This window comes from Megascapheus bottae, chromosome 5 (genome assembly GCF_031878675.1).
Source record: "Megascapheus bottae isolate mThoBot1 chromosome 5, mThoBot2.hap1, whole genome shotgun sequence".
Lineage (NCBI taxonomy): Eukaryota > Metazoa > Chordata > Mammalia > Rodentia > Geomyidae > Megascapheus > Megascapheus bottae.
The window spans coordinates 63,304,188-63,880,903 of NC_143513.1; the positions used below are offsets into that span (position 1 = coordinate 63,304,188).

General features: G+C 36.9%; 5 protein-coding genes and 1 non-coding gene across 14 annotated transcripts; 1 reads left to right on the top strand and 5 right to left on the bottom strand.

The window, feature by feature from the left end:
* Positions 1-15,397: 15,397 nt before the first annotated feature.
* Positions 15,398-17,731, bottom strand: Fezf1 (FEZ family zinc finger 1). Of its 2 annotated transcripts, XM_090332373.1 has the most exons (5): positions 17,285-17,716; positions 16,913-17,134; positions 16,545-16,679; positions 16,156-16,288; positions 15,398-15,747 (listed from the first exon to the last, which is right to left on the bottom strand). In XM_090332373.1, exons 1-5 carry the CDS (start codon positions 17,714-17,716, stop codon positions 15,398-15,400), a joined length of 1,272 nt encoding a protein of 423 aa, XP_090188499.1. The 2 variants fall into 2 exon arrangements, with proteins under 2 accessions (XP_090188499.1, XP_090188500.1); XM_090332374.1 differs by having other exon boundaries at positions 16,913-17,731.
* Positions 17,732-33,185: 15,454 nt separating this feature from the next.
* Cadps2 (calcium dependent secretion activator 2) lies at positions 33,186-459,477 on the bottom strand. 8 transcript variants are annotated; one of them, XM_090333219.1, is made up of 30 exons: positions 459,042-459,477; positions 346,146-346,259; positions 299,734-300,066; positions 290,561-290,641; positions 285,901-286,137; positions 280,697-280,818; positions 252,429-252,540; positions 232,019-232,158; positions 189,671-189,737; positions 175,920-176,028; positions 175,058-175,258; positions 162,285-162,421; positions 159,507-159,694; positions 146,516-146,617; positions 140,353-140,416; positions 136,679-136,802; positions 134,793-134,813; positions 115,056-115,159; positions 104,626-104,782; positions 88,684-88,825; positions 88,440-88,559; positions 82,904-83,059; positions 80,888-81,035; positions 80,266-80,280; positions 74,107-74,181; positions 65,378-65,461; positions 65,240-65,272; positions 58,620-58,727; positions 40,312-40,416; positions 33,186-34,116 (listed from the first exon to the last, which is right to left on the bottom strand). In XM_090333219.1, exons 1-30 carry the CDS (start codon positions 459,408-459,410, stop codon positions 33,946-33,948), a joined length of 3,939 nt encoding a protein of 1,312 aa, XP_090189345.1. In that variant the 5' UTR covers positions 459,411-459,477; the 3' UTR covers positions 33,186-33,945. The 8 variants fall into 8 exon arrangements, with proteins under 8 accessions (XP_090189345.1, XP_090189347.1, XP_090189348.1 ...); XM_090333221.1 differs by lacking the exon at positions 134,793-134,813; XM_090333222.1 differs by lacking the exon at positions 88,440-88,559.
* LOC150063505 (U6 spliceosomal RNA) lies at positions 102,148-102,251 on the top strand. The gene has a single exon (XR_016535775.1). It is a non-coding gene; the product is annotated as a U6 spliceosomal RNA (small nuclear RNA).
* Positions 320,857-323,527, bottom strand: Rnf133 (ring finger protein 133). Its single transcript, XM_090333218.1, has 2 exons — positions 323,342-323,527; positions 320,857-322,203 (listed from the first exon to the last, which is right to left on the bottom strand). The coding sequence occupies exon 2, from the start codon at positions 322,098-322,100 to the stop codon at positions 320,916-320,918; it is 1,185 nt and encodes a 394-aa protein (XP_090189344.1). The 5' UTR covers positions 322,101-322,203; positions 323,342-323,527; the 3' UTR covers positions 320,857-320,915.
* On the bottom strand, positions 324,374-325,918 carry Rnf148 (ring finger protein 148). Its single transcript, XM_090333227.1, has one exon. It carries the CDS (start codon positions 325,645-325,647, stop codon positions 324,736-324,738), a length of 912 nt encoding a protein of 303 aa, XP_090189353.1. The 5' UTR covers positions 325,648-325,918; the 3' UTR covers positions 324,374-324,735.
* An 85,934-nt stretch (positions 459,478-545,411) lies between the features above and the next one.
* Positions 545,412-546,311, bottom strand: Tas2r16 (taste 2 receptor member 16). Its single transcript, XM_090332375.1, has one exon. The coding sequence runs from the start codon at positions 546,309-546,311 to the stop codon at positions 545,412-545,414; it is 900 nt and encodes a 299-aa protein (XP_090188501.1).
* Between the last annotated feature and the right edge of the window lie 30,405 nt (positions 546,312-576,716).

The window sequence follows — 576,716 nt, forward strand, 5'->3', positions numbered from 1 at the left end:
CACAAAACCATATCACTGAATAGGATGGGGGAAATGTGCAGTAATAAGTGACACTGGAAACAAATGGACTCAGTAAATAAAAGGCAAAAGCATGATAGTATTCACAGGTTATCAACTGAGAAATCAGTAAACAGGAACACATGGATATATCGGGGTTGATCAATATCCAATCAGGAGACTACAGAATGAAAAAGAAGGAAGTGCTGAGAGACCCACATGTTACTTGACTGAAGTTGGAGACATCAATGTGATTCATATTTTGCCTAATAGAGGTGCATGTGGTAAGATAAGAAACTAATTACAATTTTCTGTGCAGTTCCAGTTATTATGTGCACATATTTATCTTTTCTCTATCAGTTTTTAAAAGATTATGAACAGTAAAAAAGAAATCCCTGCAACAGAAAACTAACAGGATGCCCAAATCTCAACTTCTAATAGCACTCTCTACTTTAAAAAAGAAATAAAGTGGCATCTGAAAATGAAAAGAACAAATCCCAAACAATTCAATCGAGAAATAGAGAGAAAATATATGGCTTTTACTACCTGTGTCTATAAAAGTACCCTAACGTTGGCATATATGCACAAAAAAATACATGTCTAAGTGACATAGGACACTAACAGAAACAGCATCTTCTGGCTAAATCTAGACTGATATGAGCAAAATAAATAACGTAATACTGAACAATAACCCAAAGTATAAAATAAATGTCTAACAATTCATACTGTCAAACATAAATGTGACTAAATCAATAAATAAACAGAAAAAAACAATGTGTGTGAGACTGTCACTAGTCATTATAAAGACTAGTGAAAGATTAGAGTCCAAAATAATTCCATGTTAACTAAAACACCACCACCACAACAACAAAGAATAGAGGAATTTCAGATAATCAATCTAAACCCACTCAAAATACCCTTATCAGGGGAAGAAGTGTACTTGAAAGAAGGCATTGCCATTGCAAGCAATATGAAAATCTCCTTCAAATTTATTTTTAATTTCTGTCTCCTAGCCCACGGGAGACCATTTTAATATTAGTTGGAAGCTTGGAGTGCCCCAGACTTCATAAGACAATACCTTAGTGAAGGAAGAGAGGCAGAAACTTGAATATGTCAATAGAAATCAAGAGACTAGTCAACTCCCAAGTTATGCAAATATCCAGGAAGCAGGAAACTCACAGGAGTTAAAATCTGCAGAAACCCAAGTAGTGGCTGGCAGATGGAGAGAGGCAGCTGCAAAAATCAAACAACAACAACAAACAACAACAAAAACCTTCACAGGAAGCATGCCTGCCTCTCCTAGTTTGAGTCTTTGCTAACCCAGGATGTCAGAACTACTCAAGACTGTGTGTGAACGAGACACATTCCAGATGGAGATCAAGAAGAGTTCCACTCCTTGACGTCAACAGTTCCTTAGAACCTTGAGGAAGAATGGCAAGAGGGTAGTGGCAACATAAATGGATAGAGAACATCAAAAGACAATGTACTAGCTGCAACAATATGTCAATGACCAATAAGCCTATAAATATTATTCAAACTCATTGCCAGGAAAAGTGAAGTCAAAATACTTCCCAGTATTTGTTCCAGTGATTGTGAAGATCATACCTGATATGAAGAGGACACTGGAAGATTTACCCAGAAAACGGATTTCTGAAAAGCAATAAATGTGCGTGTGTGTGTGTGCATGCACACATACATGGCACACAAAACACTTATTCATCCCATAGGTTTTCCTTGTTTTCCCAGGGTCGAGTGTTAAAATAGACATTTTCAACCAGGTACTAGTGGCGCACATCGGTAATCCTAGCTACTCAGGAGGCTGAGATCTAAGGATCATGGTCAAAAGCCATCTCAGCCAGGAAAGTCTCAGACTTATCTCCAACTAACCATCAAAAAGCTGCAAATGGAGCTTTGGTTCAAGTGTTAGAAAGCTGTCCTTTGGTAAAAATGTTCAGGGACAGTGCTTAAGCCCTGAGTTCAAGCCCCATGACCAACAAAAACAAGCAAACATCTCTGTCAGAAGAAACTTATGGTGTTATGGGACAGAGCAAGAATAATCAAAAAACTTAGGGACTATTTATTTTATGATAAGTGAATGCTATGAAGGTAACCTATCAAAAGCTAAGAAAACATAAAGGATAAAGGTGGATCTGGTGTTGTCTTAGTAATTCAAGAAAAGCTTCATTCCTCAAGGAATTGATATTCAATCTGAGATTCAAAAGGTAGAACATAAGGTGAAGACTGTAAGTCCTTGCCAGGAGGAGCAGTTGTTGCCATTAGAACAAAGAGCACAGCCAAAGCCCTGAGGAGAGAAAGGGCTTAGTGTGTATAGTGTTTGTCTTCATGGTTTAGGAAGTGAAAATGCCAGAATGAGGGCAGTGAAGAAAAAAAAAAAAGGCAGTAGTAATGAGAGTCAGATATGACTTTCCCACTATCCAAAAGGCAGAGTCAGGGAGACTCTTAAGAATGCAGAAAAAATGTAGTAGTGAATTCACAGTGCAATAGGGGTAGGGGTCTGAAAGCCCCCTTCCTCAGAAAAACAATGCTGTTGGTAAATCCAATATGTAACATTTAATATGAATACAAATTATATGTAAAAGTATGTGTATACATACATAATTATAACTCTAATGATTAGAAATCTCTAGAAATTGTCCTTAAGAATGTGCAGAGGAATAGTGAGTCAAAAAAAAAAACCTAAAATCTACTTATAAAGATAAGACTTGGGGACATTTGAGTAGTGGCTCAGTCCTAGTTATAGGAGTTCGGCCCAAGATGTTCCATTTGACTTAGGTACAGCCAAGAACAGAAGGGCTCCCTCTCCTTATAGTTCCACATCTAAGTCTCCAATTTTCCCCCAGAAGTCACAACTTGCAATTCTCATCCCTCTCCCTCTGCATTCTACAGAACCTCTACTCCTAGAACTGGGACAAAGAAGTTTTAGCCTGTTCCTCCTCCTCCCTTCCCCTTAACTCATAGTACTAAATCTCTTACGTCAGTAGAGGCAGGGATGGATACACATGGGAGAAGAAAGAAAGTGTGTGTGTGTGTGTGTGTGTGTGTGTGTGTGTGTGTGTGTGTGTGGTGTCTTTTACCGGGAAACTTTTTCCAAACTTTAATTTTAATTTATGGTTGTATAACTCTGTAAATAAAATATGTGTGTATATATGCACTGTACATATTACACATGTGTGTAATGTACATGCAGATTACCTGTATGTACCTTAATGAGTGAATTGCATGATTTGTGAATAAATCTGTTTTTAAAACTCTTAAGCTTAACCAGGAGCTATAATCCTGTAACACCTGTAATCCTAATTACTCAGGAGGCTGAGATTTGAATTTCAAACCAATGTCAGACGAGGCAGAGTGTCTGTGAAACTTTCTCCAATTAACTAAGCTCCAAGTGGAGCTGTGGTTCAAATGGAAGAGTGCTGTGCTTTGAGCAAAAATGCTCAAGGACAGTGCTTAGGCCCTTAGTTCAAGCCCCAGTATTGTCACAAAAATAAATAAATAAATAAATAAATAAATAAATAAATAAATAAACAAACAAACCAAACCCTCTTTACAGATCTTCCCTCCATTTATAAATGTACAGAAAGGCAATAGATTTAAAACGAGCTATATAGAGTCTCAGAATCACCTAAATCATATCCAAAACCCAAGATCAACCAAGGTGATATTAGATAAAAACTTGCAAATTTGTAGGTGCTACACAATATAAGAATATTTTTTTCATTCCCTCATACTGTAATGTATGTTACAGTATGGAGATTTAAAAAAATAATCCTACCTACTCGAGAGACTGAGATCTGAGGATCATGGTTCAAAGCCAGCCTTGGCAGCAAAGTCTCCCATACACACACACACCCACAGGACTGGCATAAAAAAAAAGAAAAAAAGATAGGAGGAGGAGGAGGAGGAGGAGGAGGAGGAGGAAGTATGCTAGACTTCGATGTAGCTCAGTAGCAAAACACTAGCTTAGCAAGTAAAAATATCCTGGATTTAATCCCCAGTACCAAAAAAGAAAAAAAATATATATATAGAGAGAGAGAGAGTAATCTCTCTGTCCTATATATTGTACTATATATATATCTTAATAAGAAATTATTGGTTCATCATTGTTCACACATTGACAAAATTATCATGTTACATCTTTATGTCTATCCTGAGGTGTATCAAACTTCATTTATTTGACCATTTTAATTTCACATTGGCAATTTGTTTATGTTTGTTCATATACATGCCAAAATAGCCATTTTTTCCTGCAAATTAACAATTGAGTTTTTAACTTATTTCTAAAGTTAAGTCATAGCCAGGCACTGATGGTCCACTCCTGTAATCCTCAGAAAGCTGAGATCAGCTTTCCTGTCTGGACAGGAAAGTCCATGAGACTCTTATCCCCAGTAAACTACTCAGAAAAAGCTAGAAGTGGTGCTGTGGCTTAAGTGGAGGCAAAGCAGCTCAGGGACAGTACCCAGGCTCAGAGTTCAAGCCCCAGGACCAACAAAAATAAATAAATAAAATTAAGTCATAATATATTCTACTTACATACAGGTTGTGCTTTTAATAAATGCCCAAGACTTAGATTAAACCAAAGAATGGAAACAAAACCAAAATCCCTCTTTTTAAATGTAATGAATGGAGTCATTGAGTCAGAGCCTTCCCATTGTCTAAGACTGAACAAAAGTTCTAACAGTCTGCTAGAATCACCTGTAACACTTCATGTAAAACAGGAAATAGTTGCCTCAAGCAATTATGGAAAGCTTGATGCTGAAAGCCTCTTCCACTAATGAAATTAGAAATCGGGAGATATTTATGTTTGAAGACAGTTTGCATCAGAAAACTCATTAGAGAAGGAAAGTTCAAACATTAAGCCTAGAATAAGGGCCTTACCTAATAACCCACCCCTCAAAGTTTGACCTGGTCCTTATCTTCTTACTTAGGAAAATACAGTTTCTTACAGTCAATGTTTTGCTCATGTAAATTGGAAAATCCAAACGTTATTTTGAATCCCAAAACAAGGAAATGCTATTTAGGGTTTGGACATTACCATAACCACAATCACAATATAATTCACATATAATTTTTGTACTTGGTTAAATGATTTAGATCATTGCCCCACCAAGTCTGTCCCTCATTTTAATGATGCCCCATCTTAAGTAATTAGCTTAATCTATTCTCTAGGTCTTTGATCTGAAGATTCATCTTAACTATTCTAAATTCATCTTTATTCTTATACTTTTTCAAAGTAGCAATAAAAGCCAATGTCAAGACTACTCTGACTCAACAGGCAAGTGATTTGCCTAATAACTGTTGAAGAGATGTTCTTCTGAATGTTTTATGATTGCATAAGAAAATGCTTCCATTTGTGCACAACCTACGGTGCCAGTTTTCTTAACACACTGTTTCTTAAAATGCCATACATTTAACAGTTTTATCACAGCAACACCCAGCTCCTATGTTAACTCCAATTTCTACATTATTTAAAGTTGATAAGCCAATAAATATGAATAAAAATGTCCCTAATGGCTTCAACAAAATGCATTTCTGTATCAGTTCAAATGAGGCTTCCTGACAGCTTAGTGGCTGATATTCATCTAGGGATTTAGGATCCCTTTACTACATCTCCACATTCCCCTATTTCTATCATCATCTATCCCTCAAACTCAGTGACTTGATGAAACGATTCTTTATAAAAATGGTAAGCCAGAAACCAAGCATTACACTTGACTTTAAAGATTTTGTTCCTTTATTGCATTTCAAACATTTTAGATATAAATATTTTATGTTCATCAGTCTCCAAAGTCATATTTATTTCTAACCTATCTACTTTCATAGTAATTGAATTATTTTAACTTAAAAAGTCACAGTGCAAGGTGGCTAGGCATTTGGTCTAGTGGTAGAGTGCTTGCCTAGCATGCACCAAGACCCAGGTTCGATTCCTTGGTACCACATACATAGAAAAAAGCTGGAAATGGTTCTGAGGCTCAAGTGGGGGAGCTCTAGCCTTGAGAAAATCCAACGACAGTGCTCAGGCCCTGAGCTCAAGCCCAGGACTGGCACAAAAAAAAGTCACAATGCAGCATGTGATTCTGTTAAACTTTTCTTTTTGACACTACTCTCTATGTACTGAGAATTCCTGGCAATTTTGCAAGCAAAAAGCAATAATATGGTAGAAAGCTATATTCTATGACTCCCATATTTTTGCTGTGATTTTCTCCTTATGATACTACTATTATGTACCATTTACATTGTGGAAAACCTATGTTTTAAGAATTAAAACTGAAATGTGAAAATGTGGTAAGTGAGTCCTGATGATTTTACCAGTGGATGCCCATTGAGGGAAATATTTATTTTTGCTTAATATTTAATAGTTAATTTAATTTATTGCAATTACAGAGGTGATGTACAGAATAATTACATAAGACAGGTAATGAGGACATTTCCTTTCCCACAGTGCCTGTTCCCTCACTCTATTCCAGTCACTCCCTGTATCTCCACTCATGAGATGTATTTTTCACTTTCACCCATGTCCTGTGAGCTCCACTGCTACAGTTTTTCATCCTTTAGGCCTTGAGTTCTGTGTGCTCCTGAAGATATACAGATGAATACTGCATGCATAAAGAAGACAGAGCATTAAATCTTTTAAAAAATTAAAGATTGAAAAAAAGATTTTGATCCTTATTTCTTGGTTTTATTAATAATTTCACATATATTTTATTTCTTTATTAATGGATTCACATAATGTGAGTTACTCAACAGCATGCGTTTTCATTCAAATTACATTCTGGAACTTTACTCATGTTTTGCATGTGGTAATAATATATTTGTTTGCACTGTTGATCACTATTTCATTCTATTATTACAATGTCATTCATATTTTTCTAGTGTTCCTATATTTCTTTATAATTATAACTATGCTGATATGAAGCTTTATGCATATCTCTAGGAATTTGCATTCTTAAAACCCTAAGGGAAGAATTTCTAGATGACAGTATATAGGGAAAATAACTACTGGATCATGCCAAAATGTTTTAAAAATCATTTAAGTAAGTTAGTGCCTCCTTAGGTGATTATGATCTACATACCTAGGAATGTTATGATCTACATACTCATACTATTAACATTACAAATTGCAATTTTTCTAGTAGGTTAGGTATGAAAACACCTCACTGTAATCATTTCCATATTGTGATTTCTAAGATCATTTTAAATTTTCTCCCCTGTGTAATTTTTGTTTCAGATCTTACCCATCAAGGGGCACAACAACACATGGCTATAATTCCAGCTCCTTGGTTGGCTAAAGCAGGAAGAAGGTAAGATTGAAGCCAACCTAGCTAACTTAGTAAGACCCCATCTGAATTGAAGTAAAAATGGGCTAGAGGTGTTAGCTGATGATGGAGCATTTGCCTAACATCAGATCCCCGAGTGAGTGCTCAATGTCACCAAGAGAAAAGATATATTTTACCCACTTTCTGTAAGTTTCATTTTGTCATTTATTTTTATCTATTTTAATATGTTGGCCATTATTATTGTAGCTGTTTCATATATTACAAATATATACAACATATATATGCACATATAAATATGCTTAAAAATAGAATAAATGTCCTGTGTTATCATCAGAAATTTTCAAACTAATTTTTTCACAAATCTACCTGATTTATTTTTTTAATTTTGATTTCTTCTGTTATTACTTTGTTGTTAGGGTGATTTATAGAGGGGTTACAGTTATATTCATCAGAAGCCACCTGATTTCATCCCTTTCTATCAACAGCTGCAGTCAAGTTGAGCATCTGGTGGGCTAGACAATATGTAAGGACCTGAAAAGTACTATTTCAGATACTGAGTACTAGTCACACAACATTGCCAAAATAAAGGTGAAAATCTGAGCATTCTGCATCTTGTGGCAGATACATTTTGTTCTTGGTGACTGTCTCATGCATTTGAGGAGTCCTACCAAAACCTGAGGTCTTCGTTCAGTAAATAGTAATTTCATCCCACTTCCAAGTTTAACACCAAAACATCTTCACTCTTTGCCAAATAATCACAATCACCACAAAATTGCAAACACTTTTCTAAGTGAATAAAGAGAGGAAAAAAACACTTGATTTCATGTAGCCTACCATATTCTCAGTATATAAACATTTACTTCTCTAATTCATACTTAGAAACATTTGTAATCAGTACTTGACTTTGTTTTCCCTTCTGGCAGATAAATTATAAGAATAGTAAAAAAGCAATGTTGGTTTGGCATTTTTATTTGCTTTTAGTGCTGGGGTTCAATCACATAGTTTTACATATATATTGTCAAAGTGATGTCCAGAGAGGTTACAGTTGCATATGTAAGGTAGTGAATACATTTCTTCTCAAACATTGTTACCCCTTCCCACATTTTTCTCACACTTTTCATCCCCCTGATCAAGTTGTAAAGTTCATTCCAACATACTGTGTTGTGATTATCTCAATCACAGAGTTTTTATATGTGTCAGGCACTGGATCTGAAAGCCATGTCTGGCATTGTAGAAAGAGGATGGAAACTTTAAGAGATCACACTTAACCGAAAGAAGTAGGTTACTGCAGGCATTCTCCAGGATACATTCTCCAGAATCCTGGGCTCTCTCTTTTTGCATCCTCTCCATCCCAAGGTGGGTAGCTTTGATCCACCAACTTCTCTTTCTGACCTGCCTCACCACAACCCTGCTTTTGCTGGTTATTTTGGAGGTAGAGGCTCTTAAACTTCTGTTTGGGCTGGTTTAAATCATGATGCTCTGGTCTTAGCCACCTGAATAACTTGAATTACAGGTATGAGTCACCATCACCTCAGAGCTCTCTTTCTTTACTTCACTGTCTGATATAAAAATGTCAAAAGCCTATCTCCTGTCCCATTTCAAGTCCTTCCACACACCTTGCTTTAAAATGTGTGTGTGTGTGTGTGTGTGTGTGTGCGCGCGCGTTGATATTATTGGCTTGAATTCAGTGCCTCACTCTCTCACTTAGCTTTTTACTCAAGGGCTGTCACTCTACCACTTGAGCCATACCTCCCTTTCGAACCTTTTATTGGCTAAATGGGGATAGTCTCACAGACTTTTCTGCCCAAGCTGCCTTCAAATCTCCATCCTCAGATCTCAGCCTCCTCAGTAACTAGGATGTAACCTAACAGCGCCTGGCTATTACCTTAGTTTTGTTTTTGTTTTTGTTTTTGTTTTTTAAATTTCTACAAACTGTAAAACTTCCCATTGTATTGATACTTACACTTGAATGAAATCAAACATAATCATGTAAAGACTTCAATTAATGCCAGTAGGAAATAGGATTATGAGAGCTTTGAGAAAATTATTTTATGACATGGTACATAACTTTGTGTTCATAACTTTATGACATGGAAGATAACTTGCTATAAGGTAACTTCCTTTTAATCATGTAAAATTTCCAAGTTACTTTATAACATAATTTTACTTGCCATCACATTTCAACAATTACAAATTCATGGTCAATCTTTAAAAAAAAAAAACAGAGAAAGAGGGAGAGAGACTACAAAATCCAACTGGCCTTGACTTTCTGATCTTCCTGAGATTGCAGATATGAGCCAACATGCTCAATCTTATTTGACCTGTAATTACATCTTCTTTTCTTCTTTCATATTATCTTTAAGCAAATCTCATCTAATCTTATTTTACCCTTTATTTGAATACATATGTCTAAAGGATTTATTTTTTAACACAACCCTAATACTTTTTCATATATACAAAGCAAACATAATTTCTTGGTTGTATTAGAAATCCAGTCAGAATTAAAATCCCCAGTAATCTCAGATATCATAAATTACTTCTTATTTTATTAGTATTTTGATGGAATTAGAACTGAAATGAAATTTGCACATTCAAACATTCTGTTTTTTCAAAAATTTGTTCTAATTGTTCTCTCTCTCTCTCTCTCTCTCTCTCTCTCTCTCTCTCTCTCTCTCACACACACACACACACACACACACACACACACACACACACACACACATTCCCCTCCCTCTCCTCTCCTCTTCTACTCTCCCTCCTGTCCCTCCTTTTCCTTTCTCCCTTTTCCTCCCCCTTTCCTCCCTTTTTCTCTCCTTTGACTTTTAAAAGATTTTGTCACTGCTATTAATGTTTTGCCCCCTGAAAATTCTTACATTTAAGCCCTGATCCTGCATACTTTGAAACAGGATCATTAGGAGATAAGTTAGATTTAAAAAGTCATAGGGATGGAGTTCTACTGATAGGATTTGTGCCCTTGTGAAAAGAGAAAACACTGCTTCATTTCTCTTCCTCTTAGTCTTGCTCCTACCACTGTCAGGTACAAAGAGTTTATATGAGTACATAGCAAAAAGGCAGACATCTAGAGCCCTCACCAGAATAATGGCAGGCTAGCATGGTAATCAAGGAATTGTAGATATTAAAATTATGAAAACATAAATTTCAACTCTGATCCACCAACTATGTTTTCTTATCGTAGCTACTGCTGAGTAAGACACACACTCTAAATTTTATTCATATTTAATTGATAAAATACACTTGTTTGCATAATCAAAAGATATCACCTTGTTACTATAACTAGAGGAACATGGACTAGTCTGAATTTCCAGTTTTCTCTTCACAAAATATCTAGGTCTTCTCTACCAAAGACTGAAAATTTACTCTTGACTTTATGATCGATGTCTAGGTCTGATTAGGAAATGATATTTGATGCAATCTCTCTCCATTCCTGTGCCTTTGTACCCCAGAATGACATTTGTTTGAATGGCAGCAAAATATTAAGTATTAATCCTGGAGATTTGTATTGGCAGAATTTTATTCCAAATTTACTTATTAATCTCTCTAAGATCAATCACAATATGATTTCATTTGATACCATTGACCCTTCAATCCTGATCAGAAACTATATATATATATATGTATATACTTATATACATATAAATACATATATAAAACTATATAGTTTCATATGTATGATTAGTTATTGTTTTCTTCCTGTTCTACTGAATGATGAATTTTGACTTCTTCTCAAAGCTCATTATGGATAACATGTCATAATACATGCAAAAGAATTTACCAAGAGAAGGATATTTTTCTATCAAGGTCATTTAGACAGGCTTCCTCTTTCTTCTGTGTTGTATAGAGTAAGATAACATTGACTGGCTCAAACTGGCTTTAATACCAGGATTCAAAACAGACCAACTTGTTAATTGATATAATGCTATTAATGTTTCTTTTTTCCTTAAGTGGTAGTAGATCCATGCATTAATTCCTACAAGCAATACAGTTTATAGCAAGGAATCCTCTACTTACAAATATAGCTTATTTTTTTGTTTTTAATAATCTAATGGAGACAGGTAACTGTTCATTTAAGATTAATCTGATTTCAGTAAAACACAGAAAAGGGCTGCTGCTTCACTGGATTAAAAATTGCTTTTCCTGTCTACAGTCAATAACTTTATATTCTTACCTACAAAATTATTTGGCTTTGTTTTCTATATCCTTTAAAATGCATTCTGAACAAGGCATGATCTCTTAAAAAATAAGAAACCTCATGAATAACAAAATGTATTCAATATAAATGTTTATAAAGTGATGATGAAAATGACATTTTTATTTCTGTCTCTGTTTTGAAATTGAGATCATTTATTGTTTTATCATTTTCCATTTTGAGGTAAATATTTCTACAAAGACAAAAATACACATTTATAATTGCATCCTAATTAACTCTTTAAATCAGTAGTAGTTCTAACAAAATGATATCTGGTGTTAGTAGCGTCCTTTAGTATAAGTGGAAATACACGCACAAATCATCAAACTTCACTAGCACAGATGCTTTGATGAGTTCCCATCAAAATGCTGTCATTTAGTACTGAAATGTCACAATTTAGTCCTGTTCTTGATCAGCAGTTTATTACTGATCTAAAGTCTTGGACATCTGAGCAAATTGTTACCTTTGAGAAGATATTATTAGAAATCAGCATTAAGAGTCCATGTTCAAAACACACAATATATAAGTAGTTACATTTTCAGTTCTTTTCTATAATATTGCGATGTAAAAAAAAAAAAACCTGAATAAAGACAAGGTTTTAGTGGGTTACTAAGTTTCTGCGATTGGCCTCAGCAGCCCCATGAGCCATCTTGCTCTGTTCTAAAACAAATTCCAATGGAAGAAGATGAAAATATGTAATCCAGATTCTGAGCTCCGTTATCCCAAAACATGGAACTGACTGGCTAATTCTAATAAGTATAAAGTGGTGTTGGACATAGGCAAGTTATTGTTCATATTTTGGGGTGTCTGTTCTATGAATAAACATTAAAATTATGCATGCATATATGAAGCATTAGATAGTCAGGGGGGAAAATGACCCTTTACTTTATGCTGGAGCAGGAAGAGTTGTGAAGATCTTCCACTGACTATCAGTAAATGTCCAATCAGTATTTTACCCTACTTTATCAATATTTCCCCCATAAATGCATGAGCAAATTTAACCCCCAAACTCATCTCCACTTTAAAGAGGTACATTTTGATATGTATTAAGCCATTAGCGCTTTTTCTTAAGTCAAAAATTTTCATAATTCATTTATTAATTCTCTTGAGTGTTTGCTTTTCAAGAATTTACTTTTGGCCTCCTTGGCTTAATCACCATCACTCCAGGCTGCTCAGATCTGTGAGCTGGCAGAAAACTATCCCCTCTCTCTTTCCCACTCTCTCTTTTATTCCTCTATTGCCCTAAACGAATTCTTTCCATCCATGAAAAAAGTCTTTATTCCATATATCAATGTACCCAGGCAAACGTGAAGAGGTGCAAATGCCACATGCAGATTCTTCCTAACTGAAAGTACTTTATGCTTCGGTCACCCCCTCCACAATGCTCTTTTTGTTTTCCCCAGTGCAATTCTGTCACCTTGAATGTGTAGAGAAACAGGGAGTAAACGCAAATACTTATTGAGAATAGGTTCAAGAAGCAAAGGCCATGTTCTATCTTTTAATTTCAATGTATATTTTTAAAGTTACGATGACTCCATCCTCGTTCTGTTTTCTCAGAAGAAAGACAAATATTTTCAAACTGCAACTAAGCTACTTTAAAAAGATGCGTGTTTTCCCCCCACCCCCGCCCTAAAACTCCCTGCGCAGCAGCAGTGAGGGAATGTGGACAGAGCCTGGGATATAATCATCAACTCTGCTGCCACAATCAGAGAGAAAGGGGCTTCTGGTAGGACACACAGGGCAAGACATCTTGGAGTTAATCTACAGTAGATTTACTCTGAATAAAAAACAAACGTGGGGTCATGAATGAAGAAGAAACGTCTGGAGTTTATCAAATGATTTCTTGGCTGGAGGTCCATAATGGGCAAAGAGTGGTAACCACTGAACCCCCAAGTATCGCTGAGTGAGGCCAGTGCGACCTGGCCAGCTCACCCTCACTTCAGGACTCTCAGGCCCTCCAGCCCTGAAGGCACCCTCTCTATGGGAGTCGCTCACTCCCAGCCCAGTCACCTCTGTCACCTGCCGCCTTACAGGCTACTCGTGGCTCCCAGAGCTGTCCACCCTGGAGCCGATCTGGAGAGCTGATTTCGGGGACGTCCCCCCCGAAAGTGCCAGTGCTCCCCCGACCTGGCCCCTGCTCACCTCCAGTCTCCACCAGGCCTTTGGCCCCTCGGCACCACCTTTCCTTAGAAGCTCCTGGACACACACAGGCACGAGGGCGTGTCGGCAAGTACTACTCACTCCTGTTCCACTCCTATAAAGGTCGCGGGGTCTGGAGCTGGCGAGGCCACCGGCTCCAACCATGATAAAAAAGCACTTGGTCTCTCTTGATGCTAAGCCTGGCCATGGATTCTGGCTGCCCACAGCCAGGGCAGGGGAGCAAGGGTGCCCGGAGGGACCTAGAAAGTCCTGAGGGACTGGTAACCTCAACCCTTGACCTGGAGGGGCGGCCCAGAAGGCTGCAGTGGAGCGAGGACCCCTGTAGACCATTTTCCCAACCTCACTCTCAAGATGTGGCCTCGCCCCAGTAACTGCAGGGCTGGGCTGTGAGTTTGTCTGGCAGCTTCTACTGAGCAGCTAATGGTATAACAACCCGGCTTTGATAAATCTGAACTAATTACCCCTCTTAATTAAAGTCTTTAGCAGTTGTTTCACTGTTTTGGCAAGAAAACAGGAGAGTCTTGCCGTTAGAAAACACCAGAGCCTGAGCTCACAGCCGAGTTGCTGATTAACACTTGAAGCATTTCAAGGACCTGGCACCCGCCACAGCTTGGTTTCCATCCATGTTTCCTCCTTGAATGGAAGTATATTCGTCTATAAACATACTTGCACATACAAAAACACGGATAGTCTCCTTGCCAACTGGGTGCAAGTCAGTGTGTGCTTTCCGAATGGAAATAATGGACACCTTTACCTTAAAGGGTTCTTAGAAATGTGGCTCATATCCTGTATAGAATAAGCTGCTTCCACGTCGCTTGGGAACTAAAAATCTATCAGAAGACCCAAATCAAAGGCATGTTGCTGATACAAAAATATGAAGCTTTTGTCTCTGAATGTTACCAAATTTTCTAAGCTATAGCCATTGCTTTTGATGAATGTTTTGACCAAAACATTAGGTATTGTCATTAACTTAAATTGAACATTTTTTTAAAAAAAGAAAGGACACAGATAAGGAAGGGTAAAACCAGTCTTTGCTTAAGTTTGATTAAATAAGCATGTTCCAGGTATTTATTTCCAACAGTCAATGAATCAACTTCCACGTGCAAGAATCAAAATAATTCATTCATAATGAACCACCCTTATCTATTGTGTGTAGATGGGTGCTTATGAAGATGCAATGTGCTTTTAGAGAAACACATCTATGGATGTGCTTGTGTGTATAGATATAAAGAACATACACACAGTGCTTTGTTACTTTGAGGAAAGAGGAAATGATACACAATCAGCAGGCAGCAGAATCGACACAGTGGAGATATATACAATAATAAATTTAAAATGGTGCAACATTCCTGGGTAAAATAATACAAGTCAATAAATACAAGCAGAAATTCCTTTAAAAAATAAAACAAACACCATCTCTCCACCAGAGATGAAGGAGTCTTTCTAATTTGGGGAGAAAAATAAAACACGAAAGGAAACCCTCCAAATTTCTTATAATTGTTACTTAGTGCCTATATAGAATATAATACACAAAATCATGTAGCAGATTTGCATGCAAGAGGTAAGTAAGTGACCAAGGAATACAGAGGCTTCCGGTCCATCCTCCAGTGTGAAGCCCAACTTGTTCTGGGGTCTGCAGATGAGCTAGGACCAGAAAGTGCATCTCCAGTCTCCCTGCTGCCTCGATGACAGAGCCTCCTCCGGCTACAGTTGAAAAGACCCTTGGCTTGGTTCATGATCACTGGTGGCCCTGGTGGACCCCGTGTGGCAGAGGCCCGGGAGGAGGCTGCAGGGGCGGCAGAGTCGCAGTCGGAGGCTGTTGGAGGGAAGGCGTGGGGTCGCTGCCTGGCTCCCCCGTGGGCGGGCGGGCCAGCCCCAGGCTGTTGTCGTGCAGCTTTCTGACATGCTTCTTGAGGTCAAAGTTCCTGCAGAAGCCCTTGCCACACGTGGGGCAGGTGAAAGGCTTCTTGTCGTTGTGCGTGTGCATGTGGAAGGTGAGGTTGTAAACCTGGTGGAAAGCCTTGTTGCAGATATTGCACTTGAACTGCTTCTCCCCGCTGTGGGTCAACTTGTGGTTTTTGTAATTCCCTGAAACAGGCAAATGACTGAGATGAAAGACCTTGAAAAGGAAGGACCCAAAGGCATAGAAAGTAGGAGACCAGCTGAAGAATTGCTCTGCTAAGACCAGAGGTGCAGCACTATGGTTTCCCTAGTTTATTTTCAAACATCAACAGAGAGGCCATTCCTCTACATTTTAATGCACCCTAATTAATCCAATTATGCAAAACAGGGGGCTGCGATTTGAGGGAAGTATCCCTTTGGTATACAAACCAGCCCTTTCTCTAACACTAATCAGACCTAGGGAAGAATGTTAGAATAGCAACCTATGCCCCAGGAAACTTAGTTGTAATGTTTTAACCTCGTGGAAAGGTTAAGCATAGCTTTCACTAACATTTACCATGAGAGGGCGGGAAATGTATCTCCTGAGTCCCATACCTTTCTGATGAAATCCTTTGCCACAGAATTCACACACAAATGGTTTGTACCCTGCGTGTATCCGGGTATGAGTGTTTAAAGTGGAACTTCTATTAAATGCTTTACCACACTGGTTGCATTTGTGAGGTTTTTCCTAAGAAGGGAAGAGAGACAAAGACAAAAATTCAGGTAATTCCTTACTATTACGTGAAATTCTCCAAGCAAAAACATAGCAATTGATTCTCTAAGACTTTTAAGCAGACCAAAGACACAAAATATATCCCTGGCATCTTCCCCATCCAGTTAGCACTTTTGAACAAATCTTTTGCTAAAGAATAAAAAGCTCTATAGACCATTTGCCACAAACGGTTTTGCAGTGTACCCAGAGAAACGTCCACAGATGCACACACCTGCGTGTGAATGATCTTGTGCCTGCACAGGGTGCTGGCTTGCCGAAAACCCTTTCCACACACTTTGCACACGAAGGGTCTGGCTCCTGTGTGCACCGGCATGTGACGGGTTAAGTTATAGTGCGCATTGAAGACCTTTAAGAAAAATTAAACACATATAACGGGTTAGTCAAAGGAGGAATGGAACTTCAAACCGGGCAGAGAGGGAGTAATTCACAAATGTCTGCAGATAATATCAAACACACACACCCCGCATAAAGCAAAAACAAGGAGAGAGAGAGAGAGAGAGAGAGAGAGAGAGAGAGAGAGAGAGAGAGAGAGAGAGAGAGAGAGAGAGAGAGAGAATCTCCCTTCCACGTAGGACTTACCTTCCCACATACTTCGCAAGTAAATACTTTGGGTTTGGCATTAGGAGATCCTCGACTAAAATCCGAGGTTTTGAAGGCGATTTTTTCCGACAAAAGCTGGGCGCTCTCTTTCATGTACTGCTGGAGCTGAGCCTGCGAGAGGTCTTTGAAAGCAACTCCGGAGGGGTACTTCTCCACGGACGGGACTACCAGTTTATTCCTTTCGGCTAAATACGTCTTGGGCTGTGGGTGTAAGGGGGAACTGAGGAAGTAGGAGGCCACCGGGTGGATGTTGACGCCGGCAGCCGGGTGGCAGGGGCCTTCGCCCCGGTTCAGGTAACACAGGGCGCCCATGGCGTGGAAGGAGGAGTGGTTGACCACGCGCGGCCTCACCAGTTTGTACTGCTGCAGGGGCAGCGCGTCTCGGGCCAGGTCGCCCTTGAGGCTCAGCGCGCAGTTGAGCAAGTCGCTGCAGCTGAACGCGGGCGCCGAGGGCGCCACCGCCGGCGCCGCCGGGGCCTCCAGGCTAGCTTTGCGCAGCTCGGAGCCCGTCACCCCGGCCTTGGAGCAGGTGTCGTAAGCCGCCACGGGAACGAAGGGAATCATGCACGGGATCGACGAGTTGAGGTGCAGAGAGTGCTTGGGATCCCCCTTGGGCACGGTTCCCTGCAGGAAGTGTGGGACCGGCAGGGCCTTGGGCTCGGGGGTGCGCGCCATGATTCGTTCGATGGAGAAAGCCAAGGGTTTGGATGAGCTCATCACGTTGCCCCGGGTCGGAGCGGTCGCTAGCATTTTGGTGGTCGCGTTGTGGCAGCTACTGTCCATGTCTGAGTCGCCAGCGTCTGTGGGCTGGGGCAGGGCTGCGCGGTCGTCGTCTGGTTCCTCGCTCGTCACAGACCTGCGGAGAGGAGGACGGGAACCACCATCACCACCAGCAGCCTCCTCCTCCTCTTCCCCAGCATCACCAGCCGAACCTGCCTGCCCAGCCCAATGGACTCCTGCCAGCCCATCGCAGAGTTCTTGGCGCACCAATGACTTGGGGACAATCACTACTTATTTCTATCAATAGAAAGTGTTGTGTCAATAACGCAGCCAAGATCTCGCCAATCGTTAACTTCCAAGAGGAGAAGGTAAACTAGATAATTGCTCAATTCGCTTCCAACAGTCAACAGGAAAACTTTTTCCCCCCCTCCTCGGCGGTCGCTGACTACTTTTCATTGGTGAATGCGCTTCCCCCGCCCAGAAGAGGCGGGGGCGATGCCGGCGGCGCGCCGCGCCCTCCCCCCGGCGCACGCTCTCCCCGCCCGCGCACCCCGCGCTCCCCTCCGGCCGCCCCCTCCCCACCCCCCAGCCCCCGAGCTTCCTCTGTCTTTTTAATTCTCAATCTGCTTAACCAGGCTTGAGAGGCCAAGCAAATCTGAGATCAATTTTCTCGTTTAGCTCTAAGTGACATCATCTAAAATCATTGTGCAAGGGCTAAATAAGGAAACAGAGTCTAACTCAGGGGCAAATGCCAGGCTATATTTATCAAACGCCAGACTCCAGAAAAGCCTCCTCGGCCAGGGAGCCTCTGGCAGCAAAATCCGAGGTTTTCTCGCCAGGTTGGAATCCTGGCCCGGGCCACCTCCTCCCGCAGTCCTCTTTTCTTCTTCCGGGGGGGGCCCCAGGCTGCACCAACTCCGGGGCCTCCCGGCCTCCCACGGGCTGAACCAAGTCTGGACCATTTGGAAGACGCCAGCAGGTAACTGGCCTTCAAAAATGCTCCTGGGAATTAAAGGCCTTGGGAGGCTTGGGGTGTGTGTGTGTGTGTGTGTGTGTGTGTGTGTGTGTGTGTGTGTGTGTGTGTGTGTGTGTGTGTAAAGGCGATGCTCCTGGCAATAGGCTTGGAGAAAGACCTCTCTCGCCATCACAAAGTTCCACCACAAGTCACCTTGACTCAGATTGGACCCCCACCCGGACACACACACACACACACACACACACACACACACACACTGGAGTACGCCCTTCCAGGGGTTCCCATTGGGGGCCAGGAAATAACTTCAGCTGCTTTTTCTTTTCTTTCTTTCTCTCTCTCTCTCTCTCTCCTTCCTTCCTCCCTTCCTTCCTTCCTTAGAACCTGCGCTCAGTTACAGGTCCGAACAGGACTCCTTAAGTACTATGTCGCGAGGAAACGAAAAATAAAACTGTTTCTCACCCTGGCTGCCCAAGTCTGCACGCCTCCCCAGAAGCAGGGCGGGCGGGATCCCGGACGCGCACTACTGAGCCTCCTGCCAGGCCGACGGCAGGCACAGGTCCCGGGTCACCGCTACGCTCCCGCTTCCCAAAGAGCTCGTCCCTCCGCCCCCCAGCTGGAGTCCCACGGGTTGGTGCGGGGACCCAGATTCCTGCAGCGCCGCGGCCGATCCCTGTGAGTGCCGTGAGGCTCCAGGAAGACGCCGGCGCCAGAGGCTCGGATCGCGCTGGCTCCCGAGGCTGTGGCCGACCCACGCGGGGAACCGCTGCGCGCATCGGCCTTGGCGCAGCGGGTGAGGAGCCCGCCACCGCGTGGAGCTGAGCCCCGGGGCTGAATGCGCCCTCGGGGCGGCAGGTATTTGGGAAACCCTGAGGCGAGGAGTCCGCGCCGGGCGGTGGAGAGAGCGCACAGGGCTGCAGTCCCCCGGGCGGGCGGCACGACCCGGACGCTGGGGTGAGCATCTTCCCGCACACTCCGGTGAGTCAACCCCCGAGCGTGGGAGTGTGGGCCGACGGGGGCCGAGTGTCTAGACAAGGTCCTTCTGGGAGAGAGCCCTGGAAAGGGTCAACAGTGGGAGGTCGAACGAGGACTGGGAACTCTGGGGTTGTTGGGTGGTGGATCAATTTGACCCAGAGCAGGCGAAGCTGGACCTCAGAAGGAAGGAATTGACCTCAGAGTAACACATGCTCTCATCCCCAGCGCAGACTAGGTCAGGGACCCAGGCCCTCAGCCTCACCTTGCTCTGGACTAGAGTAAACCCAGCCAAGAAGGAAGCCAGAAAGGGTGCGATCCAAAGCCCCGAGGATGCCGGACGGCCCAGCGGGGCAGCCGAGTGGGTGGTGGGGAAACTTGAAGGAAATGGGAGGGATGGGACCCGTCTGAGGTTGGGTGGCGGCCCAGAAACCAGATGGAGGACAGCTTGGCCTGGAGACCCACCTCAGTAGCTAGGCCTGGGGGCCACCTCCCTGCTTGTCTCCCGACGGCTCCTGAAGCTGGGGAGAATCACAGGCAGAGTGCGTGGAGAATACTGAGGAAATAACCGGGAAAAGCTCTACACAACCTGGAAAGCGCTTCGGAACCCCATCCACCGGGGTTTCCAGAAACTGGAAAATCCCCCCCTCACTTTTACTCTTGGGGTGGGCAAAACCGGACTCCTTTCCCCTGCTCAGACAAAAGGCACCGGGAAAGCTTTGATGGAGGAAGGGGGTGGGGTCCGTGTCCCACGACAGATGGGTCGCGGTTAAGAATTTAATTGCTGCCTTTGGGGGCAGATCGGGTTCCCTTTCCTACCTGAAGCTTCCCACCGGCGGAAAATTCCCCCTCCTGCGCACTTCTTCACCCCAGGGCCAGGTTAAAAAGGGAAAGAAAGAAAAAGAAAACGAAAAATAGCAAAGAAATACTAAACAGCGCAGCTCTGGAAAGCCAGGGGCGCCCAGCTGACTTGCATAACTTACCGGCCTCCAGAACGAAACCGGCCGTGTGGACTGAACGCCTCCAGTTTGTTTTACGTTTGTCGTGTGTCCCTCCCTCTTCTGTCCTCCCCCCTCCTCCTACTCCTCTCTTTAATGGCGAAAGAGCCTTCATTTGACCTCGAGAAATTTCTCTTTCAAAGGACATTAAATCTAAGGAAAAAAAATGACTGACTAAAGAGTGTACATGTTTTGAATAGTTAACACTTCAACAGTGTGCTCTCCCCTAGTTTTCCGGGGTTGCCTTTTCTGGCAAAGAGTATGAAGATGTCATTTGAGTAAAACCAATAGAGCTAGGCATGCATTATTATTTCCTTCTTTGAGAAAGCCCTGAGTTTGCCAATCTCCAAGACGGGAGGGGCTTTACAACTCCGGGCCTTGATATGCTAATATCTGCTAGTATTTTCCATTTAAAATATAAGAAAAATGGTGTCGTCTTTTTGTAAGATATCATTGAAAACTGTCTTTAAACACAAACTGTAGATAGGAAGGGTTTCACCCTTTTTTTTGTCAAACCTAGTCATACTTTTTATTTCTGACGATTTAGAAAATAACCGAAAAGTAATCCACTCGTATTTAAAAGCTGCTAAGTGATTTCATGTTTACAATGTTTAGAACATGAAAGAGCCTTGATTTTTTAATGACAAAATAGACATTTTTATAGATTCTTTCCTCTGGATTTTCTGGAAGAATCTTATAATCTCTCTCTCTCTCTCTCTCTCTCTCTCTCTCTCTCTCTCTCTCTCTCTCTCTCTCCCTCTCTCTCTCTGTTGTCATTGTTCAGAGATAATAATTAAGTGTCCTCCCCACTTTCCAACCATAAAAAGGCAATATTCGTTTGCCTATTGTGGTAGAAATTGAATTTTAAGTGGTTTATCCTGCTTGAAATATCTTAAGGTAGATAGAGCCTCTTTGATACAAAGAGGCTAGATAACAAAGTTGCATTAAGACTTTGTTTAAAAACAATAACATCAAATATAATCCCCACTCATGCAAATGATTAAGCTCTTTTTATCCCTAGGGAACATAACTTGATTTCAATACTTCTAAATCCTGCCCTTGCTATTACTGAAGAACTTACATAATTTCTCCACATATATTTTTTACTTACATCCTTGCCACAGGCAAATGTAGTTTCTGGCCAGCTTGACTGTAGTGTGGAATAAATAAAATAATAGAGCCAAAATTGTCAAATAAACTATAATCCTCCTGTAATATGTATTTCTTAGTAAGTCACATTGTTGTTGTTTTTTTAAATTAAAGCTGGAAAACCCAGTTACACCTTCAGTCTTCTTTCAAGTACATTGACTTATCATATTTTTAGGATTCTCAGGCCTGATATATATTTCTGATCTGGTTTTTCATCAAGAGCAGCTGACTTTCTGTTCATTTTTTTATTAGCTGCATTGCACTGATAGAGGCATTATCAATATCTGACATGCACAGATACTCAGGTGCTTCTATACTTTTTCTTGTTTAATAAATTGCAATATATCTGACTTTTAGAAGAGGAAAATCATTCCTCAGCTTCTTGGTAGTCTTTTTCTGCCCCCAAATCTCTGACTGGTCTTTTACTTTTATTACTTATGGTGTGTGATGGACCCCTGGCAAAGTTATAGGACACAAGTAGGAAGAATCTGCCTGCTTTGAAGAAAAGAGATTGAGTACTGGATTAGCTAATTTGCAGTGGCAACTAACGTTCCATGTCAATAACAAGCACCTGGGCAAGAAATTCACATTTAAGGCGATTACTGTGGTTTTCTTTAGTTTGATAACAAATAGAGAATCCCACCATACAGCTTTCGAAGGACCCAATCACCCAGTTAAGACCATAGGAATTTGCTGAGCCCTGCTTTCTTTTGGGGGTGAAGGGTAAGGGAAGGGGGATAAGTGGCATCTGCTGTTTGTTTCCAGACCTTTGTTGTTAGTATTTCTTTTATATTATGATTTTATTTAATCCCAGCAAAATTATTCCTTTCCAAACGGTATTTACATATTAAATTAATTGGTGAAAGAAAACAAAGTGCCTCAACCAGGAGCAAGCTGAGCAGGTCGGTTGGCTTCTGTTCCTACCTGACACTAACGCTGAGATTTCTCTCATCCGTTTCCGCAGGGCTGAAATATATGGAAAAAGAAGCTTCTTAAAAAGAAGAAACATAGTTCTTCCAACCTTTACTTGGATTCGCTTTAAAAAGTCAAGCAACAGGACTCAGCCAAGTTTTGCTAGTAATTTGCAAGTTAGAAAGTGAACAATTCTGAAGACCCAAAAGTGCTAACTGGAAAAAAAAAACAAAAACTAACAAACAAACAAACAAAAAACCTGCTACTGTGGAAGGAAAATTTAGACTGATTATCCTCCCACCCCTCCCCCAGCAATCCCCAGATAATTTTTAAAAGTCATTTCGTAGTTTACATTTCTTTAACCCATATTCAGCGCAGCATGACTTGTTTCCTTGATCCTGGCCAAGAAGTTTAAAACAGTTTTGATATATTTTTCAAACTTCCTTAAACAATTCTAAGCAATCAAAGTCGATCATGGAAATGGAAATGGCACAGAGCAAAGCAATAACATACGGAAATAGAGAAGTAATAGAAGTCGTAATAATAATTACAAAAAAAAATCTCTGAGCCAGAAATCCGTTAAGAGCCATTTATACATTCAATTACCTCTTGAAATCTTCTGGACAGCCTCTGGGACCCGGGGGCGCCAGGAGCGGGGCCACGGCTCTGGGCCGCCTCCGCCTCCATGTCCGCGTGGCCTCCACGCACCCTGTCTCAGGCTGTCCGGGGAACCGCGTCGCAGTGGTTCCAGGCCGGGGAACAGAGCCACCCCCGACCCCGACCCCAGCCTCCTTGTCAATCCGATGACGCCAGTAGAAGACCGAAGTGAAATGAAAAAGCTGAAAACTCTTCCCCAACTGGACTTGAGACCTCGGGACTCCTGGCTCCGCACCGTCCCGACCGGTTAGAGCCTCGCCGGGGGCTGCGGGCGAGCGCGCGCCGGCCAGACGGCCGGCGGGGACGCAGGCGGCGACTCCCGAGGTGCGGCCGGGACCCGGGCGAACGCCGGCAGCGGCGCTACGCCCGCCGGACTCTGCAAGTCCACCCCGGCCTCCAAGTTTCCGCCGGCCCCCAAGTTTCCGCCGGCCCCCAAGTTTCCGCCGGCCCCCGAGGGCGATCAGCGCGCCACGCCGCGGAGCTGAGTGGAACCTCCGGCCCGCCACTGCCCCGGGGCCCCGACGCCCCCCTCCCTGCCCGCTCCGTCTACCCCGCAAGTCCGGGAGCGGTCCCACCCCTTGGGGTTTAGAGAAGGAGAGGGAGGCTCCAAAGTTTTGGGAGGGGACTCCTGGAAGGGGCTAAAGTAACAGAGAGAGAAAGAGAGAGAGAGAGAGAGAGAGAGAGAGAGAGAGAGAGAGAGAGAGAGAGAGAGAGAGAGAGAGAGAGAGAGAGAGAGAGAGAGAGAGAGAGAGAGAGAGAGAGAGAGAGAGAGAGAGAGAGACACAGAGACAGAGAGACACAGAGACAGAGAGACACAGAGACAGAGAGACACAGAGACAGAGAGAGAGACAGACAGACAGGGACAGAGACAGCTTCTATTTGAAAAACTTGAGGACAAAACATTGTCCAGTAGCTCTGCTTTGACGGCTTGGGGCTAACTGAAGGGTCACTGATTCTAGATGTCAGGTGAAAGGAACCATCCTGGCGGTATCTTCTGTCTAAAAATACAGTGAAATGAGAGTTTGCCCTCTCCCCACGCCGTCCGATCCTCTCTGCCGAGTGCGCGCTTGTGTGTGCGTGTGTATGTGTGTGTGTGTGTGTCCTCGCTCCACTCCAGGCAAATCTGTTCAAAGTAGAGGTAGGCGGAGAACCCTATGTTCTCCTTTGACCCCAGGGAAAGGAATTAGAGAATTTCTTAACTAGATCCTCCGGTCCCCACAACTTTCTCTCCATTGCAGCGCCAGGGGCTTCGCCCTTCCATTTGTCCTTCGGATTTCTGCCTTTGCCACGGGCGAGCGGCCATCAGCCACCGGCCACACTGGCTGTGCCCTTTGCTGCGTGAGGGTGGGCGCTTTTCTGGTAGACTTCCCCCCTCTTCTCCACCCACCCCCTCACACCTCTTCCAGACCCTACTCTCTCTCCGGGGCTGTCCTCCCAGAGTTGTTTTTTTTTTTTTTTTTTTTTTTAATGCTAATGTGCAGGCTGGTGGGGGGGGGGGGGTTTCCCTAGAAGAAAAGAGGCTGAGGAGGGCCGCGAGGGCTCGGGTTAAAGGGTCGCTCCTGGCGTTAGAATTGATGTGGAAGGCCTTCTCCGCGTCCCGGCTCCACGTTCTCCTCTTTTATTCGAGCTCGGTGAATCTCCGCAGCTCTGGGGCCGTGCACTCCATGAGGCTCACCTGGAAAGAGGGTCGTGGAGGCATCCCCCTTCCCCAGAAGCCTGAAGGTCCCGCGTCGGTGTGTGGACGCAGACACGCGGGAGCGGCCTGCCCACGCCCAAGGTGACCTTCAGGGGTGGGTCGAGTGACGTCACGGGCGCGGCGGGACCCCGACGTCCCCGGCCCGGGCTGCAGCCCCGAGCCTCAGAGAGGCTGGCAAGGGAAGTTGTGTCTAGAGTTAAAAACGGAGACGGAGAGGGGTCGGCTCCGTAAGCTTGGAAAGGCAGTGAGGAGGGGGAAGCCTTGTCTACCTAACCCTGTGATTCACAGCTTCTCGGAAATTTACATAATACAAGGGCGGAGATGTAAACCTAAAGGACAAAAATAATAATTCAACAGCACATATTCCATTTTCGCACCATGAACCTGGATATGTTCCCGGTGTTGGCACATTAGCTGCTTTTTCAGGGTTTTCTTTTTTTCTTTCTTTCTTTTTTTTAAAAACTCACAACGGAGAATATCTGAACTTTCACACACCATTGTTGAAAGGAAAGGATCAGTGGGGGAAAGAGGAAAGGAGAAATTGGCTTTAATGGGTCTGATTTGGATTTCTAAATAACTGCAAAAGAATTGTGTGTGTATGTGTACTCTAAATGAAAAGCATAAGCTGTGTACCAACCGTAGCAAGGATAGGTAATAGGATCCCCTATTTTTCATAAGACCTATCTTCCTTTCATCTGTCTGATAAGGTTTTGTTTTATGCAAGGTAGTTACGCTTTATTATTAATTTAAAAAATCCAGTTTACTATTTTCCTAAGTGAGGCTCTCAGTCGCCCCAAAGAGCGATTCCTGTCAACAGGGCTCCAATGTGCTGATTCAAATATAGGAAAGAAAGTAGAACTAGAAGGTACAAAATGCAGCTGGCTGCTTCCCATGCTTTCTAAACAAGTGTTTGAGTTTTTATTTTTCCTCCTGCCTTAGACTCAAATATCATCAGTAATTCAAATTCCAGAGGTCTAATTCGCAGCGTTTTTTCTTAGAGTTCCTATAAAACACGGGGCCAGGAGAAAGATGGACGGGGCAGGGATTGTGGAATTCAAGTGTCCTCCATATTTTAACTCAAAGGGTCCTGCCAGAAGTCTCTTCCACACCTTCATCCCTCTCCACCATCTCCTTAAACACTCAAGAGCTCGGTCTAGGGTTCGCTACTGACAGCTCCCCTCTTTTTAAAAAAAAATTGTGGGAGTACTGGTCATTGGAAAAGGGAAAACAAGGACGGGTCCCCTCCCACTTTCTCTGCCTCCTGTGTTTTACTGCTTTCTCCCTCCCACCCCCCTCCTACACACAAGTGCCTCTACATAGTTGGCAATATTCTCTGTGATGAATCCAATCTATTGGTACTACACAGGTATTATTTGAAACTAGTTTTCAGGGGAATCTAAGTTGAGAAGACCTTGGCCTTTTCCCCCTCAAACATCCTCAGTCTGTTCTGCCCTCCTTACCTCAATTGCGACCACTCACAATTAAACATGAGACCCTTGTCTTTCTCTCCCTTGTTCCCCATTCCCCTATCCTATCGATATTGGATTCTTCTATTTTGAATTCTTTCAAAGAAAGTTCTTTCTGGTGTTCTGGGCACTAGGGAAAAAAGAAGATTCCAGTTGTCTGACCTCTTAGACCAGGTCATCCACCTTTGGGGAAGGCCATGCAACTAGCTTATTGGTGGTTCACCCTTTGCCTCAATATTTTTTTCCTGTAAAATGGGACTTAATCAAAACTCACCTCATTCTTAGGAGCCTTGAGAAAGATTTTTTTTTTTTTTGCCAGTCCTGGGCCTTGAACTCAGGGCGTGAGCACTGTCCTTGGGCTTTCTCAAGGCTAGAGCTTTACCACTTGAGCTTCAGCACCACTTCCAGCTTTTTATTTTCTATGTATGTGGTACTGAGGAATCAAACCTAGGTCTTTGTGCATGCTAGGCAAGCACTCTACCAGTAGGCCAAACTCTGGGCTCTGAGAAATATTTTCTTAAATAAGAAAATGACTTTACATATGAAAGCTATGCACGTGTCTTTAAAAAAGTTAGCTATAAACTTTCCCCAAAATAGAAAACTGAGTTTGTAAAAAAAAAAAATCAACTCAATAAGAGGTTGTAGGTCAAATGTATGGAAGTGTTAAAAGACATGGAGGAATCACATTGGCTAGATGATTCTTTTTGCCACCTGAATGGCTCCATTTGTTCTTCCAAGAATATAGTGTAGGAGGACGTTGGGAATGTGTGTGCTCAAATTCAGTCCTGCATTCCCCAGGAACATTGTCTTTTGTAGATTCAGGAATAACTTTTACAAGAGTGTCTCAAAAAATTAGTTTGACTAAAGCAGATTTTTAATCTCCTAAGAAGCAACTGTGCATTTCTAAAATTAGTCGTATAAATACAAAATGAAACAAAAAAAATCTGTTGCTTGAATAAATGGCAATGTGTGAGTTTCTTCAACACAGTAACTCTGAACCAGGCTATCTAGGTAGGAAGACCTAGCAAACAAATCTTGCAGACCTGCAACTTACCCCTTACTTGCTACACTTTCTTTTTCTTTTCTTTCTTTTTTTTTTGAGCTCCAGTCCTACTGTGTTCTGACCTTTCACTACGCGACCCTTTTAAACAAAACCTTTTCTACTTCTCTACCAAAGTTTTTCCTAAAGACACAATTAATATTGTTAACGGCATGTTTAGGAAATGCCCTGAAGAATAAATTTTGACATTTAATCAAAGTTTCTTTCTTTCCATCACACTCAAGGGAGATTATTACATGTGGGTTAAGAGGAAGAAAGTAGTTCTAAAAGGCAAATCAGAATTCATTTACAGATACAAAGAAAATAATTTGATGTTCCTTTTTAAATTTTTAAACCAGGATGAACTGATGTTTACCTAAGCATAAAGTCTCTGTAAGCAAACATAGGTGTGAAGAATACTCCTTGTATCAATGGACTTTTAAAATCATCTGTTCATTTAAATATCAACTCTTCACTTCCTGTTCAAAGTGGCCATTGTGCAACTTAGGATCAACATTGTAGAGGGAGACAGGCGTCTAGAGTCACTCAAAAATAAGCACACAGATACCACAGTCTTATTATTAAACAACAAGATACAGAAAGATCAAAAACTTAGGAGTATTTAGCCCTTTCATCTGGAATTCAGAAGCACTTGGTTGGCCACTTAAATGGTAAAGAGGAGGGTAGAAACTAATATTCCATTTAAACCCATAGCTCCAGTCCCAGCCAGATACAAGGTACCATAGTTTCCTTTCCCACCTGTGTTCAGTTTCTGTCTGTTCAAACCCATTGCGGCGCAGTATCCAGCATCACCGGGTCTCCTAACTTCCAGGACACTGATGTTTAGAGAAGGATCCTGGGACGCACCCTTTGAACTATGGGGCTCTGTGGTGTTGGAGTTTTTCCTGAACCCAAGAAACGCTTGCAGTTTAACAGCATCCCCCCCCCCCCCCCACCAAGTACAATCTGGCCAAATCTCTCAGTGCTTTTCTGTTGGGTTGAGACCATCACAGGGCATACTGGGGTGCCGACGGTCATTTTCTTTACCCACAGCTTCCCTGTTCAGTACTTTCTCCAGCTGCCCCCCTGTTTGGGACTGTAGGATGCCATTCTAGGCCCCCTTACACCTTAGCACATGTTTATGAGCATCCCCCGTTGCCTTGAACTTCATGCACTGACCACAGGATCCTCTTATCTCAGTTTCACCACCATTCCCAAGTGGGATGCATCCATCTCCAGCTGCCTTCCTCCCCTCCTTCAGCTTCAGGGACTGCTAGGACAACGGCCTTTCTTTCCAGAGACTGGAGTTCACTGGCTCAGCCCCCTCTCCTCCTTACCCCTCACCCAGCTTCTTGATAGTCCAGGAAATGCATGGTTCTTGTCAGTTTATAGAGGCACCAGGGGCTGGGCTGGAAATTCTTGGTGCTATGAACCAAAAGGACTCAGTTCCAACCCCAGAACGACTGGCTGCGTGACTGGAGGTACCTGTTGGATAAGGAAGAACCGCCAATATTTCTTTGGATTCCATTATTAACACTAGGGGAAAAAAAGACTCAGAGGTCATAACTCATTTAATGTCTTTAATCATTACAGTGATTTTTCGTATTAAATTTTTACAGATAGTGTAAGAGACCAGGACCAACTCCACAGTGCTCAATTACACAGCAGAGGAGTGCCTGTTGTAGTCAGACCCAGATGTCTGACTCTGTGAACTCTTTGCCATGGCCCAAGATGATGTCAGACGAGGCACCCGCTTCTGATTCGCGTTGTAACTCACGAGTATTCATTATTTTGGAACAGATCTTCTTCCCCTCTCCTCTTCTCCTCTGCCCTCCTCTCTTTGATAGTGAGTGTTTACACTCCAGAGTCTACTTCTCCCTGAAAACATTCATTCACATACTGTGTACAGAGTCCGTGCGTGGCTGGCGTTCGTGACTTCTGGAATCTAGGCTCCTCTTGAGCTTTGCACTCAGCCTAGATTGTGATTTCCACCGCTTTAATTACCTTCGTCAGTGTCTTGGTGGAGCGCATTTTAAGGGAGTTAGACGGCCCCGTATGAGGACAGTGGGGGTGGCCCCGGGAACGCTGTCTTCAGGGCTGGGTACGAATTTCGTGTCTGCCTCTGTTTCCAGACACTCGAGACCACCCTGGGTTTGCTAGATGGGTGGACGCGACCCCATTTGCAGAAAAAAAAAAAAAAGAAATCTCCACGGCCACCTAGACGAAGGCATTTCCCAAAGATTCCAGCGAGTAGCCCTGGAAGGGAAAAAAGAGGTTCGCGGGTCACCTCGTCCCCTCGCCGGCCCCTGCACAGTCACGGGCGCGGGCCGGGCTCTGCGGGCGCGGGCGAGGCGCAGAGGGCGGCTGGGCGGCGCCGGTCCCTCTCACCTCCAGCCGAGAACCAACCTCTCCGCCAACGTCTGTCCGTCTGTAGTTTCCCTCCGGGGACTCGGAGCGGGAAGTCGCCACTTTGCGTTTGGGGAATCGTAAACGACGGCGACTCCGAGCTTGATCTCACCTCCCGCTTTGGGGGTCCTTCTACCAAATTCGGGACAGACAATGGGCCCCAAAAGGCCAACGGGCTGCGCTTCGGGATGCCAGGGTCCTGGGGAACTGATGGCGACATTGGGACCCAGAGGACAGTTTCTGGCATCCCGAGGTCCCAGCAGGGTTTCCTCCTGGCGAGTCTCTCCGGGGGCTGCAAACTTCTGTGCGTCGGAAGGGTTTCGGGGCGGCGGCGGGGAGCTTGGGCTGGGCTGGGTGACCTCTGTCCGACTCAGTCGTCTGAGTGGGAAGCTGAGGCTGAGCTCAGCCCGCCCCGAGGCCCAAGGAGGGCGGCGCGGGGCCAGGCTGCGACCCTTGGAGGCGGGATGAGAGTTGGCGGTGGACCGCGGACCCTAAGACACTTTGCAGGGGGCGTTTCTGACAAAAGTAACAGGAAATCTCTTCCCCGGAGTGAAGACAAAAGGGAATTCAAGTGGAAAAACACAAGTGCAAGAACCAACCCACTGAGCTCCGTGTGGCGCTTTTGCTTTTCTGTAAAAAGCATTATTACTGTTTTTTTTTTCCTTCAACAGGTCTTTGGAGAATTTTTTTTTGATTACGTAATAAACATACTCTGGCTGGACGATAGGGGCTTTTTTTCCTGCCATTACCACCCCCCCTCAACTGTCCAAAGAATGTAATTCCTGCCATTTCCCCAAATCATTTAGGAGTGTATAGCTACTTGAAATGATTTTTAAAAAAAAAATGATTTTGAAGTGGAGATGTGGCTCAAGTGGTACAGCACTAGCCCTGAGTAAGAGGGATCAGAGATAGCACTCAGGCTCTGAGTTCAACCTCCAGGATTGCACACACACTAATAATCACACCAAATAAATCAATAAAAAATCAACTAGTTGCTAGGCACCGGTGACTCACACCTGTAATCCTAGATGTTCAGGAGCCTGAGATCTGAGGATCGTGGTTCAAGGCCAGCCTGACACAAAAGTCCATGATAGTCTTATCTCCAATTAACCACCAGAAAACCGGAAGTGGCACTGTGGCTCAAGTGGTAGAGCGCTAGCCTTGAGCTAAAGAACCCAGAGACAGTGCCTAGGCCTAAGACCCAGGACTGATCTCTCCCCTAGTTGGCCCAGCATTGGTGGGCTGTAATCAATCCTAGCTGCTCAGAGGCTGAGATCTGAAGATGATGGTTCAAAGGGAAGTCCTTGAGTCTCTGACCTCCAATTACCCACTAAAATGCTGGAAGTGGAGCTGTGGCTCAAGTACAGAACACAACATTTCAGGAACAGCACTCAGGTTTTGAGTTCAAGCCCTAGGATGGGATATATAGTAATGAATTTTAAAATGTCCTAAAACATGTGAGATTTTCACTTTTTTTCTTAAGTATTTAAAGAATACTGCTATGAAAAAATTGGCTTCCTTGAATAGATAGATGCAAGGGAGTCCATCCTAATCACTCCACACCAAATTAACAATTATTGTTATTTCAAAGAAATTTGTAGCTGGAGTGTCTGAAACTGCTTTTATAAGTTTTTTTCACATACCTTTTCATGACTCATAAAAACAAAACAAAAAAAACAAAAAACACAATATAACCACAATAAAACCCAGTGACCAGCTCTCTGACCTACCTTCCACTTCTCTTGTCCTTGTTGTGGAATCCTGGGGTGGGAGGCAGGGAATGGGGCTCTGAGAAATAGCCTCAGAATAAAAGGAGGCAGTGAACAGAGAACAGCAGAATCTGTGCTTCAGCAGGGGGACCAACCAGGGTTGGGGGACAAGGATAAGACAAACAGGAAGGACTACCTCTACATATTTTGGTTCTCATGGCTTCAAATACTTTACCTGTTTCCCTGTATTTCCTTTGATTTCTCAACTGTACTGTTTTTGTGAGAAAATACTCCTTTAAAAAAGAAAAAATTCTTGCCAGGCATTGGTGGCTCATGCCTGAGGGTTTGAAGAAAAGGGTACTGGGTGAGATGGTTGATAATAAAGGGAGGAAAGGCATATAAGACAAATTGCCCTAAAAAACTCAGTAGTTTTTTTTTCCCCAAGTGCAAGGGAGAAAGCTGCTTTCCTTTTTTTTTTTTTTTTTTTTTTTTTTTTTTGCCAGTCCTGGGCTTGAGCTCAGGGCCTGAGGACTCTCCTTGGATTTTTCTCAAGGCTAGAACTCTATCACTTGAGCCTCAGCACCACTTCTGGCTTTTTTGAAGTATGTGGTACCAAGGAATCAAACCCAGGTCTTTGTGCATGCCAGGCAAGCACTCTACCAGTAGGCCAAACTCCAGGCTCTCCTTTTTCCTTTTTAAAAAATTATTATTGGGCCGGGAGTTTGGCCTAGTGGTAGAGTGCTTGCCTAGCATGCATGAAGACCCGGGTTCGATTCCTCGGTACCACATACATAGAAAAAAGCTGGAAGTGGTGCTAAAGCTCAAGTGGTAGAGTGCTAGCCTTGAGAAAGTCCAAGGACAGTGCTCAAGCCCTGAGCCCAAGCCCAGGACTGGCAAAAAAGAAAGAAAGAAAGAAAGAAAGAAAGAAAGAAAGAAAGAAAGAAAGCCATTAAAAAAAATAAAAAAAATAAAAAATTATTATTATCTCACCTTTCAGGAACTAAGAGTTGGACCTAGACATGACTATAGAATAATGTTGAATTAAAAAGGTTTCTTCCTTTTTTCATCCATCATGGGGCTTGAACTCTGGGCCTGAATACTGTCTCTGAGCTTTTCAGCTCAGGTTCTGCCAGTGGAGCCACCATACCATTCATTTTCTGGTGGTTTATTGGAGATAAAGAGTCTCACAGGACTTTTGTGCCCAGACTGGCTTTGAACTGCAATCCTCAGATTTCAGCCTACTGAGTACCTAGGATTACAGGTGTGAGCCACTGGCATCCAGCTTTTTTTTTTTTTTTGATTAGTTTAGGTAATTAAACTGTGGTTTATGCTTTCATAGTTTCATAGGAGAACAAATTTGAAGGTGTAAGATGTTTTCATGCTTGAAGCTTTCATAAATGTAGAGACACCTCCATTATTTTGTATAGATAACTTTCATTTGCAAACTGTCTCTGAGTAGAGGTAGTTTAGTTGGTTGTATGTATGCCTGTAGTCCTATATGTTTAGTAAAAAATGAGATATCACAGAATAAAGAAAAACACATCCAGACAATTGGTGTGCTTGAAATTACACAAGTATCTTTTACTGCATTTAATCTGTGTAAATCTAATACATACAGAACTTGTTATGGCCAGCAAGCTGTTACACTTCTAGGAAGAACATGGGTATATTGATGGGAGCTCACCTTGGGATTTTTTTCCATTTGAAAGTTGGTCAGAAGAGAACAAGACACACATTCATTGGATAATCTAGTTTATATTTGGAATTAGAAGTCCTTTATGCCCAGAATTATACCAGTACCATCTGGGGTAATAAAACCCAAGGTTAAATTTGTTACACACACCACAACACTGGCAAATTAACTACAAAATGGGTCTGGGGAATACATTACAACAGTAAGGTGCACAGCATTTTAACACAGGTACAATAGAGTTGGTGCAGTGACCAGAAGTAATATTATGGAAAATACATACAGGACATTACTTTGATGTGGTTGAGGAAAAAGAAGCAGATCAATTTTGCTAAAAAATAAATAAAAAGAAAGATTATGAAGGAAAATTCATCTTCTAATTATAAACAGAGCCAAAGTTCATTTTAGGCAAGCTACACAAAAGAGGATGATCTTCTTTCAAAAAATATTTGGCATTCTTGCCCTTTTACTATATCTTCAAGTTTACTTCCCAAAGAAATACAAGTATTTTGTTGGGGTGGTGATGGTGGTTGTTTCAGCTAAGACAGTTAAGTATAATCACAATGACAAGGTACACAAAACCATTTTTGGAAGGTCCTTCTTCCTTTTCCAGTGCTGTGCATGATCAACCTTCTTCTTCATCACTGTCCTTCATAGTAATGCCCTGAAGTCCTCCTCCTTCTGAGACTGAGGCGGTGGCCTCCTCCACTGTCAGACGTCTGTGCAGAGTATCATAGGTCTTACTGTTCAGTGTTCCTTCTAGCACACCCTGCAATCGAAAATCTCTGTAGGTTTTCTGGAGGAAGAAGAAAGAATTGCACAGGTAAGTTAGATTACATGCATGCACATATGGCTGCGACTCTATATAGAGACATATGTATTCAGTTGGCTTTACAACTTTTTAAATTAACATTTTCATTGTTATTGTAAAGGTGATGTACAAAAGGGTTACCATTACCTATGTCAGGTAAAGTGTAAATTTCTTTATGGTCACTGTCACTGACTGCTTCCTTTGCTCTCTCCCAGATTTTCTCTCCCATTTTCACCCACAAGTTGTAGAGTTCATTTTCAACATAGTGTCCAGTGGGCACTGTTACTGCATTTGTTCCTCCTTTGTCCCAACATTTCTGTGGGCTGTTTATTTTTTATTCTAAAGCTATACTAGGGATTGAACTTGGGTCTCGTGCATGTTAGGTAAGTGCTTTACCACTTGTGGCACAACTCAGTCCTCACAGTTGGCATTTTGAAAGTCATCTTGGAACATGCACTAATGGATTCAGACTGTGGCTGCTTATGTCAGTCATGCTGCTGCGGTATTTCTGGAGAGAAAATTGACTAAGTGAGTTTGGACAGTACTGGTCAAACTACAATCACAACGAAAGCTCAGTGTGTTGTTACTATTGAATGACAAATTAAAATATTATTCATTACATAGGACTTACTATTGGAATAAACTGTGGTGATGATAAACATTCATTTGCTTAAATATATTTTTAATAAGATATCTGTAGTTTTCAACAGAGGAGACTTTAATACTGAAAAAAGATATTTCATCTAATAAAATACATTAGCTTTAAGCAAGTGTACTAAACAGTGGACTAATCATATTACTAGTACAAGAAGCATTTTAAGCAGTTTTGAATTATAAAATGTGTTTACTTGTACCACTGGATAGATGCCTATGAGAAATTTGCTCTTTCCCTTTGAAATTCCCTTCAAATGGAAAATGCCAAGTTCTGGCAATAAGATTCTATAAATAGAGCATTAAATTAATCATATGTATAGATAAATAGCAAACATGTATGTGCATGTAATATTAGCTACTCAATAGGTTGAGAACTGAGGATTACAGTTCAAAGCCAGCCTGGGCAGGAAAATCATTCAGATACTTAACATCAATTAATCAGAGAAAAAACTGGAAGCAGAACTGTGGCTCAAGTGGTAGACCAATAGCCTTGTGCACAAAAGCTCAGGGATAGTGCCTAGCCACAAATTCATTGAAGTAGAACATGGTATATTGTGATGACGAACCACATACACTGACACACACAGAAATAAAACCACAAATACTGTAGTGTTGTTTCTTTTAGAGAGTCTTAAAACTCAACAAAACTTTGGTGTACTTCATATGCATAATCTGTGAAAGCTTCCTTTATGTTTACTTTTTAAATCTTCACTTTCTTATGTTAGTTAGATTTAGAATACTAAATGGTGAGACCCCAATGTACTGCCCAGCGTACTGGCAATGTCAATATACCCTTATTCTAAGTGATGTCTGGTAGTTACAGTCTTGTTGTTTGCACTTAGTAGATGAAAAAGGTCAAATAAAAAGCTAATATCCTAAGTCTACTAGCTGAGGATTAACAGTAAAGGATGCTTGATTTTGTTAAAAACAGCAGGCAGGTTCAAAACACTTCTACTATCACATTCACAATTAGAGCATTCAGACATTTGAACTAAAACTAATGATTATGTGAATCAGGAAGTGCATCTTAACCCCTCCATTTAACCTCCCTTATCTCTACTAACTGCCTTATGGGGAAATTAGAATCATTCTGAGGTAGTCGAAATAGAGACTTATCTTTCTGTCTGTTGCCATCTGACATCCACTCCCACTCTCAGAAGTCATAGGAAATTAGTAAAATATGACTTTTCTTTTTTTTAAATTTGGGTAATATAAAGACAAGTCTTAACATTGTCTGAGTAAACAGAGTTCTCAGAAATACTTCATAGTATATGAGGCTGATGTCTCTAAAGCAAGTTAGATTTACAAAATACTTGTTTTCTTAAAGGACTCAATACCTTTTAACTTAAAATTTAACAATCTATTTCCAAGCATATAAACTCATGTACCTTTTTTAAAGCTGAACAAGAACCCTGTGATAAATTCATAGCATATTCTGATTCATAACTTACTATGACTAACAGAGTTGTAGTTTAGTCTTACACTAAATTCATGGTCATTCTTATTAGAACCAGGGAAATAATCTAATGAGTAAAATCTGTCTAGATAATCTGGTAAACAATATACATGGCATTGTTATCATAAGAGTGACTGCTCAAGTTTGTTACTGCCTTATAATTAGGTTTTAAATATACTGCGCACAGAAAATACTTACAGATAGTACATACAATATAACCCTAGCCTTTTATCACAGACAATCATACAACTGAGTTTTTGGGTTCACATTTTTTAGTAACTGGATTGATTTGCCTTAGAATTAATTATCCCTAAATTTGCTATGACTGATTTGAATCATGGATTTGCAATCCCAAGTGTTTTCTGATTTGTATATCATTGAGACTACTTCCTTATTTTGCAAACAACAGCTAGCTCAGTGAGGGACAAGGCAAATGTATCCTTGCAACCCCCCCCCCCCATATAAGGTTATAGTCACTTGGATATCCTCAGTGTTGCTCACTTGACTTCTCTTAGCAAATGAGGGAGTTGATGGATGTTAACTTTTTTTAAACATCTTATGATCCCTGGGAAAAATATAAATCTAATAGCCACTTTGATTATTCTGGAGAATTCTACTTTATCTCATTTCAAATAAAATCCATTCATGCTAAAATTTCACCAAACCTTTATAGATCTGAACTCTGTATACAATTCTTACTAGGACCTCCTTAAACTTTTTTTTTTTTGCCAGTCCTGGGGCTTGAATTCAGGGCCTGAGCACTGTCCTTGGGCTTTCTCAAAGTTAGAGCTCTACCATTTGAGCCACAGCACCAATTGCAGCCTTTTCTATGTATGTGATTCCGAGGAATCAAACCTGGGTCTTCATGCATGCTAGGCAAGCATTCTACCACTAGGCCAAACACCCAGCCCTCTTTAATTTTTTTAAAAATGAAATATATGAATGATGTGTGTGTGTCTTTCTAGGGTAAAGTTAACTGTTATGTGGATTTTGATGTTTGACTTCAATGGACTCAGAAGAACATTAATGCCTGTGAGAAGTAATAACTAGAGCTGGCAGTGGATACAGTAGCTTAGATGCTGGTGTGAATGCAAATCTCTGCAATAACATGCAGGCAATGTCAAATGATCTGCTGCTTGGAAAGAAGGACTATTCACAATTCTTACCATGCTATTTCGTGGCTTCTTAATTAATCACTGGGAAATGATCATTTCATAACCTATTTGGTTCTGAAGACTTGATAAATCTGTGTATGAAATTCACAGATTCTGGGCCAGGAGTTTGGCCTAGTGGTTAAAGTGCTTGCCTAGCATGCATGAAGACCCAGGTTCGATTCCTCGGTACCACATACACAGAAAAAAGCCGGAAGTGGTGCTGAGGCTCAAGTGGTAGAGCTCTAGCCTTGAGAAAGTCCAAGGACAGTGCTCAGGCCCTGAGCTCAAGCCCAGGACTGGCAAAAAAAAAAAAAAAAAAAGAAATTCACAGATTCTGTATGAAATTCATAAATGCTGTTTATAGTCAAAGTAGACAAAATTGAAATGTTAAGTGGCTAATTTCCACTGATTTTCATTGTAAAGATAATCATTAAGTATAATCCTATGATCTGAGTAAACATATCAGCAAAGTTTATGTATGTATACTATTGTTCAGTACATTCAGGTTGTATACTTTGATCATATAGAACTTGTTAATTAAACTCAGTAAAGGTGAAAACAATTTTCCTTCGTGCTTGATCATTAACTACAGACATGTGAATATAAGAAATGAATAACTTTAGAGATAAATGATGAGCAAATTTAAAAATGGGGATTTTAATCTTAAAAAAAAAGCCAAAAGCTTGAAGTCCATTAAGTAATACATAACTTTTTTTTCTACCCGTCCTGGGCTTGAACTCAGGACCTGACCACTGTCCTTGGGTTTGCTCAAGGCTAGAGCTCCACCACTTGAGCCACAACACCACTTCTGTCTTTTTTTTCTTCTATGTATTTAGTACCGAGGACTTGAACCCAGATCTTCATGCATGCTAGGCAAGCACTCTACCATAGGCCAAATGCTGGCCCTGTAATTTTTTTTTTTTTTTTTGCCAGTCCTGGGCTTGAGCTCAGGGCCTGAGCCCTGTCCTTGGACTTTCTCAAAACTAGAGCTCTACCACTTGAGCCTCAGCACCACTTCCAGCTTTTTTCTATGCATGTGGTACTGAGGAATAGAACCTGGGTCTTTGGGCATGATAGGCAAGCACTCTACCACTAGGCCAAACTCCCGGCCCCCTGTAACTTTTGATATGTATAATGAAGTAGACATCACCATGAAAAGAAGGCTGATGGTACAGATGATAATTCCCAATGGGAATCAGAGTATAGATTCATGCATATAGAAAGCAAACACATTATCCTATCCTCCTTTCATGAAAATAGTCTTAGCTTGAAAGTTATCAAAGTTACATTCATGATTTCTATATAAAATAAATAATATTTCATAGGAAACTGTTTCAGATTAGAAATATTTTGTTTATCATAGCTAAGTATCAAAATTCTGTAGGTGGCAATAATTTTACAAACATTGATGACTGATCAAGATGAACATTATTGTGACTTATACATCTGGTTTATAAGGCAGATTTGCTAACTCCTGACTTTCTAATAGAACTTTTCTATTTGTGGTTTGTTTGTAACTTGTGCTAACCTAGATATCTAGCAAAAAGAATTAGACTGCAGGAACCAGAGAGAGATAGAAACATCTTTTAAGTGATAATATAGTAACAGAAGCTCTTTACAAACTTTAGTGTGTTTTAGAATCCTCTTGTTATTACACATATTAGCTCCTGAATCCTTAAGTATGGAGTGTTACCCACGAGCTCAGCTCTTTTAATGGTGCTCAAAATACAGGTCAGGAATGGCAAGTTGAGAACCACTGGCTGTATGTATGTATGTATGTATGTATGTGTGTATGTATATATGTATGCGTGTATACATGTGTTTGAGAACATATATAACACATGAGCACATACTGTGCATATGTGTACATGTTGTGTACCATTAATTAACAGCTAATATGGAAGTTAAGGGTTTCTATTTAAAGGAACGATTGGCTTTCAGTAGCTTACAGATAGGTATCTCAGCTACAATATAGAATTTCTGTCCATTTATTTTAGAAAAGTTGTACTTGTGATATACTTTTGCTTCCACTAAAATTTTCCAAGTTTGGAATATTATATTAAACACACAAATGAATATCTTAAGTAATCAACTCAAATTAACCATTAAATACATATTTCAACATTTTCTTTTGAAGAGCATTAATCAAAATGGCTTATTGAACTTCTGTGACTCCTGTGTTAAGTTTTGGACTGTCTCCAACACTTAAACTAGTAATTTTTTTTTTTTTGCCAGTCCTGGGCTTGAGCTCAGGGCCTGAGCACTGTCCTTGGACTTTCTCAAGGCTAGAGCTCTACCACTTGAGCCTCAGCACCACTTCTGACTTTTTTCTATGTATGTGGTACCGAGGAATCGAACCCGGGTCTTCATGCATGCTAGGCAAGCACTTTAACCACTAGGCCAAACTCCCGGCCCCTTAAATTAGTAATCTTTTATGTAGAAGGTACATACTTTCAAAGGAACTTGGACAGTAGCATTGTATTAATTTTGTATTCAGATATAATAAAATAACAGATTCTTCTATTCTATTGGTAAACACAATTCAAAGTCACTTAAAATGATTCATGATCCTAATAAATATGGAGTAAATGTAGAATGAGAAAACACTTTATTCTTAAGAAAGCCAATGTAAAATCTTTGAGGATCCACTACATTCAATTATGTTAGGGAATTTACTTACCACGTACATTAGTTTACGATGTGATTGTCCATTAATAAATACTTATTAGGACAAAAAGGATTAAGAAATCATGTTTGTTTGCTATCTAAAGTAAAGATGGAAAGTAAAGAGTTATAATTTTTAAGTTCTAACATTCCCTCAGTTAGGTCGCCATGCTTTATATCTTATGCGACACTATGTCACTATTGTTCTTCATAGCTTGGTAAGTGATTCATATCAAAACACATTTTGTTTACCTTGACAATCTTGATGAGCGTCTTCAGTTGGTAAATATGAAGCTGGAGGTCTAGTCTATCAGCCAACCACACGCAAATGACTTTCATGGAATTGCTGTACCATTGCTGGAGAGCAGGATGGGGACAGAGGGGAAGAGAACAAAAAAGAAGGAAAGAAAAAAGAAAAGAAAGAAAGAAAGAAAACAGCTTCTGTAGTGTTCATTTAACAGATTCAGTAATGAGGGGGTAATGAAACACTCTGAAATGACCACAGATAAGCACTTGAAGTCAATAACGCTATAATTTCCTGTTAACAGAATTGTATGTTTTGCTAGAAAATCTGCTAAATTGACCTAGGCTGTACTTTACAGGAATTAGCATTACAGTTTTTTTCAGCTGTAACATATTCATGAGAAAGTGTTTTTGCACTCTGTAGCCTGGTGGCTTGTTTTGCAATTTATGAGTAACAATAGGTACTAAATATATATTATGGGAATGAATGGATGGCCAAGCAGCCGGGGGAAAAGAACAGGTAAATTATTTTTCAAAGGAACATTTCTTATTAGCCCACATGTCAAGTTAAAAAAATCAAAGAGTAGGTGTGTTAAGAGCTAAGTCATGTAATCAATACACAAAATAACATTTTGTAGGAATAGTAAACAATATTCACAGCTTACAAAACAGTAATCCTCACTCATACTTTCATCTCCTTTCAGGTAAGAATTTGCCAGGATGCTTTAAGACCACCTGAACTGAAGAGTTATTGAGGTCACAGGAAGAAACTTTAAGAAAACAAGGCTCACAAAACAGCTAACGCTCATCAGATTCTGAGAAGAATCCCTTTCGCTTTCTAGACATTTTTGAAGGGTTCATTTTGTTTTGGTCTGTTCATCACAGCTTTGAAACTATCCTGTAAGGGAATTTCCTGCTCTTACATAATTTGCAACACTGATGATTAGGTGACAGGGCTAGGTTTTGGTAATATTCTGAGGACAATGTTGCTTACTCAGATAAGAGAGCTATCATACCACCAACCATTCAGCACTTAGGAAATGATGATTTTCAGAAAAAGAGGGGATTTTGTGCCCTGTTTCTATACACATATGATGACAGATCACATGTGTGCATGCATGTACCTGGCTTTAGTCATTCAAAACAGAAAATATCTGAAATATTTTTCCTCTATAAAATAAAATAATGAATTCAACTTGTAAGAGAAGTTTTAAGTAATGTAAGTTTAAAATTCATCTGGAGATAATTAACATTGTAATACAATTTCATATAACAGATGGTATTTTTGGTAGAAATTTAAAATGAGTTAGCTTCCTGGTTTGTCATTTACTTCTACTTTCCACTATACTGAATACACATAATAAATGAAATAAGCACTTTACAATGGGTAAGTAAATTACTAAAGAATATCAATAAGCAGTTTATTGAAAATGTCATGTTTTTAAACTGCATTTTGGACCATGATTTAAAAAATACTATTTGCATAATTGGTTTTCCTCTTCCCTGATAAATACTTTCTATTTCTAAAATAGCTCAAATGATCAAATCTATTTATAAAAAGAAGTATCTACACATTTAAATTCTTTTTTTCCAAAATGAAAATTTCTTTAATGAAATGTCATACAACACTATGTCTGACATAATTGTATATCTCAATGGAATTAGATTACATTTTAGCACCACATACACATGTGATAATATATGGAATATTTATTTACACAGGTATATATACACATACACACAAACCCTTGCTGAATTTGAAGAGGTCTAGCAGTCTTGAGTCTCCTTAGCTTTTGTGTATTGAGAGACTTTCAAGGTTTGAATGGGGAGATGCTGCAGGAATGCTTAAATTTTTGTCTAAATATTATGCAAGGCTTATCTTAGTAATATATACTTAACTCTATATACTTACTCTTGGAAATATTACAGAAAGAAGACTAAGCTACACATCTAAGTTCATAAAAAAATAAAACGCCAGTGACATACTGAATCTCAAAATGTTTTATAAACACATACAATAGTTTCCAACATTAATGCCATATTTAATTTCCAAAATTATTTATGGTCTGAGATTCTTGAGTTCTCTTTTAAATAGGTAAACACTCAGGTGGTGGTTGGAAATACTGAATGAGTATTACAAAATAAAATTTTCACATCTCTACCATGTTCCAGATGATCTAAAAAGCTAAAATGTCAAAAATGGATCAATATCTTAAAAACTGTAGTTCATCTGTATGACACAATAAATTTTCCTGTTTTGTTGGAGAGCAAATATAGGTTATATAAAGTCTAGCAGAACATAATATTTAATCCATTAGAATCTGTGGTGGGTGACTGTATTCATGGTAAATTATATAAATTTGACAGAAATGAAAATAGCTTCATAAAATTACTACATCTTTACATCTTTATGTTCTTAAAATATCTTTATATAATTTAAAATTAATTTAACTTCATTTCCCATTATGTATAAGTGGTACTTATGATTATATGATAATTGAAAGAACATTTAATGTAACACAAAAATCATTAGTCTAACTTCTTTCACACAGTGCCCAAATTACAAAGTAAGAGAAGAGGAATTTGGGAAGAAACTAATCTTAATTATAAAAAGAGAGACAAAGAGAATCGTGGTTGAGTGAAATGTTCAGCTACTTTACTATCACCTTACTTTGAAGGCAAGCAAATTATTCAACACAAAAAGCTCTCAGAAAAAAAATTATCCCATTAGATAACAATGTATAATTCTGTTTCCCAAATCAAGTCATTTTGATGAATGGTGGACAAATTGAGCAAATGATTAGGGGTAAAGTTGTGGCATATTTTGGAGCTCAGCCTATATAGTCACTAAAAAGGGGTGAACAAGAAAACCCAGCCAAGGACACTGCTGCTTCACATACAGAAGGAAACCATGAAACCCTTTATTCTTTACACACAAAGACACCAAACAAAAATCTTTATCAGTTTCCTATTTCTCCCGCTGGAGTTAATATGTCCTTCTTGAGAGCACTGAAAATATAGTAGGTTCCATTTCTTTTCTGCCTTTTCAAAAAAGAGTCAAAATTAGGTTTGCTTCATTTCCTGTACCAAACTAAACCAACCCTTCCCTTTCCTAATCAATCAATATCAACCAAAACAAACAAGCAAACAACAACAACAAACTTGTGAAGGGTGAACATGCAGTAAAGTCTGAGTGTTAGGAAATACATTGTCATTTTGGAGAGGTTAATTTTATAAAGCAACTTAGTTAACCGCTCGCTTTTCCCCTTCAGGAGATGACCGGGAAAGGTGCTGGTGCTTGCATTTAAGCCCTGGCTATGACTTAGCTTTGGTTTACACTAGAATAAAGCAGTAACTGTATATTTTACAGCTTTTTTTGTATTACATCAATCCAGAACAACAGCCTACCACTTTAACAAAAATATGCTTTTTAAAAAAAAAATCTTTTTTTGTGTGTGGTTCATTCAGCTCCTGTAAGGGCATGCATTATTTCATTTTCTTGAGATTTCTCCTTTAAAGCAAAAATAAAAGAGAAGGAAAGGCTAGGGTTGACTCTGTGAGACCCTTGTATTTATTCACACTTATTGTGCATGACTGTAGACTGGTAAATCATATTAGCAGCCCGTCTCTCCATCAAGCTGCTACTTGCTTTCCAGCCCTGGGAAGGTTCAACAAATCAACAGGAGCACGGAAAACAGAACATCAGTCTAATCTAGTGTTTAAGGTGAAGTTTTCAAACCCAATCTAAGAAGATCTTTAGAGCAAGCAACAAGCTGAAGGGCTCAGAAGGTGGTATTGACAATGAAAGAGTGTTGAAATATTGAGAAGCGCAGCCCTTGTGCATTTTTAATAACAAGAGGGTCAACAAGGGCACAGCTCCCTCAGTGCCAGGAGTTGCCACTGACTATGGAAATTGCCACACCAGGGCTATAAACGCTTGCAGTTCATCAGCTTTCTTAAACAGTTCATCAGCTTTCTTAAACACCCTGAACCCCCTCAGTGGACCTTTAGTCTTGAATTAACAAACCAAAGCAATGAAAGAGGGTGCAGCCTGAATGGCTGGCATTGATCCCCAACTGTGTCAGCACTGCTACAGGCCCTGAAAAACTCTCTCCATTGTCAATAGAAATTGACAAACCTCCTCTCCTAAATAGTGCAGCTGAGCCGGACGGGATCCACGCAGCTGTAAAGGGCTCTGCTCTTGGGGCTCAGGAGCACTAACAATAGAACAAGCATGAGCTCTTTGTCAGTCCCAGACTCGGCAATTTTCTAACAAGGATTAAAGTTGTTTCTCCGCAGAGCTGCTGAAAAGAGATTTAGCAACATACCGTGCTTTCTTCATGCAAGTTAAAGAGAAGTAGTTAAGGAATTTCATTATTCAAGACACTAGCAGAGATACAAAACAAATGTATTAAATATGCACAACTTCCTCTTTTGGTCTAATTTAGAACATTCTGAAGATGATTCTATTAAACATAACACTTACCGCCTGGGCACAAGCACTTCATGTTTTATTTTGGATGTTTTATTTATTTATTTTTTAAAGTCCAGCTGCTTGCCACCTGGAATGAGGTCTCAATACATACTAATGCACAATGCCTTTAGAACCTCCATGGCTGATATTCCTAAATCTGAATCACAAGACCCCATAGGGTTTATATATCATGGCTGCTTCAAGCAAATTTCTGTCAGAATATGGTTTCTGATGATGATGGCAGGGTAAAAATAGTTGCTGCCATAGGCACAAATCTGTGATGTATTTTCTGCTTAAGTGTTTAGCTTTTTTTTTTTTATTGATTATGAAGTGGCGTAACTAGTTGGTCTATTTTCATTCTTCCTCAGCTAGGTTGGTGGCAATAGATAAACAACAGAAAGCATTAAAGGTAAAGAAAGGAAAGAAGGAGGGAAGAGAAAAGAAAGAGCCAACACTTTTTTCAATGCACTAATCTGGGGAATGGCTAAATGTCTATAGCATAGATGTGATTTTTTCACTTCAAGTAGAGCTGTTTTTTTTTTTTTTGAGTTTTGAGTTCCTGTGTTGAGATGGAATGATACTTAAAAAATACTGCAACTTAGAAAACATAGAACTTTTTAAATATGAAGTTGTACCAAGTGAAAGAATAAACAATATTTTCCTTCAAGTGTTAAAGGCATCTAATATGAATGAGAAATAGAAATCACCCGTTAGGTCATTTAGTAGTTCTGAGAATAACAAAATTTAGAAACACTTATTAGCCTATAGTTTTACCCTAGATTCTAAAGTAAGCAGACACTTAAAAAATTTCTAATTAAAGTGTTCTTTTATGCCCACATTATGCCCATTTAAAATAACTAAATGTATGTGTCTATTTTGCTTCCAATTTAAACACTCAAATGCAAGTCTTAACTCTGATACAATAGTCATCATTTTCCCCTTTTCTTCAAGGCATCCAACTGACACTATCATACCTAGCTTCACAGAATAGATTTCCAACTCAAATGGTTTTAACACCATTTTGTGTGACTTTCTGATGCCTTGGAATAAGATGAAAGTCCTATATTTAAGGAAAATAAATGGAAACTGGACTATTTTAGTTAAAAACATAGAAAGTGTTCAACCTGCTTGACATTTCCCAACATTTCCAGATAGGCCCACAGATATTCATGTGGAGAGTTGGGAGAAGAGATTGTTTCTGGACATGGCAGCTGAGGAGTGTGTACCAACAGCACACAACAGAACAGGAGTGAAGAACCTGGAAGGGAAAGTCTCAGTAACATTACTACCTGCTGCAAAGTCTCAGTACATTACTCTTTGCAAGATTGAGCTCTTCTCTAGCCTTGTTTATACTTTAGTTTTCTCACATGTAATATGATGAACAAATTATATGAGCTGGCTTTAATATATTAAGGTAGAACATATGCCTACCATACAGAGGCTTGAGTTCTATCTTCAGCACCACAAATGAAACAAAAAAAATCAAACAAGTAAAGCAAAACACAACAAAAATCCCCATTGAGTACAAATGGCATAGGAACGTGCAAGAGAAATTTGTCATTCTTGTAAAAATGGACTGAAGGGAAAAGCAATTTGTCATTCTTTGGATTTCAATATGCTGCTTGAATATAGTTTTATGCTTCCAGAAAGAGAAACATGCAAATCTTCTGTTCCAGAGCTTTCTATTTTCTTTTATTTTGTTTTTCCTCTTAATCTGTTTTGGCCTCTCACTGAAGTACAGAAATAAAAATGAAAAAAAAGGATGTATAGTTATTAATAAAAAGTGATGTCTTGGAGAAGTAAATTATTTTTTATTACAATTGTTATTTTATATGACTGTTACTATAATTGAGGTTTCAAAGGCATCTGGTGTTTTCTTTTTCACAAGGAAGTAAGAAAGTGAGGAAGAGAATTAATTAAAATTTCATTTAATTCATACATGACCTTGATGAAGTAGATGTTATTATCCCCATTTTGCATATTGGAAAACTAAGTTTTCATAGGTAGGAAACAGAGATTAGATTATGCGGTTTACTTATTCAAGATTATATAAATACAGTGTCAGGGTTAAGATTTGTATCATATTTACACACCGGAGTCCATCTTTCAAACTACTTTTATTGCCTTTCCCCGTTGGAAACAATCTGGATTTCTATTCCATCAATAAAATATCTGATTCTTAAGAGCAGTTCAATACTTCTAGCAGAAAACTAAGACAACAAACCCTACCATCCTTAGTAGGTACTGACAGCTATCATGACACAGGGCTGTTATTTGTATAACACTATGCCTCTTATTTGTTTCTAGGATGCTCATCAAATTTTCTTGCAAGTAAAAGTAATCTGCATTTCCAAAGATCAAACTATCTTCAAACCCAATAATGTACTATCTTTTGTAAACAAATTTCTTTGAAAAACCACACTTCATTAGTATAACTAATGAGGTTAGAGGACCTATTATGTTACGTGCCTTTTTATATTCTCTTAAGGCTTGTTCATATATCATATACCCTAATGAGTTAAAAACACTAGAAATATTCTTTTCACTAAAACAATATGGAAAATAATGTGGAAAAATCTTTAGGTCATGAGATGACAATTATGTATGTGGCTTTCTTCATTTATTAAAATTTTACAAAACAGATTAATTTTTGACTCATGTCTTTTTATTTTTCTATATGGATAAAGTCATCTTCAGGATGATTTTGATTTTTTTAACAGTATCAGGAAGTTTTGTCAATAGAGAATATCATGACACTTATTAAGAGAATGTAGAAGGTGAAAATATAGGAGTACTAGAACATAGTATATGCCCAATAAATGCTAGCTGAATACTAAACAAACTGCCTTATATTTATAGGGTTCTGTGCTTGCTTTGTAAAAAGTCTATGACCAGAACAGCCAATGAGTTAGATGCTCTCACCTTATATAACAGAGTAATTAATAAAAAAGAAACTGGAGTGGGGTTACTTGAGCTTGATTCAGTTCATTACTTCTTTAATTGATAATCCCCTTCATCTCAAAATGTCCTGAAAGTAATGTTACACTAGCCTATCTTTCTCTGCTCTATGTGAAGGGTATTAAAATCAATATTATTCTGTATTATTGATTATCATCAAGTAGACAGGTGCCTCCACAGGTTTATTCTGTAGCTTTTCTCTTGGTGCTAAATTACTAGTGATTAGAAACTGAAAATTTCAAGTAGTGAGTTGTAGCATCCGACCCAATTCAATAGCGTGCTTATTAGTTTGACTAATCTTTTGAGTAAAATAACTAATTAATGGCTTGAAAACTCAGTAGTCAATACCATTGTAATAGCATTTATATCTATATCTATATATCTATTTATATCTCAGGGGCACAGATATCATCTAAGAATAATTCAGTCCTCTTATCTACTTAGTAACTCCATTTGGGCACTGTATGTAAAGTTTTTGTCAGTAATGCAATTTAAATCCAAAACATCAGATGTAGACAAATATATAGTGAATTTTTGGAGTGGCACAATTTAATTCTGAGGTAAAATACAGGCTAAACTTAGCTGTTAGTAGGTCTCTGTAATTCAGCTTTCCTATAGAAAATGTGGAACACTGCAACATTGCATTTTGAGAGTGTCATGGGGACTAAACAGCTGCCTTTCTATATGAGCCATGACACTTCTATAGAAACCATTTGCAATGATCCAAATGACTTATAGCTCTGCCTCATGGTGGGATTCTCTGTCCATTTGGCTTCCTTACCTGTTAGCATCTCAGTCTCCATTTTTATTACCAATGCCATTCCTCTTGCCAGACTCATGTTAGCTTTTAAAATTCATGTATCATTATGTATGTTAAAAAATCCCCAAAGTGGTTTTTATTAACCAGGAAGAATTAGGTGCTTCTATTTTCTTCCCTTAAGAGTCAATCCAAGTGTCTATGAAAATGCTTCATAAATGTAGTAAATGTCTATCTTACTCTGGTGTATCCAAGGCATTAGTTGAATCTTATTTGTACTGATAAATTCAGAATTTAGCAAAGTGTGTGGCACATAGCAGGCACTACTTATTTGTTGAAGAATTGAATTTTTAAACGTGATTTTAAATATGTAGATGCAAAACAGCTTTTCAATAGGAAAGGAAGAGATTTCTACCAGAGCCATATTCTCTATTGGCTTGAATTACATGTTCATTATACAACACACACACACACACACACACACACACAATTTAGTAGATGTTAAAATGGTAGAAATTATATAAAAGAAAGCAATTAGTATCATTTTAGGTGGTGAGTTAAATAAAAGAGAGAGTAAATTAATAAATCTCCATGCACAGATGAATGTCCATATATGCATACTCACGAAGACAGGCGAGTGAGATAGCTCAGATGTTTTTGTGCTCACATCTAGATTAGCCTCCAGAGACTGTCACCTGAACAGCAAGCTGCCTCTCTACATATGCTAAGATGTGCTGATAGCCCTTCCAAAGGTTAGCTCAGGATGGGGGTATATTTGGAATCAGGACTGGTTGTGCTGCCTATGCATTTTCATGACTAAGTAACATGTTTGGAGAAACCTCTACATTTGTTGACTTTGTGACCTACTAAAAAAAAAGCAAATCATATCTGTTATATCTTATATAGTTATATGTATTATATATAGTTGCATATTATATACAATAAACATATATATATATATATATATAGTTGCTGTGGAAGAGTTGACTTCTGTCTGAGAGAGTTGTAGAACTTTTATGGCTTCTGAGTGCAGATGTCAAGGACAGAGAAGGGAGCGTGTGGGTGGGTCTTTCATCCTGACATGTGTAATTACAAGTACAGTAGCTAAGCACAAACTGTGTCTAAAATATCAGACAGATGTCCAGTTTCCACTGGGAACAGAGAAAATAAGTAAATAGATGAGACAAAGAAAGGAAGAAAAAAGGAAAGAAAAAGAGACAAATAAATATGGGTAATAAGTGCATTGCATTTTAGTTTCCTTTACTATCTCCATTTCAAAAATGGAGATATCTACAAATATCTATTCACTTTATTATCTTTAAGTGGCTGTACAGAGAAGCTGCTATTCAGTGAAGTATTCAATGAATACCATGTCTTGATCAATATAACTCCTCCTTTCAACATTCTCAGTCATCCCTCCCAACACACCTCTTCCCTCATTTTTCTTCATTTTGTAGGATATGCCTTGAATTCTTGTTTTGTTTGCTTCTATTTCTTGGAGATAAAATTGAATTCTTAACTGCATGATCCCCCCCCCACTTCTTTCTTCTCTTCATTCATTATGGAAATGACCCATTTTTTTCCAGATGACCTGCTCGATCATCAAAATGTAAGTTTCCTTTGAGTAGAAACTTGCTCCATATTATTTAACACTGTTTCCTGATGATGTGTGATCTGCAGAAATGTTCAATGAACACAAGTTGGAAGGGGAAAATAAAAGGACAGTATGAGAAGGACTGGAACTTCTTATTTTAATTTGAATCCTATAGAATCATTATGACACACATCCAATTATGTGGAACTAAAAAATGCCTACTAGGGGATAGAAGTTTGGCCTACTGGTAGAGTGCTTGCCTAGCATGCATGAAAACCGGGGTTCAATTCCTTGGTACCACATACATAGAAAAAGTTGGAAGTGGTGCTGTGGCTCAAGTGATAGAGCTCTAGCTTTGAGAAAGCCCAAGGACAGTGCTCAAGTCCTTAGTTCAAGCCCCAGCACTGGCAAAAATGCCTATTAAATCCCATATTCCCTTTCATAATGTCAGAATATTCAGTCTTCATATGTGAAAAAATGAAGCGGGAAATGTGCTGTGTCTTTAGGGTAGGGCTGGGAGAACAGGCAAGGAGGGGAGGGAATGACGGCAGAGGTGACTAATCAACATTCATTGGACTCATAAATGGGCATGTCAAATTGTAACCTTCTTGTACAATTACTTGAAGATTAAAAGCTAAATAATATGGCAAAAAATTAACCAACAAAAACCCAATACCAACCACTTGAATCCTAACTATCACCACCATTCTTATACCTCGGAATCAAACAGTGAAATCCACATACGTGTAAGATCAGCGGAATTGATATTCTCTATCAGTAAATGTGTATAGACAGAAGTAATTGAGAGGAGCATGACAAAGGAAATACAAGAAGTAGCTTGAAGTAAATTTGTGGTGATCCATAGTGAAAGGCTATGGGGAAATTATGTGTTAGGATACATCAATAGGCATCAGTCTGGACGAATCCTGTTTAGCCACATTCAAACACTGCATGGTATCCCTCCCTGCCTCTAAACCTCAAGCATGACAGAGAACTTTCAAAGGACATCACAATGATGATTAAAGGGCTAGAAAAGGGGCCTATAAAGAGAAGCTAAACAAACAGGGATTCTTTATCAGGCAGTAGACAAGTATGACAAGTACCTTAATAACAGTCTTCATATATAGGAAGGATTATTCCCTAGAGGATGCTGGCTACCTGCTTTTTGTTCTCCAGAAAGACAAGAGAGGAAAGGGGGAAATGGGTTTAAAATACAGCATGAAGAATTTAGGAGATGCAGAGTTTAGAACTTTCTCTCTCTCTCTCTCTCTCCCTCTCTCTCTCTCTCTCTCTCTCTCTCTCTCTCTCTCTCTCTCTCTCTCTCTCTCTCTCTCTCTCAGCAAAGTATTTCCCCCACATTAACATAGCAAAATTTAGATTGCATCCCTTCACAAGCTAAAATGAAGAAATATAGGGCTGGCTTGAGAGTTTACAAATTTATTTATAAAGTTTTTTTTTTAAAGATTCTTTTTTTTAAAAAAATTTGGTCAAAAAAAGCTGCTTCCCTATCACACATTTGGTTTTTTAGAGGGCTAGTCAGTAGAGGCAACCTGGATTCCGCTGCTATGTCCACCTGTGCAATGCTGAGCATGCTGCAAGGAGGCTGTGCAAAGATGGTGACTGGGAGGGGGGATATTAAAAATCCACCATAGCCCATGGCCTTAAAGTCCTAGGCGTAATTTGCTGATGAAGTTGAGTGAAGGAAAGAAGAGCTTGTCGACATCAGTTCTATGAAAACACTGCACTAATCAACCAAGAGAGAAGTTGGTCCCCAGGGAGGTGTGGATATTCCCATGAGTCAGAAGCGGCCAGTTGGAAGTGCAGGTATGCAGAGGTCTAGTGACTCTACATATACCAGTTAACATTTCCAGATCATCGTAAGGTGAAAGAAGCATGAAGTCAATACTAAACATCTGTGGAAACACTCAACATGTTGCTAATAATCCATTCAACACCCTTTTATAAAATCAACAAAATGACAATTATGGTTTGGGTGGATGAATGTGAAGGCCATTTTCTGCAATGGATTTGCTGTTCAGAAAAAGCGACTTCTCAAATATGCAAGTTGTGTACCATCAAGTCTTAAAGGAGCTTAGGTGAGCAACTGTTTTTTTTTCCTTATTCAAGCAAAAATTCTCCAATCAGTATGTATGTACGAAGGATTTAAAAAAAAATTCTGAGCACAATTAAAGGTGAGTTAAGGCTCTGGTGGAAATCTAAAGAGCATCGGCAAATCTGAACACTGCTCAGCTTTTGAATTGCTTTTCTACTTCTCGGTTCTTTTAAATGGTTTTCTATGGCAGGAACATTTTTTCTTAATTAGTCACAGCTAATTAGTGTTCTGGCATAGACAAGTAATCAGAAATGTCAGAGCTGCAAGGCTACATCTCCCTAATCCTTTGATAATAATTTAGCCTCCTGGGAGGGCCCCAAGCTGCGGTAAGTAGTGACTGACAATAAGACAAAATGAGGTGGGCAGCAGACCATTAGGATAGAAAAATAAAAAGCACTACCAAATCCTGCTGAGCACCATCAGGCAACTAACTGCACTGCCAGATGAGGTGCCTGTTTAAGCCTGTGTTGTTAATTAGCTGATTCTACCAGACCTGCCACATATGTCCAGGTGCCTCAAATAAAGATGTGGATTTCTGGGAATGTGCCAAATGACAATTGTGTGCCACGATCACATTTCAAGAAGCTAAGTTAATAAGTCCACATGACTTTTTTTTTCCTTGAAGATTCTTTTGAATTATCAAAGAAATAAGATCAACAAGCTACAATACATTTTTTTTTCGTTGAGTTTTCATTTTAGGCAATTAGGCACGCTTATCTCAAGTTTCTCAGGTTATAATTCACCAACAGCTTAGATTTAAATCAAGGCCTTTGGCCTTTCTGGACAATGTCTGGACTTGTCAGAGCTAATTTGGCATACACCATACATCAAAAGTAGATCCTTCCTTCTATAAATTCTTACACTTACAAATAATAACCGAACACTGAAATGAGGATTATTAACTCCCATGAACCAGACATCTGTAATTCTGTAATGTGAGAGTGCTTTTTTAAGAGAAATAAACTTTGAGTGGAGGATTAAAGGAAAATCTAAGATAAGCTTTTTTGCACAGCACTGACAAAGGCAGATACAATGATATTGAATAGGTTTAATGATGAGTAATTTAAGGTAAAACAACTCCAGTATGGATCCAGATACTGTAGATGAACCGAGTAGGCATAATATGCAACTTAAAACAGAACACAACGTCTGGGAAATGAAGTGTTAAAACACCTGACAAGGGCCGGGAGTTTGGCCTAGTGGTTAAAGTGCTTGCCTAGCATGCATGAAGACCCGGGTTTGATTCCTCGGTACCACATACATAGAAAAAAGCCGGAAGTGGTGCTGAGGCTCAAGTGGTAGAGCTCTAGCCTTGAGAAAGTCCAAGACAGTGCTCAGGCCCTGAGCTCAAGCCCAGGACTGGCAAAAAAAAAAAAAAAAACAAAAAAAAACACCTGACAAAATGAGGTGTGATGAATCAGATGCTGTTCCTATACAATACAGTCAACTTTAAGTCCAACTTAAAAAAAAATACTTCTAAATCAGGCGCTGGTGACTCAGACCTGTAATCCTAAAATGTTCAGGTGGCTGAGATCTGAGGATTGTAGCTTGAAGTTAGCCTGTACAGGAAAGTCCATGAGATGCTTATAATTTGAATTAACCACCATAAAGCCAGGAGTGGAGCTATGCGTCAGGTGATCAAGTGGTAGAGCACTAGCCTAGAGCACAGAGTGCAGCAACAGTGCCTAGGTGCTGAGTTCAAACTCCAGAACACACACACACACACACACACACACACACACACACACACACACGCGTGTGTGTGTGTGTGTATGTATATATAATAACCAATATATATATGTATATATTGCATATATATTTATAGGTTATTGTCATCTTTTTCATCTTCCCTTCTTTCTTACCTGTATCCACCCCCTCAATTTTCCTAGTTCCATTTGAACACATATAAACTGAATATTATGACTGTGTTTGCTTACCCTTCCTCTCTATTTGTCTAAGTACACATGAGCAAAGTTATCACATAAATAAAGTTTTGTTTAGTAGTCACTTTGTTGGCTTTGAAACAGGGTCTTACATATGTAGTTATGATGGTCTTGAACTTGAAATTCTTCAGTCTCAGCCTCCAAAGAGTGAGAATTACAGGTGTATCTTGCCATGCCTGGCTTACTTGCCAATCAAATGTATATTTTGTTGATTTAAGCTGTTTTGGGGAAAATAAATTTAGCAACAAACTGAATCCTTAAATAAGTTAAGGACAGAAATGTCACTGTTGCCAACAGTGACTAAACCTTTGTACCCCAAATCTGGGGTACTAACGTGGAAAACTAAATTTTAAAAAATCTGAGCATTTTTCCCTTTTCTCACTTAGAATTCCAGTGCAAAATCAGTTTTCAGAATCATATTCACTTGTAGTATTTTCATTTTTTCCCTTCTTGTCATAGCATGAATAGGCGACTGGTCCTCTCTGCACAGTTTAGGTCAATTTTGCTCAAAATGTTTAATTTAGAGTTGCTTTATTAAAAAGATAGAATTCTTTTCCTGAAGAGTCCTTACAAATTAATCCTTTATGAAACACTGTTTAGACGAATATAACTGATTAACTATCATTTAAATAATTACTTTTAATTTTATAAGACATTTTACAATATGTAAAAAAATCTCATGGAGATGAAACCCCTCTACAATTAAATATTTAATCAGTTTATAACACAAGAGAATGTTTAATCTGCATGATTTACCAATTAGATGCTGCACCCTGGTGTGACTTCACCAACAGGAAGCGAGCAGGAGATCATTTTAAAGGGACTCAAGATGGGCAATCTCCAGTTTGAGGCAGGGTGAGTTGTGCCAGGTATGCTTTAGGAAGCCTACCTACTTCGCTTTGTCATATTTTTGGGACTTAGGGAAGAAAGTGCTGTTTTGGCTATTTTTTATGGATAACTAGTTTTAATTTCTTTTACATTATACAGCCTCCCACTCCACAGAATCAATGTACTCTAGTAATGACTCTCATATCTTTTTTTCCTAGACCTAGAACACCTGGGGCTTGTGCTCTCTTTCTAGAAACCTGCAAGAGTTGGGTAATCACTTTGGCAAGGAGAAAAACTATACATGACACCAAACACTGGATAAGAATTACAAAATGGTTGTCATTAGTTTTAAGTTGTGGAGAAACAAGTTTACAAATCTGATACAAACTGTAAAGACCATTGACAAAGATTTTTTTAAGCTAGAAAATGGGTGTTATGTATGGTAATGAAGATTGCTTCCCGTATAGAATTCCTGCCTAGTTTGTTCCTAGTATGAGAGTTTCAATTTAGGGTCCCATACATTATCAATTTTCTGTTCTCAGGTAGCACTCTATCATTTGAGCTATATTTTATAGCCTAGCTTTTTGCTGGTTTTCTTGGAAACTGAGTCTCGTAAAAAAAAAATAGGCTTTCTTGGGGGAATCTGGATTGTTCTGAAACCTGGATCCTTATTATCTAGGATTACAGGTGTGAGTCACAGGCACCTGCCTTATTTTATTTTTTCCACCACAAAACTAGTTTTTCCTATTTCAGGTAGACTTCATTTAGACTTCTCTAACCCAGAAAGAACATTATAATTAAAGAAGTCAATGCAAACTTCAAACTTAGCATGTCTCTCAGTGAACTCTGGGAAGGCAGAGGTTAGTATTGTTCAACATATCCTGCTGGCTTGGACAGAAAAACTTGGCCTGAATATGGAGGATTGATTTGAGGTCCAAGCACTTTTCTAAATTTGGATTTCAGAACTATGATGCTAGGCACACAAAATTTCATATGACACACAGGTGTAATGTTGTACAGACCTTCATTTTTTCTACTTAGCTTGTGCATTTACTATGGCTTCCTACGTAAGACACCTTGCTTTTACCAGCAAACACAATGCCAATATCCCAGTAATTTCTACCGTGATTGAGGAAGTTAAAACGAAAGGACTCATAGTGTGAAGTTTGAAAGGAGTTCAAGTCATTGAAAGCTCTACACCAGCAGTTTCAGTTTACATAAGTAGCTATACTCAAATCTTAAAAAAATGATAGAACCTGCCAAAGTCATTCAGAAATTTCATGGCAGAACTATGGTTTCCCACTCCCAATCCACTGCTCTTTCCATAATTTGATTTTACCATTTCAATTCTTATGAGGTAAATTCTTGCAATGACTCTTAGCCCCTTAGTTGTCTAAAAAAATTACTCCATGTTCACCCATTCTAATAGGTATTTGCATGTCTGTGTTTTCTCTTACATCTGAACTTGTAAGGATCCATTTACTTATGTACATAGGAAGCACTGTAATTGGAATATCAAAAGTTTGTCATGTTGCCTGAGTACAATTGTTCTCTTCTATCTTTTTATCTTTAATAGGCTAAGGTTGCTAACAGTATATTTAAGATCATTATTTTCAACTGTTTCTTGACACCTAACAATATTATTTTAAGCTCCAGCTAAGGGGATTTTCAATAATTATATAATGTCTCTCAGTAATGATCTGTTGCTTAAGATACACATTCAACTTTACCTTTCAACACATACTTGATAACCTCTCATTTACTAACTGTAATTGAGACAAATTCAGTCTTGGCTAATTAGGGGCTCTCCGTCCCCCTTTATGCATGTTACTCTTGATGACATATCAACAGAATTAAGGACTATTTTTATTTTTAATTAAATAAAAATGTGCAACCTAAAAACATTCAAATGTTTAAGGACATTACAATGATTTTGCAAATAACAAGTCTAATGTTCTACTGGGGACGTAAAAAAATGACAAAACCTTCACACCTGAAACAGAGTGGTTAAAAGCAAACCCACAGCTATATCTGAAGCTTAGGTATCAAAAGTCAAGTCTAAAGGACCATTAAGGTGGTGAACATTATTTCAATTTTTACCTCCCTGGGTCCACTTTGGTTAGTCATATTGATACTGTTACCCAACAGTCTTCTAAGAAAGTTCAGGAATATAAAGCTATTCAACTGGGGAGTTTTTTTGAGGTGAAAAAAATCTCCTCATTATGAACTAACAGTAAGAATGGCTAAGATTTGTAGTAAGTTATCAGGACAAAAATTTAGGTTAAGGGAACATTCTCCCAGCTCCTAAAAAAATTGATCTAGAGTGGACAATTTCCAAAATGATTCTACTTTATTTCTACTAAACAGCATGTCCTTTGGCTCTCCTCAAAAGAAGCATATCAGAAATGACATCCAACCCAACTCTTTCTGTTCAACAGTTTTGAAAATCACCACCTAAGGAAAAAAGTAAAAGAGAACTCAGAAATGCAACATATGCTTGGAAGTTGAGAGCAAGAGCAAATGGAAGCAGAAGTTGCTAATATGGTTGCAGTATTTTGTAAAAGAGCCAGCTGGATGGATGATAATTTTTCTACCCCTGCAGGGCATCAAAGCTTTTAGGAAATCATTCTTTTCACACATATTAACACTTAGCTTATTAAAACAGATGATACTTTTATTGTGAAATGGCCTGGGTAGAGGTTGGAAACTTAAAGTCAGAAAAATAAGATTCATATTGACCACCCAATCTGACAGTGAATATTGACATGACAGACCGTGGCAAGAGATTATGATGATGTTCTGGGACCTTCTGGAGCTGCCACAGCTGAAATGTCACCAGCAAGCCCGTGAATTGCTGTTATGAAAACATTTGCCGTAACTTGCATAATTAAAATGAAACTGCCAGAAAAGCATTTCTAAAATTGCAGAGAAGATGTACATAAATGAATAAACTTCAAAACAAATACCACATTTCAGGATCAGTGTTGTAGTGAGTTATAATACAAGGTTACCTTGCAAGCACAATGCCATTTTCTTTGAAATGACTGTTGATAATTGCAAATGAATGACAACACTGTTATTTAAATGGACTGCTCTCTTGGTTATTTTTCTAGATGCTCAATAAATACAACTCTACTATCACTGTATCTAAAATGAAAATACCCCATATTTATTTGTCATGACTAAATGAAGACTTTTGTACTCACAGAAATATCATATCTTTCAGCATGTTATTAGTACATGAAATCAAAATTAAAATGTTCAATAACAGTGGTAAGGCAGATACTCTAGCTTGGAAAAAGCAGGTTATTTCTTTACTATTTAGGCTTACAATAATGTTGGAACCAGACCCATTGCCCAATGAATTTTGTTTATGGAAGCTGAAAAGGAAATGGTACTGTATGCTCTAGGAGACTCTGCTTGCTAAAATAAACCCTAGAAAGGTTTTGAGACTAATTGGGGGGAACTGTTTTCATACAGAAAAGAGAGAGAATCGAAGCCTCCATCAGCCATCAAGGAAATACAGAAATAGTTGACACAAAAAAACATGACCGAAAAGGACAGCTGGCTTTGCAAATGGTCAATCAAAATACAACATTCCTCACTGCTGGGTACATCTCGTGACATACCTTGCCAAGGCAGCTACTTACATCGAATAGCTTTTCTATATACATTTCTTCATTGATCTTCTCTCGAAGAATATCCTGGTTTTGCCGAACGAACATGATATAGGTGTCTGCCAGGTCCATTCCTGGTTTCTGATGTGAGGTTAAAACACAAGGAACAAAACATCATCAGATCTCATTTGTGAAATTAGTGTTTGACATGGCTGGGGAAATAATTTAAAAGTACCCTACTTATATATGCTCAATACTAAATAAACAATGATTATCTTTGGTATCAAAGATTCCATAAGCAAGGTAAGTTTATAAAGAAGTTAATTATTAAACTTAATTTTTATTTTATTGAGTACTTGATGTCATAGTCACTATTATTTCAATGATTATGAATGCATAGATGAAAACCTGTAGATACTGTTTCTTTTCTTAGGTGACTATCTTTGAAATTACAAGATAGCCAAGCAGTATAAGTGAAATTTTCAAAAACTTCTCAATTCAACTCTTATTTCCCAATTGTAAGCATAATTTACTTTTTTATCACAGCCTTTACTAGTTTATCAATATTATTAAGGTATTAGCTTTCTTGTGTGCTGTGTCATTTGACTATCATGAGCGTTTGTTCGAGGAATTGAAAACCAAATTTCTTATTAAGCTGAGTAAGATACTACTAGAAGGATATTGGGTTAAGATATTTTTATATCTTTAATTAAAAACTAATTTTTTTGTCAATTGTCCATTGCTTCCATTAATTATCAATGTTATTTTAAGGATTTGTCTTATTAGAAAAGCAGAGGAATATAAAATACAAGTTTCCTGTATAGAATGAGATAAGTGAACTGATTAACTTTTCAATTTGTAACATTTGGTTTCATGTGTGTGCATGAATGCATGAGTGCACGTATGCTGGTCCAGGTATTTGAATTCAGGGCCTGGATACTGTTCCTGAACATTCGTGCTCAAGGCTAGGATGCTATCATTTCAGGCATAGCTCCATTTCTGGCTTTTTGCTGGTAAACTGTAAATAATACTTTCAGTGAGTTTCTTGCCTGGGCTGGCTTTGAACTACAATCCTCAGATTTCAGCCTCCTGAAATCTTGAGCTTACATATTGGTGTCTTTAATGTTAGAGGAGAGAGTATTTAACATTCCTTCTTGCCATATACTAATAAGTACTAGGAAGGACCATATGCATGAAAATTAGTCTCATATAGGTAGTCAATGAAAAAAATATCATATATATTTGGGGTTGATTCTCTGTATTATTTATCTGATTAACAGTAGAAATGATCAAAACAAAGCAGTGAAATGGATGATCAAATAAGGTAGTTAGGTTTATGGTCATCAAATGCATAGTACAGACATAAAGCTATCTTATCCCATTTCTTAAAATTTGAGTTTTTTTTACAGTTAATCTGGAATTTCCATGTAATAATCATCACTAAAATTTCTAACTCCTTTATTTAGCTTAAATTCAAGGATTTTTACAATGTAATCCTTGTGTAACTAAGGTAAGTTAAAGATATATATGAAATATATACTAGGCAATATATTCCAAACCTAAGTAAGCTACTGAAAAAATTCATTCCTTCATTATTTTTCTGCATAGTTTTCATAATCAGTGTTTGAAAGATTAAGTAACTACAATGAATAAATGCTTGGATTGCAGTGAATAAAAATAGGTTGTTTGCTTTGTGAGGGGAAGTTTATTTGTTTTTTTTTTTTTTTTTTTTTTTTTTTTGCCAGTCCTGGGCTTGAGCTCAGGTCCTGAGCACTGTCCTTGGACTTTCTCAAGGCTAGAGCTCTACCACTTGAGCCTCAGCACCACTTTCGGCTTTTTTCTATATGTGGTACCGAGGAATCGAACCCAGGTCTTCATGCATGCTAGGCAAGCACTTTAACCACTAGGCCAAACTCCCGGCCCCTATGAGGGGAAGTTTATATATCAGATTTTTGAGTGAAGAGGCAGGGTAATTGGTAAAAAAGTATAACTACTTTTCCTCAAGGGGAAACTAACTTATAAGGTAAGTATTTCTCTCCGTGCCTTTCAAATTTTGTCAAAACACTGAAAATGAGAACATTCAGAAAGCTGAAAATGACATGAGGACAATTTTTTATACTTAATTGTGAGTTAGCTCAACATTGAGTTTCTGTCAGGTGCCTAGAAACTACAGTCTCTAATGCACATGATACATAGGCACTGGGTTCGGGTAGCTAAACTGGGAGTTGAACAAACAAATGAGTGGCTTGGCTTCCTGTAGTGTTTTTTTGTTGTTGTTTAAATTCTACCTTTCAAAGCAAAACCATGCTTAGAAGTATAGTCCAGTTAATCACTTGACCCAACAGAATCTGTGGAGATTATTGCTAGGAGAAAGGGAAATAATGACATTATAGACTTGCAAAGAACTTTATTTTCAATTTCCTTGCCAACTCCAAGATGATGTCATGCAATATTTTCCAGAAAGAGTTTACTTTCACCATCTAAAATCAACAAACACTTTGACAGTTAAGCCCAAAAGAAAACAAAATGATCTCAATAGGCAGACTCAAGAGACAGAGCACTGAAGGCTGCACGTGCCAACAGTTCCACCACTTTCTAAGGAAACAAAACTCTGGTGGAGGATATGAGATAAAGTTCATTTAAAAGTTTGTTTCAACAATTTACTTCTTTCCTTTTCCTTTTGAAATTGCATTCCTTCCCATTTTAGCAAATTAAGATCTACTGGCTTGGAAAACAAAACCTAGAATTCTTATCATTCCTCATTAGCATTATTTCTTCTTTTATCTTTGTGCTGTTTACTTATTCTTGAAACTGTGACATATGGGAATTTCACACCTAGTGAATATATTTTCATGTAGCTTGTGGCATGAGACTATAATCATTAAAAGAATATACACAAGTAACAGTAACCGCAACAGCTGGTGACATTTACCAATTAGAGTTATAGTTCTTTAAAACACTTTATCCTTCATTTGGTGTATGAAGGGTAATTATCTCTGATAAATTGCTGAAAAAGATGTAATTTTCCTTTTAAACAGTTTTTACATACAGTACAAATGTGTTTGGATAGAAGACATTATCACTGGTTCAGTGCTCCTCTGTGTTAAGATGCTTGTTTTCTGGAAGTAGAATTCTGCACTTGGAAAGTCACTGCATCGAATGTTATTATGCAATGATTTCTATAGAAAATTAAATGTAGTTTTAAAATCCCAGAACTGCAGGGTCGGGGCTCACACCTGTAACCCTAGGTACTCAGGAGACTGAAGTCTGAGGATCATGGTTCAAAGTTAGGCTGGATAAAAAAGTTCTTGAGATTCTTCGATCAATCCACAAAAAGTGGAGATTTTTTTCAAATGGTTGAGCATCACCTTTGAAAAAAAAAAACTCTAGGGAACTCGTCCTAAATTCAAGCTCCAATGTGTGCATAAAAGAAAAAAAATTCCAAACAGCAGAAATAAAAATCCAAACTGAGCATACTGTTAGGGGTGCGTGCATGCGTGTGTGTGTGTGTGTGTGTGTGTGTGTGTGTGTGTGTGTGTGTGTGTGTGTGTGTGTGTTTGATTTGTAAAATGCATGCCTATTGCATGGCAAGATGGAAGATGTATACAAATTTTGGTACAAGTGGATATTATCCAATTTTATCAAAGGAGAAGCCTGTTAAACTTCAACCATGGTTTATGGCCAGTTTAAATCAATAATACAGTATCCTAGAGAACTGTATTTAGAAATCTTTTCTAAATTGATAATTAAATTAATAATACCTTCTTAATGATTAGGAGAAAATAGCAATTAAAAAATCACAAAGCAAGTTTTCTTCTGTATTAAATACCATTTAGGGAAAATGACTTAATTTTTACCTTCCCATTTAAATCTGAGACTGATTCACTTCATTACTCACTTATGCTTTTATCTTGCTGGTTAAGGCAGTCATGTCCACATCTGACTAGACAAGAACAGATTTGGTCTCACAAAATTATAGCAAAAGGACATGAAGATCTAACAAATTCCTCTGTGAGCAGAAAGAAGTCAGCAACTATGGGAGGAGGTGCCTTATTTTAAGGTTAAGTGGATCATGCCTATAACGCTAGATACAAAAGTACTTAAATACATCACTGAGTGAATGAGTTGAAGCCAGGGTGCAAACTCCAGTACATTTTTTTCATGTGTTAATTACTAGTTAACCTAGCAAGATGAACAGGCTGCTTAAAAAAGGAGAGGGGAAAAAATTCCTGGTTAATTATATGCTGCAAATGCTCTGACTTCCTGCTGCTATGTCTAATCCCACAGGTGCAAGCCTTTGCCTTCTCCATTCATGGGCAGGTGGAAGCTACCACACTGCAGACATTTTTCACAGCAACACAGTAAGATTCGCTTAACCTGCAACTGAAAGTTCACAACACACTACACAAACACTGTCAGGGTACCTGTTTAACGAGGAGACACATTTTTTAAATCAACAACACCAGTCTCAAAGATTAACTAGAAGCTATGGTGTAATTGCCTTAATTTAAAAGTGCTCTTCATACACCCTAGAAAAACTTGCCTTAAACAATCAAAAGCAAAATTGTTATGTCCTTATTTCTGATGATCTGCATGCTTCACTAATGAAATAGCTGCATCTGCTTTTTCATTATCATTTAACAAGATGTAAGATGAGTGTCTTCTAAGTTTGAAATTGTAGCACAATGTCTTACAGCTCTAGCATGTAGGATTCTGCAATCATTAATAACTGATCATCAGGGAATTCAGGTCATCATTTTACAAACACATAATTTATCTCAGGGCTTGTTAAAAACACTATATGTTTTCTCTGTTTAATAAGTTACTCATTACTGTGGTCCTTATGTGTTAGTTTATGTTTTCACAGCTGAATAAAAATGTAAATTTTTCAAATGCTGGAGAAGTTTAAATAAGATATATTCTCAAAAACTTAAAAATACACATAGACTGATACACTTTACAGATGACTAAATTGAGGTCACTTAAGTGAATTAATGCCCATGTCCAAGTCAGGGCTATCTGAAGATTAAAATCTCAGCAATTGTTAAGTCCTGCCCCTCAATATAATATATAGATACATATACATGTATGTGCACGTATGTATACAGTTATGTATATGCATGCATGAATTTACGTGTGTATGTACATATGTATTTATGTATGTTGATACATTAAGGCTTGAGATCACTTTTTCTCTGAAGGTGGACACTTTACCACGTGAGTCATACCTTTATTTCTAGCTCTATGCTGGTTAATTGGTGGTTAAGAATCTCATGAACCTTTAAGCCCAAGCTGGTTTAGAACTGGGAACCTTACAACTCAGCTGCCTGGGTAGCTAGGATTAAAAGTGTGAAGTACTGGTTTATTATATTTGACTTTTATTTTTGAGAGTCTCACTATGTAGCCCTGGATGGTTTCAAACTTGTGATGTTCCTTTTACTGGGGACTTCTAAAGAGCCAGGATAAGAGATATACACCAATGCACCACACAAATGCTTCTTTGTGTGTGTGTGTGTGTGTGTGTGTGTGTGTGTGTGTGTGTGTGTGTATACCAGCTGTGTGGCTTTGACTCAGGGCTTGGGCTCCATCACTGTTCCTTAGCCTTTTTGCTCAAAGCTGGTGCTCTACCACTTGAATTTCAGCTTCACTCAAGTTTCAGCTTCACTTTCAGCTCTGTGGTGATTAGTGCAGATAAGAATCATATGGACTTTTCTGCCTGTGCTGCCTTTGAACCACTATCCTCAAATCTTAACTAAGATCCAAGCCTTTCTAGCATTTAACCTGCTAACATCCACAATGATGACAACACTTGGGATGTTTCTTAAGTATAAAGTTATTCTGCATTCGGTCAAGTCTTAAATTTTAAGTAGTTTCCACAGTAACTATTTTTCAATTCTTGGAAAATCTGTATATATGCCAAAAATTCAAGCATACAGAGCATCCTATCTTGATCATATGCAATGCTAAAATTAATTTGATGCAATGATCAACTTAAGTTGCTATCCCAAATGCTCAGTTATATTTCCCATATAAGTTGTTCACTAAAGCTAGCTAAGTAAGTTTCATGATTTCTGTGAGTGGCTTCTTAAGTTTTCAACACATGTATAGGTTATATATTATTTTCCAAAAATTCTGAGGAAAACAAAACATGACATTAAAACATGTGATATGAAATATTAAACATGTGACAACTGATCTTTAAACTGTTCTATATTTAGAAAACAAATTCATTCAGCTCATTAATCTTTATTGCTATAAGAAGAATTTCTCATAAAAGCAAAGAACAGTAAGAAATTTTTAGGTATCTTTTGTTCCATCCCAAAATGCTATGGCTTTTTATGCAAATCTGGTCTTATGTTTTCATGCCAATCCAGCCTTGTAAGAGCTCATAAGTACTACAGATAAAATACATTGGAGTAACGTGCCACACCTTGTTATGAGGACTAGTGCTTGCTTGAGGAAAATAAACTATCCCCTAGGGGAATGGCACTGGTATAAAGATTTGAAATAAACCTGTGGCGAACCATAATTACAGAGAGAGAGAGAGAGAGAAAGAGAGAGAGAGAGAGAGAGAGAGAGAGAGAGAGAGAGAGAGAGAGAGAGAGAGAGAGAGAATTGTGTATTGTTTGAAAAGCAGACAAAAAGATACTTACAGGAACATCAACATACTTTGCAGCTGCCTTCACCTTAAAAGGGAAAGAGATAATTGTGAGAATTATGTTCTTAACTGCTATATAAGAGCTAAGGTAACAATGAAAAGACCACAGAAGAGAACTCATTACAATACTTACAGTGAATGACAGAATGGACGAGAAGAAAGTACCTTCATCATACCGTGACAGCTTAGACAACACCCCTTCCAGCACTGAAACAAACTGCAATACAGTTTACAGTGAGTGCTTAGCAGGTTTCAGGGCAGAAAACCTAACAACAGTATGAAAAATAAAAATTCATGACCCAACATTTCCCAAACACAAAAATCTACAGAGAATACACTGACAGGTTAAATCATAATGTTTATTCTTTTCATCCTCAACACAAACTCCAAGATTCTTTGCCACTGCTGGAAATCTATCTATCTATCTATCTATCTATCTATCTATCTATCTATCTATCTATCTCTATATACACATGTATTTTACATATTATATAGATTTTTATCTCATATATATGTGTATATATATATATATATGAGAAACATAAAACAGGATTCTAGTTAATGTACATGGCAGGCAGTTTAAGCCATTAATGAATGATCTTAGGTTCAGGAGTCTATTTCTTAAAGTATGCTTCATCTTTAATACAGATGCTGGTAAACAAAGATGGTCCAACTCTCTTCTATCATATATTACTTTATCATCTCCTAATTTTTCTACCTCCCACAGGAAGCTGACTAAAGATGTGATAATGAAAGGGAGATGTGGTATCCAGAATCCTTAACCCATTAATGAGCATTTATGATGCTCTATTTGAGATATTTGAGAATCATCTCTCTTTCCAGAAGCTTACCCAGCAGACTGGGAGCTATAACAAATCTATACAACTGAAGGGTACAGTCAGAAGTCCACTGGACAGAGAATATACATCCTAATTCTGACCTGTATACATTTCAATACTCAATTCTTCCATTTGTTAAGTGTGTGCTGCTGGGGAATAGAAGATGTAGGTATGGAATTCAAATGATTCCCTAAAGTAGTTTGCATTTCTAGTATTTCTATAAGATGGAAAAGGCATATTTAAGTGGAAGATTTTACTTTACTGAGTGGAAATGTACTAGCTGACTTCTGACATGAAGATCAGTGAAATATGAAAACAGAGTAAGGACTTACTTCCTTCATCTCTCCCCTTCAGACCAAAAATACTATGCACTATTGACAAATTACACATTCCCAAGGGGAAAGTCCTGACAAGGTTTTTTAAATACGAAAAGGGAAATTAACGAAGGCTGGTTTTTGTTCACATAGCAGCTTCTTCATCAAAGTGGTAATAGTTCCAGGGACACAGCTTATTGGTCTCCAGTGACCACAGAACACACTGAGAGTGCACAGGAGATCACCTTTTCTCTATGGCGGATCAATTACTGCAAAATAGTTTATGCAAAAGAAACAAAAAAACTTCCCTGTAGATTTCTCCATCACATCATTTGTGATATGATGTAAGAACACAGAAACAAAGTCAGGTAAACTGCTAATGAAAGTTTTGCTTTTAAAGAATTTATATCCAGCCGTAGAGCTATCCTGAGGGATAAAAGCAGCAAAACCCTCCTACAAAATTACAAATTGCTCATAACTGAAAGTCAATTTAGTCCTTTTTACTTCCTCATTAGGATTTCTTACCATTCACAACTGCCTAACTCAACTTGGTATGGTTAGCAAAGACACAGAAGGCCAATACTCCAGGGCTATATCAGATCAGGGGAAGGGAATTCCACACTTAATGGCCCTCTATGGAAAATGCATCATCTCTTGTAACTCAAATCTTGAGAGCAAATGTGTGCTGGGTGATCTCATTTGCCATGAGGAGAGCACCAATTGCTATGGTAACCAGACAACCCAAAGTATGGAAGCCTTCTAGAAAGCACTTGGTTCTTGATGCCTTTCACTGGGTCTACCTGTCCATCAGTGGGAGAATGTTGCTGAAGAAAAGGCATGGTGAGGCAAGAGCCTTGTGTGTATATGACAGGGGTTGGGGAGCGGTCAAGTTGTAGCTCTGTCACTATCTGACTGGAAGATGATTCAGGCCATTTCACTTCTCTTCATTTTGCTCATCAGTGAAATGGGGGAAAGAAATCCATCCCACTCACATTACAAGGATGGTGTGAGATCTGTTCAGGTGATGTATATGGCAAGACTGGAAAAAATGGCAAAATATGAAAGAAATATAAAGCATAGGGACTGCTGTAAGTTAAATCTCTATCCATTATTGATCTAAACATTGAAATATGTTCCATGTCTATGACTGTTAAAAAATTTGGTTCTTAATTAAATGAGTCTAATTCAATGACATGAATGGAGGTTAGCAATGGAGGCAGAATGCAGTTAAGGCTGTCCACTACTGCTGGAGTCCTGCCTGTTTCAAGGTCATTTGATGGACAGCACGGGAAAATGTCTTTGGACACAAGTGGTCTTGCCCCAGAATCTACAAAATTGGAGTAACATAATTTGATGATATATATCATAGAAGTATTCAATAGATGACATTTTTATCATCATCATCATCATCATCATCATCATCCTTCTCCTCTAACACCTCAGATAGGAAATGCAAAAATGCAAAGCACTTCAGCTTTTCTTCTTATAAACATAAACTACATGGAGAAGAGACAGACACAAATAGAAGTATGAACACAAGGTAGAGGTGCTATGGGCTTAAGCCAATGGGTACAGGCTATCCTGATACTGGAAGACAGAAAGAATGACTTGGACTAGAATCCAAGGGGCTACAGGAATAAGTCTATATGACAGCAGACAGGAGCAGAAGAAATGATGCTTGGGAAGCCTACTGATAGATGAATTTATACCATAAGTTTCTTCACTGAGCCATCTGGCTTTTGTCTTCTGTGTAGAGTATGTAGCACTATTGGGTTATTTCCAAGTAAGATTCTATTGGACCTGTTGCTGAGGAAAAGGAAAGGTAGAGACAAGAGCTCTATGGAATACAAGATTCAGGGTGGGGGTGGGTGGGAGAAATGGAATACTGGAAAAATTATAATAAGTGAAAGAAAACCAAATCCAGAGAAACAAAGTTCCCCTCCTTTGTGGTGGCCATAACATGCCGATGCATCTATAAGTAAACATACTGGGTGATATCCAAGCAGCTACAAATGAATTAACTCAAGTATGATAGACTCTGCAGAGAGCTCAAATACTATAATTCTTTAGAAAAATAAAACCAGAGCCCAACAAAACAGCTACCAGGAAAGGGGTACTTGCAAGAGGGGAGGTTGGACCAAAGGAAGAGGGGTCAAGGAACGGAAGGGGAAGGGGGAAGAATGCAGTCAAGAATTCACAATAGATTCTCCAAAATTAAGTAAAACAAGTTTCTGACTTTGTTACCTGGTATACTATATATACGGTTATTTATTTGAAATAGGGGAGGGAAGGGGCAAAAAGCAAGATGATTGGGAGTGGGGAAGGAGGGAAAGGGGGACAAAAACATGAGAAGGGGTATCAATGTGTGAGAAGTAATGTAACCACTATCTGATGAATGTAACTGCAACTCCTCTACACATTACCCCGACAATAAAATACAATAATAATAATAAAAAATAAAAACAAGGGAAGGTGTGGGCTGAAGGGGTGTGTGTAAAAATGTTGAAAGGGTTACACAAACCAAGATGCATTGCACGTTTACATTGCTTTGATAAATGGCAAAAGTATTCAAAAACTATCCTACAAAGAAAGAAAAGTGAATGAAAGAGTGGGTTGGACTACTTGGCATTTACCCAACCATCCAGAAACTAGGGCATACTAAATCCACTAGCACAACAATGTTCATTGCAGCATTATTCACCATAGCAAAGATATGGAACCAACCTAGATGTCCCTCAGTTGATGAGTGGATCAACAAGATGTGGTATTTGCACACAATGGAATTCTATGCTGCTGTCAGAAAAAACAACATCGACCCATTTGTTAGGAAATGGAAAGACTTAGAAAAAATCATATTAAGTGAAGTAAGCCAGACTCAAAGGAACTTAGGCTCAATGGTTTCCCTCATTTGTCATAATCAGTAGAAACCTTGGGCTGTACTAGCAGAGATTTGCAATAGAGCAAAACCTTGATACATAAGGCCATATAGTATGAAGCTAATTGAAAGGAACTCCAGGATATTGAAACAAAACCCATCTAATGAATTATTGTTGTCCTTAATGTACTGTTATCTCTCATCTTCTTTGCTGTCCCTTGGGTATCTCATATTGTTACAGTATCTCACTTTGTTATCTGATATATTGGATATATTTGTATTTGGTTATTTGAAATTGGATAGGGAAGGGGGGAAAACCAAGATGGGGGGTAGGGGGGAGGGTAATGGGTACCAAGACATGAGAAAGGGTATCAATGTATGTGAATTAATGCACCTTCTATCTGGCAAATATCATGTAACCCTTTTATTAATTACAATAAAAAAAGAGTGGGTTGGGAGGGGTGGATGAGAGTGTGGAAAGGGATAACATTGATCAAGACACACTGTAGTCATAAGCTGTTTTGTTGTGTGGCAAGTTCTTTGTACAATTATTTGAAGACAATAAAAATATATTTTAAAACTGTAGTGGTTTATATCAAGCATGGCCTGTTCATCAGGGAGCCTCTTTCTGGGTCCTTATCCCAAATGGCCCCAGGAAGGAATGGTACAGGAGGGACTCAAAGGGATTATAGCAATTGCACCTCAGGGATCAAGCAGATGAGCCACACAGTTCCTGCAGAAAGGTTTTCTTTGTAGGATTCTAGCGAGGCCCAGGGGTTAGAAGTGTTACCTTCAAACTTAAACTCTATTCACATCAAGATGAGTCATGCCATTTTCCATTTGGCTTTTAATTTCATGAAGCAGCTAGATTCTAAAGGCATCTAGTGAGTTGCTGTTTTGTTGCTGCATTTTTAACTTCTGCCCATGAACTTTCTGTAGACAGATTAAGGAAGTTATAGAAATCCTTCTGAATTTGTCTTGTGCTTGCTGTCCTCTTGAGGGTGTTGGGCTAGAATCAAATACTGTAACCTCTTTGTTTCCTTATTAAAAATTATACATGCCATGAACTAGATTTCTTAAATAATATTTGAGGTCCAGAGTCGTTGTAAATATTGCCTTGTCTCTTGATACATATTTTTTAAAAATTAAAAATGAAAGAAAGCCTTCTGAAAGGACTGGTAGAGTGAACATGGGAAGTGCCACAAGGCATATTAGTTTAAATTGTCTGTTGATATGGAATGTAGAACTATAGATCCTAAGCAATGATGGGAAACGACTCTAGCTACATACTGCTGGGTGCAATCTACAGTATGATCATTTCCTACTAATCATGTTATTTCATGAAGTAATTAAGGGATGGTCCTTTTATTTACACTGCAAATCATCAAACTATCCACAGAGAAGACATAAAATACTGAGTATATTTTTGGGTATAGTGGTTATGAGATTGGGGATAGCTATCAGCAGATGTTCTTTTTTGCTGTTAAGATTAAAATTAGATACTATTATCTAAATTTGGCATGGGAGCAGAATATTATGAACTGGAAGAAAACAAGTTTTTCTGTCAGAATGAGAATGCCAATGATATAATGCAATGGTCTTTATCCATGCTCTTTTCCCAAGTATGGGTTTAGTGTTTTGAAATCTTTCCAGATTCTGAAAGATGGATAGTGTTTACACTATGCATTTATTCAAAATATACTTTGTTCTACACAGTCTATATAGACAATTTCCAAGACAGTCCACCTAGCCTTGATATTAGTGAATTTTTTTTCTTTTGATCAGTCAAGGGGCTTCAACTTTGGGCCTGGGTGCTGACTCTGAGCTCTTCGGCTCAAGCCTGGTGCTCTACCACTTGAGCCACAGCACCACTTCTGGTTTTCTGAACATGAGTCTCTTGGATTTTCGTGCCTGGGCTGGCTTTGAACCATGATTCTCAGATCTCAGCTTCCTGAGTAGCTAGGATTACAGGTGTGAGCAACCATTAAGGGCCTTCTCCAAATCTCTTAAGCAACAGCCTTAAGAGTAATTCTTAATGACTTTTCTTTCTACATTTCTAAACTATGTCTATGTTACCTCTAACTGGTTTTCCAGAGACCAAGGTAACAATTTCCTGACATGTTCCTTCTCCAGTCTGTTTGGATGAGAAAGTCATATTGCAAATGTTACCTTGTTCTCTACTACCACAACCCTCTGTATCTTCCCATGGCTCTTAGGATAGACTTTAATGTCCTTAGCTGAAGCTTCATTTTCAGCTAGATCTGGGTGCCTTCACTGTCTCCTACAGAATTACTACACCTGAAATTCTTTTTTTTGCCAGTTCTGGGCTTGGGCTCATGGCCTGAGCACTGTTCTTGGACTTTCTCAAGGCTAGAGCTCTACCACTTGAGCCTCAGCACCACTTCCAGCTTTTTTCTATGCATGTGGTACTGAGGAATCGAACTTGGGTCGTCATGCATGCTGGGCAAGCACTCTACCAAATAGGTCAAACTCCTGGCCCTCTGAACTTCTTTGTGTTGGTTAACTCTTTCATCTTTTGGAAGTCATTTTATCACAGGCTTTTCTGATAACCTGACATGTTTATCTGCATGCAACTGTATGTTTGTTGGTGTGTTTTTCCCAAGGGTCAGGAAATTCTCCAAAGAAAGTGATCTTATCTGTTCTGCTCAGTACTTTACCCCTGGCACACATCTAGCTACTCTGTAAGCCTCTGTGATGCCTCATGGCCATGAATTCCAATCCTTTCCTTTTTCCTTGCTTGCATTATCAATTTAATCACATAATATATAGCAATAACATAGAATTTTTATGAAAAGTGCTTTGTTATATGGTCTGTTATAAATAGAACAGAGCCAGAATATTGGTAGCAGAGGTTTCCTCATCATTTTCCAGATATATCTTCATCTTCTCTTAATGACACCCCATTGGAAAGTAGTCACCATTTGTGACATGAAAAGCAATGCACATAGCACCACAGAGAAACAGAATAAGATTCCTGCTCTTATTCTCACAGGGAGATGTATGTAACCACATGGTATGTAACTACTGGAAGGCACTGAGTGAGAAGCAAACTTCGCCCAGCAGGGTGAGATGGTTTCAGTAAAACAGAAGAGTCTTCTAGTCAAATTGTAAGAGGAAAAGAAGAAAACAGCACTGAGTTCTGAATAACAATGAGGGAAGCACAAGGGCTTAGGATGCCCATAAGAGTTTCAGAAGTTTGAGCAATGAGACAGAAGGAACTTGGAGGTGATGTTAGAATGTTTCCTTGTGGCTCAGCCTCTTACAAACTGTATTCCAGAGCCAGAGCTGGACATGGTGGCTCACACCTATTATCCTAGCTACTCAGGAGGCTGAGATCTGAGGATCAAGGTTCAAAGTCAGCCCTGGCACAAAAGGACTTGAGACTCTTATCTCCAATTAACCTCAAGAAAACAGGAAGTGGGGCTTGGCTCAAGGGAAGGGTGGTATCCTTGAGCTCAAGAGCTCAGGGAAAATGCCCAGGCCCAGGGGTAGGGTGGTAGCCTTGAGCTGAAGTACTCAGAGACAGCGCCCACCCAGACCAAGTTCTAGCCCCATTACCCACCAAAACCAAAACAAAAACAAAACAACTGAATTCTAGGCAACTTTCACTTCTGATAAGGCAGTATTCGACATTACTAGGTATGGTGCAGTAAGGGGTTATGGGATAGGTTAAATGGAGAAGTACTTCAGTTTTCTTCATTCCTTATTGTGAACTTTAAAAACCCAGTGTATCTCAAATGAATTAGCAACCTCGTCTACTGAGATACTGATGAGACTCATAGACAATTTAGGAAATTGTTAAGGAACACCTAAAGTGTGCATGATACTGTGGTACGATCAGATCATGTCTACATTTAGAATGGTACTCTGGCTACCAAGGTAAAGAGCTAATGGAGGGATGGAGAACATGCTGACTGAGTAAGGCAAGAGCTATTTATTTATTTATTTATTTATTTATTTGCCAGTCCTGGTCACTATCCTTGGACACTTTTTGCTCAAGGCTAGTGCTGTACCACTTGAGCCACAGAGCTACTTTCAGCTTTTTCCGTGTATGTGGTACCAAGGAATTGAACCTAGGGCTTCCTGAATGCTAGGCTAGAACTCTACCAGTAGGCCACACTCCTGGCACCAAGGAGAGAACTTAGGATGAGAAGAGATGAGGGTCTGCAGAAGAGGGGCAGTGCCAATGAGAATGGACTGGAATAGTTAGGGTCCACATAAGGGTGAGTCATTAGGCCCCAGGGTCCTCTTTTATAATAAAGGATCCCAGGATGAGGATGTTTAACAGTGGGATGATTATTGACACCAGTGGAGACAGGAAATAGAAGACAAGAAAACTCACGGTGGAGCTGGTAATGGTGGAGATGTGTAGAAAGCTATTGGAAGTATGGGTTTACAAACACTGAGAGTGTAGGAAAGCATAAATCTCCCTAGGAGAGCAGAGAAGCAATCACCACTAGGAAAGAATCAAACATAACTAATTCATTGAACCATCCCCTCTAAAGATGAATAAAGGGGGAAAACACCTACAGGTTATTCAAAATAATCAAAAGAAAATAATAACTTCATAAGAATAATAAATATATATCTTAATTAAAGGAGTAGATTGGACAAACATCTTTATTTCCTTAGGTGAAGAAAATGTTTTCTGAATATTTACAAGCATAACAATCACCTCAGAGCTGTCAGCTGCAGATTGCTATGTCTTATGCACCAATCATTCTGAGTCAGAATTTTTGGAACAAGGGAAGCAATATTTAAGTTTAAATAATCATCATGGTAAGTTGAATTAGGTGAATAAATAACATATTACCTTCGAAACTAGCATTGCAATGATTTCTTTAACGGTGTTGTCAATCAAGTCATCTATTTTCGAATGGTACTGTTGCTAGACATTCAAAGACAAAGATGTATTAGTGGATATCGACACAAATCTTTTGTCATATGTCACAAATGCTCCAAAGCTACTAGTTATGACATATCAGATTTACTTAAAATGATCATTTGGAACATGAAAAGAACAAAACCTTGAAAACGATCTACCCAATCAACACTTTCTACATTGTGGTCTGAAATTTTTCCCATGTGCACTGTTGCGTTAAGCAGCTAATGGGGTTATTATTTAGATGAATTGAGTTCTTAGTCTTATTCAGGCAGAGGAATGTGAAGGATACTTTTTGTCTTCTCCCCTGTAATTAAGGTGGCCCTGTATTTTTCTAAAGGGTTGGTTTAGCTGCAGAAGAAAAAGACCAGAAAAAGATTTAATTAATACAGCATTTCATGTCTGACAACTCTCATTCATAAGTTACTTTAAAATGTGGCTCTAGAAATAAAATGAGTTCACTATTGTCCTCCTTAAAAGGAACTTTTTGTCAGCACAGGGAGCAGCGGCTTATACAATTCTGACAATATACTCAAGCAAAAGCAAAATTAAAATTTCATCAACAAAGATGAATAAATGGTAAATTAATAGGCCATAAAAGGGGATAAAGAAACAGCACTCACACCCCATAGTTTAAATACTGCTTCTTCATGAGAAAGATGCCTTTAAATAAATACAAAAAGATGAATTTAAAATAAGCCTGAAAAACTCCCTTTTATATTTATTTATTTATTTATTTATTTTTGATTTCTTTAGAAAATAGATGAGAGAAGGGACAATTTTCAAAAAGTGGCAGGAGCACGAGCCGGGATCTACATGGAATATGGAAACCTATCCATTTAAACTGTAATTCTTGCCACAGAAGCATTTATCTGTCAGCAGATTGTCCCCAATGGCCACTTCACAGAAAATGTGACTTGTAAAGACTAACCCTGTCCTGATGATTCAAGCCTTCTTAGAACAGCAGACATAATGCATGGAGTAAAAAGTATTCAGGTCAGCATAAACATTAGCCCAACTTAACAGCTGTTGGTTGAATGGTTTCCTAAGATGTAAGTTTTTGAAGGCTATTTTTTTCTGCCTTCTGAAAACATGTCTCAAAGTTTCCCCACAGAACAAAACACCAACTTAGGCCCGCCTTGGAACACTGAGAACGATCCCTGCTCCTTCAAGGGCTTTGACAGTTTTAAGTGGTTATCATCCACTTGAGTAAATAACAAAGCAAGAATCATCTTAGAGCTTTTGGACTATTTTCTTTTTCACTGCATATGTGTAATGACAGTGGTCTAAAATTAACCACAATGTATGACAGTCAAGCTTCATAGACAGATCTGAGACCCAGTGAAGCTTGTCTGGCTCATTTAAAGCCCCACTGAGTTCCAAAGCTGTGATCCTTAGAAGATAAATAGATTAAAAACATAGAGGGTGGGTGGGTTTCTACTACAGCAGACCTTTAGGAATACCTTGAAGAGAAACCAAAAAAGGAAAAATGAAAACAAAAACAAGTAAACAAAACAAAACAAAAAACCTCAACAACCCCCCCCCCCACCTCTAAAGCCTGAGCAAACTGGCTGGTAGTTAAGGTTCTACCCAATCTAAATTATCAGTCTGAGTCTGGCAGGCCGTCACATGAACATGCTTGAAGCCAGCTGAACAACTGTAATGTCTAGGGTGAGATCCTAAGGGACACACCGCGAATAGTACCTGGCTGACAGCTCTGCAGCTAACTGTGTAGCTGATGGGCTTATTCAAATGAACTCCACTAAATTCCTTTCAGACCCCTTGATTCCAAACGTGTGGCCAAGCAGAAACAGGAAATGAAATATCCTGTCCTTGCTCCACTGTGCAGTGGAGGCAGAAAAGGTGCAGGAGATTGAGTCCAAACTCCTATTTCCATGGAGCATAAAAAGCATTCCAAAATGCAGAGTTGGTATTTGAGGCACCCATATCTGCAAAAAGGTTATTTATTTTATTTATTATTATTATTTTTTTGCCAGTCCTGGGCTTTAGCTCAGGGCCTGAGCATTGACCTTGGACTTTCTCAAGGCTAGAGCTCTACCACGTGAGCCTCAGCACCACTTCTGGCTTTTTTTTTCTATGTATGTGGTACCAAGGAATCGAACCTGGGTCTTCGTGCATGCTAGGCAAGCACTCTACCACTAGGCCAAACTCCCAGCCCCAGTTATTTTGTTTTTAAAATAGGTTTTAGCCTTAATGCTTAGCTCCATTTCTCAACAATTTCATTTTTTTAACTCAAAAGGAGAACGGTATCATCAGAAAGCTATTTAACAAAAACTAGAACTTGTACTTGGTGAACTTTTGGGATGGGTTAATTCCATGATGAGTCACTAAACAGATCATTTTTACTCATTTTATTGAAAAATCAGCTAAAGCCAATTGACACATGGAGCCAAGAAATTATGCCACAATGCATATCCTTACATTGTTGCTCTCTGTGATTCCCATTCTGTCCCAAAACAGTGGAGATCAAATAGAATAAGGGCAAGGAGGAGAGAAGAGGGTAATATTGGGAATGTATACACAAAGTATTCACCTTTAGCTAAGAGGCAAGCCTACAGAATAGGAGGTTAGTTAGATTTCCATAATTTAAGAATTAGATCTGATTTCTATAATAGTAAAACTGCCAGAAACTTTTACAATTTGCTCTGGCTGTACTGTTGGTGGAGGTTATCTGGAAGTGCATCAGGATGTGGACTGAAAAAATCCTATTTTACATAGTTATTCTGTAAAGGCAATAATTTGCACACATATACATATATGTGTGTATATATCCCAAAGATAAACACAGACAACCGAAAATAGATAAAAAATAACACCATAATTTGTTACACTATTGCATTGCCAACATTGAAATTATTATTTTACTTTTAATTCAGATGGCATTATCAATAAAAATTTAGGTCTTTCTCTAAAAAAATACCTACACAATTTTTATTAGAAGATTTTGGATTGCCAGTCCCATATCTCATAACGTTGGTTGATTCCAGCCTCCTTTTTTTGTGTTTCTCCTGGAGCTTGAACTCAGAGCCTGGGCACTGTCCTTGACCTCCTTTGATCAATGCTAACATTCTATCACTTTGAGCCATGGTGCCAATTCTGGTTTTCTGGTAGTTAAGTGGAAACTTTCCTGCCTGGGCTGGCTTTGAACCATGACCCTCAAATGTGAGCTTCCTGAGTTACTAGGATTAAAGGCATAAGCCACCAGTGCTTGGCTCCAGCCTTCTTTTCAAACTAATTCTGTCCACGTCTACTCAAAAGCAAACTGTCCTATCCTGATTTTTCAGCAAATGATCCTGAACTTACATTAAGATAACCATTGAGGAATCCTTGCTTCAGAGAGTCAATACATACCTACAAATCTGCCCCCCACACCTGTAGGTGGATAATCATGTCCCCTGATTGTTCTTACACAAACACATTAAAAAAAAGAACACTAAGCAAATGTGAGGGTATCTTAGACTTCTTTAAAGATGATCTTCTTCCCCTTGGGATGCATTTTAAGAGGCTTGGATTGTTAATTCTGGAAATGGAAACCTTTTACGTTAATGGAGAACAAATCCTATAGATATAGGTCCCCTGCTCCCTTGAGTTGCTCCATTAATGTGTTCTCATCCTCATTTAAAGCAACCATGAGATAAAGTGGTTCTGTGGGCAGGCAATGCCTTCAGCTCCTACAGTCTGCTTTTCTGTAGCAAAGAATAACAAGGTTTCTAAACACTGTGGTGGTTTTGTGATCTCAACATCTGTCCCTGAGGAACTGGCCTGAGATTGCTGACTCATTACACACAGCTGTCACATGAACAGATCATTCACTCACTAATAACTCCATTAAACTATTCTGGGGCCTTGGAGAGCATATTTACATCATCATGTGGCATGTGAAAAAACAGAATAGTAATTTCAGAGCACTGTAGACGCTGTGGTGGTGGTAGGCTTAAGGAATGGTATTTTTATCCCAGTAATGACAATATAACAAAATTACTCTAGATTTCAGAAAGGTGATTTCCTTGTAGAAATCATTTTTGCTAAGTTTAACTATGTATTATTTATTTTACTTGGTTCCAAACTGTCCAGTAATCTAATTTAGTCCAGAGTTCTGTTGCTTTCTATAAAATGATATTCACTGGTACATGTAATATATTTATTAATTTGCAACAATTGCAAAACTTAGCTAGTAAGAGAGGCAAGGCTTATGAAATTATATGGTCATATTTACTGAAGAAAAGCAAAGTATATAATTCTCTCTTTTTTTTTTTTGCACTTTTCAAGATTGCTAATGGGTTTTACACCTGCACGTTTTGAACTATATGAACTGTGTGAAAGTTGTGGGGAACTAATTGTCTCTGGTGGGAAGGTACAGGTGCAGGCATAATGAACAGTAGCAGATTTCTCTTTAGAAGCATTCACCTAGTAATGTAAAGAACCATTTGGCCAAAGAACACTGTCATTTGTGTGTGTCAGCCTGTTCCTCTTTCTTTACGGTACTAGAGAGAGTTGTTTTCTAATAGGGCAGAATTTTGAAAGCATTGACGACAAATCAGTCTGTCTATTCACTTAATATTTACTCAGTGTCTGTTATGTGTTAGGTACTGTGTTGTATATTAAAATAAGAACAAATGAATAAAGCTTATATTAGTAGGAAAAGGCATGATGATTCTACAATCTAGATGAGAATAGAATGGGTGTATAAAAAAAATCTTACACTCTCAGACAGGCATTTTCAGGCTGACATCTGGGTATTGAAAATCAGGAAGAGATGATTAGAAGCCATTGGTGTGCAAGCCAGCTGCTTGCTCATTCAGATAATTAGAAATAATATATCATGTCATATGTGACCAAAGAATGATAATTACTGAACATTCGATAACACATGTCAGTTACTTATGCATGTATTTGTAAGATTATATGCTCTGGTGCTAAAAGAAAAATTTTCCTGAATTGCTCAAATAATGAAATACATGATTAAAAATTATGACCAGATAGTAAATGTCGATGCCTGGGCTACACATGTATATAATTCACAAAGACTTGGCCTTCTTATCTGTTTTGCAGTTAGCTAAGTCCTTGTATTTGAATTGTCAGTTTGGGCATTGTATCCCACTGACTTCTAGGTGATAGCTATAAGACTTCCAAGAATTACCCTGGTCATACAAGAAGAAAAAGCCTTGGGCAATAACAACCACAATAGCAGAGTATAATCTAGTCAGTCTTGTAAACATAAAGGATTGGAAATCATGTATCTCAGAGGTATTGTGTGATACCTAGGATAATCTTTTGTGAGCAAGGATGAAAGCTTCATGACACAGGTGGCTTCTTTCCTATCTGTCCCAGATCTCTGGTATGAAGGACCTTATGTGTGGCCTCCTAATATCAAGTATTTGGGGGTTAAACTCATATTGTTCATTTGTAATCTAAAGTTCCAAACTAAATTCTTCTTGTACCTAAGAAAGCGTACACTTATGACTATATATGCTTGAAAATGTTAAAGTCACACTGCTGCTAGATTATCTAGATTTTCATTTTCATCCTGGCTTTAAATTATTTTATCTTTAAAATCCTAAGGGGAGGTTGTAAATTCTGCTGCTGAACAGGAAAAAGTTTTTCTTTGACAGTAGTTGAGGTGTATTTTGTATTTACATGCATTTTAATATGTCATTGGGATATTTGCTTTTTTTAAATCATTCATGGTGTTGGAACTGAACACTATCACAGAGCTTTTGTGCTCAAGGCTAGCACTCTACCAATTTGAGCCACAGCTGTACTTTTGGTGTTTGGTTGATTAATTGGTGATAAGTGTCTCATGGACTTTCATTCCTGGACTGGCCAAGAACCATGATCTTAGGGTCTCAGCCACCTGGGTAGTTAGGACTACAGGTGTGAGCTACCAGTGCCCAGCTTGGGTTATTGCCTTTACAACAGCTGTTCACCTTACACAAGCCAAATCTCTGGAAAATAAAATTACAGCATTTTAACTTGAAAAGATGAAATTTAAGACATAGATTTCTAAAAATAATAATTGAATGTGCCTCCCCCCCCAAAAAAAAAGAAAAAAAAAAGAGAGAGACTTACCCATTGACTACCAAACTGGATTACACCATGGGGGAAAATGACAATGGAGGATAACATGAGGAAAGAATAAAGAAATGATGAAAAGTAACTACAATGGAGAAAAGACAACAGAATATCAACTAAACAGATAACCTATGAAAAATAATCTTTACCCAATCACAACTCTCAACAAAAATAAATCACAGGTAACAGAAAATGGTGCTTTTGAATTTAAAACCAAACCACATACGTGTCAGTGACATAATGGAATGTTATTTGACAATGAACAGGCCTCAGTTTTAAGTCCATTTGGACTTGATCTCTACAAAGTGGAAACTTTTGTGTAAAGTAAGTATTTCACATGCTATTCTTTTGTTGGCTTGCTTTTATGGATGCAAACTCTGAATACTCAAAATTTGTATACACAAAGTAGGTTGCTTTTTACCTTTCTCATTTGCTTGTACAAAGTAAGGTTTATGTAAACACCTAAACACAACACCTAAAAGGTATATCTGAAATTCAAAGGCAATTTGTAAAAATTTTAGACAGCATTCATTAGACAAAACAAAACAGGAAGAATTGTCATGAGCTGAATTTTCTCCATGCCAGAGCTCTCTGCACTGGAGATGGCCTTCCCCCTTACCTCCTGCCCACCATCCAGGGCACAGAGCTTGTTGCTTTGCTTTTTGGCATCCACTAACACATTAAACATGGTGCACACAGAAGCAGGAATTCGCAAGTCAGTTGTTTTGTTTGCCTTTTGCAGCTTGAGTTCAAATGCAGTTCTTGTTCTAGGTATTAAAACACAAATTTAGAGTAAGAAATTCTGACATACTTTCCCACTTGTTTTGTAAAAGTGAAATCAATACTACAGGATGCTAATTTAAAACATGCAAATAAGGGTTAAACAGTGTGGCAGAGCCCAGGAGCCAGCGGGTAAGCTGGTCTCTTTTTCATGTTCCTCACAAAAAAAGGTCAGAAAAATATAAGAGCAAGCATTTTAAATATTCTTTACCAAGTGACACCAGGTTTAGAACAGACACTTAAGACAATAAAACTATCTAAATGAAGTTTTTTTTATATCTAATATCTTATTTAATGAAAAATCATTAGCTTCACTTAACAGCTTCAATTAATTTCCAAGTAGAAAAATCGCATACTTCTCTACTTTAAAGCAGAACAAATCCTCTATGTGAGAACTTTCCACATTAAAAAATGCACAAGTTTGAAAAGAATGTATAATGAGAACATACAATTTGTTTCTCACTTGTTACTTTGAGAACACTTGAAGCTGCCTGTAGTTTTTTGAAAGAAAGTGCCTAGTAGGAGGTTTGAAATTGTCTGTGCTAACATCCTCAAAGACTAAATATTCACAGATTTGAGATAACAGAATTAGTTTATTTAAATTTAACAAACTAATCTACAAGCCTTGCCTCAGAGGACCACTAAACATTATTCTAAGGACAGGTTTACTTTTGTTTTTTGTTTGTTTGTTTGTTTGTATCTTTGTTTTGTTTAAGAATTCAGAAACAAGACATGTTTTATTACACAGATTAATTTGTATCTATGACATACAAACCCTCAGCTTAATTTTAATTATGTTCTAAAACCTAAGTGCCCGTGATTGTATATAGAGATTCCCTTCTTGAATACTTGTTTGTTAAATAAGACATTTGAGATATAATGTAAAAATCAATGTTAATGAATTCTTTAATTAAAAAAAGAATTCAGAAACAGACCTGGGTGCTAGTGGGGTCACAGTTGTAATTCTAGCTACTCCGGAGGCTGAGAACTGAGGATTTAGGTTCAGTTCTAGCCTGGGGTGGTACAGTCCATGAGACTTCTATCTCCAATTAATTACCAAAAAAGCTGAAAGTAGAACTGTGGATCAAGAGAAAGATGGCTAGCCTTGAGCACCGAAAAGCTCAGTAACAGAGATTGCTCTCTGAGTTCAAGCCCTAGGACCAATACCTCCCCCCCACCCGAAAAAAAAAAAAGGATTCAGAAACATTTAGTTACCCTACCCACTCTTCTTCCAATGGGATAACCCACTTTGTTTTGAGCAATTATTAACACAGAAAATGTGGGAAAATGATGTTTGAACAACATAATATAAGGTCAATTTGTAAGCACTGTTAACAAAAGAAAGCCCACTGGGATGATTCCGAACTCTCATAATTTATTTCCTGTTACGTGCTAAAGAAAGCAAATAGACATATGAAATTCCTAACAGTGAATTGAGAGTGCAGAATAAAGCGAGTAATCCCAGAACTGATTTTCTCTTTAGTTTGCTGTGTCATTTCACAACACATAGACACGGTACAGAATGAATATATAAGATTCAGCAGAATTTTTATGTCTCAGTAAAAGGCACCTTGGGAATTTAAAGCACAATATTCCCACAGAAATAATGACTAAGATAGTTTGGGCACTACTGATCTAGAATAGATGGGAGAACTGAATTAAAAAGTATCAGCAGATCACTTGAATCAATTACATAGATTCCTAGAGTTTATGACTGTAAACCTAATGCCTATTCCATTTTAGACCTGTAGTACAAACAGAATCCTCTTGAGACAATTTATATGACAGATATTTGATGAAATATGGTATGTTGGCTGCTGGAGTATTAGGCAATAATTTGAGAATGCATTTCTACCTTTTGACACAGGCCTCTATCATATCACTGGCCATTAGTTTAAGTCTCTGCTCTAAGTGGTGGGCAAATTCTTGTTCTGGCCAGTGTAGATCAAAGATAAACATTTGCAGGGCATCCAGTTTCCAAAACAGGTCTTCAGATGTTGTTGAGCCATTACTAGAAGAAAAAGGAAAAATGAAGAATATTATAAACTTCACTACTGTTTCATTCTTTGGCCCAACACTTTTCGTTTTTTCCTTTCTGTTTCTATCACCTTCAGTGAAAAAAAACCCGCATAAAATATCTTAATGATCCAGTATTTTCTTTGTTCAGCCTTCTAATTCTTCCTTCCTACTTCTTAAAATGGCAAGGCAAGGAGAACAAAATAGAAATAAATGCAACCAGAAGCGTTCATACAAAGCAATAGATAATATGGGAAAAGTGTACTTTACTAAGGAAAAGAAATAAATAAGTTTGTATACAAAACAGACATTTAAAAATGTTCTTCAAATAATCTCCAAAATAAAGATGAGGCAGTCTCAAAGCTATGCTTTATGCAAGAAAATTGATATGTCAGTGTTTTAGTGTTCGATATATCTATATGCCCTGATTTCCCAATGGCTTTTACCTGCAGGTGTGCAGCACATAGGGCCCTCACATCACTCCATTACACGTAAAGTGAACAAGGACTAGAAGTAATAGACTAGGGGCAGAAGCAGTCATTTGCATTTTAAAATTATTTGTGCCTTTTGTAGCTCATCAGTAAAATCTAACTCAGCATAAAATATGGACTGACAGAGAAATAATACTTTGGGTGTTCTGAAGTAGGGGGAAATCATGCATATCAAGTCTTTATATCTAACTGTGGAATCAGGATTTGCCACGATGTACATAAAGGTAATTTGTAAAAGAGGATAAGAATAATGCTATTACTTTCCATTATTCAAGTATACAGGTTAGTAGAATGACAGATATTTAAAAGCAAAATATTTCTACAAAAATGGAGACTCAACATACTGAGAACAAAGCAAAAGCAAAAAAAAAAAAGCTGCTGACTGCGCCATTTGTTAACAGCTTTTTAACAATTGCCTTACAAATAGTAAACTAACAGTTATAGTTCCTTTCACAAAGAAACTGAAAGAAATCAAACACTCAATTATTATAAGGGCACAGTGGAAAAATATGAAAGACAGTATATTTTCAATAATCACACTCTTTAGCTAAATAGCTAAATATATCTTTAATTAGTTTTAGAAAAACCATCCTTTCCTCTGACTAATTAAAAGCTTTGTTTCTGCTCTTCACCTTGACCTCTATATCTCAGTTCCATCACCCAACCAAGTAGCTTTCTCTCTCTCATTCTGTCAGTCACTCCTTTGTGATCTCCTGGTCCGGCCATGGTGTTAAGTTCTTAGGGGACCCAGAGAACGCAACTCAATGTTTCCTCTTCTAAATATGCATCAAATAGACTATTCCATGAAAGTACCCAGCAGATATTATTGTAAAAATGTTTGGAAAGAAAACTACCTTTATTTATTTATCTTCTGACAATCTAAAACAAAAATATGAGAATAAAATCCAGATAAAAATCCTTCCCGCATATCCATAAGGCAAAGGTTAGTAAATTAGAAGACATATGTTCTAGTTGGATGTAATTGGCAAAGAAGCTAATCTGTTTCATGTAATATTTTCTACTTTGGATACATACCAGTTTTTAAATTTATTTAAAAACAACAAATGAAAACAACAGACCAACATCAAAACAAAGTTGTAAATATTAAAGGCAATATTCTATCAAAAACTGACTTCTGCAAAATATGTCACAAGTCTTTGTAGAGAACATGAGTCTCTATAATTTTTTCTTCTGTTTGAAGCTATGCTAAGACTAGACAATAAATATTTTTAATTGGGAATGTAATTAAGATAACAAGTGTTTGTTATAATTAATAGATAGATGAAAAATATGTAAGTAGGTTTTCTCTGGAGTTGGTGTATGTAACCTGCAATTTATTCAGAAACCTTTCATTTTAAATTATTTCTAATCAGTGACCAATTCCTAAAGGTATTATTAACAGATTTAATAAGTCAAATGTGAATAATGGACCCCAAGATCATTTTCTCAATATGCCAGGCAGAAATTTTAATCATTGACATTCATTGTAGACTAACAATTTTATGAACAGGGAGCGATGAAGACATGCTACCTCTTGATTTTATTTAGGAACACATTAACACGAGTACATGAAGATGATCACCACAGTATCTGTGTGATGTTAGGTACTGAACACATGACTTTGCTCTACCATTGAGCTTTACTCTTTTTTTTATAAATACATAGACCTTTTAAAATATATATACATACATACACATATATGTGTGTGTGTGTTGTGTGTGTGTGTTGTGTGTGTGGTGTGTGTGTGTGTGTGTGTGTGTCCGTATCTTAAGCAATAATCACACCTAGTTCTTTTTAGGAGATAGAAATATTTTTGTTATTTGATATTTATAACAAAAATGGAATTGCAGCAACAATCTAACTTTGTGAGGGATTTAGGGCACAAAAAAACCAACATGGATAACCAGAAAGGGAAAGATAATGTGGCAAGCTCATGAAAATAATTTATTTTATTTTTCCTAATAGCACAGTTGCTTTATTGAGAAAGCTCCATTTGTCAGCAGCCTTGGTGTAAGGTTCACATCTTTTAAAAAAGGAGTCTTCAGAAAATTAATTTTAGGGGATAAAGCCCATAGTAATTTTATTGGCTAGAATCCAAGGTGGTAAATAGATAAAGAATAAAAAGATTTATATTATGAGTGATATAAAAAGGCAACAAAAATGAATTTAGGTTTATTATCCTTCTTTTCATAATTTCTTAGCACATACATATATCACTCTACATATTCTAATTGCACAAAACTTTTGCCAGTAAGAAACAATCCACATATAAAATAAAATCCTGCTCCAACAATGTTATTTTGTTTTGTTTTTTTGTTTTAAGATTTTATTAACATTGATTTTTTTACATCGTATTTCAAATGTCATGTTTAACAAACAAGTATTCAAGAAGGAAATCTCTATATACAATCACTGGCACATAGATTTTAGAACATAATTAAAGTTAAGCTGAGGGTTTGTATGTCATAGATACATATTATGTCTATAGAGTATATAGCCCATCATAGATTTTTATGTCTATGTAGTTATGTTTATTTCTCCAAGACCATGCCTTATAACCCTGATCAACATTTTGGGGAAAATTCTACTACCATTAGCTGAGAATGTGGAGAAAAGGAATAGTCATATTTGAAGAACAAAATTTAGGTGCTCATGAACCATGATAAAATATATGAGAAGAAAAATGAGAATAATATTCAGTGAGGTCCAACAATGTTTTTTTGACATGGAGATATATACTAAAACTGTCCTACAAATTACTCTTTGTTTTCTTCTTTTTTGTCCTTGTCTTCTTGATTATGTATGTGCTAGCCTAATATTTGGCTGTTGGCAAGAAAGCAATGAAGTTAGTTCAGTTCTATTCTCAGAGTAAACTGAAGAAAACTGAGAGATATGTAAAGGTTGAGCAAAGCTGGATTCAAATTTTATCTCACTACTCATGTGCTATAGATTTTGAACATTTTTTAGTTTTTTTTTTTTTTTAAATTCATTAACACTGATTTTTTTCCCCGCAGTCATGGGGCTTGAACTTCTGAAGTCAGGGCCTGGGCACTGTCCTTGGACACTTTTTACTCAAGGCCAGCACTCTCCTACTTGAGCCATGGCACCACTTCCAGCTTTTTCTATGTATGTGGTACCGAGGAATCCCAGGGCTTTGTGCATGTGAGGCAAGCACTCTATTACTAGGCTATGCTCCAGGCCCTGAACATGTTTTAGTTTTTAACTCATCTGTGAATGCAGTTTCCTAACTATAAAATGCAGACAGTGACACTGAAGCTCACAGCAGTGTGGTAAAAAATTTAAATGAGATAAAGAGTTTATCACTCTAAATAGAGCACGGCATCTTCTCAATAAATGGATAAATTCTCAATAGAGAATTTTCTACTATAGCTTTTTTTGTATTGGTAAGGGGATTTGAACTCAGGTTCTTGTATTCTTGTTGATCTCTTTTGCTGAAGGCTAGCATTCTACCATTTGAGTCATATTTCCACTTCTGGATTTTTTTTTTTGATTAAGTGGAGCTAAGAGTCTCTTGAAATTGTCTTCCTGGGCTGGCTTTAAACAGTGATCCTCACATCTCAGCCTTGAGTATCTGGGTTCACAATCATAAATTACTTGTGCCTGGCTTGTTCATTCTTTTAAACTGAATTCATGTGAAATCTTGGGAAAACAAAGTTTTTGCCCCAGAGTTTATATATTTGCAATCTAGATCTGTTACATTTTATTGATGAGACGCTCATAGTTTTAATATGGAAAAATATTGGAAGTTATAGTAATAATGTATAGCAGTAATTTCTATTTATTGAATGCTTAGGGAGTATTAATAATAGCAATTATTGAAAATCTAGGATGTGCCCAGCATTTTTATTTTAATCTCTTCAATAATATCCTTAAGATGGGTGTCATAACCATTTCATAGTTGAGAAAATGAGATTGAGATTTATGAGTCACAAGAGAAGGCCTGATCCATTCCAAAGCTCATAACTTTTCACAGTAATAACTCTTGTTACTGAATCGACAATAATCAGGCTCACCACCATGTGGAGTTAATCAGCATAGTTTTTAAGGACATAATGATTATCTTAAAATACCAAAGTCTCATAAGTGATACAGGAAGGAACAAAAGAAGAATTTTCATGATGTTGGGAAATAAAGGACAATCCTTTCCCTGAAAGGTACAGCAATGTTTCTTTTTTCTTTCTTTCTTTTTTTGCCAGTCCTAGGGCTTGAACCCAGGGCCTGAGCACTGTCCTTGGGCTTTTGCCAAGACTAGAGCTCTATCACTTGAGCCACAGTACCACTTCTGACTTTTTTCTATGTATGTGGTACCAAGGAATTGAACATGGGTCTTTATGCATACTAGGTAAGCAGTCTACCATTAGACCAAACTCCCTACTCAGCAATGCTTCTTAAATATCCAGACTAGAATAAAAATTGACAAATATTATGCTCTTGCAATCCTTCCAATAATGTTTATGCTAGCAAAAGCTAACACATGTGAGTGGTAAGAAATCTATATCTAAGCATTCATAAAATATATGCTATTTACCACACTGATTGTGTATGAAATGAGAATTTGGGTCCTATTACTCAGGGAAGAGTCTGCAACCTGGGTCACAAAATGACCTCTGAGTTACAGATGCCATATGAATTATATCAAATCAATGTCTGATTTTTGTTTTCATTTTCAGTCTGCATCATTTAGCATCGATTTGCTACGCTTAGTGTAATAGCTTAAAACACTCAAACAAATAAAAACTGAAAACACAGTACTCCTCCACCAATGATGATAAATGCCATGCAATCTACACACGTCTGCACAGAACACAGCCCAGGCCATGCACTAGCTAACACACCACCAGGAAATAAGTGAGGGATACACACGTGGACTCATATAAAGAAGCCATCCACGAAGGAGTAGAAAAGCTAGGAATCTGTGGAAGATTAAGAGGCAGACTTGGAACTTTTGGAAGAGCTACATTGGGAAGACTGTTGGCGATATTCCTGTAAAGAAACAAACAACGTGGGAAGGGACCACCATAAGCAATAACTACAGATGGCCATGTGTAAAGTCATAAGGTCAGGACTGGGAGACGAGTGCTCTGTGGATTCTGGGTAAGGTACCTACTTGACAGGCTGCCATGTCTCTTGCTCAAAACCTCTGTGAATTGACTGGGCGATGGAGGACTCCATGAGGTCGACGTAGCGAACAACCAAGGGTACAAACATCTCTTGTAAGTGTTTGTGAAATTTTCCATTACACAAAAGCACTGAAACAGCCAAGAAGAAATAGTGTTTATCAGAGAGATTGTGTCCTCCTAGGGGGGGAAAAGATATGAGTGAGAAACTTTTCCTGAAATTGCCTGATACAAGAGAACAGATACAATGCAGAAGATGATGGATTTAGCTCTCTACCTTGAGTATTGTGGAAACAGACCAAAAATATCATTAGCCTTCTATAGATGGCTACCTATACAGAAATAGTTGACACCGATAATGTTCACAGTAAATAAAGTGTGTTTGTACTTCCTAAGAGGTTCATGCACAGGCACATGACGACTTGCAGGAACTTCAATGTAACTACTGCTTCCCTGAATGCCTTTACTCATACAATTGTAACAATGGAACAGATTCCTTATGCTGGGATTTCCATCATAGATATGGTAAATCTGTACACTTATAGGAAGTACACTTGATTATATCCACGAACTATACTTATTAACGTCAATCAATTAGGTGGTGATTCTGGCCTTGGGAAAATCTATTCTGACTATACACTTTTTTTTAGACATTAGTTTCATACATCTTGACTTCCTTACTCCTTCCCCTTTTCCTTATTTTTTTGCTTCCTTTCTCCATCTCTCTTTCCTTTTCTTCCTCTTTTCTTTGGCTCTTCTTCCCTCATCCCTCTCTTCCTTTTTCACTCCCTCCCTGCATTCATGGCAGTTCTAAGGATCAAACAGGCACAGCCTCTGACCTTGGACATGCTAGACTAGTTCTCTACTACTGAGCTACCCCTTCTCAAGCACATCTGTTTTTGAAAATCATCTGCATTTTGAAGTTTTGTTTTAGTGTTTAATGGGTGATAGTTTAATGGATGGTATAAGCCCCCACCTATGGTGTTAGAATTTGTGCTGCAGGAAAAAGAGTGTGGTCAAGGGAATCTGCCTCCTTTGAAAGATGGATGTTTTCCACGCACAAAATACAATATGATCAATTCATCAGTGTGTACCTTCATGGCACATAGAAAGCAACAGCGTTATCTGCAGGGAGATACTAAGCAGTGATAAATCAGCAATATTCAACAAAGCATTTTTAATTGTTTGGGAGATAGTACTCAACTTAGTGGTTGAGATTTCTCAAATGAACATATTCTAAAGTCAGTTGTGACTGTTTAAAATGACCTTCAAAGTGAAAACTCGCTCATTTAAAGAACCCTCCATTATCAGGAAAGGTACACTGAGCCTGTAGGCCATTTAATACTTGCGAAAAAATATGATACATGAACAGGATAGTTTTGTAATCTTGTCCTCCTGTACTGATAATTATGTATGGTTCATATGATATTATAAATATCTAAATGATCCTTGGCAAAAAATATTTTATCTCACTCCTAGAAGCCATGGTATTTCAGTCAAATGTAAATAACAGAAAGTTGAGGGTTTCTTTTTTGGTATTTGGCAAAGTAATTTATATGTACGATGAATTTTGATCACCGCTTCAACATCTTCACCTCCCCTCTACCCACCCTTTTCCTTGTATTTCTCAATTCTGAATTCTTGCCAACATTCTCTGCCTCCCCCTTCATTCTTCTACCCTTCTGCCCTTGGTCCTAACCTCCACTCTTGCAAGTACCTATTTCCTGTTTCTTATTTTGTTGGGCATTGACTTAGACTTTTTAAAAGAATTACATCATTAGTTCTGTCCATACAGTCTATTAAATTTTAGTTAATCCATTTGTAACCTCTTGTTTACCACCTGGTTGGTTTAATTGTAGAATTTTGGTACCTTTTACCTACCACAAATGAGAGAAACCATGTAACCTGTGTTTCTCTAGGTCTGGCTTACATCTCATAATATAATTTGTGGGTTAGGAGGGTGAGAATTTTGAGAGACGTGACATTGATCAAGATGCATTGTACTGGGCCGGGTGTTTGGCCTAGTGGTTAAAGTGCTTGCCTAGCATGCATGAAGACCCGGGTTTGATTCCTTGGTACCACATACATAGAAAAAAGCCAGAAGTGGTGCTGAGGCTCAAGTGGTAGAGCTCTAGCCTTGATAAAGTCCAAGGACAGTGCTCAGGCCCTGAGCTCAAGCCCAGAACTGGCAAAAAAAAAAAAAAAAAGATGCATTGTACTGTAAAACTGCTTTGGTAAATGCCACACAATTGTACAACTACTTATAGATAATAAAAATATTCAAAATACAGAGAAAGAGAGGGAGAGACAAGAAGATCCTATTTGTCAGGATTATTGAACTAAAAATATAGTATGTAAAAATGGGAGGTTAATGCTAGAAGATAAACTTTGGGGGACAAAATGAGAGACAATGAGACAAAGAGAAAGAGGGGGAGAGAGGGGGAAGGAAGGGAGAGAGAAAGGGAGGGAGAGAGAGAGAGAAGGAGAAAGACAGAGAGAGAGAGAGAGAGAGAGAGAGAGAGAGAGAGAGAGAGAGAGAGAGAGAGAGAGAGAGAATGCACAGATTGTAGAATGATTGGAAGGCACACTCTGACCTAACTAATTCTAACCACAGCTGACAATGTCTGGACTTTGGGAACAAATTTAAGACAAAAAAAAAAAGATCAGGGGGCCGGGAGTTTGGCTTAGTGGTAGAGTGCTTGCCTAGCATTCATGAATACCGGGTTCGATTCCTCGGTACCACATACATAGAAAAAAAAAGCCGGAAATGGTGCTGAGGCTCAAGTGGTAGAGCTCTAGCCTTGAGAAAGTCCAAGGACAGTGCTCAGGCCCTGAGCCCAAGCTTAAGACTGGCAAAAAAAAAAAAAAAAAAAAAAAAAGGATCAGGAAAGAGATTAATGGTACATGACTGAATAAACCAATGAAAAGAAACCTGAACTTTTTTTTTTTTTTGCCAGTTCTGGGCTTGGGCTCAGGGATTGAGCACTGTCCTTGAACTTTCTCAAGGCAAGCACTCTACCACTTGAGCACCAGCACCACTTGCGGCTTTTTGCGATGTATGTGGGGTACCGAGCAATTGAACCCGGTCTTCTGCATGCTAGGCAAGCACTCTACCACTAGGCCAAACTTGATCCTCAGATCTCAGCCTCCTGCATAGCTAGGATTATAGGCATGAGCCACCACGCCTGGCTCTGAAATTTCTTTCTGTTTTTTGAAAATTCTTTTTTTTATAAGAAATTTTCTTCCTGCAAACAATTTTTAAAAAATGTTATGGTGTGAATAAAAAAATAAATAACAGAAGAAGTTCCCATGGAAGAATTGCAGGGAAGATTTCCAGGGCAAGGGAGCAGCTAGTATACACTTTATATAGAAGAATAAGCTGGGATAAGCTAGTGTCCTAGAAAGAGGAGCATCTGCGGGGGATGGGAAGAATTGGGGGATGATAGTTCACAGAAGTGTGTAGAGCTTAGTATACTCTTAGTGTGGGTTTTACTGGAAGTGAGAGAGGTGTTTAGGATCTCAGAATCTTCTAGAGAAGAGGTTTTACTAAATGTGATGAGAAGATTTGTCATTTTATTGTGACATAGATGAGTGGCATAGTGTGACAACTCTGGCTGCTCTGTGGAAAGTAGAAGTGGCCAAGTGCTGAGGACATTAGTGACCTACTAGATACTGTAAATAAAGAGTGGTTTAGATTAGAGTGGTACATGTAAAGGATGGGAGAACATCTCAGACATCTCATTCATTTCTATGGATTTTAATAATTAACAACTCCTATCTTTTATAAAATACTCAAACTATGCCCGTTTCGTACCTTATCTTCTTTTGTGCAAAAATATACTTGGAGGGGCCGGGAGTTTGACCTAGTGGTAGAGTGCTTGTCTAGCATGCACGAAGACCCAGGTTTGATTCCTCGGTACCACATACATAGATAAAAAGCCGAAAGTGGTGCTGTGGCTCAAGTGGTAGAGCTCTAGCCTTGAAAAAAATCCAAGGACAGTGCTCAGGCCCTGAGCTCAAGCCCAGGACTGGCAAAAAAAAAGAAAAGAAAAAAATATACTTGGAGAAAATGTATCACTTTTATTATCATGGTGTATATATGAAAATGCACTTGATACTTATGTGATTATTAAATCTGTCAGAGGGTGGACAACAGTAGACCTATAACAATGGTATAGAAAACAATCTAAATTCAAAAGGATAAGCAACACTGATTTTCTCTCTTATATAGGGAATAACAAAATGGTGAGACAAAGGGTTAACCAATGCACAAGTTATATGTTGGAAATGAACTATGTTGGAGAGGAACTGGGGGGAGGAAAACTGGGGGAAAGAGGGAGGGGTAACAATGTTCGACAAGAAATATACTCATTACCTTACCTTACTCATATAACCAACTATAACCTCTCTGACAGTACCCTTACAATAAAATTAAAGTAAAAGAAGAATTAACATGGTGACAATACTCCATGTACTGATAATATTATCACTATTGAAAGCTGCAAAGTTTTATGCTGCCATACTCCAATACTCTCTGCCCAAAGCTTAATTTATATGTTGGATTATTTAACAATAAAAATACAAAGCACTTAGGGTCTCCATCTTGATGGGTACTGTAACCAGTTATTCTTTTTATCTATACTGAGACCCCCAAAACATTCATGTATCAAATTATTGTATCTATAAATGATCACTGTGCTTCACTGTTTAAAACTCCACTTCATTATACTCTTAGAGATTATGTGCATTGTTAGTGAAGTCATCTTAAAAGAAAAATTATATTCACTATTACTAAGTACTATAATGGTTTAAAGATTAAGTGTCAGATGATCTAAATGCATTTGTTTAACAAAAAAGAGAGATTTCTCAGGATAAGCATTGCATTCATCGCTTATCAGAATATTTTGACCAAAATAAAGCAATGAATTACCTTACATTCCCATACTTAGGGCAATACTGGTGGTTTCTTACTTGATCACTACACAAGCAACAGGGAGATGGTAGCACATCCTCCCTTCCCTCCCACCACCAAATTAGTGATCAAATGTGTATTTTTCTATTCTTTAGACCTTTCTCCAATCTTCGTCACTACAGCTGCTGCACTAAGTCTGCTCTTCTAGTCTCATGCAGTAGTCTCTTGACTGACCTTCAAGATCCGCATTGCCCCTATGATATATAGCCTGTCTTCTCAAAATCTCAAACAAAGGGACCTGCTAAAATGTAAAGCTAAGCTGCTAAAGTGTAAAATGTAACATTCCTTAAGATTACAATCTCTTAGATTACTCATGACAACTTCTAAAAGCTTTAGCATGGTAGGAAAGCCCACTGAGATCTTTCTCAAAATGGCCTCTCCAGGTAATGTGTTTCTATTTCTTTTTTTCTTCTGTGGGTCATAGGGCTTGAACTCTGCCTGGGCACTGTCACTGAGCTCTTCAGTTCAAGGCTACCACCCTACACTTAAGCCAAGCCCCATTGCCCATTTTCTAGAGGTTAACTGAAGATAAGAATATCAGGTTCTTTTGTGCCTGGGCTGGCTTTAAACCTCGATCCTCAGATCTCAGCCTCCTGAGTAGCTAGGATTACAGGTGTGTGCCACCACGTGCAGCATACCTCTATTTCTTATAGTACAGTCATAATGATTTTTATGATTCTGTTCAAATCCTTTCCCAGTTAAACATTTCCCTTGTTTGTGTCTTAGCCTGAACAGTTTTCTACTGGGGTCCTTTATATACACATTGTTTCTGCATTGTTGACATCTTTCTCTCTTCCTTTGGGGTTGAAGCTCTTTGTGGCAGGGACTGTATCTCAAAATCACACTAAGTACCTACCTCAGAGCAAATGTCTGTTTGCTGGGTAAAGGAACACTTGTATTCAGTAATAAGATTTCTATGTTATAACTCAAGAGATGGCATTATATATAAGCCACAGAATCCATACAAGTTTGCATATCCTCTCCTCCTTATGTAAAATAAATATGCTAAAAAATAATGTGATAAAAATTCTATTTGCTGGGCACAGTGGCTCACACCTATAATCCTGGCTACTCAGGAGGCTAAGATATGAGGATCACAGTTCAAAGTCAGCCTGAGCACTAAAGAATGTGAGATTCTTTTTTTTTTTTTTTTTGCCAGTCCTGGGCTTGGGCTCAGGGCCTGAGCACTGTCCTTGGACTTTCTCAAAGCTTAGCACTCTACCACTTGAGCCTCAGCATCACTTCCAGCTTTTTTCTATGTATATGGTACCGAGGAATTGAACCCAGGTCTTTGTGCATGCTAGGCAAGCACGCTACCACTAGGTCAAACTCCCGGCCCCGAATGTGAGATTCTTATCTCCAATTAACCACTAGAAAACCAGAAATGGTGCTGAGGCTCAAGAGTCAGGCACAGGAGCCTTGAGCTAAAGAGCTCAGGGACAACGCCCAGGCACAAAGTTCAAGCCCCTCAACTGACAAAAACAAAACAAAACTAAACACTATTTATCCATAAGTATGATCACATTACTAAAAACTCTGTTGGATATGAAGATTGGTTATTTTGTATATATTATTTTAATTGTACACGCATTTTTCTTTAATCATCCCTCTTTATAATAAGTAATTATTCTCACAGAATTTGGAGGAAATGGAGACTACCTAGATTCTGTCCAAAATTTTGTTCTTATTTCAGATTATGCTTACATTTATTTAATCAAATTCATTATATTATTTTATTTTATTGCACTTCATTACATTTCATTACTTTGTTATTTATTTTATGTTAGTAGAGGTTAAACCCATATATATATACATATATATATATAAGATACTAGACTGCTATGCTAATCATGTGTTACATGCCTAGCACACTTTTTAAAAAATTGTTTCTAAAAGTAACCATGAACCCACATTTGAAAATCCTGAGAAACTGACTTTCATTTGGTAATTAGTAGAGAAAGGAGAAGGGAAAGACAACAAAGGAAGGGAGAAAAAGAATGAGAGAAATATTCCAAGGAATGGGAGAGATAGGAGAATCAAGAGAAATACACGGGGAGGGGGAGAGAAAGGAGAAAACCCTCGGCTTCAATGGGCAGGGCTGCAGAAATGACACTGCATCTTACTTGTCTATGCAAATGTATGCTTTGTCTTGGTTGCCCATATGCCAGTTGCATCCTCCTCCTATCAGACAATGACAAAAGCTCCTCTTAACACATAGCCGGAGGCATTAGAGGGAATGCTTCCACCTTCCCCATCTGGTTATGATTTGGGATTGTCACCTGTCTTTTAAATCAAGCCTTTGTGAAGCACCCAGAGTAACAATTCTTGAGAGATATAAGCTCTCAATGTGAACTCATCCAAGAAAGGTTTCTGGTGCTATTTGCAGTGAAAGTTAAAAAGAATTGCTATGGAATCTCAAAAAGCAGTTGCAATAACCTGCTTTGCTGATCAAAATAGCCATCTCTTCCTCTGAAAGAATCCACGTTCCCAAATATCACCTCGGCAGAAAATAATGAAAATCAATGACATCAAACAGCTACAAATGACAAAAAGAAAGCAAAAGGCTTATATGAGAGCTATACTCAGGACACAGATGGGTCCAATTATTTTGAACATCTCTAATAATTAATAAATTAGTGTTGATTATTTACATACCCCAAAGTGTTACATTTACAAAAGGACTTGTCATAGGATTTTAATAGGAAGATTTCAACAGAGAATTTAAATTATGATCCAATTAATACCAATTATTGAGATAACAATCTGTGGGTAAAATTAATACACAAAAGAATTCATGTGTTATTGTTGAGGCAAAAATATGCTGCTGCACCTTAAACCTACATAATCCAGTTTTATGCTGCTATACCTTCTTCCAATTAGTCTGTCTAGATTACAAGGAAATGATTTTTCCCCTCCTAAAATTCTAATTAGGTATTTTAGAAGGAACTGATTACATCATGAGCAATGGACGAACACAACACCAACTACAACAAAGTTAACAGTCTTTGCTATATGAACAGTTACGAATTCTGTCAGTTCCAAACAAGAAAAATGTAACAGATTAAGATACAATACAACAGGTTGTTTTCCATGCTGATCAGTACAACTAATGAAGATACACTTAACAAGAAATATGAACATGGGCTTCAGAAGAGAAGGTTGAAAAACACTGTAGCCTAGAGTAGCATGATATCAAAGGAAACTGAATGAACCCCGAGACTGACGAAGAGCAGCCAGCCAAGAATCTGGCCTCTTAAGTAGTCACCCAATAAACATCTTTCAGTTGTATAATTATCAATAAAAGAAAACTGCCTTCTAACGGAAATCTTAAGAATGTCTCAAGAAGTTTAAGTAGAATAGAAAACATATTAGACTTTTTCCTTTTTAATTAAAAACACGGTGAGCATTTTTACATATTTTAGTATTTACTTTAACTACCGCAGCAACTTCCTAACGATATAACTAACTTTCTCTTTCCCCAGAGGTGTTTCTTTAAAAAAATACATAGCACACATATTTGTATGTAGTATGTATCTAGAGAGAGGTAAAAAGAGAGTGCATTGTTGTTCCTTATATTTTGCACAAAAATACAAAAACAACAAATTCAAATTTGAAAATGTAATAAAAATTTCACAGGACAGTATCCAAAATGAGACCTATAAATTATTTATGCAGTCTAATGCAATATCTACATTTATACACATACATGTGTTTATAAATAATGTGTATAATAATATATGTATATAATGTAGACATATATGCATACATTATAGATTTATCTATACATATACACCTTATGTATGCAGTCTATTGTAATATATGTATATATACATGTATACACATATAAAATTTCTACCCCTTCCACTGAGCTGATATTTCTCTAAGGCAGGAATTATTTCTTATTAATTGACATAGCAACAAGGCTCATTGGGATTTATAGATTATATGTATTTAACACCTGTTTCTTGAAGAATCAAATGAAGAAGTCAATATAAACTTTAACCAAGGTGTATGACAATATTACAGCCAAAGGCAAAAGTCTGTAAGCCACTCCATCTACACTGAGCTTCCTGATCTCAGGGCTTGCATTCCACAATCTCTGCTCCCAGTAAGGGCAGATACCAACTACACCTCTAACCTCATCCACAGCTGTGCAGAGTGGAGCTCTGAAAAGCCTGGGTCTTCACAAGTTAGAGATGTTTCTGAAAATCTATGAAAGATGCACAGAAAATTTAGAACTGTTTATTATCTTTGAACCATTAAACTCTAAGAGAATGCTGAAAGCAGATTTCAATTCTATCTGTACTGTAGAATTGAATCAAAGGGAAAAGAACTGTTGTTTCTGCTCTTCAATTTTTTTCTCCTTTTATTTTGATTAGTAAAACAAATTCTGACATACAATTTAAAATTCAGTCGACTCTGGGGATTAGAGTTAAATACATTTTCCCCATTTTGGTGGTCATGGCATTATTTGTAAAGCACCTGTGCATGTAGTTACTATATCTGACTTTGGTTCCTGATATACTGTACATGTGTTTATTGGAAATAGGGAAGGGAAGGGGGAAAACAAGATGATTGGGAGGGAATGGGAGGAGGGAAAGTGGGAGAAAAACATGGGAAGGTATACCAATGTCCAAGAAACGACGTCTGACAATAAAATACAATTAAAATTTTTTTAAAAAAAGCCATGCTGACACACACACACACACACACACACACACACACACACACACACACACACTTGGTATAATTTTGAAGCTTCAAGCTTTTTGCATTGTTCCTCGTCTGTGTGTATACAGATATATCTATAAGCACCAATTCATGAGTTTCAGATCGACAGCTCATTTAAGCACTGGAGGAGAATAACACACAGATGTCAGCCCTGTATATTTCAAATCTTGAAGATTAACCTAATATATAATGTGGTGACCTAGCGATTCTTCATTTGAAAGAAATCTAAAAAATAATCTCTGATACAGCCTAAGTGCGAGAATAACCCAGCGGGATTTCCACCTCTTCATTTCTTAATGAGTTTTTTGATAATGAGAGGTGACTTTGCCAGTCACTCTGGGCTCTATTATGGCTAATTTGACTCCACTTCACTCTCCTTGTTAATTATTAACACTAGCCTTTTTATCCTCATGAGACCACATTCCAATTTTTTCCCTTTCCTCCCTCCCCCAGATTTTTCAGGAGCCCATCTTTATGAAGGTGAAAGTCTTGGAGAACAGGTTTTCACTTAGTGTGGAGCCCGATCATTTATTCGTTTAGGCAAAGGCGGTGATTACAAGCAGTGTGATCCACGATGGCTTTAATGTGCTAGCAATGTGAAAAGGCTGTTAATTAAAGCAGCAGCATCATGGGATTTTTCACTGGGGAATTTGTTCCCCATAGAATGGTCATTTGCCACTTGCTAGCATATCCACAGATTAAAAGGTGACTGGCTCTGAGGGCTTGCCTTTCAGTAAGTGCTGAAAGAAAGCGATTTGTGCCATTTGCAGATGATGGCTTGCATTTGTCGTAAGCGGTCACTTGCCATGTCTATTCTCCTTGGGACAATGGTACAACATAGCAAGCCGGGGTAGAATCTATTTGTGGTAGTTTTATAGCCACTTAGTATCGTTTCACTATCATGCTAATTACTTCATTATGAAAACATTTTATTTTCCCCTCAACTTTAATACATCTCTCTTTCAAAAGTGTTTCCTTAGATACCGTTTAATGTGTGATTGCCCATCTAATTATCTCTAGTGGAGGAAAGGAGGCTGGTTAGGGAGGCTGAGTGGAAGGTTGGAAGGTGAGCAAGCTTTGGGTCTTTTTTTTTAAAAAAAAATTTTTTTGGCCAGAAGTGGAGGTTGGTTTGTTTTCATCAGTTGCATTGCTGTGGGAACCAGTGAGTGAGGCTGTGAGGGGTGGGAAGTTGAGGACAGTCACTAACACCGTGGTGACAGTGGTACAGCTGATACGCTTCCCTGGAGGACACCCACATTTCACCTCCAAGGATTTTTAAAGCTACCACTTGTCCTAATCACATGTAACATGTATTTCATTCTTTAAAATGGAAAGCAAATTTGAAGATTTCACTGGCTTTCTTCACTAATTGTTCTCTCCCTGGAAGTCACAAAGGCCTTGTCATAGACGTGGTGACAAGATGTATGTATGCAAAAACCATGCATCCACCTTTGTGCTCTGTTGGGGACCGAGTATGGGATCAGTGACCTTGGACCTGCACAATTGAGTACACAAGGAAGTAAGCTGTTATCATGATGACTTTGGGCGATGTCAATCACTTCTCATTTGTAACCTCTGGCAGTTTCCTGGTTTTAAGAAAAGTATTTAAGGTTGGAACTTGAAATAAATGGTGCTACAGACTGTACCTTCGTACAACTTACTTCCTTGTGTACTCAATTGTGCAGGTCCAAGGTCACTGACCCCATACAGTGCTCTTCAACTCTTCTCAGCCCTCTACAATGAACTCTAAGCCTTTACTGGTTTTATTTTTTTTTTAAGTTAAGAGTCTCTTTAAATTCCTCCAAGAACCTCCTTTGCTAATTTTTTGTTAATTTCTATGAGATGACAGTGATTAGATCCCATCCATTTTGGTCTCCACCAGCTCTCCTCATGGACAAAGCCCCTACTGGCTCATTGCCTCTTAGCGGTAAGCCTTCCTCATCTGGAAAGGTGATGAGGCTTATTTAAAATGTTTCTCACTCACCCAGTGATAAACAGCCATTTAAATATATCATAGCATAAAGATTTTATTTTATTTTATTTTATTTTTTATTTTTTTTTGCCAGTCCTGGGCTTGAGCTCAGGGCCTGAGCACTGTCCTTGGACTTTCTCAAGGCTAGATGTCTACCACTTGAGCCTCAGCACCACTTCTGGCTTTTTTCTATGTATGTGGTACCGAGGAATCGAACCCGGGTCTTCATGCATGCTAGGCAAACACTTTAACCACTAGGCCAAACTCCCGGCCCAAGCATAAAGATTTTAATAAAAGACAGTAAATCATTCACGGAAACAGCTTAAAAACAAAAACAAAACCAAAAGCAAACCCTTCTGTCAAGTATCAGTGGCTCATGTCTGTACTCCTCAGCTACTCAGGAAGCAAAGTCCTGAGGACTGCAGTTTGAAGCCAGCCCAGGCAGGAAAGTTTGTGAGGCTCTTGTCTCCAATAAACTACTCAGAAAAAGCCAAAAGTGGCACTGTGACTGAAGTTCAAACACTGAGACAAAGAAGCTCAGAAACATTCAAGGCCCAGGACTGACCAAAAATAAAACAAAAATCCCTTCTGTAATCTGTTACAGCCACAAATAAGGTACAAATTCTAATATTACTATGTGTTTGAGGGGTCTTGTTAATTTCAAATTTTAGAAAACCAAACATAAAATATAAGACTATTTCTTGATATGGTGATTAGCAATTTTTTTCATATTTTTTATTGTAGTTAATAAAAGGGTTACGTTATATTCACCACATAAATTGATACCCATTCTCATGTCTTGGTCTCCATTTCCCTCCCTCCACCCCACCCCCTCATCTTGTTAATGATTAAAAATTATTTTGAATTGGTATTTATAAGGAATCACAATCGTTTAAAATCTCTAATTAGTGGTGTGCTTTCTGTTATGTATACAGGCACACACAGATAAACAGCCATACAAACATAAACACAGACTTAGACAGACAGACAGACACACACACACAGACACACAGACACACACACACACATACACACACACACATCCATGTAAGTCTTGTGATTCAATAAATTTTCAAGATAGAACTTCTAATCCATCTCTCTGTTTCCAGTGCCCGTGGCTAATTTAAGTTGTAATGAAGTGTGATTTTGATGTTAATGTCTGATTGGGTCAATATGGCAAACCCTGTAATACCATAGCTATCATGCAAAGATCTCTTCTTAAATGGAACTAAAAGTATACACAGTGTTTAGGAAATGAGTTTGTGAAAAATAATTTGGGGACAGCTTATATTGACATCAAACAATGAAATCTCCTAACTCTTCACTTGAGTACCAAAAGCATGTAATAAAACAAATATATAACATTAACAATATCCTGCATTATCATCAAGGGGCATCATAATGCCTAGAAAAATTGTTTCACCAACTTCATGGTGATGATAAGACCTCGTGAATATAGGTGGAGGCTACTGAGCTCTATTTCAATTCCCTAGCTCATTCCATACTCCCAGTCCAAAGAGGAAATTATGGCACGGGGGAACTTTTCTACTTATCTCACTACACAAAGGAGCTGTTTTTCTCAGAAATAATTGATGTTTTCTAAAATCTGCTAATCACTGCAAAAATCAAAGACAGGATCTCTTTTTATCGTCGAAATTGAGAGTGCTTGAATGCAATGCTTCAATCTTATAAGTATTACACAACAATCATATTACATAATATTTTATATGTAGTACTGGTCAATATTATATAAATAACCCCAAACAGGGAGGAGGATTAGTGCTCTCATCAGCAGCCTATTTACACAATTGGAACAATATAGTAGGTTAGCATGGCTCCTGAGCAAGAATGCCATGCAAATTCGCGAAATGTTCCAAATTTAAAAAAAAATTGCAAATCTCATTAAAGGTGATCATTTCATGGTTTCTCATTTTGATATTCCCTAAATATTCACTTGTAAGAATTCTTCTTAAAAGCAAATATAATGTTAATATGATGTTAATATGCTTGATTGTAGTAGTGGTTGCCAGGAATATGTCTAAGGCATCTACACAATGTTTTGTTTTCTTCTATAAAGCAAATTCTAACAGTTTAAGTAAGATCAGTGATTCATTAAGTTTACTAATTACTTGCAATGACTATCTACTTTTGACTAAAACCTAACATAAACGAATATGGTTGATTCTTAAGTTTTCATTCAAATTGAGAAAGCAGTATTAAAACAAAAATCTAACACCATTTACCCTATTTAGAGGCATTATAGCTAATATCTGTTTTAAATTTTGGTAGACAGTCTATTGTTATGCATGTCTTAAATTGCAGTCTTGCAATTCATTAGCAGAACATAATAGATGTGAGGAGACTGGGAAAGGAAGAGAGCCACTGGAAGTGTGTGAGGGCCTCAAATTGAATCCTCAAAACTGGGAGAGGCTAATATTCAGAGTAAATGATTCATAAGGGGATAATTAAATGTGAGTAACTTCTGAGAGCAGGTACTGTGGCTGAATCTGAAGGAGGAACTATTGCTTTGTTCTTTAGCTTGAATGTGACAAGTATCTTTTAGAAAGAAAGAACTAACAAAATAAATAGCATCTATTCAGTATGAATTATCAGCTTATGAATTTATGCTTACAACTCTGTATGTGCTATTATTATATTTTCATAAATGAATCTAAAACTGAGAGGTGAAATTATTGCCAAAGGTTAAGTGAGGGAGAGGTGTGAATGTCTGGCACAAATGTCCACACCATGTTATTAGGTGCTATAACATGGTACCTCTCATACTAGCACAAAGATTTTTTTTATTGTATTTAATAAAAGGGTTACATGATATTTGCCAGATAGAAGGTGCATTAATTCACATACACTGATACCCTTCCACATGTTAGCACAAAGATTCTTAACCTGCTTGATATCTAAAGTCTGGCATATCTCTGGAGACAATGGTATCTTCTATAACTTCATATCTCAATAAGGTTTTTCCCTAATCAGAGCTGAGACTCATGGGGATGAATAACCAAGAAAGGTAAGAAAGAGTGAATGAGAGTGATAAGAGCCAGTGTGTTAGTTATGAAGAAAGAAGTATGAAAACATGGATTTTGATTAAAAGCTGGAGAAGGATATAAAACAAGTAGCATGGATCATGTAAAACAAACTAGAACCAGAGGTCGGAAGGAGGCATTGTTTAACCTGCTCTACAATTGGAAAAGTTTTTTTTTTCTTTTTAACAAAGAGATTTGGATTCCATGATAAGAGCAAGTATTGCAACGGAGAATGCCAGTACCATCTAGACCCGAGTCTAGGAAACTAAAAGAAGTATCATGCTTGTAATCCTACATACTTAAGAGTCTGGGATCTGAGGATTGTGGTTCAAAGCTATCCCGTACAATAAAGATCTTTGAGACTCTTATCTCTAATTAGCTACCAAGAAGCCTGAAGTGGAGACATAGCTCAAGTGGTAGAGATCCAGTCATAAGGGGGGAAATGTGAATGCGAGTGTAATGCCCCAGTAGGTCTCCCTCTCCTTCTTTCACTCTCCTCTCTCTCTCCCTTTCTCCTCCCTCCTCTCTCTCTGTCTGTCTCTGTCTGTCTCTCTGTCTCTGTCTCTGTCTCTGTCTCTCTCTCTCTGTGTCACACACATAATACCACAGGAAATCACACTATAACAGGAATCACACATTACAGGAATCAGTATGGTAAAATCTTCATAATAACTGGTTTTACACTGGCTGCTCGACTCTCTAGTAGAACTATAGGAGTTATTATTTACATTCTTTTAAATATTGAAATACCGAAGGGAGAAGTCATACCACACAGCAATATTTTCCTGTGATGTGAGGGGATAAATCCATGCTCCTGCTAACAGTGTAACCTCAGACCCTGTTAGTGGGAGCTTAGAATGATACTTTTTAGAATGAGGACAGAATTCTAAGGTGTCTCTCAAAGATGAGAGCACTCTCAAGGGCTTTGGAGACTTTTTAACCCAACTCACAAGGGCAAAGAGAAGGATGTGTATGTTATCAGTCCTCAACTAAGGTTGGAGAATAGGAATTAAGGAGGGCTAAATCTCAGTGAAGCACTGTTTCACTTGTTTCTTTCAGACCCTGGTGTGACACACCCAGAGAGGCTAAGCATACACACATACTGCTTACCCTCCTCAGCTCCTGTTGAAGTGCTAGGGCTCTAAAGTACACGTTTACATATGCAACATCCTCACCTCTCCCCCACATCCCCACCCAAAGAAATGGAAGCTCTCACTGTCATTTCTGAGGAAATTATTAAGTAGCTGGAAAAGAGGAAAACTATCCCAGGAGTCTTGTGGTTGAGCCTCCAGTGCGGTATCCATATCTACTGTGAATAAAGCCCAGAACTTTTCTGCATGCTCAGCCAGTAAGTCAGGCCACCAGGCAAATGCCTGCAGAAAGACAAAGAAACAAGATAAAGAAACACATTGTTAGGTGGAAACATATAGAAATACACAAATATGGTGACACGTGAGAATATTGGCAATATGTCTTTTGTCATAAAAAATGGCAAAACACACACACACACATATATTTCAATGGGGTGGAAAGTTTTAATAAACACACTTGCATAAGTAACTTTGGAATTGATGGGTAAGATATAAAATCTACAATAGACATTTGTTGTTTTATAGAAAAGACTCACAAGGGGCCGGAAGTTTGGCCTAGTGGTAGCGTGCTTGCCTAGCATGCACGAAGACCAAGGTTCGATTCCTCAGTACCACATACATAGCAAAAAGCTGGAAATGGTGCTGAGACTCAAGTGGTAGAGCTCTAGCCTTGAGAAAGTCCAAAGACAGTGCTCAGGCCCTGAGCTCAAGCCCAGGACTGGCAAAAAAAAAAAAAAAAAAAGATTCATAAGATTAATTTATAGCATTTGGCAAATTCATAATATAAAACTAAAAGAAAATTGTAAATGTTATCATTTACACATAACTATTACGAATGTCTGGGTATATTTATTTCCAATATTTATTTCTGTGGATAAGAATGGTAGCATAGCTGACAACATGATCTAAAATAAATACATTGGATTTTATTTTAATGACAGCCTCATAGTCCTCCAGGTACTTTCAAACTGATATGTTGAATTAAAACTTCTTTGTACAAAGATAGTAAGAATAAACAAAAAGTATATATTATTTATTGAAACATTCCTCTACTAAAATGGCTTTTACAATTTTTTTCAATTCCCTTTTTACAGTGTGATAAAAATCATTTAGATTTTATATAAACATTTAATATACTGCTTATTTCCTTAGATAAACTTTTAAATATTATTGGATTAAAAGATATGCTGGAGCCTTTACACATCAGTTGCTCTCCAGGAAGAAAATCCTTGTTCTTTTTAAATCTCATTTTATGAAACACTATTTCTCAGCTTAAACTTTCTTTTCAGTTTTCCAATATACTTAGGGTGAAACCCAAAAACAAATTCAAAAGCAAAATGACACGAAATGTTTCTCCAAAAACATGTAAACATTTTACAAAGCCTTGAGTGAAATCTCTGTTCCAGGTCTAAAATGTACTTTCACAAAGAGGATTTCCTGACTTTCTGATGTAAGTTAAGTCTAGGTGATATTTTCCATGATGACAATATTTTTTTTTATTTCATAGGCTTACATGTGAATACATGTGAATACTTTGTTGCATATATATAAAAATAGAAGCTGTTTATATGTAAATACTTTGTTATCTGCCTTTTAGACTGCAAACAGTAGAAGGATAGTCTATTATTTCAATTCCATTAAGCAGTTTATTTGGCCTCTTGGGAAATAGAAACAATCATTTAAAAAAAAAGTAGGCTATTTTGGTGTTATTGTTTATTTGCTTGTATTCTGGGTACCCATGTTTGAACTCAGGGTGCTGCACTCATTCAGCTTGCTTGCTTATGGTTGGTGTTCTACCCCTTGAGCCACACCTCCAGTAAGATTTTTTACTGTTAATTGGAGATGGGGTCCTATGGACTTTTCTGACAAGATTAGCTTTAATTCAAACTCTTCTAGATCTCAACTTCCTAGGAGTTGATATTTCAGGTGTGAGCTACAGGTACCCAGCCCTTAAGCTGTTCTGAGAGGAAACAATAATAGTTTTCAGATTGTTTTTGACAACAATGGGGACTTCTCTGTTTTCAGTTTTCACTTTTAATGGCTTTAATAATTTATGGATTATTTTTGGTATGGTACTAGAGAGTAAACTCCAGCTCTCTACCATTTAAGTCCTGGCCCCCAAACCTATAGTCCTTTTGCTTTTAGTTTGTTTTTCAGATAGGGTCTCATGCATTTGCCTGTGCCAGCTTCAGAGTGTGATTCTACTACCTCTGCTTATCAAGTATCTGGGATTCTAGACACATGCCACAACTTTCATCCCTTTAAGAATCATTTCAAGGGGGCCCGGGAGTTTGGCCTAGCGGTTAAAGTGCTTGCCTAGCATGCACAAAGACCCGGGTTCGATTCCTCGGTATCCCACATACACAACCAAACCGGAAAAGTGGCAGAGACAAGACTGCGACGGTGACAGAGAGCGAAAGAAGCGAGCTGAGCTGAAGTGAACAGAGCCCAACCGAGTGGTGGCCGGACCAAGTGGTGGCCGGAGCGAGAGGGGCCGGAGCGAGCAGGACCGGAGCGTGGGGGAGCGAGCGGGGCCAGAGCGAGAAGGGGCCGGAGTGAGAAGGGGCCGGAGCAAGCGGGGCCTGAGCTAGAAAGAGGGCCTAGCCGGGCCTGAGCGAGCAGGGCCGGAGCGAGCGGGCCGGAGCGGGGCCGGAGCCAGCGAGCAGGGCCAGAAAAAAAAAAAAAAAAAAGAATCATTTCAAGTAGCATTTTTGGTCTTCCCTATCTTTTCTATGGAGATTTTGGTAGCATCATAATTTTTTGTCAAATAGCCATAAACACATAAACAAATAAACACTACAGCCAAAGAAGTCCATATTTACTTTCAAACTTGACTTCAATTATTCAACTATAAATTGGATTAAAGAGGAGGGGACAAATCACAAACCTTAAATCATATTATAAAATGTTTACACAAAATTTTCTTAAAAACGTCTGTTGAAAACAGCCCATAATAACATGTTAATAAAAATTGTCGTATAATTATCTGGGCAGCAGTGGGTCATGACAGTCATCCTATTTTGGAGGTTGAGTTGGAGGATCATGGTTCCATGTCAGCCTAGACAGAACACATTGCTAACTTCATTTCCAAAATGACTAGCAAAATGCAAAACTTTTTTTCTTATATTTTTTATTGCAATTAATAGAAGGGTTACATTATATTCACAAGATAGAAGGTGCATTACTTCACATACTTTGATACCCTTTCTCATGTCATGGTCCCCATTTCCCTCCCCCCACCACCACTCATATTGTTTTCCCCTCTTCCCTATCCAATTTCAAATAACCAATCAAGCACATATACAATATATCAGATAACAAGGTGAAATACTGTAACAATATGAGATAACCAAGGGACAGCAAAAGTGATGAGAGATAACACTGTACATTAAGGACAACAATCACTCATTATATGGCTTTTGTTTCTATATCCTGGAGGTCCTTTCATTTAGCATCATACTATCTGGCCTTATGTATCTAGGTTTTGTTCTATTGTAAATCTCAAAATGCAGAACTTTTAAAAGTGTGACTCAGGTAGCAGTATGTGAGCCTAGAATACAAACTGAGCAAGCACAAGACTAGGACTTCAAACTCTGGTATTGCTGAAAGAGAGGAAAAAAAGAAGGAATGAAGAAAGGAAGGAAAGAAAGAAGGAAGGAAAAAGAGAAAGAAAGAAAGACAGAAAGAGGAAAAACAGGCATATAATTAATTAGTAAATATTAAATTGATTACAAATTAACTTTATGAAGAAGAACATAATGTCCATTGTGGATTTAAAAGTTAGAGACATCTGAATGTCTACCTCAGTAATGTGACAAAATGAACATGAACACTTTCTGGAAATACTACGTTCTATATAAACTGAACATATTCTCATTTGTAAATATTATTAGTATCTGAATAACTTTTGTTTAAATATGTGTTGTTGGGGTGAAGTGTGTGGCCATGCCTAGTGGTAGAGTGCTTACCTAGCATGCACGAAGACTTGGGTTCCATCCCTTGGTACTATATACATAGAAAAAGCCAGAAGTAGTGCTGTGGCACAAGTGGTAAAGCTCTAGCCTTCAGAAAGCCCAAGGATAGAGTTCAAGTCCCAGGACTGACAAAAAAATGTGTTGTGATAGTATATGACAATCTAATCCTAAAGGGTTAGTCTGGCATATGTAATTTCATTACAAACACTTTGGTTTTGTCTTGTGGAATAATTATAGACCAGGAAATGTAGGGACCTGAGATTCCTCCCTGAGACTCAGAACAGTAAAAAATGTTAGAAACAAACACACAAACAAAAAAAACCCCACTCAAATCTAAACAAAAACAAAATAGCACGGAAACACAGAAGTTCAAAATTAAGATGATAATAGTAGTTTGAGGTCAGGATTGTTTCAGGACAAAAGTTCTGAAAGCTCATTTTAAAGTGGACTTGAAATACTGAGCCAAGTGGTGAATAATATATAACAAAATATTCCAATTTTTAAATTTTAGCTTTCTGACTTTACTGTCAGCTACCTAATTTCATTATGCTTGCAGTCATATTTGTGTTTCAACTTGTACTTCTGATAAATGGAAGCAAATTCATTAATGACACTGGAAAAGCATCAAACAACTACTGTCTGATGATCAAGGGCAGAACTGTACTCACTCTGAGAACCAGACCTGGAGTCTAGGGCCCATCCCTTCCTCTCTCTCTGACCTTGTAGCTATCCTACCCTGACTTGCTTACAACAAAAAAAGTTGCATCATGTCCTACCTAAGCTACTGCTTCATGAAGTGGGAAGAAGCTCAGCAGCTTTTGAGGCTCTGCCAGAGAGAAGAAAACCCTCTGAGATGTATGTCTTGGTAGGCCACCAATAGAAGGTCATTCTTAGCTGAGTTAAACCTATCTTTGTTCTAATGCTAAGCCATTGATGAGTGTAAATGACGTAGTAGATCAAGAATTTGATGACAAATTTTCTTCAGGGGGAGTTACAAAACCAATATGTTTTTATACAACGAACAAAAAATAAATAGCAAGCTGAGGGTACTTTGTCTGACTGATCTGCTTAAGGAATAGAGTTGAAAACAGTGGAGACAAGAATGAATCCTGAGGGCCAGAAGTTTGGCCTAGTGGTAGAATGCTTGTCTAGCATGCATGAAGACCAGGTTTGATTCCTTGGTATCACATACATAGAAAAGCCAGAAGTGGTGCTGTGGTTCAAGTGGTAGAGCTCTAGCCTTGAGAAAGCCCAGGGACAGTGCTCAGACCCTGAGTTCAAGCCCCAGGACTGGAAAAAAAATAATGAATCCTGAGGTGGAAGCAAAGGATTGACACTTTGAACATGGTGGTTAAGATTAGAAAGTTAGAGATCTGTTCCATTTAAGTTTCCATTTCTGCTAATTGACTATCACCACACTTGCCTACCCTCCCCCATAGCTCCTGTGAAAACCTCACTAATAGGAAAAGTTCTTGTCCAAATGTAAATGCAGATTGTTATTAACAATTACTAAAATGTGTTGAAATTCACACATAGATCTTCTATGAATGTATGTGCTCCTAAAATAACAGCATATATTCATCTCTAGATGCCAAGAACTACTGTGTAAATTTTATAAGTCGTAGATAATTCCTGAAACAAACCTCTCAACAAGGTAGAACAGTTACCTTTATTTTATATGTTAGCAAATATAGAGAAAACAATTTTCCTAGGATCACAGAATTATTATGCAAAAGAGTATTTAGTTTGAATCCAAATCAAGTAGATTCTAAAGACCCAGAATGTTTTTTACAAGTTTAACCAAAGATAAGCAATATATAATTGAGTAGAATGTTAATGTTATTGTAATTTCATCATTAGTAGTAGAGTTAAAATACCATTCATAGCTAATTCTCTTATATAACCTGATTTTAAGGGATCTGTATATTTTAGACATGCATGACAGTGGAGAGAAACAAGCAAAAGCAAATGTAAAAAAAAATCAAACAACTGCTTTGAAATGCTTGGATCTACTCAGGAGTTAAATTTGATTCAAATACTGATGTATATGGGAATGAGTATATATGTCTAAATATGTGTGCCTTTGTAGAATTCCTGTCTGTGTCCTGGATCTGTGGCTGGAGCTACCTGGAAAAGAGTCAGCTGAAACTAAGATGAACCATCAGGTACACAAACCCAACAGCTGTTTACAGTGCAAACTCTACTTACTGTCAAGTCCCCTTTCTGCCTCAAGTGTTTCTGATGTGGTGGATATAGTATATTCAAAACCCATTAGAGACTTTTTTTGTCAAGATTTTGCTGTAATGATCAGTAGCAAAGTAACAGTTGAACCATGATTTCTACTGATTATGCTACTTCCTTCAGTCTCTGAGAACTCTAATAGTCCTGGGAGAAGTCAGGTACAAGTAAAGGAGAGGACAGTGGCCTACCACTGCAATCTTGCCTCCACATTACAACCCTGTAATGATAGTGACAGTGAATCACACAGGACCCAGTGACCACTTTAGCCATTTTGCTTCAACAGGAAAATAACATGTGGTTTAGTAGTAAATGTCACTAAATAGAAATGCACAACTGGGCCGGGAGTTTGGCCTAGTGGTTAAAGTGCTTGCCTAGCATGCATGAAAACCCAGGTTTGATTCCTCAGTACCACATACATAGAAAAAAGCCAGAAATGGTGCTGAGGCTCAAGCGGAAGAGCTCTAGCCTTGAGAAAGTCCAAGGACAGTGCTCAGGCCCTGAGCTCAAGCCCAGGAATGGCAAAAAAAAAAAAAAAGAAATGCACAACTGACAATATGGTCATTGTGGGTGTTGTGTGTGTGCATGCACACATGATGCCAATGGCTATCTGTGTTAGAGATACAGTTTTCAATAAAGTTAACTGTATGTTTTGTGTGTCTGAAGATAAATAACATTTGTATTTGAATTGCGTTCGATACATTATAGTTTCACCAGCCATGGAGACATTACAGTTTTGTTGACATTAGAGGATTTAGAAGGAGAACTCACATTGCTAACTGAAATTCTGGTCTGACATGGTTTGGTCACTAAAATGTGAAGACAGCCTTAGATATTTTTCTAGAACAGCTGCTTACGCCATTTTCTAAGGAGACAACGGGAATTCTGAAGAAAAGCCTGAGAGGAGAGGTTGAGAGGCCTTCAGAGAAAAGGAAAGATTGCCTTATAAGCAAGGTACTGTCAAACATCTTAAGGACACAAACCTGCTTCATTGGGAAACTGTTGAAGGACAGAAACAACCTCTGAGCCCTATAAAGCAAACGGCCACTGTGGAGGAAAGCAGAACAAGGATAGAAGGAGCTGACACGCGAGCCACTTGAAGGTCTGTCAGAGTCAGACACATTAACCTCACTCAAGGGAGCTGGGCTAGGTATACTTTCATGGTGGAAAAATTTCTGGCTTGAACAGTCTACAAAATAAATCTCAGTGTAGAGTGCTGGCTACCAGTGCACTCTGGAAATGACTTTGGAATCACACCAATTCACTCTCAGTGTTGCTCAGGGAAAAAGTTAGATTTAGTTGAAAGAAAAGAAAAAGACACAACAAATACACATACAGACAATATTAGCATCTCTTCAATGGTATCACTTAGAGAGTTGGCAGTAATTATTCACAGTCATTAGTAGATACACCAAAGATTAGTACATTCAAAGGAAAACGGTCTATAATTTCAAGGAAATGATCAAGTTGGTTTTAAGATGACTACAATCAAGGTGGATTCCCCCTTGAAAGTGCATGAAAGAGTTATCTTTTGCTAAAAATTCCTGGAAGCATTGTACTCACCTCTCTTCCCTGAGATATTCCAAGAATTTGGGAGCATAGTGAGAAAAAGGCCACAGTGTTACACAATATCTTTAACAAGAATTCATCATCCAAAGCTTAGTTTAAGAATACACTTCTGTGTTAGCATTACCTCTTCCAATAAAGCCTAATGTATTTTTGTGGGTTCAAAAATAAATAATACTTATTTTCATTGTGTTTGCTATATTGTGGTTTAACGTGATCACAAGAAGTATAGTTTTTAACTCCTACAAAATATATGAAAATATAAGATATACCTATTTAGCTACAATTGGATATCTAGCCTTTTTTCTACTTAGAAAGGCTTAATACTGTTATGGTAATGTCTTTTAGGAAAGGATAAAGACAAAAAGTGTGTTTTAAAAAATCGTATAATCATAGGCATTGTAACACAGCAATGGGTACTAGCCTAGAAAAAATTCTCCTGGGAATTCATTTCAAATTATTGAAGCAGCTGTTTCTTCAGTTTAAAATAAAATATCCATAACAAGTTCACACATGACAGATGTAAGCTAAAAACTAGATTCCACAGTGTGAGCTAAAAGCAGATGCTTTGAATGATCACATTTATAACTAGATATAATACGTCTTAGTTACCTACAGTACAGCTTCATGAATATTCCTTTTGAACAATTTGTGAAAAATATAGATCCTATAGTTTCTTGTATTTTTTCAAAACTAGGCATCATTAAGTACAAATATTTTATAATTTCATTTGTTTTCTTTTTAGGATTTATTTTTCCATATATTTTATTGTAATTAATAGAAGGATTACATTATATTCATCAGATAGAAGGTGCATTACTTCACAAACATTGATAGCCTTTCTCATATCTTGGTCCCCATTTCCCTCACCCCACCGCCACCTCTCATCTTGTTTTCCCCCCTTCCCTATCCTATTTCAAATAACCAAGTAAGCATACATACAATATATCAGATAACAAGGTGAAATATTGTAGCAATATGAGAAAACCAAGGGACAGCAAAAGAGATGAGAGATAACATAGTACATTAAGGACAATAATCACTCATTATATGCCTTTTGTTTCTCTATCTTGGAGGTCCTTTCATTTAGCATCATTCTATATGGCCTTCTGTATCTAGGTTTTGTTCTATTATAAATCTCTGCTAGGAGAGCCCAAGGTTTCTACTGATTTGTGACAAATGAGGGAAACCATTGAGCCTAAGTTCCTTTGAGTTTGGCTTACTTCACTTAATATGATTTTTTCTGAGTCTTTCCATTTCTTTACAAATGGGGCAATGTCAGCATAGAATTCCATTGTGTTATAACTTCATTTATATCTGTATTTTGTTTACCCCTTGTACTTTACATATGCTTCTTTATGAATAAATGCACTGTTAGATCCAAACAGTGCAAGAGCGAGGACTCATTATTCAGGTACCCAATGCTATGGACACGGTATTAGACATATAAATATGCTACATAGACATAAAAATTTGTGACTCTATAGACGTAATGTTTTAATACATAAATTAATATGTATCTATGACATACAAATCATCAGCCTAATTTCAATTATGTTCTAAAATTTAAGTGCCAGTGATTGTATATAGAGATTCCCTTCTTGAATACTTCTTTGTTAAATATGTCATTTGAAACATGATGTAAAAATCAATGTTAATAAATTCTTTAATAAAAAAGAATAAATGTACTGTTGGAGTATGGAGTCTACTACATTTTTTTAATTCCACAATCGAACTCAAATTTAAGGAATTTCTATTTTTAAGTCTTTCCTTTCCTTTCCTTTTTACAAATAAGCTCATGATTGGACAGGTTGTTGGTGGTTCACACTTACAATGTTAGCAACTCAGGAGGCTGAGATTTGAGGATATTGGTACAAAGACATCCTAGGTAGAGAAATCTGAGAGACTCTTATTCCCAATTAACCATTGAAGAGCTGGTATGGCTTAAATGGTAAAGCAGCATCCTTTAGTGAAAAAAAAAAACTAAGCAAGAGTATGAGGTTCCCAGTATATGCTCTAATACTGGCATAGAAAAAAAAAAAGTTAATGACTTTTTTTTTTTAACAGAGGGAGAATTTAAAGTGCTGGTCTTGAAGTAAGTATTTGCCTGGTGAAAACTACTGTAGTGAATGTTACTATGTGAATTATAGTAGTAAATTATAACTTGAAAAATTGGGTAAGTACATCCTTCCTTATCATGCAGGGAGCTCTAAGTTTTAATGCCGTGTGTGTGTGTGTGTGTGTGTGTGTGTGTGTGTGTGCCCATAATGCTGGATAAAATCTTACAGTTTTGTGGTAGTTAGAAGACAAGTACAGAGTTTTTACACTATATAACTATGAATACTTTCTTTTTTAATTTTATCTTAAATGTCAACACAAACTTCCCTGTTTCATCTTAGAGGCATTTCCAGACTAAATGGATCATCACATAAGAATAAAAGCAAGCAGACTGATATCAGAGGGTGAGGGTGTTCCAGTCAGCCTACAACTCACTATGTTCTGGGAGAGTCCCCAGAAGCTCTACACAAACCATGATTATTGTTGGGAATGTATATATATATATATATACACATGTATATGAAATTACAGACACATATACAATTGCTTTGTAATATTTAGGAGACACACTTCCAGGAAATGCACACAGGCTCTCAGCTTTTCCCAGGTGAATGGCCAGATGTGTAGCAAGACTCTGGGCAGGCTACTGTTTCAATGTTGCTCCTATTACAACAAAACTTTAAGAAGAGCTTTGCACTACAGTGAAAACAAGTCATCACCTCCGCATGATGCTCCTCATTCTGCTGTAAGACTTCTATGCAGAGCTCTGCTAGATGAAGAACCTCTTCCAGCTTCCTGGCAGGCATAGCCTGGTTCATGGTCTCTGCATAGAAAGAGAAAAGCATAATGTTACCTTGAAAACACAAAAGCCAAATCTATCCTAAGAAGCAACTACAGTGTCAAAATAGCACAGGAAACCCTACTTTGGATAAATAAGGAATGCAAGCAACACAACTGAATACATTATTTTCTTTTTAAAGCCAGTTCACCAGACTGCAGAAAATGCTGTACCCACAAAGCAATTACAGGGATCTGCAAGTGCTTTGCCATTTAGTACATAAGAACTAACAGGTGCAACCACACAGTAGATGCTCAACTTCTGCAACAAACAAGTTGTAATTCTCCTCAAGGTCAGGAACACAAAGAGAGCAGATACTACAGTCTTTTTCTTCTCTCTGTATTGTATTGTGGATATAATAGCTTTCTCACCAGATGAGTCATTCCTGGCTTTAGCAAAACTCAGGCTTTGTGTTGTTGTTGTTGCTATTTAAATTCCCAGCCTGAATGTCTATAGTTCATGTTCATCTTAAATTCAAGAAATACACCTCTGACAGCCTGCGGTAAACTGATTTCCTCCTCTGCATTCCCGCTACCATTCCAGCCTACCTTTCCACTGTGGGTGTGGGGGTTATACGTGGGCAGAGCATTTTTTGAAGCTGAAGTTTCTTGCAGTTTTAAGCCAAATTGATGCAGAAAAAGAGAATAGGCTATAATAAGATGAATCCGGCAAAAGTAAAAAGGATGTAGTTGATTTCAAAGATGCAAAACCAGCAGACAGATACAGAATGTTTTCCGTGAGATGAAAGTTGTTTCCCATTTCATCTGAAAAAAAAGTTTTCTGTAGAAGCATTGAAGGTGAATTCCTTGTCTCTGCCCCTTTTGTGTTGCTGTATCAGAATACTCAACACTGGATTAGTTGTAAAGAAAAGATATTTTTGCATCTGAACATCAGAAAATCAGGTAGTCTTCCTTGGTTCAGCTTCAGCATTCATTGGAGCATGGTGAAGTAGAAATGAAAATAGTTAGGTAGAAAAAGGGAATGGATATTTAGGGTTGCCTTGCTTTATGATAAATCACTCTTTGGAGTTCGAGCTCCAAGAACTAGTGTTGCCAGATCAGTGTTAATCCTTTCTGAGTGTCATGGCCTTAAGATCCAACCATTTCCCCCTAGGCTTCTTTACCAAAATGTTCTACACAAGTAGAGGAGAGGCCATGCTTCCTGCCTGTGAAGCTTCAGGGTCCACATATGGCCTTATCTAAACCAAACCAAAGTCATATCATCTGACATTCACAAGTGCTCTCTGTGCCCTGTTCAATAGGTTGTAAGGAAGAGAAATGAATGCTCAGAAGAAAAGAGGTTCCACCCCCCCCAACACATGGATCTTGGATCTCAGGAGCCAACACTTAACCTTGCTCTGGCAAGAATGTACTAGGAAGGATAGGATATCATAGCAGGCTTTCAGTATGGCAATGCATAGTTTGGATGACTATATTGACAGCTTAGTTCAAATGTTTCTTAGCAGGGCCTCAGAATAATTTAAACTTTAGGAAAATGTAGTGGTAAGTGGTGATTGTAGTGATTGTATGTGTTTGTGTGTGTGTGTGTGTGTATGTGCGCGCGCACACACATGCATCCTAGAGATTGGAAAATTAAGAATGGAAGTCAATGAAAGACAGTGCATATGAACACACATACACACACACACACACACACACACACACGTAAAAAAAAGTATCCTTAGCCACAAGTGCTAAAATTGGGGGGAAATGAAAGAAACAATCTCATGATTCATTTCTAAGTGTGTGTTAAAAACTAGCTGTTGTATTGATATTAACTTCAAGAAAAAGTTTTAGAGTACCTTCTTTCCAAGGTGAATTTTAAAGTCTAAAACATTTTATTCCACTAAGTTCAATGAGAGGATTGAAACTTTGTATTTGAACATAATGGCTACTCTTAATACTTTTTAAAACATGGCATTTTATCAAGCACAATATGTATGGCGTTGTTGGCTTTCACCCATTTGACTACAGCAAGAAGTTTAATGCACTCCTTAGTCAGAATGCTACTATATAACAAGGTTATCAATAGCTGCATTTAAAAAATAAGATCATGGTGAATGAGCATTTTTTAAGATGTTTTTTCCCCACTCCGTTTGAAACATTTCCACAGCATTGCAGATGGTCTCTGTATTCTTCAAGCTTCACACCAAACTGCTGGTTGTTGTAGTACATTTCAAATAGTGCCATTTAAAACAAATATGCCAGAAGCATCAAGGTTTCTTGATGAATTTTAAATGCTTTGCTCTTGGCTAGGATCCTTTTTCATTTTGGAACACTTTAAGTTTTCTATGATAAAACTCTGGCTTCCAAAAGCAATTCTTTTTCATTATATTTAAGAAGTGCTCTTGCTGGGGAAATGGAGGGAAAACTGTAAGACATATTGACAGTTTTGTCTTGGAAGATTCTGCTTCTGTCCTGTAGCTCCAAAGAGAGGCCATACTCCCAAGACATTCTCTTTGTCTGCTTCCCTTGCTGTCATTTCCTGTCCAAGTCCCTAATGATGGAAGATCAGTGATGTTCATGTTGAATGTTTCCTGGGACATACTTTTGAAAATGCTTTTGACTACTAGCTTTTTGTTTCAAAGTATTTCATTAATAAGTAAAACATATATTCCAAATAATTATTTTGATTTCATATGCATATATAATGATTATCATAGTCGATTGTTTTGTGTATGTGTGTGTATATGTTTTGCTGATAAAAGAGTTTGAACTCAGTGCTTTATTGCTGGCACTCTACCACCTGAGCCATCCTTCCACTTCCAGCTTTTTACTAGTTAACTGGAGGTAAGAGTCTTGATGATTGTCTGCCGAGATGGCTTCAAACAGCTATTCTCACATCTCAACATTATGAATTACTAGGATTATAGTCCCCACCAGGGGCTAAACACAGTCCAACTTTTAAATGTCCTTGACACTTACAAATACCCAGATACACACACACACACACACACACACACACACACACACACACTCACATCTTCTGAAAGACTGGTTGTATCTACATTTTCAGTGAAACAAAAAAAAATGTTCAAGATGATGCTATGACAACAATCTCATCCCAATATTGCCTTTCCTTTCATTTCTTGCATTTAGGCCATAATGACCTGCTAGGCAATAAAAAAATACTTCTTCCATATGCATACAGATTTCCTGTCCTTCTCAGTGCCCTTGTTTTTGTGTTCTTGAATTTGATCAAGTACATGGTGGCTACTATGTAGTAACCTAGCAACTGAAGAGGTGCAACAATGAACAAGATAGTATTCTTGATTTCAAAGAATTTGTGTGCATCCTCTAACCAGACTATAAAGTACTATATGGCAACATGGTATCCATTTTAGGTTAATATGAAGAATATCTGTAACCAATTCTGAATAGACTGAATAGAGGATCAATTAAATTCAACAACTGGGATACTAACTTGTAAAAAACATAAGATCAGGGCCTGGAGCGTAGCTTAGTGGTAGAGTGCTCGCCTAGCCCTGGGTTCGATTCCTTGGTACCACATATGCAGGAAAAGCCGAAAGTGGTGCCGTGGTTCAAGTGGCAGATCACTAGCCTTGAGCAAAAACATGTCCAAGGACAGTGCCCAGGCCCAGAGGTCAAGCCCCGAAACTGGCAAAAAAAAGATCATAGATGCACCAACAGCAAGGATTCATGTCATTCTTGAATGGCTTATGTAGTTCCACAGAAGGGATAGTTTCAGTAGGTGTGTGTTTTGATTTTAGAGGGCTAATAGCAGCCCAACACCAAATCCTCCACCTTCTCCCTCATGCAATGCAAAGAAAAACCTCACTCTTCTGTTGTCTAATCCTCCCAAAAGAAATGAGTGAGATAAAATGTCCTGGTATTGAAGTGACAGATGAATGGAGAAGCGCAGAACAAGTATGGGGGATATGAGAAAGTATGGGAAGGAGAGGAAGAGGAGGCCTATCTAGAGAAGAGAGTAATAGGGAGGATTACAGTACTATATACACCATCCATCCACTCTTCTGGACAATAATTTGCTAGAACTATCAGCAAAGACAGTGCTAGCAAACTCCTCTATGAAAATCCTTCTGCCCATTTATATACCTAAACCCCTTTATGCCACATTTGCTGACTCATGAAAATTTTCCTGCCCCCCTCCCACCCCAAACCTGTTGTAATTTGAATGTTAACTCTTCTTTGGAGTCACTTGTTCCCTCTGTTTGCATGGCCCAGATTAATGACTCAGAAAATTCATTTTTTTTTTCCTTTTGAAATATCCTGATAGAGGAGAGGCTCTAGTTCCAGACAAAGAACTTGCAGAAAGGGACATGGTGCCAGAAAGCCAGGGCAGCTAGGCTCCAGGGAGTTAAAAATCCTGGCCAGATCTCAATCCTCAAGGGCCTTTTCAGCCCAAGAGGGATGGAGGGTGAGAAATCAGATACTTTCTTCCCCATTAAGCAAAACAGACCTTCCCCCACCTGCCTGCCACTTCCTTGGAAGTGACTGGGTTACAATGGGTAGCAAACCATGATAACTGCTTCTAGAGTGGGGAGGGGGAGGGTGAAGAAGAGGTGGTTCCTTAACTCCACCTGGATCTATTTAGTTAGGACAATACCGGGTGCTGATAGCTTAAGATTCAGATGCATCATGGATGTCTGTGCCCCCTGAATGACTCCATGAAAGCTAAATGCTTGTTTCTATGAATGCTAATATATGTTGCTTTCCACAGCCTGCGGTGTATGCCGAGTGCAGCTCTGTTGTATTGAATGTCAGCAGGCATCACCTGGAGGGTTTGCTAAAAAAACTAAATTCCTTGGTGTCATCTCCAGAGTTTCTGATTCAGTGTGGGTTAGGCCGGAGAATTTGCATTTCTACTAAATTGTCAGGTGATATGCTCATGAGAGAATGCATTTTGAGAACAATAGTGCTTATGAGCGACACAGCTAAAAACAAAGGAGACTCTCATAAATTTGATTTTCTCCTTTACTGAAATAACCTAAGCAGGTTATGCTTGATGTTATGCGTTTACATTATGCACAACATTATGCAAAGGCAAAGGTGACTTTGTAGATTCTGGAGAGAGTTTATATTATTGCAAGATTATTAGTAGATACGATGTTGCTCTTATTTGAACAATTCTTTGTATGAATGAGAACAATTAATCTACAGCTGTTTAGAATCCACTAAGATACTAATGCCACACTTGTTTGGAAACAATAGGCTTGTAGCCTTGTATTTCCATGGGTCCCACTGGGACTGACTCATTTAATGACCTTGTCATTTAAAGGTAAGTTTCAGTTAATATCTCTTTGGAATTAGCCATGTTAATGATATAGTGCTTTGGAATAATTGTTCTGTGGTCACAGTCATATCAAACACTTCACCTGGGTGATTTCACACATCAATAAGTACATGTTTATGTCAATGACCAACTGCAGAACAAAGGAGAGTTAGCCAGTGGCTTTTGGCAGCTGGGCTAGATTTAAATTGAGCAATCTCCATAAAAGATGTGACCATGAGCGGGCACATAAAATGTCAGAAATACATGTGAGGTTAAAGTTAGTGACTGACCAGGCATGGCTGTCGGTGCCTGTAATCCCAGCACTCAGGAAGTCAAAGCAGGAAGATCACAAACTCAAAACCAGTCTGGGCAACATAAGCAACAGCTCACTCTATGTGAGTCTTTCTTTGGGGGGAATTCAAAGCAGGATCTTCTCCTTAAGACCTTAAAATAGGTGTTGGGGTGATGGGATGAAGCAGGGCAGGTTACTAGCACGCATTCACAGAAATTAACATTGCTTTTTATCATGTGTTATAAGAAGAGGCACCCTGATTTCAGTTTTTTGTTTTTGTTTTTGTTTTTTTTTGCCAGTCCTGGGCTTGAGCTCAGGGCCTGAGCACTGTCCTTGGACTTTCGCAAGGCTAGAGCTCTACCACTTGAGCCTCAGCACCACTTCCAGCTTTTTTCTATATATGTGGTACCAAGGAATTGAACCCGGGTCTTCGTGTATGCTAGGCAAGCACTTTAACCACTAGGCCAAACTCCCGGCCCTTGATTTCAGTTTTGTAAAGTTGCAAAGCAGGATATCTGTGGTTCTTTTTTCTTTTTTCTTTTTTGCCAATCCTCAACTTGGGCTCAGGTCCTGAGCACTGTCCTTGGCTTTTCTCAAGGGTAGAGCTCTACCACTTCAGCCACAGCACCACTTCTGGCTTTTTTCTATGTATGTGGTACCGAGGAATTGAACCCAGGTCTTCGTGCATGCTAGGCAAGCACTCTACCACCAGGACAAACTCCCATCCCCAGACATCTGTGTTCTTATAAGGAAAACACTTCATGATGCTGTGGGCTGCAAAGTCTCTGAAGGTGTAAAGAACAGACACAGCTTCCTGTATTGAAACCTTAAACTGCTCTGGTTAGCTCTGGATAGAACGAGGCTGTTGGAGTCTGATGACAGTACAAAAGATTTTCAGTGTAATTTTTCCAGCTAATGACAGATCTTTAGACAACTACTCTTGGGTCCTGTCATACAGTTACACATGTGTACATATTTATGTATATATTCAATACCTGAAGCTGATAAATAGTTCTTCCTGGTTGTACTGATTGATGCATACATACATGCATGCATACATCTACTTTAAGATATAATTTAAATTCAGAAACTGAAAATTGCCACATTAGTCTTGATGACTGCCCTGCCAATATTCAAATAAGGTCCCATCCCACCTCTGATTTAAAGCTGATTTCCTTTTGTCTTCCAATGGTTATTTATCACAAACATCCATTCAATGCCAGTCACACATGAAAGGGCCCCAGCATCTTCCCACATCTGTGTCTTGTTCCCTGTAACTCACTTTTGTGTCATAGAAGAGAACTTCTGCCTGTGAGCATGAAACATAAGCATGTAAGATATAAGGGAGGCAAGGTCAGTGAGGCTGAGGAGGTAGAGATGTGATGACCAGGAAAGTGAAAATGACTTCAGAGGCTGGCCAGCTCAGCAGCCAGATGGAAGAAACCTTTTTTTTTTTTTTTTTTTAACGTTTACTGGTGTAAGAAACTAGAGTGTAAAACGTATCACTGGAAAAATTAAGTAACCTTGGTCCATAAGAAGTTACTCAAAGGATTTTTCTTTCTTTGTTTTGGGAGAGGTGTGACATTCAGGGCCTTATATTTTGACCTCCACTTGAACCATATTGCCCTTATTTAACTGTGGTCATCTATTTTTGCCTGGGCTTGGTCTTGGATCGTGATCCTCTTATCTATGCCTCCCAAGTACCTGAGATTACAAGCTGTGAGCACTGTCGTTGGTCTGGATGAAATGATCCTGGTAGCTGAATGTATTTGTTTGCTTTGATACATGATCAAGATTTTCTATGACAGCCAAGTCATGCCTTAACAATAATCATTTGCTGATAAGATTGGGGAGAAAGTTTAGTAGTTGATATATGTAAAAACCAGGTATGTGGAATAGAATTGCTTTCGGTGTCACCTTGAATTTTCCTACAGCTTTAATACCCTGGGTCCATCAACCACTTTGTGTGTGTGTGTGTGTGTGTGTGTGTGTGTGTGTGTAGATGTGTATACATGTGCAAACTGTGTGTGTGCACTGAGGCCTTACATATATTTTAGACATATCCTCTTTGGAATAATATATGTATATATTCAGGTACCTATATATATATATAAGAATTAGATATTGCTTTAAAATTAGGACTTTTTTAATTCAGCATTTGAGACTATATGATCACTTAGGCATGGTCTACAAATAATGAATCACCACTAATTTCTAAAACTATGCTACTGCTAGAGGCTTAGAGCACGTGCAAACTCTGTTGCGGGAGCAGTAGAAACCTGTCACTTTGCATTACTCTGATTTTGTACAATTGGAAATGACCTCTCAATACATCTAAACTGCTCAGATTAGCAAGGTGCTGCCGAGTCATGCTGATATATGTCACTTGGTTTACCTGTTGACACATGTTAGTAAATAAACAAGAGGTCACCAATCCGTTGTTTTCCAGTTTTAGCTCCAGAAAATGACAAATTTTACAAAATTCCTTGTGAAAGTAAGGAAGCTTGTTATTTCAAGACTGCATTTATCTGTGAAGTGCATTCCACAGAAAAGTAAAATTATGAAGAAAACTAAAAGCCACCCAACAGTAACAAATCCATAACACACTGTCAAGTGAGCGGAGCGCAATGACATCCTTTTTGAGACCTTTTAGGAAGCAGGTGTTGGACACTTATAATGAGATTTCCATGCATCTTCAGAGGAGGAAGGGAAGGATTGTAGCAAAGTGTCTCTTAGAGTCATAGATCACAGCTGAGGGGATAAACCCTGGTAAGGAGGACTATGAAAGGGATGTTACACAAATGCTTTGTTTTCTCATACAGAATTTTTCCAAGAACAAGAATTTACCAGAAGGAAATATTCTGAAGAGTATTACTTATTCCAGATCTTGGGAAAACTGCAGTACATTGAATTAAAAATTCTTGATGTAGTAGCTATACATTTCACTCTTTTGTTTCTATTTTTGTTGTAGTGGGGGGTGTTAGATCTTTCTTAATAAGAAGGTGTTCTACCACGTGAGTCGTGCCTCATCCATTTCTATGTAGAAAATGAAAGTACTGAAGTAGAAGATGCAATGTCCAAATGGAAAGTTAAAAACAGTGTGATTTCAATGCAGCTATATGACAACACTGGAAAATTTTAAAGAAAGAAGGTAAAAATGAAAGTTGAGGATAATTAAAGGAAGAATGGTATATTTACAGACTTAGATTACAGCAGAGTGGAGTCTACCTGATTGGTATCCATTTTTACCTTCCATCATCACCTCCCAGCATCCCATCTGTGCTTCCACAGGACTCAGTGCCATTTTCATCCCAGAAGAAACACACCAGACTCCTATGTACAGAGGTCTAATTGTACATTTATTGCCTGTGTGATCATGGACATTGCCTATAGTTGAGCAACTTATCATAGTATCTGGTAAGATAAGGCTTAATTGCATGTTTTTAGATTGAGTGTTTTTCTTCCTTTCCTTTCTAGTTTTCAAGACAGCATCTTGATATACCACTCAGGCTGGCCTCAAATCATGATCCTCCTCACTCTGCCTCTCAGGTACTGGGATTACAAGCACATGGCCAGCAAGCCTCACTCCAAGATTGAAAATTTCTAAGATACATTTATTGAGTTTTTTTTTAAAAAGAATCTCAAAATTCTGGTTAAAAATCCAGTAGATTCATTTGGGGGATATTTACATCTTACAGCATGAGGTTATCATCAAAGGTCACAGACTGTTTAAGTTACTTTCTATGACCATTGAGTTTCAATTTTGTGTTCATAGATATCTGTGAAATTTTCTACGCTTTGGGCAGCTAATTTCTAAATACCCTCTCCTGGTGATGACTGTGAAAGGATTTATTTTCTATATAATCGATGGATGGAGAACTACAGTGGTTCTCAGAGGGTGGTTTATGAACCTCTAGGGGTCTCTCAAACCATTCAGGGATATGAAAGATCAAAGCCACCATCAAAATACTATTAAAGTGTTCTTTTCCTTTTGAACTCTGTTGACATTTACATGAATGTTGTAAAAGCAATGTGCGATCAGACTGCTGTTGTCTGAGCATGAATAAAATCTGTGGTGCTGAACTATAACTGTCACTGAATTCTTTATGATGATGCATTGAAGAAAAAGAAAATGTTAACACTAGGTTGTCATTGGAGGAGTGCAGTTATTGAATTTATGATATATCTGACCTTTTAGAAACACATTTTAAAACAATATATGTGACAAAGGAGGAATATTCTATGATATACTTTTGAATATTAAAGTATAGCAATTGTTTCAAGCAAACAGAGTTGTTGTTTTATTAGAATCAAGAGGGGAGCTGATCACTCTAATACAGAACAAGTTTATGTTCAAAACAGTGAAAGATAAAATATGGTTATTTAAATCGGGATTTTTTTTCTTATGCCAGTCCTGGGGCTTAACTCATGAGTTTGTTCTCCTGCTTGTCACTTTGCTCTATCATTTGAACCTCAGCTTCACTTCTAGCTTTTTGGAGGTAAATTGGAGATAAAAGTCACAATGACTTTCTTGCCCTGGCTGGTTTTGAATCATCCTTTGATCCCAGGCTCCTGAGTAACTAGGATTACAGGAGAGAGTCACCAATGCCCAACTCATATTTAAACATTTGGTAGGTATTTTCTGCTAAATGAATGATATAAATACATCTCTTTAAGAAAAACAACAGACAGTGTAATTGCCAGGGATATTATACCTTCCAAATAAAAGTAGAGAAAACTTGTATTGTCATAAGTTTGAGAATCTTCCAATAGCTTAAGACTTTTCTGATGACACTTTATAAAGGTGTTTTACCACCAGGAGATGGTGGCTCATGCCTGTAATACAAGCTACTCAGGAGACTAAGATCAGGGTTCAAAGCCAGCCCGGGCAGGAAAGTCTGTGAGACTTATCTCCAAACAAACCCCAGAAAACGAGAAGTGGTGCTGGGGCTCAAAGTAATGGAACGCTAGCCTTGAGCGAAAATGCTCAGGGACAGCTCCCAGACCGTGAGTTCAAGCCCTATGACTGACCAAAGAAAAGACTGCTATACCTCTCAGGCACTGGTGGCCCCAGTAAATAATTCTGCCAGCTGGGAAAATCAGATCCTTGTAAATGCTTGTGAAACATTCTTCCACTGGGTTTGAGTCCCCTGCACAGTTTTTAAAAAGTTTATTTTACTATGTGTATTTCATCACAATTTTAAGTGTATAGACTGACCTATACATATTCCATATACTTTCTTTTTTTTTTTTTTGCCAGTCCTGGGGCTTTCTCCAGGCTAGAGCTCTACCATTTGAGCCACAGCACCATTTCTAGATTTTTCTATGTATGTGGTACCAAGGAATCAAACCCGGGTCTTCATGCATGCTACTACTAGGCCAAACTCCCAGCCTTTATTCCATATACTTCCTGTGCATCTATTGACCTCATGAATTTTCTTTGAGTTTGGTTAGAGTTTTATGTTAAACCACTCTCACATATCTGGGACAAGATTCCTTGGTTGTGGTATATTATTTTCCCAGTGCATGGTTGGTTACTGTGAGCTAGTATGATATTTAGGAAACTTATATTTCTATCATAAACAGGGCATAGGATAATTCTCTTTTTCTATTATTTAGCAGGCTTGGGGATGAAGATGATATTCATCTGGAATGAAATGAATGAGGCAGCAGCTTTGATTTCTCTCCCATTTTATGAATAGAAATTACATCTTTTTAAGAGTTTGGTAGAGCTCACCCTCCAAACTAACTTAGCTTGAGGATTTGGGTGGAGCTCTTTGATAATTATTTCAGTTTCTTTAAGGTTTACTGACCCATTTGAATTTTGTTCCTTGTGCTATTTTTAACTCACATATAATAGTTTAGCAAATGTGTCAGTTCCGATTGAACTTTAATTTTTACATTCACTTACAACATCTCTCCATTATTTTCAGTCTCTTGTAGCTCCAGTTAATCTGAAGATACATATATACATATACATATATACATATACATAATATACATATATTTTCATCTCCTCAGTTTCTGGAAATTTTAGCTATTTTTTTGCGTAAGTTTAGCTTTTTTAAATATACTCTCCCTTAAATTCTCATTTACTGCTACTTGCATTCTGATTTCCTACATCCTTAATAATTTTCAGCTTTATTCATCCTGATTCTCATCTTTCATATAGCCATATTATTTTCATATTCAATTACTTCATGATTTTTTGCTCTTACTCTTATATCAAATTTCTAGAATCTTCCTTATTCTCTTGAAATATTGAGCTTAATTTGAATACTTGCTTCATCTATCCTCCTGGTAGAGGGTATTTTGTTTAATGTCTTTATTCTTCAATAGTCGGTATCGTGGCATAAGAACTCAGGCTATTTGATGCTATTGAGAATGAGATGATGGGATAGTCCTGCTCATGATCTTTGCTGGAGTCTACAGAGCAGAGAGCATAAACATTAGGATTGGCAGCCTCAGGAAATACAAAGCCATATGTTGATTATTGTTGTGACTGTTAATCAACCACTACACAACTGTGGACAACTAAGAAAGAAAAAAATCACCTTCAGTCTACATATTCACAGCAGCACTAGCTGGACACAATGGCTTTGGGTTGAAATACACAGAGCTTGGGGATTTGAATGATAGAGAGGTGATTCCCTCAGCCCATTCTTATTTTCACCAACATCTAACTAAAGCAGAGATTGCACTCGACTTAATATTATTTCCCAACACTGGAAATCTGGCTTAGTGCCACCAATTTTAATGGCAGTGATGGTTTAAGCCAATGAAGTGATAGGAAAGAACAGATGTACCGGAAGATCTTTTACTTGTTTATAATTTCTCTCTTTGTCTTTATCCCTCCCTTCCTTCATCCCTTCCTCCCTTCCTTCCTTTGTGGTCCTAGAATGGTACATTCTAGACAGGCGTGCTGCCACTGAGCTCCTTCAGGAAAATAATTTTAAAACCTCTCCCTCCCATTCTATTTTCCCCCATTTAAGGTAATCTAGTTCATCCACCAGGCAGACTGGCAAGATTACATAACTTTATGACATGAGAAATGAAGGCAGAGGAAGTTAAAGGGGAGTATACTCTCTTTAGAGGGCAGCTGGAAGAAGACATAGAGCTGGAGATATGCATAATTTTAGGAAAATATGGTATTTACAGATGGAAGGGAAAAATCTAGAAAGAAAATAGAGGTAGAAGCACAGGAGAAAGAGAAGTTTCATAATGGAGTCAAATCCACCCAGAAAGAAGTAGGAGGAACTGGGATCAATATTATAGGACTATGACTTGGCTTTGAAAAGGAAACCTCCTCTTTTTCCTAGGCAGCTGGAGATAGGGAAAAGTAGCAAAAGAGCTAGAAAACTGAAGATGATTACACATCTAAGATTGTCAGGAGAAACTGCCCTCAATTATCACAGTACATGTATCACTTAAGTACATGTCAGACCAAGTTCCTAACTTAGAAAAGGGCCATTGTTTGAGATCAAGTCCAAGTTTTAACTTTTACATTGAGGATTAGCTATGACCAACACGGATTGAGGCTGTCCTTATCTGTCACAACTAATACTTTGGAATAAATAAATACAATTGTGTTAGTAAAGAAAGGGCAAGATGGATGATTCATGAAGACCTATGGTAGAACAGGAAAAGTATTACTTGCTGAAGTCACAGAACACCTCCACAGAGGCATGACAAATGAGTCAGTTCCAGGGAGATTTGTTCCATTATGATGAGTGGAATGCCAAAAGCAGAGCTAGCATGAAGTGCTTTCAACAGGGTGAAGTGGAAAATTCCACATCATTTCTTTCCTCAGGAGGGATGTTGAAGAAATGCATATACCGGCGCAATTTTGGAGTATATCCACAGTCTGTCTAAGGTTGACAGTACCCTCGTTCTTTCCTCTGATCACCAAAGCTAAGGGTAACCCATGGGACAGAACTCCTGATGAGGGTTGCAAGTGTTCTAATCACTGTGTTTTGGGTATAGAAGGACAGAATAGAAAGATGCTCCTCCTGGGGCCGGGAGTTTGGCCTAGTGGTAGAGTGCTTGTCTAGCATGCACGAAGACCCGGGTTCAATTCCTTGGTACCACATACATAGCAAAAAGCCGGAAGTGGTGCTGAGGCTCAAGTGGTAGAGCTCTAGCCTTGAGAAAGTCCAAGGACAGTGCTCAAGCCCTGAGCCCAAGCCCAGGACTGGCAAAAAAAAAATAATAATAGCAAAAATTAATAAAAACTTTTAAGAAAGATGCTCCTCCTGTCCTCATCTGCCTTCTAGTTAACTTGGCTAGTTATTCGAGTATAAAACAGTGACTGGGCCTCTGTACAGTTCAGATAGTCCCCTGAAATAAAAAATGAAGGCACAGAGAAAGGCTCTGTGAAAAATGATGTCTTCCTCTGCAATTTCTAGTTACTCATGTCTGCAGCCCTAGCTTATTATGCCTCCACAAATGTTTATTGATATGTAAGATGTAATCCGTAGTGAACATAAAGTACATAGTGGAGTGTTATTTTCTTACAAATTTAGGGAGTGGATAGGAGAAAAGCTGAGGTGAGGGCCGGGAGTTTGGCCTAGTGGAGAGTGCTTGCCTAGCATGCACACAGACCCAGGTTCTATTCCTTGGTACCACATACATAGAAAAAGCTGGAAGTGGTGCTGTGGTTCAAGTGGTAGAACTCTAGTCCTGAGAAAATCCCAGGACAGTGCTCAGGCACTGAGTTCAAGGCCCAGGACTGGAAAAAAGAAAAGAAAAGAAAAGTTGAGGTAAAATAAATATAGTAAGAAATTCTCATTCACTCCACGTCCAATGTGGAAACAGCCAAAGTGAGTCAGTGTTACTTGTAGAGTACTGAAAATGGAATATATTCTTTATTGCATGTACACTGAATACAGAAAAGCCAATTATGGGGCCTAGAAATAGTATTAAAGATGCCTAATCCACTATCTTGGCAAATAATAGCTCATATTTAGAACTTTAATTACAGCTTATTAGATAATGGAACAAAAGAAATTTATGATTTTTTGTGTAAAAAAGAATTACCTTCTTAGTTAATTTCAATAATCCAATCACCATAAAATATTCAGTTTTTAAATTTCATTCTGGTGCCGGTGGCTCATGCCTGTAATCCTAGCTACTCAGGAGACTGAGATCTGAGGAATGCAGTTCAAAGACAGCCCATACATGAAAGTCTGAGACTCTTATCTCCAATTAGCCATCAGAAAACTGGAAGTGCTTCTGTGGCTCAGATAGAATACTAGCCTTGAAATGAAGAGCACAGGGACTGTGCCCAGGCCCAGAGTTCAAGCCCCAGGACCAACAAAAAAAGTAAATCGAAGTATTATCATTTATCCAGCCAACCGTAAATATTATAGCTTGTCCATAAATGTGTACTTTAACACCAATAGCTCTCAAAGGCTTACTTACATGACTTCCTCAAAAGAGAGTAATCTTGCATATTTTAGAATTAGAATCTATATCTACTGATCTTTCCTCTAACCAGCAGCCAGTCTAGACACTGACATTTTATTCTTTGTCCAATGTAGGTCCCTGAGGCACCTACCAAAAAAGCCAGATAGATATTCTTTAATTACCTATTGGTTTCTTTTGGGTGAATGTTCAATTTCCTTTAACATATAGATCATTTTCTGCAAAGTACTGTCAAATGCTGAAGGGATTCAGGATTTGGGGCTTGTCATTAAATTTTAGAAATCTTAGTTCCTGGTGACATGCAATAGTCAAAAATCTTTGATGAGAGAATACTTATATTATCTGAGATGCATTACTAAGAAACAATTAACTGCAGAAGCAAGCCTTCATCAAGTACAGCATTACATATGCACACTCAGCTTTCAGACACAGTAGTTCATAAGCAGGACAGGTTTCATTTGTTTATTTTTTATTTATCACCATCCTTTCACAATGTAGTGCTAAAATTAAAATGCCACCCAGGCATGCACATCCTAATGACGTAAGAACTGCCACAGTGGAACTTCTCAAAGAAAGTAAGTAAGCACCCTGGCCCCCTGGGAAAACTTCTCTGTTCTGTTCAACTAAGACTCTGAAAATGAGTGCATTGGGACTTACTGCTGGGAACCTGGCAACCAGGTGGCTGAGAAAGATCCTAACTGCATAAAGACTCTCCTGCCCCATCCACACTACCTTTTGTTCAGCACATCCTACATTTTCAGATTTGCAAGGGTAGGTGGTAGCCTTGAGCTTAAGAGCTCAAGGACAGTGCCCAGGCCAAATTCAAGCCCCATGAGCCACTAAATAAATAAATACGAAGTTGAAAATTTTAATAATTTTCAGCTCTTAACATTATAAGACCTATGGAAAAAACCAAAATAAGTTCAAGAGCTAATGAAAAAGATTTAAACGAAATGAATTCAAATGAAATGACTCCAAGAGCAAACTTTCAAGAGGGTGAAAGACAGAGAATGGAAGTAGATAGTACATAGTAACAGATGGTTGAGTTCTAATCTCCTACTTACTAGATATATGACTACACTCAAGCTCTGTATCTATTTTTATTCAGCTTCTTTTAAAGGAATAATGGCAATAATAACTTAAAATGATATAAGGAAAAACAAGTTGATTCATAAACTACTTAAAATGATGCTGGCCATAATATTTATTAAATAATTACCATTTTTTTTAAATGTCTGTACAACTATCAACCCTCGCCTTTGGCTGTCATTACAGTCTTGGAAGTACAGCAACAGGTAGAGCATATGGAGAACTCTGGAGTCTGACAGTCACTGTGTGAATCTTAGGTCTGCTGAATTTTCATGCCCAGCCATGCACAAGTTTGTAACTCTTCCTGAGGATCTTTCTTAGTTACTACTTGGTGAAACATCTACTTAGTGAGGTTACTTAAAAAATGAATACAGCCAGGCATGGTGGTTCATGCCTGTAATCCTAGCTACACAGGAGGCTGAGATTTGAGGATCACAGTTCAAAGCCAGCACGGGCACTAAAAAGTCTGTGAGACTCTTATCTCCAATTAACAACCAGAAACTGGAAGCAGAAAACCTCTGTGATACGGACAGTTGATAGAGGATAAAATCACAACAAAAGTTTGGCTAAATATTGTTCTTTTAAAGAAAGGATAACATTTGACAAAAAAATCATCAAACATTTTAGCTTCTCCAACACACACTGGGTATTATCATTTTGACCCATGTTCAAAAGCAGCCCTTAACAAGGATAGCCAGTGGGCAGTCTTGTTGAATTAACTATTGAATGCAACCAAAAGGATGAAATCATATTTAAAAAAAACTTATTTCTTAAAAATTTTGGAGCAATCTTCCCTTGAGATAAGCATTTCCTTAAATTTCTCTTTTCTTTATACGCATTTAATTTTAATAGGAGTCTTTCGTAGAGTTGCTAACTTGTGAGTGGTTACTATAGACGCTAAGTAGGGAGTGTGGAGAAGACTTTTAGCTAGGTAAATGAGGAAAGCTTTCCTCTTCCTGCCTCTCTCTGGCTGAATAGGGCAACTCTACAGCCAACTCTGCCTATACGAGGCTCATGGTGCCTGTTTCACAGGGGAAGAGCAGAACTTCAAAGGTAAGAGCCAGGTGAGTTTATACTCCCAGCTGGCTTACTAATTGACTATTTTAATAGTCCCCAAAGCAGCACCATCTCCTGGATTTCTTGTTTGTAAACAAGGATAATAAAGGTGTAGTCTCATATTAGCAATATTGTGTGGTATAAAATGCCCCAAATAGATTTTGAAAAAGTTTCACATCTATAGGACTGATGCTATTGCAATGGGATGTCAAAGATGAGATGATAGTCTCTTTCTGGTTAGTTTTAAAGGGAGTTAGCAAATATTGTTAAATTATTTTCTTTCCCTTTTTCATGCTCTGTTTGGTCCTGATTGTAAATGGTACGGCTTGCCAAACACAAAAACAACTCAAGCAAATTTTTCTGTAATACTGTATGCAAAGAGGACTCAAATGAGGAAACTAGGACTGCAAAGGTTCATCACTTGTCTCCTGCTCTGTCCTTGTCAGAAGGTACTAAGTAACCTTTGGCCTCCTTCCAAAGTTAGGAGCCCTGTCTCTGTCAGCAGACCCAGTGGCTGTGTATGAGTACACAGCCATTAGGGACCATGACCACAAGAGGCTGAGGAGGTAGGCAGAATGCACCAGAAAAAGAAAATAGCACACAAAGTTAAAGTAACTACACCTGTGATAAGAGATAAACAATGAAGATCTATTAAATTCCAGAGGCTCATTCAAACCATTATTTTCTGGCTATTTCCTGAGAACATAATTTCATAACCTTTACTTAGTTGTATCATTAACAACTTTTAGAGTGATGAACTGCCTCCTTTTATTTGATAACAAGTATGCTTCTTTTACTCTCATGTTATCTTACAAGAGTGATAAATGAGTATGGTCCTGTCTTTTGTGAGAGCCCTTCACATATTGGCAAGCACTTCCAAATAAGATTAGTGTCCATGCTTAAAATATAATACATAGCATTAATATATCCCCAGGTTTCTTGCTTTTCAACTCACATAAAAATATGGATGAACTTTCACAGAGAGAAACAGCTTGCATTTTCCTTACAGAACAGTAGTAATAGTTCTGAAAATGTCCAAACATTTTCAGTATTCTAGTAGAAATGCGCTAACAGGTACCCTGAAAAGGAAAGGCTTTCTACTACTGTCAAATTAGCACATAGCCAATAAAAACTAATTCAACAAGAAGAAAAGGCAATTTAGAGAATGGAAAAAGTGATATGCAAATCACCAACATGCCACAAAGGATTATTAGCTGGACAATCTAATGAATTCATACAATTCAATGGAAAAACAACTCCATGTAAGTGGATAAATGAACTGAATTAGACATTTCTTAAACAATGATATACAGATGGCCAAAAGTTTTCTAGCATATATCAAGAATGCTTGGCGTCACTAATCTCTAGGGAAACACAAATCAAACCAAAATGAAGTATCACCTCACATTGGTTAAGATGCCTGATCCTAAAAACAACTCTCTTGATATATACTAAATGTTTGGTAAAGAGGTGAAGAACAGAGACCCTTTATTACGTTTGCTAGGAATGTAAATTGGAAGAACACTGGAAAACAGTATGGGGATTTTTTTTTTTTTTGCCAGTCCTGGGCCTGAGCTCAGAGCCTGAGCACTGTCCTTGGACTTTCTCAAGGCTAGAGCTCTACACTTGAGCTTCAGCACCACTTCTGGCTTTTTTTTTTCTATGTATGTGGTGCTGAGGAATCAAACTCGGGTCTTCGTGCATGCTAGGCAAGCACTCTACCACTAGGCCAAACTCCTGGCCCCCAGTATGGGGATTTTTGAACAAACCCATCAACAACAAGATTTAGCAATCTCAATTCCATCACATAACCAAAGAAAATCAGAATCTCTTAAGAGATACACGCGCTTCTATATTCATTGTAGCATTATTAACAAGAACCACAAAATAAAAACAACTCACATGCCCATGAATATTGAACAGATAAGAAACTGACATGGAAACAATGGATTATTATTTTGCCTCAGAAAATAAGAAAATTCTTCCATTTGCGATATGATAAACCCAGAAGACATTACTCTATGTAAAATAAATCATATACAGTTGTTTAGGTACCTCATGACCCCATTTACATGAACAATCTAATACAGATAAGTAGACTAATTGCTATAGGGCAAGGGAAAACAGGCAGATATTAATCATAGGTTACAAAGTCTCAGAGGTCCTATATACCTAAAATGTAGCAGTACACCTATTGTATGCTTAAAACTTACTAGAAAGTATTTTATATTAAGTGTTTTATTTTCAGCACATAATAATTAATAATTATCATTAGCAATATAAGGAAAGGAAGCAGAGGAAGCTTTGGAACAGATAGGATCATTCCATAGATTCTAGTGATGATTTCCTGGCTATACATTTAATTCTAAGCATATCAAGTTATGTATAGTAAATCCATGCAGATTTTTATATGCATTTATCAATTATATCTCAATAAAATGGCCTTTAAAAAGTCACAGCACCACATTAGGAACCATGGCACATGCATGCAGAAATGTTAATTACCTGTTTCCTTTTCCGCTAGGCCTAAAACACAAGAAAGGAGAGTTTAAGAGAAAAACAGTGTCTGCCAAGTTTCTCATGCACTAAAGAAGGCTAGACTGGCCAAGAAAATTAAGCCATCCTTCTATTTCTAACTTAAATTTAACTGTTTCTTGGTCTGGTTCTGACTATAAAACAACAGAACCCTGAAAACTAAAGGGAGGAATAATACACAGTGAATATGTATAGAAAGTTTTTCCTCAACTATGAGCAATTTTTTGTCATTTTGAAATGAGACTGCTGGAAAGTCCTTCCTGAATTAATTGCTAGGATCCATTTTTGGAACTACTGACAGTAGACTAGAGATAAAAGAGTAGATCCCCTGAATACCCTCCACTTGGTTCTACTATAGATGTTTTCCTAGAGCAGGTTTAATTTTATATTGCCAAATAAAAGACATATCCTTACTCATTTAAAAATAGACTCTGAAAAAAATGGACTCTGTATTCATAAAATAAAGAGATATACAGATAAATTTACTGCCTTTCTTTTTAGTAAACCCGTATACATCATAGTAAAAAAATAGCTAAACCATTTAAGAATAAATAATTCTTGTGTTTTTGAACAGAGTATATAACATTTGTACAAAAGCATATGAAACTTGTTTTCTCTAAGGCTTTAACGTGACCGTTCTTTCCATCTGTGTCCAGAACAATCAGTACTCTCCAAAACATGAAAATAATTTGAATGAGTATTCAAAACTGGAAACCAAAGTGTTTATCTTCTACTTTCCTTAAATGATCTAATATTCATTGCTTTTGCTTTAACACAACATGATATCATAATTAATGATGTTAAACTGGTAACTAAGGAGGCTTCATGTTGTTACTCTCATGATATAATATTGGTTGCTATAGTGATGAGATGGCTTTTTTGTTAATCACTCAGGAGGATGGTTATCACATGCTTGTTAGAGTGCTTGACCGGATCTGGAGAGGAGTAAAGAAGGAATGATAACCCAACCAATTATAATCTTTGGTTCCAATCGGGATTTTTTTTTTTTACAAAAACTACCCTATTATCAGTTACTTCATAAATATATAATTCATTAAACACAGTTTCACATTGGCTACTGACAGTTTTCTAAAAGATGACCTCATTTTTATTTTTAGATGTAAGCATCTAATATTAATTGCAAACTTTTCCCCCTCCCTTCAGTTTTGTGGTAATCAAGTCAAGAATTTGAAGGCTTTCCTTTTATGTACTTAAAAAAATCAATCCAAAGACTGATGCAGAAAAGCTGATTTTGCCTTAAATTCCAGTCTACTTATCTCAACACATTTTAAATATCAGTATCCTTAATGAGTAAAATGTGAAGAAAAAAGTGCACAGTCCTCTCAAGAGATCTAATCTTTCAAATGCATCAATATACTACAAGCAATTAAAAGCTGCAGGAAGTTTTGTGGGTTTATGTGAGCTCTTACAATAATCAACAAGTTACTTCCTTCTCTGAGTGGCAATACAGAGCAGAAAATAAAATTACATAATGCTATCCTGATACTGATCAGGAAAGAGTGCATAGCCCATAGTTTAAATGTTAGAAATACTTACAGTAATTTCAAAAATACAACCCATGAAAACACCTTTTGGTTTCTTGAAAACGCAAAATAAGAACAAAGGACAACTTAAGCACGAATCCTGGGTCTTTCATTCAAGCAGACTCCCAGGAGGCATATTAAAGCAATGAATAGGAAAAAGCTCTTCAGTTCACCAGCTGAGATTTTAATGAGACATTTCCCTTTGCCATGGCACAGGATTGTTCAGGAAAGGAGAGGCCTTCTCATAGAAAATTCAGTTAATAGGCATTGTTGGTGCTCACGGCCACGTTGGCAATTGCTCACTGCACTGACCTTCTATTTTGGCATATTCTGTGAGTCTAGTGTAATTGATCAAGGCAGCTTTCTCCAGACATTTTCTGACCACTTTTTTCACCTCTTCCGCTGGTATGGGAGTGGCAATATCTTTCATTAAAACCTACCGAGAGAGGGGAGTGGGGTAAGGAGAGACAGACACACAGAGTGAAGATAGATATGTTGCATAAAATAAAACACTAAAACCAAATTATATGAATTGGCCTAGACCTGACTATTCCTAAGAATAGGGGAGGGGTCTGCAGTAACTTATGGGGAAAGTAATAAGTTGGTGCTTCACAACTGGAAATCGAATCCTGCCATCTTGGCTCCTCCTGTCTAGTCTCATTTGTGCATGTCAAATCTCCTACAGGCCAGGCTACCATTCAGGGTGACTGTTACTTTTTTCCAGGGACTCAGGGCACCACGAGAGCAGCTGTTTCAGATCATGCTTATAATTCTTGGGACAAGGATTAAAGTTTATCTTGCATATCCTCCATTCAAAAGCCTTAAATATTTTGAGCAACATATTAGAAAAAATTCTAAAAATTAATTAAGAATTGCCAAAATTCAGGCCAGGAGTTTGGCCTAGTGGTAAGAGTTCTTGCCTAGCATGTACAAAGACCTGAGTTCCATTCCATGGTGCAGCATCCATAAGGGGAAAAAAAAAAGCTAGAGTGGTGCTGCTATGGCTAAGTAGTGGAGCTCTAGCCTTAAGAAAGCCCAAAGACAGTGCTCAGTCCCTGAGGTTAAAAAAAAAAAAAGAAATTGGTAAAATTCTTCTGCTGTTTAAAAAATCAAGAACACTAATCTCACTGTTTCAAGTTCAATGATCATGATTTTCTGAAAATAGGAGGAGAAAACTTTGTCTTAGTAATATAGATTATCAGGTGTTAAAGACATTCTGTAGTTCTGAAGAAAATAATGGAATATTCTTTGTCTGTTTCCTAAAATCTGTTCTTCAGACTTTTTTCCTTAACAAGCTTTTTGTTGTTGTTGTTGACAAGGAGAAAACAGAGTAGTATTTGACAGCTAAAATTTAATATAGTACTTTATAGTGATCCATCAATAATTATCACTCAAACTTTCTTAGTGATAAAACTGTTCATGATACTCGATAGTCAAACTCTTATTGTTCTAAATATTATTGCCAATTTTCATGTACTGCTTAAATTCAAAGGGTAAAATTCAAGGCAGAGTGTTATTGTGAGAAAAACAATACTTCATTAAGTATTTTACTTGTCTTATGCAATGAAAGAACTGAAAGAATACTATCTGCTTTAGTCTTTATCTTAGAGACTTTTGCAACCACTAGCTCTTTTCAGTCATCCTGGGATTACAGTAATCCTTGACAACCTTTCAAAATTTGTTTAGGTAGGATTTCATTTTTGAGAACTGCAAAGTTTGATTATTTATTTATTTATTTATTTATTTATTTATTTATTTATTTGCCAGTCCTGGGCTTGAGCTTAGGGCCTGAACACTGTCCTTGGACTTTCTCAAGGCTAGAGCTCTACCACTTGAGCCTCAGCACCATTTCCAGCTTTTTTCTATGTATATGGTACCAAGGAATTGAACCCGGGTCTTCGTACATGCTAGGCAAGCACTCTACCACTAGGCCAAACTCCCAGCCAATTTGATCATTTAAAATGTTCATCCCTTAGCAAATTTAATTATTTCGTACATTATTCTCACATAAATTTGGTACTTTGACTACAACTGCATATCAGAGCCCCTGATAGTCAAGGGATCCTTTTGTGCATAGTGAAATATATACAGGTAAACATGCTGTTATATTAAATGTGACTTTGACTAAATTTTATCATGAAAATTCATAAATTATGAATTTCACAATGAGTCTTCCTGTGTGACAAACTTTAAGTAGAAGAAAAAGTGCCTAGAAGTTAGACTGCATGTGTCTACCCAAGGGAGAGTCTAAGTTTTAAATTAGATAGTATCTTACATTATCTCAGGGCCTAGAATCTTAATTTGGAATGAAAGAGACTGAATTCACTTTTCTGGCAAAGTGAAAATAAAAGGACTGGCACATGCAAAAAGAGAGTCACCAAGTTCTTTCTGTCTCCTACTTCTGTGTTCTTCCAAATATTATAGAATTATAATATTATAGTATTAAGAATTATATACAGATTTCATTTTATTTTTCTGAGTTGGCATTAAAGGACACTTTTTTTTAAAAAAGAAAGAAGTGGCCTTTAACAATTCTCTTTCAATTCAGAAGGAGATGTGATTAGTGGTTATAACAGGAATACAGGTCACTGTCATCTTGTCACCTGTCACTGCAGGGCACAGGGCATCTCCACTGTGACTAACCCTTCCCTGCTGGGATGAGGAGGAGAGAGGCTCTGCCATGGAAACCAGGATACAACCAGGCTACCCTCAGCACCCATGATAGGATGCAATTCTAAAAAGTAACACAATCCTTAAGGATTGTATTTTATTCAATATATCATAAAGAAAAAGATAAATACTTTGAGAAGACTGTATAACTCTCTTTCTCTTATATCCCCATCTGAAATTAAAATGAAGCTGTAATATTTGTACATCTTTTCTACTTTTAATAGTGACTCTAGCAAATAGTGTTAAACTCAAAAGTTAATGTGGCAGAAAAATACATAAAAATAAGTGAATAAATCAGGACCAGAGTAATAAAGCCATGAGCTATAGATGATATCTGTTAATTCTTTCTAATTCTGATATTAAAAGCAGTCCCAATCACCTTATTTTATGAACTATTAGCATCTAACCAGCATATGAATAGATGATAGAAGAAAAAGCTACTTCCCTTTCAAGTCTCAATGGCCTCAAACACAAGCAGTAAATATTTTCATTTTATGACAGTTCATAGCATGGAATTAAAATCTTATTTTCCATCTGTTTTTATAGGAGAAATGTATACCCACAATTCACTGTAGAACTCATTTAAAGTAACACAAATTGGAGTAAGAAATTTTGAAATGAACTCTAAATAAAAGAACTGTTTGTGCATATTAAATAAACTCACTCAGATATAAGGATTGTGATAGACAAATAGGTATATACCATAAATAATAAACACAAATAAAGTTGAGAGCATAATAGAAGGCAATTGTGAAGTCTAAAAAAATGAGATCACTAACTAAAATCAAAACATTATTTCACAAGAAAAAAAGATGGAAAAATGGATAACTCCCCAAAGATGCCATAATAGGGGATTTGGAGAAGGAGAAAAAGCCAGGAGAATCTGCAGAAGTAGAAAGATTGATGAGAGGCTCATGACATGTGATGGACTCAGAAAGAGACAGAGAGACAGAGACAGACAGAGAGAGACAGAGAGAGAGAGACAGAAACAGAGAAAGGAAAGACAGAAAGAGAAAGAAAGAGAGACAGAAAAAGACAGAGACAGAGAGTGACAACAGTGAGACAGAGACAGAGAGACAACAGAGAGACAGAGACAGGGAAAAAGAAAGAGAAAGAAAGAGAGACAGAGAGAGAAAGACAGAGACAGAGAGTGACAACAGTGAGACAGAGACAGAGAGACAGAGACAGAAAGAGTCAGAGAAAGACAGGGAGGGAAAGAGGAAGAGAGAGAGAGGAATGATTCTTTTTGCTAAGTTCCACAAGTAAAATACACAGCAATTGGGAATGCAAACATTACTTGCAGTGTTTGAACATACCCTTTCAAGTAAGGAAAGTGTAGCTTTTAGAGCACCTTCAGGTCGTCCAAAGGGAAAACAGTATCTTTGAAAATGAAAGAAAGCAAAAAAATATCATTTAGTACTTAAGAGCTCAACAATTCCAGCTTACTATACTTAGCACTAGTAGAGAAACACAAACAGATATTTAAACAACATCAAATCATCCAGGAAAAATTTCCACTGTCAATATTGCCCTAGTCCTTGATTTCAAAACCTCAAAAGTTTCATGGAAGTAATTATGATTTAAAAAATGGTTCTAAAGTTTTAAAGATATCTGCACAAAAATATAATCAATAAAAAACTTCAGGCTCAAATAGAAAGAGATAATTAATATTCAATAGCCAATGATTTCTAAAGATTTAGAATTCCTTTTATACTCCTGTATAGTTGAAGTTGGATGTATCCACAACCTAAGAGGCCAACAAAGTTCCAGCTCTGCCTTTCACTGACACTGGCTTAGTTACTATGATGTTTAGATTTGTCTGTCTCCCCATATGACACATGGGAATCCTGTGAATTGCTTCCAACAGCAAAGGCATTTCTCCCATGCATGTCTAGGCCCATGGAGTCCCATTACATAGCAAAAATTGCAGGGGGATGCTCTGAAATGAGGGTCAGCCAGGGTGTAAGTGTGCTGCTCTTAAAGATGGCTGCCACATAGTGGTAACAGGTTATTGCTCTTGACAAGGGAGTCCTTCTTCAGGTCACTTTCCACTTAAAGAACACTGAACATCAGAGCCCTTTCATTCTACTGGAGACCCTTGCTTTGCTGAATTAGATTCAGCAAAACACATCGTCCGGTCCTACAGCAATCTCCTCATGTCTGTCTATGGGCTGCTGGCTGTCTTTAGGCTATCCCAGGGCTCTGACTTGAGGATCGCAATAGTTCAAAAACTACATACATATGGTACTCTAGGATATGGAAAAAAAAGATGCTTATCTTTGCGATTGTTGTTCTTAATGTACTATGTGAAATTATTTCTTTTCTCTTTTTTTTACCTATGTTTAATGTCCTGCAGTTACTGTATCGGACTTTGTTATCTGGTATATTTCTTATACACTTATTTGTTTATTTGAAATATGGAAGGGAAGGGGGAAGACAAGATGATTGGAGGATGGGGAAAGGGAATGGGGGACAAAAACATGAGAAAGGGTATCAAGGTTTGAGAATGTAACTGTACACCCTCTATACATTATCCCGACAATGTAACTAATGAATGGAACTGTAATCCCTGTATATATTATCCCAACAATAACATACAATTAAAAAAAAAGAAATCTGCAAATCAGTGACTGGAAAAGAAGTTTACTTACTTCTAAGTCCTTTTCAACTATGCAGGGGCTTACTGATCCTATTTCTCGGATTATATAATAAATTTTTTTTCATGCAGTAATTTGAACATGTTTCCCCAAGAAACCCATGTATTCAAAGTTAAATTTGTCTCACAGAACCATGTTCTAAAGAAATGATTTTTACATCCTCTTCTATTTCATTTTCAAAGCAAGTATTTGATGAGTTGGATTTATCTGAGAATTAGGTTTTAGTTCTATAAAATTATCTCTAGTCACAGAAAAAGTCTCCAATGAAGTCTACAAACATGTTCTCCCCTCTCTTTTATTTTTTTCCCTCAGAATATTGTATTTGCTACTTTATTTGATATTGAAAATATCCCTGCTGAATATGGCCTCTCTGTAGCCTATTCCCCACAACCAATTTATTTTAATGGAGTTTTCTCTTTGCTTTTAGAGCATTAGCAAATTAGCAAAGTAGCTTTAATCATTTTGTATACTATAAGGCTTAATCCACTTTTAAATAAAACACAAATTGGGTTCTTGTCGTTCCCTCCCCCTGCTTAATCTTTTCAGTGTATTTGCATAATCCATCCATTGTCTTTCCTATTGTTTATTTCCATGAACCTGTGGGTGACACATTTTCTGAATGGAATGTTACTGATCCCCAGATTACATTTAGCATTTCAGGGCTCTGAGGTCCCACTGGGTATGTTCTGAATTAGCATTAGCTGCCCATGATGTGTAAATAATTTAGCACATTTACAGAGTACAAGTAATCCTGAATCAATAAAGTACAGAAAATAACTACACAGAAGCTTAATTAATCTTTACAAAACAAGTTCTCAAAGAAAGAGATCATTTTGTTCCACTTTCAGGATAAATATTTTGGATAGATCTTTAACCAGCAAAACAAATTGGAAAACATTCAATTATTAAATAAAATTTAACCACATTTAATAGTTAAGCCAAGTAAAATGAAGTTAACGCATTCTCACTTTGGTAAATTAACTTTCAAGATTAAATAAGTCTGCATAGCCCTGTCCTATGGTCAAATACTCTCTTCCATATCCATTTTAAAATCCAGTATTTATCATCAAAATTATATATGCACATAGCCTAAAGAGGAAATTCTAATATGCTTCTTTTTTTTTTTTTTTTTTTTTTTGCCAGTCCTGGGCTTGGGCTGAGGGCCTGAGCACTGTCCTTGGGTTTTCTCAAGGCTAACACTCTACCACTTGAGCCTCAGCACCACTTCTGGCTTTTTTCTATGTACATGGTACTGAGGAATTGAACCTAGGTCTTTGCGCATGGTAGGCAAGCACTCTACCACTAGGCCAAACTCCCAGCCTCTAATATGCTTTTTATAATGAAAAGTATAATTCCTTTATAATGCTTCACCCTAGGCCAGGTACATACTATTCTTAAGATTAAAAAGTCAACGTTCAGACCTGGAAAAAAAATCACATTAACTGAAATAAGCCAGACCCAAAAGAACATAGGCACAATGGTTTCCCTCATTTGTAATAATTAGTACATATCTAGGACTCTCCTTACAGAGAATTACAATAATTCAAAACCTAGGTATGTGAGGTCATATAGGATGAGACTAAATGAAAGGATCTCCAGGATATGGAAATAAGAGCTTTATCTTGTGTGATTTTTGTTCTTAATGTATGATGTTATTTCTCTTCTCCTTTGTTGCCCTTTGGTTAATCTCATATTGTTACAGTATCTGAGTTTGTTACCTGGTATATTGTATATCTGTCTATTGAAATAGGAAAGGGAAGGGGGGGAAACAAGATGATTGGGAGAGGGTGAGATGAAGGAAATGGGGACAAAAACATGAGAAGGGGTATCAATGTGTGAGAAGTAATTCACCTATTATCTGGTGAATGTAACTGTAACCCCTCTATACATTACCGCAACAATAAAAAAGTCAACTTTCAGTTCATTCCTTTGACATTTAAATCTCATATTCCTTATTTGGACCCTAATATTTTTACTTCTCCATTCTTCAGTTTTATGCTACTTACATCCCACTGCGAATGAGAAACCCTTAGCATTACTTTTTCTTATTATTTTACTTTTCTTATTTTTCTTTTTTCATTTTTTTTGTTTTGTAGGGGTGATATACAAGGAAGTGCCTATAAATTATATATTTTAGTGAAATTCTGATGTATGTTTACACTTGTGAAACAACTACTATAAGCAAACTAATGTATAGACTCAAAGAATTTCTTTTCATTCCAGGTGACCTGAGAAATAAATTGAAACCTACATATTTATCCTACAATTTCAGCATTTCAAAACTGACTTTTGTGAGGAACATGCCTTAAGATTCTATAGAATTTTCTTCATAGCTGATCATGTTACTTGCAAAGAAAGTTTTGCTTCTTCTTTTCCAGTGTAGATGTGGTTGTTTCATTTTTTTTCTGAATGAATGTGCTAGCTAAAATTATGATAGCGCTAGTCACTACTATTTTGAACAGAAATTGTGACAGGAGACATTCTTGTCTTATTTTTGATTTTGGATAGAAAACACTCACTCTTTCACCTCCAAGTGTAGGTTACTCATACATGTCCCTAGCTGGTAGAACACATGACACACAGTAAAAATCATCTTTCTAATACCTTTTCCCTTTAAAAAATAAACTATTTTGGAGATATGCACCACTGCACACCTTCACTGGCCACATTTTAATACTCTTCTATATGCCTGAATATTTTGACTCAATGCTAGAGATTCAATTCTACTTTGTTGATGTTTATATTTTTATAATATAAAAATTTACATTTTTATATTCCTTTAAATATACCTGATTTCTGTTCAAGAATGTAGTCAATTATGAGGAAACAGATGTCTTTGAGTGTTGGTTTTAATCTTCATTAGGGGACATTGGAGCAGCCTTAATTTTATTTTTTTTTGCTCAAGGCTGTATGAACAATCTGTCTCATGCCAGTGAGTTGGAACATTTTCTACTATGGGTAACAGAAATTAGAACACCTGACTTTCTCAGTTCTGTGACATTCCCCATTCTACTCCCCACAATCTTCAAAACCACCTTTGCATGGTTTTACTACTGTGCTTAATACTTAGCTAGAGATTTGTGGGGGGGGGGTGGGGGCTTGCACTCTCTCTTTCTCCCTATCCTTTGCCCATCCCCATTTTCTTCTTCAAAACACTTGAGATGAAAACTCTGCCTGCCTTGACCTCCTTGTACCCACAGGTCTGTCTGTCTCTTCAAGTTCTTCTCCATGCTTCTTGGCCTGAAACCTCTGTGGCTGTAAGAAAGGCAACTTCATTTGTTTCCCATGATAAATCATTGTTTTTAACTTAATCTCTAGAAAATATTTGATATCCCTTTCTTTTCTTCTCTTTCATTTTACTGGTCCTGGGGATTGAACTCAGAGCCTGGGCACTGTCTTTGAGCTTTTGCTCTTGAGGCTAGCACTCTACCACTTATGCCATTGTTCCACTTCCATGTTTTTTGGTGGTTAATTGGAGATAGGAGCTCCATGGACTCTAGGCTGGTTTCAAACCACAGTCTTCAGTCTCAACTTCCTAAGCAGCTAAGATTATAGGTATGAACCACCGGCACCCAGAGACATCTCTTTTAATCCTAATTTTTTCTTCATCTTAGACATCAAGACATTTATTTTTGGTTTTTGTCTTTAAATGACAGCTTTCTCCAATCCCTATCACTTTAATTTCATACTATTTGTATCATTTGGGGGGTATTATGACAGTATTAGTACTTACATTAATTATATAAATGACCTATGCAAATGAGATACAATATTTACTATGGGTACTTTCTATGTTCTGTTCAAGACTTTGTTTTTAATATTGAATTTTAATTAAAATTTTACACAGTTAACCAAATACACAGAAGCAATTAATACTATTCCCAATTATGCCAAGTGTGTAGATCACTTCTCAAGACTGAGTGTGACACGGTTGCTCTCCCATGTAGCTGGCACTCTGGAGTGCATGTCATCTATTCATTATTACGGTCTTCCTTCTCACTCTGTCTTCATCAGAAATCCTATTCTGTCATTTTAGTTAGATTCTGCTAAGATACTCAAGTAGGGAAGTGTTCAATGAAGTATAATTTGACACATTGTTTTGACACTGCTCAAGTATGAACTAAGGACTTTGGGCTTAGTAAATGAAAGAATGTATATGTAAATGATGAACTTTTGGTTAAAGATGGCAGCTCGAAAAGAAACATGGAAAAAAAAATGAGCTGATATTGCAACTCTGTTGAGAATACCTTCTTTCCAGACAGATCTAAGCCCATATGAATATAAGAATGGAGAGGAATCAATGGCAGAGAAAAACATTAGCTAGGTAGAGTGACTCATGTCCTCACAGAATGTCAATAAACGATAACCTGACAAAATTGCTCCATGAAAAGTATAGACAAGAACTACGAAAAAAATAAAACAAAACCTCAGAACATTTTTTTTTGATAGAATAAAGGAAAAAGTCTCTACCATGGAAGGTTGTGATATGTGAATCTCCTTGCTTGATAACAGAGAAAGGATGGAATACAAATTAGAGCTGGAGAGACAAGGCTACCCAAGGATTAAAAATGCAAAAGGCAAGCAAGGGGTACAGGACAATGAGTATTACAATGTAAATAGCTAATATAAAGGAGAAGTGGAAATGGACAGGCTGGGAAGCAGCCCACAGATGAAGCATGTGGATCACACAAAGCAGATGATGTGGGACTGCTGTTAATTGTGGAGTAGTAGCAGGGAGACAGCATAAGTAATTTACAGGACAATGGCAAATTGGGCAGGATAGGAAAAGACAAATATAGGTATTAATGAGCAGAATACACACCTGAAGTGGCTTATCTGATTTTCTAGGAGGGAGGAAAGTCTCTCTTTTATCTCTTCAAATCTTTCCTTTTCTTCCATGGAAACAGTTCCAATTCCATCGGGCCTGGAAAATAACATTTGAATCAGCAGTATACATTGATGGAATATTTATATTGATAGATTTTATACACATTCACAATGCTAAAAACCAAATAATCAAAGAAAATCCCTATGAGTCCACAGTATTCACATTGTGTTCATAGTGAAAATTTAGTGGAGGTATTTGCAGCCAGCCACTTACTTCATATTTTGATCTAGATTGAATGGAATAGAATTAATTCTCTTTTAGACAATCTTCAAGGTAAAGGATGACAAAACAATGTTTTCCAGATCCACAGAAAACAACGTCCAGTCCTTGAAAACAGCAGTGAAAAGTGTTTTATAGTGGTACCAAACATTTCACCAATGAAATGAATTCCTCAATGGGAATATTATAAAAATGCATGGACTGAAAACTAAAGTATCTTAATTGGTTGTCTTCAAAATGAAACTTAACCTAACATGATATCAGAAATATAATTTTCATTGCTGTAAGAAAACATTGCATATATTGGCAGTGAATACTGCTCCATTGTTTAAATATGTGGGCCAATAAAGATTAAAAAGAAATTCACACAGAATATAAGGACTAGTTATGATTCTGTAAAATTTTTAGCTATTAAATATGCCTCTTGAGCAATATGATTTTCTACTGGTTCTGACAAGCAGGTATAAAATTATTATACTATGATTAGTATATAAAATATAAATATGTCTAATAGCAGGATCTTTGAACTTATTCTGTATTAATTTATGGATCTAGTATATAGCAATCACTTAAAATTTTGAAGACTCAGACTTAAGCTGTTTGCTTTTATTAACACAAGAAAAACACAATAATCTTATATTTATTTTAATACCATTTTTATGTTCTTCAGCAATCAAACAAATATTTTTCACTTGATAACTGACAAGAGGTATTTTTCTCCCCATTGGTTAATTTGTTTAAAGACTATACTATAATTACCAAAGTTGTGTACTTATCCCAAAGTGTTAATATTACACATAAAATAGAAAGAAATTAAAAGCAAACAAAGATGAAATGCTTAAAATAACTTTGGGGAAAGAGATTAAACAACTGTGTATGAGAGAGAAAGACAGTGAAAGAAAACTTATGTACAAGTGTACATTGCAAATCTGAGGCTTATTAAGTAGCTAATTAGGACAAAAGCAATTAATTTTAAAGCTTTAGCAGAATCATACTGACATGATGACCTCTTATTTGTATCTAATAATCATTTAAGTATGAAAATTTAACCCACATAGAATAAGCTACTTCAGAAACTAATATGCTGTTGGAATTTACACTTTGAAACCATTTCTTACACTCACAATTCATTTCTAAACAAGGAAGTACTACTTATTTAACTTAACACTCAGAATAATATATCTATTTCATCAGAATACACTCCACATGCTTTAATTATGAAAACAACTACTAACAAAATACTAGTCTGTTGAATACTTTTAGAAGGGAAGGAAAGCCCCAATGTAGGTATCATAAATAGTAGTAAACTATGATCTAATTCCAATACTGTATACTTAGTAATGGATTTTCATAGATTGTTTCACAATCAGTTTTCATCAAACACATGCAAATCTGTGGCTTATTATCTAGTTAATTAGTACAACAGCAATTACTTTTAAAGCCTTACTTGAATCATATTAACTTGTCACACATGATCTAGACTAAATTATAAACAAATACTAACGATGATCACAAAAGTTTATATGAAAACATGAATGTGGTAACTTGGGTGTTTAGACAGAAACAATTCCAAAATTGTGATTATGACTATTAGTTTTATAGACATCAATAAAAGGCTAATTACAATAGTTTATATCTCTGAACATGCCTATGTAAATGTGATCTTAAGAATGAAAACAGCAAGAGTTTTATCCTACTATTCTGATGACTGATGTGATGCTTTTGCTTAGCTCTCCATATGTGCCATCTGGGTAGATTTGAGGAGTTTTCTGTTGAGATCATGCTTCACAGTGGGACAACAAGAAGCCCTGGTGCAGTCAACCTCAGAGGGGCATGCTGCCTGCCTCACCACACGGAGCCAAGGGCAGGAATGGTAAGTCAGGGGAGGTAGTGCTAGTGTCAAGCTTCACTAAGATAAGAGCAACAGACATGGGAGGTCTATCAGCTACTGGGATTATTACTACCTGTGGCATAATTGTGACAGGTTAAATACAGTATTGAGCCATTTGTTATTAGCATACTGTTTGTAGCAAACGGTATCCTGAATATGAGGTCTATAAAGTGACCTTGTAATTATAATTACTGGGAATGACTGGCAACTTTGCTTCAATCAATTCTAAAAGCACTGGTTTCTACTGTGCTAATTCTTGCCAAATGTGCAAATACTTCCTGTGTGAATAACATTTTTTTCCTTGTCATACCAACAAAAAAAACCTAACAAAAACAACATAGCAATGATTAGGATGCATGTAGCACAGTTCTAGGAAAATGATCAAAACAGTCATGTCTCTAGTATCCAAAAGAGGAGGATGCTGAGAATCAGGAAGGTTGGGTTATTTTCCAGGGTCACACAGCTCAGAAGGGAAGAGCTGAAGATAGGACTTGGACTTGAACCTGGATCTTTGACATTCTCAAGTCAATGCCCTCGATGACCAAGTCTCAATCCTTAACACAACATAGCGGCATACTGATGGCTCACTCCTGTGATCCTAGGTACTCAGAAGGGTGAGATCTAAGGATCATGCTTAGAAGCCAGCCAGAGCAGGAAAGTCTGATCTCCAATAAACTACTCAGAAAAAACTGGTAGTGGCACTGTGGCTCAAGTGGTAGAGCACTAGCCTTGGGCACAAAGAGGCTTAAAGGCAGAGCCCAGGACCTGAGTTCAAGCACCAGGACAGGCAAAAAAAATACCCATAAATTAAAAAGCCCTATTAAGCCATGGAAGCAACAGTGTTCAGAGGATTGTAAGTATTATTATGTATAGATTTTAATTACCTTACTTAAAGTAGAAGCTTAAAAATTAGTAAAAATTTTAAGTGTGAAAATTCTCAAAGACTATGTGACTCAGTTGAAGAAGAAGCTTTCTGTAGAAGTCTCCATATACTACAAGATATGCAATTTTAGAAGCCTTGAAAGAAACGTAGGTACAAGCAAGAGTTTCAGAAAATTTTGAGTAGCAAAGACTTTAAAACTGTAATTTCTGTTGGCTCTGCCTTGTTCTTTTTATTACCCAAAAATGGAATGCTAAGAACTGCTAACTCTTATGCCCCATATCTAAACCATCTTCCCAACTAGTCCTTCCACTACGACTCCACTGGACTCAACCATCATCAATTTTATCCTGAGTACCACCACAGCTTTCTCCAACTTTCTTCTCCGGCCCTTTCTTTGTCAAGTACTGGGAGCAAACCACTTAGGGCATCTTTAGGCATATGCATCCTAACGCAAAACTCCTGGACTCAAGGCTCTGCAATGATGACACAGTATGAAAGCCAAAGTCTTTACAAGCCTCTACATAACCTTAAGTGGTAACCGCTGCTTCCTCCCTGATTGTCTGACCTCCCCTACCCCTTCATTCTTTCCAAACTTCTTTCCACTCCCCAGATAGAATGTTTAACCTCAGGACCTTTCCATGTGTTGTCTGATGTACCTGGGAGCTTTTCCCCTAGATGTGAATGAACATACACACACACACACACAACACCCCACTGGCATTGATTAGGAAGTATGCTAAAAAGTGGTCATTTAAATTTTAACACACACACAGAAACAATTTCTGGTTTATGTGTTACTTGGACTGATTATTAAATATGAAGGTAGAACTAACGAGCAGAAAAGGTATCTTCATGGCCCAAAATTTGATATTTCCATTTTATCCTGGGGTCTGCAGCTATTGAAGTTACAGCATTTCAATTAAAACAGGAATCTTCTGAGACAGAAGTCTAAGATATGAACACATGATAAAACATGATTAAAACTAGGCATATTATGGAAACAAGAGATTTATCTTTGTGATTGTTGCTCTTAACGTACTATGTGAAGTTATGTCTTTTCTCTTTGTTTTCCACTTATAGTTTCTCTCATGTGGTTACTGTATCTCGCTTTGTTACCTGGTATATTTGTATATACTCTTATTTGTTTATTTGAAATAGGGAAGGGAAGCGGGAAAATGGGATAACTGAGAGGGGTGGGGAGAGGGAAAGAGGGACAAAAACATGAGAAGGTATCAAGGTTTGAAATGTACCTATTACCTGAAAAACATAATTGTAACCTCCCTATACATTATCCCAACAACAAAATACAATTAATAAAAACTAGACACACTTCTGGTCACTACAGACAAAATCAGAACAGATACACAGACTTTCTTCTAGAATTACCTAGCGGAAAACACAGTATTTTCATTTCTATGTTTGCTATACTTCAAAAGTTCTTTCTTTGTTATTGTTTTATTTTTCTAGTACTGGGATGTGCTCTCCTAGCCAGTATCTTGTGATTTAGGTAGTTTCTCAGAGAGGGTCTTACAGGTGTTTTTTTTTTGTTTGTTTTTGTTTTTATGTACAAGGCAATCTTAGACTACAATCTTACTTTTGCCTTCTATGTAACTGGAAAATACAGAACCTTCAAAATCACAATTCTTACAATAGAATTCACTTTTTCCAATACCACATAACCTAGCCCCATATTTGCCTATCGGTTCTGTTCTAAGAGAAGCCATGAGGTACACATACATCCATACACACACACACACACACACACACACACACACACACACACACACACACACACACACACACACAGCTTTTTCTGAGAGGTAGACTCATTCATAGACAGAATTCATGAAGTTTTATATATATATATTAATTAGAAAAAAATATCTCCTAATGGATTTGTGCTATTCACACCAAATTTTTCAGTGAGAAGTACAACATAAGCTCTAAACCAAGAAAGATGTTGTTAATGTCCATTCAAACTACGATTTAAGAAAGGGCTAAGAGAAAAATGCGATTAAACTGGATCACAGAATGGGCATTTCAGCAAAAAAGAACACAATAAAGAAAAGTCCATTTAAACATTCAGATAAAAATTCTAGTGGTAGCTTTACTTTCTGTGTTTTTTTTTTTTTTTTACTATTTTTTAGTTTACACATGATTCCTTTCTACAGTATATTCTCCCCAAATAAAACACCCTCAGAGATCATGACAGGAATAAAAAAAACCAGTTTCAGTAGTTGTAATACCATTTATTTTTCATACATTTATATTAAGATTACTTACTGCCTGTTAAACATTTTTCCAAAAGACATAAGGAGCCATGAATCTGAGAAATGCTTCAGGAACATAGATTAAAGCACCCAATATGTTTCAAATTCTATAAAGTACAGGAGCCTGTCAGAGGTTGTTGTAACTACTAAGAAATCTGATATGCTCACTAATGATGAAATCTTCTGAACTATGTTTAAACAGCAACTCCTAAAATTACTCATAGGAAAGCCTCACAATTCCTACTTAAAAACCACAGTTTGGTGCTAATGAACATTTGCTAAGGAATTTATTGCAAACTGTAGTATCTTCTGGGGTGATTTTCTCACTCTTTTTTACGTGGACAGCTTCTAGATACTTGAGGGCTAAATGAGCCCTAAATTTGTAGGGCTGCTTAGGACTGAGTGCTTGGGAAGTTTGTGGGGTACATAAATACACCCGAGGTTATCATTGTATAGAACAATCCAGTTATATTGACGATATGGATTTCTTTCCAACTCTCCCCTTCTAATTAAGTAAGCTTGCCTAAGAAGTCTGGTAAATTGATGTAAAAACCTAATTTGTAGGCAATGAGTAGGCAAATGCCAAAGTTCATGAAGCTTTTGAGTTTCTTATAGGCTTTTTTCACCTGCCTTCTTCTCTGAGGATTGCATGACATCTTAGATTCCTCTAGAGAGAGTGAGAAGGGAGAGACACCTAAAGGATGGTATTTCTGAATTGCCAATTCTGCCTGCAGCACAGCAGGTAAAAGTCACTTTGCACTTCGTGTATTTCCCACCAATATCCATTTGTGAAGAGAATGGAAAGGAGAGGAAGTCACAGCATGAGAATAAGAAATGACAGAACATGATGAGGGAGAAAACAATAATCCCTTCTCTTTTTTTGTTTCCTAACCTCCAACACCTCCTATTGTTTCAGCCAAAATGATCTATCAGTTATGTGGTCATGTATGACATAATCAGTGTCCAGTTTCTTCTTCTGAAGTTGTACATACGCAGAAGATAATAATTTTATTGACATTTGTTCAATGGGAGAAAAGGAAGGTTTTCTATAAATAATATTTGAGAAGATGTAGTTGGAAATCCTTCTCTCTCTTACGACATATTTCTCCCTTACCACACTTTCCTAATTTGGATATTGTACCCCATTCAAAGTTACTTAAAGATTTTTTTAAAGATATGCTTCTGTGGAGAAGGCAAAGTTTGACTCTGAAGATATGAGAATATACAACTTAGATTTTGTGTTGAAGGCACAGGTCTTATTACTTTGTTTTGTGGCATGCCTAGGATGGAAAGGGGTTTCACAGGCAGCTTCTCCTCAGACCAAAGAAACAAATTTTCTCTGACAAAGTCAAGGTAAGATATATAAAATTCTAGAATAAAAGACTGAGCAAAACTCAAAAGAATTAAAAGAATACTGGCATAGAGAGTTCCCTGACACAAACATTACTGTTTTTCATGTATCTACTATTGTATTTGAAATAAGTATTTCAGATACAACTAAATTTGAGAGAAGGAATTCAGGAAAGTAAAATAAAAAATAAAAGTGTACTTAAATATTGCAGTTAGATATAAATGGTAATAAAATTCTTTCCTGCTTTCTCTGAATATGCAGATGTATTGTACATTCTGCTTCCTAATTTGATTCTTAAAGAACTATAAACATGTTACTATGTCATTTAAATACTCCAAAGAAAAGGACAGATAACATCACTATACATATATGCCATAACTACTTCATCTATACCACTTCAATATCTAACCTTATATTCTCTTGATAAATTTTATTCATATTGAACATATATTAGGATAAATTCCTGGCAGTATGATGCTAAATTAAATGCACAACATTTTCAAGTATTGAAATATAATGCAAACTTGTTTTTGAAAGCGTCTCATTTAGTAGTGTGTGGAATTATTAATATCTCTACACCATAGTCAACTGTGAGCCAATCATGTAGTGCATTTTTCTTACTTTTTTCTTCCCTTGTCTTTTCCCTTTCCACTTCCCTAGAAGTCACTGGCTTACTGTCATGACAGGATTTCTACTTGGTTTTGAAACAAATGAAACAATTTTCTTCCACAAATGTGAGGACTCATGTCTTGTTGGACTGCTTCATTTCAATTAACATGATGATCTTTTCCATCCACATGATTATCACGACGCCACCAGAATTAGACATACTCAACTAATAAAGTCTGTGCAATACTATCAATAACAACCCCCAAATAATACCACCACCACCTCTGACATCTGAAACACTCCTGCACCCACACACGGTGTTTAAACATCCTCACTTCATTTTTTTTTTTTTTTTTTTTTGCCAGTCCTGGACCTTGAGCTCAGGGCCTGAGCACTGTCCTTGGGCTTTCTCAAGGCTAGAGTTCTACCACTTGAGCCTCAGCACACTTCTGGCTTTTTTTCTATGTATGTGGTACCGAGGAATCGAACCTGGGCCTTTGTGCATGCTAGGCAAACACTCTAGGCCAAACTCCTGCGCCACCCCCACTCCATTTTTAAGCAATACTTTATCATGAACAAAGTAAAGAATTTTAACTGATCCACTGAAAACCACAGCATAGAAGGGAGCACTGGTGTTATTACAGTAACAGATGGAAAATTGACACACATACCAATGAATACCAATTGTTCAAACTCAGAGTGCTTATAAGAAGAACCAGGACAAGAATAGAGATTTAATTCTTAGCTCAGTGCAATTTGCAACATACTAAGTCTGCTGTATCTTATATCCTATATTCTATTTTTCTGCTGTTTTAAAAGGCACAACTAATTCGTTTCAATATTGAACTCAAGGTCAAATAGACATCAATGCTGGTAAAGACTGCTTAAGGCAAATTCTGAATTGTTCTACATTATATCAAACATATGCGCAAAGAATCCCTGGTACAGATTTAAAAGGTACTCACTGATACTATACCTCTGCTTTATGCTCTTAGCATATAAAATGAAATCTAAGAGAATTGAATCTGTCAGATCACCCACAGTACATGAGTATTCTCTTGATAATGATATTTAATCTGGTTATCTATCTGATCCATACAATTTGTGTGGTATTTATATTTAATTTATAAGTCACCTAAGACTGGAATGAAAGAATAGTAACAAATATTTCTGATAATACCATTTGATGCCATATATTCAAAATCAAGCATCACTATCTATAAAATTAGAATCAAGAAAATTGAGGGATGATTTCTGGAGCTATAGTCAAGAAAAATGTTAGCATCTTCGAGAGTCACAGCTCAAGGAGAATGCCTGATAAAATAAGACATTATCTGAAAAATACTTCTTAAGAGAGAGGGGTCCAAGGATGTTGACAGAGAGGGTGAGACTGGTGATAATACAGTGTAAGTGTATGAAGATGTAACAATGAAATCTCTCCCCTGTGGAATGAACAGAAGTCAATAAAATAATAAATGAAAGCAAAAGACGGGTGGAGTTGGTACCAGTGGTGGAGCATTGGCCAAGAAAGTATATGAGGTCAATTCCAAGACATGACAAAACAAAACAAAACAAAAATCAAATTAGAAGGCTGTTTTGTACTTGTTATAAACATTTTGTACTCTTTTTACCTTATACTTGAAAGCCAGTACATCTGAACTGGCCTATGTCTGGCATGTTCATGTCTAAGATGGCCTATTAAATGGTAGAAGAATTAATGAATAAACGGCTTACATTGAACCAGGACATAAAAGCCAGTCTGCTGTGTTGCTGCCTAAGTTTCACTACCCACGGCTTGACTTATAAACCCAAGTTGCATATACACACCTATCAACCTAGAACTTTGCCCTTTAAGGCATTGTTCCCAAACCCTTTTCCCCATCCTGTCAGTTCTTAGTGGCACTCTTGCTGAGTGAACGGCTGTGTGTTATTCATGGGTGTGTTGTGGCTATCATCCTACAGAAGAGAGTCTGGTTTTGTCCTTGACTCACTTTTTCTTTCTTCCTTTCTTTTTTCTCTCCTCCTCAGTCTTGGTACCAGCCAGACCTTCTGTTTAACTCTGTTCTTTTATTTCTGAGACACTCAGCTATTCAGAGAAGATGTACAGACAGCCCACACCTAGAGAGCTCAATGCTGTGTAATAGGAAAAATTCCACATCCAGACAGTAATGCTGGCCTTCACTTCAATCGGTAACAAAAGGCAATCCTTCTTCCTTTCAATGCTTGTCTGAGGTGGTTCAGGGAACGAGCAAAATGACTCCCCGAATGTGTGTCTTGACAGATGTGAAAATGATCATAAAAGACCATGATGTACACTGAAGAAAAGTCGGGCTTGACATTGAAGGTATTTTTAACAAGAATCTGAATCAACATCAGATGCTGCTCTCATAAAGGGAAGGCTGCTAAGACATGAATAGTCTATTAGCAAAAAAAATTAGCAATACAATCGCATACACAGTGAAACATTTCTGCATAGCATGGGGCAGAGGCGGCTCACAATTTGCTTTGCACACTTCTCCTCATGATCTGTATCTGCATGGGCTATGAGTAGCCTATTATGATCATAATAATAATCAGTACTGATACAGTCCTTAGAATTCCCTGGCACTTTCACATTTTTATTTCCTTTCCTTTTCTTTCCTTCTTTGAAAGGTGAACACTTTAAAATTTCAGGATGGTTAAGTGACCTGAGTAGTTTGCAAATTTCAGGGCCCAGGTTCGAGTAGTCATCTTTCTCTCTCTTCATCCTGTAACTACAGCCTGGCATTTTGAATACTACTGGCTTCATCATAATGTTCAGCTTTTCTTAGCTAATTTCTACCTTAAAAAGGTTCAAATTTCCCTAAAACTTGCACATCTTTTTTCAGGTTGCAGGTAATGTAATGTTAAATCAGAGACTAACTCAATATGCTTATTTTCACTTTAGATTTAATGTGACTATTCCAGATAAAACAGGTATGAACACATAAACATACTTTAAATAACAAGTTATTATAAAGAATAGTTTGGTAAAATAAAGGTAACTATAGCAACCTATGATTCAAATCAAGCCATCTTTCAGGCACAAGCAACAGATTCTAGGTACGTTAGGAACTTTCCATGTGTCTCAAGCACACACATTCTAAGAGCCCGTTAGCTGAATTTCTTACTTGGTGTTCACAATTTGATTCTCCCTTTCTGTATCAATAACTAAACTAATCTGATTATATAGTTTTTGGGCTTGTCTGTTTCACTTCAATCTTCCCATCTATTTTTATTTCTGAATGTTGCCAACATTAATGCCTCTCTTTTGATATATACTGGTTGGGTTATTCCCCAAAAGACAAAAGACAAGAGGTAGCTTTAGCTGAATGACCTTTTTTTTGATTGGTTGTAGGGCTTGAACTCTGGGCCTGTGCACTGTCCCTAAGCTCTTCAGTTCAAGGGTAGTGCTCTACCCTTTGAGCCACAGCATCACTTCTGATTTTCTAATGGCTAATTGGATATAAGAATCCCATGAACATTTGTGCCCAGGCTGGCTTTGAACAAGATCTCAGCCTCCTGAGTAGCTAGGGTTATTGGCTTGAGCCACCTGTGCCCAACTATATGAATGAGTTTTGACACTGGTGATCAGATTAACCAATATGACTGGCTCACTTAGCATACCTGCATACACTGACTACATAGGGTGGTTGGGATAATGGCAACAACAGCAAAATCAAAAGGACAAACTGGTGACATTTCCTGAATTTTCATAATGAATCAAAAGCCTAAGCAGAGTCTAAGGCTAGGCTCAAGCTTATTTTATGTGGACTGAAAAATGACAGCAACAAAGATTTCAACAAATCTCCAATATGTAACCATAATAGGCAAAGCACCATGTTAAGATATTGACAGTTAATAGGTGATTGAAAACTAGTGTATGCTTTCAAAATATGACCTATAGGAACAGAAGCATGCGCACGCGCGTGTGTGTGTGTGTGTGCGTGTGCGCACATGTCTAACCTAGAAGCATGCATGAGAAAGATACTGCAATTGTTCAGGTAAAAGTATTTTTTGAGTTAAAAATAGACTTGGAGGACTTTCACGGTACTTGACTGTTTAAGATTATGCAAAGAAGAAATAGCCCACGGGAAATGAATAGATTGACTATTTGAGGTAAGAATACATGTAAATAAGACTTATAAGACAAGATAGGATGACAGTAGGAAAATGGTGGTACAATGGAGCAAAATCTCTACAAGTTGAATAATCAAATGGGAATTATGGGATTGTTTTGGAGAAAGTCAGGGTGTAGTTGTGAGGGTTATTGGCAGAGTTCTCCAAGGAGAAAGTAATCAATAGAGAGATGGATAAACATGTATAAACAAGGAAAAAGGAAAGCCAGAATTAGGGTAGGTAAGTTGAAATTAAATAAAAAAGAGAGAGGGAAATTAGAAGTGTAGTATGGAGATAGAATATTGACACTGGCAAGACATGTGGACAGTATCAATGTTTGTGAATTAATGCACCTTCTATCTGGTAGATATCATGTGACCCTTCTATTAATTACAATAAAAAATATATGAAAAAAATAAAAAATAAATGACCAGAGGGGAAAAAAAAGAATATTGACACTGGTTACAAATTGGATCTAGGGAATAAAATAAAAAGATAACTTGAAAGCCAATAGGCCATTAATGTATGTGATACACTCATATGGTGAAGCCATTAATTCATCAAATGATTATTAAACACATACTCTGTGTCCATAGTGTTATACTGTTTGCCACGCAGCATGCTAAGAGCTCCAAGAGGTACAGGACCTGATTTACTGAAATGTTACTAATTTTGCCGAATTTTCGTAGAGGGCAGTTTAGAAGGATTATGTTGGAGTTATCTTAATATGGGGAGGTCATGACTGAAGCTGTGAAAAAGTGAGATCTCTGAAATAGGAGAGAAACTACTTGAAGGAACCTTATCATAAGACCCATAATATATGTGTGTGTGTGTGTGTGTGTGTGTGTGTGTGTGTGTGTGTACTGGGATATGAACTTTGGTCTGGGCACTGTCCCTAAACTTTTTCACTCAGGTCTGGCTCTCTACCACTTGAATCACACCTCCAATTCCAGCCTTTTTTTCTGTTTTTTTGTTTTTGTTTTTTTTTTTTCTGGTTAACTGAAGATAAAAGTTTCATTGGCTTTTGTACCTAGGCTGGTTTGGAAATGTGATCCTTATATCTCAGCCTCTCTAAAGTAGCTAGGATTATAGGCTTCAGCCTTCAGTGCCCAGTTAAACCCTATCATTTATTTTGCTTAATCGGTGAACATTTATTCCACTTGGAACAGCAAGGATCATTAAGTATGCACAGAGCTATGCACAAATCCACTTAGGAACACATATGCATGACAATGAAACTATTAAACACTTAAACTCTAAAGATCCCCATACCAGGCAGTGCAGAAGAACTCCTAGACAATTTGTACTCTCATATATTTTTTTTCCCTCCTCTATCTCTCAAGTGTTTTTTTCCAGCAAAAAGAAATGTAAAGTGCAGCTCACCTAATTCAACAGCATATTGATGTACATTTTTCCTTCATTGGTTTCTTTTTCCTTTATAAGAAGTATTTGCTATTTAAAATCCGTTACTAGGTGATAATGGCAAAGTGTATTTCTCTCCCTCCCTCTCGTCTCCCTCCCAGTCTACCCTATACCTTTCACTGTGCATTTGCAAGTCAAAATACCTGTTGCCGTGCACATGAGAGGCACAGAATGCAAAGCTGTAATGAAGCAGGGTTGGGTCAATGACAGCACCGTTTTCTGAATGTTCCATCAGCTCGGTAAGGTAGCAGAGATGTCTGTGACAACCTCTCACACCATAGCGGGCACAATATTCATCTAGGACAAACACCTGGCCAGGGCTAAACCAACCCTAAAAAAGAAAAGCAAATATTTTTCACCAATAACTACCGAGTTTCTTTTCTACAGGTACTTTCAGTCATTATAAGAAGCAGCTGAATGAGAGAATCTTTAGATAGTTATTAGTAATGTGCTTACTGGAATTTTTCAGCTTCAGTGTCCTCAGTGTAGGAACTGATTTGGGACAATGACAACTTAATATTCTCTCTTGATCTTTGGGGTCAATGAGTAGACACTTTGCTCTCCACTGGCGTTCAAAAGCTAGTCTAATTTAGCCAATAATTCTACTTGCCAGTCACAAAGAAGGGTAGTCCTCAAACTTCAACCTATTTATAAATCAACTGTAAAGAAGAAAGCCAAGCAGACACTATTTTAGCCATTACCTATTTTCTGAAAGCATTTCATAAAGGAGACTCACTGGATATTCAGTAATTCTAGCAATAAATGTACATGTATCATTTTGATACTTAAATACCATTTAAGATGTTTCCCTTGTTCTGCATTTCTGTGATGACCATCACAGAGAGAGATATTTCCCAGTAGTAGTTTCTGATCCTCCTAAAGTGAGAGTTTGGGATGGGTTAGTGTTTTTGTTGCCAACTGAAGCACCAGGCTGCCTGATTGGCTTAGAGGGCAGGGTCAGGTAGACCTGGTTACAAAGTATCTTTAATGCTTAGATGCATCTGCACAGGTTAGTTAAGAATCATGACAGGAAAGAAGTGACAGTTTTTTTTTCCTGCCAGTTTTGGGCTTGGGCTCAGGGCCTGAGCACTGTCCTTGGACTTTCTCAAGGCTAGAGCTCTACCACTTGAGCCTCAGCACTACTTCCGGCTTTTTTCTATGTATGTGGGACCGAGGAATCTAACCCAGGTATTCATGCATGCTAGGCAAGCACTCTATCACTAGGCCAAACTCCTGGCCCCAGAAGTGACAGTTTTAAACTGAGGCAGGAGATCCATGAAAAAGAGCAAGAATCAGAAAAGAAGAATGTAGAGAAGGCTTTAAAGAAATGGAGGAACAGGGTGGGGATATGGGAAGACCAACAGAACACTTCACTACTGTGGAGATAGTAAAGGCCTCCATAGCAATGAAATATTGGTAAGGATATGTGTGGTAATTAATACGGTTTGCATGGGACAGATAAAAGTAAAGGGATGTTAAGTGAATTGGCTAAGATGACAATGCAAACCAGCTGCTGAGCCACAATTTACACGCAGTGTGAAGCTGTCTCTCACATCATGCACACTCCTAGCTAGTAGAGTAAAAGGCTCCCTTCCCAATCTTTATCACTCTTTATCAAACACTGGGTCATTGGCATGATGGAAACAATTTTTGGTTATAGCATCACTAATAGTAACTGACCACTCTGAGTGGAACCCAAATGACACTTGTCTCTCTCCAAAGAAAGATTTCAAGGGACTCTGTGATCATTTATCTGATTTACCATTCAACTTTGAAATTTCAGTTTGATAGGCTTGTTTCTTACAAGACACTAATATTTTATAAATAAATTAGTGAAAGTTTAACATGATCATTCAGTATAGCAATTTCTTCTTGTCTACTCAAGGTATCTCTTGTGAGTTGATAGCATATTCTGTCCAAACTCTTACTTTACTGCATTTAGTTACTAATATTCTTTTCTTAAAAGACTTTTCTTTTATTGTCAGGGTGATGTACAGAGGCAGGTGCTGCAGTTATATATGTAAGGTTGTGAGTACATTTCTTTTCAAACATTGTTACCCCTTCCACATTTTTCTCCCCTTCCCCCACCCCAGCACCCCAAGCTGTAAAGTTCATTTCCAACATATTGTCTTGTAACTATTACTGTTACATTGATTCATTGCTTAAGAAACTCAAGTGGTGATATAAAGAGGCATATTCTGGTGGGAAAAATTCCATAGAAATTTCCATTTTCAATGTTTAACATTTGGAAGGGCACCTAGGATTCTGAGACTATAAAGTTTAATTCCTACATTCTATGATGTCAAGCACTCTTCTAAATAGAAATGGTGTTTTTTTTTTAATCTCCAATTTGGTTACACTTTGAACATCATGTCAGGTTTCATACTAGCGACTTAGTAATACCCCTTTCAATTGGAGGGGAGATGAAACTAAGCTTTCCTCTGCTTTGAATAAATCTTTTATGTTGTTCCTTCCAGTGTGTGTGTGTGTGTGTGTGTGTGTGTTGTCACTTAGGTTGTTCTTTTAAAAATCAAAGATAAAAAAAGGTGTCCACATCTGGGGAAGAGAATATAAACTTTAAAATTGTTTGGGCAGGTAGTAATAAAGTCTGTAAGAGAAGTTTCTTTGTTTCTTTTTTCCCCTAATTTTTATTTAAAGAGTTTTGTTATCACTCAACCTTCTGTGAACACATTTCAGCATTTATTTGAGTCTAATTCCCTCCTTCATTGAGTGGCACAGCCCTGGTCTTTAAGCATATATAGTTTCCAAATTGGGAAGCAATCAACTGGAATCCTTTATCCCTTGCTCTGACTGAGTGATCAAATGAGTCAAGAATAAAATGTTACTAGATAACAAAGTATTTCTCAGCTTCTTAAATCTTTTATTCTGATATGTAGGTGAGTAGGGAGATTTGGACTCACCAAGCAAGAGTAGGAATCATTCAGTCTGTGATCCAAAGTCTGCCTCTGGAGTATTCTAAAAAGGAAGCTGTGGTCAAGCTTGCAGGGACTAGCTGAAATAAACTCATCCATACCATGTTTCTGAAAACGGTCTGCATCTGTAAAGTCAGAAAAGCATTCATAATATATTTTTTCTGGTTTAATGGTGGCAAATACAGTTCTTGAATAACACAGAATTCAGCCCTCAGGGGAAAGGAACAGTAATCTACTATCAAAGAAAACATGATATAAAGAATTCGGCAGATTAATATAATTTGCAAATTCTTGAAATCTAAATAAATGCATCAAGTAAATAAATTCCACAAATGATTGAGAATGGAGAAACACTACTTCCCTTCCAATTATTTCTAATAGGTATCAGAGGAATCATCTTATTCTTTAACTAGAAGCAAAGTTGCACTACGTAAAATATATTTACTGAAGGCAACAACTGGAGGAAAAAAAGACTCAGGCCTGTTGATGAAAAGCAGCAATCATGGCCAGAAGCCTGCTTTCCAAATGGCAAACTGGGGCAGAAATGAACACACAAGCTTCAGCTGGATCACTTCCAGTCTTCCTTTTTTGTATGGAGCTCTTAATGGGACCAACCTTAATGCAGAAATGGCAATGAATGCTCTCAAGCTTCAAGTTTAAGAGACACACAAAAGGGAGCATCATGTTTGTGCAAATATGCAGACAAAGCAAAACTTCCCAAATGGCACTTCAATCAAAGGTCCATGTTCATTGTTCTTTACAGATTGCATCTTTCAACGCCTATAGACCCTGCGGGTTTATCAAAAGGCAAGCTTTTATGATTGCTTTCATTAATGGTATGTTTTGTCAAAGTCTTCAATGTGATTTACTAAATATATAGAGAAAAAGCCACACACTACCAAAAGGAGTGCTGGGGTGTTACTACATTAGCTCTGCTAGAAACAGAGTGCATATTGGGCAAGCAATCAGTTATCTGAATAAAAGTGGACTCTTCTCACAATGGCAAAGCTGAAGTGCCATTGTTCCTTAAAACTCATAGATAGATGTCTTTCTATCATCAAAAGAAAAGCAGACCTAAATGCAAGCTAAGTGTAGCTTCTAAAATCTACATGGTACAACCCTAAAAACTGTAAAGGGAAGGAGACAAAAGTTTATTGATTAAACCCAATTATAGAGTCAGGCTCATAATAAACTCAATATTGATCTGTGGACATGATGCTAACATAATCAGTCACATTTAGATATTTAGCCCAGATCCTATTGATCCATGTCAAGTTCAACTCTCAGCCATATCTATGGATGGGAGAACTATATAATTCAAGCTGAAGGGTCTTCAGAAATCACATTTTCAAAAAAGATAAGAAACTAATGTATGTTCCACATCGATAACAGTTATCGAAAGGTGAACTTGGAAAGAAAGCAATGAATGAGTTTATTGAAGACATGAGAAATGATGCTGTGACACATGGATAATGTAGCAGATACTTTCCCTTATAGTTAATGATTACTTCTTGAATGACTGTATATATTACAATGGCTAACTCAGTGTTTATTGGATGAATACATATTAGACCCATTTTCCTAAGCCAAGAAATGAGAGAATTCAAATTTCCTTGCACTTTATTTTTCTCTCAGAGAGTATTTTAATATAAAGTTATAGGTATAAAAATCTGAAAAAATCACATGAGTCAGAGAAGATTGAAATAGGAGAAGTACATTAAAATTGGAAGATTATTTTATGTTAAGGAACTTATAGTTTTCATTTTTTTAATCTAAAATTTTCTTTTGTATGACTTTTATAAAATGATTCTTAGTAATAGAAAACATTGGCTGAATTTTATTCATTAGTTCTTTCCCTAGAGAAGGTCAGAGCAAGCAGCTAAAAATAACACTCTTTAATAGCTTAGCTTATCTGTTGAGAACAGACTATGTAACAAAATTCTGAGAAAATTTTGTAGTTCTTTTACTATAAAGGTTTATAGGAGTGCATTTTCTTCTAAAAATAGGGAGTCTTTAAATAAAAATGAGTTTTTGGAAATATTAGTCTAAAGTTCACTTCTGTTATTAAATTAGTTTTTGAATTTAAAATGTAATTTCTTCATGAAATACAACTTGAAAGCATATTATTTACTAATATGACAAATGAACACAAGAATGGAAAATTACTTTTACAACAATTAGATTAGTGACAGGAATTATATTCATTTTAAGTCACAGTATAGACTCTACTTTGACAGTGGGAGAAACAGAACACTGTAATATTTTCACTTAGAAAACAAAGTGAGGTCAGTTGTCTCATACCTATAATTTTAGCTAGTTCTCTGAGTAGTGTGGTTCAAAGAAAGCCTAGAAAGAGAAATTCTTGAGAATCTTAACAACCAAAAGCCAGAAATGAAGCTGTGGCTCAAGGGGTAGAGTATTAGCCTTGAGCAAAAAAGCTAAGGGTCAAGGACAATACCCAGGCCTTTGAATTCAAGACCTTATACTGGCATGCATGCACACACACACACACACACACACACACACACACACACTGCAATCCTTTTATATCCTATCAATATATCTTTTCTAATATTTTTTGTCAGAATAATGTACAGAGGGGTTACAGTTACATTCATCAGGTAATAGGATTACTTCTCACACATTTGATACAATTCTCATGTTTTATTACCTCAATTCCCTCCCCCACCCTCTCCCAATCATCTTGTTTTCCCCCTTCCCTTTCCTATTTCAAATAAACAAATAAATGTATATAAAATACACCAGGTAACAAAGGCAGATACTGTAACAACATGAGATTAATTGTAAGGGCAAAAAAAGAGAAGACAAATAACAGTACATAAAAACAATCACACAAGATAAAAGCTCTTGCTTCCATATCTTAGAGTTCATTTCATTTAGTCTCATCCTATATGACCTTATGTACACAGGTTTTTTTTGTTTTTTGTTTTTTTTTGCCGGTCTTGGGCCTGGGCTCAGGGCTTGAGCACTGTCCTTGGACTTTCTTAAGGCTAGAGCTCTACCAGTTGAGCCTCAGCACCACTTCCGGCTTTTTTCTATGTATGTGGTACCAAGGAATCGAACCCGGGTCTTCGTGCATGCTAGGCAAGCACTTTAACCACTAGGCCAAACTCCCAGCCCCTGTACACAGGTTTTGAGCTATTGTAATTCTGTGCAAGGAGAATCCTAGATGTGTACTAATTATTACAAATGAGGGAAACCACTGAGCCAATGTTCCTTTCGATCACTTAATATGATTTTCCCATGTCTTTCCATTTCTTTCTTTTTTTTTTAATGGAACTTATACACAATGGAATTCTATGATGTCATGTGAAAGAATGACATTGCCCCATTCATAATGAAGTGGAAAGACCTATAAGGGCAACAAAAGAGAAGAGAAATAACATATATATATATATGTCTCTCTCTCTATCTATCTATACCAAATTTTTGTATCTATTTATCTGCAGTAGAGCATCTGGGTTGTTTTCATTGCTTGGTTATTGTGAATAGTGCAAAGATGAACATTTCTGAGCAGGTGTCCTTATCATACCCTGGGTTATGATGTTCAGGATAGATGCCCAGGAGTGGTATGGTGGGATTGCAGGGAAGGTCTATTTTCAGTTCTTTAAGAAAACTCCAAACTGGGAAAGCAGTTGATTTTTGAGGGTTAATTTTATACCATGCTATCTTGCAAAAGTTTTGAATCAGCTCAAACAACTTGGGAGTGGAGTCTATAGAGGGAAAGGTTCACTACCTCTTTCCCTATTTGGATTCCTTTTGGCTTGCTTCTTTTTTTTTTTTTTGCCAGTCCTGGGCTTGAGCTCAGGGCCTGAGCACTGTCCTTGGACTTTCTCAAGGCTAGAGCTCTACCACTTGAGCCTCAGCACCACTTCCGGCTTTTTTCTATGCATGTGGTACCGAGGAATCGAACCCGGGTCTTCATGCATGCGAGGCAAGCACTTTAACCACTAGGCCAAACTCCCGGCCCATTGGCTTGCTTCTTTGCCTTATTGCTCTGGCTAGGAATTCTAATACTATATTAAAGAGGAGTGGGGAGAGTGGGCATCCTTGTCTCATTCCTGATTTTAGAGGAAACAGCTTTAGCTTTTTGCCATTATGTATAATGTTAGCTGTAGGTTTGTCATCGACAGCCTTTGTTATACTGAGGAATGTTCCATGGATTCCTAGTTTCTCCCCTGCTTTCTGTCTAAGTTGTTTTTGGTTTGTTTTCATAAAAGCACATTTTGTATAGTTTCATGTTGCCATAACATATTCATATTTTACTTACCCCCCAACCCTCAAAACTGAGGTTTCAGTAGGGGGCCTCAAACTTGATTAGCTGGCATTCTACTTACTTCTTTCCCACTTTACATCTTGAGTCATACATTGGATTCAGATTTTTACTGTTTAATTGGAGATCAGTCCTTTGGATTTTTCTGCTCAGGTTTGCTTAACACAACAATTTCTCAAATACCTTTGAGTAACTAGGATTATAGGCATGAGTGCTAGTGCCTGACTTACATTTTATGTGTAATGACACAGAATGCCTGATGTGGTTCAAATGATAGAGCACTTGCCTAAGAAGTATAGACTTGAGTTAATTCACTAATCCTGCCAAAACAAAACAACAACAAAAGGCATCACCTGAAAAAAAATCTACTTTCAATCAATTAGCATTACCAAATTTGATACTTTAAAAATGGTTATTATAGCCAGGTGTGGTGGCTCAAGCCTGTAATCCTAGCTACTCAGGAGGCTGAGATATGAGGACCAAGGCTCAAATCCAGCCCAAGAACAAAAGGACCTGAGACTCTTATCTGAAATTAACCTCTAGAAAACGGGAAGAGGGGCTTGGCTCAAAGGTATAGCCTTGAGCTGAAGAGCTCAAGGAATGCCCAGGGTGGTAGTCTTGAGCTGAAGAGCTCAGGGACAATGACCAGTCTGAGTTTAAATCTCATGAACCATAAAAATTTCATTATATCATTTTATCTTCAATGAATAAGTATTCAAATACAGATTTTTTAATAACAAACTTCATGATACCACTTAAATATTCTTTTATAATGACAAATTTCAGCTCAGTTTTTCTTCTGAGACAGTGTAAGAAAACAATAGAATCAAGCCAAGGTGAAATGAGCTTAAACAATGTGCCACAATATTGCCACAAATTGTGATGATTAATGTACGGACTAACTACAGACGTGGGACATGGCAAGTGAGGAGGCTGATGGAGTTTCTATGGCAACAGTTGGATATATGCTTCAGTGTCTTTAGGTGGTTCTGTCACCAGGTGGGTGAACAGTGGACAGCACAAAGCTTAAATAGAGGAAGATTAGTATTTGCCAAAGATTTAAGAAGTTATAGAGGTTTTATTTAAGTGAAACCTGAACATATAAACGTCTCGTTAGAACAACAGCTGTAGGGAGTCTAGGAGAAAGGATATGGAGGTTGAAGGTGTCCATTTAAACTGTTAACATTGATTTAAAACTAGCTAGCCTAGAAAACAATGGTTGCAAAGTACTTATCAGCTACAGAATGGGCACCATCTACCCTGGTGATGTGGGGAGAGAGCAAGAAAGAAGGAAGGGGTGCTCTGCAGCATTGAATCACCATTGGTGAGATCCATGAGGTGTGCTGAAGTAGGACAAGGACCAAGAAGAAGCATCTACCAGCCAGGAGCAGGTCTCCTTTGTGAAACTGGACATAACTAAGGCAGTAAATGAACTGTCTGAAATGCAATAGATCATTCTCTGTCTAGGAGCTTCTCTGAAGGTGCACATGCACTATTCATTCTGGTTGTATATTTCTTTACAACAAACTTTCATAGAGCTTAAAAATGTACAAGAATTTAGAAATGACAGTAAAGGAGTGGGTACTACTTTTGTTTCTACATCAGCCATGTAGCATTGAATTGGAAGAGTTTAAGATTTTAAAATGCTACATAGAGTTAGCTAGGTTCTGGTAGTCCACACCATAAATCCTAGCTACTTAAGAAAGCTAAGATCTGAAGATCATGGTTCAAAAACAACCTGGGGAAGAAAGTTGGTGAGACTTGTAGCTCCCAATTAACCACCAGATAACCAGAAATGGTACTGTGGATCAAAATGGCTCAAAGTGGTAGAGCACTAGCCTTCTGCAAAACAGCTCAGGGACAGCACCCAGATATTGTTCAGGACCCCTGATTAATGCCCACCAAAAAGAAATAATATACATATATATAATCAATGCATTCTTATTTTTATGCATGTTTTTAATGAAGATTGAAAAGTAATGGTTGATATGTAATTTGTTCACAATTCAGTTATTGAAGCAAATAAATTTCTAGCTTCCTCCCCACCTTTTCTTTGGCTGACTCTGAGGAGTAAATTCAGAGCCTAGGCAAAGTCTCTGAGCCGTTTTGCTCAAGGCAAGCACTCTACCACTTGAACCAGAGCTCCATTTCCAGCTTTTTCTGGTAGTTAATTGGAGATAAGTCCCACAGCCTTTCCTGTCCAAGATGGCTTTGAACTGTGATCCTCAGATCTCAGCCTTCTTAGTAGCTAGGGTTATAGGCATGAATCACTGGTGCCTGGCTTCTTAGATTTCTACTTTGGTCAAAATAGGGTGACAGTGAAGATGACCTGCACTTACAAACTGACATGTTGAACTGAAACCCTTTTACACAACAACTTTGGATTATTAAAAATAAAAACCCCTGACATTAGGATGTAACTGTTTTTTGTAGTTAACAACACAGAAGTGATATTTTCATATAGAAAATGAAATTGATGCATAGGAAAAATGGAATTACAAATAAGCAAAAGCAACCCAATAGGAGAAAAAAAATAATATACTCAGCTGGGTGCAGTGGCTCATGACTGTAATCCTTCCTAGCTACTCAGGCAGTTGAGATCTGAGGATTTCGGTTCAAAGCCAGCCTGGGCACTAAAGATCATGAGACTCTTATCTCCAAATAACCACCAGAAAATCAGAAGTGGTGCTGTGACTCAAGGTGTAGGGTGGTAGCCCTGAGCTGAAGAGCTCAGGGACAACACCCAGGACCAGAGTTCAAGCCCCACAACTGACAAAAGAATAAATAATTAAAAATAATATACTCAAGTAAAAGAAGACAAATGCTTTCTCTATAGAGTATGGACTGCTGTTACATGCTAGATGCATGAGGAAGTAAATTCATAAAGTTAAGTGGAAGTTTATACTGGTATTTAAGTATTAAGAAATGTAGCATGTGAAAGGGTATCAATGTACGTGAATTAATGCACCTTCTATCTGGCAAATATCATGTAACCCTTTTACTAATTACAATAAAAAATGCAAAAAAAGAAATGTAGTCTAAAAATAAAAAAGATGGCAGCTTTAATGGTTTGCTTTAGACATTATTATTGAAAATCAAATACTATATGATCATATACCATGTATATACTAATTGTATCATGTTCCAAAATCAGTAAAAGAAAATGAAATATGGGATATTTGGGGGCAGAGAAAGCAAACAAAGGTAAGAAAAACATGCATGTCAGTCCAGTAAGGTGGTAGCATATTCTGTTAGAAAGGGAAAAAGTAATAGCCAGGACATTAGTTAATCCTTCAGCTTACTGCATATCCCAAGAATTTATACACCTCCACAGACATGGAAAAAGGGGAGTAGCATAAATTCCATTAGCACATATATCCATAAAAATGTATTTGTGGGGCCAGGAGTTTGGCCAAGTGATAGAGTGCTTGCCTAGCATGCATGAAGACCTGGGTTTGATTCTTTGGTACCACATACATAGAAAAAAGTTGGAAGTGGTGCTGAGGCTCAAGTGGTAGAGCTCTAGCCTTGAGAAAGTGCAAGGACAGTGCTCAGGCCCTGAGCTCAAGCCCAGGACTGGCAAAAAAAATGTATTTGCATTTAGAGCTTCAAAAAGACAAGGCTTTCTTCTAATAAATTTGAAGTTATAGATTTGATACTTTTGTTTTGACTGTTCTTTAGTATTCAGTGTGTTTCATTTCAAAACTCAGGTTTTTCACAAAAGCTGTAAAATAACATATTTCAAATAAAACTCAGAAATAAAGTAGCAGTAAGACCTTCCAATGAAATGCATCAACCATGGGTATGTCAGCTATGAATCTACCTATTCTTTTCTTTTACAAATAGGTTTGTTAACAGTAAAAATAGTACCATATGTATAATGTAACTTTTACTTCACTTAAAATATACTATTTCTTGGCAAGTTATTAAGTCTTTGTAATCATTTTCTTTGTACTTGTATAAATGCTTTATGCAAGGTTGTATCTTCCAGTGTGGAAAAGGTTGTTTAAATGGTTATGCTGCTCTAAATGTTCTGAAGTTGACCACAGGGGAGGTGGCTGACCCTATAAACTGAATCATTAGAATATTCAAGCAATAGAATCAAGGTAGTCACCATAATATCTTTAAGCAAAAGAGAATAAAAAGAACAAAAATACTTACCTTTACCAGCTACAGGTCAGCAAAGAGAAGGGAATATTTAAATAAGTAAGGTATACACCCATGCACACATATTATATGAGTAGCTGTTTTAATTTTATGTTACTTTTTCAATTTCTACGGATCAGTCCAAAGGTGGTTTTGAGAGATGATGTGGAAAGGAGAAGAATTCTACTGCAATTGAGCAGGGAAGGAAGGGTCTGAGCTGGAGCTAATTCAGGACAACTCTCTGATAGTGGTCAGGAGCAGCATTTTCCTGATCAGGAAGAAACACATTTCCCTCTTTCCTTGTCTTTGTTTGGTTTACTTTTATCAATTTATTTGGTTTTAAACTCAGTGCCTTATGCTTCTTCTACCACTTATGCTATACCCTCAGTCCATTTTTGTTTTATTTTTTTTTTCAGGTAGGTTTTATGTTTTTGTCTGAGGTCAGCCTTGGATCATCATCTTGCTACCTGTGTCTCTGGCAGAGCTGGGATCAGCTCATGCATATGTGAGAAGTAGTAGAGAGTAGGAAAACCTCAGTATTCAAGACTAATGAGAAGGGTGTTCAACTCTCACACTGCCTGGAATCCTGCTTGTTTCCAGCAGTCACCATATAAAACCTCATACCTCATAGCTTATTATTTTGAATATTAAGAAGGTTTCGCATCCAGAAGTGGAGAATGATAATCTGAGATTAAAGACAGCTTCTTCCACTCAACAAAACTGATATGCAAAACACAAAAGGTTAGAGCTATTTATCTCTGCGTCTGAACAAAGCTTCACAATATTTTCACGATGAAAGCTACCATAAGAAATTATGATTTTTCAAAAACTATCATCAAAAAGAAAATCTTTATAGAAATTTGAGAAAGGAAGAAAGAAAACATGAAGAGAGGAACAAACCAAAGTGACCACAGATCCCATACACTATAAGCAAAATATATGCTAGAAGAAAGGTAAGAATTTATCTTTAATGTAAAAAAATCTATTCCAAACACAGGTAAATAAAGACTTTACATGTGTATAAGAAGTTGATGGAAATACTAGGACTGTAATATATGAAAGGCCACAGAAATAGTTCAAATGCAAAACACCAAAAAAAAAAAAAGGATGGAAATGTAAAGTGATTGACTAGCCAGGACATTTTCAAAAAATCAACTTGGAGTTCTTACATCCCCTGATTCAAGATTTACTAAGCTTCAGTATTTGAGACAAAAGCAAGATAAACAACCTGATCAAAAGTAAACTTGTATTGTCAGTTGATTCTGACAAATGTACAAAGACAACTAAGTGGGTAACAGCTTCAATTTATGGGTATCCATGTGAGATCCAGAGGTGATGATGTACACCTCATCATGTAGACAGGTTAACTCCAAATAGGTAGATGACGTGAAAGTCAAAAACTTGCAGAAGATAGTACAGAAGCAAATCTTTTAATTCTACATGGGGCAAAAAAGTCTTAAGAATAACATCGAAAACACATCTGCTTAAGGAAATAGGATGTCATAATCTTAACAATTAGGAGGATAAGTCAGCAGAATTGTGAGTTTGAAGCCATCATAGATCATAAGATATAAGCAAAAGCAAACAACGACAAATAAACAATTAGACGAACCTCAATACAATTCAGAATTACTTATTTTGAAAGATGATATTAAGATATATGAAAAGACAAGCACAGATGAATTAAAATATTTGCCAATTATATATCTGATAAATATTAAGAGTCTTTTAGGGACTTTCAAAACCAGATTGTAATGAGAAAAAAATCATTATGGTCTAGGCATAGTACCACATACCTATAATCCCAGGTACTTGGGAAGTGAAGATAGCAAGATTACAGTTTGGTACAAGACTGGAAAAAGCACAAGCTATTATCAAGAAGAAAGAAAGAAAGGAAGAAAGAAAGAAGGGAGGGTGGGAGGTAAAGAACAAAAGAATGTAGGTATAAAAGAGAAAATAAAATATTTGAAGAGAACTAACAAAGCAGATAAATGATAATCAGATAACAAATAAGCACTTAAGATGAACATATAAGGATAGCCTTTACCCGCTGACTCATACTTCTAATGCTGGCTACTCAGGAGGCTGAGACTGGAGGATCAGGGTTCAAAGCCAGTCTCAGCGGGAAATACGGTAAGAAGTAGAAGCTGTGGTTCAACTGATAGAGCTCAGGGTTGGTCTGGGAGTTTCGCCTAGTGGTAGAGTGCTTGCCTAGCATGCACGAAGACCCGGGTTCTATTCCTCAGTACCACATACTTAGAAAAAGCCGGAAGTGGTGTTGAGGCTCAAGTGGTAGAGCTCTAGCCTTGAGAAAAGCCCAAGGACAGTGCTCAGGCTCTGAGCTTAAGCCCAGGACTGGCGGGGGGTGGAGGGGAAGAAACAAGCAACAAACAAACAGAAGACAGAAAGAAAGTGAAGTTGAAAACATGCAGTTTTTGCATATCAATAAAATCAGAAGAAAAAAAGGCATCAATCATCTAGAGGAGGAAAATGAGGTAGAGTAAGAGCTCTGACTATTTTATGCTGTGGTGGAGGTTGAAAAATAAAAAAAAAATAAAAAATAGGGAGAGACAAAAGTTCTCTCTGATAGAGAGAATGCTGACAGAGTCTTGTACCTTGATACGCCATGAACTCATGGCCAATAGATACACATCCAGTCAACACTTGCAGAAGTAGAAAAACAATGCATCAGGCGAGGCTGGGACATAAAGACCTAGGTGAGCCTTCCAGTGTTTCCCTCACTGTGGGTATTATACTTGGAGCATGAACCATGTTCTTCTATCCCCAGGTGCAAAAGTTTGGTAAACATGGTGTAAGGGAAGTAAAAGAGTTTAGACTTGAGTGAGTGAATACAGACTATATGGGACCTAGACAGTCCATGGTTATGAGCAATATGAACCATATGCCCTAGGCAATTATGGACTGATAGCAATCTAGATGTACATGTTATTTTCTATAATTATATATACATTTTATATAATCTTTATATATACATATGTATATACTTATAGACATCCATCCATCCATATATTTATTTTATATAACCCTTCCAGAGTTTTTCAGTTTATTCAGGTTGTAAGGAAAGGAGGGAAGGGAAGGGAAGATGTATTGACTGACTTGACATCTGAGACTGAGCTTCTCTGAATGGATGAGCTCAAGTTTTGGAACACTGATCAAAGAGACAACAGTCTACTCTCCTGAGTTTTGATGGAAATTCTTATTTGCTGTTCTGTGGTCTAGTTGTAGGACCAGGCAGAAATGAAAATAGGTACTAAAATGAACTCATTTTGTTTCCTTTTTCAAGATGACAATAGCACTAATTCAAACATAGGAATAAGGATGTTTGATATCCAATTAAAATTAATATTAACTATTGTCAAGTAGTCTACTATAATTTAAAAATGTGCTCCAGATGAATTAAAATAATTTATGACACGATATGAAGTTTTTACGGGAAAATAATGAAAAAGAATCCATACTCACCTTTGTTTATTTGGCCTAAAGAGCCTTTAAGATACTCAGCTATGATACTGAAGGGTGTTTCAATAAAAAGAGAGTGCTTATGAAAAGTAAAAAAAGAAAATAATGCATGTCAAGATGTTGCTACCCCAGAGTGGAATCTTGACAATTAAAAAATATAACTTGGAGGCTAAAGATAAAGACACATTGATTTACTAGAGGGAGAATCAGAGAAGTTTTACAAAGGAGGATAAGATATTTGGCTTAGTGACTATTAAAGCTCCATTTGAAGTTGTATCTTCCACTATGACACAACTTTCAATTAATCAATAAGAAATTAAAATGAAAATGTACAGATCTTGATTTAGATTACACAGAAAATGACATTTGTATTTTGGAAAAAGAAGCATGGCATTCATGATACTCTATCCTTCTACACGAGAATAAAGCTTTATGATCCATGGGTGCAGTTGAAAACACTTGTACAAAATGATTACACTGTTGGTAATATGTAATCTTATCAATAAAATCTGATTTTGAAGTACATACCTCTTTTCTACAGGACATGTAAACTGAAATTTCAATAAACTGAATAACACTTAAGAAGCCTTATGTTATTTTCTCATGTGCTATTAAGATTCCCAGAAACATACGAATGCTTGGCATACCAATGATTAGAAACATGTGTGTCATTTTGCCAACAAAATATAAAAATTAGATAACTGATTCTATGACAAAGAATAGAAACTATTTTTAGTTAATAAGGACTCTTGTTAATGACATAAACTAGAAGACTAAATAAATCTCTGTTTTATTTCTTATTAAGGTTATTAATTGCTAAATTATTTTCAGCATAACTTACAAAGCTGAGCATCTGCATGGAGATTTCCTCCTTTAGGATTCAGCTTCTGGGTTTGGACTGCAGGAACTGGTTTATAAGATTGACCAGTGGCTCGATACATGGCCTGAACCCATAATATTCTGTCCTGTTCATCATCACTGGCAAATATTACAGTATCCCCTTCTTTAACAGCATTAAAAAACATCTGTCCTCCTTGAAGGCCTGTGGGGGGAAAAAGATATTAAAAGGCACATGATTGGAAGGTTTTACTTTCACTTACTAATTGGCTCCTTGGGTATGAATGAATTTGTAAAAAGCTGCTTAGTTAATTTGCAGTTGAGGATTAAATCTATCATCCAATACTTGAAGGGAAACAGCTGCTCAGATTCTAACCCCCCATACTTTGAAAAGAAAGAACACTACAGATTAAGTAGCTATATCAACTTGGAAATCATCATTAGCTCAGGGAAACAGTCTATGACACAGTGGTATTCTGTAAGATGAAGTAAACATACTTTACAGAAAGGACAATGTACTCTGACATGTCATGTCAGAGGAAGAACTCCTTCATGCCAGCATATTTACTGTCAATACACAGGGAAGTGCAGAAGTTATTCATATATTGCTGATGTCCTCATACAATTTCTCCATTCCTGTCACTTTTACATATTTCCCTCGCTGTACTAAAATATTAGAGAAGGCAAATCATAACTAAATGTAACCTCTAAAGGATATAATTTGAAGGCTAGTGCTCTGCCTAGTTATTCAACTGAAATCCACACCTGCACTTATCAAGCAGAGTTTGAAAGTAGAGAAAACATAGGTTTCCTGTGGTCCTTCTGCCCCCAGGCTTGCCAGCAGAAGTGGCTTTGCCTAGACTTACCTGAGTGGGGTGCTGTGTAATCTACAGTATAGCCTTCCAGCTGCATTAATTCTTGAGGCTCAGACTTCTTTTCTCTATAGCTGCACATTGCAAACGTGTATTGGCTGACCTGATTGTGAAAAAAAGGCAAAATGTTTATAGATTGCTCATGTCAAACTGATCAAATTTAGCTTTAGCTTTGTCAAAAGACTTCAGCACCAGTGGCTTAGGCCTGTAATAATAACCACTCAGGAGGCTGAGATCAAGAGGATGGTGGACTGAAGTCACACACATGAGACCTTTTCTCAATCCAAAAGTTGGACATTGTGGCAGTTATCTGTCATGTTCACTACATGGTAACTTAGATCAGGAGTTTGATAGCTTCAGGTGAGACAAGGAAAAAAATATATCTGTGAGTCTTCATTTCAGTGGAAGAGGCTGGATGTGCTAGCGCAAGTCTGTTATATTCTGGGTATGGCAGGAAACAAAATGCAGGAAGATCACGGTCTGGGAACGAACCTCAGCAGGAAGCAAGATACCATCTCAAAAATAGCCAGTGTATAAAAGGGTTAGAAGCATGGCCTAGTGGTAGAGCTCCTGCCTGGCCTAGTGGTAGAGCTCCTGCCTAGCCTAGCAGGAGGCTGTGAGTTCAAACCCTATTCTGCCAAAAAGAGACTGTTTTCCCAAATAAATAATACGATCCATAGCTTACATAGAAATGATTCTATTCCAGGATATTTTTCAAACACATTTCAGAGATCAAAGCACCTTTCATTTTTCACCTTGCAGTTAAGCCTTCCATGGGTCTAGCATTTCCCAATTCAATGACTCCCTGGTGAAACTTCTGCGAGTATTAATAGAAACACTATAAAGAATTATTCTGGTTGGAAATGTTTGGAACCAGTAGGTTAAAGAAAATTTTTTTCCTATTACTTGAGCAGTTCTTAGAATCTTTGAGGAGAACACATATTGTAAATTGAGTATAATAATAGTATTCCCAAACTCAGTAGCCACAATTAAAAGCATGCTTATTGCAAGTGATTTAAGTCAGGTTAAAAAATGGACATGAATAAAAACAAAATGGGTTGCTATTTCCCATATAACTCTACAAAAGAAGGAAAGGTGGGGAAAGCCAGTGGTAGCCCCAACAGGATTTACCCTGTCTACTGTTAATTGGCCTTATTTCCTTGTGCTGAAGTCTCGCTTGGCTAGAATCCTAGCTGCCCACAGCTTGCCACAGCTGCCACAGCTCAGAGATCACCTCTCAGATAATCTGGCTTGAACTTTAAAATATATTTGAATGAAATACGGTGTCCAGGGAGAGAAAACGCCATCAGTTTGGTTTAAGAGCTCACATAGGCAGCAAAAGATGCTCAATGCTACATTAGGTAAACCCTTGGAAGTTCACCCCAGACAGAAGAAAAAAGGTGTTGTTCCCAGCAGGAGAAAGAGATATTTGGTGGATTAATAAACAAAATATCTGGCAACACATGATTCTGAAGAAACAGATTAGTGTGAAGTATTTCACCTTTCCATTTTAAAACATGAAGTAAAATGAAGGAAACAGAAGAATACCTTTCAAGAGACAATGATTAATCCAAGAATGTCATTATGAAAAAAATCAACATGAATTATATTTAATGAATACAAGTACACATGGAGATTTTCTGGGGAGGAAGAAATATTGCCTGTATACTGAACTCTTTGAAGAACATGAATTTATCTGATAATAAATACAACAATGTTTGGTATGCATTTCTTTAATCCAGAAAATCTCCTCAAATCACAGGCTAGGGAAACCACTGGACAAGTGCTCAAAGATATATTTGCAATGAGCTCACTACCATATTGCATAGAAGAAAAAAAACCTGGAGACCTATGTGGGTAATTATGGCATGCCCCAAGACTATAATACTCCGAGTCCTTGAAAGAAATAAGACAGGAGGCGCCAAGAGTTTGGCCTCGTGGTAGAGTGCATGCCTAGCATACACGAAGACCTGGGTTCAATTCCTTGGTACTACATACATAGGAAAAAGACAGAAGTGGTGCTGTGGTTCAAGTGGTAGAGCTCTAGCTTTGAGAAAACCCAAGAACAATGCTCAAGCCCTGAGCCCAAGCCAAGGACTGGCAAAAAAAAAAAAAAAAAAAAAAAAAAAAAAAAAAAAGAAATAAAACAGGATTTCCCAAATATTTCTAAGATAGGTATAAACATTTCTAAGATAGAGTAAAACATACAAAAAAATCACCATAACAGAAAAAAACATTGTATATAATAGATGGTTAGTAGATGGTAAGAGTATCGGTCATGTACAATTTTTTTCAATATTCTGCTTTTTCTCTAAAAACAATAGGGGCACAATTTAATAAAAAAAAAGAGAATAAAGCTATTTCCAGTTTGAAAAAATGAAGTCATTGTTTTATTCGAAGAAAGTAAGAAGACCGATGTCTCTTTCTTCTCTTTCCTCATTTTGCAGGTTGACAAATGAATGCTACTGGCTCCCACAAGATTCCAGTTTCCTTCTGTCCAAAGATCTGACTAGGAGAGCTAGGAATAAGACTCACAAGCAGGATAATTACCTAGCCTGCATAAGGTATTAGATTTGTTCCTTAGCTTTACAAGGAAAGGAACCTTTTTCGTACATGTGGGGATTTCTTTTCTTTTCTTTTGTTTGTTTTTTGGATAGGAATGAATGGTGGAGGATAAATAATAGCACACAGTTCTAACCAGGGACTAATTTGACAGAACATTTACCTAGACAGTAAATGTACCCTAATTCAATCCCCATAAAAAAAAGCTCAATAATATATTAACATGAATATCTGTGCCATACAGTTTTGTGGTATATGAGAGAATATGAGAGCTTTTGGTGTCAGCTGTCTTTGCCAAGCATTGTGTTTTCAATATATATATTTGTATATATATACATATATATATATTTGCCCATTTCAATGTGTAAGCAATAGCATCTTACTGTTACTTAAATTTATAAACCTAAATAACAGTTTTGGCCTGTGCCAGTGGGGCTGAGAATTTTCCCTTATGTTCCTTTCCTTTCTTTCTCACTTAGTTTACATTTTATACTTCTGAACCTGCAAAGGATGAGCACAGATACTTCTGAAGCCTTTGGAGCCACAAGTTCAGTTTTAAAATCAATTTACTGTGACTAAATGCTTAAGCAAAAAAGCATTTAAGGGAAAAAAAGGCTTACTTTAGGGTTGGGGTTTTTAACTTTCAGTCCATCACAGTGAGAGAGCAAGGCAGAGTAGAAAAGTTAACCTTGCGCATAAAGAAACACACACACACACACACACACACACACACACACACACACACAGAGGATTAGAGAGAGAGCACATATGCTAGCAAGCTCACTTTTACCCTTCTATTTTGTTGAGTTGGTATGTAAGGCCTGGTGAGTGGGTCTTTGTTCTCTTTAGTTGAGTATTCCTGGAAATGCTCTAACAGACACACCTAGAAGTGTGTGTTGCTTCTGTATTAACATAATAAAATGCAATGACAACTAAGACCATCCATACAATCCATCAAAAAATTACTTAGAATATTAGTATTTTTTTTGCCAGCCCTGGGGATTGAACTCAGGGCTTGAGCACTGTCCTCGGGCTTTCTCAAGGCTAGAGCTCTACCACTTGAGCCACAGCACCGCTTCCAGCTTTTTTTCTGTGTAAGTGCTATCATGGAAATGAACCTGGGCCTTCATGCAAGCTAGGTAAGGAGTCTACCACTAGTCCAAACTCCCGGCCAAATATTACTATTTTTGAGACCCATTCTATTGCCTAGTAATTGGCTCCTTAAAAAAATTAGCATTGCATATTCACTTTAAAAGTTCTAGATAGGGCCTGGCTGGTGGCATGGTCCAAATGATATGGTGATAGCTATATACCAAAACAACAACAACAAAACAAAACTCAAGACCACATTCAAGCCCCAGAACCAGAAAAAAAGAGGGAAAATCTGGAATAAGACAAGGATGTCTGTGTTCACTACTTATATCCAAGGAAGAACAATTAGGAAAGAAAAAGAACTATAAGGCATCCTTTATATGAGAAATGCAGAAGTTAAATTGTCGGTGTCTCTTGACATAGTAGATATAGAAAATCCTACATGCCCTATTAGAATACTGTTACAACCAATAAATCAATTTGACAAGTTATAGGACACAAAGAACACAAAAATCAATATAATGTCTCTCTATATATTAACAATGACTAAACTGCATAAAATACTTTTAAATATAATTTACAGTAACTACAATAAAAATATAAATCACACTGGAATAAAATGCAATTTATTTCTGCAACAAAACCTAATCAGCACTGACAGAAGTGATCAAGGAGACACAAAGGGGACAATATCTCTTTCGTTTTAGAAGAATTAGTAGTGTTAAAATGTGCATTATTCTAAGAAAATGTCCGTCTTAAATCTGTAGTGATTCAATAAAAATCCATGAAAATATCAATGTCATTCTTTATTATGATGAGAACTATTTTTAATATCTTGTTTATTTTAACACCTCAGAGTTCATTCAACAGACCTAGAATCCAGAGTCCAGATGGGAGAGTAACAAAACACCAACGACAAGAAACAGAGCTGTCACTGACTATCAGCTGTCACCTGAACTCTGAAGCAACTAAAAAGAAAAAAAGCATAATTTGGCCCTTGTGTTGTAATACATGTGTTCCAGAGGCAACTTTCTATAAATACCATTGTTCCAGCTTACTGTTGCTGTTGTTGCTTGAAGCTGTTTTCTTAAAATGATACATTTCATTCTTCTTCTGATTTTTCTAGCATCTCCAACAGCACCTAATTTTACCTGCTTCTCTTTCAAGGTCATGCTAACTCTCATTCCTAAGACCATTCTACAAACCATCCATAGCGTAAGACCAGGTGAAAGCTTCATCTGGGACCACTGTACTCTGCTAGAATGAAGAGTGTCAGTTGGCAGTAATTGTTAAAGCATGCTGCCAAAAGATTAGCTATGGGAACCAGGGGTTTACCTTGCTCCCTGGGCTCCCAGTTAGGAGAAATTCTACAGCCTTCACTTGATCACCAACATCACTATGAGCCAGGGAATTACACAAACAGGTGGCCTGGCCAACTCTGATTCAGGATTGACTTTCACATACAGGCTTCCTTTTTGTATTACTAAACAAAGCTAACATACATTTCTAGAAAGGCATTGAAAAAATGTCTTTGATAGAAAGTGCAGCAAAATCATAAACATTGAATATCCTTAACCATTCTACCCTTAGGAGCTCCATAAAGAATAGATTTTCTAAGACTTGGGGAGTAAACATACTTTTAAGCCAAGGACAGCATCAAATCTCTTTTCAGCATCACTCCTTCCAACCAGGCATCTTAACTTCCGTTATTGTAGTCCTACAAGGTACCTACATCTGGTATGGAAATCCTCCCATTTTTTTCTCAATTGCCAACCTGTTCAACACCTGTCCATTTCCATGCATGTAAGTGCTAACTATGGGATCTTAGAGACCACAGCATTCAAATTTGTATGTCATATTACGACTGCAGGGATCATGTTAACAGCTGGCAGCTTAGCAACTGCTGACATCTAATTTCAGTAAAGATTAAGGCTTTTAAAATCCTTAGCTGGAAATGTTCTTGGCAGAGGCCAAAGGTGCTGCTGGAGGATTTTTTTTAATCCAAGAGCTTAATTTAATCAAGAAAAATGAACATATTTTCTAGACTGAAAGATTTGAAGGGAATACATATTCATTATTAACTGTCTTGACTGGCATAATAAAGATCCAGCAATCATTTTACAAATTAAAGAATGTAAAAGCGGTGTTTATAAAAAATGCTTAGAGGGATCTACATATATTCAGTGATTAGCAAGAGTGTAGGTAGATCATAACCGAGGTGCCAGGTAGTGTTAAATATATTAAAAGAATGATAACAACTTTATTTTAATGGAGCAGCATACACTCTAGGTAGAATAAGGATAAACATCTAAATGCATAAAGAAAATATAATTGGAATTGGAATTCTGGACATTTGAAACCAAATATGACCAGGTGCTGATTGATGGCTCACACTTGTAATCCTAGCTATATATGAATCTGAGATCTGAGGACTGAGGTGCAAAGCCAACCAGGACAGAAAAGTCTGGTAAGAGTCTTATTTCTGTTACTGGAGGCACAGAAACAGAGGGACAAAAGGTAAACAAATATAGCAATGGTACTCACTGGACACTTTAATGCAAATGAACTACACAACTATTGGGTGGGAGGGGAAGAAAAAACTGGGAGTGTGTGAAGGGGGAACATTATCCGAAAGGAAATGTAATCTTTGCCTGACTTCTGTAACTGTAACTTTTCTGTCTTTAGTATTTTCAAATAAAAACATTTAATTAAAGAAAAAAAACTCATCTCCAATAAATTAGCAAAACTCTAGATGTGGAGGATTAGCTCTGTGAGTATCTAAACCATGCAAAAGCACTGCACGTAGTTTGGATCAGAATTATTGAGGTAAAGGTGACCCTTACTGATAGGAAGGCTTGTAGCCAGAATATACAAGGTCTTCTCTAGGTCAAGTCTATTGGTTATTCTAAGCAAGTTGCTAGAAGGATTTTTGTGCAAATTGTTACCATTTGAGTAAAGGTGATGTACAGAAGGATTACAGATAGGTAAGTAAGGTAATGAGTACATTGCATTTTGAGCAGTGTTACCCCTCTCTCATTTCCTCCTGCTTCCTCTCCATTGAGTCCCCTCCTCCCCCAGGCTGTAGACAATACTGTCTAGTGAGTATCATTGTTGCTTTGTATCACCTTTTGTCCTGCTGATTCTGTCATTCCTCTTCCCTCCCCAAATCAGATAAACTTATATACAAGACAAAGATGTACCCATATATGTATGTGAATATATTATACATCATATTATATTCACATTACATATGATATGCTATAATTATAATATATTCTATATAGTACCTAATGTATTTATGCCAAAATCTAGATAATATTTAAGTTTTTTATTTGCAAAAGCAAATAAAACCCAAGGTGTGGTTGAAAAAAAAACTTATATACAAGACAAAAGGTACCAAAATCAGAAATAGTGACCACAGGGAATAAACCAGAGGAGAAAAACACAAAAGAATTAACTGCAAACATTACACTAAAAAAGAAAGAAAGAAAGAGAAAGGAAAAGAAAAGAAGAGAAAAAGAAAATAACAGAAATAATCCTCTTGTTTCCACATTATCATTTTAATGAGAGTCATTTTATATGGTCATGTACATAGCTACTGTACTATTGAGAAACTCGGCTAGGACTTTGTAGGCATATATTAATTATTATAGACAAGGCAAACCATGGAGCCTATGTTTTTTTTTTTGGTCTGGCTTACTTCACTTAGTATGAGTTTTTCCAAGCCTTTTCATTTCCTCACAATTGATATGACATCATTCTTTCTGATGGAAGCATAGAATTCCATTGTGTATATATATCACATCTTCTTAACCCATTTATATACTGAGAGGCATCTGGATTGATTCCATATATGACGCTAAATGAAAGGACCTCTAGGATATAGAAACAAAAGCCATATAATGAGTGATTGTTGTCCTTAATGTACTATGCTATCTCTCATCTCTTTTGTTTTCCCTTGGTTATCTCATATTGTTACAGTATTTCACTTTGTTATCTGATATATTGGATATATGCATATTTGGTTATTTGAAATTGGATAGGAAAGAGGGGAAAACAAGATGAGGGTAGGGGTAGGGGGGAGGGAAATGGGGATCAAGACATGAGAAAGGGTATCAATGTATGTGAAGTAATGCACCTTCCATCTGGTGAATGTAATGTAACCCTTCTACTAATTACAATAAAAATTATATGGAAAAAATAATGCTGCAATGAACATAGTTGTGCTGGTAGCTTTAGTGTGGCTTTTTGATCATTTGGGTAAGTGCTCAAGAGTGGGGAGCTGTATGTTTAGTTTTTTGAGGAACCTTCATACTGCTTTCCAGAGTGGTTGAACCAGTTTACATTCTCATTAACAGTGTAGTATCATTCCCTTTTGGCCACATCTCAGGCCAGCATCTGTTATTATTTGTTTTCCTGACAATGGCCATTTTAACTGAGGTGAGGTAGAATCTTGAGGCCATAGTTAAAAAATCAGCTTGATACTGGTACATAAACTGGCCCGAGGAACCACGGAATTGAACTGAATCCCCAGAAATGATCCCACAGATCTATGCCCGTCTAATCTTTGAGAAAGGAGCCAAAAATATGAGATGGAAAAAAGACAGTCTCTTCAACAGATGATGCTGGCAGAACTGGCTATAAGCATGTAGAAAACTGAGGTTAGACTCGTATATATCAAACTTCATCAGACTCAATTCCAAATGAATTAAAGACCTTGAGGTAAGAACAGATACCCTGAAAATATTACAGGGGCACAAATACTATAGGAGAAACACTAGGGCTCCATGGCAAAGGTTGAAATTTCCTAAATAAAAACAGAATCACAACAAACCAAAGTCTAGATAAAATGAGATTGCATTAAACTATAGCGCTTCTGCATGGCAATAGACATAGGTAGCAAGATAAACAGAAAGCTCACAAACTGAAAGAATATCATCACTAGCTATCCAACAGGCCTCATAGCAAAAGTATACTTAGAACTAAAAAAATTAAATCCCTCAAAAACAAATCCTCAAAGAAACAACCACCCCATTTATAAGTGGGTTAAAGTGTAAAACAGACTTCTCTGGAGAGGAAATAAGAATGGCCAATAGACACAACATTTTGAGTCATAAAAGAAATGCAAATCATATGCTTTTCCTGTGACAGAAGTGTGTCCTTATTTACTTCCTATTATCCTACTGCTCAAAATAAGTATCGGAGGATGTCCTGAACTAATCTTGATCCCTGTAACTAACTTCACATTCTACATGTAGAAAATGGCATACCAGCACAGGAGTCTTCACTGCCTCAGTGAGCCTGCATGGATGTTGGAACTTACAGAAACCAGTAAAGCAGGGACAGTCATTTCTTTATGTTCAAGGCAAATCCTGACGGCATCTTAGTAACAGCACTCATATGTCTGCAGTCTGCACAGATCACTCAGTGGCAGTGGCATGGCTGGCTGTTTACATCCTGTGCCAACTCAGCTGATATGTAATTAACATTTTGTCTTGAGAGCCTGCTGTTGTTTGCACCAACTTCAAGTCATGATTCTGACACACTGACAACAAGCAGGGAATGCTTGATACAGGGCCAAAACAACATAGATGTCTACTTCAGTTTCTAGTGATGTCATACAGGAAGTGACTATCTTGAGCATAGGGCTCTCCATGCCATCACTCCCTGGTTATTTCTCTAATGTAGCAGCATTGCTTTGCATGTCATGAGCTGAATGATCTACAGTGGGTATTCATCCATGTGCTATTCTTCAGACCCACTGTACTTGTGTGCTTTAATTTAATCAGAGTCTGAGGAAATAAAAGCTTTATCTTTATAGTCTACAGAGCTAGATTTGCTTGACTCTAACCTAGGCTAAATAAATATACTAAGCACTATAGAATGCTTAGTTTCTTAAGGAGGTAACAATAACAGAGTCAAATAGCTAACACTTAGTGTTAAATAAGTCTACTTTAAAAGTGATTTAGCTATGCCACAAAACAATTGCTTAAAAAGTACCAGGTTACAGATAGAGAATGATTATGTAACATCCAAATTTTTGCAGTCCTAGTATCTAATACATAGCATTTAATTTTCCTATGAAACTAGGAAAATAGAAGGGGTGGGTTGGATTGGGTTGAAAAAGGTGGGGAAAATGATGAAAGAGGTAACACTGATCAAGTTGCATTGTATTTATAAACTTATTGGTTGAACGGCAACTCCTTTGTACAATTGCTTCAGATAATAAAAATAGAATAAAATAATTTTGGATATATTACAGAATATGCAATATAGATAGTAATTTGAATAGATGTTAGCAAAATATCAAAGAAATAATTCTATTCAGTTAAACCATAAATAAAAATTTAAAGCTACTAAATGCTTTTATTACAAAGACTAGTTTCATAAGTCTTTTGTACCAAGGATACTGAATCCCAATTACCCAAACCCAATATGAAAAAACTGGATAAGTATAATTTTTTGCCAGTTGTGGGACTTGAACTCAGGGCCTGGGCACTGTCCTTGGACTTTTTTTCCTCAAGGCTAGAGCTTTACCACTTGAGCCACAGCACCACTTTCAGCTTTTTTCTATGTATGTGGTACTGAGGAATCGAACCTGGGTCTTTATGCATACTAGGCAAACACTCTACCACTAGGCTACACTCCCAGCCCCAAGGAAAAGTATAATTTTGATAAGACTTCAGTATATTTTTCAAAATTACAGTTCTAATTTGACTTAACCTAAAATTTATCTTCATTAAAAATGTGATCTCTTAGAAAATACTAATTTAGTATTGTAACTAAAAAGACCCTAAATGTGAATACAAACTCATCTTATTAGGAAACTCCACAAGAACCTAACATTAACAAACAACTTACTTTTCCCTACTTTGCCTCTAATTCAAATAGACATGTTTTCCTCCAATTCCCATGTTCATATGTGTCTTGGAAAAGTCTTTTCACCTCAGAGGCTCCTCGAGTGTTCACTTTGAACAATGACTTTGCAGCTGGCCAAACTGGATTCTCCCTCAATTTTTGTGAGTACAAATTCCTGGCTGATAGCTGGGTCTCCAACTACATGGCTCCTATAATCCACACTCACAAGTGGTGATGAGTTTCACATTATCACTAGAGCACCATTCTGCCGATGGCAGCAGCAGACACAGCGGGGCATTCTGTCCTCCCTAGGAATAACGACTCCTTCACCTTTCAATAATGCAGCCTGCAGGTATGGACCTACAAGCTGTGTGTGGATAGAACAAGAGCTGTCTTTAAAAATACTAATACAAACTACCCAATTCCTCCCAATAGGTCATTCTCATCAAATCTCCATATATATACCCATCTTGATTTCAAAGTAAAAGCATTCAATTTGTCTTTCTATTACAGTTGGAATTGAAAAAGAAGGTTCAATTGTGTTGGAAACTTCAACAAGTTGTCAGGGTTGGCATGTATATTTCAAACCTTGAATATAGGGTTTTGAATATGGAGTTCTCTGTGTGAGTAGGAGTCTACATATGCACATATATTTTGTGTTATAGCTATTGATATGAACTTTACATTTTAAGATGATATTATGTATAAAATAAATCCAAATTTGTTATATTTGTGGTGATACTTTTTCCCCTAAATTTCAATTGTAGAGCACACAGGCTTACCACCTACTTTGATTTAAATTGGATTTTTCCTTTTAAAATGTCAAATACATATTTTAGTTATCTGCAGATTTTTCAGTTTCACAGTTAATCTTCCCTAAAGACAGATCAATTTGTGATCTCAATGTACACTAATTCCTTCTGTCATTTCTAAACTCGAGTGAGTGATAATCAGAGTATTCCTGTTTGTGCTTTAGTTTTTTATTCTTGAGATCATGTGCTTAAAAGGAAGATAAGGAGTAAAAATGACCTTGAATCTTCCTTGGCTATAAACAGAGGTTTCCATATGACCTCTCAATGCTGGTCTATGAAAGCCTATTTTCCAGTCATCAGATTGTTATCAATACTGAAAACAATCCATATATTAGAAATTCTTTTAGCCCACAGTCATTTAGCAAGCGTTGCAGACTAACTTAGCCTTCTAGTCAGACATTGAATTCAAACGAGCTGTTAAACATTTATGGTTACTGGTTTAAACACACACACACACACACACACACACACACACACACACACTGTTTACTACTACAAATTAACTAAGTTTGCTCCAAGTTTCATCCAATAACATTAAGTTTTTGCTTCTATTAAAAAGAAATCAGAGCAAGGGGAGGTGGTTCACTCCTGTAATCCTAGCTTCTCAGTAGGCTGAGATCTGAGAATTGCAGTTCAAAGCCAGCCCAAGCACTAATTAATCACTAGAAAATGGGAAGTGGGGCTGTGGCTAAAGGGGTAGGGCAATAGCCTTAAACTGAAGAGCTCAGGGAAAATGCCCAGGCCCCGGGGTAGGGCTATAGCTTTGAGCTGAAGAGCTCATGGACTGTCACCAGGCCCAGAATTCAAACGCCTTGATCCACCAAAAAAAAAAAAAAAAAAAAATCAGGCAAGCCGAGTGCTGGTGGCTCATGCCTGTAATACTTGCTACTCAGGAGGCTGAGATCTGAGGATGGAGGCTCAAAACCAGCCCAGGCATGAAAATCTGTGACTCTTATCTCCAATTAACCACCAGAAAACCAGAAGTGGTTCAGTGGCTCAAAGTGGTAGAGTACTAGCCCTGAGCTAAAGATCTTAGGAACAGAGCCAAGGCCTCAAGCCACACAACTGACTCAAAAAAAAAAAAAAAGGCAAATGCTTTAGAAGGATCTGACAAAAACAAATCACTAGGACAAATTTGTCAATCCAAGACAGGATTGGAATTAAAATTTTTAGGAAAATTACAATCAAATTGCTCTGTAAATACATTTAAATCCTGTGCCAAATTACTGTTTTAGGGGGGCACAGAATTTGGAAGACAGATTATTGAGAACTCTAAAAAGGTAACTTGACTTACAGCTTGAGCTGTATATACAAAGGTGGTCTCTGTGTGCAAGTGTGAACATATACTTTTGATTACTGAAGAAAAATGTAGACTGTCTCTCTGCCATGTGGATAAAATTATTTTTGACTGAAATTTTACACTTTTCATGAAGATGTCATGTTATTATAAGACATCAATAAAGTAATTTTATCCAGCAATTGATGGAAGGCTACATATCTGGAAGATAGCAAATGGTAGCATCCCTTTCTTGATATTTCATCATGTCATTTCTGACTAGCACATTTAAGCTTGCTTAATGTATAGTCGGAATCAATGAGATTTTACAGACTGTTAAGAATTCCAAGAGTGAGACTCTGTTCCTACATTTCTACTGCGAATGAAATAACTTGATTTTATCTTGGGACAGAATGACTGATGCTTAGAACATTATACTTCAAACATATATCTTTAACTGAATAAGCATAATTTAAGAACAAAGGTTTCTGTGGTTTTTAACAAGTTAGCCCAAACTTATATTCCAATAAGCTTCTTTGGTGCTGAATTCAGTCCCTAACAAACAGCTCAGTCAAGTTAATTGAAAAACATATTTCTGTGAGTAAATTTGTATGAAACCAGTAATTAAACAGATAATATCTACCTCTAGAATATCAGGATGCTACTCCTATGTGCAAAGAACTGTCTCAGGATCTGCAGATCCTTGCAGTAGGTCTTCCAGGTCAAAACTATTTTACCACAATATTCAGAAGGGTTTTTGCTTTTTCACACTTATTCTCTCATGAGTGTTGAGTGGAGCTTTCCCCAGACCATATTTTATCTGATTTTGAAAAAGGGTGAACATAAAAGTCTACAGAAGAACACACACAGCTACCTTCTATTACACCACACAATTGGAGAAAGAGTGATACACAATGATTACCTCACTAATTGGCTTGCAATAGTGAACAGGTATTTGAAGTAAAATGTTTGTGTTCACACACAAAGAATTTGTGAGTTTTATGGTTAAAATAATTTAAAAATTATCCCCAGTCTACATTTTGAATGTGGGAACTCTTAATCAATGTAAGCAAGACAGATAAATATTTAACAATCATTGTCTTAAAGTGAAGAAAAAGAGGAAACAGGAAAAAAAAGTGACTGACCTGAACAAGAACAAAATAGCGTTTTTTCCATCTTTTCCATACCTTCTGTCCAAGGGCATAGAGATACCTGGTAAGAAAGACAAACAAGCAAAATAACATTTTACATAAAATGAATACTTTAGTGGTTCTGTAGAGTAACATTTCTTCCACAGGTATTTATTTTGGAGACTAACCTGCTAAAGGCAAAATCGAATTCATTTGAGGTAACCTGGTGGTTCTGTGTGACAAAGCAACTGAGCAGGTTCTACGTTCTCGAAAAGGAACTGATTGATATGGCTTATTCATTTGTCAGTCCTACCACAAATTGAGCCAAGTAGGAGTTAGAAAAGATAATAAAAAAGCTAGTTGGAATTTTATTCATATCCTCTCTTCTTAGGGGAGATTGTCAGGGTAATGTATAGAGGGGTTACAGTTACACTCATCAAGTAGTGGGTGTATTATTTTTCAAACATTGATACCCCTCCTCATGCTTTGGCCCCTTTTCATCCCCCAACCCCCTCCCAATCATCTTTTTTTCCCCCTTAGATGACAATGCTAAGGAGGGTTTCTGGAGGAGGAATCAGCTGTAGTCAGTCAGAGTGACCAGCCAGATGACCACAACACATGCCTGCACCACTCCCAACTCCATTCCTGGCCTTGTCATCCATCAGCACTGGATCTGCTCATTTCCAAGACTCTGCAGAATTACCTTAGAATCTCCTTGACTTAAGAAAGTCTCTCACTTCACAATTTTTTTCATATATTTTTTATTGTAATTAATAGAAGGGTTACATGATATTTGCCAGATAGATGGTACATTAATTCCCATACATTGATACCCTTTCACATGTCTTGGTCCCCATTTCCCTCCCCCCCACTCCCACCTCTTAGCTTGTTTTCCCCCATTCCCTATCCAATTTCAAATAACCAAATACAAATATATCCGATATATCAAGTAACAAAGTGAGATACTGTAACAATATGAGATAACCAAGGGACAGCAAAAGAGATGAGAGATAACATAGTATTTTAAGAACAACAATCATTCATTATATGGCTTATGTTTCTATATCCTAGAGATCCATTTATTTAGCGTCCTACTATATGGCCTTTTGTATCAAGGTTTTGCTCTATTGCAAATCTCTGCTAGGAGAGCCCAAGGTTTCTACTGATTATGACAAATGAGAGAAACCATTGAGCCTAAGTTCCTTTGAGTCTGGCTTAGTTCACTTAATATGATCTTTTCTAAGTCTTTCCATTTCCTAACAAATGGGGCAATGTCATTCTTCCTGACAGCAGCATAGAATCCCATTGTGTACAAATACCACATCTTGTTGATCCACTCATCAACTGAGGGACATCTAGGTTGGTTCCATATCTTTGCTATGGTAAATAGTGCTGCAATGAACATTGTTGTGGTAGTGGATTTAGTATGTCCTTGTTTCTGGATGATTGGGTAAATGCCAAGTAGTGGAATTGCTGGGTCATAGGGGAGCTCTATGTTTAGTCTTTTGAGGAACTGCCATACTGCTTTCCATAGTGGTTGAACGAGTTTGCACTCCCATCAACAGTGTAGTAGTGATCCCTCCTGGCCACATCCCCTCCAGCATCTGTTGTTATTAGATTTCTTGATCCTGGCCATTCTAACTGGAGTGAGGCATTAAACTGTAGAGCTTTTGTATGGCAAAGGACATAGCTAGTAAATTAATTAGGAAGCCTACAGAGTGGGAGAAGATCTTCACCAACCATACAACAGACAAAAGCCTCATATCTAAAATATATCAACAGCTCAAAAAATTGAATCAATCCAAAACTAATCTCCAAAGTAACAACCATCCCATTAAAAGATGGGCCAAAGACTTAGAGAGAGTCTTCTCTGAAGAAGAAACAAAAATGGCGTATAGACACATGAAGAAATGCTTAACATCTCTGGTCATAAAAGAAATGCAAATCAAAACAACACTAAGATTTCACTTCACAATTTTTAAATGATGAAATTCAGCTAATATTGAAGATGATAGAATGCAGTTTAGTATAATTGCAGCCATTACTTTGAATTCCTTGTTCTTTGGGGGTGCTGGGATTTAAAATGCAAGTTATGAGCTTGCTGCACAGGCACTCTAACCACTGGAACCACAACCTCAGTCCTTTTTGCTTTTATTTTTTTTTTTAAATAAAAATATTTTAACCAGGACCAGCATGAACCACAATCCTTTTATGTGCCTCTGGAATGACTAGCACACAGCACCAATCCTGTCTTTTTATTAGTTGATACTGAGTCCTGAAAGTATCCTGAACAAAACTGTCTTGCTCACAGCCTTCTAAATGGGATTACAGACATGAGCCACCACAACAGCCATGGTTCTTAATTCGGCATCAAATAATTTTAATTTGAATTGAAGTGCCTAATGTGGTCAACTGGTTGAGAACAGAATGTCTTTTTCTTGTTTTTTCTTTTTTGTTGGTTGTGATGGATACTGTTCCTGAGCTATTTTGCTTAAGGCTAGTGCTCTAACCACTTGGAGCCACAGCTTTATTTCTGGCTTTTGCGTGGTTAATTGGAGATACAAGTCTTAAGGGGGCTTTTCTGCACACACTGGCAATCCTTAGATCTCAGCCATATCAGTAGCTAGGATCACAAGTGTGAGCCATGAGTACCAAGCTCAGAATGTCTGTTTTTAATATCATATAGAAGACACACTGAATTATCCAAGCTAGGTAAAATGAAAAATTAATCAAGGTAAGCTCATTGAGGAGAGAGCAATTAAAATTATGTGATGAAACCATATATATACATATATATATATACACATATATTTGTGGTTTCTGCAAAAGTGAAAATATACACCTAATTTTTAAAGTTAAATATTTTTCTTAGAGGCTCTGGCTGGTAATCTTTGCTATTCAGGAGGCTGAGATCTGAAAATCTGAGGATCAAGGCTCAAAGTCAGACAGGGCACAAAAGGACCTGAGACTCTAATCTCCAATTAACCTTTAGAAAAAATGGGAAGCAGGGCTTGACTCAAGGGTTGGGTGGAAGCCTTGAGCTGAAGAGCTCAGAGACAACGCCCAGGCTGAAGGGTAAGTTGGTAGCATTGAGCTGAAGTACTCTGGGACAGTGCCCAGGCAGAATTCAAGTCCCATGACCCATTAAATAAATAAATAAATAGATAGATAGATAGATAGATAGATAAATAAATACATAAATAATCCAAAATTTATTAAAAGGGCACATGAAAAATATTTCATAATATTAATAGCTGTCTATTTGAGTAACAGAGTTGTGGTATATTTAAAATTTGCCTTTCTTATCCTTTATGATACATAAATCCAGAATTAGGTAAAATTAGTGTAAGCCAGGCCCAGAGAAACAAAAGTTGCATGGTTTCTCTCATTTGTGTTAGATAGACTGTATGTATAAATACTGAAGAAGGTAACACTGGTCAACATTCATTTTATTCAATAGGCATGCCCTTCATACAACTACGTAAAGACAAACTTAAGCACTATGTAAAAAAGAATCACGTCATAGGTGTGTAGGGGAGAGATGGGTGAGACTAGATGCATTGTATTTATAAACTGTTAGTTAAATGGTAACTGCTTTGTACAAGTCCTTAACTAAAACAAGAAAAACATTTTTAAACCCATGGAGTGAGCTATAAAAAGAAACAGAAACAACTGAGCTCTTGCATTGTGCCTCTCCTAAAGGGCACAAATCAATTCCATATTTTCTTTCAGACACATCAGCTGGCTAAGCACTTCTGAACTTCTATCTGGCTCTCTGGACACCTTTCCTATCGTCCTGCATGCCTGTGGAAGCCATTTGCCTTGCAGAGATGCTACCCACCGCTCTTGCTCTCCCTGTCCATTCCTTCTTCCTTAGGTCTTCTTAAAATTCTTTATGCACCTTTGCTCTAGCCTCTAATTTCTCATCTGTGCTTCTAGTGATAGATGTTGAGCTGCTCTCTTTCTGTCTTTCCTATATAATTTCCCTCTCCTGAAATGCACACACTCAAGCTCCTTTTACAGGGTTAACAGCACTGACCTCAGGAGCTGGCTACTGTGGACATGACACATGCCCTCTATCAAAAGTGCACTAGCAAGATGTGCATCCAATAGCGGCCCAGGAGCCACAGAAGGCATTAGAAATCACCTCTGTCTGTGACACCACAGCCTGCTTCTCAGCTCCTTCAATGTGCTCCCTTTTCAGATGCTAGGCAGCGGGGTCATATGCAAGAGCAGATGAAAAGTGATACCCAGAGCAACACCACCACAAGCAAGTCTGTGTGCATCTTGCTGACAGTGGGACTCCTATACGAGGAGGACCAGCCTGTAGCAACAGTACTGCCCATCATGGCTTAGCAGAGATGGTTTTTCTGAAGACAGAAAGCAGAGGGGCCGGCACTGTATACAGGCTGCATTTAGGAGTGAGTTTAGCTGGTATAAGATATACAATGAATGAGCATTGGAAGCTGGAACCAAGGTTAGGCTTTGAATATTGGGCCTTGAAGAATTTGGGGCTGCTCCACTGTAAGAAATAATTCAACCAACAAGAATTCAAATCCAGAAATGACGATTGGGACAAACATATCCAGAAACTAACTAGTCACAAGAATTTTTTCTTTCTTTCTTTCTTTTCTTTATTTTTTTCAAACTGATTCTTCACTTAGAAAAGAAGTCATTCAATAACCCCTTCTATACATCACCTCAAGAATGAAATTTAATAAAAAAGATTATTCATAAAGAAATGTTATAAAAAGCTATGCAGAACAACATAATATGCTGTCCTTGTATTTTTTTTATTTGCTAGATAAAAATTCTGTTGTAAATCATGGGCATGAGTGGAAATACATCAGAATGGAGAACCATGCTGAATAAGAATAATACATTTAATTCAACTTCAAAATTTTGGGTTTTTCTTTCACCATAACAAAGAGTTCTGTGATTACATACCAAGTATTATTGTCTAGCTGCATCTTCACTGGAATAAAAGCAGATTCTTGGAATAAGGGAAGTATTTAAAAATAAAAAAGGAGGTTGACAAGAGCTGATGAATGACTGTACCCCCAGTTAACTAAGAGATGCTGGTAAGAGGAGGTGACCCAAGGAGGGAGCTTATCAATAAAAAGTGCATGATCCTATCTGAAGAAAAACTAAAGAGAGGAAGTTGAGATGTGGCTCAGAGATATGGCATGTGTCTAACATGTATGAAGCCATGAGTTCAAACTCGAGTACTGCCAAAAAATACTCAACAAAGTTTAAAGCAAATATTCTTAAACAATTTAAGACTACCATGATTTGGTGATCATAAAAAGTTATACTGAGAAATAATTGTTAATACAGAAAAATTCTTAACTAAAGAATGTAATCACATGAATTCATTTTTTTTTGTCAACTGTGGGACTTGAACTCTGGGCCTAGACACTGTCCCTGAGCTCTTCAGCTTAAGACTAACACTGTACCCCTTGACCTGGATGTTGTCCCAGAGCTCTTCAAGACCCCCCCAACCCCCCTTGAGCCACAGCACCACTTCCAGTTTTCTGGTGATTAATTGGAGATGAGTGTCAGGGACTTTTTTAGTGCCAGGACTGATTTTGAACCACGATCCTGAGATCTCAGTTTCCTGAGTAGCTAGAATTACAGCCACCTCGGCCGGCTCACATAACTCTTATTATATACATGCAAAAAAAAATCTAGAAAAAGTTAAAATGTTATACTTAAAATGTTAAACCTGCAGTTGATATCTAAGTGGTGAGATTACAGACACATTTCCTATCTGCCTTTATACCTTTCTATATTACACAATTTCTATACTGATGATCATGTCTTTTTGCTTGTTTTCAGTAAGATTTTAATGGAATAGTTTAAATAAAATAAATCTCACCTGTATTAGGTATTCAATTTGATGGCTTGAAGTAGTCATATAATCAACAATCTATTTGTTGTTGTTATTGTTGCTGTTTTGTGAATTCTGGGGCTTGAACTCTGAGCCTGGGTACTGTCCCTGAGTTCTTCAGCTCAAGGCTATCACCCTACCCCTTGAGCCACAGTGCCACTTCCAGTTTTCTGGTGGTTAATTGGTGATAAGAGTCTCACAGACTTTAGTGACCCAGCTGGCTTTGAACTGCAATCCTCAGATATCAGCCTCTTGATAGCTAGGATTACAGGTGTGAACCACCAGCGCCCAACACACAATCAATTTATGGGACATTGCTATCGCTCTAAAATTCTCCCATGCGTTTTGTTACTAATCCTTCCCCCTCACCCTTCAAATATCCTCAGCTCTGGCAACCCCTAATTTGATGTCTCACCTCATAATTCTTCATATTCTGGGACAAATGTAACTAGAATTCTTTTTTTACATAGCCTTTTGTGTATGAATTCTTGCAGAAGTGGGAAGCAGCCAGTCCAGGGAAATCATTTGGTACATGACAGGACAAATACATATACTTCTTGTATGCTCTCACTAGTTACTTATAACCATCTGCCTGCATTGACAATCTTGTATGGCTTGCTAATGATGCTAGAAATATCCAAATGGCCCAGATCAGAGTAATAGTTCCCCAGTCTGGTAAGCTCTTTGGAGCCCATTCCTTTCTATCAATAAGCAGTATATCCTATTGATTTCGTTCTCCATTTTTGTTTGTCAAAAAAAAAGCTGCTGAAAACATTTGTATGTGTTTGTGAGCCACATGTTCTCATTTCTTAGTGCAAGTTAACAGAAGGAGGTTACTGTGTCATATTGAAAATAGAGGTCTAAATGGATAAGCATCAGCCAAATTATTTTCCAAAGCAGGTCTGGTGCTTTCATCACAACTAAAAGTATGTGAGAGTACATTTTGTACATACTGTACATATTGTAACTGGAAAAGTAAACTTACAATGATCAACTAGTGAGGAGATGTTATTATTACTCCTTTCTAAGTATTTGTGGCAAATTGAATACTTAGACTAAAGAAAAAATCCTTTGTCTTTAAGACCGAGGAAGAATTACAGGTTTAATTACATTTCCAACTTTCAAAGCTAATCACAAATTTTAAAATTGGACACAGACTAAATTCTTTGTAGACATCCAGTCCCGTTATTTAGATAGGTTTTAGTACAGGGTTGGAGACTGGGAAAATGAAGCTCAATTCTCTGAACACTGGTAATCACTAAATAATGCACTTATTAGAATGATACTCTAAAAACCAAGATACATTCTCTCTAAAATAATCCGTATCTATTTCTGTTACTGAAGCACCTTTCTGTTATTCACTTCTTAATTTCTTAAAATGTTTAATGCTAGGTAACAAATTACTTATTCTAAGGTTTTAAAGGCCCTCAAAATTTTTATGATTTCTAAGAAATATGAAATAATTGTGTATAATTCTGATGTTATATTTTATTAGATTTCTGGCACTTACATAACAATTACTGATTATTCCTTAATTACTGAGAAATGAGTCACTGTACCTACTTCCACACAAATTCTTAGAAAATTTACACACAATAAATTGACTTTATATCATCATTAAACATAATTTGATCTTTCTCCAGATCTTTCTCCAGGCCTTCCAGCATCTTGGAGTTATTATTAAATGCATCAATTATAAATGTATAATTCCGTAAGAAAAAAGTTCAGCTGATAGGACTAAGTAGGCTGTGGCAATCACATTAATTAAACAATCCTTGACAGCTGTTTATTCTGTCATACTTCTGTTTCATAAAAAATATTCCAGTTTATTTTTAAGTCTAAGTGTCTTATAAAATATGAGGATATCATTCAAGGAAAGTGTCCACATGGAGAGACAGAACCTTAACTCTTCTCCTATGGATTTGCTAATGATTCTAATGTATTGCTTTTCCCTTCTAGAATGTCTTACAACTTGTTGATCAATTGTTAGCTTCCCCTAGCTTGTATGATCATCTGGAGAAAACTTTATTAAGAATATTTTAATCATACCTGCCAAAAGCCAGTCAAGCTTGGAGATACACCATTTTTATTTTGAAGGATAGCCTATGGTATCCAATAACATGAAACTTTTCACATTATTTTAAAAATCATAACAGGATTTGTGTGTGTGTGTGTGTGTGTGTGTGTGTGTGTGTGTGCAGAGAGTGGGAGAGTGATACAGAAACTAGTACTTACCTTCATCAACCTATAGATTTTGGTTTTACAGAAAACATTTTTTTCCACTTATCTTTTAAAAATTCTTCCAGTCAAAGTCAGGAATATATGGAAAATAAAATACAAACAAAAGCAATTTTCATAATCATGCTCTATTATTTGGTACTCCGAATATGCCTTAGGGGAAAAAGTTTCATAATTAAATCATATCCAATATTTGTTGCTGTGGTTATTTACCATCCTGGGAATTGAACCCAGAAAGCACTCTATTACTTGAGCCATACCCCTACCTCCCAATAATTATATAAGAACAACTTCCAGTGTTAGTTTGCACTAAATATAACACATTTTACATTGAAATATTTCCAATGCATCATTATACCCATGTAACTAGAGTATTTAGAGCTCTTTTAAAGAACTCGGATGCTATTTAAAAGTGTTTGCTTTCATCCATACATGCAACTTAAGTATTAAGAAGTTACTCCTTTTGAATGAAAAAAAAATTGCCCGCTTAACTTTAAAATCTTCTCTTATTACACAGGATTAGGCAACAAAGAAATTAGCAGCACAGACACAATGATTGGATTAACACATAAGAGCACAGTCTTGGAGTATTTGGTTTCATAAGTCAGAATAAACACAGCAACAATCTAAAAGCATTATTGCCTTGGCTAGGTTTATGTCTAAGGAAGACATTATTTGATTCAAAGAAATATATGAATAATGACTACAAAACAAGGCACAAAACCAATCAACGTATTAACGTTTTACTTATCTGTGACTTTCTTTTAGATGTTTCTAAGCCATCCTAAGGTGATGTTATATCCTTAAATAGCATAGCCAGAAGAAACTTTACTTCCAAGAGTTTGATCATACATTGAAAATATGTTGTTATGGGACAGTCTAAGTGAAGAGAAGATAAGAGAATTTGGATATTTACCCATTTGATTATTTTCTTTTATGGAAATGGCCAATCTTCAAGTCTAAACAGTACCAGTGAAATAGGAGTATTTTGTGAACAATTGTATAACTGTTTCTGTATGATTTCTTAGAACTTCTTAAGCATCACCTGCTAACAAGGCAACTAACAACTGGAAAATATTTAATAGTTAATTCTCAAGGTTTTTATTTGTGGAATGAGGGGTGGGGGTGGGGGGGAGGGAAATGGGGACCAAGACTTGTGAAAGGGTATCCATGTATGGGAATTAATGCACCATCTATCTGCTAAATATCATGTAATCCTTCTATTAATTACAATAAAAATATATGAAAAAAATTAAAAAACCAAAAAACCAAAAAAACCCAGTCTTTATGAAATCCCTTAGCACAGCCTGTGAGAAATAAACACAAACTTTTCTTTAGACATATTCTAGTTATTAATAATATATTATAGTACCTGTAAAATGGCGTTTTTCAACAGATGTACTCCATAAAATGAAGTTGGCTAAGAATAAACCTCAAGGAAGATTAAAGGGAAAATATACTAAGATAACTATTAAACAACTTTTATTGGATTTTGAAGAAACAATTTATCTTTTCATTTTTATTGGAAGTTAACACTTCCTTTTTTTTTTTTTTTTGCCAGTCCTGAGCTTGGGCTCAGGGCCTGAGCACTGTCCTTGGACTTTCTCAAGGCTAGAGCTCTACCACTTGAGCTTCAGCACCACTTCCGGCTTTTTTCTATGTATGTGGTACCGAGGAATCGAACCCGGGTCTTCATGCATGCCAGGCAAGCACTTTAACCACTAGGCCAAACTCCTGGCCCCAACACTTCTATTCTTATAAAGTACTTTAAATGCTTGTTTTTTTGATAGTACCCCCTTTGAAAACGCATTTTAACAGCTACATTAAAACATACTACATATTCTGTGATTTCCTTCTTTTGAGCCAAACCTTCACAAATGAGTTTTACTAATACATAATGCATTTTTATAAATGAAATATATTCTTGTCTGACGTACATATAATCATCACAGTTAATGAAATTTGAGGAACTCATTTTCCGATTAGTTTTAAAACTTGACAGGTTCCACTCTTCCTCCCACAATATGCTGTAACCATCATAAAGAGTATTCTAGGAGTAGTGAGGATCTAGTTTATTGAGAATCTATTTCACCATGTGAAATAATGAACTCATATAACCAAACACTTTAAAGGTGCTTTATAAGACCTTTTTCTAACTCGAAAATTGTTCAACGGATACTTCAACCTACACAAATTCTCCAAACGTATTACCAAATATTGTAGTTTCCTTTCAATTAGAGTGGTGGCCCACAGTTCTAATAGAAAGGAGAATATGACAATTTATTTGTTCTGAGTCCATGCTGTGAGAGTTCATGGTTTTACTTTATGATGAAAAATCATCACTAATGAATATTTGAAAAACATAATTGTATACCGAAGATGGGAATTATTCATTGCTTGGGGGAAAAAGGACTATTTGGGCAGATCACTTAAGATTCTAGCTTTTTATTCAAAGAAATGGAACAATCAATCTACATGTTGAATGATAAAGCCTTTTATTTTACAAGGCTTCATTTTTCAAGGGAAAATACAGAAAGAAAGGGAAAAAAATCAATATATAGAGTAGTTTAGTCCTGGAAAGGGCTTTCTTAAAGAGAAACCCCAGTCAAGGTTGAAAGAGCAATTAATGCAGGCTCAAAAAGCTGCTCCATTCTGATAGAGTTCGGTTAACATGTGGCAGAAGTAATCATCCACTTGTGAAAATGATTTTCGGTTCATTCTCAAACACCTTTCAGACACTCATGATCCCATTTAACTGACAACAATACAGGCTATCTGTGGGCACCACTGCATTTGATGTGAAAACCAATAGGGACCGAATGCCCTCAGGCACTTTCAGTCATGCCTACCCGTTTGTCTGATGCATAAAAGGAATCTTCCTTTCATGACATTCTTTCTTTTCTTTAACTCCACAAGATTAAGCTCCCTCCCCCTTTTTCTGGTTTTGTTTTCAGCTAAAGACAGAAAAGAAACTGATTCAAGACAACATTGTGACCTAGACATCATAGTCGACAGGTAAATACTTCCTTACTTGGTCCCTATAACTTGTCTGTGAACGTTTATGGGAGAGAGTACTTGGGGTTGCAAAGGCAAGGTTCTTCCCCAAACAAAATTCCAGGACAGATGGAATGAGTTGTTAAAAGAACCCAAAACTCTGATGACTCAGCAAAAGGTTAAATTTGTACCATACACACAAAAGATAGATAATAGCAGATGTAAATGAGCCCTTTTCATTTACTTTAAATACCATGTTTTGCAGAATCAGTAATGCAAAAATTGCCACCCTTGTTTTCCTTGAGAAGTTTCCCCTTATAGTTAAATGCCTGTTAAATCTCAGCAGAATTCAGCATCCTCAGGTAGGTGTGACACATAAGGTCCTGTACCAGTGGCTCACATCTGTAATTCTAGCTAGTCAGGAGGCTGAGATCTGAGGATCACAGTTCAAAGCCATTCTGGGCAAGAAAGTCAAGCACAGTGCCCAGGCCTGAGTCAAGCCCGGGACACACACACACACACACACACACACACACACACACACACACACACACACAGTATGTTAATTGCTGTGCAGAGAAACCACTTAAGAAAAGATCAGAAGTAAGTTGCTTACTTAGGAAGACCAGAAAAGCCCATTCTGTTTTGAGACAGGGCATCAAGACTGCTGCTGACTGCTCTCTCTTGCTAAGGATATTCTAATAAAAAGACAGAAGGCAGTCCCCTGAAAACTAATCCAAACTGAGGCAATGAGACAAGTAGAGATTTATAAAAATTACATTTAAACATTAAGTAAAATCGAATCCTAACAATTTAACCAAGTGAAATTCTACAGATAGGGTATCTGTAAAAAGACAGTTGTCCTACTTAGACATATGTGATATCTACTTGTAATCTAGAATTCAAGGCAGAGGCAGAAACATCTGGGGTTCCAGGACAGCCTGGGCTATACAGAAAAATCTCACATTACAGATAAATGAAACCACAACAGACAAATTAAAAAAAATATTTTCCTAATCTTTACCTTTGACAATTGGCCAATGATGCTGTGTTGGTCAATTGGTTAGGCAAAATCATAACACACACACACACACAAATCCTAATATATATATATATATATTTAATGGCTCATAACCTCTCCAACACTAATATTTACAAAATTATATAGATTTTTCATTTAGAAAATATATTAGTTGATAAATCTGTTTATATTTATGGCATATAATATGCTTTGAATGTGCACACACTGTGCAAGAAAGCTTAATATATTTTACTACAAAATGGAGTCTTTTATCAAAACATGATTTCTCAACTTAGGTGGTCTTAAACTATTTTCACCTGCAGACGTTTCAAATTTATTTATTTATTTATTTATTTATTTATAAAAAACAAAGAAAGTGAATTGATTTTCATGCCAATGTTAAAATACATCTGAAGTAGAAGAAAGGTGCGATGTAAAACATACACTGAGCTGCTTTCTCTATTCTATGTAAATCTGCATAGAAGAAGGCCTTGGAGTCCTGTTCCCAAGAAGATGGAGTCTCAAAATCTTGATGCACTCCCCAGCCGCCCCAGGACCCAGCTTGATTTTAAAGAGAAAAATATTCTGTGTTAGCCAAAGGATCTGAAAAAGCCTGACAACTGAAAGGAAATGCTTCTCTCTCAAGCTCAGCTATCTCTGTAAATGGAGTGGCGTATCATATTCATGAAGTAAAGGGAAATGATCAACTATTGTTGAACATTGTACATTGTATAGGAAACCCCAGATCCATAAAACATTAGCCTTCAGTATCCTTCTCTTTAAATAGCTCTATCTAGTCAACCTTCCTTGGAGTGACAATTTCAAGTGAATTGTTCATTTGATGAACTAGCTACACTCTAAAAACAAAATCCTTAGAAGACAGTTGGGGATTCAGTGTTTTCCACAATGTGATTTGTGTGTGTGTATGTGTGTGTGTGTGTGTGTGTGTGTGTGTGTGTGTTTATGTGCCAGTCCTGGGCTTGAGCTTGGGGCCTAGGCACTGTCCTTGGACTTTCTCAAGGCTAGAGCCCTATCACTTGAGCCTCAACACCACTTCTGGCTTTTTTTTCCTATGTATGTGGTACCGAGGAATTGAACCCGGGTCTTCGTGCATGCTAGGCAAGCACCCTACCACTAGGACAAACTTCCCGGCCCCACAATGTGTTTTGGATGATCTAGATATGAGGTATCACGGAGGAAAGGGATGTGTTTGGTCACTAAATGTGACCCCAAAACACAGTGCCCGTGTGTGTGTATGTGTATGTATGTATGTGTGTATGTCTAAAATATCTTTTGGGAGTCATGCTTTCTCACATAAAGTTTGAGAAATTAATTAGATTATTGCTAGTGAGTGTGCAATAAAAATATTAAGAGTTTTTAACATTCTATTTGAAATTAACTCATATCTTAGTTATCTTTTTTAAACTTCTGCCAAACATTTTCTAAGAATCTATCAAGACTGGAATTTTCTTCTCTTTGAATATTTTTATTGCATTTAAGTAGTCGTATGAAGGAGATGCCATTCAATGACATAGTTTATGAATACAGTGCCTCTTGATCATGTCACCCCTTTCAACATCCCTTCTACCTCATCCCTCCCTCACTCTTTTTTATTTTTAGGTTATATGTTTTTTTTTGCCATTTAACAAAGCAACCATGTTTACTACATTATTTAGCATTGTCAGATATGGAATCAGCTCACATGTCCCTCCATGGGCGAATGCATATTTACATTTTCAAAACAAAACAAAGACAACAAACAAAACCCAAAAACAGCTTCGTATGATTTGGATGGTAAGTTCCAGGGGTTACATATGACTTCTTATCTAAAAGTTTTTTTGTCCTATAACATTGCCCTTAACTCTTTGTTAATAAGGATGTGTTTGAAAGACCGAAATTTAGGAAACTAGCTGTGTCCATCTTTCCTATTACATCTTCATGTGGCTTATTCACAGAGTTATTTGAGTACCTGGTACTAAGGAAGTTTCATTCCAACAGGTCCATCTTACCTAAAGTGTTACAGGATCATCAGTTTTATGTGACTATTTGTACCTGTAGTCAGATTAGAAACAAGAGCTTTATCTTGTATGATTGCTATTCTTAATGGGCTATGTTATTTCTCTTCCCTTTTGTTGCCCTTTGGTTTATTTCATATTGTGACAGCATCTGACTTTGTTACCTGGCATATTGCATATACATTTATGTGTTTATTTGAAATAGGAAAGGGAAGTGGGGAAAACAAGATGATTGCGGGGTGGTGGGGGGAGGGAAATGGGGACAAAAACATGAGAAGGGGAATCAATGTGTGAGAAGTAATGGACCTACTACCTGGTGAATAACTGTAACCCCTCTATAACATTACAATAAAAAAATAAGATTGGAGAGCTCTGGTTCAATGGTACCTGTTATCCCAGCTAACTTTGTACCTTGGCTTCCATGCTCATACCCTTCTCTATTCCCTGTGCTCAAGTTATTTTGCTGAGGTGCTCCACAGCCCACCCACGCACGGACTTAGCTTTGCTCTTGCTTTTTTAAACTCTTTTTCTGACACTCTTTTGCCTTCTGGCTGATTCTGTTAGTTGTGGATACTTCTGCAGTTGTTCCAATCTACAAACATTGCCTGAAATGAGATCTGTGGATACTTTCAGGGCTCACTTTCACATCAGGTATACATATTCCCTGGCTTCCCCCACTCGTTGGATTGTTTGCATGGGGTCTGCTCTTCCACACTGATCTGGTATATCTTACAGCTTCACCTATTTTCAACCCTAACTTTAAGTTAGTGTGGCTTTGGATTGTCACATCTCCATTCATCCCCTAAGCTTGAGTGTTATTTTCATAGGGCTGCTTGCCTAACATGTCTAAGGAACAAGAGGACATTGCTTCCACAGCTAGGTCTGTTTCCAACACAGATGGAAAACTCTGTGAGGACAGGAGCATGTCAGTGGCTGCTTCTTCCACTCACACTGTCCATTCCCATACCTTGCTTCTCATGGCAGGTACTCCATAGCATTTGTGAAGTGACTAATGTTAGTTTAGTTCCTAGAAACAATGATAAAAATACAGTGAATAAAGTGTTTGGCAAAAATGAAGATGACATAGGAAAACAGAGGCAAAGTCTTGAACAGCCTTCGGATTTTCCATAAGATTTGTATTTGTGTACTCATTTGGAAACACATATATTCATGTAATTTTAGCCCCAGAATGTTATCCTGAGATTTAACATAAGGCAGAAGATCAAAGCAGACAGGATGCACAGAGCAGCTGCTGTGACAGCAGGCAGGGTTTGAGGTATCTGTGAACCTCTCATTCGTGTGTCAACAAGGGACTCCTAAGGCTTCCAAGCCAGGGCTGCAAATGGCCCCAATTTCACAGCATCACAAGGGTGCTTCTGCCAAAAAAACGAAAGAGGGAATATTCTATGTCTAAACATCTCAACATGGTATTAAAATTTCTAACACCAAAGGGCTTTTGAAAAGAACTTTGACTTAATGCAGATTGTTGGAATCTATTATTTCAAGTGTTGAAAAGCACAAGGAATTCATCACTTCTTTGCTTGAGTTCTAAACAAACTCACTTGGGGTAAAAGAGTTGACAAATCAATCAGAGGACAAGACATCATTTGTAATACTGATAAAAAAAAATAATTAGATCTGATCTCCATAGGCCAGTGTCGGACAGTGTTAGAACAGTCCATTGATGATGGCACTCTGCCTGGGGCATATGTATGTATGCATGTAAGTATGTATGTATATATGTATGTATGTATGTATGTATGTATGTATGTATGTACAGACGTACATACGCACACATGCATCTATCTATCTATCTATCTATCTATCTATCTATCTATCTATCTATCTATCATCTCTACAAAAATCTATCCATCTACAGAAAAACAGGTAACATCTCTGGGCAATTACTCTCTAAGGCACAACTAACATACCAACAACAAAAAAAGAAGTTGGGATGGAGAGAACAGAGAGCATTTAAGTAATAGAAATTCTTCATCATGAAAGCAATAGGATACATACATTTTTCTTCCAAAATAGAGCTGAAAATAATCTGGACAGAAGGCTATGATGAAGAAAAGAAGACACGTAGAGAAATACAGAGAGAAGAGACAATGCATATGAATGATTCAATGATTATTCTGGGTCTAATGTCCTTGGGAACTGTTCATTCTTTTATCATTTGTAAGATAGGGATAATAATATTTGCTCTGATTATGCTAGTAGCATTAGGAACATTAGAATACTGTCTATGTGAGAACCTCTCAAACTGCAGAGTGCAACATAAATTCAGCTATTATTAGCAATCATTAATAGTAATGATAGAACACACAGAGAGGTATTTAAGGACAGGAAACTGGCACTAGGGACGATAATAACCTTTTCAACTTTGTCTTTCATTTAAGAAGGAATTTTAGGAACAATAAGAGAAAACTTATGTACACTTTTCTCAAACATAAAGGATATCCATGTTACATACAACAATATAGTACTTTCTATTCATCAGACAAAAACAAAATTTCTATATAGAAATTGAATTAGGTCCTTGTGACAATACTGGCTTGAAATCTGGATCCGGGGGTGCTATCTCTTAGCATTTTTCCCCCATTCCACTACTTGAGGTACAGCTCCACTGCCAGGTTTTCTGTGGCTAATTGGAGATAAGACTATCACAGACTCCTTAGACTGGTTCTGAACAACAGTCCCCAGAGTTACTGGTACCTGGCTATTTTTTAGGCTCTGTACTTTTATTTTAAACATTTCCAAACCTGAACTCAGAGTCTGGATACTGTCCTTGAGCTTTTGTGTGCAAAGCTAGTGCTCTATCACTTGAGCCTCAATTTCAATTTTTTTGTAGTTAAATTGGAGATAAGTCTTAAAACTTTCCTGCCCAAGATGGCTTGGAACTGAAATTCTGAGATCTCAGCCTCCAGAGTAGCAAAGATTGCAGACAGTGTGAGCCACCAATGCCTAGCCTTATTTCTTAAGTTCTTAAGAAATGGTATTAACCAACCATAAACTAGATCTCTACAGAAAATTATACTTTTGATGTGCAGTTCCTCTCATATCCATTCAAAGATAGGTGAATGGATAAGGAACCCATGCTGAATAAGGTATGAAATCACTTGATTAGATTTTTATAATGTTCACTTTTTTTAAGTGAATTTCAAAAACTTCATTTAAAATTTTTATTTTGCTTACAAATCTGTATTCATAGCAATTCTATCTCTGTGTACAGACTAAAATGAAAAAATTCAGAGTCATTAGAAGAAAAAAATCTCTGACATTTATCCAACATATTCAAAGTTTCAGGCACAGATACTTTCTATTCAAATTGACCTTGTGGTATTGGTGGGTATCCATACGCTAATACATATTACAGTTTTCTACATTAATTTGATATAGACATATTCAATATGTCCAAAATAAACTGCCACTTCACCTTCTTCCAACCTTTTCTTTTTACATTTTTCTTTAAAGAAAATGCCTTGAAGATTATTTTATTCTACTTAAATATTGCCACTTCTGTTACCAAGTTGTCTGGACAGTATTTTCTCTTTTAGGAGAATGCTGGCGCCACCTACTGGACACATATTACAACTTTTGTCAAATGAATCACTGCTTCTAAAGTTGTTCCTCCAAAATGTAACCTTGGAATAGAATCTGCACTTTATTTTTCTTTCATTTTAAGGAATGCAGAACCATAAGAAGTAGATGATTAAATTCCTCTAGAGGAAACCTATCAGACATTAGTTGAAATACCTCCATGGTTTTATCTTAACGGAATCATTTCAGGCTAATACAGATATAATATGAAAACACGTAGTGAGGGGGTGAGAGTAGGGCTCAGTTGTACAGAATGTACTTAGAATGTGCAGAAGCCTGGATTAAATACTCAGCAGCAAAACAAAAATAATAAGTGCCGTTGAGAGAAAAAAGTTATGTAAAACACTTAATTTGATGTTGGATTGAAAGTATTCCAGGTCCCGATTTTAAAACAAGCACACAGGCAAAACAACAACAACAAAAAACAACATAAGCACAAACAGAATTCCTGCGCCTTCTAGATATAAAGGTATAAACAAAGGCCATTACTCACACAAATTCGTAGATCAAGAGTAGTTCATTGAAACAAATGAGAGACAACTGGTAGTAAATCTAGATTTTTCTTGATGAGTAACAGCAATAAAACACAGTAAAAATATGAGTCCTCAAGAAACAATGATTTTTCATGTCTTTTTTCCCCTTTGTTTATGGGGTACAACCTAAACAGTTGAAGAACTTGAGATATGGTCAAGGTTTCCAGTAAGTATGTAAGACCCATAGGAGGGTCTTGTCTAAGATCCATGTCAAACTTATATTTCTGTGAATGGAGTCAGATCCAGAAGTAGCTACATTTATATCTGCTTTTCCTTGATACTCAGGAATTACGGAGTCCACAAAATTACACTCAAGTGTCATTTCTAACTCATCCATGGTTTCTCAATTTCTCCTCCTCCATTGGAGAAAAGGAGCCAGATGATACTTACTTCAGAGACCATCATATTTTCAATTTGGTGCTCTTTTGCAATAACTGGGTCAATTAATATTTACATTGTTCATTTTAGAACACAAGATGCACTCATTCTAACCTCAACATAAAGCTGAAGATGTTATGTAAAGATAAATTAGCATGGGATTTCCTATAAAAAGAATTTTGTTTCTCCCATGCTCTCCAAAGGCATGACATGAACAGGTGGTTCACACCTATAATTCAAGATACTAAGCAGACTGGTTCCCATCCAGCCTGAGTAGAGGAGGCTCTTATCGTCAATTAAGCACAAAAAGCTAGAAATGGAACTGTGGCTTAAGTGTTCGACTGTTAGCCTTGAGAAACAAAGCTAAGGGACAGTGCCCAGGCACTGAGTTCAAGCTTCAATATCAACATCAAAAAGAAAAAAAATATTTTTCAGGACTACCCTTTGCCAAATTTCTTGTGCATGCTAGGCAAATGTTCTATCACTTGGTCTGTGTCTCATGACATAAATCATAATGCTTCTGCCTTCTGTATGGCTACATGTGCTCAACCATGCCTGGCAAAAATAAACTACTCATAGCAGTCAAATGAAAATATACTATCTATATAAATTCTAATTGGAAAAGAAAGAGGAATTCTAGTAAATTTTAAGAAAATTTCAATGATAGGGCTGGAAAGTTTAAAAAGTTCTGAATTATATTGGGAGTTAATCTTTTGTTACCACCATTCAAGTAAATGATTCATGAATCTACTTGAAAGTAAAAACAAATTTAAAAACGTGATCAAAATGATAGATGGTTGTATTATAACGTATTGTCATGTGACACCATTCTGTTTTCATGCTAATAGCTTTCCCCCATGCATTTTACCTTCACTGTTATAAGCTATGCTTCCTTATAGTAAGTTTTCTCAAATGCATATTTCTAAATTCAAAGCACAGCACTTTAATCCTTTCCATGTTTCAGTTACTACAACAATATTATAAGGTACCTACAAAATGTTGCTAGAAAAATAAGTGAACACATTGTAAGTCAGTCCTGAAACTTTTAATGATATGAAGTCTCTGCTAAAGACTGGCTTTGAGTCTTTAGCACTGCATTTAAACATGAGTGGACATCTCACTGCTATGACACATGAACAACATGTGTCCACATGTGTTCTCATGTGAGACAGTTTTAATCTCACAACAGAATCAAGATCATTCCTTGTAGGCCAGGTAAAGTCTACCCTGTGCAAGATGGACTGATTGGAATAAAAAAGTGCCTGTATATATAGAAGGTCATTCTATATACAACTGCCTAATAATGAGGTCTTAAGCTAGGGAACTTCATTTGGAGAAAGGCTAATGATAAAAGAGTAGATAAAAGAGTAGAGAAGTTCATGAAGTGTCTTTCTTCCATCAACAGCCACCTTGAGGAAATGTAGTCTTGCATGACAGTGCCCGGACAAAACCCCAAGAACAGCAGCAAACTTAATTAGTGGTTAATGCTATCTTTTGTGGTCATCTCTCATGAAGCCACCTTATCTCAATGCAAAGGTATTCAGAAGTTGTAGACCGCTACTTTAACTCCCCAGACAAGAGCCAGAGTCCCTTACGGAAGAGAAAGAAGATGGCGAGGAGTGGAGGAACACCTGAGCTCTTTTAGAGGGCCGGAGATGCCTTGGTAGAATTTCTGTAGTGGAAGTGGGAGCTCAGAATTCAACTTGCGGCTCCACAGTTGGCTCATGAAATCTTCTGTAAGGTTCTCCTTCCTGATGAAAATCAGATGCTTGGGAGCTTCTTCTCTAACAACAATGATGTTCTCTTTTATAGTTTGAAGGAACTCTTATAGACAATGAAACAGCTTAAATTCCTCCCACTCCATTATTAACATTTCACAATAGTTCAAACATAGTTTATAATATAATTGCTAACCTAATTGTTTTCAACTGTTGGAAGTGAATATTGTTCAAAATGTCTCTCATTCTAACTTGGTGGTCCTCCACAGTTAGTATGTGACAAAATCTTACATGAAGGACATGGGAAAGGCAGGTCACTGACTCACTCACAGAGCCTCTGGTGGATCTGGCCAAGACTTCATGCCTAACCAATTTTCAGGTAATGCTGGTCTGGTGATAATACTTTGGAAATCCCTGTTTTAATCTATACCTATTATGAAAGTTAAAAATACAGCTATCTTGGCGGGGAGTTTGGCCTAGTGGTAGAGTGCTTGCCTAGCATGCATGAAGACCTGGGTTCGATTCCTCGGTACCACATATATATACAAAAGCTGGAAGTGGTGCTGATGCTCAAGGGGTAGAGCTCTAGCCTTGAGAAAGTCCAAGGAGGACAGTGCTTAGGCCCTGAGCTCAAGCCTAGGACTGGCAAAAAAAAAAAAAAAAAATACAGCTATCTTTATTCATAGCAAATGCTTTTCTTTTATAAATCAAAAGAGAATCCTAGCTACTTAAGAGATGAGATCTGAAGACTGCCATGTGAAGTCAGCTTAGATAGAAAGTCCATAAACTTTTATCTCCAATAAACTACTCTGAAAAAGTCACCAGTGGGCTGTGGCTCAAGTAGTAGAGTGCTAGCTTTCAGCAAAGAAACTCAGGAACAGCGTACAGGCCCAGAGTTCATACTCAAGGATGAACCAAAACCAAACAAACACAAATAATCCAAAGTATATAATTAGTTATATTTCATGGTAGTATGATGAATAAGTTTTCTTCTTTTTTTTCTTCTTAAATTTGAGCACAGTGCCCCCAAGTGGAGGAAAGCATTGCTAAGAAGAAAGAAAAACAATTTGGAGAGATGGGGTTAGACTCTGTTGTGTTTAGAATGTTCAACCTAAAGCTTTGTCCAGGATATAGTCAGTACTAAACAAAATAACCCTCAATAATCACTAAAAGGCTTATCACTCTTATTCTTGGCATGTAATCTTTAAATTATAAATTCTGGGCCAAATAATTCACAAATCTTTTTTTAGTCTTAAATTTTATACTTGAGATTAAAGAACTCTAGGTTCTGAATATAAAAAAAATAACAGAAATAATAAAACAGAATAAATAGAATAGAAAATAAGTAGAATACATGTAGAACATAAAGAAATAACACGTAAACAACTGTGTGTCTATAACTTCCTCTCTTCCTCCATCATATTTTACTTTTAAATTCTTTTGCCAGTCCTCTGGCTTGAACTCAAGGCCCTGGCACTGTCCTTGTATACTTTTTGCTCATGTCTAGCACTCTGCCTGAGCCACTTCCAAATTTTTCTGTATATGTGGTATTGGAGATCTGAACTTGGGTCTTTGTGCATGCTAGGCAAACACTCTTGGTCCTCTTCCTACATCATATAAGTATTATATTGTAAGTAATAACTAATTTAGTTTTCACTCAGAAAATGATTTAAATGTAAATAATTGAATACAAGATTGACTCTTCTGGGGCTAAGTGTTCACATTCTATATATAAAATTCCAGGAATTATCTGTGTCAGACCCTAGAGGAATTCTTTGGAAGCAAATCAAATTTTTTTCCAAGCATAATCAATATTCTGCTATTTTATATATATAAGTAATCTTTAATTTAAAACTCTTGAAGAAGAGGGTTAGAGTTAGCTGGATGTCATAGTATAGAACTTTAATCACAGTTCTCAGGAAATTAAGATAGGATTTTGAGGCCAATCCAAACTACATACTGAAAACCTGTCGGCCATAACCAAAACAAACAAAAAGCAAAGGCGAGTAAGCATGGCCTAGTGGTAGAGTGCAGGCCTAGCATGCATGAAGACCTGGGTTCGATTCCTCAGTACCAAGCGCTAGGATTGAAAAAAAACAGCAACAATAATGAAAGAAGCCTGGATTTTAAAATATTAATTAATTGTGTGTGTGTGTGTGTGTGTGTGAACGTGTGTGTGTGTGTGCACGTGTGTGTGTGTGTTTCTCAAACATGAACACAGAGCCTCCCAGCTTTCTTCAAGGCTAGGGCCCTGCCACTTGAGCCTCAGCTCCTCTCCCAGCTTTTGGTGAGTCTCATGAATTTTCTAGTCTGAGCTGCCTTCAAACAGCCATCCTCAGATCTCAGCCTCTTGAGAAACTGATTAATTTCTGTGCTTAACAATAAGATTCTTACATGCACAAATCTGTTGTTTTTCCCATCAACTAGCATCTGTACTCATGTCTCCATTTTTCATCAGTCTTAATTTCAGAGAAGATACTTTTATTTCAAATGCAAAATCATGATCTCAAACTTTTATAGCCACACATATCAACCAACTCATTGAAGGACAGAGGGCAATAATACCCATTTTACTGCTACCACGCTGTGGCACTGGCTCATGCTGGCAGGGACTAATGATAAGCTTCACCAGCCTTGTCTGTATTTTCTTTTTCCTGCTCATGTACATGGCTTTCTCATGTGCAACATCCAGAAAAGTCTCATGTTATTTTATGTCAATTAACAAACTGCTAACATGTCATGCTAATAAAAAAAGCAATTGACCTAAGTAGAAGGGCTAATTAAACGAAGTAAGATAATTAAACGATTCTCAATATGTAATCAAAAATTATGGCTGGAAGTGTTTCACAATGTTGTCTTTTTGTTTTCAAGTAGCTGCCTATCTGCAAAATTCTAATCAGTGTATCCATATGCATAAAAGACAGATCTAGTGCAGATGTTAATTTGTTGCATGATAGAAATCAGGTGTTCAATTACAAATAATGGGGTGTATGAGAGAACATCCAAGATTTCCATTTAGCAGAACACATGCCTCTCAGCAGACAAATGATGTCAAAGCATTCAGATTGGAATTAACTCCTAACATGCACAGCACATCCAACTGCTTTATTATCCTCATTATATAATATTCACATCTCTAGCCCTGGGTGTTACCTAACTTGCCACTGATTTAGAAGGTTGAACATTTGCTGACCTAAATTCTATTTACTGTATATGAATTCTTTCAAAAGGATGATTCTGATTTTTTAAATCAAAACTTAGAGCACTTGAACAGGAGGGATTTTGTTTCCCAATCTTTAGATTTAAACAATCAAAAACATTTGTTTTGTAGTAAGGTAAACTCCTTGAATTGGTTACACAAAAGTATCCTAAGCTTTTACTGTGTCATACCTAATTTCTTGAAACTTGCAACAGCGGGTAAGTGAACTGAAAGCAATGACACTGCACAGGATCAAATATATTCATTTGACTAAATGATATGCAGATTTCCTTTTTCCATAACTCACACAAAGTGTCAAATAGAAAAGATGAAATCCTCTATTGAGATATTCAGCAATTTAAACTACAGGGTGATGTAATGTAATTCTGAGACCCATGGAAAATTCGAAACTAGTAATTAGAGTTGGCCAATCCATTATTCAATGAAGGGCCAGGTATTGCAAAACTCGGTGTCTGGTGACCACAGAAGATACAGCAGAAAGACATCTGATTAGATGGAAAGGTAAGAGTTATGTATATTGCAATGAGAAGGCCATTATTTTAATACCACCAGGAAACGTTTTCAAAGTGTGTAGTGTGTAACTTGCAATTCCTTCCATTCACTTAACTCAGTACAATCAGTTTAGCCATATCCAATGATCTAAGGTCTCTTGTTCACTAATAAACATTGTTTTCCAGTAGATAGAGCATGGTAGAGCATCAAAAAAACTTGAAGGTAATAATGGGAAGGATAATTTCTGTAAAGCAAAAGATGAACAGTGATGACCTTCTGAGATGAAGGTCACATGTGTGAACTTCGGTTTATGTTTTGTCATTTTTTTTGTTTTTGTTTTGTTTTGTTTTTATGTGGTACTGGGGCTTGAGTGTAGGACCACGCCTTGGACAGACAAGGCGTTTGCCCCATCCCTACAGATGTGTTTCTGAAAGCAGAGCATTTAAAATATGTCATTTTAAATTCTTTTTGCAAAATACTGTATTTTTCTTTTGATCCTCAGGATGTTAACTATTCCAGTTCCTCTGCATTTCCTATCTAATCACATCACATGTGTGGTTGGCTTCCTGAGTCACATCTGTCCTTGAATAGTGTGAATTCCAGTGTGACTGACTGCTTGGGAACAAAAGTAGTGTCATTGTCAAGCAGTGTTGCCAGTGGCTAAGAGAACAAACTCTGGAACTGGACAAAGTTCAAAAGATAGTCACTAGCTATATGACTCTGAAAAATGTCCTTAGTATTCTCATTTGCAAATTTGTGTCCCAGTACCCATCCTATAGACTTGTGGAGTCCAAACAAGAATATACATTTTAGGTACTTCAAGTATATTTCAAGTATTTATTCTGATTTTTTAAATTATAGCTGGTATCAGTTTGATAATATGGTATAATAAATGAGTATGAAAAAAGGCTAATTGTCTACCAGCTAATGAAGGGAAAATCATTCATTCATTCATTCACTTTTTTATTTTCAGTTCTGGGGTTTTAACCCAGCATTTTACATCTTTAGCCACACTTCCACATTTTTCTTAAATAATGCTGGTTAAATGACTTTTCTAGCTATCCAACGACTTTTCCAGAAAAGACCTAATTGTTCAAATTAATCTATTGATGCCTACCAACATTGCTTCAAGTAGACCAAATAGCAGCATATTGCTGATGGAAATATATATGCACTTGAAACTGCAAGACTTAAACTTAAATTTAGAACTGTAGATCAATGTGACAGAGCCTGCCATATTGAAGTCATAATTTACCAGAAGAATAGATAATGTCATAATTTATCAGAAGAGTTGGTCTTCCCAAACTGTAATAAATGCCCTAACAAAATAGCAGAAATTAAAACACATTGTCCTAGAGATCTGAAAGAAATTTAGAAACTTAACACAGTGTGACAGCAATTTACAAATCATACTGTTTTAAAATACCATGAACTCCATTCTTTCAAGTTCAATAATCCAATAAAGATTTAAATTGTACCAAACTAAAGAAACATTTAAACTTTCATGATTGTTAACCTTTCTTAACCATAAATCACTTTAGCAGAGTCGGTTGTGGGTATGTCCCTGAATTTGGAACTAAATTTATATCTCAGCTCGTACAAATATTCAAGCTAATTACTTTAGAATGACACTTTAATTATTAATGCATCTTGTTGCAATGAAATTTCTCTTGCTTCTTCCAGCAATTAAAATGGCAAGGTATATTACTTAGGTCCCACAATTCCTCATATCTCCTCCTGACAATTACCAAGAGAAACATTAAAGGCAAGACCGTAACTGCAATCCATTCAGTAAATATTCAGTAGCAGAAGAAACACTTCCTCCTGTTGTCTACTAATTTTTCATCTGACAAATATTACTCATCAATCATTAACGCAATTGGTGCCCAGCATCAAAAAGTTCAATTTTTTCAAATTATATGACTTGTTACATGCATCCAATTAATTTGTACAAATGCAAGGTATAGGGATAATTTTAATTGGGAAATAATTGTAACTCATTTATTCATAGTTTTGATGAGCAAAATAACACACAAAGAGCACTTAATTTTGGTAGAAAATTTTGGTAGTGTTGGAAATATAATCTAAAATGACTATAAATATATTATTATAAAAATATATGCAGAGAGGGGCCAGGTTTGGTCTAGTGGTAGAGTGCTTGCCTAGCATGCACAAAGACCCGGGTTCAATTCTTCAGTACCACATACATAGAAAAAAGCCAGAAGTGGTGCTGAAGCTCAAGTGGTAGAGCTCTGGCCTTGAGAAAGTCCAAGGACAGTGCTCAGGCCCTGAGCTCAAGCCCAGGACTGGCAAAAAAAAAAAAAAAACCATGCAGAGAAACAAAAACGCATGGAGAGAGCTGCTAATATTGCACATAGAGATGAAGGAAAATTACACATATGTATATTTGTATATGCATACATATATAAGTACCTGTGTTTATATATATGTACCAGTACATATATGTAACACATATGTATATGTGCTAATAGCTCATGCCTATAATCCTTGCTACTCAGGAGGATGAGATTTGAAGATCACATTTTGAAGCCAGCCCAGGTAGACAAAGTCCATGAGGCTGGTGAGTACTGGCATTTCACATACAGGAATGAACTGGTTCAATCTTTACCATGCATGCCCCTTACTTACTTAGTTTAAAAAGCCCGAATGAATGCATATGATTCTCAAAATTACTACAGAGGGTTTTTTTCTTTTTCTTTTTGTTTTGTTTATAAACCAGTCTTGGGGGTTGATCTTAGGGTCTGGCTTCTATTCCTGAACTTTCTTGCTCAAGGCTAGTGCTCTTCCACTTGAGCTATAGTGCCATTTCTGTTTTTTTGGTGGATAATTGGAGATACGTGTCTCACAGGCTTTTTTGAACAGGCTAGCTTTGAACTATGATCCTCAGATTTCAGTCTTCTGAATAACTAGTATTAAAGATGTGAGCCTACCTTATAGAGGCAGTATTTTTAAGTTACTGTTTTCATACCATAACTACATATTTTCTTTATATTTTCTCTTTTTATTAGAATATATTAATTGCACAATGAGTTTTCATTGTATTATTTCCATATATGCTGCTAATGAATTTTATTCTTTGTCTAACTAGTATGACAAATGGAATTATAACCAGTTCATTTGCCCACCATCCAACATCCTTGAATGTGGGTATATTAGCTCTTTCAAGGACAAGTAAACTAAGTGAAAACTTTATTCTTTGGTTGGTTATGAGTCTTGAACTCAGGGCCTAGGCACTGTCCCTGAGCTCTTTTGCTCAATGCTAGTGCTCTAACACTTAACTTTGAGCCACAGTGCCATTTCTGGTTTTATGCTGGTTAATTGGAGATAAGAGTCTTTCCTGTCCATGCTGGCTTTGAATCATGACCCTTAGATCTTAGTCTCTTTACTAGCTAGCATGACGAGTTTGAGACACCAGTGCCTGATTTATTATATTTATTTTTTTCTTTTCCAGTTCTGGGGCTTGAACTCAGGGACTGAGCATTGTCCTTGGGCTTTCTCGAGGACTAGAGCTCTACTACTAAAGCCACAGCACCACTTCCAGCTTTTTCTATGATGTGGTACTGAGGAATCATGAATGCTAGGCAACCACTCTACCACTAGGCCAAACTCCCGGTCATTATTTTTTTTTTCCGGTGGATATTTTTTTAAAAATTCTGATTAATAATTGTGTGTGTGTGTGTGTGTGTGTGTGTGTGTGTGTGTGTGTCTGTGTGTGTCTCTGTGTGTGTGTGTATGTGTGTATATGTTGGAACTCAGGGCCTAGGTGTTCTCCCTGAACTTTTGTGCACAAGGCTAGCATTCTACCACTTGAACCAGCTCCATTTCCAGCTTTTTAGTGGTAAATGAACTTTCCAGCCCAGGCTGTTTTGGAACCATAATCCTCGGGTAGATTTTTGATCTTTTGAGTAGCTAGGATTACAGGCATGAACCACTGGCAGGTTGCCAGTAATTTTTTTTTAATTTGGAAACAATTTCAAACTATAAGTTCAAATAGATACTAAACTGTATCTATGTTATTTTCCCCACTACTATCGAATTCATGGAAAGGAAAATTGCCACCTAAACATTTATTATACTTTGCAATATCATGTTTGCTATCCTTTGTCACTGAAAGTTATTTCATTTGACAGGTTTTATTTTCATTTTTCCTAGCCTATATGATTAGATGAACAACTATTAAGTAGCTTAACTGGCATGACACTGTATATGGCTATACTGTAATATAGTTGACAACATTCCACTGTGGGTAGCACAGATTTGGGATGCATGAAGCAGTATAACATGGAAAACAAAGATTGGGAATGGATTTTCACATTATCTACATTTAAAAGTACGTAACAATTCCCTGGGAGTGATGGTACATTCCTATGACTCAAGAAACAGAGTCAAGAAGATTGGGAAGCTAATCTGGGCTTGATGGAGAATTCAAAGCTAGCCCGAGTTACTTAGGTTGTCATTATCTATAATGAACAAAATGTACAAGGGAATCAATCAATTATGAGTTAATGATTTGTATCCACTATATATTGAAGCCTGTAGACAAAGTAATGTACTAGTCAGGATCACCTTGTACTGTCACCTTCAGATGACAGTAATAAATTGCTGGAATAGCATTCAAAATACACTATCCCATGTGAAGTCTTTGACTGTAGGAATAGAAACCATTCTCCTTGTTCCCTCCTGCTTCTCCTTTTGGACAAGCCACAGAAGAATTACCTGAACTTTCTCCAAAGTACATCAGAAAACCTTTAACTCAGGGCTGTCATCCCTGAGCCTGAAGAAAAGGAATGCTCTTGTCTGTGAAGCACAGAGACCAAGAAAACAGTCTGAACAAATCAATTCTGCTAATTTCCTCCAGTTTATTATGAGGTCAAACTTTTGTTATCCACCCATAGTTTTGTATGACTTTCTGTAAAACTACACTTTTCTCAGCTGTGTAAAATTTACATTAATTATATAAACTTCAATATTTTAATTTTGTTAATCTGCATTTTTCCTTCAAGAGATTAGCTATGAACTTCACCATGATAGGAAAAAATGCCTCCTATTGGTATAAAATATAAGCATGAAAATGTAAGTATCAAAAGAACGTAAACTATGACAAAAGCCAAAATAACAGAACAAAGGGTCTTACTGGGTACCTATGGACAATCATGATTTCATAAACATAAAACTTTTCCACCAAAAAGCAGTACAGTAGTTCCTCAAAAGACTATATATAGAACTCCCCTATGACCCAGCAATTCTACTACTTGGCATTTACCCAATCGTCCAGAAACAAGGATAAACTAAATTCACTAGCACAATGATGTTCATTGCAGTACTATTTACCATAGAAAAGATATGGAACCATCCCAGATGTCCTTCAGTTGATGAGTGGATCAACAAGATGTGGTATTTATACACAATGGAATTCTATGCTGCTGTCAGAAAGAACGACATCTCCCCATTTGTACGGAAATGGAAAGACTTAGAAAAAATCATATTAAGTGAAGTAAGCCAGACTCAAAGGAACATAGGCCCAATAGTCTCCCTCATTTGTCATAATCAGTAGGAACCTTGGCCTCTTCTAGCACAGATTTAAAATAGAACAAAACCTAGATACAAAAGGCCATATAGTATAACGCTAAATGTAAGGACATCCAGGATATAAAAACAAAGCCATATAATGAGTAATTGTTGTCCTTGATGCACTACGTTATCCTGCATCTCTTTTATTGTCCCTTGGTTATCTCACAGTGTTATAACACTTCACCTTGTTATCTGATATATTTTATATATGCTTAATTGGTTGTTTGAAATAGGAGAGGGAAGGGGGGAAATGAAGTTGTAAGGGGGGAGGGGGCAGAGAAGTGGGAAACAGTACGAGAAAGGGTATCAATATTTGTGAAGTAATGTGCCTTCTATCTGGTGAATATAATGTAACCCTTCTATTAATTACAATAAAAATATGTGAAAAAAAACCTTTTCCACCCAGTCACTGACTCTCCTACTTAACTCAAGAACCTATGCACATATGCACTAAGGAATGTATGTAATATTTATAGAACTGTTGGAAATAGAAATCTGAGGATGATTCAAATGTCTACTTTGATGAAAGGGATAAATTATACTTATGTACAGAAAGGCATACAGGAAAGGTTTATATACTAATGTATAAATCCATGGGATAGATACATGGTTCTAGAGTGATTAATTCTATGCATCTGAGACATAAAAGAAAAGAAAAAGTGGACAAGAGTTTTTTTTTGTTGTTCTTCAATCCTGGGGCTTGAGCTCAAGGTCTGGGCACTGGGCTTTTTTTTGCTTAAAGCTGGTGCTGCTCTGTTTGAGCCACACTTCTACTTCTGGCTTTTTGGTTAATCAGATTAAAGATTCTATGATGTCTCCAATTATAGCCAACCACATAGCTTAGATTTATAGGCATAAGCATCAGTGCCCAATCATCATTTACTATTTCTTATAAGCTAGACATTAATTACACAGTTCTAACAAAGCTGGACTTAATGGACTTATGGTTTTGCAGTTATCAACAGCTGGCTACCTGGCTCTGTTATTATGTCTGGGACCTTGGCCAGGACAACTGAGTTGCTTCCCTACTGTTGTAATCCATGTGCAATATCATGGAAATACACATCAAGAGAGGAAGGGAAAATAGACAAATTTGTTGTGTTTCCAAGCATCATTGAAGACACCTGGCTAAGGTAGAGAAGACAACACAGACACGAGGCAAGAGGAATTCCTTTAGAGAATTAACATACTGGGCATCTTTTTGGTGTGATAACTATTATATATACAGGTAAAGAACTTCCTAAATTCATTCATATCCTTCCATAGAACAAGGTTAATGTGATCAAAAGGAAGGCCCTTTCTTAATAAGGCCCTTTCTTAATAAAGACCAAGAAATACAACATATCAGAGAAAGTCTGGATAAGTGGGACTGCATTAAACTGCAGAACTTCTATATGGCAAAGGACATAGCTAGCAAATTAACTAGAAAGCTTACAGAGTGGGAAAAGATTTTCACTAACCATAAAATGGACAAAGACCTCATATCTAAAATATATCAACAGCTCAAAAACTTGAATCACTCCAAACTAATCTCCAAAGAAACAACCATCCCTTTAAAAGATGGGCCAAAGACTTAAAGAGAGTCTTCTCTGAAAAAGAACCAAACATGTTCCATGGACACATGAAGAAATGCTCAATATTTCTGGCCATAAAAGAAATTAAAATCAAAACAACTCTAAGATTCCACCTCACTCCAGTTAGAATGGCCAGGATCAAGAAATCTAATAACAACAAATACTGGAGGGGATGTGGCTAGGAGGGATCACTACTACACTGTTGGTGGGAGTGCAAACTCATTCAACCACTATAGAAAGCAGTATGGTAGTTCCTCAAAAGACTAAACATAGAACTCTCCTATGACCCAGCAATTCCACTACTTGGCATTTACTCAAGCATCCAGAAACATGGACATACTAAATCCACTAGCACAACAGTGTTTACTGCTGCACTATTTATCATAGCAAAGATATGGAACCACCCCAGATGCCCTTCTGTTGATGAGTGGATCAACAAGATGTGGTATTTATACACAATGGAGTTCTATGCTGCTGTCAGAAAGAATGACATCGACCCATTTGTTAGGAAATGGAGAGACTTAGAAAAAATCATATTAAGTGAAGTAAGCCAGACTCAAAGAAACATAGGTTCAATGGTTTCCCTCATTTGTCATACTCAGTAGAAACCTTGGGCTCTCCTAGCAGAGATTCAGAATAGAACAAAACCTAGATACATAAGGCCATATGGGATGAAGCTAAATGATAGGACCTCCAGGATACAGAAACAAAAGCCATATAATGAGTGATTGTTGTCCTTAACGTATTACTGATCTCTCATCTCTTTTGTTGTCCCTTGGTTATCTTATATTGTTACAGTATTTCACCTTGTTATCCAATAGGGAAGGGGGTAAAACAGGATGAGGGGTGGGAGTGGGAGAGTGAAACTGGGACCAAGACATGAGAAAGGGTATCAATGTATGTGAAGTAACGTACCTTCTATCTGGTGAATATAATGTAACCCTTCTATTAATTACAATAAAAATATATGGAAAAAAGGAAGGCCCTAATAGCCAGAAAAAACCTGGGTGAAGCCCATTTTCTTGGAATCCATCCATTATTGACCAAAGACAGAGAAGGCACTTGCTGTTGAAGTAAGCAAAGTAGCTAGGATAGAAAGCATTTGCCCACTTCACAATTCCAGTTCTTCCTTTTGGCTGAAGGGTCGTCCTGAGGAGAACAGAGGAGGACCAGAGACAGAATTTCATGGTGCAAAATCAAACCCAGAATTTTCCTAGGAACAAGACAGTGAGGACTAAGAAGCTTACAGTTAGGAGAGTCCATGCACCAGGATAGATTTGGTTAAGTGTAAAGAAAATATATTACTTTTCTTGCCTAAATTGAGAAAGCATGCAACGTGGTGTCAGATTGGTACATTTAGGCTAAATGAAAGAATGGAAGAAACCCATTGAGTTAGTAAACACATTTATAAAATAGATAAACTGAGCAGTATGGTTGACATTTAAAGTTTATGTTGGTTACAAAAAGAAAGTTTAGAATGGTAGAGAGGAATTTGAATGACAGATTAAAACATTAGAATATAATCCCATAACCAATGAGGAAACATTAGACATTTTGTGCAAGGATATGGGTAGAGAGAAAGTTTTTCCTCCATTCTTGAATGTCTTTGTACTGATTTAATGATTGGAACCCAGAAAGGTAAGACTGTCACTATTTTAAAGGTTCAAATAGTTGGTAATAAATTTTTCTTGAACTGATACTTGGGGCATTGCTAGATCCTTCTAATCTGTCAAAAGAAATAAAAACTTCAGAAGTATTATATGACAAAGTCATTTAAAGCACTAAAAAGGCATTTATTTTCCAAAACTAACAAACTGTTTGTTTTAAGACCAGAAGAATAGGACTTGCTCTCCCCACATTAATAAGGTACTGATTAATTAATAATATAATGGTTGATTAATAATATCATGTCCGTAAGGATATAAGTAATCCCAGGATGAATCTGTTAACCTTTTATTGCTTAAAAATTCTTTACTATGGGGCTGGGAGTTTGACTTCGTGGTAGCATGCTTGCCTAGCATGCACAAAGACCCAAGTTTGCTTTCTCGGTACCACATACATAGAATAAAAGCCAGAAGTGGTGCTGAGGCTCAAGTGGTAGATTTCTAGCCTTGAGAAAGTTGAAGGACAGTGCTCAGGCCTTGAGCTGAAGCCCATGACTGCAAAAAAAATATCTTTGCTCTCTCCTTTTTATATCATAAATATTGACATTAATTAATGCTAAAGCAATGGTGGTGTGTCTTGTTATAATCACAGCAGACTTGTACCCAGCTCACACATGGCTCACTTCCCTATTTTCTCCATTACCATTCACTCACAAGGGTCTGCATCCATTTTAGTTAGAGTCTACACAGGGAGCAGGCCTATGATGGTACATCCTTTTATCAACTCCTCCTCATAACCTCTCCTTATGATCCTCTAGAGAGAGTAGATAATATTCTTTATGAATGGTACAATATGTTAGTAATATTCTTTATGAACGGTACAATATGTTAGTAGCTATGGAAATAATATACACCTTGTGACTACTTCTAAAAAGAGATTAATACCTTCTGTGACTTCACACAGTCCTGTGGCTTAATGCCATAAAGGAGAAGGAAATTATGACATTTTAGGGAAAATAAAAGGAACTCGTGATCATCATGTTAAGTGAGATAAGCCAAGTCAGAAGACAAATTCATTGCATAGTTTTGCTCATATGTAGAATCTAGACTTAAACAAATTAATAATATGCCATGATTATGAAAAGGGGGACTGCTAGTTGGGCACAGGTTGGTCATATCTATAATCCTAGCTAATCAGGAAGCTGAGATCTGAGGTAGGTGGTTCAAAGCTAGCCTGGGCACAAAGGTCTATGAGACTCTTATTTCCAATTAAATGCCAGAAAACTATCTATGGAGCTGTGGCTCAAAGCGGTAGAGCACTAGCTTTGAGCCAAAAGGCCCTGAGTTCAAGCCCTATGACTTACAAATGGGCGGGGGATTACTTTAGGAAATGGACCAGTGGTTGGGAAGCAATGAGAAGAATAGAAGGATGGGGAAATTGTAAGTATTGTGATCTATGCATATTTATATACATAAATATATATTATAAATATTCAGTAAGAGTGAGGGAAGGGATGAATAAAGGAGGAGGGATGAGAATGCGGAAAGGAGTAACACTGTTATATTGCATTCATACTGCTTTGTTTATATCTACATGTATACATATAAGAAAAAACAGGTATAAAGCAAAAACTTTTGAAGTAAAAGATGTGATTTAACTTTAATATCTGGCCTAGGGAGCTTTATAAGATGTTGAGATATGATGCCAAAAGGTTTTGAATAAAAGTAGTCCTTTAGGGCATGAAAAGAAAGCAAATGATACATGTCAAGATGATCCTCCCCTGGAAAAGAATCTTAATAGGACATTGAATGATAGATGAAGCTTGACTTTCTAGCTAAAGTGAATACTTATTTGCAGTAGATATAAGAAGGATTTAATATGTTGAGGCATCTGGTTTAATGACAATAAGCAATATTTTACTCTTCTGCTATTATTACATAATGCACAATTAAACTATCACAAATAGACATGAAGTTCATAATAATTTAATATGCAGGAAGTTCCATAAATAGTGAGGAATGAATAGAAAGAAAATGGCTTTTGACTTTTGTGTGTGGGTGCCAGTCCTGGGTCTTGAATTTATGGGCTGGATATTGTCCTTGAGCATTTTTGCTCAAAGCTGACACTCCACTACTTGAGTCATAGCTCCACTTCTAGGGTTAACTAAGTGTCATAAAATATTGACTCTTTATAGAGACCACAGACAAACTTCTCTTCTGAAGATGTGTTTGGAAAAAGACTCGGTTATTTCTTGTGGTCCCGATAAACACCTGCCAAGGTTGTAACAGTACATTTTCTGTGAAGTCAATAGAAACTTATTGGAGCAATCAAACAGATCTATATGGAGGTGAAGGTCCAACGTCCAAATATGATTAATGTCAGATCTGAACATATAGGAAATTCATTCTAAAAGGTAGTTTCAAATGAGAAAGCAACTTCCTTTAGCAAAGAACAGAAAATAGACTTGTTTTCGGGGTTCTTTCTGTGGATCCTCCATGCCAGCTTCATCTGGAAATAATTACACTTTAGAGTGCCCACTAAACAGCTATAGATAATAAATCTAAAATCAAAACTACAATAATATGCCAGCTCACTCAGAAATCCCAGCTTGTAAAGAGGCAGAGATTTGTGAAAAATAGTCATTTATTTCATCAATTCCATTTAGATTTTTCTTTCTCTTGGTGGAGAAAATTACTTTGGAATTGGGAAATATTTCTTTTAGTAAAATTGGATATTGTGTTTCTGAGTTTTAAGTTAATACTACTACTTAGCCACTAGGCTACGCTAAAGTACAGTCTATTTATTCAGAAACAGTTCCCTCCTCCAGCTGTCTGGAAGCAAGGAAATAAATTCAAAGGACAGATGTGAATTATTTAATCATCCAATATCTATCAATTCATTTAACACATTATCTTAGAATTAACTTCTCGAATTAGGTCCTATAGAATACTCAGAAAGAGTAAGTGCAGCTAGTGTCTACCTAAATGCAAGACTTCTGGTAATGCCTAGTTTGGTATTTTAAAGGGAATGACTATTAGGCTCATTTCATTCACATTATGATCTATTTTCATTTGCAGGTAGTTAATTCTTCTTTTACAACAAACTGGAGTGTAATGTCATGGACTAATTAGTTGTGAGAAAAATGAGCCTTTGATCAGGTATGTTTTACTTCGGCTTCAAAACTAAAAAAAGATCATTTTAAATCGCAACAATTTAAATCAAACACCATTTAATTTATTTAAACTATTTTTACATTAAAATTAAACTCAATTTTGTGTAACGTGCAATTAGAATCTTTTAAGTGAAGGAAGGTTATTTTCATATTTATAACTTTTTCCTTAAAACTCTAAGGAGCATACTAATATCATTTTATCATCAAATTCATGTGACTGTTCATCCTGATTAGACATGGTGGGAGGTATTAGACATTCAAACAGGCCTAAGAAACTTAATGGTGTCCTCAAGAACATAACAAAATACAGATAACATTGATAAGAAAATATTTAATTAAAGGCAATTCAGGAGCAATTACATACAAGTGGTAGGTAAGGCAGAGACTAATGTTAAGAGACCATGTTAGAAATGGCGTTGCCAACATTATTCAAAAAGATAAGGGTTACAGGAGCAATATCCCAGAGGTTTAGAAAAATCAAATATGCTCTGAAGGAAAAATACCAAACTGTTCAATTTATTGTTTAATCTGCTTAACTCAACTGATAAGTGAATTGCCTGTTTTAAAGATGAATTCATCTGTCTTTAAACTTGGCTTGTCTCTTTTTCAATTATTAATTATTTATATGTTAATTATTCATTACAAGATAAATTATTGACATAGAAAAGATTCTATCCCTGAAGCAAAATGTTATGCATCTACCATTCCTGGTACATGATTGCTTTCTCCTAGGGAAGAGCATTGCAAAGTAAAGAATAGTTGAGGTTCTTTCTCAAATGTAATTATGTTTCGGAAAATCCATTTAGGAAAATCTATCTCAGAAGAAGACAAATATGTTGGGAAATATGTTGGGGATAAAGGCAAGTTTTATAATATATAGCTACATACAGAAGTTCATAATCAAAGTAGTGACCATTTATAATGTAGGCGCTAAAGAACCTAAGCAGACACTCTGATGAAGCACTATTTAAAACTTTCCTTGCTACCAACAACAAACATCATGCTGAAAAGGTTGAATTCTTGTAAATCATTACTTCTACTATTAATACTAAAGTAGTTCTACCACTGTTGAGGAATTTTATTCTTAATTTGTTTTGTCCTATACTGTACTAACAAAATGCAACAGCATCACAGATGTTTTCTTTTTAGAATTTTTTCCTTTCCATGCCATCAGCTACAGAGATGTAGAAACATCTGGAGATGCCTGCTAGGACCTCTTAGGTCAGCAAGCAACAACTGACATGTCTAGGATATAAAGTACTCTTGGTGTGAATCCTCTGAGTTCTTGAGCTTTAGTGATTCAATCAAGAAACTGTAATATGTTATATTTTGTCTCTTTTATGTTGTCTCCTCTTATCTTCTTGAGCAGAAAACAATTACAGAGCCATAGTTATCAAAGAAATGTAACAGAAATAACTTCTCCTTTGGTGTAAAGGCATGATATACTATCTTCTAGTCTTGCTTCCCCAAAATCACGCATTGGAAGGAAGGAAGCTATAATAACCTGTATGCTGTGGATCATCCTAAACCCAGAACCAGCCAGATTAGAGTAGGAATTTCTTCCCAGAAAAACCAAACACCCAACTTTCCTTGTCCTCCCCCTTGCTTGGTCTTTGTTCTTGGGACAGTCTAAAGGCATACTAACCCTGGTGGTAGCCTAATGCATATAAAGGGCCAACTTCATAAGGGCATTATGGTAGGCTCTCATTTCTTACTGTGCCAATCATAAAAGGAAAAAAGACAGAAAAAATCAATGGTGAAATACCTGAAGTTCCTGAAATAAGCTGTATTCTTTTATGCCTGACTTGAAACTACTCATCTCTACACACTTCAGACAACCAGTGATCTCTCTAGAATCAAAGCACTTTATAGCAACTGCAATGAATTTCCTGTCATTAGCTTTTGCCCTCCCAGGACTTCTGCCTTGTAAATTCCAGTTCTTTGCCCCATCTCTGTCCAACAGCTGAATTCAATCCTTCCAGTTCTCCCTCAAAAGTCAGATGTCTTACAAGACTTCAATGGATTAGCCCCAGAGAAAATCATGCCTTATTTGCATCAGAACTCAGTTCTGTTTCATAGCATTTATAACACATGATTTTAATTAAAGGGTTTTATATTAATTTCCTTTATTGTAATTATGAAGGTGATATACAGAAGGATTACAACTATATGAGTCAGGTAATGAGTACATTTCCTTTCCCAAACTACTGCTTCATCACTCTCTCCTAACCCCTTCCTACTGTATTCATCCATGAGTTATATAGGTCAGTTTCACCAGTGAGCTCCACTGCTGCAGTTTTTCACCATTTTTCCCTTATGATGTGTGTATTCACCCCATCTTCCCGAAGATATACATGTGACTACACCATATCCCTGCCAACATTTGTTGTTGTTGCCCAAATTCACGATGTTGGTCAGCCTAACTGGAGTAAGATGATCTCAAAGTTGTTTTGAATTTTTTTTGTCGGTCGTGAGGACTGAACTCTGGGCCTGGGTTTTCCCTGAGTTCTTCAGCTCAAGGCTATTACCCTACCACTGGAGCCACAGTGCCATTTGCAGTTTTTTAGTGGTTAACTGGAGATAAGACCCTCAAGGACTTTAGTGTCCCAGCTGGCTTTGAACCACGATCCTCAGATCTCAGCCTCTTGTGTAGCTAGAACTACAGATATGAGCCACTGCGGCTGGCTAGTTGTTTTGATTTGCATTTCCTTTATGGCCAACAACAAATAGCCAAATAGCCAAAGCAATTCTAGGTAAATAAAAAAGTAATGTGGATGATATCATAATACCAGATTTCAAACTCTACTACAGAGACATAATAAGAAAAACAGCTTGTTATTGGCACAAAAATAGACCCAAAAGATCAATGGGACAGATTAAAAGACTCATAAATAAAACCATATAATTATAGTTATCTGATATTTGATAAAGGAGTTAAAACATACTGTGGAAAAAAATAGCTTCCTCAATATTTGGTGATGGGAAAACTGGGCATCGGAAAACTAAAGTGGATACCTGTTTGTCATTGATAATAGGCTTGAATATCTGAAATTACTGCAAGAGAGAGCGGAAGAAACATTAGAACTTATAGGTATAGAAAGAAACTTCTTGAAAACAGTCCTAGGGGCACAACAGGTAAGAGAGAAAATCTACAAGTGGGACTACAATAAAATAAAAAGTTTCTGCACAGAATGGGAGAAGATTTTCATTAACCATACAATGGACACAGGCCTCATATCTAAAATATATCAACAGCTCAAAAAATTGAATCACTCCAAAACTAATCTCCAAAGAAACAACCATCCCATTAAAAGATGGGCAAAGACTTAGAGAGTCTTCTCTGAAGAAGAAATTAAAATGGCCTATAGACACATGAACAAATGCTCGACATCTCTGGTCATAAAAGAAATGCAAATCAAAACAACTCTAAGATTCACCTCACTCTAGTTAGAATGGCCAGGATCAAGAAATCTAATAACAACAGATGCTGGAGGGGATGTGGCCAGGAGGGATCACTACTACACTGTTGGTGGGAATGCAACTCGTCCAGCCAGTATGGAAAACAATAGGGCAGTTCCTCAAAAGACTAAACATAGAGCTCCCATATGATCCAGTAATTCCACTACTTGGCATTTACCAAATCGTCCAGAAACAACGACATACTAAATCCACTAGGCCAACAATGTTCATTGCAGCACTATTTGCCATAGCAAAGATATGGAACCACCCCATCTGGGGTTGAAGAGTAGATCAGCAAGATGTGGTATTTATACACAATGGAATTCTATGCTGCTGTCAGAAAGAGTGACATCGCCCCATTTGTAAGGAAATAGAAAGACTTAGAAGTAAGCCAGACTCAAAGGAACATAGGCCCAATAGTCTCCCTCATTTGTCATAATCAGTAGAAACCTTGGGCTCTCCTAGCAGAGATCTACAATAGAACAAAATCTAGAGACATTAGGCCAAATAGTACGACACTAAATGTAAGGAACTCCAGGATAAGGAAACAAAAGCCATATAAATAGTGCCTGTTGTCCTTAATGTACTATGTTATTTCTCATCTCTTTTGCTGCCCCTTGGTTATCTCATATTGTTATAGTATTTCACTTTGTTATCTGATATATTGGATATATGCGTATTTGGTTATTTGAAATTGGATAGGGAAGGGGGAAAAACAAGATGAGAGTTGGGGGTGGGGGAGAGGAAATGGGGACCAAGGCATAAGAAAGGGCATCATTGTATGTGAAGTAATGCACCTTCTATCTGGTGAATATAATGTAACCCCTCTATTAATTACAATAAAAATATATGAAAAAAATTCCCCTCCCCGCCAAAAAAGTTTCTGTGCAGCTAAGCACATAGTAAACCAGAAAAACAGATAAGAGATTGGGAGAATTTTTTTTTTACTAGCAATACCTAATATCCAATATATACAAGAGACTCAAGAAACTAATCTCCCCCAGCCTAATAAACCAATCACTTTATGGGCAAGGGAGCTAAGGAGAAACTTCTTGGAAGAAGAGGTAAGAACGGCAAAGTAACATGTAATTATAGTCAAGTGTGAACATAAAACTAATGAGCTCTTTTTTTATATATTTTTATTTCAATTAATAGCAGGGTTACATTATATTTGCCAGATAGGAAGTACATTAATTCACATACATTGATACCCTTTCTCATGTCTTGGTCCCCATTTCCATCCCCCCACCCCACCCCTCATCTTGTTTTCCCTCCTTCCCTATCATATTTCAAATACCCAAATACAATTATATCCAATATATCAAATAAAGTGAGATACTGTAACAATATAAGATAACCAAGGGACAGCAAAAGAAATGAGAGATAAACCTCTTGCTTGGAACTGAAGGAATGCCCACCACATTCTTGCTTTATCAAGTGATGGATGAATGAATAAAAGCTTTAGATATTAAAATTAGAATCTGCCTCTGCCTCTATGAGTTGGCTCAAACAATTTAATTTGAAGGCCAATAAAGATGCCATAGTACAGGCTACCCAAACTATACTTCCCTCCCTTTCTAAGAATATATCTTTCCCTTTGGTGAGGTCTGTTCTGAAACTATACACCTGCTCTCCAAAACCAAGGAAGTCATCATGTCATAATGTTAATATCCTAACAGCAGAACCACATAGAATTGCTTCACTTGTTTGATACTCTCTCTGTCTCTGTCTTTCTATCTCTCTCTGTCTGTCTGTCTATCTCTCTCTCTCTCAGCTTTAGTGCTGTTCTTGAGCTTCTCTGTTCAATGTAGCAGTCTACTACTTGAGCCACAGCTCTACTTCAGACATTTCTGTGGTTAACTGGTGATAAGAGTCTCACTGACTTTCTTGCTCAGGCTCGATTTGAGCTGTGATCGTAAAATCTCAGCCTCCTGAGTAGCTGATATTTCAGGCACAATCAACCAGGGCTCTGTTCTTTGCTGTCCTTAAGGTTACCCAACAAATCCTCAAATCCTCCCTTATCCTTTGAACCAGCTCTGCTCTTACTTAGTGTTAAAGCTAGCTGACCCTTCTGGTAGGAATGACACTTTCTCAGACTGCTAAATTTGATGCTAAATTCAGATGAACCACTTCAGCAACTCTTTCTCTCTGTAGCAAGAAAAATGATCCCATTGTTTCCTAATAATTCCACTTCAAGGGTGGGTTTTTTTCCAGAGTAAGACCTGGATTTTTGAAAAATCATCTTAAGATTTCAGACCATTTTCCTCACTAGCTACAGATTAAAAAGAAAAGAAAAGAAAGTTGGCAGAGATGAAGATTTTTTTGGACCATATCAATCCCCAGGGAGGAGGTCCTGAACTTTTGCTTATCTATCAGTCACAGCCTTCTCGCATTGATTTGTTTTCACTCACAAGTTGGACAAATACTTGCATTGTCTGTCAGAACTTATCCAATCTTCTGGAATCTGTTTGAACTTCCTTTCCATAATCCTATGTAAAGCTAAACTATTTCTGGGGACCTGAATGCCAGGCTTGTTTCAACTAAACTTATCTGCATTGTGAAGAATATTTCTCAAAAATTATCTACCCACATCTTAATCAGTGTGGCTGATATGTGACACCAGCATAGTCAAGTACCAATATTATGTCAGCATGCAGACAAATAGCAATTTTAAGTAAATATTCATGCCTTTGGTTATAGATGAATTTGTGAACTTAAAAAAAAGTATCACACACATGTCAGTTAAAAAAATTCCTTGGGAAAAGCTAATATACTGTTTTTTTTCTAAACTGACAATAGTGATATACTACAATAGAATCCAATGATGCAAGGGCAAAAGATTTTCAAATACACACTTACCCACTATGTTTCATATGTGGTGGCTTATCCATTCGGACTGCCAGTTTGATTTTTAAGTCATTGTCTTGACTATTTTTGGGAACAATCATTTGGTGTAATTCAGCTGACTTGGAGCTATTAGAAGTTGGGTATAATACTACCTGTAAGGGACAAAAAAGAAACATTTGAATACATGATACACAGTGTCTGTGAATTACAAACAGAATTATTCCTATATGTTTTCCTATTTGAAAAGAAGGTGTCACAGCACAAATGTGTCTAATAAACCAGTGGACTCCCTCCCACCATATCAGATGGATTTTCAATACAGATTTATTTATTTTTGACAAGTGTGTGCTTTCAAATTAGCACATAATGAGTTTTCTTCCTGTGTCACTTCAAAATAAATTATTAGCACAACAAGCAACAGTTCCAATGACAGTTAAAAAATACTTCACGGTTGCCTATAATTTCAAGACTATGCTAAACTCCTCAGGCTAAAGAAGTTCAGAAAGAAACACTATTTGAAATTACAGATAACATGCTCAAAAAGCAAAACCAATTATTAAAGCTCTACAAATTTCATATTCTAATCTTTTCACTGCACAACAGTATTAAAAGATATCAATTCAATTACAAATGGAAAAGAATGATTATAGCACATTTCCTGATCTAGATCAATAACAAGTAAAGACTGCATTACTGAGTAATATATTTCCAGAATGATCAAAATGTTATAATGACTGAAACAAAGTAATTATTTTTCATAAAACTGCCAACCAGCTAAGTGATCAATTCATAACACTTGATTGTACAAAGCCAATCGACGAAAGAAAAAGCCTGTTCTTTTGATGGTAGGTGCCATATAGGTAAAGTAAAACAATATATTTTTCTTTTATATTGAGTCTTAACATCTTTTAACCACAGCCCTACCCAAAGCCTTTTAATGGGCACTTGAAAAATGAAGCACTAGGGGCCGGGAGTGTGGCCTAGTGGTAGAGTGCTTGCCTAGCATGCACGAAGAACCGGGTTCGATTCCTCGGTACCACATAAATAGAAAAAAGGCCAAAAGTGGTGCTGAGGCTCAAGTGGTGGAGCTCTAACCTTGAGAAAGTCCAAGGACAGTGCTCAGGCCCTGAGTTCAAGCCCAAGACTGGCAAAAAAAAAATGAAGCACTATAAGCCTGGAAGTCAAAACAAAGACATGGAGAACAGCAGATGGTGATTTATGCCATTCTTGTCTTACACCAGCAAAAAGTATGTCAACTTGAAATAAAGATATGAATGAGAGGATTATAAATGTTCTCAGGTATAGTGGAATGTTCTACAATTCACAAGGCAGCTAAATTCACTATGCCCGTCCCCTTTCATTGTTTCCCTATATTCAGAACAGCAACAACAAAATCACAGGTCCTCCTTCTCTCTAGGAAAGAGAACCTTGTTATAAAATCTTCTCAAACTATTCTCAATGTGAGAGATGTTAAACTTATCTACGATGTCAAGATTTTCTTTAAGCCTCTTTAAAAGCTATCACTAAGATGAGTCCAGAGTATCTCCACACCTAAGAATATAAAGGGCATCCAAGAAGAGGCTCGATGGCATCTACAATTATTGAAAAATTATAGACACACTCTAGAAATAATTCATTTTGACTACTAAACTGTCCACTGGAATATTGAAGAGATTCTTTCTTAAGTGATAGTTAAAAAACCAACAGTTTTTGGCTTAAGTCATTACCCACACCACAAAAGAATGTGATCATCAACCTTTAAGAAGACTCAATCATTCAGTCAATATTCAAAGACTAACTGATCTACACATTCTCTACAACTGTAATACTCCTAGTAAATGTAGAAAACCTTTTCCTTCTCTCTACCCATCTTCTTCTAAAATCATTATTTCAGCATGAGCCATCTATAGACTATAATCACTTAAAATCTTTCTATGCTTATATAAAATTTGTATGCTTCCAACAACTCTAAAAGTCTTATACTGGAAGAGTACATTTAAAATTTTTTTGACCATTTCTTATTCTCCAAGTGTTGACCATTGATGCCCAAATGGGGCTGCAAAAAAATTATTTACAGCACCTACCCAAATACAAGCTCATACTACAACTGAGTGTTATCATTTTCACCGTGTTTCACTTTTCTGATGGGTATTTTGCAAAAAAAGTCAGCAGAAGGATTTATGATTCAGTCCTATTCTACTACATAAACAACTGAGTAAATCTCAGGTAGGGCACAGCACAATGAAAGCATATGAATGGCTGTGATCCCCTCATAGCCTTTGATCACTGTAACTCTCTGCTCTGGCAATATAACTTCTTTCCACTGTCCTTCTATGATTGAGACATGAAGATGCTTCTTGATTTTGATATTGTGAGGGTTTAATAACCATTTTCCATTTGGCTTCTTTGTTCTGTCATCAGTATGTCTACTGGCTTGTGTTAAACTTACTCAATTTTGAATACTTCTGTTTTCTGGGTAGACTGACTGGGAAACATATGCTGAACACAGTTTTAAAACTGGTCTGAAAAACATTCTCAAGATTCCCAAATTACATAAGCAGAAAATGGGAGCACATTTTTATGTGGCCTAGTCATGGATATTATTAGACAAGAAAGAAATTCTCCACATGAAGGTCTCAATTATTTGACTGTATGATTCCTATAGGATAAGGTACAAGCACTACATATGTATATGTGTGCATAAATATAATTAACAGTGTATCTGTAATCTTCCCTTTAGATCCCACCCAAGCATAAACTTTCTATGTCCCCATCAAGGCTATGTCTCTGTCCTCCCTGCCTTTCTTCTAGAGACTACAGAACAAGAGTGTTATTTTTCAAAAACATAACAGAGACCTAATCAAGGGATCTTGAACACTTTCAGGGAGAGATCTTTTCACAATGCCCAGGTGATAAGATTTCAGTATTTTAATTGGTAAATTACTATGCGTGTTTCCCATTTCCCTGTTTTTCAAGTGGGAAAGCTTTCTCTGCTGCAATTAGTGCCACTTTACTGGATTTGTGCTAGGTCTGGGTAGAGGGGGGGGCTGCAATAATCCACAGGGAGTAGAAACTTTAGTTCCTAGGTTATTAGGTTGTGATGAGCCATAGATAAGCCTGATGGTAATGTTGTACTGGATGTAAGGATGACATGGGACTTGGGGCTGCTTCCCTTGAGCAGAGGTAAAAGTGTTCCATGTAAAGGAGGAAGGGCAACAGCTGAAGGCTAATCTAGGACAGATCAAGTATTTGTCCATTGGGATTCATGTTTTCAGTAGCGTAGAACTGTCCTTAGTAAGTGACTGATTATGTCCTGGCTTCTATTAGCTCTAAGGAGGAGCATGTAAACATTCTGCCAAAGGCATGTGGTATGAATCACTCTGGGAGAAGGTGATTGAGGTATTTATCTCTCATCCTTCTCCACTCTTATTCTAGGCAAATACAGAGAAAATGAGTGCCACAGAAAGTGAAAGAGGCATAAAACGGAAGGAAGAAGAACTCTGAGATACCACATGGAGGCAGGAGGCCATTTTGCCTCTGGAACACTCACAGTCAACTGCTATACAAGAAATATTGTTTTTTTTCATATATTTTTATTGTAATTAATAGAAGGGTTACATTATATTCATCAGATAGAAGGTACATTACTTCACAAATATTGATACCCTTTCTCATGTCCTGTTTCCCATTTCACTCCCCCTTCCCCCCTCACAACTTGATTTCCCCTCTTCCCTCTCCTATTTCAAACAACCAATTAAGCATATATAAAGTATATTAGATAACAAGGTGAAATATTGAAACAATATGAGATAACCAAGGGACAGTAAAAGAGATGAGAGATAACATAGTACATCAAGGACAACAATCACTCATTATATGGCTTTTGTTTCAATATCCTGAATGTCCTACATGGCCTTATGTATCGAGATTTTGTTCTATTGTGAATCTCTACCAGGAGAGGCCAAGGTTCCCACTGATTATGACAAATGAGGGAGACTATTGGGCCTATGTTCCTTTGAGTCTGGCTTACTTCACTTAATATGATCTTTTCTAAGTCTTTCCATTTCCTTACAAATGGGGCAATATTGTTCTTTCTGATAGCAGCATAGAATTCCATTGTGTATAAATACCACATCTTATTGATCCACTCATCAACTGAGGGACAACTGGGGAGGTTCTGTATCTTTGCTATGGTAAATAGTGCTGCAATGAACATCTTTGTGCTAGTGGATTTAGTATGTCCTCGTTTCTGGATGGAGGGGTAAATGCCAAGTAGTGGGATTTCTGGGTGATAGGGGAGCTCTATATTTAGTCTTTTGAGGCACTGCCATACTGCTTTCCATAGTGGCTGGACGAGTTTGTACTCCCACCAACAGTGTAGTACTGATCCCTCCTGGCCACATCCCCTCCAGCATCCGTTGTTATTAGATTTCTTGATCCTGGCCATTCTAATTAGAGTGAGGTGGAATCTTAGAATTGTTGTGATTTGCATTTCTTTTATGACAAGAGATGTTGAGCATTTCTTCATGTGACTATAGGACATTTTAATTTCTTCTTCAGAGAAGACTCTCTTTAAGTCTTTGGTCCATCTTTTAATGGGATGGTTGTTTCTTTGGAGATTAGTTTTAGAGTGATTCAATTTTTTGAGCTGTTGATACATTTTAGATATGAGGTCTTTGAGGAAATATTGTTTTGAACTACTTAAATGTGGCTTCTCATTATGAAATTCAGTGGAGTTCCAACTTGAATATTAAGACAGTATCTTGCTCCTTCAGTCTTTCACTAGTTAAATAAGGGCCTAAAGGACTGTTCTTCATGATAAATTTCTACTTCACTAAGACTTAATTCACATACAAAGAGGTTTTTTCCTAGTGTTGATAATCAGCATAACCAAAGTATTTAACAGGCAAACATTTGCCCGCATATCCTCCCATATACATAGTTTATATTTACCCTAAATTGTAGCTCTGTACAAAACAGTTAACTTCTTATATTATATATCAAACTACTTGGTTCTTTGCTACTTATTCCTCTTAACCTTTCTTTATATATTTCTGCTTCTAGCTTATTTTTGTCACCAACACTTTAAATGTCTTGTCAGTTAGTATGACACAAAATTCTTATGACTCCTTTTAAATATGAAGTCAATGTATCTTTTTCATAAGAAAATGGCAACATTTCTTGAAATCTTTACTAAGATGTGGTTAAAAACATAATCATTTTTAGATTTTGTTTTAAAGAATTAAAACTTAGAAGATTAAAATGATATAATCTGTATTTGTATATGAATGCATGTGTATGTACACATACAAATAGATACATACAGATTTGCTAAGGATAATAGGTTATTCAGAAGGAGCTTCTCTTCATGTACTTCTATAAATTGGCACCCATACCTTTGCTCTTCTTCTAATGAGATACCTTGATTTAAGCGAACCCAAGTATATTTGTTTATAAACTATATCTAGCCCTTTTTCATATATTTTTTATTGTTAATTAATAAAAGGGTTACATGATATTTGCCAGATTGACGGTGCATTAATTCCCATACATTGATATATGTCTTGGTCCCCATTTCCCTCCCCCCTACCCTCACCTCTTATCTTGTTTTCCCCCCTTCCCAATCCAATTTCAAATAACCAAATACAAATATATCCGATATATCAGGTAACAAAGTGAGATACTGTAACAATATGAGATAACCAAGGGACAGCAAAAGAGATGAGAGATAACATAGTACCTTAAGAACAACAATCATTCATTATATGGCTTATGTTTCTATATCCTAGAGATCCTTTCATTTAGCATCCTACTATATGGCCTTTTGCATCAAGGTTTTGCTCTGTTGCAAATCTCTGCTAGGAGAGCCCAAGGTTTCTACTGATTATGACAAATGAGGGAAACCATTCAGCCTAAGTTCCTTTTAGTCTGGCTTACTTCATTTAATATGATCTTTTCTAAGTCTTTCCATTTCCTAACAAATGGGGCAATGTCATTCTTCCTGACAGCAGCATAGAATTCCATTGTGTACAAATACCACATCTTGTTGATCCACTCAGCAACTGAGGGACATCTAGGTTGGTTCCATATCTTTGCTATGGTAAATAGTGCTGCAATGAACATTGTTGTGCTGGTGGATTTAGTATGTCTTTGTTTCTGGATGTATATAGCCTTTTTGACCAATAAATTTATAGCTAGATGCTCCTCAATGCTTTTTCAATTAATAACTAAAAATCAAAAGCAAAATAGAAAAGTACAATGAGGAGAAAATTAGAAAAGCAGAGCATTTAGGTAAACAATTTACCAATTCCCCCCACAATTTCTTCATCAAGGAGTTGCTTTCATTTGGAAATCTAAAGGAGTAAGAGTTACACCAGAGGTCCTGAAACACAGAAAGACTGTTAGAAGTGAAGATCTTATAGTGGGTCTGATGTTAATGCAGACTCTATCCACCACTTCAGGTTCACAGGTTGATTGTTCTAGTCTACCTTGGTTGTTACCTGTTTCCACAGCTGGCCACTGAGTTAACTTCAATCAATACAGTCATTACATTAAATAGGTTTTTTGGTTGTTGTTGTTTTTGCTATGTAACTTCTCTTTTAGTTCTAAAAGCTAAGGTGACAACCCTCATGACATCAAATTTTGGTCCACAATTTGGATTAGAAGCCAAAGAGGTGAAAGAAAGAAAACCAGAAGGGTTTGATGCACCATGTTCTAGGGGAAGAGAATTTCCAGGAATCTGAAGTGTACCCCAGGATAAAAAAGACAATCTGGAGCTCACGCACTGTCAGAACCGAGTGGCTGCAGCTGGGTTGAGGAGCAGCATTGCCAGTACCAAGATGACAAAGGGAGGTGAGGTTACTTCAAGAGAGAATTTGAGCAGGGAAGAATTTGCTAAAGTGTTAAGCAGGCAAGCTCAGGCAAGTTGAGTGACATTACTGCAGCCAGAAAATTCACTGTGGGCAAAGGCAGGGTAGAGGAGGAGGACACAGCCAGCTAGGTAAGTTGAAAAGGAAATGAAAAGCCTGTATATATGGGATAGGATCAGAGGGAAGACCAGAGAGAGACTGTAGGTAAATAAAAGAATGAAATAAAATAAAAGCATTTGCTAAGAATTTTGTATATTCTTTCTTATGTAGGCAAGTGATGTTTTTAAGCAGGGAGATGATATAAGTAGATTTCCATACTTTTTTGTAACTGTATGTACACTGGAGAGGTGTCATATGTGTTCAGTCAAGTGCTTTCATATATAACATGTCATGTGCTGGTCTTAAAAACATCTTTAAGGCAGAGTGAGAAGAGATGAACAGCGATTAGCTGAACTCATGTTTAGTTTTTATCATTAAAGATTCTTTTTTTTGGCTGACTAGCATGTCCTTGAAGCAGGGTGAAAGCCACTGCCTGCAAGGATGTCTCCAGAGAACAGTGTTATCTCTGTGAGAGCCTGTCACTTAATGTTGGTGAGAAACCTTGACTTTTGGGTCCAGCTAATAGTACTCTTTGTGTTGTTTTTTTTTTTTTTTAGCATGAATTCTTTATTTAATGTAAATTAGTTTTGCATAGAGGCTACCCTGCAACATTTCTGTATGTGCATATGATACATTTTGATCGAATTCATTACCTTTGTTACTCTTTCTAAAAATATATTTTTATTGTAATTAATAGAAGGGTTACGTTATATTCCCCAGATAGAAGGTGCATTACTTCACAAACATTGCTACCCTTTCTCATGTTTTTGTCTCCATTTCCCTCTCCAATTCCCACCCCTCATCTTGTTTTCCCCTTCTCTGTCCTATTTCAAATAAATATATATATATATATATATATACACACACAATATATCAGATAACAAGGTAAGATACTGTAACAATATGTGATAACCAAGGGACAACAAAAGAGATGAGAAATAACATAGTACATTAAGAACAACAATACACATTATATGGCTCTTGTTTCTATATCTTGGAGGTCCTTTCATTTACCTTTATCCTATATGGCCTTATATATCTAACTACCTTTATTATTCTTAAACAACTGACAGACTTTCCAGTTTAACAACTTGTGATTGCTCTGTGAATCGTCTTAAGACAGTGTACATTGTGAAAGAACTCCCCAAATTTCCTTTATTTCACCAATATTTTTACTTAGTAGATATTAATAACTCTAACCTCAGAGCCACTGAATGTGGAAGAGACTAATTGGGTAGATTTTTTTTTCTGAGAGAAATCAACATCTTTCCTTTGTAACATTTTCCAGTATTTCGATACACTGGAGGTGGCTTAGTCTAAAATTGTTTCTCCTTTGATTTAATATCACTGCTTCCTGTCCTACTTAGTTGAAACAAAGAACACCTGCTCACCTTGGCTAGCATAATGCTCTTTTGTATACCAAAAGATTAGCATCCTGTCTTCTGTCAACCTCATTGTCTGTGTGCTAAATCCAATTCCCTTTATTCTAGAGGCTGGAGAAAACCCTGAAATTTATAATACCAATTTGATCAAATTTCTAACCCCTTACCAAATGTATACTTGACCTAAAAGGAAACTCCATGTATCCTTCCTTCTACTTTTTACATTAAAATGCTGTTTTGTTTGAAAAAAATAAAACAATAAAAAGTATTAATTAGATTTGTTAATGAAGAGAAATTAAGAACCTTACAATTTGTACAGAATCAGGCAAAAAGATGCGTGTGAAAAGATTCACCCATCTTTTTATTTTCTGACATCTCTAACTTGAACAAAGTACGAAGGGGTATTTTTGTATGCACGTTGTTTGTAGTCAATAGGGTAATTTTGCTGTGACTCAAGGGGTGATTAAGCCAACATCCTTAAACTCCAAAAATGGAAATACCTATGAAATGTAAAAAGTTGGATTCACACTGTTTTAAAAAATTATCTTTATGCCACCGTCAGCCAGAGTTCTCCTCATATCCTACTGTAGATACTCACCATGTGCCATTTATTTGGGTTCTTGGCTGAATGGCTGAAAAGAGAGATACTAAGGAAAATTACAAATGAAAATGCAAGCCTAAAATGAAAATTCTGTTGAACTGAAAAGAGTCAAAACTCAAATGAAGTACTGCCAAAATCTGATATTAGAAAGTGATGGTGGTAAATTTTAGAATTTTTGTTATTTACGTGTCAGTCTTTAAAAATCAAGACAATGCTCATTTTTGCATTTTTGGAAGGTGACAGGCACAATTCTAGCTTTGTCTGGGTGCTTCGTTCCTAATCCCTAGAGTTTGTATATGCTAGGAGTTACATTGGCAGATGGAATTAAAGTTGCTACTCAGGGCATTATCTTGTCTTACACTAAGTGGGTCCAATGCTCTCAAAATGTGTCTTAATTTTTTTTTATGGAAGAAAAGGTAGATAAGTGTAAGCACGATGTGAAATAAAAAACAAAAAAAAACTTGGCTACTCACTGCTAGCCATAGAAATGAAAGGAGGCCATTAATCAAATATAGGCAGATTCCAGAGGCTAGAGAAGAAGAAAAAAATGTTTTCTGTAGACTATCTAGAAAGGGACACATACTTGTATAAATCCTGATTTTACACAACAAATCAGAGAAAGGCTGGATAAGTGGGACTGCATTAAACTGCAGAGCTTTTGTATAGCAAAGGACATAGCTAGTAAATTAATTAGGAAGCCTACAGAGTGGGAGAAGATCTTCACCAACCATACAGCGGACAAAGGCCTCATATCTAAAATATATCAACAGCTCAAAAAATTGAATCACTCCAAAACTAATCTCCAAATTAACAACCATCCCATTAAAAAAATGGGCCAAAGACTTAAAGAGAGTCTTCTCTGAAGAAGAAATTAAAATGGCCTATAGACACATGAAGAAATGCTCAACATCTCTGGTCATAAAAGAAATGCAAATCAAAACAACTCTAAGATTCCACCTCACTCCAGTTAGAATGGCCAGGATTAGAAAAACTAATAACAACAGATGCTAGAGGGGATGTGACCAGGAGGGATCACTACTACACTGTTGGTGGGAGTGCAAACTCGTTCAACCACTATGGAAAGCAGTATGGCAGTTCCTCAAAAGACTAAATATAGAGCTCCCCTATGACCCAGCAATTCCACTACTTGGCATTTACCCAATCATCCAGAAACTAGGGCATACTAAATCCACTAGCACAACAATGTTCATTGCAACATTATTCACCATAGCAAAGATATGGAACCAACCTAGATGTCCCTCAGTTGATGAGTGGATCAACAAGATGTGGTATTTGTACACAATGGAATTCTATGCTGCTGTCAGAAAAAACAACATCACCCCATTGGTTAGGAAATGGAAAGACTTAGAAAAGATCATATTAAGTGAAGTAAGCCAGACTCAAAGGAATTTAGGCTCAATGGTTTCCCTCATTTGTCATAATCAGTAGAAACCTTGGGCTCTCCTAGCAGAGATTTGCAATAAAGTAAAACCTTGATACATAAGGCCATATAGTATGAAGCTAATTGAAAGGACCTACAGGATATTGAAACAAAAGCCATATAATGATTGATTGTTGTCCTTAATGTACTATGTTATCTCTCATCTCTTTTGCTGTCCCTTGGTTATATTATATTGTCACAGTATCTCACTTTGTTATCTGATATATAGGATATATTTGTATTTGGTTATTTGAAATTGGATAGGGAAGGGGGGAAAACAAGATAAGAGGTGGGGGTAGGGGGGAGGGAAATGGGGACCAAGACATGTGAAAGGGTATCAATGTATGTGTATTAATGCACCTTCTATCTGGCAAATATGTAACCCTTTTATTAATTACAATAAAAATATTCAAAAAACCCTGATTTTAGCCCACAGATGCTTATTTTTGGAATTCTCACCTTCAAAATTATAAAGTAATAATATGTATTATTTCAAGCCACTAATTTTTGGAAATTTGTTACAGCAGCAACAAGAAATTTATACACAGACAGGAGAAGGTATGGTCTAATTTAAATGCAAACTTAAAATTTAAATGTCTTCTGCTAAACCTGCCCTTTCATTTAAATTACTATCATTAGCTTTTCCTATTTTCTTTTGGGTTATATGCATGCTTCTGTTACATTCTTAAAGGATTATGTGAATACAGAATCTTGTGAAAAATATATGGTTTTTCTCTCGCTGAGGTTCAATAAATTTAAACTTTTGACTTTTCTTATTCTAGACAAAACCATTTAACAAATAACTAAGAATTCTCGTTTCTATTTCAAAACCTTTTACAGAACTTAACCCCTCTATACATTACCAGAACAATAAAAAATAACATAAAAAAGATATAACCAGGTATGCCAGTTATATCTTTCATGGTTCAATTAACAATATGCATCTTTATATATTATATCACTTTTATTGCTTGAAAGTATTGATTTCATACTTCTCTATGGGTGGAATAATATAGTCTATCATAGCTAAATCTGCATTGTAAGACTTATTAAGGTAGGATAGCATGATTATTATTCCTGATGTATTCCCATCAGCCATAAATTATGAATTGTAGTAACCTTTACATTTACTTTCTAATACAGCTTCTATTAGAGGACACTGCATGAGCCACTTCATTATGCTTCTTTGTACTACCTTAGTTATAATAATGCCTGCCATTTATGGAGACCCTTTCAACTGAGTGTCTTGGAGTGCTTTGTGAAATTTAAATTAATTCTCACATTACTCTTAAAAGGATAGGCATTATCTTGTTATGTAAGTAACTTGACACTGAAGTTAAATGAAGCGCTAAGAAAAATTACCACAAGATAACAATATACACTCAATTGCATATCTCCTCCCCAATCTAACACATTATTCCCTTATTTATTATGCACACACTACCTGAATGAATTTACCTTTGTTCATTAGGTACACTAATAATTCTTAGAGCCAAGTCAATTTCCGTCAATCTATAACATGATGAAGAGAGAGGGGCACAAAGTCTAATCTTCGGTATCTTTAGCTACATTTTTAAATAGACGCATATGGTACATACAATTAGAATAAAATATTTCAGGTTTGACTAGATAATTTGCAAACTGCAGATGAATGTTGGTATTTAAATTAAAAATCAACTCACACTCTGAAGAACATAGAATTTTTATTCTTTGTCTGGCTGTGAAATTCACAGAGGCTAAAATCATTGCTTGAACAATCTGCAAAAATGATAAGACTATTGAAAATCTTCCTAAATGTAATTTTATATGTACACAAATGAGTCAGTAGGCACTTAAACAATAGGGAAGAAAGAATAGCTAAGCTGGATAGTACATCATAGGGTTTACTCTCACAAAGGATGATGATGCACTAGATTCAATGATCAAGAATTTGTTTTGTCTCTCTGTACTATAATTTCTTTATCTTCAATATGAAGATACTAGAATAAATGAGCTACAGTATCATTTTGAACTTCAAATTTCACTAATAAACAAAACAGAGAAATCCCAAGGCAAGAACTGGTTGTTTTTGGTTCTTAATTACAGATAATAGATCACCTCAATATGAATATTAAAAATTAAAATAAACAGTGTAATGGAGTTTTCCTAAATATCCAGTTCAGCATACATCTTAAATTTCACTAGTTTAGAAAGTACATTTTACAGCTAACTCATTAACATCAATATGTAATGGAGAAATATGTTCAAGTCACCTGTTATCCAATCCTTAGCTGTTTTGCTCTAAAATTTATCTATGAAACAAAAGGAACTGACCAGCTTGGCTAATTATTTGGTTTTGTGGTTCTAAGAGTCACAAAAGCATTATCTTTGGTCTAGTGTACATATGTAAGACATTTCTATCTGCTTCTGCAGTATCTCCTTTCTCTAATAATTAAGATTTTGTTCAAAGCAACAGTCAGGTTAAAAAAAGATAAATTATCCTTAAACTTTCTTCCATCCCATTGATGGAAGACATGGAAAAGTCAGTAATAAATCTGCTAAAAGACAGGTAAGTCTTATATATTACAAACTGTAAGAAACTGCTATTATTAATATGGCTATTCCTCAAAAGACAAAAAATAGAGTTTCCTCTATTATCCAGAAATACCTGGCCCAAATGTTCATAAACAAGGACATACTAAAGCTACTAGCACAACCATGCTCATTTCAGCATTATTTACCTTAGCTAAGATACGGAACTGACTCAGAAATACCTCAGTAAATGAATGGATCAAGAAGATGTGGTATGTATACACAATAGAAGTCAATGCTGCCATCAGAAAGAATAACAGTGCTTGCCTAGCATGCACAAAGCCTTGGGTTCAATTCCCCGCTACCACATACACAGAAAAAGCCAGAAGTGGTACTGTGGCTCAAGTGGTAGAGTATTAGCCTTGAGAAAGCCCAAGGACAGTGCCCAGGCCCTGAATTCAATTCCCAGGACTGTCAGAGGAAACAAAAAGAATGACATTGTCCCATTTTTAAGGAAACGGAAAGACTTGGAAAAAAATCATAATAAGTGAAATAAGCCTGGCCTAAAGAAACATAGGCTTCATGGTTCCCCTCATTTGTAATAATTAGTATATGGCTAGGATTTTCCTAGCTATGTACATATGACCATATAGGATAAGGCTAAGAGATATGATCTCTAAGATATGGAAAGAAGTGGATTATCTTTGTGATTGCTGTTCTTAATGCACTATGTGAAGTTACTTTTTTTCTCTTGTTTTTTTTTTTCTTATGGTTTATCTCATGTTGTTACTGTATCTGACTTGGTACCTGGTATATTGTATATACATTTATTTGTTTATTTGAAATAGGGAAGGGAAGGGGAAAAACAAGATGATTGGGAGGAGGTGTGAAAAGAGAAAGTAGGAGAAAAACATGGCAAGGAATATCAATATTCAGTAAGTAATATACCCATTACCTGACAAATGTAATTATAACTCCTCTATATATCACCCTGACAATAAACAAAAAAAGAAGCTGCTCTTATTTTAAATAAGACCTAAACAAATGGAGGAATAAACTCTGTCTATGAGAATCAGAAAACTCAATTTGTTCTGCCTGAATTGATCTACAAATTCAGTGTAATCACAGTGAAAACCTTCTTTCCTTCCTTCCTGTTCAACCTAAATGTACTATCTTGTTCTAAAATCCATAATGCAAAACAAAGCATCTACAGATTACAACTTTCAAAAGAAAGAAAGGAAGGGAATAAACTCCAAGATGGAAGACTTGTCAATAACTGATTTCAACACTAACTATCAAGCTAATTTAATCATGGCAGAATGAATACTGGCATCAAGGCAGGAAACAGCTCAATGAGACATAATAGTGTAGAAATAGACCCAAAAGACATTTGATTTTCCAGGAAAGGTGCTAAGTAAATTCAGCTGAAAAATCCTTTTCTACTAACTGTGATGGAACAATTGGTTATTCATACACAAAAATATCAACTTTAATCAATACATGACTATAGTCAAAAATTAATTAAGTATGAAACCAAACTTTAAGTGTAAAGACCTAAACTAACAAAACGTTCAGAAGAAAATAAAGCATTCTCTGTTTTGCAATGTTTTCTTTGACACAGCAACAAGTGTATGAGCAATGACAGAAAAAAATATCTTAAATTGGACTTCATCAAAATTACAGATTTCTGGTCTTTGAAATACACTGTGTTTGAAGAGGAAGTCAAAACTTAGGGGAAAACTTTTAGCCCATATAATCTGATAAAGGAGTTGTAAATTACATATTATGATCTTTCCAAACTCAACAGTGAGAAAACAAGCTAATCAAAACCTGAGGGGGTGGTAATATTTGAATGGATTCTTCATCATAAAAAGGCACATAGGTGTCCTAAAAGATGGTGCATGCAAGTTTTAGGAAGTACAACTGAAAGCTATAATGAACTGCCAAGATGTTCATGTTAGGAGGAAGGGATTAATCTAGCTGTATATATAACATCTGTTCTACCCCATAGGACAGCTTCTCTTAACTCTGTTGATGCATGAAGATGTCATCTTTTCTTACCATAGTCACCTATAAGGGACCCCCATGCACAAATGCCTATTATGGTTTGCTCAGCCTCTTTTAGAGGATCCTGGTCACCTAGTCCTCAGAGCATGACAGGTAAGTTTACAAAGGAACAATGAGTTGATGTGGGTACTGTTCTTCAAAATCAGAATGAGTCATCTCCTGTCATATCCCAAAGCACATGCTTTTATAAGCCAGACACAACCACTATTAGAAAAACAAAGCAAAATAAAAACTACTCAGAATTTGTACCAGAGATGATTTTCTCTGCTCTTTCAGCTACTATATCCTGCTTCTTTTCATTACTGTGGCAACTGACATTTCACTATTATTTTCTTCAGTAATTAACTCATACGTGAGAGAATTGAAGAAGGCAAGAGATCTTTTCAGTGATTTTCAGTTTAAGAAAAGCTATACCTCCAAGTTCTCCTGTGTATGGTGAGTTGGTTTAGATATATATGAAATAGAACCAAATTCCCAGTCCATTTCAAAGCAACTGTTAAGAATTTTCTAGCTCAAGCAGGAATCTCCTGGTGCTATATTAATAAAATTGGATATTAAATTTTGATTTCAACTGGGAAAAATACTTGTGATTATGAATTCACTGCCAGCTTCTCTAATGCTGGCACTTCTTTTGAAATACTCAAACATAAATTTCACCAGAGTTAATGTGTGACCTAAAGTGATTTTCATCAACTTAGCTGTATCCTTATTTGTGAAACATTACTCAATAAAATGTTTAATGTTTGTTTCTGATCTATTTCTCAATATGTTGAAAGTCTACAATGGTTAGTTCGTAATAAACTAGAAGATTAGGGAAATAGTTTAAATTTATTATAGTCCACTTACATGTACTACCCATTTAGGTAAACACACTAACTTTGGCTTGAAGAATTAGTAAAGTTCCTGAGAAACTTACAGTCATAAAATTCTATGTAGTTCTATATAAGTTCACAACTCTACTAACAAATACAAGATATCCTGGAAAAGAAAAGAAATAAGAAAAACTAGATTCACTGGGGTTCCTAAGTTGTATTCTTCCAAGAACTGACTGAGATCCTGGCTCCAATCACAATGAAGTTTGTCTCTTATTAAGTTTCAGAAACAAATTATGAACATTCTGATAATTATTCCAAGGAATTCTTTGAGGTTCAAGAAAGAAAACTAAAGACAGGACTTGAATTTAAAAAAAAAACAAACATACAAGCTAACTTTTACTTTCCATAGTAAGATGTAGACAACTTCCTAAAACATAATAGTTCTTTGTCAAAGGATAATCACTTCAGTGAGGCTAATCAATGCTAATCAATATTTGTGTGTGTGTGTGTGTGTGTGTGTGTGTGTGTGTGTCTCATGGGGCTTGAACTCAGCCTGGGCACTGTCCTTGAGCTCTTCAGCTCAAGACTACCAACCTACTCCAGGGCCTGGGTGTCCCTGAACTCTTCAGCTCAAGGTTACCAGCCTACCCTTGAGTCAAGCCCCACTTCCTATTTTCTAGAGGGTAACTGGAGATAAGAGTCTCAGGTCCTTTTGTTCTCAGGCAGGCAGCTTTGAACCTTGATCCTCAGATTTCAGCCTCCTGAGTAGCTAGGATTACAGGCGTGAGCCACCTTTCCCAGCCCTAATTAATCTTAATACTTAAACTATATGAGAAATAAACCACCACCTGCTGTTTCCATATAGTATTTATACTTACAAAAGAAATGCAGAAGCTGTCATTCTGACAAAGTAGGTACGGACAGTTCCATTTTATTGTTTTGCTAGTCCTGGGGCTTGAACTGAGGACCTGAGCAATGTCCTTGGGCTTTCTCAAGGCTACAGCTCTACCACTTGAGCCACAGCACCATTTCTGGCTTTTTTCTATGTATATGTGGTACTGAGGAATTGAACCCCATCTTTGTGCATGCTAGGCAAGCACTCTACTAATAGGCCAACCTTTGGCCCCAAGAGTTCCATTTTAATAAATACTATGTAGAAGTAGATTCTTAGAAAAATGTTGAGGAAAAAGTGAAAAATCTTAATTTTAATAGTATTACTACTTTCAAAATATGTAAGGGATGAGTAAACTTTTTTTTTTTTTTTGCCAGTCATGGGCTTGAGCTCAGGACCTGAGCACTGTCCTTGGACTTTCTCAAGGTTAGAGCTCTACCATTTGAGCCTCAGCACCATTTCTGGCTTTTTTTTCTATGTATGTGGTACCAAGGAATCGAACCCTGGTCTTCGTGCATGCTAGGCAAGCACTCTACCACTAGGCCAAACTCCCAGCCCCAGGATGAGCAAACTTTTACCATTTGTTATAGTCAATATTATTAAATCAAATTGAAAAGAAGATATTCTGACTGTGCAGAATTAAAAAGGAAAATAGCTTTTCTGATCTGTATGCTTCTTCATCTCCACTGAGGTGGAGAAACAGCATCTTCTTGAGGTGACAACAAAGCTAGGAACAAACAATAGGCTCTTTCTCCATCTGCTCTCTGAAAGGTCTTCAGTGCTGAGCATGATAGCATACATCTATAATCCCAACATTAAGGGGGCAGAAAGACTGCAAGTTTGAGGCCATCTTTAGTCACTTAGAAAGACCTTGTCCCAAATTAGTCAACAAAAGCATATATAGAACAATATTTCTTTTTTTTTTTTGCCAGTCCTGGGCTTGGGCTCAGGGCCTGAGCACTGTCCTTGGACTTTCTTAAGGCTAGCACTCTACCACTTGAACCTCAGCATCACTTCTGGCTTTTGGCTATGTATGTGGGGTACCGAGGAATCGAACCCAGGTCTTCGTGCATGCTAGGCAAGCATTCTACCACTAGGCCAAACTCCTGGCCCCTAGAACAATATTTCTAAAGACAGTTAAATATTTTGTTAAACCTCCCACAAACTTCTTTTGTATGCAAGAACACCATTCAGGAAGTTAAAATAGTTGATCAAGCAATGGCATTTGATAATTCATTCTGAAACACAAAATGGAAACTACACTGCTAAAATGGGATTAATAGATTTTTAATGGTTATGTGAGGTAAACCTTGTTTTTCAGGGCAAAATTATTTTGTGGTTTTGCTAGGACATACTGGTAATTGTTTCCTTGGAAAAATCCCTGTTTTCCCTCCAGGTCTTCCCTTACACCTGGTGGAGAGTTGGCTATCAATTCAGATGAAAAATTTCCATATGTCACCTTCACATCCATAAATAGGTACTTGCATCTGCCATCTAGAAATGAAATCTGCTTGTCCACCATTTGCTGAAGAACATACCTACTACCCGATTAAGGGCTCCTTGGACCTGAAACATCATTTCCGCTGTCTCTATGCCAGCATCCATTTTTTGTTGTTGTTGTTTACACTTCATACTAGTCTCTTCATCTTAGTATCCACGATGGTTGTTAATTGCAGTGGTCTTCAACCAGTGGTTTTCACCCAGTTTGTATTTTAGTATTTCCTGCAGAGAGCCTAAAGTACTCCTTCATGGTCATTCCCTAAACTAAAGTTTGGCACCCTGAAGTTAAGTCTGAAAATTCTTTTGCTGTGATAAACAGTATTTTTACTGCATTATTTCCTAAAGTAAAAAGAAATTACAGTGATACATTATATAATAATACATTAACAAATAGAAATATATTGACAGCTGGTAGGAGTACCAATATGACTCAAATCATTTTATGAAATGATAAAATAATATAAATGTGGTTTTTTTTTGTATAACATAACCTATAAAGCACCTTCCTATGTCCTCTAACTACCACGTGTGTCCATGTCAAGATTTGTGTGAAGAATTGACTTAGGATCCCAAACCAATTTTAAATGCTCACTCTTGCTGACTGGTCTTAGCCAACCTGAATCTTTCCACACCTAAAAATGGAACATTATTGTCATTCTCAAAGAGAATAGCATGGGCTTATACTTGAAGAGCAAGCAAGAATAGCAGCCAACGAACCAATAAAGGACAAAGCACTAGAACCAGAGAAGATAAAAGAATTTATATTTCACTGTGTTCAGTTTAGAGACCAGGGTCTGAGATCCAGAGATAAATAGCCGAAGATCTTCCACTAGAGATGTCAGTGAAGTGACCCTCCCTAATCTGTGTTGAATGAATCAAATATAAACCTTCAGTTAATTGCTAAGGATTACCTTACAGATTTTATTCATAAAAATCCTTATGATAAAAGTAAAAAGACTGCTTTCATCATATATATGAGAAATTAAGTTGCCTTGAATTTAGGTATGTAGATACTCAGATGTGGATGGACTCGGAAAACTTTAGGAAAAATAGAGCTTGTAACTAGACTGGCTGCTAGGGTAAGCAAAGAGATGAGAGGGCTGACTAGATCACTGGCTAGAAATACACCTCCCTAGAAGTAAGAGTGTAAAGGATAAGTTCTACTTTGAAAATATTTAGTTGGAGACATCTATTAATAGACAACCGACAAGATCAAGTATGCAAATTGTATACCACACATGTGAAGCCTCAAAGAACAAACATGACTTTCAAAGTCCCATTGACATGAAAAATGATCATCTTGGAACTTGCTGAGATTTTTGGTGGTTCTCAAATGGGATTGATTTTATATGTATATATATATAGCCCCAGGGGATATCTGGCAATATCTGGGGACATTTTTGTTTGTCTATGTTGGGAGGTAAAGTATTTTTAACTAGACAGCCTGCCTAAACAAGAGTATCTAGGTCTGATGCTGAAGAATTAGAAAAAAAACGCTGAGGAAAGGGTGCTGTGCTTCAAGGTGATACAGCACTAGCCTTGAGAGGACTCAGAGCAGTGAGTAGGCTCTGAGTTCAAGTCCCACAATCAACTCCCCACTAAAAAATTTAGGAAAAAGCCGACACAACCCCAATATGAGGCTCTGAGTTCAAACTCAGTACAGAAAAAAAAAGATGGCCTTGCCCCCAAAACCAATGATACAAATATTAGACAAACTTAACATAGGTATAAGTGAATGTTATTTTGAAAGAAGGGAGCTACTTTTCTTCAATATGACATTGTATAGAAAACATATCCTCATATTATCCATTTAAAATAGCTCAATGATATTTGGTCAGCTAAGAAACAGGTTAAATGAGTACAACTTTTAATCAGGAAGCATAAGGTTCATGTCACTTAACATACTTTTTAAAGTTTTAACATTATCTTCAAATAGTTATATACCAGGGGTTTCAATTCATGTCTCAGTTTATGTCCATTCACATTCCTGGCCAGAGAAACACATGTATGAAATGAATGATGGAGTTCATGATGAGAAGCTCATGGATATCTCTCACTGCAAAGCTAATACAGTCTTATTATGCTTAGTAATTGACAGCCTCATATAGATTCATGGGAAATGACAAGGAACTGATTCTGTGTAACTTATAAACAGAAAGCTCTTATGTTGCTTTTTTGTCCACCTTACCTCTGTATCAAGTTAGCACTGTGCTGTCCTGGAAACTGGGGGCTCAGCACTACTTACCCTGCCCAGCTCTTTATCCTCCAGGGCCAGAACACCCGTGCTCTCTGTGAAGAGCTTCACTTTCACCACAGGCCGAGGGTGAGTGGTGGTAAAATCTCCTTGGGTTCCCCATCTGCAATGAAATAATGAAAATTCTAACCTGTAGCATTCATTTTTCCCCAGAAGAGGTGTGTTTCCACCAAAGGCACATTAAGCAATACAGAATCTTTTGTGGCTCAATGAGATTTTCATCTTTGCTTTTGTTCCTGGCAGATGGCACCATCAACAAGGGTAATAACAATAAGCTTTACAGCTGTAATAGTCATTCAGCTGCTCAAAAATACTGGCAGGTTGGAGTCTAAAATGTGCAGTAAGAACTTAGGTTACGGTAAAGCAGCATCAATGCAGATAATTGTTTTAATGATTAGAATGCAAATCATAGTACCATTGTTTTAGGGGTGTTATTCGTACATGCTGAGGACTTTATTTTGCCTCCTTTGGGGAAGATTTCACTAAATATTGTCATTACTTTTTTTTTGTCAGTCCTGGGCTTGAGCTAAGGGCCTGAGCACTGTTCTTGGACTTTCTCAAGGCTAGAGCTCTACCACTTGGGCCTCAGCACTACTTCTAGCTTTTTTTTCTGTGTATTTAGTGCCGAGGAATCAAACCCGGGTCTTCGTGCATGCTAGGCAAGCACTCTACCACTAAGCCAAATTCCTGGCCGCTCGTCATTACTTTTTAAAAAGTAGAGACAGTGGGTGCTGGTGCCGCTCACCTGTAATCCTAGCTACTTAGGAAGCTGAGACCTGAGGATCAGGGTTCCAAGCCAGCTCAGGCAGAAAATTCTCTGTGAGACTCTTTTCTCCAATTAACCATTCAAATACCAGCAGCACTGTGGCTCAGAGTGGTAGAGCACATGCCTTGAGCAAAAGAGCTCAGAGACATATACTAGGCCCTGAGTTCAAGCCCCACAAACAACAAAAAGTGGAAATAATTTTCTTAGATCTAATGTATTATGTGACTTTTCATAGTTCCTGTCAAAAGGAAAAATATGGATCATAAATTTAGGAGTGAACTGAAGTTAATTCCTAATACATTCTCTTAAGAACAAATTAAGTCTTTCGACATCTGGCTTTTCAAATCATTGGAACAAAATAACATATTTTCTTGGCTTATCTTTTAATTAATAGCATCTTGTCTTTACCACACACCAATTCATCCTAGCTTATTGACAAACTTAACTGGCACATTCTTGGTATTAAAAAAATCTTATCAATATTTCTTATAACTGAGAGATTATAGCACAGCATGAAGAAAATGATATCCAGCCAAATATCACAAGAGAAAAATAGAGGTTTAACAAAATACAGATTCTTGTTGAAAATAAAACAAAGAATGCCAGTATTTTTCTGTTGTGAAGAAAAAAAGTTTCCCATACTACCTTAATTTATTTTTTAATTTTTTTTTTGTCGGTAGTGGGGCTTAAACTCTGGGCTCAGGCACTGTCCCTCAACTCTTCAGCTCAAAGCTACCGCCCTACCCACTAAGTCACAGGGACACTGCCTTCATTTTTATTTTATATACCTTATTCAGGAATTTTGGAAACTCTATAAAACTAAAGAAATCAAGCATATTAAAAGCTAAATAATTCCTTAATGTACTATGTTGTCTCTCATCTCCTTTGCTATCCCTTGGTTATCTCATATTGGTATAGTATCTCACTTTGTTATCTGATATATTGAATTTATTTGTATTTGGATATTTGAAATTTGATAGGGAAGGGGGGAAAACCAAGACGGGTGGGAGGTGTGTGGGGGGGAGGGAAATGGGTACCAAGACATGTGAAAGGGTATCAATGTATGTGAATTAATGCACCTTCTATCTGGCAAATATCATGTAACCCTTTTACTAATTACAATAAAAAAAGAAAAAAAAAGCTAAATAATTGTTATCATGTCTTTGTCTTCTATCAGTAAAACAGAGACCATTTCCGTGACTGGCAAAATTAGCATCTCTGTGGATGTGTCCTTTTAAAACAAAGTCATATGCCAGAGGGAGGAGAGATTCAATTAGGATGGAAACACAACTGATTTTCTATTTTAGACTTCTAGAAAGAGGCTAGCAAATAATCTTTATTTCTGACTTCATTGAATTAGCATGGTCTAAGATAGAGCAGAGGCAAAAGAAGAATAAAAACAAAAGTAGAGACAGAATCAAAATGTAGGGGGAGGAATTCAATTTACTGGGTATAACATTAAGCTTTGAATTTTGTCAGGCAGCTTGGTTGGCAATTCTGTAAGACAGTTTGATGACAACTTTTCTTTAATCTTTACTAGGTAAATTTGTCAAGATGCATTTTGTTAGCAGGAGGAATATTGCTACCATGAAAATCCAAAGTTTCTAATAATCTGGGGAGATACTTGGTAGACCTAGTCAAATCTTAATTTTTTCTTTAGATATTTTTATTTGTTTTCAACTCTTTTTTTTTGCCAGTCATGGGTCTTGAACTCACCTTGGACTTTCTCAAGGCTAGATCTCTACCACTTGAACTGCAGCACCACCTCTGTTTTTTTTTCTATGTATGTGGTACCGAGGAATAGAACCTGGGTCTTTGTGGATGCTAGGCAAGCACGCTACCACTGGGCCAAATTCCCGGCCCTCTTCAGATCTTTAAAACAAAATTCTCTTTAAAATTTCTTTTGTAAATAAAATTGATTGTTCTTCCTCTTCTAACTAGAAAAAAATCCTTTGAAGACATTTATACTACTTTGTACGTTTGCTTGAAATTCTCAACACACTCCCATATTCTCTAGAGAGTAATTAGTGGCTGACTCTATTCATTATCATTGAAAGACCTTCTTGGTTTTGTCCTTGAATCTAGCTCCTGCCATCACTTCAGAAGGGAATGTGTAGATCGTTCCTTTTTATTAAATACAGTAAGACATACAAAAGTGAACAATTAAAACTCTCTCACATTTCTACAATTTAACCCTTCACAGGTAAATTTCTTCAAAAATGATTCTGCAGTCTACTATGACAACCTCTTTTCTATGGAATTGTCAAAGTACCTTCTTGTGGTTATCATACACAAACATGGCATGAAGTTATACGCAAACAACGTCTACCCTACTACACAGAAAGGAGAGTTGAGTGCATCATAACTCCCGGTCAGTCCAGGCAAAATGTTAGTGAGATTCTACTTAAAAATGTAAGTTTAAATGGGTGCCAGGGGGCCATGCCCACAGTTCTAGGTTCTTGTGGGGGTAGAGGTATGGTGGTTGAGAGTTTAAGGAGGTAAGCTTAGACTGATAGATGAAAGCTCATCTCAACCAATATCTGGTTATGGTATTATGAGTTTGTCATCTCAGCATGGGAGATGAAGATGGGGGGGAGAATTGTGATTCTAGTAGGGGCATAAAATTTTTCATTAGACTCCATTTCATCACAAAGAAGCTGAGCATGGTGGTACATATCTGACATCTCAGTTTTAATAGGAAGTGTATAAAAGGTCCAGGAACTACATACAGCACAAAGCAAGACTCTATCTCAAAATAATCCATGCAAAAACAGCTGCAAGAGAGGCTCAAAGGTTGAATGTCTTTTTAGCAATGGGGAAGTCCTGAGTTTATATCTCAGAGCATCCAAGAAAAGAGAATAAAGTAAATTATAGTTAAAGTCAATAAAACAGAATAAAGTACAGTTAAAAATATAAAACTATAACAACAGATGCTGGCAGGGATGTGGCCAGGAGGGATCACTACTACACTGTTGATGGTAGTGTAAACTCATTCAACCACTTTGGAAAGCAGTGTGGCAAGTCCTCAAAAGAGTAAACATAGAGCTCCAATATCACCCAGAAATCCCACTCCTTGGCATTTACCCAACCATCCAGAAACTAGGGCATACTTCTGTTCTCACATAGCTGGAAATTAAAGGCATGGGCTAGCCCTGAATTCCTTCTTAAAGGCAGTATTTTTAACATTTTATCTCTAAGCATGATCACTCAGCTACATTTTTAACACTTCTTTATTAGACACATCAGATTTAAAATTGGAATCAATTCAATTGTAATGTATTATTATGGTATATATAGATAAATATATTTAATTTCATATAAATATGACTATCTGTATCTATTGTATATCATAGACATCATATGGGTGGTGCTTAGAAGATATGTATACACCATATATATGTATATATCACATATCACGTAACACATACTTAATGGACCAAGGAAATTCATACTATGTATGGGTAGGGATGGTGTTCATACAATCATGGTCAACACAATAATCAGGCCACCTACCAATGCTGCATATACAACAATGGTTACATAAAGTTTAGGTATACACAGTCTATACTATCCAGGTTTGCACAAGTATACCCTATGACAATCCCACAATAACAAAGTCACCTAACAAAGGAGCTCTCAGAATCTAACCCCATTGCTCAGTGATACTTATATACAAATATGTGATTTTTAAGGGGATGGATGCTTAAATATAAATATGATGGCACTTAACACTCTACAAATTTCAACATCTCAGGATACAGGCATTAATTGACACCGCTTTGATAATGTCACCCATGATAAAATAAGTTTAAAAATACGTACAGTTAAAAACACTTGTGCATTTTAGAATGAATGGATTAAATACAGAGTATTTTCATCCCCTTACAAATAAGCAGAGAAGCAGAAAAGAGGATACTATGCCTATCTCAGTGTTCACCACAATACTTGGCTATTTCCTACTTAATTGGCATGTTTACGAACTACTAGTAATTAATACCAGTTATTATCGTCCCACTATTATCTCAGCAATGAATAATAAAAGAATATAATACCATAGCTGTCAATATGCTTGACTCAAAATCCACTGCCTTTCTCTACATGTGTAAATATATTATTTATGAGGATTCAGACTTCCAGTATAAATCTTCAAATGAATAAAATATCTATGAAGCACCTGGAATTCTTGTGTTTGAAAACACAGGGTAGTTCATACACAATGAAAATAACTGACATTAATTACGTATTCGCTGTTAAATAAAATACACTGGAAAACTGTATTAAAAACTAAAACCCATATTCCTGGCCTTTCTTTTATCCAATGAAGGTTTTTCTAGGAAATTTTCCTAAATAAAACCTCACAAGAGTATGTATGGAAACATAAGATGTGTAGCCAAAATTTCTTCTTTTTTTTCTAATGATTTTTCCCAACTTTGCTGGCACTTTTAAAATTTATCTTTTTGACAGGCACTCTGAGGTTATTCATGTAATCCTAGATACTCAGGAGACTGAGATCTGAGGATCACAGTTAGACACTAGCTCAGGCAGGAAAGTCTGTGAGATTCTTATCTCCAGTAAACTACCAAAAATCTGAAAGTAGACCTGTAGCTCTACTAGAACTAGTGATAAGCAAAAGAAGCTCAGGAATGGCACCCAGGTCAAAGTTTCAATGCTGGCCCCAGGACCAGCAAACACAACCCCCCCTCACATACACACAAATTATCTTTTCTAACAAATCATCATTAATCTATTTGAGGGATTGAATTTGTTATGAGTCAAATGCCAATGACATACACTTCCAAAGTATCATTTAACCTTTCCATATTTTTATTAGCATCAATTAGGTGTACAAAAGGATTTCATTTTGACATGTCCCTCTATACATACAATACCTATTGATTAGGCTAATCCTCTCCTTCAAACATGGTAAGGAGAGAAAAAAGTCATGGAAAGACATCTCATATTTGAAGGCAGAAAAATATTGGGTTTGGGTCAGTATGGAAAATGATACATTTCAAAATAAAAGTTTATCATGTGTCACCTTCATTCTCTTTCTAATTGTCTCTCAGCTGTTTCCTTTCCCCTTCACATTTTGCTGCTCTAAAGATTGCTAAAGACTCAAGAATAATAGGATCAAACGGTCATCTAATGTCTGTATTTCCTTTGTGAAGTAGTTATATCATTCAACCTCCATATCCACAGTAGAGAAATCATATTATACATGTATCATTTTCTTCTGGGAAAGTCTAGCAAGCATGTTAGCATAAAGCTGGATTTCAGAAAAAACAGAAGAGATAATCTCCCACAAGAATTTTCCTTTCTTTTTTTCAGAGCAGAGCAGTCCAAATAGAACAATTTGCAATATTTTGCATTACAATTTTACTTGGTCAAGACAGTATCAAAGTGGGAATAACTTCGTAAGATGAAAAACAAAATTTTTATTGTATTTTTATTGTTGGATAATATATAGAGGGGTTACAGTTATATTACTTCTACCCCTTCTCATGTTTTTTCCCTCTTTCTCTCCTCCTAGACCCTCCCAATCAAAAAACAATTTTTTAAAGACTTTATGTATAGTTAAACAAATAACTTATAGATAAGATACATTTATTTAGCTTTAAAGCATAAGGATGTGATACACATAAATCCCCAGAATGAGATTAATACAATAAACTACATGACCCCAAAGTGAGTAGAACTGTATTGCAAATGCAGGTAATTATCCATTTATAGAACTTAATAAATGCATTTATGCTCATATGGTTCCTATTTCCTCAACTTTAAAAGAATGTACTTTTAAAAGTTTACTTTTTTATCTAACATGTCTTTATTGACTTTACCAGATTTTTAGAGCTTCATATAGATTTTAGTGACAAATATCTACATATTAGATCTATTATCACCGATAATTCACACACATATTTTAAGTGTGTTTACCTGAAATGGTTTATTTTGACACAATCTCTCCCAGTTACCTAGGAGGAAATAGAACTTTGTTGTTTTTCTTGGTCATTTATAGGCTTGAAGTCAGGGCCTAAGCTTTGTCCCTAAGCTTTTGTGTTCAAGGCTAGTGCTCTAACACTTGGAGCCACAGCTTCTTATCTGGTTTTCTGGAGATAAGAGTTTCACAGACTTGCTGGGTGCTCATGGTTCATGCCTATTATCCTAGATACTCAGGAGGCAGAGCTTTGAGGATCAAGGTTCAAAGCCAGCTCAGGCATGAAAGTCTGTGAGACTCTTATCTCCAATTAAACACCAGAAAACTGGAAGTGGTGCTGTGGCTCAACTTGATAGAGCCCGTAGCCTTGAGCTGAAGAGCTCAAGGACAGTACCCAGGTCCTGCGTTCAAGTCCCACGACAAAAAAAAAAAAGTTTCACAGACTTTTCTGCCCAGGCTGGCTTTGAACCGCAATCCTTATATCTCAGCCTCCTGAATAGTTAGGATTATAAGTTTGAGCCACGAATGTCTGGCAAGAAGTGGAACTTTATTTAGAAAGTTATGACAAATGTCGGTGAATAATGATTCAATGAAGGATTTTACTGTTTTGAGTGCTTACATTTGAGACATTCAGTGCTTAAAAGTTGGCTTTGATACATTTTCTTTTCCATTTGTCTTTTTTTCTTTTTTCTTTTTTTTTTTGCCAGTCCTGGGGCTTGAACTCAGGGTCTGAGCACTGTCCTTGGGCTTTCTCAAGGCTAGAGCTCTACCACTTGAGCCACAGCACCACTTCCAGCTTTTTTCTATGTATGTGGTACTGAGGAATCGAACCTGGTCTTTGTGCATGCTAGGCAAGCACCCTACCACTAGGCCAAATTCCCAGCCATCCATTTGTCTTTTGGGATTCATTTTTCTTGTTATCATAGCTTCTTTAGCTTGCTTCAGTAGAATTATTACAGAATATTTCACAAGAACTAAATTTTACATGTCTTCTTAAGAAAAAGCCATAATTTTCTCTATGTGATAAATTTCTGGCAGTATTTTATTTTCATATAATTTTATGATTATTATTAAGGTATTGTATAGAGAGGCCATAATAGGTCTTCTGGCAGTTTCTTTAAATTCACTAAAACATTTCTTCCCTGAAATAATGACATATGGAGGCCAAGTACATTGGTGCATAGTGTAAAACCACATGCTATTTAAAGGTCACAAAACAGTTTACTCCAATTTGCATCTTAATATTTCACAATCATTAAGTTAATCAATCAAATATTATGTATGATATGCTTACAACTTTGGCTGAGTCAGATAATATAACTACAGATTTGCATTCTAATTTGGTCAGATAAATTATATTTTCCATATTTATCAAAGCTATGGAACTTGTAGCAGAGGCAGACATGGCATGTTTGTTACATGTTGTTGGTAAAAAGAAATAACATCTAGGTGAATCATTATCTAATCTGAGTCTTTTGGCCTATAGAAAGATGAAATTTAGTGACCTAATTAGATATCAAACTGTTTTAGAACTAGAAAATGTTTCCTTATATTACAAATATGGGTTTATTCTTACTTGTTTTGTTAGTCTGTTCATACAGAAACAACCGTTAGAAGTAAGCAATGTGGGTGTGGGTGGAGGAATTTGAAGTGAAAATAAGCACATTTGTGTGTTTGGTTCAATTACATGCTGTCTTTACTACAAAGATGCTATATATATGTATGAATGTACATATGTATGTATCTATGTATGTATGTACCACATGCTATACTTTGAAATTACGATGTAATAATGGGTTAGGAACATTAAAATTCCAACTTCTATTTAATGAGTATTATGAGTATTTTGTCATAAGACTCTCTGAGATTTATAGAACAGAATTTCATAATATGTACTTTTTTGCTGCAGAAATGTACTGAATAGATAAGGAGAGATCTCAATGTCATATTATTTGTAATTTATGAAGGAAACTTTGGGCCACAGACAGTGATTTGTATGATGTTATTTAGCAGATTGCATTTAATTATGTAGTGCGTGGGAATCAGGGTGATCTCTAACTGCTGTTAAATACATTCAAACTCGTGTTTAGCTTTCTTATGCATGAATAATAACCATTGGTAGTCAGTGCATATCTAGCTTTGTATGCATTCTAATTTTTGTTCAGTATTTTCTCTTCCTGTGGATTACCCTCACTTGTGCTTCATTAATAAATTCACATAAGTAGGGGTTAAAGGATTGATCAAATGGAGATCATTCACAATGGCAGAGATCTTGGGGACATAATGCTACCTCTGTGTTCAGGGATCTCCGAGGTTTTCAGATGACTAGAGAAAGATGATGAAAATATATACTGAGAGTTCCAGAGACTAAATATGGACAACAAGGTGTCACAGAAACTGGGGATAAAGGGAGCAGTAACACAAAGAAAGCTTCAAAGGGACGAATCCCCCTCCCTAAGCCTTCAAAGAAAGATGAAGAGTAAATCGTTAGGAGCAGAATGAAAGGAAAGCAGGTCACACTTGTTGGTTCTCCCCAGGGATGGCACCTATTCCTGATGAGGACTTTTCTTTTTTTTTTTTTTTTTCTTAAATGTGGATGTGACAAAGAAGGAACTAAATCAGTTTCCACATGGAGAGCAGTATTCTGGATGAAACTATCACCATGAAAATGCTTAGAAACACAGGGCAAGAAGCTCAGCTGGAAAGTTGCAAGAGGAGTGGATGTAAGTGGAATTCAGGTCAGACAGAACCTCTCAGGCCAGAAAAAAAGGGAGGAAAGGGAAGTCACAAGAAAGAAAAAGTCATCCTCAGGTCTGTGTTTTAGAAGCAGACTAAAGAAGAGAATTAAAACTAGAGGAAATAGAATATTACAAATAGGGGCACCTGAGTTAATCCTTGTAAGGTGCAAACAAGTTGCTCAAAATGACAATGATGTAGAGGAGACAGGTCTGGCACTAAGAAAGGAGAAGTAACTGATTTTAAATATGAGGATCTGCCCAAGTTTCTAGCTATAGTGCTAGCATAGGCAGAAATACCTTATACTAAGTTGTAAACAGAAAAGGTATGAATTTAAAGGTTTAAAGATATATTTTTAATTAATTACTTCAAACATCCTAAACTGAAAGAGTATATTAGAATCTAAGGGAGAATACTCAGACATAAGATATGCTATCTAGTGTTAATGTGACTAACTAAAAAAGTATATTATGTTGATTGTAGAATTTCTTTTAGTAATACTTTTCTTTCTGGTCCTAAGAGCTATTTCTTCACATTCTTTCGTAGACATTGGTTCTTTGTAAAAAATTTCTTTCACAATGGACTATTGTAAGAATTAGATATTAAAGTAACAAAATAATTTATTCTGTCTCCTAGCAAATAAGATAGAGTGATTCTACTTCACTGTGAATTCTTGCTCATCTGTGCCATATGGATAAATATTCTGAAATAAAATTAATTATCCTTCTTGTAATATGTCCTAATTTATACAAGTGATACTGCAGAATGGCACATCTTTTGGTCAATTTATAATAATATGATTTTGACTTTCACATATTAACTTGACTTTAAGGATTAATGTAAAATGGATAGACACCTTTTGTTCTGGCCATCAAAGGCTACATATTGAGGAGGGAAAAAGAGGAAAAAGAAAAAAAACACATGCCATAGCTGAGTAAAGGAATAAACCTCTTTGTGTGTAGAAAGAGCAGCCACATGGTGTCAAAGCAATAGAACCAAGCTCAGCTTGGTGTAAGCAAGCTTTCTCTTTCTAAAGATCCCACCAACTGAGAAAACAGCAAAGGTCACTGTCTAGGTTGGAGACCTCTGAAAAACTAAACCATGAGACATTGGATACATAGGCCCAAGATGATATTAACAATGAAATTTTAATGTAATCACTAGTCTGTCTGGTTACAGAGGGAAATGCATCTTGAAAAAGCAACATTCTCTAAATAGCTAATTGTATGGAGTCCAAAACTTGTTCCAGGCTTTCCGAAAATAGTTCTTCAGTTTTAATCAGTTTGCAGCAACAGAAACCCGGTCCCTTAATGTAACCCTGATTATAAATCAGTCTTTGTCTTCCTAGTAATATACTCTGTTCCAATGAAACCTTATGCCACGAGTTTGCTCAAAGCTGAACATGGAGTAACTTTGGTAAGTCATGGGACTTGAACTCTGGGCTAGGGCACTATCCATGAGCTCTTCATTTCAAGGCTACTGCCCTACCACTTAAGCTACAGTGCCACTTGTGGTCTTCTGGTATATAATTGGAGATAAGAGTCCCATAGACTTTTTTAGTGCCTGGGTGGACTCTGAACCATGATCCTCAGATCTCAGCCTCCTGAGTAGCTAGGATTATAAGCGTGAGCCACCATGCCTCCATGGGATAACTTTTGTCTGCTGGTTCTTATTTAACAGAGGTTTCACTTCCTATAAATATAATGAGTCTTTGTCCAGAAGCTGATTCACTGGACTTCATTTAGAACCCAGTATTTGCAGGAGAATGAGATGATTCGAAGCAATATTCATGTGTAAATCAATGGTTCCAATCATTTTGAGTTCTCACAGGGAACCCAAAGATAAATGGTTAAAGGCTGACATAAACCATTAACTATCAAAATTTTATTTTACAAAAACATAGGATTGCTACTTCTTGGGTACATTTTTCAAATGTCTAAGGTGACAGGTTAAGTTTTTACATCTTTAAAATATGTGCATAGCAGATAAATATTGTTTCCCTTTCTTTTCCTAGACAACTACCACATTACAAATTAAACCGAAGTGGCATTAAAATAAGAAAAATGTAGATTACATCTTTGGCAGAACCTACATCAAATTTGTAATTTTTTTCACATGCACATATTAAAAATTTTGAAGATTCTTATGAGAATTTGCCAATTCAAAATGATCCAAGTACTGCCATCTGCCAGCAATGCTATATTGTGGCAAAAAGAGGAAAATGAAACATTTGAACACAGTTAAGAATTTCACAGACTTGCTCCAGGTAAAATTGTTCTATGTCATATGCCAAAAGATTTCAAATCTTTGCCAAACAGATCCATCCTGCATTTAACATAATAAGGAAAACTGAGCCAGGAATGCAGAAGTGTTCCTTGTTTAAGAATTGACTAACTCTCCATTTTTAATTCTTTTATCACACTTAACATCTTTGGCAGTTGCATGTCAATGAAAATAAATGAAGATAGGCATGTCTTCCCAAATCTTTAAGTCATACCATGGCAGTATCTTTACAGCCATGCTTCTAAAGGATCCTGTCTTAATATAGAAGATGTGTAAATATAAGAAGAAAAGAAAACAAAAGAAGGAAGGGAGGGAGGGAGAGAGAGAGGGAGGGAAGGAAGGAAAAAAATGCATGTGCCTTTGTCACATGTTCTTTGGTGTTTACTTTTCTTGTTTTTAACAGTAGATACCAAAATGGGCCTCTACCAAAATAGGCCATTAGCTGGATTGGATTCACAGGCTATCACTGGCAGACCATTGACAATTAGCATCATTTTTATGTATGACTAAACCTTCTGTTCAGCCATTGTTTTTTTGTTTTGTTTTTTACTTGAGCTCTGGGCTTGAGTGCTGTCCCTGAGCTCTTCAGCTCAAGTCTAGCACTCTACCACTTATGCCACAGTGCTACTTCTGGTTTTTGGGTGGTTAATTGGAGATAAGAGTCCCACGGCCTTTTGTGCCTGGGCTGGTTTTGAACCTCAATCCTCAGATCTCAGTTTGCTGAATAAGGTAGGATGACAGGCATGAGCTACAGGTGTCCTGCTTCAGCATGTTTTGTTATGTCATTATGTAGTGGATTCCATGAACCCATTTTGAATTCAGATCATTATCTCAACAGTATTCTTCAAAATGGCACAGGTATTTTGTAAAAAGAATTTTAAATATACATACTATGTGCTGCATAGGTTTCATGTTCCAGTAACGGAAGTCTCACAAAAAGTTAACATTTGTCTGGTGCTTTGATTTGTTTTAAGTCTTTCAGGATTGGATTTACTTTTGTGCAGATTCAATATCACTTGTCTGCCAATATTTCAGAATCTGTATTAAAACTACTAAAATTAAAAGTAAAAAAAAAAAGAAAAATGCTAGTTTATATAAACGTATTGTTTACTAAAGACTAATCAGAACTTCAGGAAAAATGGCATAGTATCATCCAGATAGCAAAGGTTTTTATATTTTTTAAAAAAATGTTCACAAGGATAAATAAACAACGAACAACAGCTTGCACTGCAAAAGTTACTTGTCAAGGTGATAATATATAGATATATTTAGAAGGTATACCTTAAGAACCTCCAGGAACATTTGCTGGCTTGTTTTTGTTTGTTTGTTTGTTTGTTTTGGTGGTACCAGAATTTGAACGCAGTGCTTTGGAGTTTGCTAGTCAAACACTCGAGCCAACTCTGAGAGGGCTGCCAACAGAAGGAATTTTGATGTGATTAACCAGACCTTGGTTAATTAGCATGAGGGATTTGCTGTAGGAGAACAAGTTTTGCCTTAGTTCCTCTCCAGTTGTCCACATCACTATGTGACCTTTCACAAAGGCTCTGGTAAGATGTCACTCTCCACAGTATGATGCTGAAGGTGACAAGTCAATCACCAAACCAGCTGCATGCTGGTTTACATATTCAACATCCAAAACAGAGCTAATCAAATCCCCCCTCTCCTACTTTCTCTCCCGCCTCTCCTTCTCCCTCCCTCTCCCCTTCCCTTCTCCCTCCTCTACCCCCTCCGTCTTTCACTCTCTCTCTTGCTATCCAAACTCAGGAATTTCCTTATGGCAATACAGAAAGGCCTAATATAAGACCCCAGGGTATTTTTTTTTTTTTTTACAAACTTAGACTTTCTTGTAACCTCAAAGAATCCCATAAGGTTATATTCAATTTGCAATCATTCTTTTGCCCATTTTTATGCTCCCAGGAGGAATTCCCAGCTGTATTTCAACACCACTGCTCACAGAACAGGTAACAGTTGAGTGCCCTGCACATAATGCATTAACACAGTGCAACATGGAAGATGTGGCTACAAGGTTGTTGCCGGCAATTGTGCTGTGCTCCAATGCACAGCACTTGAGAGCTTTTGACAGCTCTGTTTAGCCAGAGCAGATATAAATCTTCTATGACATCAGTGGAGGACCAACCAAAACCATTCTTCTAGTGAGTTTATGACAACCAACCTGTGATTTCCCTCTGTACTAGCACATTATTCATGCTAAAAATGACCTCTGATTGATTGAAGCCAGCCCTCAAATCTTTGACAAATGCTTACCAAGGAAATATTGTAAGACAATACAAATACTTAAGTCAAAAATTTCAGACAGTATATCAAAGCACTTTTCCATTTCTTAAAATCATTTCATAAATCACTTAATCCTTCATTAAGATGAGGACAGCTCCTAGAATGTCCCCACAATTAAAACTAGAATGCAGAGGAAAGATTTTTTTGTTTTTTTTTTAAGTAGAAAGTAAATAGATGAGTGCAGAAAATAAATAACTGCATAAAGGAAAAGTTAAAAGAAATATATATATATGATGAGCTGGTAGCTCACATCTGTAATCTTAGCTACTCAGGAAGCTGAGATGAGAGGATCATGGTTCAAAGTCAGCCCAGGAAGGGAAAGTCTCGGAGACTCTTATTTACATTTAAACACCAAAAAGCCAGAAGTGGAGCTGTGGCTCAAGTATTCTTAACACACATTGTCTCAATTCATCTAACAATTCTAGAAATAGAAACCACTATCTCCATGAGACCAACCAGGAAATTCACTCAAAGAGTATACATTTCTTTCCCACAACAACACAACTAGTCTATGCCATTCCTAGGATTTATAATCTGGTATGTTTCTTATTCCCTTAAAATCCATATCATCCTGATAAATCACCATCGTAATTATGAGAAATCAATGTTTCCAAAGCCTGCCATTTTGAATTCTTCAACTATTTATTTATTTGTTGCCAGACTTGGGGCCTGAAATCAGGGCCAGAGCACTTTCCCGGAATTCTTTTGCTCAACCACTTGAGCCACAGTTTTATCTGTGTATGTGGTACCAAGGAATCAAACTCAGGGCTTCATGCATGCTAGGCAAGCTCTCTACCACTAAGCCACATTCCTAGCCAACAATTCTACTATTGCATGATTTTACTTTCAGAAAGAAATAGTTGGTTGTTAGGGACTGGGGGATGGGGAAACGGCAGCATAGTAATCAAGGGCACAAAACTCTCAAGTTTAAATTCTAGCTAGGCACCAGTGGCCTGTCCTGTAATCCCAATCACCCAGAAGGCTGAGATCTGAGAAGAGCTGTTTAGGAACATCTGTGAGACTCTTATTTTCAATTAACCGCCAACCCCTATCTATCCTCCCCCCCCCACTTAAAAGCTGGTAGTGAAGCTGTGGCTCAGGTGATTGAACTCTGGCCTGGAGCAAGAAAAGCTCAGGGACAGCATTCAGGCCATGAGTTCAAGCCCTAGGACTGTCACAGGCATGCATTCATGTGCTCACGTGTGCGCACATACACACAAACACACACACAATAAATACATTCTGGAACTTTAACATACAACATGGGTGAGTATGGATCTCCTATGTGATTGTGATCTTTATGCAATGTAGAGGTACATGCACAACAATGTAACATCTTGTGTACCTGGAATACACACTAGCTTTAACAAATAACGTTTTCAAACAGAGAAAATTCTATTTCCTTAACTTTTATCTGATATATTTCTATTTTTAAAAATTATAGATTCTGGCCAGTTTTTAAATTATGAGCTGTTAACTAACTCCTATCAAATACTACTCAGACCTGCTTTGTTAAACTATGGTTCTAAGTATACTATCATTTTTATTCATTTATTTATTATTCTCAGGATTCTGAATGTGTGTGTATGTGTGTGTTCTCCCCCATTCTCTCTTCCCAGTTGTACTCTTCTTCCCCATTCTCTCTTCCCAATTGCACTCTTATGTCTACTTGTGTCCAGAGACAAGATCTGTCTCCTTGTCCCACAGGGATAGTTCTGGTCTGTGTAAAGGATTTGCATGAGCTCAAGTCAACAGCTTTACTCATGAGACACTATGAACTTTACAACTAGGGGGTGGGGGGGTTGGGTGGGAAGGAAAGTGGAAGAAAGACAAGCGGGGTTAACAATGTTCAACAAGAAACATCCTCATTGCCTTACTTACGTAATTGTTTGCCCTCTGTACATCACTTTAACAATAAAATTAAAAGTAAAGAAAGTAAATGAATCAACTTGTGGGAGAGGGAAATTAAGAGGGAAAAACTGGAAAAAAATGAGGCAAGAGGTGACACTGTTCATAAAGAAATGTATTCATTGCCCGAGTTATATAACTGTAACCTCTCTGCACATCAACATTGTAATAATAAAAAAGAAATTGGAAAAGTAAAAAAAAAAGATTTGCTTATCTATCATCTCCTTTGCTGTCCCTTGGTTATCTCATATTGTTACAGTATCTCACTTTGTTACCTGATTTATCGGATATATTTGTATTTGGTTATTTCAAATTGGATAGGGAAAGGGGGAAAACAAGATGGGTGTGGGGGGGAGGGTAATGGGGACCAAGACATGTGAAAGAGTATCAATGTATGTGAATTAATGTGCCCTCTATCTGGCAAATATCATGTAACCCTTTTATTAATTACAATAAAAATATCAAAAAAAGCTTAAAATAAAAAAAAGATTTGCATGAGCAAAATTAGAGGAGCCCCCAGGAATCTCTCCTGGACTAGACTGCACTAGGGATGGGAGGGTAAAACTGCGAATGAAAGCATTCCTTCTGAACAAATGGGCTGAACAATTTGTGCAAAATGTGACACTAGGAAGTCCTTAAACTGGATATAAAATGTGACACTAGGAAGTCCTTAAACTGGGTATAAAATGTGACACTAGAAAGTCTTCTAGCCTAACTGCTTCTGTATGTCTGAGAAGCTGCAAACCTTCTTCCCTCAACCCTTTGTAAGTTGGCATACATAAAATTGTAACATAAATCTAGTGAGCTGAAAAGTGTATAATGTATCTTGCATTACAAACCCCAACATTTTCCATAAACCTATGATGTCATCATGAAGTAAATTCAATAGACTCAAACGGTTATATCTAATTTTATTCATCTATAATATATATTAATGACTGTTTTCTTAATGACTCTCATAGTTATCTATAACAAACATATATGGAAATTTTAATTTCCTGTGATCACAGTTATTGTACTTAAATTCTTATCTTTAGCTTTCATTAGAATTACTAGTAGTACTCTAGCGATACAAAATATAATCTCTTGAATGTTTATTAATATTAAATATAAAGGTAAATTCATGATTTAGATATTTATCCTGATAAAATAAATAGTGATCTCTCCTTATTAGTTCATAAATCCATAGTTGCCGAGTTCTTCTCTCTAGATAGAAAGACTTCAGCATCAATTTCAATATAGGCTCTCATTTTTGATGTGTTTTTTTTCTTCTGTTGTAAATGCTTAATAAGTACATGAGGACATTTTGATGGACCCATCTATTTATTTACATCCCATCTACATATTCCTAAACCAGAGTGATTCATTCATAACTTTGCCTGGCTGGCCTCAAACTAATGATTCTCATACTGTCACCTCAAGAATAGCTGGATTACTGGCAGGTGACAATATAAACAGCCCAACTGGAGCATTTTAATACTGGGACATACTATTTAAATTTTATAAGCAATCAGAAATTTGATATTAAGATGCATTCAAGGAGATGGAAGGAGAATTCTAGAGTTTTAGAGGTCTATACAAGGATAAAGAATTAAATTAACTTTGTGTGCACTGTCATATTTAATAACTAGTTCAATGATTGGTTATATGTGTCTAATGAAGCACTAATCATTCCAATCACTCTAAAAAGTCACAGAATCTGGAGGAGTGATTTACTAGCTATAAACCTACCACAGAAATGTGAGCAATTATAATGACACATATTTTCCCCAAACTCTCTTACATTATCACTAGAGCTCACAAATGCTCATTAGTTAGCATCTGGAGTCCTAATCCATCATGATTTTATACTATTTACTCTAATTATGAATATCCCTGGATGAGCTTCCTTTACTTGCAAGTAAGTTCTTAATAAATCTAATTTTTGCATTTGGCCAGTGTTTGTCTCTTCAGGCTTCATTTTGTTCTCCACTATAAATGGGAGACTTAAAGAAATGTGACTTCTACGAAGTTAATAACAAGCTACAATCTGTCATGATTTCAAAGATGGAAATGAGAAGACAAAAAACTTGTAAGCAGTTTGAACACTTCCTTTCCAGTCTGTTAAAAAGTCACTTTTTTGATATGTAAAAAGTTAGCATATTTTAGCTGCAGTGTTTGCAGTGTTTAATAATAGCTGGCTAATGAATTACAAGGGAAAAATAATTCTGACATTAATAAAACAAAAACAAGTATGCTATTAAAAATCTCCTTTTAATTTACTTGCCCCTGTATCTCATCATTCTGATAAACTTTTCATTTATGCTTGCAATATTCTCTCCAGAGTCTATTGACAGATTATTTGACAAAGTGGTACAATTTGACAGATGATTACAAGTCTGGTTAAGAATTTAAAGTTTCCAGAAACAGGTACTGAGACAAAGCTTCCCATCATTTTCATTAAGTAGGAGAATATTCTGTTTAAACTGTCATAAATATATATCTGTAATGATACAGCTCATCAATTTTTCCTGTTGCATCTTGTCTGTTTACCTTATAATTTTCAGGGGAGATAAGAAGCAGAGAAAGACCTAATAATCTAATAAAACAGCTCTAAGTGACAAAGAAGTCACAGACATGTGGTATAAGTGTTGTATTGCTTAGCAGATTTTTTAGAAATTATTTTTGTTTTTGAGACGGAGTCTTCCTATGTAGAATGATTGCCTGGAACTGTATAGGGTAACCTGGGCTGGCCTTGAATTCACAACATTCCTGCCTCAGCTTCTTGGTAACTGAGTCCTCATTTTAGAGATATAGCAACTAACCTGCTTTTAAAAATGCAGTCAAGAATTCATTACTTTTTCTGATTAACAGGTAAAATTTTCTGATTAACAAGCCATTATTTTTTATTCTTGTGAAACTGCGTTGAATTATTTTATATTGCCTGAGCTAGCCCAGATTGGATCACAATCCCGTTTATGCTTCCTGTGATGACAGATACACAAAACCATATACAACTTTTTCTATGGAGAGGAAGCCTTGCAAATTTGGCGTGGCCTCACCTAGGAATCATCGCTTTTCTAACCTCTACTTCTCAAGTGGCTAAGATCATGGGTGTAAGCCACAGATTCCCATATATAGTAAACGTTTCAAACATTTGAAGAGGTCAGATCTGGTTCTATATGTTCTTCCTATCTGTATTAACATTCAATTCCCTTGCCTTTATTTCCCTTAGACCAAGGTCTAACTAGAACCCCCAGAGAATATTACGAGCTAGTTTGTATGTCAGGCACTCAAAGGATGCTTGCCTCTTTGGGATGGGCCAAAAAGTCAAGAACACATCCAAAATTCTGACTACTATACTATACAGTCATACACCAACCCCTTCAGTCTGTTACTCCATTTCCCACTAGGTGGTATCACAAAGGGCCTGAGCTAACACTGAAGCAAATGAAATGTCTATAAACAGAAAAATGCTATAAAAGTCTAGCAACCATACATCTATACCTCATTCAGAGACTAAAGCATTTTTGGCTCACTAACATAATAATAATACAATAACTCAAAATAACAATCCAACCAGGCACTTGTAGCCTATGTATGTATTCCTAGTTATTTAAGAGATTGAGATCTAATCAAGGTTTGAAGTCATCCTGGGTAGGAAAGTCTTTGAAAGTCTCATCTCCAATAAATCACCCCACAAAAACTGGAAGTAGAACTGTGGTATAATGGTTGAGTGCAACCTTCGAGTCAAGAAGCTAAGGGACAGTGCCCAGGGGCTAAGTTTCAAACTCCAGGACTGACATCAAGAGAAAAAAAAAGGTTAATCATATAATGAAAAAATATAGTTTATCTGCATTCCTTTCTATATTAGCAACAATTAGTAAAAAAATACAATTTAAAATAAAACTACCAAATTATAAATCAAGTTATGTATCCACATGGGATTTTATTGAATTCTAGCTCCTGTATTCTGAGATTTATACCAATGTTACACGCCATTTCTATTTAATTGTAGGAATTCTGAACTACCAGAATGAAGTAGGCAGTGACAAGAAGCCTTGACTAAGTTTATTGGAAATATAGACTAAATAAGACACACCAATTAGTATCAGACAGAAGGTGGAACTGATCTCCTACAAAGCACAAATTGTTGAAGCCATAAAATTTAGAATACGTGACTGAGGCATAATTCATGGTGATGATGCTGGAGTGGAGATGAATCTCTTTCTGTTGTGCCAGATGAGTTGTGGACAGCAGTGACCATACTACTGAGAAACTGCAGTTGGTTAGCTTTGAGGAGATGCATATTAAAGGTAATCTGCCTCTGGGAAACAACTCTGAATTCAAAGGTTTTAATTCATTTGAAAAGTTAATCCAGTGTTCAGGGTAATATACAAAGTGTATTTTGGTCAAAGTTCTTTGTAGGAAGAGTAATCAGAAAGAGCACTGGGGCTTACTACAACATTTCTTCTCTCAGTCACAAACTTTAGTTCATTTAAATTGCTCACTTATATGTTTCCTCTATCAGAATCTCATTATGAGTCCATTATGAGTGTTCTAGAGTTTTAATAAGGAACAATCTATTAAAAACTTATTACTTGAAAAAAGTGTTAGGGTAATGGGTAACGCTTCAGACAAAAGTTAACTCATTTTTATTCAAGTCATTCATTTTGTTGACTGAGTATTCAAATGTCAATTAAATACAAGGTTTTGTATAAATTACGCAAAGCACACAAAAAGTCAGATCAAATAGGACATGATTCCATTCTTATAAAATATCCTAGAAAAGTTACATGATTGAGCTGAAAACCTGATGTAGCATTTTCTAGAAGTATGAATGGGTACAGGAAGAGACTACAACATATTTTCTTAAAATTATGATGATACTTGCAAAAAGTGAAAATTTTACTAATCATTTAACTTGTCAAAGATGACTTTTATGATATGTATATTTTAACTAAATGGAGCTGTTTAAAAGGATTCCATAGAAAGAAATGTGGCAGAGACTCTTAGGAGAGTCGCCCTTCCTCAACATCTCATACACTATATGGTCAAAGAAATGAACTAGTGTTAAGTATCACAAAAGAGCTACCCCAAACTGAATGGTGTGCATCAGTGTGCATCTAATGTTTCCAGAATTGTGAGACCTTAATTCCCTCAGCCATTACAGCAGCATGGTTGAAACTGAGGGTTCAATTTTCTACAGTTAGGAAATTTCTCCACTGACTTCATTTACCACACAAATAACACATCTGATAGATCAAAGGGATCTTGAATAAAAATGAAGGCAGACTAAATTGATACATGCAGGTATTGCTAGAGCAGAGCATAGAGGACTTTACAGCTATAACTGCATTTTTAAAGAAGAAAGAATGCAATTCAAAATTTAAAACAAGCTGGGCGCAGTGGCTCATGCCTGTAATCCTAGCTGCTCAGGAGGCTGAGATCTAAGGACCAAGGTTCAAAGCCAACCCAGGCACAAAAGAACCTGAGACCCTTACCCCAATTAACCTCTAGAAAACAGGAAGTGGTGCTGTGGCTCCAGGGGTAAGGCGGTAGCCTTGAGCTGAAGAGCTCAGGGACAGCGCCCAGGCTAAGATCAGGCCCCAGGACACACACACACACACACACAAAAAAAAGTTCAAAATAAACTTTTCACCTGGAGATACTGGATATTGTAAAATACACATTATGCATATACATGCATATACACATAGACATGCAGGAAATAAATAAGGTTAGGGAAAATTAATAACAAAGAGAATAGAAAAACAAAAGTCAATGAAACCACTATAAAAATTCAAAACAAACAAAAAAATCTTTAGCTAGGCAAAGAAAATAAAATATTCAAACTAGATTTAAGTGAGAAGACATTACGTCAAATTGAAAGTATGACTAATACTATGAACAATTGTAGGACAATGAATTAGAAAACTCAGGTAAACTGATAAATTCCTGGAGAGACACAAAATACTGAAATTGACTCAAAAACACAAGAGAACAATATGTTAAAAGAGAACAAATAAATGATCTGAACATGGCTCATAAATGACCTGAGAAACTCAGGTTCAGACAGAATCATTAGTGATAATCTCCAAGAATTTAAAGTAGAATTCATATAGAGTCTTCATATTCTTTCAGAAATAGAAGAGGAGGGAACATGTCCAAGCTCATTTTACGAATAACCAAATCCTGATATTGATAATCACCTAGATATCACAATAACATATCCCAGAACAAAGTATCTTAAGGATATAGAAGCAAAATCCTTAACAAAGTTTTTGGAAACAAAATGCAGTAAGGAATCAAAATAATTAAATATTATGATGAAGTAGAAATGTTTCATGGGATGAAATTAGCATGCAAAAGCAATATAAAATAATGAAAACATATAATCATCTCTGCAAACTTAAGACAAGCATTTCACAAAAATCCAACATTTTTCATGATTAAAATACACAAACCTGGAATGTAGAAGAATTTCCTCAAACCGATATAGGATAGCTAGAATCATACTTCACTTTTTAAAGGTGATATGCTTTTCCCTCATGTGGCCAGCAACCACACAGAACATGTTCATTTCTTTTTAAGGCACTTCGATTGAACATTGCACAGGAATATTGGTAATCAAGAAAATGAAATAGCAATCAGCTTAGATGTGAAGCATTAAACTATATAATTAGATGATATTCTTTTGTAAATAGTAAAGTCTGAGAAATCCACTAAAATTGTGAAGTCATAAAGGAGCCCAGTGAGGCTGAAGCACATTAAGACCAATATATAAAATCAATTTCTTTCTTTTTTTTTTTTTGTCCAGTCCTGGGACTTAAACTCTGGGCTTGAGCACTGTCCTTTTTCAAGGCTAGAGCTCTATCACCGAGCCACGGCAACACTTCTGGCTTTTTCTGTGTATGTGGTACTGAGGAATTGAACCCAGGTCTTTGTGCATGCTAGGCAAGCACTCTATCATTAGGCCATGCTCCTGGCCCCCAAATCAAGTGAATTTCTACATATTTCTAGGGAATAGTTTAAAAATGATATTGAGAAGCACATCTATCTGCCACAGTATCAAAAGAATGAAATACTCGGAATATTGCTAACAAAAGGAGTTATAAAGTTCATATTTTAAAAACTATGCAACACTGCTGAAAGCCTTTGTTCATAGATTAACATATTAGCAAATTGGCCTGCAGTTTCAAAGCTGTGTTTTCAGATATTTTGCAGGAATTATTAAGCTGATCTTAAAAGTCACAACAAAATACAGTAAAAAAAAAATCTGGCAAAGAAACATGATAGGAGGATTTGCAGTGATCTTAACATTTACAATTAAGCCGAAGTCATCAAGTGTGCTAAGTGTGGTATTAGCATGAGGATGTACATATAAATCATATAATAAAATTGAAAGCACATAAGGACGCTAAATGAAAGGATCTCTAGGATATAGAAACATAAGCCATATAATGAATGATTGTTGTTCTTAAGGTACTATGTCATCTCTCATCTCTTTTGCTGTCCCTTGGTTATATCATATTGTTACAGTATCTCACTTTGTTACCTGATATATCGGATATATTTGTATTTGGTTATTTGAAATTGGATAGGGAACAGGGGAAAACAAGATGAGGGGTGGGGGTGGGGGGAGGGAAATGGGGACCAAGACATGTGAAAGGGTATCAATGTATGGGAATTAATGCACCGTCTATCTGGCAAATATCATATAACCCTTCTATTAATTACAATAAAAATATATGAAAAAAATTGAAAGCACACAAATAAATTCAGATATCAATGGTCAATTGCTTTGCATAAAGAAAGAAAGTAACAAGTACTAGGAAATAAAAATTTCTTTCAACAAATGGTATTGGGGTAACTGGATATTCAAATACTTCAAATACAACTGGAGAAAGTTAGAACTGCATATAGCAGCAACTGCAAAAATCAAAATAAATGGATTAGGTGCCTAAACTTATCTGTTAAAATTATTTTCAAATAAGAAAACAAATAGATATGCCTCTATGCTTTATATTATCTTGGTGATTCATAAGATTTATATCAAAAGCAAAGCCATAAAGAAAAATTAAGTTGGCCATCACCAAATTTATTTATTTTTTGCCAGTCCTGGGCCTTGAACTCAGGGCCTGAGCACTGTCCTTGGGCTTTCTCAAGGCTAGAGAACTACTACTTGAGCCACAGCTCCACTTCTGGCTTTTCTACTTGTCTATGTATGTAGTACCAAGGAATCGAACCCAGGTCTTTGCGCATGCTAGGTAAGCACACTACCGCTAGGCCAAACCCCCCCCCGCGCCCAAATTTAATTAACTTAAGACACATTAAGGAAGCAGACTCCAGAGAACACGAGAAAACATTTGTTATATTATATATATTGTAAAAGAAAATTGTGGGGCTGGGAATTTGGCCTAGTGGTTAAAGTGCTTGCCTAGCATGCACGAAGACCCGGGTTTGATTCCTTGGTACCACATATATAGAAAAAGCTGGAAGTGGTGCTGAGGCTCAAGTGGTAGAGCTCTAGCCTTGAGAAAGTCCAAGGACAGTTCTCAGGCCCTGAGCTCAAGCCCAGGACTGGCAAAAAAAAAAAAAAAAAAAAAGAAAATTGTGTGTGTGTGTGTGTGTGTGCAGATGTGTGTAGATGTGTGTAGATGTGTAGTATGTGTGTGTGTTTGTGTGGTATGGAGTGTGCATATGTGGTAATGCCATATAATAGATACACTAGAGTAGATATTTTTCAATTATGAAAGCTGCATCCCAAAACCTGTCATAAGATGTGAACATTGCAAGTAAAAGAAGATACACACTGGAGTATATATTTCATAATAAAATGGTTTCAAAATATAAATAGTTATATGAAAAATCTACAAAACAAAAATCTATACAGGCAGAAGATAAATTAATATAGGCAGAAAGTAAACTGATGGTCTCTTAGGATGAAGAGGCAAGAGTTAAAGATAAAGAGTATAGAGTTTCTCCTCTGAGATGATAAATATGTTCCAAACCTGATTTTGGTGATGACTACTCACTTTACTGAATACCCCAAGACTTTCCCCCCAAATGCTTACTGTGACTGAGCCATAAGATGATTTCAATTAACTGAGTTAAGAAATTATGAGTAGGAGCCTAATAAGATAGATTAAATAGGATAATATTTCTGTCTTGCTTTTTTATTAGAGGAAACACAATGTAAAAGAAACAGATGGGAAAAATGCATTCAGTCCAAAAATTAAAAAGTGATGAGCCAGAAAGCATCAAATTGCTACTGGGTTATCTCAAAGGAAGATGTTTTTAGGAGGTAATGTTTAAAAAGACTGCAGAGAGTAAAGCAAGTGCCAGATCCAGAACAGGTTGATGCTTTTGAGGGGCTATCTGAAGAGCAGAGTAGAGGACAGGTGCAGACTTTAGGAAGAGAAGGAGGCGGTGAGTTTCCAGTGGCATTGACAGAAAGCTCATAGCAGATCTGTGGGACTGTGCAAGGCCAGAGAAGTAGATTCAATGTGTTTCTTCAGAAGGCCCTAACACTCTGGGCCTCTCACTCTTGTTAGACTTAACCCTCTGCATTCTCCTAGTCTTCCGGCTCTACAGCCACAAAAGTTTCTTGCTCATTTTTTTAGATCTGGTGCTTAGCCAGTTCTACCCAAGTTCTTAACAGAGGTTTCTGAAATGAACAGACAACTTACGGGTAAGGCAAAATTCTCTTACAATGTTAATATTATTTAACTATATATATATTTACATTTCTTTCTTCGTACTTGTTGGGGCCTGGTCTCCATCTCTAGGGCCTGTTCATCATTCCGGCTCAGTGTCCATTAAAGGGCTTTGGCCAGGCATTCCTCGTACACCTCTCAAGGTATTTCTATGTAGTGACTCAACTGAACCCCCCAGCCCGCGTGCGCTTTCCTGCACGGGTACGGCCCAGTACCTGAAAGTTTGACCCTTAGTGACCCTTCTTTCTATTGGCTGCTCTCCCCTTCCCCATCTCCTTTTTCCCCCACAGTATATAACTAAGTGTCCGACACAATAAAGGGAGATCTGCTGCGCTTTTATGGCTGATACAGCTCCTGGCTCAGTGTTGTTTTCTCCCCAGTAATTGGGGGAGGGCTGGGTTATCCATACTTGTCATCTCGCTCCATTCTGGGGGACTTCAGGCTGGCCCTGGGTGTCCCTCTCATACCTCTGTTGCTGGAGAGCTACAGGTACTGGGGATCGAACCCAGGATGTTGCACTTGCTAGGCAAGGACTTTGCCACTGAGCTACATCCCAGCCCTGTTAATACGTTTTGATCAAAGGCTGAGTAAAAGAAAACAAAAACTGGGTGAGGTGGCTCACGCTTGTAATTCTAGCTACTGATGAAGCTAAGATCTGAGGATCACAGTTCAAAGCCAGCCCAGGCACTAAACACCATGAGACTCTTATTTCCAATTAATCACTAGCAAACTGGAAGTGGCGCTGTTGCCCAAGGGGTAGGGTAGTAGCCTTGAACTGAAGAGCTCAGCAACAGCTCCCAGGCCCAGAATTCAAATCCCACGGCCAACCAAAAATAAAAAATGTTCTCAAAGAACACTGCTCAAATGAAGAAGTGGCAAGGTCCATCAGATCTTTCAGACCTGACTGGCTTCTTAGTTGCCATTTAACAAGGCAGTTTGTAAATATATCTTGATCATCCCTTCCAACATTTATGCCCAACTCTCCCCAAGCCAGGCTTTCCTCACGCTTCTTAATTTTTTTTTTTTTTTTGCCAGTCCTTGGCTTGAGCTCCGGACCTGAGCACTGTCCTTGGACTTTTTCAAGGCTAGAGCTCTACCACTTGAGAATCAGCACCACTTCCAGCTTTTTTTCTATGTATGTTGTACCGGGGAAGCAATCCTGGGTCTTCGTGCATGCTAGGCAAACATCTAACACTAGGTCAAACTCCTGGCCCATGCTTCTTAATTTTGTAGGATATACATTAGATTTTTGTTTATAGTTCCTCCTTCTCTTCATTGTGTACCCCTTTCTTCCTGACTTAACCCCACACTCCTTGCAAGTACCTGCTTCCTGGTGCTTTATTTTATTGAATTTTTTGACACTCTAAGAAACAGCACTATTTGAGCCTGACGGTGATGGCTCACACCTGTAATCCTAGCTACTCAGGAGGCTGAGATCTGAGCATTGTGGTTCAAAGCCAGCTTGGGCATAAAGTTCATGAGACTCTTATCTCCAATTAGCCACCATAAAACCAGAAGTGGTGCTGTGGCTCAGTGGTAGAGAGGTAGCCTTGAGCTGAAGAGCTGGACAACTCCCAGGTCCAGAGTTCAACATGCTTAAGAAAAAGAAGAAAGAGAGAAGAAAGAAAGAAAGCAATAAAGAAAGAAAGAAAGAAAGAAAAAGAAAGAAAGAAAGAGAGAGAGAAAGAGAGAAAAAAGAAAAGAGAGAGAGAGAGAAAGAGAAAGGGAGATATTACTCGAGATCTCCCTTGAATCTGCCATATTTCAGTTACATTTGCATACACTTGCATATCACTCAACATATTTCATTTTTGAGTTTGTAAGCTAAATCTAGCTTCCATACATAAGGGAAAACATGGATCCTTTGTCTCTTTAGGCCTGACTTACTAAACTTTTTTTTCCAACTCTTTATTTTTTCTGATGGATAAGTAACCCAACAGACTTACAACCACTTAATATTTGAAAAGGGAGCCGAAAACATTCTGGAAGAAAAACAGCCTCTTGAATGAATGGTGTTGGCCAAACAAGATATCCATAGGCAGAAAATTGAAACCACATCCTTATATGTCATCTTGTACCAGCTTCAATTAGAAATGGCTTAAAGATCCTACTGGCTTTTCTATCAGACATTCTGATGTTTTCCAAATTTAAATCCACTAAATAGAACATCCTCCAAATTCAACTACATGTTTTCCTAGAATGTGACCCATGAAATGGTTAGAACAAAGAACAGGTTTAGCATCTATGATGTTGGCATGGCAGTCATTAATTGGCTCTCTAACTCACTGAGTTACTTACTGAAATACTCCAAGTCGGAGTGCAGACGTGTGGTATCTACTCACTGCCAACTCATAACATAGAAATTATAAGGTCTAGCTATAATATAATATCGCACTGACTTGTACTTTCCTTATAGATTACTGCAGACCTTTTGCAGCTTAATGGTTGGCTTCACATCTGTAGGCTTTCCCGGACAGGGCAGCTGTCAAGATCTAATCAGAATGTTATTATACAGAAAGGTGCACAGGAATTCCAACACAGTGGAGACAAAGCTACCCAAACAACAGGTTCAGCATGCCATACTATAAAGTTTTGCACATAAAGAAAATACCCCAAATATCTTTTGGAACCAACTTACTGTGGCCTGGAGGCTTCAGCCTGATCTGTCTGCAGTTTCTCTCCTCCTTCCACTTCCATTGTACAGTAAACAATGCGATTAGGAGCCACGGATCGCAAGCCTTGCACTTCCATTATGACAATCTGAAGATCAAAGGATTTGTAAATAGTATGTCAAGTTTCAATGCATGGAAATAGCATAAAGGACAAGGAGAAAGACTCACCAATGCATTAACCTGAGTACATTGTTAGAATGTTCTGCCTTCATTATCTACTGCTAGTTACAACTACTTTGAACAAATCTGGCTACTGGAAAGGTAACTCTTGATAGCTAGTGAAGATTACCTCTTGATAGCTATTAAAGTTAAGTATGGTTAAAGACAGATTCTGGTGAATTAAACAAAATTTAACCTCAGATTTTAAATAATTAATGCCAGCCTATATGAATGAATTAAAGTAAAATCACAGATGAAAATTTAGTAAAATTATTGGAATATATGTATACAGATACATAGTATTACACAGGAAAATAGTATTTATTATTATAGACATTGTTGTTGATACTAACACCTTATAGCAAAGATTTTCTACATTAACTTATTTTAAATGATGCTTGCTATTTATGAAATAGTTTTCCTTATAAACACTGTATATTTTACTATCAAAATAGAGTAGTAAATATAATTTATACTGAAAGGTTTTAATACTAACTTGATGAGGTAAAGACCAGTTATCTACACATTAAAGAATGTACTAATTCAATGTGCACATGGGAAATACCATTGCTTTATGTATTTCTACCTTCTGGGAAAAGGGAATTATTTTAAAGCAATTTTTGATGACTCAGGTTTGTTGCTAGTAACATTTAAAATGGTTCCTAATTTTTATAAAAAGTAAAAAAATAACTAAAAATAAAATTTACTTTTAGTAAACCAAAGCAGAAATCATAAGAAGTGAAAAGATATTTTTTATTCAATATTTTTGTTGACAGTGGGTAAAGGCGAGCTACATTTGAACTTGGTATTACTCTAGTGAATTGTCATTCAATGATACTTTAGCTGCCTGACTAGCTACAATTACAGAAATGAACCACCAGTGCCCAGATCAATGATAAAAAAAGTTAAAGGTCACTTAATATGAATAAAACAAACAGAATTATAATCCACAAGGAAGAATAGCAATCTTAAGTCTTGGTTTGCATGTCAGATTGTTGTTGCCACACTATAATTTCTTCTGCAGTGTATTTAAAAGTCAGAGTGTAGAAGAGAAAAGAGGAATTGTAGGCTCAGCATTAACTATTGTTGACTATTCTATAAGCTCTGGCAAACTGGGCCTACTATAGCATTCAACAGATAGCATTCTGTTCCTAAAAATTGTAGCTCTCATCTGTGCCAGAAGGTTTTTATCCTGTAGATTCATCACTTTGAAAATATATGACTTCTGTGATGAATAAATATAACAATGCAACTCCACAAATACACTTTCCAAGAGGAGAAAAATATAGCTAGTTCCTATCATTGGTGATAAAGAGCCACGAATTCCCTAGACCATCAGCTAACATATTTTGAAGTTACTGTTTCAAGAAATTCCAACCTCAATTTGATAATGGACCCAGGGAAATTAATACTGATCTATGTTGCACCTTCTCATTCTCTCTGTGGCTGATGCCCTAAGGGGAAATTAGAGAAAGCTGTCCTAAAAGCAAAACAAGCAGAGGTCCACTAGATAACTTGCTTTTGGGCAGTACAATGACTTGAGAGTTATGGGGCTCTTAAACTTGTAGTGGGGAAAATAAAAGGAAGCAGTTCAGGGAAACTGGAGATTATGTATCACTAGATAACAAAGGAATCAGTGAAAAGATTCAATGTGCAAACAAACTACATTCAAGTCATGGTAACCCATATGCATAGCACACCAATCATAATTTCAGAAGCATTTGTTTTCTTCTGTCTTTATTGTAGCATGTCATTAGATGGCTTAGTGTTCTGTGGATTAGTTTATGTTTTGCGTAAGTATTCCATTATAATGCTTCATGAATGGAGAGAAAAATATAATCCTGTCTGTATAACTGCTGCTTCTGTTTCCCATGAAGGAAATCTTAATTCAATGATTATTTACTGAAATAATGGTGTGCCAAGCACTGGAACAGATACTATCATAGATCAGTCAGCAGAAAAGAAAATAATAAAAATGCACCTTGAAGGGAGGATGAGGGAAGAATGAAGGAAGAATTCATTGTGTATAAAAGAAGGGGTGGGTCAAGGACAGATGAAGTGATGACATAGATCAAGATTCACTGCATACATAAACTTCTTTGTTAAATGGCAAGGAAATTCAATGCATAACCTAAAATTAAGATAAGTAAGGGAAGAGGTGGTTTGAGGTTGGGGGTGAGAACTTGAAAGGGGTGTATCCATCAATTGCTTTGGTGAATGGGAACTCCTTTGTACAACAACTTAAAGATAATTAAAATATCCAGAAAACCGGCCTATCCTGCAGCCTGCCTTCTAGTAAAGAAAAATCCACTTGAAAATAGATGCAATATGACCAACAGCAAAAGTTGACTAGAAAAAGAAGGGGACGGTAAAATTAAGGCAATGTTTTCAAATCTGCAATTTATGTCTTAGGCTCAGGATTCAATACTTAAGAGATTTCTCCACCGGACTAGTTCTAAGCCTAAAGAATGAGGTGTGAGGCTTCTCATTGGATTAACCATTAGCTTTAAGTGTTCCTAGTTGAAATCTGGAGTTTCAGGAATAAGTGTTTTAGAAGGCTTAGCTGATGGTCACAGGCCTTGTGACTCCTCTAGAAGAGTAATATTCAGTTTTCTCAGAGCCCCACAAATCTATTCTGGACTGTCATCTCTCTAACATAATTTCATTATTATTGCTGGACACATAAAACCCCTCCATAAAATATTGTGAACACTAAAGAACAGATTTGTATTTTACTATGGTGGCAAAATATCTGCCTTGGACAGAAATAGCCAAAGAGGCTGTCAAGGCAATTTCACAAACACACAAGCTTCTCAGACAACACAAAGGAAAGTTTTAAGTAGTACTCTCATCCTAATACCATTTATAACTGAACAGCTTGCTTTAGCATATTGGCAATAAAGTACAGAATAACAATTCCCAGTTTCACTTGTCAGCTTAATTTTATTTTCATAAGAGGAAATAGAACTTCTAAGATGTTAATTATATATAATTGATGAAGACTGAACAATAGCGGACAATGAGAAAATGTTCTGAACTGGTTCTTCTGTTCTGAATGTTTAATTCTATATAGTTAATGGTAGATTTATATATAATAAAAATTGTCAGCTTAAGAGTACTTGACATTTTGACATTTTTTTATCGCAAAACTTAAGTGCTAAACTCTTATGAGAAAATGTTATAATGTAATTAAATGAAGGCTTTCATTTGTGGAAAATCCTTTTTTAAAAACTGCTGGTGTCTCTCATTTTAGTCTGCAAAAGATTTATTAGAGGAAACAAGTAATCCACATGCTGTAAACTATGTGCGTGTACATTAAACAACCTTACTTATTACTTTTTTTTGCCACACCTGAAGCCTGAACTCAGGGCCTGAGCACTATCCTTGGACTTTCTCAAGTTTACAGATCAACCACTTGAGCCACAGCACCACTTCCAGGTTTTTCTGTGTATGTGGTACCTGAGGAATCGAACCCAGATCTTCACGCATGCTAGTCAAGCACTCTACCACTAGGCCAAACTCCTGACGCCTAAACACCATTATTTTATGAGGCAGAGAGGTTGAGAGGGAAGCACAAAAAGCAAAACCACTTGGCAATGCCATTAGTTTAACCCAGAGTGAAATCTTGAGTACAAAGAAACCTACATATTTCTGCTCTGACACTAAATTCAATCTATTGACCTAGAAAGAGATCATTAGCCTGGAGTTTTAAGGAGTGAGAAGCAGTTGTTTTATGCTCAAGCTTACCCAGAAGAAAAAGCAGACTTCTCAACTAAGCAATTCTGAAAGTAAGTCTAAAATCAGCAAGAAATAAAAATCTTATATATGCTTTTATTTTTTAATCAGGAAATATAGTACCAGGAACTAGCAAAGAAGACATAGCAATACAAAGAAGAAAAAAAGGACAAAAGAATTTGAGAGAGCTAGAATTTAAGCTAACATTGCTTGCATCTGCTTATAGAATAAAATTTATTAGGAGAAAAGCAGGGATTTATCCTATCTTAAATGATCACTTGGCATTTCATTATTATGAATATAATATTCTATCTTTTCTTTCACATAAGGTCTCTCTCCTAGGTTCCTATGTGTGTGTGCATATTTGTATATGTTTGTGTTATATGAATCTACAGACATATTTCTAGGTTAGACATTTGTATGATTAGTATGAAGAAAATATTCATGAAAGACATTAATAGACACTATATTAACAATATCAGTGTTATTGTTTGAGATGTATAAAAAGGATGAAACACTAGTGTTTTAGAGAACATAATTTTAAATGCATGACATTTGTTCTTGTTCTTTGTAATATTTACTGTATCTGTAATAAATGTGGAATTAATACAAAAGAATTCTCTCCTTTCCATCTCCTACATGTCTCAGTGTGTCTACTGTAACTGGTTTACTTGATTCTGTCTTACAAAAATGGTGATCCTAAGGTTGTATCTTAGAAAGGGGAAGCCAGGCAAGTTTCAAATGTAGAGAGAATTCAACAACCATGTCTGAGGCCTATTTTTACCCAGGTGTATTTTGCTTACTTCACTAATTTTTTTTTTTTTTGCCAGTCCTAGGCTTGAGCTCAGGGCCTGAGCACTGTCCTTGGACTTTCTCAAGGTTAGAGCTCTACCACTTGAGCCTCAGCACCACTTCCGGCTTTTTTTTAATGTATGTGGTACCAAGGAATCAAACCCGGGTCTTCGTGCATGCTAGGCAAGCACTCTACCACTAGGCCAAACTCCTGGCCCCACTAATTTATACTAGTCTGGATGGCTAAAGATGTGCTTCAAAAGGTCTATTATTTTATTATTTAATCCTAATATCACAGTTAAGTGTAAGGGGCAGTTTGCATTCATTTGTATATATTACCTATTTATCCAAAAAAGTCAATATCTTCTAAACCTATTATGGTGCTTTAAATTCTAAGTGTGAGCACGGATGGCAGTAGAAATTATTGTACAGCCTCATTTATACTATACAGTTATCAAAGAAGTACAGGATAAAAATCACTTACCTCTAAGGTGAATGACAGGACCACGTCTGACTTTGACAACTGAATCTCATTCTCATCTCCTAGGTCCAGAAATGCAGAATTTTGTGAACGTTTTAATTTTTGTAACTTAAATTCTGGACCACCTTTTGAAACAGGAAGACTTTCCAAATTGGCCATTAGCAAATTCACTGAAGATCGCAGTTCTTCTATGTACATATTCTCCATTTCTTTTGCGATAAATTTGGGGAATCTTCTTTCCTTAGAAACAAATTTTAAAATCGTGTTATTTAAGTCAAATTTCAATTTCCACTCTAGAAATTATGATACTCTCCATATAATTTATCAGCCAAGCATTTTAGTTTCTAGATATTTCAATCTTTAGTCTCTGATAATTTTGATTATTTTAGGGGTACCTTGTGTATTTTATTGAGGATCATTGTGGTTTTTATCTTTTTAAATAGGATTTATGTAGGAGAAAAAGAAACAAAAAAACCCAGACATGTACAAAGCTTTAGTATATGAAATGTTTTGTTGAAATTCTTAAAAGTAACAGTCTATAAGAAAATATTCAGGAGCTACTTCTTTTCTAGTTAGGAAGTATTTTAATAATGTCTTCTTATACAGATATGTATTGAGATAGTATACTTAACACATATAAGAATTCAAATTAAAACTCATTAATTACCAACAAGGACACAATACTAGAATTAATTTTCAGAACACACCAGTGTACCAATTTACTTTATAAAAATTTAAATTTAAAACAAAAGCTCAATTTATGATAAGAACAAATCTAAGTTGAAAACCTGACAATGTCAATTTTTAAGATCATTTTTTTGGTTGTTGTTGAGATATATCAGTATGCTTGAACACTGCCCACTAATCTCTGCAATGAGATTTCTGTGTTTTTCACTCAATTAAAAAGATATTAAAAATATTGATGTTTAGACAGTATCAAATTGTCCTCAGAGAAGATGGTAATGATTTATAATTTCCTCCAAGCAGCCAGTGTCAGCATTATCCTTCTCATATTCCTAGCTCTTTGTTAATCTCTGCCAATATGACCTGATGGTTCTGTTAAAAGGAGAGGTGATGCAGGTTTCTAACTTCAGGAAAATGTGTCTATCACAGTACGAACATTGGCTGAAGAATGGAGACCTAGAGCAGACATTCTTCTAATGATTACCCACTGCCCCAGAAAACAACTGCCTTTGCTGATGCTCCCTTGTTATCATTCAGAGCCTCACCTAAGAAATCCTCTCTAGCAGGATAACTCTGTGTTCGGATTGCTCTGGCAACCTGCACCCGGCCAAGAGCCTGGCTCGCACCAGTGAAGTCACTGGACAGGAAGGAACATCTGGCTCCACTTCACAAAGCAGTCCCAGAGTCTCAGACCACCTGTTTTCATTTGCCCTCAATATAGCCTTTGCATATTCCCTTCAAAACCATTTACATATGATCAATATTCTAGTTATACATCTTCACGGGAATTAAATAGCTATACAAATCATCAATTTTTCAAGGAATATTCCTAAGTATGCTTTTAAGATACAGTTGATGCCATAGCTCAAAATAGCAAAATTATCCTCAGGAAAAAAAAACAAATAACTACCCAAGCATATGATTCCTTGAGTTTTTTTAGGAAGACAAATTAGGATGGGAACAGATTTTTAATTATAAAATATAGAGAAAGCAAATTATGCCATGAGAAATACCATTTTCTATGTTTGAACTAACTTTAAAACCTGACCAAAATTGTTACAGTATCTCACTTTGTTACCTGATATATCGGATATATTTGTATTTGGTTATTTGAAATTGGATAGGGAACGGGGGTAAACAAGATGAGGGGTGGGGGTGGGGGGGAAGGAAATGGGGACCAAGACATGTGAAAGGGTATCAATGTATGGGAATTAATGCACCATCTATCTGGCAAATATCATGCAACCCTTCTATTAAGTACAATAAAAAATATATGAAAAAAAAACAGAAAACACAAACTAAAACTCAGAAATAAGGCAGAAAGACAAGGGCCAAGGGCTAGTTTCAATAACATATGGCGTAAACGCCATTCAACAATAACCAAACATCTCCTTTCTCAAATGCTCTTTGGACTATCTTTAAAAGATTTAACTGGCTTTCCTCACTAACACACTGAACAGAATCTTCATTGTGTCTTCATTTTATATTTTTTCAAAACTCACAATTATCCCTATTAAATTCTATCTTCACCAAATAAAAGTTAAATACATGCTTATTTGAAAGTTCAAATGCACCAGTGTCACTTTCAAACTTCCAAGGTGTTACTTCATGAGATACTGGCATTTGTACATGAAAAAATAACTTATTTATATTTAGCTTTAGTGCAAAATCCTTCATCATTATCATCTATCGAGGAAAACTGGCAGACATCTCCAAAAATTGACTTACCAGTATTTTCAAGCTTCCTGGAAAATAATTTTACTAGAATTTTTTCTGTGTTTGGAAAAGAAAATCTTACAAATAATCTTTTAAATGTTCTTATTTTAACACAATAAGGTTATTCAATAATATGTTGAAGTACCCTTATTGAGTCCATGAGTGTTCTCAATATTATAAAAATGCTTCCATTTCTTGAAATTAAGGCAGAGAGAAATTAACTCTGTTCTATGTGCTTTGTCAATATTTCCATGGAAAGAAATCTTATTTTTGAGCTCCTTTTCCTTTCTGACCCCCTCTCCCCGTGCCTTACTTTATTCTTCAGACATTGCTCTGGTTTTGAAGAGCTCTGATGAAACCACTAGGGTACCTCATAGGAATAACCTTCTTGTGTTCACTGATTTTTACATGTAACCCAGCTCGGGGCTTTTAAAAACACATTTTCCTCTTAGATGTGAACTTGAGAACAATCCTGAGCCTGAGTCTTCATCCCATAACTAACGAGATATCACTTAAACTGTGTGCCAGAGCATCTATATTCAGCCAGGCCTTGAAGGACCAGGTACTAGAGACATTATACCAGTGTGGATCACAGTTTTATGAGTTTGCCCTGTACTTTTTGCCACATGTTCCAGCTTTGTTCTTAGTGTTAGCATTTAAGAAAAGCAAACACCTTCCATTCTTCCAGGTTGATTGGAGTCTAGTGTTTCAGATAAAGCACTAACTTCAATAAAGCTTCCAGTTACAATAATTCAATGCCTCTACCTCCCATCCCATACCAAACAGATACACACACACAGTCCCTTGAGACATATACCTTATACAACTACTCTCTGTTTGTGGATATAACCCTATCCTGCTAATTCACATAATCTCTTATCTTCATTTATCTGCAGTCTGTCTCCATATTGCTTCTCACAACTTACTGTATTCCCATTACCCATTTCTCTTCACTTTTCCTTATTTCTGTTTGCCTCCAATTTTACAGTCTTTTCTCCACTTTTAAATTCCGATGAACAAGGATTAATAGTCCTAAAATCTGTCATATAAGTCTTTCACAGCACAAATACAATTTAATTGTTAAAGGAAGCATGTGACAGAGCTTCTCAAGTGCCAGTAAAGTTCACTACCTTGGTTTGGAACTCAGTCCATGAAATATGTATACATACATTTATTGAGCTGTTAACGAAACATTGCACACTTGATATGTATGTTTTATGAGGAGTGAAATGGGGGAATTTTTACCAAATAGTCTAAGCTTTACCTTAGCAGAAGGTAACGAGAGAATACCTAAACTAACATAAATATAGTTCCATTAGGAAGACTAAAAAAATTTAAGATATTGAAGTAAATCTCATTCACACCAAAAAGTGGTTTGTATAATTGAGATCTAGACTCTACACCTTAAAAAGAAATTGATCACTTTTCCTTGAAATCTATTGTAATTTACATGTCTGAAATCTATTTTCAAAAACACAGTGATTATATGAATAAAACAACTAGGATATTACAGAGAAACACTTTATATTCCAGACTGTGTCCCAGATATTTAATAATATAATCAAACCGTAGTTGGTATAACTCGTTGCCAAATCTGGTGCTGGATATACTGGATTATATCATATTACTTCATAAGGAGATTTTTCTCCTTGATTATAGTTTGCTTAATTCAGCCCTGAAACTTTTCTTGATATGGCAGTTAGAGAAGATCAATGATTTCTTCATGAAAAAAGGAAATATTTCACAGTTTCAGAATACAGGTCCAAACTGGAGAGAATGTTCTACTTCATTAATATCTGGGTCAAATATTTGTGGTTACGAAGTGAACATAAACATGGGTTATTTATGTTGTTTTTGGTAATGCTGTCTGTATGTGCTTTATTTCCTTTTTTGTTTTTTTTTTAGGAAGGAGCAATATGGAAGCAGAAAGGGAGCGAGAAAGTGTGAACAAAATGCAATCATGGTATTCAGTATGCATTATGTGGAAAATGAGTTATGCAACTTGTGGGTAGAGATGGGAAGAGAAACTGTGGAAAAGAGAAAGAATAGGTGACATTGTCCAGAAGAGAAATATATGCATCACCTGAACTGTGAAATGGTACCCACCCCTGTGTAACACCTTAATAATTTTAATAAAATTTTATTAAAAAATAAACTGACTAGTTTTCATTTTAAGTGCCTTTACCTGTATTAAATATGCCTCAACTCATAAAAATCTAGCTAATGTAAAAATTTTGTATAATAGAAAATGCAAATAATTTACCTTTGCCATTTTCTCTGCCAATTGCAGCCGACCATCAAGTTCCCTTCTGATCTGAGCTGCTTGTTCATCTGCATTATCAAGCTTCAAAAAGAAAAGAAATAACATATGTGATTATTTGATATCTATTAATGATATATTGACAAGCAAAAATTACATAATTCAAAATTTTTAATAAAATCTCCAAGCTACCTGTTGAGAATGTAGAAGGCTACTTAATTACACTGTAGTACAGTTAAATTACTTTTTCAGTGGGTTTTGATCTCAAGAAAAGTTAATAAACCTCTAGGATTCAATAATTCAGTTTACTAAGAAATATAATTCAATAATTCTTTGCCTAATGTGTTCATAACTCTAATCCAAGGCATCCTGTTTCCCCAGAATTGCATCATGAAGTTTCCTTCATCTATATTTTTCTTAGTTTCTGCTAGTCTATTTTTCTTTTCAGGAAGGTCACTCCTTCAACAGAAAATTAATAAAAAGACAAACTGCATCTAAAGTTTAAATTCCTATAAATGGTTAGAAATCCTTTCCCAGTTGCACCAAAATATTCAGTATCTTAAAAAGTTATAGTTCTTTAAATTTCACCAAAACACTGTTTAACACCTTTAAATATTTATATCTTCACATTAACAGCCCTTAATTTTAAGAACTGTCTGAGTTATTTCTGCATTGCAAGTGTTTTTCTACAAGAGACAGTTTTTCACTGTTTTAAAAATTAATGCCTTAATTCCATCTGTCTGAAAAAAAATGTAGGTAAAGCAAAGATTCACTACATAAAACCACTTTCTTTGTGTGAAGAGACCAAGAGAGTATTAATTGTGGGTATCATTTCATAAAAATATAAAATCACACTCCCAAATATATTTTAAAATCCCTTGTAATTAACTAAACACAGTGGCAGTGGCTCACTCCTGTAATCCTAGTTACTTAGAAGGCTGAGATCTAAGGATTAAGGTTCAAAGCCAGGCCAGGCACTAAAGACCGTGAGACTTTTCTCCACTTAATCACTAAAGAAAAGCAAAAACAAAAGCAAAATCCAGAAGTGGTGCTATGGCTCAAGGGTAGGGCAATAGCCTTGAGCTGAAGAGCTCAGGGACAGCACCCAGGCACAGAGTCCAAGCCCCACGACCTGAAAAAAAATAAAACAACAACAACAAAAATCCTTGTAATAAAGGTTACTAATTCCACATTTTTATATTTATTTTACATTGTGTTAAGACAGAGTCGAAGGGATAAACTATGTAACAATTTTAAAATGTAGGAATCTTTGATGCCTATGTTTTGTGTGATTTGAGTGTATATTATTCTTATTCAAAACATTATTTATTTAATTAAAAATCTATATAATTTACACTTCCTGAATAATTTATCCCACCTTCTATCCCACTTCCTTCCACACCCTCTTTCCCTCCCTCTTTCTTGTCTTCTCTTCTGTTGTGTCTAGTTCTGTACTTCCAGTTGATGACAAACCTTTTCTTTTTAGTCATAATGACCTCAAAATAAAATAAATTTGATCTTTACTACCACTTCCTAAAAGTGTAATATATGGCTTTTAAAAAAGGAAAACAGGGCCAGGAGTTTGGCTAGTGGTAGAGTGCTTGCCCAGCATGCAAGAAGACTTAGGTTCAATTCCTCCGTACCACATACATAGAAAAAGCTGGAAGTGGTGTTGAGGCTCAAGTGGTAGAGCTCTAGCCTTGAGAAAGTCCAAGGACAGTGCTCAGGCCCTGAGCTCAAGCCCAGGACTGGCAAAAAAAAAAAAGCAAAACAAATAAGCAACAGTAAAAAAGACAACTCCTGGGCTTGGGCTCAGGGTCTGAGCACTGTTCTTGGGTTTTATCAAAGCTAGAGCTCTACCACTTGAGCTACAGCACCAATTCTGGCTTTTTCTATTTATGTGGTACTTGGGAATCAAACCAAGGTCTTCGTGCATGCTAGGCAAGCACTCTACCACTAGGCCAAACTCCAGGCCCCTAAGATTTTTCTTTTTGTTGTTTGTTTGGTTTTGTTTTTAAAAGTCATATGCTACAGTTTCAGGAAGTAGCAGTAAACACTCCAGTTCAAAGAAAAGACAATTATGAATGACTTGTCATAGAACAGCTTATTTTTATTGCTAAATAGCTGATTTATATAATTTTCTTAGATTTTCCCCTCAGTGGACAAACCAATGTGGTATATATACACAATGGAATTCTATGTTTCCATCAGAAAGAATGATATTCTACCATTTGTAAGGAAATGGAAAGACTTAGAAGCAAGTAAGCAAGAGCCAAAGAAACAGGCTTCATGGTTTCCCTCATTTGTGGTAACTACAATGTACCTATAAATCTACAAGTAAACACACTGTATGGTAAAAGACAAAAAATACACTGGACATGATAAATTATACAGGTCTCTAGTCATTCACACAGTAAGACCAATGGAGGATATTCATAGGAGATGATCACAAAGGCTTAATAGCTATGTGCATATAAATGATGTTGATCAAAATGAACTCCAAGAAATGGAAACAAGGGTCTTTTTGTTTCTATTTTCTATATCTTTTGTCATATATGTAAGTTTCTCTGTTTGGAGAAGGTGAGGAAGGTCACAGAAATGGTGGGACGAAGAGTGAACGAATGCACCGGTGATACTCACTGTGGACATTACGTTGAAAATGAATGATACAACTTGTGGGTGGGGATGGGAGAGAAAAACTGGGAGAGAGCTATAGAAGGGGTGACTGTTCAAAAAGAAATATACTGGGTCTGATATATTTGGTCTATTGATTTGGTCTAGTGGTAGAGTGCTTGCCTATCATGAAAGACAATGCAGGTTCCAATCCTTGGTACCATATACATAGAAAAAGCCAGAAGTGGTGCTGTCGCTCAAGTGGTAGAGCTTTAGCCTTGAGAAAGCCCAAGGACAGTGCTCAGGCCCTGAGTTAAAAAAGGAGGAAAGAAAGGAAGAAGGAAAGAAAGGAAGAAGGAAAGGAAGAAAGAAAGAAAGAAAGAAAGAAAGAAAGAAAGAAAGAAAGAAAGAAGGAAGAAAGGAAGGAAGGAAGAAAGAAAGAAAGAGAGAAAGAGAGAGAGAAGGAAAGAAGGAAAGAATGGATGGGAGGGAAGTGTACTCATTACCTGATTTATGTAACTAGAAACCCTCTGTTCATCACACTTTAACACTAAAAGTGCATATATACATAATGGAATAATTTTACTAGCCTTTGGAATTTTCTTAGATCCTAATATACCTTCAGTACTAACTCATTTTCCATGAAACAATTCCCCTCAAGGGAAAAAAATCCATATTTCCCCTTTTTTGATCATTGAGTATTAGTAGTTGCAATGGCAGGGTAACTAATATGGTTTTTACATTTTCATATAACACAAAAATTTCATCCTTTTGAGAGTAGCACAATTTCTACATGATTCAATGGATGAAAGAATCAGGTAACATTCTATCTTCTAGATGCAAGTCTTTTCAAGAACTCCCTTATATCTCTCTTTTAAATTATGCATAAAAATCTGACTCAGAAATAGAAGTTCTGTCATGGATTCTTGTAGAACAGTTCTAAGAGTCTTAAATATTCATTTCCCTAACCACATTTTCTTTTGAATACTTAAAACCAGGAAAAGATGAATGAGTTAATTAGATATAAAATTACCTTATGTGAACTGAACTGAACTATATTAAATAATGGATCAAAATGTTCATAGGCAAAAATACAAGAAATTTAACCTTCAAACATAAAACCTTAGGACTTCTATAGCTTAGAGATTCTATAGGTACATTCCATAGAATATATACATTCTATATCTACATGTAAACTTATGTCCACAGATCCACACAATACATCCTTAAAATTATAGATATAACTTGGAAAACTTTTGTACAAGAAATTTCTTTGGTGTATTATTTAAACATGGCACTTAATCTTTTGAACAAATGTAACACACTAATATTTATTATTATTACAAAGTGATTAGAATTCTTTAAGTCAAGTTATGAGTACATGCTTCTTGGATGTACTTCACCCTTTCCTCAATTTTTACCCTCTGGTGCCAACCCACAAGTTATATAGTTCGTTTTTTGCTTAATGTAAACTGATTATATTTGCTCACTCTTCTTCCTTCCATGACCATGTCCCTATCTTAGCTCCAGCCCTACAAACAAAACAAAAAACATGCTTCCACTTTCTAGTATTTAGTTTGATAAACAGTGCTTTAGGTTCAGGGAAGTGACACCTTTTGACTTCTCCCTGAAGTATATCCTTTAGTCAATTTGTTTGTGTGTAAATGCACTGAGCCTTGTATGTGTAATGAGGCCTAGATGTAATTTAGAACTAGCTTCCATACATGAGAGAAAACATGTGCCACTTAATTGCATTTACCTAAAATAAATCAATTGAATCTACATTCCCATTAATAATGAAGTAACACTGGGACTGAACACTTAGCTCTAGACAGGTGGCTTTGCTTTTTCAGACCTTTCCGAGAACAGATTAGAATGCTAACTTCATCATGACTAATAAGGACTAAATTTATCTGGCACTTACCACTCCATGAATCAGGAACCGTTCTAATGATTTAGAAACACTATTGCAGTTAAGCCTCAGATCAACTTTATGAAATATGCATTATCATCCCATGTTAGTGATAAAAATCTAAATTAGAGATTGATTTCAGCCAGTTCTCTACAGTCAAAGTTTACAAATGGCAGAACCAAGGTATGGATCCCACAATCTGGCTCTAGGTCTCACCATCTTTATTTCTGAGCCATTTAACAAACCCTTGTTTTTCAGCTTTTTTCTTTACAATATAGGAATATCTACAATGAGAAGTATATTATATAAAGCTGCATAATAATGGAACAAAGATGGACTCTATCTTCTGCTGGAGTTGTTAAAATATAGTAAAGGAGGCCCACATATCTATAATATGCAGTCAAACAATGACAAGTTTCGAACTTGTGATGAGAAATTATAATTCTTCATGGACATTCTTTCCCCCCTCCCCACCTGCAACATTTAGTAAAAATATATGGGGGTTGGTTCTTGAGAAATGCATAGTTAGAAATTTCATGTAAATAAAAAAGTTTGAAAATTCAAGAAGGTACAGGGTGTGACTGACAAATGGGGACTAATTCCCTTCCAGAAAACTTGAGTGTACAAACAATTGTTAGGTGGGATTAAAAACACTGCATTAATAACATGGAGGCAGGTATATGAATACTAGCTATTCAAGCTAAGATGCCAAGGATTGTGGTTCAAAGAAAGCATAGGGTAGAAAATTCTGTTGAGTCTTTACCTTCAGTGAATCAACAAAATGGGAATGACTGGAGGCCTGGCTCAAAAGGTAGAACTCTAGCTAGGCAAGTGTAAGGCCCTCAAATGCTGGTACTGTCAAATGACATAGTAAAGAGAAATAAGAAAGCAAATAGGCATCCAAATGGCTGCCACATCGATTGAAAATTTAAATCATGGAGTATGAATTTTAGTATGTTGAGGAAAGGGAACCATCTCTTGGTACACTCTCCCCTTCAAGCCCAAGTGTTCTAGGACCAGGGCAGTATTTCACTAAGGTTAATCTAGCAGCAATTATTTACAGAATTGGAAGAAAGAAGTAGGTAATAAAATACTGCCGTGCTCCATGTGCAAAGTCAATGAAGTCTTGAGTCTTGAAATCTTGCTATGGCAATGACTGTAGAAATTAAATAAGAATTGTAGATACATCTCACAAAGAAAGTGGCAGTACTAGTTAATAGAGTTAGGACAGCAATCAAAAGGAAAAGGCTAGTGATTGTGAATCAGTGGCCCAAACATGGCATTGATAGAAGGACAGTCAGGATTCTGTTTTTTAAAAGCATATTTGAATCTACTAAAATGGAAGGTTTTCATATCCTTCAGTTCACCATGCTCCTTAGGTGACAAACAAGTATAGAAACAGTGATGCCTAAGAAAGCACAGTTTAAAACTATTAATATAAAATTAATATACAGTAAGACTTCATATCACTTATATTTTATTAACATTTAATAATGTATTTAACATTGGCTTTTAAACATTGAAGCATTTTTCCAGTGGATATACCTTAATATAATCATCCAAATAGCATCTAATTTCTCAAACCAGGGACAGAGCAAGTCTACCTATATTTTTCAACCTGATTGTTCTTAAACTAAGATCATTTATGCAGTTAGCTCTCTGTACCTGCAGTTTTTGTTTCCATCTGCATATTGTACCATGTGTACTGTGTGTATTGTACTGTGTGTGCACTGCCCATGGACTCACATTTGTTTCTTATCATTATTTCCTAAACAGTATGTGATAATGGGTACTTAGACAGCATTTATCTTATATAAAGTATTATGTCATTGAGAGTTTTGTAATCCATGAAAAAATAGGTCTTACTTTTCTGTACACACTACAGTCCACAGGGACTTTAGCACCCATGGATTTTGGTACAAGAAGGGATTCTGGATGTACTGCTCAAACCATACTATTAGTTAGATCTTTGATGATGAGTCACAGGCTGACCAACCTTGTGCATCTAAAGACTTCCATATGAGAAGTTGGAAAACACTTTTACAACTCAAAATGACATCATTTAAAATGTTTAATAATAATGGAGACCTTTCTATCAGTGTATAACATATAACACATTCATCATGGCCATCCACTGCATAAGTGAGACTTCATGGGAAAAAGGTTATTTGCTTGGTTCTAATTAACATGACTAGGGTAAATGAAAGAATTTATTTTTTATAGCCTAAGGCTAAAATAAAGATTGGATACAGCTTAAAATATTAACATCCCCTAATTTATCATGTAAACTACTAATTTGTAAACTACATCCTGCAAACCTTACCTCCTGTTGAAAACATAGGCTTGTCTATTCAATGATCACTTACTCTCTCTTGGATGTCTAATTTATTTCAATGTGTACAAAACAAGACTCTTGATTTTCAGACTTCTATTAAAAAGTGTTGCTTCATAGAGGGACTACCAGAGATTGAGAGACGAAAACTCTGCCTACTGATAGGCAGTTGCCATGGTGTTAAAAAAAAAAAGCCAAAAACTACAGTTGGAGATGTCCCCATCATAATGTTTTTAATATAAAAGCTTGGTCAACAAACATTCAAAATCTACAAACTCTATAATTTCTAGAGTTGCATCTTGTCCCTTTCTAGAAAAGAAAAAAAATCTAGTATTTGAGAGGAATTTTACTCGGCATTATTAATCAGATCTCCAAATATGTTAAGTTTAAATCAAATCCATCCAATTTATATTATGATACATTTATTTATAAAGAAGTAAATATGTATATAAAGACCATGGCCATTACAATGATTAACTTTAGGCTTTCCCAAAATCAAAATTTATAAACTTTAATTATTCTCAAGATCTTACAATTCTCCCTAGCTGTATCTTCAAATATAAAAACTGTCATTTCAGAACACATACTTAAGCATTGAGATTCTCATATTACAAATGCATATAAAATGTTCCCCTACGATTTTTCCATTTTTCTACCTTGAAAGTCATTTTGAAAGTTATCAGGTGTAACTCCCCATATAACATGGTTTTATTATTGATGAAAAAGCCAAATTACTTTATGCAAAACCAAACATTTCATCAACTGTATTCTAGGAGATAAAAGAAGGGCAAAGTGGTTGGTGGATGGAAGATCATGCCTTCTTTTGAAGATTCACATTGCTCTCCTCTATTTTCATTTCATAGACCTTCAATGGAGGTGTACAGAACTGTTAATAGCGCCTGGCTTCCTGGTGAGAGGAACTAGAAACTGGGCAATTGCCTATTGATAGATTTCATTAAACCCCAGACCCATGGCCTAAAGCGAAATTTCAAATTATCTCTCAATGTTCTTCTCCAGGTCTATAACTTCTACAGAAAAAGGATTACAAAAACAACATTCTTTCCTCTATCCCTTACCACTACACAAACAGTTCTGTGATACTAATTACTGCTTCTTGAAGTTTTCACACTATGAAAAACTTTGGATAAGGGATTAGAGCAAAACAAGATCTCAATTACTTTGCTTTGACTTTGCTGTAGATCTAGGTGACTCACTTTATTCAGATAATGGAATGAGATCATAAAACATTGATGGAGTTTATCTTTGCTAGAAAAAGATCAGGATCTAGATAGCTGTACAAATTGAGTTATTTAATCCTCTTAAAATCTAAATACAGAAATAAAGATGAATTGCAAGAGTAGATGTGGTGCCATGTTGTCCATTCTTCAGGTTCTACTTGTTTAGGATAGTACATTTCTGGACAGTTGGACTGCTAGCTATGCATCTCTGTGAATAGCATCTCAAATGAGAGCCCCAGTCCCCCACCTCACCTATTTTAATAACACCAAAGTTTCCCTAAAGGTATACATGAACATGCTGGTCCTTTTGCTCACATTACAGCAAGTGAGTCTTTCCTTATTTCATCATGACACATTCAAAGATTCAAGATTTTTTAAAATTTATATTCATGATAAAAACTATGGTTTTGCTTCTGTATATATTAGAGTTAATACTTTCCAAAATGAGCAAACAAAATGCAAATTACAAAATGAATATATTCCTAGACCCAATCATATGGTCTAAAAAAAAGTGAAAGAAGCATAAGATTATATTCAATTTCTCCAGTGGATGACTTGAGCAATTTAAGAGAAAATATATTATTAACTTTCCTGTCTTTATATTACATAGCTTAGCAATCATTCTCAATTCATTTCTATATGGCTTCCTTAAAGAAAAATATTGATATTTCAATTACTGCCAGGAGACTCTGAAGACTTAGCAACCTATGTTTATGAAAAATTATTTTGCACTGAGGGATACCTGCTTCTTTTAAATGGCCAGGTTCTTCACATAATAGATGATTTTTGTGTTACTATTCAGAACATGTCTCAAATAAGCCCTAGAGACACACCAATTTCATGCCCCAAGGCAGGCCCATGGGAACCAGCAGTTAGTGGGTTGAGATACTTTCTTCTCCTGCTACTAAACACTTCAAAGCTTCTTTCAGATATCACCATTTGATTTATTAACATTCAATTTCACTCAACTTTCCAAGCAAAACAATTACAGGAATGTAAGCACATCATCATAGGCCTATAAACACTTGATGATTATTCTGTGAATCAGACAGCAAATGGGGGAATTTCACAAAGTACTTACTTGACAGGCATTGTAAAGAAGCTGATGTTCTAGCTTTTTAATGCCTAGTATCTGCTGGAACATTTCATAGAGCTGTTCCTTACTCAGAATAAGTTCAGACACGGCGCTCAGGGTCATTCTGTTTGGCTGTTTGCACAAGTCTTCTTCACCCCGGTAAATGGCATCGTATTTGGCTATCCAGGAGCTCAACACTGTCTCTTTGCTCAAGCCATCTATTTCTGGCAAACTTCGCACCCGTTTTTCTATATTTTTCTTAAACACTTCTCTGAAGTCATTCGCAGAACACCCTCCACTCTGAACCATTCTTGCTACTCGATCACTCTTCAGAAAAACCTGAAAGAAAAGAAAAATAACATTAGCCATTGTCACTGTGACCAATTGTTTTCAGAAATACAGCCTTATGACTGGCACCAACTAGGCTGCAATGACTCCATTTCTTTATATAGTCCATAGTTACTCCATGCAAAAAGGAAGCCTCAGATCTTTCTAAAATGGTGAGTCATTGCTAAGAGGAAATATGAAGTGCTGAGCAGCTTGTAAGATGATCCAGACTTGAAATTTATGCCCCTTGCCTAAAGGTCAGGGGCAACTCTGCAACTGTATTCTTTATGGTATTGTTTGACTGCATAGGAGTAGTGTTTGAAAAGCATTGCAGAGAACCTCTCATCACTCTGCCCTGTGTAGACACAGTGAAAAGGTGACTCTGAATAGCCCACCAAATCTGTCTAGCTTTTGATGGTGAAAGGTCTCAAATCCCGGTCAGCTGGTTCTCTTCAGAGTCCTTCCAATGAAGTCTTGCCTTAGCCAGATACTGCACTGTAGGGTATCACAGAAACTTTTCCTGTTCCTATTTAAAGTAATTTTCACATTGCTATGGCAATATTTAAATAAAATAATTGATCTATATCTGTTTTAATCAAGACAGTAAATTCCACATAGCCACCAAACTATAATTTACTATAACATCTGTAACACCTAAATATCTGGGAAGATGCACATGAAAAACTCATAAAATATCCCTTGTGCCAGTGAATGAGCAGTTAGTGGGTAGTCCGGATGCTTGAACAAATGATCTAATACTTCTGCCTCTGCTCCTATAGAATTTAAATGTTGAATAAGTGAGCTAAATGTGCCAATTTGTTATTATATTTTTGTAGAAGAAATGGTATAAGATATGGGTGTCGTCTGTACCAGAGAGAGAACAATGTTGCAGAAAGAAAAGAACCACAATACATGATATCACAGAGCTCCATAAGGAGGAGAAGCTGAGCAACAGCTTAAAGTGCAGGATTCATGGAAGGAAATGGTGAGAAAAATCTGTTGAAGTAGAAATGAAAGCTGAATACAGGTTGTGCTGGCCAATGCTCAAGGCAATGACAGGGCACTGGAGCAAACATGAGAGAAAGTAGCATACTGAAAGACTATTCAAAACCAGAGCAGACATTAAAATAAAAAAATATTCATGCACTGGTATAATTTATATAATCAATGATTCCGCAAGGTTTATCAATAGCCTATGTTTTTAAGATAAAAGTACCAGACACAGATCTTGCCACTATAAATGGAAAACGAAAAAAAAAACTTCCCACAGGCAAACAAGCATCATGTCTGACATCCCAAGAGAAGAGTAAATGTGGAAACTGGTCCTGGAGCTGGCCTCAAGTTAGTCCACTAAATTTTCTGCTCTGACTTCCAAAATCCTCATGAAATTTTGCCTGGAGGATCTAGAGGGAGCCATGTTGGTTTAGATGCTGCCACAGGAACAAATATAGTACCACCCCAAAAAAGCCTCCAACAGGCAGACTTTGTCTCCCTAGAACATCGCAAATACTATCTCTCAAACCCACTCAATTGCTCTTTGCTTTCTGGATTATCATTCTCTATCACAGGCGGAGGAGATAAGTGGCTGACCCTCGATCACAGAGTCTTGGCTTTTGGAATCAAATGACATTTTGCTTATTTCTCTTACTCATTACCATGGTTATAGCCCCGGTATTAAAGGGCTGTCAGGTAATCAGTGTCCTTCTGGATGCTAGCCACCTGTGTCATTATCAGTGATCCCATAAAAATTCTCACTTCAGAGTGGATATGAGGAATGTAATACCAGAAAACCAACATACTACACGTATATTTATTTCATTTTCTTATTTTACTGTATTTTATTGTCAGGATGATGTATAGAGGGGTTCATCAGTGATGAATATAACTTCTTAAAACCCACTAACATTGAACATTGATAACCCATCCCAGGTTTTTCTCCCACTTTTCCTCCCCCATCCCCTCCCAATCATCTTGTTTTTCCCCTTACTTCCATATTTCAAGTAAACAAATAAATGGATATACAATGTACCAGATATCAAGGTCAGACACAGCACCTAGGGCTTGAAATCAGGGCCTGGGAACTATCCTTGGGCTTTCTCAAGGCTAGCACTCTACCACTTGAGCCATAACACCACTTCTGGCTTTTTCTGTATATGTGGTATCAAGGAATCAAACCCAGGGCTTCATTAATGCTAGGCAGGGACTCTTAGGCTGTGCTTCGAGCCCCACATATCATATTTTTGACATGTTAGTGGGTTTTAATTTGTACAATGTCTTCTCTGAGAACTCCCAATTATCTGGACCATTTATCTGCTCAGGTTACATACCAAACAGACCTTCAATGAATACCTTAACAAGCTCAATGGGAACTAATAACAGAGTTAATGTAATAACTAGAACAAGGAATTATATCTGCAGTGTCAGTCTACTCTGCTGTCCAAATAAGATTTCAAGTACACTTTTTCACAGAAACACATATTGTTCACACACTGCTGTAGCATGCATTGCTTCTCTGATTCAAAAGCATTTCATAATGTGGAGAAAAACATTATTTGTTTGCCAAGTCATTGTGGGTATCTCTGAGATGGTTCCTGGAAATGCTGCCAGCCAGTATTCGGCAAGGAAGACATTGAGAAAGTATAAGAGCCCCACAAACAAGAGAGGCTTTCCTTTTAAAAATGGTGAGATAGTCTATATTGCTCTTGCAGAAACAATGATTCAGTCCTTTAAAATTTGTTTAGGTAATACCAACTCACAAAACTTTGAAACAATGGTGAACTATTTTATGAGAAGTCAAACAATTTTGTTTCTGTATAAACAAACACCAATATTTGTCAGATCTCTTTGTATAACCAAAGCTAGCTAATGGATTCTGCTCTGGCACTGTATCTTTTCATTCTCTTCATCTACCCATGACTTCCCCACTTGCCTTTTCAGCCTTCTCTTCTTTTATTACCGGGAACATACTGTCTGTTCTAAGAGAAAGACTTGTTTAGAGTTCAATACTCTCCATGTGCTTGTAATCCTAACTACTCAGGAGGCTGAGATCTGAGGATGGCAGCTCAAAGCCAGGCTGGACAGGAAAAGGCCATAAAACTTTTATCTTCAATTAATCACCCCAAAACCTGGAGTGGAGCTGTGGCTCAAAGTGGTACAGCACTAGCCTTGAGCCAGAGCTCAATGAAAGCACCTGAGTTCAAGCCCCTTCTCCCCCCCCAAAAAAAGTAAACGCTGGGTAAATTTGGGAAACACCTTGGTAAGCAAAATGGCAACTGTTCAGTCATCCCAGAGCTTACTAATAGTGGAACAAGCAAACCAATATATTCCTACTTTGGTAAATACAACTCCGAATTTCTGGTACTGTGATAGTTAATAATAGACTTTTCATTGTAGCTGGGAAGGGCAGAGAGGATTCCTGAAGAGATAAACAGAAATCTAATGACCAGGAATTACAGAAATGAAGGGAGACTTGTGAACTACAGTGGAGGGAACACAGATGGTCTAAGTGTCCCTTAACTAAGCTCCTTGGGCCAGAATGAGGGGACTGAGGCCACAGTGTTCTGAGGAGCCTAGAGGAAAAGAATGCACTTTCTAAGGCCAAAAAAGGTATATGGTCTTTATCTCAACATCACAGAATGCCATGGAAACATTGAAGAGTCACATGATAAGGCTAGGAGCACAGCCTAGTGGTAGAGTGCTCACCTAGCATGTATGAAGCCCTGGGTTTGATTCCTTGGTACCATATACACAGAAAAAGCCGAAAGTGGTGCTGTCACTCAAGTGGCACAGCACTAGCCTTGAGCAAAACCATGTCCCCAAAACAGTGCCCATGGCCTAAGTTCAATCACCAGGACTTGGAAAATAATGTCACAAGATAAACCTTTTTTCCAGAATACCTGTAACTTTCTTTTGTAATTGCTAACATTTATCGCATAAAGGAAATCAAAAGCATCCTGAAAATATATGGCCAAGAGCATGGAGAAGTTAACATTTAAGTCCTAACATTTCCCTCATGCAATCAGTTCTAAGGACTTATCAGTTTATTACTTATTAAACTGAGCCGGGAAGGGCATGCACAGATAAGTTGGCAGGGATTAGGAGGGAGGATGCATGCTTGTCATTTTCTACCTGCTTTGCAAAGCATCCCACAGCTTTGTAATTTCTTCTTTTGGAGCTATCATGGCTGTACTTCTGAAGATATTACTGGTACTTTCATACTGTATAACATTACTATTTTTCTCTTCTGCTTCAATTCTGAACTTTATGAATAGTATGATAGAGCCTCTATAGTGTTTAATATTACATTTAATAAAAGTTATTAGAGAAAGAGAAATTGAATTAAGAAAGATACAGAGAGCCCAGGAGTATGGCCTAGAGGTAGAGTGCTTTCCTAGAATGCTCAAAGCTCTGGGTTCGATTTCTTGGTACCACATATACAGAAAAGGCTATGCCTCAAATGGTAGTGTACTAGCCTTTGAAAAAGTCCAAGAACAGTACCATGGCTCCGAGTTCAAGCTACAAGACTAGCAAGAGGAGGAAAAGAAAAAAGAGGAAAGATACAGATTGACTGGTGTTTGATCAGGGTGGATTTTTTTTTTTCTGTATTCAAGAACTTTTAAAAAAGCAAAAATAAAACCAAAAAACCCCCCGAAAACAAACCAACAGCAAAAAAATAATACAAGAACATCAAGGTCCATTTTAACAAAGTGGAGTTTATTTAATATGACAACAGTTAGAAACTACAGGCACAAGTCATCTTTTATTATTTGAAGTTATTAATGATGTATGGTGAAGTTTGTTGTAGTAGTTAATAATCTTTCTTGGTCAGAAAAAGTAGTAAAGGAAAGAAAGCGATTGTACCAGTATGTTTACTGACTTATACATTCCAAAGATTTGGAAACTACTGAAAACCCATTTCATTCCTTATCAAACGTGTAGAAATCACTCTAAAAACTGACAACAAATAATCTTTACTTTAAAAAAATGTATACTTAGATAAGAGCTACAGGTAAGCCTTTATCTGAAATTTAGGAAATAGCTAGTTTCAAAAGACCCTACCTTAGAATCAATCTAAATCCCTTGTATAGAATCTAAAGCCCTGTTAGCAAACATAAAGCCCTACCCAGCCAATCTGGTCAGTCTGATGTAAGGATGAAGTCCCCATTCCAAATAACACAAATGCCTTATCTTTTCTAAAGACAGGATTTTTCCATTATGTTATCTATGTTTTAAAGCTGTTCATGTTTTCTTCTAATATCTGATGAAAAAATTCTTTCATTTTTCCTTATGGTTTTACTCTGTCTACCCTATAACTTCTACTTCCAGTTCCTCTACTTCCCCGTATCCTGTGAGAAATAATTTAACAAAAGCTTGAGAGATATGAGAAAATCTTATATGTCAAGTATAACACATGATAAAAGAAAGAAATATGGACATTTTAACATGAGTGGTGAATTTATAGTGATTTTCTCTCAAGATGTATTTTTATTATTAGGTGAGAAGATGCATGTTCTTCCATATTTTTCTTGCTTTCCTCCCTTCCACTCACTCTCTTTCCATCCCTCCTCCTTCCATGCCTTTCTTCTCTTCTTCTTTCTCATCTTCTTTTTTCTTTCTTGCCTGCCTACCTGCCCCCCTCCTCTTCCCTTTCCTCTGCCCTCCTCTCCTTCTCTCATCTCTTCCTAGAGTTCAAATAACAGGATTTTTTTTTACACACAGAAAATTAGAAATTTTATTTTCAAGAGAATGTAAATGGGGACAAAAAACATGAGAAGGGGTGTCAATGTGTGAGAAGTAATACACCTACTACCAGGCAAATGTAACTATAACCCCTCTATACATTACCTTGACAATAAAAAATTAAGTTAAAAAGGTGGACCACAGGAAAGGTAAAAAGGTGAGATAGACATTGAGATTTTTTTTGGAAAACTTTATCAGTGAAAATAAGTTTCTATATTTTGAATTTTTCTATATTAAGATGTATGAAAACATTTCAAAAGAAAACATATCATATGATATACCTTCTGTTCTAATAATTACTCTATATGCATTTTTTAAATTTTTTGCCAGCCCTGGGGCCTGAACTCAGGGTCTGAACACTGTCTTTGGGCTTTTCCTCAAGGCAAGCGCTCTACCACTTGAGCCACAGCACCACTTCCAGTTTTTGTCTATGTACGCATTACCAAGGAATCGAACCCTGGTTTTGTTGCATGCTAGGCAAACACTCTATCACTAGGCCAAACTGCTGGCCCTTACATGCATTTTTAAATGAAGGGAATTTAAAATATAACTAAAGCAATCTGGCATTATATTTTGATGTTCAATGTTCTCCATAAAAAGTATTATAACACAGACTTAAAAGCAGGAAAAAAAATGATAGTTTATTTCCTAAGCTGTTAAGAGTCTAAAGTAGTTTGTAAAGCAGCTTGGTTGTTAGATATGTCTTGTGCAGATGTAAAACTATCACAATAAAACACTTTACGTTTTGTAGTTAAAATATGCTAATAAAATGTTGTTTTCAAAAGTTTGGAGATAGCATAAATAAAAAAAGGGGAAGAAAAATGTTAGTATAAATAACAGGATTTTTAACCTGGAGCTTCCCATTTGCGCAGATGGCACTCTTCAAGCCTTGATTTTTGGCTGGTTATTTTGGAGATTGAGTCTGACAAATACTTCTGCAAGCTCTGAAACTCAATCCTTTAGACATCAGCTTCATGAGCATATAAGATTATACTAGTGAGTGATCAGTACCTAGATTCTCCCATGTATTATAAATCATTTTTAGTTTACTCATAATACCTAACACAATGTAAATGCTATGTATGTAGTTGTTTATTATATAATGAATATTAAATATTCTCTACATTTTCATAATATATAAAATGTTCATTTTGAATTGACAGGAGTGTGTGTGTGTGTGTGTGTGTGTGTGTGTGTGTGTGTGCGCGCATCTAGATTGTACACCAGGCCTTACACACTTACGTACTTTCGAGAAACATTGTTAAGCCAATCAATCCATCATTGCTTGAATCTAATGATGCAGAATATAGAAATATGGGAAGTACGGTATGTATTAAAATCTTTTAAAAGCAGTATTACTCAAGGTGTGACTGCTGATCCAACACTGGTACTCCATTCCCTGGACTTCAAAAAAAAATTCTAATAAAGGATTATGGGAACTTTTGAAGTGATGCAACATTGCCATGCTCTTCAAAAAATCAACATTTTTCTTGTCAATCTGGGGCCTGAATTCAGGGCCTGGACACTGTCCTTAGACATTGTTTTGCTCAAGACTAGTGCTCTGCCACGTGAGCAACAGCACCACTTCTGGCTTTTTCTGTGTATGTGATAACTAGGAATCGAACCTAGAGCTTCATGCATGGCAAGCACTCTGCCACTAGGCCACACTCCTAGCCCCCAAACCAACATTTTATTTTGAAAATATCCCAACATACAAAAAAATGAAAAAAGGTTAGAATATACATTTTTATATCTATAATCTACATTTTACAATTGCTTAGTCTTTTCATTTCATTTATATACACATCTCTCTGCCCATTTATTTTTGTGCCAGCCCTGGGGCTGAACTCAGGGTCTAGGCTATATCCCTATGCTTCTTTTGCTCAAGTGTAGCACTCTACCTCTCCAGTCACATCTCCACTTTCAGCATTTTTTTTGTAGTCCAGTGGAGATTAAGAGTTTCATAGACTTTCCTGCCCCGGCTACTGGAAACCATGATCCTCATACCTCAGTCTCCTGAGTAGCTAGGATTACAGGCATAAACCACTGGTGCCAGGCTTTTATATATTTTTGTTCTGTACTGAGGAGTAAGCAATATATATAATTTTGTATTATATAAAAGTATTTCTCAGTGGGTCTGGAATCAGTCATTAGGGATCCTTGACTGCAGACCAAATGTCTTAAAAGCCTTTCTTTAAGAAGATGGGTCAAACTCTAACACAGAGGCTGAGAGAGAAGGTATTTCTAGGAAATACCTCTATGTCTAGGACATGAGAGATATTACTAGTACCTCAAATTCAATGTTCACAAATAGGAATCTTGAGGATAGCAATTTATTTATTCTTGATAACCCAAGAATCTGTATCTGGGAAATGGAGTTCCAACATGAAAATGAAAAATAAAAAGAAAGAAAATGTCTGGAAATTAATCTTAAGAGCAAACATGCCTTAATTCAAAGATAAATGATTTGAAAACCTGTTGACTAAATTTCCTTGGTGTGCAATGGCTCTCAATCTATACTCATGAAATAGATTTTGTAATTTATGCCTTGTAGTTATTTATTTTTCCACCAGATGGCAACTATGCATGGAACACTGATGTTGTTGTGGGGTTTTTTTGTTTGTTTGTTTTTAATCTCAGAATCTGATTTTCAGGATGGTGAAGGAACTCAAAGGCACCAACTCAAGCATGAAGCCTGAACTCCCTCACAACTACCCAAAATAAAATGACATATAATTATGAATCTCCTTTAAGAAAAATTGTTCTCTAAACAACCTTTCTGTGGCAGAAGGAACTTCAGAGAAGCTGTTTCTAGGTGCCAATACTCTTTTTTTTTCCTAGCTGTCTTTTTCTCACCTCCTAGTAACCCTGATAATAACGAAGAAAACCTAAATTTGTCCCAAGGCCACTCTTCATGTTTTAACCCTGTCCTCTGCCTTCTAGACTCAATATATTTTAGCTTTTCCTCAGATGAGAAAAGCCTTGTCCCACGCTGGTTCTCCTTAGCACATGCTCTGCTTCCTCAGTAAATGATTATTCCTTTCTTTGTTGACATAGCCTCTCTTTAAATCTGCAACTCTCTTCTAGCCTCATTTTTCCACTTTAGTAACTATAATTATCAAACAGTACTTATGTGTTTCATTTTCTTCTCAGCAGAAAGCAAATTTCCATGTGGATAAACAATTCTGAGAGATTCATCCCCTGGATTTGGGGGAGTATTTATTGAATGAATCAATGAACCTACTATATGGGTAAAGTCTTACAAAGAGAAGAAAATGCCAGTAATTAATTTAGAGAAGTAAGCCCACTATTAGTTCAGTAAAAGGCACCCATTCACTTTGACTAGCCTACTTAGATGCACAATAACTTATCTCACACTTATTTTCAGCTACATTTCTATAGAATACATTTCTGTAGAACGTAAACTGAATCTCTCTAGTATAGTCATGTTTGTCTCATAGACCACCAGCTAAGAAACAACATGTTTTCCTTCTGAATTTCATCTTTGGCCTTCTGATATGCCAGTGTCTGTATTAGTGATCCATTAAATCCTCTGCTGGAACAATGTCCCTGAGATAACTGATAAGGATTAGAAAAGGTTTCAGGTCATTGTCACCAGATTCCACAGGCTTTAAACCTTCGGTGGAATAAAACATTGAGGTAGATTGGGTTCACGATAGACCCTTCAAGAGAATGCCCAACTAACCCACCTTCTCTCCATGAGATTTACTCCCAAAGATCCCACCACTTACTAACAGCAGTATTGAAACAGGTGCTTAGGATGTGTCTTTGCCAAAAAGCATTGTCTACTTACTTGGAAACACAGATCAATTGGAACCAGAAGAAACACTTGGCGTCCCTGTCTCCATTTAGTATCCACCTTTGCTCTAAGCCATCCTCTCTGCAATCATTCTGCAATCACATTGGAGTGTGGAAGGGATAGCACTGGTCAATGCCATCCTGATGGCTAGGAACCATTACTAACTCCAAGGAACCAGAGTGCCTCCTCTGGAAAGACCACAGTGACTTGTTAAAATGACTTGTCTGCTCCTCTCAAGTCATAAAGTGATAACTTCTCCAGAACCCCTCTGGAAACAAGGACAAAAATACTGACCAAACATCCTTTCACCAGAACTATTCAATAATTACACATAACTTTCTCCCTTTGCCACCAGATCTTTGTATGTAAAACCTATAGCTCATGTCTGTTTCCTGAAGATGTGCTGACATTCTATCTTAATGTGACTCCAACCTAACAAATCCCTTTTCAGCTTTTCCTCTTTATTTCACATATAGGGGAGAGTGTACAGAATTGACAGGTCGAATCCTAAAGGGTTGGGGTCTGGAGTCAAAACTTCAGTTTAATAGCTAGGGCTAGACCTTCAGTACTTGAGAGTCCATAACATCTTCTTAGGTATCCACTGCTCACAATTACTGACCATTAAGGAAATGAATATTAAAATAACCCTGTGTTCCCACCTCACACCAGATAGAATGGCCAATATTGTAAAACACCAAAAGCCTGTATACCATAAGGAAACGTGCACATCCTTGCTCACTTCTGTACTATTCACAATAATCAAGTCATGGAAAATGCCTAGATGCCCTACAACAATAGATGGATGGATTCAAAAGTATGGTACAATGGAATTTTACACAGCCTTTAGAAAGAATATTGTATCAATTTCAGGAAAATGGATGGACCTAGACTAAATCATGTTAAGTGAGGTAAGCCAAGACAAATGGCATATTTTCTCTCATATGCAAAAGCTAGATCTAAAATACCCTAGGATATGATAAATTATACAGGATTCTAGACACTCACACACAGTTAGACCAAAAGAGAATACTTTTAGGGGAGAAACACAACATCTATATGCCTCTTTATATGAATGCCTATTATGCCCTCTTTATATATATATATATATATAAACAAGTATATACATCTACATATATATATACTCCAAGATATGTATATAAGATATGTATGGCTTATTTACGTATCTACTTTTGGGACTGGAAGGGGGACGCACAACACAAGGCAAAATGAGTGAAAACAAGTAGGAGTGGAGTTCACTCGATACTGTGATGAAAGTGAACCACACAACTCCTGGAAAAAGATGAGGAGTAGGGACTGAGGGAGAGCAGGAACACACTGCCCAAAAGTAAATGTACTTATGACCTGACTTAGGTAACTGTAATCCCTCTGTATATCACCCTTATAATAACAATAAAGTAAAAAATTTTTTTCATATATTTTTTATTGTAGTTAATAGAAGGGTTACATTATATTCACCAGATAGAAGGTGCATTACTTCACATACATTGATACCCTTTTCTCATGTCTTGGTCCCCATTTCCCTCCCCCATCCCTACCTCTAATCTTGTTTTCCTCCCTTCCCTATCCAACTTCAAATAGGCAAATATGCATATATACAATATATCAGATAACCAGGTGAAATACTGTAACAATATGAGATAACCAAGGGACAGCAAAAGAGATGAGAGATAACATAGTACATTTAGGACAACAATCACTCAATGTGGCTTTTGTTTCTATATCCTGGAGGTCCTTTCATTTAGCATCATTCTACATGGCATTATGAATCTAGGTTTTGTAAATCTCTGCTAGGAGAGCCCAAGGTTTCTACTGATTATGACAAAGAAGGGAAGCCATTGAGCCTATGTTTCTTTGAGTCTGGCTTACTTCACTTAATATGATTTTTCTAATACTTTCCATTTCCTTACAAATGGAGCCAGTAAAAAATTTTTAAAATTTATTCTCTCTCATTATGTGCTCACAGTAATATGTGTATTGCTTTCTTTCTGATTTTTCAATTGCATTCTGTCCTATTTTGGAAGTTGTGGATTATCTAAAAATCTATGTTTTTCACAAGTCTTCTTTGCTGTTGTGATAGAAATGGTAGACAGAGGAAACAGTACTGAGAAATGCACATTTGTATGCATAAATCAGAGACCAATTACCCACATGAAATATACCAAAATGTATTTCATGATAATTTCTGTATGAATAGCAACTGTCATTTCAATAGAGCTTTAAGATTCATAATTACTTTCACATATTATTTCTGCTTACACCAGTATGACACATTGTAGCTAAAAAAATGAACTGATTCTCTGATATAAATGAGATTCTTAAACTTGCTAGTGTATCAGAATCAGGGAAGGTTCCTTGAATCTGATCAGAGGGTCCCCAAAGTTTCTGACTGCATGCAGGTCTGTGGTAGGACTAGATCCCTAGTGATACTGACGCTTTTCTCAGCACAGCCACTCTGTGGGGACAGGAAGTTAAGGCAGGTAATTTTGATGCAAAAAGCACATGCCCTTTTTGAAAGAAAGCTGTGTTTTTTATATACCTAAACTTTTAGAATGGACTAATCCCAGTTAGTAAGGGAATTACAAAGAAAATTATTTTCTCCCCTTTGAGACTTGGAGAGAAAATCTACATAAAAACTTCCTCTGGGAAAAATTATTTTTCACTCCAATCAGTAGTTCCTGAATGGATGTATCCATTCTAACAGCTTACTTTGCTGTGCACTCAATTCAATGCACTCTGCATCCACTTTCGTCCTCACAAACTTGTACCTCTTTATCTTTCCAGGTCATGTTGATACCTTATGAGATCTGGTATTTCTATTGTCTGCACCTGAGATTTTTTTGTTCCACGGGCTTCAGGTACTCAACAGTGGACATCTTAATGTTTTTTCCTTTGCTTAAAACAATACATCGAGATAATTATACTTTAGCATAGCTCCACGAGCTACAGGACCACAGAATCCACACTGAATACAGGGTTTCTTATATGCTAGCCACTGAATTTAAGCAAATTACCCAACCTCTCGGGTCTTGATGTCCTTCAAGAGTAGATACATACCTTCTCACAGAGCTATGATTCTTTTGAATTTCTACCTGATAAGCTCAGAATTGAATGAAAATTACCCCAGCATGTTGTAACTATTATTACTATCATCTCTACCACCCTACACCATCCTCACAATTGCCAAGTTGTTAAGTAATCCCGAAAGACAAAAACTCATACACCATTACAAATTGAGATACTAACAAATGTAGATGGGCCAAAGCCAGCAATATAAAACTTTACATAACAATAAAGTCAACACTAGCATAAAATAACTGGGTGGGTTGTATTATGTTAGCAAATCATAATTTGGCACTTACCATATGTCAACTGTTTTGCTAAACATTTTTACTTCATTTAGCTACTACATGACTATATTCTCAGCTATTTATTCATCACCTAAAAATTCTATAATTTTCTCCAATTTTGGCCTTCTAAAAATATGAATTTTTATACCTTATTTTACTCGCTATTTTCTGTCTTGCTGAATGACATCATTACATAACCTACTAGCAAATCAGGGTTCTTCTGGTCTATACTCTGCCTATTATTTTTTTTGCAGGTTGTGGGGCTTCAACTCAGGACCCGGGCACTTTCCCTGAGCATTTTTGCTCAAAGCTAGCTATCTCTCTGTTACTTTGATCGCAGATCCACTTCTGATTTTGGGGTGGTTAACTGGAGCTAAGAGTTTCATGGATTTTCCTGCCCAGGATTGGATTTGACTATGATGCTCATATTCTCAATTTCCTGAGTAGATAGGTTAAAAGACATGAGCCATCAGCACTCAGCTTATTCTACCTCTTTTATATCCATGATGTGCTGAAAGAAATGGATACAAAAGTCAGGGGCAGACTGAGCTCTTCAGCTCAAGGCTACCACCCTACCCCTTGAGCCACAGCATCACTTCCAGTTTTCTGGTGATTAATTGGAGATGAGTCTCATGGGCTTTGTAGTGCCGGGACTGGCTTTGAACTTCAATCCTCAAATCTCGCCTCCTGAGCCACTGTGCCCAACTCAAACTATTTTTTTAAACGTAGAGTTTTTTTAAAAATGTTTTCCCCCTGGGGGATAAATATTATATAATACTAGAATAGATATTAATACTTTGAAATTTCATGGCTTCAGGGTTGAATGAGTAGCTCAGTTGGTAGAGTGCTAACCAATGATCCAAAGTATCACAGTACCCAGTTCTAGTCTCAGTCTCACACCCAAGGGGAAAAAAAAATGTAATTTCATGGCTTTGTTTGGTTTAGGAAAAAAACATTCATATATGAGAATAATGCTTTGGAATACTGAATAAAAAAGTCAGGAGCTTTTGAGATCATTGTTACTGTGGTTATAAAAGAAATGATGTAGAAAGCCAAGCCAGGAACTGATGGCTCATGCCTCTAATCCTACCTACTCAAGAGGCTGAGATCTGAGGATTACAGGTTGATGCCAGCCTGGGAAGAAAAGTCTCCACAAGACTGTCATCTCCAATTAACCACTCAAATAGCAGAAGTGGTGCTGTGATTCAAAGTGATAGAATGCTAGCCATGAGCTGAATAGCTCAGGGACAGCACCCAGACCCTACGAATAAGCCCCATACCCATTAGGAGGGAGGGAGGAAGGGAAGGAAAAAAAAGGGAAGGAGGAAGGGAGAGAAAGAGGGAGAGAGAAAGGAGAGACAAGGAGAGAAGAGAGAGAAATTTGACAAATGATCAATGAATTTATTTGGAGGTAATCTCTTTTCATCTACAGTAACTCCCTATTTTCACCTCTTTGTTGATTCTAATAGTCTCTTGGACTTCATCTTCCTTTCCAAGTTCCTTAGTCAAAATTGCCTAGGATATGCGAAACTTCTTCAAAACTGTTCGACACATTGTTCCTTCCATGAGAATAATCTTCTCAACCCAGAACTAGTTCCATTTCCAATGTTCTTTACGTGTTCCTTATTTTTCCAACTGAAATCCATGTGTCTCCAGGCTCACAGGACCTTTATCAATTCCTCTTCAGAAATTTAACCCTTTCTATTTTGATATTTTATTTCTACATAAGTAATTTCACTATAGTGCAAACTATACCAAAGGGAACCGTGTGAAATCATCAGACATGATTACTCTAAAAGCTTTTGCTAGAGCCTTCTGCAATGGTTTTCTCAAACTTTTGTGCACTAGAATTCCCTGGACAACTCTGTACAGACTGAAGTGTTCAGTGCAGCCAAAGTATTTTGATTTTAAAATATTCAGGTGAGATTAATGTGCAGCCAGGAAGTACTGCTATCTGGTGAATATAGAAGGAAGCTTTAAAATATTAATATAGTATTTTTTACACATAAAATAGTTACAATCAAATAATAACCAGTTAGCAAAACTTGAGAAATACATGCTGCTATGGAACATGATAACAGGCATGACTTCAGGTTAGATAAATTATACTGAAGAGAAAGATGGAGAGAAAAAAATTAAATGCTGTTTTGTTGAATAAAGTAGAGATGACTTACAATTGTTTCTACATAGAAGCTAGAAAAGAAGGATGGGTAAAAGAGGGAGAAGAGAAAGTGCTTGGAATAAGAGCCAAGAATGAGCCTGAAATATGGTGAAGAGACATTAACTATCTCAAGTAAGGAACTCTGACAAAGATGCTCTAAGGCGGCCAGTTTCCAGAGCTGACAAAACATGATATGTAGCAACAATTTCACTTTGCTGAATTGGACATAAAGGTTACAAGGCTGTAGTTTTTAAATTCAAATGGCCTTGGTCATCAACAATGATGCTCATATGACAGCATCTGAAATGATCCAAGAGACACAGCATTGTGGAGCTGTGCTGAAGACCAGCTGGTAGTATGTCTGTGAAAAAGGAGGTTTGGGTGGTCAGATTGTGAGAAAACTATCTCAATTTGTGGAGTTGTTCTCTTTAAAGTTTAAGTATAGCCCCACCGTGAAACCATAATATAAAAAGCTTTTCTTTTCTTTAGAAAGACAGGTAATAGTTTATGATATTCTTGTGCTTTTACATGTCCTAATCTATAGCTCTAATATTTTATTAATAAGAACAAAGGTTACTAGAACTGAAGAGTAAAGAACTAAATCTCTAAATACCAAGCTGAAGGCATACCATACACACACAGACACAGACACAGACACAGACACACACACACACACACACACACACACACACACACACACCGCCAACACTTCTTCCCTCCAAGATTTCTGCCATTGTCTCAAAATTCACTCTATCTGAAAAAGGAGACATCAATTAAAATAAACACTGAGGTTGAGCACCATCAAAAAAGTCAGATTCCTGTGCTCCATAATTCATTTGAAGAGCTCACATTCTTCCAAGCACAACATTTCATTAGAATTACAATTTTATAGGTTTTTAGATACACCGTCATTGGTGTATCTTACAGGAGTACTGCATCAACTGAATAATTTCATCTATAACATCACTCAATAACAAGCAAAGTCTGCTAGAATGTTTTTCATTTCAGTGAACACTACACTTAATATATCTCAGAAATGGTATAAAAACTAGCTTAATAGTTTTGAGAAAAATAAAAGCATCAAACCTAGTCAGGTGTTGTGAGCTCATTTTTGCAATTCTAGCCACTTGGGAGAAGAAGCAGAGGAAGACTGTAGTTCAAAAGCAGTAAGCCCATGTGGAGAAGTTATTTAGACTCCTTTGCAACTTACAGCTGTTTGTAGTGACACAGACCTGTCATTTCAAGCTATTTGGGTGGTTGAGGTTGGGAAGAATGTGGTTTCAGGGCAGTCTAAGCCGATAAGTCCATGAGATTTCATTTCCATGGAGGGAAGCTAGACACAGTTTGTGTGACTGAATCCTCAGCAATGTCTGGAAGCCTGCAGAGGAAGATCTGGGCAAAACTCTATCTCAAAATTAACCAGCAAAAAAATCAGGACAGAATTAGTATAGCACAAGTTTAACAATCAATTCAAACCCGGTAACTAATGAAGTATCAAGTCTCTACTAAACTGTGGAAAGGGAATCACGTTTATCATCAGAGAATGCAAACATAGGAGAAATATAAGGGGAAACCTATTTTGAGGCTGGTTTTATACACGCTCTCCTCTCTCTCTCTCTCTCTCTCTCTCTCTCTCTCTCTCTCTCTCTCTCTCTCACACACACACACACACACACACACACACACACACGCAGTTTACATTACAGTCTAATGTCCTTGTGGCAAAACATATTTGCATGACTAAATCTAATTCAAACTGGCATAACTCACAGATTTGGTTAAAATCAAGCACAATAAATAATAACCTAACGTTTGACATGGCAGTACTATTTTTATTTCCTGGTGATTAAAGCCAGAGTAAAAGTAGTTTATCATCATGCCTGCAATCCTACTCAGGAGCCTGAGATCTGAGAATCGTGGTTCAAAGCCAGCCCTGGAACTAAAAAGTCCATGAGACTTTTATCTCCAATTAATCACTAGAAAATGAGAAATGGGGGTGTGGCTCCAGGGATAGGGCAGTAGCCTTGAGCTAAAGAGCTCAGGGACAGCACCCAGGCTGAGTTCAAGCCCCAAGACCCACAGAACAACAACAAAAAATGCAACTGTTTTGTTTGTGTCAGTACAAAAAGCAGTTCTAAGCCTTTTCTTTGGGATGTTGTAAACAGATTGATAAAGTACATTTTTTTGTGCGTCATGGGGCTTGAACTCTGGGTTTGGGTACTATCCCTGAGCTCTTCAGCTCGAGACTACAGTGCTGTCCCTTAGCCTGGGAGTTGTCCCTGTGCTCTTCAGCTCAAGGCTACTGCCCTCTCTCTTGAGCCAAGCTCCACTTCCTGACTCCCTGTTTTCTAGAGGTTAATTGGAGGTAAGAGTCTCAGGTCTTTTTGTGCCCTGGTTGGCTTTGAACCTTGATCCTCAGATCTCAGCCTCCTGAGTAGCTAGGATTATAGGCTACTGCACTAAAACAGCTGGGTTTTAAGTGCAAGTAGTTCTTCTGCCTGGTACATGTGAGGGCCTCAGAAGTGACAGCTTCCAAGTTCACTGACTTTACTCACCTTCTCATCACCACCTTGTATGGAACATTCTCTGAAGGTTCTCAAGACAAGACAAGCACACTATGTACTAAATAACCACATTCACCAAAGTCTCTTTTGAAAAAATGAACACCTGTTAATTTTTTACACCTGGGGATAAGTTGAGCCTGAGCTTGACAGTGATGCACAAATGACATCAGTGAGGGATCAAAAAAAAAAAAAAGGAAAGGAAAGGAAAGCAAAGTAGAAGCCAGAAAGTGTGCAGAGGACACTAATATTGAAGAACAAATAAGTCTTACCATAGAATAAGCAGTCCACATGAATTTACTATGAGGTAATGACGCTAAAAATTCAGGGACAGCCAACCTAGCCACTTCCCTACTTACATTCATTTCTAGACATTGGTGTTTTTATTCTTTAGTGCCGATGCTCAAAGTCAAGGTAACGTTCACATTGCAGGAAAGTCCATCGCCAGACCAATACGTTCAGTGACAGAGCTCTAATATATGTCTTGAGTAGACATAGGGGAGTGGACATCATGGGAGTAAGTCTCATCAGACACTGACAGTGGCCAGTTTTAAGAGTGAAACCTAATCCTGGCTGGAGGCTGATTCTCCCGGAGGCTGCTCTTTTATGTTCCTAAGTGTCTCTGTCTTTAGTGTACCCTTTTGGAATTGCTTTAGAGTCCCACAGTAAACTCCAAACAATACCCCAATTCTGTTCCCGAGAAAGAGTTCAGCAGCCTAGAGTTGTGTAGTTCTTTCAAAGAAACACTTGTTGTTAGGATCAATAATCAGATCTATCCAGAGTTGTGTATAAGAAAGTCTTTATACACCAGGCACGGCATTTCCCACCTGCCATCTGCCCAGGTTTTTTTTTATTTCCTGATTCTTCTTGTATAGAGATGACTGCCCTGTTTTCTTGACAGTTTTCCTATAGTTGCAAGAAACTAATAGTCTTTCTGCCTATCTCCAAATTCTAGTATTATTAGCCCATAAAATTGTTCTTTGCAAAGTTTCCTCTAAGATTTCCCAGCAATTCCAAGCCTAGGATTGGCTTGACAGAGCTCAAAATTCCTCATATTCTGCATAGAATCAGCCCAAAAGACCCACAGTGGACAAATGGATCATGAAAATGTGATCTTTATACAAATTCGAATTCTATTCATCCATCAGAATAATCTTAATGTACCACCCATAAAGAAATGGAAAGACTTAGAAAAATTATATTAGGCGAAGTAAGCCAGATGCAGAGAAATATATCGTTGCATGGCTTCCACCATTTGTGATTGTTAGAATGCGCCTACAAGTAAAGACAGTAGATGTTTAAAGAAATACACTGGGAAGGGTAAATTATACAGATCTCTAGACAGTCCTACACTAAAGGAGGATAGACTTAGGAGAAGAAAATATGGATGCAATACCTATGTGCATCTGATCATATGAAATAACATTTATCAAATTTCCAGAAATGGAAGCAAGAGGTCTTTTCTTTGCTGCTGTTTTTATTTTATTTTTCCTTTGGTCTCATTTATTCAATTATCTGTCTTTTGGAGGGCAAGGGGGAACAAAGAAATGGTGGGAGAAAGGGTGACTAAACCACAGTGGTACTTACTAGACAGTATGTTGAAAATGCACTATAAAACTTGTGGATGGGGGACAGGAGGGAAAAACTAGGAGCGAGCTTGGGAAGGGGTAACACTGTTTAAAAAGAAATACTCTATCTGACTTATGTAACTATAACCCGTTTTAAAATTTTTTATTAAATAATTTTATTGTGATTAATAGAAGGGTTATATTATATTCATCAGATAGAAGGTGCATAACTTCACAAACATTGATATCCTTTCTCATGACATGGTCTTTCATATCAGTTTTATAACAACAAAATGCATGAAAAAGATAAAAAGGCCATGTATGGCTAAACTGCCGTTTAAGTTATGCTAAGGTATAGTAACAAATAATATGAATGCTGGATTCAAATTCTAATTTAGTATTTTGTCACTGTTGTTTAGGAAAAAAATATCAACATTAATTTTCCATTATTTTGTAGAATTGGAAGAAACCTGCCCATTTTATCATATTAAAAGAAAATAAATGGTAAAAAGTATTCTTCCTTAATTTTTTCCAATATTCATTCATCATTAAAAAACCTGAGTGCGGGCCCAGGAGTTTGGCCTTGGGGCCGGGAGTTTGGCCTAGTGGTAGAGTGCCTGCCTAGCATATGCACGAAGACCCGGGTTCGATTCCTCAGCACTAAATACACAGAAAAAAGCCGGAAGTGGTGCTGAGGCTCAAGTGGTAGAGCTCTAGACTTGAGAAAGTCCAAGGACAGTGCTCAGGCCCTGAGCCCAGGACTGGAAAAAAAAAACCCAAAAACAAAAAAACTCGAGTGCAAGACACTATAGAAGTCCCTGGAAATATTCTGAAGAAAATTAACATGATCCCAAGAGGTTTTAATTATCATTTACATATAGAACTATTTACTTCCAAAATAATTTTGTCTATCTCAAATGTCTCCTAATGGGAAGAAAATTAATTAGGTGATATCAAACACATGGAAAATAAATATACCACCCCGAATATATTACAATGACATAACAATTATCATAGGTAATATTGAGTGCTGGAATGGTTGCTGTTACTTAAGAAATGCTGATATTTTACTTTTACCTTTGCCCTCAGTTAGGAAGATGAAGACCAAATAAAAACTAATACTACTTACATAGAATTACTGAACAGTAATAAATTCTGTATGACAAAATTTTCATGCTATGAAATTATCTGCAACAAAATGACATGAGAATATACTGAAAAATTAATATGATGTTTTATACTTAGTTTTTCCAACTAAATTGATGGTTTGTATATTAGAAGGCACAGGAACTTACATTAAAAATTCTCATACCACAATGTGGCTCAATATAAGCACAAGAAATATTTAGAGCAAAAAAGTCTTTCCTTGGTTTTAACAGAAATGAATATATGCACACACATAAGATTAACATAGTTGGACAATAAATCAAAAATTAAAATCAAAATATCTCAGTAGGCCTTTTTGTCTCTTTGAAGATTGATAAAGTAAAAAGTTATCAAAATAGAAAAGGGCACGCGGGCGCACACATGCACGTGCACGCACACACACAAACACACACACACACAAAAACAACACTTCAACTACTTGTCTGTTTGAACCTGATTTGACAGACAGGTTTAATCACTTTCTCCAAGGTCAAGATGTCAAGGTAAAGGATGAGCAGTTCCCACTACTGAGTCAGGCTGGCTGTCATTACTCGGAGAAGTAGTGTGCTCTTCCAGTTGGGTCACTTTATCTAATCTTGCAGGAGGAAGTTCGTTATTGGTCTCCTCTTCCCTAGGTGATATTGCTTCCAGCAATTCATTTGTCATTACAACTTGCAGAGATTCGGTTCCATTTTCAACATCCCCTGGAATCCCCAAAGCTTTCAGAATATCACATTTGCACATGGGGCATGTGCCATGGGCTAGGATCCAGGGGTCAATACAATTCTTGTGGAAGAAATGTTTACAAGTTAGAATTCGAATTGTATCATTGGGCTTATAGGGTTCAAAGCAGACTACACAGTTATCCCCATTAGGATTTAATTCTTCATCCCCTTCTTTTAATACTCGAAGCTGAAGCTGGCTAAAAGCTCTCTTGAGATTGGTGGTTAGTCGTTGCCACCTCCTGTTCTGCATCCTTGCTACCCAAATTCTTCGAACATGGTAAGAGATGAAATACGTTAAAATAGCAGTCGTGGCAATCAAAAAGGAGATAAAATAGTGATTCAACCAGATGATGTGCTTTCTTCCTACCTCTACTGTGACTGTCACACGAACTCCTTCCTGAATTAAATGCAAAATTTCCATGCCTTTTAAGTTACCAATCATAACCACCACAGTGTCTTCGAATGCCTTATGAAACATGGGGAAAATCTGATTGCCAGTTCCCGGAAAGTTATAGACGATCACTCCACTGGCTCCTTTCTGGGTTGCCACCTTAATTTTCTGTGTGAAGGTACAACTTCCCCGTTCGATAAGTGCAAGCCACGTCTCTGCGTTCTTTGGTCTCCTGAAGCTGGTTCGGGGATTACATGAGGTTTGAATTTTTCCCTCAGGTGGCAGTAGAAGGCCTGTCACTCTCTTCAAAGATGAACTTTTCCCAAAGACTCCAGTCTCCCCCAACTCTGACAATATACGGTTCCCAACATGAAGTGATATGTTCATGTAAGCAGTCCAAATTGCATTTGCCCTACAACAGTTCTGACTGAAAAGCCAAAGAACACTGAGTTTCATAAGCCAGATCACTGGACTGTCTTTGTTTTGCCAAGTGCCAGTCTTAAGGAGATTCATCTCTCTGCCTAGTGACTTAAGAACCAACCCCTGAAATTGATATGGCTTCCACATCTGCTGACAATCAGTTTAGAAGGAGAAAGGGAAATAAATCTTCCAGGCCAAAACAAGATCCATTGTCTTCCAGCATGCTTTTGTAAGAAATTCTTAAAGATGTCTTGAGTTTCAGATGTTTTATTAGAGAGAAAGGAACAATTTTAGATTGAAAAAAAATTCCTAACCTCACTACTGTAACATTAGGTTCTGCTTACTGTTACATGATGTGATTATGACCTAAAAGGCTAACCAACCAATTAGGTCAGGGCTCAGAGCATGCTGTAAATTTATTGGCTCCAAGGTTTCCGGGATTAGGAGTGGTTTCTATGTTAGGACACATTGAATCACTGAGCTACTACAATGGCTACAGGTAGCATACTAAATCAAAAACTACTCAAAAAATTAACTTAAGATGCTCTTTGGAAACCTAGAAATATATAAGTACATTTCTATATTTCATATTTTTCTCAGTGAAGAAAATATATTTGAACAAAATGAAAAGTTTCAAGAATAATAACCTCTTTGGCCCAATCCTATGTCTGAGGAGACCCAGCCTGTCTAAGGCTGTTGCTTTTTTCTACTCTGTATCAACCTGCTTTCTCCTTTTTTTGCTACACCTTTGTTAACCTTAAAAATAAAAATGTAAATAGTTATAAACTAGCACCATGAACAAATGAGAAGTAAAGGTGGTAACCTAGTTTTATATCATAATGTGTCACTGATTTTTTTAATACACCATTGTACTATAATTCAAAATTTCTTGTGCTGAGGGGATTTTATCTTGTTTGGGTATTCTGCTACAACTACTTTCATCTTACTTACTTCTACTTACTTTGACAGCAGAAGACAAAAGGCCCAAAGGCTAATACTTAAGAGATGTTCATTTCTCTGAAGACCCTGTCATCGGTTACCAACCTAACTATACTCTGAAGGAAGATGAAGAAAGGTAGATGGAGAAATAAATAGATCAGTACTAGCTCAGCAAATTCCTTTTTTGTCATTTATTTTTTAAAAACTGCAAGGTCAACAGTTAAAAGTAAACCACTGACAGCAGCAAACAGAACAGTTAGGAATAGACAAATTTAATAGAATTATTGGCCAGACACAGTAAACACTTTTGTGGATGACTGAACTGCCCCCTCCCCCCATACACTGCCAGCTCTGCCTACATTCTTGTTATCCTCAGGTAATAGGCACACATGACTTTGAAACTAGGGGGTGAAATAAAAAGACAGGTAGCCACAACCACTGTTGCTTACTTTCTCGTGTATGTATCTGATGGTTCTTTTTCAGTAGCTGAGAAAGGCAAAGCTTCTGTCTTGAACACAAATTCTTTCTGGATTCTACATATATGATACTAACATTTTACTTGCTCCACATCAGGAGCCCATACTTATATGAGAAAAGGCAGAAAAGAGCAGTGTTCTATGGGCCCAACATAAAGTAGCATGAAGACAGAATATCACCTGGTGCTGGGGGCTCATGTTTGTGATCCTAGCTATTCAGGAGGATCAGATCTTTGTGACCTGATACTCATCTCCAATGAAGCTCTGTTCTGAACACAAAAAGGGAGGATGAAGGTGTAACTCAAGTGGCAGAGTAGCAACCTTGAGGAAAAAAGAACAGTGTTGATGGAAAATCTTATGATGACTGATTTTTTCTTTAAGGCCATTGCACTGATTTTATTGCCACATAACTTCTAGCCCCACCCCTTAAAAAAAGTGTGGTATTCAGAATGAAAGTGATTATACATAGCAACCTCAAAGAGATTATCATGGAAACATAACAACTCAACTTTTGGCTCTTCTGTTACATAAGTTTTGTTTTTGTTTTTGAATTAGAAAAGAGGAAGGGGCAAAATGAAGCAAGAGGAAATAAGAGTATGGGAAGGCAGTGGAACAAAGTTATAGCTCCCTATTATCACAACCTCAACCAGAGACAGTCACTACAACTGAAAGAGGAAAAATAAAACAAAACAAAAACAAAGGGCATCAACTAGGGACACTTCTAGAAAGCATATCTGCTATCGTAGCTAATTTATTATGCTCATATTCAAAGAGATCCAGCAAACAAAAGTGAATTTTTACAATGTTTTCCTAAATGGTTCTATAAACTTTAAAACTTTCACTTACATAAACAAAAGTATTATTATCTAATTATTTGGAATGTATTACCCACCCAGTTAGTAGCTGTGGAAACCAGATTTCCTGGTTATTAATAAAATTAATTAGCTATGGCAAATTAAATGAGGATCTAATTAAATTTATTGAACAGATATAAATGATTTTAAGACAAACATGAAAATATTAAAAGAGCATAGGAATTCATATTTTTAAGAAACATAAAATGTTAACTCTCCTTTGTGTCAATGTCATAGTGCAGGTAATTTGAAGATGAAGACTGGTAATGTTTTAGCTTATACTCATGTGCGTATCTGCGACAAAAATGTTTAACCACTAGAATTCTTAAAGACAATAGTTCAAAGAGTTGGGCACAATATGGAGTTTTATTTTTAAAACACGAATCTCACCCTCTTTAATATTTGGGTAGAGAAGTTGAAGTGGAAATTTTCTTAAAGATGCAAGAAGAGAATTCATCTGATCTTAAACTGTAGAATGATCTGGCTACATCTTCTGAAGATTCTCTAGTGTTCTCAAGATTTCAGAATGTCACACTTGCACATGGGACATGTCCTGTGGACCAAAAGCCAGGGGTCAATGCATGCCTTATGGAAAAAATGTTTGCAAGTTAAAATACGTACTACATCTTGAGGTTTATACATGTCAAAGCAGACAACACAATTGTCCTCATCTGGATCCAGCTCCTTATCTCCTTCCTTGAGTACTCGAAGTTGAAGTTGACCAATAGCTCTCTTAACATCAGCCTTTATCTGTCTTCGTCTCCTAGTCGAAGTACTGGGAACTCTGGGTCTCCAGGCACAATACAAAAAAAGGTATGCCACCGTGGCTGCCAGAAAGGTGAACAGAGACATGACGTAGTGGCTCAACCATGGCATGTGCATTCTTCCCACTTCAATGATGATAGTCACATAGACTCCCTTCTGGATCAAGTGTAAAAGTTCCATGCCTTTGAGGTTCCCTATCATCACTGCAACTATATTTTCTGTTCCCTGATGAGACATAGGAAATACTTTGTTGCCTGTACCTGGGTAATTATAGATGATCACCCCATTTGCTCCCTTCTCTGCAGCCACATTGATTTTGTGAGTAAAAGTACAGCCTCCTCGTTCAATGAGGGCCAGCCATGAGTCTGCTTGTTCAGGCCTGCTGAAATTCGTCAATGGATTACAAGCATTCTGATTCCATCCTTCAGGAAGTACCACCGCACCAGACACCCTTTCCAGAGGAGAATGATTCCCGAACACTCCACTCTCTCCTAGTTCCGATATAATCCGATTTCCCACTTGAAATGTTATATTCAGGTGAGCTGTCCATATTGCTTTTCCTTTAGAGTTAGGAAGGCTAAGTAGCAGAAAGATGCAAAGCCTCAACAGTCTACCTAGAGGAGACCTATGAGATGAAGGAGTATGTCCAAATGGGTTCATTCCTGCATTTGTCTATTAACTATCAAACATGAAAAACAAAACAACATTAGTTGTCAAAGAAAGTGAAGATGCTCTTGCTTCAGTAGTTGACAGTAGATTGCTGAAGCACAAAAAGGGAAAAGGTCTTCACAGATCAAAGATTTCTTGCTCCTTCCAGCATTTTTATTTTTGGTAGATTATCTTTCTTACAGTGAAACAAGGTAACAAGAGTTATTAGTAGCGTAATGTGATTTCAAGAAAACTATGACTTCCTAATGGGGAAATTGTGACATCAGAGGGAGTTGAGCCAATCCAGGAGTTGATATTAGTGCACTGCATACTGACATCTTATTGGTCAAAAGCTACTAAGCAGTGCAGCTAGATACATACATAGATGTGTGTATCATCAGAATTTATTGAAATTGATGTAGATACCAAAGTGAATAACCTCTCTGGCAAAAATTAAAAAGACAAAATTTCCTTTTCAAAAATCTTGGAGTCTCTTAAGTATGGGTCGATTGAAAAAAGGTATGTATTACTATTTGTCTTTGATCGAAAGATATGCTATGTGTTTTTTCTTCATAGAAGGTAAAGACAGAAATCATTCATAGAAATCATAACCAAGCACCAGTTTTTATGTATGGCTCTTTGCCAATTAATCATACTGTCATTCTGTGGGGAGTGGGAGAAAATCATTTCCATCCCGTTCCAACATTAGATACAATTATTAAACCTAAGGAATCCACATGAGGGAAGCTTAATAAAATTTGTATATAGTTAGCATGATGCAGGAACATTTTGCTAGGCAAATTCAACCTTATCACTGAAGCAGATACTAGCAACCATGCTCATTAAATACTAATTATGGAGCATATATTGGAAGAAAAAATAACATACACAATCCTTCTCTTGTCATGCTACCACCAAGCTTTTGTTATTACCAAAACATCCATCAATGATGATAATCTCATTGTGTAGTTTTCCCTGGCATAGAAATAGCAGAAATCAGTGGGGGCGCTGTGGCTCATGCCTATAAATCCTAGCTACTCAGGAAGAGGAAATCTCAGAATCATGGTCTGAAGCCATCCAAGGTAGGAAAGTCTGTAAGGCTCTTACCTCAAATTAGCTACCCCAAAAAGCCAGAAGTGGAATTGTGGGTCAAGTGGTAGCAGATTAACCTTGAGCAGTGCCCAGGATCTGACTTCAAATCCTAGGACTGACAACAATGAAAGAAAGAAAAAAGGAAAGAAAGAGAGGGGGGAGGTGAATGAAAGAAAGGAAAAGGGAAAAGAAAGAGGGAGAGAAAAGAAAGAAAAAAAGGAACAATTACATCTATTTTATCAGAATTATTCTCTGAGGTCTCTAGCCTCAAGCTAGAGTGTGATCATTGTGATTGGTTTGCTTCTAGATTCCAAGAGAAGTGCACCTTTTCTGCTTGGACATTTATAACATAATTCACAGATAATATAAAATTGTCATTACAAGCAAATGGCTTTAGGCAATCCCCCCAAAATATCCAAGTAACATATTAACCCTATCATGTCATTGACCAAACACCTTTGTTGGCCCTATAGAGCTCATGGGCAAGACATTCCTTACCTATGCTACTAAGGATGTTTAAACACAAAACACAGAAGATGGCTCTGGAGGATCTGATTGAGGGATTTTGATGGCCAGACTTTCCACTCATGGACACTGCCTCACAACAATTCTCACAGTTCAGAATGCTACAATAGCAACATATCTAAACTTCCAAACACAATTAAGTTCAACCATAATGAAGTTCAATCTCTCACCAGAAAAAAAAATGTTAACAAGAGTCACAATAATAATTCTGGTTTGCTTTATATCTAAGGTACCTCCTTCTACTTAAAGAATTATATTCAAGCTTCTACAGGAGGATATGTGTTCCAATCAGCCTCTTTTCTGACTAGCATCAGGCTTGAAATTGCTGTTTCTTCCATTCACATGGCCTAGTGTTTCACTTGCTTCTGTTACAACAGGCAAGACACATTACCTTATTCAGAATGTGTCCCCTCTACAAATCCTAAGCTGTCTGTTCCTGTGTTACACACTGCAAAATGGCTCCACTGTCGTCCTTCTCTGAACTCCCTCATGAGGGGGCTTAGACACTCCCTCCATTCAGGGAGGGAGCACTTTCATGTGCTGGACTCTGTCTGCAGTGACCTGATGACGACAGCTAGCCAGTAGGAATAATAGTGCATTAGTTTCAATTCTCAGATCCCGGAAGTCTTGAACTCTTCCCTCCCTCTTTCCAAACTGGTAGTCTAAATTGAACAGGGCAATCATAGCAAAAGATGAGAAACTGCTTGGAGGAAAAATTGTTGTCCTAGATGAGATCAGTTTATAAGACAGGTCAATGTGTGAGTGCTCAGAATGAACAGCTGTCCTCCAGTGACCTGTGACATCTGAGTAGGTCTAGTCAAGTCCTAAAGATTCCAAATAGACCCAAAGTCTACTGAGAAAGAATAGATGACAACTCTTAAGTCTCTCCGTTCTGAGTGGTTGACTATGCAACCTAGGAGTTAAGGTAGATCCACAAACTGATGAGATTGGGGAGAGCTGAGATGAAATCTTATTATGATTAGTTAAAACATAAGATCTAGTAGGGTATCTAGACTATAAAATTTCCAAGGAAGGATCAACTGTATCAATAATGTCATTAGCTTCTATTTCCCCTCATGCAACATTGTTTAGGAAATAAATGTGTGTACTTCATTTTATCATCAAAATAATGACCATTTTATTAAGTAAAGGACAGTTAAGATTGTGAATAATGAGGTCAAACTTCAATTCTTCTACAGACTTAATACTCGTAAAACTTTATTTTTTTATTAACCATGACTGAATGAAAAGATAAATGAGTGCCTGAAATCTGACCAAAACCTTTTGTATTTTAGAGAACATAAATCAAAGCTACTCATTGGACTGAAGTTAAGATCTAAATGACATTAGGCCTTTTACATTAAATTTTAACATTATTGAAACATTAATAATAAATGGAAGCTTTTTTCCTCTTATTCAATCCACCAAGTTAAGTTACCAAATGGTCATAAATGGAGTAGAAATGCATTACAACCTGTAGAAGGGATGGGGAAAAACGTCACATCATAATCTTCGCAGTAAAGGAAATTGAATATCTTGCCTAAAGAAACACAGAAGACAAAAGACAAAAATAATGTCTTCTTCTTCCTATCCCTACATCAGCATAGAAAACTTGCTCAAGGCCCTGAAAAAATTTTTGGGCTTTTTAAGAACTTCCATATCAAAATATTTGGCTATATCAGCTGCTTTTGAAACTTTTAATTTTTTATAACCACCATTTAAAAAATCTTTCCTTGGCTAAGAATCATACTGACAACAGTTGTCCAGGAAAAGGCTATTTAACATCACAGGATAGAGGCCTTCTGTCTTACATTTTCTTTCCAAAAGTCAAGAATAAATACCATCCATATCTCTATTTTTAAAATGTGTACTCAATATACAATACTATGTAACCAAAAGTAACAAAATAGCTCTTGCTTATAAACAAGCAGCCTTTACTGGCTTTAAAATATTCTTTTAATTATATTTATATGAATGAATCTAGATTTAGTAGTCACAGGATATACACATATTTTTACAAAATGTTTACATTTCCATATACAGGTAGAAAGAACCACCTATAAAACTCAATATCTGTTTCTCAAGTCACAAGAAAAATAGTTATCATCCACAGAAAACTGTATCACATTGATTATACATATTTTGGGACCTCAAAAAATAGACTTTAATATCATAACAGTAGTAATGCCTAAAGCAAAAATGTCTAACTGTAACAAATTGCATCTCAAAAGAATTATCATTCCAAATGTACAAGAATTTTACAGTCCCCGCAAAGCTTCCTTGATTAATGTAGTCCCAAGTGATCGCTCTACTATCACCAATTCCAATAAACTTTGTATTTATATTAGAATATATAATAAATAATATATTATCTATATATAAAATACATTATGAACAATATATTATGATGTACAGTATATCTAAGATACATTGTTTATAAGATAATATATTAGATGTATAGTTATATATTACCTACATAAAATATAATATGATAGACATATATTATTAGATATTACATATTATACAGCATAATATCTAAGATGTGTGTACAATTTTAAAATCAAAAGCTCATGCATCTTAAATTATCAAGGAGTAGTTCAAACAGTAGAGCACTTACTTCCATAGAAAGAGCAATGCTGTAAATTCAATCCTCACTACTGACAAAAAAGAAAAGCAGAAATAAATATTATTTTTCTCCTTTTCAAATAAATTAGTTCCATGTGATATTTTTCTGCAGGTGTTAAAACAATGTCTACTTTCCCCCTTTTATGAAAATTGTATTTATCTTTCAAATGGTGAGAATTTTGAAGGTAGGAATTTGATAGATTTCTCTGTTGTCCTATGGGGCTTAGTACACAGAATAAAATTATTACTTATTTTATTTGAAATGATAAACATAATTCCCTGGCATGATTAAGCACCTACAATGTCAGAGGCTTTCATATCCCTTCCAGAGTACAATCTAAAAACTACCTACCCAATACCTACACTACTGATGTTTGTACTCATGCATACAAGATACTTATTAAGAACGCAGTATGTTCACATTTCTATGACTAGAGCTAAGCAATAACTAAAACAGAACAATTCTCTGTGCTCATGAATCTATCACAGAGGAGGTCAAGGTTGTATCTTTATTTAAGAGGCTGACATTCTGATGTGATAAATATGATAAACCTGTTTTGAACTGAATACCAGAAAAATACTTACTAGGGTAGCTTATAAATAACATAAATTTACTTAACATGGTGTTTGAGTCTGGGAAATCCAACATCAAGACACATTTTAGTGTTTGTGGAGAGTCTGTGTTTTGGCATATAATTGCTATGTCTTCATGAGTTGGGCTCTAATTCTACTCCTGTGGGCTCAGCCCCTATGACTTATCACCTCCCACAGTACTATCTCCTAATTCTGTCCCCTGGAAAGAGAATAGGATTTCAACTTTAAGACCACTGTATTAACAATGACAAAAACAGTTCCCAAGTCACACAGTTTTAACATCAAGGCCCCACTTTCTTAGTAATTTTATGCAACTGAAATATAGTGCACTTCTTTATAGCCAAAGCTCCTCTACTCAGATTTCATAAAACTTCCAAGTTTATATTGAAGACAAATCTTTGTTTCATACACTTTTCTTTTGTGGGTCATGGGGCTTGAACTTAGCCTGGGAGCTGTCCCTGTGATCTTCAGCTCAAGGCTATCACCCTACTCCTGGGCCAGGGCATTGTCCCTGAGGTCTTCAGCTCAAGGCTAATGCCTTACCCTTGAACCAAGACCCACTTTCCATTTTCTAGAAGTTAACTGGAGATAATAGTCTCTTTTGTGCCCAGGTTGGCTTTGAACCTTGATCCTCAGATCTCAGCCTCCTGAGTAGCTAGGATTGCAGGAATGGGCCACCACACTCGGCTTGTTTCATACATTTTATATGTTCCTTCAATGGTTTTCTGAGGAACAGAGATGATTAAATTTGAGATTTAGTTACTTCTCTTTTTTGATAGAATCTCTATGCAACTTGGGCTGGCCTTGAACTCACAATCTTCCTCGGGATTATGGGAATACCATGGTTTAATTAAAAAGTAGTTAAGATCTCTTTCCACTGTATCTGTTGTTTAATGTTGTTTCAAGATCAGAATGTCAAGGAGGAGCTATTTAAATCTGTCATATCTCTGAAATTGTAAAAAAAAAACAAAAAACCTGGGACTCTTAATGAATGAAGAATGGAAGGAAATAGGCTAGGTGCTTTGGCTCCCACCTGTAATCCTAGCTACTCATTAGACTGAGATCTGAGGATTGTGGCTCAAAGCCAGCCTGGGCACTAAAGACTAAAGACCACGAGACTCTTATCATGAATTAACCACTAGAAAACTAGAAGTGATGCTGTGGATCAAGGAATAGGGTAGTAGCCTTGAACTGAAGAGCTCAGGGACAGCACCCAGGCCTAGAGCCCAAACCCCATGATCAACAATTTAAAAAAAGACAGTAAAAGAAAAAGAAAGAATGAAAGGACATATCTAGTAGAAGGAAATTCTAAATGTCCCCTGTGTTTTGTGTCTTAGATTGCTCTGATCCATCTCATCTACCCAGAAGCATTAAGGTGTTATTAGGCTAACATGACCACAAGTATTTATCCAGCTCAGCAAGTATAAAAGGTATAGACAGAAATGCTAAAGATATATTACATTCATGTGTCTATAGGCCATTTTTGTTTCTTCTTCAGAGAAGATTCTCTTTAAGTCTTTGGCCCAAGGATGAAGAAATGCTCAACATCTCTGGTCATAAAAGAAATGCAAATCAAAACAACTCTAAGATTCTACCTCACTCCAGTTAGAATGCCCAGGATCAAGAAAACTAATAACAACAGATGCTGGAGGGGATGTGGCCAGGAGGGATCACTACTACACTGTTGGTGGGAGTGCAAACTCGTTCAACCACTATGGAAAGCAGTATGGCAGTTCCTCAAAAGACTAAACATAGAGCTCCCCTAGAACCCAGCAATTCCACTACTTGGCATTTACCCAATCATCTAGAAACAAGGACATACTAAATCCACCAGCACAACAATGTTCATTGCAGCACTATTTACCATAGCAAAGATATGGAACCAATCCAGATGTCCCTCAGTTGATGAGTGGATCAACAAGATGTGGTGTTTGTACACAATGGAATTCTATGCTGCTGTCAGAAAGAATGACATTGCCCCATTTGTTAGGAAATGGAAAGACTTAGAAAAAATCATATTAAGTGAAGTAAGCCAGACTCAAAGGAACTTAGGCTCAATGGTTTCCCTCATTTGTCATAATCAGTAGAAACTTTGGGGTCTCCTAGCAGAGATTTGCAATAGAGCAAAACCTTGATACAAAAGGCCATATAGTAGGACGCTAAATGAAAGGATCTCTAGGATATAGAAACATAAGCCATATAAGGAATGATTGTTGTTCTTAAGGTACTATGTTATCTTTCATCTCTTTTGTTGTCCCTTGGTTATCTCATATTGTTACAGTATCTCACTTTGTTACCTGATATATTGGATATATTTGTATTTGGTTATTTGAAATTGGATAGGGAACAGGGGAAAACAAGATGAGAGGTGGGGGTGGGGGGAGGGTAATGGGGACCAAGACATATGAAAGGGTATCAATGTATGGGAATTAATGCACCATCTATCTGGCAAATATCATGTAACCCTTCTATTAATTACAATAAAAATATATGAAAAAAACAAAAACAAAAAAAATTTTAGAACTCTAAGCTTACTACAGCCAATGTACTATTGTGATTTTTTCGAACAAGTGTCAGACGTGATTCCAGCAGTGAATTTTGTAGTACTGCTTCTTTGTCAATTATGCATACACCTATTTTGTTCATGCATTTAATTAGAAAACAGTCAATCAAATGACTGGGCATTTGCTTTTACATAGTTTTGTTTTTGTTTTTTATTTTGTTTTTGTTCTGTCAGTCATGGGGACTGGAACTTTGGGCTAGCGTACTGTTCCTGAGCTCTTCAGCTCAAGCCTAGCATTCTATCACTTTGGGTCACAGCTGACTTCTGGTTTTCTGGTGGCTAACTGGAGATAAGAGTCTCACAGACTTTCATGTCCAGGCTAGCTTTGAACTTCAACCCTCAGATCTCAGCCTCCTGATTAGCTAGGAATACAGATGTGAGGCACCACTACATATTTCTAAGACATAATACTTTATAAAGAGAAGTATAAATAATGACGTAGTCATGGATTAAACTCAACTTTAGAGAGTTGTAAACATGTTACATATTTTCAGGGGATGGGGAAGAGATGCTTTTCTAACAGCATTACAGAATGAATGGCTTGATATGAGAATTACCTAATTTCTCAACAGTGGCTACAAGTTCAAAACCAAGATTTTGGCAAGACTTGTTTTGGCTGCGGTGTCTGAGCTCCATAGCATCTTTACTTTTCTCTTGCTTCTAGTAGCTCCCTAGAGTCTTTGGGATCCCTTGTTTTTGATATGCATCAGCCCAGTTTCTACCAGAAGCCAAGGAAAGCAGAGAGTATCAACAGCCATGAAAACTGGATGAGAACAGGAAAGCTTCTTAGAGCTGCTGGGGGCTGTGAGCCCCTCCTGAAGCCTTGATTCCAGATTTCTCCTCCAGAACTCTAAGAGAATGTATTTCTGTTATTTAAGCTACTCAGCTTGTGACAATTTGTTATAGCAACATCATGAAAGCCTCACAGCTTACTGGCAACGGGACTTCCTCTTTTTTTTTTTTTTTGCCAATCATGGGGCTTGTACTCAGGGTCTGAGCACTGTTCTTAGACTTTTCTCAGGGCTAGAGCTCTACCAATTGAGCTACAGCACAACATCCAGCTTTTTGCTATGTATGTGGTACCGAGGAATCGAACCCAGGTCTTCATGCATGCTACGCAAACACTCTACCACTAGGCCAAACTCCTGGCCCTGACTTCCTCTTCTTTGAATGGCCATTCATTTCCTCATTCATCCTTTGCAGGGATCATTTTCCTTCCACAGTGCTATGTAGGAATTCTGCACACAATTTAGAGTTCTATGCTTTTGTTGACTATGAGCAATGCATTACCTTTCTAATCTTTGGCAATTCCTGTCCCTAGTTGGGTTGGTCAGGCCTCAAAGCCCTGTATCCTTAGTAAGGTTTTCTCTCCCCAGTCAAGCTGGTGAAGCTACATTGATTCTTCAATAACCTGAGATTTCTATGCCTAGCAATTGAAAAGCAGTAAATATTGTTCTTATTGTGCCTAAAAATCAGGAAAAAACTGTCATCCAGACAAAGGACATAGTAAAGTCATATGTCTCAAATATGGTCTGAAGTGTATAATAATTATGCTTTAGAGCTAGTATGGCTGAGTGAACAAACAGTTGCCTTGCATGCATGCAGCTCTGGCTAGATTCCTAGCACTTCATCAGGAGAGAACAGAGAGGAGAAAGGAGAGAGGATAGAGGAGAGAGGGGGATAGGGGGAGAGGGAGGAGAAGGGAGAGGAGAGAGGGGATAGGAGAGAAGAGAGAAGAGAGGGGAGAGGTGAGAGGAGAGAAGAGAAAAGGGGGAGGAGAGAGGAAAGGGGGAATGGAGAAATGGGAGGCGGGAAGAAAAGGAAGGGAAAGGAAAGAAGGGAGAAAAGAAGGGTTGGCTTCCTATGAAGATAGATGGCCATGTTCATCTTCTATCATCAAAATTTTTCTAGCAAACGAATTAAAAAATCTCCCACATAACCCACAGCCAAAACTAAGACTAGAGCAAGAAAACTTCAGATTGTACAATCACAACAATCAATCACATACTTTGGTACAAAACTCTAGAGTAAAAATTCTCAGGGTCTACTTTTAGTGAGGCATAAGTAAATCTTGAGGTCACCCACCCTGATGCTGGCAGAGCCAGTGAAGGCTTGGTTTTGTTCCTTATGATTTTACTACTAAGGACCATAATCTTTATTTATACTTGCATAGGAAAATCCTAAAGCCTTTCTTTTTACTTTGCAGCACAGTCATCAAGGCAAAGGAATAAAACTTGGTATTTAGAAATTACTGAAAGTAAATTTCAAAATGTTATCACCATAAAAAGTGAAGGTTATATAGATTGATTTGATTTATTTATTCTGCATTGAATGTATACACCCATAACATCAAACAACACATCAGAAAAATATCACACTTGAAAGCTAAGATGTAAGTTAAAAATCTGAAGTGATGCATGTATTTGCAACCTATCTATCTTGGTTATATATAAACATTTCTACAGAAGTATTTGTTTTATGGTTCCAGGCCACATTAGGATTTGACCTAAACTGCATATAGTATGATATCTTTCCACCATCTGCAACCATTTAGCCTTTAGAGAAGAGATTATAGACCTGTAATCTTCTTCTTTAATGTTCTTTTCCAAAGTATAGCTAGTATATCAATCAAGTAGCGGTTCTCTACCCTCTTCAAACTTTCTGCCTCGATCATTCCCATTTCTACCTCTGCTCACTTCCAGAATTTTTTTTTCAAAAAAGGCCACGCAGTCTATCAGACCAGAAAGCACAGGCTACTGTAACATCAAGAAAGGAAGGGATGTATGCTTGGTATCTCATCCCAACCTTAATAACCAACTAAATCACTAAAGAGCAAGTCAAAGGTGGAGAGGGGCCATGGCATTAGCTGTTCTAAAACTAGGGTTGGAAGGTTAGTGGATATAAGAGAAAGAGAAGCTGATTTAAGTGACAAAACAGGTTCCATAATTAAAAACACAGAGTTTAATCTTGGAATACGAACATATTTTTGATTCTACTGGAACACAAAATAGCATTTCCAATGTTGACAGTCTGTAACCTTTATATATTATATCTGATTTATACCATCCCACAAAATTTCTACTTGAAAGTAACTTTATAAAGAATTAAATGGCAAAACAGACTCCTTTTTATGTGGGTCATGGGCTTGAACTCGGCCTGGGTGTTGTCCCTCAGCTCTTCAGCTAAAGGCTACTGCCCTACCTCTCTGCCTGGGTAAAATGGTTCCTTTGTAATATGATTAGGGCTCTTAAAATGTTATTCAGTGTATTTATATTTGGAATTCAGTATGTGGTTGATCCAACCACATATCAACATATCTGACAATATCTATCCTCTGCTTTTTATCATCTTCAGATAATTTCTCAAATAGCATTATCAGAATCCAATTAAAAAGGTATTCCCTCTTATCAGTTTATTCTCATCGAGTAAGAAAAGATGACAGTAGCAATGTTTGAGTAGTGTGGCAACTTCAAAAATGTGTAAATTGAGTGCATAAATCAATAAACTATAAATAATTCTTAATGACAAAGTATTTTTGAATACAAGGGGACACTGTAGATAAGATTTAAATTTTGAGGGACTGGAAGCATAGCCTAGGTGTAGGGTGCTTGCCTGGCACGCATGAAGCCTTGGGTTCGATTCCTCGGTACCACATACACAGAAAAAGCTGGAAGTAGTGCTGTGGCTCAAGTGGAAGTGTGCTAGCCTTGAGCAAACAGTGTCCAAGGACAGCGTCCAAACCCTGAATTCAAATCCCAGGACTGGCAAAAGATAAGAGCATTTAAATTTTTTTAGCAAATGTTATGACACTCTGGCACTAGAAAGATGACATTAGAAAAATGTCTAAGACCTTTTTCTCTGAGTGAAAAATAAAAATAAATCACTTATATATAATAAGTCTTGGATTTTTCTATCTGGAATTACTTTAGAACTGAGAAAGTATCAATTAATTTTCATAATCAATGTAAATAGCAAACATCATGTCATTTCTGGACTAGGGAGAACAGACAATACCCTAATGTAGAAAATATACCTGCACAACATTCACCCATCAGAATTTTTTCGACCCTTCCAAATTTCACCTAGGAGAAGGCATAATTATTTCCCTCATGTAGAAAAATTATTGTGGAACAATACTGAAATACTATTTAGTTATGCTAATCACAAGAGTATATCTCCAAACATAGAGTTCACTAAAGCAGAAATGCTGTACAAGCCATTCATGCAGCTGTCATTACACAAATCAACTAGTACATCTTACCTTTAAAAAAAAAAATTCTTGTCAGTATACTCTATTGTATTCCTACATATCTGAATGTTTTTGACGTGGAAAAGTCATGATGAATGTACTTGTTTCCCATCCCTCTACCTGTTTGTCTTCTGCCTTCCCACTTCCTTTCATCAGCCATATATGGAATGGTCAGGTAATCAAGTGTACTTTTCTCCATTGCTAAATAGCCAAATATGTATAGGGAATTTTAATGAAATAGGACATAAATGTTAAGAACTGAATGAAACATGGTTGCAACAAGGCCTTTCCAATCTTAAGCATTACCACATGAGATTTAAAGCCAAAACACTACAGAACAGAGAAATTGAAGCCCTGACCACTGAGAATAGCTGCCTCTAAGAGAATATCTGACTTTGAACTCTGGCCATCAGCTGGTCGATGACAAAATTGAATAGAGATCATAGAAGTAACCTGTTTTTTCAGGCAGAGAAAACGTGTTCAAAATCAGTGGACTCTATTCTGATCTCCCCTCCAGTCTGGATGCTATGGGTTTAGATATGTGAGACTGTGGTAGACTTCTAAGGAGACTAGTGGAAAGATGTTAGGTCAAATGGACATTTCAGTTAATTCTCAAGAGTCTTAAACTAAGAAAAGCAAGGGTGACCCCTTTGCCTCGCTCTGATATACTATCTTCTTATGTTGTCTCTCTGCCAACCACAATGCCATCTTCCGCCTAGGCCCCATAACGGCACAAAAAAGAAAAAAAATATGTGTAACAGAAAATATAAGTATTAAAATCATGTGTCACCTAAATGTTAATAATGAATTAAATATTTTGTAGGTGCTTTCTAATTTTGAAGCAAAGCACTATTTTTCAACTCTTCATTGATTGAGTTGACTAGCAATAAAAGTAATGAGCATCATAACAAAGGTATCAAACAAAGATATGAATAAACTCTTAGACATTAATGGTATATCAGTTAAAATACAACATATTTAATTAAAATAAGAACTAGTTATTATTTTATCAGAAACTGAGAGGAGAAATCAAATATTTGGGGACAAAATTAGATACCTGAAATAACAGTATGCTAATATAAATATATATAAGTATATATCCCTAAATATACAATGATAATAAAGTTTTGGACAGGGAAAATACAAAAGATGTCCTCACTGGTGTATATACATGGGAAATTTCATGATCTTCTAAATCCTTAAGGAGTTGGTGGCACAAGCTCATAACCCTTGCTACTCAGAAGCTGAAATCTGAGAAATGCAGTTGAAAACCAGCACACATAGGAAACTCCCTGAGACTCTTGTTTAAACTAGCCACTAGAAAGCCAGAAGCAGAGGTGTGGCTCAAATGATAAAGTGCCAGCCTTCAGTGAAAAATCAAAGGAATAGTCCCCTTGCACTGAATTCAAGGCAGGGTACTGGCACAAAACAAAACCAATATATCTCTAGAGGGTGAGTCAGCTAAACATTGACCAATTTTCATTGATTAGATATTTGTAAGAGTCCCGTCACACATCAATCACCCAGAAGACATACCAAGTAAAATTCACTATTGCTATTTTAAACACAATTAAGTTTATTGACACGAAGCTGGGTTTTTGCTATATTAAACAATGGAAAATATTAGTACTTGTATATGATTCATGTAAAAAGTATCATGTGTAACCCCACTCATCACAGCTTCAGGAGAATTTAATACAGCGTCACTATACAGTCTTTCACCTCTACGTATGTAGCAGGAGGTGCAGTATCTAATTAAGTTTCGTCAACACGGAAAGGAAAAATGGCAGTTCGGTCATTGCTGCATTCTAATCTAAGGAAGAGTCAGAAGCATTTTAGTGACTCACGTCTGTAAATCTGTTTGTCCCAGAAGACTGTAACCTTGTCTCACTTCATCTTTACATTTCCATGATATGAGATAGTTCCTGACTAGCACTTAAAGCCTTGCTTAATTAGAAAAAGTCTTCATCACAAACCAATTAAGAACCTAAGCTTAGTGTCTACTATGTATGCAGTACGGGATAAACTATGTATAAAAATTTCAGGCATTTAATCAGTTCAAGCTTAAAAAAAAAAACAGCTGTCTTTATTCAAGACACCAAATCTTAACTTACCAGTTCATCATTCTACAATCCAAACAACTTCTGAAGATAAGATGTTGAAAAATTAAAGAACATATAGTTCATTAATGAAAGAGTAATTGTTTTTTTTTTTTTTTTGCCAGTTCTGGGGCTTGAACTTAGGGCTTGGGCACTGTCTTAGGACCCTTTTTTGCTCAAGGCTAGCACTTTGCCACTTGATCCACAGCATCACTTCTGGCTTTGTGTGTGTTTGTGTGTGTGTGTGTGTGTGTGTGTGTGTGTGTGTGTGTGTATGTATGTGTGTATGTGTGCACGCATGTGTCTGATACTGAGGAATCAAATCCAGGGCTTTGCATGCACAAAGACCTGGATTCGATTACTCAGTATCACATACATAAAAAAAAGCTGGAAATGGTATTGAGGCTCAAGTGGTAGAGCTCTAGCCTTGCGGGGGGGGTGGGGGTGGGTGGAGAAAAAAGAAGCCAAGTGCTCAGGCACTGAGTCCAAGCCCAGAACTGACAAAAAAAAATCTATACCCCAAATGTGTTTTCTCATCAGATATCTGTAGCAGAGGTACTACTGGTCTTCAGTCCTGTGGTCTTCAGGACACCTCAGGGTGCTTGAACATCGTAATGAGAATTGAAACAATGGCTTAAATTTAGAGTCCTAGAAAATTAAGAGGTGGAGAAATTAGGACTTAAAGCCAGCCTAGGTATGTGAGGCTCCATCTTGACCAATGGCTGGGTGAACTTGCACTTGCCTGTCATCTTAACTGGTGAGGCACTAATTTAGACCTATTTTGTAAATAGCTAAATGCAAATCTGCTGCAAGAATGGCTCAAATGATATTGTTTCTGCCTCACAAGAGCATGGCCCCAGGCTCAAACCTTAGTACTATTCCCCATAATAATAGAAGGCTTATCTCTTTGTTGATGCTGAATTTAGTTAAGGAACCATGAGAATTTGTCTCCCTAGTGGTTAAAGACACCATGCTCAAGATTATAAGAATGCATTTTCCAGAAGAGGTTTATCTTTGTGATTGTTATTCTTAATGTTCTATGTGAAGCTGTTTCTTTTTTCTTCTTTTCTCCTTCAGGTTTATCTCTTGTTACTGTATCTCACTTTGGTACTTGGTATACAGTATATATAGGTTTGTTTATTTGAAAATGGGAAGGTAAGAGAAAAACAAGATGAATGGGAGGGGATGGGGAAAGGGAAAGTGGGAGAAAAACATGAAAAGAGGTAACAATGTTCAAGAAATAATATACCCACTACCTGATGAATGTGTCTGCAACCCCTCTCTACATCACCCCAACAATAAAATAAAATAAAATAACAAGAGAAAGGCACAACAATGAGCACTTCAGATCTGTGAGTAATGTGTATGTGAACAAAATTCTCCAATGTGTGCATTAGACAGTTTTCTTGTCTAATGCAGGTGAGTGTACAAAGCATACATGCAATGCAGCATTAAAACTGATGCCAAAAAAAGAAACATGAATCTCAGACATGAAGTCATTTCCTAGGATCTTACGGAATACTTAATTTCAAATGCCTCCTTAGAATATAAGAAACATGATGTGAACTCAAATAGCTAATAGCTAATATCAAAGATAATAAATAAAATGTGAGATGAAGAACTTGGTGCAAATTTAAAACCTCACTTTTCATTACTGCTTACTGGATCTCAACTATAAATGTGTTGACCTTTTTTTCCTTTAATCCCTTCCTGCCACAGGCTGCCAATCTTGGTTTATTTATTTAGTTATGGATCATCTATAAATAAGGCCTGTTCCATAGCCTTATTTCTAAGTTTAGAAAGAGATTTGTGAGAGGTTAAACATCCCCTGAAATATGAAAAGCAAATCTATTGCAATGTGAAACGACAAGAAATTTTCACTAAAACATTTCAATGACAATTGTCCCTGATTCTCCTCTCTAACTTGCACATTGAATACTAAATAGTATGGTATTAGATCAAGTCTAAAAGTAATGTTATTATATAGATAAAACAAAATATGGCTCAAAAAGCTTTATTTTCACAAGCCAACTGCATTTGATTTTCAAATAAATACTGGGTTAGGTGTAAGAGAGCAAATCATAAAAAGGGGTTATGCAAACCAAGTGTGGTTAGGGAGAGAGTTGAAGCAGATCTTCCCAATTTCCATTAACAGAAGCTGACTGCTGAAGATAACTTCCCTCACCTTCTGGGCTAAGAATTTGTGTAAGCATTCAAATACCATTCCCTGGAGATCTATTCTGCAGCTACAGTAACAAGTCAAGATCCTTTGGGGTTGTTTTTTACATTTCAATATACAAGAGCAGTTGAGGATGGGACTAAACAAAATGAACTCAAGGACATGGAATCAAAAGGTTTATCTTGGTGATTGTTGTTCTTAGTGCACTATGTGAAGTTTATTTTCTTTTTTTTCCCATTATGTTTAATCACACGTGGTTACTATATCTGACTCTGTTACCTGGTATACTATATATATGTTTATTTGTTTATTTGAAATAAGTAATGAAATGGAGAAAACAAGACGATTGGTATGTGGGGGAAGGGAAGGGAGACAAAAACATGAGAAGGGGGTATTAAGGTTCTAGAAGTAATGCACCCATTATCTGACTAATGTAACTGTAGCCCCTTCATATATTATCCCAACAATTAAAAAAAGAAGTACACAGACAGATTTTTATAACTCTGGGACATTTGTGTAAATAGAAGGAGATTTGAGATAACCTTCCCTGTGTGGGTGTGGGCAAAGTGGTCTACAAAGTGGCAAGTGTCACACCAATGTACATGAATGACCTTTGAATAAAGTCCATCACAAAGCTACTAATACAAGAGAGGTGAGAGCTGAATACAAAAGGGTCTGGGGAAATCCAGGGCAAATCACTGTCATCATTGACTCCTAGAGAAGAAAATGAATCCAACAAAAGTAGAGTATAGTCTCCCCATACAATTACACTATGTTTTTCATTTCTACTAGACCAAGAAATAACACGAAGTAGGAAGAGATACAAAAATGTATTCATATTTGCATTTGGTTATTTGAAATTGGATAGGGAAGGGGGAAAAACAAGATGAGGGGTGGGGGCCGGGGGGAGGGAAATGGGGACCAAGACATGTGAAAGGGTATCAATGTATGTGAATGGCACCTTCAATCTGGCAAATATCATGTAACCCTTCTATTAATTACAATAAAAATATATAAAAAAACAAAAATGGATTCACTATCTAAAAATTCAATGCAATACCCATCAGTATCCCAATGTCATTCTTCAATAAAATAGAGGAAGCAATCCAAAAATTCATATAGAATAGTAAAAGACCCTGTATAGCCAAAACTATCCTTAGCAGAAAGAACAGTGCTGTAGGAATATCAATACCAAACTTTGGATACTATTACAGAACTATAGTAATAAAAACATCTTGGTATTGGCACAAGAACAGTCCTGGGGACCAATGGAATAAAACTGAAGACCCAGAGAGCTGGGAGCTTGGTTTAGTGGTAGAGTGCTTGCCTAGCATACACTAAATCCTGGTTTCCATTCCTTGGTACCACATACACAGAAAAAGCTGGAAATGATGCTGTGGCTGAAGTGGTAGAGCTCTAGCCTTGAGAAAGCCCAAAGACAGTGCTCAGGCCCTGAGTTCAAGCCCCAGGACTGGCAAAAAAAGAACTGAAGACCCAGGAATCAATCCAAAGATCAGGCCACCTAATTTTCTTTTTTTTTCATATTTTTATTGTAATTAATAGAAGGGTTACATGATATTTGCCAGATAGAAGGTGCATTAATTCACATACATTGAAAAGTCTTCCTATATTATAAGTATACAACAGATGATTACATTTTCAGAGCCATTTTTCTGTTGACATTGGTATTGCCTTCTTTTATAAAATAAATTCTACCCTACTGTAATGCAGCCCATTCAATACTCTGAAAACTTTTTGCTCTTTTTAGTTGTTCCTTAGATTCTCTAACAAAACATACATTACTTCTATTAGAACATTTAAAAATGCATTGTCCAAACAGAAAACAAGTTCCAAAATTTTACAACAGTTGTAAAAAAAATGCAACAAAGAATCAAAACTCAAACTCTGTCTTTTGAGATTAAAATACTTATAAATTTCATATTAAAAGAAAATAATATTGAAAATAAATTTTCTAATGTATTTGAAGAATTCTCTTTTCTTTCATTATACAAGGGAAAACATGAGCATTCATTGTTTTGCTGTTTGGGGTTCTCAAATAGTTTATTAAATAAAAGTATTACAGAAAAGGAATGTTTTATAAAAAATCTCATTATTGAAACCTGCACACAAATTCATATTAAATATTTAGTATTAGTGCTATGCAACATTTGATCTTTGAGATGTGCTTTAAGTTCAGATGCTTAGATCATTTGCATTAGATTCTATTTAATGTGAAAAGTTGAAATATTTCTTCCTTTTTCTTTCTTTTCTTTGATGCCAGTCCTGGGGCTTGAACTTAGGGCCTCAGTGCTGTCCCTCAAACTTCTTTTGCCCAAGGTTAATGCTCTACCACTTGAGCCATAGTTCCACTTTTGATTTTTTGTTGTTGTTGTTTTTGTTTTTGGTAGTTCACTGGAGATAAGAGACTCATGGACTTCCCTGCCTGGCTAATTTCAATCTACAACTCAGATCTCAGTCCATAGCAGTTAGGATTGCAACAGTCACCATTACCAGGACTTTTTTTGTTGTTTTTCTTCAAGGAAAATTTTTTTAATTTATTTTTATTTTTTAATTCTCTTAATTGTATTTTATCGTTGGGGTGATGTATAGGTTACAATTACATTTGTCAAGTTGTAGCTACATTACTTCTGGAACATTTATACCCTTTCCCATGATCTTCTTCCACTTAACACTCCCCTCACTCCCAATTATTGTTTCCCTTCCCTATTTCAAATAAACAAATAAATGTATATATAAATAAATGTATTTATAAATAAATGTATATAATATACAATGCCAATTAATTTCTATGCTGTATTTCTATAGTCTTGAATATGAAGCTTTGGGTTTTGCTTTAACACACAGCAAAAATATAAATCTCTCCCTTTCTTCCTTCCTTCCTTCTTTCCTTTCTTCCTTTCTTCTTCCTTCCTTCCTTCCTTCCTTCCTTCCTTCCCTGCTTTTTTCTTATTAAGATTCACAGCCTGACTTTACCTTGGAAAAATGAAGTTTTTCAATTTTACAAGATATATGGCAGGCCACGAGTTTGCCTACCTGTAGAGTGCTTGCCTAGTACGCACAAAGCCCTGGGTTTAATTCCTTGGTTACCACTTACACAGAAAAGGCTAAGAGTGGTGTTGTAGTGCAAGTGGTAGAGCACTAGCCTTGAGGAAAGCCCAAGGACTGTGCCCAGGCCCTGAGTTCCAAGCCCAGGACTGGCAAAAGAAAAAAATATGTAAGACAGAATTGATAGGTAGTTATACAGACATCTACCATTGCCACTCAATTTTCTTTTTATATATACCTAACAAGCTGTACTTCTATACATTCTTTTTAATGTTTATTCTACTTTTTAGTCTCAATCCTTTCAACCTTCTTACCCTTCCCTCTCTACCCATCCTTTCCCTCACTTTTTTGAATTTTATAGAATATACATTGAATTTGAAATGCATTTGCTCCCTGACTTCCCTTACTAATCCATTTGGCCAAGAGGGTTAAAGTACACATTCCTGGAGATGTACCAGGGAACTTCTGATGAACCCATACTATTCCCAAATTACAAACCCCATTAAGTAGATATATTGCTCATACATAAAAATATCCCTGTCACAGGGTAGCTTGTACCATGTTGTCTCCTGTTTCCCAATTTCTACGTATTTACTGTGTGATTGCATGTTATTCTTCTTCAGCTGAAAGGTTAAAAGCCCATGCACAATGGAAGGATCTGGTTCCCAATGGCTCTGAAAGGCTTAAGAAGTAAAAGGCAGCCTTTCCAACTTAACACCTATTGGCAACTCACTGAAGTCATTAATGCCTGTGTGTGAAAAGTGGTGCACATAGGAAATCCACAAAGGATTCCTGGTGAGCTCACAAGCTAAACCAGAAGAAATGGCAAGACAGAACTGGTGGTATCATTCCTTCCAGAAGAAAAGATATTCAGTTTCTCCTGTTGAAATTAGTTACTGGCTTTAATCTAAAGCTTAGGCAACAAAACAGAATAAGATAGCCATTTACTATTTGAATTCCCGATTAGAAAGGATAATTTAGCCATGCAGTCCTGAAGATAGCTACATTCAACTGTATCAATCATTGCCAGAAGATTTTTCTAAATAGTTTACTTCTCTAAAGAAATGAATAATTTCCAATTCTGTTTATCTCTCAAAGCCAGGCTATGGAATTAAAGAGTTTTTAAATTGGAAAATAAAAGCAACAATGTTTTAAGAAGGTGACAAATGCACAAACCTTTTATACCAGGGTGGGTTTTTTTGGTATTAAAAAAAATTTTTTAGTAGTTGCTTAAAGGAGTTCAACATCTGTTTATGAGTACAATGCATCTTGATCAATGTCTCTTCCCTTCATTCTCCCAAATCTCTTACAAATCCACTCTTGAAATTATCTAGTCACATTTTCACATAAATACATTGAGTATTATGACTGTATTTGCAACCTTTTTTCTCTCCATTTATTTTTTCTCCCCCCTCCCCTTGACCATGTATTTGTGATTTAGATCTAACTATAGAGTTAGAAAGTAATCAAACAATCTTTCAAAAAGCATCACAATGCCCTAAAGTTCCTGAAGCTCACCTCATAATAACTCCGAACAGCATTGCAGAATGCTTCATCAGCTATAATTTGGGTTTCCCCATTGAGGAAGGCCTGGAACCGTTCTTTTAGCAACTGTAGTTGTTGTTTGTTAAGCTGCAAAGAAAAATGAGAACTAACTTGATACCTGAAGCAGTACATAGGTAGGATGCTTATTAAAAGTTACATATGCTGTATGTATATTAGATTTGTATTCACAGTCAGTTGTATGGAAAAGAAAAATGAAAAGTAAAATATTATTCTTACACTTTATGGTTCAACACTTAAATATGTATTAGCATAAACTAATTGTAGAATGAGATTAAACTGTGATATTTGCAACTTTCACATAATGTAGTTTGATCAAATTCACCCCACTTACCTTTTCTTCTTCTTCTTTTTTCTTTCTTTCCTTTTTTTTTTTTTTTTTTTTTTTTTGCTAGTCCTGGGCTTGAGCTCAGGGCCTGAGCACTGTCCTTGGAGACTTTCTCAAGGCCAGAGCTCTACCACTTGAGCCTCGAACCTGGGTCTTTATGTATGCTAGACAAGCACTCTACCACTAGGCCAAACTCCCAGCACCTTCCCTTTTTTTTTAATGTTCAAGATGGGAACTTGACTTGGTACCAGATGTTTTCACTCACTGGCTAGTTGTATACCAACAAAGCCATGCCTCCAAGCTCACATGATTTTTTTCTTGCCCCCTTCTTTGTAAGCAGTTCTTTGGTGGGTATAAATTATTTTCATACATATAATATGCTTTTATAATATTCACCCACTGTCACCCTGTATTTTCCCCTTCTTGCCACTTACTGACTACTGTAATCCACATAAACCCATTATTTTTTATAGACTGAGACATTGCATAGAACGTAAAACAAAATATTTGTATTTCTGAGATTGGTAATATCTTTTAATATAACAATCTCCAGTTCTATCAATTATCCTACAAGTGACAAATTTCCCATTTTTATTCCGAATAAAAATATCCCATTATACATATATGGCACATTTGACTTATCTAGTCCTTAGGTACTGAACACATAAGCTGGTTCCATATCTTAGCTACTGTACATAGTGTTGTTATAAGCAGGAGTATGCAGGTATCTCTCTTCTATGCTGATTTATATTTCTTCAGATATAATCTTAGGAAGGTACAGTAAAGTCCTTTGGTAATTCTACATTTAGTTTTACGAGGAAACACTATTCTGACTGTATATGGGTAGCATATTTGCATTTCCACCAACAATATAGAAGGGTGTTTTTCCCCAACAGTCATATCAGTCTTTGTTGTTTCTTAACTTCGGAAATTCTGACCAAAGTAAGAATCTCAGTCAGTTTGTATTTGCATTTTCTTTATGGATAAGAGCACTGAAATATTTTATTAGCCATCTTGTACTTCCTTGAAGAAATATCTATTCAATTCATTTTCCCATTTATTACTTGGATTCTTTGTTCTTTTGCTCTTCAATTTATTGACTTAAAAAGTATTCTCAATATTAATCCTTTGATAAATAGTTTGCAAAGATTTTACCCCATTCTTCACATTGTCTCTTGATTCTGAAGACTGGTTCTTTTGATGTGCGAAGGCTTGTGAAAATGACTATATTACTGAAAGCATTCTACAGATTCAGTACAATTTCTAAGAAAATCCCATGCCATTTTTCACTGACATGAAAAAAAAAACTAAAGATTTACTTGGAAGCATAACAAGTCAATCCTAGGGATGTGGTTTGGGGAGAAAGACCAATGCTAAGAGTATACAATACCCAATTTCAACTTATACTCCATACATCGTGATACTGGCACAAAAACAGGCAGGGAGACCAATGGAACAGAATTGAAAACTCAGAAATAAACCCACATAGCTATGACGATTTGATCTTTGACATGGAAGGAAGGAAAAGCTTGATATCTTCAGGGAGAAGACTGAAAGTGGAGCATTGTCTCTCACCTTGTATAAAAATAACCCTTCTACAAATTACTCCAACAATAAAATACAATAAAAATGTTTTTTTGGAACTTAAAAGTAAAACCTGAGACTTTGAAAGCACTATGGGAAAAACATTGTTATATACGCACAGGCCATTATTTCTAAATATGATTCTTATTGTTCCAAATGTAAGATCAAGAATTGTCAAATGGGATGGTATCGAATTAAAACTATGACTTTACTTTGAAAGCTTCCGACATTATTTCCTTGAATTGATAGAGAGATGGAGTCCAAATTTCTATCCAAGGTAGATTTTTCATCATTAGCATCTCAATCTCTTTCAGGGAGAGAGGAAAGCTAAAATTTGATCAGACTTATTACTATTGTACAAAACTGTCAACTGTCTGATTTTTTTTTAAAAAGCAGAGAGAGTAATTAATCTCCAAATGATTGGAACAAAGGGGGGGAATGACAAGAGGAGTGCCACTGAGTAAGATTCATTGTGCTCATAAACTGACATGTTCAACTTAGACCTCTTTGTAAAACCCAAGATAATCTTTAAAAAATTAAAAATGAATAGTTAGACAACATATAATCAACAGAGAATAAAATGGCAATGATGTAAAGGATAGAAAGGACCTTGAAAAAGAATCTTCTGGGGGTGGAGGGTAGAGAAGTGGGAGAAAAACATGGGAAGGGGTATCAATGTTCAAGAAGTAATGTACCCACTACCTGATGAATGTAACTATAATCCCTCTATACATCACCCTAACAATAAAGTACAATAAAAATATACAGAGAGAGAAAGAAGGGGTAAAGGAAGGGGTAACATTGTCAAAAATGAATTGTGCTCACTACCTGACGTATGAAATGACAACTCCTCTGTACAATATCTTAATAATAACAATAAAATTATATTTTGTAAAATAAAAGAATAAATGTTGCATGAATAATCCAAAGTTTGGATTATATGTACAATCATACATCCAGGCCTGAGCTGAGATAGATGGGGCATTATAAGCACCTAAATCTAAAAGAGACTAGTGAGATAACCAGTGACAAGTGAGTGCCTCATTAAGCAGCAGATGGATAACCAAATTTCCTTGGGTTCAGTCACCATGATTACTACAAAAGATTCGTTAAATATGCCCTCAATAGACAAGAAGCAAGATAAGCTACTTAAATGTCTAACATTCAATACAAATTGAAAGCAAATTCTTCTTACTACAAACTTATGAAGACTTTCCAAACAGCAGGAAGAGAGTATTAAATCTATGGTGCAGTCTGGAGCGTGTGTCTCTGCAAGGGCACCGCTTATACCCATGATGCTGTGCATCACTGTGGGGACACTCCTTTCACTAGGGCAGTAGGCCATACAGAAGCTTTGTGCTGAAGCTTAACTAGAGCAAGAACAACATTGTTCTGGAAATGATACATATGAAATTGACAAGGAACAACAAAGGAGCAATGTTTCCTTCTAATCATCCTTCTTGTTCTAAAATCTCCAGAGAGATATGAAGCATTTGGAAATATTCCAAGGATGGAATGATTAGAGGATTAGGAGAAAAATCTATTCTTTAGCTTCAAAATCAAAAGGGCTGATGTAAAAATCAGTTTAAATCTAGTAAAAAAAAAAGTGATGGAAATGACTTTCATATTTTAGAGATAAGCTTTTTTATCTGGGAGTTGAACAAAATAATTGATAAATGTATTGGTGGTAACAGACTGAAAAAGAAATGACCTATTGTACCCAGGTCGTTAAGAAAAAACAATTACATACACACACACACACACACACACACACACACACACACACACACACACACAAAACGCTTCTTGCTCTGAAAAATGAAGAAGAGCATTCCCTTTCTTTCCTAAGGTCATTTCCTTCATTTTAAGAAAACCAAACTGAAATGCAGCAACAGCACTATTATATTGCAATAGCAATTTCTATAAGATGAAGAAAACGAAAGCAGGGACCTTTTGTCAGGGCGTGCTAGCAAGAAAGGTCAAGTTCAACTTTAGCTCCCTAAGTGAAGTTCACACCAGGGATGGGATGGAATTGGGTCACTTAATTGTTAGGAGAGAGGCAGCTTAAAGCACTGCAGGTCCCAAGTCCTGGGAGTCTCTAGGGAAGGCTTCACTCTGCAAAGTAAAGTTCCCAGAGAATAATGGAAAGAATATGAACTGGAGAGGATCTTTATGATCATTATTCCCAAATCCCTCACTGAATGAATAAAATATATTCTGCTCAAAACCATGCATTTTTTATTCAATATTCTTATTTCAAGTGTATTTTATTTAAAATTCCCCTAAAGTATTACTTTTGTAATTCTTAGCTCATCAGTACTTCAGTTGTAGCAAAGTAGATGTGGGTAAAGCATTTTCTTCGAAGTTCCCACCAAATTGCTCTAGTTCACGAAACATTCCAGAGACATCTATTTGGCTATTTATCAAATTTCAACTCTTAGAAAGGAATGATTCTACAGGTACATTTCAGAAATAAAATAGGGTCAAATATTACAATCATGTGCACAGTCAATAAATGGCTACCTTATTAATACAGAGAAAAGATCTTTATTTTCTATATTAGAAGAAGATATGAGAGAAAAATTAAATCTAAAACATAGCATTCTCAAACTATCATATATCAAGAGATAAAACAGAGAAAAGTCCAAGAAATTGACCCAAATATGAGCAGAAATGTAAAGAAAAACAATGCAGCATCTTAAAAAAATTAATAATGTGTTTAAGAAAAAATATTAGCATAACTAGCTGGGTGCAATGGCTCCTGCCTGTAATTCTAGCTACTCAGGAGGCTGAATCTGAGGATCACGGTTCAAAGCCAGCCTGGACACTACAAAGCCTGTGAGACTCATCTCCAGTTAATCACCAGAAAACTGGAAAGTTGTACTGTGGCTCATGGGGTAGGGAAGTAGCCTTGATCTGAATAGCTCAAGGATAAGGCCCAGGCCCAGGGTTCAAATCCCATGACTGACAAAAAAAAGAAAAAAAATGAAATAATATTAGCATAAATATCCAGCTCTCTGGAAAAAATAAACTACACCATAGTTCTTAACATTATGCATTAATGGATAAAAATGGATTAAAAATTTCCATATATAAAGTAGAAGTATAAATCTATCAGAAAAATAATTTCTTTAAACATTAGTATGAGAAAGACTTCTAAAACAAAGCAGTAGACTGCCTTTTCTTATAAACATATGCCAACATAGATATAAAAGCCATCAACAAAAACTTTAAAACTATATCCTACAATACATAAAATGAATATATACCACAACCACACAAGATTTGTCCTAGACAGGACTGGTTCAACACTGAAAAATGATTAATTATAATCTATCACGTCAACAAGCTAAAAAAAAAAAAGAAAAATCAGGACTGTCTCTTAATATTGCAAATGAGAGGACCTCAAAGATACATTGATGGATCGTCAGCGAAGGTTCGTGCTATTTAATGACACTATAACCATGGTGCTGTCACAGATCTACTTTAAAGTGACCTCTCAGATTCCATCTGAGCCCAATAAATATAAGTAGACAAATCACTTCTTGTAAACATAAAAATATAATATTGCTTCAATTCAGCCTATTTTAACCTTGCAGTTATAAAAAGTTAAAATCCATTTACTTAGATCTTCATAGTACTATCAAATTATTTCTACATAGCCATTCAAGTATCAGAACACAAGGGCTGGTTTATTTAAGAGACTTTGCCTTTCCTGAGTAAAATTTCTATTTTCTCCAATACATTCAGGGTACATTTTGATTACCTATAAAATATGCATGGCATATAAAGCTAAGTACTTAGCATTTAAGCCCTTTGAAAGCTAAAAGATTAAGAAAACAAAACCCAATAATGAGGTCCCTCTTAAATGTCCTGGTACAATTTTTTTCTCTTCAGACAATGTGGCCAGTACAGAAAAAAAGGGGGAGGGCTACTTCCCACACTGTAAGCACACACTGTCTATTAATTCAGTCTCAAAACCAATTAACTCTTCTTGGCAGTCACATCAACTGACTCACATCTGCTTATAATCAACACAAACTTCTAAAACAGTCTTACATATTCTTTATTAAGCCATGTTTCATCTTGCTAACTTCATTTGGTCCACTGTTCCAGTTGATTATTTTAAAATTCTGATTCTTCCACCCATGTCTACATTGTTCTGCTAATTTGCTTTACCTATTAATGTAATAAAGTGCTGTTCCTATGGACAAGTCATTATAAATGCAAGTCATTATAAAAAACAGTAGACCAGCCCAATCTTGGTACAATGCACACTCCTTCTTTTTGAAAGAAGTCATCAACTGACATTTTGGGGGGAAGGGGATTTTCTTATTTTTTAGCCTTCTTCAATTTTCCCCATATTTTATATTCAGACTTGTGTATTTATCAATGATAGATTATTTTTCAAATATAACTAAAAACACTGACCTGCAGAATTTATCTAATAGATTGTGTGTGTGTGTGTGTGTGTGTGTGTGTGTGTGTGTGTGAGAGAGAGAGAGAGAGACAGAGACAGAGACAGAGAGACAGAGACAGAGAGAGAGACAGAGACACAGAGACACAGAGACACAGAGTGACAGAGAGAGAGAGAGATAGAGAGAGACAGAGACAGAGAAAGACAGAGACAGAGAGTGACAGAGAGAGAGAGGGAGGGAGTTTTCTAGGGTCTGGATGCTTCCTTGAATGTTGTCTTTTGTTGGTGTTTTGGGGGGACAGGTTTTGCGGGGGAGGAGCTGTTGGCTCAAGGCTAATGCTCTACCTCTCAAGCCACAGCTCTACTTCTGGCTTTTTGATGTTTAACTGGAGACAAGGGTCTCACATACTTTCCTATCTGGACCATCTCTGAACAGATGTCAGTCTCCTGAGTAGTATCTCTTAAAAAATTTAAAAGGACATATATACGAGGCCAAAATAGAAGTATATTTTGTAAATAAGTAAATATATATCCAAGAGGCTAGACTTATTAAAAAAAGAATACTACAAGTATAATAATAAGCAAAATTTTGTAGCTACCAGCTTGCTGTGATATTCATAATGGCTGCAATGGGACCAACAAGATTCCAGAACAGAAGGATGTTTTATATTTCTTTGCCAATTTTTTCCAGGAGGATGTCAAATATGCCGCACAGGAAGCCAGCAACTACTGCTGTGTGGATCCCACCCTGACTTGTCACTTCATAAGGCTTTGTGCTCACAGTAAGGGCTGTGAAACATCATTGTAAGCAAAGACCATTACCAATGAGTAGGGGACACTGTATCTTCAGGACTGGAGCTAGGTGTTCACTTTTCTTCCAAACCTCAAAGGTAGAAAGGCAAAGCTTTTTTTTTTCATATATTTTTATTGTACTTAATAGAAGGGTTACATGATATTTGCCAGATAGATGGTGCATTAATTCCCATACATTGCTACCCTTTCACATGTCTTGGTCCCCATTTCCCTCCCCCCGGCCCCCACCCCTCATCTTGTTTTCCCCCATTCCCTATCCAATTTTAAATAACCAAATACAAATATATCCGATATATCAGATAACAAAGTGAGATACTGTAACAACATGAGATAACCAAGGGACAGCAAAAGAGATAAGAGATAACATAGTACCTTAAGAACAACAATCATTCATTATATGGCTTTTGTTTCTATATCCTAGAGATCCTTTCATTTAGCGTCCTACTATATGGCCTTTTGTATCAAGGTTTTGCTCTCTGCTAGGAGAGCCCAAGGTTTCTACTGATTATGACAAATGAGGGAAACCATTGAGCCTAAGTTCCTTTGAGTATGGCTTACTTCACTTAATATGATTTTTTCTAAGTCTTTCCATTTCCTAACAAATGGGGCAATGTCATTCTTTCTGACAGCAGCATAGAATTCCATTGTGTACAAATACCACATCTTGTTGATCCACTCATCAACTAAGGGACATCTGGGTTGGTTCCATATCTTTGCTATGGTAAATAGTGCTGCAATGAACATTGTTGTGCTGGTGGATTTAGTATGTCCTTGTTTCTGGATGATTGGGTAAATGCCAAGTAGTGGAATTGCTGGGTCCTAGGGGAGCTCTATGTTTAGTCTTTTGAGGAACAAGCAAAGCTTTTTCCCTAGGAGGTAAGTTGTCTTACTCTGGGCACATCTGTGTTTGTAAAATGACACAAAGTTATCACCAGAAAGAAAGTTAAAGGATATGCTGTAATTTTTTAATCCCTCTTTCTAACAAAACTCTATCTAAAAATATATGTATCAAACTATTGAAGCAAGTCAGCCACCCGTATCACATGTCTAAAACAACTGTATTAGAAAACAGAAGAGCACAGAATCTCCCTCAACAGCTGCCATAGGTCTGAAAAAGTGAATTAGAAAGTACTAGGAACCACCTAGTTTGTGTGATAAACCCTGTAGGAGACATACATATATTTTACTGGAGTCGTGTACAAGGAACTATTCCGACCCTCTTCCAAAACTCATAAAGACAGGTTGATCATTTAGTATTTCGCATTTTCATATCGGGGATGCTCAACCTATAAAGTCTATGCCAGTAATCCAAAATCTAACATAAATAAAACTGAAATTTGAAACATCTCTGACCCCATGACTCATAATCATATTCCATTCAAGAAAAGGGATATGCAAGCTGTACTTGAGACAGTTAAATTATTCCCATCTAAGAATGCAAATACCAAATTCATCTGACCATACAATCAAATGGCTCATTAAGGATAATGAGAACCCAGTGAAGGAACAAATGATTTCCAGGAAACCAGACTTGCTGAGTTCTGACTACAATGAAATCACATCTATGTCTCACTCAGCTACCACTTAAAAGTCTGACAAAGGCCAAGAGGCCTTATTTGGGGGTTGAAAAATGCAGAAAATGAAAAGTACACACACAGTTGTGCCATCCTGAAAACTAGAGTCTGCTGGGAACCATCAGACAAACTTTCTAGCCAGTGCTTTCCTAACTTAAGAACAGACTGTATCAAGATAGATATGTGATAACTACATTGTAAAAAATTCTTGTAAAGATGATGTACACAGAGGTGATAGTTATATCAGTCAGGGAATGAGTACATTTCTTTTTTTTTTTTGCCAGTCCTGGGCTTGAGCTCAGGGCCTGAGCACTGTCCTTGGATTTTCTCAAGGCTAGAGCTCTACCACTTGAGCCTCAGCACCACTTCCGGCTTTTTTTTCTATGTATGTGGTACTGAGGAATCGAACCCGGGTCTTCATGCATGCTAGGCAAGCACTTTAACCACTAGGCCAAACTCCTGGCCGGAGTACATTTCTTTTTGAACAATGTCATTCCCTCCCTAATTTTTCTTCCAGGCTCTTCCCTCCCTATCCTTCCCTCTCCCACAGATTGTATAGATCATTTTAACATAGTGGCCGGTGAGTATCACTGTTGAATTTGTCCACTCTTTGTCCACCCTATAACTACTCTTTTAAAGAAGTATGATGCTTCCTTGACAAACTTTAATACAGATGTAGAACAACTAGAAACAGTAGCTTATCAACCATTTACTACCTAATGAACACAATTTTTAACTTCTTTACATGGGTAATTTTAGTATCAGTGACCTTCTGTGCGTTAGGGAACCTCCTTGTTTTGCAAATGAGAAAGGTAAGGCCCAGGGAAGTTATGAGGTCTAGATTACAATCTTTAGTTGCTGAGCCCGTAATATCTGGTGTACTTTTACCTATTTGCTACCCTTAGTCCATATTCCACCTGTGCATGAGACCATCAGAACCCTAGCAAAGGCAATTATATGACTACCTGGGATGGAGACGCAAGTATGTTTTTGCTTTTGCCTTCAGAATACCTGCCATTATGTTGCCCCATGCCCTCGTACCTTTGCACACCCTCAGTACTTTGCCTAGAATTTCATTTCACACATTAGGCCCAAACTCTGATCTACAAAATGTCCTGTCACTGCCACTTCTATGACTCATAAACATATCTACCTATATTCTCCTGGTAAATAGTATTTGGTATTGGAAATTTCTCTATAGTAGAAAAAAATTAGCTCTTCACTATTCCTTTCCTGGGCAGTATTTTTTTCATAATGACTGAGCAAAGATTTTAGCACTAAGTAAGTGAGTAGGGCGGAGGAAGCAGAAGCTGGCAAAATTTCCAAGATAGCTTGCATGTTGTCCAAATAATACATTTAGCCAGACTCCGTGGGGTCTAAAGAAGGAGCGAAGGATTTCTTTGTTGAGCTGCAGCATGAGTAACTGTTTTGCAGATGATGTTGTTCTCAGGCAGGAAGAACTTTGTGCCTCAGTACCATCTGGTATTTCATGGCAAGCTTCCCTATGCTGAAGCCGTATTCGCAAGAAGCAGAGATTTTGTGTTTATTATTTAGATGGAAGGATTGAGCAGTAGACAATGGAATGCCCATCTAGAAGCTTAACCATGCTGACTGATTCCCTGCCACATAATAGCCTTTTCCAGATAATAAGTGGTTTGATAAAACAGGGCATAACTAAGCTTTCCTCAGAAATCATTCTTTCTCTTTCTTCTTTCTCTTTTCTTCCTTCCTTTATTTCCTTCCTTTCTCTATTCCTTCCTTTCTCTTTTCTTTCCTTTCTTTCCTTCTGTCTCTTTTCATCTTAGCGTGTCTTTCTCCTTCTTTCCTTCCTTCTTGTTATAGGTAATGGTTGGGGAATAATTATAAGGTAGTAAAGAAACACATCAACAATTATGAAAAAATTTAGCTCCCAAACTGTTTTATATGGTAAGAAATTATGTGCGTTAGATAAGATAACAAAACTTCAGAACTTTTTTTTTAAAGCCAGACTTCCAGATGAGACAGTCAATCCCTCAATCATTAGTTACATAGCCCAATAGCCCTTTAAAGGGTTTGTTACTTTCTGCTAGGGAAATTTGTTGGTTTTGATACTGAAGGCTCCCTTATTTGTAAAAATAAGATCCTATGGTAGCCCAGTATATAAACCCTATTAATCCTTAACCTTAGTTCACAAGCTGACAACCTGTGCCCATGAGAATCCAGCATACCAAGCAATAATTCTCCCCATTATTTGGAAGTTAGAACAGATGCAAAGGAAAGAAGAAGGAAGAGAAAGGAAAGAAAGCAGACAGATGGTCTGGAAAGGAAGGTCTCTAGCATAGGAGAGACAATCGAGAGCATAATATGATGTTGATAATGGAATCTCCATTCTCTGAAGACATAGTGACCAAAACCTTGTTTGGTGTACATTTTCAATTCAAAATCTCATAGGGTATAGTTAAGTCAAAGTTAACTTCTCCAGGAAACTGTTAAATTTCATGTCATACACATACATACTCTCACATTTGAGCATTCTCACATCTCACTGTGTAAGCCTGAAGTCTCCCACATGCTATGCCATGCTCTGACAAACATGACCCCTTAAAGTTGTTATGGATTCTACTTTTATTTTAAACAACGATTTTTCCCATTTTGTGTTTATTTAAGTATCAAATAATTACAGGAAACCTTGCATACACTGACAGGGATGAGTACGACCCAAAAGAAATACAGCTAACATTCAGGAAGAGTTCGCTAATCTTTCTGGCAATATACATCCTCACTTTCTAACACATTACAAATTAAATAAACTTTGATACTTTAAAAGAAATGTTCAAATGCAATTATGATAGAAGAGCAGAAACATATTTCATAGCATGAAACTACTAGTTACAAAGTATCATGAAAATTATAAATCATTTATGTTGCCAGCTACATATTGATCAAAATTTTGTTGTATTTGGGACCAATGAAACAGGCTATTAGAAAGGGCTTGTTTGTCAAAATGTTTAATAAAGTAAAACTGTCAAATGATACAAACTATATTACTTTAGAACATAAACTTTCCAGTACTTATAAATGAAGCACTAAATTTACCATGCTAAATTAAAACTAAAATCCCTGGAAAGTAATGCTGTTTACTGTTTTAAAACACAGAAATAAACTATTGGCAACAAAATTCAGAGTTGTTAAATCTGAGAAGCATTAATAAGAATTATATATATATATATATATATATATTTTAAAATCAGCCATATGTGGTGGCTCATGTCTGTAATGCTACCACTCTGAAGGCTGAGGATAGTGGTTCAAAACCTATCTAGTCTAAAGATTAGAGAGATCCTCATCTCTACCAATAAAAATTAGGATTCAGTGGTATATACATGTAAGTCTAATTATGAAGGGACTGTAATAGGAGGAACATGTCCAGGCTGGCTGTGGTTAAAAGCAAGACCCCAACTTCAAAAATGCTACTTTTGAAATAGCTAGGCGTGGTGGCTCAGGCTTGTAATCTGAGCCTCTTAGGAGGCTCAGATTTGAGGATTGTAGTTTAAAAGGAAACAGGAATTGGTTCTGTGCCTCAAGTGATAGGGCAGTAGCCTTGAGCTGAAGAGCTCAGAGACAGCACCCAGGCCTAAAGTTCAAGCCCCATGACAGATAAAAAAACAAATAGCAAGAGAGAAGCCAGGTATTCAAGAGGCCCATGTTACTTAGGAGAATGAGATCTGAGTATGGTAGTTTGAAGGCAGCCCAGGCAAGGTAAGTCCATGAGTCTCCTCTCCAATTAACCACCAGAAAGACCAGAAGTGGAGCTGTGGCTCCACAAAAGCTCAGGGACAGCACCTGGGGTTCTAAGTTCAATCCCAAGAGTAGTACTAGATAGATAGATAGATAGATAGATAGATAGATAGATAGATAGATAGACAGACAGACAGACAAACAGAAAGACAGACAGAAAGACAGATAGATAGAATGAGCTAAAGATCAGGTAGAGTACATACCTAGCCAGAACAAAGCCTTGAATTCAGACCCCAATACTGGAAACACAAAGAACTATATAAACCAGATCAATATCTATGTTCTATACCTATAAGAATAGACAAAGCTTTAGTGATCAAGAGCTTATGATAAAAATGCTGTAGTTCAAGGAAACCATAGTTTTGTTCCAAAGAAGTCTTCCTATGTAGAAGTTTATTTTTTTAATATGTTCTTGTTTTTAAGGGCATACTAAATCCACTAGCACAATGATGTTCATTGCAGCACTATTTACCATAGCAAAGATATGGAACCAACCTAGATGTCCCTCAGTTGATGAGTGGCTCAACAAGATGTGGTATTTATACACAATGAAATTCTATGCTGCTGTCAGAAAGAATGACATTGCCCCATTTGTTAGGAAATGGAAAGACTTAGAAAAAATCATATTAAGTGAAGTAAGCCGGACTCAAAGGAACATAGGCCCAATAGTCTCCCTCATTTGTCATAATCAGTAGGAACCTTGGGCTCTCCTAGCAGAGATTTACAATAGAACAAAATCTAGAGTCACTAAATGTAAGGACCTCCAGGAAAAGGAAACAAAAGCCATACAATGAATGACTGTTGTCCTTAATGTACTATGTTATCTCTCATCTCTTTTGCCATCCCTTGGTTATCTCATATTGTTACAATTTTTCACCTTGTTATCTGATATATTTTATATGTGCTTAATTGGTTATTTGAAATTGGATAGGGAAGAGGGGAAATCAAAATAAGCGGGGGGAGGGTGGGAGGGAAATGGTGACCATGTCATGAGAAAGGGTATCAATGTTTGTGAAGTAATGCACCTTCTATCTGGTTAATATAATGTAACCCTTCTATTAATCACAATAAAAATTATTTAAAAAAAGAAAGTTTAGCCAAAAAATAAAAATAAGTTGTTTTTATATGGGAACATTCAGTGTAACTTAAAAGAATTTCTATTATCAAATGAAATACACACAATGTATTCATGAAATTTTTAGATTTAAAGAACTAAGGAGAGAGATGGAAGGAATGACTGATCAGGTTACATCACAGGCATATCTATAGCCTCGTCAAAATACAACTTCCTTGTACAACTCCTTGGTATTCAATTTTTAAAAAGTAGAATGTGTGAAGGATAGGAAGTTGGATTTAAAAAGGACAAAATAAAGGAAAAAGCAACTTGTCAAGGTATATTTCAGCACGCAGCGGGTCGAGGCAAGAGGATTATGAGTTAAGGCCTATCCTGGGCTACATAGAGAGATCCTCACTTAATAAAAACCCAAAGAAGCACACAGAATATATTTCATATTGAAGGAATGTTTCTCCCCTTGGTATATAATTAGAGATCCAGATACTTCAGTGTTGCACCATGCCATAATTAATATTATAAAGAAAATGGCATGGGCTCTTTTCTCAAACTCAGTACAAATCACAGTACCTACAACTATATGCTTCTAGGCACAGTGTAGAGCCTGAAAAAACTCCCTAAATATCTCTTAAGTTGAATAAGCACAATACTTCTTGGATATCCCTTTGTGAGTACATGAGAGTGAACTCTGTCCACAGTCCAAAGGCAAGATTCTGAAGCCTTGCTGATCAGCTTCTATCAACCTAAGTTTTTTCCAAGTACGCTGTAAGGAAATGAACTGAGCACCCGGTAACTGTGACAACAGAGGGATGGATGGTAATGTCCCTCGAAGGGATTGAAGGAGCCAAATTCAATTTGAAATGACCCTGATACTAATGAAAAACTGGCTGAAACTTGAAAAATTATTGGATAGCTCTCCTGTCTGTTCATTCAATCATCAGTTGAAAAAATTTTTAAGTAACTGATTAGCAACCATTGTGTAGCTGTGAGTTAAAAGATAAAAGGGAAGAATATCATTTTATTAATTACTTTCTTATTTATTTACTATACAGTTATTTATTATTTGATTATTATTTATTAATTACCCTCTGAATAGTGACTGCATTATTTTACTTCAGAGTAAAAAGAAGGTTATGAAAGGACTACTTAAGAAATGCCAGGCAGTGTGGGTATCTTCCTAAAGATACTAACATAGATCAGAGAGAATAAACTACAATTAAACAGAGGCATAAGGCTACCATACCAACATAGCTGCTGTTTCCAAAATAATTCTGTCTCCAGCCTATAATGCTAAAATTAACAAAATGACCTTCACAATCTAATATTTTTATAGAAAAACATCAAACCCATTATTACAAACAAACAAAGCCAATGAAGGCTGAGTTTCCTTTCCTTTCATTCTGTTAATAACTTCCTTGTAATTTTTAGATTCTATCTTGAATTAAAATCTCAGTTATTCATATACAAGTATGGCTTGTATATAAGTGGCTTTCACTGAAAATTGTCAAGCTGTATTAATTTTCATAGTGCCTGCAGGTTCTCAAGTAAATGAGTGGAACAATGAAATGGTCAGGCAGAAAATAAAGTGAACTTTTGAGATGCCAAAGTAAAGGTTAACAAGCCCAGTGAAGTAATTCATTTAGAACTCTATTATCAGTGTTATGTACTATGTCTATAAAGGCAAAGCAAAATAAACATGATATCTCCTCTTACCTTCAAAATCTCTCCTACTTAATGTAAATCATCATAACTACATGAAATAAGTAAACCATCATGACTATGTGAAATAATGTTTTTAGAAGTGTTCCAAATTCTGATATGAAAAACATGATTTAGGTTTAATTCATATAAACCTTTTCAATAAGCCTATTAAAAAATCACCCAATGGGTAGGTACTAGTGGCTCATTCCTGTAACCTTGCTATTCAGGAGGGTAAGACCCGGAGGATCACAATTCGAAGCCAGCCCACATAAAAAAAGCCTATAAGCTTTTGTCTACAAAAGTAAAACAAACAAGCCAGGCCAGGCAATTCAAGCCTGTTATCCTAGCTACTCAGGAGGCTGTGATCTGAGGATCGCAGTTCAAAGCCAGTCTAGAGACTCTTATCTCCAATTAACAATTAGAAAATGGGAAGTGGGGCTATGGCTCTAGGCATAAGGCGGGACCTCAGGGACAGTGCCCAGATCCAGAGTTCAAGCCCCAGGACCTACAAAAAAAAAAAAAGTGAAACAAGCATTAAAAAAAAAAAAACAAACAGCAAAAGCTGGACTGGAGGTGTGGCTTAAATGGCAGAGAACCAGTAAAGAGAAAACAAACCAAGCATGCAGAAGGCTTGGACTTCTAAATAATAAATAAATAAATACTGCTTACACTTTTAAAATAGGCACATCATATTAAATCATCTCCATTGCTTTTAAAATAATCAAGGAATCAGACACATAGGGATCTAGGACAAAAGCTTCTTAAAGTTTAAGGAAGAATCTGTTTGCATATGTTTACTGACTTTTCCCTATACAGTTTTTTAAGAGCAGATGACAAAGAAATGGGTTTTAGAACAAGAAACAATCAAGTTCATTCCAGGATGCTTTCCTGTAGAAAGAAAGCTTTTGGGATTAAAGAAACAAGGCAATAGCTGCAGACATCAGTATTTCTTAAATTCAACTTTATTAACACAAATTGCGAGAGAGGAGAGAGGAGAAGTCATGAGCAAATAAATTAATAAATAATAGCCATTTTATATTTTACAATAGACTTTTTGATTAACACAAATAGAAAAGTGTATTAAGATTTCTTTTCATCTTAAGGGAAAGCAATGGGTCAAAGAATCTTTAGGTAGATTAAAAGCAAGAAATCAAATTTCTGTAAAGTGGCATTTAACCAAGTTATATTTTATTTCTAATTTCTCAGAAGTACAAATAAAAGATGATCAGGTTGGTATATTTTATCAGTCATATGGCCTTGTAAAGGAAGGGGAATGTTTCCAAATTCTCAGAAGCCATTCATTTGTTTTTCAGATTAAGAAAAAAAAACTTCTGAAAAATATGCAGAGGGGCTGAATATCATTAGTCTACCTTATCCACACTGATTCATAAAGACTTTTTGTGCTTTTATTGTACTAACTGAGCAGCGTACAGAAATGCAGCTGTGGGGATACAACAGTCTTTCTTGCTCGGATGTCTATTAATCGAATTGTCACCACTTCTGAAGAAAGCCACTTATCAGTATAATTTAGTTTTAATATTACAGTACCTAATTCTACTCAAATTATATAACAAAGCTTTAAAGCTTGCTAGCAAGAGACTTAAAATCTAAGTAAGATTCCTTTAAGTGAGTGCATAAAATAGAAGCCAACGGTAAGTCATGGGAGACTTCATTAAGTCAGTCACAATTTTGTATCTATGTGGGCGTATATATAGCTATAGAAATGCAAAGATATATATTTATATTCATACTAGTATATGAATATAGGTATAATAAACAATTTAATGAGTAGCTACAATTATGCAAGCACACATATCATATACATACACATTATATATTCTATGATTACTAAAAAACTATAACTATAAACAACTTATAACTGAAAAATACTATTAAGGGCCCAGCAAGGTGGCATCTGTCTATAATCCCAGCTATGTGGGCAGCAGAGTCAGGAAGGTCATTGCTCAGGCCAGTCCAAGGAAAACACAAGATACTACCTGAAAAATAAAGTAAAACCAGATGGACTAGGATATGTTTCACGTAATAAAGCACTTGACAAGCAAGAGGGAGGCCTCAAGTTCAATTATCAGCACAGACAATAAAGAAAAGAAAGAAAATAGATAAGTATTATTGTATATTTAGCTAAGCAAACAAGTAAGTTTATTGCACAATAAAGCTCAAATGTAACTATTTACACATACATTTTATATTCATATGTACTGAGTACATAATTAATCACATATACTCAACTAACAATGCATTTTAGTAGATATATCAAATACCTCTAATACGAAGTGGTACAGCAAGTGAATAAACCAGGAAACTACTGCAACTTATTTATCATATATCCCTATAATTTCTTCCCAATAGTATCCCTCGGGTACCTGTTCCTTACTGTGTTCACAAAGATGGAAGTTTTCTTTGCCAGATTAGAGAAGGTCTCACACATGAGAATCTCAGGAATAACCAAAAGTGGGATGCTATGAAGAAAGTGAAGTGAATATTTACATAATTAATAACCCTCAAGCTTCTCACTTCGAAAACACTGGTAGCCAATCCCTTATACATCACTGAGGAATCAGAGTATGCCAAGCTTCAAAACTAACAATGAGCCAAGTGCCAGTGGCTCCCACCAATATTACTTGATACCTCACAGGTATGTGGGTATGTATCTTAGCCTCTTACTCAGAAGGCTAAGATTTGATAATCACCATTCTAAGTCAGTCAAGGCAGGAAATTCCATGAGACCCTTATTCCCAATTAACTATCATGTGGTTCAAATGGTAGAGCACTAGATTTGAGCATAAAAACTCATAGTTTTCAGGTCCTGAAGTCAAATCCCCACACTAGCACATGCCCTTGCCCGTACACACACACACACACACACACACACACACACACACACACACACACACACACACACACACACACACGCTATGTACCAAAGAATAAAATTAACTGAAGGTGCGAAAGACCTCTACAATGAAAAATATGACAACTTCAAAAGAAAAAAAAACAGGAGAAGATACTAGAAGATGGAAAGATCTTCCACATTCATGGAGCATCGCAAATAGTATTATGAATAGGTCTGTAACTCCGCAAGCAATACACAGATTTAATGCAATTTCTGTAAGAATTCCAATGTCATTTTTTCACAGAAGTAGAAAACTAAAACTCATAGGGAAACACAAAATACCCAAAATAGTCAAAGATCCCAAGCAAAATCAGCAATGCTGGGCCATCAATTTATTGGACTTCAAATTATACTACAGAGACATAGCTACAAAAATAGCTTGGTACGGACATAAAAGGAGATATGTTGGCCAATGGAATAAAGTAGAAGATCCAGCTGGAGCCACCGATTTTTGATAAAGGCAACAAAAATGTACACTGAAGGAAAAACAATCTCCTCAGCAAATGGCATCAGGAAAACTAGTTACATATAGAAGACTTACATCAGATCTCTGCTTCTCACTGTTCAAAAACTCAAAAGGATTGAATCCTAATGTAAGACCTTAAACTTGGAAACTACTAAGGAAATAGAAAGGAAACACAGAGTTTAAGACAGCTCCATAGGCAAAACATGAATATGAACTCAACTGGAAACAAAAAGCAAGACTTGACAAATAGTATTGTGTTAAACTAGAGACTGCCAGTAAAACAAAAGAAACAATTACCAGACTCAAGGGACCACCTTGAGAAAGATCTTTGTGAGTTTTAATCAAACAAACAGCTAATATACATAATATATAAATAGGCTTAAAAATTAAGCACCACACTCTAAATCCAATTAATAAATGGACAAAAGAATAGAACAGACAGTTCTCAAAAGAAGTGCAGAGCAGATGGCCAAAACATACAAAAAGGCATCTTCAGTATCTTTAGTCACAAATGAAAATCAAACCAAAATAACACTGAGTTTTTACCTAACGCCATTATATTCACCTCACTCTGGATATTATCAGGAAAATAAATAATTCCTGGTGAAGACAAAGGAAAAAGAACCTTTATATGCTGTCAGTAGAAATGTAAATTAATGCAGTTAGTAAGGAATTTAATATGAAAATTCCTCAAAACCTACAACAGAATTACCATGAAATGCTACTTATACCACACCCACACATATATTCGAAAGTCAATATACAATAAAAATATTTGCACACATACACTTATGATAGCACTACTAATAATTGCAAAACTATAGAATCAGTCTGCTTGTTCATCTGCTGATGAAAGAAGTAATATTTAATCATAAAGATGGAATTATGTCCTTTACATGAGAACTGATGGAACTAGAAATCACAGAGAAAGACAAATGTTTTCTCTTATATGTGGACTCCCAATACAAAAAGTAAATGATACAAATATAAAATGGGTCCTGTGGGAAATAAGAACAAGTGGGGGTAGGATAAAAGTGACTAAATATGGCCGCATATTACACAGATACATTAAAATATAACAATAAAATCCATTAAAATAATCTTTAAAAGAAAGTCTGAGTACAAAAAATAACAGAAGTGTTTAATTTCATCCTAGTAGAATAGATGCATGGAAGTATCACAACAAAACCTCTTTCTATAATTAATATATACTAATCAATAGTGTATGCATATACATTTAACTTTGCCAAGAAACTTTAAGATCTCTTCAGCCTGGCATATAAGTTTAACTGTTAGTATGGTTTGCACTTTCTTGTCCTTCTAGATAACCCTCTTCAGAGAGCCTGCACATAATAAGGCTGTCTTGCCCACCGTGTGCCTCCCAGCTGTTTTGATCCATATTCTTGGACCACTCCGCTCAGATATCATAGTCTCCAGGATGTCTTTTCTTTTCCTTAAGGCTGAAGATCTTCCAGTGTATTCCTTTATCACTGTTTCCTCGTCTTAGAGAAGATAACATAGTAAATTCCCTGTTTTACTCATCTCTCTTCAATTTGAGAATCTTGATTAGGATGACTGCTACTTATTTATAATTGTATCCTCGGCAACCAGCAAAATAAACAGTAATCACTGGCATGCATAAATGGTTCACTAATAAATGAATTTGTTCATTAACACAAATAACACTTTTTTAAAACCTGCAGTAGTCTGGGCATTTTTTCTAAGTATTGAGAATACAACACCATAAACACGATAAATGGTTTACCCTTGGAGAGCTTAAATACTAGATGAGAAGACAGAAAGACAAACAAATTAAATTAAAACAGAGCACAGACATTCTGAGCATTGTAAAGCAACATAAATCAGGGTAATCACATAGTGAGAAAAAAAAAAGAACACGGTGCCTCTTTTAGATAAGATGACAAAGGAAGGAAGAATTCTTTAAGTACACAAGACTCAAGACGTGACTGAGAGAATAGTGCATGTAAACAACATTAGTTGGAAGAATAGTTTAGATAGAGAAGAATGGATTAGATGCATTCAAAGCAGATGTGCTATTAATTGGTTAAGTAATTTCTACCAAGTCATTTCACCTCTCTAAGTTTTATTTCCCCAGATACAATGTGTATTATCATAAAACCAACACTTGTAGCCTAGGAGTTTCACTTTGACTTTACTGCTTCTGTGATTCCTACCAAGCCATTCAGTGCCATCACACCAAATATGAAGGGTTCATCTGATAATGCCAATGATAACATCTGGACTCTGCATGTTCTGTTTGGAACAGAGTTCAAGTGCAAACAATGTCCTTTCCAATCTGACTTTAGAAGACTCATTGTTGAATTTAACTTCAACCCAAAGTCAAAGCTTTAATTACAATTGCATCAAATACAGCCTCACTGTCTCCAACTCAACGAGCCTGAAGTTCAAATCTGTAGTTCTGACTGAGAGTTCTGCTCTGCTCTTTGGTCATTGCTCATTCTCTTCTGCTCCTGAGGCAAAGCCCCAATTAAAGCCTTGTCTGTGTTTTTGTACACATACCATGGTCTCCTTCCTATTACTATCTTCATGCCTGCTTCAAGTAATACCTAGACTATGGCAAGAGTATTTGACGTCTGTGCAGATGAACAAGTGGCCACTGGGGTGTGCTGGGAATACTTAGGAATTCATAAATCACAACCAGTGTCCACGTCTGAAGGACTGTGGAAACAAGTTTTCTGTACTCTATAGCCATTTCAATAAATGTATTGCAATGTCCCCTTAAAGTCATCTAGAGTATCTCCTTAACTAAAGTATATACACAAATATATACACAAATTAACTGAATTGAGTAATATTAAAAGAAGATAGTAACTGAAATAGTAGATATCAATCCCTGAGAGTTTCATATATTCATGGCTAGTTGAAACGTAAATTACTTTAATTAAAAATAAACCTATGTATTAATTTTTACTATTTATATTTTATTTTATGTTATTGACAAATTGCTTGAACTCAGAGCCTGAGAGCTGTCCCTGAGCTTTTATACTCAAAGCTATATTATGCATATTTTGTAGTTGAGGAAACATGCCCCACATAGGTAATATTCACAAGGTCACCCAGACCTGTCTGACTGTATAACTAGTAAAGTAAATCCCAGTTCTATTTGATTTCCTCTGTGTCTTGGGGAATAAAGACTATAATAGCATTCTTAATTGTTTACACCATGATAACCATTAGCCATCTGTAAGTTCAGAAATGTTTTAAGATCTGTGATCACTTTGCCAACATGCCAAAAGAAACCAATACTACTGTCATGGAGCCATTAGACCATGGTGTAAGGAGAAATAAGACAACTGTTCTTTCCTTTCCTTTCCAATATATGGACTGGTTAAGCTCATGAACACATGTTATTTCACACCAAGACAATATTGAAAAGCAAGCTTGCTAACAACTAAGAAAAGGTGTTAATAAGAGTATATGGAAGTTCAAAAGACAATAAATCTCAATAGGGCTCCTTCAGAGGTTTCTAATAAAACTGTGGAACACAAAACTGTGGGAGAATGTACATCAGCATGATAGCGTATCATAGCTGTCAGAAGAGTGACAGGGAACAACTTAGGCCCTGTTGGCAGAATTGATGCTTAATCCCAGCTCTACACTTGACAGTTATCAGCAAATGCTTCCTATTTACTAAAGCTCCATTTCTTGGCTATAAAGAAGTGGGGATTACCACAGTATCCATCCTACAGGAGCAACAAAAGGATAAACTAATATATATATATATATATATATATATAGAGAGAGAGAGAGAGAGAGAGAGAGAGAGAGAAATACAAACCTAACAAACATCTAGTGATTAATTAAAAAATATTGCTCCAGAAGTAATCTCAGGAAAGGTTAAAATAGAAGATATCTTACAAGGCAGGTTTCAATACAATTAAATGTAGTTTGCTTTGAAACATATACTTGTAGACCCTGTAGTTAGTAGTTCTATATAGATATGTAATGCCATTCCAATTGTTTCTGCTCAAGAGTGAAGGGGTTTTCATTTATAGCATTTCCTAGGCTTTAGACTCTAAACTCAGAAACATTTTTCTTATCAAATTGTCACAATTCTACAAATTCAATGTTATTATCTTCATCTGATTAGTGAGAAAGAGTGAGTTCAGAAGGAAACTACATAAATGACAGAGCTGGGGTTCAAAATCCAGATGTGTTTGATTCTGAAGTCTGTGCTTTGAAATCTTCCACTACCCTAACCCCATATTTCCTTTGAGACCATGGCTATGCCAACCACAGGGCTTTTCAGGAAAGTTAAGCTTCCCAGATGGAGAGGGATTACTGTATGTTTATTTCTAAAAGGCAAAGTCAATAGTTGAGAACAGCATTGGAAAGCATGCAGTTAGACCAACAAAAGCTTTTTAATTCTGCATAGCTGGCACATGCATTGTGCCTTTCTGTTATCTCCCTTGACCTACTATTGGATAATATGTAAATAATTTTAGGAACTCAAAATTAATCATTTATTGATATCCCAACGAATCTTACTTCAATTACCTTTGGTAAAAATGTGATAGTAGAAACTATCCCTGATATTAACAGCTCCCAGATTTTTAGCCTGCTCAAAGACTGAAGAAAATAGTCCATAAATTTACTAAGGCAATCTAAAACTTAGCTCCTATAATTCCTGAATCCCTATTGGGCCTGTTCTACCTGCTTCTCCTGGTCGTATTTCATGGGGGAGACTAGAAGCTTACATTCATTTTTATTCACAATTCTAGGAAAAATATGAAAAGTTGGGGTGGCAGAAACAGTAAAATGAATTTCTGGTTTTATAGAGAGCTTATATTGCACTCTGAAGCCAGGTGTCAATTACAAATTAAGAAAGGAAAACATGGTCATTCAGGTCAAATAACTCCTAGTAAAATCTGGTTCAAAGCAGACACATTGAAGATTCTATAATCACTGCCTCAGCTCAGTGAGACAAACATCGACATTCAGTAGTCACAAAAGACCAGTTGCCATTGTCATGTGCTAATCTAAGGCTTCAACCTTAATGTTCTACTTACTGTTGTATTTAGCCAAAGCAGCACAGTAAGGTAAGAACATTAATTACTCAACTCAAAAATGTGCAACCAAGTCTCATACACACCTGCATAATCTTGGATGATCTGTTAGGACAGTGAGAAAAAAAATTAAAGTAGTCCTACTTTGTTCCAACTGATTTATGGTATTTTTAAAGCCAAATATAGGAGATGAACAGATGACTGCTCATTCTGCAAATCAAGTAACAGAGAAACTTGAAAACTCTGTAGAAATATTGGTCATTCGATGGGGGGGGTGATCTTGAAAATTGTATCCATAAAAATAAATGAATAAATATAAACTGCTCCCAAGTGTATACAATGTTTTAATTTTGCAGAGAAAAATAGAATACAATACACTTTTAAAATTTTCCAACTATACAAGACAACTTGAGCAGACTGGATGTTTAGGAGTAGGAGGAAGAGACAGTGAAGTGGGTGATGATGATCAGGAAGCATCGTATACAATGGCGCTCAATGGAATTTAAAAAATGAAATGCCTTTGTATAACTACTTGAAATCAATAAAAATCATAACAATGTAATATTTTAGTACATGGGATGAAAATCACATCATAGATAATTGTACAGTGAGAGTTCCTCTGAAAGCTTAGATTGATATGTAAATACTGTCTCTTTCATATCTTAAGTTTTTTTATTACATTCATGTGCATGAAGTCACAAATCTCATGTGTATAAAGTCACAAAAGTGCATAGAAGATAGCAATGTAGATAACCAGAAGGTAGCATGTGCCACCAAATGCTAAATGCCACATTCAAAAAAGTCACAGCTGCCAAAGGTCCGTTATTTCTAGATGATAAGATGGCTACTCAAACTGCAATGTCAAAGATTGCTGTAACAGAGAAAGATTTATAAATATATGCGAGACTACCATCCAAAACCCCACTCTAAAGAAATTGTCAGGAGAACCACATTCCACATTAGTCAGCTACCAAATATACTCCTCACAGAGGACTCTGTAGGGCATATGGGCCACAGGACCCTCTCCTTCAAACTCAATACTCAGTACAGTTTCATTTAATATCCATCTAAAAGTGCAAACAACAAAGACATGAGTAGCACTGTTCAACTCAGTACCAGTTACAGCTTGCACAGAGCCAATGTAGGGATCAAGTGATCTATAGAACTCTAAAGGGCATGGCTTCTGCACAGCACAACTGAGCATGCTCACTGCATGTCTAGTGGCCCCACTGGGTAACACTGGACAGGACAGCATCTGCAGGACTTCAGAAATCCTGTGGAAGTCTCAAAAGTTGCAAAATGAACTACCATTCAGTACCAGAAGAACAGTGAGCAAAAATGGGGAGATGGGTAAGGGAAGTACTTCCATGTATTATTTAGGTATAGAACTGGCTTTGAGTTGATGCTCTTTATATCGGACAGACACATAGACAACATTGGGCTCTGTCTAAAGAGATGGCCTCAGGGGAATGACACAGGTCTTAGCAGAAAGCCAAGGAAAGTTCTCAGCACTCCCTAAGCCTTTACTCAGAGACTTGAAGATAAACTGACTGGTAATTGTGACACTAAGGACAGGACAACTTGTCTTTTGCTGTACATTAGATTCTACGTTGTTTTTTTTAAATACCAAGTCTGAGGTCCAAACTCAGGGACTGATTTCAAAGGTCTGCAATAGGACCTTATTATGCTAGATTTTTCAAATCGTCCCAGGGGATTCCAACTTGCTATGGGAGTTGAGACTTGTGAGCCCAGGGTGAATAATGTCTACAGACACAATGTGAAACTGCTTCAGCAAGAGGGTATTGAAGTCATGAAAGGTTTTACAGTTGTAGAAGAATTAGATTTATATTTTAGAAAACAAACACTCTGATAGCAATGAGGAAGAAAGAGAAGACTCTACTGTTCTTCTCTACATTCAGCCAAGCCCCAGACACTATGTATTTTTATTGTTTAGAAGAGGCAGTGAACAGGATGAATAAGGAACAGATCTTCTACTCCCAGGATGTTCCTCCTTGAGAAGGAACAGTACTATAACAGTGCCACATTGTCTATTAAGTAGACTATATGTGAAGTGTATAATGGGAGTTGAGAAGAAAGACATTTAAGATGAGTATGAACAGTTGAATTACAACAGTTCCGAGATGAAGCAGATTCTGAGCCAACGGGAATCTACTGCAGAAGCAGTCATAGCAACCATGCCAGCTTTCACTAAAACCAAATGACACCATAATGCTGAAACAAAGGGCAGATGCGGAGATCCAAGGCAGTTGAAGCCTTAGGACAATTTATCTCAGACAGAGTATCAGATTCATAGGGAGAGCAATGGGGCATCAACCCCTTAACTTTGACACATTAAACTGACATGATCAGGTTTTGGAATTAGGGAGGGAAAACCATCCTGACAGAAAAGGAAGCATGGAAGAAAAGCGGGTGGGGACATCTCTTAGGAAGTCATTGCAATAAACTAGGTAAACATCAGTGAGGAAAGTGGATGGAGAAAGGTATAACCAGCATTTGGCACAGAAAGTTACAATTAAAAGTGGCAAAGTGAAACCACCAATATAAGAAAAGACGAAGCAGCAAAATAGGTATGTAACAGTTTGGGAAAATTCCAGAAAAGTATCTTGAGGCTAAATATAAGAGAGGGAAAAAATAGCAAGTCAATCTTAATGTTTCATTAAAATTATTTTCCTTCAAGGCTAGGTTATAATTTTTCAAGAATGGCTTGCCATACAAACTGGATTAAGATCACACTTCAATAGGCCAAATTTTAAAAATTCATAAAGTGATTTTAATGTGGTCAAATTCAATATCCATTCTAGATTTTTTAAATGAAATAAATACGGTCTTGCAAAATGCATTATAAGACAATTCCCCAAATAAAAACAGCCACGGGTGAAAAATTAATGGCAGTCTTATTAAGTCACAACAAAGTAGAAATAGTTAATTTAGAAGTGGCATTGTGGCTCAAGGTGTAGGGTAGTAGCCTTGCGCTGAGGAGCTCAGGGATAATGCCCACGCCCAGAGTTCAAGTCCCACAACTTACCAAAAAAATAGTTAAATTGTATATATTATTTTCTTGCTAGAAAACCAGAAACTGAGTAGGTACTGAGAAACACAGGAGATTGGCGAATACAATGAACGATTTTCCCTGCACTCACAATACCAAAATAAAAAATTAAGCATTTTTTTCCTGTATATTAAAATTGTTTAATGAATCAGAAAAATCTACTGATAAAAGTTATGATTTTTCTAACTTGCAAAGATTCTGTATAAAGAAAAAAACTTTCACATACAAGAAACTAGATGATGGGTCTTCCTAAATGGATATGCATATTGATTGGAAATCTAGTGCCACAATAGATTTTTACATCTGGGAAAGGCACATAAAACTTACAAAGCTATAAGAAAGACAGTAAAAATTTGAAGGTCTTCACAGCAAAAAAGTATGCAGGGAAAGAAAAAGACAATTCATTATTTTAAATACAGAAAACTTATGCACATCAAAATAGATGGCAAGAAAACAACACTCTGGAGGGAAACCGTAAGGATGTAAGGATGAGTTAATACTTTTTTAGAATTAGATTTGATAAAGCAAAAAACAGAAGACAGGCACAATTCATAGAATTTCAGCTACTTGCAAAGTGGAGATGGGAGAAACATGATTTTTGACCAAGCCAGGCAAAAAGTTAGTGAAACCCTATGACCAAGAATAAGGCAGGCATACTGATATATAAGAGAATCACAGTCAAAGGCTAGCTCATGGAAACAAACGGAAGATGCTTGTCTGAAAAATAAACTAAAGCAAAATAAGGAATTGGGGCTGTGTTCAGAAGTGGTAGAAAGCATGCAAAGAAAATACAAAACTCTAATGCAAAATTTCAGTATTACCAGAGCTAAAAAGCAAGAAAAACGTGTGTGTGTGTGCTCACACACACGTGTGTGCAAACATACAGACATGCTGGTTCTGGGGTTTGAACTAAGGGTTTAAGAACTGTTTCTGAGCTATTTTGCTCAACACTAAAGCTCTACCATTTGAACCATAGCTCCACTTCCAAATTTTTGGTAGTTACTTGTAGATAAGAGGCTCATGAACTTGCTGCGAAGGCTGGCTTTAGATCTCACTCTCCTGAACATCTGGGATTACAGACACTCAGCCTGGCATAGAAAGATTATTTTTATCACTTAGAAACAAGGGCTTTAAAACTGTCATACCAACACTGGAAGGAATGCAAGTGTTATGAAGATCTTTACATACTGTGAACTTGGAAATTGGAGGGGTATTTCCTATAGGTTAGTTGGCCTAATGCCTAAACATTATTCCACTTATTGAAGCAAATAATTGCTCTTCTATAATAAATGTATCCTAATAAAAGATTCAAAATAAAACGATATGCTCATTTACTTAATGCTATTAATTACAGCTCTAAATTGATGATAACAAAATGAAAGATTTTTAGATCACACCCACGCTAATAGGAAACATATACTCTTAAGTTAATACTGTGCATGCAAACACTACAAAAGAACAATGAACAGATTGCTGTGCAGAAAAGAAACAGTCTACGGCCATACCACCCTGAATGTGCCCAATCTTGGAAGCTTAGCAGGGTCGGGCCTGATTAGTACTTGGAGGGGAGAAAAGAAAGAAACAGCATCTAGTCCTATAGTGTGGAAATACTTTCTGAAAGGAATATAGATGTGATATGCTGACACACACATTATATATACATGTTGTACAATAAGCAAGTATTCATTTTGAAGGTACTGTTTTAATTTCAAACAGGGATTGGCATAGAAGGTACTTGAATTTACTTTCTATTTGCAATAAACTGTTTTTCTACAGCTGTACTTTACATTCTCATTGCACATTACTCTCAGCTTTCCCTAAGTCACCTTTCACATTTGAAAGGTGGGAAGACAGCTAGATCATGCTATAGCTTTGCTCTCTTGTATTTGACATTTACATTTTCCTTCACCCTGTTTGTTTTGATGTTATCCAGATTATAAATTTATCTCTGCTTCTTCTTCTACCTTGTGCAAAGTTTGTATAGTATAGGTCAAAGTTTTTATTAATAGGCTGCGAATAATAAGAAATAGGCAGAAAAATCAATATCACTCACAAGTACTAACTTAAAGTCTTCTTTCTAAGCACCTCTGATTTAAGAGTAAAACAAAGAAAATGAGATTTCTATTTCCTTTTCAATTTCAACCACTATTAGTCTCCAAAAGTAGGTCTACGTTATTGAAACTGATTTTGAAATTCTAAAAAAATTAATCTGCTTAAATCTATTTGAATCTTTGCCAAAAAAACAAAAAATATACACACATTCATATATATATATATATGTTGTATATGCTAGAAACTTTCTAAAATCTTGATTTGAGGTCAGCCGGGGTTACACAACAAAACCTTGAATAAATGAATGATCCTACTTCTAGAAGTTTTATATATTAAGTTTCTGTTCTTTTATACTATTAAACATATTTTAAGCCAATTTATTTTTCTTAAAGTGTGCAGTTATTTTTTCCCTTTCTAAAAATAGAGTGCTGTGCTAAGATAGCTTATATTCAGTAGGAAAAACACCTTAACCATTCCAAATAAATGTTAGTGTTAGCTCTGAAATCTTTTTCATTTGTTTGAGGTCATTCTAATAAATGTATAAAATCATAAATTTTCACTACTTCATTTACTTCACAAAACATTTAAGAGCATTTGAGAATTTTTTTAAAAATCAATCCTACAATCTAATATCTGATATTCCTATTTGATTCCAACTTTATATTTTAAGACACTTAATTTCTCTTAGGAAAGTATTATTACTATTCCTAACTTCTAGTTCAAATGGATTTAGGCAATCACGAAAAGATAATCACTTTTACTTTTTAAAAAATGTGTTACAATTTCCTTTGAGGTCTACAATATATATTCAGTGTTTTTAACTCTTTTATTGACAACTTGTATTACCTTTGAAAACAAGATGGTATTGCATCTGTATATATACATATACCCACAATTATTCAATATTCCTTGAAGCTTTTTGAATTGGTAGCCAAATATCTGACTACTTGATTGATTAAATTCTAAAAAATTACCTTTTTTTTTTTTGGTGCCAGTCCTGGGGCTTGAACTCAAGGCCTGGACACTATCCCTGAGCTTTTTTGTGCTCAAGGATAATGTTCTACCACTTTAGCCACAGCTCCACTTCTGCTTTTCTTGGTAGCTAATTGGAGATCAGATTCTCATGGACTTTCTTGCAAAGACTTCTTTGAACCATGATCTTCAGATCTCATATGCCTAAGTTAGCTAATATTATTGGCATAAGCCACCAACACCCAGCTTCAACTATAATTTTAAAGAATATAAGCAGCACAGTATGGAGGCAAGCACTTGGAATCTCAGCAATGAGATGTTGAGGAAGGAGAATCTAGAGTTTAAGATCAGCCTGGCTTACACAGCAAAACCTTGAATGAATGAATGAATGATCTTACTTCTAGAATTATTATATATTAAGATTCCATGTTCTTTTACATTAAAAAATGTAGGTCTATTTTCTGAATATACTGTGACTTTTATACAAAAGTGATATTACAGTTCTTTTTTTTCTTGCCTTTTCAATTTGGTTTATTCCATTTTGCCTCTGCTTTTTTAAATTTATTTATTTCTGTACCCTTTGCTTGTATATCTGATTTGGGGAGGCAAAGGAGAAGCACAGAAACAATGGGACAGAGGGTGAACCAATTCAATAGTGACATCCACTTGGGGGCATGATGTTGGTAATGAACTATACAACTTTGGGGGGTGGGAGGAGATAGAAGGGGAAATTCTGGGAGAGAATGAAGGAGGAGGATGATACTGTTCAAAGGAAATGCACTCATTACCTGATTTATGTAACTATAATTCCTCAGCATATCACCTTTACAACAAATTTTAAAATAAAAATATTTAGCAAACATTACAACACAATGTGAAGAGTCTGAGGTTTAACTGTATTCACCCGATTAACCTATCAGGGCTTATTAGACATAGACACAAGTCTTGGGAGTTCTAGGTAAGAAAAAGCGTGCAGTGCTTCACAACATGAAGGCTTCCTTCACTTCACACTCACAGGGGATCTTCCTGCCTCCTTGTTCCAAAAGGTGAGATTGCCCAGGAATTGCTATACATAGTGCATTTCTGTTACCACTGGACAAACCTCAAACTTCAGAATTCGGGAAATGTCAAGGTTTTCTGTTTGTTTTTAAACCTATTATCAAATCTCCTCTAACTTAGTTCCAGAAGGAGGGGATATACTTAATGCCTTGATTAGGAAGCTAATCTACTCTGTCCCAGAAATATGACACAATACCTTTCTGATTGTCAGAGTGTTTTTCTTTTAGTAATGGTGACTATTTTTGTCCAGTCCTGGGGCTTGAACTCAGGGCCTAGGCACTGTCCTTGGACACATTTTGCTCAAGGCTAGCACTCTGCCACTTGAGGAGCCACAGCACCACTTCCAGCTTCTGTGGAAGTGGTTCTGGGAAATCGAACCAAGGGCTTTGTGCATGCTACCACTAAACCACACTCCTGGCCAAAGGGTGCAACTTTTACCTCTACTTTCTTGTACCATCCAGAACTAATTCTGGATATGATCTAAATATGACCACATGAATAAAATATGACCATAGGCATGGCTTTTAAACCCTTCTCTATCTAATTCCTGAACTTCACTGGAATTAGGCATCCTTCGGGAAGTCTCATTTTTTTTTAACTTTTGACAGTAAAGCTTTGAAATTTTGTAAAAAAAAATATCCTTTCCTAACAATTATATCATGCTTCACCACTTTTCCACAAATAGCATTTAACTTTAATCAGAAACGTTACTTGGTTGAGCATTTATTCTTCCTTCCATTCCACTTCATTCTTATATTCATAATTATATACTTTTTTCATTTGCTACAACATGCCTTTCTAAATTTACATTTTTGATTCTAGTGAAGTTGGAGGAGTATTTTCTTGGACTTATATCAACAGCATGGGATTTCTCCCATTGGTTCCTAGTACCTAACATGGAAGTACTCTTCAAGCCTTTGCTCCCACACATCTTGGAGCACAACTTTGCTTCAGGCTGGGAATCAGCTGAGGCCACACAGGCATCACCCTCATTTGGACTCTAGCACAGGAAACAAAGTTACCAAGGCATGTTCTTCTCATGCTGGGAGAGCTAGCAGTCCTCTGGAGAGCTTGGCCATCTCTACAGCACTTTTCAAGCCTCTGCACATCATACATCTGCCACATAATACATCTGACTTGATAAAGCAAGTCAAAAGTCAGACAGTAGGAAAGTCAGCCTAGAGTAGGGAAGAAGTGGAGAGAAAACAACCCTTTTTTGTTGTTGCTCCTTTAACTGCATCATTTTAATGGCTTTTTAAAAAAATCATTTTGGTCTGTTCTCTGAACTATTCATTCCCTTACTCATTATCCTACTTTTTCTCATCTAGAATTAGGAAAAAAGTCCTCTATCCCCTGCTAAATCCTTGCTATAAAAACGATTCAATCTACTCCACATTTCCAGGAGAGACTTTGTCATCTTGTCTAGGTAGTTTACAATGGGTTCTCTTATATCTTCAAAGGTTTTGATCTCTATGTGTAGGCTTTTATTTTATTTTAGGTTTTCATTTTATTTATTATTTATTTATTTTTGTTGGTTGTGGGGCTTGAACTCTGGGCCTGGTTGCTGTCCCTGAGCTCTTCAGCTCAAAGCTACTGCCATACTCCTTGAGCCACAGCGCCACTTCTGGTTGTCGAATGGTTAATTGGAGCTAAGAGTCTCACAGACTTTAGTGCCCAGGTTGGCTTTGAACTGCAATCCTCTGATCTCAGCCTCCCGAATAGCTAGGATTACAGGTTCATTTTATTTTATTATTTTTGTCTTAACCCATTTGTACTTTATTGTACTATATTTATTTTTTGTATTCATTATCTATTATCCATTTGTACTATTTTTATTCTACCGTGTTAGAAAACTCACAAGTATCTCGCCCAACTACGTCAACAACATCTTAAAATGTCTGTCATTTTCAAAGGAGGCATGATAGCGCATATCTGCAATCTCAGGGAACATGGGAAATTCACATCTGGAAAAATATTAGAGGCCAACCTTGACAAAACCTATGAGAGCCTATCTCATCAAACAAAGTGGGCATTATAGTTGTCATCTATTATTATAGCTACACAGGATCAAAGATGGATCTGGTCAATACAGGGCAAAATGGAAGACCCTAGATGAAAAATAATGAAAGCATAAAGAGATGGAAGAGCTTATGTAGTAGCATATTTGCCTAGTAAACACAGGGCCTTGAGTTCAAACACTGAATTACTGTCAAAAAGATATGATATTCTTAATCAGTTATCAATTGTTCTCTATACAAAAAGAAAATGTGTCTTCTGCACAAGAGCATAGATTCAGACATTTTCATTTTGTTTCACTGTTTTATTTAACTTTGTTTTGTTTCAGATAGGATCTCACCATTTAGGTCCAGTCTGGTTTCAAACTGACATTTCCCTAAGCCTCAGCCTCCCGAGGCCTGTGTTTAGCGGTGTGCACAACTACCATTTTCTCTGTTATAGTAGGAAGGTTTCACACTCAGTTTCATGCTAGCTTGCTCCCATAGTACTCTACCACTTGGGGTGGGATTTCAGCCCAGGTTTTGGCTGATTGTTTTGGAGATGGAGTCTCTCACAGTTTTCTGACTACGTTGGCTTTCAATGCATTCGTCTCGATCTCAGACTCCTGTATAGTCAGAATTTCTGGCAGGAATTATTGGTGCCTGGAAGATATTATTAATATTACATTAGGTGTAAGTAATTTATAGTATTTTATCTAGAAAATGCTCTGATTTGAGTAGGCAATTTCTTATCCTTAATAAAGTTTCCATTCTGAAGAATTTATCTTTCTGTAAAAGCATCATAATTATGCCATCAAATGTGAAAAACAACCATACTAAAATCTGAATGAAAGGCTTTAAACCTGTAAGTTTATTTTAAGTGACTTGATATTTATGTGCTACTGAATTTTCATCTAGGGACAAAAAATGTCAGCCTACTCACCCAGAGTTGGTTTTATGTCAGGAAAGTTTTAGTTTTCTTTATATGAGTATGATGCTTATTTCATTGAATTTATCATTAAGAATCTTATTAATAAAGTGAACCTTGTGTCACTATTCTAAATTATTTTTATATTTTTTCTTTCTACGTGCTTAGTAGTCAAAGAAAGAAAAGCTATTATGTATATCTACTTTCTACCTATCAACCATATGAAATTTGTATAATTCTACTTTCTACAAAACTGGAATCCTTTGTGTTTTCTAGGAACAGAATGGCAGTAGTTTTTTTTTTAAAAAATAATAACCTCCTTCAGTGCCTTTCCTGTGAAAACTACTTCATTTGTAAAATATTCAAAGAAGTATTAAATAAGAGTATACCTGGATAACCTTGCTTGGTTGTTACTGAAACAGGGCTTGTGGAAAATACTCTCAATAGTAAAGGTAGACTGGTAGACTTTACGTATTCTATCATAATTACTCACTTGGTTGAAATATGACTGAAGTTGTAACGTTTCAATAGATGTCAAAAACACATTTGGTCATCTAATCCAAAGATAATACTGCAATGTATGTGTATGTAGATTTTCTGTTCTAATCATATTTATTTTTTATTTCAGCTGATATATTTATGGTGTATCCATATTTAATCTCATATTCAAATTAAATATGAATCTGAATTTCATTTTTACTCAATATCATTCTTTATCTTATTTTTCTCTAATCAGTGTACTAAAGTATATTTTGCATTTCTTTGTATATTTAATATATCTAGATATTTCAAATATTTTTAAATTTTAAAAGTAACTTTCTTTCCCTCTCTCCATTTTTTGTTAGAATAAGTTAACTCTATAAAGGTTTTTTTTATGCCATGTGTAGTGGCTCATGCCTGTAATCTGAGCTACTCAAGAGGCTGAGATCTGAGAATCATGGTTCAAAGCTAGCTCAGTGAACTAAAGTCTGTGAGACTCTCATTAACCCACTAGAAAAGTAGAAGTGGCACTGTGGCTCAAGGGGTAGGATGGTAGCCTTGGGCTGAAGAGCTCAAGCCTCAGGATCAATTAGCTTTCTTGCTCAGTTCACACTCTTCCACACAAACTATGCTTTTTGCTGGTTATTTTTGCTGGTTATAGTCTTGGAACTTGTCTGTCCCAGCTGGTTGTGAACACCAAACCTAGGAAGAAAAGTAATCTAAGTTGGAATTTAGACTTTTAAATTGCATTTCCATCTCTTTACTGTCTTCCTGCCCACAGATGCTAGTTCTCACATCTCATCACTTTGTTAAACTAATCTGATATTTCCCCTAGAATCATCTATGTAATTGTAGAACATGAGTTGTGTAAGAGTTTGTGTCTAGACTTTTCTCAATGAGTGATCCTAGACCCTCTAATAAGTACCTCCAGTCTGCAGGCCAGACCTTTCTGTAACTCAGGTCAGAAGTATTTTCTGGTACATAATTATCACTTTTTATTTATTCACCTCAACTCCATTGCTTCTATTTCAGAACCTAAGATGTAGTCTCAAAAGTGCATATTCTCCTGAAGACTTTTGGCTTTTAACCCATACTTGATATTTTTGCTGTCATTCATTGTCCTACACTTGATCTTCCAGCATAATAAATTGGTCAACAGAAATCGGTCTTTTTCCTTTCTACTCATGAACTACATTATATAATTAGAAATTATATCCGAGACCTTCAATGGACTACAATTGAATCTCCTCAAAGTGATATTTTTTCCCTCAAATGTTTCCTCCTACGTTGTTGCTCTTTCATATTTATTCTGACTGCCCACTTTTCCTTTTCTGCCAGTGTTCTTAGCTAGATTATCAGGTTAGTTACCTCAGATATTGGTTCTCAAATAGGCCACATTTTATATTCCAATAGGGAGTTGATTTGTAACTTGTTTCATTTTACTTTAATCTATTTGTTTATGTTTGTATTCATGCATGTATGTATGTATTGTCAGTCTTGGGGCTTGAACTCAGGCCCTGGGAGCTGTCCCTAAACCTTTCCGTTCAATACCCTGGCACTCTACTACTTTTATTTTTTTTAATTTAGTTTCATTGTCAGGGTGATGTACAGAGGGGTAACAATTATATACATAAGGTAACAATTATATACATAAGGTACTGAGTACATTTTTTCTCAAACACTGTTACTCCTTTCCATGTTTTTCTCCCATTTTCCTTCCCCTAACCCCTCCCAAACTGTAAAGTTCATTTCCAACTTATTGTCTTGTAACTATGACTGTTATATGGGTTTACCTTTGCCCTTTGTTGTGCTACCACTTTAAGCCAATGTGCCACTTCTAGATTTCTGGAGGTTGATTATAGATAAGAGTCTCATGGACTTTCCTGCTTGGGCTAGCTTCAAACCATGGTCCTGTGATGTCAGCCTCCTGAGTAGCTAGGATTACAGGCATGAGTCACTGATGCCCAGAACATCCAGAGTCGGTGTGCTGAGACTATCCCAGGAGCGCTCCAGGTCCCTAGGTAAATGTGTAGCTGGTGAATGCCAGCACTAAAGAATCTGGATCTCACAGGTACACACATAATAAGGAAGGCTGTCACTGTGATACCTGTTAAAATGACCTGGGTTGCTAATTTTCCAATAAGGATTTGTCTGAAGAGAATTGTACTTCATCTCAAAATTTGGGCGACAATTTGTCAATGAAATTCAGATTTTACCCTGCTAATACAAGAATCTGAATGATAGTATATTTCAAAGAAGTGAGATTAAGAAGTCAAGACATCAGAAGAAAAAACCTTGATACAAAAGGCCATATAGTATGGCGCTAAATGAAAGGATCTCGAGGATATAGAAACATAAGCCATATAATGAATGATTGTTGTCCTTAATGTACTATGTTATCTCTCATCTCTTTTGCTGTCCCTTAGTTATCTCATATTGTTACAGTATCTCTCTGTGTTATCTGATATATTGGATATATTTGTATTTGGTGATTTGAAATTGGATAGGGAAGGGGGGGAAAACAAGATGAGGGGTGGGGGTGGGGCTGGTGAGGGAAATGGGGACCAAGACATGGGAAAGGGTATCAATGTATGGGAAGTAATGCACCACCTATCTGGCAAATATCATGTAACCCTTCTATTAATTACAATAAAAAATATATGAAAAAAACAAACTCATCAGATAATCCCTGAAGTAAAATCAAAATGATTTAAAGGTATCAAAAATAGGTAAGCACTCTATTGTAGATTAGCACATTTATATAACACATTTGTCCATTTGAGGGGAAACTGGGAATGATGATCACCTAGTTCTAATCATTCATTCTTAACCCTAGAAAAGTTTGTAAGAATTTATTAAGAATGTTTATACGTAACTCATTTAACAATGAATGTGTGCTACTCACTAAGTGAGATAAATAGAAGGCACATATTATGCTGTATATTACCTTCTAATTTCAAATTACTCGTGTTACTCATGTTAGGAATTCCATGTTTAAGACGTGATTCTAACAACTACTTCTGAGTTCTGCTCATTATATCAGAACTGAGTAAATACAATAAAACACCCTCAGATCCCCATTGTGTTCTTCTGACAGAGAGCTTATAAGACTTGTGCTGTCCCCTTGCTTGTCCAAGGAAAGTTGGACCATAAAAGCATGACCTGGAAAACATGCATATGAACTGAGCCTGTTCATGACCACATCCCATCAGCTGCAAGCATTTTCTCTACTGGAAACCAAGGTCCATTTTAACAAGGCATTTGTGTTTCTCACAGATACATCCTTAGTGCTACAAAATGTCAAGCACATCGCTCACCTTGCCAAATACTTGCAAAATGAATCCTCATAGTATTTTGGACTGTTTGAATACCACAATAAGAACCTTTTGCCTTGATATTCTCTAGGGAAGCCAACCATGAGGGAATACAAACTTCAAACATCATGAACAGCTGGTGGCACACTACCGGAGTGATTTGAGACTGACTATATTAACTTCTTGTGCCTCCTGAGGGTTTGACAAGGTGCCTTGCTTCCTCACAAAAAATAGAAAGGAAATTTACTCATTTATGAATTCCACGAGACAGTAGGTATTATGAACTACCTCCAGGAGCGGCCACAAAAACTACTGGCACACCAACTAGTTAACTGTTAAACCATTACAAAAATGTTTGCATAAGGGTCTCTCTCCGGTATTTTTTGGGGGGTCGTGGGACTTGAACTCTGGGCCTGGGTGTTGTCCCTGAGCTCTTCAGCTCAAGGCCACCACCCTACCTCTTGAACCACAGAGCCACTTCCAGTTTTCTAATGGTTAATTGGAGATGAGTCTCACAGACATTAGTGCTGGCTTTGAATCACAATCCTCAGATCTCAGCCTCTTGAACTGCTAGGATTATAGGCATAATCCACTGTGCCCAGCATGAGGGTCTCTTTCTGCACCTACCTGTGCATTTATACAGCTTGACTCTCATCTATGTATCCAAACCTATGTCAGTGAAAGATTCAAATCCCAGAGTCCCCAGGGTTCTGAGGGAAGTTGTCCCTAAATAGATTCATTGCCTTAGCTCCTTTGGCTTCCATATCCACCTTCCCAAAAGAAAATGAACTCCTCAAGAACCACATTCACACTTCAGGAACAAATCTATGTACCACTTTAGTGCTCATGAGGCTCTTAAGTTGGTCCACAGAACACACAAAAAAGAATACATTCAAGCCTAACTCCATTCTGAGGTATATGATATCAACAGGTTAAGTAGGCTTCACAATATGGCTAATGGTTCCCAAACATTCACTTCTCCCAGGGAACAAAACGTAGCAGTTGCCAAACATTTAATCCTTCAGCTTCAGTAGACATTATTCAGGTCCCAGACAACCAGCCCTCAAGGAAGGAAGGGAGGAAGGAAGGGAGGGAGGGAGGGAAGGGAGATAGGAGAGAAGGACAGAGAGATGGATGAAAGGGGGGAGGGAGCGGCAGAGGGAGGGAGGGAAAGAAGAAATGAAAGAAGGAAGGAAGGAAGGAAGGGAGGGAGGGAGGGAGGGAGAGAGGGAAAATAAAGGAAGGAAGGAAAGAAGGAAGGAAGGAAGGAAGGAAGGAAGGAAGGAAGGAAGGAAGGAAGGAAGGAAGGAAGGAAGGAAGGATGGAAGGAATCATCCAGGCTGTCTAAAACTAATGCTTCTCATTAGAAGGAAGCAAGTCCCCAACACATAGTACTCAAAGACTAGAGTCATATCAACATCCTAAGAGACTGAGAACAGGCTACAGGAGACTGTGAAAAAGTAAAAATTAACCCAGATAAAAACGTAAAATACTGACTGGCCACTCATGTAGCTGTAATTACAGACAGGACAGATCCAGCTTCCAAGTTAATAGGAAACAACACTCTCCTCAAGGACATTTTGCTACTATAAAGTGCCACAGTAAGCCCCACGTTTGGACATCTACTATTCTCTTACTCACTGAGAAACTTTGTGTCCTAAAATCCTAAGACCATCAGAAATTTTACCATTTGAAATTATAGAAATTATAGGAGTCAGAATAAAGCATCCTACTGCGACCTGCAGGATTTTTAAGTCACTTCAACACAGAGAAGTAGCCTCAATTTACAGCCCAGGTGTGGAGCTTCATAAAAAGGATTCTTAGATATGACATTACACTTTGTTCTGAACTTTGTTGTTTCCAAGGAAACAGGACCCTAGTCCACTCACTCTACAATGTTGGGTATCCATTTCTATACAACATTGCTTTGCTTTGAACCTATCAACACATTGCTTCCTTTGAATTTCACCTAAACTTACCCTTCTGAAAAGAATCCTACATTAGTAACTCCCTTTTCCCTTGAGTTTCCTCAAGTGTCTGATTTCCCTCTTTGTAATAAGTCAGAAAAGTGTCTCTTTTGGACACTATGTCTGTTCCATCCAAGTCAAAAGTCTTAAGTCCTTTTTGATAACCTCCTTTCCATGTATACAATAGATTAAGCAATGCCTTATGCAAGAAGACATAAACAGAGGTCACAGGAAGTCACGTTGCCCTTTGTGCTCATTGGGCTTATGTAACTTTTCAGTGCTCAGCCAGTCACTAGGACTGAAAATAAACCCATCACAAGAATTATTTCTTTTCTTTACCAGCTCTTCAACATTTAGAAATACTTTAGATGTTTTACATACTGACTACAAAAGAGGACTAGCAGAACTGGCCTATTCGTATCCAACTTGGTCCCAGGGTTTAAGGTACTCAGAGTCCATACATTTCCAGTGTTGGAAAGAAACCACGGTCATGATTCTGCTTGTCACTCTGCTGGGCTGCCCTGGGAGGTCAGAGCTTTGGTAAAGGGAAAACCAGAAAAAAGTGGATTTTGCTCATTATGAAGAAGTCATTCAGACTAAAAAGATGAAGGATGCCTAACAAGTCATCCTAGAGTACTATGTTTCAGACAGAAGGCTTTTATAACCACTTTTTTTAAAATCTGTCAAAATGGTATATTGTAGTGCCAACCCATCTCTCAAAGTCCAGGATAGTTCAAAGAAGGGTTAGACTCTAATTGGTTCATTCTCCCAATGGCTCAGTAATTAGTAGTGAGAATTTTAATTTAATTGCCTCTGCCACTGTATATTGCTTTGAAAAGCACTCAAAAGGTCCTGAAGGACACCAACTAAGGACTACAATAAGTTCAGCCATTTACACATTACAACCTATGTCAGACATTATTTGTCTCTAAACATGAAGACAGCCATATAAATTTTCCCCATCCATAAGAAACTCAACAAAATAATCACAATAACATACTTGGTGAGATTAACTTAAAGCTAAATATGGCTACATGCAAACATGTAATTATATATGTACAATAGGAAACTGTGTATTTGGCAAATAATTTGAAAGATTATTTGTGGAAAGGCAGAGAGGCTGAATAGAAGACATTGTTAATTTGACTACAAAAAACTTTGAAGCTTATTTATGGAAAACAAACTATAAAATACTAACTAAAAACACAAAATAATGTGTGGAGAGGTTATCTGCCATGTGTAAAGACAAAGATACCTATGCACCATCAAGAACATAACAACCACAAATGTTGGCAGGGCTAAGGAAAAAAGGAAGTCTAACACACTGTTGGTGGGACTGTAAACTAGTACAACCATTATGGAAATTAGCATGATGGTTCCTAAAGAAAATAAAACAGGAACCACCATGTGATCTAGCAATACCAAACTTGGGCATTTACCTGAAGAAATATTAAATGAGGAAATAATACAGTCATCTGCACATCTACATTTACCGTAGCATTATTCACAATAGCCAAGCTCTAGAAACTGACTAGATTCCCTATAGCTCATGAATGAATCAGGAAAAAGTATACATATATGCAATGGAACATGATTTATTCATGAGAAGAATCACACTATCATTTGCAAGGAAATGGGAAGATCTTGAGACCATCTTATTAAGTGAAGCTATCATTTAATGAATATATTAATTATCATATGTACTAGTTAGACCTAAAATATAGATACATATGTAAGCATACATAGCCAAACTATGTACACATATATGTGGAATAAGTCTGACTAAATTATGGTATATACATTTGTGACACACCATGATAAACCTGCTTAAATTCCTTATATTTAACATAAAAGAATATTAGAAAATTGAAATATGCTTTATCTGTAATGTAGGCATTCCAAGGAGTGGAGAAAGACAAATGAGGAAGATCAGGACAGAGAGTAAATATAGAAGAAACCCCTCATATGCAGGCATATATAAAGAAATCTTGCTGAAACTGTTTCGGGAAGGGGTAGAAATGAAAATAGTAGAGGCACAAGTATGATCAAGAAACATTTACCTATCAGTGGACTTGTTAAAAATTAACCCCCCTCTGCAATTTAGTATCATTTTTAAATAGATTTAATCATTTTCTTAGAAAAAAACCTATAAATTTAAAGAAATGTAAAAAAAGCACATATTCACATAAAAATAAGGAATCCAACACTGAGCAAGCTTTTGGTTGTTTCTTTTCTTGTCAGTGTTTCTGTTTGTTTCTTTAAGGTAGATGCATGGCTTTGTATTGCAAAAGTAGGTGATGGATTTAACATAGAAAGCAGGAGAAAAAGTTTTAAACAGGTAAATTTTTTCCTTAGATGGGATTTTAATAATATGGTCTTTTAAAAAATATTTTTATTGTAATTAATAAAAGGGTTACACGATATTTGCCAGATAGAAGGTGCATTAATTCACATACATTGATACCCTTTCACATATCTTTACTCTTCCCCTTACCCCCCCACCCGTCTTGGTTTTCTCCCCTTCCCTATCAAATTTCAAATAACCAAATACAAATAAATTCAATATATCAGATAACAAAGTGAGATACTGTAACAATATGAGATACCCAAGGGACAGCAAAGGAGATGAGAGATAACATAGTACATTAAGGACAACAATCATTCATTATATGGCTTTTGTTTCAATATCCTGGAGGTCCTTTCAATTAGCTTCATACTGCATGGCCTTATGTATCAAGATTTTGCTCTATTGCAGATCTCTGCTAGTAGAGCCCAAGGTTTCTACTGATTATGACAAATGAGGGGAACCATCGAGCCTAAGTTCCTTTGAGTCTGGCTTACTTCACTTAATATGATTTTTTCTAAGTCTTTCCATTTCCTAACAAATGGGGCAATGTCGTTCTTTCTGACAGCAGCATAGAATTCCATTGTGTACAAATACCACATCTTGTTGATCCACTCATCAACTAAGGGACATCGGGGTTGGTTCCATATCTTTGCTATGGTGAATAGTGCTGCAATGAACATTGTTGTGCTAGTGGATTTAGTATGCCCTTGTTTCTGGATGGTTGGGTAAATGCCAAGTAGTGGAATTGCTGGGTCATAGGGGAGTTCCATGTTTAGCCTTTTGAGGCACTGCCACACTGCTTTCCATAGTGGTTGAACGAGTTTGCACTCCCACCAACAGTGTAGTAGTGATCCCTCCTGGCCACATCCCCTCCAGCATCTGCTGTCAGTAGATTCCTTCATCATGGCCATTCTAACTGGAGTGAGGTGGAATCTTAGAGTTTTGATTTGCATTTCTTTTATGACCAGAGATGTTGAGCATTTCTTCATGTTTCTATAGGACATTTTTTTTCTTCTTAAGAGAAGACTCTCTTCAAGTCTTTGGCCCATTTTTTAATGGGATGGTTGTTACTTTGGAGATTAGTTTTGGAGTGGTTCAATTTTTTGAGTTGTTGATATATTTTAGATATGAGGCCTTTGTCCGTTGTTTGGTTGGTGAAGATCTTCTCCCACTCTGTAGGCTTCCTAATTAATTTACTAACTATGTCCTTTGCCATACAAAAGCTCCGCAGTTTAATGCAGTTCCACTTATCCAGCCTTTCTCTGATTTGCTGTGATTCTTGGTCCTTATTAAGAAAGTTTCGACCTGTGCCAAGGAGGCCTAGTGTATCTACTATTCCTTCTTGTCAAGTTTTCAGTGTGTCAGCTTTTACCTCCAGGTCTTTGATCCATTTGGAGTTAATTCCAGTGCAGGGTGACAAAGAAGGATCCAACTTTAGTTTTCTGCAGGTGCTTAACCAGTTCTGCCAGCACAACTTGTTGAAGAGGCTGTCTTTCTTCCATTCTATTTTTTTGGCTCCCTTGTCAAAGATTAGGTGGCCATAGGTCTGTGGTTTAATATCTGGGTCCTCAGTTCTATTCCATTGGTCTTCAGGCCTGTTCTTGTGCCAGTACCAAGCTGTTTTGAGAATTATAGCTCTTTAATAGAGTCTAAAGTTTGGAATTGAAATTCCTCCAGCGCTGTTCTTTCTGTTAAGAAGTGTTTTTGCTATATGGGGTCTTTTATTATTCCATATGAAATTTGGAATTGCCTCTTCTAATTCTTTAAAGAATGCCATTGGGATATTGATGGACAACAACTCATCAAAAAAATTATACACTGTGATCAAAGTGGATTCATCACAGGGAGGCAAAGCTGGTTCAACTTACGCAAATCAATTAATATAATTCAATACATCAACAGGAGAAAGGACAAAAATCACATGATTGTCTCAATAGATGTGGAAAAGGCATTTGACAAGATCCAACATCCCTTTATGCTAAAAGCTCTGGAGAAACTAGGAATCCATGGAACAGTCCTCAATATAATAAAGGCTGTGTATGACAAACCCACTGCTAGTATTACACTTAATGGTGAAAATCTAAAGCCATTCCCTCTAAAATCAGGAACGAGACAAGCATGCCCACTCTCTCCACTACTCTTTAACATACTACTAGAATTCCTAGCCAGCACAATAAGGCAAGAAGTAAGCATAAAGGGGATCCAAGTAGGGAAAGAAGAAATAAAACTATCCCTCTTTGCAGATGACATGATTCTGTATTTAAAGAATCCTATAGACTCTACTCCCAAGCTCCTTGAGTTGATTCAAAACTTTGGAAGAGTAGCAGACTATAAAATTAACCCTCAAAAATCAACTGCCTTCCTTTACGCCAACAGTGAGAGGAACGAGGCAATAATCAGGAAAGAAACTCCTTTCACAATAGCCTCAAAGAAATAAAGTACCTAGGAATTAGCTTAACTAAGAATGTAAAGGACCTTTTTGATGAAAACTTTAAAACCCTAAAAAAGGAAATTAAAGCAGAACTAAGGAAATGGAAAAACCTCCCATGCTCCTGGATTGGAAGAATCAACATTGTGAAAATGACAATCTTGCCAAGGGCTATCTACAAATTCAATGCAATACCCATTAATATGGTCTTATAATACAAAAAATACACTATTCACTACCTCCCTTATCACTTGTTGAAAACAAAGGTTCTATATGGGAATGAATGAAAAACCCAGGAATTATAAGCCTTAACACATTGAGACAGTAATGACCAAATTAGATCTCCTTATGAATAATACATCTAACTTAGTCTTTCATTTATGTGCCTGAACCAAGTGCTTATATCATGCTCATCAATACAATGATTGTTCATAAATGCTATTTAGGTCTGAAATCTGTTTCAAGATTTCAACTGTGTGAGTGAGATAAGCCAGGACCAAAGGAACAAAAGGTGCATGGTCCCCTTGATATGGGGGTATTAGATCCAAACAATACAAGAGTATTCCAGTCATTGACACAAATTTGGAGATATATATCTATACAGACATATAAGACTATGATGGGATTCTACAGACATATAGTGATATATATAGATCAATAACTATGACATATAAAGACTCAGCTTATTTTTAATCATGTTCTTAAATTTATGTGTCACTGATTACATATAGATTCTTTTCTTCAATACTTGTTTGTTGAACATGACATTTGAAATACGATGCAAAAACTCAGTGTTAGTAAAAACTTTTAATAAGAAAGATCAACTGTAATCTGTGAGACATGATGTATTTTTATTATTTCTTTCTAGCCATCAGTTCTTCACATTAAAGAATTGGGAAATATTAACTGTAAGTAGATATACACAATAATAAAAATGCTCAAAGTAAGAAACAAATTACAACTCAATTTAAATTGTGACTTCAGTATCTAGATCTACCAGTCCTATTCAATAGCCGTGTGTATGTTAATACTCTTTTTTCTGTTTTTTGTTTTTCTTTGCCAGTATTGGAGTTTGAACTCAGAGCTTCAGCATTGCTGGTTTGCTTGTTGGATGAGTACTCTACCATCAGAGCCATGATTTCAAATTTTTGCAGGTTAATTGGAGATAGAGTCTCATAAATTTTTCTTCCTTGGCTTGCTTTGAACCTCAATTCTCCCTGAGTACTTATAGTATTACAAGTGTGAGCTACAGACAGGGCCTGGATCAAATGTCTATTTGCAAACACAATAGAACATACTGACCAGAGCAAAGTAAATTGTGTGATACTGTGCTGACAGAGAGAAAACAAAAGATCTATTTGTAACATTGTGAGGTTCAGATACTGAATTTCTCCTTCTGATGTTACAATGTTTTACAAAAAATTATGCTTCCTTGTAGTTATAAAAATTCTGTCTCAACTTTCATATTTCCTTTTTGAGAAGAAAAAGGATGGGCTTTTCTCAGAGAAACACATACACAAATTCTTGATTCTTGGTTCTCTTGGTATACATTCCATGGGTCATTTTCTTTTTTCTTTTTTTTTGCTAGCCATGTGTCTTGAACTCAGGGCCTGAGCACTGTCCTTGGGCTTTTCTCAAGGCTAGCACTCTGCCACTTGAGTCACAGCACCACTTCCAGGTTCTTCTATGTATGTGGTATCAAGGAATTGAACCCAGGTCTTCATGCATGCTAGGCAAGCACTCTACCAATAGGCCAAACTCTGGGCCCTGGGTCATTTACTTTTAGGATCAACATCTTCAGTGTTCCCCAAACTAAACAATAGATTAGGAATCCAGATACACTGTGAAATACAGCAGCAGAGAAACTAAGCAACTGTCTGATTGACACAGTTTTTCATAAACGATCAAGAAAAAGACTGTGCAGGATGTCATTCACATGGATCCTAGAATGGAAAGATTATCCCTGTATTTATTTCACTATTGAACAATATAAGCAAAACAGAAATGTCTTGAAATCTCAGATTAAAACTTCAAATTAAAGTGAGAGAGAGAATGGGATGTTGAGCTGGAAATGGTGGGGCATGCCTGTAAAACCACAGCACTCAAGAGGTTGAAGGAAAAGAATCATGAGTTTGAGAGGAGTCCTGGTCATAAAAGAAGCACACACACACACACACACACACACACACACACACACACACAGAGAAGAATGATGGCTTGTACTCACTAACTACATTTCTGTGTCTTTATGGACCAGAAATAAAATCTCAGGTATGTGGCTACAAAAAAAAGCAAGAAAGTCAGCAAGGAATACTACAGAAATTATAGATAGCCAGTGACTAGAAAATAAATTTTAAGTGCTGAACTGTAGGTCTACAAAAATAACAGAATGGTGCTCTACAAAGTAGAAATAATTTGCTCCATCTTTCACCCACTGAAGCCAGTGTATCTGTGACAAAAGTCATCATCCCCAAAAACCTTGCCATTTCAAAAGTAAACAGGGCAAATTGAGGCCAGCAAGTAAGCTCCAGCTGGATGAAAATCAACTGGTGCCTCAACTGGTACCTTTCCCCACCAGGAAAAAGACAAGGGGACAGAGGGGGTGTTAGAAATAAGCAAAGCCAGTGGAATACCCTCTAACAGACCACATCTCAAGTCCATCCACACAGCCCAGTGCATACACATGTGATAAGAGCTATCCATAAGGAACTCTATAAAGTAGAGCTAAGTAGAAACCACATATCTTTGCTCCTGCTGGGTAGAAGTCAGACAACACCTGAGTCTCCACCAAGGAAAAATAACAAGCATTGGGATGATAAGCCAGCCCAGCAGTGTCCCTCTAACCCTTATCTCTAAATAAAATTCAAAGCCCACCGTGGTGTGTGTGTGTGTGTGTGTGTGTGTGTGTGTGTGTGAAACATCTATTGCCCTAACACTCTGCCACTCTGCAAACTAAACATCAGGCAGGAACTTGCTATACTTAACTACAGCTAAGCAATCCATCTCTTCAACAGCCTCTCCTCCCATTTGCTTCCTCACACACCTGGACCCCTATCACCACCTCACCCTCTCAGTGGGGCACAGTCTTACCTCCATTCCCACTTTTTGAAGTTGTTGTTCTTCCACAGGACCTTCCCTGCCCCTTCTTAAGCTATGGCTTCTGGTCCAGAGACCAAGGCTTGACACTTGCTCAGCTAGTACTCCATCAGTGAGCCCTGCCTCCATCAGGGCTGATGTTTTTAGTTGCTTTGTGTTGTCTATATTAATTGAAACATGAGAAACACAACCTGGCTTGCATGCCAAGCTTTTAGTTTGGGAAATAAAACGGTATTTTGGTTTCAACAACTAGTAATACATCATAGTCTAAAATATTTTTTCTGAACTAAAGGCCTAAACATTTGAGTTTATTAAGACAAAAGGTAACATAAAAAACAAATATATTTTATTTTTATTATTAGTTATTTGCCTCTAATCATTTGCAAAATCATTATTGGTTTAAAAATACCATTTATGTTAACATCTGATTCCTTAGAGGAACTAAAGCAAATGGCTAATTGAGTCTGAAAACAACAGACCAATTCCGGTGTATCCCTTGTGCTTTTGTTTGTTTGTTGGTCATGGAGCTTGAACTCTGGGTGCTGTCCCTGAGTTCTTCAGCTCAAAGCTATCACCGTACCCTTGGGCCTGAGCATTGTCCTTGAGTTCAGCTCAAGGCTACTGCCCTACCCCTTGAGGCACAGTGCTACTTCCTTCAGTTTTCTGGTGATTAATTAAAGAGTCTTAAGGACTTTTTAGTGCCCTCGGTGGCTTTGAACCACAATCTTCAGTTCTCAGCCTCCTGAGTATCTAGGATTACAGTCGTGAGCCATAACACCCAGCTTCGTTTGTGCTTTCTTTTGCAGAATACTCAAAAAAAGAATCCTTAAAACACAAAACACACTCAGTATCTGCCCATCAAACCATAACCTCATACCAAGCAAAGAGCACTGTCAAAGAAGTACACCTTGATGCAAAGAAGAGAGCACCATTACTCTGGTAGTATATAGTTAGAGAAAAAAAATGAATTACCTTCTATGGTCTGAATATTTGTGTTCCCTCAAAATTCCTTTATTGAAATCCTAATGTCCAGGGCCTTTGGAAGATGAGTAGGTTTCAAAGATGATTATGTGATGAGGCTGCCCTCATAAATGAGATTTATGCTCCTTTATAAAGCATTAATTTGAAAATGCTGAATGACGTAAGACATATACTTTCTTAAAAATCAAATAGGAGAGAAGGACCCAAAACACTACTGAAAGTATTCAGAAGTATAGTATGGATTTCAAATATATTACATTTGGTGGTCTCTTTTCTTTGCAAAGTAGACATTAAACCCATCACAAGATGTTCACATTGAAACATGAATACAATGCATTGTCAAAGGTAGATGGCTCATCCCATGCCAAGAAACAACTAACAAGCCAGGTGCCAGTGGCTCACACTTGTAATCCTGGCTACTCAGAAGGCTAAGATCTGAGGATTACAGTTCAAAGTCACCATAGGCAGGAAAGTCCTGGCAACTTTCCTGGGGAGGGGAGGGAAGGGGAGGAGAAGAGAGGAGAGGAGTGTTACCTCAGATGAGATGCTTGCCTAATAGGTCCCTGGCAGCTTCTGGTTCTGTCCATCATGGACAGGATGTGTACAGTTAGGAGTGGACACATTCAAAAGCTGTACCTTTCACTCCTACCTGGATATGCCATGAAAGCCATTCAAAATGAAACACTGATTTGTTGTGCTAAACATAATACAGAACACTCAGATCCTCCTTTAGACTTATGATTTCACAAGCTTTCTCTCCTTTTTCATGTCCTTTTATATAAAATGTCTCTATCTATGGCTCCAGTTTCTGTCTTAAGAGCATTATTCTTTCATTCAGAAATTAAGACCTTTTAAAATGTCTATTACAGCACTTTAACATCAAGCTCAATGAATGAGAGTTTTTCTTTCCCAACCTCTCAGAAAAAGAGAGTTGTAACTATCAAAAAGTAAAGAAACAAACTGGCACAGTGGCTCACATCTGCAATCCTAGCTACTCAGGAGGCTGAGATCTGAGGATCAGGGTTCAAAGCTAGCCTGGGCACTAAAGACCATGAGACTCTTATCTCCAATTAACCATTAGTAAATGGAAAGTGGGGCTGAGGCTCAAGGGGTAGGACAGTAGCCTTCAGCTGAAGAGTCCAGGAATATCACCTAGGCCCAGACTTCAAGCCCAATGACCCACAAAAACAACAATAAAGAAAGAAAACCAAAGTAAGACAAAGGTGCTGTGGCTTACCCCTCCCCCACAGCCCATCGCCATCCTTGCAGGATCATCAACCTCTCCCACATCCTCAGTTCACCTAGGCTCTGGGTCAAGGAAAAATGCTCTGTACCTAACAGGGGAACAAAATAAGTATAGAAACTTCATCTCAGACCTGCTAAGATGTCTATGTTGTGATGTATTAACAAATACATTCTTGAGCCCTATTAAAACTGAAATTACAAGGGCCCAGAGGTGGCTGTGCACATGGAAACATAAATAGATGCTCAGTGCAATTACAAACATGCAAAGCCAACCCAAGTTCTGTTGTTACAAAACTTGCTTTTACTTTAGCCCTGCTGGTAGTAAGTACTACAGGGGAATCGCTCTGATAAATGACTTAACGAGGTTGCCTTCTATGGTAGATTCTACCTCACTGTGACTCTACAATGACTTCTGTGTTACTATACTTTATATGGAATACTTGTTCCTACTCAATAAGGAATGTCTCTTGGGGAATTTCCTGGATTCACAGAAGATACTTACACTAAGCTGCCTAGAAAATTGTTACCAAGTCCCTTTGTTGAGAAATCTGATTACACAGGTACACTATAGAGTGAGGTAGATAAATTTGTCTCTATGGTTAGGAGGAAATGGGAAGCCATCTGCTTCAGCAGCCTTGCATTGAGAGAAAGCATATTTCAGTCAGAGGATATATAAGTCTTAAGTAGTTGTACAAGAGTTGCAATTCATCAAAGCAGCTTAAGTTTATAACCTTTCTACCTTTCAAGAATGATACCACTACCTTTAAATACCAGCTCTGAGATATTGCCAATTTACTTGAAAATACTATCTAAAAGTTTGGTAACAAAATAAAGCAAAAAACAGTAGAACATAACTGCCATTTTAAGATGATAAGTAAGATTTTTCCATTAAGTATAACTGCAGAGAAAAGTGTCATGTATAATCAATCTGAATCATTTAAATAAAATGAAGACTATAATCTATGTGTCAAAAACGGTCTGACAAATTAAAACATTATCAATGTCACTCAAATTAGTCAATACATACTTAACAAATGAAGTTTTGAAATATTCATTAGCTTACTCTCTTACAGGTAATTGGTCCAATGCCTTTTATGCTTGTTTTAATCATCACATTTACAAGTATAATAAAAGTCACTGGACTTCACATCAGGGGATGTGAATTTGCATCTTGGTTCTGCTGGTAAACAAGCTATACACCATCATAAAAGATGGTTCCCTCTTCTCAACAAAATGATATGTATCCCTACCATTCGACTCTCCTGGGAAATAAATACTGTTATGTCAAATATAGTGTTCTACCAACAGCAGTTACATAAGGTTATTTCATTATCCCCATATTTGGAATATATTAAACTTTCAGTATAACAAATAGATAAGCACACTAAGAGTCATAATACTACTTACTTCATTCACAATATCAATGTGTTACAGAAGAAATATTTTCATAAATGAACACCCTTAGTGGGGAAAGTTGAAAATATCACTTCCAATGTTTAAAACCAAAAGAAAACAAAGTAGAACTTGTCAAAGTAAGTTACTGGAGAGATTTTTTTACCTTAAAAAACATAACATGCTTTAAAGAACACATGCAAACCTTCCTAGACACTAATGAAATGCCAGAACAGGTATTTTAATGTAGGTGAATCACCTCATCTGCAAGTCATGTATAAATGTAGACTCTGATACATAAGACAGAGCATAGGGCTTATTTCTATTAAGTTCTATTTCTAATAAGTTCTTTTTTCTTTTAAACTTTCTTTTCTTATAAGGATGATGTACAGAGGGGTTCGAGTTACATACATAGGTAGTGAGTACATTGCTTTTCCAACATTGTTACCCCTCCTACGTTTTTGTCCCACGCTCCATCCTTCCCAGTCCCCTCCACAATTGTGAAGTTCATTTCCAACATATTGTCCGGTGAGTATCACTGTTACATGCTGTTTTACCCTTTGTCCTTTGGGTCTCCATTTTGTTGTAAGTTCTTATTTCTAGTAAATTCCCACATGATGACAGCTGCCTGTCTTGGGACCACATTAGAATTATCAGCATTCTACACTACAGAGAATAAAACATTCCACGAAACTTTCCTCATATATGACACTACATAATAAAACAAAAGAAAAAGAAGAGGTGATCTTCCTATACCAGAAACCTGGGTCAGGGAGAAAATTTAAATGATAATATATAGACTTGGTTAATAAGGAAAATTAGAACTATAAGCCAATGAGCTAAGTTGCAAGTTTCTAGAGATGAGAAAAGAGATTAGCTATGAAAGGGAACAAAGACATGCACATATATGCCCAAATAGGCTGATCTATCCCATAAAATACTTCAAACTACAAACCCATATTATCTGTTATTTAAAAGGCCTAGGGTTCATTCTCTCAATACCACTGAAAAAAGTAAATGGTAAAATATGGATAGCATTTTTAAAGATTAACAAGAATTCAAGAAACTCCAACTCTCTTTCAAAATAGAAGAACAAACTCCATATTTGCCTTGGAGTTCTAAGAGGAATAATAAGAAAGAAAATGTCCAGTCATGAATTTCATTTTAGGGTCTCTGAAAATGTCCTAATGCTGCTACTGTGGCACAGAGCATGTCTTCCTCTGTGGTGTTTTCTGAAACAATCATGCAAGAAAACTTGACACAAACCATAAAACACAGGAACCTTTCACCACCAAATGGTGAACTTTCGGCTTGGCACCTCTTGCCTCTGAGATCATTGAGTTTTCAAGAATCAAACTTACTCCATCCATCTTTAAAAGATTTAATGATTTAATTATGCACTAAGCACGAGACCACTCACAAACTTATCAAAACATTGTTTGAAAAACCAAAGTCATAGAATTCCTCTTTTATTTCCCTCCTCTCCTTTGCCCTATCTCATTCCCCACATATATATATATATATGTATATTTCCATGCATGCATATGGATGTATATGTAAAAATACATGTGTATGCATATATATGTATTCTGTTAAGCTACTTATAAAATAAAAATTCTTAAACTTAAGGTATCTACTTTTTTTTTTGCCAGTACTGGGGCTTGTACTCAGGGCCTCATCACTGTCCTTGGACACTTTTGCTCAAGGCTAATGCTCTGCCACTTGAGTCACATTGCCCCTTCCAGATTTTTCTGTGTATGTGGTAGCGAGGAGTCCAACCCAGGGCTTCATGCATGCTAGGCAAGCACTCTACCACTAGGCTATGCTCCCGATCTGGGTATCTACTTTTTTCCTCCTCACCTACCTATGTTTTCCAATGTTTCATAAGGAGAATGAACAAATACATGGCTCACACAAGTTTTGCTTAAAATGATAGCAACATTTTGATCAATTCATTGTGTTCCCGCAGGCCCGGCAATTTCTTGCTACTTTGGTCCCAAACAAAGTATTGGCCAGGAGGTAAACTATAATTTTGCGGGGTAGAGGTGGAAGAAATCTGGCAGTGAAATTTTAATACTGACTTTCTTTACATCAGGGTCTGGGCTTAGATCAATTTAGTATTTCTTCACAAGGAGAAATTGTTAGTTTATTTTAAATTTTCTTCCCAATAAGATAAAACAAAACAGATTTATAAATCAAATATTAAAAATTCACAGCTGCTGATGACTTATTATACTGCACTTTTACCTCCAATGGGGATAGGCTCCATTATTATTATATTTGTATTCCTAATACAATGAAGCAGATTCTCCGATAACTCAAACTTGGTAATAGGATTGCTTCTGAACACAGAGGTAAAACCATATTTACTTTAGTTTTTTAATATTATTACTGGGACAGAACCAGGACATGGTAAGACTTGCATTGGCAGAAGCTAAGTTCCTTGCAAAATTATAAACAAAAATGACAAATATTGAGTTTAGTTAAGTGCTCTTATTTCTAGGGATGAGGAAGATTAGTGCTTTCTTTTTAAGTGAGTAAATCAATTTTCTGATATCAGTTCTATGGCTGAAATAAAAACAGAACTGATAATAAAACATGCTTTGAATTGTATCATTTTTCCCCTACCATTGCACCCACAGAATGAATAAGAAGAATGCCTAACAAATTGTTTTGATTGAGAAATACAGGCCAGAACCTAGAATTTATTGCCCAATTAATTCCCTCTCTGGTAACCTGACTATACTAGCAAGGATTTATAGATTTACAACACAGGATTTATGGTTTTGCAACACAAATCTCACTTTACCAATGACTTAAATATCTTTAAGTGTCTAGATAAACGACCTATTTATCAAGTCTTGTCTGATGTTACCATCAGTGCTAACGGCTTCACCTTTCTCTTGCAGCTTATTGTGAATACAATCTGGAAAATATTCACACTCAAATTATTGTGCAGCTTCTGTCTCCTGTTTGGACCTTTTCCAATATATTCTCCTATGTTCTATAGCTAGTTTGATAACTTTAGAATTCTGTCAGTTTTGAATCTGAAATAGAATTAATCAAATAAAATATGTTCTACAGCATTAAAACATGGCTCTACTGAATTCTCTAACCATCATGAATTCTTCTTAACCACAATGATAGGAGAAAAAATCCATAGAGACACCATACATTTTTCTTTGAAGCATATGAAAATTTCAATCATTGAATTCATACATCTAAATGAAAGTTCTAATTGTAAATGCAATGCAAACAAAATTCAAATAGCTCTCAAAAGAAGTGTAGTATCTCTCTGTCATTTTCTATAACCATAACATTTGCTACAATAATGTTCTCTCTTAATTCCAAAAAGACAAGATTAATCTTTGGAAAGTAGCATTTTTTGGACCTCAGTGTTGTGTCAGCAATGTTCATTATCTCCTGGGGCCTGCCTCTGACTCTGGTTCTCCAATTACAGTTTCTCACATAGCTGGGATTAGAGGCTATATTCTGTGTGTTGATGGTTCCTTGGATCTCACAAAACCACAAAGCCAGGAATCATATGCATCTATTTTTCTATCTGATATGGGACTGCCAGAAAATCGACAGTGAATAGTTTTATTCAGTCACCTACCTATAGTTCATACAATCATCTAACCTACATTGGTAACCAGGATTGGAAGGTCATCATTGCAGGTCAGTCCAGGCCAAAAAACATCCATGAGATACCATCTCAGAGAAAAAAGGCTGGGGGTGGTAGCATGTACCCAACAACCCAGTTATAACAGGAAACGGAAAAAAGAGGATTTCCCAGGAAACAAGACTCTACCTCACAATTAACCAGTGCAAACCAGGGTTAGAGGCCTGGCCCAGTAATAGTGACTGTCTATAATCAAGTAGTTAGCCCCAGTCTAAACCCCAGTACCGTTAAATTAAAAAAAAAGACAACATTTTTCTCTCTACCTTATCAAATTTAAGAGCCATATAAGCATGAAAGAAATTATTAAAACCCAACATTATCCTAGGAAAAAATGCAGACTACTTATATCATTATTAGTCCCAAGCCTTTTTTGACGCTCCCTGTAAGATGCAAGCCAATACCTACATTTATGCAATCTTCTCTTCCCATGCCCAATGAAGAACATTCTTAGAAGCAGAATTATGAGAAGGAACAAACACTTTAATTTTCTATACAAGTTCAGTTTCTATGTTTAATTATATGAACAACCTACAGTAATTACATTGTTCAGTGGCGTTAATTTGTAATAATTACATGTAAGTCTCAGATGCTTTTGTGAAATCAGATAACTGATCACTTCAAACGGTTCATGCCATAAATGGAGTGTTTATCATTCCCTAGTCAAAAACAATTCATAACCACTATCACCTGTAAATTACCTTATTTATGCTAAGAGCATATCCAGTACAGAAATGTTCTTAAATGTTATACTTTATCATAGAATTGGATTTAAGTAAATGCCTTGAAATGTGTGAGGCCTGCAAAGAACGATTCAGACTTTCTTGTTGCATTTTTTAAAGTGTTTAATTCCGACGAATGCTCTCATTGTCCCAATTGTTTTTTCTTAAATGTTGTTAACTAGTATTTTTAGCAAGGTATGGAAACAGACAATAGATTCTAGAAAGTATACCTAAATGAAGAGATGGATCTTCTTAAAAAACTATATATACTAACTTGATATTTTTTAAAGATTATCTCTATGTTAATGCGAAGATGAATAAATCCCATGAAAATGAAAAGTTCTGAGTACATGTTTCAAGGTTACTACTTTCCAAGCTGGCATTTATTTATTTATTTTTGTTTTAAATGCTTTCTGAATGTTATTCCACTAATATGTAAAAGCTGGTCATATTATACTTTTTATATGGTAACTTGTGCTGAGGAAAATTAATTTATGCCCAGATCCCACACCTTTTAAACAGCTTTTAAAAATAATAATGACTTTACCTGACATTTATACAATCTTTGGTGTGTTTAACTATATTATTTTCAGACACATAGTTAACAACATTTTATGATAATTCTATGTGTAGGTTCTTGAGGGACTTCCATACTTACTTTGCTGTGCTAACTTGCATTCCCATCAATAATATGCAGGGTTTTTCTCTCCTTTTGGTACCCTGCTTGCAACTGCTGTTGTTTACTTTTTTTCATATATTTTTATTGTAATTAATAAAAGGGCTACATTATATTTGCCAGATAGAAGGTGCATTAATTCACATACATTGATACCCTTTCTCATGTCTTGGTTCCCATTTCCCTCCCCCTCACCCCCACTCCTCACCTTTTTTTCTCCCTTCCCTATCCAATTTCAAATAACCAAATACAAATATATGTAATATATCAGATAACAAAGTGAGATACTGTAACAATAGGAGATAATCAGGGGACAGCAAAAGACATGAGAGATAACATAGTATATTAAGGACAACAATCACTCATTATATGGCTTTTGTTTCTATGTCCTAGAGGTCCTTTCATTCAGTGTCATACTATACGGCCTTATGTATCTAGGTTTTGCTCTATTGCAAATCTCTGCTAGGAGAGCCCAAGGTTTCTACTGAGTATGACAAATGAGGGGAACCATTGAGCCTAAGTTCCTTTGAGTCTGGCTTACTTCACTTAATATGATTTTTTCTAAGTCTTTCCATTTCCTAACAAATGGGGCAATGTCATTCTTTCTGACAGCAGCATAGAATTCCATTGTGTACAAATACCACATCTTGTTGAGCCACTCATCAACTGAGGGACACGGGGTTGGTTCCATATCTTTGCTATGGTAGATAGTGCTGCAATGAAGATCGTTGTGCTAGTGGATTTAGTATGCCCTTATTTCTGGACAATTGGGTAAATGCTTAGTAATGGAATTGCTGGGCATAGGGCAGCTCTATGTTTAGTCCTTTGACGAACTGCCATACTGTTTTCCGTAGTGGTTGAACGAGTTTGCACTCCCACCAACAGTGTAGTAGTGATCCCTCCTGGCCACATCCCCTCCAGCATCTGCTGTCAGTAGATTCCTTCATCATGGCCATTCTAACTGGAGTGAGGTGGAATCTTAGCGTTGTTTTGATTTGCATTTCTTTTATGACCAGAGATGTTGAGCATTTCTTCATGTGTCTATAGGACATTTTTGTTTCTTCTTCAGAGAAGACTCTCTTCAAGTCTTTGGCCCATCTTTTCATGGGATGGTTGTTACTTTGGAGATTAGTTTTGGAGTGATTCAATATTTTGAGCTGTTAATACATTTTAGATATGAGGCCTTTGTCCATTGTATGATTGGTGAAGATCTTCTCCCACTCTGTAGGCTTCCTAATTAATTTACTAGCTATGTCCTTTGCCATACAAGAGCTCTGCAGGTTAATGCAGTTCCACTTATCCAGCCTTTCTCTGATTTGTTATGATTCTTGGTCCTTATTAAGAAAGTTTCAAACTGTGCCAAGGAGGCCTAGTGTATCTCCTATTCCTTCTTGTAAAGTTTTCAGTGTGTCAGCTTTTACCTCGAGGTCTTTGATCCATTTGGAGTTAATTCTAGTACATGGGGACAAAGAAGGATCCAACTTTAGTTTTCTGCAGGTGCTTAACCAGTTCTGTCAGCACCACTTGTGGAAGAGGCTGTCTTTCTTCCATTGTTTTTTTTTTGTCTCCCTTATCAAAGATTAGGTGGCCAGAGGTCTGGGGGTTAATATCTGGATCCTCAGTTCTATTCCATTGGTCCTCAGGTCTGTTCTCTTGCCAGTACCAAGCTGTTTTGGTCACTATAGCTCTGTAATAGAGTCTAAAGTTTGGTATTGAAATTCCTCCTGTGCTGTTCTTTCTGCTAAGAAGTGTTTTTGCTATACGGGGTCTTTTATTATTCCATATGAAATTTTGGATTGCCACTTCTATTTCTTTAAAGAATGACACTGGGATGTCGATGGGTATTGCCTTGAATTCGTAGATTGCCATTGGCAAGATTGTCATTTTCACGATGTTGATTCTTCCAATCCAGGAGCATGGGAGGTTTTTCCATTTGCTCAGTTCTGCTTCAATTTCTTTCTCAGGGTTTTAAAGCTTTCATCTAAAACGTCCTTTACATTCTTAGTTAAGATAATTCCTAGGTACTTTATTTTCTTTGAGGCTATTGTGAAAGGAGTTGCTTTCCTGATTGTTGCCTCATTCCTCTCACTGTTGGTATAGAGGAAGGCAGTTGATATCTGAGGGTTAATTCTAAACCCTGCTACCCTTCCAAACTTTTGAATCAGCTCAGGAAGCTTCGAAGTGGAGTCTACAGAATTCTTTAAACACAGAATCATGTCATCTGCAAAGAGGGAAAGTTTTACTTCCTCTTTCCCTATTTGGATCCCCTTTATGCTTGCTTCTTGCCTTATTACACTGGGTAGGAATTCTAATGTTATGTTAAAGAGGAGTGGAGAGAGTGGGCATCCTTGCCTTGTTTCTGATTTTAGAGGGAATGGCTTTAACATTTCGCCATTAAGTAAAATATTAGCTGTGGGTTTGTCATACAATACTGAGGAATGATCCATGGATTCCTAGTTTCTCCAGTGCTTTTAACATAAAGGGGTGTTGGATCTTGTCAAATGCCTTTTCTGCATCTATTGAGACAATCATGTGATTTTTGTCCCTGCTCCTATTGATGTGTTGAATTATATTAATTGATTTGCGTATGTTGAACCAGTTTTGCCTCCATGTTGAATCGTGTTTGATCATAGCGTATAATTTTTGTGATGAGTTGTTGTAGACGGTTGGCCAGTATTTTGTTGAGAAGTTTTGCATCAATGTTCATCAAAGAAATGAGTCTATACTTCTCTTTCTTTGGTGAATCTCTATCCGGTTTGGGGATGATGATTATACTGGCTTCATAGAATGAGTTTGGTAAAGAGCCTTCATTTTCAATTTCGTTGAAGAGCTTGAGGAGTACTGGTGTGAGCTCTGCTTTGAAGACCTTATAGAATTCAGCTGTGAATCCATCTTTTCTTAGGTGGAAGGTCTCTTATTGCCATTTCTATTTCAGTCCTTGAAATTGGCCTGTTTAGTTGGACTAGTTCTTCTTGGTTCAGTGTGGGTATGTTAATTCTGGCTAGGAATTCATCCATTCCTTCTAGATTCTCAAATTTTTTGTGTAAAGTTTGAGAAGTATTCCCTCATGATGCTCTGGATCTTGGTAATTTCTATCGTAATATTACCATTTTTGTCTGTGATTTTGTTTATTTCGGTATGCTCCCTTCTTTTTTTGGTAAGAGTTGCTAAGGGTTTGTCAATTTTGTTAATTTTTTCAAAGAACCAACTCCTTGTTTTGTTGATTCTTTCAATAGTTTTTTGGACTCCAATTCATTTAATTCTGCTTTGATTTTAATAAGTTGCTTCCTTGTACTGGGATTGGGGTTGGTTTGTTGCTCTTTTTCCAGGAGCTTAAGATGACACATTAAATTGTTGGTTTGGATTTTTCCAATTTGTTATTGTAGACACTCAGAGCTATAAATTTTCCTCTGAGTACTGCCTTTGCCATGTCCCAAAGGAGCTGGTATTTTGTGTGCCCCTTTTTGTTAAATTTCATAAACTGTTGGATTTCTGTTCTGATCTCTTTGATGACCCATTGGTGATTCAACAATATGTTTTTCAATCTCCATGAGTTACAGGGTCTTCATTGGAAGAGATGGGTGTTCAGTTCTAATTTGATGCCCTTGTGGTCACAGAGAGTGTAGGGAATGATTTCAGTGTTTCTGAATCTGCACAGATTTGTTTAATGCCCTAAAATTGTGGACTATTTTGGAAAATGTTGCATGTGCTGCTGAAAAAAATGTATATTGTGTTATTGCTGGGTGGAATAATCTGCAGATGTCTGCTGGATCTACTTGGTCTATACTGTTGTTCAATTCTATGGTTTCTTTCTCTTTTTTGCATTTTTTTATTGTAATTAGTAAAAGGGTTACATGATATTTGTCAGATAGAAGGTGCATTAATTCACGTATATTGATACCCTTCCACATGTCTTGGTTTCTTTCTTGAGTTTATGCCTTGTTGATCTGTCCATAGGTAAGAGTTGTGTGTTTAAGTCACTAACAATCACTGTGTTTCAGTCTATTTATGGTTTCAGTGAAAGTAAAGTTTGCTTGATGAAGTTCAGAGCTCTGGGATTAGGTGTTTAGGTTGGTTATGTCCTCCTGGAGGAAAGATCCATTTAGTCGTATGTAGTAACCTTTTTTGTCTTTTCTCGCTAATTTTAGTTTGAAGTCTATTTTATCTGATATGAGGATGGCAAACTCCAGCCTGTTTATTGGGGCCATTAGCTTGATAAATTTTATTCCAACCCCTCACTTTCAAAAAATGTTTGTTTTTTGGGGGGTAAGATGTGTCTCTTGAAAACAGCAGAACTATGGATTTTGTTTTTTGATCCAACTAGATAGTCTATGTCGTTTAATTGGAGATTTAAGTCCATTGACATTGAGAGTTAGGAATGAGAAATATTTATTCATTCCTGCCATTTTTACAAGCTTTCATTAGGGCCTGTGTCTTAATAGTTCTTGTGGTACTTAGATGTTATGAGTTTTAGGTGCCATGTCTTTCTGTGTGTTACATTTGGTTTATTTTCTATGTGTAGAACATCTTTGAGAATTTTCTGTAGTTTTGGTTTGTTTGCTATATAATATTGAAGCTTTTCCCTGGAATGGAATGTTTTTATTGTTCCCTCAGTTATGAATGAGAGCTTAGCGGGGTATAGTATTCTTGGTTGGTAGTATTTGACTTCAGGGCATGACATATATCGTTCCAATCTCTTCTTGCTTGCATGGTCTCTGCTGAGAAATCTGTGTTTGTTCTCTTCTCCCTGGCTGCTTTTAGAATATTATCTTTGGCCTCTATTGATCCAGTTCAGATTATAATGTGGCGGTGGAATGTCCTTTTCTGGTTAGGTCTGTTTGGGGTTCTAAAAGCTTCTTGTATCTGGATGGGCCTGCCCTTCTGGATATTTGGGAAGTTCTCTGAGATGATTTCCTGAAGTATATTTCCAATACCATTGACCTCTTTCTCCAGACCTTCCTCATTACCAATTAGCCTTAAATTAGGCTTTCTAATTGTATCTGGGACCCCCTATAGCGTTTTCTCATATTACCTAGATTTGAACTGACAGATTTTCTTTTCTTTCTCTGTAACAACTAAATTATCTTCAACCCCGGAAATTCTCTCTTCTGCATTGTCTAACCTGCTATCAAAGCTTTCTACTTTATTCTTCATCTCCCTTGCTTCTAATTCCTCATTTTTAATGCCTTGCATCTCTTGTTTTAGATGATGTATTGATTTCTTTTTTTTTTTTGCCAGTCCTGGGCTTGAGCTCAGGGCCTGAGCACTGTCCTTGGATTTTCTCAAGGCTAGAACTCTACCACTTGAGCCTCAGCACCACTTCTGGCTTTTTTCTATGTATGTGGTACCGAGGAATCGAACCCGGGTCTTCATGCATGCTAGGCAAGCACTTTAACCACTAGGCCAAACTCCCAGTCCCTGTATTGATTTCTTTAACTCCTTGATTTCCATTTGAGTGGTTAGCTCAGCAGCTTTATTTTCTTTGGACATTTGTTGGAGTTCAGTCACAGTTTGTGGATTCTATGAATTTGTCCATTTTTCTTTGAAAAACCTTTATTATGGCCTCCTTTATGGCTTCCCCTTTTTCACATATAACCTTGTTTATGGTTTCCTCTTGTTTAGCTATGGCTTCCTCCCTTATCTCTTTTCGTTATGTTTTTACACTTTTCATTAATAATGTTTATCAATTGCATTTGTATAGCACTTGGAAGACTCTCCTCTAGATTTGCCACTGACTGCTCCATTGCCTGTTTATGTTGGGTGGGAGATACTATTCCTTGATTTGACATTTTTCTTGAGTTTCTTGTTCTGCCTATTTAAAAATGGGAGCAAGATTATTACTAAACAAGATTATAATTTTTCAGATATAACCAACCTACATCTTTTTAGTTGGCTGACAATAGATGTTCGCTCTTTTAGACTGGTAATATCACTCTCTCGTTCTTTTTGTGCACTTACATACAAATCTAATACAACCACAGATTACTGATTTATGACCAAAACAATAAGCCCCTCGATCCAATCTCTATTGTATTTAAGTCCCTCTGGACCTAGAGTATAATTGAACACCTAGATACATAGCATTGCTCTACAACCCTCAAATGTAGATCCATGCATTATAAGAGTTGAAGGATGAACAGAGGACCAGAGATAGAAAAATAATATGAAAGACGACCAGGGAGGTAGGAAAAGAATACTGCAGGAGTGCAAGATTATTATAGTAATGAAGAAAAGGTATCGTGTAAGGATAACTGACCTAAGGTGATAGACAGGAAGAATATTTGAGTAGAAAGTTTAGATGAACTTAGATAAAACTTATGAAAATAAGAATATATAGAGAAAAGAGGGAGGTAGATATAGGAGATTTCAATGATACAAATTTTAAAAAGAAAAAAGAAATAAAACAACAACAAAATAAAACAAAACAACACACATACACACACATACACACACACACCAAAAACAAAAAAACAAACAAAAAAAGAAAAGGGGGGAAGAGATTCCTCACTATTGTGAGTTCTTACCCAAGAGATACTAGGTTGAGAACCAGGAGTTTAAAAAGCAGGTGACTGTGTCAATATGCATATAATTTTTATTCAGACTACCCAGAGCTGTCACTGTTTCTAGGAACGACCACAGTGACAGAAGGGAGGCGGGAAAAGAGAAAAGAAAAAAAGGCAAAAAAAAAGAAAAAAAAAGGAATGAATCATAACATTAGAAAAAAAAGGTGTATGTAAAATGGCAAAGAAAAAAATAAGAACACCTAAAAATGCAAATGAAAAGGAGTAGAAGAACAAAAAAAGAAAAAGGGTATGCTTCAGTTTTGGTTTTTTTTTGGGGGGGGGGGCAGGATAGGAAACTTGTGTCTCCACTAAATTCGGGATCCAAACACTTCACAAAGTCTTTTTCTCTTGTGATTTGGCTTTGCGGTTTTTTGGATCAGGTTGCTTGATTGGTAAAACGAAGCTGAAAGATCCACGGGCAGCTTTGTATACCAGGTCTGGGGCCATCGCAGGGGATGGACTTCAGCATTGCCGAGCCCAGATTTCCGGCTAAGGGATATCTGGGGAATCCTTTGCCAATTAGAAAGGTGGTATTGCCAGCATCACCTCTCAGGCTCCAATTGCTTTGGCCAGGTCTTGGCCAGCAGTCAAGATGGAGCTGCTCTCAGCTTGTGGGGGAGGGGCTCCCTCCCAATGCTGTTCCGGGAGCAGAAGTGGAAAGTTCTCCTCGGAGGTACTCACAAATTGCTGGATTCTCCGTTTCTGTGAAGCTGGCAGGTCCTTGCACGGCCAGGTGTTGGCTCTGGGCTTGCATAGGCTCTGTGTGGCTCTGTCTACAGCAGGTGTGCGCCGCTGTGAAGTGCTGTCTGCTCCTCGGCTGGCAGGGCTCCATGCTGTCTTCTCTTTTTCCTCTATGACTGAGATCTCTGTGGCACTGAAGCTTACTTAGGATCAATTTCAATTTCTGGTAATGAACTGTCTCCTACGCTGCCAGAACTTGAATCTTGGTGGGAGCTCAGAACGACTCACACTGAACCGCCACCATCTTCCGCCTCCTCCTGTTGTTTTCTTTATGGTAGCCATTGTGACTGGCAAAATGGAATCCGCATATGTTTTACTTTATGTGTAAGGATGCTGGTAATTTTTTATGTGTTTATTGGTCATTTTTAAAGAACTGTCTGCTCAATTTGTTCATTAGTTTAATTATTTATTCTCTTGCGTAATATTTTTGCTATCTAAACAAATACAAGTTAAATAACTAACAAACACATCTGTGTGTGAACAAAAAAAAAGAAGAAAGAAAGAAAATGATATCAAGGGGGTCGAGATAACCCATAATAAATGTTGTGAAAATCAGCAACCTGGTGTATGTGTGTCTATCTGTCTGTGTCTGTATGTGTATCTGCATGTCTGTCCTGCAAGCTAAGGATATGTTCACTTATTTAAATGGTTGAACTGGCTGACAGTACAAAATTACATGAAATTGAGCTTTCAGCCACAAAGTTTTATCAAGACACATCCACTCACTTGTGCAACCTGGATCCTCCAACAACAAAATTGAGCTGTTGAAAGTGAAAGTGGTGTTTCACCAGCAAGGTAGGCTGCTGAAATTGATAGTGCTGTCTCCTTGTACATAAAATGTTTGAAATTGAAGAAGCAATCAGGGAAATGTCAACCAAAAAGAGCCCAAGTCCAGATGGTTTCACTGCGGAATTCTACAAGATGTTTAAAGATGAAGTAACACCTATACTCTTGAAACTCTTCCAGGAAATAGAAGCAGAAGGAGCAATACCAAACTCATTTTATGAAGCTAATATTACACTCATCCCCAAACCAGGGAAAGACCCAACAAAAAAAGAAAACTATAAACCTATCTCGTTAATGAACACAGACGCAAAACTCCTCAATAAAATACTAGCCAACAGAATCCAGAAACAAATTAAAAACATTATACACAACAATCAAGTAGGCTTCATCCCACAGATGCAAGGCTGCATTAACATTTGCAAATCAATCAATGTAATACATCACATCAATAGAGCTAAGGATAAGAATCATATGATAATTTCTCTGGAGGCGGAGAAGGCATTTGACAAAATACAACATCCATTCGTGTTTAAAGCACCCTGAAAAAATAGGAATAAGAGGTACATTCCTTAAATTAATTAAAGCCATATATGACAAACCTACAGCCAGTATTATACTAAATGATGAAAGACTGGAACCATTTACCTTAAAATCAGGAACTAGACAGGGATGCCCACTCTCTCCCTTCTCTTCAGTATAGTGCTGGAACCCTTAGCCAGAGCAGTAAGGCAAGAAAAGGACATCAAAGGGATCCACATAGGGAAAGATGAAATTAAGCTATCCCAATTCACAGATGACATGATCCTTTACTTGAGTGACCCATCAAACTCCACTCCCAAACTCCTAGAATTAATAAACCACTTTAGCAAAGTGGCAGGATACAAAATTAACCTTCAGAAGTCCGTAGCCTTCTTGTACACCAACAATACACAAGTAGAAGGCAAATCAAGAAAATGATTCCATTTGCAATAGCCCCCAAAAGAATAAAATATTTAGGAGTTAACTTAACCAAAGATGTAAAGGAATTATTTAATGAAGCCTAACAAAAGAAATTAAAAGAGGACACTAGGAAATGGAAAGACATCCCATGCTCATGGCTAGGGAGAACCAACATAGTGAAAATGGCTATGCTGCCAAAATTGATGTACAAATTCAATGCAATCCCCATCAAAATCCCAAAGACATTCTTTTTTTTCCCCTTCGTTTCTTTATTTATTTTTTATTGTAATTAGTAAAAGGGTTACATGATATTTGCCAGATACCAAAGACATTCTTTACAGAAATAGAAGATATAATCCAAAGGTTCATATGAAACAAAAAAGACCTAGAATAGCCAAAACAATTCTAGGCAAAAAGAGCAATGCTAGGTATTGGCACAAAACAGACCAGAAGATCAGTGGAACAGAATAGAAGACCCAGAAATAGATCCACATGCCTATAGTCAACTTGTATTTGATAAAGGAGCCAAAGACATACAGTGGAATGATAGTCTATTCAGTTATTGGTGCTGGCAAAACTGGGCAGCCACATGCAGGAAACTAAAAATTGACCCTAGCCTTTCACCAGGCACAAGTATTAACTCAAAGTGGATCAAAGACCGCAATGTCAGAAAAGGAAATCATGAAACTGCTACATAATAGAGTAGGAGAGACACTGGAACTCATAGGCACAGGCAAAAGATTCCTGAACAGAATCCCAGGGTCACAACAGATTGGAGAGAGACTTGATAAATTAGACTACCTAAAAATAAAAAGTTTCTGCACAGATAAAAGCATAGCCACTAAAGACAAGACACAGCCAACCAACTGGGAAAAGATATTTACCAATAATACATCTGACAAATGCTTAATATCCAGTATCTACAGGGAACTCAAAAAACAAATCCCCCTCCCCAAACCCAACAAACCATTCACTAAATGTGCAAGGGAACTAAAGAGAGACTTATCAAAAGAAGAGATTAAAATGGCAGAAAAGCATATGAGAAAATATTCATCATCCATGGTCATAAAGGAAATGCAAATAAAAACAACCCTAAGATACCACTTTACCCCAACAAGAATGGCCAAGATTTTGAACTCAGACAATGACAGATGCTGGTGGGGTTGTGGAGAAAATGGAACCCTACTACACTGCTGGTGGGATTATATACTAGTTCAGTCACTCTGGAAAGCAATGTGGAGGTTGCTTAAAGAACTGAAAATTGACCTTCCCTACAATCCCGCCATACCACTTCTGGGGATCTACCCTGAACATCATAACCCAAGATATGATAAAGACACCTGCACAGCTATGTTTATCTCTGCACTCTTCAAAATAGCCAGGCAATGGAAACAATCCAGATGCCCTACTGCAGATGAATGGATACATAAAATGTGGCATATGTATATACAGTGGAATTCTACATAGCCAACAGACAAGATAAAATAATGGCATTTGCAGGAAAGTGGATGAATCTAGAGCAAATCATGTTGAGTGAGACAAGTCAAGACCAAAGGAACAAAAGGTGCATGGTATCCTTAATATGTAGATACTAGATCCAAACAGTACAAAAATAAGGACTCAGTATTTGTATACTCAATGCTATGGAGATGGTATGGGAAATATAAACACAGCTACCTAGACATAAAAACTTATGACACTATAGACATAATGTTTTATTACACAGATTAATATATATCTATGATATACAAACCCTTAGCCTAATTTTGATTATGTTCTAAAAACTAAGTGCCAGTGATTGTATATAGAGATTCTCTTCTTGAATACTTGTTAGTTAAACACATCATTTGAAATATGATGTAAAAATCAATGTTAATAAATTCTTTAATAAAAAAATTTTAAAAAAAGTAATGGAAGAGTTTAACTACCTCTCCCACCATTCAGAAAATGTTTGCTGACCCACAATCTCACATATTATATCCAATTGACTCTGCTATGCTTTCATCATATTGTTTTTAAAATTGTCATTATTTACTATTAGCTTCATTATAAAAGTTATTACTATGATAAATCAAAAAATTATAGGGCCAACCACTGAATACATTGCCAAATTATTTCATTTAACTTGTATCTCCTTTAGACACATTTGATTCAGGGTCAGTTTACTAAAGCAAGGCTTTGTGTACTTACTCTCAGGAAGTTCCTGAGAATGTGCAAAGTGTAGGAATGTTAGAACTGAAGTTAGAAAGGGTATAAAATAAAGAAAAAATGTAGTAAGTTGTACAGGCAAAAGCCAAGAAGGAGTTAAAGTGCAAGCAGACACAAAGAAGAAAAACCTGTTCTGCATAGATTTAGCCACAACTACCACAATTAAATCACCATTCTACCTATAACTCATTGTTCTCTCTAGTAAACATTGTTAATAGAGTCAGTCTGTAAAACTCATAACCTGGCATATGTTCCTAAACTAACGAAAATGTGAGCTAATTTATGTGTGGCAAGAAATGTGCTCAACATTCCAAAAAATGCTCAAAAGCTATAAAATTGTTCAATGGATTAAGGTTACCTCACATCTGGAAAAATTATCACCAGCTAATTCCACAATGCCCTAATCCAGAAAATGTCATATATATTTCATAACAAAATCTCACAACATGAGCCTTCATTTGGAAATCAACAAAAATAAATTCAAAAAGGTTTGTTCTCACACACTAGAAGGGCTGAAAAAAAGGAGAAACATGAAGAGACACAACAGAAAGTGACTAGAAGGTAAAAGCAACCAGCTATTCATAAAAAAATAAAATTCAAAAACCAAGTTGGGCACTCATGGCTGGGGCTTGTTTTCCCAGATACTCAAGAGGTTAAGATCTGAAGATCATGCTTCAAAGCTAGTTTTGGCAAGGAAGTCCCTGAGACTTTTACCATCAATTAGCCATCACAAAGGAGGAGCTAAAGGTGTTGCTCAAATGGTAACCTGGAGTTAAAAGTCTAAGGGGAAAAAAAAAGTCTAAGGAACAGTTTCCAGGCCTTAAGGTCAAGCCCTAATACTGACAGAAAGAAAAAAGAAGTTCATAGTGCATTTCAGAAAATCATTACATGTGACAAAGCTAATATAGAATAAATTCATATGACTTTTCACCTGGTTATAAAAGTGCGTTATTACTACTAAATTATCAATACCTGGCAGATAAATCATTTCCTTTTCACCCTGAGAAAGCAGCTCCAAGTAAAACCATTTTTGCTAAAAACAAAAAACAAAACTTAACCAACTGCAATGTGATCTCCCAGCTGGAACAAGGAGAAGATCCATGGGTCCTGGATGGTCAGGGAGCTGAGGAAAGCCAGGGCCTGGGCAGTAGCCTCTCACACAGCCTCAAATGTGACCACACTGCAGGCTCTAAGCAACAGGACACTTTATCTCGACCATGGAAATGCAAAACCCAGGAAGAAAACCAAAATATAGACTAAAGGTTAAAGCCATTAGCTTCTGATGAAGTAACAGTGATTCTAGGGAAAACACACTTGAAGACTGAGCAAGAACATTACGAAACAGAACCGAGCTTCTGCCTGAGTTCAAACTCTGTTGGCCCCCCATAAGGGTACAGTCACGAAGCACCAGACAGCTTCTGGTGGGGACAGACCCTACACGTGCATCCAGTGTGGGAAATACTTCAGTCAGAGTTCCCTTCTCCTTCAGCATCAGCGAATCCCTACTGGTGAGAAACCCTATATATGCAACACTTGTGGGAAAGCATCCAGCCAGAGCTCAGTTCTCAGCAAGCACAGGAGAATACACATGGGTGAGAAGCCCTTTGAGTGTAAAGAGTGCGGAAAAGCCTTTGCAGAAAGCTCAGACCTTGCTCAGCAGCACAAGATACACACAGGAGAGAAGCCCCATGAGTGTCTGGAGTGTGGCAAGGCCTTCACATAGCTCTCACATCTCATCCAGCACCAGTAGATCCATATTGGGGAGAAGCCATATGTGTGTCCCTTGTGTAGGAAAGCCTTTAACCACAGCACTGTGCTGCGGAGCCACCACAGGGTACATACTGGAGAGAAGCCTCATGGGTGCAGTGAATGTGGCAAGACCTTCAGTGTGAAGAGGACCCTGCTGAAGCACCAGCGGATCCACAAAGGTGAGAAGCCCTACACATGCAGCCAGTGTAGCAAAGCCTTCAGCGACCACTCTGTCCTCATCCAGCACCACAATGTGCACACTGGAGAAAAGCCTTACGAGTGCAGTGAGTGCGGCAAGACCTTCAGGATCGGTCAACCCTGATGAACCATGAGCGGATCCATAGTGAATAAAGTTGAAGTGATTTAAGAACAACAACGGTATTTTAAAATGCCTCTTAAAACTCAGAAGTGCAAATCCCTCTGATCCCAAAAGGTCTTCAAAGAAGCAGAATGACTGAATAATAACATGTGTCAATTTTAAAATAAGCATGCAAATACCACAGTATGTTAAAAGGAAATTTAATTATGCCCATTTACAGTGTGTTAAGAAAAAGTAAACAAAAAAGCCACCAAGCACAATGAATATTATTCAATTTCAAGTTTTCAATTTTGATTACTGCAAAAAATTTACAGCTGAAATGTTGAGATACTCTCAATATTTCATCTAGCAAGTTATTCAGAAAACAATAATATCGAGTGGAAATTAAACAAGTTGCTCTACTCTATAAATGTAAGATTGAAAATAGCCCCAAGTCACCATTTTTGTTGCTTTAAAATAACCATGCTTCTTTGAATTTAAAAGGAAAAAAGTCAATAGAAATTACAAAATGACATAATCATGAAATTCTAAAGAAGGTACTTTTAAACTACACCCATTAAAAGACAATAATCAGAACTTTACTTACACTGAACTTACAATAGAAACAAGCAGAAGAACTGGAAGAATGAAATGGAAGTAGATGAAAGAAAGTACATCATAAGAACTTTCAAAATGGAGAAACTAAAGTTCAACCAATAATACTCTTCAGAAAAAGACACATACAAGATGTGTTCAGAGATATAGTGCTACGTAAAACTCAATGACCTACTCAAGGCCAACCTCCTGCTCTTCTTCCTTCCCCTTGGATATGATCATAGAGCTATTATGACTCAGCTCCCAAGGAGAAGTAAGTTCAATACTCCGCTATTATGTAACTTTCAAATACTGAATATTATATTACACTGTACCCCACACATCATAATGGGTTTTCCTTACTGGTATTATCCTTTGAGCCACCCTTTCCTCCTTTAAAAAAGTGAAAGTGTAACACTAAGTTGCATCAGGAAAAAAAGAAATGTTCTAGTATTTAAAAACATCCTGGAGGGCCTGGGAGCATAGCCTAGTGGTAGAGGTCATGCCTAGCATAATGGGTTCGATTCCTCAGTAACACATATATAGAAAAAGGTAGAAGGGTGCTATTACTCAAGTGATAGAGCACTAGCCTTGAGCAAGCTCAAGTACAGTGCCCAGGCCTTGAGTTCAAGCCCTGTGTCATCCAATTTCATCTTTTAAGTCAGAACTTATAATCATATGTTTATTCAAGTGAATGACATAAATACAACTGTTTTAAAGTAAGAAAGACTTGCTTTTAACAATTCCTCCTATGGTATGTGCAAGGGGGGTTGTTTTACATTGAGTCCCTAGAATTGCAAACATTTCAATCAAAGAAACTTCAGTTGTCACTTTCCATCTCAGCAGAGGGCAAAGTCTGATCTTGTGGGACAACGCCTCTCTCTTAACACTAAAGCAATTTATAAAAGAGTAAAGATTCCTTTACTTTAAATAAAATATACTAGACAAAAAGCTTGGTAAGACGGTGGTAGCATGTGGAAGAAAAACACAACATGCCAGAGCTCCCACTTTAAAATATAAAAATACTTGACTGACATTTCTAATAAGTTGTTCATTATGTATGTTCTAAGCATTTTTAAGACCCCCCAGGTGGAGAATGGCATAAAAAACAACCTATTTCCTATACACATATCAGTACATTCATCTTTTAAAAGTACATTGATAGGCAAAATCACAGTTTTTACAGAGAAGAGTTCTCAATAAAATAAAGGAAAAGAAACTGAAGGTAGTCAGATATTAAAAGGTCTAAAAAAATCACATACTTGCATACATATATACTAATGTCATATGTGGCATGGAAGCTGAACTTAAAAGAAAAGGAGTCATCCATGCCTGAATTATATGATGAAGAGCATTTCTGCCAGAGGGAATAGCCTAAGCACTAACAAGTGCATGTGGTAATTCTAACACTTGTAATTACAGCGACTTAGAGATCAAGAAAATTGAGCCTTCAGAACAGCCAGCCATAGCAAAGTAGTAGTGAGAGTCTATTTCAACAGAAAAATCCAGGCACAAAAGTGTGTCATTCTAGCTACAGTGGGAAATATAAAGAAGACACTGACCCAGGGGGAAAGAAAAGAATTTACCTCAAAAAAACAGCCAGAGCAAAAAGATCAGGGGATGTAATTCAAGTGGAGAGTACCTGCTTATGCCAGCCTGAAGCCTTAACTTCAAACCCCAATACTACCAGAAAAAGAAGAAAAGGAGGTTGAAGAGTATCATCATCATCATCATCATCATCATCATCATCATCTTCATCATGATTCCATGTGAAAATGTGCACAGAGGTTGAGGTTAGTGATGATTGGAAAGAACAAAATAGGTGACATAGGAATTTGAAGGGCTGTTGGGACAGGTGATGAAGTTCACTGAAAATGATTCAGTAGCTTGTCTACCCAGTGCAAAGAAAGCTACCTGAGAGTTTGTGTGCTTAAATTCCTTAGAAAAATATATCTTAATATATGAGGTGTTCTCAGTGTACAATGAACTCTCAATGACTGTTAGATCTTCTTTCTTCCTTTGTAAAGTATATTTTTCATTTTCTTTAAGTAGTTGTACAATGGAGTTGTCATTCAATTGAGCAAGATTCTGTAAGATCTTGGTCTTATAGGACAATGATCACTAATACTCCCCAAACTCTTCATTTAGTTAGATTTTCATGAGCACTCCAGTAGAGATATGAGCAACCATATGCAGGAATTAATGGATACAATCAACTCCAAATGACAGGTAGCGTTCCCACTTAGCTAAATGTACTTACAGTATTACTTTTCTAAGTCTGCTGTCAATTTTTTGACAGCTAATTCTATGTTTTCCAGAATATGACTCAAACTATCAACAGAAATACAAATAAGAACTTAATCTGAAAAAAATTGCTGTCAGATAAAGCATGGAGGAGAAAGGCTATTTTGACTTCCCTTGGTACACTTATTGCAAAATAACAATCATTAAAATCCTATTATACGACCATAAAATGGGAAAAGCATATTGATCTTAAAAAATTACAAGTCCCTGGGCTCAGCGTTTGGCCTAGTGGTAGAGTGCTTGTCTAGCATGCACGAAGACCCAGGTTCCATTACTCGGTGCCACATACACAGAAAAAAGCCGGAAGCGGTGCTAAGGCTCAAGCGGTAGAGCCTTGAGAAAGTCCAAGGACAGTGCTCAGGCCCTGAGCTCAAGCCCAAAACTAGAAAAAAAAGTTACAAGTCCCCAAAAAAGATGTAATTATCTGATGCTCAGTAAATTATAAAGTAGATATCTAAGTCAAAGGATTGGGAAGAATTAGTTGGTAAATAACCAAATAATGTGCCACCATAGAAAATGTCTGATTTCAATCTATACCTTATGTTATAAATATATTTTAAAGCCAATTTATCAAAAGAGTGGCAGAAATGAAAACGGAGTCTTTATTGGGATTCTGGATGGTGTTAATTTCCCTCCAACTCTTCTTCAGAGTAGGAGAAAACACAAAACTGAAAAATTACTCAAAAACCTGATTGAATCTGAGTGAGAAAAAGTAAAATCTCTCTAGAGGCCAATCAATAATAGAAGAAAAGGAAAAGCTGATTGAAAATCTCAACTGATCCCTCTAAAATACTCTAAGCAGGAACTGTTGAAGGACTACTTCAGTCTGAGTCCAAACAATTAAGAACTTTATTACCAACAGAAGTAGTTTCTACAATACCTATTCTATCTCAAAAAAAAAAAAAAAGAAAGAAATCTTGCATGACCAGTCAAGGACCCAATAGAAAATGGCTGGGATAGGGTCGATGCAATGGTTAATCTCTGTAGTCTCAACTACTTGAGAGACTGAGATCAGGAAGATCACAGGGTAAGATCAGCCCAAGCAAAAAGTCAGCAGAATCTCAACAAATAATCCAGTCAGCGAGATCACTCTTGTGGTCCTGTGGATTTTAGAAGAGGATCAAATGGGCAAGAAACAAGCAGCAAATAAAATGTGGTGCTGGTGGCTCATACCTTTAATCCTAGCTATTTAGAAGGCTGAGATCTGAGGATTACAGTTCAAAACCAGCCTGATAGTTATTAGAGAAAATAGTTTCATGGATAGCACTATCTAAAAAAAAAAGCCAAAGTAGACCACTGGCTGAAGTGGTAGAGCGCTATCCTGGATCAAAGGACGCTCAGACACAGCACTCAGGCACTGAGTTCAAGTTCCACGACTGACCAAACAAACTTGGAGCAGAGGAGAAGTTATGTGCCACATTATAACTTCATCATCAATCACCTTCATCCAGAAAGGATGGCCTGCTGGGTGGGGAGGGAGAGGGGGAGGGATGGGAGAGGTAAATGCAAGTTGTTTTTGGATTTTGTTTTCTTAAGAGAGACACTGAGGGAATGGCTCCAGTAGTAGAGTTCAAATGCTAACACTGCCCATAAATAAAGGAAAAGAAAAGGAAGTATTGGGTCATTTTACATGGGAGACTGGGGAAAGTTTATTTATAAGAGGATGATTACAAGATGTGGATGTAATTGAACCACTAGGGGTGAAGTGCCCTGGGCTGGCTGTAGCTGAGCTGTTCTACTCTAGGCTGGAAAAGAATATATGAGGAGCAGTTACTGAAACTTTGAGGAACATTCATGGAGTTGGTTGTCTCCTAAGAAGTACAGATTTTGGCACAGGAGCACTATTCAACCTACTTGTCCTTTGATGGAGAGAAGAGCCATAATGATAATTTGATTTCTCTTTCCTCTCCCTCCCTCTTTCCCTCCATCCCTCCCCCCACCTCTCTGTCTCCTCTCTCTCTCTCCCCCTCCCTCCCTCCCTTTCTGCCTAGCTCCCTCCCTCCCCTTTTTCTCTCTAGCTTCTGCCAGGTACCTAATGGGCTAAAACCAACCAAAATAAAGAGAGGATGAATCCACAAAGGTCAGCCTCTGGATCAGAGAGCAGATTGGATGAGAAGGGAGGTAATCTGAAGAAGGAAATATCACAATTTGTATGTCCATCCTTATAACCACTCTTTCTCAACTTCTAATAACAGCTTTGTTGTTGAGAGTTTGGAGTCTTGATGTAAAATGCAATGAAAGAGCCTTGATCATCTGAAGTCTATCTCTTACTTTTTCTTTAACCACAAAAAGAATTTTAGGTATAACAGCAAAAAGCAAAAATTTTGGCTGGGCATTTGGCATTCCTGCCAGTAATATTAACTATTCAAGAGACTAAAATCTGGAAGATTGTTGTTCAAATCTAAATCAGGGGCCTCCACCACCAAAAATAACCAGCAAAAATTGGGTTGGAGGCATGGCTCAAGAGAGCTGAGTGAGAACAAGGTCCTGAATTCAAAAGTGCTGGAAAAAATTTTTTCAAAGCCAAATGACCAACAATGACAAGAAAAAAAGATCACTAACATCACTATTGTGAAGTTAAATGTAGAAGTATTAGAAATTTAGGAGTATTGTATATGACAATGAACATATTCTTCAATATCTTAAAGTTGTAAGTATGTGAGCAATGTGTGAATTAAAATAGCCAACTGATATCTTAAAATGCGTGCTTTAATATATTTTAGAAATTTAAGAGTGTTTGAACCATAAGATGTGACCAGAATGTCTAAGTGAGGAGGAAGAAAATGAGAAAGGAAATCAATCAGTCATTCACATTATCTAATAAGGGATCTGGGATATGATTAGCCTGAGAACAATCATGATTTTGCTCTAAAGACAATTAAAGAAAATAATCCAGAGAGCCTGCTAAGCCTTAAACCACAATCCTAGGGATGTGTTTTTTAAAACGAAACTATAATCAGGGGCAGAAATCAAACCACAAGTACCATATTTGAATGAGAAGAAGGCCCAAGGGGAAAGAGTACTTTAATTGCATATGATTTAGATACTTAAGAGATTGTGGTGGTTTTCAAAATTAGCTAAGGATATATAAGTTGGAAAATGAAAGGTTCCATTAAAGAAGCAGTGCCTTCTGGGAATACTAGATAACTCTCATTTACCAATGTATGTTGGACAAAAGCCTGCATTCATTTATTACATGGTATATTTTTCTTTTCAATCATATCCACAAAGAAGTTTCCCATCAACCATATATAGATAGATACAGGACTTAGCTTCACATATATCTGCCATGGTGTTGAGGGGAGGGAAGCTTTCAAAATGATAAGTTTAGAACTTTGAAAGGATTATACACTGCAAGCAAAGCTAACAACTAAGCTTTAAGAAAGAGGAACACTTGATACAACCTCTCAGGTCACAATCTGAGATGCAATAGTACAGTAGCCCTAAGGGAGGCATGCCAAGGACAGCTGGCTGCCTGCAAAGTCGATTCAAATCTAGCAAATTGTCTCCCCCAATGAACTGGGCAGGATCCATATTCAAAAGCAATGGATTAAAAAAAACTCAATTCAAATTCCTAATAAAAGTCTCTGCCTATGATCTTATCGAACCTCTGGCATTTTCTGAAGACTCAGTCTGACCTAGATAGAACCTTAAGACTGCTTGAGTCTTAAAAGCTACCTGTATGAGATCATCTCAAATTCAGCTGCTAGTTGTGATTTTGGAAACCTATCATGATCTACCTACGTAGGTTGGTTCATGCCTGCAATCACAGCATTCAGAAGGAGGCTGAGGCTGGAGGAATGTTAAGTTAGACACTAGCCTGGGATACACAGTACATTCAAACAAGCCTAAATGACATAGAAGGCACTTGTCTCAAAAAAAAAATCTTATCCACAAAGCCAGTACATTTTTTAGCTTGATTAGGTAAAAATGTATGTGAGCAAGTAATCCCTATATTGCACAATAGGCCTGTATAGAAATGAAAATAAGATTAGAGGATTAATACCAAACCATGATTACAAATTAGAATCTTCTGAATAGCCTTGAAAAGAAATCACAAATAACATTCTGAGGCTACATGCTGAGATCTGATGCCCTTAGTTAGCAATGGAGCTTTTCTTGGCTCCCTAAATGATTCTAATATACAACCAGGGTCCAGAAATTTGTTCCTGAACTTAGGTGGGATATAGAAAAAAAGCCTCCACCCACTTCCCACCTTGACTGTAAACATGACTGCTCTTGACCCACAACTTCTAACATAAGAAGCTATAAGCTGCTCAAAAGACAGGCCCCTTTCATATCCCTTCTTGCTTGAATCACTTCAGACACCATTCTTCCCACGCAGCTACCACCAGACTCATCTTTATGCTATTCTGAGCTTCACTGAACACAGGGCTGATAGTCCAAAGTTGAGCAGGTATTCAACCAAAAGTTCCATGAGCTACAGTCAGATATAAACAAAGGTTGAAGGAAGCTCCTGAGGAAGCAATCTCTCCTCAGCCATAAATGCCACAGATTCTTCTCCTTTTGGCTTCATTAATTAAGAAAAAGAAAATATATTGGATACATTTGTATTTGGTTATTTGAAATTGGATAGGGAAGGGGGGAAAACAAGATGAGGGGTGGGGGTGGGGGAGAGGGAAATGGGGACCAAGACATGAGAAAGGGTATCAATGTATGTGAATTAATGCACCTTCTATCTGGCGAATATAATGTAACCCTTCTATTAATTATAATAAAAATATATGAAAAAAGAAAATATTTTAAAAAAATGAAATGCACATCCTGAAGAACATGCCCTATCCAAAACAGCTCCATCAAAGGACTTAACTGCCCTGTTTCACACAGAGGCAACCATATTTTTATTAAATAATTTATTAATATTCTGTATAGAATCCTACTGTAATCTCTTAGCATACTTGATTCGAGCTAGATCAATCCTTTACTTACTGTTACTGGCCTTAACATTGTAGGCAATATAGTGGTAGTGAAAGTGACACCATGCTAAGTCCAAAGCTATATAATAATATGAAAAGCTAAGTGCACCTGACTTTAGACCAAGAATGAGTTAACCAGACAGAGGAGAGGCTGTGCAGCCCACAGAGGAATTGTAAGTTGATCTGCCTTTGCTTCTGTGCTTCAGGTTCTGGAGTCAAGCCCCTCCTGAGGACTGCCTGTTTATCCTGCCCTTAAGCACTATGAGACATATTCCCTCATAATAAAACCCTATTTGTTTTCTGGTTTCCTCCAGCAGGTTTTATTACTCAGAGCTCAAAGAATCGTGACTAGTCCAGGCTTAGTCTAACTTTATCTGCTGGCTGCAGTACAGGACAGAATGAAGGAGAGATTGCCAATGGTCACAGGCCAAAGTAGATGAGGAAGGATCCTAATCTAAAATATAATTGATTCCTATGAATACCACATTGGAAGTTAAAGGAAGGTAGAAATAGAAAGGGCCTTAGATTATTATTTTAAGAGCAGTGACACTTCTAAAATGAAGAGAATAAATCCAAAGTTGAAAAATAGCAAATGAGCTCAGATGCAAGGGATGAGAAGACTTGGAAGACACTGATCTTTAAAGAGTTAAGCAAATTTCCCTAAACCCTCATGTCTAATGAGTATCATACACTGAGCTTATACTCCAGTAGTCTTACTTTGTATTTTCAATTCATCCCAGGTACTTTTTCTACATCATATCAAACTCTACGCTGAAGTTATATGCATGGTTACAGTTCACAAGTCAGCTGTAATAGGGAGTCACTACCAGGCAGATGTCATTCTTTTCTCTTTAGCCCTAGAAATAAACATTGTCAATGGCAATGAATAATAACCTGGCTTGCCTTAATTTTAGCTCAGATATTAAAGACGAAAGATTTGCTTCAAATTTCTGTAACAGAAATCTATACTTGAGAGCAAAAGATGCATCTTTTTGGACACAGTGCTTATGTCATGTAAGGAGATAAACCTGTATCAGACCCGTGGAGCCACTGAATTTCAGAGAGTCTCCTATGGTGGAAATCACAAGGATTGGATCAGCACCAAATATCCAAAACCTGAGACTTATGAGGAAGAAGGGGTGAGGAAACCACACTCCTTCCCAGCTCATCTATAGGTGAACACCACCACCCAAATATCTAGTAGGGAAAGCCTCAAAGGTCATACTCTACACCTTCCTGTGAGACATGCTAAAAATTTGTGGAGTTACCTATGGTTAGGAAAACAAGTTCACCTTTATCACCACCACCTCCAAGAATGGGTTTATATTTGTTAATGCATTCTCAACAACTAGCCAACTTGTTTCTACAAAAGTTTATTTTCATGAATATTCTTCCTAGAATCAAAGAGTAGCTCCATGAATGAAAGATGAGAAGAAGACAAGACCTGTGGTCTTGGTTTCATCCTGGGATTCCAATGTGTCTTTGGAGAAACAATCAAAACATTATTCAGTTGTAGACCGGTCATGTTGTAGACATACCACGATCTGAAATTTCTGTGTGTGTTATATCAGAATAGTAAAAAGTGATACCTCATGGAGAGTGAAATGAACAGAAACAGAAAACTTGTACTTTAATACAGAGGATGAAATGTTAAAATTCACAGCAAGCAATGCTTGAAGGATGTCTCTGACCATCATTCTAGGCCCTTGGGATGTTACAATGCTATCATGATAGATTAGCCCACGAAAGATAGTTTCATAATAAAATTGAGCAATCTGACATGACAGTACAAAGAAGACTTGACTCAAAATTCCACACTGATCAGAATACAAAAGGAAGACAAAGGGAGCATGAGTTAATGAAGAAGTAGTACCGCAGGCCAGGCAACCAATGGCAGATCTGAAATGATGGGTGCAACAGTGAAAAGAAAAGATAGGTGAGGGAGATCATCAGGAGGTAAAAATTCAAAGTGAAAACAAGATCCAGATGAGGGCCAGCAAACTTGTAAAGCATTATGAGCAGAAAGGCATGACAAAAGGCAAGCAGAGAATTCAAGATGTAAGTGCACTGAATCTGAAAGGAAATGGAATGCCCAGTAGAGAAGGGTTCATAGGCGAGGAACTCAGGAATCTTGTTTCCAGGCAACTAAGTGAATATAACATGGAACATAAATCCAACCCAAATATGTCAACTCCTTACACACAAGTCCTATGAAAAACAAGACTAGCAACACCTGGAGAGTGGAGTACATGTACAAGTTGGAATTAAGTGTCACAAAAGCAAGAGGATGTGACCTAGGAGAGCAGGAAGCCAAATGTAACTAGGCTGTACTTTATATTTCCTTGAATATTCATTTTATAGAATTAATGGAAACCATTTCCCTTTATAATTTTAACGATATAATAAGAACATCACAGACATTTAACTCCAAAAAAAGGATCTTCAATGATGCATTAAAAATCAAGATGAGAAGTAACGAAGTTGAAGAAGCAATGTACTGGCTACCCTTTGAACGTAACCTCACTCTATATACATCACCCTGACAATAATAAAAATTTTTTAAAGTGAAGGAAAAAAGAACAGGATTATTTTTCATTAATGTCTTACTTACAATATAAAAATCAAATAAAGGGTACAGATTGGCTCAGCATGGGTGGTTTCTATCTATGATCCTTACTACTCAAGAAAATGAGATCTAAGGATCACGGTTCAAAGCCAGCTCAGGCAGGAATGTCCATGAGATTTTTATTTCCAATTAAACACTCCAAATCCAGAAGTAGAGACATGAATCAAGTTATAGAGCATTAGCCTAAAGCAAAAGAGTTCAGAGACAGTGCCCAAAGCCTGAATTCAAGCTCCAGGACAGGTGTGCTTGTGTGCATATGAATGCAAGCACATACACACTCACAGCGCGCATACACATACACAAAATCAATCATTTTGTTTCTAAGTTTCCATCTCAAATGGCATGTACAATAATGAACCTACAGTCAAAGTCATTCTCAATATGGTAGAATCGGTATAAAATTTCATAGTTTATCTTGTGCTATCATATTAATGGAAAAGAGACATTTTAGAAGACCAACCCTCAAATACAAACCCAAGGAAACAATATTGATTAACAAACTAAATAGAAAAGTGTTTCATAGTTACAACAATATAATTACATAATTCAATGCCAGGAATTCAGGTATGATATATGCAATCAAAAATTGTTCAAAATTACAGTAAAGGATTAGAATTCTAGGAAGTCTACTGCAATTGAGGTCAGGCAGATACTTATGCTTGAGTGACAAGGTGAAAAGAAAGGAGTTACCTAAGGCTTAAGAAACTGAGAGCAGAGCTCACAAGTAAAGATAGACATCAGACACAAAACAGGTCCTAATTCATTGTCTCCTAAAATTACTTTGTTGAACTTTTTTCTAGTTTTTTTATTAATTCCACAGTCCAAAGTAGGGGCAAGATCAAGGCACTTTTGAACAATTAAAAATTTAACTTAGATTTCACATATACTGTTTCCAATTGATAAAACTAATCCAAATAAATCCTTGTATTCTCTGTCATAAACCTCAGGAATGAGGAGGATGAGGGATTATCACTGGTTTGAAACAGGACAATGAATTCAAGAGACTTAAGAATGCAGAAGACAAGTACATTTCTCTGCCTTCAAACTGGTAGATTCAAAACACCACCAGGGATTCCATATCATCTTCAAAGGCCATTAAGCTCTAGCTCAGATCTCTGACCAAGTTATATGTGTGCTGCAACAACCATTAAATTTCTGCCTACATCAAGTCTCAACTTCTTTACCACAGCTCTCAGAGGTGTCCAGAATTAATTTTCCAAACTTATTCCCCACAACAATGCATTCTGTATTCCAAATCGTACCATGCCATGCAACCTCTTATTAACCTACTTAGCACTTTCCATGCCTGTGTCTTGGCTCTATTACTTCTTTCATTTACTTTGAATGCATATTTCTCTCTTTTTTAAGGAACAATTTTTAATTTATTACATTATCTAGTCATATAAAAAAGTTGTCATTTAACTAAGTAGTTTATAATACAATATGTCTTGATCATTATCATCCCTTTCTCTTTGTAATGATTTTTTTACTCAAGATCTAGTTCAAATGTTGAAATCTTCTTGACCATTTTAAATCACCCCAATAAAAACTAAGCATCTTGTACATATGACACACAATTTCCTACCTTTTATTTTTTACATAATATATATGGATCTTATACAGTACATTTAAATAAGCATAACTATTTCCACCATGCCAAGCCAAATCATACGAAAAGTTAGCATGGTGCCTGTTATGTTACCAGAGAACAGGAAATGTCAACGAAAGTTGTGTTTGGCCAATAGCTGTCATGCGGTCGAAACTCTGTTACTGTTGCCTGCTTTCAGTTTTTGCAAGTGCTGGCCCAATGGAACACAACAGTATATTGAAACAGAGCTCTTTCGATGTCAACTCAGTCAAGGCATCAGAAGAACAAAAGCAAGACAAGACAAATCATCTAATAGTGTCACAGAGGCTGTGTGTTGTACAAAGATTTTCAATGGAAATAGCAAGCATTGCTGAAATCTACCACAGGTTTCATTTCCCAAGAGCATGGTTTGGAGTGGGGCTCTGGCCCACGGGAAAGAGAGCTAGGTTATACCTTATGTAATAGCTGTTAGAGTTAGTGAGATGAAATGAAAGAGATTAAAAACTACAGGTAACACGAATATAAAGGAGGTACCTTCAGAAGATAGAGAAAAAGATTTAGTCAAATATCCAAATTGCGGAAAAAAATGAAAACAGGTCAACCTAAAGATGCCAAGATGTGTGACAGTTTCACTAGAGAAAATCCTTGAGATACGTTTCCCCTTCTACTGCTACTCTCCTCCTCAAGCTGAATAAGAGAAAGTTTAACTAGACCATTAGAATATCCTGACTTTCATTCCTTGGACTTCAGTGCCATCACAAGGTACTGCAGCTAGAACCAATTCTGAAAGCCTTAAGGTGAGGAACAATGGCAGAAATTGCCTGTCTGATCGAAGAACACAGAGAGGAGCCACCCTGGATGCACAGATTGTTCCCTTTCCACCATGCTGGACCAATATGGTATGATAAATACATTGACTGAGGCCCTGAAGAAGGAAACTACCCTGCCACTCAATGTTTTTCATGAGACCTCATGTACATACAGCAGCCACCTACCCGACATGGCATGTCAAAACAAAAACCAGTGTAGGTATGACATCATACCAACTAGCAGACAGGCACTACCAGCAACAAAGAGCAGACCTGGATTCTCCCAGGAGAGAAAATTCAAAATATAATAATTCTGCTAAATACTAGACTCCATCTCCAATGGAGTTAACCTCATATACTTTCAAAGCCCAGAATATGCCAATGTACACAGTAGCAAAGGCTTTTTTCACTGCCACTTCCCCTTCTCCATCCTCTGCACACAACTCCACTGGAAGTCAGACATGGGTCAGGTAGTTGGAACTAAGAGCCTTAGACTGGGAGCAGGTTCATTTGCAAACAGGAGTATCTTCAAGTATAAATGTAGTTTGGGACTTTGACTATATGTAGGACTGAACATTAATTGTCAAAATGAGACTTTACAAATTTATAGGTAGTAAGTAAGAGAACTTGATATAATGTTGTTTTCTATGTAAAGTTATGGCACCTACCCGAGATTCCATCCAAAGACAATTCTGCGGGGCGGGATATAGCATCAGGCAAGGGAAGTCAAAGATGTTTTATGGTTGTACATCAACATCTGCATTCCTCTCTTCAATGCAATGGTTAACATAATATCAAAGAATAAAACCGGAGCCATTCTAAAAATTCAGAAGTGAGGAAATATGAAGGGTTCTAGCTGTTTATCTCTAGGGAATTCACTGTTAAGTTTTTGAAGTATTTATTGTAATGTACTAAATGGAAAGCACTGAATCTTACATATTCCATTTAGCCACATTAAAATTAAAGTGCTGAGGATGTTCAAAGTGATAAAGGTACTACCAAATCTAGTAAGCAAAGTTTATTCACCTCTACTCTAAGGAATGAAAATATATAAAACCGATTTAACAACTCAGCGCAAGAAAAAATTGCTTCCTATGCAGGATAAAGTATATGCTAAATTGAAGCCTAAAGCAAAAGGTATAAATCTCTGGAAAACTGAGAAAATCACTGTAAATAGTTTATAGAGGTGGGGTATCTTGACGGATGTGATTTGCAAATCTCAAAAGTAAATTTTAGGTTGAGTTTAATTAAATGCAAGAGTGCCCAAGCACAAGAAATCTGAAAATCAAAAATGAGGCATTTGAAATGCCACCTCAGAATATATAAAGAGCCTTACCAAATCAGAATGAGAACACACAAATAAAGGAATTGTGATATAAGCTATGAAAACTAAAGACTCTATAGGGTCCCACCTCTCCAATTCAGGAGTACATGCTTTTAAGAAAGAGGCAGACAAGAATTACTGCATCTCCATAAGAAGAAGCCAGAGCAAACAGGTTTGTAGATAGCCAAAAATGAAGTTCTAAGTGGAAAGAGGTTCCAACCCAAAAATACTAAAGCTGACAAAGGGTGTGGACTTAACAGCTGCCTTTGCTCACTGAGATTGTGCTCACACTAACATCAACTCCTTACAGCGTGCTTTAAATACAGTATGCAATGCTATGCAAGACCTTGCAGTAAGCCTCTACCAAAAATGTCGTTGTGCTGCCAATAGTAAAAAAATGACAGTGCTAATTAAAATGTAGATTCTTGTGCCCCAGTTACACCTGCTAAACCAGTAGCCAGGCAACAGGCCCAGAAATACACACTGTTAGGAGGCTCTTCCAGTGACTTTAATGTCCAGTAATGACCAAGACCAATGTTATAATGACATGAATTCTTTTTATTATTCCTTTTAGTCAACACTTCTAATCTAGTTCAAAATTCACCAACAATTCACCTTCTGTGAAAAAAACTCCTTTAAACTCAGATGGATCTTCTATTCTATTAACTTTAAACTCTGATGGGTCTTCTATTCTGCTAAATAGTTATCTGCACAGCTCTGTGTCATTTTTCCATTTTATACTAATTATTGACTATTGACTTTCTCATTTGTTGAATAAGAAGGTCTAAAGCGCACGAAAATATACTGAATCGAGCCAGGCACCAGTGGCTCATGCCTGTCATCCTAGCTGCTCAGGAAGCTACTCTTTACATCTGAATATTTTTTCTGTTCAATTATTAATTACAGTATAATAGAAAAGGTAAGTTTCTTATGCCCATTTAACACATGAGAACACTGAGGTTTCAAAGGTTTACTTTAGCTCACACTGCTAGGAAATAATAAAGTTACTATGAAAACCCAGAGGCTTGTCAGGTATTTCCCTGCATCGTCAATTAAACTTTAGTCTGTTTTGAAGACTTTTTATTTCACAGTATAGAAAGAAAATCAAAAAAAAGAATAGGTTATAGAAATGGGTAGAGTGAGTGGCAAATGGTAAGAGTTTTCAAGATACTCCCTAATCATGTGATTCAAAGCAATCCACAAAAGATAATTAAAGAAATCACTACACCTAGGTAAAAGCTGCTTATTAGGAAAGAAGAGAAGATTGTTGTCACAAATAACAATTACTTGTTTCTCCAAGATCAAACTTCTATACTTATCTCATTAGAGATTTCAACATTATTCCTATAGGAAAGGTCTTATAGTTTTATAAATGTCCCTAGTACAGCAGTGACCTCGTTCAAGTCAAAAAAAAAAAAAAACAAAACAACCAGCATGACTGAAAGAGTTGTGCCCACTGAGGCAGTGTCCTGGAAAGAAAATGATTTCTTTTCAGGTCATTTTCTGACCATACCATCTCAAATATCCATGTTATTTTCCTCAATATACTTTGTTTACTTCTCTCATTGACAGGCCATGGCAGGCTACAATAAACATTTCCAAGTTAGCAGACTATATTAATATTTTGCATCTGCATGAAAAATGCAATAACCCATTTGAAATTTTCAGACACTAAAGCAACCCAGCACCTTTAAGAAACTCCCAGGAGATAAGGCTGATGGAAAAAGGAAACCTGAAAAAGTCCACACAAAAGTTATCTTTCTGAATACTTCACAAAGGAAAATAATGCTTCTGAAATACCTTGCAAGAGCTTTTCATGTTCTCCTGAGTTTTGATGCATGAACATGGAACCACCTTTCCAAAATCTCAGCCAGGATGATGAATCACTAAACGTTTCAACTCTGTACCTACACCTTTCACCTGGAGCCTCAATGAGAGATTTGGGCTAACCGAGTCATTACTAAGCTATTTAGTGACAGCCCAGACATTTGCACATCCAGTAATTAATAAACATGCTGCCACCTACTATTGAATCATAAGCACAAATCTAATTGATTCATTGTTTATTTAAATTTATTAAAATTTGCCAGGCCTCTTAAAATATATTCATAGCACAGATGACTTCTGTAGGCTTGATGGTTTGTACTTGGGCTATCACAACTGCCATTGCTACAGAGTTCCAAAGATATCCCTCTAGTGAAGTCACAAAGATCCTGAACTCTAGAGTCCCTCAATCACTGACACTGTTTCCAGTGCTCAGCAGTGGGTTTACCACCTACCCTGCTTCCCAAACTAAGTCAAAATAGAGTCCAGCACTGAAAGAAGGTTAAACACATTTTTATGAAGGGATTATGTGTGAACGATTTTAAACAGCCACTATGACTAAGATCATGAAGAGTTAAAAGGTGGCAACATTTTGCCTTCAGGAAACTTTCAATTCCAAAAGCTACTATCCCTCAGTGGAACTCATGCCATTGGTAGCCCATGAGACATTCTCAGGCTCAACAGATGTTCTCCCTTCTCCTTGGCTACAGTCCTACCATTCCCAGCACATGACAGCCAGTGAGCTCTTTCTTGGGCAGATACATGTGCCCTTGCTTGGACCAGTGAAGTCACCTGCCTCCTACGAGGACATGGCTGGTTTCTCAACTCACTTGTGTCAGTGTTGCCTACTCTGATTTCAATATCATGTGCAACACTTTGGGTCACCAGTATGAAGGCATCATGATAAGCCATAGACACTGGGAGTAGAAGCAGGTGAGGCAGGGAGCACTCACAGAATCAAATGCTCACAGATGCAGGCTCAGGCCTAATGCTAAGGCAGGCAAAAAGGGAAAAAGGGACTGGAGGTCAACACAATCTCCAAAGAGGTTCGCCCTGGCCAACAGATTCCTCAATCTAATGTTACCTAGAGGAGCAATCCAACAGTTTACAGGAATGGGTTTAATTTTTTTGTCTCTTCTACACCCAATCACCAGTGAGGATCACTTCAGAAAGAAAATAGACACAGATGGACTCTTTGCCATTGATACTTCTAATGCAGAAGACCTGAGGGCACCTTTTATAGATTGTCCCAGCATGTAAACCAACACTACCAGAAGTAGCTAGGGTAAAATGAGTACTTTCTATACAGACTACTCAAAGTGATTTTCACATGTGACTTGAATACAGTCCCATCGAGGTGGGCAGAGTTATGATTTCTTTATTACAGGCTGGGAGACTGAGGTGTCAGTCTCTGATCAAATTGCTAGCAAGCAGAAGATCTGAATTTAGCCTCTAGACAACTTCACTACCTCACAAATTGCAATGGTAAAGCAGTTACATGATTTTTTTTTCCTGCAAAAAAATTAAACACTTTGGAGGGACTCATTAAAAGCAAGCTGACAAATTATTGCTGTCACATTAAATTTAATTAAGGCAAAGAAAAGGATTAGGGAAAGAAATATTAAATATCTGAGGAGAGTCATTCAGTGGCTCTTGAATTCAGGTACTCAGTGATAATGTACCAGGTGTTCCTCTGTGAACAATTCACTGCCTCAATAGCAAGACCCAGCCTTCCTGCAATTCACGTATGTTTGCACATGCGCACATGTGTATATAGGGTAGATAATTAGTGTTACATAGCATATTATGAGATGATAAAAAAAATCAAACAGAAAAGTGGCAATTTTATGGTTGAATACAAGTAGGAAGCAAGGAAAGTATTACTCTGTTGATTGCTGAGCAAAGGTGGAGGAGAGAAGAGAAAGGGATACTTGAGGGGAAAGCATTTAAGGAATAAAGAATGGTATGTACAAAGTGAATGTCCCACAAACAGCCATGAGTGTAACTACAGCAAAAGTACAGAAGTAGTAGGAGATGGGGCTGGAGAGATAAAATGGGCAGATCCCATAAGGTGAGCGACAGTAAAGTTTTTCTTTCACTAGAATGCAATGAAATATAGTGGAAATGACAATCAGAAAAGCAACCTAACCTGTGTGTCTAAAGATCACTGTCACACAAAGACATTGTCTCTAAAGAGAGAGGAGGTTGGGTTGGGCATGGTAAGACTAGAAGAAAGCAAGATGCAAAGTTGACTGTCTACTCCTGCATGTGAACAGATTTGCAAACTTCACTCCCAAACTCTCACTATGAAGACCCTAAAAATGGAAATGTCGAAGTGTGGTTGAGATGTGGCTTGTACTACCTTAATTCCAGGCCCCCTGAATGTACATTTTCCATCTATTCTTGGGCTTCCTATGTATAACACTCTGCAAATGACAGGTCTCAGGCTTCTCTGACAGCTTCTTTCTGATTTGAATGGGATAACTACCAGGAGAATGGACAGAAAAGGGAGGAAAGGTAAGGCATTTCCACGTCTCCCCTTTCTGTGGCATCACAGATCAGCTATATCTCAGACTATTGCTCTGCCTATATGCTTTCCAATCCACAGTTCCTCTTACCATTGAATGGTCCTGAATCTTGGGCTCTACTCATCCCTGGGACCTCCTTTATCTCTTTGCTTCTTGTAGCCCATGAGATAGAAAAGACTTCCTGTAGCTGATAAACTCTGTACTACATGACAAAACCTTATTGGCTTTTTATGATTTTACAGTATCTCTAATTAATTACCCATTGTAAATCCTTTTTATACCCCTTACATCCCCATTACAAATCCTCTTTCTACCCCTTACATCACAAATGTATAACTGTATAATTTTGTTCAGCTAAAGCCCTGGATAACTATTCATAGCAAATCATTCTCAAGGGAACTGTGCTAAGAATGAGAGGATGGGAGAAGAAAAGGAATGTTGGATAAAGGGGGTAGAGAGAGTGAGAGATGCAGGAGCATGCTCTGTGTGCTATGGTTTTAGCACTTTGCAGTCACATATCTGCATCCATGGAAAAGTTCCAAAGCTCCATGAGATGTCTAGATTGCTCACAGAAACCTCTAGTCCTCCCTTCAAAGAACCTATTTGAAATTATTCACCACCAATAGTCTCCAGGTCATAGTAACCCCCGGAACAATGCCCTAGAGAGTCAGAAGGGCTAGCTGGTCTTACCTGTCACCAGTCTTCAACTCCCAACCTATCATAATGAATTAAAAAAAAAGATCATAGCAGAGAGGATACATGAACAAGTATGTAATAAAGAGAAATTTAAACCGCTGAGATACCAGAATGAAAATACTATCCATGCTTGCTAGAGGACATTTATACAAAGGACATTCTAGACACTGAGCTATTTATCTGTGCCAGAACAAAGCATGTCAAGCACATGGAAGGACAAGAGAGACTCTGGCGAGCATTCTGGAAGCTATGCTTCTTATTGCAGATAAACAGTATGCAAAAACACCACTAGAAAACTGAGCTTTGAGTAGGTGACGAGGTTCTATAGAAAAACACTTAAGGTTATATTGTGTTGTATAAGCGTTTTGTATAAAGGGAATGTTAGAATGACCCCAGGGAGCAGGTACTCTCACTGATGTGAAAACATTGCTTTAGTACTGCAGCTGTTAGATACCACTTAGTTTAATTCAAAAAGGAATTGTGTCCTTGAAAGTTAGAGTATAAAAGGACATCATTACATTTGTGTAAGACCCTAAAAGATCAGAGCATGTTTACTGACTTGTTCTACATGAAAATATAACCCATACAAATATAACCTATAAAAAAGGGTTCAAATTACTTGAAAGCTTTTGTGCTTGGGGAGGAAGTAGTTTATGATGGAGCCAGAAAGCTCCTTTTTTTCTGTGTGACTATTTAATCCCCATCTGCTATAGGTAGGGCTGGAGAGAAATAAGAAATACTGGTAGGGGTTGGGGAAAGCAAGACCCTAGAGAAAGAGGGTGCTAATTTCAGAGAGGGATCATCTCAGTATTAGTAGCAGAGCTGCCTATCAGAATTCAGTCTAGAAACCACATCTTCATATACCAGTATTAGGAAGAGAAAATAGGGAAGGGAGCACCCATTGATAGTTCTTTTTCTCATTTCTAGAATCATAAAATATGCAATATAAATCTAGAGATGCATGACACACACACACACACACACACACACACACACACACACACGCCTGTAGAATACGGAAAACAAGAGGATTCATTTAGATTGAGTTACTTGTTCAAGGATGGTAACCTCTCTATGTGTATTGATGTTACTTTGAGGAAGAGAGTGGGATCAACAAGGAGGAGACACTGCAGTGGGTATTTGCTACTGAGATCAATAATCCTCTTGGCATTTAGATTATTGCAGCTTAGGAGAACTCACAATTCTAATTATGAGGACGTGAAGCTTTAAGATTTCCTATTGAAACAGTTCCCCAAGTAATCATAAGTAACTCCCTTCACAAAGCCACTGTTGAAGACAATAAGATACTCTTTAGTATGTCTCAGTCTGTATGACTGTATGTATGCATGTATTATGCATGTATGGGCATGTGTTTAAGAAGGGCTTTAACTCAGGGCATAGGCACTGCCCCTTATCTTTTTCCTTCAAGACTAGCACTTTACCACTTGATCCACAGTTCTACTTTCATCTTTTTAGTGGTCAATTGGAGATGAGTCTCATAGACTTTCATATCCAGCCTTAACCACAGTCCTCAGATCTCAGCCTCCTGAGTAGCTAGGATTACAGACTGAGCTACCAGCACCTGGCATATTACAGTCTTGAAATGTGTGTAATAATGCTTCAGGGGGGCATGATTTGCCTTTAATATGTTCTCAAACTCAGTGTGATGGAATAAAACTGTGAATAGGAGCTTTAGTATGAAGAACAATGCAATCTTAATTTGCAAAAAAAATCTTAGAAATTTCCCCAGGCAAAAATACAAGGATTTGTAGACTCAGGAAGCTAAATTCAAATTATAAAGTTCTCATCAACAAACTGTATGATCTTGGTCACAGTGTTCCTACTGTCTGAGTAAATGTAAAAACAGAAATAAAATGAGCTCAAACTTCTAAGTCTTGAAAGTGTCAATCTATTCAATTTTTAGAAACCATATGTGCTTTACCACTTACATTTTAACCTTTACTCGCTAAATAACATTGGAAAAACTGATAAGCATTAATATTTCAGGCACATTATGTACAGTTGACATTTTAAGCAATATATTTCCCTGACAATATAGAGACTATGAAGTTTTGAGGCTTGGGGACAACAATATTATAATTCTGAAATGAATGACAACATTGAGGGCTATTCAAGTCCCTGATGAGGAAAAAGAATAAATTTTAAAAATGTATTATGTAAGCAAATATGCAAAAGCAAGTTCTCTTTAGGAAGACTAAAAGAAGCTGCCTCATAAAAAGTTAAAATGTTCTCAGTGTCACACATTCAGCTCTTTGGGGAGAACACAGATGCTAGTACCTACTGGAGCCATTACATGTTGATAGGTAGGGAAGAATGGCCCACAGTGATTCCAATAAAAGGAATTGAGCAACTTTAACCTCAGTGTTGCCGGGGAATTTACTTCTCTGTTTGACCTTACTGTATACCTCACATTTTTTTTATTATTCTATTTCTTTCTTTAGAATATACTCTGGATTTCCCTTACCATAGCTTTGCTCCTAAAATGACTTAATATTTGACAAGGTTTGGGCTAGGCAAAAGCTTTTAATACTTTATAGAAGGAAAACTACTCCCCCACCAAGTTTTCTTTTGTTTTCTTTTAGCCAGTCCTGAGCTCAAGCTCAGGGCCTGTGCACTATCCTTGGACTTTCTCAAGGCTAGAGCTCTACCACTTGAGCCTCAGTAACTCTTCTGGCTTTTTTCTATGTATGTGGTACCAATGAATCAAACCTGGGTCTTCGGGGATGCTAGGCAAGCACTCTACCACTAGGCCAAACTCCTGGGTCCCCCGCCCCCATAAAGTTTTTAAATGATTGATAGAACATAGTTTACATATATTAAAAATAACTGGATGATTAGCATGAATGAGAACCTTTTGATTTTTACTCCAGTCTTAATGTGTGCAATGCCTCACTGCCTCGAAGAAAAAAAAAATCCACCATGTAAGCAACAATTTTTTTTGAAATTCCTTTTTCCACACAGACTTTATATTTCGTGATAATCAAGGTTGGTTTGAGTCTATAGTCCTTATTCCTGTTAATAGGTCCATTATTATGCACAAGAATCAAAGATAAAATTAAGTCACACAGGAAATTAGAACATGAGGTATATAAGGAAGGTTTTAATTACATAAAGAAGTTGACTAATACACTTTGATTCCCCAAATCAAACTATATCACTCTGTGCACAAAAACTAAATCAAGTGGTGAGCGGAAACACTTTCTTGTTAATAACAACTTTAAGAGACTGACTAGAGGGCTGGTGGTATGGCTAAGGCACAGACAGCAATTACAAAGCCCTGAGTTCAAATCCAATACAAAAATTCAAGCATATGAGGAGAAAATTCATCCAAATAGAACATTTTGAGACTACTAAGTGCACCAGCAAAGACAATGTGATAACTTCAAAAACCTATTGTATCCTTATATAACAAATCCTTGTATTCTAGCCTCCTTTTATCCTAATTACCTTAAAAGTTAGAGAATATGCCTCACATAATTTAAACCAAATAAAATAAAAGGAACATGACATCAGCTATTTCATGCCTATAATCCCAGCTATTCAGAAAACTGAGATGTGGAGGACTGTGGGTTAAAGCCACCCTGCACAGAAAATGATGACTCAAAGCTCCAAAATTACCAGTACAAAGCTGTGCTGAAGGTATGGCTCAAATGATAGACAAACAAACAAGCTGAGTAGGCATAAGGTCCTGAACTTAAGCACTTGTATAGACTAAAAGCTAAAAAGGATTGTCTTAAACATTTTAGAGTATACAAAGATAAAACATTGAAAGTTTTATTTTTAAAAGGGGAAAGGGAGGGTCATCAAAAATAAATGAAACTATACTTCCAACTTTTTATTAGCTGTACTAGATAGGGGAAGACAGCATTCAAAGTTCTGAAACAGACCAAGGCCAACTCAGGATTCTATTTCAACCTCCATGGAATCAGAAAATGTTTCTCAAACTCCACTTCACAAAGATACATGTGAAAAGATTTGAATGAGTGGCAGAATAGAAAATTATGGAGAAAGAATGACAACTCTCAATATCAGTTCAAACGCTGGTTCAGATTAGAGCAAGGCAGAAGGTAGCAGCAGGAAGGATTTTTTTTAGGGAAAGGGGAACCAGGAAAGGTGAAAAAATAGAGAGATTACTGATACTTCTCCATCTCAAACACATAGCATCCACTAACTTTAAACATCCATGTTTCTCAGCTCCTCAAGTCTGTTTTAGTGAGACACCAGTATAGAATCAGAGGGAGGGAACAGGTATTTGACACTGTCATACAGGATCTGAGAGTGGCTTCTTTACTGCTGTAACATTATCAATAAATATCTCTTCTATGGTGGCAGTTTCCATCCAATCTGGCCCCTTTTACTCAGACAGCCCTAAGGGCAGAAATAGATTCCCTCCATAGTTAATCTGTGATGGCTTCACTCTGTATGAGTTCTCACAATCTTGTCCAACTCTGTAATTTGTAAATTGTCACTTAGGAGTGTCACAACCATCTCCTGTTGAGTCCTAATTGACAAGTCCCTCCTTTAAAAAAACGTAAATAATAAACCTTTTTCCTACCCAGAAATGAAATTGATAAGTACCATTATATTATCTGCACATGTTTAAATATAAATACATAGTACAGGAGCATACATAAACTATAATACACTATGTCTTTCAGTATAGAAATGTTTACACGTAACTGGTCAAAAAGACAAAATATATGTGGACACCTACATATATAATTGGGTTCAGGGAAGTAAGGAAATATTTTACTGAGTGTTGTCAACACCATTCTTTATTTTTGACATTTTGAAATAAAGGCTAAATAGTTTTTGTATATACCCGTAGAATCAAGAAGAATGTGACAACTGAAAATGAAGGCTGACACATGCATCCTGAATTGGGAAAACAAATATCACCAGCATCATTGCTGTTGGTGAGCAATTCTCTAGACAGTCCCCAACAAAATAAGGTTCATTTTTCTCTCAATTTATTTGGGACCTCTTTGCATATCTAAACAAAAGGCTGTATATTATAAGCACACAAAAATGCATCCTGAATTTTGTAAAGTGTTAGTCTCGGCTCAATTACCTTTTTCCTTTGATATAAGGACAATGAGATATTATCAACGATGAAGTAAATACCTTCATGATTGCTTTGCAAAATTTCCTACCCACTAAATACCAGTAGCAACTCCTGACCACTGAGAAAGCCCAAACCATTTCCATCACTTTTTTTCAGAAAGAGAAGCAAAGTAAAATGATCATTCTTAGTGAGAACCATAAACTCATACTTTAAAGAACTTATGACAACAATTAAATGAGATAATGTAGATAAGGAAATAAAATTAAATATAACCAAAACATACTATGTGGATGTGTAGCAAAGAGCAAGATGTCTTGATAGAGTACAATTCATTAAATAATTCTCAACTTATAGAATCAAAAGCCTAAAATGTAGACATATCTTTTCTATCTAATAGCTATGGGGCCTGAATCAGGACCTGGGCACTATCCCTAGGCTCTTTTGCTCAAGGCTAGCACTCTACTACTTTGATCCATAGTTCCATTTCCAGCTTTTGAGTGGTTAATTGGAGATACGATGATCACAGGGTCTTTTCTGCCTGGCTGACTGTGAACTGTGATCCTCAAATCTTCACCTCCTGAGTAGCTAGGATTCCAGGCATGAGCCTCTGGCATCTGGCTATATGTATGTATCTTAATGATAGTTACAGACCTTACAGTAAATAATCAAGCTGTATTCTTCTCACAGGAAAAGTTCTCCATGCATACAGCATTGGCTGGTTTCAATCTTATGTGTCTCATCCTCAGAATTTCCCTTAAAATTTTTCTCATTACAAAATGGTTGCTATGCCTCCAGACACAAATGAAGAGTTGAGAAAAGGTGCAATAACAACAATGTATGTCTCTTGCTTCAGACATCAGAACTAAAGTCACATGGGCTTTGTAGCTGCAAGAGAAGCTAGAACAAAGAATATCTTATCCAGAGCTGAAACACTGCATCAAGAAAGGAGAAAAACTGACTCTCAAGTAGACAATTATCACTGTCAGGAGGAAAAGTAGGGACATATTGTCTATGGCCAAAAGAACAAGAAAACCAAAGAACAAGAATACTACTAACAGCCAATGATAGTTGAGTATAACCAAGATTAACTATAAAAAGTACCTAAAACTATGTAAATTCACTCAAACCAACCCATTTAAACTTATCGTTCACACAGAAGCTTGAGATCTATGGTATGAGTCCTTTACAGAGATGTCAGGGTCCCTGGCTCCTAACTTAATGCTATGCTATTCTTAGCAAATAGAAGAAGCCATGAACTTATTCAAATGCCCATTCTAATTCCAGCTACACTGAGACCGATACTCTAGCCAGTAAGAGAAAAAAAAAAGAGAAGTGGTGCTGTGGCTTAACTGGTAGAGGGCTAGCCTTGAGCTTAAGAGCTCATGGACAGCACGCAGCTCTAGAGTTTAAGGCCCACAACAGGGGTGGGGGGGAGAGAGGGGGGGAAGTAGGGAGGGAGAGTGGGAGGGAGAGAGGGAGGGAGGGAAGGAGGGAGAGAGAGAGAGAGAGAGAGAGAGAGAGAGAGAGAGAGAGAGAGAGAGAGAGAGAGACAGAGACAGAGACAGAGACAGAGAGAGAGACAGAGAGAGGAGAGGGGGAGGAGGAAAAGAGAGAAAGAGAAGGAGGAACAGGGAGGAAGAGAGAGGGAGAGAGAGGAGGGAGAGGAAGAGAAAGAGGGGAGGGAGAGGGAAAGAAAGAGGAAGGGAGGGAGAGAGAGGAGGATGGAGAAGAGAGAGGAGGAAGGGGGAGAAAGAGAGATAAATGGAGAAATGGAGAGAAGAAGAAGAAGGGAGAGAAAGGGGGAGAGGAGGAAGAGAGAGAGAGAGAAAGAGAAGAAGAGAGAGGGAGAGAGGGCCCAGGAGTTTGGCCTAGTGGTAGAGTGCTTGCCTCACATGCACAAAGACCCGGGTTCGATTCCTCAGTACCACACACATAGTAAAAAGCCGAAATCTTGGTGCTGAGGCTCAAGTGGTAGAGCTCTAGCCTTGAGAAAGTCCAAGGACAGTGCTCAGGCCCTGAGCTCAAGCCCAGGACTGGCAAAAAGAAAAAAGAAAAATAAACGAGAGGGATAAAGAGAGAAAGAGGGAGAGGGAGAAATCTCAGAAGTCTATGGCTTATCTTCCAAATTCCATAAGAACAAAATCATGGCACCCCTGAAATTTTCATCAAAACTGATGATCTCATGAGATCCCTGTCCTGTTCTCACACACGAGAAGTAACACAGCTGTGTTATTTCCCAAGGCTGTGTTCACGAGTCACATTTCCTATAGACAAAGATGCTTAGTTCCATTTCTAATGAAAGGGGCAGAGATGAGCAGTGACTCCTTCAGTCATACAGTCATCAGACAAACTAAAAGCCTGCCTACTACTGCCACTGGAAAGTCTGTAAGCAGGAATCCGTAACCATACTGCAAGTAGAAAGAGGGTTGGCAAACACTTTTGTAAATGAATGGATTCTCCCATCCTGCACACTCTACAGGATGTAATGGCTAAAGTATTAAAAGAAAAGAAGAAAAGTGACATAGACCTCTTTCTTTGACTTATAAAATATTTTTCTAGAATTTAAAACCTTAATAGTTAAGAATGAAAATGAGGACACTTGAAAAAGTAGGACACTACTGCATTCTGTTGTAAATTCTGCAAGACTGATATTTAGCCATAGTATAGTTGTTATTTTAATAAAGCATCTTACATATTGTAGCTACATTAGAATCTCAAAATAGTGCGGTTTCACCCTATTTCTCTGTATACATTTAGTAATTTAGTTAAATAATATTGAATAAACCTTTCCTAAAGTCTGTATCACCTTCTAAGTTACTATCCTGTTCAAATTTGAACTATTTCCAAGGCCTAACTTATTCTTCCTAGTTCCACTCTTGCCCACTAGATGGCAGAACTTCAACCCCATCCCTCTGATTCATAACCCCCCCCCCAAAAAAAAAGCATGGCTCTCAAGTGGTAGGGGGGAAGGATTTCTAGATCAGACAAAAGGATAATTATACAGTCTTAATCAGATTATCTTTCAATGTCTCACCATCACATTTACATTTGGAAAGTTTTACCATCCTAAAACCAAGATGGGGGGGGGAGGGTAATGGGGACCAAGAGATGTGAAAGGGTATCAATGTATGTGAATTAATGCACCTTCTATCTGGCAAATATCATGTAACCCTTTTATTAATTACAAGAAAAAATATTAAAAAAAAAAGAATTTACAAAAGCTAGCCATAGGAATTCCAGCACAGCCATCACAGATCTCTTTGCTATTCTTTATAAGAAGAACATATTCATTCCACCTTGGGACCTGTTGTACTTTGTGTGAATACCATCTTCTGTGCTCTTCCCACCTCCTTCCCATTTCCAGGTGGCTTCATCTTTCACTAAGTTCAAGTCTTGCTCAATAGGTACTTACTCCTCTGTGATGCTTCCCCTGATCATCTTACCTGCAGTAACTGTCATTTCCTCCCACCACACACAACACCATCCCCTAATGGAAATGTAAATTCTTGCCATGCATTTGTCATTCATTCATCCCATCCTATCAGCTTCCAAAGTGTCATCTTCCCCACACTTATGCTCTCCAGAGCCCAAGATAATGTAAATACTGTCTCATGATTTGTTGACTAAATTCAAATGTTTTCCCTCTGGATATAAATTATTGGGAATCTTTTAAAGAATAGAAATACATTGAAATCTACCCCCAAGAAACACTATCTATATAAGGTGCTTTTCTGACATTATTTCTTATAATCTTCCATGCATCTTGTTGAGCAACCTAATTTCATCCCATTTTTTTAAGGTATATATATTCCAGGATTTGCAGTTCTTTAAAGTTGCTTTTTAACTTTACAATTGAAATGAAAACAAGTGAATTTATATGTACCCATTAAATGTCAAAGATAACCCCTGGCAGCCTACTTGATGACCTTTCTCTCAATTATATCACACTTGAATCCTACGTGTGATTAATTTTTAAAACCAAAGTACAACAAATATGCATATAGGCTCATACATTTATATTTATACAGTCTCTGTCCCCCTAAAAAAATCTGTACAAAGAGCAACCCTGCTGAAACTTGATTGTTGGAAGGCACAGGCCCAAGTGAAAACTCAAGCTGTTCACCAGCTAAAGTAAGAAAGGCTGAATTCTGCATATAAAATCCGATGCTTAGGAATGTCAATATGTAAAAAAGTAGATTGTGTGAATCTGAACTTAAAATGGGTTGCTATTTTCACCAAAGTTGTGGATCACCTCCTTATCACTAAATCTGGCTACCATTTTCAACTCCTGTCTTTCCTGACCTGGCAATAGCACTGGATACTGCTTTCTCTTCTATTAAACAGCCCTGTCCTTAGGTCCATTACATAGACTTTTCTTTGTGTATATCAAGCTATTCATTTTCTACTTCTTCTGTCATCTTAGTCTTTTCTCTTGCCTTAAATCTTAAAGTTTTTTAAAGGCTACTCATTAAAATCTTCTCGCTGTGGTCTCTTTTGCTTGGGCTATCTCATCTAAGGTCATGGTTAATTATCACCTGTATGAAAACCCTCAAGTTTTATTCTTGTGTCCAAATCTTCCCTCAGAACACCAAGCGATCTGTTTTTCCAAAGGACCACTCACTATGAGTATTCAAAAGCTTAGAATAAAAATCTGTTAAATTGTTTAACCTTACATCCCTGTTCTCTTACATACTTAAAAAGATATAAAAAGTAAGGGAAAAATCAAGTTCAAAATCATGTTAAGTGAAGAGAGACAAGCTTGATGAGGTGAATCGTGCATGTTTTATATGTGGAAGCTAGATTTGATTGCAATAGGATATGTTAAATTATACAGGGCTCTATGCATTTATTTGCAAACAAATTAACTACAGAATACAATTAGAGGAGAAATCCAAAAACATAATCCCAACACTAAAACACTATTCATAAAAACAAATTCCAAGAAATGGAATCATGTTTTTGTTTTGTTTTGTTTTTTATTTAAGGGGATAAAGGGGGACACAGGAATGAAGGGGGAAAGAAGCAAATGCAGTCACTGTATTCAATATATACTATGTAAAAAATCAACTATGTAACTTGTGGGCAGGCATGGAAGTGGTAAAAAGGGAAAATTTTAAAAAGGGTGATATTGTTCAAGAAGCAATTTACACATAACCTGGCTTATGGAATTGTAACCCCTTTGTAGAACTCCTTACTGATAACAATTTAAAAAAATTAGAAGCTAGGTGCCAGTGGCTCATGCCTATACTCCAAGCGACTCAGGCCGCTAAAATCTGAGGACTGAATTTCAAAACCAATGCAGGCAGGAAAGTCCATGAGAAGCTGTTCTCTAAACAAAGAGTAAAAAGAAGCCAAAAGTGGAGCTGTGGCAAGTGGTAGGGTGCTAGCCTTGACCAAAATGCTCAGGGACAGCACCGTGGCCTGAGTTCACACATACACACACACACACACACACACACACACACACACACACACACACACACACACTCCTCCCCCTCCCCCTCCCCTTCCCCCTCCCCCTCCCTCTCCTCTCCCTCTCCCTCTCCCTCTCCCTCTCCCTCTCCCTCTCCCTCTCCCTCTCCCTCTCCCTCCCTCCCTCCCTCCCTCCCTCCCTCCCTCCCTCCCTCCCTCTCTCTCTCTCTCTCTCTCTCTCTCTCTCTGTGTCTCCAAAATCAAGGATTTGGGGACTAGGAGTGTGGCCTAGTGGTAGAGTGCTTGTCTAGCATGCATAAAGCCTTTGATTCAATGCCTTGATATTACATACACAGAAAAAGCTGGAAGTGGTGCTCAAATGGTAGAATGATAGCCTTGAGAAAGCTCAAGGACAGTTCTCAGGCCCTCAGTTCAAGACCCAGTTTTGGCAAAAAATAAAAAAATAAAAATAAATAAAATAAGAATTTTAGCTACTCAAGTGGCTGAGGTCTAAGAATTTAGATTCAAAAGCTAGTGTGGAGCTGGTCACAGTGGCTCACACCTGTAATCCTAGCTACTCAGGAGGCTGAGATCTGAGGATTGCAGATGAAAGCCAGCCTGGGCACTATAAAACCATGAGACTCTTATCTCCAATTAATCTCTAGAAAACAGGAAGTGGGGCTGTGGCTCAAGGGTTAGGTTGGTAGCCTTAAGCTGAAAAGCTCAGGGACAGCACCCAGGCCCAGAGTTCAAGCCCCATGACTGATCAAATAAAAATGTACCAGGCCCTAAGTTCAAGCCTCAGTACTGAAACACAGACATACACATTCATATACAATAAATAAATAAACAAACAAACCCTAGGGATTCAAAGCCTCAGTGAGCAAGTATATGGCACTATGATGATCAATTATTATGTTGTTACATACTTTAATCATCTACCTTATTTTTCACCATTATTTGGACATTATAAACTTCCTCTCATTTTGAATATACTATTCCAAAATGATGACTTTCATCAGAAATAAATAGAAGTTTTAGATCTTCAGAGGAACCTATAAATAGAATCTCCTTATGTAAAACATGCAAAAGTAGATATGACCTAGTTGAAAAAGAGATGGGAGAATAAAAATGGGTTTTCTCACAATCCCCATACTTACTACTGAGCAATCCTTGAGATTAAGGAAATGAGATTTGCACATGTAGGCTACAGTTGTCCTGTTACATTTCAGATTTTTTTTCAGGATATTCAGCATTTTTAAGCCTTTCTAACTAAAGCAGTATGCATTTTAGCTTTTTAGTGCCAAATTAAGACTCATTTCCTTAAATAAAATTTGGAACACATTTCCCCAAATTTGAAGTAGAAAGAATACATGGGGTAGAATTTCTTCTTTCCATCTTCCATATGAAACAAATATCAGGCAGATCCAGAAAATGTACAAACTTTATTTTTTAAAAGACCAGACAAAACTCTGGCCCAATTACAAAAGGAAATGTCCACTTCCTTGTAAGACATGAAAGAAACTGGAGATGAAGCCTCCTAAAACACATGTGATTTGCCCCTGGAATCAAAAAGTAAGCACAGTCATGAGTCAGTAAAACGGAAGGTGGTACTGTATGACTCTATCTATCCACAGCTCCAAGGCAAGAGAGCTGAAATGCCCTGAGCCCAGGTAGCCAATTCTCCCCTGAGAATGTCACTTTTTAAAAAAGAACTTTGTTCAAAATGTACCTGGTATGTGACTTATATCCATAAGCAGATTACAGTTCTGGAAGCAAAATACATAAAACAAAATCCAAGAGAAATAGAAAACAGTACACAAAATGGAAAGCAATAAAGTAAAAAAAAACAATGATGAGTAATAAAATATTTCAGACTTCCTTAATAAAATGAAGATCAGGCAGAATTATTGGTGAGAAATAATTTTGCTTAGACCAGAAATGATGGTGAACAACCTACAATTCCAGCTACTCGGGAGGTGGAGATAGGAGGATCATGCTCTAAACCAGCCAGGCAAAGAAGGAATTGCTATATTAAAAAAAACAAAAAAACAAAAAAAAACAAAATGGGCTTGGGGGAGAAGGGACTGACTGCCCCTTTGTTCAGACTTCTTATGATGAACAATAATCCAAACAGTACAGCTTTCAACTAATAAACAGATGAAAAGGAGATACTTTTATTGTTTATAAGTATAAATTCATACATCTATATGAGTCTATTATCAAACCTTATGAATTTAATATGGATACAAATGCAAAATATTTCTATATGTAGGATAATTTAATGCCAAATAATGAACAGTAATGACATTTATAAGATATTTAACAAGGAAGCTAGCTACTACTGATAGATAATTCACTGAATCAGAACATCAACTTAAGGAGTACTGTCATCTTAACAATATTATCGATTCTCTTGTGAAATTGTTTTTAACGTGTCTTGTTTTCTCAGTGATTATCTCTTAAAATCTTTAGCACATTTAAAAATGATATTCAACACACTTTTAATCCCAAAGTCAAAACATATACTAATTTGTGATAGACAATTTAAAGTTCACTATACAGTACAATGCTAAGAATATGTCAGTAAACTTTCATTGCCATAAGACAAGAAACCTAAGGAGAAAATATTTGCTTGGCCACTCAAAGTTTTAAACTGCTCCTCTGATGTATTATCATGTCAAGTAGGAAATAAGAAGAATAAATGAATGAAATATCATAAAAGGCCTAAAAAACACATTGCATGAGCTGGACATCAGTAGCTCACACCTGTAATCCTAGCTACTCTGGAGACTGAGATTGGACAATCGTAGTTTGAAACCAGCCTGGACAGTGCAGTGTATGAGACTTTTATCTAAAATTAACCATCACAAAACTAGAAGTGTCCCTGTGGCTCAAAGTGATAGAACACTAGCCTTGAGCAAATAAAGCTTAAGGACAGTGCTCAGACTGTAAGTTCAAGCCCATGACCACAACCAACAACAACAACAATAAATAAATTTCACAAAACAGTGCACTGACAAATGCTAATGCATAGCTTTATACATTTTCATATTCTCATCACACAGCACAATAAAGTAAGCAAGCACCTGAACCAAAGAGTCAGGAGAAAGAACTACTCCCTTAATCCACCAGTGTGGGCTCAGCCCCCTTAAAAGTTAAAAAAAGATAGAGAAACAAAGGCATATACCACTGATTGTTGCTTTATGAGAGCACATACAGTTAACAGCCAAATTTGTGAAAACTAGAGATGTCAAAAGAAATTAGTAAATATTTCTCAAAAGGGAGAATTCTGATTTAAAAATATTTAGAGTCAACATAAAAGACAGTGAGAAAGTAAGTGAAAATGCATGCAACCTTCTAATATTACACTGCAAAATCTAGAAGTAATCCATTTTTTGGAATGATGCAATTATCCTATTTGAATGTAGAATATTGAAGATTTCTCAAAGGCTAAAAAATATTCTAAGATAGGTTTCAAATGTCTATAATTTGATTGGCGAATGTGTTCAAAAATCCAAGTATCCGCTCAGAACATGCCTCAAACTTGTAATTCTGGTTACTTGGAAGGCAGTGACTGGGAGGGTCTCAGATAAAAGCCAGCCTGGGCAAAAAGTGTGTAAGATTGCACCTTGACAGATAAAAAGCTGGGCACCATAATATTATTATCTCAGCTGTCCAACAAGCATAAATAATAGCTTGAGGTCCTCAAGTGAGACCATATAGGGAAAATAACAAAAGCACAAAAAGGTTAGAAGCATGGCTCAAGTGGTAGAGAGGTTGAACACCTACATGGCAAGTATAAAGTCATGAGTTGAAATCCCAGTAGCACCAATCCCTTCTCTCCCCCCCCCAAAAAAAGAATTCTGTGAGACCTCACACTTTTGTAAAAGAAACTTCAATAAATATGAAATATTAGTAAATTAATCATCTCTACTAATCAGAAAAAAAGCAAATTTTGTTAGCATTCAACAACAGTCCCTGTCTTAATAAAAATAAGATGATAATTATTAAACAAGAAAATCTCTCCTACAATCCTTTCCAGTAACCACTGGTGAGTATCTAAAGCATTCTCCAGTAAAGGTAAAGCCAAGAGACAAGCATGCTGGTAACTAGTAACAGTGCTGTATCACATAACACAGAGGAAAGATGACTACTGGATAGGAACAGAATCCATCCATATCAGTACAAAATTCAGCCATGTATGTAGAAAATCTAAAAGGATCAATACTCAGTAAACTATATACAATCAATATGTATCATCAATATGATCCATTATAAAAAATTAAAGCTAGCTAACAGATCCATAGTTGGACAGATTACAGGAAAAGACTGGATGCAAAAAGAACAGTAAAATACAAAAGTTTCAAAATAAAGCATCTGAAAGATGAAAACAGTCAAAAATCAATTTCAAAATCATAAGCATCCAAACTCAACATAGAGATATACTGTGCTTCTAAAGGACTGAATGTAGTATTAGTATCAGTTTTCCAAACAGGCTTAATTAAATTGAAAATTAAAATTAAATGATAGCATTTAAAGTGGAGCACATGTATGTATTAAGTACTGCATTAAGTGCAGAGGGTCACATCATATGATTTGATCTAATCACAAAAATAATTTTATTTGATCAGTTGCCCCACTTAACACATGAAGCAGCCAGAATCCAGCAAATATACTATTCCAGATAAGAATTTCTCCATGAGAAATTATTGTTAATTAACATAATAAAATATGTATTATCATCAATCAAAATTATACAGTGTTGTCAACAGGGAAAAAACTAGGTTAATCTATTAAAATATATAACCCAGAAATGGATGTAAAAAGAAAGATACATACACACAAATTACATATAAATTATTCTAACATTTCTTAAGGGGACTGGGAGGAAAGACTGTTTTCCTCAAATTGAATTAATAGTTTAGTCATAGTTTGCAATTGGGAGCTTCCTTCTTTTAAAGAAAATTACTGAGTTTCTAGTGTGTGCCTAGAAACATTTTCACATAACTTTGTAAACTTAATGGTTTGAATATTTTTTATTTTATAACCCTCAGGATGGCAATGAATTTTTACAGTGGAAATGTTACTGGAGCGAAGGGCCTAAATGATTTAAAGGCTATCTTTACCAATGTAATAGCTGAAATGACATGTCCAAAGAACACTGGGAAATGGAATTCACATGGTAGGAGCGCAGTAAACAGTTGAATTATAGAACGTAACAGTAAATGTGGCTAATCCAGCCTTACAACCTCAGTAATGGAAGTAAGACATAACAAAAGGACAGGCTACAGCTATTGCTTAGCTATTTGTGGGGAAAGGAGCTTCAACTCCTGACATGAAGCTTTCATTCCAGGTGGTTAATTTTGGGGATCATAAATGAGGAACAAGTTATTGAACTTGAAACATATCTAGAAACAAAATGAAATACAAAGAGTAAGGAACAATCTCTGCAAAGCAACACTAACCTTAATATACAGATTATCAATAGTAAGCAAAGCAAAATCTCAGAAGAAAAATGAGAAGACATTTTCACACACACACACACACACACACACACACACACACACCCCTCATCCTCTAATCAGTTTTAAAAGGAAGCAAATTAAATATTATTTCAGCTATTCGAGAATAAAAATATATTCCACAAAGGAACACTACCCTTAACATGGAGATTATCAACAGGAAATAAAAGCAAAATCTCAGAAGAAAAATGAGAAAAGGATATTAGGACAGACAGACACCCCCCTAGCAGACCCACACATATGCATACATAAAACTGATCCTCACAATCATCTAGAAAAAAAACACATTAAATATCACTTCCAATATTAGACTGACAATGGTAGCCTTTAAATCATTCAGGCCCTATACTCCAGTAATATTTCCATTGTGGAAATTCATCACCAACTTGAATGTTATAAAATATCTAAATCCCAATCTCCAAGTTTACAGTATTGTTAATGTTTCCCCAAGCAGAGAATCAGTAATGCTTCCTAAAATAGTAAGCTCCCAATTGCAAGTCACAATTAATCTGTTAATTTGATTTGTTAATTGAAGTTAAGGAAAACAAGATTTTCCTTACTGCCTACATAAGACTGTTAGATTCTTAGAGCTAGTGGAAGATGTCAAAGTGCTCTGGTCTTTTTTTTTTAAGTTCCAATGCTTTTATTTACTAAGACAATTACTTGAGAATGCCTTAGGAAAATTAGTATTTTAAAGTAATAGTAGGTTTGAACTAAGGCCTCACACTTACTAGGTTAACGCTTTGCCACTTAAGCCACATTATCAGTACAGCTTTATGCTGGTTACTTTCTGCATAGAATAAACTTTTCTGATGGAGCTGGCCTTGAATCAGGACCCTTTTGCTTTCAGCCTTTCAAGTTGCTAGGAATTCAGGCGTCAGCTATCAGTGTTTCATTTAAAGTTTTTTGTTTTGTTTTATTTTGTTTTGCCAGCCCTGGGCCTTGAACTCAAGGCCTGAGCACTGTCCTTGGGCTTTCTCAAGGCTAGAGTTCTACCACTTGAGCCACAGCACCATTCCAGCTTTTTTCTATGTATGTGGTACCGAGGAATCGAACCCTAGTCTTCATGAATGCTAGGCAAGCACTCTATCACTAGGCCAAACTCCCAGCCTCTAAAGCTTACTTTTTGATAAATGTAAAATCATTCAGGTTCATACAGGAAGGCAACATTCTGCCTATAAAACACCAATAAGACTTCTTAAGTTAGATTCAACTTTGAGATTTCACAATATTTTCCTTCACACAGTTGAGATTTGTACAAAGAGCAACATTCATTCTTACACTCAGCGCCCAGTATTTATCTTCTGTTGTTGCTGATATTACGATCTACATGTGCTTTTATAATGAATGAATTACAACTCCTAAAGTACATTAATAGCCTCCAAGGAATCACATAATTAAAAGTCTAAATACGTATGCACCAGCATAACCTCTGTACTGCCTCAAGAAATTCTATTATTTTATTTAGATCTCCATTCTTCATTGCTCAGAATATCATTTAGTTTTCCACTATAGAAAACCTCTTTAATTATTTAATATCTCACTTGTACTTTTCAAATACTTCTCACCTTGCCTAGGTGAAAATCAGCCATTTTTATCCTGTTCTTTAGAACAGTGGATCTCACCCTCAGCTGTACAATGAAATCACTTGGGGAGTTTTAAGACTACACCCCAAGAGACAGATTTAATTAGTCTAGAGTACAACCTGGATAATGGGATTTTTTTAAAGCTCTCCAGGTAATTGTAATGTGCAGCCAAAACTAAGGATCATAAAATGTCCTTAAGAAAGGAAATCATATAAAACTCTATTGGTAACCTAAATTCAATCAACATCAAATAAAATTTCGAAAAATGTGGGGATGACAATTCCACAGTTTGATACTTGGATACTCTTCAAATTCTAGGGAACATCATTTATTCTGTTAGCCTATTTACAATCATAAGGTTTTCAATTATCTAAAAATAGAAACATAAGTAGTATGTAGACCAACATCTTACTTGCTGATCAACAAGTGTCAATTAATTTGAAATGCATATAAAGCAGTACAAGCACCCAAAAGTGGCCTACCTCACAGCAAATGATACCTTGTAATACTTTTTTCCAATTCAAAATTCTCGTACTTCATAATCTGGCAGTCAGAGTCAGCTTTCTCAATTTGCCTTTTAAACTTCCATTTTTTTTTTTTTGGCAGTTATGGGTCTTGAACTAGGGCCTGGACAATGTCCCTGAGCTCTTTTGCTGAAGGCTAGAATTTTACCACTTTGGGCCACAGTGCAACTTTACTTTAAAATCTTTAATGGCCTTACAAACTGGTTTGCTGTTTTTAATGAATCTCGTTCCATTAAAAAACAACAACAACAAAGACACAAAAGAGGGAAAACAATGACAGTATTTTATTTCACTTTCTAAGCAGTCATCACACATCAAAATAACAACTGATTTCAACTTTGGAAAGGAAGTAGCCAAGAACTCATTCACTCTGAATTCTCATTAGCACAACTCATTCCATCAAATTAAGTGCTGTGGTCTCAGGACACTGTGCAGAGCTAGATGAAGCAGCTAAAGCAACATGGATTTTTTCATATATTTTTATTGTAATTAATAGAAGGGTTACATTATATTTGCCAGATAGGAGGTGCATTAATTCACATACATTGATATCCTTTCTCATGTCTTGGTCCCCGTTTCCCTACCCCTACCCCCACCCCTCATCTTGTTTTCCCCCCTTCCCTATCCAATTTCAAATAACCAAATACAAATATATGTAATATATCAGATAACAAAGTGAGATACTGTAACAATATGAGATAACCAAGGGACAGCAAAAGAGATGAAAGATAACATAGTACATTAAGGACAACAATCACTCATTATATGGCTTTGTAGGTGCCATTTTCACTCATCTAAGATTTTCCTTTAACATGCAGTACCTTACTCACAGAAAACAAGATTCCCCATCATTAAAATCAAGAGCAATGTAATCTATCCTGTATTTGCACCAAACCAAATCCCGAGGTGCACAAAAGATCCTGGTTCACTGTGATCATAGCATTTGGACCATCATCAAATCTCTTAGTCTACAGGCAAAAAATACTGATACGCCATGGAGCTTTCATACTATTTGTCTCTGGGATTTGTTAATGACATACCGCAGCTATTTCACATACCAGTAGCTATTTGCACTTTAATGACTTGCTCCACAAAGCTAGGATGAGCTCTGGAGATACCATGCATGTCTAGGAACACTAGTTTCCACGGAACACTGGAAGGAAGGCCTTCTAACTTGACCTTTCTATCTTTCATCCTATATCTAACAATATGAGGTATGAGCTAAACTCTTGAGACTTCCCTAAAGCCAAGAGACATGAACTGAACTGAGTTCTTATATAACATGCAAGGCATTAAGAATATACAGTCTTAAACCTTCAGCTTAATTTTTATTATGTTCTGAAAACTAAGTGCCAGTGATTGTATATAGTGTTTCCCTTCTTAAATACTTGTTTGTTAAACATGACATTTGAAATATGATGTATAAATCAATGTTAATAAATTCTTTAATTAAATAAATAAATAAAAATTAAAAAAAAAAGAATATACAGTCTTGGCTGAGAGCGTGGACTGGTGGTAGAGTGCTTTCCTAGCATGCTCGAAGAGCTGGGTTCAATTCCTTGGTACTACATACACAGAAAAGGCAAGAAGTGGTGCTGCTGTGGCTCAAATGGTAGCACACTAGGCTTGAGGAATGCCCAAGGACAATGCTCAGGCCCTGAGTTCAAGCCCCAGAACTGACCAAAAAAAAAAAAAAAGAAAAGAATATACAGTCTCAAACCACAACTGTCTCTTTAGTCACTAAATGTAGGGCAATGTAACATTCAGTCATAGTATAACCCTTTATCATGAAAAAAGTGATTCACAATCTTTACAAATCTGTAGTTTATCCTAATACAAGTGGTTTTTTTCATGAACCTGGGGATCATGGAAGTATCAAGAAGACTAAAAAGCATATAATTAAAAAATAGGAATTACTGTCTTTCCAAAGGAAGATACAAATGTCCACTCTAATACATAGCTTGAATTTACATCATCTTGAAATTCTTGGGACCAAAATTCCATATTGCAGATTTTTTATTTATGAGCATTTTCATATATCTAAGAGAAATCTTGGAATAGGACCCAAGTCTAAACAAAAATTGATTTATGTACGTGTGTTTGTGTGTGTGTGTGTGTGTGTGTGTGTGTATTATATATACAACCTGAAGGTAATTTTACACAGCATTTTTAGTGTTACTGTGGTTTAACTATCCTTGGTCAGATGAGGTCAGTCATAGAATTTTCCACTTACCAATATTCAAAACTTTTGAGATTTTGAAGTGTTTAGGATATGGAATTTTCAGATCAAAAGATCGCTAAACTAACATTCAAATGAGACAATGGGAGGCAAAAAAAAAAAATCCCACTTCCCATTATCTCACTTGATTTCATTTCCCTACATGCACTCCTGCATGTCCTTCTTGCCTAAGAAATATATGCAATATCACGGAATTATTTGTATCTATATTTCTTAAACTTGGAATTATCAAGGAAATTTTAAAAGTGGAAGGATTACACAAAAATGTTTATTTAGAACACATAACAATGGCAATACACATAGGCATGCAAAGAACATGTGCTTGTATGAATCATAACTTGAGTTATCAGGTACAATTTTAATCACTGCAGTTCCATCTTCATTATTTCTTGTTAAAAAATTAATAATAGTTGGTTTCTTTCCCACATCTGAATTTTACTAATATGAAAAGCCAATAGTGACAGAAAAATTACTATCAACTTAGTGATCAACACTTTAAGTCCTATGCATTGTAACTATAACTAGGAACTTAAGACTATGAACATACTTAACATGTCCTGTGTTCACTGTTACACTTTTCATCATCTCCACACCTTACACCGATCCAGTGTCTTAATTTGGCTGGGTTCTGAAGGATTTCTAAAACTCTGGCAAATAATTACCTTTATTAAGCACTCCTCATTTTCTTGCTACATTACTCTTTTCAGTACTGATCCCATCCTTAATTGATTTGGTCTCATCCAATAATATCACTGCTGCTAATGCTATGATAGCATGAAGGCACTCTAAATAAATACATTAAGCATGGGAAGATAGCGGAGGGTGATATCCTCTTTACTCCTGAAAACAGTGATGACAACCCATCACTTTGTGTTCCTAATATATGTGCGACTGAAAGGATGGTCAGTTAGGTGGTATAAGTGTTCTGCAAGGTTGTCTAGCCTGTATTGACCCTCAGGATTTGCTATGGATCAACAATAGTAATCATCAGAGGGGCTGCCTAGCATATGACCACTGTTATTGTTGTGAGTTGAAACACTCCTATTCCAAAGCAAAGAAATGCCTGTGTTTAGTCATCTGAGTAATTAATACGATTAAGCATTTTCATGCAATTAAGCATTCTCAGACAGTTCATGGACACACTTTTACTAGCTTTCCTTTATTTTAGCCATGTTAAAAAAATAAAAATAAAATAAATAACACTATGTCTCTGCTGTGATTCATAAAAACCAACCAGCCCTGATGGTGAAAAGGTTTTGATGAGGAAACTAAGTCCCAGCTTCAAGGGAAAAATCTCTTTAGCTCAGTGATTTTCTCAGATCTCTGAGTCTCTAAATTCTTCAAGTTGGGAGAAGAGAGTAAACACCACTTCAATGACAATAATTTAAGCTATTAAATCTTTCTACTGGATGTCTACTACTTGAAGATAATGAATAAAAATATACAATGGATTAGTGATTTTGCAATTATCCTGTTACTTCTTTTATATAACTCAACTGTATAATTTAAGAGTTAAAGTAAGTTTTTGGCATTAATTATTGGCTTGTGTATCAAATTCACATGAATATAGTTAAATTCGCATTTCATTTTGTCCTAGGAGAAAATATGACTGCCAAGAATTTCTCTAGTTCCCTTTAGCAAGCAGCATGTCTTAAAAGAATTAAAAACTGTACAAGAGCCTATTTGAATAAAATATATATGTAAGTTGTTACAGGTGTTCTTCTTTAATGAGAACCAAAAATTATTTCACAAAAGTTATCTGATTATGCCTGATGTTCGCAACATTTATAAGACTAAAATGTCTAAGCATTCCAAATAATTGTGCACAGAATACGTGTTGTTTTCCATCATGCTTAAAGTTAGGAATGGTTCCGGAAAGGTCTCGGTAAGCTTCTTTAGCTTCCTCAGCCGTATTCTGAATGCACCTGTTTGCCAATTCAAATAACTTGTGGTGAAACAAACATTCTGTTTAAACAAGAGGAGTCAGGAGACCTGCACTACTGAACAACCAGAGAGAGTCTCTACTAACACACTACAGAAACCATTTACTGTATAAGTCTTCTAGGACTAAATGGCTTATTGCAAAATCATCTCCAAGGATAATATTCCAAATAGAAATAGCTTCTCAAGTTTACCAAACATATTTCTATACTTACCACACAAACAATGAAGTTTAAATGAATGGTAAACTGGGCACTTGATATTTTTACAGTTTATATGGGATCTTATCGCAGTACAAATGTGAAAACTTACACTTAGTTAAAGAATGCCTACTAGAGTTGAGAGCTGCTTGTGTTGGAGGCCAGAAGATGCAATGGGTGACAGCCTGGGATCAGACTCAACACAAACAACAGAGGACTGAAGAAAACACCTCAAGGCATTCAACCCTGACCTGAGGATGGTGGCTTCAATCATGTCAAGCAGGATGGTACTGGGAAAGGCAACTCTGACCTATTTCTGTCCTCTACTATGTTGGATCTGGTTGGATTTCTTCTTGCTCTAACATTCTTCTGGTGATCCACCCAGAGAGTTGATTTACCTCAAGACCTGTGTGATTAGCCTTCAGCTTTAGAGGAATACCCCCTCCCGCCACCTCCCTTGAGAGAATGAATGATTCCAAAATAGCTGCCCAGTTTAGTTCTTGTTTAAAAAAAAAAAGTTGGGGAGCATCTTTAATATACAATCTACCCTCTCGTAAGTATATATAATACATGTTAACTATAGTCTGGATTCCCAAATTCAATAAGTTGTTTCCATTAAATATGCACAATATTTACTTGTCAAGCATACATCTAACTGTGGTCATGGGTTATACAGGGAAAATGGCACTATACTGGCATTAGATACACTGATTGCTTTTTCAGAAAATGAGTAAAACTGGGCACATAATTGTGTATTGCCTTGAGCAAACTACAACCTCTGTGGCGTGTTCTCTCCCTTCTCTCTCTCCCCACACTCTAGATGTCTTCAGAACCTTCCAGGCTCAGAGTTCTATTAACAAGGCTTCCAAGACAGTTTCTGTTGTAAACATTTATTCAGTTAGGGCAATTTAAGGCAGTACCTTTCTCTAATACAGAACATCAGACCCTAGGGTCTTGTTTTAAAGCCTGACACAAACTCCTTACCTCTTTGGGAAAAACAGCCGAATAGAAATCTTTGCACACATACGTCCTTTTTCATCACTAGGTGAGCCTGCTCCAACCAAGATTCACTCGCTCATCCCACTCCACTCATACCTTCTTCAGTGTGGGGGTTCTATGTACTTAGCTGAATGGCAATATGGGAAACCTAATGCTTTAACTTTTTCTTCTTCTTTTCTTTTTCCCAAGCTGCCCAGGGAAATCTCTAACCCTACGACCCTAGTGGAGATTTCTCTCTGGCTAGCAGAAGGAAAGTGCTCAGGCTCCACCTGTGTCACTCAGCTCCTTCTTCCCTACAGCAAAGCCCACTTCTAGCCAGGATCATCAGGCCAGCGGACAGCAGTGGAACACTGCTGGTTAGCTATTAAAGTTGATGGGAATTACATTGGAATCCACCAACAGCCCAGCTTGCCCAGGTGCACCTACTGCAGGGCCACAGGCTCTGTCTGTCTGCCTGCCTGTCTGTCTGTCTGTCTGTCTGTGTGACTCGGTCTTAGGTGAAGGTGAAGGTGACAACTCAAGCCAGCTCTGGGGGGCAGGCTTGCCATCAAAGTCCTACCAAGGGGCCCGATAAGGTGAAACAGGCACACACACACACACACACACACACACACACACACACACACACTTGTCACCCTCTCCAGGAACTGCCCCCAGAGAGCTTTGGCTGGAGGAAACCCCACCCCTGGGAGAAGTGGCAGCAGGAGGCGGCCAGTCCCCACCACTCACCTTCTGCTGCCTCCGGGCCATGTCTGTGGGCTGCTTGGCATTGAAGGGGTACGCGATGCACCTCACCACGAACACGTACAGCTGCAGGCGGATCCTCCGGTCCTGTTCCTCGTCCAGCTGCCGCTCGGACTCGTCCCGGCCCTCGCTGAGCACCGAGGGGCTGGGGCTCACGGGTCGGGCCGCTCCGGCTCCGACTCCGGCTCCGACACCACCGCTGCCGCCACCGGAGCGCCCCGGCGCGTCCCGCCGCCCTTCCCGAGCCTGGGCCGGCTGCGCTCGCGGGGCACCGCCGGGCGCCACCAGCACATCGCGGCTCTCCTCTTCCAAGCCCTCGTCCGACTCTTCTTCGCTGGAAGAGGGGTCCAGCATGGTGCTCGGGGGCGGGGAACCCCGCCGATCGGCCCGCGGCCCCGGGGCGCCTCACCCACGCCCCTCTCCGGGCAGCCGCACTCCGCGGATCGCAGGGCGCCGCGGGACTGGCCGCGGCGGAACGAAAGGGAAAGTGGCCCGGGCTCTCCGGACACGTCGAGTTGAGACGCTCGAGTGTTTTTCCTCCCACCGGGGCGGAGGGGGGCGGGCGGGAGCCGGGAGGAGCGCGGAGCGCGGAGACGGGGCGCCGCCGGGATTGAATAGGCGGAGTTAGCGTAGAGGAGGGGGGATGGAGGGAGGGGGGAGACTAGCCTGAGCGCCTGGGGGGTAGCGGAGGGTGCGGGGCAAGGGCTCTCGGTCCGAACCCACGAGCCCCCTCCCGTCTCTCGAGCTCCCTCGATGCCCGCGGACACGGATGCCGAGCGCCCCGCGCGCCCCGGCGCAGGTGGGGAACCTGTGGCGCCTACAACATGCAACACGTGGAATGGAATGTTGAGGAGCGGGCGCGGGGCCGCCCCGTGCGCATGCGCGCGCGCCGCCGCCGCCGCAGCCGCCGCAGCCGCCGCAGCAGCCCCGGCCACGGCCAGGCCCCCGGGGGTGCTTGGATAGCCCCGGGTAGTGAGGGGCCAGGCGGCCACGCGAGGCGCCCGGCCAGAGATCACTGTGCCAGCACCAGCCAGCACCCTCCACGCTCCCCTGTTAGAGGTGATGTCGGCTTCAGGAGCGGGGAGGACAGGTTCACCGCCGCGTCCCGGACCCTAACTTAACACATGGGGTGGGGGGGGGCGGGGAATGTAAAACACGGGCAAGTTCGGGTCTCCACCTGGAAGTCCCTCGCTCTGGCTGCTGTTGATGCTCCAAGTCCAGATCATAAAAGTCATGGCATGTGTATTAAAACGGGCTGGAGCTGGCGGGGCGTGGGGGGGGGACTTTTTTTTTTTTAACTTTGTCTTTTCCACCGCTGACTGCTAGATGGGTTTTGCAGTTGCGCCATGACACGGGGATTCGAAGCAGAGCCTAGCCCGATGGTTTTCTTTTCGTTTCTGGATTGGGGGTTTGAGGCGGACTCAACACCGACTGGGCTCCCGCCACAAAGATTCCACCGCCTGCCGGGCGTCTGGCGCGGATTGCCCTGGGCGGGGCTGAGAGGCAGGGGCAGGGGATCGCCGCCGCCGCCTCCAGTGGGCGTCTGGGGCTCCGCTGCAAGCCCTGCCATAGAAGGCAGGGCGCAGCGCTCTCAGAACTGATTGCCAGTTCCCTGGGTCCCCAGTCCGCACCCAGGGGGGCCGGGGCAGCGTCGGGGGTGCGTTCCGTGCTGGGTAGACCGTGCTGGGATCCGGCTGGCTGGCTGGCGGGCAATGGCGCACAGTGGAACTAATTCACCACCGATTTCCATCACCAGCTCCCAAGCCCAAATAGCAGTTGTTACTCGAGGAGTCAGACACACAAGGGACAGGCTTTCCAGCTACATCTCATGACATTCTCCCCCCGATGGGGAGTCTTACTGATCTACTAATAAAAGGACCTCAACCAAGGCTGGCTGCGAGAGGATGGTTTGGGTTAACAACAGAGAACTGGAAATCTTCAAAAGCGCAGGACTGGTTTACTTGGGGTCAGGTAAACAATAAATGGCAATCTTAACTCAGGCCTAGTACTAATGCATAGCCGCATTATACATGTGCTTGTGTAGCCCTTTGCCATGCGCAAAGCTCCGTGAAAACATGCTCCTACCATAGGCATCTATGTAACCTCCCAAGGCTGCTGGAGCTCATGGAATCGATAAGGAGCCACAGGTTACGGAGATAGCATGAACACATGCTCCAGAATAGCTTGCTGGAATAAGGACTCAACACTGGGCTTTAGTTCCAATTACTGACAATCCTCTCCGTCGTTTGGGTTTATGATAAGTCAGCTTATAAAATATAGGATGTTTATTAAACTGCTGTAATAGCTAAAATGTGAATGAATTCTGAAGAACTTAGGAGCATACTTCGTATAGAAAGTCAAAGGTATATTTCTTTCAGTTTCTGTTATTTACTAATTACCACTATGTAAAGCAATAGCTTCTTGTTTTCTTCCAATTAAAAATGCACAGAAATCAAGGATATCCACCCTTTGGAGTTTGGGGGTTTTTGTTTTTCTTTTTTGCCAGTTCTGGGGCTTGAACTCTGGTCGTGGGCACTGTCCTTGGGCTTTATCAATACTAGAACTCTACCAGTTAAGCCACAGCACCCCTTCCAGCTTTTTCTGTGCATGTGGTACCCAGGAATGGAACCCAGGGCTCTTTCAAGCACTTTACCTCTAGGCCTCAAGCCCAGCCCCAACTTTTGGGGCTTTAAGTAGCATATAAAGGATTTTCTTCATGGAAATGAAAATAATTTAATAAGCTTAACATATATATGACAGTAAAGAGAATGTTTAAATATTCTATTAATGGAAGATACATTGCTTAACAACTATCTTATGTTGAAGCTATGTTGATGTATCTAGAAAAACAAGATAATCATAGTCAAGAAGTTTACTGGCTAAGGAAGAACCAGAAAAAAAAACCAATTTATTTAAAAAGAACACAAATATTGAGATCTTAATCCACTGATAGTTGCAATAATTATGGAGACAACGATAATGCAAATAAGATAACCATTGTTCAGAAAATAGTAAAGCAAGGCTTCCAGGATTATTGATCTATGCCTGAAGAATGATCCATAGCTATTGGAGTGAGAGTACTTTGATTGAGGAACAGCATTTGCCAAGGCAGAAATGATCTACCACATTCAGAAAACTAAATCAAATGGCCTTCCGGAAGTGAAGTATTCATATGAAAATGTAAGCAGTGAGACTGCAAAACAGACAAGTATGGAGCTTGTATGTCATGCTCAGAAATTTAAGCCATATCATTCAGAAGAGGGAACACACTTGAGCTTTAAGTAAAACATAGTATGATCTATAGCTGTTAAAGAGTCAGTTCAACTCAGAGCAATCAGTGTAAGGATAGTGGAATTAGCCAGTGGCAGCATAACAAGACAATATGCTAAGAAAAAAAAAACACATTACACAGAGGCAGGGGGAGAAGGAGAATGATGGAAATCTTGAAATTAAAATGGGACAGGAGGTGGAAAGCTTAAGAAATAGACAAAGAAATTAGTGGTCTGATCTGAGAGAAAGGTTCAAAGATAGAATATGTTTTCCAGGAATAGGAGCCTGATTCATTATAGATGAAATATCAACTGCTAGAAGACACTAGAACTAGTTTCTTCAAATCCTTGAGGAGTTTAGCAACATAGCAGAGAGATATCTTAAAAGTTGGAACTGCAAACCTGTTACTCAACTCTAAAAAATCATTGGTAGGCCTGGTGGGGAAGGGATATGATGAAATCAAGGCAACATTGGCTATGATGTGTTGTATTCATCAATTGTCATGCTGAATTGAAAATGTCATTGGAGCATTGTGTTAGTGGAAGTAGCAGATATGACTGGTAAAGCCCCAAATTACATGTTAAGATGCTAGCCAAAGATTGTTCTTCTTAAACTGCTTTTTCCTTTCCTCTAATGATAGGATGGTTTGCAGAAAACATTATCTAATGAAATATAAACCTGTCCATTAAATGTATACCAACAATTTGAATTAAAATTTTCTTGTTCAAGGCTGAAATTCTATTTGACTTGAGCCATACCTCCAGCCTGAAAATTAAACTTTCAATTTTGTGTCTATATCAGTGTTCTTTCCAAATGTCTACCTTACATATTAGCTTTCTGGGCTATTATGACTTTAGTTGATGTTCTACAATATTACTAAAAGTTGTTATTAGTTTGTGTCATTTAATAAATATATGCAATATACTTGAATTTATTCAATGATTTATCTATGCTTTTGTAAAGATGAGCATAAAACAAGTAGTAGCTATTCCTTTTTAATGAAACACTTCTAATGTTAAGGAAAGATGGATGTACTTTGGCAATAATATGTAAGCAAACTTGAATACTTACAGGTGGACTATTTTATTCCCAAGGATTGATTTGTGCATTTATCTTGGAAGTATTAACTCTTTGAAGTTATTCTTTTTTTTACATAAATATCCACTGCTAGCTAAGAACTACTTTGAAAAATTAGAATGGCAAAGCCACTGAAAAAATAGGAGGACTAAACAACCACAAAATAAACAATAATGGAATTATACATTGTGATGTTAGAGAAAAATCCGAAATATTTCTTAAATTATTTGTGAGTGACTAATCTACTACCTTTTGTAATATAGTAAAGTTATTTTACAACATTGAGAAGAATATTTATCATGTTGAAGAGAATGAACTGTTTTGCAATATTTATATGAGAGAACTGTCAACTATATATTTACAGAAGTAAGAAACTCTAAGATGAATGTTTGAATCCTAGGAAGCAATAACCAAAAGCTTCACTGGCCTCTTTTTACTTCTGTTCATTTCTTTCTCTTTCTTCTACTCAGTAAGAACCTGAATCCTAGCAGAAACAACATTTTATAGCTAATGGATGAAAATATATGCAGGTGATAAGCACAAGTTGACTGGTAAATTAAGAATGATCCACCATACATTCAAAAGGCTATGGCAAAGATTAAGATAATATAATTAACTAACCAGGAGGTGAAGAGTGTAGAATTACAGTTCAAGGTCAGCTCAAGCATGAGAGATCACCACAATCTACCGCCATTAAAGGCTAGATACAAGAGCACATGCCTGTCATCTTAAGTGATGAGGAAAGCACAAATAGAAAATGACAGTTCAGGCCAGACTGAGCATAAAACAATACTTAAAAAGATAGCCAATGCTAAGCTGAACACCTATAATCCCAGCTACACTGGAGGCTGGAATCTGGATTACAGTTCCACAGTAGCCAGGGTAGGAAAGTCTTGAGGTGCTTATCTCCAGTTAACCAGCAAAAGCTGGAAGTATAACTGTGAATCAAGTGGTAGAACACTAGTCTGAGTGAAAAACCTAAGGTACGGTGCACAGGCATTGAATGCAAGCCTCAGTATCATATAAGCACTAAGAACTTTAAAATTTCATAATCATTTTTTTTGTGGGTCATGTGGCTTGAACTCGGCCTGGGCACTGTCCCTAAGCTTTTCAGCTCAAGGCTACCTGGGTGTTGTCCCTGATCTCTACAGCTCAAAACTACCCTTGAGCCAAGCCCCCACTTCTCGTTTTCTAGACATTAATTGGAGATAAGAGTATAGGTTCCTTTTGTGCCCAGGCTGGTTTTGAGCCTTAATCCTCAGATCTCAGCCTCCTGTGTAGCTGGGATTACAGGCGTGAGCCACCATGCCAGCTTCATAATTATTTTAGAAAGCAAAGCTACCAACTAATGTCTGACATGGAAAAAAAAAAAGAAGCTACCAACTTCCTGCTCCTATTAAATTTGTACGTATTCACTATTGATTGATGTTTTTTGACATTGATATGAGAAATTTGAAAGAATAACCAAATATAAGTTGGATTATGAAATTCAAGAGGGGGAAAAGTGGTAGAAACATTGTAATCGATCGTATCAAAGTGTTATGAGGAAAATCTTCCCTTTATATATGTGTATATGATTATTTTTCCAAAAGGTATGTATTTAGCCTGTGTGAGTTCTGAAGGTTTACAGAACCATAAACCATGAGATATTTTTGTGGCACAAGAGAAAACTGACGAATTTTTATTATAAATAGATAAAGCAGTAACTATTTTTCCCTACAGTTTTCATAGATGTTTTTATACTTCCATGGGTGTTGCCATACGCATTTTCTGCCAGTCAATAACATGTTATCAAGTGCCCGTTTTGTACTATGCACTCTACTAGGGTGCTGTAAGAGAATTGCATGAATTTCATTGATTGGCTAGGAATTCAACCAATATCTTGATGAGAACTCTGCTGTTAAAAACATAAAAGGCAATATTTCAACAAAAAAAATCTCAAAAGAGGAACCTAGAATTTACTGGAGAGAAAACTGTACGAAAAATTACATCAAGTGGGAAAAGTAAAGATTTATCTTTATTAACTATAAACTCTATCCTTTAACAGTTACTATAAAACTTTTTTCACAGGATCTACTTTCATACTGGAAAGATATTAACGATCATGAAAGCTTTTGCTTATGTGGATTGCAGGATTGCATCTATCGATCTTTCTTGTGTTGGAGTTTTGAGACAAGACTGGGAAGAAGGCTCATGAGACCCTATCTGAGAAAAGTTTTAAAAATCTGAAAAAAACAGATATGGAGACAAGGATAAAGTAGAGTCAGCTTACACACACACACACACTGAATTCATTATTGTATTTTGCACTTTGAAGGGATCTTTTATGTACTGATATATTTGATATATTGTTATGTATTGGTCATTTAGAGAACACTGGATCACTGAATTATAGATCTTCAAATGTCCTTATTATGCTATATCAGAAATGTGACATTTATCAATAACCACCAACCTCAAAAGAAAAGTCTTTAGCATTGACAGCAATCAAGCCCACGGTGGCAGATGCAAATTTTACAAAACTATAATTTTCTCTTGAAAACTTGAATTTTACTGCCGGCAACAGTACTGTCAATTGTTTTCACTAAGATGACAGGTTTGCTTTGTTCGCTTTTGAGAAAATGTCTCCTAAATATTTCCAGGCCTAGATAATTATAATTTTTCTGTCAGTTTTTCTCCCAAGTGAAAACGGGGTTCCATGAAGCTACACCCAGTTCAGCTTGTAGCTCAAACAGAGGTGCTTTATGTAATATTTCTACTTTGGCTCTCAGGGCAAATATACCCAATGGATGAGATTTAACAAAAGTAACAGCCTCTACTGCTTAACCAAGGTGTCTCATTCCTAAGAGACCAGATGCTTGTATTCCCCTGTGGGTGTGAAGAGGAAGGGATCGTAGGGTTGCTTGTATATCCAGTCCATACCTTGACTCATGTGGAGACGCCTCACAGCACTGTTCTGCAGCATCAATGCAAGTCCAACACATGAAAAGAAAGACAGTTTAGGATTCTCATGAAGATAGTTTAGAAGTAAAGAGTAAGAGTTTAATATTGTATACATTTATATTGTGTATATATTGTATTTGTTTGTTTGTTTACTTATTGATTGTGAGGCTTGAACTAAGGGCTTGGATGTTGTCCTCGAGCCTCTTTGTGCCACTTTGAGTTGGGTTTTGGGTTTTTTTTTTTTTAGTTTTTGAGTGGTTTATTAGAGATAAGAGTCTCATGGGGTATGTGTTGGGCTGGAGGGGAATGGGGCGACTTTTCTGCCAAGGTTGGCTTCAAAGCTTCAAATCACGATCTTCAAATCTTAGCCTCCTCAGTAGGATTACAGGCTTGAGCCACTGGCACCCAGTTCATAGTGTGTGTGTGTGTGTGTGCGTGTGTGTGTGTGTGTGTGTGTGTGTGTATACACATATGTATATACATATATATGTATTTAAATATTATATATAAGGTATATGTACTCTCTCTCTATATATATATATTCAATATTGTGAACTACCATGAAAAAAAAATCTCTGTGTCTTTAACTATATAATTGAACAAGAAGTACGTTGGTACATTGGTAAGCAAATACTTACCTTAAGTGTTAACTCTGCCTGTTTAAAGACCAAGTGAAGTATTACACCCCAGGTAATTCTATTATACTTAAAGATGTAGATTCTATTTTCTTTTATAGCTAAGGGGATCAGGTATCTGACCTTTTGTGAATTATTTTTTGCCAGTCCTGGGGCTTTGTACTCAGCATCTGAGCATTCACTGAGCACTCACTGTCTTTGGGCTTTCTCAAGGCTAGTGCTCTACCACTTGAGCCACAGAACCAGTTCTGGCTTTTTCTATATATGTGGAATCAAGGAGTTGAATCAGGTTCTTCGTGCATGCTAGGCAAGCACTCTACCACTAGGCCAAACTCCTGGCCCCCCTTTGTGAATTTTTATGCAAACTCCCCTTCAAAAGAAAAGTATATTGTAATATAATAGTTCTATAATATTAATAAAGTAACCTTTTAAGTCAGCATTTTGCTGAGTAGCTCAAACTGACTTCTAACTTATAACCTGCTTCCTGAGTCTTGAGATTTCACATGTTTACTATCATGGCCAGCACAAAATTAATTTTTATAGAAAGACATGTAATAGCCTATAAGCTTCTATTTAACATCTAATGATTAATGAGTTGGACCTTAATTCAAGCATTATGCTATCATAAATCTGAACGTTCCCTGAATTTCCTATCAAGCTAAAAACTGTCCATATCTGAGATGTGAACATAAAATACGCATATGGTTTAATTATAATTTTCAACTTAACATTATTTTTCTATTAATATGAGCATTTATAGAAATGTCTTAGTTTTACTAAAGCAATTACAAATTTATATTTGATAAATATTCTAAATTTTGAGTTTAGCTTATATTATATTATTTCTAATAAAAACATTGCCAAACTCTCGGGCTGGAAGTTTGGCCTAGTGGTAGAGTGCTTGCCTAATACACACAAAGACTGGGGTTCAATTCCTCGGTACTACATACATAGGAAAAAAAAAATGGAAGTGGTGCTGTGGCTCAAGTGATAGAGCTCTTGCCTTAAGAATGTCCAAGGACAGTGCTCAGGCCCTGAGTTCAAGGCCCAGAAGTGACAAACAACAACAACAAAACATTGCCAAACTCCTAGTATATAGTGGAAGCTTGAGGATGAAGCCCAAATTACACACATATATTTGTATGTATAGTTGCGAGAGTATACCTATGATACATATGCTATATTGTATAATTTGGTAACCACCATTATATTTTGACCATCCTAAGTAATATAAAATTTAATCCATAGCACTATTTTATATAATTTAGTTGTCAAGGGAAATGACTCAATATCAAACAGAAGTGTGTAGGTGTGTATGTATGTATGTGTGTAGCTTCTGAGAATGTTATGTGTATGTATCTGTGTATGTGAGATAGCTTCTGTATCTAAAAATTACTTTCTACCACAAGGTGGATTGTTTATCTTTTGTCTTCCATTTTTCACTCATCGAAAGCATAATCAGAAAGAAATGCATATTATAATAAAGAGAATACAATCTAAAATTACACAGGCACTCCACGGAGTACAAAAATGTCTAACTTGTGGGCCAAATGAATGACACTCTATTTTTCTAAGGAGAAGATCCAAAATTTTTACCACAGACAGCATGATACTAAAATTCTAGAAGCCACTCTATCTGTGTTTTGATTAACATTTACATATCCTGTGCCTTTATTCCATGTTTGATAACAAAAGGAAAGTCACGATTAAAGGATATGGGATATACTTAAGGAAGTACATTTTTATGTCACTGAGGATTTATATTCACCAATTTTCCTGCTATCTCCTTAAACTGGAATTGTGCTCTATATTAAAATATTGTAAGAATTGTTAAGAAGTGTTTCTTTTAAAATATCTTTCTAAAATAAATGTGTAATAAAATATATGAGTGATAGTTGGGAACATAAATCACTTATGAAAAGAATTAAATGCTAGATATGCATACAAGTCTTCACTACTATTCCAGAGTTTCAGACGAAAATTAACTGGCCAGTTTCTCAAATTTGGGAGTATGACTCAGATCAAGTAAAGTTACTTCTACGTTTTTGTAATTCTCTAGTTTTATACATCTGTTTACATAGGGACATTCAGTTTCTTCTTAGAATAGACAGCATTCTAGGACAAGTGTTTGAAAATTCTTGTGTTCCTTCTAAGTAGAATTCCTAATTTTGAAAAGAATAAAGAAGACTGTGCCTTTGCTTATCATAGCACAACGATCACACACATCTGGGTATGTAGTTAATGCTGAATTTTCTCCACTAGTCACTTTTTATTTAATTGAAAAGTGTTTTAATTCCCAAACTCAAGTGCTTTTCTTTGACTCCAGATTTTACAAATATAGAAATATCCATGAGATGGTGCTGTATCTTTAATTTAATTTGGTCAAAAACATATCTACTACATTTGTGGTTAAAAAGACAGAGCTAAAGTTTCACCTTAAATAAAGTTTTATGCTATACAAATGATAATGGATATATCATAAAAATGTAATTTAGTTTTCACATATCATGTAGTTGTTGAGGTGTCTTTATTCCAGATCGAATTGCCAACTATAGATTTAAAAAAATAATTAGAGTTCTCCTTCCAACCACACTACATACAAATGCCTGTATCATTTGTCTAATATAATATTAATTTCTACCAACATCACTAGTAGTCTTTAAAAGTCCTTTATATATCTGATTTGACTGGAAATTAGAAATGACCTCAAATGCAAACATTTGTTTTTAAATGTAAATGAATTGTGAAGGAAATAATTTTATACTCAATGAGGGAAAGATAATTTAAATATACCACCTATTTCTGATACAGGGGGGATTCTGTATGGAAAACAAACATTGCATTTCTCATTTAATTGTTAAAAATAAACTGATTTTGTAAGAAAGAATTCTTCAAACAAGTGAAATGGCTCTTTATTTTTATCATAAATAATTTTTATTTATTTATCTTTTGCCAGACCTGGGGCTCGATCTTGGCCTGACATTTTCCTAGGGCTCTCTCAAGGCTAGCACTCTACCACTTGAGCCACAACACCACTTCCAGTTTTTTCTGTGTATGTGATATCAAGGAATTGAACCCGAGGCTTTGTGCATGCTAAGCAAGCACTCTACCACTAGGCAACACTCCCAGCCCTACCATAAATAATTTTATGTCAAGGGAATGAAAAGCTTTTATTTGGTTTTTAATTGTGGTAGAGATACCAAGGTGGCTGAGAAAGCATATTAGCATTTCATTGGAAGACTAGGGAAAAGAAAACCTTGGACTCATGAAGGTAAAAGAACCTGGCAGAACCAAATCCCCACCATGGAAATACACAAATATCTCAAATGGGAAACTCACTGCTATGATTGGAAGAACATTTAGTTTCCTCAGTTTTCTTTCCTTTCAGTTGTTCTGCATTTTCTCGGCCTTTGAACCATGAAGCGCTGAATACCACCACCAATACATCTCTCAACACCAAACATTACCATCATTTTTCAGATGCCTTTGAATAACCTTAGTAGCTTTGTGTTTCAAAGTAGCAGAAATTAACAAATAGGTATTATTAAAAGGCTAAATATGTCAATCAGCTTTTTTCTGCCAGCAGGATATGCTAGTCTTTTTCAAAATGATCCAGTCTCAACCTCCTATGAAGCTAGGATGACATGCATGTGTCTCTACATGTAGCTATTAGTTGAGAAGAGATCCCAGACTTTCCTGTTAGGAAAAATCTTGATAGGTAGAATTACTACTTTAGCTGGATTCATCAGTATCTATTGCCAGATAATATCTTTTAATTTATTTTTGTACTTTGTTAAATCAATTCCAAGAGTAAATTATGTGTTCACTTTGTCTGCTTGACTTTATATTATTAAGTACCTTGTTGTCATGAGAAAATACACCTTTATTAAGTGACAAAAATGATAAATAATTCTAATAAATATTGGATTCCAGATTTGTGAAGGCATTTTTACCTTCTCAGAAATTCGTCCAGAATATAGCATTTTTATTTCTTTCCTACCATATATTGTATCTTACATAATCTGCAACAGAAGTTTAAATAATACTTGGGTTAATATAAACTAAATCCCCATGGAAAAGTTAAAAGTATTCAATTTGAAATAAAAAATTAAAATAAAAAAACTAACAAATCAAAGGACTGGATCTATAACTCATATACAGAACATTTCCTTAGCATACTTAAGGCCCTGAGTCTGACCTTCACTGGGTGATACCAAAACAAAACAAGAAATGAAAAATAATTTCTATAACAATGTTGTGCTTTTATGCAGTGGGGAAAAATAGCTTTATGATGTATAAATTGTATCTTATCAACATTGAGGTGACTAAGGTAAACATTATTTACCAGCTGTGTTTGTACTTCCATTTTCAAAAAGTAGACCAGCAGGATCTGCTGAAATAAATAATACTTCGCCAGGTGCTTTGGAGTAGATCAAAAAGAAGATAAATGCCTCTATTTAGAAAGGCACTATAGGAAATCTGATATCAGTCAAGAGACCATGAAGAATGTAAAAAGCGAAAGCTACAGACTGGGGTGGGGAGTGGGATTACAGTTTAATTGATATTGATAAATAGATATTTATTTAAAATTTTACTTGGAGCCAGGTACTATCACTATCATAAGTGAAGGGAATGAACAAAATAGAATTTTCCTTTCATGAAACAAAGTTTGGGAGCCAAAATAGGTATTAATACAAAACGTAATTTAATAATGATGTTCTGAAATGTTAAAAGTTAAGATTTCTGGGTGCAGTGAGGTTATGTACTGTGATCTACACTGGCAGCATTAAAAGTGGCATTTTAAAACATCTTAAGGAAAAAATAAATTTAAAAAATCTTAAAGAGTAAGTTTCACAGTATATCTGGGATTTGCTAAAAAAAAATATGGAGGGTAGGGTATGGAGGGTGATGATTTGGTTGAAATAAGAAGATTCCATTTTTTTCTTAAAGAATATGGCTCATAATTTCAGAGATAAAATTATACATTTATATATAATACAGACACCCCCTCCCCCTCACACACACCACAGCTTTAGGCAGAGACAGGACATTTGAAGGCCAGAGGGCAAATAGAAGATTTCTGAAAGAGATCCAGCGTGGCTAGAAGACATTGCAGGAGCTTTGGGACCAGACAGAAAGCTTTGTTCTTTATCTTTATTTTTAGAGAAAATAGTGATAGGCATCAGAATTATTTTCATATTTTTAATAATAAAATCACTGAGGGTGTAATGTGGAGATTAGAAGAAGGCAAGAATAGCTGAAGATAAAGGGAAATGTGGAAAACAGAATTACTTAAAAGCAAGAGATTATATGGGCTAGGAGCATAGCCTAGTGGTAGAGTGTTTGCGAAGTTCTAGGTTCGATTCCACAATACCACATACTCAGAAAAAGCCAGAAGTGGTGTTGTGACTCAAGTGGCAGAGCACTAGCCTTGAGCAAGGACAGTGCCCAGTCACTGAGTTCAAGCCCCAGGACTGGCAAAAAAAACCCAAAAAACCAGAAGCAAGAGTATATAAATAAAAATGAAATGCCTTCATAAAATTCACAAATTCGTATTAGACAAAAACTGAGGGGAGGGATAATGTTAAGACTGTCATTTAAGTTGGTACAATTTTGAGCTTAAGAAATGATTTACATAAAAATTGTTTACCAAAATAGCACTTTAGTCTTTAGTCATGGTGCATGGTGTCTTCTTTATATCACACAACTTTCTTCTTTGTTGTTTTTTTTTGTTTGTTTGTTTGTTTGCTAGTCCTGGGCTTGAGCTCAGGGCCTGAGCACTGTCCTTGGACTTTCTCAAGGCGAGCTCTACCACTTGAGCCTCAGCACCACTTCTGGCTTTTTCTAGGTGTGTGGTACCGCGGATTCGAAGCTGGGTCTTTGTGCAAGCACTCTACCACTAGGGCAAATTCCTGGCCCTCTTTTAAAATAGTTAAATGCTGAACATGTTGCTAAATTCTTCCTATTTAATTTGGTTTGCTTTGTATTCTGAGGATCATAAATTAGGTAAGATTTCAAGAGTAGGGAAAAACTAGTTTTAATAGACTAGATCTTGATAAGAAATCCAGTATATGAATTATATTTCTATTCTGCCTGTTCAATCTGTGATTATTTATTGTACAGATTCTCCAGCCAGTACAACAGCTTTATTCGTGAGACAATAGGTTGGAAATGAACTTTACAGTTTGGGGATGGGAGGGGTGGGGAGGTAGTTGCAGGGGGAGGGAAAGTAAGAAAAAACAAGGGAGGGGATAACAATGTTCAGCAAGAAATGTATGTTCTAAAATCTATGTGCCAGTGATTGCATATAGAGACTCCCTTCTCGTTCGTTAAACATGACATTTGAAATATGATATAAAAACTATGTTAATAAAATCTTTAATAAAAAATTACTTAAAAAAGAATTCACTCACTACCTTACATATGCAGCTGTAACCTCTCTGTACATCACTTTGAAAATAAAATTTTTAAAAAGAGAAATAGAAGAATTACAAGCAAATGACTATGGTCTATATGGTCTATGGATGACTACAATAGATATATAGGAAGTAAAATGCAGGTGTCATTACAACAAAAATCTACAACAAAACTAATTAAAAATGATCTTTGCCTTCCTTTCTTTCAATACTATGGGTAATGTATAATTCTCAATTATATGTCTAATGACATTGATGGGTTAATTTATATAGCTAGCATATATTAACTAGAGGGCCAGAAATAGCCCACAGTTAGAAATAGCTAGTAAGATGTTAGCTGAAACAAAGAGAAGTTCTCTCAAAATCTTCAGGAGAATTTATATAACAATATAAAACTTGATTGGTCTAAAATGAAAGATACTTAAGGAAAATTGATCACTTCCAGAAAATTTCATGTTAGCAATACCAGTTCAAATGTTCCAGTCTAACAAGAAAGTTGAGAGTTTAAGTGATCCTTTAAGTATATTACAAAAACCTTTCTCTTGAAATCATCAAAGAAGTTTTAAGACAAAAACTGGCAGCTTAGGATATAATAGCAGATTGAACAAGTCACGTAATGTCTCTCTCTAAATTTTTCTTTGATTTGATGTGAGGAGCAAGCTATTCACCATATCTGTTGCCTGAACTCTAAAGGAATCCAATGCAAATACCTACCTTAAACAAAAAGGCATTGTTACATCATATCTTGCTTTATGGCAAAGGCCAAACAACAATGAACAGTTTCTTCCTTACATAGCAAACTAATTTTCCAATCCTGAAGTTCATTTAACAGTATCCTGAAGAACCTGTATAAAACAAAACAAAACAAAACAAAAAACCTACCCTGGTGCTGGTGGCTCACGCCTATAATCCTAGCTATTCAGGAGGCTGATCTCTGAGGATCAGGGTTCAAAACCAGCCCTGGCCCAAAAGTCCAACAGACTCTAATCTCCAATTAGCCACTAAAAAACCCAAAGTGGCACTGTGGATCAAGTGGCAGCACAGTAGCCTTGAGCTGAAGAGCTAAGGGACAGCGACCAGGTCCCCTTACTGACAAAAACAAACAAAAAACACTGTGCTGTTTTAATTCTGGAACAAATATTAAACTCAAACAGCTTCCCATATATAAAACACTCTGTAAACTGTCAAGTATTCTAAGACTATGGAAACACACATTTAATCCTAAAACTTACAGTATATTGGTTTGAGTATCTTTAGTCGTAGAGTAGGAAATGATTGGATATCAAATGAGAGTGTACTGCTCTAAGAGAAAGTGATTTCCTTGATTTTTCCCCATTATTGTCAAGAATAGAATTGATTATTTCCCTAATCATAAGTATACTTTGTGCTTCTGCAATTAAGGAGCTAAGCAGACTTAAAAATCACTTATTTAATGTAAGACTACTTAATACACATTATGCACAGATCTGGGCACTAAGGATATTGGGGAAAATCTTTTCAACCTTGTGATTAGTTTCCCTCTGCTGGCTCACATCTATAATCCTAGATACTCAGGAGTATGAGATCTAGAGTATGTACAGCTCAAAGCCATCCTGGGCAAAAAAGGTAGCAAGGCTTCATATTGAATTTATCAACAAAAGACCAGATAGGAGTCATGGCTTTAAGTGGTAGAGTACCAGTCAAGCAAATAAATAGAGCATGTGTAATGTTCTGAATTCGAATTTTAATATCAACAAAAACAAAACAAAACAAAAATTCTTGCATTTTCCTAATAGTTTGAACATTTTTCAAAGCACATTAATATTTTTCACATTCTTACAGTGATCTTTTAATGAAATGGAAGTGTTTAAAAATACTTTATCATGATTGGGTAAATGCCAAGTAGTGGAAACAAGGACACACTAAAGCCACTAGAACAATGATGTTCATTGCAGCACTATTTACCATAGCAGTTGATGAGTGGATCAGGTATTCATACACAATGGAATTCTATGCTATTGTCAGAAAGAACATTGCCCCATTTGTAAGGAAATGGAAAGACTTATAAACAATCATATTAAGTGAAGTAAGCCAGACTCAAAGGAACATAATCTCAATGATTTCCCTCATTTGTCATAATCAGTAGAAACCTTGGGCTCTCCTAGTAGAGATTTACAACAGAACAAAACCTAGAAACATAAGGCCATATAATATGATGCTAAATGAAAGGACCTCCAGGATATAGAAACAAAAGCCATATAATGAGTTATTGTTGTCCTTAATGTACGATGTTATCTATCATTTCTTTTGCTCTTCCTTGGTTATCTTATATTGTCACAGTATTTCACCTTGTTATCTGATATATTATATATATATATGTGTGTATTTGGTTATTTGAAATTGGATAGGGAAGGGGGGAAAACAAGATGGGTGGGGTGGGGGTTGGGGGAGGGAAATGGGGATCAAGACATGAGAAAGGATATCAGTGTTTGTGAAGTAATGCAGCTTCTATCTGGTGAATATAATGTAACCCTTCTATAAATTACAATAAAAATATATGAAAAAATGCTTTATTAAGATTGAACTATCTTAAATTTCAGACTCAAACTTTCTTCAGACTTATAGGTCTTTACTGGGTCAACGTTAGCTTTCGCTGCATGTCTGAAAATAGCTCGGTCTTTCCTTACATGTCATTGTGCCACTTACATTGAGAGATAACAGCCCTCCCCCAACTCAAATTGAGTGAAATAAGCACTGAGTATTAATTATTCCCTCTTGCCTGTGCTGAGCCAGACTAAGTTGTGCTTTTATCTTACAGTCTGGTTATATACCTGCTGTACCTGTCTGCCATCTTCCTTGTAGCTATCCAGGATATGTTCTTCACAAAGGGATGGCAGAAGTAGAAGAGAACCCATTCCTGCACACATATTGTAAGCCTTTGTCTTTGTTGGCTAACATCCCATTGGGATTTGCTTCAAAAATCAATAGCAGTCTTCAAAAGTCCTTTGAAATACCCAATGTGATGAAAATTAGAAATGACTTTGTATGCAAACACTTCCTCTTAAATGTGAAAAAGTTTGTCAGAAGCAAAGAAATAGTGAGCTACTGGAGGCTATAAAGAATAATGTGAAGGGTTTGACCCACTCTATAGCTTTGTTTTATACCAGTAGTCTCACACATGTATGCATTTGTCAAAACTCAACAAATTACATAGTTTAAGTTGATAAAATTGACCATTCGTAGACTGTAATTTAAAGCAATTCACAAGGTCAAATCCAAAGTCATTATTTAAGAAAAGGTATATTGGGCCAGGAGTTTGGCCTACTGGTAGCACGCTTGCCTCGCATGCACGAAGACCAAGGTTCAATTCCTTGGTACCACATACATAGAAAAAAGCTGGAAGTGGTGCTGAGGCTTAAGTGGTAGAGCTCTAGCCTTGAGAAAGTCCAATGACAGTGCCCGGGCACTAAGCTCAAGCCCAGGACTGGCAAAAAAAAAAAAAAAAAATTGGGGCCGGGAGTTTGGCCTAGTGGTAGCGTGCTTGCCTAGTATGCACGAAGACCTGGGTTCGATTCCTTGGTACTACATACATAGAAAAAAGCCGAAAATGGTGCTGAGGCTCAAGTGGTAGAGCTCTAGCCTTGAGAAAGTCCAAGGACAGTGCTCAGGCCATGAGCTCAAGCCCAGGACTGGCAAAAAAAAAAAAAATGGTATATGGACCAATACTTTCAGCACAAAGCTGAAGACAGGATCCAAAAAAGAAAAAAAAAATCAGTAGGCTATAGAATAAAGGAGAACACTTTTGAAGACTGAGATACCAGAGGATCCTTCATATTTCTTTTTTTTAATTTAAATTTTATTTTTAACTGTTGTGGTAATGTATAGAGGGGCTAACAGTTACATTCACCAGGTAGTAGGTGCATTATTTCTCACATTTTGATATCCCTTCTCATGTTTCCCCATTTCTCTCCCTCCACCCCATTCCAATCATCTTGTTTTCTCCTCTTCCCTTTCCTATTTCAAATAAACAAACAAATGTTTATATAATATACCAGGTAACAAAGTCAGATACAGTAACAATATGAGATTAACCAAAGGGCAAAAATAGAGAAGAGAAATACCTTCATATTTCTTGCCTGACATTTGCTCCCACTCAAGATTGCTTTGAGAATCCAACAAAGCACTGAGTATTGGTATATGGTGAGCTGGGTAAATAGTAGGCATTGTTATTTCTACATGACTCTTTATTGAATGGATCCCATCTTCAGAGCTCAAATAACAATCTGGTTTTCTGACATTCATAGGAAGGATATTTATTTCCTAGTAAGCATGGATTTGGCTCCAAGACAAATGTTTATACTTTGCTGAGGCCATTTCAAGTGGCTACAGTAATAAAAAAAATTCATCTACAGGAAGTTCTATTAGGTAAAGGATGCTAATTTTTCATTTTTATTAAAAGCATACCTTTATTTCCACCTTCTGATTCAGATGCATTTTCAGGCACCCCAAAATCCAGCTTAGTAAAGTGTGCATCTTTATATTTTCTAGGTTCTTCATAGTATCTGTTTCCTTTCCTTCCTTTCCTTCCTTTCTTTCTTTCTTGCTTGCTTTTGCGGGTCATGGGGCTTGAACTCAGACACTGTCCTGTCCCTGAGCTCATCAGCTCAAGGCTACTGCCCTACCCTAGGGCCTGGGTGTTGTCCCTGAACTCTTCTGCTCAAGGCTAGTGGTTAATTGGAGATAAGAGTCTCAGGTCCTCTTATGCCCAGGCTATCTTTGAACCTTGATCCTCAGATCTCAGCTTCCTGAGTAGCTAGGATTGCAGGTGTGAGCCACCTGGCTTCTGTGTTTCTTTTCTAAAAGAAGTACATAAGAATTATACAACATACTGTGGAAATGATCCCTGAAATCTACAGCTAAAAATATTGAATACTCCAAAACTAATCTTCAAAGAAACAACCATCCCATTAAAAGATGGTCCAAAGACTTAAAGAGAGCCTTCTCTGAAGAAGAAATAAGAATGGCCTATAGATACATGAAGAAATGCTCGACATCTCTGGTCATAAAAGAAATGCAAATCAAAACAACTCTAAGATTCCACCTCACTCAAGTTAGAATGACCATGATCAAGAAATCTAATAACAACAGATGTTGGTGGGAGTGTAAACTGGTTCAACCACTATGCAAAGCAGTATGGCAGTTCCTCAAAAGACTAAACACAGAGCTCCTCTATGACCCAGAAATTCCACTACTTGGCATTTACCCAGCCGTCCAGAAACAAGGACACACACTAGCACAACGATGTTCATTGCAGCACTATTTTCCATAGCAAAGATATGGAACCAACACAGATGCCCCTCAGTAGATGATTGCATCAAAAAGATGTGGTACTTATATGCAATTGAATTCTATGTTGCCATCAGAAAGAATGACATCACCCCATCTGTAAGGAAATGGAAAGGCTTGGAAAAAACTCATATTAAGTGAAGTAAGCCAAACCCAATGGAACATAGACTCAATGGTTTCCCTCATTTGTAAAAATCAGTGCACACCTAGGACTCTCCTAGCAGAGGATTACAATAGTGCAAAATCAGATACATAAGGTCATATAGGATGAAGCTAAATGAAAGAATCTCCAGGATATGGGAACATAAGCTTTATCTTGTGTGATTGTTGTACTTAATGTACTATGTTACCTCTTCTCTCTTGTTGCCCTTTGGTTAATCTCATATTGTTACAATATCTGACTTTGTTACCTGGAATATTGTATAAATGTTTATTTGTTTTTTTGAAATAGAAAAGGGAAGGGGAGAAACAAGATGATTGGGAGGGGGTGGATGGAGGGAATTGGGGACAAAAACATGAGAAGGGGTATCAATGTGAGAAGTAATGCATCTACTCTCTGGTGAATATAACTGTAACCCCTCTACACATCACAATTAAAAAATGAAAAATAAGGGAAGGAAAGGGTTGGGTAGAAAGAGTGAGAATGTTGATAGGGGTGATCGTGATCAAGATTCATAAACTGCTGTGGTAAATGAAAACTCCTTGAACAACTACTTAAATAATCTAATTCTAGTGATACTGTCTCTATAAGGTTGTCTACACCTTCTCTATAAAATTAAGTTCCTTCTTTTGCAATTGCCAATTAGCTTTCCTTCAAGTCATGACTGTATTACATGTGATGTGTTTTTATACCTTGTTCCCAAAGTAGAACTGAAATATTTTCTTATTTTTGTAATTTCCTCACTGTAGTACCTGATGACTAGATATGGTTAAAAATACTCATTGACTAAAATTAGGAATAGAATAGAAATAAGTTAGTAAAAGATCATGGACCTCATCTCACCCTATTCTTAAAAAGCAATATGCACCAAAAATTCTGCTTGTGAGTTATACCTTAATAAAATTGACTTTTAAGAAGCTTCTAAATCTTTATTGCAACTTCCACTGCATGTGGGTCAGAAAATGATTCTCTTTTTTCATTGGTCTTTACTTAATCATACTATACAAAAATATATTCTTGCTAAGGGATCTCAATGGACACTCTTCAGAAAAAGAAGTACATATGGCCAATAAATACATGAAGAAATTCTCAACATCACTGATCATAAATGAAATACTGCCAGAATGGCCACCATCAAGAAGACAAATAAAAATGCTTATAAAGCTGTGGGAAGAAGGGACTTAAGTATATTTTTAGTAGGATAGTAAACTATGGAAATTGGCATGTTGAATCTTCAGACAACTAAACATAGAGCTATTATATGGTGCAATAATGCTACCCCTGTGCATTTATCTTTTTTTCCATATATTTTTATTGTAACTAATAGAAGGGTTACATTATATTTGCCAGATAGAAGGTACATTAATTCACGTATATTGATACCCTTTCTCATGTCTTGGTCCCCATTTCCTGGGCATTTATCTTAAAGTTGCATGACAGGATACAACAAAATGGGTGTTTAGGTAAATATCCATTTTCATTTCAGCACAGTTCACAGTAGTCAAGTTATGGAAACAGTACAGATGCCCTACAATGTACCAATGAATAAAAATGTCATGGAAAAATATAATAGAATTTTATGTAGTGATTAGGAAGAATGAATTTATGTCATTTACATGGCAATGAGTGCATCTGGAAAATGACATAGTGAATGAAGTGAGCCGTGCTCATGAACACAAAAGGCACATATTTTTCTCTTGTATTTTCTTTCCTTAAGCCCCAAATAGAACCTCCCTTATAAACACAAAAGGACATAATCATGGTGAAGTTCAAAAGAATAAAACTCTAAGAGTCAACTTTTTGAGCAATTAAAAGTTTAACAAAATGAATATCAGAAAGCAAAGTATGAAATGGGAGGATAATGAAGAAGGAGGGTGAATGAAAAGGAGAAAAGAGGACAAATACAAAAATAATATTCAATGAGCAGATGCAGCCAAGGATTGGGAAATGTGAAATGAGTATGAAGAGATGGGGAAGATGAGATGGAGACTATGACAAAGTAATCAAGAAGCAATGGATGCATGAATACATATGTTATATTGAGACGCCCTTGTAAACACCCTTGATTTTTAGAAACTTAACTCGCTAAATCTTGAAAAAAATGCATAAGAATGTAATATTGCCAAGCATCTAAAAGATAATTTTGGCTATTACTACAAAATTATTATTGAGCAGAATTTAGAAGATATAAAAAAAGACCTTTTCAACAAATGGTGCTAGAATGACTAGCTATCAATAAAAAAGTGAACTGCAATGATCTGGTGTCATAGTTACAAGTAAACATAAAATGGAGGCACAAGAGAAATCTAAGAAATTTCCAGAAAAATATGAGAAAATATCCTTTTGATTTTCGATTATATTAAGATCTCTTAGAAAAGTTGGAATGAAGGATGAAGCATGAAAGATGCACAAGCTGGTCATTATTAAGCTTGAAATATTTTCTCTTTAAAAGGTGCCATTAAAAAACAAGTCTTGGCTGGGCATCGTGGCTCATGCCTGTAATCCTAGCTACTCAGGAGGCTGAGATCTCAGGATCACAGTTTTAAGCCAGCCTGGGCACTAAAGTCCATGAGACTCCTATCTCCAATTAACCACTAGAAAACCAGAAGTGGAGTTGTTGTTCAAGGGTAGGGCGGTAGCCTTGAGCTGAAGAGCTCAGGGACAATGACCAGCCCCACAACTGATTAAAAATTGAAAAAAAGTCTTGGCTATGTTCATGGTTCAGTGGTAAAAGCATATGCATGATAAGTGCAAGGCCTGATTTCTAAGCCAAATAAAATAATTCAAGAGTCTTTGCAATGGAAGAAAATCACACATAGAGATTAATAAAATTATATGTATGACAAAGACTTCTTCCAGACTATTCAATGAACTATTAAAATTTACTAATAAAAAATCAACTAGCTCAGTTTAATCTTTAGCAAAAAAAACTTAATAAGGCAATTCTTTACAAGGAAAGATATAAATGAAAAATGTCAGCATGAAAAGATTATGGAGAAATAATTATTTCCATATATACAAATTATTAGAGAAATTCTGGCATATATGTTTGTATATATTATATAAGTATTAAGTATAAGTTATTAGAGAAATCTGCATTGTAAGACTACAGTGCAATAGCATTGACTAGCAATTTGAATTAAAATTTGAAACTACACCAAGAGTTGTTAAGATGGTAGAACAACTGGAATTCGCCTTCTAACAGTTGGATTGAAAATGGTGCATGCAATTGGGAAAATTGTTGGACAGTACCCCATAACAGAGTAACTCCATTCTAAATACTTATTTATCTAAATGGAAATAATCCTTGTATCTAATACTGACTTGGATGGATACTTGAGTTAGCATTAAGTGAAAATTAACAATGATCATAGTGTTTATTAACAGTGAATGGGTAAAGATGTGGTAAATCCATACAACAGAATCACTTTGTTAATGAGAAAGAATGATCTACCGATATGTGTACCAGGGTTGAATAAAAAACATATCATGGTAAGTAAAAGAAGCTAACACAAGGCTGGGAGTTTGGCCTAGTGGTAGAGTGCTTGCCTAGCATGCATGAAGACCGGGTTCGATTCCTCAGTACCACATACATCGAAAAAAGTCAGAAATGGTGCTGATGCTCAAGTGGTAGAGCTCCAGCCTTGAGAAAGTCCAAGGACAGTGCTTAGGCCTGAGCTCAAGCCCAGGACTGGCCAAAAAAAAAAAAAAAAAAGAAGCTAACACAAAAAATGGATAAGCCTAATTGTATTTATAGAAAATTGTAAAAAATGTGAGATAACTTAACCGGGCAGAAGAGAGGTCAGTATTTTCTGGAACTAAGAGCAAAAGAAAATAGGAGCTGCAAGAGACCACAAGTTTTGAAAATGCCCCATATCTTCCTTTGTATCGGTCATTTCATAGATGCCTATGTCTGCCTAGAAAAAACCAATTATATAGTTTACAAGAATTCAATTCACTTTGTAAATTAAAACTCAATAAAGTAGACTTACAAAATAAAAAGGTTTCCAAAAGACGTGGAATGAATGAAACTATCCGTAGAAATTAAGAATATATTTATAGATAACATTTTCATAAAACATGTATGAAAAACAAACATATCAAACACAAATAGATTTTAGTGCTAAATTTCAACATAGTACAGATATGAAAGGCATGCTTTTTGTTTCTTTTTTGCTAATCTTTACTGCCTGTGAAATCCTTACTGCTGCCTGGCTTCTCCTCCCTTTATTCCTTTGGTGAGCAGACATTGCTTTTGTCTCCTTTCCCACTCTTTCCCTATCCATCTCTCCCACATTATTTTGAAAAAAAATCTTTTTGACACTTTATATAAAAAGACTTTTTCTTTATTTTAATTTTGGAAAGAATTTTAGAAGATGAAATTAAAATATCAGGGTTAGCATATTATAGTTCCATTAAAGCAATTGGAAGTACTCACAGAAAATGTATTAAACATTTCCTACACCATCTTCAGAAAAAGTACTCCCAAGGTCATGGTAATATATTAGTGCTCACAAAGCTCTTGAAATTCTGGCTTAATTTAGTGTGTCCATAAGGAAAAGCTTGCTGGTTTCTATTTGTTTTTCCTCACAACTGGACTATTTCAATGAGCACATTTATTGTACATTTGTTTTTCTCTCTTTCCTACTTAAGATGTTTACACAGAGCAGAACGGGATTAAGGATCCATTTTCAAAATAAACTCATTTTTCCATATAGTTCAGTTAGAAGCAAGCTTTAAACAGAACAGATTATTGGTTTTAGCTAATTTAACTTTTCAACCTTAATATTGCTAAGGATGACTATTAAGGAAACATGAACACAGTCAGCATGTGAGTGTTTGGCATCGTAATAGGATCTGAATATTTGGAGGATTTTGGAAACATTCCCATCTATATTTATATTTTACTTATATATATTGTGTACTTATATATTTATAATATGTGTACACTTATTTTATGTTATTTATATTACATATTATGTATATATTATATGTTTGTTTATATATTATATATTCATACTTATATGTAAAATTAGACAGTATTAATGATTTCATTTTACAATACGGTGTTTTTGCAGATGGTACTGCTTTTCCTGAGGAAATACTACATTTGAATTGCTATTTATTTATTTATTTATTTTTTTAAAACTTTATTTTATTGAGGGGGTAATGTATAGAGGGGTCGCAGTTCATTGGTCAGATAGTGGGTACATTACTTCTTGAACATTGATACCACTTTCTCTGCTTTTCTCCCACTTTCCTCTCCCCTGGGCCCTTCCCAATGATCTTGTTTTTCCCCCTTTCCTCCCCTATTTCAAATAAACAAAAAAAAAACATTTATAAAACATACAATTTTGGCCGGGAGTTTGGCCTAGTGGTAGAGTGCTTGCCTAGAATGCACAAAGACCCGGGTTCAATTCCTTGGTACGACATACATAGAAAAAGGCTGGAAGTGGTGCTGAGGCTCAAGTGGTAGAGTTCTAGCCTTGAGAAAATCCAAGGACAGTGCTCTCAGGCCCTGATCTTAAGCCCAGGACTGGCAAAAAAAAAAAAAAATATATATATATATATATGTATGTATATACAATCTTTATGCAATACCAAGTACAATGTCAGATACAGTAACAGCATGCTATTTATTTTCACAAGAAATAGTGGTGTGGGTGAAGCTGTAGTCCAATGGAGGAAAGACTCCATATTTTCATATTTCTACCCTTTATGTGCATCTAAAATCAAGGACCAGCATTGCTGTAGCTTGAATGGGGGTGGTTTTGTTCCCATTAGAGGAGAATCGCTTGTCGCTCCAGACTCATATATTTACCTGAAAATGATGGTAGTTCATATGTACATAAACACATAATTATGAACACTATTGACAATTCCTCTGGTTGAGGATAAGCATGCATTCAACCTGGCTTTGTGAAGAACATCCATACTTCACTGTATCCCAATGAATTTTTTCTGACTTTACTAAAGTGATACAGAAACAAACTGAAGTAAGCAGACATTTGACATTTGACGCTTGAATATTTGACGTTTTTGGCAACTGAGCCTCAGATATACTAAGATGAAACAGTAATTTGCTTTTGCAATTTTTGTAGCATCTCAGTTATCACTGGATGCCATTATCTTAGTATTTATCAGAATTTTAATTAGTCCTCATTCTTTCCCCTCCTGTTCACAACTGAATGAAATGTCATTACACTTGGCAGAAGAGTATGAGCTGAAATGCCATGTTAATTGCTGAATATAATGTAATCATTCAAATCACAAAATTTTGTATACTCTTTTTGAAGAAAGTGCATTTTTTCTGATCATATTATAACAGCAACATTCTTATTCTCCACGTATAATTTGCTTGATTGTCACTGAAAAGGGGAAGACAAAGTAACTGATTAAAGCAAGTATTAAAAGTTATTGCAATTAAATGGTAACAAAATTAGCTGTGTCTGTCTGGAAGCAGAAATTGAGGAATACATTTCTTTTTTCATCATTGTGTGTAGGTGTATGTATGTGACAAAAGAGTGGGAAGATGATAAACAGATGATAGACAGACAGACAGACAGATAGATGGAAGCTTTGAAGTTTGGAAATAATGCTTAAAAATGCAGGTTGATACTTTGACATTTCTAATTCTCCTTTCATTTTTTCCCTTGTATTAGCTTTAAGAGTTGGTTTGATAAATAGCTAAGAGAAAAAGCTGAGGAGATGAAAGATTTATTGCTGCATGGTCATAATTGCTTGGACTTATAAAAGAACATCATAGAAGCAGGAATGTATGGTCCAGGTTTTTCTCCTGGAAGCAAACTAGGAAACAAGGGAAGGAAATGATAAGATACTCTGAAGGATTCATCCCCAGTGACTTCCTCTAGAAAGGCACGAATTACCCTAAGTTTCTAAAACCTTCCAAAACAGTGGGACCAGCTGAGTACCAAGCCCCAACACCTTCATCTTTTTAGAGGGCAATTTATATGTATACCATACCACTCCTCTACCTGGCTAATCTTAAGAGTTTACAATCCTCTTAAAACCATATAGGTGGGGAAAAATAAGGGGAGGGGGTGGAGGAAGGGAAATATGGAGACTAAAACATAAGAAGGGGTATCAATGTGTAAGAAGTAATGCACCCTCAATCTGGAGAATATAACTTAACCTCTCTATACATTGAAATAAAAGATGTTTTAAAAAACCATATAGAGGCCTTTGGAAAGACTGAGGACTGCTTATTTCTTCTTTTGTCAATTGTTCATGTTTTTTCCTACTTTTTTTTAACCATTAGTGAGTATAATGGACAATGACCATATATCTTACAGCTTTAGAGGCTGAAGTTCAGTTAAACTTATAAGAATATTAGCCCACTCATCTGCTCATCTATTATCTTTTTCTCTTTTTCCCCCCTGAAAAGAAATAGAATGTAGGAGTGAGACTAAAGTGAAACTAGGAATATATTAATAAATGTTTTCTGTTTCTAACCTTTGTTGAAATTAGCAACAATTCTGAAAAATAACATTTAGTCCAGCCTGCATCACCAAAATATTTCATAATCAGACTAACAATCTCCATGTCAAGAATAAAAGCAAAAAGATTTCTAAGAAAACAAATAATAATCGAAAAGCAGGAAAGAAAGATTCCCTGGAATCTTAAAAAAAATGTACTTGAAACTGCTACAACTACATAGAAACTGCTTTTGTTAATAAGTGCCCATTGTTCACTTGGGCACATAAGCAGTATGCAAATGACCCAGCTCTGATTCCATCTGTCTTTTAGTGTGGGCCAGACTCCTGTTAACTCTACAATAAGCATGGAAATCATTCAAGGAGTCTCAGTGAAAAACCAGCAACACTGAACCTGTCCTTGCAGGACTAAAGGCACAAAGAGTAACAAATCATATTACTGTTGGTACAGTAAAGAGCAAATACAATACTGGAATAGACATTTACCAGTTCCTGATGGGGATACATTTATTTTTCCCATCTAATTTCTTCTTGTTTGTGAAGATTTCTCGTACAAAACTGTGCATATTTATAGCAATTCACCAGCAAGGGATTGTTGGCTGTTTACGAAAACTGGGAAGCTAGGCCTGCTAGGCAACGACAGGAGGCAGAGGCAGGAAGATCAAGTTTTGAAGAAGGCAAGAAAAAATTAGAGACTCTAACAACTCAAACCCAAAATAAAACAAAAGGCTGTGGGTGTCGCCCAAGTGGTAGAGTAATAAGTGCTTGAGGACCTGAGTTTAATCCCTGCTACCAGGGCTCCTTCTAGAAAAGAACTGACTTTGATGACTCACCAGAAACTGTAAGCTAGTTATCAGGGTAGAAATTGTGAACAGTAGAAACGGACTTTTCTTTGGAAATATTCAAAGAAGAACCAGCCTTATAGAAAATGAAGTGTGTAAACTAACATTTAATATAGTATGAGAATAATCATGCAAACCAAAATATTTGCACAGTGCATTGGACATATTTGGGGGGGAATCATTGATAATCCAAAGTTTACAATCAGCAGGGAGTCAGAATAACGAGAATAGTGTATAGTAAATATTAAAAACAAAATATTCTCTCCACCCCAAATTACTCAATATTGATACAAGAGAAAGAAAACAACTATTGGAAAAAGTATTAAACAATGAAATACAGAAAAACATGGGAGAGGGTAACAATGTTTGACAAGAAATGTACTCATTACCTCCCATATGTAACTGTAACTCCCCTGTACATCAGCTTCATAATAAGATTAAATTTTTTGAAAAAAAATGACTGCAAAGACAATCAGATCTTGCATTTTTTGTAGCCAAAAAGGTAAAATACATTTGATCTGATAAATAATACTAATTTTTAAGTAAGGAAATTTAACACCACTTATTACACTTTGGCAATTCTTACTTCACTTGCTAATTGGGGTGGCTGTCTATATTAGCTAGTTAGCCTCATCCAAAAGAGAAATAAACTCACAGTTTTATAACAGGAAGTAACTTGGAATGAAACTCAGCCACCAGGAGGTAAGAGCTCTTATATTCCTTAGTGATTTCATTTCAAAGAGAGAGGGCCCAAAGTGTGAGAAAGTTATCCCTGGGCCATTACATTGGCAAGAGGATTATGTAACCCTTAAAAGAGTATACTAAGAAAAGGGAAGTGTGGAGGCCTGTTCTCTTTTTAATTTGGGAGAATAAATGTCTTATTTTCCAAAATTTCATTTACTCTTGCAATAAAATACATTAAGCAGATGCTTTTTGAGTTTTTTGTATGTAGAAACTTTCACTTTTATTTTTTTTAATTTGTCTTGAATCGTCCCTGTACTTATTTTTTTCTGAACTTCAGAAGGTTGTACAAGGGTTACAATTTAATGTGTCATTCCAACTGTCCAGTATTTCTCGACCAGAGCCACTCCTTCCGTTAGTCTGCATCCTCCCTGGTCCTTGCCTGTTATTTTTAATTTGTAATTGGCCTTCACTTGAAATATGGCCGTGATTAATTGGCACCAGACTTGCCTTGGCGGAATTCTCCTCTTGAAGCTTACATTTTCACTTCCTACTTTGCTTCCATCCCCTTCAGGAAACAAACTCACTTCTCCATTAACCGGTTCTTCTTTAAATACATTGTTATTTCATTCAATCAGGTTACAATTAGTCAGGGGACCCATTTAATCTCATTAAGGCAAATTTGTTTATTGCTTCTTTGTACATTGATTTTGAAGGTTTTTCCTTAAGACAAACAAACAAATTCCCTCATTTTTAAAGCTTCTAGGAGGGGAATAGAAGCAATAGAGGACAGGGAGGTAGAAAGGAAGGAGGGAGGAGAGAAGGAGGAGAGAATGGGAGGGAGACAAGGAAGGATGAAAGAACGGAGGGATGAAAGAAAGGAAGGATGAAGGAGGAGGAAGGAAGGAAGGAAGGAAGGAAGGAAGGAAGGAAGGAAGGAAGGAAGGAAGGAAGGAAATATAACAATAGAGTTTACCAGAAGTAATGCAGCCCTAGAGCAGGCACTCCCCAAACTACTGCCAATTGATTGAGAAACCTCATTAACTGACTGCCAGGCACAGCAGCTTTCATTCCAGTTCAAGTCATTTCTGTGTAAAGCTGCATATTGGCAATTACAGAAATGGTTTCCATTTCCGTTTGTTTTTAAAGAAAGTAGCAAAATGAAGCAATCAATGACATTACTAAGGCAATGACTACATCTAAAATGAGAACTTATCAATGGGTGGGTGAATCTTTATTTAACCTCTTGAGGGTTACCAGAGTCTATGTAATCACCTTGCTGTGAAAATTTAGAAGAGAAAGAAATCTGTGGCTGAACTGGGGATAGTGACCTATTCTGCTGAGCTTTCTTCAAACATCTAAGCACTTCATTAACATGCTTATAGCTGTGAGTTCTGTAACTGCCTTTGGCAACAAGAGACAAGCTCAAATTAACATGCACTTAGGAAACCTTTGCCTCCATTCCTGAAGTGCTTGATTTGTCCAAAATTACTTTTGGAGCCAGTGCTGCTGATCTGTGTCCATTGCTTTAAAAAAGAAAAGTTCGGCAAGCAATCTCCATTCCTCAGAGTACAAGAAAACTCCCCCCAAATGACAGCTGTTGTTTGTGTACATCAACCCTAAATAAGATCTTTGTTGAGTACAACATGAAAAACAAAGATAAATTAATACTATTTTTCTTTGCTGGTCGTGGGGCTGGAACTCAGAGCCTGAGCACTGTCCTTGGACTTTTCTAGTGCTCTACCACTTGAGTCTCAGCTTTTTTCTATGTATGTGGTACCAAGAAATCAAACCTGGCTCTTTGTGCATGCTAGGCAAGCACTCTACCACCTGGCCAAATTCCCAGCCCAAGACTATTTTTTAAAACATAATAAATTAGTAAGCAGATACTGTGTTCCTGTAAGGCATGCTGGTAGCATCATTTCTGCAAGACCACCACCAACTGTGTTTATTAGAAATAAGAACCAAGTCACTCCCCTGTATGTCAAGATTTTGCACCCCATACTAGACAATAAATAACAATTTATTTTGTAAAAAAAACAAATCACAACTTCTCAATATTATATTTTACTACTATTGGCTTCCCCTCATTTGGCATAAATTTCTCTTAGATTCAAATATGAGATAAAGATGTTTCACAGGCAACCATTTTCCTGATACAAGGCACAAAAGGCAAGGTGCAGTCATTCTTCTTTGGTGATTATAGTAAAACAGAGTCTTAGAAATGATAATAATAATAATAAGCTCAAAAGTACAAAAGCATTGAAAAGAAATAATATGTCAGTAACCAAATCTATGAACTTGTAAATCATTCATCTTCTTGAGCCCTAACCTCCATATCATTCTCATATATAGGTATTTTACTCTATAATATATGTAACACCGATATGACTTATAATAGAGGGCCGAGCAAACACAAGTAACAGCAACACATAACAGGTATTGAATCCCGGAAGCTATTATTATTTTCTTGTCAGTGACTCTATAGTATCCTATTTTGGTGAACAGTGGAAAGTGACAATTATAATATGCTCTCGGCAGTATTTCCCTGGACTCTGTATAATTTTTGTACCTGATATTAGCACATGTTTTCATAATGATCTCTAATTTGTTCCTAGAACTTATTCTTTCCTGCAAAAGCATCCAAATCATGTGAAAGTCAGTTCTAAAAAAATAATCCCACCAAAATGTGTATCTATAATTCTGTTTTAAAAAGTTTCCTCTACATATTTGCCATTGGGAGTATGGCTTTCCTTTTACTCCAAACCTAATACCAGACAAGAAGATTTTGTCCATGTCATATATTTGTCTAATAACCATTAAATCATGATATATTAACATAACTTCTTAAAGGATAAAAGCAAAGGGAAGTTTTGTCTAATCAAGAATCTTAAAAAGAGGGGCAGGGAGTTTTGCCTAGTGGTAGAGTGCTTGCCTAGCATGCACGAAGACCTGGGTTCAATTCCTTGGTAATACATACATAGAAAAAAAAAAGCTAGGTTCCGGAGTTTGGCCTAGTGGTTAAAGTGCTTGCCTAGCATGCATGAAGACCCGGGTTCGATTCCTCGGTACCACATACATAGAAAAAAAAAAAAGCTGGAAGTGGTGCTGAGACTCAAGTGGTAGAGCTCTAGCCTTGAGAAAGTCCAAGGACAGTGCTCAGGCCCTGAGCTCAAGCCCAGGACTGGCAAAAAAAAAAAAAAAAAAAAGCCAGAAATGGTGCTGTGGCTCAAGTGGTAGAGAAAGCCTAAGGACAGTGCTTGACCCTGAGTTAAAGTCCCAGGACTGGCAAAAACAAAACAAAACAAGAAGAATCTTAAAAGGAAGCCAGGTGCTTGTGGCATATGCCTGTAATCCTAGCTACTCAGGAGGCTGAGATCTTTAGTCCCTAGTCTAGGCACTTAAAATCCACCAGACTCTTATCTGCAATTAACCACCAGAAAACCAGAAGTGGTGCTGCTGTGGCTCAAATGGTAGAGTGGTAGCCTTGAGCTGAAGAGCTCAGGGACAGTGCCCCGGCCCAAGGTTCAAGACCCACAACTGACCAAAAAAAAAAAAAAAAAAAAAAAGAAGGCTTGTGGCAGCAACTCATGCCTACTATCCTCACTGAAGACTCCTGGAAATCTCAGGTCAAAGGCAGCCCAGGTAAAAAAATATTAGAGTCTCCAATTAATCAACAGAAAGTTGAACATAAAGCATGACTCAAATCATAGAGTGACAACTATGAACAAGCAAGCTCAGCAAGAGCAAGAGGCCCTGAGTTAAACTGTAGTTTGAACACACACACACACACACACACACACACACACACACACACACACACAGAGATCAGAAAAAGCAAAATTTTAGTACTGGTAGTGTTCATCTTTAGTACTCCTCTTCCCCAATCTCTTATTTTTTTCTTCCCTCCCATATCCTCAAAACAATGAAATTAACCATTAGAAATAATAAGTTGCCAACATTCCACTGTCTCATGCTAATCATTTTATTTTCCTTATCTGGTTATACATAAAGCTCCAAGGAAAAAAAGGCATAAACTGACAAATACTCAAAACTTCGATCTCATTCTCAGCTTTTCATAGTTGTGTAGATTTGGCAAAAAAATATTTGCATGCCCATTTCCTAATGTTACCTGCTTAAAATGAAAATTTCTTTTCTACGAGCAAAACAGTCGTTTCCTGTAGGAATTTTCTTCTTCTACAGGGTGTGATGAACTGATTCCCCTTCTGGCTCAAGGGATGGGTGTCTTTGGCCTAGCTGAACAGAATAACTTGATCAACCGGAATTGGTTCACAGGTGGCAGTGTGATGATTGTTCAAGAAATCTGAAATTCAAGACTCAGAATTGTTGGAAACAAAAGTATCTTTGTGGGTCTCTATCAGATCTGATTTAGATTTGGAGTTTCTTGGGGGCTAATGAAGGCTTTACACACACAAAGTAAGCAGAGAAAAAGAATTCTAGGGCTGAGAGTTGGCCTAGTGGTAGAGTGCTTGCCTAGCATGCACGAAGACCCGGGTTCGATTCCTTGGTATCACGTACTTAAAAAAGCCAGAAGTGGTGCTGAAGCTCAAGTGGTAGAGTTCTAACCTTGAGAAAAATACAAGGAGAGTCCTCAGGCCCTGAGCTTAAGCACAGGACTGGCAAAAAAAAAAAAAAAAAGAAAGAAAAGAAAAAGAATTCTAGTAAAGGGAGACGGAGTGTTGAATGTATTATTTGAGTGAAGTTACCTCTGTTCTTGGGAGATTCCATTGCTAAAATTTCCAGTACTTCATCCCCTTTTTTACTTATTTAGTTAATTTATTTATTTTTGGCTTAAGGAGATTTTGAGTTGGATTTATAATGAGTTATAAGTGAAAGGGCCCTTAACATAAAAGAGAAAGGCATGAAGAGGCAGAAGAGTGAGGTCATCAATAAAAGACAAGGTATCTCACAAATTCAGAACTGAAACCCTAAGAAGTTCTAGAGAGAAAATGGGTAACAAATATATTGCTATAGGTTTAGGCTATGAAAACGTGGATGATAAATTTGACATAATCAGAAAGCAAATTATTATTCCCATTTTCCCACATGCTCTCGATAATATTTGCCTTTATAGTCATTACTAATGAAGCATAATATGCAACTGTCTTTAAGAAAATTATTTGGTGCCTATATCTAGGGATAGGAAAATGAATAACATTTATGAATAATGTAAAATAGGTAATATAACATTAGCATCCCTACAAAGAGACATTTGGGGACCCATTGCAGAAACACAAAGATTTGTATTGTTTCCAAACAATAAACTTTGAAGAGCCATTACCTTATGAATAATAAAGTACTGCTTTTACCTCATAATAGGAGAGATGACATATTTAACAATGGACTGAAATAGGGCTTGTTCAGAAAGGTTAGAACAGAAAAAGTTATCATCTGGAAATTACTGATTGAATAAATAGGTAAATATCTCTTCTTTGCTATATCATGAAAACTCACATGGACACCTGAATTTAACAGTTGTACTTAAAATCAAATTGTTCATGTACAAAGAGTCTTGATAAAGAAAAGAAGTATTATGCTCCCAGGTCTGCAGATATTCTAGAAGCCAGGATATCAAGTTTGTCAGGGGTTCCTATTCTGAATTATGTTGTTTCCCCCAGTCATTCATCAACATAGCCAGAGTAGTGACTGGTCCAAAGCATATCATGAAAGATCTAGGAAAACTTTCAACGGCACATTAATACCCAGTGTGTTCACTCTTGAATTACCATCCATCTTTCAATCCATATATTTTACCTGTAAAATGTCTTATATATGCAAGGCAAAACCAAGATCAGCAGCTTTGGCTGAAATAGTAATAACAACCCCTTTTTAGATTCCAACAGCTGATTACTTACATAGAAAAGAGAAGTTCATCCAAGCCAGCCATGACACTAAGAGAGCCAAGATGGCTAAAATGTGAGGTGTGGGAAACTCTTTAATCCTCAACAGCCCATTCTAGAATGCAATTAAGAGGTGTTATGACTATCAGCTAAATATTGAAGGAGCGAAATAGAAAATTTCATTCTTTATAGGAATACAAAAGTTATGAGAAACTGTCTAATGACAGTGTCCATGGAAGATAAAAAAATAAATGAGAAAATGACCATTTATCAGCAGCTCCTCACAAACTTCCAAACTCTTTTACAGCAGGAAGATCATAAGGCCAAGATTGGAATTCTCTGCCTGTCATGCCTTGGTCACCTGATGGATGTGGAGAAGCTGTTCCCAAGTGAGGAGCCACCTTGTGGCAAGTTCATTACTTCAGTTCTTGTCCATTGTTTTAGGAGAGGTCCTCTGTCATCAAAGGAGTAGATCTGCACCATTGAGTTAGATTTGCCTAGCTTGCCAAACATGCTCTAGTCAGCAGCATTAACATAGGTTTCATGACGTTACTGTGAGCATACTTCCTGATGGTGTAATGTAATGTGGGAAATAGTAGCTTCCATTCTTTGAAATTGTCTAGTGTTAGTTTTATTTCTTCACTATCTGCAACATTTCACTACTGATGCTTTAGAAAAACATGCTCTTCTTTTAAAAAGAAATTGGTTCAGTTTCCTCAATAGATGATAGCAAGTTGCATTTTTGTCATTTGTCAATTGCTTCTGTCTAGTCTACTAATTTGAAATTCTTCCTAATGCTCTAATATGTTTTAAATTTGGATTGAATTCTTTTATTTATTTCTGATGCTGACACATTCTTTTTCTTGTCTGTTGTAGGACTTGAACTCTGGGCCCAGGCACTCTCCCTGAGCTCTTCAGCTCAAGACTACCGCTGTACCCCTTGAGAAACAGCACCACTTCTGGCTTTCTGGTGGTTAACTGGAGATAAGAGTCTCACGGACTTTATTGACTGGGCTGGCTTTGAACCACAGTTCTCAGATCTCAGCCTCCCGAGTAGCTATGGTTACTAGCTAGGAGCAAGCCACCGGCACCCAGCCTGACACAATTTTTTGTCATTATTTAAATAATACTCTATTAGTTTCTGTAATCAAACCCACATAGATAAGACCTTATATTCTGACACATTTTTTGTAATGATATTTAAGTATGGAAATATTAATGAGTAAAGTGTGAAAAATTCAGTAGTGTCCAGTTCACCATTAAATATACCCAGGGAGTTCTAAAAGTTGCTTTCTTTTGTCTGGCTTGGGAAATTTGGGGGTATTAGATATTTATACCTTGCTTCTGTCCCTTTTTCCACATCCCCATTATACCTACAGTTCCATTAAACACATCAGACTGTTCAAATGTTTCTCTGTTTTCTCTTTTCTATTCTGCTATTCCTCTGTGCTTTACGCACTGTATTTAATTTGTCTCATTTCAAGTTTCCAGTAGAAACTTCTATTGTGTTTGATTTGTGTTAAACTTACAAAATAAATGTCTAATTTTGGATGCTTCATCTTTTTCATTTTTTGAATGCCCCCTGGATTCTATTTTACCTTTATTTTTAATCTTTCAGCGGTTTAAAGATGGCATGACTTTTAGCCTCTCAGGCTGCTGAGAAGTCAGGCATCATTCTTGATTTTTCAGAAAGAAATATATTTTTCTATACTCCCTTTTACATTACCCATTATAATTTATTCTTAACTATTCAATTGTCATGTTCCTATGCATAAGGGGTTTTATGCAATATTCTTCATGGGTTCTGCGAAGTATTTTAAGTCTGTAGGCTCATGTTCATGGTAAAAATCTGTATCCAGTGTATTGCGATATATATCCAGTGATTTCCCAATCACTGATATTAGACTTCATTGCCCTAAAATTCTCTTAATTCTGCTTATAGTTTTACCCATGTTAATGAATATTTGGAATTTAAGCATTATTTCTGGGGTTTGGCCTAGTGGTAGTGTGCTTGCTTAAGCATACAGGAAGACCTGGGTTTGATTCCTCAGTACCACATACATAAAAAAAGCCAGAAGTGGTGCTGTGGCCCAAGTGGTAGATATCTAGCCTTCAGAAAGCCCAAGGAAATTGCTCAGGCCCTGAGTTCAAGCTTTAGGACTACAAAATATACAGTAGAATTTAGGCAATATTTATGAACTTCAATATCTGTTTGTTAGCCTCCTTTATTTGATATATCCTATTTATTATTGTCCTGATGTTATAAACTCTGCAAGTTTCATTCTTTTTGTTCTTCATTATCTGTAAGATAATTATTAGGGCTGTATTTGATACAATTGAAGTTACTTTTCCCCGGGGAACAACTCCTCCTCTTTCTTCTTTTTTATTTTATTTTATTTTATTGTTGGGGTCATATACAGAGTTACATTCATCCGGCAATAAATGCATTACTTCTTGAACCTTATTACCTCTTCCCATGTTTTTCTCCCACTTTCCCTCCCCCAAACCTTCCCACTCATTTTGTTTTCCTTTACCTTCACCTTTTCAAACAAACAAACAAATAAACGTATATACAATATATCAGGAACCATATTCCAATACAGTAACAGCATGAAATAAACCACAAGGGGAAAAGATGAGAAAAGAAATAGTTTCGCATAATCTGTTAAGAACAGCAATCACAAAAATAAACTTCTTGTTTCCATATTCTGGAGTTCCTTTCTTCTTATCATACTGCTGGTACTGGGATTTGAAGTCAAACCTTCCATTTGTGAGAGCATGTATATACTTAACAATTTGAGCTACATTACAACCCTTTTGTGCTTTAAGTGTAATTTCAGATAAGGTCACACTTTTTGTTCTGGCTGTGCTGGGATGGCAATCTTTCTATCTATACATCCCTTATAGTTTGGATTACAGGTGTGTGTTTCTCATTTTTCTTTTTCTTAAGCATAAAGCCCCAGAGATTTATTCGAGAGTTTGGCAATTTTCTGACTTCAGACATACAAGATATAGTTTGGTTCTTCAGGAATGTAGACTTAAGTTTAGATCTTTCCATTTTTTTACAGTTGCAGAATTGTACATTTTCTTGAGTATGAAACTGGATTTATGGTTTATAAATCTATCTCCCATTGCTATGCCTATTTCCTAATTATTAGAAGATGGTAAGACTTTCCTTCTTGCTTCTTAGAAAATTCTGATTTAGCCACCTTACCACCTTTCTCCACCACACCTGCTCAGAAAATTTTCATAAGGAAAGTTTTCATAAGGAAATACATTCAGAGATCTTCAGGATTTTAAACCACTATGCTAGCCAACATAGATATCAAAAGCTGCGGCTTGCTCTGTCTCCAGTTGACTTCTTTGCATGTAACAGCCAACACATGTTGGCAGGGAACGTGGAGAGAAGGAACCCTATTATATTCTTGGTGGGAATATAAACTGGTACAACTACTCTTGAAATAAATCTGGTGGTTCCTAATCATGGATCTTCCCTAAACCCAGCTATACCACTCCTGGGCTTCTACCCTAACCATCATGATTCAGGATATGATGAGTATACCTGCACACCCATGTTCATTGCCATACTATCTACAATAGCCAAGAAATGGAAATAGCTCAGAGGCCCCACAATCCATCCCAAAAATGTGGTACCTATACACAATGGAATTTTACACACCCATTAGAAAGAATAAAATAATGTAATTTGTAGGAAAATAGATGGAACTGGAGCAAATCATGTTAAGTGATTTAAGCCAAGCTCAGAGACACAGGGGCATATGTTCCCTCTAACACATGGACATTAGATCTAAATTACACTGGGATATGATAAATTATACAGGATTCTGGATACTCAGACACAGTGAGATCTAAAGAGGGTACCCTTAGGAGAGAAAAAAAGAGGCACAATGTCTCTGTGTCTTTTCATATTTATACAAAATTAGATATAGAACCGGGCTTTAAGATATAGAAACAAGAGATCTCTTTTCTTTAACCTTTTGAATTTTTGTTGATTCTGTCTTCTTTTCTTTATGTATGATGTATTCAAGTGTATATCTTCAGAAGGGTGTGGGAGAGTACAGAACTTAGAGGGAAAATGGGTGAAAAAGTATAGCAGTGGAGTTCTCTGGACTCTGATGGAAGTGAACTATATAACTCTTAGGTGGTGATGGGTGGGAGGGACTGGAAAAGGGTAAGGGAGCTGAAGACATTGTATGAAAGGAAATATACCCAATACTTGACTCATATAGTTGTGATCCCTCTATATACTACCTTTATAATAACCATAAAGTAAAACATGGCAAATAAATACCATTGCTTTGCAATTCTAAGGGGTAACAGTTAATTTAGGAGTGAGCTGAGTGGCTTCCTGGCTGGTTTTACCTGTGCAGTGGTAGTCATCTCTCATGCCAGCTGGGTCTTGGTGTGGCCTGGATGCCCCATATCCATTGCCACCTATAGACATCGATATCTCCAACTCCATTGTCCTCTCCTGGGATCATTGTCATTGAGTAATAAAGGCAAGACATGGTTACATGAAAGTCTCAGGTAACTTCTAATGAGAGAAAACAAACAAACAAAAAACAAAAAAGACAGACTCCCCAACTCATAATTTACTTTGGTCACAACTTTATTAGTAAAGTAAGTCACAAAGCCAGCCTATAACTAAGGGAGGCTGCATAGATTTTTACCTATAAATAGGAGGAGTGTCACTACCACATTGCCTAGGTCATAAATATAGGAATGCTATGCACTAAAACCCATCAATTCAGACATTGTACAGCTCATGCTCAGAATTAGCAAATGCTTTCCAGGAAGAATATGTCTAGAGAAGGGAACGTATGTCTCTCTTATTGTAGCTCAACTATGTTCTACTGATTGCACAGCATTCTTCAAAAGAGGTTTAAAAAATTATTTTTGTAAATCAATTGCATTTTCTTTTAGGAGCTTTAATGGCTTTTTGGCCTACTATTATGTCATAGCAAGTCCTGCTTGTAGAATCGCAAATCTGAAATGTGACTTAAATATTTTTGTACATTTACGTTCTCAAATTTAATAAAAGAAGTAAAACAATTTAATTGATATAAATCCCAGTGGGAAGATGTTAGCATGCAAAAACTGTCAAAATTCAATGTGTTAAAATAAAAAATATACTAACAATTTTTTCATGGTTGTTCAACTAAGGCACAAAATTGTTTCTAAATTCACAAACTCAATTATATTTAGGACTAAACAAAACTAATTAATATACTTTTTTAACACAGCACAAGCAGACAAAATAGCAAACCTCCACTGAGCTTGTTAAGTAGTCTATTGAATGGTTCCCTATGGTTTTTCTGCAATGCTATTCAGCATGCCTTTACTCTGTTGGCTATAAAGCATGGAACTATGGTATAAAATAGACCTTATTTTATAACATTTTGTTGGTCATTTTCTTTGGTTTCCAGACTATTTTGTTTTCCACTCTGCTTGTGTTTCTGCAGACCACATTTCTGTGTTTGCCAGCTGCCTTTCTGTAAAGCTTCCACAAAAGAACATTCTAGAATAAGTCTAGAAGTCAGGAAGGAGTTAAAGGACACACTCTTTCCTGTTTGTCTTCCCATGACTATCATTCCTATCATTCCAGGAATAGTTTTTAACCTGGAGGTGGCAGTGGTTGAACAATGGTCATTGGTTCTAGCTTCCAGTTATTGTCCCCAAACTGCTACAATCTGCCTCCTTCGATCTTCTCAGGGAGACCTGCAGAGATCCCTGAGATTCTGTCTTCAGATAACTATGTGCAGCTTGCCAGGACCTTTCTTCTGAGAGAGGGGATTCCAAGTGCCAGCCAGACAGTACCTCATCCAAGAACCAGCTTCTACATTTTACATATCCTCCCCATTGTTGCCCCAGCTGAAGCCTTTGTGCTTCCAGATTCTCTGTGTATTTTTGATCTTCCAGTACCTGGGAAACAAATTCTTTCTTCTAATTCTCTTATTGAAACAGCTGGTGTGATATGTGCTAGTCTAATACAGTATATATTAATTTGTGTGTGTGTGTGTGTGTGTGTGTGTGTGCGCGCGCACGCACGAGTTTGCTTTACAAATATATAACAAAAACTTATGCGAGGTTAGTAAACTTTATCATAAGGATATTGTGTCTTAGTCTGTTTTGTGTTGCTTTAACAGAATAGTTAAGACAAGGTAATTTACAATGAACAGAAAAATGGTTTTGCTCTTAGTTCTGGAGGATAGCAAGTCCAGAATAGAAACCCAGTGAGGGCCTTCACGTAGCATCACAGTTCAGAAGAAGCAGGTTGTAGAAGAGGAGGAAAGAAAGGAAGCATAACTTCATTTGGTAATAAGCATACTCCTGTGATCATTATATTTATGTGGTCAGAGCCCTCCTAACTCCATGGCCTCTTTAAAGTTCCCATTTCTTGACACTGCTGTATTGGGCTGAAGTTCCTGCTTTGGACACTTTTAACTGTAGCATATGAGTTTCTCCTGGAATCATGAGAAAAGAAATACACACTGGCTTTATTCACTTTGACAAACAGCTTGAAAGTAAGGTCACTCTTTTCTTTTTAATCTCTTTGGGAATACAAGGTTTCTTATATTTCCTAGCCTTTCCCCACCTTGCATCTATTTCTCTCTTCAGTAGACCGATTTTCTCTGCCTTTCTGTCATAACATCCTGTAGCTCTGGATTTGGTTTTAATTCAAATGATGACTGCTTCTACACCAGAACTCTAAATCCAGATAGGAGAGAAGAGACCCTGAGTGGTCTCCTTTATACAAATGTCTGAACTTGGTCCTACTTGTTTTTTTTAATCAAGGGGCTTGAATTCTGGGACTGTGAACTCTCCTGGAGCTCTTCAGCTTAAGGTTACTGCTCTAGTGCTTGAGCTACTTCTGGTTTTCTGGTGCTTAATTAGAGATAAGAATGTCATGGACTTTCATGCCCAGCCTGGCTTTGAACCATGACTCCCAGATCTCAGTCTCCCAAGTAGCTAGGAATACAAGGATAAACTACCAATGCCCAGTTCCCTACTTGTTTTTGCTATTAACACATCTGTGGGTAAGCTTTAGCTCAGAGATGAACAAGAATGGTTTGCTCAGTGTATGACTCAGAATAGCTTCTAGATTTCCAAGTCTTCTTTGAACCAGATCATACTCCATTCGTATATAAAAATTATTAGCTTGGGCTACATAAAAAGTTTCTGGCTAGGCTAGGCAACAATACAAGTTGTTGTGTCAAAACAAAAACAACAAAACTGTACATGAAGGATACTCATGAATTAGCCCATTTTAATTTTACTACTGGAGCTAAATTTTTGCACATGTAACTACTGACTTCCTTAGAGAAAAAAAATGTTAGGAGAATTTTAAACTCAATAAATATATAGTTCACCCTATTCATTGTGCATATATATGTATATATATTGCTAGCATGTTTCTGTGTATATTTTGGTTGCTGGAGTTTATCACTTAATACTTTATCCATCAGTGTAAAGAATTACCTAGTTTTTCTTTTTTAAAATAATTGACACAGTAGTTGTTATCAAAATTTAATATATGACATTATCATGTCGTATGGTATGACATGATAATGGAGTCATGTGTTATTTTCTTGCATGGTTTGCTTTTAAACATTTATTCAAGGATTTACAAGACTGGTTGACCAGTATTTTTTTTTCTTTTCTGAACTGCTACTTACCTCTCGAGCTGTTCTTAACCACAAGGTATTTTGTATCAATGGGAGAGAAGATGATCAATTTCCATTTTCAATTGTACTGTTTGGTCCTTGAACCCATCAACCTAGACATTTAATATTAAACTTGCTTTGCAAGTACCACAGGGTTTAAGTTAATTGCTATCTCATTTCAGTCCACAATTTTACTAACTTCTTATCACTGACTTTAAGTGTTAATGAACTCTGGTCAAATGGTAAAATATTATTCACTTAATAAATCCATCAATAGTGAAAGTGAATTAGTTATAAAGCTTATCTACTTAAAGATTAAGTGCTAATAGTAATTCATTTCATTAGAAATGTGTTAGTGAGTGATAATAGCTTAGAATATTTGTTCCAACTCAGATATATGAATTCCAGCAGCAAATGTCCAAAGCCTAATTTTGTTTTGCTTTTGTGCGAGGACCTGAAGTCAGAGTCCAATTCTCTTTGAAAGTTCATAGCCAGTGCTCTGCCACTTGAGTAAAATCTCCACTTGTGGCTTTTTGCTAGTTAATTATAGAAAAAGAGTGTCTTGACCCCTGAGTGACTAGATTACAGGTTTGAGTGACTGGCACCCAGAGAGAAGGAATATTTAAGCAGAAGTTTATGAATATAAGAAATACTTTCACCACATTTATTCTCTGCATAGCTCAAATGATGTCAGTACACCCACGACCTGATGAATGTAACTGTAAACCCTGTATAATCCCAACAATAAAATACAATAAAAAAAAAAAACTGAGAAGTCCTGAGGACATCATAGGTTCAAGAAGGAGAGGTGGTCACAGGAAGAAAGCACTTTTTATGTTAATGTGGCCAAATACCTTACCAAATAATTTTAAATGAAGTAGAATTTATGGTTGTGATAGCTTTGTCCATGGTTGATTAAATCCCTTGCTTGGGGCCTGATATGAAACAGAACATTACATTATTGAGTGTGTGATGGAAGAAGGAAGCTGCTCACCTCATGGCAGCCAGGAAGGAAAGAGAAATAGGGAAGAGCTTGGCACCAGACATAACCTTCAAGAGAATGCCTTCAGTGCCTGCTTTCCCCAACATGGTCCCACTTCCTGCCATCTTCCAATAGTGAATCCTACCAAATTATGAATCCACCAAAAGAATAATTTGTCGATTAGGTTGGAACCCACATGATCCAATCACCTTTCAATGATTGGACCCACCAGTTGCATACTAAGCCTTCAAAGTATGTGCCTTTTTGGAGACATTTCATGAACAAACTTATCCTCATTCATAGATGATGGAACTGAAAAGCAGAGAAATAAAGGAAATTACTGTGCTAGTGTGATTCCCCAGATAGTGAATAGAGTACACAGAAAACATTGATCTGTGGAGATTTTTATAAGAACAAAGAGGAGTGAAGTCCAAGTCAGAAGGAGCCTCGGACACTTGTGAATGGGAGAGAAGTGCTAATTGACATTGTGCTTATGAAACTTACTCAGAGTCTTGTTAACTTCTAAATTTCTAATTGGACATTTTCCTGTAAGAGATAAAATACTGGTTATGTTTTGTGATAATCCTCCTGCTGCTGGGTGTGCCCTTCCCTTCAAGTTATTAAAAATTAAGCCAGATTTAAGATTAAACTAAACGTAGTATTAAGAACTGTGATTCAAAATAAATGCCCGGATATCCTAATGTAGACATAGGTACTGGATTATTCAGACTTAATGGATTAGACCATTCTCTAGCTTTTGAATTTAGCCTCCTAGGATAGTAAGAAGTACAGATATAAGACATTCAGTGATTCTCTCTCCCTGCTCACCTAAGGATGGATTAATAGTTCCTCTGAAGTGCTTTGATTTGGAGTTAATGTTGGAGTACCATCGATTGTTTCCTTCCTGCTTTGCGAAATTAGGTTGGGACATGCTCTTCCCTCAAGAGCCCTACACCCATAAATGTTTTCAATTACATGAAATCATTCAGAGTGTAAAGGGTAATCATGGAGCGAGGACTGTCTCTGCAGCCATGAATAACAGGATAACAACGTATGAGTGTAAATTGAAGGAGATGAAGGGATTCAACTTACCTGTACAGAAGTTTTTATTGGTTAAACCCATTTGTCACTGAGTAGGATGGAGGTTATTGTCAGATAGTCTTAAACCTTATTACCTATAGAAACTCAGTCTTGGCAGTAGATCTGTAAAGCAGATATTGCTATCATTACTTTCAGATAGGGAGGGTGAGGCAAGTGAGAATTTTTCTAAAATGTTCTATATGCCATATAAGAATTAGATAAAGTTAGTTGATTGAACTTAATTTCTAATTGGCTAGGGATTATGCTAGAGAGTTCTCCAGGTGTCTTGTTACTCAATAGCCTTTTCCTTTATTTTGCAGTTACCATCTGTTGCTGGGCTGTGATCTCATCTAGCCTCCATGCCCAGCTGGGCGGAGTCTTTTAATGGCTCCCATCCTAATCACCTAGCAGAGTATACAGGTAATGGTGGTGATGAATGACAGCTGCTTTATGCAATATCATCTCTCATGAATGTTTTTCATACTTCACTGTGAAATATAACATCTCAAACTGTCTTTTCTGTCTTAATAGTCCTCTTATTCTTAGACTATTGCAGTCCTATCCTAAAATGGATTTTGAGGAACTTTAGTGTGGGACCACATGGCTAAATAAAGCTCCATACAGTTGCAAATGGATACACAAGAAAGAGTAAAATAAAAGAAAACCATCGTTTAATTTTCTTAAAGGATTATCTCCATGTAGAGAGAAGATTTTGTTTTAGATGGAATTGCTGGTTTCTCTTGGTATTATTAAATAAAAATATAGAGGCACTGTGGGTTGAAACTTGCATTCTCAATGAGCAGTAGGGGCTAATCTTCCATATTCATGTTTGATAACTAAAGTTTTGATACTTAAGAGAATTCTTACTACCAGAAACAGTAACAACTGGAGAAGGATTCAGGACAAGGACATCCCTTAGGGCCTCTCTACGGCAATGAGACAATGTTTTAAATGATGATAGTGCATTCCAGGTGCAGATAATTAAACTAAGTGGTTACCTATGGATCCAGCCACAGACAGGTGCCCTGTATAAAGTACACAAATCCAGCCAAATTGGAGCAAATTTTATGATGATTTCATCAGTGTGAGACTACCCCAGAAAGAGGTGGGTTTTCACACTTTCATTTGAAATATTCTGGCTGAAAATTAACTGTTGTTTTGATTCTTCATGGAGCTTAATATCTTTTCTGAAGGTGATGGGCCTCTCTGCACAAGAACTTTACAGAATATAACTGCTCAAATAGGTCCCCATACCTTTTGTTTCTACTTCCCAAGGCATTATTAAAAAAATCCTGTTATCTTATTTGGTTTATATCTTCCTAGAAGGCTCAGAGAGTTTAGCAAAACATTACTATAAACAGTACTGGCAAACAACAAGAAATAAAACAATTTTCATTGCATACAAAAAAATCCAAGTCTCTAGTGACCAGTTATTGGTCTTTTCTCTTTTACTAAAGAAAATAAAAGTGAAAGTAAGCAAGAATTTAATTTTTTTATTGTTTTTTATTGTCAGGGTAATATACAGAGGAGCTATAGTTAAATTTGTTAGGTAGTAGGTACATAACTTCTCTAATACTGATACCCCATGTTTTTGTCCTCTTTCCCCAACCACCCCCTCACAATCATCTTGTTTTTCCCTTCCCTATTTCAAATAAACAAATAAACATATATACAATATACTAAGTACCAAAGTTAGATACAGTACCATGAGATTAATCATACAAAAACTTAATTCTTATAATAGCCTTGAAAACATATATTTGCATGATTATGTGACCAATTTATGAAAGATTCCTTTTAATTTTTAATTTCTTTTTTTCTGGAGGTACACAGAGACATGGGGGTTTAGGAGCTGAACAGTTGACTGCAGTTCAATGAATTTAGCATTAGTATGAAAGTTTGGAGAGAGTGTCTCTCTTCCTAGTGTCTCCTCTAATCCTTAAGTTAGGTAAATAGATTAAATACACAAATGCAAAGTTATGTTAAGGTTATATTGCGTATTTAGACTGCAAAAATGAATGACAAGTAAGAAGAAAATGTTCAAGAAACATCTGTTTCACTTCAGTTTGAAGTGTCTAAAATTGTACTCAATCTTGTCCTCAACAGGAAAGAAAAAATAGCACTTCTTAAATCTTTCTATATTTTCCAAGCATCAGATTGATTTTCATATATAGTGGTTGGCATTCATATGTATAGGTCTCAATGTGAATGTACCTTACTAGTGAAACAGAATCTGGAAAATTATGTTTCATAATTGGGGTTGCTGAGTGCATAGAATAGTTTTAACACCAAAGTCATGATGAAGTTTATAGTTAGATCTTCACAAATTTAAAATGCATGGCTATAATCAGTTGCATTACCACACATTGGAATACAATTAAAACGAAAGCCTTAAAGTGCATAAGGCAAAAATCAAGGTGAAACATTCCATATTTTCTCACAATAGTTAGCTTTCTTTTTATTTCTCTTCTTCATCATTGAACACACATTTGGAAATCTATACTCTTATCAATCATTTCCTATTAGGCCCTCTGTGTGAATGCCTTCATTTACTCTGTTTCAGCTCTACCAAACAGCTCATGTACCTGATATCTCTCACTACTTTCTTCACATATTATTCTCTACTGTGGTTTCCATTTTATTGAAGTCACTGAAGTTAAAAAGTGAGCAGAGTGTTATGAGTGGCGATGTGCAGCCATAATGCCAGCTACTAGGGCAAAGAAGGAAGATCAATGTCCAATAGCAGCCCTCTACAAATAGAGGCCCTAAATTCAATCCCCAGTGCTACCACAAAGAAAGAAAAAAGGCATTAGAAGAATCTAAATGAAGATAACTTTCTTCACAGCTCATTATTCTGTGACAGAGCAGTAGATCCAATGACCTTGATACATCTTGGTTTCATATATCACTTTATATTCTTTTTAAGTTTCTTTTTTGTCTTCTTTGGTACTCCTTCTCCATCCAACACTTTTAAAAAAGACTAGGATTATTTCTGCTTTCAAAACTGATATTTATTTCCCAAACTGTACCAGTTGCTTATCGGAGTTGTTCATAACTTTGGTTCAGGAATCTTCCAGTTCACTACATTACTCTGATTCTCCTTTCCTAAAGTTTCCATTTATATTGTGCTATAAAAATTACTTTTTTATAGCTGGGCCCCAGTGGCTCCTGCTTGTAATCCTAACTTCTCAGGAGGCTGAGAGCTAAGGATTCTGATTTGAAGCTAGACCAGGCAGAAAAAGGCAGTTAAGCACCAAAACAAAAACAAACAGCCAGAATTGAAATTGTAACTTGTGGTAGAGTGCTAACCTTGAAAAAAAAGCCTGGACCTTGAGTTCAATCCCTGGACTGGCATACAAAAAATTATTTTCCCACAGTTGAACAGTAGAGCTATCATTTGTATTGTTCCTTCTTCCATGTTGTCTACTTTTTTGTCAAGTCTGTAACTATACTTCCATGTGCCAATTACAGACCTCCATTTATTCACCTCCACAACTCTTTTCTGATAGTTTAATTTGATCTATCAGTTCCTTTGTGCCTGATTTCCATATATACGGAGATCTTAATTCTAGCATAATTTCCTGCATTCAATAAAAATAGCTGGTATTTGTTTAGAAATATGCTGAACATGGTAAATAGAGACAGATGATATAGTCTGAGGTCTTAAGGAATAGCCAAATAGTAGGAAGTCTATAGAGCTTTAAACAGGTCTTTTTGAGTGTGAGAAATAAAAGATTCACTTTTGATTCCATTTTTGAGATATATTCTTCCCATACCTGTAAATACTGTAATATGTTTCTAAGTATTCTGAAGCAAACCATCATATGTACAAGCTGGTGTTGTGTCACTGTTTTTATTCTCTTTAGTTGTACACAGAGTTGCCATTCAACAAAGCAGTCTTATGAATATAGTGAATCTTTACCAATTTCACCCCTCTCGTCGTTCTCCCCCTTCTTCCCAAACCTTACCTTTCCCTCAATTTTTTTTTATTTTGTAAGATATGCATTGAATGTTGTGAATTCTTCCCCAAGTTTGTGTCATTTAAAGTCAACCATGTAATCAAGGAATATAAGATAAAAGATAATGCTAGTGATGACTTCATATTGTGGTGATAGTAAGTCAATAGCTTTTGCTTGCCGTAGAATGAATACTTTTAAGAATATTTTTAGTGTATTGAGGTTTCCTATGTAGCCAATTACTGCTCAGTAGTTACTATTTCTTAGCATTTCTGTTGTCAGAGAACGGGCCATTTGAGGCAAGGTAGGGAAGTATGAGTAGGAGCCGGTGTCATTTAAGGGCAAAACAGTAATCAATGGTACATTTTATATACACAAAATCACTAGCACTTGTTAATAGAAATTATTCTAATTGAGCTTTTCTGGCAGAAAAGGAGATAGAAAAATTAGCCATCTACATTTGCCTAGGAACAAGGATGTTCAGTTCCAGAACTGAGAAAGTCTTAGACAAACTGGAATGAATTGGTCACACCGTAATATGATGCTATTAGAGGGAAGGGAAAGTGTCTCCTGGTGATCCCAGTTCATTATTATTGCATGTAAACCCAGTCATCTTTGGTGTTCGAGACAAGTATCATATTCAGCTACTGCTGATAGGAAGCCAGAAATGAAACTGCGGAAAGTAAGGAAGCACTATTTTAGTATGAGAGGCTTCTGTAAACGAATTTCCACAAACTAAGCAACACATACTTACTGTGTCAGTTCCCGAATGCTACATGTCCAAAATGCAGGGCTCAGAACTGCTGTAGTTTTTCTTTTTTATGGGTGGAGGCACTTGGCGGGCATGGGGCTGAACTCTGGGCTTGGGAGCTGTTCCTGAGCTCTTCAGCTCAAGGTTACCGCCCTACCCTTGAGCCACAGCCCCACTTCCTGTTTTCTAGAGATAATTGGAGATAAGAGTCTCTGGCTGGGAAAGAGGAAGTGAAACTCTTCCTCTTTGCCGATGACAGGATTCTGTAATCTGCAAAGCTCCTTGAGCTGATCCAAAACTTTGGCAAGGTAGCAGAGTATAAAATTAACCCTCAAAAATCACCTGCCTTCCTCTATGCCAACAGTGAGAGGAATGAGGCCACAATCCAGAAAGCAACTCCTTTTGCAATAGCCCCAAAGAAAATAAAGTACCTAGGAATTAGCTTAACTAAGAATGTAAAGGACCTTTTTGATGAAAATGTGAAAACCTTGAAAAAGGAAATTAAAGCAGAATTGAGGAAATGGAAAAACCTCCCATGCTCCTGGATTGGAAGAATCAACATCGTGAAAATGACAATCTTGCCAATGGCTATCTACAAATTCTATGCAAAACCCATCAATATCCCAATGTCATTCCTTAAAGAAATAGAAGAGGCAATCCAAAATTTTATATGGGATAATAAAAGACCCCATATAGCAAAAACACTTCTTAGCAGAAAGAACAGCACAGGAGGAATTTCAATACCAAACTTTAGACTCTATTACAGAGCTATAATAATCAGAACAGCTTGGTATTGGCACAAGAACAGGCCTGAAGACCAATGGAATAGAACCGAGGACCCAGATATTAAACCACAGATCTATGGCCACCTAATCTTTGACAAGGGAGCCAAAAAATAGAATGGAAGAAAGACAGCCTCTTCAACAAGTGGTGCTGACAAAACTGGTTAAGCACCTGCAGAAAATTAAAGTTGGATCATTCTCTGTCACCCTGCACTAGAATTAACTCCAAATGGATCAAAGACCTGGAGGTAAAAGCCGACACAATGAAAACTTTACAAGAAGGAATAAGAGACACACAGGTATCCTTGGCACAGGTCGAAACATTCTCAATAAGGACCAAGAAACAAAACAAATTAGAGAAAGGCAAGATAAGTGGGACTGCGTTATACTGCAGAGCTTCTGTAGGGCAAAGGACATAGCTAGTAAATTAAATAGGAAGCCTACAGAGTTGGAGAAAATCTTCACTAACCATACAATGGACAAAGGCTTCATATCTAAAATATATCAACAGCTCAAAAAATTGAATCACCCCAAAACTAATCTCCAAAGTAACAACCATCTGATGAAAAAAAGGGCCAAAGACTTAAAGAGAGTCTTCTCTGAAGAAGAAACAAAAATGCCTATAAATACATGAAGAAATGCTGGACATCTCTGGTCATAAAAGAAATGCAAATCAAAACAACTCTAAGATTCCACCTCACTCCAGTTAGAATGGCCATGATCAAGGAATCTACTAACAACAGATGCTGGAGGGGATGTAGCCAGGAGGGATCACTACTACACTGTTGGTGGGAGTGCAAATTCGTTCAACCACTATGGAAAGCAATATGGCAGTTCCTCAAAAGACTAAACATAGAGCTCCCCTATGATCCAGCAATTTCATTACTTGGCATTTACCCAACCGTCCAGAAAGAAGGGCATACTAAATCCACTAGCACAATGATGTTCATTGCAGCACTATTTACCATAGCAAAGATATGGAACCAACCCAGATGTCCCTCAGTTGATGAGTGGATCAAGATGTGGTATTTATACACAAGGGAATACTATGCAGCTGTCAGAAAGAATGACATCACCCCATTTGTAAGGAAATGGAAAGACTTAGAAAAAATCATATTAAGTGAAGTAAGCCAGACTCAAAGGAACATAGGCTCAATGGTTTGTCATAATCAGTAGAAACCTTGGGCTCTCCTAGTAGAGATTTTCAATAGAGCAAAACCTAGATACATAAGGCCATACAGTATGACGCTAAATGAAAGGACCTCTAAGATATAAAAACACAAGCCATATAATGAGTGATTGTTGTCCTTAATGTACTATGTTATCTCTCATCTCTTGCTGTCCCTGGTTATGTCATATTGTTACAGTGTTTCACTTTGTTATCTGATATATTGGATAAATGCGTATTTGGTATTTGAAATTGGATAGGGAAGGGGGGAAAACAAGATGAGGAGTGAGGGTGGGAGGAGGGAAATGGGGACCAAGACATAAAAAAGGGTTTCAATGTATATGAAGTAATGTACCTTCTATCTGGTTAATATAATGTAACCCTTCTATTAATTACAATTAAAAAATATATGAAGAAAAGTGTCTCATGCTTTGTAGTGCCCAGGCTGGTTTTGAACTGCAATCTTCAGATCTTGATCTCCTGAGTAGCTGGGATTACAGGTGTGAGCCACCACGCCCAGATGCTGGAGTTTTTCTAAGGGCTCTGAGAAAAGTCTCTGTTTGGGCTTTTTCTTTTTGTCTTGCAGATGACTAATTTTCCTTTATGATTCTTCATCAATTCATTGATCTATGCTTGTCCCAGTGCTTATGAGAACACTGGTTATATTGCCTGACAGCCCAGCCTAGTAACTCTAGTGCAAAATGATGATGCCTGTAATACATTATTTCAAAACCAGGTTACATTCTGAGGTTCAACACTTCTACAAATTAATTTGTTTCATATGAAGCACTATATAAGTATAATGGCAAAGAAAAAAATTGTTTCTTTGTATGACAATTTTTTTAAATTACTGGCTAGACTTATTTTGAGAATGGCTTGATTCCAGCACAGTAGTAGCTGAGTGATAGGTGTTCAAGGTACACATGTGGAGAGGTATTCTTTGGAAGCAATACAACAGCCATTAAGTAAGTGGCTTTTTACTCTTTTTAAAGTAGCTTTTACTCTTGTAAGCTTTTGAAGCCAGGGTTCCCTTAAGGATGGTAACACTGCTAGGTGTCTCACTCCTGTCATCCTAGCTAGTCAGGAGGTTGAGATCTGAGGAGTGCGATTTGATGCAAACCTGGGCAGGAAAGTCTATGAGACTCTTATTTCTCATTAGCCACCAGAAAACCAAAAGTGGATTTGTGGCTCAAAATGGTAGAGTGCTAGCCTTGAGCATAATAACTTAGGGACAGCTTCCATGCCCTGATTTCAAGCCTAATAACCAGCAACAACAACAACACAAAGGCTAATAACACTATTCCGAGAGCTAGACACACAAATGTTTCAGTACACTAATAGGCACAGATGTTTACAAGGCAAGAAGTATTATTTTCCTAAGTAATAACAAAAAATGAAAAAAAAGCATTATGTAGAGAGTAAATAAAGAACAAATTCTTCTAGAACTTGCTTCATCTGGTTTTAGTTGTGGAAATGGATTCTATATTTGTTGTTTAGCAAATCAGTGTACATGTAAATGCTTAAAATAATGCCCAGAGATTTTTCTTGTTTCTTTGATTCTATAGGCCAGAAATTTGGACATAGCATGATTAGATTCTCTGTGTATAGTCTTACAAGTCTAAAAATTAGGTGTTCGCCAGGGAGGAGTTTTTTTCCATGCTAGACATTGAACTCAGCACCTCACACATATAGGCATGTGCTTTATAACTGGGCCCCATCTACAGTCCCAGACTGAGGTTTTATCTGAAGACTGTGGGAAGTGCCCTTTCAGCCTCAGTAATGTTGTTGGTAGGTTTTACAATGTTGCAGAGATTAGGCTAAGGTTCCTGCTTTCCTTCTGAACATTGGACAGGAGACCTCTTTGACTCCTTAATCCACTGTATTTCAATGTAAGCCTCTTCAGACTTCAAATCAGAAATGTCACCTTGTTGTTCTCCTGCTTCACATCCTTTGCTTTCCTTTTCTGCTTTTCTCATTGATTTTTAAAAAGGATGGGGGGATACATACCTCCTCAAGGCAATTGAGATTTTCTTGCATGCCTGGGCTTTGAGTTTTTCCAAGTGGTTCAAATCTGGGAATTTGAAGAATGAGACCTCTCTGCTAAAATGAAATAACATAGATTTCTATTTACCATACAGAGAGATATTCTGATCAATCAAATAAAGTATAGCATTTAGCCAGGTACAAGTGACTCACGCCTGAACTCTTAGCTACTCAGGAGGCTGAGATCTGAGGACCATAGCTTGAAGCCATCACAGGCAAGAAAGTCCTTGAGACTCTTATTTTCAATAAACTACTTAAAAAATCCAAAAGTGATCCTGTAGCTCAAGTGGTAGAGTGCTAGCCTTGAGCCAAAGAAGCTCAGAAATAGTACCTAGGTTCTTAAGGACAGCACTTGTAGGTCTCCCTAAAGTTTCTGGTATAGATTCACCATATTCAATAAGCCAATGAACATTAATATTCAAATTAATCTGCCTTCAGTTATGATAATCATACCTACTTTTACTGTGGAAATGAGTGTTGGCTCTCGGTACATTTTGTTTCATGGTTCCACACTGGATTCTAATAACATTATAACACCATCTTTTCCTACTACTACTCCTAAACTTTAGAGTAGACTATCACAAAGACCTTGAAAATAGTCTTTCCTTCCAGTGTACTTCTCAAAGCCTTCATTAAGGAAAGATCTATAAACTTTCCATGAGTACATAATTTGATGATAGATGAAAGAGTCAGGCTGCAGTATCCCAATAACCCCAAATCCTTGATAGCTTTCTCTTTGGAATTCCAAGCTCATTCTGATATCTCTGCTTCCATCGTCTATACTTTCTCTGGTCCCAAATTTCAGTCCAGTGATCAAACTCATAAACTAGTTTAGTTAACATGTGAACAAAATTTTCAATGAATTCCAGTGAACCAATAATTTAATCTCTGTATTATGGTTCTTTTAACTGACCTCAGGCTCTTTGAATCTATTGTAATGAATATCCCTGGGTTTTAGTGTATTTTAATGTATATTGTACAATTAGTATGCATGCTACTTAGTCTCAGATCATATTTTGTAACTAGTGACTTAGATCTTATTGGAGTAATAGGTCAGGCATAATGAGAAGAGGAGACTGGAGAAGAAATTAAAATTTTCCTTCAAGGCAACTCCTTTGGAAAAGACACTGCAGTTCCTCTAGGCTAAAGGAGTCTGATCTTCTTAGTGAGAAAGAGTGACCTTTACAGAAGTGAAGGCACAGTGGAATTTGGAGGATGTAGGTCTCTAGTTTCTTTTGACCATACTCAGATATTCTCAATAGCTATGTCTTACTTCTTTCAATAGCGTCATTTAACTCAAGAGAGTTGGTGAATGTGGCTTCTATGTAAATTCTATTTCAGATGCCTGTAGAATTTGACATTTTGCTGTTGTTGCTGCTAGTTTTTTGTTGTTTAAATCTTAGTGTGTTAGCTGCAGGCCATGAGGATTTTCTCAGAAGACACAAAGAAGTCTTCTGATTTTTTTTTTTGCACGCCTGTGGCTTGAACTTAGGACCTGGGCACTGTCCTTTGACACTTTTTGCTCAAGGCAAGAGCTCTGCCACTTGAGCTACAGTACCACTTCTGGCTTTTTCTATTATGTGGTACTGAGGAATTGAACCTGGGTCTTTGTGCATGTAGATGAGCACTCTACCACTAGGACAAACACCTGGACCCTGATTTATTTTTTTAGACATTGGTGTGTGTGTGTGTGTGTGTGTGTGTGTGTGTGTGTGTGTGTGTGTGTGTGTTGTGTATGTACACATGTGTGCTGGTTTGGGGGCTTGATCTCAGGATTCTGTCCCGGAGCTTCTTTTGCTCAAAGCTAGCACTCTACCACTTGAGCCCCAGCTCTACTTCTAGATTTTTGGTAATTTATTGGCAATAAAGAGTCTCATGCACTGTCCTGCGCAGGATGGCTTCAAAGTACAATCCTTAGATCTCAGCCTCTTGAGTAACTAGGTTTATTTATAGGTATAAGCTACTGCATTGACTTTGAATTTTAAGGCTCTAAGCTCATATATCTATTTCTTAGATGTTTGTTTTCCAGTATGTAAGTGATTTCCAGTGTAAGATAATTTGATTTATGACCTTTCAACTTTATGATGTGAAAGAATACTAATACAAGTATTCCAAGTTTACTTTCAGTGAAGTAACAAATACATACTTGAAATATTCAATGTGCCATTGTAAAATAGGTTTTATGTTAGATGATATTACCCTCCTATAGGCTAAGTTTTCTGAGGATGTTAAATATGACTAAGATAAACACAACATATCTTAGATTTTGGTGTTTTAATTTCATTTTGAATCAATGAGAATGTCCAATTTTGACAAGTTTCTCAGAGTGCAACTCACTGTAAGTCTCCAAGCAGCAGTACTTGAAACAATCAACCAATCTCACTGTTTTTGCTTTGGATTTCTGTTGGAAACCTGACAACTGTAGAAGACTAAAGAGCACTTGATTTTAGATGGTAAAAGTACTCTTCTACTCATTCCCATCAAAATTATATATCCAAGGGTGAGTGAGAGGTAAGCTGTGTCCCAGAAAACCAAAGCTGCTGTTGATAGAAGAGGAGGGGAATGAGAGCACAAATATCCATCTACCCTGTCCACAGGTCAGTTTTTGCATTCAAAAGGTGACTATCAAATAATTTATTGCCATTATTTACAAAATCTTTTCTTGAGAATTAAGATAAGAATGAGACAAGGAGAGAGTCGGAAGGTTAAAGTAGGAGAGAATACAAGGAGCCAAGGGACTGGAATGATTGGGAAATAAGATAAATAAGAAAGCATACAAGTAGACAGAGGCTCTACCAGTGCATTGGAAACTACACCTAACAACAATTAAGTGCATTTCTTCATGTCCAGCATTTATTTTTAAAGATAGATAGAAACAGTTCTTCACATTAAAAAAAACATACAATTTGTTAGGCCTTGGAGGGCTGAATAACTTGTTCTGCAATATGTTTAATTCTTACATTCAGATACTATTTGAGTAATATGTAATCATAATAAGTAAAAATATTAAAACAATGATTTAACAAGAATTACTTTCATTTTTGTAATGAATAGGATCTATGTTCATTTCAAGGAGAGTTTAGTGAAGACTAACCCTTCTTTATCACACCTTGCAATCATTTACAGGACACTGAAAATCATGAAGTTATTTACCAGATGACAGTATCCTGACTTATAGCTAGACTTATATCTAAGACACATTTCAGGGGATAACAAACCAAGGATTCAATTTATATGCCATTGAGGGGCTCCTACAGAATGTCCTGGCATTGGCAAGAGCTAATCAAGTCTCTTGCCACTCCCAAATCTGGAGCAATTACAATGATAACTCCAAATATGGCCTTCTCAATTAGTTGGTATACTTAGTTTGGATGAACTGGGTTATAGAAGCATCAGTCTTTAACTTCTGTTTTTTTTCTGAAGTTTTTAACGAAAGGGAGTTTTTATAATGACTCTGTTTAACCTCATTTTCATTTGTCAGTGTCAGCCTCTTCTGTGGGAGTCTCAAGTTTACCTTCTGTGACCTGCTGCTTGTTAAGCAGATCTAAAAATATATGGAATACCTTTCCAGGTTTTAGTGTCAATTAAGATCATCAAGAAATAAACCCTAAGCACATGCTCTTAATTGCTCAAATTCTCATCTGCTTAACTAGCAGGTTCATCCTAAACAGTTCGGTACCATTGTACATTGTTAAAAAGAAAATATCTCTAAAATACAGCCATTTCAAACTTGTGTTTGTAGCACAATGCTATGTTTTAGATTCTGTGAAGGGACTTTAACATTACAGACCCTGTACGTTTATAAATAAATTGGTATGTGGGAACAATTAGATGATATAAGATACTAAAATGATAAATTTCAGTACTAAAAATACTAATAATACTAAAAATACTAATATTAAAATACTAAATGTATTTTACAGTAGATCTGTGGAGTAATATGTAGTGGTTCATACCTCTTATACAAGTTACTTAAAAGGCTGAGATCTGATGACTGAAGTTTAAGCTCAGCCTGGAAAATTCTTAAGATTCTTATTTCCTATGAACAAGAAAAAAAGAGGAAGTCAAGATGGGGCTCAAATGGAAGAGTGCTGCTTTTAAGCAAGAAAAATAAGGAACAGCATGCTGGTCCTGAGTTCAAGAGCAGTAGTGGCATACAGACACACACACACACACACACACACACACACACACACACACACACGCAGTCTTTTGAGTTTATCTGTTTGGGCTGGCATATAATCATCCTAAAATTTCATCTTTCTAAGTAGCTAAGACTATAGTTGTGAGCCATTAGTGACAGGCTTACTAACATGGAACCTTCTTGAACCACTTGCCAACATAACTATTACAAAAGAAAGAAATATGCATTTCTCATACTTTTTTATAGCTTGGATCCCATGCCTGCTCCTGTGTTGATGCTTGACCCCAGCTTGGTGCTTGTGAAGATGGGAGGAGCTTGGTACTTTAGGAGGAGGAATCCAGTGGGCCATCTTCTGGTTATTAGAAGCATTCATTTGAGGGAACAGTGGTACGTTAGTCCCTTCTCTGTGTCTTTTTTTTTTTGGCTTCCTTGCTATAAGGTGGCAGTTTTGTTTCACTCTGCACATCCCACTGTGATGTCCTGTGTCACCACAGGCCCAAGGGATATGGGACCATGGGTTTAGACCATGACTTGAAACTCCAAAATGGTAAGTTACAAACCACTTTTTCTCCTGCTAAATTCACTTATCAAGTATTTCTTCATTATTATTAACAATAATAATGATTATTTATTTGCTCTTATTCCTTATTTCATGTATTTGTTACAATAATTGAAAGATAGCTCCCATAGTGGGACCAGTTTTTGATTTGTTCACAAATAAACTGAGATTGTCTTTTACTAAATCTAGCTTTACATATGTAAGTAGTTGTTCTTTAACCCTTCGTAAGGGGCAATACAATGTATAGATTTATTTTACTAAATTAAATAATTAAAATACATTAAATTTATTTTAGTACAAAGAGTGATTTTTGATAGCACTGCTTCTTCACCTGTTATTTATGGCAAGAATAACTACAGAAATTTCCTCATATACTACCTCCAATGTCCTTTAGTCTTGTTCTACTCACATGACACTTATGATCTATATGTTCCTTTTCACTCTATTCTACATATTTTAAAAATTGACTGTCTATAACTCATTTACATAGGGTCTGGGCTAGTTATAGTGATTCTTGGCTATAATCCTTGTACTAGGGGGGCTGTGATACAAAGATCATGAGATTGAGTACCAGCCTGAGTCTTACAGTGAGACTTCAAAACAAAATAACTAACTAACAAATAGAACAGGGGGGTAGATCTGACTATTTGAAACAGCATGGGGTAGACAGCCATTCAGAAAATATGCAAGCCAGGCACCAGTGGCTCACATCTATAACTTTAGCTTCTCTGAAGGCTGAGACTGGAGAAGAGATTTGAAGCCAGCCTCAGCAAGATAGGCATGAGACTCTATCTCCAATTAAGCATCATGACTAGCCTGGCTGAGAACATGGTACAAGTGGTAGAGCACTAGCCATGACTGAGAAAACTCAAAGAGAGTGCTGGATCCTCAAGTTCAAGCTTGAAAATTGACAACCCCCCGATCCCCGACCAAAAAAAAAGAAAAAAAGCATTGGAAACATACAACATATATAGATACTAACTAGATACTAGTAAGAACTTGAGAGATTTCCTTTTTTTTTGCCAGTCCTGGTCTCGGGCTCAGGGCCTGAGCACTGTCCTTGTGCTGTCTCAAGGCTAGAGCTCTACCACTTGAGCCTCAGCACCACTTCTGGCTTTTTTTCTATGTATGTGGTTCTGAGGAGTCGAACCCGGGTCTTCCTGCATGCTTGGCAAGCACTCTACCACTGGGCCAAACTCCCAGCCCTGAGATTTCCTTTTTCATACAATCAACTAGAAGATTATTAGGACTTTTATCTTTACATGTAATTGAATTATATATAATGGTACATAAAACCTAAATTCATTCAGGAATTCCATTATGGTTTTATCTCCCAGCAAATAAGAAATAATAATGACAAATAATAATAATGACAAAGTCCTGAGGGTGGGATAGAGTCCAGCCCTAAATAAGGAGTAGTTTCCCACTTTACCTATGTAATCCATGGATTGACGTTTTCAGTGTGAGCATTCATTGTTATATATTCTCAACATTTTTCTTTTGGACTAGACATGAAATGATTTTTAAAAATACCTTCAGCTAACTAGTTGTGATCCTAAGAGTAGATTTACATTATTATGGTGTAAGACTTAAAATCAATGTCAGGAACAAATTGGGTAAGTCTGAATGGACATTTAACCTCAGACCTTCAAATAATCAGTATCATTAAAGACCTAGATGAAAAGAGAGTGGGTCACTTTATAAACAAATACTGATTTGTTTAATTTGAATGGTCTCTGATTGCAGAGCACATTCCAAACCTTTGAGTAATTCCTGTTTGGAAACCGGGAGAACACAATGATGTATTTGGCAGAAATGGTGTGTCAAAATGCTGCCCACAAAAGTGGAGGCCTGAAAATGGCCTGTAAGAAAAAGAACACGTGTGGGTAGATGTGACAGGAGGTTCCCAACAGAGTTTCTTTTACATACTGGATCATCAAGCAGAGATGTGGAATTCTGGTGCAGAGATATCATTAGAAGAATTTTAGTATGTTCTGCATGTCTTCACATCTTCAGTATATCTTATGATTATGTCTATTTAGAATTGAAATCTCTGTACCCACCCAAATAAATGGGAGTCTAATTTGTGCAGGTTCCCCATTTAGTGAAACTTAAAAAGTTTCTGGCATTTTCATTCTAAAATTTACTGGGTAGGGAAGAATGATGGAAGGTGTGACACTGATCAAGACGTATTGTAGTTACAAACTGATGTGTTGAATTGAACCTCTCGTTCAACCATGTAAAGATAATAAAATTATATAGAAAATTAAAAAACAAACACAGATATGGCCAGGTATGGTGGCTTACAACTGTAACCCTAGTTACTCAGGATGCTAAGATCTGATAATCGCAGTTCAAAGCCTGCCCGGGCACTAAAAAGTCTGTGAGACTCTTATCTCCAGTTAACCACTAGAAAACTGGAAATGGTGCTGTGGTTCAAGGGGTAGGGTGGTTGCAGCACCGAGGCCCAGAGTTCAAGTCCAGGACAGATAAAAACAACAACAACAAAAAGCCATTTGGACTTTCAAAATAACATCTATATCCACTGTAAAAATAATTAGACTGTGAGACAGACAGCTTTACTGTTTACTGTAATGGATTTTCTTTTGCTTCTGGCTCCCAGGTAGGCCTCATTGTCCATCCACTTTTGAGGGTTGCTACACAATTGAACTGATACCAATGAGATGCTGAAGAAAGTTATGTCTTTCATTCTAGCCCAAATGAGTGATATTGCCTGCCTCCTAGGAAACTACCAGTTTCCTAGGAAATGGTGAGATTACAAAATGTAATCTCTCCTTGAATGACTTTCTTTTCACAATGAAACTTTGTTAGGAAGTAACTAATATTGGTAATTAATTTTGTTAGGAAGTAATTAACATTGTGTCAATTCACGGATGTTTGTAGCTGTTCCTCAATCATTGCAGCTTGGTAATAATGAAAAGGATCACATGACAGGTTACCACTTGTCACATTAGAACTGAGGTTAAGTCAGGCACCTGCTTAAGAGTTCTTCATGGAGCCCATGAAACATATAATCACCTTCTTGCTACATAAAGGGCAAACAGGGAAGAGAGTAGGACCCCTTTCATACATAGGGCCCATGTAAATATTTGGACCTTCATTTCAGAGAAAGTATTATGCAGCTCTATAATTATACTAAAGTTATGTTTATCACTGCCTGCTGTATAATTGATATTTTAGCTAACTCCTACTAATTTTCTCCTGCTGTTTTTTTTGGAATTAGGCCAAGTTTGTCCTCTATGCATTAATGGGTTTTTCAATCACTTCTGTTCCTTAGTGATTTTGATTAATTCTAAAATAATGTTATGCTGTTTCTTGATTTGTTTCTGTACCCATTTATCTAGTTGCTTTGTCATCTACTCATTGGGCTCATGTTTCGCTGATACTGATATTGATTATTCATTGAGCTCATGAATATATATTGATATTTATATTCTGTTCTTCAGTGTCTCAATGTGTTTCCAGGGACTTTATTTAACATATTTCTTCCATAGCACATTTTTCATTCTTTTTTATGTCTTAATTTTTACCTTTCTTTCTACCTTCTAACTGTAAAGAATGATTTAGCTTTGAAGATGAGAGACCATGAGAAACTTCTTTTTCTTTGGTTTAAGCATGTTTGAGAACTGGAGTTTAGCAATCCCCGTTATAGGATTAAATGTCAAGTTTTTGTTAATATTTTGGTAATGCCCACTCTATTCTGCATAGGGTCTATACCATCTTCCTCAAGATATGTCGCACATTTAAGAGACAGTGATTTCAGACTTTAGATTCTTTTCTTTGCAGTGAAGCTATGATAATGGGTATTTGTTTGTTTTACAGTCTTAAACTCAGGGCCTGGTCACTATCTTTATCTTTTTTGATGCTCTACCACTTGCTTTATGGTGGAAGATGAGAATCTCACAAACTTTCCCATTTGGACTAGCTTGGAACCTTGATCCTCAGGTATCATCCTCCTGAGTTGATATGATTAAAGACATGAGTCACCACACCCAGGGATAATGTTTATCTTAACAAGATATGAGAAATGTGTACAGTTTCAATTGGCTTCTGCTCTGAAGATTTGTCTCATTTTCCCCTCTACCTACTTACCTTCTAATACGTTTCTCTGTATGCGGACATTGAATTTGGTCAACCTACCTTTTCCTTCAGCAGCATTTTTGGGGGAGTCCAAAATCATACATAAAAGCCCCAGAATCTTCTATTTCCTTTTAAACTGCAACTGATAGGTCACTTTTAAATGTCCATTTATTTAAATTTGAGAACAAGAGACCCTACAGTTCTGTTCCTTTTGCTATCCTTAAAAAGGCTTTTACTCCTCATCCCTTCCTTCAAATAATACAATCAATCTGGAACCGATTTATAAGAGATCAGTTGAGATAATAAAGCAATTGAAATTTTTGACAGCTCACAAACACTTCAAGTTGTAATTGAAGAAGGAGCAGAGGATGTGTACTTAAAGAAGCCTCCGATGCAATCAGCAAATATAAAAGGCTTCCTTTGTAAAGCAGAGAAGAGTTCTGTGTCAGCTGATACAGACTGGGGAGAACTAGCAGTGGTTTGCATTTACAAGGGAAGAAAGTTCCTATTGGGATTGTCTGAAAACTTGGGTGTCAGGAGAAGGTTTACTTGGACATAGGTGGCTCTGTTTCTCTCTCCTGAGATCTTCCTTATAATATCTATAGAAGCAACTGCATGCCCTTGTTTCTCCAATGATATTTCCCTATTATTTTAATCTGTCCCACGCGCAGTCTCCTATTTTCCTACTATTGAACTGCTAAAGCAAACATGAAAGCATGTGTGATTTTAAAATTGAATTTTCTGTTTCTCACAAAGTATAACAACCTTTGGAGTGTAACCATTGAGTTATTAATAATTAAATGAAGTCATTAGGTAATGCTATTAATCAAATAATAATACTGATTAACTCATTCAAGTAAAGGCCTTGTAGTTTTGAGCTGAAATAAATGTTTGGTGGTATTACAGCCCTTTGTATTAGTGTTCCAAGAGATTGAATATCTCTTAGATGATTTTGCCTTCTAGAATAAGTAAAAAGAAAACAAATTGAGTATATCTCTAGCCCACTTACAGCTTTTATAATTAATGAAGTATTTCATTATTTAAATAACTATGCTGAATTAGCAGCTACATATAAAACTGAATTATTAAAATTATTGAGTGGGAAGTATTTAAGAATGTATATGTGCTATATAACTTTAAATGTTATGAACATATTTCTAAAATAATGCAGTTAAATGATTTTGCTTTTTATTTTTTTATTTTTATTTAATTATTTATTTTTTTGCCAGTCCTGGGCTTGAGCTCAGGGCCTGAGCACTGTCCTTGGACTTTCTCAAGGCTAGAGCTCTACCACTTGAGCCTCAGCACCACTTCCGGCTTTTTTCTATGTATGTGTTACCGAGGAATCGAACCTGGGTCTTCATGCATGCTAGGCAAGCACTTTAACCACTAGGCCAAACTCCTGGCCCCTGATTTTGCTTTTTAATTAGTATATAATTTGACAATGTAAAAACATTTATAATAGATTCTAATACTTTGGCCACTAAATCATTGGCCACTAATACATTTTAAGAACCCAAGTTATACACTGTCCTCTTTGACTCATATCCATTGGTAACCCTGTTCCCTGTTAATCTGTACCCTTTACTTTAGACACTTCTTACTACTTAAATTCAAATTCAATTGGCCACAAACATTACTGGAATTATCTGTAGTGATTTCTTTTGTTGTGGGTCTTGGGGCCTGAACTCAGAGCCTGAGCAAAGTTTCTGAGCTAGTCTCAGGCTTGGGCTAGTACTCTACCACTTTCTACTTTTCTGATGGTTAATTGGAGATAAGAGTTTCACAAAAATCTAAAACAGAAAGAAAATAATAACTGCATACAGGACAGAAGAAAAACCTCTTATTTCCAATTCTTGGAGTTCATGTTGATACGTTTCTTTATGTATGGCCCTATACACTTAGTGATTGGGCTATTGAAATCCTCTGCTGAGAATACTAAGAATATCATAGATATATTCTACTTATTTCAAATGAGGAACTTTATAAGCAGGCCAGGGTGGAGGAGTAGAGTGAGGAGGAGTGGTAAGGGTAAGAAAATGAGGGAGTGAGTAACAGTATTTAAAAGAAATGTATTCATCACTTATGTAACTGTTACCCCCTGCCCCATTCACCTTTACAATTAAACAGAAAAATAATATGAGGAAAAAGAGTTTCACAGACTTTCCTACCTGAGTTGGCTTCAAACTGTGATCTTCAGATTTCAGGCTCCTAAATATCTAGGAAACACTGACATCTGGCTGTGGTTCTCGCCCCTCCCCCCATCACTTTTGCTTCTTTCTTTCCTCCTTTTTTTTTTTCTTTTTTTTTCTCTTTCCTTCTCCAGTTATTCTCCTTTCTTCCTTCTCTTCTTGTATTCTAATTCTGTAGAGGAAAGGAAGACCAGGATGGAGTAGATATAACAAACATTCTGATCTATTTCTGTAAAAATTTCCATCTTATTTAAAAATAATTAGGCCATTTTAGTTCCATGTTCTCTATATCTCTTAATGTTGAAGAAATACATATAGGAACTAGAAAAAGGAGAAAGGGGGGAGGAAATTAAAGGAACTAAGAATAGAAAGATTAATATGGGAGGTTGGAAGGAAGAAAAGAATATAAAAATGAGGCAACAAGAAAAACAACAGCAGTAGTGGGTGAAGCGAGATGCAAGAGCTCTGTTATATAGGTAGGGGAATCTAAATGGGTACTAGTTGGTGACTTCCCCATCAACTATGGTCTTAGTAGATTTTCTTTTGGCATTTTCATCCTGGTCACATTAATTTGTTTAAATTTCTCCTTTCTTCTATCCCTCCCTCCCTCCCTCCCTCCCTCCCTCCCTCCCTCCCTCCCTCCCTCCCTTCTTCCCTCTTCCCATGTCTCTTCCTTCCTTCCCTCCCTTCCTCCCTTCTTTCTTTCTTTCTTCCTTTCATTTTGCAGTGCTAGGGGTAAAACCTAGGCTCTCACCACTATCATCTCTATTTCTTTTACTTTATTTTTAAACGAACAGAAAATAAAAGTAATGCATTCTGACAAAGTAAGTTACAAAAAAATTAAAAAGAAACTATGAAGTAAAGGCAAAATCAAACCATCTTTCTTCATAAACTCTCTAAATCCAAGTTTTCTGTAACCAGTTTTCCTGAGCCTGCTTGTCTACACCAACCCCTTATTATATACTCGATGGGCTGTGTCTATAGATCACAGTAATATCAGGGAAGCTCCATTTCCTTTCCATCTATTTCTCTCACAACTTCATAAAAGTTTGCAACTGCAGGTTATTATTGCTCATTGCATTGTAAGCTAGAATTTAATTTTGTTTGGGCATAATTAAGTGCCCACTATTTGAATTCCCCTCTGCCGAAATAGGAAACCAAAAAGTAGTTAATAAAATTTAAATTCGAATTAAAATTCCCTTGTGGCTTAGGGTTAAGTAAGATACTTGTCTTGTCTTTCTAACCCCTTTCTTCTCTTCTTTTCCTTTCCCTTCCTATCTTTTTTTTTTTTTCCAGCCTGGGCTTGAGCTCAGGGCCTGAACCCTGTCCTTGGACTTTCTCAAGGCTAGAGCTCTACCACTTCAGCCTCTGCACCACTTCTGGCTCTTTTTTTTCTTCTTCTATGTATGTGGTACCCAGGAGTCGAACCTGGGTCTTCGTGCATGGTAGACAATTACTCTACCACTAGGCCAAATTCCCGGCCCATCCTTCCTATCTTTTGAATGAATTTTTCTTTACACAATAGAGTCCTTCCAAATCACTCAGCACAAAGGAGCTGGAAGTTATTTCCAGAGGGAGAGATTGCATTTCTTGTAGTGTTTACACATCAATATTTTATACTGTATATAATTATGAGCTATGCTCCCTGTAAATACAAGGACTTCCTCCTGCTTTTAGCATTGTTTGACCAAACAATCAGTGGACCTATGTATTTCAGGCAGGAATGAATCATGTATTCATGTATGAGCTTAGTATATAATCATTTTCTCCCACCTACACCTGCCTTTTCTATATGGAGATTAGGGAAGGGTGGGAGAATACCACGCAGAGTGCAAGTATAGAGAATAATTTGTAAAGCCCATGTCTGAAATATTGGTGATGACTTCTGTATGTAGCTGAAATGATATTTAAATAGGAAAACTATGACAATTGAGTGAAGTATGGTAGCATGATTAAATGCAAAACAGTAAATTTTAGCTATAAATTAAATTTGAGTATTAGAGCAGAAGAAGAGCTCAGCTTTCACGTATAAAATACTTATGTTTTAGTGAAAAGCAAACCTTTTCTGCCTTTTCCTTCTTACCTTCCTGTGAGGTTTTATTTCTAACACTAGCCTTTCTTCTATGAATGAAAGAACTAACACTCCACAAAAATGTCTCATTTTTTTTCTTAAAAAATAATTTTATTGTCAAGGTGTTATACAAAGGGGTAACAGCTAAACATTGGATTTTGGGGGGCCTCAGTCTTGGGGCTTGAACTCTGGGCCTGGGTGCTGTCCCTGAGCTCTTCAGCTCAAGACTAGAGCTCTACCACTTGAACTGCAGCACCACTTCAGGTTTTCTGGTGGTTAATTGGAGATAAGAGTCTCATGGTCTTTGGTGCCTGGGCTGGCTTTGAACTGGGATCCTCATATCTGATTCACCTGAATAGCTAGGATTGCAATATGAGCCACCAGTGCCTGGCTTAAACTTTGGATTCTTGTCTGTATTTTTCTCCTCTTCTCTTCATTCTTCTATCCCTTGTACCTTGACTCTACCCCCTTTTTTGGGGGGGGGTTGCTGATTTTTTTTAATTAAAGAATTTATTAACATTGATTTTTACATCATATTTCAAATGACGTGTTTAACAAACAAGTATTCAAGAAGGGAATCTCTATATACAATCACAGGCACTTAGTTTTTAGAACATAATCAAAATTAGGCTAAGGGTATGTATGTCATAGATACATATTAATCAATGTAATAAAACATGCTCATGGCTCATCCACAGTGAAGTGACAAGATTAAATAACCTCTGCATACATAGTTAATATCTCTGCTTAAGGAACAGTCTTAAAGGATTTTCCTATGAAGGCTGTGAATGACTTCTCAAAAACTTCTAAGAACACAGCAAAATGTTTCTAAGGATCTCAAAATTCATTTATTTGTGAAATGAACTCCAAGTAAAGGATTCAAGAGATTTTGTTGTTGTTGGCTGCTGCTGTTTTTGTTATCTTTTCCTTTTGTTTTATTTGTTATTTTATTTGTCTTGGGGGAGTGAGGGAGGACACCTAAAAGGTGGAACAAATATGAACAAATTTACCAGTACTCACTAGACATTATGCGGAAAATGAACTCTGTGTCTTACGGGTGGGAGGAAAACTTTAAAGAGAACAAGGGAACATGGCTCAAAAAGAAAAACTTATACAACTGTAACCCCTCTATATATCACCTCTACAATAACAATAAAAATAAATGAACTCCATGATATGGAAACAAGAAAAAAATGTCTCATTTTTGAAATCATTTGACTTCTGACATGATTGGTTGTGCAGAGCCTTAGGATCCTGGAGATTCTATGTTTCATGCGGATCAACTTGTAACCTGGGTAACACTGTGGAGGGCCTGGGCTGTGCAGCTACAAAATGGACAATGGCATTCCGTGTCACACTTCCTACAAATGAGGAGACAATGAAACTCTTCTTTCTCCTCTGGCCCACATTAATGGAGACTGTAAAACTGCATTGGGAAAGGTTGGGGAATTGAATTTTTAATATACATAGGAGTTACAATTTGCTTTTCAAATCATGAATATTGAGAATCTGAGTTTTATATCTCAGAGGAGTTGTGGAGAAAGGGAGTAGCCAGATAACCTTAGGAATTAGGACAGTAAAGAGGCAAAAATCTATGGGAAAACACAAAAGATGCTTTTTTTTAAAAATCAAAGAGAGCTGACATATGGATATCAATTTGGTTTTCAAGAGAACCTTTGTGTTTAGAAAAAAGCAAGACCTCAAGATGAGTTGAACTCTTGCAGAGGAACTGGTTGTGTGGTCTCATTTGTACATCCCAGTGGAAGACAGATGAAAATGTTCAGAGAACTGAAGATAAATGGGAAATATGGAAGGGAGAGAGGAGCCTGGGAATTGGCTAGGAGAGCTATCTTTCTTTTTATTTTCTTCTCTGGCTCTCCAAGTTTTCTTTCTTCCATTTCTGATTATATAAGCAATTGCTATTCACTGTTGAACATTTGGAAAATAAGGAAATGTGTAACATGAGAAATAAATTTACTTACAACCTGCCATTCAGACAATAATAACATTATAGAAATTTTGGTTTATTTCATTTTTAATCTTCTTTCATTTGGCTTTTGTATCTTGAAACACAGTTTTAGTTTTTATCCAAGTTATACAAGCACAGACGTTTAAGAAAGAAAGAGTCTGTAAAGTTTGTTGGGAAAAATAATGAGTTTCCACAGCCTTTTAATTTCTACTCCCATAACAATAAATTAGGCTTATTTTAGAAGAAGAATTTGTGGAATAATTGCCTATGACCCTATAGTTTTAATTTCTATGATTTTATCACTATAATCAAGTAAACATGCACACAAAGATTTATGCAAATGTTGTTAATTTTACCATTAATAACAGAAAAAAATGAATGTAGCCAGGTAGACTCAAGCTGAGTACATGGCATTTATATATGATAAATAATTATACATTGGAAATAATGAGTAAGAGAGATGAAAATAATACTGAAAAGTAATTCTGGATTGCTTAGCTAACTAACCAGCTGGTATCTGGCATTCCCATTTCCCAGGGGGAAGGGCTCCAGGTAACCTCATAGCTCCTGAGCCTTGATGGTGGCTTATATGACTGACATCTAGAACTACAATGATCTTCAGGTCATTAGATACCTGGTCACTATTAGTCTTATGCAAAGTCTGGATAGCAGACAAGCAACATCTTCTAGTTGATACAGAGCCTGCTTTCTTGCTCCTGTTTCACAGAAGAACACAATCCACTGGAATTGCCCTAGATGTTGGCCTTCACAGAAGGCTCTGAGCACCCGCAGAAGGTGAGGTACTCTGTTGCTTTCCTCTACTTGATGACTTATGTAAGTCAAGTCTCCTTTCTAAATAAAACCTCTTTATAACCCATGCTTTTTGATCTTCTGAATTTGTCATGAAAACCTAGCTCAGAATAAGGGAATAAAGGCCTAATTCTTAACAATAATTGTCATCAATATCTTCTTTAAATTATATAGTGGTATCAGAAAATGAAAAAGCAATACAACACCAGATGCCAGTATCTCATGCTGGAAATCCTAGCTACTCAGAAGGCTGACACTCAGAAGACTGAAATGGGAAGCCTGTCTGTGCAGAAAAGTCCACAAAATACCCAACTAAATGCCAGTAGAGGGTTGGCTCAAATTGTAGAGTACCAGTGAAGCAAAGTGCAAGGCCCTGAGTTCAAGCCACAGTACTGGCAAATAACTAGCTGAATTAATAAAAAGTGAAAAATCTACAGAACTCTATAACTTTTCCATATATTTTTTATTGTAATTAATAGAAGGGTTACATTATATTCACCAGATAGAAGGTGCATTACTTCACATACATTGATACCCTTTCTCATGTCTTGGTCCTCATTTCCCTCCCCTCACCCCCACCTCTCACCTTGTTCCTCCCTTCCCTATTCCACCAAATATGCATATATACAATATATCACATACCAGGTGAAATAATGTAACAATATGAGATAACCAAGGGACAGCAAAAGAGATGAGAGATAGCATATTACATTAAGGACAACAATCACTTGTTATATGGCTTTTGTTTCTATATCCTGGAAGTCCTTTCATTTAGCATCATACCATATGGCCTTATGTTTCTAGGTTTTGTTCTATTGTAAATCTCTACTAGGAGAGCCCAAGGTTTCTACTGATTATGACAAATGAGGGAAACTATTGAGCCTATGTTCCTTTGAGTCTGGCTTACTTCACTTAATATGATTTTTTCTAAGTCTTTCCATTTCCTTACAAATGGGGGGGATGTCCTTCTTTCTAATGGCAGCACAGAATTCCATTGTATATAAATACAACATCTTGCTGATCGAGTCATCAACAGAGGGGCATCTAGGTTGGTTCCATATCTTTGCTAAGGTAAATAGTGCTGCAATGAATATCGTTGTGCTAGTGGACTTAGTTTGTCCTTGTTTCTGGATGACTGGGTAAATGCCAAGTAGTGGATTGCTGGGTCATAGGGGAGCTCTATGTTTAGTCTTTTGAGGAGCTGCCATGCTGCTTTCCATAGTGGTTGAATGAGTTTGCACTCCCACCAGCAGTGTAGTAGTGATCCCTCCTGGCCACATCCCCTCCAGCATCTGTTTTTATTAGGTTTCTTGATTCGAACTGGAGTGAGAACTCTAAAACTTTATGTTTGGTATGAAATAAAAACCATTACACATAAAATACATTATACATTAATCATCTTCCCTTTAATAACTTTAAGGGCATAAGGTGAAACAAGACAAGAGTAGTAGTGGAGTTGTAATAGGGAATATTATAATTTGTTAACACAGCACCAAGTGATATAGTCATTTTCGAATAAACCAAAAAGAAAATAAGCACTTAATTATAAATAGTGCTCTAAGTGAGTTTTCTTATTAAAATATAATTAGAGCAATTAAAGTTGTTTTTAAAAATATGCAACAGAAAAATTATTTTGGACCAAAGTATAATTTTGTTTAGCCCTCTAACTAAAAGCATTCTCATAGTACAACTTTTTCCTCTGTCTTCTCTCTCTGTCTGTCTCTCCCTGTCTCTGTAAATCAAAGAGAAGAAAATGTTCTGTCTACTTTCTTATGAATTCTATCATACTCTCAGAGTGCCTACACATATCAAGAGCCAATATAGGATCTGGCACAAAGTACATAATAATTCAAGAGTGATTGAATGGGGAGTTGAGTCTGGGTGGAGCAAAGTCTTTTCCTGTGATGAGAAAAGGAAGAAGGTAAGGGAGAATTTAGTGCAGAGAGAAATCCTTCACATTCCTGAGCCAATCTGCCCTCACTCCCATTTCTAGACTCAAGAACACCACCAATTGTGATGTGCAAAGATAACACAGGTGGTCAGTAGAAGGACTGTGCCTTGCCAGGTGGGAGAGGGAAAAGAGGTATAGATATCCATATCGATATCGACAAGGATAGATAGTCATAGATTAATAGTAGAATTGTGTGTGTGTGTGTGTGTTGTGTGTGTGTGTGTGTGTGTGTGTGTGTGTGTGTGTGTGTGTGTTGGCTCTGGGGCTTAAACTGAGGACCTGGGCACTGTCCCTGAGCTAGGGCTCTATCAATGGAGCTGCCACACAACTTCTAGCCTTTTTAGTATTTTACTGGAGATAAGTCTTATAGACTCCTCCTCATACTGGCTTCGAACAGCTATCCTCAGGTCTCAGCCTCCTCAGGAGCAAGGATCACAGGCATGAACCCTGGTGTCTGGGAAGTGAAGAATATTTTGGATGGCACATTTTTAGCTCTTTATTAATATTGACCTTAGGGATGGTTCAGACTTTTCAGAAAGGATAATATAGATCCAAGTAGGATTGTATCTCCTGTGGTCTTAGAAAAATAACTCTAACTGTGGGAAAAGCAAAAGTATTCAGGACCATAACACATGCCCTGCAAGTGCTCTACCACAGCGCTGCATCCCCCAGTCCTAGTAAAAAAGGTTTTCTACCTTGTCTTATTCTACTCCTGTTCTCCTCAGTATTTGAAATTCTATTTTTACTTATTAATTAGTTACATAAAAATTTGAAAACACTAATTTAAAACATACTGGGAGTATTTTTAAGAAAAAATAATTATGTACATTGATTCAAAGAGAATTATCTAAAATATATAAGATAACAAGGTGAGATATTGTAACAATATGGGGTAACCAAGGGACAGCAAAAGAGATGAGAAATAATTGGATAGGGAAGGGAGGAAATCAAGATGAGCGGGGAGGGGGAGAGCGGGAGGGAAATGGGGACCATGTCATGAGAAAGGGTATCGTTGTTTGTGAAGTAATGCATCTTCTATCTGGTGAATACAATGTAACCCTTCTATTAATTACAATAAAAATATATGGAAAAAAGAGAATTATCTAAGTCTGAAAAAATGCTTTGTCTTCATTCATGTTTTCTTTTATGAGCTTCTGTAGTATCTTTGTGTGTGGGTTATGGAGCTTGAACTCGGCCTGGGCTGTCCCTGATATCTTCTGCTCAAGGCTACTATCCTACCCCTGGCCTAGGTATTGTCCCTGGACTCTTCAGCTCAAGGCTACTGCCCTACCCTTGAGGGAAGCCCCACCTCCCATTTTCTAGAGGTTAATTGGAAGTAAGAGTATCAGGTCCTTTTGTGCCACCGCACCCACCTTCTGTAGTATTTTAATGATTACTCCTAGTTAATACTCACTGGGCATTTCTTGTCAATGTATTCCTAGAAATGTCAAACATCATTGATGTTGTGATATTTGGCTTATTTAATTCCATTGCATTTTGTAAAGTTAATTATTTGTGCAACATCTTTTTATATTACACAGCCATATCATAGCTTTTAGTTGACATCCAGATTGATCAACTACAAATATTACTATTTTTGACTTTATTCATTCTTTTGTATCTCCTGTTAAAGTAATTAAAATGTTGACAGAATGTGCTATGTAAACTTATTTTTGTTGATAGAGTTAGCAAAATCAATATTTCTTTGATTTCTTCTATGAAAATTGAAATGTATAGATAAGTTTTCTATTTTGCCTTGTGGAGATTTCTATTTTGCCTTGTATTAGCAACATAAATTTTCATGGGAAGTCATCAACTTTTTTGCTTAGCATTCAAATTCATCTGTAAAGAATAATGACATGTAGGTACATGAGTTCATATAGGATGAGACTAAATGAAAGGATCTCTAATATGGAAACAAGAGCTTTATCTTGAGTAATTGTTCTTAATGTACTATGTTATTTTTCTTTTCTTTTTTGCCCTTTGGTTAATCTCATATTGTTACTGTATCTGACTTTGTTACCTAGTATATTGTATATACGTTTATTTATTTATTTGAAATAGGAAAGGGAAGGGGGAAAACAAGATGATTAGGGTGCGGGGGGGAGGAAAATGGGGACAAAAACATGAAAGGGAGTATCAATGTGTGAGAAGTATGCAAGCCCAGGACTTGCAAAAAAAAATTGTCAGGCTTCTGATTCATGACATTTGCTTTTGTTTTTCTTCATCTCTCTATTTTTCTTCAAGGCTTGATTCTGTCTTAAATTTCATGAGTTAGAGGCAGAATTTGCATATTATAATATTTCTTTCTTATTAATGTAAGTATATCTTGATCTTTTCATCCACTTCACCCGTATCTTGGCTTCTGTTGTTAGCATATTATTATTGCTATTGTTATTGCTGTGGAATATTAAGTTTACTTTTCTTTCAGTTCATAAATGCCTGTTATCTGGCTGTCAGAGAGCGCGATGAACTGCATTATCTCTTTTAACTGTATGTTTTAGTTCATCTATATTCTAATTTTATCAACTATGGAGAGGTTCAGTTCAGTGTGCCACTTTTCCCTTGAATTTTGTAATACTTTAGTCAAAAGAAGTAATATTTTTACTCTGTCTTCTAACACATAGCTATTTGAAATTGCTTTCTTTTCTCCCGAGTAAACAAAGAACACACTTTAATTATATATTCTTTGTGAACCTGTTTGCAGTTGTAGGCTTTGGGGAGCAGGAATTTTTCTTTAGTTCCCTGGTCTCTGTTTGCTGCTTTCGTAAACAGGGAATGCTAATGAAGCTGTTTCAGATGAGAAAGAATATTCACTCACAGCCAGGTGTGTTCTTGAAGAGTGGACTTCTGCCTTGGCAAAGTAATATCTGAATTAAAGTGTTCATCCTAAACTAGGCCCCATTGTTTCCCTCACTTGTAATAATTAGTACACATCTAGAATTGTCCTAGCAGAGAATCACAATAGCTCCAAAGCTACACACATATGAAGGAGAATAAATGAAATGAATTCTAGGATATGAGGTTTATTTTTGTGATTGTTGTTTTTAAGTACTATGTGAAGTTATTTCTTTTCTCTTTTATCCCCCCTTATGGTTAATTTCATGTGGTTACTGTATCTGACTTTGGTACCTAGCATATTGCATATTCATTTATTGGTTTATTTGAAATAGGAAAGGGGGAAAAGATGAATGGGAATGGGATGGGTGGAGGGAAATGGAACAAAAACATGAGAAGGGGTATCAATGTTCGAGAAGTAATGCACCCACTACCTGACAAATGTGACTGTAACCCCTCTATATATTATCCCAACAATAAAATACAAGTAAAAAAATTCTCATTCTGTGGGTTGGTGCCTCATTCTGCTAACAGCTTCTTTGGCTATGCAGAAGCTTTTAAATTTGATATAGTCACATTTGTCAATTCTTGCTCTTACTTGTTTTGCTATTGAAGAACTAAACCTAAAACAATGACTATTGCTTATATTTTCCAGAGTTTTCCCTCTCACAATTTGAAGACATTCAGTAGCACATTAAGATCTTTGATGTATGTATTTGGAGTTGTTTTATGCTAGTCCTGGGCTTGAGCTCAGGGCCAGAGCAGTGTCCTTGGACTTTTCTCAAAGGTAGATCTCTACCACTTGAGCCTCAGCAACACTTCCACCTTTTTTCTATGTATATTGTACCGAGGAATCATACCCGGGTCTTTGTGCATGCTAGACAATCACTCTACCACTAGGCCAAACTTCCGGCCAGATCAGATATTTCTATGGAACATATAAGTCATGGAATATTACCTAGAAATATAGAAGAATGAGATATTCAGGAATATGGATGGAAATGGAAATTACCAAAAAAAAGTCCCAAATGACATGATCTCACTCATTTGTGGAACCTCTATCTAATATGCTGCTGCTGCTGCTGAAGATGATGACGATGGCAATGATGATGATGATGTGACATCAAAGTAAAAATTAACAAAATTTGGGAGGGGGAAAGGAAAAGCTATTGAAGGGACAAAGTATGATTGCGTGTGTGTCTGCATGGCTTGTGTGTGTATCATAATAAAATCTGGTTGGAGAGGTAGAAAGGAGGAATGGAAGAAGGGTGGAGCAGAAATGTACACTGAAAATGTTTAAAGTACACTGTCCATGTTTCTCTGGTCACAATGGATCCTCTTTTCTACATATGCTAATATATACAAATATGCTAATTAAGAATAAAAAGCAGAAGAGTTTATGGTTCTATTTCTATTTGTATCTGTTTATGGATCTATTTCTCCTACATCTTTATCAATAGTAATACTCATATTTCTGTGACTTTCTGTTTTATGAAAACTTGGTGTTAGGAAGAGAAGACATTTATCCTGTAGGGTAGAAGATGGCAAAGTATGGCCAGTAGGCTGAATATGGTTTGATTTTGTGGTGTTAGCATAATATAACCTTTTTTGCTGTTTAATATATTAGGGATACTACTTTTATGCTGCAGTATAGATTCCTATCATTATGACTGAAGCTGTATGGTTCAGAAAAGCTAACATAAATACTATTTTTACCTTTTCCAGAAAATGTTTGCTGACAGGAAACTCATTTTCCAAGCTCAATGTTCATCTGAATCATGTTGAATACTTTACAGCTTCCTGGTTTCTACTTTTGAGAAGTCACTTTCTGAAGTGCCACAAGAGATTAACAATGATAATTTAACAAACTTGAAGTAATCTGATTCAGATAATCTTGATAGACATTGAAAACCCTTACTCCAGGCCATCCATCGAATCTCGAGGTAGGTTGTAAGAATATTCAAAGAGCTTTAATTCTGTATTCTCATTCCTTCCTCCCAAAGTTAAATCAAATCTCAGTACATTTGTTTTTCCTGTGAAATACAAAGTTCTCATTATTAAAAATCCTTTTCATCTAAAATAAATAAGTTTCCCCTGTAGTAGAGCACAGCAAATTCCATAAAGGGACTCTCAAACTAAATGCAGTTTGAGATGTTTCTCTAGAGATTTGGAGCTATCTCTCAACTATTTGTCATTCATGTGCTTATGAATAAATTTTTATTTGTTCCCACTCATGTAATTTTACATGTATTAGAATAATTGTTTTTTAAAAGGTTTCTTGTATCCTTAGATAATTCTCCAAAGTAAATTATTTTCTAATAATAAAATACTTGCTTAGTTTGCTATGAAATCAATTCAATATTGAGTTTCTCTGGCTAATACTTCCTAAAAGTAAATCAATTTTTCAGAAGCATGCAGACAGGTATCAGTGCTTAATAATTTAATGTTAAACATCAGGTTGTCATGTTTTGCTCAGCATTAATGATGAGCTACTACTATGAAAAGGTTGTTTGCGACAAGAATTATGAAGAGACTTGTAAGACATTTTATCAAACAATTCTGACTAATGGAATTCCACAGAACTTGCTTTACAATGTACATTATGGTCTAGAGATATGATTGTGTTGTTTGCCTAGAAAGCACAAGACAATGGGCTGAAACCACAGCAGGGCAAAATAAAAACCAAAAGCAAAGAGAAAAAAAATGAACATTTTTAAGAAAACTTTCCTACGTATACCAATTTGTCCATTCGGATTAGATTTTACTTTTTATTTATTTAATTTAAGCAATTTATTTGTACTTTTTGGTGCTGGTCCTGGGGCTAGGCTTTATCTTTTTTTTTTTTTTTCCTCTCAAGTCTAGCGCTCTTCCACTTGAACAAAAAGCTGCACTTCTAGCATGTTGCTTGTTAGTTGGCAATGAGTCTCACAGACTTGGCTGCCCTGACTGGATTCAAACTGGAATCATCAGGTCTCAGCCTGCTGAATAACTAGGATTATATGGGCCACTAGTGTCTGGCCCAGAAGTCCCTATTTTTAATTAAAAAAAATACATCATGTGACTACTGTAATAAGGAACATTTAGGGAGCACTATAAGATGGCTAGATTTAACTATTCAATTATGGCCTCTATTTTTTGACAAATGAAAAATTGTAGGAAAGTAAATTCGGTTATCTTCTTTAGGAAGTTGTTATAGATGTTCTTTATTTCTTCTTCTTAATGAAAAAAACCTAGAATTGGGTAAAAAGAAACAGATTTTCTTGATTTGGAGCTGTACTCTCACCTCTTTTTATTTAACCAGACTTTTCATGTTTGGCTTTGATGTTCTAATTCCTTAGGGGTCAATCCATCTTTTACTTTCTTATTGCTCAAAAAGGTTAGGCTGAACGGTTGAAATTATATCCACTTCATATACTCCCATGCAACTACTATCTTGCTATGCAGTATCTACAACAATTGATAAATTCTGTAAAGAACTTGATGAATAATAAATTTACCTCTGTACACAAATATATAGACATTTATGTTTATTTTATAGATTCCTGGAGTAGATGGAATATCTCTAAACTGAAGTGAGAGATCTTTATAGTATCTTTAATCAGAGTTAGGGAAGGACTTCTGAACATTATAGTATAATTTTTATTTGCTTGATAAAAATATTTTAATGATTTCATTAAAAAACCCTAAAAATGTAAAATTACAAACTTATTTCTTGGTTGGTGGATGGATATACAGAAGCTATGCCAATTCATAATTAGAAATAGTCTCTTTCTGGTGAGAGTATAAAGAATGAATTTAATTTTAGTTGAAGAGAGAAAGTTTGAAGTTCTTAACACTAAAAAAGATATCTTTTAATATTCTCTCCAACATTAAGATCTGTAAGTTTTTACACACTCAGAAATTCATGCATTAAAATATCATTCTAATCAGTTTTCTCTGTTTTCCTTTCTCTTATAAGGTTGATTGTGGTAGGAAGAGTCTCTACCACTTGAACTACACTCCCAACCCATTTACTTTTTTAAATGTAAAAAAAGTGAATTTTTAAAATATTGTTTATTGTATCTTATTGTCAGGGTGATGTATAGAGGTTACAGTTACAGGTAGTGGTTACATTACTTCTTGAACATTGATATCCCTTCCCAACTTTTTCTTCCACTTTTCCTCCACCTACCCCCTCCCAAATGTCTTGTTTTTTCCCTTCCCTTCCCTGTTTCAAGAAATGCATGAAGTACTTGGCCTGAGGGCTTGTCCCTACAACCACACCTAGTGGGGAGGCAGAGATCCGGAGGATTGCAGCTCAAGGTGAGTATTGATCGCTGTGACACTACGGCATCCCAGCTTAACAAACAAGCCAGATAGGATGTTTTTGTGTCTGTAATTTTAGCTTCTTGGGAGACATCGGTAGGAAGATGTCCAAGGCAAACCAAAGGCAAAACATTAAAACCCTATTTGAAAAACAACTGAAGCTAAAAGACCTGCAGACTGGGCTCAAGTGGTAGAGTACCTACCTACCTCAACTCTGAGGCCCTGCTTTCAGCTCTCAGTGCAGATAGGGGTACAGAGAGAGAAGGGTAGAGCAGGAAAGGGGTGGGAAAGGAAGAGGAAAGGAATGCTAGAGAAATGAAGAGTAGAGTAGAAGAGAGGGGAGGAGAAGGGAGATGAGAAAGGAAGAAATGGAAAGGTGTAGTGAGATTTTTCCTTTGTCTCACTCTGGGACCTGCTTTCCTCCATGCCTGTGAATCTTTGGTGGAGACAGGAAAGTTAGTCCACGACATCACCAAGATATATAGAGCCACTAATGCTCTCTGTGTGAACAGGTTCTGCCAGACAGAAGCACTTAACACATAATAAAAAGAAGAGTTAATAGAGGTGGGATGGTGGCTGGGAGATGGATATTTCACAGAATGCTTCTGTGGTGGCTGTGATGTAAATTTTGTTCTGCTGCCTGCTCCTTATGGCCATGGGTGTTAGGCAGCAAGGGTGTGGCTGAGCAATCCTCTACAGCCATGCCATCTGATTGTAAAACTTCTATCTTTTTTCACACTCCTTGTAACTTTGTACAATTTTTAAAGTCTTGCAGAAAATCCCCTTCTCCAACCCCTTCATGGATTCTATTGTCTACAACTAGGAACAGCAACTTTTAACAACAACATTAGTAATTCTAAATGCTAGCAGCATTATTCTCAAAATAATAAAGCCGTGAGATCTCTTTGTCTCTTTCTCCTGGGTGTTTGAATTCAAGGTCTTCCACTTGGCACGTAAGTCCTCTATCAATTAATCCATAATCATAGCTTTCCTTCTTTTCATTCCTCTTTAAGACAGTCATGTGGTAAAACAAGTTCATACTGAAACTGAAGCTGGCAAAAAAAATCTATTTGTATTGATTTATTATAGAATGAAGAAGTCAGAGAAAGAATTCAGAGAATTTTCTGCTTTTCATGGTCTTAAGCATGGGGCAAGAAAACAGAAAGTGTGGCAAACATGACACTCTGACACCAGTACATCAACATGTATCAAACATTAAACCTGATGATAGCTGGTCATGGTAGTATATTCCTGTAATTGGGAGACTGAGGTAGGAGAATTATGAGTTTAATGCTAGCCTGGGCTACATAAAAAGAATCTGTCTCAGAAAGCTAACAACACAAACCCATGATAATAGTGGTATGGAGTGAGGGGAGCTTTGTGTGTTACTTTTCTGTTTCTTGTAGAATATGCTTAGAATGGCTGCAAAGGTGGTGGAGCAGACTATATGGCCTGTTAATATCAGTCCCAGTATGGCCTTGGCCTCTCAAAGCTTGCTGTGCCTTCCTTACTATGTACTGTTGTGTATACCTGTTCCCCGTTGCAGTACAATGATATTTTCTAATCCTGTCCATTAGGGGTGAGGATGTAGCCACCATAACATGAAATGTCAACTCCTCCTCCTTGTCCTCATCCTCCTCCATCTCCTCGTCCTCATCGTCCTCCTCTCCTTCTCCTTCTCCTCCTCCTCTTCTTCTTCTCCTCCTCCTCCTCCCTCTTTCTCTTCCTCTTCTTTTTCTTCTACTTTATTGTTATTACAGAGATGATGTACAGAGGAATTATAATTACATGGGTCAGGTAATGAGTACGTTTTCTTTCCTACAGTGTCTTCTGTTCCCATTCCCTTACTTTTTCCCAGTCTTGCCTTCCCTTCTCCACTCTTCTCCACCCACAAGTTTTTTTCCACCCACAAATTTTATAGTTCATTTTCTTCCACTGTTGCATATTTAACCTTTTCCCCTTGAGCTTTGTGCCCTTTCCCCAACCCTTCTGAAGATGTACACTTGACTACATCACACACAGATAAAGAAGACAGAAACATCAAAAACTAAAAGCTAACAAAACAAAACACAAAACAAAAATATCAAAAAGAGAGGTGTCTTGTTTCCATATCCTGGAGTATGTATATTATTTTACATGTACTTATATGTATTCTATATGTATGTGTATGTATTTCAGTGTGTATATTATTTTAAATAAATATGAGGCACTTAGAAATTGTGCCCTTTGGTTTTTCCTCCCAAGAGTATTCCTTTTTGGTCTCACTATGTGTGAGTATCTAGAGTCCTGTATAATTTATCATATCCAAGTGCATTTCAGATCTAATTTCTGCATCTCAGAGAGAACATGTACTGTGATCTTAGCCAGATGAATGGATGAAAGCAAAGGGAAAATGCTAGAGAAATTGATAGGACCTGGTAACAAAAACCTCGGGGAACAGCTTGAGGACTTGTAGGATTAGAAGGGTTCGCAATTGACTAAATATCCCATACCCAGAGCACACATGGAACTGGATGAATATAATGAAAGATTAGGTTTTTATCTTTGGTTTGTGAAAGTTGTGTATATTACTTTAAAAATCTACTTTACCTCTCTTTCTGTGAAAATGTTAAAGTGAGGATCCTACCTTGACCTAAATCATGGATTTCAACTGAAGAAATTTTTTTCATATATTTTTATTGTAATTAATAGAAGGGTTACATTATATTCACCAGATAGAAGGTACATTACTTCACAAGTATTGATACCCTTTCTCATGTCATGGTCCCCATTTCCCTCCCCACTCCCCCCACACATCTTGATTTCCTCCTTTCCCTCTCCTATTTCAAATAACCAATTAAGCATATATAAAATATATCAGATAACAAGGTGAAATTTTGTAACAATATGAGATAACCAAGTGACAGCAAAAGAGATGAGAGCTAACATAGTACATTAAGGACAACAATCACTCATTAGATGGCTTTTTCAACTGAAGACATTTGAAGGCACTCTTCCTGGTCAGTTCTTAGATTGTTTAATTTAGGGCAGAAAGAAGTTGGGAAGTTGGTTTCTTGACTTACATTTCCTAAGACAATCTCCTTTCTAGGTTCTTGGAGTGAGCATCACTCAAATCTTCTAGCTCTGACAATGCTGATCTCTGAACATTCTCGAGAAATAGCTACCTACACAGTCTATCTTTAGACCTTAAGAATAAAAAACTTGTGAAAGTTATCTCTCCTCTAATTTAAAAACTTACATTTGAAGATTCACTCTCCCCTGCAAATGCAAGTGATTATTTCCAGTCATTTTGACTGTGCTTTGGCGATGTTTCAGTCACATAGAGCAGAGTTTTAAAATAGAAATATATTTACTCTTTTGTAAATCCAACACTTGGATTGAAATTTAAAGAAAAACTCAGTTCATAATAAGGAATTTATCTTACTTATCAGAGCCTGACTTGTTTTCTAAGTAATTTCAAAAAATTTTGGTATTGAAGTTTAGTTTATCTATCTATCTATCTATCTATCTATCTATCTATCTATCTATCTATCCTTGCTGTTAAAACTAGCAAGGAGTCAATTTATTCTTAGGGTTAATTTTGTAAGTTTTTTTAAGATATAATAAATTGTTGAAGAAATTTCCTCAAAGAACTGTTACTTTGTGAGTCTGAGACCTAGAGCACTGATAGACAATGAATCCCAAGATGTCCATTAAAGACTGTGTGCAGAAAAGCCAAATAAGGTTTCCCATTTCTACATCTGTATGTATACATATCTATAAATATCTTGTTAGTCTAGGGAGAGAGAGTGATGATGAATGAACTATGTCTAAACACACTATTTCTGTGTTTAGAGCTGGCATAAGTAATCACCATGAAGGGAAGCTGAATGATAGGAGAATGACAGGGATGAGGAAAGAGAGAGAACAATAGAGGGGATTATTTTGATTAAAGTTTAATACATGCCTTTGCAAAATATCATGGTGAAAACGCTTGGCATAATTAATATAGACAAAAAAAGAATGACAGAAAAACAAAACAGATTCTGATGAAGGCAGCTGTCAAAGGGAGAGAAGAGAGTGAGAAAGGTGAAGTGGTGGAAATATTTATGTGCATGCATGCCAATGGAACAATGACACCTGTTGGAACTGTTTCAGAGTGGCCAGAGGGATGAGGGAGAGTAATGGAAAAGGAAGATTATATGCCTTTACAATGAGATCACCTTCTATTACCAATGAATGTATGGCAGAAAACATTTATAACCAGAGTGCAAGACTACATCATCCCTCTTCCCCACCATAGGATACATTTTAGCTTTTATACATAAGTGAAAAGAAAATGTTCTGTCATGTTCCTAAGTACATGCCTCTCTAGGTTTCATAAAAATGACAAAAAAAAGAGTTGCCAAATTTCTCTCCCTTAGTATGCATTAGTGTCACAAAATAAATTTGGATAAGTTTTTACATTTGGCTTATAATTGAAGTTGAATTATTAGTTTGGATTGTTGTTGGTTGTGTGGCTTGAACACAGGGCCTAGGCACTGTCTTGTTTGTTTGTTTTTTGCTTTGGGCTAGGGCTCTACCACTTTGAGTCACATCTCCACTTCCAGTTTTCTGGTGCTTAAATGTCTCAAGTACTTTCTGGCCTGCCTTCAAACTTGGCTTGTTTCAAACTGTGTTCTCAGCCTTCTGAGTAGCAAGGATTACAGGGGTGAGCCACCAGTGTCTGGCAAATTTTCCTATTGCAATGAAATTACCAGTCACACTAAAGGCAGAGGTAAAAGGAGGAGAAATATGATACTGGCCCAACATTTGCATTTGGTGTCACATAAATAATAAGGAAAGCAGATATCCTAGAAAGGGGGCAGCTTGGAGTGGCCAGAGTCAGTGTGAGGTTTAGTATCTGTGTATGTGGTGAAGTTTGTGCTAGATCATAAAGAGAGTGCAGAGCTTAACATTTAGCCGTAATGATATAAAAAAGTAATTGACATCAAACACTCATTCCATGTGTGTATATAGTCTATGCAAATGGAAATTTCTTGTTTGTAGATATTCAGGAAATAGTGAACAAATACCTAGGTTTATATTAGAGATTATTGGGAGCTAAAGTGGTACAGAGGCAGGTCTTGGAAATCATGAATACAGACTGAGGTCAAGGCAAAAAGATGCAGATGAAGTTTTTGAGCCCATGTATCCTCCATAGCAGCAATGCCTGTGAGGAAAAGAGAGCATACGGTGGTCAGAATCTGTAGCATGTCTAATTATTAGGAATATACTCCATGGCAGGTGCCATCAGGAATTCACTATTATTGTCAGGTTCCTCAAAATCATAGGCATTCAAGATTGTATGGGACATTGTACAAAGGGCAGAAGGCCAACTTTCTAGTTCCTAATGATGGTTGTTTACAGGATATGTTTGCAGGTACTTGACTGGGACACCCATGAGGCTTCTCTTAATTTCACCGTTGCCATTGTGGACTTCTAAACAATCATTCTTAAAACCCAGAATCATAACCTTCTGCTTCCTGTTTGTGGTGAAGTCATAAGATAACACACACCATGCTGTGGGTAACCAGCCCTTTGTAGGGTGTGGTATTCGTCATTTGGACAACGAATAGCCTAGCTCAGTAGTGCCTTAATTTCATATCCAATTAAAGCTCTAAAGAATTTCGTTGTGCTTGGCCACAATCTCTCTATGATTATTTCAGAAGTATCCCCCACCTTCACTTCAAAAATAAACTTATTGTCAGGGTGTTGTATAGAAGGGTTTCAGTTACATTTGTATGATACTACATAATTTCTCAAACATTGTTATCCCTTCCCATGTTTTTCTCCCATTTTCCCTCCCTCTTGAGTTGTAAAGTTCATTTCCAACATATTTGTCATGTGAATATCCCTGTTATAATGGTTCATCCTTTGTCCTTTGTCTCACCTTTTATTCCCCTTCCCTTCCCTGATTCAAATAAACAAAAATGTGTATCTGTGACACTAGGTTTAAGTTCTATCCTTTTCAGATTAGACATCTTTGTGTTCTCAAAATTTTCCCCTTGGTCTCCTTTCCTTTTTACTGGATTTCAGTTTGACATTAATTGGCAGTGTAAATTTAGATACATCATTGTGCCTTCTTAGATGTTTCCCATCTAGATTGGGTTACACAAGCTCAACTATCTGTCTGGTTCAAAATGAGATCTTACGTATAAAAACTTGTGAACTAGAGGGGCCACACATCACAAGTCAGTTATTATTTAGTTCTACTTTAATTTGCTTCCTAATATCTAGGTTCCTTGAACTCTTTCTAACATCCTCACCTCAGAAATATAGTGGATAAATTTTCCATTGCAGTTTATTCAACAGAAGACAGTGGAAACATTAAAAAAGAAAAAGAAGAAAAAGAGCCAACAACTTCTGGAATAGTACCACTTGTGTGAGCTAATGAAGGGCAGAGGTTATTTTTTCCCCTATTTGCTATTCATACACAGGTGAGGAGAACAGTCCTAATTTCTTCCAGATCTCTGAGACTTTAGAACATGCAAGACCCTTGTTAGAGGTGGATACAATTGTAACAAAAAATCATCTAAATGTTACTGGCTCATATCCATCCTATTCAAATAAGATTTTCAAACTCTAGCAACCCATGTCCTCAGTAGCCTCCAGAGCCTTCTGGGGAGTCCATGGGAAGATAATGCATTGCAGACACATATACTCAACTGGCTCAGACCCCATTCTGGTGGTCAGGGCTCAGCTTTCCAGATATTACAACATCAATCACTTTCTTTCCCACCTTTAACTTCAGTGGAACCACTGTTGCTCAGGAGATGCCCAGGCTAGGTGCAGAGCTGGCACAGGTAGAAGTATGTGCTGTTCCTTACTGTTCAGTTGTGGGTTTTTTTTTGCCAATTGGCAGCTTTCATGGAAGCACTCCTTCCTTCAGTTTTTATTTATATTCACATCTTTGGTATCAAGTGGGAATTTGACAGGAGACAAATCAGAGTGATTAGACCCAAGACCAAATCAGAATGTTCACTCTTTTGCATTTCTTCTTTCCCAGTCAAGCATGAGCCACTCTGCATCCCCTTCCATGAAATGGCTGGTGTGCTGGAGGCATTTCAGTCTTCTAATGGGAGAGCTGGAGGTTAGGTTCTGAAATCTGGTCGCAGAAATATTCTCTGAGATACAACTGTCTTTAGGAAAAAAAATACTGAGAAAATACCGGGAATAAAAAGACACAAGACTCAAAGGTCTTGGAATTGGACAATATCAAGACATTGGATTGCTAGAAGATAAGTGTGAAAAACAGGGAAACAAAGACAGAGATGCCATGGGGAGATGAGGCTAAATTCTGCAAAGGAAAAGGGTATGACAAAAAGATTTTCGCTTGAGAAGCTGAAAAGGATTCCTAAAAACAATATTTTAGGCTATTTTACAGTGATTATAGTGCTGTTTCTAATATTTGTATCTACTTTGGAGGGTTATTACAAAGCACAAAGTAAAGCACTCAGGTGTTATGAAGCAGGAGGGGTTCCGGACTATGTGAGTCATGTTTGGCAAGGCACTAGTTATATATCAACATAAGAATCTTTCAAGAATATTCCCTCTGACTTACGGGACAAGAGTGAAGTAAGAAGTAAATGAAAACCATGTCATTGACTTATATCATCACTATATAGGGAGGTATAAAAATAAGCCTAGATAGAATAAGTGACCTGCCATTATAGGAAGGAATATAGCATGTTGACAAGTAAAATAAAAGAATTAAATATGGGCTTGAGTTTGAAAGGAAGGAAAGCACATCATTTAGAAAAAAAATGATAGCCATGAATGAAGTTCTAGAAGCAGAGGAAAGGAGAAGGAGGTAGGAGAGACAGAGGCAAAGTAAGACTTCTGCCTTTCTAAAATTAGAATTAAAAGCTTAGTTTTTAGGGCACAGGCAAAATAGTGAGGGAAGGAATTGATATTAAAGTTTGAAACAACTGACAATTATGAGGAGATGGAACTAAAAGGAAGGAAGGTGCCATGATTTTGACTGTTGAGTCTAGAATACCCTGGGTTTAAGATTCCAGAGGCCACAATTACTAATGGGAATGGACAGCAGTCAAGAGAGATTCAAGAGCTACTGGGGGACTGTGGGAAGGAAAGGAGTGGAGTAGAACATGATAGAAAGAATTACTTAAACATAGATAACTAGGAGGATGAAAGCCAATGAAAAGTGCTTTCATGGTATGTCATGATCACACAGGTGATTGATAAAGAGCAATGCTGGTTATTGGTATTCATTTTATACATGAAAAAGCCCACTTTCCCAGGAGTCTTTCTGTACTCTGTGACTCAGGCAGCCTCTGAGCCCCAGCATCTTATCTTTACAACCTTTTTCACTGTAGGGTTGCTGAGCATCAACAAAGTGGAATGCACGGTAACGGTAGCATAGATGACCACTTCCCAGGCCCAGAACCAATTGTCAGGGTGTAATATTCCTAAGAAAGAGATGAGGACACTCAGAATGTAAGAGGTGAAACAGATGAGGAAGATGGCAAGAGACCTTAGGGCAGAACGTTGAGCTTTCCTGCTGACATGGCCACTCCCGCCATCCTTCGAATGTTGACTCTGCTTCCAGTGCTGGATCATTGATGTGATCAGTAAGCTGATGGAGACCAGGAACAGGAGGAAGGGAATAAGCAACACAATCACCTTCTGAGGCTTGGGATAAAGCAAGTCAAACATCTTAATTCCCTCTATCAAACTTCGGTTTTTGAGCAAATGCTCCCTGGGAGTTAACTCCAGCCAGATAAAAGTCCTAACAGTTGCAAGGATGGTTGTTACAAAAGAAATCACCAAAGTACCCAGTATCAACTGAGGAACCAGTCTCAGAACTCTCCACCTCAGCCAGAAGAAGAGAGGATGGGTGAAGGAACATACCTTCGCACAGTAGAAGACAGCAAGCAAGCTGGTTAACCAAATCGATGCAGTGTTGGTGAATTCCCAGCCAACTGCTATAATCCAAAAGATTTTATGAGGGTACATAAAGGAGCAAAAATTGTAAACCATTGATAGCAATTGCAGACAGAAACGACAGATGTTCAGACTGGTGAAAATCATTCCCAAGGGTGACAATCTCTTGGCCTGCACCCACTCTCTGCCCAGCACTGCAATGACAAAGCTGCTCTGGAAAATGATTGTCAAGGACTCTAGCACATAGATGAAGATGAAGATGATAGTGAGGATCACCATGCTGCTACTCGGATGTATCTTCCTGGGCCAAAGACTCAGATGCTGTACACCAGCTTCCCCGTAGGAAATGGATTTCTGTTCCTGCCACTGTCTTGGTATAAGAAAATACTTCATTTCAGTTGCAAATTGGCCAAGAGCTTAGTGTTGATTTTGCCATTTTCCTATCTAGAGGATTTCCTTATGCTTTGCTTGTTGATTTGTTATCACATCTCTATGCAGAGAGATATTATTTGAATGAGTATACCTGCTCCGAAGATGATTTGATTATTTGCATTCAGGTATATGTATTACTTTACATAGCTATGCTGTTTATTTTCTCTTTAATCAGCTTGAAATGCCCTTAGATTAACCCACCATCATCTACAAATAGTATATTCACGTTTAATCAAAAATTTGAGCCTTTATGGTTCATTGATATCCTGGGAACTCTTTCCAGCCTGCTAAGTGTTCTATCAGGGTCCATATCGGAAAGACTGCCTTTCCAGCTTCCTGAGCACCCGGTAGTAGATACAACCACCAAAATGTGAGGGCAAATAGAAAAGGTCACAAAAAGTCTTACTTCTCACATTTCATATACAAAATTGCTGCTTTCTTGGACCTTTAACCACTCCATGCTCCAACTCCAAATAATAACGGCAAAGCTATCATTGAACTCTCTTTCTTGGACTCCTTCCTATTACAGTGAAATATCCTCAGCTATTCTGCCAATTCCAATTCCTTAAGCATATGTCTATTCTATTTTTGGAAAGTGCCCTTCTATCAGTCATAATCTTTTCTCCCACCCCTTCCTTCCATGGTTAGGTCCTTTTAATCACTTCTTACAAATGAACTGAAAGAAAGGCTACTTATCATCAGTAAATTACCTTACTTTCAAACATCTAGGCATTATTGCATCAATACACAGACAGAATGGAGAAGGAATTCATTTTTCCATTGGTTTAGGACAACCACCCTTGATAGAAATCAAATATTTAACCAGTGGCTTCAGAAGTGAAAGATAACCTCTAGTAATTAGTAATTATTAAAGGAGCCAGACTGGGAGTCATTGACTTTATGCATGGAAAACTTGAAGTCTAAATGTAGATATAATCACTGAAAGAGAGAAAAACAAGCAATTCAATACAAAGCTTGGAATTCTTGAACACAATTCCCACATACCACCAACCCCCAGAGGCAAAGGAAAATGATAGCTTTGAAGATGACACCAGCACACAGAAGAAATTAGAATGCATTTTCTTAGTAACATGCAAGAGACTGGAAATACAAAAAGATATGACCAAACAATAGTCTGCAATGAAAAGTTGAATTGGTTGATATAGCCAGATATAAGAAGAGAAGGAGATGAGATATATTTGGGTTAGAGAACTGGGCAATGACAGGGCTAACATCTGCCTTACGTCGGGCTACATTAAATGTGTTACCTCCTACCTACATGGTCTCATTCTGAGTCAAAGTAAAGTGGCCACAAGCATCTCAGTCTCTGTCAGGGATTTTTCAATTGCACCTACCTTGCTACAGTTCTCAGGTGGTATACCAGCCACAGCTTGATCAGGAATGATTCTCTTTCCAAGGAAGCCATCCAGAGTTGCTGTGAAGATGGAGAGACGGCCTGACACCATTCACCTTCACACGACCAGTCTCTCCAGCTTCAGGTCAATAATTTCAACTCTTAATCTTGATATGCTTTTAGGGGGAGATTATGAATGCTAGACACATGAGGTGCATTTGTGTACCTGATGAGGAGTTGAAAGACTTGTAAACACCACGGGCAGCCACGGGTGTTTCCTCACCCCGATCACCCTCATGTTGTGATTCCACATGGGTATGCCCTCTACTTTTGTCCAGATCCCTCCCTTAATATTTTCCCTTGGAATCTGGTGGGGGGTGGATTTTCATCTTTTGCCAGTGCTGGATGACTAGGCTAGCTACTTCAGAGTACTCCCTTGTATGTTAAACCATATAGATACTTTGGGACTCTTGGATAATGCCAAGAAGATGATGGAGAGTGAAAGAAAAGGACGAAGAGGAGGAGGAGGAAGACGGGGAGGAGGAGGAAGGGGAGGAGGAGGTGGGGGTGAACAAGAAAGACAGATTATATTGCTAATTCAAGAAACTGTTGTTTTAAGCCATGAAGTTTTAGGAAATTTGTTTCATTCAAATAATACATATGCCAACTGTGTGGACCTAACAACTATACTCCAAGATTACTTTATTTGTAATTATTTAGTAATTATGAAAATGAGTTTTTACATAGGGAAACTGTCCTTGGGCAGAAGAGGCTGAGAGCACTAAAAGGAAAAGATAGACAGGCTAATTAGGAATTACTGGATTTCAGACAAGAGTGTCCCCTGCGATCCTTGTGAACATTGGGAGTTAAACTGTAGTGTCATCCTGGGAGTGTTCCAAACAGTAACTGAATCCTGTGTCCCAGATCTAGCCTTCTGATTGGTCTGGCGTGCAGTGGAGTATTGGGACATTAAAAATTATCTCACATGATTCTCAAGGGCAGCTCAGGTGCAGCTTCGTGTCTTCGGAGCTGCCAATGTGGAGATGATTCCCTGACAAGTGTTCAGAGAAAACAAAACTGGTACATGCATATTTTTTAACTTGCAAATCAGTTGTGGGGTGGAATGAGTTCTTCTTTGAGAGATATATAGGAATGTCAAGTCCTTTAGGAAAGTGTACATCCACGGTATAATGGGGTGTGTGTTTGTGTTTGTGTGTGTGTGTGTGTGTGTATGTGTGTGTGTATGTGTGTGTGTGTCTATGTGTGCCATCCTTGGGCTTGAACCCAGGCCTGGGTGCTGTCCTTGAACTATTTGCTCAAGGATAGCACTCTGCCAGTTTAACCAGCACTACTTCTGGGGTTTTTCTGGTGGTTAATAAAAGATAAGAGTCTCACATACTTTCCTACTCAGGCTAGCTTTAAACTACAATCCTCAGATCTCAGCCCTTTGTGTAGCAAGGATTACAGGTGTATGCCACCTGTGCCCAACTGAAAGATAACCTTCTTGAAATGTCCCTAAAGACCCATGGTCCCTAAAGGCCATAAGAGAAATGCAAATCAAAACAACTTTGAGATTCCACCTCACTCCAGTTAGAATAACCACGATCAAGAAATCTAATAACAAGAGATGCTGGTGGGGATGTGGCCAGGGGGATCACTACTACACTGTTGGTGGGAGTGCAAACTCGTTCAACCACTATGGAAAGCAGTATGGTGATTCCTCAAAAGACTACACATAGAGCTCCCCTATGACCCAGCAATCCCTCTCATTGGCATTTACCCAATAGTCCAGAAACAAGGACATACTAAAGTCACTAACTCGACAATGTTCATTGCAGCACTTTTTTGCCATAGCAAAGATATGGAACCAATCCAGATGCCCCTCAGATGATTGGATCAACAAGATGTGGTATTTATATACAATGGAATTATATGCTGCCATCAGAAAGAATAACATTGCCCCATTTGTAAGGAAAGATTTGGGGAAAAGAAATCATATTAAGTGAAGTAAGCCAGACCCAAAGGAACAGAGACTCAATGGTTTCCTTCATTTGTCATAATTAGTACACATGTGGGACTCTCCTAGAAGACGATTACAATAGCGCAACACCAAGATTCATAAGGCCATATAGGATGAGGCTAAATGAAAGGAACTCTAGGATATGGAAACAAGAGCTTTATCTTGTGCGATTGTTGTTCTTAATGTACTATGTTATTTCTCTTCTCTTTTGGTGCTCTTTGGTTAATATCATATTGTTACTGTATCTGACTGTATTACCTGGTATATTGTATATAAGTTTGATTATTTGAAATAGGAAAGGGAAGGAGGGAAATCAAGAAGATTGGGGGGAGGGAAATGGGGATAAAAACATGAGAAGGGGTATCAATGTGTGAGAAGTAATGCGCCTACTATCTGGTAAATGTAACTGTAACCCCTTTATACATTACAATAAAAATTTTAAAACAGATGCTAAGCACAGGACCTTATCTAGCTGAAACAAGCTCCTCACTCTCTAACTTGAATGTCCTAAGATAAAAATAGAACAATAGTAAATGCTATTCATAATTTCATTGAAGAAATAAAAGGTTTATCAGACTGGATAAATGTCACTTCTTTCATCAAGAGTTCTAATTCTGGACATGATCACTTGTTTGTCTGCGCTGACCCAATGAGTAAACTCACCCATTCTGTAACTTAAAACAACACTACAATGATAGGTGAATTAAAAGCCTAGCAGTAGGCTCAGACTTTCATAAATTATTCCATGAAAACAATGAGAAAATTTAAACATTCGAATGTATTTCAGGTGGTAGGGTACCTTACTCTTTGAATCTTGACACCCTTTCCCATATTTGTCTCCCACTTTCCTTGCACCCACCCCTTCCCAATCATCTTGTTTTTCCCCTCTCTTCCCTATTTCAAATAAACAAAAAAACATATATAAATATTCCAGATACCAAAGTCAGATATAGTAACAATATGAGATAAACAATAAGAGGAAAAAAAAGGAGAAAAGAAATAACTTCACATAGTATATTAAGAACAACAATCACAAAGATAAATCTTCTATTAATAAGCAAAAGGCTCAACAACAAAATGCATGGCTCAAGTTGGTAGATCATTAGCCATGAGCAAGAAAGGTATTTTTGACATTTAACAAAAATTCATCTACAAGACTAAGTTGCAAGTGTTAACAGAGTATGTTAGCAATGGAGTGGAAAATAAAGATGGTTTTATTCCGTTCTATTTTTCAAGTTTCACAAATAGCAAGGATTTTCACTCTGAGTCTCCTTACAAACAATTTAGCAGGCCATAGTTTGAGTCACTAGTGAAAGAATATTCTTTACAAATATATAATTATGCTAATTATAATTCTACTCATTCATTCACTCCTTCAACAAAGATATTAAGCATCTGTTATGAGTTAGGGTCTATTTAGGGCCCTGAGATAAAAAGGTAAAATGAACATTTTAGATATTTTTTCATATATTTTTATTGTAATTAATAGAAGGGTTACATGATATTTGCCTGATAGATGGTGCATTAATTCCCATACATTGATACCCTTTCACATGTCTTGGTCCCCATTTCCCTCCCCCTCACCCCCTCCCCTCATCTTGTTTTCCCCTCTTCCCTATCCAATTTCAAATACCCAAATACAAATATATCCAATATATCAGATAACAAAGTGAGATACTGTAACAATATGAGATAACCAAGGGACAGCAAAAGAGATGAGAGATAACATAGTACCTAAGAACAACAATCATTCATTATATGGCTTATGTTTCTATATCCTAGAGATCCTTTCATTTAGCGTCCTACTATATGGCCTTTTGTATCAAGGTTTTGCTCTATTGCAAATCTCTGCTAGGAGAGCCCAAGGTTTCTACTGATTATGACAGATGAGGGAAACCATTGAGCCTAAGAAAGCAGTGGGAAGTTGAGCATAAATGTCTGTGAATTTAGATTTCTAAATATTTATCAATGTTATTTGAAATTATGAGATTTAATGATATTGCCATTTTAGATTTTACATTTAGGTCTTTGATCCATTTTAAGTTAATTAATGTTTGATAAGGACACAACTCCCTTATTTTGCATATAGATTTCCAGTTTTTCTAGCAATGATTATCATTTCTATACTAAGTAGTCTTGACCCTGTTATCAAGCATGTAAGGGTTTATTTCTGGGTTTTCCAGCTTATTTCTTTGGTATATATATATTACACTATAACTCTGCTTTTTATTTTGCACTAAGTTTTGAAATTAGGAAATGAAACATCCCCACTTTTAGTCTGTTTGTTTTTGTCATGGGACTTGAATTCAGGGTCTGGGTTCTGGTGCTTGAAGTCAGGGCCTGAGTACTGTTCTTGGGCTTTCTCAAGGTTAGAACACTACCACTTTAGCCACAGCACCATTTCTGGCATTTTCTATGTATGTGGTACTGAGAAATAGAATCTGGGTTCCTAGGCAAGCACTCGACCCCTAGGCAACCTCCCCACCTCATTTTTATCTTAATGAATGTCTTGTCTATTGAAAATCCATTGAGATTCCATATCCATTTTACAATGGGATTTTGTGTTTCTGAACAATAAAAATTAGAATTTTGATAGGAAATGCCTTCTGGAACTGCCACGTGGTGAATTGATCCACTCTGGTGTTCTCTGGATTTCCCAGTTTGTTATGGTTTCCTTCAATCTCTTTTCTGTTCCTCAATGCTTTTCATTGTCTTATCTTCAAGTTCTGCTTACTTACATCTGACTTTGAGTCTTCCTAGTGAATTTTAACACTTTCAGTTATGTTCCTTTCCATTCCATAATTTCCTCCTGGTTTCCTTTTAGATGTGTCTTGTACATTGGTATTCCCATTGTGTTCATACATTTGCTTTTCTTACTTTGCTACATCTTCTTTCAGTTCTTTAAGGATTTTTTTTCTTTATGAGTTTTCTTTCTTTTTTTATTGTATTTTATTGTTGGGATTATTATAAAGGGATTGCAGTTATGTTCATCAGGGAGGGGGTGCATTACTTCTTAAACCTTGATATCCCTTCTTATGATACCCCTTTCCTTTCCTCCCCCCCTACCAATCATCTTGTTTCCACCTTCCCTATTTAAAATAAACAAATAAATGATATACAATATATCAAGTAACAAATCAGATACAGTAACCACATGAGATTACCAGAAGGCCAAAGAATGAAAAGAAATAACTCCACATTGATTTTTTCATTAAATAATTTATTAACATTGATTTTTACATCATATTTCAAATGACACATTTAACAAACAAGTATTCAAGAGGGGAATCACTATATATAATCACTGACACTTAGATTTTAGAACATAATTAAAATTAGGCTGAGGGTTTATATGTCTTAGATACGTATTAATCTGTGTAATAAAACATTATGTCTATAGAATCATAGATTTTCATGTCTATGTAGTTGTGTTTATATTTCCAATACCATGTCCATAGCATTGGGTACACAAATATTGAGTTCTTGCTCTCCACCTAGATTTTTAAAGTAGTTGTTTTAAAATCATTATCTAATGTATTTGCCAACATATCTTTCACAGGCACAGTTTTAGTTTTCCCTCCTTTGGTTCAGACATATTTTCCTGTTCCTTTGTATATTCTGTGATTTTTTTTTCTATTTCAAAAACTGCAAACTTTTGGATCTAGTATTGTGATAGTTCTAGAAATTACATTCTCTCTCCTTTCTCTGTTGTTAGTTTTTGTTAGTTTGCTTTGATTTTTGGAGCCTATCTCTCCTAAGAATCAGCTTGATATTCAAACTGAAGATCTTATTAGGCCTTTTCTTTGTCTTTGTGACATTTATGGCCACTTTGTAATTTTCATCATAGTTCTAGTAAATTGTTTTTTCTTTTTTAAGTCTGGCACCAGTTTTTGCATATCACTTCTCACTTTTGATGAAGACCCTCTGGACAGCATCATAGCCAAATCAAATGGCGAGAGGAACACTTAGCTCTGTACTCACTGTCATGTACCAAGCCTGAGGCAAGACACTCTGTGAAAGAGAGAACTTTATAAAAACAACAATTGACAGTTATAAGGGTATAGAAGCTAAGATTTCTCCCTCATGCTTTGTTCTTTGAAACAAAATGATTGTTTCAAAAATATGAGCATAAAAGAAAATTCCAGATTTGATGAGTATTCAGATTTTATTATTACCCAATGGACTGTGATAAATTGTCTTAATCTACTTATTGCTCTACATAATTCAGGCCACCTTTAGTATTAATAATGTTTTGGGCTTGAGTTCAGGGGCAGGTTCTGTCTCCAAGCTGTCTACCACTTGAGCCATAGCTTCACTTCCAGTATTCAGGTGGTTAATTGGAGATATGATTCTCATAGCCTTTTCTGCCTGTGCTGGCTTTGAACTGAGATTCTTAGACCTCAACTTCCTAAATAGCTAGGATTATAAATGTGAGCTTACTCAAGGCATCTTTAAAAGTAGAGCGTTTCTTACTTTTCAATTTATTGTCTTTAAGCTTTACAGATTTAAAAGCACATTTTCATAATAGAAAAGCAATTATCTGGTTCTACCCAATATCCAAAATAGCAATAGTAGTACTACTCTAGTATCTCTGTTTTTAGAAATATCAGCTTCATCCTTAAGTCATTCATGCAAAACACAGTAGTATAACTTCTGACTTCTCTATTTTTGATTTTCCACATACCATTTATTAACAGTTATGGACATTTCAAATCCATATCATTTCTTACTACTTACAAGTTCCCATAGTTCATGTGTTGTGTCCTTAATATAATTTTTTATTTTTTATTTTTTAAATATTTTTATTGTAATTAATAAAAGGGTTACATGATATTTGCCAGATAGAAGATGCATTAATTCAATAATTTTGACCTAGAAAAAAATCTTTAAAAATCTATAGTCTAATCATGGTAGTCCTTTGCACAAAACCCTCAAATGTTCTAGTGTAATGTCCCATGAGTACTTATAAAACATTTCTCCCCATCATTTTTCTGGCCAGGCAGTTTTCTAACCCAGGGTTTTTTAGAGTTTTTTAAATTTTCTGTCTCTAGTCCCATTTAAATACCTCCCACAAATACTAGTTTATTGTCTCAATTTCCTAATCTTTGTTCAAATATCTCCTTTACAAGGTGGCCTTTTATTCGCCTTGTTTTCTCTCTTCACATGTTCATCTCACTGGCTTTTTCTTCTCTCTCTTTTTTTTATTTTGGCTCATGGAACTTACTATCATTTGTAATACCATTCACTACACTGCTTAATGCTTGTTTGCTACATCAGAATATTAGCATAATGAGGACAGGTACTTTGTTTTGAATATTACAATTTCCCTACTGTAATACAGATTATTAGACCTACAAGAACAGCTTGGGAAACAGTTCATTAACTTTTGCTAAGTGTATACTAAAAATTTGAAGGGCTATTCATAACTTCTTGAATACATTTTTGAATACCAAAAAAGACACTATAGGTAGAAGGCTGAAAATCCATTTATGGATTTTCATATCACTGCTGTATTCATACTGAAAATATCGCTCTCTTCATGGAAAAGTCCAGTGTTGGATTAATGCAGCCATAATATGACACAGTTAACAGTGTGGCCATAACTGTAGTTTTTACTAATTCATTCATTATATTTTGGAGCAATAGTTCCATGACTTAATTTAACAAAAGAATAAGGTTATAAAAAAGTATCACAAAAATAAGCTGCAGTGGTGATGATAAAAAATAGAAAGAATACTTGAGAAAATGTCAGTTGAGTATAATGACTCTGTGATTATGAAATATGATAATAAACAATATGCTGTTGCCTTAAAAATCCACAAAGTTCAAATTTACACAGGATGCATATTCTTCTTTTTCTTTTCTGTTGTCATGTGCTAAAATAGCATATATTTTTTCCAAGTTGGACTTCAATGTCCTGACTAAAAAATGTTTATCAGAGAAGAAAGTAGCTTACTTTTCCTCTCCCAATCTCATCATTCAGACACTTCTACTTTTATATCATCTACTCTAACTTCATCTAATTTCTTTTGCTCCTTTTACATTGGAGGCCACATCTCTTGCCGTATGGCTTTCTGATTAGTGTCTCCTGTGTTAGAGTTTTCTGACATCCTTACTTGGCATATAACCTACAATATTCTTTGAGGCTTTTACTATGTTTAACTTCCAATGTGTAGGTCCTGTGTATAGTTCACTTCCTGGCAGGACAAAAACTTTGTTTTTATCCTTTTAGCCTCTTTGGCCTCTATTTTGTCTATTACCCACAATTCCTCAACTGATAATATTGTTTACCAGCCTAGAGAAGGGAGGTTAATCATTGTTTCTACATCTTCCTTCCTATGTAGCTCCCAATTTTTTTTTTATTTCCCCCTTACTGCTGAAACTCTACTCACCGTTTCTGCTTCTCCTCATCCTGCCCCAGTTCCTCTGGGATTACTGCCTTCTTCCCATCAAACATTATCCTTCCCATCAATTCCTTAGGATTTTTTATATCCTCATAAGTTCTTACATCCTGAAGTGATAATGGCTAAAATGAACCAAATAACCAAAACAAAAATTTACCAAAGCTTGCTGATTCTCTGGCTTTTATTTAACCTTTAGGCTTCTAATGTTTGACCCTGGAATACAGGCCCATTTAACATTTGTGTTCTCTATTTGACCCATATTTTATCATTATTTCTCCTTCTACCTTTTGCCTGAGCCATTTACTAGAATCACTCACCTTTATATCACCCAATTACTTCTTATTCTTTCCTTTCTAGGAACCTACCTTATACAAAATACTTAGGCAGTGTAAGGTAGAGGATACACAATGAATGTGTATATTTCTAAATTAAAATGTTGTTTGGGAAAGACCAAATGTGGTTGGATATAAACAAATGATATGATAGTGGGATTAAATATTATCTATAAAAGAGATAAAACAAAGTGATAAACTGGTAAAAGATACTTTGGTACAGTGAGTAGAATCTCTGTGGTCCAATTGACTGGATTAGAATCCTAGTTTCCATACTTGATAGTTCTAGGACGCTGGCCAAGAGGTGTTTTAGTTCACTTATTTTCCCTTCTCATAATTTAGAAATAGGTAACTTATTTTACTTTACTTTGCAGGTCCTGGGGATTGAACTCAGGGCCTGAGCACTGTCCTTGCACTTTCTCAAGGCGAGAGCTCTACCACTTGAGCCACAGCACCATTTCCAGCTTTTTCTATGTATGTGGTACCAAGGAATCAAACCCTGGCCTTTGTGCATGTTGGGCAAACACTCTACCAGTAGGCCAAACTCCAGACCCTAGTTAACTTATTTTTAAAATTAGCCCCAGATTTATAGGCTAAATATTCAACTAGACAGGCCTGGAATGGTGGAGGGACACTGTTCCTTCTTAGCTGTTTCAAATGTCAGATGGTATTACGATGACAGGAAGACAGGCAAGAGCAAGCAACTTGCTAGCCAATGGCAAGCCAGAGCATGTGTCCTGGCTTTCTACAACTAGCTTTTACCACCTGGAACTCCCAGGAATCTACCTTCCCTTCTGGGCATGGCCTCCAATGTCCCAACTGTATTCGTTAAGCCCTGCCTCTTAAAAGGCCTACTTCCTCACACTGCCACACTAGGACCAAGGTTTCAGTAGCTGAGCCCTTGGGTGAGCAATTATACCCAAGCCATGAGAAGTAACTTATCTCCTTAAATCTGTTTCCTGTAACATGAAAAAATACCTGTTCAAATGCTTTTATTTATTTATTATTATTTAAATGTGATTATAGAGGGGTCACAGTTACATAAGTCAGGTAATGAGTACATTTCCTTTGAACGCTGTCACCTCTTCCCTCATTTTCTCCCAGTTTCCCCCTCCAACTATCCCCCTCTCACAAGTTGTATAGTTTATTTTCAATATAGTGTCTAAGTCCACTTCCAAATTATTTCACCCTTGTTCTCCCATTTCTGTGCTCCCCCTTGCCATCCCCTAAACAGATAAACTTATATACATGACAAGAAATATAGAAATTAAAAAAAACAGTGACAAATGGGAAAACAAAAATTAAAACAACACAAAATTCTCTTGTTTCTATTTCTTGAAAATCATTTCAATAAATATCATTTTATATGATCATGTGCACATATCTTTTGAGCTTTTTTTTTCTTTTTTCTTTCTTTCTTTTTTTGTTTGCCAGTCCTGGGGCTTGAATTCAGTACCTGCGCTCTGTCTTTGGGCTGTCTCAAGGCAAGCACTCTCCCACTTGAGTCACAGCATCACTTCTGGCATTTTCTATGTATGTGGTACCAAGGAATCAAACCCAGGACTTCATGCATGGTAGGCACGAACTCTACTACTAGGCCAAACTCCCAGCCCCAAACTGAAGTGTTTCTATATGGTAAAGAATGGAGCTAGCAAGATAAACAGAAATGTATTTAGAACTCCCAAAATTAAATCCCCAAACACAAATCCTCAGAGAAACAACAATCTGATTAAAAATGGGGCAAAAGACTTGAAAAGAGACTTCTTAGAATAAGAAGTAAGAATGGCCAATAGGCAGATGAAGAAATGTTCAGTATCTTTCTCTGGCCATAAATGCTTTAAAATATCTATTTAAATGATGTATATCATTACATAGGAACTTAATAAGCTCTTAATAAATGCTAACTTTGCCTACAGAAACCACATGATACTAAGAGACATGCACGGAGGAAGATATTAAATCTTAATTTATTAAACACATTTTAAGACAAAGATAATTTTGCCAGTCCTGGGATTTGAACTCAGGGCCTCGGCTCTGTCCTTAAGTTTTCTAAATGTTAGAGCTCTACGACTTCAGCCACAGCACTCCTTCTGGCATTTTTCATATATGTGGTACTGAGGAACTGAATCCACAGCTTTGTGCATGCTAGGTAAACACTCTACCACTACACTCCCAGCCCCTAGACAAAGACATGTTCGAAAGAGAAGATAATTGAAATCTATTTTTTGGTGGTAAGGATTTATTTAAATATTATCTGGTCTGTAGTATATAGTGTTCATTTTATTTCTATCTTATTTTGGGGAGGGAATTATAATAGAGTCTTCTGGTTGTTCATAATATGTATTTCCATATCTATAGTAGCAATATTTTACATTTTAGTTGTTTATCTTGAAGCTCATTTAAGAGACTATATTTTTCAGTCTTTTTTTGCAAATAGATGTGGCCATATAACTAAATCCTGACCAATGAGCTATTACTAAACATGAAGAATGAATAGACCTCTTTTAAATTGGTGGTTATTAAGGTTTGAACTCAGGACGTTAGTGAATGCTCTGACACTTTAGCCATGTTCCCAAATGTTTTACTTCGAGCTCTTTCTCACATAATGTGTCTTTTTTTGTTGAGCTCAGCCTCATATGGTGATCCTCTTGCCAAAGCCCACTGAATTACTGGTATTTACAGATACAAGCAACCTCAACCAGTGTTTTTGTTGAGATGTGTCTTGCAATTTTCCATTTGTATACTTGTGTAAGAGTTTCAGATTTCACTCACAAGATGTGATAAGTAAATCAGTTGCTTTCTATGTTCTATTCATTCATAATTTTGGTAGTGAGAAAAAAGAAATAATTTATTAGGAAATAATTTATTTTCTACCTTCTTAAGGATAGAGAAGAAGATTGTCATAGACTGAGGATCATGGAAAAGAAAGAGAAAAGTTATAAGAGGTTAAACATGATACTTTCCTCATAGGTTAGCAAAAGGGCCCAATAATCCTAGGGTAGACTTTCTCTTGAGAGGTGAGAAATACTGGTGATGTGGTGGGTGTTTGTGTTCAATCATAGTGTAGGAAGGATGCTTTAGAAGTGATTATAGTGTAAGGAAGAGGCCAATACAGATGGGACATAGAAATCAAGACGTAATAAACATGTGTCACAAAGGAAGGTAAGTTATTGAGGCTGAATTAGGACTATGAACACCACAGACTTGTAACCATGGAAACACAATAAGTCAAGGATAACTCTAAACCCCCAATCAGTTTTTGTTTAGCATTAAATGGCACTTGGAAAAGAAAGAAACTGAAGGGCTGAAAATACCCAGATGTAAACCGCACAAACCTTCTTAAATCCAAATAAGCAGAAAGATATTGGATGTTTGTTAATAGCTAAAGGTAGGCTCATATTCTAGTACTTGTGTGACCAGAAACAGGAATGAACCTGGGAGAGAGAGAGAGAGAGAGAGAGAGAGAGAGAGAGAGAGAGAGAGAGAGAGAGAGAGAGAGAGATTTACAAGGTGAGCAAAAACTTTTAATTAGTGTGTTGATATCAAAGACAGAAAATTAAAGTTACTAAGGATACATAGCCAAGTATTAATAAAATAATGTAAAGGGATTTTAATAGACTATTCTACATTATACAGAATGAAAAGGAGGCATAATGGTACTTAAGTTCAACCATTAGCATCCTATCTATTTAACAACCATCCATTGGCATTGTCCACATGAATAGAAGCATTCTTTACAGCTGTTGACCCCATTGAATCTCCATTGGTAAAAAAAAACAAACAAACTATGGACAGACAAATGTTACAGTTGAGAAAGAGTTGGAGAGAAACTTCGACAGTAACATTCATTTTACAGAAATTTGAAACTCAAGCTAATCCAACTGTAGAAGAAACACTTTTAGTGTGTTACTCAAAATATTTACTACTATTTTGTGCTTAGTGGTGTGAAATTTAGGTCACAGGTTATCAAGCAGCAAGCTAATTAGAGAAAATCCTAGGGAGGAAGGAAGGCATTATGAAAAGTACATTGACTCTAGTGAGAAGTCGTGTGTGTGAATACAGAGGATATGAGTGAGGAAGAACATGAAAGGGAGAATGAGCAACATGTGAAAAAAAGGTGAACATGTGTGGATAATAATGTGCAGGTATTCATTCACACTGAGAATAGATGGCCCTACTAACTTCATCAGCCAAAACGTATTATAAGAAATACAAACTCAGGTAAATATATAGTTAAATAGCAACTTATGATAACCCATATTTATTGAGTTTTTACTCTTGGCTTCAAAATACCTACACTCTTACTTAATGCTTGAAAGAGCCATATTGTATAGATATGTTTGTTGCCCTCCTGTTACAGATGGGGGAGATATAAGATAATTTAGTTAGTTTTTTATATGGCGGTGAGCTTCAGGGGCTTAAAGGAATTCAAACTTTTATCTCTACATTTGCAGAATGTTTATGTTTCAAATACCTTCATACTATCTGTTACTGACCTAAACCCCATCTCAAAAGAGAAATACTTGTCTTGTAACACATTTTTAACTAGAGAGAAATGAGAAAACCAAGTTATATACGATATACTGAGAGGCAAATATATGCCAACACTTAGCTAGAGCTAGAGTTATTTTGAATTATTTCATTTTCTAGCCTAGCTATACCAAGAGAATACCATTATTAGTATGTGCTTGGCTACCAAAACCCTAACTCTTTGTTAAGTTTCTCTTACCCATAATCTCTCAACTTTTGCATGGTAGCATGAAATTGGATTTTAGACTGGGCTCTATTATTTCTAGTGCATGTCAGGTTAGGCAGGTAGAGGAACAGGGGCTACAGGTTTAAGACATGTTCCTGAAGATCTTTGTACAGAGACCCTCTAATAGCATTTAAATAAAATAGCTTGTGGAAAACTAAAGTTAATAATTGATAACTGCATAGGTTTCTGAAAGTGTAAATGGCAAAATATTTTAAGAATGAATGAGGTAACTTTCCTAGTCTGCTTTGAGACTCTATCTTTTCTAGAAATTATTATCACTTGTTGCTTAATATAATAATTCAAGAGGCTAAAGGGACACTTTGATCTATACAATGGAACTGCTCATCAGCGTACCATGAGGAAATGAAGATTTGATTGGCTTTTATGACTGCCTTTCATTTCTCTCTTAGTGAAAACGGTATTTTCTCTTTGAAGCAGTTAAATGATTGTGCCCACAGATTCAGGGTGCTGGCTAGTGTTGACTTCACACAAAACATTTCACAGATATGCTCTCAGAGGGAGCATCACTGGCTGAGTGGCTCAGATGCTGCTATACATTAAGATCTATCATTGTATTAATACCTGTGCCTTCCTCACATGCAATGCTCATAATGACAGAAGGATGGAGGAGATAGGGAGACAAAGGCAGACCTTTTTGTTCTTTCAGAGTGATTTCTTTACTGAGGAAAAAAAAGTTCAAAACTATTGCCCCAACTGCAGTCTGTCTCTTCCTTTTCACACTCAGGGTCAGATGGGTCAGGTTTGTATCATAGTTTGCTTGTTATTCAATTCTTCTCTCCCTCCCTACCTCCTGTCACATGGATATGTTCATTACTAAGTCCCTTACATGTCTAATTCCATCTATTTATTGGAGAAACAAGACTAGCAACAGTGCAGTCAAGATTAGGCTGAAAATATAGGTAGTTTAAAACGCATCCACCCATTCATCAGGTGAAATGATAATGTCTTGCGTGGTTCATGAGACACGCACAACTTTCTGTGAGATGTTAATTCAGTTCTTAAGTTTTCATGATCATTATTGGCCACCTAGATAAATGTACCAAAGAATAGGATGGGATACCAGTTATGATGATGCAGACATTTGGAAATGGGAGACGAACACTTACCAAGACAAATTATGTGATTACTACATAGCTGTTATTAAGGTCAGAATGAGGGGATGAGCATTGTTAACAGTTTAGTAGCTAAGTGTGAGAACCAGAGACATGGCAGTTGTACATGAAGAAGCATACATTGCTGCGGTTAATAAAAAGAAAAGCAGACACAATCAAATGGCTTGATGGGAAAAAATCCTAATTATGAAACTGGCACAGATTGCAGAGACATACAGTTCATTGACATCCATAGCTAAGGATTTTCTGTTATGTGAAAGTCAGAGACTCAATAGGAAAAATCTTGGGATTTGAAATCTGCAACAGGCAATTACCTAAGATAGCTATTACTGACAGTGTTGATTTTGAAAACCTTCCTGTACCTTAAATGCTAGTAGAAGACTTATATTTTTCTACTAGGAGTTAGAACTTCTGCTTTACTGGAAGGTGATACAGAAGTCTTCCTTATTCCCTGGATATAAAGCAATGCTTATCCTTGCAGAAGCGTCACATTACTTCTTTGCCAAATTGATAATTGGGCTAAATACCAGCAATACCCCTATGGTACACACCAAATTTGAAAAGGAAAAAACATTCTATACATACCTATACCTAAAACAGACTTTTAAAGCATGACACTCTGAGTTTAGGCTGGACAACTGTGTGTGTGTGTGTGTGTGTGTGTGTGTGTGTGTGTGTGTGTTTCTGTGTATTGCAGAATATTTATCATCCTCTTTGGCCTCTGTGCACTAAATGCAAGTAGTATTCCATAGTTCTGAAAAAAAAATACTTCCAGGTGTTGCCAAACCAACCTAAAGAATAACAAGAATAGTCAATGTTTTTCCCATTGGTGCTCTAATAGAAATCCAGCAAAGTGCTGCAGAAGACAATCCATCAAGTATTGTACTGGTCCAATTACCTGGTGACATGGATGGATACTATCTCTACTTGAGGGTGTGATTAAGAAGGAATTCCCAGGTTCATTGTATCAGCGGGGAATGCAGTCCATCCAATGTCCCTTCTTTTTCTCAGAATAAAAAAAAAGATTTAGGCATTCAAGTTGATTTATTTCCCTAACCCATGAGAAGTATCCATAGCACTGTGGAAGATGGAGATTATGGATTCCTGAATATTTAACAGTCATTTCCTTCTGAATTGGAATATGTGAGTACATCCATTCAGTTTGGATGGACAGGGAAAGCTCTCCAGACCACCTGAGGCTCTTCAGATCTCCTACTACTTCACGGAGCACAATTGACCCTTCTAGCTGATTACTGAGCATATTAGGATACTCAAAAGACCTATTCTTAGGAGTCAATGGGATCCCTTTGCTGACCCCAGCTCTCAGCATCTCTCATAGACTTGCCAAATCTATCTGAGTCTGTACAGTAGTCTAGGAATCCTCTGCCCAACATTTCTTGTTCTCTCCTTCACAGGTCAGTTTTTCCCAGCCTGCTTCAGTTCCCTCCTCATTTTCTTTCACACAAATGTTTCTCCTGCTCGATTCTTTTTGCACACTCAATCCCACCTTCACATCTGCTTCTTAAGGGACCTGGACCAGCATGGACTCTATGACTGCTCAAAATCTTGAGAAAAGAATCCTTATGGAAAAACATCCCATGCTCCTGGATTGGAAGAATCAACATTGTGAAAATGACAATCTTGCCAAGAGCTATCTACAAATTCAATGCAATACCCATCAATATCCCAATGTCATTCTTTAAAGAAATAGAAGAGGCAATCCAAAATTTCATATGGAATAATAAAAGACCCCATATAGCAAAAACACTTCTTAGCAGAAAGAACAGCGCTGGAGGAATTTCAATTCCAAACTTTAGACTCTATTACAGAGCTATAATTATCAAAACAGCTTGGTACTGGCACAAGAACAGGCCTGAAGACCAATGGAATAGAACTGAGGACCCAGATATTAAAACACAGACCTATGGCCACCTAATCTTTGACAAGGGAGCCAAAAAAATAGAATGGAAGAAAGATAGCCTCTTCAACAAGTTGTGCTGGCAGAACTGGTTAAGCACCTGCAGAAAACTAAAATTGGATCCTTCTTTGTTACCTTGCACTAGAATTAACTCCAAATGGATCAAAGACCTGGAGGTAAAAGCTGACACACTGAAAACTCTACAGGAAGGAATAGGAGATACACTAGGCCTCCTTGGCACAGTTTGAAACTTTCTTAATAAGGACCAAGAATCACAACAAATCAGAGAAAGGCTGGATAAGTGGGACTGCATTAAACTGCAGAGCTTTTGTATGGCAAAGGACATAACTAGTAAACTAATCAGGAAGCCTACAGAGTGGGAGAAGATCTTCACCAACCAAACAACGGACAAAGGCCTCATATCTGAAATATATCAACAACTCAAAAAATTGAATCACTCCAAAACTAACCTCCAAAGTAACAACCATCCCATTAAAAAATGGGCCAAAGACTTAAAGAGAGTCTTCTCTGAAGAAGAAACAAAAATGGCCTATAGACACATGAAGAAATGCTCAACATCTCTAGTCATAAAAGAAATGCAAATCAAAACAACTCTAAGATTCCACCTCACTCCAGTTAGAATGGCCAAGATCAGGAAAACGAATAACAACAGATGCTGGAGGGGATGTGGCCAGGAGGGATCACTACTACACTGTTGGTGGGAGTGCAAACTTGTTCAACCACTATGGAAAGCAGTGTGGCAGTGCCTCAAAAGGCTAAACATAGAACTCCCCTATGACCCAGCAATTCCACTACTTGGCATTTACCCAACCATCCAGAAACAAGGACATACTAAATCCACTAGCACAACCATGTTCATTGCAGCACAATTCACCATAGCAAAGATATGGAACCAACCTAGATGTCCCTCAGTTGATGAGTGGATCAATAAGTTGTGGTATTTGTACACAATGGAATTCTATGCTGCTGTCAGAAAGAATGACATTGCCCCATTTGTTAGGAAATGGAAAGACTTAGAAAAAATCATATTAAGTGAAGTAAGCCAGACTCAAAGGAACTTAGGCTCAATGGTTCCCCTCATTCGTCATAATCAGTAGAAACCTTGGGCTCTACTAGCAGAGATCTGCAATAAAGCAAAATCTTGATACATAAGGCCATATAATGTGAAGCTAATTGAAAGGACCTCCAGGATATTGAAACAAAGCCATATAATGAATGATTGTTGTCCTTAATGTACTATGTTGTCTCTCATCTCCTTTGCTGTCCCTTGGGTACTCATATTGTTACAGTATCTCACTTTGTTATCTGATATATTGAATTTATTTGTATTTGGATATTTGAAATTTGATAGGGAAGGGGGGAAAACCAAGATGGGGGGGTGTGGGGGGGGAGGGAAATGGGTACCAAGACATGTGAAAGGGTATCAATGTATATGAATTAATGCACCTTCTATCTGGCAAATATCATGTAACCCTTTTACTAATTACAATAAAAAATATATATAAAAAAAGAATCCTTAGTAGTAAAACTAGGAACAATATCAATTTGAATCAGCATTGCAGATATTAACTAGGGTAGGTAGATGGTTTCTTGAACAGAATTCAGTTCCTTGGTGTCCAGAAAATGTTTGAGATAGGGCCTCACTATAGATTTTATTTTCAACACTTCACAAAACAAATTATGTAAATGACCTGTGTTTATTTCCCAGTAATAGCAAGCTATTGTGCGTTCATTTATTTTTGATTGCTATTTCCTATTTATTTCCTAAATCTTCCTTCAATTTTCTTTCTTTCCTAATTTTTAAAGGCTGCCTGAATTTCTTGGCTTCTGTCCCCTACCTCTATCTTTAATTCTGGCAGTACAGCATCTTCAAAGCTTAGTTCTCTCATCCTTGCTCACATCTCCTGATTCTGCTTCTATTGTCCTATTGCTTTTTTGCTGTTGGTCTTGCAAATTTAAGAAAGAAGACTCATTAGCATTTAGCATTATCCTGTGAAGTGTAATATTTTCTGGGAAATGTCCAGATTCCTATGCTGTAAATTTCATGTCCTTAGACAAGTTACTTATTGCTCTGAACTTCAGAAGGGAATTGAGACTTTCAGCATCTAAATGAATGCTCAAGTGTCTTGGGGGTTGGATTTCCATCTTGTGACAATTAGGAGATAAGATTTTGACAATTCAGACAGAAGACATCAGAATGAGAAAGGATCAAATAATTTTTGGATATTCTGAGAAATTTATCTTCCTGAGAAAAGATAAAATCCAAAGTAAATTCGTTGAAAATACAAACCATGCCTATCACCTGAACTATTTAAGAATTAGAGAGCAGGAGGGCTGTGGTTGGAGGCCAGCTCTAGAAGATTAATGGGAAGACCCGATCTCAGGTGCACATTTGTGATGCCAGCTGCGTAAGAGGGGGTTTTAGGTAGGATTTCAATCTCAGACCAGTCCCAACAACAAACCTTGATGTGCTACCTGAGAAATAAAATAGTCAAAGTAAAAAAGGATTTGGGTATATGGCTCCAGTAATAAAGTATATCTTTAGCAGGTGCGAATCCCTGAGCTCAAACCAGTATCATCAAAATAAAAAACAAATGGACAGACAGATATGCATTAATATCATTGAGCTGAGATTGAGTGGGAGATTGCATGTCATTCACAGAGAGGACAAATAGTTTAGATGCTTTAGGGAAGAAATTATTAGCTCTACAAAAGATAAGATACTCTATAGAGAAAAGGATGCTGCCTGTCATTTGGCATTTAATAGAAAGCCAGAGAGTGCTCTGGCTAATGTACAATACTGTGCTACTTGTAAGTCTATTTTTCAATGATCAGAACAGTAATGTTTTTATGACTCAAAATAAACACAACCAGTTAAAATTTATTTTGTTTTTAATATATGGAATGGCAGTCTGGAGAATAGAGTCAGCTGATTCTTCCTAAGTTTAGGGCTTTAAGTCATCTGAAGTCTTTAAGTTTCCTCAAGTTTATTTCCTATTAGCTAGGAGCTAGTAGGACTTTGTTGTAAAGTTATATTAGAAAAGAAATATGTGTGAAACCTGCATATGAAACCCTTCTGCGATGTTTTTTTTAGGCAATCTTACTTGATTTTGCTATTCTTACAATAACATCATTTACTGACTATATCATAGGGACATTTTCCATTGTCATGAAAAAATGAATGGAATATTCCTAGTTACTTTTTAATTTAGAAAGGATATTAACTGTAGATTAAATAGTCATAAAATAAGTCCAGAATAAGGTCCAGTTATTCTTCTATACATAAAAATAAAAATGTTCTTTCAGGTAGAGTAGACATTAATACAAGCTTCTTCATTTCAACTTATTGTACTAGAAATTGGTGTTCAAGGTGTAAGTGTTTGATCTGTAATTTGATCAGCAAATGGGTGAGAGCTGAAATATGACAGAAAGAGGAAATGAGACTGAAACTGAGGTGTCATTTTCATGGGCAAGGCATGGAGTATTTGTAAATTATACAGGAAGGACTCCTCAGTAATCTGGAGTGCACTAATTTATTTGATGAGCAATTATAAAATGAGTATGGGGGTGGGATCACTTAGTTTGACATAGAATGTATCAGACTTTAGTCTGGCTCTGAACATTTCTTTTGGAAAGGTCATATTTTCAATTTCCCCAGTGGGAGAAGGGAAAATTGCCTTTCATTAACTTCAGACATTTTTCTCTTCACTTTCTATGAAAGACTGAAAGTTTGATAATGAAAGTAAAAGACATATTCTCTATTTCCTGGCTGCCGGAAATAGGAAAATAAAATGGAAGGCAGAGGAGCAAATAAACCCCACAAAAAGTGATATGTATATTCTGACAAGAGAACATATACATATATATATACACACATACATACACACAGAAGTATATATGTATATATATACATATATATAAAGTTACCTGAGATGCCAGGAACATCTGCCACTTGAAAATTGCAATAATCATTGGATCATTATTAAAGAACTGGAGAAAGAAACAGAAGGTAATAATTCAAACGAGCACAGAAATGTGGTCAGCTCACAGAAATTGTCATGTGACCTCTGAGCTAAGGCCCACCCACAAATCTATGGAATGATTCTGTTTTCTCTACTGCTATGATTCTTGGGTGATAAATTTGCCTCTTGCCAGAAATAAAAACTATTCTTATGAGGGAGGTTAATGGAAAATAAATTCTTGAAGGTCTTGTGTGGGATTATTTTCATAACATTGTCAAAGCATTTACATTTTTTCCCACTAAGTATTCATTTAAAAGGTAAATAGAATGGTACTTGAAAAGGAATGAGTCATGAAAGGAGAAATGTTGAAAGGGATAGAGATTGGTAGGGATGATGTTTTTAAAGCAGAAATGTTAAAAGTTGATGTGTTTATATATAATTATGAACATAATAAATTTCTTTTATATAATGGACAATTGCTTAGGCAAAGAATATTAAAAAGCTGTTCTGAAAGGAAATGCAATATTTAGCATATTTTGTCATTGTCTATTTTCATTTTGCAGTAAGAAGGTGTTGAAGTACAAACCAAGATGATTTCTCATAAAGCACATTTGTCAGTAAGTAAACAGAAAATTAGCAAAAAGGAAGGAAAGTAGACTGTTAGGAGGAGGCTTCATCCATAAATAGTCATGTTGTTCTTAATGTCAAATGATTTCCCCACATATATCTTTTACAATACTTTTACATTTATCTTAAACTCTTGTCTTCTTTCATGGACCCTGCCAAACTTCTGAGAAAACACTGGAGCTTTAATTTGATCAAGACAGTAGAGAATGTCCTGGCTTGGGTCATCATTTTATTAAGTCTTCTTATGCATTCAAGTCATGACTTTTAGGGACTTCTTACAGCTAAATTAAGACATTTAAATTAATTGTCAGCTGCTAAGGGTCTATCATCTCAGAAGTAGCACACAGTATACTGTAATTATAGACCTAGAGGTTAATTTTGCTGATATATGGCAAATTAAAAAGAACCTAGGGGTCTAGTGGCCTGTTTTCGTCTTTTTTTCATCTTGAAATTGAGAAAAAGTCTCACCCACATGTATGTATATATTTGTATGTACATACCATTGGTATAACTTTTATGACTTACATCTTATTTTGGAGATGAATTCAAATTTTTATTGCACTGTCTTGGTGGATACAATTTATTTTGGATCACAACATTTAGAAATTAATTTGGGTTTAATGAAAGAAAAACCAATTCATAAATAGCTGGCACAAATGGAAATGGAGATGGAAGGTTAGAGAAACTTGAATGTTTTATAAGTTGCCTTTCAATTCAGGCCTCCTCTGTATCTCTATTGCATTTCTAGCCTTCTGCCTTCGTCTTTCAACAGACTCAGCTTTGTCTTCACTGATCTTATGATACCAGGAGTTGTGGCCACCTCAATTTTGGAGACACATTTTAAAGTCATGAGAATGACAGCCCCCACAGCCATTATCCCTCAAGCAAGATGCTTCCTTTTCCAGTCTCTGTAAAATGGCTTACATGCTTAGTTGCCTCTTATGTATTGTGAAACCAAATAAAGCCTTTTTCTTACCAAAAACACCTCCTCTTCACAGTAAAGAATACATGGATATAAAGAAGTGAGAGGAAAGAGAACAACTGCTTTACTGCCCATTCTTTTGACATTTTGTATCTTAAAAATAGATTTGATTAGCATCTATTTGTATGAATGTTGTGATGTCATCCTAACACTGGCTTTGCACTGACTTAGGCAAGTTGTAGAGGCTCTCCTCTTTTAATATAAACTTGAAAATAAACTGTTCTAATTTCTATACTTTTTGGAGAACCTGGGTCTATGTAATATTAAAAACATCCTGCCAATGCAGTTTAAAGTTAACCAGTCTTGTTCCTTATTGCCATGACAAAAGCACTGATCTGATAAAGTTTACCTTCAAGTTGCGTGCCTTTCTGTTTTTTTCTGTAGGTTCTTCCACATAAAAAAGTGCTTTGAAAAGTATAAAAAATATGTCATTATGAAGTAAAATAAGCCTTCAAGAGATTTCTCCCCCTTTTAATCTAAGTATGTTGAGCACCTCTCTTCCCTTTGATTTAGTTAGATCAACATACTAGAAAAGCAAAAGTCACATTCCCAGACTTCTTTGCAGTTAAAGGCAGGTATGTGTCACACTTGTTATCAATGAGGAACAGATAAAAGATCAACGTAGGAATCCTTGGAAATCTATCCATCTATCATCCCTACAGCTACTCTAAATTGTTTTTCATGGAATGTGGCCCAGACGTGCTCATCCTCCCGGCCTGTTGTTCTTCATGTCCTATACATCTGTAATGTTGATTTCGAACTCATCTTTCCAATCATTATCTCCTATATGAAGTCTTCCCATCTTCCTTTGAAAAACATAGACTGCTTCCTTTTCTCTATCCTATGGCCCAGTTAACAATTTGAACATTCACTGATTTTTTTTCCTTTGTGTTTTTCTGTGTAGCAGGCTAGTGACACTAGTAACAGGCAGGGGTTCTGAATTATCCATTGTCATAGCCCAGCAATGCTTGACTCCAAGATGGAAAGCAAATATTTGTGTAGTATTGTTTACTTTCAAACAAATCACTTTGGAAAAATTATTACATCATGCTTACAGGTTCCACAAACAAAATCTCCATACCTATCCTGTTTAGGATCTGAGTGCTAGTTAAATGTAAGGAGTTCAACCATAAATTAGTGGCCTGACAATTGCACTATATGTAGGCAGAGGCTATATTTTTGTAATTAAAAATGCTATACTTTCAATTATTTATACTAATTTTTATTTATTGTTTTGGTTATTAATAAAGACATGGAATATCATGTACTACTTTAAATCTCTTGGCTTTGCTTGACCGAACAGATGTCAGATGTACTGAAAGCCAAATGCACATGGTATTTAATACAAGTTGAACAACTAAGCTTTATTGTTAACACTATAAAATAATTTGGCAATTCCTGAAAGCCTTTAGTTCATTTCAAGAGAGACAATGACTCTAGAAATAATGTCAAAATAGTCAGAATTTGATAAGTCTTGGAAACATCAACCCATTAAGTTTTTTGTTGTTGTTTAATAGAAGGGATCTATAGCTTCACTCCCTAATACCTGGATTCTTTTTATAAGTTCCAAGGAAATTGCTACTTCTCTCTAAGCGAAAGGTGGAAGGAAGAAATTTGGACTTAGCTTTCACTGTTATAAGTTTTGCCTTTTGAATAATCTACCAATAGCATATTAATGAAAATGAATTACAAAGAAACAAGGTTCTTATTTCAAATGCAACAAAATTTACACACCAGTGATATGGTCTCAATTAGTCCATTTTGTTAAGGTACATAAATGTTTATTCCAGAAGAATAAGACTTTAAAAGAGATATCTCAATAGTTACTAGGCAGCTATCTGCCTAGAGCAGGAAGTGCATACTGCTTTTAAAAAACTTAATTTTTGTCCTGATGTCATTCTTTAATGCAATAGAGGAAGCAATCCAAATAATAAAAGACCCTTTATAGCAAAAAACAATCCTTGGCAGAAAGTACAGCGCTGGAGGAATGTCAATAGCAAACCTCAGACTATATTATAGAGCTACAGCAATCAAAACAGTTGGTACTGGCAAAAGAACAGGCCTGGGGACCAATGGAGTAGAACTGAAGACCCAGAATTTAATCCACAGACCTATGGCCACCTAATCTTTGATAAGTAAGCCAAAAAATTAGATGGAAGAAAGGCAGCCTCTTCAAGAAATTGTGGTGGCAGAATTAGTTAAACATCTCTTGTTAAAAACTGAAGCTGGATCCTTATATGTCACCTTGTACCAGAATTAATTCCAATGGATCAAAGACCTTGAAGTAAACTTTACATTAAGGAATAGGAGATACACTAGGGCTCTTTGGCACAGGTCAAAACTTTTTAAAATAAAGGCCTAGAAACACAACAAATTAAAGAAAGTTTGTACAAATGGGACTGCATTAAAATGTAGAGCTTCTGTATGACAAAGGACTTGGCTAACAAATTAAATGGAAAGCCCAAAGTGAGGGAGAAGATCTTCACTAGTTATCCAGCAGACAAGGGCCTCATATCTAAAATATACCTACAGCTCAAAAAATTGAATCACTCCAAAGCAAATCCTCAAAGAAACAACCATCCCATTAAAAGGTGGGCTAAAGAAAGACTTCTCTGAAGGGAAAATAAAAATGGCTAATAGACACATGAAGAAATGCTCAACATCTTTGTCCATAAGAGAAATGCAAATCAAACAACTTTGAGATTTCAGATCACTCCAGGTAGAAGGACCATTCACAAGAAATCTAATAACAACAGGTGCGGGAAGGCATGTGGCAAGAAGAGAACAATACTACATTGTTGGTGGGAAGAGAAAATGTGTTCAACCACTCTGAAAAGCAGTACGGTGTTTCCTCAAAAGACTAAACATAGAGCTCCCCTATGACCCAGCAATCCGACTCCTGGGCATTTACTCAAATGTCCAGAAACAAGGGCATATTAAAGCTACTAGTACAACCATGTTTCTTGCAGCATTAGTTATCATAACTAAGATATGAAACCAAACCAGATGCCCCTCAGTAGATATACTGATCAAGATGTGGTACTTATACACAATGGAATTCTATGCTACCATCAGAAAGTATGACATTACCCCATTCAATAGAAATTAATAGAAATGGAAAGACTTGGAAAAAGTCATATTAGGTGAAATAAGCCAGACTCATAGCAGCTATTACCGCAAGAACTGTCAAGCCACAGGACCTGCCGAAAGCTTTTTAAAAATGGCAGGAACTAAAAATACTTTTCAATCCTAACCCTTAATATCAATGGACCTAACACTCCAATTAAATGGCATAGACTGTCTAGTTGGATCAAAAAACAAGATCCAGCTGGGACTTTGGCCTAGTGGTAGTGTGCTTGCCTAGCATGCATGAAGACCCGAGTTTGATTCCTTGGTACCACATACATAGAAAAAAGCCAGAAATAGTGCTGAGGCTCAAGTGGTAGAGATCTAACCTTGAGGCCCTGAGTCCAACACCAGGACTGGCATAAAACAAAAAACAAGATCCATTGTTCTTCTGTCTTCAAGAGACACATCTTCCCCCCCAAAAGAAATATTTTTTGAGGGTAAGAGGTTGGACTAAAATTTATCAAGCTAATGGCCCCCATAACAAGCTGGAGTTGCCATCCTCATATCAGATAAAATAGACTTCAAACAAAAATTAGTGAGAAAAGACAAAGAAGGTTATTACCTACTAATAAAGAGAACTCTCCTCCAGGAGGACATATCCATCCTAAATATCTACCCACCTAATCCCGGAGCACCAAACTTCATCAAGCAAACTTTACTTTCACTAAAACCACATATAGATCGAAGCACAGTAATTATTGGTGACTTTTACACACCACTCTCACCTATGGACAGATCAACCAGGTAAAAACTAAACAGAGAAATCTCAGAATTGAACAACTGTATAGACCAACTAGTTCTAACAGACATCTGCAGATTATTTCACCCAGAAACATCACAAATACATTTTCTCAGCAGCACATGGAACGTTTTCAAAAATAGACCACATTTTAGGGCATACAACAAGCCTGTACTGGTATAGAAACACGGAAATTATTCCCTGCATTCTCTAAGCCCACAAGGGCATCAAATTGGAACTGAACACTAATCTCCACCAATGAAAATCCTTTAACTCATGGACATTGAATAACACATTGTTCAATTACCAATGGATCATTGAAAAGATCAGAACAGAAATTTAACTGTTTATGAAATTTAACAAAAAGGAACACAAAATACCAGCTTCTTTGGGACACAGCAAAGGTAGTACTCAGGGGAAAATTTATAGCTCTGAGGGCTTACATTAACAAACTGGAAAAATTGCAAACCAACAATTTAATGTCACACCTTAACTCTTGGAAAAAAGAACAACAAACCAACCCCAATCCTAGTAGAAGGAAGCAAATTATTAAAATCAAAACAGAATTAAATGAATTGGAGTCCAATAAAAACTATAGAAAGAACAAACAAAACAAGGAGTTCTTTGAAAAAATTAACAAAATTAACAGACCCATAGCAAATCTTATCAATAAAAGAAGGGAGCACACCCAAAAAACAAAAATCACAGATGAGAATGGTAATACCATGACAAAAATTACCAAGATCCAGAGCATCATAAGGGAATGCTTTTCAAAGCTTTATGCCAATGAATTTGAGAATCTATAAGAAATGGATGAATTTCTATCCAATATTAGCATACCCACACTGAACCAAGAAGACCTAATCCAACTAAACAGACCCATTTCAAGCACTGAAATAGAAATGGCAATAAGAGACCTACCATCCAAGAAAATCCCATGGCTAGATGGATTCACAGCTGAATTCTATAAGGTCTTCAAAACAGAGCTCCCATCAATATTCCTCAAGCTCTTCAACAAAATTGAAAATGAAGGCTCTTTACCAAACTCATTCTACGAAGCCACTATAACCCTCATCGCCAAACCAGACATAGATTCATCAAAGAAAGAGAACTATAGTCCCATTTCTTCTGAGATCAGACGAGATCGGGCGCATTCAGGGTGGTGGTATGGCCGTAGACTATAGACCCATTTCTATGATGAATATTGATGCAAAACTTCTCAACAAAATACTGGCCAATCGTCTTCAGCAACTCATCAAAAAAATTATACAATATGATTAAACAGGATTCATCACAGGGATGCAAAGCTGGTTCATCATACACAAATCAATTAATATAATTCAACATATCAACAGGATCAAGGAAAAGAATTACATGATCATCTCAATGGATGCACAAAAGGCATTTGACAAGATCCAACACCCCTTCATGCTAAAAGCTCTGGACATTCCTCAGTATAATAAAGGCTGGGTATGACAAAGCCACAGCTAGCATTATATTTAATGGCAAAAAGCTAAAGCCATTCCCTCTAAAATCAGGAACGAGACAAGGATGCCCACTCTCTCCTCTCCTCTTAATATAGTATTACAATTCCTCGCTAGAGCAATAAGGCAAGAAGCAAACATAAAGGGGATCTCAATAGGGAAAGAGGAAGTGAAACTTTCCCTCTTTGCAGATGACATGAATCTGTATTTAAAGGACCCTATAGACTCCACTCCCAAGCTGCTTGAGCTGATTCAAAACTTTGGCAAGGTAGCAGGGTATAAAATTAACCCTCAAAAATCAACTGTTATCCTCTATGCCAACAATGAGAGGAACAAGGCAACAATCAGGAAAGGAACTCCTTTTGCAATATCCTCAAAGAAAATAAAGTACCTAGGAATTAACTTAACTAAGAATGTAAAGGAACTTTTTGATGAAAACTTTAAAACCTTGAAAAAGGAAATTAAAGCAGAACTGAGGAAAGGGAAAAACCTCCCATGCTCCTGGATTAGGAGAACTAACATCATGAAAATGGCAATATTGCCAAGGGCTATCTACAAATTCAATGCGATACCCATCAATATCCCAATGTCATTCTTTAAAGAAATAGAAGAGGCAATCCAAAATTTTATGTGGGATAATAAAAGACCCTGTATAGCAAAAACAATTTATAGCAGAAAGAACAGCGCAGGAGGAATTTTAATGCCAAACTTTAGACTCTATTACAGAGCTATAGTGACCGAAGCAGCTTGGTACTGGAAAAAGAACAGGTCCGAGGACCAATGGAATAGAACTGAGGACCCAGATATTAACCCACAGACTTATGGCCACCTAATCTTTGATAACAGAGACTAAAAAAAACAGAATGAAAGAAAGACAGCCTCTTCAACAAGTAGTACTGGCAGAACTGGTTAAGCACCTGCAGAAAACTAAAGTTGTATCCTTCTTTGTCACCCTGCACCAGGATTAACTCCAAATGGATCAAAGACCTCGAGGTAAAAGCAGATACACTGAAAACTTTACAAGAAGGAATAGGAGATACACTAGGTCTCCTTGGCACAGGTCGAAACTTTCTTAATAAGGACCAAGAAACACAACAAATCAAAGAAAGGCTGGATAAGTGGGACTGCATTAAACTGCAGAGCTTCTGAATGGCAAAGGACATAGCTAGCAAACTAACTAGAAAGGTTACAGAGTGGGAGAAGATCTTCACTAACCATAGAACAGACAAAAGCCTCATATCTAAAATATATCAACAGCTCAAAAAACTCACAACTCAATACCATCTTTGCAACTGTACTTTCTCGAAGATTCCCAGTAAGAAAGCTTTTGTGCTTACATGAGCACAATAAGAATATTGTAGTTTGAAAAGAATTTTATTGAAGAATTTGCA

Excerpts from the sequence above, each read along its gene's own strand:
- Fezf1 (XM_090332374.1), bottom strand. The coding sequence starts at position 17,716 with ATGGACAGTAGCTGCCACAACGCGACCACCAAAATGCTAGCGACCGCT. Across the intron at positions 16,289-16,544 it reads ACAAGATCATTCACACGCAG|GAAAAACCTCACAAATGCAA; the intron begins GTGTGTGCATCT and ends TTCCCTTCTTAG. Across the intron at positions 15,748-16,155 it reads CAAAGGATTTCATCAGAAAG|GGAATTACAAAAACCACAAG; the intron begins GTATGGGACTCA and ends TGCCTGTTTCAG.
- Tas2r16 (XM_090332375.1), bottom strand. The coding sequence starts at position 546,311 with ATGGTGATCCTCACTATCATCTTCATCTTCATCTATGTGCTAGAGTCC.
- Cadps2 (XM_090333219.1), bottom strand. The coding sequence starts at position 459,410 with ATGCTGGACCCCTCTTCCAGCGAAGAAGAGTCGGACGAGGGCTTGGAA. Across the intron at positions 189,738-232,018 it reads CCACATATGAAACATAGTGG|GTATCTCTATGCCCTTGGAC; the intron begins GTAAGTGTGTAT and ends CTTTCTTACCAG. Across the intron at positions 88,560-88,683 it reads GAGACATGGCAGCCTGTCAA|GAATATCGCCAACAGTCTTC; the intron begins GTAGGTACCTTA and ends GTTTCTTTACAG.
- Rnf148 (XM_090333227.1), bottom strand. The coding sequence starts at position 325,647 with ATGAACCCATTTGGACATACTCCTTCATCTCATAGGTCTCCTCTAGGT.
- Rnf133 (XM_090333218.1), bottom strand. The coding sequence starts at position 322,100 with ATGTGGAAGCCATATCAATTTCAGGGGTTGGTTCTTAAGTCACTAGGC.